Source organism: Ursus arctos, unplaced genomic scaffold, assembly GCF_023065955.2.
Source record: "Ursus arctos isolate Adak ecotype North America unplaced genomic scaffold, UrsArc2.0 scaffold_24, whole genome shotgun sequence".
NCBI lineage: Eukaryota > Metazoa > Chordata > Mammalia > Carnivora > Ursidae > Ursus > Ursus arctos.
Window position 1 is genome coordinate 21,068,538 of NW_026622919.1, and position 558,888 is coordinate 21,627,425.

At 49.3% G+C, this 558,888-nt stretch overlaps 24 protein-coding genes, 2 long non-coding RNA genes, 3 other non-coding genes and 2 pseudogenes across 74 annotated transcripts; 13 read left to right on the forward strand and 18 right to left on the reverse strand.

Moving 5' to 3' along the window:
* Positions 1-1,472: 1,472 nt before the first annotated feature.
* Positions 1,473-14,595, reverse strand: RAPGEFL1 (Rap guanine nucleotide exchange factor like 1). The gene is made up of 15 exons (XM_026512904.4): positions 13,754-14,595; positions 10,876-10,951; positions 9,820-9,961; positions 9,492-9,589; positions 7,726-7,838; positions 7,326-7,493; positions 6,498-6,595; positions 6,265-6,387; positions 5,519-5,697; positions 5,342-5,432; positions 4,741-4,791; positions 4,307-4,394; positions 4,055-4,119; positions 3,662-3,716; positions 1,473-3,435 (listed from the first exon to the last, which is right to left on the reverse strand). The coding sequence occupies exons 1-15, from the start codon at positions 14,271-14,273 to the stop codon at positions 3,311-3,313; spliced, it is 1,992 nt and encodes a 663-aa protein (XP_026368689.1). The 5' UTR covers positions 14,274-14,595; the 3' UTR covers positions 1,473-3,310.
* Positions 14,596-16,415: 1,820 nt separating this feature from the next.
* LOC113265707 (U6 spliceosomal RNA) lies at positions 16,416-16,512 on the forward strand (annotated as a pseudogene).
* A 1,377-nt stretch (positions 16,513-17,889) lies between these two features.
* On the reverse strand, positions 17,890-39,717 carry CASC3 (CASC3 exon junction complex subunit). The gene is made up of 14 exons (XM_026512906.4): positions 39,378-39,717; positions 38,981-39,008; positions 38,609-38,646; positions 26,595-26,753; positions 26,353-26,504; positions 25,671-25,847; positions 24,800-25,485; positions 23,191-23,255; positions 22,374-22,488; positions 22,034-22,132; positions 21,568-21,782; positions 20,250-20,372; positions 20,055-20,118; positions 17,890-19,584 (listed from the first exon to the last, which is right to left on the reverse strand). Exons 1-13 carry the CDS (start codon positions 39,606-39,608, stop codon positions 20,095-20,097), a joined length of 2,112 nt encoding a protein of 703 aa, XP_026368691.1. The 5' UTR covers positions 39,609-39,717; the 3' UTR covers positions 17,890-19,584; positions 20,055-20,094.
* A 1,824-nt stretch (positions 39,718-41,541) lies between these two features.
* On the reverse strand, positions 41,542-53,843 carry MSL1 (MSL complex subunit 1). Of its 2 annotated transcripts, XM_026512907.4 has the most exons (9): positions 52,749-53,842; positions 50,070-50,293; positions 48,647-49,029; positions 46,688-46,735; positions 46,168-46,232; positions 45,261-45,328; positions 44,709-44,833; positions 44,468-44,540; positions 41,542-44,066 (listed from the first exon to the last, which is right to left on the reverse strand). In XM_026512907.4, the coding sequence occupies exons 1-9, from the start codon at positions 53,514-53,516 to the stop codon at positions 43,976-43,978; spliced, it is 1,845 nt and encodes a 614-aa protein (XP_026368692.1). In that variant the 5' UTR covers positions 53,517-53,842; the 3' UTR covers positions 41,542-43,975. The 2 variants fall into 2 exon arrangements, with proteins under 2 accessions (XP_026368692.1, XP_026368693.1); XM_026512908.4 differs by lacking the exon at positions 46,688-46,735 and having other exon boundaries at positions 52,749-53,843.
* An 18,285-nt stretch (positions 53,844-72,128) lies between these two features.
* Positions 72,129-79,993, forward strand: NR1D1 (nuclear receptor subfamily 1 group D member 1). The gene is made up of 8 exons (XM_026512914.4): positions 72,129-72,819; positions 75,684-76,019; positions 76,210-76,298; positions 76,402-76,546; positions 76,915-77,558; positions 77,868-78,053; positions 78,602-78,812; positions 79,510-79,993. Exons 1-8 carry the CDS (start codon positions 72,789-72,791, stop codon positions 79,707-79,709), a joined length of 1,842 nt encoding a protein of 613 aa, XP_026368699.3. The 5' UTR covers positions 72,129-72,788; the 3' UTR covers positions 79,710-79,993.
* Positions 79,994-80,158: 165 nt separating this feature from the next.
* Positions 80,159-103,261, reverse strand: THRA (thyroid hormone receptor alpha). Of its 3 annotated transcripts, none has more exons than XM_026512913.4 (9): positions 103,058-103,261; positions 92,320-92,670; positions 89,872-89,939; positions 89,167-89,267; positions 87,123-87,270; positions 86,268-86,473; positions 85,137-85,283; positions 84,253-84,511; positions 80,159-83,618 (listed from the first exon to the last, which is right to left on the reverse strand). In XM_026512913.4, exons 2-9 carry the CDS (start codon positions 92,370-92,372, stop codon positions 83,368-83,370), a joined length of 1,233 nt encoding a protein of 410 aa, XP_026368698.2. In that variant the 5' UTR covers positions 92,373-92,670; positions 103,058-103,261; the 3' UTR covers positions 80,159-83,367. The 3 variants fall into 3 exon arrangements, with proteins under 3 accessions (XP_026368698.2, XP_048080569.1, XP_057173927.1); XM_048224612.2 differs by lacking the exon at positions 103,058-103,261 and adding an exon at positions 97,961-98,037; XM_057317944.1 differs by lacking the exon at positions 103,058-103,261 and adding an exon at positions 97,841-97,966.
* Positions 102,741-135,538, forward strand: MED24 (mediator complex subunit 24). Of its 8 annotated transcripts, none has more exons than XM_044389260.3 (27): positions 102,756-102,876; positions 111,168-111,333; positions 111,422-111,504; positions 121,414-121,452; positions 121,801-121,874; positions 122,225-122,457; positions 122,603-122,659; positions 124,114-124,225; positions 124,380-124,530; positions 124,823-124,936; positions 125,482-125,529; positions 125,942-126,024; positions 126,312-126,398; positions 126,855-126,966; positions 127,449-127,591; positions 128,286-128,323; positions 128,763-128,845; positions 129,171-129,349; positions 129,466-129,565; positions 129,884-130,059; positions 131,937-132,201; positions 132,509-132,690; positions 132,875-132,965; positions 133,258-133,357; positions 134,249-134,329; positions 134,669-134,817; positions 134,997-135,538. In XM_044389260.3, exons 2-27 carry the CDS (start codon positions 111,204-111,206, stop codon positions 135,111-135,113), a joined length of 3,027 nt encoding a protein of 1,008 aa, XP_044245195.1. In that variant the 5' UTR covers positions 102,756-102,876; positions 111,168-111,203; the 3' UTR covers positions 135,114-135,538. The 8 variants fall into 8 exon arrangements, with proteins under 8 accessions (XP_048080557.1, XP_044245195.1, XP_026368694.1 ...); XM_026512909.4 differs by lacking the exon at positions 102,756-102,876 and adding an exon at positions 110,710-110,785; XM_026512910.4 differs by lacking the exon at positions 102,756-102,876 and adding an exon at positions 110,715-110,785 and having other exon boundaries at positions 111,124-111,333.
* Positions 112,617-112,689, reverse strand: TRNAK-CUU (transfer RNA lysine (anticodon CUU)). Its single transcript has one exon. It is a non-coding gene; the product is annotated as a tRNA-Lys (tRNA).
* Positions 128,580-128,683, forward strand: LOC113265721 (small nucleolar RNA SNORD124). Its single transcript, XR_003320126.1, has one exon. It is a non-coding gene; the product is annotated as a small nucleolar RNA SNORD124 (small nucleolar RNA).
* Positions 135,539-137,345: 1,807 nt separating the features above from the next.
* On the reverse strand, positions 137,346-139,583 carry CSF3 (colony stimulating factor 3). The gene is made up of 5 exons (XM_048224569.2): positions 139,266-139,583; positions 138,991-139,145; positions 138,498-138,605; positions 138,224-138,370; positions 137,346-137,882 (listed from the first exon to the last, which is right to left on the reverse strand). Exons 1-5 carry the CDS (start codon positions 139,276-139,278, stop codon positions 137,718-137,720), a joined length of 588 nt encoding a protein of 195 aa, XP_048080526.1. The 5' UTR covers positions 139,279-139,583; the 3' UTR covers positions 137,346-137,717.
* Positions 139,584-144,889: 5,306 nt separating this feature from the next.
* Positions 144,890-156,074, reverse strand: PSMD3 (proteasome 26S subunit, non-ATPase 3). 2 transcript variants are annotated; one of them, XM_026512915.4, is made up of 12 exons: positions 155,690-155,915; positions 152,743-152,933; positions 151,226-151,363; positions 149,541-149,677; positions 148,643-148,833; positions 148,450-148,553; positions 147,478-147,592; positions 147,255-147,374; positions 147,007-147,110; positions 146,608-146,763; positions 145,551-145,601; positions 144,890-145,347 (listed from the first exon to the last, which is right to left on the reverse strand). In XM_026512915.4, the coding sequence occupies exons 1-12, from the start codon at positions 155,913-155,915 to the stop codon at positions 145,270-145,272; spliced, it is 1,611 nt and encodes a 536-aa protein (XP_026368700.2). In that variant the 3' UTR covers positions 144,890-145,269. The 2 variants fall into 2 exon arrangements, with proteins under 2 accessions (XP_026368700.2, XP_057173928.1); XM_057317945.1 differs by having other exon boundaries at positions 144,890-145,601; positions 155,690-156,074.
* A 120-nt stretch (positions 156,075-156,194) lies between these two features.
* Positions 156,195-187,145, forward strand: LOC113265508 (uncharacterized). 2 transcript variants are annotated; one of them, XR_007191244.2, is made up of 4 exons: positions 156,195-156,344; positions 157,317-157,452; positions 157,909-157,975; positions 182,869-182,974. It is a non-coding gene; the product is annotated as an uncharacterized LOC113265508 (long non-coding RNA). The 2 variants fall into 2 exon arrangements; XR_003320040.4 differs by lacking the exon at positions 156,195-156,344 and adding an exon at positions 156,377-156,544 and having other exon boundaries at positions 182,869-187,145.
* Positions 158,590-177,213, reverse strand: GSDMA (gasdermin A). 2 transcript variants are annotated; one of them, XM_057317946.1, is made up of 11 exons: positions 177,009-177,213; positions 167,867-168,085; positions 167,503-167,683; positions 165,342-165,507; positions 164,392-164,488; positions 163,855-163,902; positions 162,410-162,430; positions 161,638-161,792; positions 161,062-161,176; positions 159,680-159,753; positions 158,590-159,164 (listed from the first exon to the last, which is right to left on the reverse strand). In XM_057317946.1, exons 2-11 carry the CDS (start codon positions 168,078-168,080, stop codon positions 158,922-158,924), a joined length of 1,314 nt encoding a protein of 437 aa, XP_057173929.1. In that variant the 5' UTR covers positions 168,081-168,085; positions 177,009-177,213; the 3' UTR covers positions 158,590-158,921. The 2 variants fall into 2 exon arrangements, with proteins under 2 accessions (XP_057173929.1, XP_044245196.1); XM_044389261.3 differs by lacking the exon at positions 177,009-177,213 and adding an exon at positions 169,576-169,678.
* Positions 178,331-180,610, reverse strand: LRRC3C (leucine rich repeat containing 3C). The gene has a single exon (XM_048224542.2). The coding sequence runs from the start codon at positions 180,078-180,080 to the stop codon at positions 179,208-179,210; it is 873 nt and encodes a 290-aa protein (XP_048080499.1). The 5' UTR covers positions 180,081-180,610; the 3' UTR covers positions 178,331-179,207.
* A 3,309-nt stretch (positions 187,146-190,454) lies between the features above and the next one.
* ORMDL3 (ORMDL sphingolipid biosynthesis regulator 3) lies at positions 190,455-196,996 on the forward strand. 7 transcript variants are annotated; one of them, XM_048224556.2, is made up of 5 exons: positions 190,496-190,607; positions 193,936-194,135; positions 194,626-194,689; positions 194,784-194,935; positions 195,358-196,996. In XM_048224556.2, the coding sequence occupies exons 2-5, from the start codon at positions 193,962-193,964 to the stop codon at positions 195,388-195,390; spliced, it is 423 nt and encodes a 140-aa protein (XP_048080513.1). In that variant the 5' UTR covers positions 190,496-190,607; positions 193,936-193,961; the 3' UTR covers positions 195,391-196,996. The 7 variants fall into 7 exon arrangements, with proteins under 7 accessions (XP_026368713.1, XP_048080513.1, XP_044245198.1 ...); XM_044389263.3 differs by lacking the exon at positions 194,626-194,689 and adding an exon at positions 191,082-191,164 and having other exon boundaries at positions 190,537-190,607; XM_048224555.2 differs by lacking the exon at positions 190,496-190,607 and adding an exon at positions 190,927-191,164.
* A 2,774-nt stretch (positions 196,997-199,770) lies between these two features.
* On the forward strand, positions 199,771-209,908 carry GSDMB (gasdermin B). Its single transcript, XM_048212578.2, is given in 5 exon segments — positions 199,771-200,347; positions 202,431-203,018; positions 207,094-207,324; positions 207,604-207,825; positions 207,966-209,908. Coding segments are annotated over 5 exon segments (1,596 nt in total). The 5' UTR covers positions 199,771-200,067; the 3' UTR covers positions 208,241-209,908.
* Positions 209,909-226,493: 16,585 nt separating this feature from the next.
* Positions 226,494-233,583, reverse strand: ZPBP2 (zona pellucida binding protein 2). The gene is made up of 8 exons (XM_026512925.3): positions 233,535-233,583; positions 233,346-233,411; positions 232,138-232,263; positions 230,914-231,075; positions 230,076-230,294; positions 229,357-229,439; positions 228,232-228,412; positions 226,494-227,651 (listed from the first exon to the last, which is right to left on the reverse strand). Exons 1-8 carry the CDS (start codon positions 233,581-233,583, stop codon positions 227,557-227,559), a joined length of 981 nt encoding a protein of 326 aa, XP_026368710.1. The 3' UTR covers positions 226,494-227,556.
* Positions 233,584-237,431: 3,848 nt separating this feature from the next.
* Positions 237,432-320,850, forward strand: IKZF3 (IKAROS family zinc finger 3). Of its 2 annotated transcripts, XM_026512935.4 has the most exons (8): positions 237,432-237,545; positions 260,241-260,294; positions 262,329-262,430; positions 291,101-291,361; positions 292,407-292,574; positions 294,430-294,546; positions 303,095-303,211; positions 314,583-320,850. In XM_026512935.4, the coding sequence occupies exons 1-8, from the start codon at positions 237,539-237,541 to the stop codon at positions 315,284-315,286; spliced, it is 1,530 nt and encodes a 509-aa protein (XP_026368720.4). In that variant the 5' UTR covers positions 237,432-237,538; the 3' UTR covers positions 315,287-320,850. The 2 variants fall into 2 exon arrangements, with proteins under 2 accessions (XP_026368720.4, XP_026368718.2); XM_026512933.4 differs by lacking the exons at positions 237,432-237,545; positions 260,241-260,294; positions 262,329-262,430; ... (1 more) ...; positions 292,407-292,574; positions 294,430-294,546 and adding an exon at positions 302,794-302,977 and having other exon boundaries at positions 314,583-320,827.
* On the forward strand, positions 246,599-246,781 carry LOC123001817 (ATP synthase subunit ATP5MJ, mitochondrial-like; annotated as a pseudogene).
* Positions 320,851-329,712: 8,862 nt separating the features above from the next.
* GRB7 (growth factor receptor bound protein 7) lies at positions 329,713-338,272 on the reverse strand. The gene is made up of 15 exons (XM_026512937.4): positions 338,094-338,272; positions 333,994-334,150; positions 333,725-333,878; positions 333,386-333,542; positions 333,138-333,259; positions 332,956-333,033; positions 332,515-332,652; positions 332,057-332,167; positions 331,771-331,869; positions 331,441-331,521; positions 331,222-331,338; positions 330,789-330,843; positions 330,582-330,669; positions 330,383-330,476; positions 329,713-330,209 (listed from the first exon to the last, which is right to left on the reverse strand). Exons 2-15 carry the CDS (start codon positions 334,143-334,145, stop codon positions 330,063-330,065), a joined length of 1,593 nt encoding a protein of 530 aa, XP_026368722.1. The 5' UTR covers positions 334,146-334,150; positions 338,094-338,272; the 3' UTR covers positions 329,713-330,062.
* Positions 338,273-343,467: 5,195 nt separating this feature from the next.
* MIEN1 (migration and invasion enhancer 1) lies at positions 343,468-344,911 on the forward strand. The gene is made up of 4 exons (XM_026512943.4): positions 343,468-343,609; positions 343,713-343,810; positions 344,297-344,373; positions 344,455-344,911. The coding sequence occupies exons 1-4, from the start codon at positions 343,521-343,523 to the stop codon at positions 344,536-344,538; spliced, it is 348 nt and encodes a 115-aa protein (XP_026368728.1). The 5' UTR covers positions 343,468-343,520; the 3' UTR covers positions 344,539-344,911.
* A 496-nt stretch (positions 344,912-345,407) lies between these two features.
* On the reverse strand, positions 345,408-370,792 carry ERBB2 (erb-b2 receptor tyrosine kinase 2). Of its 3 annotated transcripts, XM_057317951.1 has the most exons (28): positions 365,510-365,672; positions 364,375-364,486; positions 363,558-363,709; positions 362,472-362,685; positions 361,549-361,683; positions 361,189-361,257; positions 360,883-360,998; positions 360,598-360,739; positions 359,426-359,545; positions 359,038-359,164; positions 357,357-357,430; positions 357,178-357,268; positions 356,783-356,982; positions 356,276-356,408; positions 356,096-356,186; positions 355,244-355,404; positions 351,978-352,025; positions 349,979-350,117; positions 349,774-349,896; positions 349,391-349,489; positions 348,924-349,109; positions 348,634-348,789; positions 348,447-348,522; positions 347,969-348,115; positions 347,481-347,578; positions 347,078-347,266; positions 346,548-346,800; positions 345,408-346,415 (listed from the first exon to the last, which is right to left on the reverse strand). In XM_057317951.1, exons 2-28 carry the CDS (start codon positions 364,409-364,411, stop codon positions 346,045-346,047), a joined length of 3,747 nt encoding a protein of 1,248 aa, XP_057173934.1. In that variant the 5' UTR covers positions 364,412-364,486; positions 365,510-365,672; the 3' UTR covers positions 345,408-346,044. The 3 variants fall into 3 exon arrangements, with proteins under 3 accessions (XP_057173934.1, XP_026368725.2, XP_026368726.2); XM_026512940.4 differs by lacking the exons at positions 364,375-364,486; positions 365,510-365,672 and adding an exon at positions 370,443-370,792; XM_026512941.4 differs by lacking the exon at positions 365,510-365,672 and having other exon boundaries at positions 364,375-364,528.
* A 7,995-nt stretch (positions 370,793-378,787) lies between these two features.
* Positions 378,788-392,284, forward strand: PGAP3 (post-GPI attachment to proteins phospholipase 3). Of its 10 annotated transcripts, none has more exons than XM_026512944.4 (8): positions 378,788-379,041; positions 380,284-380,381; positions 381,354-381,506; positions 388,573-388,635; positions 389,271-389,332; positions 389,718-389,854; positions 390,155-390,359; positions 390,530-392,284. In XM_026512944.4, exons 1-8 carry the CDS (start codon positions 378,861-378,863, stop codon positions 390,591-390,593), a joined length of 963 nt encoding a protein of 320 aa, XP_026368729.1. In that variant the 5' UTR covers positions 378,788-378,860; the 3' UTR covers positions 390,594-392,284. The 10 variants fall into 10 exon arrangements, with proteins under 10 accessions (XP_026368729.1, XP_048080454.1, XP_057173936.1 ...); XM_048224497.2 differs by having other exon boundaries at positions 378,805-379,041; positions 389,274-389,332; XM_026512945.4 differs by lacking the exon at positions 378,788-379,041 and adding an exon at positions 379,109-379,544.
* On the reverse strand, positions 383,383-388,824 carry LOC123001793 (uncharacterized). Of its 2 annotated transcripts, XR_008961228.1 has the most exons (3): positions 388,557-388,824; positions 387,131-387,314; positions 386,186-386,409 (listed from the first exon to the last, which is right to left on the reverse strand). It is a non-coding gene; the product is annotated as an uncharacterized LOC123001793 (long non-coding RNA). The 2 variants fall into 2 exon arrangements; XR_006411063.3 differs by lacking the exon at positions 387,131-387,314 and having other exon boundaries at positions 383,383-386,409.
* Positions 392,285-392,830: 546 nt separating the features above from the next.
* On the reverse strand, positions 392,831-394,393 carry PNMT (phenylethanolamine N-methyltransferase). The gene is made up of 3 exons (XM_026512281.4): positions 394,192-394,393; positions 393,456-393,663; positions 392,831-393,353 (listed from the first exon to the last, which is right to left on the reverse strand). Exons 1-3 carry the CDS (start codon positions 394,391-394,393, stop codon positions 392,912-392,914), a joined length of 852 nt encoding a protein of 283 aa, XP_026368066.1. The 3' UTR covers positions 392,831-392,911.
* Positions 394,394-396,219: 1,826 nt separating this feature from the next.
* TCAP (titin-cap) lies at positions 396,220-399,275 on the reverse strand. Its single transcript, XM_026512949.4, has 2 exons — positions 397,329-399,275; positions 396,220-397,085 (listed from the first exon to the last, which is right to left on the reverse strand). Exons 1-2 carry the CDS (start codon positions 397,436-397,438, stop codon positions 396,692-396,694), a joined length of 504 nt encoding a protein of 167 aa, XP_026368734.1. The 5' UTR covers positions 397,439-399,275; the 3' UTR covers positions 396,220-396,691.
* STARD3 (StAR related lipid transfer domain containing 3) lies at positions 399,275-420,698 on the reverse strand. Of its 2 annotated transcripts, XM_026512948.4 has the most exons (15): positions 420,570-420,698; positions 408,147-408,418; positions 405,412-405,489; positions 404,940-405,017; positions 404,767-404,820; positions 404,267-404,384; positions 403,985-404,083; positions 403,728-403,780; positions 403,263-403,355; positions 402,538-402,600; positions 402,281-402,376; positions 401,848-401,927; positions 401,649-401,753; positions 400,486-400,579; positions 399,275-400,035 (listed from the first exon to the last, which is right to left on the reverse strand). In XM_026512948.4, the coding sequence occupies exons 2-15, from the start codon at positions 408,366-408,368 to the stop codon at positions 399,931-399,933; spliced, it is 1,338 nt and encodes a 445-aa protein (XP_026368733.2). In that variant the 5' UTR covers positions 408,369-408,418; positions 420,570-420,698; the 3' UTR covers positions 399,275-399,930. The 2 variants fall into 2 exon arrangements, with proteins under 2 accessions (XP_026368733.2, XP_044245201.2); XM_044389266.3 differs by lacking the exon at positions 404,267-404,384 and having other exon boundaries at positions 404,767-404,857; positions 420,570-420,684.
* Positions 420,699-421,192: 494 nt separating this feature from the next.
* PPP1R1B (protein phosphatase 1 regulatory inhibitor subunit 1B) lies at positions 421,193-430,237 on the reverse strand. Its single transcript, XM_057318006.1, has 7 exons — positions 429,739-430,237; positions 427,994-428,054; positions 427,682-427,704; positions 427,151-427,226; positions 423,755-423,961; positions 422,093-422,212; positions 421,193-422,001 (listed from the first exon to the last, which is right to left on the reverse strand). Exons 1-7 carry the CDS (start codon positions 429,817-429,819, stop codon positions 421,952-421,954), a joined length of 618 nt encoding a protein of 205 aa, XP_057173989.1. The 5' UTR covers positions 429,820-430,237; the 3' UTR covers positions 421,193-421,951.
* Positions 430,238-449,254: 19,017 nt separating this feature from the next.
* Positions 449,255-450,400, forward strand: NEUROD2 (neuronal differentiation 2). The gene has a single exon (XM_026512283.3). It carries the CDS (start codon positions 449,255-449,257, stop codon positions 450,398-450,400), a length of 1,146 nt encoding a protein of 381 aa, XP_026368068.2.
* A 33,012-nt stretch (positions 450,401-483,412) lies between these two features.
* CDK12 (cyclin dependent kinase 12) lies at positions 483,413-556,438 on the reverse strand. Of its 13 annotated transcripts, none has more exons than XR_008961206.1 (22): positions 554,782-556,438; positions 549,741-550,625; positions 542,655-542,831; positions 541,376-541,515; positions 540,641-540,811; positions 537,342-537,531; positions 529,935-529,991; positions 529,262-529,363; positions 522,584-522,661; positions 521,570-521,686; positions 520,670-520,801; positions 519,012-519,223; positions 517,623-518,075; positions 513,337-513,754; positions 501,672-501,743; positions 500,949-501,091; positions 496,777-496,876; positions 494,544-495,437; positions 493,461-493,623; positions 493,287-493,334; positions 492,027-492,140; positions 483,413-488,690 (listed from the first exon to the last, which is right to left on the reverse strand). XR_008961206.1 is itself a non-coding variant. In XM_044389267.3 (16 exons), the coding sequence occupies exons 1-15, from the start codon at positions 555,828-555,830 to the stop codon at positions 501,656-501,658; spliced, it is 4,269 nt and encodes a 1,422-aa protein (XP_044245202.1). In that variant the 5' UTR covers positions 555,831-556,438; the 3' UTR covers positions 501,077-501,091; positions 501,643-501,655. The 13 variants fall into 13 exon arrangements, 5 of the variants coding, with proteins under 5 accessions (XP_044245202.1, XP_048080393.1, XP_026368738.3 ...); XR_008961205.1 differs by lacking the exon at positions 483,413-488,690 and having other exon boundaries at positions 491,466-492,140; positions 494,544-494,909; positions 495,123-495,437; XR_008961208.1 differs by lacking the exons at positions 492,027-492,140; positions 493,287-493,334 and having other exon boundaries at positions 483,413-483,551; positions 494,544-494,909; positions 495,123-495,437.
* Positions 546,946-547,052, forward strand: LOC113265699 (U6 spliceosomal RNA). Its single transcript, XR_003320107.1, has one exon. It is a non-coding gene; the product is annotated as a U6 spliceosomal RNA (small nuclear RNA).
* Positions 556,439-558,888: the final 2,450 nt, after the last annotated feature.

Consider the following 558,888-nt stretch of genomic DNA (forward strand, 5'->3'; position numbering starts at 1 on the left):
GTCTGTGAGATTCATTCATGCGGGTAGTGGTTGCGTGTTGTGTGTTATTGCTGTGTAGTTTTCCACTGCAAGACGACAGCACGCTTCATGAATCCATTCACCTGTCGAAGGACATCCGAGGTTTTTCCGGTTTCACTGTCGTTGACGACACTGCTGTCATCACCGCTGTCCATGTCTTTCAGGAGACTCAAGCACGGATTTCTCTTGGGAGTGGAAATTCTGGGTCATAGGTTAGGCGTACATTTAGTTTTGGTAGACACTGCCAAGCAGGTTTCCGAAGCGGCTGCACCAGCGTACGGTCCCGCCAACGGCGTGTAAACATTCCGGTTGCTCCACATCCTGATACTGATATTGTCACTGTTTTTACTTTTTTATTTTTTAGAAGATTTTGATTTATTTGTCAGAGACAGAGAGAAAGAGAGAGAGAGAGTGCATGAGTGGGAGGAGGGGCAGAGGGAGAAGCAGGCTCTGCGCTGAGCCAAGAGCCCGATGTGGGACTCGATCCCAGGACCCGGGGATAGTGACCTGAGCAGAAGGCAGACGCTTAACCGACTGAGCCACCCAGGTGTCCCTCACTGTTTTTAATCTTAGCCGTTCACGATCTGATTTAGGTTTTTAACGGAGCAACCTGGATACACTGTGAGAACCAAGTGGTGGGATTAGGGTTGGGCTGGACAGAGGAAGCCGAGACGCCAGGTAGGAGGCAGTGTGGTCGCCCACGGGAGACGGGCGAGGGGTCTGCACTGGGTGGTAATAGAGGAGTCCCAGGAAAGCGGACCGATCAGGATACCTTCTGGAATTGTAGCCAGCAGGACTGGCTGATGAGACGGGGGAGGGATGAGGAGGCGTCGAGGGGCAAGTCCCGCATTCTTGCCTTGAACCCCTGGGAGGAGGAGAGGACCGATTCCTGAGAGGCCACTCACAGGGAGTAGCACATGGGCGACAGGGGAAGACTGGGGCTCACGTGGAGCTTCCTGAAGAGCTGTCATCTCCTGAAGCTTAGGCTCTCCTCAGAGCCGAACACTAGGCTCCAGACGCCCCCATCTCAGCGTCACTGGTAGACGCGCGTCGTGTGACTAGTGAGCACTGTCCTCGTAGCGGGGGGCGGAGGGTGCATGGTGTCTGCAGTGACAGGTCTCAGTCAGGGCCCAGTTCTGCCCCCTCGCTCGCCTGTGACGTGGCCCTTATGCTAGGACTTCCCAGCTTCCATCTTCCGCCTGCAGGTCTCAGGATTTAATGAGATCGCAGTCTACGGCGTCCCAAAGGTGGAAGAACTAGCTTCCACTCTGCCCAGTTCCAGACACTATGTGACGAGGCTCATGACGTTGGCCCCTTTCCCTCTCAACCGCATTTTCAGTTATTCCAGAACAGCCCTGCTGAGGGGCCCCGTGCGCCGAGAGGGGGTCCCCTCTTCCCTCCCTCAGTCCCTGCCCCAGCCTCAGAGAAACAGAACGGAGCACAGCAAGCAACTCGATTCATAGACTTTATCAGCTTTTTCTCCACCCCGCGGTCTCTGCAGACAACCGAACCAGTACAGCACACGCGGTTCACTCCGGCCGAGCTGGGCAGCAGCGGGGCAGGCATCAGGACCTGGGGCGGGCAGCAGCTGAGACGGGACCAGCGGCCCCCAGGGCTTGAGGAGGGTTGTGGGAGCTTCGGGAGAAGGCTGCCAGCGAGTGGGGTCAGGAGGGAGGGGGCCGCAGGGAGAGGAGGGCGCGGGGACAGCTGCGGCGAGGAAGCAGGGAGGGGAGGGGGGGTATGGTCAGTGTCTGGAAGGGGTGGAGGAGGTGGGACACAGTGCCTGTGTATGTGCAGGTGGGGGTGGGGGCCCATACACATGTTTTGGTGGCAGGAACAGGACAGACCACTGTATAAAAGGGACTGTGCAACATAACCTATGATACAATGTTTACATATGATACAAGGCTCTTCCCCTCTTTGAGTTTTAAAAAATAAATTTACAATTCCAGAGCTTTTGATAAAAAATATGTACACCCTCAGAGCAGGAACAGCAGCTGCTTTCGCTGTTGCTGCCTCTGCCTCTTCAGCAGGGAAAGAGGTGGTGCCAGAAAAGGGGGGTGAGGCTGTGCCGGGACACCTCACCCAGTAGCTGCCAGGAGCCCTGCGCCCCTCGGCCCTGGAGGCCCGTGTGGGAGAGGGTGGGGAGGCCGAGAGGTATTAAAGGCGTCACCACAGTCCGGTTTTGCCTTTACAGTCTAGGCCATTCCCTCCCCTCTCACTCCTGGGGGCTGCCTGCCCAGGTACAGGGGTCCACCCCACCCCAGCTCTGATGGGGAGGACCCAGGGAGAAGTCAAGACAGGGAGAAGGATAGAGACCATGGGTTGGTGCCCCACAGAAGAGCCAGAAGGGGGATGACAGCTCCCTTCTTAGCAGTAGACACCCCGAAAGCAGGAGTGCAGGCAGCAGACACCTTCAACTCCTAACACCGCCTCGCCCCGCCCCACAATGCAGAGGGAGCGTCCTGCAGGCGGCTTAGGCCTGGGTTTCCCTGAGCATCTTCCACGGTCTCATTGGAGCCCACCCAGAGACCCTGGGGAGGCCTGAGTGGGGGACTCCCAAGGGCCGACCAGTAACCCTTCCCACCTGCTGCTGCCCCTGCCCCAGGAACAGCTTCATTCACGGGCTTGGGCACGCAGGGCAGCGAAAGGAGCTGAGCAGGGAGCGGTGGGGGTGGGGAAAGCACCCCGCACCATCATCGCAGGGCAGAGTAGACCAGGGTAGCACCAAACAGAAGGACCCCCTCTACACACAACACCCTCCCTCAACTGCCGGATGCACTCCTGCTTCTTAAAGGGGACAGGCGCACACACACACACACACACAGACACAAGGGTGATATAATATTCTGGGGGGTACATCCAGGGGTCCCAGCCCTGACCAGGGAGAGGCCGGACGGGTGGAGAGGAAGGCTGCCAATCCCTCCCACGATTCCGCTCTGGGAGACAGGAGGGTGGGCAGCTTTCCTGCCTGCCTGGGAGGAGGCTGGAAACTCCATCTCTGGAACGGACTTTGATGAGAGGGCAGAGAGGAAGGAGCCCTCTGCCCCCCCCTTCCCTGCGAGGGCAGGGACCAGCAGAGTGTGGTTTTGGCTGGAAGGAGCAAGGGGGAGAGGACTTCAGCAGGATGAACAGGCTTATGAGTCCAGGGCTAAGTCCATCTGACTCTTTCCTGAGGGGCAGGAAGTCACTCCAGCGGAAAGATGTCAGGGGTCATTTGGGACATCGTGCAAAGTGCTTGAGTGCCAGGTGCCCGAGGACCTTGGTGGGGCACTGACCAGAGCCTCTGTTCTCACTGACTATTAGCCTCCAGCTTGTAGGAGAGCTCGAAGAGGAGGTTCTGGTTGTCGATGACCTGGAACTGGCGCACATAGGCCTTGGTCTGCAGGTGATGGGGGGATGCCTCCATGTCCAGGCCTGAGGGGTGACGAGAGAAGGGGTCAGCCTCTGAGCCTCCCTTCTCGCTCTATGCGCATACCAGCCAGAGGAGCGGGGTGTGGATTTGGGACAGGTGCTGGGCAGGAGGGCCCCCGGGGAGGCCAAGGAAAGGGAGGAGAGAGACAAGTTTAAGGAGATAAAGAACTGAGCCCTCCCACTCAGTCAGAGCTCCACCTGTGAAACTCTCAGTTTCACAGGTACTCACAAAGGGGCCGGCTCCGGTACTTGCGGATTGTCCTCACTTTTTCGGCCACTGAATGCTGGGAGATGACAAGGAATGAGCCCTTAAAAGGGTACAGAAAGATGTCCCCCCCTCTAACGCTCCCCTTGCTCCATTCTCCGATTCTGCTGGTTTTACCCTGCTCCCTCCAGGGTCTAATTCTGGAGGGTCTCTGAAGAACCAAAGGAGGGGTGTAACCGGCCGGTGAGGAGAGGTAGCGTTGTGACCCCCCCACCCCTATGCCACCAGGGACAGTCAGGAGTCTGTTAGGCAAGCTGGGCACCAAGGAGGTAGGCTGCTATCTTTAGGGATCTGCCAGGAGAGGGGGAAGGTTGCCAGCCCCCCCGCACCCGGGCCAGGGTCGGCAGTGGCACTCACCAGCTTCTCAATGTTCACCAAACCATCGACAAGGGTCTTACTCCCCTCGTGCAGGAAAGTCAGGTCTAGGGGATGGAAAAGAAGCCCATGGGAGGAAGAAGAGAGGAGGTCTCAAGGGCCCCTCCCCCCCTCCCCCACAACCGCTCAATGGGGGGCTCCTGCAGGCGGGCACCCACAGCTGAGTGCCAGGGGTTGAGAGCCGGAACTGGGGCACGGAGAGGGCGGCTAGAAGGGCACGGGAGTGACTCTCACCTTTGAGGATCAGAGGCACGAAGGGAATCACGGGAGGTTTCATCTTGGAGATCACTTCTCGGTAGCTTTTGTGGTTCCTGCAGGGGTCCTGGCAGTCCGAGGCAGACAGGTAAAGGGGCACATAGTCCCAGAGCACCTTAAAGATGTCCCTTACTCCTCCTTCGTCCCCCTGCCCTAGGTCCATCTCTGATCAGAGAGGGGTATGTAGGGGGGTCTAGCTGGGGGTGAGGTGGGGAGGGGCTTGACTGTTCTTCTCCCTCCTCCCAGGAAAACGGGGTGGCAATCCTCCCATCTCCTCCCCTCCCAGCACGGGGGGGGGGGGGTGTCTCAGGCACTAAAAACCTTGCAGGGAAGCTTGAGGAAGAAGGTTGAGGGGAACAGAGGGCCTCTGGGGTACAAGTTCAGGGGCAGATAAAAGAGCTGAACCCACTCACTGTCAGGTTCTCAAATTTGCGGAACAAGTTCTTGAATTTCCCTGGCAGTTTCTGCAGAGAGTTTGAAGAAAGGAGAAGGAATGTGAGTGGAGCTCCTTGGGTTTCACGGCAGCTCTGGCTAATCCCCAGGTGTCAGAGGGGAAAAGGGCCTGGCTGTCTTGCAGGGGGCTGGCAAACTGGTGGGTGGGGAAATAGAGTCAGCCCTTGGTGCGGTCTGGGGAGCTTGAAGCAGCCCAGGGGAACAAATTATTTTGGGGAATTCGAGCCTCTGCTTAGGCATACGCCATGCACGAGGGACCTCACTGAGTGCTGGCTGAAATCCAGGATCCAAGTCTGCGACCTGGCCTGGGCTGCCAGCCCCCGCCCGCGGGGATTCCGGCTTTTTTCCTATTTTGCAGGGGGACAGACAGGGTCCATTAGCCAAGCTGCGTGCCCGGGGGCAGGATCTGCCAGAAGAGGGCGCCTCCTTCCTCCCGGCACAAAGGTTCCTACCGACCCGCCGCAGCCGTGGGAGGCCGCCCTGGGGTGACCCCGGGAGGCCGAGATCCCCGAGCGGGGCCAGCACAAGCGGGGGGAGAGCAAGGGGCAGCCGTGTCATCACCTCCCAGGTGAGCCGCAGGCGGCTGACCGCGGCGTTGTCCAGCCCCATGACCACGGCGTAGAAGGACAGCAGGTCCTGGTTCTGCTTGCAGCTGCGGGGGACGGGGGTGGGAGGCGGGGTCAGGGCGCGCCCGGGGGGCCCCCCGGCGCCCCCCCTCCGCCGCGCGGCCGCACTCACATGGCCGCGATCTTGAGGAACTTCTTGAGCAGCTGCGCGCGCTTGCCCGGGGCCTCGCACAGCAGCACCTCGGTGGCCACCCAGTGCGTGACCTCGCTGCAGCGCTGCAGCAACAGCTCCAGGTTGGCCGTCTCCCGGCGGCCGCGCTCCCCGTGGAACACGTAGTCCACGAATTCCAGCTGCACCCGCGTGGCGTGGCGTGGCGTGACGGCCGCGGCGCGTGGGGGGTGGCGGTGGGCCGGCGGCGGGTGCGCCCGCGGAGGGAAAGGCCGGAGGGCGGGGCCGGGACGGGGGCGGGGCAAGAGGAGAAACCAGGGACAAGACGGGTTGCAACAGAGATGGGGGGGAGTCACATTAATAATACTGTGCTATCTACCGAGCACTGACTAGGGGCCAGGCCCTTGAACCATCTGATAGACATGCCTGTGACTTGTGACTGCCTTGTTTTCTTTCTTTAATAGGGAGTAGTTTAAAAATACTAACCATGGATCAGGTTCTATGTAAGACCCACCTTACTAAGGGGGTCTCTCTCTTTGCTGTTTTTTTGTTTTTGTTTTTGTTTTCCTGGATGGAGGACGCAAGGCTCAGAGAGTGTGGGGTGAGTTGGGGTGAATTGCCCAAGGGCCCCCTGCCAGCCAGCCTTCTAAACCCAAGTTCAGCTGCACACGTTGCCCATCTCCAGGCCCCCCACGTTGGCACATTTCTCCCCCCAGGCCCCCCAGCCCAGCACCAGCTACAGTGCCCACCTCGTGCACGCATCGGAACAGCTCCCAGTGGAAGGCGGTAAGGTGGTTGGCCACGTCCTCAGGCTCCACGCGGTGGATCTCTGTGTCTCCAGGGGACACCTGGATCTCCTCAGGGAGGGGCATCTGGTGGCACGCAGGGACACGGGCTGGACTCCACTCTGGACTTGTGAGTTTCTGCCCACAGCCCCTCTGGGCCCTGGCTTGCAGCCGAGGCCTTGTGCCGGAGTTCTTACCAGGGCCTCATAGCTGTCCCGTGTGCAGGCAAACAGGTGGCTGTTGATGCCCAGCGTGGTGAACACACAGTCTTCCGTGGGCTGGAGAAGGACCTTCTCTGCAGGAGAACGAGCTGCTCTGCCTCAGCCCCAACCACCTGCACCCTCACACACCCCAGCCACTGTGGCCATCCCATCTGGAAACTCCTAACCCTGCACAGACACGTTCTAGACTAATGGGACTCGTGTTATGTTATCACCAGTTTATGCCATATTTATCTGAAATTTTTCAGCTAATGATTTCTCTTGCATTCATAACCTCCTTTTTACCCCCAACATTCTTCCCCAGCTCTCCTCTCATTCTGTCATCCCGGTGACACCGGAACTTTTTCTCCTTGCCTCAGAGGAAGATAGGGCTCTGGCTACGGGGCAGGCTTTCTGCCTTCCCACGGGAGTTGGAGGCCTACCGTGTGTTTTTAGCCTCAAAAACGCAGCATCCTCAGATGCTCTGGGAGGTTAAGGAGTCGGATCCCCAGGTGAGGAAGAGACAAGCACCCGGCTCCAAATCCAAGTTCTTGGACCAGCGCTTTCCAAACTTTACTACGCATGGGCATCGCCTGGGAATCGTTAAGATGCTCTTTCTGAATCGGCAGGTGTGGAGTAGGGTGGGAGGTACTGCAGTTTTAATAAGCTCCCAGGTCGGCGATGCTCCTGTGGCTGGTCCCAGGACCACACTTTGGGTAGCTGGGGCGTACAAGTCGTCTGCACCCCTGCCCCGGAGCACTGGGCTTTCGAGTTTCTCCTCTCCTGCCCCCACGACCACCCTGCCCAGCTCTTCCCGAGCCTCACCTCCCGAGGAAGCCACCGCTACCAGGATGAGGGAGTCCTCGCGCCCGGCAGGCTCCTCCGAGTACTGCAGCTTCTCTGTCACAGAGCCCAGGATGTCCTGCACAGACGCCGAGAGGCGGCTGCGGATGGTCACGTAAGAGTGGTCAGGCATGTAGACCCGGCAGAAGACTGGCCAGAGACAGGACGGTGGCTTTCCGTTAGCAGGAGGAACGGCCCCACTGGCCCAGGCCCCTGCCATGTCTGTTTCCCCGCCCATCTCACCCCCCACCGTCAACAGAGGCTGTCAAAAGGACATCCTACCACACCAGGAGACTCCACGGAAGGTGCCCCAAACCCAGAGACCCCAAAGGGCCCTCTGAGCCGCTCCAGAAGCTCTCCCCATCTTGCTGCCCACACTCACTCTCATCAGAGCCCCGGAAGGCCACTCGGGTCTGCAGACAGGAGTCGATCCGGCGGAAGTGGCGGAAGAGAGGCTTCACTTGCTTGCTGGGCGGCTGGCTTTCCTCTGGGATCCTGGCATGGACACAGCTGGGTGTCAGGAGGTCCTGTCACGCATACGGAGCGCCAGGCAGGCAACATCAAGCAAGGGCTTATCAGAACAGAGTCAAGGATCCACCAGCACCGGGTTCAGAAAGCGGTGAAGGAGGTCAGAAGGGAGACAACGACCAGCATGGGACAACTGTCCGAGCGACCCAGATCATATGCCACCTCTTGCACCAATTCTCTGATCCACCCCACCCACCAGGAAAGGTCACTTTTTGGCATCAGCTGCCGTAGGACACTGGGCTAATATTTGTTTATGTGCGTATCTTATCTCTTCTGCAAGACTGAGAGCTTTTGAGGGCTGGGCTTAGTCCTTCCTGGACTTTTTTTTTTTTTTTTTCACCCTCCAGGCCTAGCACACTACTTGGCACATGGTAGGTGTAGGTCATCTGCTGTTTCCTGAATTTTGCCGACAAGGACTTCACAGCCTGGGAGGGAGACAGACGTGTATACAGCTACTTCTAACACGAGACAGGAGGTGTTAGGTGATATCACAAAGGTACAAGGAGAGTTCTGTTGGCATGAGGGAGGGGGAACTTTCAGTGGAAGATGGTATTTGACCGGGGCCTTGAAGGACAACAGAAAGAAGCGGATACAGTGTGGTCCTTCTGGGGTGGACCATAGAAATGATGGCAGGAAATTGGGATTGGGAATGCCCAGAAGTTCAGAGAATGGTGGGGTGTATAGGGAGTGTCGTGGGGGCTGGGGGTTGTGGGAGATGAGGCAGGAAGCATCAGCAGAAAGACGGGGCGTTGAATGCTGGGCAAGGGTGTTACAATTTTGACTTGTGGGCAATAGGGAGCCCTGGATGTTTTTGAAAGAGGAGCATGATGTCGTCAAACTGGAAAGATCTCTCTGGTGTCAGCATAAGAAGGGAGAGGACGCAAGACCGTGAGTTGAATCCCCGGGCAGGAGGCTGTGGCAGTAATCCAGGTGAGAGCTAATGAGGCCTGAACGAGGGTTGTGGTGGTGGAAATGGAGTGAAGAGAGACTGAAATGGTCAGAGGAATGGACGGATGGATGGATGCGCTGGAGTCCTGAAGCTGTCTCGCAGTGGCTCATGAGAGCAAGACGGTGAAATCTGGGGAGATTCTGCCAATGAGTTTTTAAACAGCCATTAATAAAAAAAAAAGTTTTATAAACTTCTAGTGACATTATTACCACAAAAGGTAGTATCCTGTTTTACTCTATTTTGCTATTATCAATGCTCTTGATGTTATTTACCTCTCTTGTATTTGTGTGGTGAAAATACTACGTAATGGCCTGCTACTGCACATTTCTTCCCAACATCACATTCAGTGACGTCATGTCGGTAGTTGGAAATCAGCCAGCGAGAGAATTTACACCATGGGAATCAGCAAAAGCTACAAATAGGGGCTTTTTTTTTTTTTTTTCCTGAAACGCTGGTTGTTAAATATGTACCAGTACACCACTGGATTGATGAAGAGATGAATGGGAGAATGGGCAAGACAGTGACTGGAGGCCGTGCTTTCTGCTACCCTCTAGCGAGAGAAAGGGGCTGAAATAAAGCCACACTGGAGTCAAAAGGCCAGAGGCAGTCCCTGTGACAGAGGAACATGGCGGACGTCTGTCCTATCCCCTCCCCCAACCCATTGCCCTCACTTTAGCTCCACTGTTTCCACAAGCTGGTGCAGCCTCAGTGTGTCCTCTCGGAGGTCCTGGTAAAGGGACTCATCCTTCATAATCAGCAGGTACAGATCCTGGGGAGCAGAGGAGAGAGAAGATAAAGGCAGGGGTCTCATCCCAAGCTTCGCTATCGGCAAGGGCTGGGGCAGGGTCTCCATGTCTTTGAGCGTAGAGGAACCATATAAACTGAGGTCCACTGGCATCTTCTCCTTCCAGGTACCCAGCTTGAGGAGTATGGCCCCTTCCAAGGAGCCCCCTTCCAGAGCTAATAGCCTGCTCACCCGCCTTCTCTTCCCAGGCCCACCTTGATGATGCGGCCGGCCCCCTCTTCCTCCTGCAGCAGCCCCTGGTAGGTGTCCAGGAAGTGAAGGAGCATGGCTAGACAGGCCTGCTTCCGGCCCAGCCCCTCGGGGCCCTCCATACCTCCTGCCCAAACAAAACTGACCCCTTAGTTAAGAAAAAGCCCTGGGCAGGCAGACCTGAGGAAACTAGGAAGGGAGATGAGAAGCAGTGGGTGGCTAAACCCTCCCAAATATTCTCTAGGTCTGGGGCCAGGGAGAAGGGAGGTCCAGGGGTCCCTGGAGCCAAGACCCCTTCATGCCCCAGCCTGGGCTTTTGCTCAGAGTAGGTAGGGATGGCACCCGCTTGACCACGTCCATCTGACCACATCCTGCCTATTTGAATTTCACTTGAAGATACTGTGCCTGGACCCACCCAACCTCTGACCAGCGCATAACCTGGAGTTGGTAAAGGCCAATGATGCTTACCACAGACCTGACCATACCTCCGTGTATGGCCTGGTGTTTCTAAGAGAGCCTATGGTATTCTGCTCAGTGGCCTGACATTTACAATTAGATCCTAAAATAACTCAGTGAGAGGCCCTATGGTTACATGAGACCCTACGAATAGCCCGGCCAGTGGCCTGTTTCTAGCAGACCCCACCGAAGCACAGCTGTGACCTGATGTTTACATCGGACCCTATAATAACCCACGGGGCAACCAGATGTTTAGAGCAACAATTCAGTGGGGACAGAGGCTCTCTTAATAGAATAATAACACCTTGCATTTGCACAGGGCTCTGCCGTCTCCAAAGCACTCCCACATCTACTATCAGAAGGATCTCCACAACAGCCCCGTAGGTACGCAGGGCAGGTGCTATTTACCCCCTTTTTACAGAAGAGGAAACTGAGGCCCCAGGAGGTTAGGGGGTCCGCCCAAGGTCACAGAGCTGGTGAGTCAAACCCCTGGAATTGAAACCCAGGAGTGCTGGGTTGAGCTGAGGGCCTGATATCACATGTGGGGTAAGGGGCGTGGCTTCCTCCTGACCTCCCCTATAGCAAGCTCCATAAAAGGATATTACTCGTGTAGCTCCTGCAGAAATTTCTCCGTGGGGAGGAAGAGAGAATGGGTGAGGACGATGTCATCCAGCAGGATATCTGTAGAGATCAATTGGCGCCACTGATGTCAGGCGGGCACTTCCAGGACCCGACTGGACACTCACTACCCCCCCTTCTCTTTGCCTCCTAGAGTGAGTTCTTAGCCAGGCTGGAGCCCCAGCCACCTGCCCCGTCATGCTCTGCACAAGCGCGCGCGCACACACACGTGTGAAGGTTCTGGGCAGCCGCTGCGGGGGTGGGGTTGGCAGCTGCCAAGGCAGCTGGAGGGAAGGAGGGGGCGCCCTTTGATGGCCACGCCCACTACTCTTCAACGCGTGTGGGAAGCTGGTCAGATAATAAGGCAAGCTTGAGATCTGCCCCAAAAAAGAGGTCGACCACAGAAGAGTCTCTAGAAAAGAACTTCCAAACGCGGAGGTTAGGGTCAGTGGTGTGTGTGTGTGTGTGTGTGTGTGTGTGTGTGTGTGTGTGTGTGTCTCTGTATCCCTCCTCCCCTCCCTACTCCCTACCTAACAGCTCTGAGTTCCAACTGGGCAGGTGAGAACCAGCCGCATTAAAAAGGAGAGGGAGTGACTGCCATCTCTTTGATCCCAAAAGCCTTTAAATAGAAGCCCTGTGTCCTCTGGATGCCCAGAGATGGAAGGGTTAATGATGGAAGGGTGGAGGGGAGTGGCTCTCACCACCCTTTTCCCCTCCACTCCCCCATCTGGGCCTGGCTCAGCCAGTCAGCCAGGTACAAGGTCGCCCTGACTTGCAGCCAGCCCTGGGGTGGGGCAGGGCAGCCTGGCACACAGAGACAGGCAGGGAGCAGGGAGGGAGCCAGGTGTCCTCACCAGGACAGGTTAGGGCCAGGTCCCCAGGCACTGCCCCAGGACAAAACCAAGGCTTCTGACGTCCCTTGGCGCACCATCCCCTGGCCTCTGAAGGGGGAGGAGGAGAACCAACACCAGATCCTCTACTTCAACTGTTGGATTTCACAATTGAGAAACTGAGGCCCAGAGCTGGGAGGGACTTGCGTGGAGCTGGAGTAGAAACCCAGACTCCTGAGTCTTTGTTCTTTTCTCAATATGCCTGAGGCAAGCAGTGTGCCAGGGTAGAGCACAGTGGTTAGATAGGGCTGCTTAGATGTTTGCGAGCCTTTGACTGGTTTGAGGATAACTTCTGTAAGTCCCCCCTCCCACACACCCTGGGAGGAAGACAGGATGGCTTGAGAACATTGGTTATATTGGAGAATATCAGAGTGGGAGGTTAAGGTGATTCTCATTTACCCTGGGACTGGTTTGAGGTTCCCCAAACCAGTTACTCGGGGCATCTAGCTTGCCAGCCCAGGAAATAGGGTGACAATCAATTCAGGAGTCCTTCCCCACGAGAGACCAGGTGGAGTGTGTGGCACCACGTCCCCGTGGAAGGGGAAAGACAGATTCTCCCTTTTCCTCTTTGCCTCGCTACCCTGTTATGTTCTTAAAGTGAGTCTGAGAGCCCCAGCTGTGACGCCTGGCTCCAAAGATGTCGACAAGGAATAGTAATGCCCACCGTCCTTCCTATCTATCTCATGGGAGAGCGAAGCCAGAGCAAAGGAAGAGGAACATGGGGCAGAGTGGGGGAGATGCTGCTATGGGGGCTACAGTTTGGCGTCTGCCTCTTCCAAGCCAGGCTCTGGTCCAATGCACAGCCTCCCCAGGGAATGTGTCATAGAGACACAGGGTGTGTGGTGTAGGCGGGAAGTTATGGTTAGGAGAGCTGTGTGTGTCTGATATTTTTCTAATTAAATCCAAAAGGTGTCAGCTCCCCAGGGCAACGACAGCTGAGCCAAGGAGAGGACCCAGGTCTTGAGAAAAATCTAGGGGAGCGGTGACCTATTCCACATGCCTAGGTCCAGGCTCCCTGCAGAGGTCTAAAAGAAAGTGTGAAACCCCCATCTTTAGGCCCTCGACCAGGGCTCCCATCCTCAGACCCTGCGGGGCTTCGTGAAATGCTGAGAGGCAGACCTAAAGACCCGCCAGTCTTCTACCTCCACCACTAACCAGCAGTTTGGGGCCTCAGTTTCCTCAAAGTCCCCTTAGTAGGGGTGCTGGTGGGGAGTGGTGAAACAGCATCATCATTTAGGGAATAAGCTTCTCAGGGTGTGGCTATTATTTTTTAAAGAGGCCGTGTGCTGGGGCCTGCCTTGCGAAGGGTGGGAGTTGGAGGGGCTCAGAATCCCTCCAGGATGCTGCAGGGTCCTGATGTCTGCCTGCCCAGCCACCTCTCCCCCAACTAGAACACCTCCTTCCCCCCAAGCTGCTAAGGACAGAGCATGCCTTTGCCCAAGGCCAAAAGGCAACTTGGGCCCTGAGCCTGTCTGGCACTGCCCCACTGAGTGGGCCAGCCCTGTGCTCTGGGGCTTCTGAACAGAATCGGGGACTTGAAGGTCTTTCAGGTCTTGGAAAGCACCTCTTGAGGTGGGGGTGTGGGGGTGGAGCACGGTCTGCTCAGGGTAGCTTCCATCTTAGTGTGTCAGGCCTTAATTTGGGGCCACAGAAGGAGGTAGGCAACACCAGGGACCCATGAGAATCTGTGGGTAAAATGTCCAGGAGAAAGGAAGTGTGGCTTAAGGAGAGAAAGAGGTTCAGCTTCTCCAGCTGGTGGGTGAGGCTGCTACAGGGAGGAAGGTGGCACTGCCGCTTCCCTCCTGCATAAGGGTCTGTTCCTCTCCTAGGCCGCTGCCCCACTTCAGTGACTGCTCAACCCCACACCGAGGCTCCCAGCCAAGCGCCCCCCACCCCCACCCCCACCCCCCCACTGTCCAAGGGCAAGGAAGAGGAACCGGTAGCAACCCCCTCCTCCGGGATGGATGAGCCTTACCTGAGGCGGCGCTGTCCCTGGTGGCCCCTCCGGCGAGCCGCTCCAGCACCCGGTTCAGAAGATGCTCCGGCCGCTCGGGGGCGCCCAGGGGGGCCCAGGGAGGGGAAGTCAGGGGCTCGCCCGGGGACAGCTCGTCAGAGGAGTACGAGGAAGGGGAGCGCAGGGGCCCCCCTCCCCCGAGCGGCCCGGGCCCCGGCACCTCCTCGAGCTGTAGCCAACAGGGACCCCCGCTGCCGAGCTCCTCCGCGACCCCCGCCGGCTCTCCCCCTTCCTCTTCAGGGGGCGGCTCCAGCCCCGGCTCGGCGGGGGGCTCCCGGAGGAAAGCTGGGAGCAGCAGGCGAGACACGCTCTGACGCCGCTGCAGCGGCCGCAGTCCCCCGGTTGGACCGCCGCCCCCGCCAGGCCCCCCGCCCCCGCCAGGCCCGCAGCAGCTTCCCGGACCTCCGCCGGGACCTCCCGCCACCGTTCGCCCCGCCAGCTGCGACGTCTGCTTCTTCAAAAATTTCTCCAACGGCTTCATGCCCCCCCCCGCCCCTCTCCTCGGGGCCGCCGGGGGACCCAGGTGTCCCAGGCGCGGGCGGGGGGGGCGGGGACACGATGCTCAGAGCCGGAGGGGCAGAGCGGAGGGCTGTGCCAGGCGCCGGACTGGGGGCCAGAGGTGCCCGCGGCTCGCTGGCCGGGGTCCAGTGGCCAGTGGCCCGGGGAGGTGCCAGAGGGAAAGAGTGCTCGCTCTTAGTGGCCCCCCATGTCGGTTGCAGCCGGCACGCGGCCCGGAGGGCGGGTAGGCTGCGGGGCCAGTGCCCCGGGCTCTGCGCTCCTGGGCCGGGCTGCGGCGGCAGAGACAGCGGGCGGAGCGCAAGGCTGAGAGAGGACGCGGCGGCGGCGGCGGCGGCGGCGGCGGCTGCGCTCCTGGCCCGGGGGAAGGTGGCAGAACTGAGACCGCGCCCCCTTCTCCAGTCCCCGCCCAGTCCCCGCCCCTGCCCTTTCTGGACCCGCCCCCTGGGCCGCGCGAGGCTTGAACTTGGGCGCTGGGGCTGGCCTCGAGGGAAATAGTAAGGCGCTGAACGGGATTGACGTCAGGGCAGATGCAGAAATTAAGGGCAAAGGTGATGGAGTGATTTACCAATGGAGAGTGAGTCCTGGCTTGCGGGCTAACAGGAGCTCTTAGGTATCATTTCAAAGAAGTAGGGCAGGTGTGTGGCCTGCACAACTTGGGCTTACCTGTGCTCAGGTGAGGCCTATAAAGATTGCTGATTGGGTGTGCGTCCCTCTCAACCCCGACAGTATGGTCTGTTGCCATATTTGTGGTCTTTATCTTCCTTCTATAAGAAGGGCTGGAAAGGCCTGGGGTGCATTGGCATTGGCATTGGCACTGGGGGGCGGTGCCCAACTGCCCTTTCTGGTAGGGCACAATAGGTGGTGAGGGCCTGGCTTGTGAGAGGCAGGTACTGGCAGGCAGGTAGGAGCCAGGCAGGGAGCAGCAGGTTGTGGCAGGTCTAGTTGGGGTGAAGAGAAGATACAGGAGGCAGGGGGGAGGAGATGAGGCATACAAGGGCACCTGAGCCCAGCTGGCAGCAGGAGATGGCAGGGCCACAGACATGATTGACAAGCTCTAGAACTGCCAACCAACATCATTAAGCATAGAGAGCCCCTCCAGAGTTGACATGGCCATGAAGCAGGGAAAGTAGTGCCAATTTGCACTCTAAATGATCTGTATTCCTATGCCTGTGCCAGGAGCACTCTGTCCCTAAGGATACACTGCCCCAGAAGGAGGAGGTGGGTGTAGAGACACACTCAGTGTAAACACATCGAGGTTAAAGTAACAAGGTGGGGGAGTGGCACCAGGTTGCAGAGGGATTGAAGCTCCTTGGACAATGCCCCACCCCTGTTTACTGTGCGGGGACCAGGCAGGGACAGGAATGCTAAAGGCTGGGAGTGGTGGTTGAACTGAACAGGGTGTGTACCACACACATGTCACTGTGTGTGCATATCTGGTCCTATGTGTGCTAGAGCATGTGTTCACAGAAATAAAGCTTTGCACACCCATCTGTTTGTGGGTTTGGAAAGGGAACAGTAAAAGGGAGAGAGCAGTTTTGGCTAAGAACCTGGAATAGAGATCCAAGTATCATCTTGCTGGGCTTCCTTTATTGGACACCCCACTATCCCTGGTGTTAAGAGGAGAAACTGGCTGGAGTGGCTATGAGCTCCCCAGGCATTTTGTGAACCAAATAAGAAGAGGAGAGGGCTCCACTCCCAGCACATGCCACAGTTACCAGATTAAGCTGGTTGCCTTGGTAACCTCCTCTCTGGGCAGGATTTGGGATTGTCGGTTAGGAAGGGGAAGAATTGGGGAGTGTGGTGGGTGTGGGGGCTGGAAATAAGAGGCAGAGACACTTCTGGAAACTGAAAGCTTGGGGAGTAGGACCCCAGTACCCCTGCAACTACTCAAGGATATTGGACAGAGACTAAGTTCAAGGACTTCAATCAGGAAGGAAAGCCAGCATTGAGTCATGGCCTCCTAGAACAGTGGTTCTCGCCCCAAGTACACATTGGAATCCAGGGGAACTTCTCAGAAATACTGATGCCTAGGCCACACTCTACATCAATTAAATCTTTGAGGTGAGGCCAAGGTTTCTAGTATTTTTTAAAAGATCCCCAGGTGGTGCTCGCTTTAGCAGCACTTATACTAAAATTGGAACTATATAGAGATTAGCTTGGTCCCTGTGCAAGGACGACACGTAAAGGATCCCCAAGTGATTCAAATACACTGGGTTGAGAATCACTGCCCCAGAGCGACAATACAACCCTAATGGGCTGCCAATGCTGGGTGACAACTTCAGGATTTGAGGTTGTCAAATCCTGTTCTGGGTCACCCACATGGTAGCAGGCCTGTGTGTTGACCCCACAGAGGAGGGGGGCAGGCATGGAAGAAGTGGTGGGAGAGTGGTATGATTAACAACTGTGAGGAGATGGTGGCAAAACAACTTTGAGCCCAGCCCCTAGAAGGGGATGGGGCAAGGCTACCTAAGCTGATCTGTCTGCCCTTTATACTCCCTTTCTGCCCACCAAGAGGCAGGCTGGTAGGGCAGGCAACCTGGGGGCTTTGCTGAGCTTGAGTTTCTTCTCACTGAGCTCGTTACCAGGGCAACAGAGAGCAATGGGATCTAACTGCAGGACCGGAGAATCAAGAGGCAGGGGTGAGGGGGGAAGCATCTTAAGAGTCATTCTTCCTGCTGGTAACCTACCCCCAAGACTGGCTGGCATTCTTTGCATGACCCCAGGAGATCAGGCCCATAGTTACCCATCACCGTGTGGGGGAGGAGGAAAGCAAACAGACATTAAGAGGAATTAATAATAGGGGTTAGAAGAGTCATGGTCCCCCAGCTCAAGCAGCAGCACCAAGGGATGTAGGGGGAGTCCCAACTGTTTTAAGGTGTCCTATGAAGTCCACGCCCCCAGTGTACAAGGATTTGTGGTAGACAAGAAGAGATGCCAGCAGCTCCACATTAAATCCATTGCTCCCCCACGCTGAGATCAACCTCTGTAGTAAACTCCCACCCCACCCAGGATCTGGAAGAAAACAGTCACTTCAAAGCTAGGGATTGACCTGCGTACATCAGGGGCCCAGTGGCCTTGGTAACTGGCCACATAAGCCACAGCTGAGGGTCTAAATTGCTCCTTTACCTTGACGAAGATTGAGAGAAGCCTCCCTCTTAGGCTGTGGTTCTTGGTACTTCAGTGCCAGTGTCTTGACTTTTCAAGAAGAAAGCTAACTACCTGTGCCTCCCCCTCATCTAAGACCCGGGACAGCTGTACTAACACTGGGCACATTACACTGGGAAACCCACCTGCCAAACACTAACAAAGGCGAAAAGGATGGCTACAGTTCATTAGTTTTTCTGTCCCTGACACTTCCAAGCTAAGGGACTGCATGGTATCCTGGTTCTATGTGGCAATGGGGTTAGGATAAGATAACTAATGGGGACTACAGACACGCCTGTGGGCTCCTCACCTCTCAGGGCTTCCATTTCACAAGTCTTGAGTTGGCTCGAGTTGTGACTGTGGCTCTGGGGAATCAGCAAGTCCTCTCCTATCCCTCCTAAATCAAGACTCACGCAAAACACTGGCAAACGGGCCAAGTTTACAGTCTAGATTTTATTATCTCCAAGTCACAATGCTGATCACAAATGTGCACCCTTTAAAATAGTAACAAACAACAACACCACCACCACACATGGAGAAATTCTTGCAACGAAACACAGTGGACCAACAGAGACAACTGTCACAGTGTCTTAAGGTCTGGGAATCTGGGCATGCTGCCCACAGGCTTGAGGAGACATCTTCAGGTTTAAGGCAAAGGGGACAGCCTACAAAAGGCACAACAACCAGCCACCCCTGGAAGAATCTCTTAGTTATTTCCTCCTTGGGGTTTACAGCTTGAGTGCCTCTCCCCACTCCCCACCCCACACCTGTGACTCAAGAGTGGTTAGATCAGCTGCTGGAGAGAAGGAATAGAAACAGTGACATTACTTGGGGAGACACAGCCACCACCATCTCCCTCAGGTTCTGTAGGACGGGGATGGTGGCCAAGTTACTCCTGGCAGACGCAAGTGCTGCAGCAACAGGGATCTCCTGCAGAGGCAGCAGGGGAGTGGTTCAGCGCCGTGGATAGGGAGGAAAAGAGGGAGGAGCCCTTGCCCCGAAAGTGACTGGTTTCCTTAGGCCTGAAGCCCAGATGTAGTATCTTCTGTTTGCAGGGACAGGAGCAGAACTTGGGGAAAATCAGGTAGTAACATCTAAAACACCTGAAGCAGGAAAGACATGGAGAAGAGCGACCGCAATGTACAAGGTAGACTGCTTGCTGGACAGTATCTGCCTCTAGAGAGATGCATTGGTCCACAGCAACTGGAAAGGGGGTATGGCAGGAGGGATGGAAAGAAGAGAAGCAGGGCCCTCTAATTCCACTTACCTCAAAGACTGAGCCCTGAGGACTATGTGAATACAGACCCCTAAGGTGCAAAGGCTTACTCCACGTTCCCTTTCTCACAAAAGCATCTGGTTTGCCACCTCTCCCCGGTGTAGAGACTTTGCCCTCAAGTACAGGACTGACACCTACCACAGTAGAGGGACTGACACAGGCTCAGATTCCTGAAAATCGAAATCAGGAGGAAGGGCTCCTACCATACACTTTGAGCTTTTCTCCACAATGAGACACTCTGTGGATGGTTCTGCTTCCACGGGTTAGAGGAATTAAGAGAATCCAAGTATACAATAACAAAGGCCAGCCAAAAATGAAAGGCCACCTCTTTGCAGGCTTGGTGGAGGAAAACTGGCTGGTAAAATTTCAATTATCTGGGATGCAGGGAAAATCCAAAAGGGAAACCAGAGGAGCTATAAAATCAGAAGAATGAACCTGTCTCATTTAAAGGCAGAGAGAGAAAGAAACTAAAAGAATATTAATTTAAGAATAGCAAGCCAGGCTTTAAAAACGAACATCCTAGGAAACAAACTGAACAGGAAGGAGCTTCCCTGGGAGAAGACATTTGAATTTCCCAGGAAAAAGTGAAGAAGAGTAAAAGACACAGGCTTCTAGATGTAGAGCCAGAAGCCTGAGCTGACTGGATCTCTGCTCCTCTGAGCACAGCCAACTCAAGTAAAGAGTGGAGATGGGAGGAAGTCCACTTGTTTGTCCCTTTCTCCAACAGAGCCTGTCCTCAGAGGAGGGCAGGAGTCCTCCTCATTCAGCTGCTTGCTGGTAGGAGCCACCTTATATCTTTGAAGCCCTCCTGGTAGTAAACAGCCAGTTGTATTTCTCTTCTTTCCTGGGTTCTCTGACAGAAGTGGGGAAAAGGGAAGAATCATCAAAGCATTAATGGACCTTCTGGGCATTTACAAGCTGTTTTCAAAATGCCACATTTCTAAATAATATGTTTTAAAATAAAGTCCCTAACAAAACAACAACAGAACCCCCATGGTCCTTCTCCGTGACCTTTAAAATTGGCTCTGTTGCAAACACCTCAAATTTAGATTTCCCCTCTCCTTAAAAAAAGAATACCCTCCTGCATTTTTTCCTTGCAGCAGAACTTCATGAAATTCTGCCAAGTTAACAATGCTTTCTGCTTCAACTCTGCTCAATGCATTCGCAAAACAAAGCAGCTGGCAAATTTTGAGACCCCTGTAAGCCTCCCCGAAAGATATCTCATGATTACAACTTAAAGCATTAATTAGGGGACTGTTAAGCAAGTAAGCATGAGCCTTAGTTTTAAGAATTTATAAGAATTATAGTACATTATATACTTACTTTTATATGATGTTTGATTTAAAATATTTAGAAACTCATATTAACTGGAACCCCTGCTTACAACCTGAAATAACAAAGTTAGAATTTGTTACCAGTCATTAAAACAACCAACCAACCAACCATGGAGACACACCCAGAAAAGGAGAGAAATCTTCTAGGGGAAAGAAAAGCCCACTGATGGTGGGACTCTCATACCTCAGGTGGTGGGGGTTTGATGGTGACTGGCTGAGGAGTCCTCCGGGGTGGGGAGGGCTTTGGCTGCACCTGCTGCTGGGCGGGGTTATAGTAGGTCACTCCTCCATATACCTGTGATGGGGCCTGGGACCCCAAAATAAGGCAGAAGAAAAAGTTAGAGATAAATTCACCTATGATGAACAGGAAACATTATTCAGGCACAAAAATAAAGGTACTGAGGAATTTTGGGCGCCTGGGTAGCGCAGTCGTTAAGCGTCTGCCTTTGGCTCAGGGCGTGATCCTGGAGTTCCAGGATTGAGTCCCACATCAGGCTCCTCGGCTGGGAGCCTGCTTCTTCCTTTCCCTCTCCTCTGCTGTGTTCCCTCTCTCGCTGGCTGTCTCTCTGTCACATAAATAAATAAAATCTTAAAAAAAAAAAAAAGTACTGAGGAATTTTATAAATCTCTAAGCTAACCCCCTTTAAACAAGTGATTATTCATTTCTGCCTTACTATAACCTAATTATGTTGTGGTTCCTACTTCTTCAAAGTACTACTTAGCTTTCTCTAATTCCTACCATCAACTGAAAAATGGAAGGGGCTGAGCTCAGTGGTGACACCTCATATACCAGATGGTGTCAACCTGTTGGGAGTGAAGCAGTACAGGGAGGGTAAGGAGGAGAATACAGCTTCTTTACTCAACTGAATAAACAGCAGAGACAGCCACAAGACATACCAAAATACTTGAATGAAACACCATTAAAGAAACAGAAGAGGGCGCCTGAGTGGCTCAGTCTGTTAAACATCTGCCCAGGGGCCTGGGATCGAGTCCCAAGAGCCTTCTTCTCCCTCTGCCCCTCCCCCCTGCTCACACTTGCATGCTTGCTCTCTCCTCTCTCTCAAATAAAAAAAATCTTAAAAAAAAAAAAAAATGGGGCGCCTGGGTGGCACAGTCATTAAGCGTCTGCCTTCGGCTCAGGGCGTGATCCCAGCGTTCTGGGATCGAGCCCCACATCAGGCTCCTCCACTAGGAGCCTGCTTCTTCCTCTCCCACTCCCCCTGCTTGTGTTCCCTCTCTCGCTGGCTGTCTCTCTCTCTGTCAAATAAATAAATAAAATCGAAAGAAAGAAAAGAAAAGAAAGAAAGAAGAGAATAAATAGATGACGGGCATTACATAAGCTGCATTTCCAGCTCCTGACCACCAAGAGGCATCCTGGAGCCACATGCAAAATCAGTGGCACTGAAATGTTCTCTCAAATTCCTTAAGATTCTCCCCATACCACATCCTTGTCTGATTTGAGGGATGTGTACCTAGAAAAATCTGCTCATTAGCCATCTCACCTGTGTATTAGGATACAGATGAGGAGGCGGTGGGGGAGGCAGTGCCCCTGGAGCATAAGGGTAACTGGGGTTACCAAAGTTCATGACGCCTGGGGCAGAAAAGTAAGCAGGAGCAAGCAGCTGCTGCGGTGGCGGCTGTCCCGGAGACATGGACACTGGTGGGGCATAGAGACCCGGATTGGGCAGAGGTGCCGGTGTCTGGTGGGGATGTAAACCTGGACAGGAAGAGGAAAACAGAAACTGAATACGGGACGACACCATTCCATGCGATGGCTTGGCTGCCCTGCTCAGCACAGACTGAGGATGGAAGGCCTCGGGATGGACCCAAGACGAGTTTGTTGCGCAAGCAGCGAAGGTGGCCAGCCTTGTGAACGAGCAGCACAGAGCTCAGGAGGATAGAGTTTGTGAAGCCCCCAACACATATCCTCACGTACTGGAAGCATAAAAGCAGAGGTGCAGAGCTTACCTGGGTGGGGAAGGTGCATTTCTGGCTGCACAATCATGCCCTGAGGAGGCAGTGGGGCAGGGTTGTCACCATGGGTATAGATTGGTCCCTGGAACTGCACTGTAAGATATCACATTGGGACTCTCGTAAACCCTCACTCTTCATAGCACATGGACAAATCTCCTTGTCCCCCAAACCCTTTAAAAGATGTTCTCAATTTTCCATGTGAAGAAAACAGAAGCCAGCCAATGTTTGATAACCACTGTGAGAAGTCAGAAGGAAAATTCAGGAGGCAAGAGGCTGGTCTCTTAGTTCACTTCATGCTGCCGAGAAGGTGCCGCAACAATAAGAAAAAACTCACGTGGATCATAGTAATGTCCTTCCATGATACTGATGTGCACAGGAGGGGCAGGGGGCTCTGGCACGGGTCTTTGCCGCTGAGATGAATAGCGTTTGGCTCGCCCACCCTGGACACCCTGAAATAAAGAGGTCTGAGCAAAAAGACTCCCAGAGGGCTGACTCTCCTATCAAGTCCCACCCTCCTTTAGGTGCTACAAAACACACACTTGATACGTGGCATGTGTTTAAACAGTATTTGCAAAATGACGGGTGCCTGACTGGTTCAGTCAGAAGAACACACAACTCTTCATCTCGGGGTTGTTTGAGCCCCACATGGGGTATAGAGATTAAATAAAGAAAAAAAAAAAAACGTGAAAAAAAAAAAAAGAGTAGGGGTGCCTGGGCTCAATCCGTTAAACATCCGACTCTTGATTTCGGCTCACGTCATGATCTCAAGGTCATGAGATCGAGCCCCATGTCGGGCTCTGCGCTGAGCTGAACATGGAGAACTACTTAGGCTCTCTTTCTCCCTCTCCCTCTATGACCCTCCCTGCCCTGCACTCTCTTGAGAGGGAGAGGGAGAGGGAACGGGAGAAAGAAAAAGGAAAGAAAAGAAAAAAGAAAAGAAAGGAAAAGAATATTTGCAAAATGAATTGAAAAACCAATGAGAAACCTCAAGATCTGAACCTAGGCCTTGCTACCCTTTCTGGAGAGCCAAATTAAAAGAAATATGGGTAAATCAGTGGAACATGGACTCCCAAGACCTTATCTTAGTTTAAACAACGAACAGGGGTTGCATGCAGACCCCTCCCCCAACTGCTCCCTTTCCCTTTCTGTACCATTTCTTCCATCCGGTTAAACTGAGGTGGAGGTCCTGCTCCCATGTGTATGTGGTTGGGCATACCTGTGATACAGCAAAAAAAGTCACGGCTACAAAGCAAATAAATATGAGTGGGACTAAAGAGAACATCAAGAAAATGACAAGTTTAAGAATCCAACATGGAGAATTGCTTTCTTCTTTTTAAACTGACAAAATTCCTTTTAAACTATATCTGCTTCCTATCGATACCAGCATTCAGAAATTTGCCCCCACTGTTTGCAGCCTTAACACAGCAATAAAGCCTCTGAATGTGAAGGAAAAACAAAAAAAAGACAAAAAAACAAAAACAAAAACAAAAACTTCAATGAGAAAATGCAATTTTCCCACCAAATACTTCCCTGTACAGAATCCCTGGGAGGTTATAATCAGTACAGTCCATTATCAAACATATCAAAAAATCTGAGCCCTAAAGTTTCTGAGCAACAACTGGACAGTCTGTGAATCTGCCCAATTATTCCTGGCCACAGAGTAGAAGGCTGGAAGTTTGGGAAGATACTCCCCTCTGGCTGAAAATGACTCAGGACAAAAAAAAAGGGTATTTTAGAGACTATCTTCCAGTGGTAATAAGATACCAGTAGAAGGGTATAGGTCCAGTTCAGGCTACAATGGTTTTTGGCATTCAAAAATCATGCATACCCGAGAAGGATGCTGAAACTCCCAGTCCAAATGAGGATTTCCAATCTTTAAGTTCAAATCAGATCTCAGAAACTAAGGAAAGACCCTTTGATCTACCTGATTGGAGGGAGACAAAGACAGATGGGGAAGAGCAGTGGTAGATATGTTCTAGTTTCTAGAACTATGCTGTCCAAAGTAATATCCAGTAGCCACATGTGGTTATTTAAATTTCAATTAATTAAAATTAAAAGTTCAGTTCCTCAGTCACTCTGGTCACATCACAAGTATTCAAAAACTTTTTACACTACAGAAAGTTTTATTGGGCAGCCTAGCTCTACATTAAGGAAATTAGGCTTTCCTTTCAAAGAGACTAGACAACTCTCATCCAAGTTCAAATGAATAAGTTTCTACCTCCAAGCATTTAACCATTAGCTCATATAATAAGAACACTGCCACCTTCTCCCAACTTTTCCTACAGAGAACGGGTAAAAGATTCTGCATGAGGAGCTCAATACTGATAGTCAGTTAGGCAACAGTAGGCAAAGTAGTACGGGTAGTCTTGGGTAACAGATAAAACTTCTCTGAGGTCTTTGGGGGCACCTGGGTGGCTCAGTTGGTTAGGCGACTGCCTTCGGCTCCGGTCATGATCCTGGGGTCCCAGAATCGAGTCCCATATCAGGCTCCCTGCTCAGCGGGGGTCTGCTTTTCCCTCTGACCCTCACCTCTCTCGTGCTCTCTCATTCTCTTTCTCAAATAAATAAATAAATCTTTAAAACAAACAAAATACTTCTCCGAGGTCTTTGGATGAATATACCTATGAATCCATCTGTTTCTTTCAGTTAATGAAAACAAAGATATTTGTCAGATCCCATACCCCTGAGGCCTAAATCCCATGCCCACAAACCCAATGATGCACAGGGAAAAAAGCTAGTCACTGACCCTAAGGGACCTACCCCGAAGCTCACGTGGCTGCAGGAATGAAGGCTGCCCTGGACTCCAGTTCTGTTCGGTTATATTTAGTTGTGCCACATCTTGCTCAAGTCCACTTGTAGTAGAATCCACTGGAGCCTCCCAGCTTCCAGTCTTAGCAGGTGGAGGAGGGGTCGTTTCTGGGACTTGAGGTGCCGGGTTCAACCCTTCAGGTGGAGGGGGCACGTCCTCTGCAACCTTGACTGCATCTCCAGCTTTGATTCTGGTTCTTCTTGCCCGGGAGTAGGATTTCTTCTCAACAGGCCTGTCAGGGGCCGGTGGTGCAGTGTCGGGAGCAGCGGCTGGTACCTCTGAGGCCGCCTCTTCCTTCTCGGGACTGCCCAGCACTGGAGCATCAGCTTCTGGAGATGGGTCCCTCACAGGAGTCTGCTCGAGGCGCCGTGATCGGTAACTGTTTTCATGTTTAACAGTCTCACCAGACCGGCCACCGTGCTGCCCACCAGCGTCCACAGGCCTAAAACCAGCACGACCTTCCTTGAAGCCCCCAGATCGAGAGTAATTCCTGGGAGCAGACATTCGGCCAGTCCCTGCAGCATTCCTGTTGATAAATGTCCTTGGTGGTAGGGTGCCCCCAGGACCCTGGTGGCGATGGGACTTGTTTGGCCGCTCAACAATCCAGTTTGGATCTCTTTGTGGAGGACTCCCAAACCTGAATAAATGAAACGGCAAAAGTCTTAAGAAAAGAAACAACAAAAGAGACCACTAGAGATATAAACTGAGGGTCAGGGAGACTTCCCATAGTCCTCATCCACTGAACTACAGACTGGTATGGCATTTAAAAAAGCAGACCTCTCTCTACAAATATAAACAGTGTAAACTCCAAAATTTTCTCACCTGGGTTTCCGGATTCTTCGGGGTTTGATGTCGTCAGGATTGTGAGCTGAGCGGATGTCATAGCCATAAAGGGCAATGAGCTCCTGTCGGGACTTTGGAGCTTGTTCGTCTTCCCGGAATTTGTCATGCTCCCAGCGACCCTCATCCTTCCACAGCTTTCGCTGACGCCCCTTGGGTCTGGATAAAACCAGGAAAAAGTATCTTAGGTTGGCAGACTCTGCCAAATAAAGATGTTCACCAAAAAAAAAAAAAAAAAAAAAAGAGGGCTGGGCAGAGAAATTTCGCCGGTCTCCCCATCTTCCCAGACAGATCATACAAAACCAAGAGTGAATCACAGCATCTCAGGGCCTGATGGGCTCAAATGGAACAGGCACAGAAACAAGGAAAGACTTTACTTCCAACTACTCAGCACCGTGGAAACGTCTCTCGCCTGTAAGGCAGCATACACAAGTACTTCATGTCCCTGAGGTGAGCCTCAGACTAAGGAAGGCAGTGAAAGTGTGAGTCTGGATCCAAGCTCCTCCACCAAGAGTTACCAAATAGCCTCAGCCTCACCTTCCTCATTTGTACAAAAGGGACAATCATAATAACCTTAAAGTACTGTGAGCAGTAAATCAGCAAAGCGCCTGGCCTGTAGCAAGCACTGAATACGTACTCAACAGCAGCAACAAGAGGCTGTTACCTGACTTCCTCTTCCTGCGTTTGCCCTCGAAGATCATGCTCAAAGAAGAGCCCTTTCCGGGGTATGTATGCTGGGTTCTTCCGATCTTCATCATCATCCAAATGCTTAGGACCCTTTTTACCCACTTTGTTCTCCACAGGTTCTGTACTCTCCTAGAGGACAGATAAAGGGCTCCTTATTCTCTCCAAGGTTAAGAGCCCTTATTCTGACCCCCAAAATGGAGGTCTTTGGTGGACACTGACCTGTCCATCCCCACTCTGCCTCTCTCCAGTCACAGTGCCTTTGGTGTCAGGCTTTTCTTCTCCCTTCTCTTCTTTTGCTGAAGAATTAGCAGCATCATTGGCTTCTGATTTCAGCTCTACTTTGGAGTTTTCCTCTTCACTGTATTCCCCTTCCTCACCCTGAAAAAAGTTACCCTGTCAGTTGGAAATGGTGTTTTTTCCCCCATTCTTTAGGTAAACATTTTCTGATGAACTTTTACTATAATGTAAGAATTAAAAGCAAACATATCAATACTCTTATTAAAATTTCTAGGGGGTGCCTGGGTGGCTCAGTTGGTTAAGTGTCTGCCTTCAGCTCAGGTCCTGATCTCAGGGTTCTAGGATCAAGCCCCACATCGGGCTCCTTGCTCAGCAGTGTGTCTCCTTCTCCGTCTCCCTCTGCCTGTCTCCCCAGCTTGTGCGTGCTCTCTCTCTCTCTCTGAAATAAATAAAAATCTTTAAAAATAAATATATAAAAATAGGGGCGCCTGGGTAGCGCAGTCGTTAAAGCGTCTGCCTTCGGCTCAGGGCGTGATCCTGGCGATCTGGGATCGAGTCCCACATCAGGCTCCTCCGCTGGGAGCCTGCTTCTTCCTCTCCCACTCCCCCTGCTGTGTTCCCTCTCTCGCTGGCTGTCTCTCTGTCACATAAATAAATAAAATCTTTAAAAAAAAAAAAAAATATATATATATATATATAAAAATAAATAAAATCTCTAGAGGACGGGGCACTTAAAAAAAAGAGCACAATAAAAGAAATACACATATATACGTTTATACAGATCCTAAGTTTTCCAGGAAGACATGCAAGGAAATGTTAACGGTGGTAGCCTCTGCGGAAGGAGCCCAGGAGATATGAAAGGGAGGTTTTAAACCGCCTAGCATACAGAGGGAGACTAATCTTTGTTGATGATTTCTATCTTCATGGATTGTTTCTTAAACATGCAGGGCCTAAAAATTACACTCTAACTCAAACTGTGAATTCTCTCATCTCAAAATGGCTTAGAGCAGATTCTCAACCTTTTAGATTATGTGGACCTCTTTTTAGCTTCTAAAATTTTCATGGATCTCCATTAGACAATAGCTCAGTATAATATATTCAGACTGAAAAAAATGTATGACGAACTACTACTATACGTTCAATAATACTTCAAAATAAATTAACATTTTATTTATATATATTCAAAAACAGTAGTGCATAAAGGTGGAAGATACAGATTTAGTCTATAAATAATATAAGCTGAACTAGTGAACTTGCAAACTCTTTGTAATAACACTATAATTTCTCAAGGCACTATTTACCCTCAGATTGGGAAAAAGTGGCTTACATTTTTTATATCTATGATACAAATACTCAATTTTCTGTAGCATGAGATTGAGATCCCCTTAGCCAACAACTCTGTCCAGAATTATATAATTATAAAATTTTGATTTAGAAAACTTTGGTGAACTTGTATGACCATCGCATTTTAGAAACGAAAACTAACCCCAAGTGCTCTCTCGCCTCTCTACAATCACCTTCCCTCTCCTGCCACATGAATATTAGATAATCTTGCTCTTGACAGAGAAACTGCTGGGTCTATTCATACAGAGGAACGTCCTTGGGCTATCTTCTGAATAGGGGCCACCAGAAAGGGTCAGATAATAGCTGTGTGGCTAGTTCTAGGCAGGGAAAAGAGTAACTACAGTTCATGCTGAGTGAACTGGCTTTAGAATACTCTCATCTCACAGTCCTCTCAGGATCTGGACCTCAGGGGGCAGAGCTACAGGCTGGGGGGTGTAGGAGGTTCAGAAACCTGAAGACAAAGAAATGGGTTCAAGGAAAGTTGGGTTAGTCCCCATTGTGGGGTTAACAGGTCAGGGTGCCAATACCCCTCTGTCAACTGGTAGATAATGTACACGCTGGTCTTATTCTCCTACTGCGTCTGACACTTGACCTGCACCAGAGCCTCTCATAACTCCAGACCCAGCCTAACGTCAGGAATGTGATCAGAGTCCCGCTGTGAGATTCCTGATGAAGCAAGAAGCTCTCAAGCTCTAAGTTTCTGCCCTTTCTTCAAACAGTGAGGTCTGCCCAACTGGCCCAGACAAGCCAATTAACTCCTCTTCCCTGCTCAGCATCCAGGTATCTAAGTGTTCTGGGTGAGGACTCTCAGAGAGGTGATACTATTGTGAAGCTCACAATGTGAGGAAGACCAAAACCGAGGGAAACCACACCCACACTATAAGGATTAAGCCTTTACCCATAGCCTTTTTTTTTTTTTTTTAAGATTTTATTTATTTATTTGAGAGAGAGCAGAGCAAGCAAGAGAGAGAACACAAGGGATGAAGGGCAGAGGGAGAGGGACAAGTGGATTCCCCACTGAGCAGGGAGCCGGATGTGGCACTCGATCATGACCTGAGCCGAAGGCAGATGCTTAACCGACTAAGCCACCCAGGTGCCCCTACCCATAGCTCTTTAATAACCAAGTACCCTTAATTCTTCCCATGTCCCCTCAGTCACAAGAAGTTACCCCTCCTCTTGATACGGGGATGGGTGGGTGGTAATCCTTCAGTTCTTTCCCTGATCCTATGTTCCCTGCACATTCTGAAACAGAAATTCCAAGAGTCTCGTTCAATATGTATATACGACCTTAATTCATCAGTCCCCACCAAACACACATACACACACAGAGACTGATTCAAACATCTTAAAACAGTATTAGCATGATTAATGAGAGAACTCTGTTTTATGCTCTACCCCCCTCCAATCCATGGTGGAATGTCAAATGAGGCAACTCTTTTATTCCAAATGAGAAACTAGTTTTATTTCCAGGGCAGGACAGAAAGATACAAACAGCATAATGCTGAGGAGACTCCAAATTAGAGTCAAAATCTGGTCTAACCAAAAAGGTGCTACCCCGGGATCACACTGCTTTGGCTAAGGGCTGACAGCAAAATCCTTTTCCAGAGACAAACTCCCCTACTGCTGATTTTACCTTCAGTGAATGCTCTTCCCAACTCTGAAGTCTAGCTCTCCCCTAAAGGAACTACTTCCCTGGTAGCATTCTCACACAGAGGTTTTAGCTCATTCTTTCACTCCCTACCTATCTCAGAGTATTAGGTAGAGTTGTCATCTTCCTCATTTCTCAGTATCTCTTCCAGATCTAAGCTCTCCAGCCTCACTTTGAACTCCTACTCCCGTGAAGCTCCTATCACCTAGCCATACCTCTATGCTGTGTCAGCCTACCCTGCCACTGACTTGGAAGACTGACAAGGTGCTCAGTCTTCACCTCTGCTACAGGCATCTGTTTCCATGGCCACAGTCCAGACAAGTCATATCTGGAACTGCTATACTTTTTTTTTTTTTTAAGTTGGCTCCACACCCAACATGGGGCTTGACTCACGACCCTCAGATCAAGAGTGGCATGCTCTGCCAACTGAGTCAACCAGAAGCCCCTCCTATACATTTTACTTATTTATAAAGATTTATTTATTTGAGAGAGAGAGAAAGCACAAGCAGGAGGGACAGGGAGAGGGAGAAAGAATCTAAATCAGACTCCATACTGAGCATGGAGCCCAATGTGGGGCTCCATCTCACAACCCTGAGATTACCACCCAAGCCAAAACCAAGAGTTGGGACACTTAACTGAACTGTGACACCCAGGCACCCCTATACAGTTCATTTTTATGCCATACATTTTTTAAAAAAGTAAACCTGCTCCTCTTTAAATCTCTTAAATACTACTTTGATCAAAACTGCCATATGCAAAAAACTGAACTTAGACCCTTACCTCACCCCATATGCAAAAATTAACTAAAAAAATGGTGGTGCAGTCAGGTAAGTGTCTAACTCTTGGTTTTGGCTCAGGTGGTGATCTCAGGGTTGTGAGACTGAGCCCCACATCGGGCTCCATGCTCTGTGAGGAGTCTGCTTACGCCTCTCTCCCTGGGGCGCCTGGGTGGCTCAGTCAGTTAAGCGTTTGCCTTCAGCTCAGGTCATGATCCCAGGGTCCTGGGATCAAGCCCAGTATCAGGCTCCCTGCTCAGCGTGGAGCTTGCTTCTCCCTCTCCCTCTGCCTCTACCTGCTGCTCCCCATTTTCCCCTGCTTGCGTGTGCTCTGTCAAATAAATAAATAAAATCTCAAAAAAAACTCTCTCCCCCTCTGTCCCTCCCCACTTGTGCACGCATGCACACACCTCTCTCTCAAATAAATACATATATAAAAATAAATAAATTAGGGGCACCTGGGTGGCTCAGTCGGTTAAGTGTCTGCCTTCAGCTCAGGTCATGACACCAGGGTCCTGGGATAGAGCCCCCTGTTAGGCTCCCTGCTCAGCAGGGAGTCTGCTTCTCCCTCTCCCTCTGACCCTTCTCCCACTTGTGCTCTTTTTCTCTTTCTCATGAAATCTTAGAAAAAATTTAACTCAAAATGGATCAAAAACCTAAATATAAGAGTTAAAACTATAGAACTCTCACAAGAAAACATAGGAGTTAATCTTCATAACTCTGGTTTTGGCATGGACTCAGCAAAGCCTTCTTAGATAGGACATCAAAAGCAAAAAGAAAAAAAAACAGATATATGAGACTTTATCAAAATTGAAACCTGACACCATCAAGAAAGTAAAAAGAATACCCACAGAATGGGAAAAGAAGATTTGCAAATCATGTATCTGATAAGGAACTTTTACCTAGAATATTTTATAAAGAATTCTTACAACTCGATAAAAAGACAATTAAAAAATGGAGAAAGTATCTGAATAGGCATTTTTTTCAAGATACACAAATGGCCAATAAACACAAGGAAAAATGCTCAACATCATTAGTCATCAGGGAACTGCAAATCAAAATGAGGCACCATTTCACACCTACTAGGATGGCTAGAATCAAAAAGTCGAGGCAAGACAATTACATGCTGGTGAGTAAGTGAAGAAATTGCAATTTCCATATATTGCTGTTGGGAATGTAAAATGGTGCATCTGCTTTGGAAAACAGCTGGGCAGTTCCTCAGACGATTAAACATAGTTATCAGGGGGCACCTGGGTAGCTCAGTGGATTAGGCATCTGACTTCGGCTCAGGTAGTGATCCTGGGATCAGGTCCTGCTTCAGGCTCCCAGCTTGGTGGGGAGTCTGCTTGTCCCTCTTCCTCTGCCCCTCCCCCTGCTCATGCTTGCCCACTTGCTCTCTCTCTCTCTCTCTCTTAAATAAATAAATAACAACTAATCTTTGGGGAAAAGAAAGATTAAAAAAAAAAAAACAACCCAAAACCCACAGTTACCATATGACTCAGCACTCCATTCCTAGGTACACAACCAAGAGAAATGAAAACATACATCCACACAAAAAAATTGTACACTAATGTTTATAGCACCATTATTCATAATATAAAATTCATAATACAAAAAACAGAAACCCAAATGTCCATCAATGAATGAATGGATAAACAAAATGTGGTATACTCATACAATGGAATGTTACTCAGGAAATAAGTACGGATATATGGTACAAAATGGATGAAAACTGTGAAAACATAATGCTAAGTGAAAGAAGCCAGTCACAAAAGTCCATATGTTATGATTCCATTAAAATGAAAGGCCAGGATAGGAAAATTCCTAGACACAAAAAGTAGATGTGTGATTGCTTAGGGACCAGAGATGAGGATGGAGGAACTGAGGGGCAGTGGGGAATAACAGCTAAAGGGTACAAGGTTTCTTTCCAAAGGTAATGAAAATGTTCTGAAAGTAATCGTGGTAATAGTTGCATATATCTGTGTATATACAAAAAACCTGCAGAATTCTACATTTTAAAGAATGTATGGTATGTAAATATCTCAATAGAGTGTTTTTTTAAAAACCTGCGTAAGGGCACCTGGCTGCCTCCGCCTGTAGAGCAAGCGACTCTTGACTGATCTTGGGTTCGTGAGTTTGAAGCCCATGTTGGGAGAGTAGTTTATTTTTTTATCTTATTCTATTTTTTAAAGATTCTATTTATTTATTTATTTATTTATTTATTTATTTATTTATTTGACAGCGAGAGAGCAGAAGCAGGGGGAGCACCAGAGGGAGGGAGGTTCCCCACTGAACAGGGAGCCCGACTTGTGGCTTGATCCCAGGACCCCAGAGATCATGACCTGAGCTGAAGGCAGACCCTTAACCGACCAAGCCACCCAGGCGTCCCTAGAGTTCAGTTTAAAACAAACAAACAAAAAAACCAAAAACCCTTTTACTCCTATTCTTACTTATTCGCTTACCCTCTCATCTCCAACTTAAGATACCTATTCCTTTGACCCTTCCATCTTCTCCCTATCAATCAGTCTTTTTTCCACACTTTCCTCTCTCTTTAGTCTCCATGGCCCACTCATTTCAATCACTACTAGATTAGAATCACCAAGTCCCTTGCCACTCCCCTGTGCCCAGGTCTAGATTAACTCAAATGTCTGCCTTTTTCTAAGTCTACAACCAGACTATTAATCATCAATGAAGGGGTTTAAAAAAAAAAATCATGGGGCGCCTGGGTGGCACAGCGGTTAAGCGTCTGCCTTCGGCTCAGGGCGTGATCCCGGCATTACGGGATCGAGCCCCACATCAGGTTCCTCCGCTATGAGCCTGCTTCTTCCTCTCCCACTCCCCCTGCTTGTGTTCCCTCTCTCGCTGGCTGTCTCTATCTCTGTCAAATAAATAAATAATATCTTTAAAAAAAAAAAAAATCATATAACTTCACACATCAGTGCCACCTCCAACCTCAACTACTTAAACCTCCTTTAGTCTGACAATTCCTCCCCTGACCCCCCCCAATAACCTCCCTACTCAATGTCTTTCCTTCTATTTCATAAGGAAAACAAAATGAAGAAAAGAATGGCAGTTTCCTCCCCCCACACCTTTCCTTCCTACCTCTCTATAATTACAACGAAGATTTTTCCCTTGGCTGGTTCCTATTTCCTCTCATACAGTCAATCAAGGACCCCAGTACACTTATCATCTACTACCTCTCTTTTCTTTCCCTTTCTACTCCTTCCTTCAATTTTTAACCATACTTGATTCTCCAACATGAAAAAAATAACCACCATGGGGCGCCTGGGTGGCACAGCGGTTAAGCGTCTGCCTTCGGCTCAGGGCGTGATCCCGGCGTTATGGGATCGAGCCCCACATCAGGCTCCTCCGCTGGGAGCCTGCTTCTTCTCTCCCACTCCCCCTGCTTGTGTTCCCTCTCTCTCTGGCTGTCTCTATTTCTGTCGAATAAATAAATAAAATCTTAAAAAAAAAAAATAAATAAATAACCACCAAAACTTCTCTTGACCTCATAGTCTTTTTTTCAGCTACCATCTCTCTAGCCTCCTTTTCACAGTCAAATTTCTTTAAAAACTCCTCTTGGAAGATTCTGGGAAAATGGCAGCAGCACAGTTTTTGGTCCCTTCAAATCTCCACATGAAATGAGGACTTTTTTTTTTTTTTTTTTTTTTTTAAGATTTTATTTATTTATTTGAGAGAGAGACAGCCAGCGAGAGAGGGAACACAAGCAGGGGGAGTGAGAGAGGAAGAAGCAGGCTCCCAGCAGAGGAGCCTGATGCGGGGCTCGATCCCAGAATGCCAGGATCACGCCCTGAGCCGAAGGCAGACGCTTAAGGACTGCGCCACCCAGGCGCCCCGAAATGAGGACTTCTTGACAGCAAAACCACAGTCCTAATTTAAACCCTTTTACAACAACATTTACAACAAAACTAGGTTACAAAGTATCCCCTTGACCCCAAAAAAACGAGAGCACAGGAATAAAGTAACAAGAGCCATAAGACCTGCATCACAGTAATGTCCGTACTCAAGAGAGCCGAGTAGTAAATAGAACTAAGAACAGGCGAACCCCGAACTAATCAACAGGTATTTAACAGAAAGCTAAACTGAGAACAAGAGTTGCAACTAGGACGGATCTGACTATCTCCAATAGCATTTGAATGTGAGAGTCCTCCAGTAAGAAGCTCTGAAAGATCTAGAGCTGTCTATCCCCCTGAAATCTTGCAACTGACCTAGTACAGGGCTCCCTTCTAGATAGGGTCCCACACCAAAGAAAAACTTGAGAGGAGAATCAAATTGAGCAGAAGAGGAGCAAAAGGAATGAAGAGAAGCTACAAAACAAGTTAGGGAAGGGAACAAAAGCAGGAAATCTCAGAAAGCAAGCCACCATGTTTTCTTTTCACGCTTTTTTTTTTTTTTTTTTTTGCACGACTACAGGAAAACAACAGAAGAAAGAGCTCTATGAAGTTACAAAAAGCTACTGAGCTACACCTCCTAACAGATCAGGAAAACTAATTTTACATAAAAATCAGTAACAGAAAAATACAGAGGTCAAATCCCATATAAACTTACTATGAGAAAGACAAAATAAGTAGAAAAGCATTCCTATAAAGAAACCATGCCAGAAAGACAGGCTTGTGTCATATAAAAATTGTGGCTCCTACTTCAAAATGAGCTAAAAAGACATTAAGAAAATTATGTAAGGCATGAAAGAACATCAATCAGAATTAGAAAAACTCAAAAATGAAATGAGAAAAGTCATTTCAAATACAAAGTCTAAAACTAGAAGGAATATAAGAGTGAATAAACACAGTAATAGCACCTTAAGTGAAAAAAAAAGTGTCACCTCATTAAACCTCTCATCTCCCTTTTACACTTTGCAGAGAACTTCATCTCTGACTTCTAAATATTTAAAAATATTTTAAAAATCAAGAAATGAAGAAAAAAGGATTAGAAAGAAAGGGTCAAATACTGAAGACAGGCATAAAATACTTGGACTGGAGTTCCATGACATAAGCACATCTCATAACTTCGAACACTGACCCAGAACAAACACCACCAAGACAAATCCTAATATAATTATTGGACCTTAAAGAAAATATACTGGGAATATCTAGACAAAAACGGCAAGTGACCTATAAGGGAAAGAAACTAAGTGATTATCAGTCAGTTTTGTTCAAGATAAAATCTTTGGTTCATGTTGTCTTTCCAGGAATCTGGAAATACCAATTTGCAGGAAATACAAAGGACAGAGGGAACATGTTGAGTGAGCAATTATCAAAATCTTTCCAACAGATAAACTGTATGGAAAAGAAAGGGATTAAAAACTAACCAGCAGACTAAGAGACAGATCAAATTTTCACAGGCAAGACTAAACTGTAGTGTCTAGGTATATAGTTAGTAACCAAGAAAAATGCAAGCAATACATTACTATGAAAGTCAGGACACCAGGTCTTTTTCTCTAATCTGGACCACTGCTGTCCAATACAGCAGCCACTAGCCACACATGGCTATTGAGTACTTAAAATGTGGCTTTGCAACTGGACAGAGTAGAACGAGACCTCCCTCTTTATTTTCAGACGATATGTACTATATATTGCCATTTCAAAGTCCCACACATCCTTCGATTTCAAAACATCCAAAACTTAACCCATCAGTGTCCCTCCTGAAATCTCCCTGTGTCCCATTCTTAGTGAATAGCATCATTCATCAACTTGGGCATCCTTTTGATTCCTTAAATCACACTCCACATTCAATCAATTAAGAAGTTCTGTTAGTACCACCTAAACATCTCTCGAATCTGAGTCCCACTCCCATGTCCCTTCTCTAGGGCACCAATCACATTTCTTGGCTTATCCTAACAACCTTTTTTTAAGATTTTATTTATTTATTTGACACAGAGAGAGTCAGCGAGAGAGGGAACACAAGCAGGGGGAGCGGGAGAGGAAGAAGCAGGCTCCCAGCGGATGCGGGGTCAATCCCAGGACACTGGGATCATGACCTGAGCCAAAGACAGACGCTTAATGACTGAGCCACCCAGGTGCCCCTATCCTAACAACCTCTTAACAGCTCTCCCTGTCCCAAGTCTCATCTTCCATACTTAAGCCTTCAGTAGCCTTCTTTCCTTGTTATTTAGGATAACATCCAAACTCATTTACATAATGGTAAGATGCTATAAATTCACAATCACCAAACCTCACCGAACACTCTATACTGCCTGACAATCTTTCCAAGGTTTCCATTCTCTAGTGACTACTGTAAACATTCCTCAACCCAAAACCTCTTATCTCCCTTTTACTCTTAGTAGATAACTTCATCACTGACTTCAGAGAAAATAAGGCAACTCATTAATCACCACACTCTGTGAATTCCGTAACCTAAATAACTTTCAATTCTGTCCACTTCGGCTTTCACTGCTACTACTCCACTCCAGGGCGCACTTACTGCTTGCCTAGACTTCCACAATAGCTTTAACTAGGTTTCCTGCCTCCAATCTTACTCCCCTCAAATCAACTATCATCGTAGACAAAGTGTTATAAAATTATAATTCTCAAATTTTACTGTGCATAAACATCAATCTGGGATCTTGTTAACATATAACGTCTGAGTCTTCCCTCTCTTTGCAAGACTTTATTTCAGTAGAACTGGACAACTGGAAAGCAGGTGTTCTTTGGATCTGACAAATCTTTAATATTTAAGTCTAATCCATATCACACACTTGTTTAAAACCCTGTAATGCTTTCTCACTCCTTAGAGTAAAATCCAAATACATTTTAATTGGGTTCACAAGGTATTTTAAAATTTGGACTCAGACTCATCACTTAGCACCAGTTACACTAAACTTTTCATATCCTCCAACTTGTCATGCAGTCCACCCCTTCAAGACCTTCTTCTCAGACAGTGTTCCCTCTGCTTAGAATACTTTCCCTGGCTCACTCCCACTCCCCCTTCAAGTCCCTATTTTAACATCTCATCCTCTAAGCATTTCCAAACAGTTAGTCGGCTGCTCCTGCCATGTGCTCCCAAAACACCCTATGCTTCTGATATTGTGACACTTACCAAACATGACTATAATTACTTTGTCTGTTTTCCCCCAAAATGTAAATTTCAGTGGGGCAGAACCATGTCTGTCTTTTATTCCAGTGCCTAGTACAACTCCTGGCACACAGCAGGTACATAATGAAGAAAAGGAACAAGTAAACCCCTTCATGATATGACCCCTGTTCACTAATTTGCCTCTATTTCTGGTATCCGTCTTGTTTCAACAATGTTCCAGCCACACCAAACTACTTTCAAGTTTCCAAATAATCAGTCTTCTCTCCTGTGTCTGGGCTTTCACAGCTGTTGTTCCCTCTGCCTAAAACATGGCCTGATTAACTCCAACTTACTCTTTCCGGACTGCTCAAGATGGATTCGGTACCCAGCCCTTAATACCCTACTTAACCCTATCCCCAGCAGTTGTCACCACGTCCTATGACTGCCTGCATATTTATCCGACTTCCTAAGTCATTTCTAAAGACAGATGCTTTAGTATAGTGTTCACTGTTGGATCTTTAGGACTTAATGGAAGTCTAATACATAGCAACAGTTCTATAAAATTTATAGAATGAACCTTTGATCCATAATCCAATTCCTCCTGTCCATAACCCCATGACCCAAATTCCAGAACTCAAGACTATTTAACAACCCCAGGAAACAAACAGCCATTCTCATAGCATCTCTAGTAGTTCATCCAACCAAAACAAGTAAGGCCACAAAAGCTTAGCTTATGGAAATTTTCTCCTGAATTTAAGAGCGAGAAAACTCCCTATAAACTGAGGGATGTTTGTGATACAAACCACTCAGAATCCTGCCCTTTTAAGGTTTTTAGATACACTTGAAAAAAGTATCCAACTAGCTGCTTTCATTCCCAAGGCAGCATAAAAGAAACTGTCATCCTGTGAAGGGCTTCAGGATGTTCTCATCCTATTTAGAACCTTTACTTTCTTCAGACAGGGTGAAAAGCCAACTACTAACAATGTTAACACATGAAACGTGATGAGGCATGCACCAAACTTCCCTCACCCTAAGTAAACAAGACCTTTTACAACAGTTTCTGAAAAGCATAAATGAAGAATGCACAAGAGAGTAGGTCATGGTACTTTTGAACCACAAGTGTGTCCATGTTTTTAAAACATATTTAAATATTTCCAACATATATGCCACAGAAAAAAAGAACCTATCACACTCACTTCAGAGTCTTCTGCACTTTCATAATCCGACAGAACAGCTGAAAGAAAACAGAAATATGTAAAGAAAAAAAAATAAACAGAAATTATAAATACATTTCCCGATTGCTTTTTAAGTCAAGCTAAAACTCTCATTCAATTCTGACATCAATCTATCAGAGAGATAAAATTATAGTCCCCGTTTACAAATGGGAAACGGTCAAAGCGTGATGGGCCTAAGATCATACTGCTAAAACCTAAACTTGTAAGCACTGTGCTTCAAAGAGCCACTTTGTGGCACCCTCCCCCAAATCCTTAACAATCTGAGAGGATGTCAATTGGTGGAAATAGGTGATCTGAGTTTCCGGTCAAAAAACTTGTCATGATGCTACTCACCATCGCCCTCGATGCCATCTTCACTCTCCTGAAGGAAAGAAGATGACATGGGTTAGTTCCGTGATTTCCAAAGGGCGGGGAGCTGAAGACTCAACACGAAAAGGTCGAAAAGGGAAATGAAGAAAGGTACATCTTTAACAAGTAGCAACCAAGGGAGGTCCGGTCTCTCCACTTCCAGTCCCAATTTCTGACTAAACATCCGCTTTTCATGTGCAGCGGCTCTGCCCTTCCCCCAGAAACCCCTAACACCTCCTCCTCCCTTGGGGCTCCGGATACACAATGCACTAGGATAGCTCTCTTCTCTAACACAATATGCCCGAGCATCTACCATCAACTCCCAGCCTCCCATCACCACCTACACCCCGCCCCCCGGCCCGCCCCACCCCCGCGCACTCACACATTCCGACTCCTCGGCGCTCTTAGCCCCCCCGCTCTCCACCCGCCGCAAATGAAGGGCCCCAGCTCGGCCTCCGCGCTGGGAAGGCAGAGAGCCGCTGCCACCGCCTCCGGCGCTACCGCTGCAGCTCCCGCCGCCCCGCGCCGGGGAGCCGCCGCTGTCTGAGCCCGAAGCACCAGACTCCTCGTCCTCCGTGTCCTGCGAAGCGCGCTGCCGCCGCCGATCCGCCATCTTACGGAGAACGGCAGCCGCCGGCCAGCTCCTTACGTACCGCGCCCGTCGCAGGGGCTGCCGGGAGGCTCGAGAGCTAGTCCCAGCATGCTTCACGTGCGACACAGGCCGCCGCGCTTTTCAGGGGGAGGGGCTAGGACCGGGGCGGCCGCCCTGCGGCACGTTTGCAGGCGAGCGGGATTACGTAACCGGTGACGTACGGGGGGCGTGCCGCGACCCCTGTCTTCCCTTGGGTGGGCCCCCGGCGAGGGTAGCTGAGCTACGGCTACCGCCTCCGATTTCTCGCCCAGCCATTTTGGGCCTTCCGAGTGGAAGGCGCCCACCTGTCACAGCTTCACTGCGGCACTGGGGCTGTTTAATAGTTTTCTATTTCCGTTTCTCGTTTCTGCCTACGTTTGAAGCAGATCATTTTACTGCGTTCGTTTGCTTGGTAAAATCACGAGTGAAGGTAAACCTCTAAAGCTGTTGTGCTCCATCAGATTTGCCACAGCAGCCCATTTGAAGCTAAAGAGTGAAGGAGAAACCAGTTGTCTGCAGTGAAGCTCGAGGACTTAGTGTTGCAGCACTACCATGTTTGCTCATGTTCTCTTCCTTCTTGTATCTTCCCACTCCAGCTATCACCTCTCCCCAAGTGCTGGTATGATGCTAGACTTAACCAAGATTTTGGAACCGATTTTAAAAGAGATGATCATAGAAACCTGCGTTGGTTCAATATCCTGACATGATTTAAGGGTTACCAGACAGATGAGGGGAATGCTTTGATTTTGGCAAGACATTGTCAGCAATGGGAAAGAAAAGTGTATTTTCTTTGGACCGTAAGTACATTCAAAAGGCATGAGCTAAGTTATTAGTGAACCTACAGGAGTGCACATTCATAATATATATCAAACAGAAAGGTCACTATTGCATAGCACAGGATTCTGTCCTGTGTAGCATTTTTACAAGTTGCATGGCTGAAGATCTGATGTTTACCAAATTTACAGACAGTATGAAACTAGAAGGCATTCTGAATGTTTTCATGGATAGATTCAGGATCCAGAAAGATCTCAAGTGGTTAAACAAGCGCCTAATGTGACAACTTGTAAATCCAGCTCCAAAACCCAGCTGCCTGAATTCAAAATGGAGGATGTATGATTTAGTAAGTGTTACAAAGAAAGATCTGGAGGATCTTTTCTATCACAAGGTAAATTGATGCAAATGAAGCTGCCCAGTTTAGTGTCTAAATAAGGAAAGTGATAATCTGCCACTTTACCTTTCAGTTGTTTGGTCTGGGTTCAATTTTTAAATGAACATGAGCAACTTGTTCACTCAGAGGGAACTGAAAAACTCAAAATCCTTGCTTTTGAGGAATAAGTGTAAGCTCTCTGAATGTTTACCATGAAGAGAAGATTTGAGATAGCCACAGCAATCTAACTATTCGAGAGACAATGAGAAACAGGAAGAATTGATCTTTTTTTCATCATCCTGGAAGGCAAACCAAGAACCAATGGTTGGAGTTACAAGAAGTTAGATTTTATCAGTGAGGAAGGATTTTCTAACATTTAGGAAAAAATGCATACAGAAAAACGAAGCGTTGAAGCAAAAGCTGGACTTCATTTGTCTGGAATGTCGTCAAGGGGAAATCACGTATTAGGGGTCAGACTAGATGACCTCTAAGGTCTTTTCAACTATAAGGTTTTATTCATTTAGACACCAGGCACCAAGTATCCTATCCTAGGGTTTTGTTTTTAAATTTGCCACTTACCGTATGTGTAAGGGAGAACACAGAACAAAGAGGGATGAAAAACATACGTTGTGCTCATACACAAATAAAAGAGAAAATGGTGTATTTCTCTATTTTATGAAAATGGATTTCTTTTTCTGATCTTTTAATATCTACAAGCAGAACTGTTTAATGCTTCCCAATAAATCTAATAAATTGAAGCAGAAGTTCAAAAATTAACAGCCACAATAGTTTATTTACAATTGAACTCTTTATAAGATATTTACAAGACAACCAATTTTACACATCAGAAATGGTATCAAAAGTATGAATTACAACACAGACAACAATATGAAATGGGCATAAAACAAAGCTGAAGTGGACAGACAAGCAATTTCTCTTTTTAATTTATTAACACTAGCTTAAACTTTGTTAAAGAAAGAAACGAACTATGTTTTAGGAGAATTGCAGGGCCTTTGTTGAAGACTGAATTTCACAGTGTTGTATCCCATGTAGGGAAAAAATAAGACTAATTTTCCCCCCACATTCTAACACACTGTAATTTCGCTCTTGAAATTTTGCTAATCTACTCTCCAACCTCCTCAACAAACCTCAACACATCCAAATCAAAGGAGAACTGATCTAGAAGAGGAGACAATAAAATGAGCGGTCCTAGGTAGAGGGAGAACCAAGGAAACAGAATCCACTTAAGTCTGGCCAGATAGCACCTCATGGATTCCTCTTAGTCTAGCTTAAGTTCAGAATCTGGGGAGTCCCCTGGGTAGGGCACAAACACAAAGGTTAAATTTGCTAACCCATATCCAAATTAGGAATCCAACAAATGCTGAAAATCAAGAAGAAACAGAGGAATCAAGGAACAATGTAAGAGACACTGATTGGTCTTTTTTCTTCTTGGGAACATTGTAAAGGAACATAACACAGGTCAGAGTAGGAAAGCCAAACAGCTTGCCATATTAAAATGATGGAGAACAAAGAAAATCTGGCCCAGTTTTTCTAGAAATCTCCTTCCTCCCCTTAAGGTGTGAGATGAGAGCCCCTAGTGGAATAAGTCCTATTTCTCTCTACACACTTGCTGCAATGAAGTTCACAGCAGGTTCCCTTGTGGAGAGCCCACTCTCCTAAGCAGATGGAGTTACAAATGAAAACCCATAGCCACACACACACACACAAAAGGAGAAATAAAAGCAGCAAGATCATCCAAGAATACTACATGTGCTGCCGGAATAATTCCTTTAAAAGTCAAACCCAGGGAGCACAGATCAACATGTCACAAAAATCTTTAGCAGTGGGAGGCCCCTGAGGAACTTTTCTTTTCTTCCCACAATGGTATCCCCATTCTCTCATGCTCCATTGATGGGCTGGCCACACACCCTACATACCTTGGCTTCTCCTCTAAAAGTGCTAATAATCTGGGGACATATTCTCTTCAAGGATAAAAGCCCCTACCTTCTAGGAGATTAGACCCCTACTTGTTTTCACACAATAGTCATGAAGACTAAAGAAAGGCAATTCCTATATATTTAAGACCAGAAGTCTCGGCTCTATTTTCCTTCCAGATAGTTACAGGGATCTTACACTGAGACCAAAGTGGCCTGGAGTGCTGTCCTGAAATTTTTTAACAAAATGGGGGGAAAGGAGGACCAAGATGATACACATACAAATCTATTTTTACAAAGTGAATGGAGAAGCTCATTAGGTACATCTGTTTCAAGATGTAGACATTTGCCAGCCAAAGGAAGCACATAGTTCCACAAACACCCCCCCCACCCTCCCTAAATCTCTATCCCACCACCAAGAGCTCAGCTAAAAGAATAAAGCCCAACTAAGGAATACTTGAGAAGTGATGTGACACAAGGACATCTATACAGGTTCTGGCACGCCATCCTCAAATGTCAACGGCTTTTGTTTAGAGTCAAAACTTGCCCAAAACTAACCATCCCCATTCTCTTTTCTAAGGATTTTATTTCTTGAGGAGTGGGAGAAGAAATTCAGTTATCCATTAACTAAGAAAATAATCACAGCCCAAATCCCTTCCCACACGGCTGCATCACAGAATAGTTTTAAGAGAACAACTGTCTTTTCAGACATTTATCTGCCAACTTTTCACTCTCTTTTCTATCCTGTGAAGATGACTTGCTTCATCACTTCACTTTTTATTCCTCATCTGGTCTTTAAGCTCATGGTGAGGTTTTTTGTTTGTTTGTTTTGTCTTAGGGTAAACACCACTATACTCAAACTCTAAGGAAGGGTAGACCAGGGTGAGAAGAGTGCCATGCAGGGGTTGCTTCATCTTCCACAAGTCTAACGAAGACAGCCCTTTTACCCCTTTAACGTAGGCAAATGTATAGAAGCAGACCCCTGAGGCTTCTGAATCTGCCATCCTATATAGATTTAGCTTGAGAGCTCATTTCCCCAAAAAGGGAAAAGAAATCCCAATCACCCTCCATAATTCACAATTAGCCCAATGAAAGAGTTTTTGTGAAATCAGAGTGATGAAAACAAAACAAGATCAAGGGAGTATGGAAGGGCATTATCAGCGAATGATAACATACATGAGGACATAGGTCACATATACAGGTCTCTGCCATTCTCTGGGAATGGCATGCTACAACTATCTGAAGACAGAAGGTTCTTGCCAGCCCAGCTATTTCCTACACGTCCGGTGAGGTGTTTGCTTCTTCTGGATCTCCAACCTGCATCGGCTACGCTCATCCAACCAGGGCAGCTCAAAATTCCTGGCAAAAAAGGGTAAGGAAATCAACTTGGAAGACTAGAAGGGATTCAGTGTGGACTAAAGTTAACTCTAAAAAAGATACTACGCCCCTCACCACTCCTAACCCTGACTCTCAAGTTCCAAATTTAGAATGTCTTTCCTGTCTCAAAGCCAGAGAAACAGTATGCTATTAAAGTGACTAAATAATTATTTCTAACTCAAAAAGCAATCCTTCTAATTATTTAATCACTGTAAGAGCTAGCTGGTCAGATAGCCTCACTTTTGTCAAAGAGCCATGGCTATCCCTAAGCCACCTATTCCACCTTATATCTAGGCTTTCATGAGGTCTAAAAAGGAGGTAAAGTACAGGCTACCTGAGAAGGGAGCCAGGAAAAAAAAAAAACAAACCACCTTTATACTTACTGCGGAGTTAATTTGGGTAATGGTCGTCCAAATGCTACAACAGGCAAGAAGGGGGTAATCATCAAACTTTCAACTATGGAAGAAAGCCAAATGGGACCTTGTTAGTGACATAGAGGGGAAATGTCTAGCAACTACACCTGCTCCAAAATGCTGTTCATTCATTCAGAGCAAGTTGTACCCTGGAACCTTGCATCGTTTTCCTTCTTTGAAAAACCTGCTCTCTTAGATAGACAAAACTTACCGTCATCTGGCTCAGGGAAAAATGAGGTAACCTCAGGCTCAGATTCCTGAATTCCTTTCTTTTTATACATTCTGAGCTGCAGTCGTTGTAAAATTCTTTGTTCCCTGATCCTCTGAATATCCCATCTGAGAAAAACAAACCAGACAAAACAAAACAAACAAACAAACCCAATATTACTGAATACCTGCTCTATTAAAGCAATTAGCACAATCCAGACACTAGGGAGACCTCTGCTGACACTTCTTAATGAGGTGGGAGGGTGGGGGTGGTAAAGTGAACTGTCTGCCTGGTCAGGAAAGAGCTGTTTAGGTCTAGCAGTCCAAATCACGTGTTGATGTTCCACAGAGAGTGGAACCGAGGAAGGGCATACACAAAGAAAAAGAAGCCAAACATCTTTACTTATAACAACTACCACTTCTAACTAAGATACTCAACCAACTAGGATGGCAGTAATTTAAGAGTGTTAAGGGCTCCAGGACTTTTCACAGCATGGATGAGAGAGGTTAGGGTCCTAGGGCTCAGCTGTTCCAGGATGAATCTCTCTCGCCTCACCTTTTCCTTCTCTTCTCATCCAGCTCCAGTTTTGCATGCCGCTTCGAAAACACACTGTCATCCAGGTTCTGTGTAAAGAACAGCAGCTGATGAGCTGTTTATCACCACGTGACACATGTATATACGAACTCATTTCCAGCTTCCAGGAATGTAAAATCTTTCCCCTGCAGGTCCCACCTGAGTCTGTGAGTTCTATGGATGTCATGGGAACCTCCTGGTAACAGAATCAACAAAACACGTACTCTTCTCCCCACACCCACCCTTGTAGGCTGTCCAGACTTCAAAATTATTTCCTTAACTCTCCAAGGTGAAAATCATGTCAAACTGAAACCCTTGTGGGGCGCCTGGGTGGCTCAGTCGTTAAGCGTCTGCCTTCGGCTCAGGGCGTGATCCCAGAGTGCTGGGATTGAGCCCCGCATCAGGCTCCTCTGGTGGGAGCCTGCTTCTTCCTCTCCCACTCCCCCTGCTTGTGTTCCCTCTCTCTCTGTCAAATAAATAACTAAAATCTTAAAAAAAAGAAAACAAAAAACTGAAACAACCCTTGAGACCGCCATAAACCCTCCTTACCTCCATGCTTTGCAAGAGTCTGAGTTTTAAGAGTCAAATGAATTTGGAATATATAATTTTGTTGCTGAGTGGCACGATCTAACTTTTCTACTTAGCATGAAATTTCATTTTGGATTGAACACTCCCTAGCTATTTATTTTTGAATAAATCATTTAGCCACTCTGAAACTCCGTTTTCTCTTCTATATAAACAAAAGAGTTGGGCTAGATAATCGCTCAAGTTGCCTTCTGGCTTTAGAGTTACTTAACCCATCCATCCTGTTACTGTGACACATTCAAGTTAAACCTCCATTTCTACTCTGTCCCTCACTCCCTTCTGCTGACAGGTCTTGGGTACCTACCTCCAAAAGGTCTGAAGGATTTGGGTCCCTTAGAGGCTCTACTGAGTGGTCCCTCCAAGAAGGAACTGAAAAAAAAAAAAGAAAGAAAAAGAAAGGGAGGAGGGGTGGAACCACCCTTAAATCCAAAGTCACACAACCCTCCTACTATTCACTAGGACAAGAGGTCTCTCCCCAGATAGGACAAAGTTACCAAGTGATAGGAATCCATTCTATGGCCTCACCCGAAGCCATATTCAGTGTCCTCGCTATGGTATAAAAGAACCTAAAATGCCATTGCAGTCTGCCAAACACAGGATCACAAAAAACCCTAAGCCAATACCTGACAATTCATATAATGGATGCTATTGCAGTTCCTGAAAAACAACTGAAATTTGTAGTCATTTTGAAGTCTATAGTGTAATCATACACCAAGGAATCTCACTCTCCCACAACCAACTGACGGGGAACGCAGCTCCCAACCATCCACCATCCCGCCAACCCCCACCCCAGGCCCAGCCAGCACAATTCCTATTCTACTCACCAGCCAAGACTGAAGTTTCTCCTGCAACACTTGATGGCATCAGACACCCTAAATAATGCAGGAAAGAAGAATCATCTCAGTGTAAAAAGAAAAAAAGCCCATACCCAAAATGGAGGAAAGGATCATCACTGAAGTTCTCACTAGGAAGCCATTTTGGTTTTTTTGAGTTGTTCTTTTGAGAATTTCTCTCTGGGGGAGGGGAAGAGGGAACAACAGACAAAAGAAAAGAAAATAAGCCCACCACTTTTTTTTTTACACTGAGACGACTTCTTTTCTTCATTATTTAGGGTGGTTTCCCTGCAACAGTTGATGGCCAAGGATATCAAACCTTAAACTCAGAACATGGCAGGTGAGTAAAAGTTGACCCTATTTTTCAAATAAAAGATCAGTGTTCTCAAAACTTACATATGTAGTCTTCTTAAACAGCTCCCTCCTCCCTCCAAACAAACTACCTTGCTGGTCCAGCCTGAACAACATGCACAAAGACTTTGGCTCCCTTAGAACAAGCCATTGAGCTTCCTCTTGAGATAGGGGCATCAAGAACAAGGATTCACACGTTTATTCATAACTCAGGCTCCTCAAAGGGCTGGGATTCCCCCCAATCAGACTCTTTCTGTACTGCTATGCCCACAATCTCAGAGGTGTTTGGAATTTTCTGTACTAGGGCAGAGAGGGTTTTCAAAACAGCCAGTCAAACAGAACAGCTCTGGACCAAGCCATTTCCCAATCCCGGATGGGAAGTTGCTTCACCGTTTCTCTTAAGTTGTTACACAGCATTGCCATGGCAGCAAGAAGGTTAACCATTAAGGATGAACCTGTTCAACTGACTGAACCAACAAAAAACCTGAACCTGATCAGGATCCTGGTCTAGCTCATGTACTCAAGTGTGAGGCCTAATGAATTTTAGATAGTTAAGAAGAGTAATCTATCTTCCCCACTTAATTTTGTCACCAGAACAGCCAAACAAAGCCTGGAGAATGCTCTTGTCTTATTGGAATGGATTCCCATCCCCATCCCTGCTAGGGCAAGACACAGTGGTAGAAATTTGGGGCTGTGGCTCTATTCAAGAAGACTTCCCCCACCATCACCCTGGAGCGCCCGCAGTGACTCTCACAGACTAACATCACACAGTTGAAGGCACATTGCAGTTACTGGTTGATGTAGGAGATAGGGGACCATTTCTGTGTGGAAGCCATAAAGAAAAAAAAAAGGGAATGAAGACCAAGGTCCCGCACCCCACACCCTCCCCAAGCAGCTCAGATATCCCAAGATAGTCCTTATTGTTTGAAAAATAGTTTGTAGACCATTTTATTTAAATATATGAACAACCAATGGGCTACTGCAATCCAAGTAAACTCTTCACATTTAGAACCTTTGTGAAGTATAGTAAGATAAAGTAAGACTGTTGGTCTTTGGCAGATTCCTCCTGCCCCCCAGACCGGGACATAGAGATACAGATAAATGTTTATATAGTTAAAGAGCGGAGGCCCAGGTGAAATTCCCCACCCCAAGCTGGCTCCCCAACCCAAAAATTACCATTGGCCCCTGAGAACACCCAAAGACCACCCTCCCAGGTTTCACACAATATCAATTGCAGGAACAGTCGTGCATGGCAAAGTATAAGTTCTATGCATTTCACAGCACAGAAAACCCTTCTTTCAGAGGGCATGCAAGTTGCCGGAGATTACACCCCCAAGTCTGGTGCTCTTGTGATGAGCAACTTACTGGCAAACACATCTCCCAGTGTTGTAAGCAGGCAAATACATTGAGCACATTTTGCTGTAATTCCATCTATTTGCAATGCCTGCACAGTGTCTGTCTCTGGCTGTTAACTTACTCATTCTTGACAGAACTCTGCTTTATTCATTGCACTTTTTTAAAAATGCCAGAGGCATTTTCACACTTGTTAGCTTGACCGCCACCACTAGGGTATAAGAGCAAGTGTTCTCTATGCCTTACTTGCTACAGTCTCCTCCTTCTTTGGAGAGGATTCCCGTAATGGTAACGGTGATGGGGGAGGCTGGTGCCAACGACACAAATACATTTCTGTGGTGGAAAGGTACGGCAAATCTTCTATCTCACTTGAGAAGGCTTTCTCCTTGGGATGGGTGCTGGGTCCCTTCTGGGGAGTGGAGAGTCTTGGCGGGGTGTCCACTGAAGACCGGGGCTTTTCTGGAGTTTCTTGGCTCCTCAATTCACGTTTACAAACAGTTTCTGATAAGGAACCACAGGGTTCCTCTTTAATGGGAGAGTGCTTAGGAGTTTTTGTTTTGACTTTTGAAAATTCAGGAGCCAGCTTTTTAACAGGAATCTTTCTTTCTGTACTTCCAAATGGGGATTTCCTATTGGACAGGGAAGAAAACATTATAAAATGTATTGACTCTTGAATAAAATCTGATTTGATTACAGTTGGGGGCAAGAGAACAAATAAGTTCAGGTATCTAAATATCTAAACATCTGGTTCAGTTGGCAGTCACGAGCAGTCACTGCCTCATGCTTACCGGTATATATAACAGGCCCTCAGTTAAGTGTTTGTTGAACAAGTGTTTCCATGCTTAAGAACCTCTAATAGTATCTTATTGCCTACTAAATCTAAAAAGGTTCTTATTTTATTCAAGACCCTTTAGCTAACATTAGGTGCCACTACTCTGTCTGTAGCCTATTTCATTCCTGTCAACCACAGACCAGTCTCTTATTTTTCCCCCCAATTCTATACCATGTTAATTACAATCTCTATTTCTTTTTTCTTGCTATCTGCTGGCTTTCTCCCACCAATCTCCTCCCCCACCACTATTCCTAGCATGCCACCTCCTTTCCTTTTTACCAACCTAAATTCTATACTTTCAAGATCCATCTCCTCCTTGAAGTTTCACTATTCTACCACAGAATAATCTTTAATGTCCCTGAATCTTACAAAACTTAGTTTATATCACTGTTGTCTACTTTCATATTTTATTGGAACTGAATTCCAAGTTTGCAAAATTTATGCCACCTTCGCAGCTAGACTGACCTATCTCTTTGGGTCGAAGGACAGTCAGATCTTACTTCTTTGTCCACTACTACCTAACACAATGAAGGAATTTAACACTTCCCAACTTGAAGTGATCTGCTATAGTTTTAAGAAACTCAGCTGTCACATTTGTTGCCCATTCTCTTTATGATGTACTCTACATTCTGTAATTACTACTGTGACCAAAATGTTCCTAACAGATTTTTATAGCCTGCAAGAATGTTTCAAGATAGTTTCTCAGCATGGAAGACCTCATAATTCAGGATATGACTGTATTAAAACTAATTCATAAACCCCAATCCCCTACTCTCAAGTCACTGGAAACACATGTCCTCAACATGTCCAGACAGTGTAACAAAGTTATCAGCACACCTTTTGTGTCCCTTTCCACTCCGCCCACAAGAGAAAGGCTTGGGAGGCAGAGTCTGGGATGTCTCGGAAAGCTCCGGCTGGCACTCCAGTTTAATTTTCTCGGATAGCTCCGTTTCCTCTCTCTCTTCAGTTTCATAGCCCTGAAACAGCTTGTGCCTTTCTTTCTCGTTATCCTTCTTTACCAGCTGCATCCGCCTTTCCATACGTTCAATCCGAGCAAGGAGCTAAAAGAGAGAGTGCCAAAATGCAGACTTAAAACACAAAAAATTACACCCAGGTACTTAGCCCCATTTAGGCATCAGTATGGTCTTCTGCCTCTTTCCATGGACCATAGCAATTCAACTTATTTTTAATAGATAGGGATTAATCTGAATAGTTTTCCTTAAACGCAATAGAGAAGACAAGGTACTCTGCTTAATTTTAGGGCTAACCTAGTTGAGGAGGGGCATGGGGAATTTGTAGTTCATTCTTTTGAAAGAAGATCCTCTTCTCTGGGAGGGGCCACAACATGCCTTTCAAATGGCATGGTCTCTCTACTGCTAAGCATGTGGCTCCAAGTCAGTTTGGGAGTTTCCAGAATTAACCTTATGTTCTTTCAGGAGGCCCTAAGTTTCTCCAAATCCTATTCTCTCTCCTCTCACTCCAAAATTCTATACACAACGGCAAAGTCCAAACAGTATATTGAGAAGGAATTAAAAGCTCACAGTCACAGTGCCACGAGGGATTGCAGTATTATTTGAAAAGGGTGTGCAGGGCATTTAAACAATGAACACTCAATTTGGTAGCATTATAATAGTACCAGTACCCATAATCCCACTGATCATGAAATATTCATACTTCTTTGCATTTGAGATAACAGGAAAAAATCTACCATTTATCTAAATATGAATTAAACCAAAGTCTTTTAACTTTAATTAAAGGAGAACTACATAATCAAACAGAAAATGGACATCTATTATCATTGAAAACTTCACATTAGAATGTTCTGAGAAAAGGTGCCCACTATGCTTCTTAAAACACTATAGTAAGACTTTTATTTGGGTACACAGCAATATTAATGTTGTCTTCATTACATCTGCTTCGCTGCAGAGATTTCAGTAGAGGCCAAACAACAACTGGAATAAGAGAAACAAGCTTAAGCAACGCTAAGACTGCAATACACAACAGAAACAGTGAATGCCAAGTTCAGACTGATACTCTATCCTTAACTCACCCCACTTTTCCTGCCTAGGAAAGTCTGCAAAGGGGCCATTACCTCAGGAACTGAGCAGAAACCTCCACCATCAGCAGAGACCCCCCGTCAGCCATACTCTCATTTCATCTTCTGTTTTGATTCACAGCCTTAACATTACTTAACCATGGTTTGTAGGTGACATTTCCTTGATTTCTTCTCCTTCACTGGTCCTTCTCCCCCCCCCCCCCATGTAAGGCTATGATGTGTTGTAATTACAGTACCATCACACCCCTAGACTGCAGTACAGTAGCTGAGCCGTGCCACCTCCATGTTGAGTAACTTCCACAAATCAACACCATGAGATATTTTGATGAGACCTGCCCCAGCTCCCATTCCACCTTGCAGAATGCATTCTCCAATAAAACAGCCGATGCCTGATGCGATTCATTTGTATAGCAAACAAAATGAATAGCCCTCTGCTCCCTTGCTCAGCCCTTGGCGCACACAACGCCAGAGAGAGAGAGAGAGACAGACAGACAGAAAGAGAGAGAGACAGAGGGAGAGAGACTGCTGCAGCCTGAACACAACAATTGTAGAAACCATGTTTATTTTTAGGCAGCTCTAAGGTATGCTAGCACAGTAATACCCCCCCCCGAACACACACAGCTTTTCTGATATCTGAAAGAGTATGTTTTAACGCATAAGGTGCTCTTGACTACTGCTGCAGTGAAAGCAAGCCTATATAGTCATGCTCCTCAGAAGTACAAAGAAATAATAAATTACTGCCCTACTATCTTAAGATTCTAAAATAGGGATTTTCTGAGAGAGGACCTACTTAATACATTTAATAAACTTACTTTCCCCTGATGCCTTAAAATCTACCAGCCCTTCAACACCATGCTTATACAAGGGAGCTGGTCAGTGGGTCATGTTTTATAACTCTGATTCTTATTCAAAACTGTCTGAAATCAAAGACGGTGATTCTCTTCCTATCATTTAAAAACACTAAAACAGGATTCCACCGTGAATCACCTCTACCTCTCTGCCAATTAAAAGGCCTACTGCCCTCCTATCTAAAGATGCTACAGCAGTGCAACAGCTGCTCTGTCCCGCTCCTCTAAGAATGCATTTCTAACGCAAAAGCTCTTGCATTTAACCCCTTCTATAAAGTCACCACATATGCATCCCACCTTTGCATTTTCAACCCTTCACAAATCACGTCTTTTCCCACTCTCCACGTCTTTCCCACAAGTCTGGGGCTGTCAGTTTAAATTAACCCTTTGGCACCTGAAACCTCCCCTCCCCCTCCCACTGGGAGGTTGCCCTTTAACCCCTCCCTCCGACCCAACGTGTCTGTGAGCCTGGTTCCCAAGGACCCGACACTTTGCTGGTGGCCAACCTCCTTACCCCTAACCAAGGGATACCTTAACCTCCTACAGCCCCCTTCCCCCGAGCATGCGCACAACTCGCTCGTCGTCCCGAACGCAGATTAACCCCTCCCGTACCGTGTCTCTCTCTGACTTCAGCTCCTCGATCTCCTTTTCCTTGGCCTGCAGCTGCTGCTGCTGCTGCTCGATGAGGTCCAATTGCAGCAGAAGGATCTGTTTGAGGCAGGCGGCCTGACTGGAGGCTCCCGAGCCGCCGCCACCCCCGAGAGGGCTCTTCCTCATACTCTTCCATCTGCCCTCGCTGGCCGCCAGGGTCCCGGCGGTGGCGGTGGGCGCGAGGGGTGGCGGCCCCGGCAGAGGTAGTGGTGGGGGTCCCGCCGGGTCCGAGGCGGTGGCAGCTGGGGGAGCCGCCCCACCCTTGTCCCCAGCCCAGGGCGTAGGCTCTTTGGCCGCCGCCACGAGAGAGCCCGTCTGAATGGGCAGCACCGCCTGATACTTGGGTCGGGGACTGCAGCCGGCTCCCGCGGCCGCTGGCTCCCCCCCAATGCCGGCTTGTTTGGTGGCCGGGGGCGGACAGGGCAAGGGCACCGAGCCGCCCCAGCTCTCTTCCTGCTGCCCGGGGGCCGCCCCGGCCGGGAGTAACAAGCCCCGGCCCTTGCCGCCGCAGCCGGCCGGGGAGGGCGCGGGGCTCCCTCCCTGGGAGGAGGCCAGCGGGGGCCCCGGCTCCTTGAGCTTACGGTGCCGGGGGAGGAAGTGGGCTTCGGCCGCCCCGGGCTCGTCCTCGGGCCCGCCCAGCGCCGCAGCCCTTTCGTAGTCCAGTCGCTGCTCAGGGTTGCCGCCGGCAGGGGCCGCGGCCGCCTTGAACACTGCGGATCTCATGGTCATAGTGGTCCGGAGCAGCGCCGGGGACCGAGACGGAGGAGGGGGTGGGGAAGGGGCGAGGTGCGGGGGGTCGAGGACGGAGGAGGGGGAGGGGAGTTTGGCGGGCTCGCCTCAGCAGCGCGGCAGCAGGCCTCGGCTAGCGCGGCTCCTCCGGGGCCCGGGCGCCATCCCGCCGGCGTGCGGAGAAGTGGAGGCCGCGGCTGAGGCCCGCCGCCGGCCCATGGGGGCCTCGCCGCCGCCTCTGCTGCCGCCGCCGCCGCCTTCGCCTCAGAGGCAGGAGCTCGCACCCAGCCGCCCCCGAGCTCATCCCCGGAGCTCGCTTCGGCCCCCCCTGGCCCGGCCGGGCCCGCCTCGTCTCCCCACCCCACACCCCCCCTTCCCCGCCCCGGCCCCCCGCCCCGGAGCTCGCCTCAGCCGCCCCGAGCCTCCATTTTCCCCCCGCTCCTCCTCAGAAGGGGGTGGGAGGGATGGGTCCGCCCAAAGCCCTCCTACTCCGGGAGGGGGGTCTGTCGCCTCCCCTGGGGGTCTCCGCGGCTCGGGGTCCCCCTCCCCCACAGTCACCCCCGGCGCCTCAGCGTTTCCCTTTAAAAAAACGGAGCCGCTCGCAGCCGCCACCGCCGCAGCCGCCGCTGACCGGAGGGCGCATGCGCCGGGCGGGGAGCGGGCGGGAGCGAACCGGGAGCGGAGAGGAGGGAGGCGGGACGGGCTATTGTGAAAGGGGCCGCCGCCGCCTCGAGGGGGGCGGGGAGGGGGCCGCGGGGGCCCTGGGCGCTGGGGGCCGGAGAGGGGAGGCCGGGGATGAGGGGCGAGGACCGAGAAGCCCGCGGAGGAGCGGGGCGAAGGTGGGCTGCTGAGGGAGGGGCGAGCCGGGGGAGGGTCGGGAGGAGGGAAGAAAGGGCGAGGGTGGCGACGGGCAGATGGGGAATGCGGAGGCTCGCCGGGAAAAAGGAGCGCGAGAGCATGGAGCGGAGAGGAGGGCAGGGGCTTCAGGAGGCAGACGCGCCCTTCGGGGCAGTGGACCGAGCGCTCCACATACCCGGCCTGCGCTGGGCGGCCCCTTCCCCCGGCACCTTGGCAGCCCGCCCGGCCCTCGCCGGAGGCGCCCCGCGGCCCCCGCAGCCCCGCAAGCCTCCTGGACCAGAGTCAGGATTCGGGCTCCTGTCTGAGCCTGTGGGTGTTTCCTGGGGGTAGAATTCTAACCCCTCCACCCCCTCCACTCCCCAGCAGCCCCACTCTGGTCTGGGAGAGAATGAAGTTCTTTGTCTCTGAGGGATCCAGACCAGAAACGGAGGGACCTCTGGTTCCCAGAGGGAGGAAAATCCATGATGTCTGCTGCCTAAGGAGTTCTTGCTACAGCCTCCCTGGAACGAAGTATTGCCAACTACCAACAGTTATTTCCCAACGGCTATCTCCCCAGCCTTTTACTTAAGTCACTTCTAGCATCTGCTGGAGGTTCATAAAGGGTCGAAGCAAAAAGAAAACCTCGGAAGGGATTTTTTTTTTTTACCACTTTTTAAAAGTTTATTTATTTTTTGGTAATCTACACCCACTGTGGGGCTCAAACTCACGACCCCGAGTTCAAGAGTCACCTGCGCCTCCGCCGTATTCAGCCAGGCGCCCCAGGGATTTTTATCTTTACGGGGAATAGGAATACTTTAGGGTATTCTCTTATGCGGAGCACTTCTTCCAATCTCTCAGTGTTCGTTGTGTGTGTCCTGTGTGTGTGTCTCAATGTCCATACAACTTCAGGAAGTCCTCAGTCCTCCTGCAAAAACTTTTAAATAGTTTTATTGATTTTCTTTTCTGTTGAGGTATATCTTTTTTTCAATCCATATGAAGATGGAGATGACTAACATTCTTTGGCCCAATGTGAAAACCTCTAATTAAAGTTGTGTCTCGGCCTTGTGGGCCCAAAGCATGAAGCACTGGAATTTTAAACAAGTGGGTGTGAATGTGTTAAGAAGCCAAGAGAACCCCAGCCCTTTTCCACCAGACTATGGCCTAAGATCTGCAAGGGAAGTATTGGGGTTAGGGATACCAATAAGGGGGGGGGGGCAGGTGGGAGGCACATGGAATATGGTGGTCTCTTTCAGTGTCAAGATTTCAATACCATCTCTACACTGACAACTCCCAAATTTATATCTTCTTCCTGGATTCATCCCCTAATTCCAAAACTATATCCACTTGCCTAGGAGACATATCTATTTGGATGTCTAGTTGGCATTTCCAACTTAAAACTAAAATTCACTCCTGAATTTCCCTCACCCAAATTCTGCTTCTACAGCCTTCCTCTCTTTCTCTCTCAACTCCATGTCTAGTCAATTTCCAATATATCCAGAATCCCACACCTTCACACACCTCCACAACTTCCACCTTGGTCTAAGTCATAGTCCTATTGCTCTTTTTTATTGCTGTAACCTTGTAATTAGTCTCTCAGTTTCAACCTTTGCCTTCCCCCATTTAACTCTTCTCAACATAGCAGCCATAGTGATCCTGATAAGATGTGAGTAAGATCATGTTCTTTCTCTGCTCAAAACCCTCTCATGGCTTCCTATCTTACCTGGAAGAAAAAAAACAATCATCATTATGGCCTGTGGTATCTGGCCCCCCGGTACTGCTCTCTGACTTTGACTGCTACTCTTCTCCTTATTCACTAGCCACCTGCCACACTTGCCTCTTTGCTGTCCTTCAAACACACTTGGCAGGTGTCTGCTCAGGTCCTTCCACTTGCTATTCCCTCCACTTGGATTATGCTTCTTTGCGGTATCCACATGGCCTCATCTCTGGTGATATTCAGTTCTTTACTGAATATCTTCTTTTTTTAAGGTTTTTATTTATTTGTTTGTTTGAGAGATTGAGACAGAGAGAGCGACAGAGCACAAGCCAGGAGGAGAGGGAGAAGCAGGCTCCCCGCTGAGCAGGGAGCCCAATGGTGGGGCTCGATCCCAGGACTCTGGGATCGTGACCTGAGTGGAAGGCAGACGCTTAACCAACTGAGCCACCCAGGCGCTCCTGAATGTCATCCTTTCATCAGACTTTCTCTGGTCCCCTTATGTAAACTCATACCTTCCTCCAAACTCCCTCTCCTCCCACCTTTCTGCTTTATTTTTCGTCTTAGTACTTATGACCTTATAATTTACTTTGTTTATTGTCTTCTCCCCCTAGAACATAAACTTCATGTTTTGCTCACTGCTGTACCTTCAGCACCTAGAACCATACCTGGCACAAAGTCAACACTTAATAAATACTCATTGAATGAATAAATGAGCTGTGTAGATATATTAAAAGAAAGCATCTTCCCTTGACTTTTAGCTTGGTTGAGAGTGATAGTTATATTGACATTAATACAGTGTAAAAGATAGTGAAACCTAGGGAAGAATGAAGTTGTCTTGGAGTACAGAGAAGATAGAACATACTATCTGGAAGGAATTGAGGAAGTGGCAACTGAGATGGGTCTTAAAGGTTGAGACCATAGGAAGACATTTCACACTGAACTGACAACATTACAAAGGCATGGGATAAAAGGGTAAATTGGAGTAAGTGAGAGAAATTGGCTGAAGTTCAGCTTGGATAGCGGAGAGTATAGGGAATAAAGTAGATAAGATGAGTTGAGAACAGATTATGAAAGTCCAGGTAAGGAATGTTTAATTTATTAGCCAAGGTGAAATATCAAAGGATTTCCAGCAAAGCATAGAGTGACCAGATTTGTTTTTGAAAGCTAATTTCAATATTTGTGTCTTCACACTGAAGGCAGAAGGCCAATTTAAGGCTGTTACTCCAAGGGTGAGATGACGCGTGGTTACTCTAAGATGCTGGTGGTATGCGGTCCTGCATCATCAACATCACTGGGAACACGGAAATGCAAACTCTCGGGCCTTACTCTAGACCTAATGAATCAGAAACGCTGCGGTGGGACTGAGCAGTCCGTGTTTTAATTTTTTTTTTAAGAGTTTATTTATTCATGAGAAAGAAAGAGAGAACAAGCAGGGGGAGGGGCAGAGGGAGAGGAAGAAGTAGGCTTCCAGCCAAGCAGGCAGCCCAGTGCGGGGCTCCGTCCCAGGACCCCAGGATCACAAGCTGTGCTGAAGGCAGACACTTCACTGGCTGAGCCACCCAGGTGCCCCAGCAGTCTGTGTTTTAACAAGCCCTCCAGGTGATTCTATTTTTTTTTTTTTTTTAAGATTCTATTTGGCAGAGAGAGAGAGACAGGGAGAGAGGGAACACAAGGAGGGGGGATGGGAGAGGGAGACGAAGGCTTTCCGCTGAGGGGGGAGCCTGATGTGGGGCTCTATCTTAGGACCCTGGGATCATGACCTGAGCCGAAGGCAGACACTTAACGACTGAGCCACCCACGTGCCCCTCTCCAGGTGATTCTGATGCCCCTCAAGTTTGAAAGTTTCCAGGGTTGGCCAACCTTTTTTTTTTTTTTTTTTTAGATTTTTTTTTAAAAGATTCATTTATTTATTTTGGGGGGGTGCAGAAGGAGAGGAAGAGAGAATCTCAAGCATACTTCGGTGCTGAGCGTGGAGCCCAATGTGGGGCTCCATCTCAGAACTGCGAGATCACAACCTGAGCCAAAATGAAGAGTTGGACACTCAAACCAACTGTGTCCCCCAAGTGCCTCTTGGGTTTTTTTTTTTTTTTTAAGTAATCTCTACACCCAACATGGGACTTGAACTCACAACCCTGAGAGACAAAGAGTTGCTTGCTCCACTTGCTGGGCCAGCCGGGTACCCCTTGGCCAATCTATTCTTAAAGGTCCAGACAGTAAATATTTTAGGCTTTGACAGCCATAGTATCTCTTGCACTATTCAACTCTGCTATTGTAGTGCAAGACAATATGTAATGAAGGTGGCTTATGATGAGTGTTTTGTTTTGTTTTTTAAGTAGGCTCCATGCTGAGCACGGAGCCCAACTCAGGGCTTGAACTCATGACGCTAAGATCAAGACCTGAGCTGAGAGCAAGAGTCGGACACTTAACTGACTGAGTCACCCAGGTGTTTCAAGATGAGTGGTAATCTAAGGTGTCAGGGCTGTGAAGATATAGAGGGAAAGACAGGTGGGAGACTCAATGGTTAGAAACAAAGGCTCTGGGGCGCCTGGGTGGCTCAGTCGTTAAGCGTCTGCCTTCGGCTCAGGGCGTGATCCCGCCGTTATGAGATCGAGCCCCACATCAGCCTCCTCCGCTATGAGCCTGCTTCTTCCTCTCCCACTCCCCCTGCTTGTGTTCCCTCTCTCGCTGGCTGTCTCTCTGTCAAATAAATAAATAAAATCTTAAAAAAAAAAAATAAAGAAACAAAGGCTCTGTTGCCAATGAGATTGCAAGCAGCAATCATAGTTCCACCATTCCATAGAATTTTATTTAGGGACACTGAAATTTGAATTTCATATAATTTTCATGTGTCATGATATGTTTTAGATTTTTCAACCATTTAAAAATTCTTAGCTTAGGGGCACCTAGCTGGCTCAGTCCGTAGAGCATGTGACTCTTGATCTCGGGGTCATGAGTTCAAACCCCACCTTGGACGTAGAGCTTACTTAAACAGATAAATTTTTTTTTAAATTTTAGCTTTTTCTTAGCTTATGGCAAATACAAAATGAGGCATTGGGCTGGACTTGGCACTCAGGCTGCAGTTCGCTACTCCCACTCGTCTAGAGACTAATAGACCAAACTAGAACCAATCTACAAAACAACAACAAAACAGTGTCTAGTACCCATGTAAATCGATACAGGGTGGCTTAGAACAGTTATTCTGAGATTATATGCTTCCTATTCTGTGTGTGTTAAAATTTACTTTCTTTTGTGAAATGATGGTGATAGTAAATAACAATCAGTGGTAGTAGTTTTTTAATGTCCTTACTTGGCAAAATAGAACGCTGGCAATTCTAGATCAGTCCCCCATGTTGTTGTTGTTGTTGTTGTTTTCCTGGAAACTTTACAGCTCTGAAATCCAAAGTCTAAGATTTCACTACTCCAGATTAAGTAAACATGCTTTTCTCCCCCAAAGCCAAAAGGCTGGAATTTTTGGATTTGGAGGTCTGATCTTCTTGATCTCAAGTCACAGGATGAAGTAGATAAACCACCAGAAAACCGAGCCCTGGGAAAAGCAGCTCTTGTAGGAAGGGAAGAGAATTCTTGCTTCCAAACCATTAGGTTTTTAAACTGTGGTACTCCCTGAACTAAGACATATAAGAGCCCACGATAGCAAAGAGTGAAGACCGAGAGGGAGAAAGTGGAGCTGCTCCCTGTGAGGGCGCCTAGGAAAACCTTAGGACCCATAAATCAAGTCCCCAAATATCCTCTGCTTATTTTATCCTTGATGGGATAATGACCATTCCCTTTTGCCCTCTGGCTAAGGGTATGGATGGAGTTAAAGTCAACACTCTCACTACTCTACCTACGCATTTAGGAGGGCTAGGATGGCGAATATCCTTTCTATGACCTACATTATTTGAAGGGAGTACCTGTGGTGTGCAAAGAGCAAGCCCCTTTACATGTCTGGGTCTTGGTTTTCCTAGACCAAAAAGAAAATTGAAGTAGGTCATCTCTAAGGCCCCTTCCATCTTAAAGACTGTATGAAGCTGTGCGAACTGTGGGGCAGAACGAGGTAGTACAAGAGGCTTGTTTTGGCTTCTCCCCAAGGAGAGAGGATTCATCTGGGCGGCTTCCCGAGGCTCTTGGAAAGGTAAATAAAGACTGGGGTTGCGTGGCTGGCATTAGCCCAGCCCCACATGGCCCCGAAATGAGACCAAGGGGGAGAGGCCACTTTGCCTTTCTCCGGGAGGATGGGGAATGGGGAACCAGCATGGAGCCACGGAGGTTTCCGGCTCCGAAGCCTGATACCGCTCAGAGCTCTTTCTGGCAGAAACCATGCCCTGCGTTCCCGGCCTCCGCGAGCGGGAGGCTTGTATGCTGCTCCTCTTTTCCCCTCTGCTCGGGCCTCTCCGAGGGCAGGAAACACCCGCTCTGCTGCCTTTTTTTTTTTTTTTTTTTTTTTAAATAAAAGCACAACTCAAATTTGGGTATTTTTCTCCCATTGCCAGCCCCGCCAAAACTTTCAGCGGGCTCCGCCCACTCCACGTGGACCTCCCTTCCCTGTCCCAGCAACCCCTGCGAGAACCTCCCCCCAAAAAACACGTGACCAATTGTTATGTTTCCTTCCTGGGGCTCCCTTTTCTCGGGCACCAACGGCTGAGCAAAAGTGCCCCCTTCAGGGTGAATGTGGGGCAGCAGCCTGGGAGGAGAGGAAAGTGGATTAAGGTGTGCATTGCGATATAGGAATGTGGCTGCGTCTTCTTAAAGCGATTTCATGCCTCATAGCTCCCTGGTTAATAATATTAAGGATCAGGGGCGCCTGGGTGGCACAGCGGTTAAGCGTCTGCCTTCGGCTCAGGGCGTGATCCCGGCGTTCTGGGATCGAGCCCCACATCAGGCTCCTCCGCTCTGAGCCTGCTTCTTCCTCTCCCACTCCCCCTGCTTGTGTTCCCTCTCTCGCTGGCTGTCTCTATCTCTGTCAAACAAATAAATAAAATCTAAAAAATAATAATAATAATATTAAGGATCATACAATTTAAGAGATGAGGCAAATTCAAGAGAAGGGATATCATCAAAGAAAACGACTTTGGGGGTGGAGTTGGGTGAAGTTTTAATCCCTCGCTGCACAGTTGGTTACCTCTCCTCTAACTCCCATTTCCCCTGAGTTCTTCACTGCTGTTGACAGAGCCCTCTGAAATCCTCAGCACCAAGAGTTCTTTAATTACCGTCTGGATAATGGGAACATGGCCTCTCCTAGAGTGAGTGTTCTGCTTCTTTTTTTTTTTTTTTTTTTAAGATTTTATTTATTTGACAGAGATAGAGACAGCCAGCGAGAGAGGGAACACAAGCAGGGGGTGTGGGAGAGGAAGAAGCAGGCTCATAGCAGAAGAGCCTGATGTGGGGCTCGATCCCAGATCGCCGGGATCACGCCCTGAGCCGAAGGCAGACGCTTAACCGCTGTGCCACCCAGGCGCCCCGAGTGTTCTGCTTCTTGCCTCCTTCACCACGTCCACTTCCCCAACACTGGAGGCAGTTCTCTCTCAATGGGCTGGTATTCCTCGAGGGCTGACATAAATTATTTCCAAAGCGGAGTTTCTTCTCTCAGCGTTAGGGACATCTGCCCGGGATGAGACGAGCATAGGGGATCATGTTGGAGGGAGAGGTGAGCAGGACAGCAAAATTAGTCCAGTAGGAAGGCTTGATGCATGGAACAAGAGGACTGACCAGGAAAAGCTAGAATATAGGTCAAATGAATCCAAACAGGGAACCAGTTTTCCTTGCAAAAAAATTCTGACCTAGCTTTGTCCATTCCTCCCACTCTTTTTCCCCACATGAGATGTGAGGTTGAGAGATTGGATAGGCAATTGGGGTGATGGAAGGCATGTGGTTGGGGGCTGACTAGGAGAAAGTTGTATCAGGCAGTGTTACCAGAAAGAAGGGTAGGGAAGGGTAAATTTAAAATCAGAATTATCCCAGGACCATTTGTCCCTCAAAGTCATAGAGGTCATGAATAGTAGTCCAAGAGCTACAGGTCCAGGGGCCCAGAGAGGGGGACCTTATGGTAGCCAAGTAGCTGGCTCTCCAGGGGCATGTTAAGGAGCAATGTGTGGAAGGGAAGAGGAGGAGTCCGAGGGCACCTATTTGCAAGGGAAGCAAACGAAAAGCGAGTAAGCTAGAACATTAAAGACTAGGGACACTTGCTCTCCTATAACTCAGCAGCTGTCAGCGCTCCCGTTACCAGGTGCTATTTCCAGAGTCCTGGGCCTAGTGGAGGAAAAGGGAGGGGCCGTGGTGGAGAGACAGTGGGAGAACCGTGGGGCTCCTCCCCCAGCCCGGCTGCAGTTCCAGAGTTTCGCCACTCCGGGGCTCCCGAGCTCAACCACAGCCCCATTAGAGGAAGAGAGGAAGAGAATCTCCGGGACTGTGTGAGACGTCAGTGACAACCCTGAGCAGAGAGGTGACCTGGAGGTCATCTGCTCTGAAGCTGCAGACCCTTCACATGGCCGTTGGGAAGGCATCCTAAAAGGGACCTGTGGCCCTGGGAACTATCTCCCCATCTCTCACCCTCACCCTCTTCTCTGTGGTCATTTCCTCCCCCGCGTGTTTCCTTCCCCTCTCCCCAAACTCGGGGTGGGAGCACCACCACCACCACCACCACCACCACCACCACCGCCCCCAGCCTGTCAGAGTCCTGAGGAATGTTCTCACCCTGGCTGGGTGCCAGGCTGTGGACTTCCTGGGCTTTGGGGGTGGGGCTTGGCGGAGGGGAAGCCCTTTGGAGAGGAGAGCCATCCAGCCCTGCACTGCCTGCGTGCTCTCCCCCTCATGAGCTCGCGGGCTCTTGCTCTCTCTCTCTCTCCCCTAAGTAAAAGGCTCATCTATCATTCTCTGTCACCACCACCTAATTTCCTCCCCCTACAATAGCATTTCCTTGCCAGGGCAAAACATCCACAATCTGGAGGCAGTGGGCATCCTAAATACAGTGGTTTATAATGAAAGAGAGGGAAAACACCTATTTCAGAACCTGCCTTCCTGTTCCAGAAGCCTGTAGTGGGAAGGAGGGGTTCAGCTGGCACAGTCCTGAGGTAAGGGGGTTGTAAATGGTAATTCGGTTGTATGGCTTCTTCTGGATCCTTCTCAGAACTTCAGATCTAAGGAAGTACATGGGTCTCTATATAATAAAGCTTGGGAGTGGATTTCTGCATATCTAACCACCTCTATTCAGCCTTCATATCCCTGAAATAAATCAGCTGAAATCTGAACTCACCAGTCCGCATCAAGCCAAGGCAATCTTTCCAGCCCCTAAGACTGAGGTGGGTTCAGCAAAAATGGGGAGCAGGCAGAAACTACTTCCAAATCTGGTGAACAGAGACCAGGCCAGTCAGAGACCTCTGGCTCCCATCCAAGGGGTCACTGCTGAGAAATGTTTTTGTATTTGAGGTTTGGACTGTCTTCTGATATTGTCCACAAATGACAAAGTGAGAACTCAGCTCTGCAGTACCCCCTGCCTGTGGTCCCTCCGTGCCACTTTTGCAGCCTCTCTTCCTGACGTCATCTGCAGACCTGTGCCAGATTCCCAAGTTCCTATCTTGAAACCTCAGCCCCCACACCCAGGGCCTAGGGGAGAGCCGATGTAGGTTACTGCAGCTGAGCCTGCAGGGCTGTCTGCTCCTTGAGCCCAGAGCCTTCAGGCACAGAGAGGAACCCTTGCAGAGAGAAGTGAGAGAAAGGGCTCTGGGAGAACCATAGGAAAGCATATTCCTCAGAAAATGAAGCAGGGAGAGGCCAGGAGTCAACTGGTCATGCTTGAGACAGTAATGGGATCTCTGCTCTTGAGAGGCTGCGTGTGATGGAAGAAAAAAGGCCAGAGGAGAGGGGCTGAGCATGGCTCCCAGCTCTGCCCCCCTCCTCCATGCCTCGCCCTTGCTCTTTTTGCCTGTGAAAGGGAACCCTTCTGATCTGATGTCCATTCCCCCCGTTGCTTTGCTTTCCAGGCTCAGGTTTTATTCTCAGAAGCCTTTGTGATTTGCCTTAGAGACCCTCTGCTTCCTCTGGTCACAGTTTCTGGGGCTCAGGAAGCTAGAGTGGGCCAGAGTTGTCCCCACCCTCCCCCATTGAAAGACTTTTCCTGCTCGTTATCTGTTAAACTCATTTTGCCTGGGGTACTTCCAACCCTCTGCGACCTCATTCCTTTTCTTGGCTCTCCCTACCCCTGTCTCTGACATCCCAAGGAGGGGGTGTGTGTGCGTGTGCATGTGCGCGCGTGCGTGTGTGCACGTGCATGCACAGATGTACAGGGTGCTCGTATTCTCTTAGGTATGCATGGAGAGTCAAGGACCTATGGCTCTAACTAGCTTGGGGTTCCCATGGTCAGCAAAAATAGACAAGTCACCAGTTTTTCCCTCCAGCCTCAAAACAATTTAACCCACAATCAACTGTTCTTTTTTAAAAATATTTTATTTATTTATTTATTTATTTATTTATTTATTTGAGAGAGAGAGACGGAGATAGTGAGAGAGAGCACAAGCGAGGAGGAGAGGGAGAAGCAGGGAGCTCCCAGCTGAGCAGGGAGCCCAGCGGCAGGGCTCGATCCCAGGACCATGGGATCATGACCCGAGCCAAAGGCTTAAGCAACTGAGCCACTGAGGCACCCCCACAATCAACTATTCTAATAGGAGTCTCAGTTACAGGGCGAAAAGTAGGTAAGATGGAGAAAGGATAAATAATTACAACCCTGGTCTTCACTTCCTGTATTCTTCCCTAGTACCTTCCCCTCCCTTTTCAGATCTCAGTCACTCATCCTTCCACTACTTATCTGCTCTCATTTCCAGATCCTTACATACAGTAGGCACTCAATAAATGCTTTTTACACTGAGTCAAACTGAATCTGGTTGTGCTCTCTGGCTAAATTTAGCTAAAGAAGCCCAAAAGGGGAAGGTGGCCATTCCCCAGATCTTGGACTAGACCCTGCAGGACTGATTGCTGGGGAACAAACCCTCAGAGCAGTGCTCATCTCAGCTGCATCTGAATTACTTGCAGGGCTGAGCTCTACTGCCAGAGTTTCTGATTCAGCAGGCCTGGGCTGGGACCTGGCAATCTATCTTTCTAACAGGTGCCCAGGCGATGCTGACCCCACTCCTAATCCTGGGGCCACCAGTGGAGCCCAAGAACCATGGTGTTAGGGTGTTAGCACAGCCCCTTGCCCCAGTGCTCACCATGGGGACCTGACTGGTTCCAATATTACATAGTTTAGGAGGAAGAAACAGGTGAGAATTGGAAACGTGACCCCTGCTCAGCCCTCCACCTCAACATGGATAGGGACCTAAGAAAGATAGGGCAAGGGCAGCAGAAGTCAGGGTGGGACTGATGATCTCTTCTATGTCGTTTAAAATAGCCCACGGACTCCATCCTTGCTGAAAGTCACTTCCCAAAAACATGTTTTGCAGTAGCGGCAAAGGAGCACTAGGAATTTCCTGTGGCGAGGCAGCGCCAGTGTGGGGAGGGGAGAGGCAGTGCGGAGCGGAGAGCCTTCCCTTGGCTCGGGCAGGGCCACGTGCCCCACCCCCTCGCTAGCACATGTCTCCGCCACCACCGCCGCCGCAGCCGGGCTGTTTATGAGCGAGTTGTTGTGGTAGAAATGGAGCAGGCTGCACATGCCCAGGCCATGTGACCCGGGCAGCCCGCGTGAGCCTCGGCCGGCACAAACACCCTCGGCCCGTCCTCCCCGGGCCAGAGAAACGGGAGGAAAGATGGGGAAGGCGCAAAAGGGCGCTAGGCTCCCTTCTTCCCTATCTCCAGGCTCTTTATCCTGCTTCTGTCTCCTTTTGTCTCTCCTGAACCATTGGGGGAGCAAAGACTCAGGAAAGAAACATGGTTTCCCCTGGCATAGTCTCCTCCCAGGCAACCCAGTGGCGTTTATACGGCCCAGAGTCCTAGGCCCCATATGCACAAAGGGCCTTCCCGAGCCAAGAGTGGCCGCCCCAGCCCTGGACTGGGGTTGACGTGCCAATGTCAGCCCAGAGCCCCATATGCACAAAGGGCCTTCCCGAGCCAAGAGTGGCCGCCCCAGCCCTGGACTGGGGTTGACGTGCCAGTGTCAGCCCAGAGCCAAGACTTGGTTTCCCTGCAGCCTGGGCTCCCCAGATCAGGCTGCCTGGTCCCCTCTTTCTAGGAAGGAGGATGCCACACAGAGGCAGCAAGGGCCCATTCCAGGATTAGAACAAGGAGAGTTCAGGGATTTGTGGGGTCAGGGACAAGAAGCCAGGGTTCTTTCCGCAGCAGTGGTCTGTGGGACAGGAAAAGAAAAGTCCCTCTGCCAATTGGGGGATAGGGAGGAGCTGAGGGCGGGGGTGGGAGGTGGGGGGATCTGGAGGAACTTCACACTAACCCCAGTCCAGCTGGAGAACAAACCCCCATCCCTTGTGGAAGTGTCCCGTCCCATCCCCCTGGCCCTCCCAGCCCCATAGAGTCCTTCTCTCAGCACTCTAACCCCAGACCCCCACTGCAGCCCTCTGCTGCAGCCCCCACCCCCCGCCCATGACCCCGTTTCGAGCAGCAGTGCCTCTTGCTGGGATGTGAGACCGTGCTGGAGTCAGGCGGACAGTAGGTTAGCAGGAACAAGCAAACGAAACGAGCACGACCCACATTTCCTCATCGCACCAAAACTTCGCAGATCCTGCATTGCAGAGCTCGCGCTTTTTTTTTTTTTTTTTTTTAATCTCCGCTGGGCCCCTACACACGTCTGCATTTTTGCAACCAGCACAGATTTTTTTTTTCAGGGTGCAAACTGTGCATTCTAATGAGCCAAAGCTCCTTCCTGTGGCATTGAAAATCTCTTTGGCAAATTGCTTCTCTCCCCACCCCCCCAATTTAGAAGAAGGGGGGGATCCCAAATTTGTGAAGTCGCATCCTCTCTCTCTCCTTCTCCTGTCCCCCCTCCCCCAAGATACTGCAGTCTTTCCGGCCCAACTCACAGCTGCAGACCAGGGGAGAGGGATGGGAGGAGGGAAAAATGAGCTTCTTTCCTTCTTTCCATGCAGGCTGAGCTGGAGGGGCGGGGGCTGCTTTTTTTCCTGGGCAGCCCATTGCACCCCTCCTTTCCCTCCCCATCCTAGCCAGTGTTTATGTAAGCCTCCCAGAAGCTACACACGTCCCCTAACGTCTGCCCAGGCCATGGCTCCTCCGAGGTCTGTCCTGCTCACGAGGACTGTCATGAGCCTCTGGCCTCCCCAGGCAGCTACGGGGAGTCCTGCAGAGGCCCAAGGAATGGGGATAAGGAGAGGGTTTGACCTAGAGCTTGTGGTAAGAGGTGGAAACAGAGGCAGGCACACAGGTACCCCTTCACTCCCCACACATACTCCCCTGCATTTCAGTCCTACAGAGGCTCAAGGACAGACAACAGGCCTTTGCCAGACCTGGAAGACAAAACCACCACTAGGCTCCAACAGCAGCATAGCAAAGGTTGGACAGGATGGCCTTGGCATCGCATGTGCTGGATGCCACCACCCCCAACCCAGGGGGAGGAACCCCACGCCAGAAAGAGGGTGATCTGAGACTTAGTCTTCCATTGCCAAGGATAGTCCATGCACCTCCTGGATCCTGTGATGTGAGTGGGATCCTGGGCTCTGAAAGGGGGACCCTCCTTCTGGTTCCCCAAAGCATCTGCTAAAGAAGCGTTGGCCTAGGATGGTGGATGGCTGTAGAAGGCCTTTAAGTACTTACAGGCGCACATTGCTCAAGCAGGTACATGGGGAAGTGGGCTGTTGTTTCCTCAGGGCTTTGTACACGACTTGAGGGGCCTTCCCTACTCTCATTGAACGAATCCGTTCTTTTTCATTTTTTTAATTAAAAAATTTTATTTATTATTATTATTTACAACATAGTGATTCAACATTTATATACATTACAAAACGCTCACCACGGTAAGTATAGCCACCATCTGTCACCATGCGAAGTCACAGGAACTGATCCGTTCTTAACACACCCCCTGAAGGAAGCACCACGGTGCCTTCAAGGGCCCTGACCTACCTGCCCCCTCTCTTGTCACCAGCGATGGATTCCAAAGTCAGAGGGAGAGAGGAGGGTTCGGATGCCTGCCTCCGTGACTCACCCCTGGAGGGGTCTACGTGGACATGTGCTTTTGCTCTCTGTTGCACCCTCTCCTGCCCCCGTCTACCTTCACAGCCACACAAGGAGAATGTGGATGGGGAGAGGGGAGAGGATAAGGGAAGAGGAAACATGGGCCTGGGAAGGTGAGGTGCTTGTGGGGACAGGAGCAGGGGTAGTTCCAAGAGGTAGCTGGGGGAGCTTTAGCCCCTCCAAAAATCTCCATCAACTCTACCCGCTTTTGGTGCACATCTTCTCAGTCTTCCGTGCCTCACTTCAAGGCAAATCGGGTAGCCTCCGCCGCGTCCCCGGCAAGCTAACGAACATCTCGAAGCCTCAGGTTCCCTATTTCTAAAAGAAGAATGAGACCTGCAGCGTAGTGCTGTTATGGATATTAAATGAGATAATATAGGTAAACCACTTAGCCCAGAGCCTAGCCATACAGTTGGTACTTAATACATGCTTATTATTTTCTTTCCTTGGAGAAAGGAGTAGTGAGGTGAGGCTAGAATCTGAGGCAAAAATACATCCACGAACTCAGCCCTGGACCGTGCTTCACCCTCTCTTTCTCCAGCTGCCCCAAAGGACAAATCAGCTCAGACTCAGGCCCTCCTGTGGCATGTTCTTGAAATTCTCCCCAAGACATCAACGCTCTGGGTGGGAAAGGGAAAGCCAGCTGGCCCTTTCGAGACTACGAAGGAATCTAGGAGGGCAAGGCATGAGTCTCTCCCAGGCACATGGCTGCTTCCCTGATCCTGGGGCATCCCCGGGGTTTCTGACCCAGGTTTGCATCACCCGGGGAAGGGAGATTACTTCCCTGGGCAATGGTTTGCTTGGTGAGAAAGGAGGGGGAAGGGAAGGCACCTACGGAAGCTTGACCTGGTTTCCAGCAAGGACCCACAGTCAGTCAGTCAGTCAGTCAGTCAGTCAGTCAGTCAAGCAGTCAGCCCAAGATTTAGGCCACCCAGGATTTGCCCAGGGCGTTGCCCTGTTACCCAGAACAACACACTGGCGAGGAGCATAGATCCTGGATCAAATACACACATCTGTGCACACTCATACCATTCACACACACTCACACACGCAGTGTCTCACTCACACGATCATATGCGTACTCTGACGAGAATTTAGAGCTCTTGCTCCCTTTCCTTCCTCTGCTTTATCTGTGCTGTCCAAAGAAATCCAGGAGAACTTAAAGACATATTTGGACACACACACGCACACACACACACACACACACACACACACCATCCAACCCTTCCCCAAAATGGTGAAGTCAGTCCCCAGAATCCCAGACTCTGAGGAATCTGAGTAGAAGTGTGTGCAACATGGAGCCAGGACTCTGCCTTGCTGTTCCGGGTCTTGGATATGCATCCATTCCACACAGTTCTAATCTGAGCACTGTTATATTAAGAGTCCAGTTCCTTCTTGGGCTGAATTTGGCTATAGGAGGAACTGTGTGTGTGTGTGTGTGTGTGTGTGTGTGTGTGTGTGTGTGTGGAGAAGTGAACTGGAATGTCCAGCTGGCAGGAGAGGTGGGAGGCTGTGTTGAATTGCACCTGTTGTCTTAAGGTCAAGGTTGAGGTCAAAGAGAGGCCAAAGCTAGATTCCAGTCCAGGTCCCCAAAGGCCAGACTACTCAGCCTTTTCTTCCTCCCTTTGGTGGCTCTGGGTCCCATAGGTCTCTGTCCTTCTGCCAGTAGCAGCTGGCAATAGAAGGAACAGGGTGGAGAGACTAGAAGCTTCTGGAGCCAAGGAAGAGTCCTGCCTCTTCATTCTTCTGTATCCTTCCCTCCAATTGTAGAAGGAAGATCCCAAATGGGGTTACCTCTTTGTCAGGGACAAAAAAGGGGGGGGGGGCTATGAGAAGTGCTGCAGGGGAAGGAGGGAGCAGAGGTAACCCCCCTCCTTTGCTTCCTCCCTCCCAGCCTCCGCCTTCATACCTCACTCAGACTGCAAAACAACCCAGCTCCTTGCCAAGAGTTAGGCTGACTGAATTTCAGCTCTCCCTGCCTCTGCTTCCTCTTCCCTCTCCCTGGCTGCAAAGTCAGGGAGAGATTCTTGACCCTTGGCCCTTTCCCTATAGGGAAAAAGAGCAACAAGTAGAACAGGGGGTGGACAGAATCATGAGCAATGAACAGAGCTGTGGGCCTCAGGGAGGGTCCAGGACAACGAAGGGGAGTGTGCTAGTATGGGTGCTGGGGCTGGTGGGGCACTAGAGGTCACGCCAAGGGCCCTGATTTTGAATCCAGCCCTGGCAGATACCTGAGCCCTGGCCCTGGCTGTGAGGAAGAGTCGGGAAGAGAACAGAGAGCATGAAGTACTGGGCATAACAGCTCATCTCCCAGCATTCCCTCCAGAGCCCGGCAGGAGGGGGAGGGGAGAAGGCTGAGGTCAGAACCAAGTTTTCCTGAAAAGCCTCTTTCCTTGTTTGTCCTAGCCCCTCCCAGGCCCTCCCACGCTCCCTGAGCTACAGCTTCCCAGCTCTGGGCCAGAGGACCGAGGCAGGCCAGGGAAGAGCCCACTGTCTTCTCTCTTCCACTTTTCCTTGGGTGTAGGGGGATAAAGCTGAAGCCCAGACTATTCTAAGGAGCCCATTTTAGGGAGCACGTCTCCTGGGAATCAGAGGGGCAGTGGTCAAGCCAGCTACTCAGTCACCTTCTCTCAGTCAACCTCAAGGTCCTCTGTTTTCTCGCTTCCTCACTACCCAGGTTCCTCCTTCCTTGGTGCCCACACTCCTCCTTTTTTCTACCTCTCTGGTGACTGTCATGTTTCCAGGCATCCCTCAGTGCTGCCTCAGGAGCTGTCCGTGAACAAGTGGGGAAGGGCTTCCTGTGCAGAAAAAAAAAAAAAAAAAACCCTCCCTAGAAGCTCTGGGACCAAGGAGGAATGAGCGGGAAGCAGCAGGTGACTCAGGCTTACTTGGCTGCTTGAAGAAGAGGCTCTCCCCCATCTCTCCCCACAATCCAAGTCCTCGAGCGAGAGAGACCCATTTTCACCAGTGGGGCAGTTGCTGCTCTGAAGGGAGATGCTGGCTGTTTCTAACTCCTGGGCAGTGTTTGCCGTGCATGTCTGCCCGTCTCCCTGCTGTTTAGGGTGGGCAGGGGGAGCTAGGAATGAATGTCTGACCTTGGGCCACCCACTTTTTCTAGGCCTCATTTTCTTCTTACCAAGGAAAGGATACTGAGGAAAGGGCACGGGGGTTAAGATCTTCAGAGTTCCCTTACGTGGGATCTACATTTTGCACTCAAGCACTGGTGGTGGGGGGATGGGGTGTCATTCTGCCCCCAGACCCCTGCCTCACCTTCGACCCCATTACTTTAGGACCTCAGAGCACTTTCACCATTAAGTTCCCCTCCCTGGTCTTTTTTATTTCCCAGACAAAGGGAAGTGACTCACCCCAAAGTCACCTCGAATGAGTGGGGTGGTGTCATACAAGCAAACAGGGAGTCCCTAGGGACAACCTCACCCCCATGGCAACAACTCCCTTCCCTAGGGCTGTTCTCCCTAAGGAGAGTAGAAGGGAAAAGGGGTCACATTTCCTTTTGGTCTCAGGACTTGGCCGGACAGCAGAAATTCAGCTTAAGTTCCTCACTCTGGGGATATCTCCGTCCCCTACTTGTCATCTCTCCCTGTGTCACCAGTAACCTCAAGGCGAGGTCAGTCCTGCAATCACGTGAAGCCCTCACGTTTGCAAGGTTTGCAGAAAGAGCCTGTTAGCTTTGATCTCCCAGGGAGCAGCCAAGCTTGCCAGTCCCTCCCCAGGAATTCACATGCCTCTGCCATACAGGCTTTCCAAACACACCACCCTGACTTTTCAGTGAACCCCATCCCATTCGGCTCTTAGCTCCTCCCCGGCCCCAGCAACGGCATTTGCAAGGCAGAAAGGGGGAAATAAACGCAGTCCGCGCACTTTGCCAATGGACTACAAATCCCGAGAGGCTTAGCGTTACGCAGGCGCACGGAGCTCAACGTGCCTGCTGCTGGAAAAGTGTGTCACTGGGGCACGAGGCGCTCCCTGGGATCACATGGTACCTGCTCCAGTGCCGCGTGCGGCCCGGGAACCCTGGGTTGCTGGCGCCTGCGCAGAGCCCTCTGTCCCAGGGAAAAAGGCTGGGGCAAAAGGCGGCTGAGATTGGCAGAGTGAAATATTGCTGCCGAGGGAACGTAGCAGGGCACACGTCTCGCTTCCTTGCGCCTGGGTGCCCCGTTTCTCCCCATCACCTACTTACTTCCTGACTGCATCCTCTCTCCCTCTGGGACTTTTGCACCGGGAGCTCCAGATTCGCTACCCTGCAGCGCTGTGAAGCCGTCAGGCAGTGGCACCCCGTGCACTGCAGAGACCCGACCCTCCTTGCTACCTTCCAGCCAGAACTACAGCAGGCTGATTCCCCCCTCCCCCACACTCTGCTCTTCCCATGCAAAGCAGACCTCCGTTGCCTCTGCGTCCTACCCTTCTGCAGGGCTGCAGTCCGGCCACCCCGAGACCTTGCTGCCGGGTGCCTCGGATCGCGTTTGCGATCCGCGGGGTCCATTCCCCGCCCTCAGTCACTGCCCAGGGGGCGACAGCGGCAATTGCAACCTCCAGTCTGTGTCAAGGTCCAGTTTGAATGACCGCTCTCTGCCGGTGAAGACATGACGACCCTGGACTCCAACAATAACACAGGTACCGGGATTCCTTTACTATCATCATCCTTTGTCACTGTCTCCTCACTTCCATATATGCCTTAGAACGAGAGGAACTTTGTAAGGGACTGGGGACTCCCTCGGCCTGGGGAATTTGCTAGCATAATGGGGACCGTAGGCTGGGATTTCCAGAGGGAGTTGTTCGTCCTGGGAATGAGCCCGGAGGCGCCCCACCACCACCTCTCAGAGTCCCAAAGCTCCTTTTAGCCTGAAGGACTCGGATCCCAGGCAGGAGGTAATGGAGAACGGGTACATGTGATAAGATGCACAGTTTTGAGGTCCTGGGAGCTTTGGAGCAGAGCCCCAAACGCCCCTCTCTCCCCCTCCCCCCTCGCCTGCAGCTGTGGCATGTCTGGCCTTCTCGGAAAGAGGACCCCCCTCCTTCCTCGTTTCCTCTTCCCCTAGTTCCTGCAAGCTCAAGGGAACCTGAGAAGCAGTGGGGCGATAGGGGCTCCAGGCGGGAGGGGCTGGGGGAATGGGTCGGATCTCACTGGGGAATCCTCAGTGACAGCAGGGAGCGGCACTTGAGGAACCAGCAGAGTGGTGCCCTGCCCCAGGGAGGACACCCACAGCACCCGGGAGGCCCGGAGGGCTCACATGGCTGCGGAGTCGGGGCCACGTGCTGCGTTTGTTTTCATTCAGCAGAAGCCGTGGCCGCCACCCCATTGGTCGTTGCCTCCCGGCCCCGTTACATAATGAGCTCCGCCCCCCCCCGGTCGCCCCGGCAACGCGTGTTCCCTTCTCTCCTCCCCTCAGTTACCCCGGCCCGGCTGGCGTTTGGGGCCCAGCCCAGGACCCGGAGGCCCGGGAGGGGCGGGACAGGGGCGGGGCTGCTGCTCCCGATTGACGGGAAGCGGAGAGGGCGGGGCTTCGAGTTCCGGGGTTCCTCGTTGGGGAGCCACGTGCAGGAGTCACACGTGGAGTGGGGACGTGAGGCCGGCTGAGGGCCCGGCTCCCGCCCCACCCCGCCAAGATCTGGGTGAAGCTGGGCTGACTCACCGCCCCCGCCTGCCTCCTTTTCCTGTCCGCCTGCCTAGGGCCCCCTTCTCCCCATCACCAAAGCAGAGTAAGATGGAGCCATCCCTGACCTCTCGTGGCCTCATGTTTACACTCCTCAATGGTACCTAGCCACCCTTCTCCTCGTTCCTTTCCTCTTTATTCTGTTTGCGCCTACTTGACTTTACTGCCTTTAGACTCCGTTTCGCCGCGTCCCAGATTCTGTTCCTGGAGCATCTCTTTCCTTAGTCCTGCAAACACTGCTTTACTCCCCACCCCCACCAAGCAAGCAGCAGTTTGTCACGAAGGACTTCCCCAGAACAGCCAGAATCATAACTGAAGCTTTCATCTTTTTTTTTTTTTTTCTTCACAGAAAGGAAAACTGAGACCCAGAGAGGGGAGTTAATTTCCTCTAGGTCACAAATCAAGTTGGTTGTGATAGATCTAAATCTAGAACTAGACTCTTTTGGGCATGCCCCTCACTTCCAGGTTAGGATTATCTTTGGATGAAGGTCTTACTCCCTTTTGGGGGATGGGTGAACTAGGTCAAGTTCATTTACCACCAAATAATATCCCATCCCCCACCCCTACCTCAACCCTGAAACTGTAGGAGCTGATCTGTTGTGCAACTATTTTACTGGGAGCTGGGTTCACCCTGACCAACCTTGAGCTATTTTAAGGTTGCCCTGCCCAGCTCAGTGTGTGTCAGTGGGTGAGCAAGACATGTGCCTCTGGATACACGGTGACATGGCTTGTGTTGGCTCACACACGTGTCCTAGGATCCTCCCTTCTCCACCCCGCCTGTGGCAGGCCAAGCTAGGTGCTTGGCAAAGGTGTGGCAGGCAGGTCACCTTTCCACCTGCTAATGCCATGGGAACACAGACACCTGGTTGGCAATGTAACCAGAGGGCTGAAGTCCCTGAATGGCCAAAGAGCCAAGGTCGTTGTCACCAGGCTGAGAGATCTAGAAGGGGATTTCCAAAGCCCTAGGACAATTTGTTTTTCATGTCCACCTCCTGCAGTGTGCACTGCTAAGTCTTTCCTGGACCAGAGGGCTGAAGTCCCTGAATGGCCAAAGAGCCAAGGTCGTTGTCACCAGGCTGAGAGATCTAGAAGGGGATTTCCAAAGCCCTAGGACAATTTGTTTTTCATGTCCACCTCCTGCAGTGTGCACTGCTAAGTCTTTCCTGGACTTGGAGGGAGAATCCGCTCTGACTCTTGCTCTTGGAGGCCAGGGGAACCAGCCTGGGCAGGTTCAGTACCTTCAGTATCTTTGGAGAATATGTCTTCCAGCTTGGGGGAATGTGACTGGCTTACTCTTGTAAGACCTCTACTCTCCTCAGTGTTGGCTAGTTGGCCCTCCATAGTCTCATCCCTGGAATGTTCTTGCTGTTAACATTGGCAGCTAGTTTCTTTGGGGGGGGAGGGGAAACTGGGCATTCTGGATGGGTCTCAATGGCTCATCCCATCCCCAGGTCTGCCACTGATGACTAAGTCATTGGCTGCACTAGATATTCCCAAGGAAGGCATCCAGGGCAGGGAAGGTGCATAGGTGAGACGCCTGCAGAGGTCCTGCCTCTAGAGAGGCACGTCACACCCAAGGCAGAAGCTGAATGTACCCTGCAAAGGGTCTTGGGGTGTTGGTTGGCCATGTCATGTCTGGTATGTGTTGGGGAATTGCTCACTGCGGGCTCTTCCTGGGACTCCCCAGATTAAGAGTTTCACATGGTTAACTTCTGAGCATCCAGCAGAGTTTGGGGGAGGAAAGTTGGGGGATGAGCAGAGTGGTGCCCTGGGACCAAAGATATATGGTGGCTGACACCCCCTTCCCTTGTGTTTTCCTGCCAGGTGGTGTCATCACCTACATTGGCTCCAGCGGCTCCTCCCCAAGCCGCACCAGCCCTGAGTCTCTCTACAGTGACAGCTCAAACGGCAGCTTCCAGTCCCTGACTCAAGGCTGCCCTGCCTACTTCCCACCGTCACCTACAGGCTCCCTCACCCAGGACCCAGCTCGATCCTTTGGGAGCATTCCACCCAGCTTGAGTGATGATGGCTCCCCTTCTTCATCTTCCTCATCATCGTCCTCCTCTTCCTTCTATAATGGGAGCCCCCCAGGGGGTCTACAAGTGGCCCTGGAAGATAGCAGCCGAGTGTCCCCCAGCAAGAGCACCAGCAACATCACCAGTGCGTAAATTTCCAGCTGATTTGGGGAAAGGCAGCCAGGCCTAGGTTGGGACCTGGCGTTCCCATGACACAGTTATTCCCAGGGCCTTCCGCGGCCTCCGGGATTTCTCCTAGAGTCGAACCAAGTGCTGTCCAGCCCATCTCGGCCACTCAGCCCTCCCGCTCACCCGCTGCCTCTCTCTTCCCGCAGAGCTGAACGGCATGGTGCTGCTGTGTAAAGTGTGCGGGGACGTCGCCTCGGGCTTCCACTACGGCGTGCACGCCTGTGAGGGCTGCAAGGTGAGGCAGGGTGGGGGTGAGGGCGGAGGCACGTGACCTCATCCCTCCGGGCACAGGGGCCTGGCCTGGCCAGAGACGCTCACTAGCTGTCCCATCCTTCCAGGGCTTTTTCCGTCGGAGCATCCAGCAGAACATCCAGTACAAAAGGTGTCTGAAAAATGAAAACTGCTCCATCGTCCGCATCAACCGGAACCGCTGCCAGCAGTGTCGCTTCAAGAAGTGTCTCTCCGTGGGCATGTCTCGAGATGGTGAGCAGCGCCGTTGCCCCACAGGCCTCCCCACCACGCCCCCCGCCCCTTCCTTCCACCGAGTTTCTGAGTTAATCCCTCCCTTTAAAAAGTCCCAACGGAGACACGTCATACTGTGAGTCTCCTTTGCGTTGGGGCCGCCCATTTTTCATCCTCTTGGATAAACACGCTTCTTTCCCATGAGCTCCTCTGGCCGCCTCCGACGGCAGTCCCTGCTTGGAAAAGCCCCCTGTGTGGGCGCGGCCTTGGTTCTGGTTTAGATGTGGAACCCCGAGCCTTCAGGGCCTTGCCGTTTGAGGAGGGAGGAAGGAAGGGAAGCACGTGAGTGTGTATGAGAACTTCCTGACGCTGCTCTCATCCTGTCACAGCTGTGCGTTTTGGGCGCATCCCCAAACGGGAGAAGCAGCGGATGCTGGCCGAGATGCAGAGCGCCATGAACCTGGCCAACAACCAGTTGAGCAGCCAGTGCCCGCTGGAAAGCTCGCCCGCCCAGCATCCGACCCCAGGCCCCATGGGCCCCTCACCACCTCCCGCTCCGGCCCCCTCACCCTTGGTGGGCTTCTCCCAATTCCCACAACAGCTGACGCCTCCCCGTTCCCCAAGTCCTGAGCCCACGGTGGAGGATGTGATATCCCAGGTGGCCCGGGCCCACCGAGAAATCTTCACCTATGCCCATGACAAGCTGGGCACCTCACCTGGCAACTTCAATGCCAACCATGCATCGGGCAGCCCTCCAGCCACCACTCCACACTGCTGGGAAAGTCAGGGCTGCCCTGCTGTCCCCAATGACAACAACGTCATGGCTGCCCAGCGTCATAACGAGGCCCTGAATGGTTTACGCCAGGCCTCCTCCTCCTACCCTCCTGCCTGGCCCCCTGGCCCTGCCCACCACAGCTGCCAGGAACCCAACAGCAACGGGCACCGTCTCTGCCCCACCCATGTGTACCCAGCCCCAGAAGGCGAAGCACCTGCCAACAGTCCACAGCAAGGCAACTCCAAGAACGTTCTGCTGGTGAGGGCACTGGGGGTGAGGTGGGCAGGGGGCCTGGGAGACTGGATTTAGCAGAAGGCAGCTGGGTGTGCCTGGACGCTTATGCAGGAATATCCTCTTGCCAGGGGAGGATGCTCAGCCCTGTAGTAAGGGCTCTGCCTGCGAATCCCTGATCTCCACCTGGCACCTGCTTGCTACTTTACCTAAAAGACCCATCGTCCAGGGCCACAGCCCCTAACCCAGGCAGAAGCTGCGGTCCAGCCCTGCTGGGGGAACCCACGTGAGCCAGCCTGGTTGATATTCCCCTCCCCAAATCCCTTCCTTCTCCAGGCATGTCCCATGAACATGTACCCACACGGACGCAGTGGGAGAACCGTGCAAGAGATCTGGGAGGATTTCTCCATGAGCTTCACACCCGCTGTGCGGGAGGTGGTGGAGTTTGCCAAGCACATCCCTGGCTTCCGTGATCTGTCTCAGCACGACCAGGTCACCTTGCTTAAGGCTGGCACCTTTGAGGTGAGTGACCCTTTGTGCTCCCTGCTCTTGACCTTGGGAAGGATCCAGCAGAAAGACTTGGTGTCTGGGATAGGCAGGGGCTCTGAAAGGGTTTGGAACCCTGGTATCTCGGTCCTGGCAGACTCTGACTGCCGAAGGAGGGGGCAGAACCCCTCCCCATCCTGCCTTGGGATGGCTGGGTCTCCTGTCATCTTAGCTGGGGTCTAATCACATCCCAGTACCTTAAAATAACACCTTAGGGCACATTGCTACCCCCATTCCAGGCACGAGCAAATTCACTTTGGTGAACTCTTGTGACCTTGCCCAAGGTCACAGGGAGTAACAAAGCTAAGACTCAGATCCAGGCCTGCTGGATTCCAAAGCCAGGGCGATGTTCCCATCCCTCCATCTTTCCCCCACCCCCACCCCACTGCCCATTCAGAAACCACCCCGGCTCTTCCCTGAGAAATCTAAGGCAGCCCCAGTAAACCCCCTGGAAAACTTTAGGGGCAGTTTGGCACGTGCTCCCCCCGCCCCACCCAAGGATGACTGTCCCCCCCCCCCCCCAGGTGTTGATGGTGCGCTTCGCATCGCTGTTCAACGTGAAGGACCAGACAGTGATGTTCCTGAGCCGCACCACCTACAGCCTGCAGGAGCTCGGAGCCATGGGCATGGGGGACCTGCTCAATGCCATGTTCGACTTCAGCGAGAAGCTCAACTCCCTGGCGCTTACCGAGGAGGAGCTGGGCCTCTTCACCGCGGTGGTGCTTGTCTCTGCAGGTAGGTCAAGCTCTCGCCTGAGCCTGACCCCGGGGGAGGAGGCGGACGCAGTTCAATTCAACACACCTTTTATGGAGTACCTACTCTATGCCAGGCCCTGCACCGGGCACTGGGGATACAGACATGATTCAGACACAGTCTAGCTGGGGAGACAGACTCATGCCCGACTAATTATAAAACAGTGAGATAAGTGTCACAGTAGAAGCATGAACCAAGGGCTTTGGAAGCACAGACAACTATTTCTGCCTGGGGGAGCTGGGGAAGGAGGTGACACTTGAGTGGGGCCTCACAGGACAAGTAAGATATTGCCAGGCAGAGAGGGGGAAGGGCATCCCAGGCAGAGGGAACTACAGAGCAAAAAGCAAGGGAGCCTGGGCGCGTTTGGCCTGTTCAGGGAAGGAGAGTGGCCTTGTGGGATGGGAGGTGACCAGCCCTGCTGAGCCCACGCTCCCAGCTTTCGGCCACCTCCTGCTCTCGGGGCAGAGGCCTGGGAGAAGGAGTTGCGCTCCCCTCCTCCTCCTTCCCCCGTGGGCCCTCTGAGGGGCTTCAGGGAGAGGCTGCACCGGCAGCGGCGCCGGCAGCGGCCGCGTCCTCCTCGGAGACCGCCTCGGAGACCTCCTCCTCCTCGCAGGCCTCCTCCGGTTCCTCCTCAGAGGAGCTCAGGGAGCCTGCCTCACTGCTGTCGTCTTCCCCACAGACCGCTCGGGCATGGAGAATTCCGCTTCGGTGGAGCAGCTCCAGGAGACGCTGCTGCGGGCTCTTCGGGCTCTGGTGCTGAAGAACCGGCCCTCGGAGACTTCCCGCTTCACCAAGCTGCTGCTCAAGCTGCCGGACCTGCGGACCCTGAACAACATGCATTCCGAGAAGCTGCTGTCCTTCCGGGTGGACGCCCAGTGACCCGCCCGGCCGGCCTTCTGCCGCTGCCCCCTTGTACAGAATCGAACTCTGCACTTCTCTCTCCTTTACGAGACGAAAAGGAAAAGCAAACCAGAATCTTATTTATATTGTTATAAAATATTCCAAGATGAGCCTCTGGCCCCCCGAGCCTTCTTGTAAATAACTGTCTCCCTCCCCCATCACTGACCCTTCCCACCCTCCCCTATTTAAATCACTCCCCCCCCTTATGCTCTAGCCCCCCGATTTGTTCTATTCCTGTCTCAAATCCAATAGTTCACAGCTGAGCTGGCTTCTGTGGTGTGTGCTTGTTTGGGGGGCGGGGTGGAAATATTGCCAAGGCTGGGGCACACCTCTCCATCTGGTCAGTTTGTGGGGCGGGTACTCTGCCAGCAGATGGGAGGATACAGGGAAACAGCACACAAGTCTAAGGGGGGTGCCCAAGGGGGTTATTTTCATCATATATTTATTACATAAATATATAGTAAAATAGACGAGCAACAATTACCATAAAAATATCTTTCTTTAAAATCCTGACCCAAAACACAACGGGGTGAAAAATCGCACGTAACAGACATACTGATTGTCAACGTGGGGCAGGAGTAGGAGCCCCCCAAGTCACCCCTACCGGTCCCCCCCTCCCTGGGGAAGGGGACCTACCTCCTTCCCTGTTTCTGGCCACAACCCCCCCTCCCCCCACCCCAGCACCAGCTTCTCATACATTCAGTAGCGCCTCCAGGGAAGTGCCCCCCTCCCCCCACCCAGGAGTTCCTGGGGCAGGAATTACTGTCCCCCTTATGGACGTTGTCTGTGTCACACGCCCTGCCCTCTCCCAGCCCTGTAGACCCGCCACCAGGGGAAGGGGTAGGGGCTCCTCCACCCCCACCCTCCCCAAGGCTGAGCAGGGAGGAAGCTGGATGAGGTATGTGTGTTCTGAGTGATGGGGGGGGGATACTGAGATGGAGAGGCGGGTGGTGGGCACGGGGGAGTGGTCATGGCTCTGGCACCCCCTTGTCCTGGCCTGGCCCATTCCCAGCAGTCCCTCCTCCCACCAATACTGCACCTGCTGCCCCACCCCGCCTGCCCTAGTGCCCTGGGCCAATACTGGGGGAGGCATGCTAAGCACCCACGTCAAGGCCATCCCCCTCATTAGCACCAATGGCCCCCAGGAGAGGGCCCTGTCCCCCACTTCCAAAGCAGGGACTGGGACAGCTGCCTCTCTAGAGCGGGTGCGTGGCGCTCCTGAGTCCCCTGGCTCCTGCCCCGCCACGTGTACTTGCTCACACATTCACGCAGAGAAACACACACATACACCCCACATCACCTAGAGTGAGGGGGGAGGGGTCAGAGATGGGGGAAGGAGTAGGGGATCACAGCTCATATGATTGGGGAGGGGAGGGGAGGGGAGGGGAGGGAGGGATTCCCAAGTGCCTGTAAGAGGCCAAGCCCCTTCAAGGCCTTTTCTCCACCATGTCCATGGCTGAGAATGGGGATTGGGGGGGAGGGGATATGTGGGGATGGAAGGATGGGGGAGACAGCAGACAGGTCAGGAATTCCACTGGGCCCCCAGGGGCGGTGTACCCCCAGAGGAGGGTACAAGAGGGCTTACCCATGGGACTGGAGTAATACAGGTATCAGTACCCCAGGAGAGAGAGAGGATAGAGACAGACAAAGACAGCAGGGGCAGCCCACGAGCCCAGGGGAGGCAGGGCAGGCACATGCACGGGTGACAGCAGATGCTCTTCCAGGCCCTCCACCCCTGTCAGAACACCTGGACAGTGGGGGAAGGACATGCCCTGATGGGCAGCATAGCATTGCCTTCCCGTGTGTGTGTGTGTGTGTGTGTGTGTGTGTGTGTGTGTATGTATAGGGGGCTGTGGCAGGCTGAGGGTCAGGGTGGGGTGGCAGGTTCCCCACTGCTTAAGACATTTTTGCCCCAATAGTGCAAAGCGCAGGAAGCCCTGGCACCCCTCCCCCTGCCCCTGCCGCATTCCCCATGGCTTCCGGGGGCATCTATGTCCACCCATCCATCCCTGCCGACATGCAGCCCTGAGCCCAGGGCCCTCTGGTCTGCTCTGTCCCTCCCCCCCTCCTCCCCCCACCCATGGGAGGACTACCTCCTCCCTCCCTCTCTCCCCTGTGGAGCGGGCAGTGGGCAATAGCCAAAAGGAAGAGGAGGAGGGCAGCTCACCCACGTGCAGACCAACAGAGCACTCCTCACCAGGGGGGTGGGAGGTGGCTCAAGCCAAAGTCCCTGAATTAGAGAAAAGAAGAGGGGAAGGGGGTCCTAGGGGCAGAGGGGCGGCTGGCCTAAAGAGCTTCAAAGAAAAAAGGAGGAGCACCAACCGCCCCCTCCCCTGGGGCCCCAACTAAGTGCCATTTGTCTAGGCACCCCCATTCTGGTGCCTGCCTGCCCAGAGTCTGGGTTAGTGCATTGAGTGGGAGTGGGGAAGGAAGAGGGCAGAGGTGAGAGAGAGCCCAGAAGACAGATAGGGACAGGGTCCTAAGGGGGGTGGAGGCTCTGGGAGAAGCTCACGCACACCGCCCCCGCCCCCCCCCCCCCCCCCAGTGCAGCAGCATCTGGATCGTAGCTAATACTGCAGGTGTGAGGAGGGCAGGAGTCGGAGCCACAGGTTTTCCTGTGTGGGTGCCAAGGTATGGAAGGAGTGGGGGGGGGGGGCAGGGAGAGGCCCCTGGGGCTGGGCACTTGAAAGGGGAGCTGTGTGGGCAGCAGGGCAGGCTGGTGAGGGGCCAGCTGGCATCCAGCGTGAGAGGTAGATGGAACTCAGCGGGCACGAGTGGCAGAGAGCAGAGGGAGCACTGGGCGGGGGGTGCCGAAGGGGCACAGAGGGAGGGGCAAGGCAAGGAGGGATGGCCAGGACCCTGTTGTGTTAACTCACAGCTCTGATCGGCAGCCCTACCCTTGGGGACCTGGTATGGGGGGGGCAGTTCTCTCTGATTTGGGGGGAGGAGGGGCAGCTCTCAAAGTGCTTAGGGGTGGTAGGGGGCCAGCCTCGGTTAATAACTTAATATCATCTCTCTCTCTCTCTATCAGTCGCTCACTCTCTTTTTTTCTTTTTTCTCTCTGTCTAGTTTTTCTTCATTTATCTTCTCCCCTTGCCTGGTTTCCAAAGTGCAGTTAGAATGACTAATTTTTAACCTCCAGGGGGAGGAGCCAAGCCAAGCCTTTCTTTGCACCCAGGCATCTGGGGAAGCAGAGAGGCCCTTAGCCTGGAGGGGGAACCTCGGTCAAGGAACGGGGCAGGGGGGCTCTCTCTTGTGTGTGTGTAGGGGCTGAGTTGAGGGCATCTTCCTCCACCCCACATTCCTCCATTCCCTACGGTCAAGATGGCTTGTCCCCTCTTAGTTCTCCCTCCCTTCCCCTACCTTCTCAGAGGACGGGGTCCTGGGAACTGTAGGACACGGTCCCCCAGCCTCCCACACTGTCCTTTTCATAGCAAGTTCATGTGTTTGCCCTGTCCCAGGGCTGGAGGTTCTGAGGAGGGACGGGCAGTGCGGGGGTGTGTGTGGGAGCTGAATCTATCCGAGGACGAGAGGAAGGAGAGAAGAGGGGTGGGGGGCCTCCCTCAGCCCCCAGCTCTGCCCCTTCTCTCCAGGCTCCTCCCCACCAGCTCCGCACACCCTCTGGCCGCCTGAGGCTTTAGACTTCCTGATCCTCAAAGACCTCGAGGAAGAGTGGGGGGAACAGTTCGGTGGGGCACTCGACTTTCATGTGGAGGAAGCGGCTGGCGTGGCAGGCCCCGATCATGCGGAGGTCAGTCACCTTCATCAGCAGCTTGGGCCAGAAGTGCGGAATGTTGTGTTTGCGGTGGTTGACGTAGTGCTCGAACGCCAGCAGGTACGCCTCCTGACTCTTCTCGATCTTGTCCACACACAGCAGGCCCGAGCGGTCTGCAGGGGAGAAGCGGCATGAGGGTGAGTGAGTGAAGACAGACAGAGGCAGAGAGGCTGGGGCAGGGAAGGGGAGAGAAACACAGTGCAGTGCGTGCACAGGAGCAAGGGGAGGAGGCTGGGGTGCTCGGGGTTTGGAGAGGTAAGGAATAAAGACGATGGAGGGACTGAGCGGCGGGAAGAGAGGGGAAACCTGGAGACAGGGCAGGACTAAGGGGCAAAGAGAAGGGTTGGTGGGAAGAGGGGCAGAGGGGATGAGGGGTGGAGAGAGGGGACTGAGGACAGGAGGGATGGGGGACAGAAGGTACCTGGGCGGTGGGGGAACAAAGGCGAATTGGGCAACAGAGAGCAGATGGGGGGCCCCGAGAGAAAGAATGGGGTGAAGATGGGATAAGGAGCAGAAGAGGCATGGGGAGGCAACAGATGGGCCTGGACATCAGAACCAAGGAGGGGATGGGGGACAGAAGGGGGCACGGGGGACAGAGAATGGGCCCAGTGACAGAGGTAAGCTTGGGGGATGGAGAAAGACTGTAGGATTCAGGGAAGAGAAGAGTGACAGGCCCAGGGCCCAGCCAAGCTTTGGGCACCTGGAAGCTTCTGAACCCCCCCCCCCCCCCAGCCAGTAGGCAGGTACCTGTTGACATTAGCAGCACAGCCTGCAGCAGAGCCACTTCCGTATCATCCAGGTTAAAGGCAGAGAGTGACTTGCCCAGTTCAAAGATGGCGTCAGAGACTACGCCCAGGCCGCCATTCTTGAGCTGCTCCCGCTTGACGGCCATCTCCCCGCTCAGGGTCAGAGTGTCGCTCTCGGGGTCATAGCGGACAGCCGCCCGCAGGGACATGATCTCCATGCAGCACCCCTTCAGGAGGATGATCTGGTCTTCGCAAGGCAGCTGCGGAGTGGCAGGGCCACAGGAACACTCAGCATGCCCCTCCTTCCCCGCGAGTGTCTCCCGTGGGTGTCCTTTGGGAGCTGTGAGGTCACCACGGCCTCAGCCGGTAAGATGTACTGCGAACAGCTACCTTGCTCTGGGCCACGGCATGCCCTACTTCATTAAACCTCACAATTATGCCTGTGAGTTACCTCCCATCATTATCTCTATCCCCACTGCAGAGGGGGAAAGTGAGGTACGCAGTTAGGTAACATGGCCAAGGTCACACAGCTAGAAGGACAGACTGTGCCCAGAGTTAGTGCTCTTTAAAATGAGAACGTTCAAGCTGCTTGAGCCAGAATGGCTATGTAGATGTGGGGGGAGAGGGACAGGGAGGGGTTGGGGAGGCTGGGCCCTTGGAGCCTCTTGGTTCCTTAGGCATTGGCTAGCCGCGCGCACGTGTGTGTGTGTGTGTGTGTGTGTGTGTGTGTGTGTGTTGGGTGTGTGCTTGCTGTGTGTTGACCTACAGGAATTGCACCCTGTCCAGACAACCTCAGATGAGCATGTGCTGGCACTGGGTGACCCAGGGAGCGGGCCCAGGTTCCCCTCCAGCGTGGCACCATTCCTCTTCCCATCTGCCACTCACCTCGGAGAACATGGGCAGTTTTTTGGCAAAGTCCACCACACGGGTGATGGCCGGGGTGATGATCTTGGTAAACTCGCTGAAGGCCTCTAGGTCCACCTTGTCTCCATCCGGCATGGAGACGATGGGTGACTGGCCGATGTCATCCGGCTAAAGGAAGAGACAGGGGTCAGCTGGGGCTGCAGACCCCTTTCAACCTCTCCCTGCCCACCAGGGGGAGCTCCAAGGCAGGTTGGGGAAGAAGGGCTGCCAGGACCCGGAGACTGCTGCGTCCCGGGCCTCAGGCTTCTCCTTCCCCTTGGGGCAGAGAATAGATCAGAGCCAGAGCTCTAAGTGGGCTAATAATAACAATGATCATAACAGTAGTAGAAGTAATATCATAATAATAGAAGCTACGTTTATTCAATATTTAATACGCAGCTAGGCACGAGGCGACATGTTTTATGTCTCATTGAACCTTACGAGGAGAATGTTCTACTTACCACCATTTGATGGATGAGGAAACTGAGGTATAGAGCAGCTAAGTAATAAGCCCAAGGTCACACGACTAGTAAGTGGTAGAACCAGGATTAGAACCCAGGCAGTCTGACTCCTGACCATTACACACACACATGCTTGGTCTTGGAGCCTGTGCTCTTGACAGCATACTGTTCCACCCACTGGCACACTCCCCCAGGAACCAGACACCAGTTCTCTGCCTTCACTCGGCATACACAACCAGCTGTCTAGTCTCTTCCCTAGCTGATCATTCACTCAGTGCTCAGTTTTGCCAGGGCCTAAGACAATGCCTGGCACCCACCAGGGGCCCCCAAATGCTGTTACATAACTGTGTCCTCGCCCTCTCCTCCCAGTCACTGCGGGCAGGAAAAAGAGAAGAGGTTGCCCCGGCTCTCTGGAAATTCAGTGAGGAAGGCCAGGCCCCGTCCTCCTGGAGCCCCCAGTGGGATGGAACAGGCAGGGCTCTGACAGCAGCAAGCCACGCACTGGTGTATGACTCAGGATCGCCAAGTTGTAGAGAGCATTAGCTTCGGGTCAGATTAAACTAAGAAGGCTTCCCGAAGGAGGCAAGACCCTGAGCTTGCTCCCCTCCTGGGCCCTTGGCTGCTGCCCTCCCCGAGCTCCCTCTCTCCTTACCAGGAATTTCCGCCTCTGCTTCCAGTGGCTGCCCTGGGCATTCGTGCTGCGATGGGCCTCGGTGGCAACATGGATCAGGTCCCACTCTTCGGGAGTGGGCTCCGGTCGCTGCTGCAGTGATCGGATCATCTCCTCCTTCCGTCGCCGCTCCCGGTTCTGCTCAATCAGCTTGCGCTTGGCCACCCGCTTCGAGTCATCTAGAACCACTGTCAAAGGCAGAGAAACACAATGCCCTTCGCATGGCAATCTCCACGACCTGCTCAGAAACTACTCTTCCCAATGTACAGGTTGGGAAACTGAGGGCCGGGAAGGTTAAGTGACTTCCCAAATCACCTAGAAGTTGGGTGGCACAACCTGGGTGACGATGATCAGCTGGGACAGCATCAACTGCAGTCTGAGCTGATGCAGACGACTGTCACATCCTGGTCTAAAGGGTGACGATGGCAGTGGTTACTAGAAGACCCTGCTACCTGATCCCTAGCCAATGCAAGCTGCGGTCTCTCAACCAGAAGTGGGGTGCCTTCTCTTGTAGTCACGAATGCTCTGCGAGGCTGGAGAACTCAGGACTTCCTCCTACCCGACAACTCACTAAGGCCCTGGAGTGCTGAAAGGCAGGTAGGCGCTAGGGACCGTGTGTAGGGCTCATAGAGGGATCCTCTGTTTCCTCTTCCCCAGGGATTAGGGCAGCAGGGACCAAGATCCTGAACGCTCATTCCACCATCACCCTGACCTGTATTGTCACTCTGCCCTGTGGGCCCGGAGGATCCCCTGGCAGGAAGCAGTCATAGCTGAACTCCCCTCCCCCTCCCGCAGTGCCTGGCTCAACTCCCCCCCCCCCCCCCGCCATCCCCTTACAGTCCATGGCCATGCCCACGGCGATGCACTTCTTGAAGCGACACAGCTGGCACTGGTTGCGGGTGATCTTGTCGATGACACAGCAGCTGTCATATTTGCAGGAGTAGGTGGGATGGAGGTTCTTCTGGATTGTGCGGCGAAAGAAGCCCTGGGGTGGAGGGAGGTGGAGCATGGAATGATCATGACCTCCCCTTCCCTAACCAACCATGCAGTTTGCTGGGACGTGGGGGGTTAGTGAGGGAACCTGGCATCCTCCTGACACCAGCAAGACCAGGATCACTTGGCTGGGCCAAAGGACCTTAGAGATATGTGCCCTCAGCTCCTAGGCTGCTGAGGGGCAGGGGTGCGTGGGTAGTGGTGGTGGTGGCGGGGGGGAAGGATGAGGACCACAGTACAGAGACATGAGCCTGGGATGGGTCAGGTGCTATGACGGCTGAAGGAACAGCAGCTTTGGAAGTCCAACATATACCTCAATTTCCATCTTGCTCAACAACTCTGGAAATAAAACTGATACCCCCCCAACCATCCTTATACATGCTGTCTGCTGCTCATGCAGGTGGAATTCTTGAAATAGGGGGGTTAAAAAATCAAGAAAAGGCAAGGAGTATGGACATAGCGGCTTTAAAAGAAACCATTTGATTCTATCTATTGGGTTTAGTCTTTGCTTTAAAGAAAAACCTCAAGAATCAAGATGGCAGTGACAATACCAAGAGCTAATAATATGTGCTGAACGCTCACTATGAGGCACTTATAAGCCTTTTTTTTGTTTGTTTGTTTGTTTGTTTTGGGTACATCACCACATTTGATGCTGTGTCAACCCCATGAGGTAGGAACCCATTTTGAGAGGAGGAATCTGAAATTTGGAGAGGTTAAGCAATCTGCCCAAAGTCATCCTAGTTAAACGGGCAGGAGAGCCAGAACTGGACCTGAGCTACGGGACACAAGGTCCGAGTTCAAGGTTCTACAGGACATTGAAACCATCTAACGCACTTACGAAAAATACCAATTCCTGGGTCTCACTCTAGACCCACAACATCAGGCTCCCGGGGGGGGGGGGAGCAAGGCATTTCTGTCTTTCTGGGACGCTCCTCTGGGACTCGGCCGTCCTCAGCCCATACCTTGCTCTATGGTACACGGCTTGCGTTGCTTCCAGGAACCCTGCTACGGGACCCTAAGTCCCTGGGGGCTCTTGGCTTGGTGGATACTAAGAAAGAGAGGAACTGGAAGCCTTAACATATTTTTAAATACTTTTTGTTTCTTGGAAGGTCTTACATTCTCACGAGGTGATGATCCTGGAAAACCCTTTCAGGTTAAAATGAGCAAAGTGAGATCTAATTAAGGCTCCCCAAGTCTATGACCTTGTCCCGGCTGCCCAGGGGCACCCTGGCATTGTCTCCCACTCTAGGCCCCACCATGCCCCCCCAGCACTGGTTCTCCCCTTTCTAGGTGCCAGGGAAGCAACTGGGGAACCTGTTTCAAGGCAGAGTCCACAAAGGCTTCACCACGAAAAGTTCTGATTGAGTAGGGTGGGAATGGGGCCTGGGGCTCTGCATTGAACTAGTACTGCGGGTGACCCCCCAACCACATTTTGAAAAACAATGTTTGTTTCTGATGGGGCTCTCTCTGGTAGGCTGTGAGCAGCTGGAGAGCAGGGCGCATACGACATCCCTCATACCTGATAAACCAGCTGGATGGACGATAGCTGGGCTTTACTGAGCACTTCTGACGTGCCTGGCACTGTTTTAAATACTCTATATGAATTAGCTCATTTAATTCTCCCAACAGCTCTCTGAAGTAGGTAGTAGGATTATCCCCCTTTTGTAGATGAAGAAACTGAGGCCCAGAGAAATTAGGCATCTTACATATGAGTGGCAGAGCAGAGACTGCGAATGAACAAATGGATGAGAGAGAGCAATGGTGGTGCAACAGGTGGGCTTTAGGTGACATGTTTATAGGGCTGTCCTTGCCAGGTGCTGAGGGCCTTAAGGCGGGTGAGATGGGGGCTCAGGTGGTGGGGGAGGGGCAGGAGCTGGCTGGTCCATACCTTGCAGCCCTCACAAGTGATGCAGCGGTAGTGATAACCGGTTGCCTTGTCCCCACACACGACACACTGCTCGTCTTTGTCCAGGTAACTAGGGATATACCCTGGGAGGGAGGAAGGGAGGCAGGCAGGCAGGCATGGCTTGGGCCCCCAGCAGAGAGGCTCCTACACTTTCTTCATCCCCCAACTTCTCCTTCCTGGCCCATCCCCTAGCCCAGCCTCCTTGACGGGGTTTTGTGTCCAGGTAGAATCCTGGAGACAATTCAGAGGTCATCTTGTCCATCCCCTTCCCTAAGAATATGGAGAATCCCAGTTCTTCCGACTGCCCACTTGGGGATTTTTCTCTTGCTGCATCTGAGGGGCCGGGGATGCAGGAGAAGGAGAAGCACACGTCAGCAGCTCATCTCAGGGGAATACGGTCCCTTGGCCCTTTAGCCCAGACTCTAATCTGGGGGCGCAGGGGGGTGGGGCTCAGGCAAGGGGGTTATCGGAGAAGGGAAGAGGCCCTTCTTGACCTAATCCATCCTCAAAGGCTGGGGCATGCCCTTATCACCCCTCTCACCTCCAGACAAGTCTGTCCCAAGCCCTCTAGGAGGCTCTCCCTAAGGGACACAGGAGCTGCTGGTCCATGCCCAGGCCCCGAAAGAGCCCTGGGTTGGTTTGGTGGGGTTGAGGGTGGGGAAGAAGGGCACACACAGCCAGGCTCACCTGACATGCTGGTTTTCAGGGAACATTGGCCGTTCTTTCTTTTTCGCTTTCCATCTGGTGACCTGGCACTGGATGGGGGCAAAGTGGGCAGAATCACAGAGCAGTCTTTGGGCAACCCCCTTCTCATCCAGTAGGTTTATATAATCCCCCAGGCCCCGACTCCCTCCATCTTGTGTCCTCATTCTACCTCCACCCCTAGGTCAGCTGACAGCACTGAGAAGGGTCCAGCTATCTACAAGCTTTGGGGAGAGAGATAAAGGGCTTGTCTGGGACACAGGCATGTTCTAGGGCCCAAACACACACACACATACACACACGCGTGTGCACGCATTATAGAACCTTAAACACCCCAAATCTACAAGATATCCACACGGTTAAGCCTTCGATACATGACACCTACGCAGAAAGAATCTTCAGGACATGCTTATACCGCTTGAAGCATACAGATAGAGCACACGGGTACACGTAACATAAGACCAGCGCATCTGAATAACTATGCAGCCTTCAGTACCAACCTCAGCACAGTAAATAAGCACCAGGATCTACATATCTATGAAATTTTCAGGGCGTTCTCAAGTGTGTTATATGACCTCTAGGATATGCCCATGCGTTACAGACACCTAATAATACCACCCCCTCCCCCCGTGAACATGTTGCTTGATTTCCAGGTCACGCACTCACGGTGAATGACCAGAGTGATTGAAAACATATAATGCGAGCAACCAGAACCTAGAACCTGGAATATGAGAGTGAGACAAGACTTCCAGCGTCATCCTGTTCATGGCCTCCATTTAGCAGAGCAACAAACCAAAGGTCCACTTGTGCCTGGTGACGCTGGGCCCTGGAGTCAGAGCCAAGATAAGGACTCTGAGCCCCTCCATGCAAGGTATTAGCAACCCTCAACCACTGCACATATATGTGACCAGCCTCTGCCCATACGTGTTACATAACCTCAGCACACACCAGGTTACATAAGCCGCTACATGCATGCACGGATTGTATAACCTTCCACACCCACCCTGCGTGTGGCATGTTGCAGGGCTCCTCCCCCTGGAGCCTGATGCAGCTCCCAACACACTGACACAGTGACCTTGGCCAGGGTCACAGTCACAGACGAGTCTGTGTTCCGGGCCCCCTGGGGATCACCCCTGTCTGATTTCTACAAGCACTGGAGACTTAGATCTCCGTCCTGCCGCCAGCAGGAGCGGGTATGGGAGAACTCCAGGCCGTCTAGCCCCTAGTTGAGCTGGCGGTTTTCAGCAATGACGACTCACAGCCTCTGGGTGCAGTCCCAGGGACAGCCACAAGGTGGCGCAGGGACGTGGGGGGGAGGGGCGGAGCATGGGGGGAGGGGATGCAGTTCTCGGGGACCAGGAACCAGGAACCTGCATTCCTGTTTTTCTCTGAATTAGGTGCAGACTCGCCCAGACTCATGGAAGTTGGGGCAGGGAGGTACAGAGGCTGCAAGTGAGAGCCATGCAATGACAGGCTAGATCTTCTTCTTCAGAGCCCCCCTGGGGTGAGGCTTTGGGGAGGGATACCTGCGGTGTCCTACCCAACCGCCAGTTTCATCCACTTTCTCCATCCCTCCAGGGACCTCGACTTGGGCCCCAAGGCTTTGCCTGGCCAAGCCTCTGGCCTCTTGGCTCAAGATCTGGTCTCCAAGGCAACGGCCACACTTCTCCCCAGAGCACCCCCACCCCCACCCTCTCCCTGGCCCATAGGCACAGGCTGTACCCAGCTCTTGGGGCTTCATGCCAACTAGGACAGAGCTCTGTACGACTTGGGGCCGACGGGAGAAGCGGAGACCCTCTGGGCTCCTCAAGAGCCATGCAGATCCCAGGTAACGCATCCCCAGCTGTGTGCAGGGCTGTGAGTAAACCCTTCGGAGTTGGCATTCACTTCCACTTCCTGGGAGGAGCCCCACGGCAGTGCCCGCTCTTGCCCATGAACAAGGAAGAGCTTGTGGGGCTCCCAATAGGTTCCAAATATAAGCACGGCTGGGACCAACAGTCACTGGTGCATGTGCCCTGAAATGTCATGTCCCATGCACCATGGCTTCTGGACCACACAAGCTTGTAGGGAGAGGGGAAACGGCAAGGCTGTTTGCATTCCACATGCTCAGGTGAGGGCGGCGGAGGAACACCGGGACGGCATGTGAGATTTCCCAGCACTGTCAAGAGAGGAGCCACGTGCCTGCCGCCTGTAATTGCTCTGCATCCCCTCCCCCCTCCAAAATGGACATCTCTCAATCCTGGTGCCTGATTCCCTGCCCCATGTGGCCATGACCTCATCTCCTGGGCAAAGGTAGGCAACAGGCTTGCTGGTCTCATGCCCATCCCTCCAGAGGTGCTTAAAAGGCCCAAGCTCAGCTCTCGTTTGCCCGGCCAGGTGATGAACATGCCTGTTGCCCAGGAATTGGTACGACCTGGCTGCCAGACCCATTACCTGTTCTCCTCTGGGTCTGACCCACACTCCACCTTGCTTGGCTTCTGTTCCATTCACTTCAATTCCATCCAGGATGCCCTCCAGCACGCCAAGAGACTGGGGTGGGCACAAGGGCCCCCCCGGCACGCCCACAGGCCACCCACCCCCTGCCACCCAGGCCCTAGGGCACAGCACCCATGGTGCCCGCCTCAGCACTTGGCCTTTCACACCATGCCCTGTGCCCCAAGGGGGGCGGGCGGTGAGAGGGGCCAGGGAGTGGCAGGTGGTAGGGCTGAGGGCAAGCTGGGTCCGGGGGGGGGGGGGTCTTGGACTGGGGGAGTAGCTTTAGAGTCTTGTCCTGTCCAGAAGTCCCTGCAAAGAGAGGAGAGAGGCAGGGATAAGGCGGCGCCATGGTGGGAGTGGGTAGGTAGGATTCCTTTGCTGGCAACATTTTGGGCTCTTGGGGGCTCATTACAAGATGGTGGCGGGCATGGAGGGCAAGCACAGAGAGGGGAGCAGGACAACCTGTCAGATCAACAGGTGCAGCAGGCAAGACCGGAGATACACATCCTAAGCCCCAGACCGGGAAAGGTATGGAGGAAAAGAAGGAGGTAATCATGTACCATGTCTCAAGCCTGACATTGAGTCAAAGGGCTGGCCCTTGATAAGCGGCCATTAACTGGTGGCTATCGTTACCACCCCTCTAGCTGAGTTCTTGTTAGGACGTATCAGTATTATAGGCCAAGAGGGGACCCAAGATGAGCAAATTTCAGCCCAGGCCTGGGGGGTACTTGAAAAGGAAGCATGGGGTGTGGGGGCAGCACAGAGGGATCAGGAATGCCCACCTGAGTGCCTTTATGGAGAGGGGTGCTGAAAGCAGTGAGGAGCTGACCTTCCCCCTACTGCTGACCAAATTATGCCTCCCCAGTCCCAGCCCCCTCAGGACTCCAGAACTTTCTCTACAAGGTCCCAAATCACACTTCCCAGTCTCTGGGCCAGATTTCCCAGTTGGTTTAGCTGGGCTGCCACCCACCAGGACAGCAAGGGAAAGGGAAAAGGAAACTACCATGCCACCTGAATGATAATATGTGCCCCTCCGAAGTGGGCGTCAGAACTCTACAGAAGAACATGCCGGCTCCGACAGCCAGATCACTCGTTCCCATTCACACAGCTCGCAAGCAGGTGGCTCAGCGCTTAGAACCTCACAGCCTGTCTCAAATGCTAGCGTGGTCCGCTAGCTGGGGTCCAGGGCAGTGCCAGCCTGGGCCCACCATCCCCTCTACACTGCCCCTCTGACCACAGGCTACAGACCGCAGGCATACCGTCTGCACACACCCGCAGGTGTGAGCATGGGAGAGGGGGACAAAGGGTGCAGTTCCCCACACACGGCCTTGATCACGTGGCTGCGGTACCAGAGACCTCGCCCCTGGGCCCCCCGCCCCACCCCCTGGAACTGATAAGGAGCCAGGGTGGGAGGGGAGACAGAGATAAGTCAGGTCATTGGGCAGGGCAGGGCAGCAGGACAGGGCCTCTGCACCCGGGCGAGCCCCCTGCGTGAGGAACATGGCAGGAGCGCAAAAGGGTGGCCCATGGTGCCTCTGTTACCCCCTTAGACCAGGACTGGGCACTGGGGGCTGGACAGGAGACTGGGGTTGGGGGGGGGGCAATGAGCGGGGAGCCTTAGCCCAGGGAGCCGTCAAGAAAGTAGGTCAAGTTTTTCTTGGCTTGTGAAGAAATTCCTGTTATAAATTTATAATGGCGTAGCCAGCCCTAAGGGGTGGAGGTAGGGGGAGGAGAAGGAGTGGGTGGGGATGCCCAGGGACTGGGCACTGGGGCCTGCCACTCTTAGCCAGAGCACTGACGGGTAGGGGGCCAGGGAAGTCATGGGGGTTGGGCTGGACAATAGAGGGCTATTTTCTGTCGCCTCTGTTTCCACTTCTCTCTGTGCCCAGCAAGGCTTCCTTTGGTCCGTCTGTCTGCATCTGAATGTCTCTCTCTCTCTCTGGGTCTGGGTGTCTCCCTGTCTCCCCCCTGAGGCTGTGCCTCGGTGCTTGGCACACCCTGGCTGCGGTGCTGCCCCCGCCTGTCTCCTGCCCACCTGGCACGCTGCCACCACTTGTTTACAGAAGCTGGAAAAATCCACTCGCCAGCCGGAGGCCCAAGCGCCCCCAGGGATGGGAGGAGGCAAGCACAGGAGTGGGCACGCTGAGAGAGGGGCAGCTCTGGGGAGCAGGCCCTGGGGGCAGGCAAAGAGGGCCAGGGTGTATGGGCACGGGTATTAGCAGCTGGGGGCCAGGCCAGGCAGGGAACACCAGCGGCAGCCACATGGCCTGGGCAGCTCCTGCCCCGGGCCCATCGCCCTGGAGGACCCCCTCCTCCTGCGCGCGCGCCCTGCCACTGCCAGTTGCTACAGGGCACACCTGGGGTAGCGCCAACCTAAGCCACCATGTTTGTTTTCCCTTCCCCCTCCCCGGCCCGGCCTTAACTCCAAATGTGTCTGGGCACTGCCAAGGGCTTGCACGTGCCTGCTGGGGGGGGAGGGGCGAGCTCCCTCTCTGCCCCACCTCTGTGCCCAGCTGAATGGCGCCCCGGTGCCCGTCCGTGCAACTAGGCCACCCTGACCCCTGGCAATAGGCAGAGGAGCAAGGTGCTGCCCTCGTGCTCGGGGCACCCTCACGTGGCACCAAGCAAGAGCCCGGAGAACCCCTGGGGACCCCTGGTCTCTAGGGACATACCTGGGCCTCTGAGGCAACAAAGAGCAAGCAGAAGGCCCAGCATGCAGGGAGGCATAGACCCTGCGAGCCTCTGTTAGCTGTGGGCACGAAAAGGGCAGTGGGGAAGGGGGGGAGTGAGGTAGGGATGCCCACCCCAAAGGGCAGCCTCGCTCCCCTCTTCCTGGAGCCCAGCTTAACTCCCCAAACTCCTTCCTGGCACAGACCCCGCAGAGCTGGAGGCCCGCCTGAAGAAGGGGAGGGAGAGCTGTGGGGTTCTGAGACTAGATGGGACAGCCGGATGGCAAGACCCACCTGTCGGGTGGGCTGGCCACCCACTCCCTCTTTGTCAGATAAGAGCTGTTGGGTGGCAGTATGGGCAAGGTGCCCACGGAGGGGGAAGCATTTCATTAAGCTTAAGTGCTTCTGCAATGGGCGGGGGGCAGAGACAAGAGGCCAATGCGGCATCCGTGGGCACCATGCCAGGTTCCCACTGCTGGACTGCCCCACTCTGCAGTCCTGCAGGCCCAAGGGGATTCTCTGCCCCCAGAATCTAGCCCCAAATTCTACACACACTCCTCCTCTGAGTGTCTGCTCCTCGCTTTGGCCCCATCTGTCTGGGGCCCCTGGACTTTGTCCTTAATGCCCTAAGGAAAGCCCAGCCCTCCTCCTTGCCAACCACAGAGGAAAAGATGCACACGTATAGAGGGGCTGAGAAGAGTGGAGAAAGAGGAGGAGGAGGAGGAGAGGGGCAAAAGGGATGATGGAGGAAGAGGGGGAGAAAGATGAGGAGGGGCAAGAACAAAGAGATGGGCAGGGATGGGGGGTAGAGCTGGGATGACAATGAGGTAGAGGGAAAGGCAGAGATGAGATGGGGGATGGGGGACAGAAGGGGTGAGGTAGGGAGGAGAGACAAATGAAGGAGAGGGGAGACAAAGAGAGAAAGGTAACAAAGAAAGATGGGTGGGGGGTGCTTCATGCCCCGCCTAAGTCCCACCCCATGGAGGCTGGGGGAGGGGGGAGTAGAAATGGTTTCCACGGTGACAGCTGGTTCTTGGTGGCCTGGCATGTGGGCTATTAATAGTGCTGTGGGTAGGTTCACGCCTCCCTTTCCCCTTCCCCTTTGCTTGATGCTAGGGTGTGTGGGGGAGACACTCCCCCTCCCCCAATAACCTGGCATTGAGGCCCTGACTCCACACCACGGGCGCCAAGAAGGGTGCTGCTAAGGGGCCCGGGTGGCCACTGCAGCCCAAATATACACAGGGGCATGCACAGGCAAACATAAGCATCTGTGTGCACACTACCGCCGGTGCCAACGTGGGCTCCCACGGGCAGCCACAAACACCAACAGCCCCTGGGAGTCTGGTGAGAGCGAAGGCTGCAGCACAACACAGGCCCCCTCGCAGAGGGGTAGGTCCCTCTCAGGGCTGGGACCTCTCTCTCCTTTCCCAGGTCAGCCTGTTCTATGCTCAGGTATGGACTGAGTAGGACGGCCCCACCCAACTCACTGTTATCCTAGTGCCAGGAAAGAAAGGAGTGAAGGCGGGAAGGAAGGTACTATTTGGCAGGTATGAGATGGCAGAGGCATACACAAAAGCAGGCACCAGCTTGGCAAGCAAGAGGGAGGAGAAGAGGGAGGCACCACTCCTTGGTGGGCTCTCACTGGGCCCCGGGAGATGAGATTCTGGAACTTAAAGGCAGTGACCCTTAAGTCTGATCTCCTAGTTCACCAAGGGGCCCTGGAGGCTAGAGAACAGGAGATGAGGGGTGGGGGATAGGACATGGGGGTGAATGGTTACTTAAACAAAAGATCCTCTCCCCCCAAAGAATATAACAGGAAACTCCCCCCTGCAGATCAGAAACAGAAAGACATAAACAGTAGCCTCGACTTGGGCCAGATGCCCAGTATTAACATCAAAGACTGGAAAGACTGTGCATCCCACACCCCCCTCCCCAACCTTAACCACCTGCTGCTCTCCTCTCCCTCTTCCCACCCCAGGCCAGTGCCAGTCAGGCATCAAGGTGGGTGTCCAGGTCCAGAGGTCAATTCCATCCCTCACGCCCATGCCCACACCCACACTCAAGAGCTCAGCCCCTTCCCTGCCAACCCACAGAACTTCTTGCCTCTGCCCCAGTTCCCCTCAGGAACGGAAGCGGGAGATCCAAGGAGCCAAGAAGGCAGCTAGGAGCACCCCCAAGCTGGGCATGGCACATTTCCCCCCCTCCCCACCCCCCCCAGCAGCCAGCCGGGTAGGGTAATTGGAGCTGGGAGCTAGGGCAGCTGAATGCTGGAAGCATGAATGTCACGGGGCCAAGGCACTCGCTGCAGATGGCACCATGGGCACAGGGCTTGGGGTCCTCCCTTCCCCACTCCCTTCTTCCCAGGAGGCCACAGAGAGGAGTTGTCTGCAAGCCCCGGGGAGCATCGCCCAGGAGGGAAGGGAATGGTGCAGGCAAAAAGAAAGGCAGGGATGTTCTCCCAGGCACCCCAGGGACTCAGGAGTTAGCCCCCACCCAAGCAGAACTGGCAGAGGCAGAGAGAGGGGGCGGGGAGAGGGAGAGAGAGGGAGGGAGAGTGAAAGAGGGAGAGAGGGAGGGAGAGAGGGAGGGAGAAGGGGGGAGAGAGAGAGAGAGCGCGAGTGCTAGAGAAGGGGGAGAGGGGGAGGGAGGGAATGGGGAGAGAGAGATTGAAAATTGTGTGTGTGTGAGTACGTGTGTGCGCGCGAAAGAGACAGCAGGAGAGAGCGAGAGAGAGAGCGCGCGCGCGCGAGCAAGTGAATGCAGCTGAGTCTCCGGCACACACACGGACACGTGCAGACACACACACTCACCCCGCATGCGCAGAGCCGCGGGCTCCGGGTGCCGGGTTCCAGCAGATATTCAGAGCCCTCCCCAGCCCACACATGCATAAAACACGCACACATGGATGCGCGCACAACACACCCACTCACTGATGTGTACAAAAACGCCGATAGCCACCAATAGCCGATAGCCTCGGCTCCGCGTTCCCTTTCCCCCGCCCACGCGCCTGGGTAAAAGAGAAAATGAAACGGACAGCTCAGGCTAGAGGAGCCAAGAACTCGGCTCTTCCTTACAAGAGGAAGACAGGAGGAAGAAGGGGAGGTGGGCTGGGAACTGCTCTTTGCCACGGCTGGGGGTGAGCTGGCTGTGTCTTTGGTTCTAATCTTTAACCCCAGTCCCTAGTCCCCCAGACTAAGAGCTCATCCTCAAAGCAGGGGAGCAACCATAGCATTTCCTGGGCACCAGTACGTTCCACCTTGCTTTCCTTGTCTACCCAGAGAACTTCTGACCCCTCCCTCCCGACCACCTCATACAAAGGCATGTAAGAAGGAGGCCCCCTTTGTTACCCAACTTTGGCCTGCCAGGGAAGAGGGCAGACAACACCGAATGCCTGAAAACCATATGCCCCCCCCTCCACCACACACCAGCCCCAGATGCCTCTGTGAGAGATTGGGAACTGTCTCTGGTTCCAGGGGGCCTGTGGATGCCCACCCTGGGGCATGCCAGGCCCTGGAAGAACAGGAGAATCCACAGGCATTGTTTACCAAGCCAGGATGTGACCTGGATAGAACACACAGGTGGCAGGCCATATTATGTTATTTACCCTCCACTCGGAGTGAGGTGGGCATCATTGTCTCCAGATGAGGAAAACCCAGGCCAAAGTCAGCAACCAGTGAATGGCAAAAACCCAGCCTCCAGCTTCCAGCCAGTGCTCTTTCCACTATAGGCATACTTGCCTCCCTCCCCAAGAGGCACAAGTCCCCTTTGCAACCATGAGAACTCCAGTTAGGATTAGCTTCCCACCCCAGAGGCTCCCCAGTGGCCCACCACAGCGCAACCCTCCACTGTCCTTGCTGCACCTTGAAGGGGAGGGGCTGAAGAAAACGAAGTTGGGGGAGAGAGGAGTCTTATCACCAGACTCACAGGGGAAGAGAGACAACCCAGGACAGACCCTGGCCCTCAAGGTGCCACACCCACCCACTGGTCCTTACTCAGTGCCACCACCCTTCACACGAATGCCCCCTTGGTGCAGGGATGGGGAATCTGGTATCTATCTGCCAGGGCTAGGTCCTGGGTGATTGACTGATGGTAGGCGACTGGGATGCTGGGTCCCTAGCAGACAGGTGGGGGGCTGTACTCTACATGCGGGCAGAGGGGCTCCAGGTTGCAAAAACTTGTGGGGAGAGAGATGTGACGTGAAGGGTGAGGAGGCTGGAGATTAGGGACCCACTGTCCTCCCCAACCCCCATCCCATTCCTGTGACATCTGGAGATCCAATTCTCTGCCCAGCTTCTCCAAGAAATCCCAGGGACCCCAGACCCACAGGCTTCCCCATTCTCACAGCCAACACACACAGTGCTTCTTAATACACCAGGCACTTTTAAAAGCATTTTATATATCCTATCTCCTCTAATCCTCAAAAAACTGAATAAAATAGGTATTCTCATCCTCAATTTACCGATAAGGCAAGAGAGAGGTTACATCGATTGCCCAAGGTTATACAAACAGCAAGTGGCAGAGCTGGGATTCAAACCCAGGCCTTCCAGCTCCAAAAAAGAAGAAGAAGGAGAAGGAGAAGGAGAAGGAGAAGGAGAAGGAGAAGGAGAAGAAGAAGAAGAAGAAGAAGAAGAAGAAGAAAAGAAAAAAAATCCCTCCTCTTAACCATGAGAATATACCATCTGCTAAAGGAACCATACCTTGTTCTTTGCTCCAGCGGTCTCCCCTGTGACTGTGCCTCAACTGCCCCTTCTGTAGCGGCCTATGGATATCTAGAGTAGACTCGCCTCCCGTGCCTCCTCATCCAGACACGTCATGCTGGAGGGGAGCGCGGCCAGAGGGGCTTGGTGCCCCCCTGGGCTCTGGGCCCCCTGCCCCCTGCTCAAATTCCCCACTCCGGGCTGGAGCCTACACTCCCGAGGTGCCTCGCTCAGCCCCCCACATGATGTGGGCAGCTGTAGCTTCAGAAGCAGGCCCTGAGGCTGGGCAGAGGGCACAGCTGTTGGGCATCTCCGAGGTGGATCTCAGCTGCCAGGGGTGTGGAGAAAGGCCATTGTGAGTACTGCCACTGACCCTGCTTGGCTGGGCCCTGCCAACTCCCGCCACTGCCCACGGGGGCGGCTATTTGCCAGCGGGTCAGCGTGGCGGGGAGCGTCCTCGCCGGCTTGGTTAGGAGCTTGCTGGCTGTAGCCCCCACACACGGGCCTTCCACCCAGCTGGTGTGCCCTGGCTGGGCGTGCGGGGCGCAGAGGTCAGCGGGAGCCGGAGCCGACCCCCATCCCTTCCCCCCATTCTCAGCCCCCAAAACTTGCAGCTGCAGCGCTGAGGAAGCGCAGGATGTCCTGAGCAGCCAGCTGAGCCTCCCGCCCCCCCACCCCAACCTCTTGTTGACCCCAGAGGCAGGGCAGGCGGGCCGAGGGGCGGGGTTTGAGTATTAACAACTGGAGAAGTATGAAACTCATCACTGCCAGTTCCCAGCTCTGAGAAAGGAGGCTGTGGCAGCGACAGAGACAAGAACAGGGGTAGACAGGGGCAGCGACCCGGGTGAGAGTTCCAGACTGTCAGAGAAACAAGGAGAGGGAGAATCAGACACAGCAAGACAGAGCAAAAGGGAGACAGCGTTAGAGAGAAATTCCAAGTCAAAAATACACATCACTCACCCAGACACTCACCAGCATACAGCCTCCTAAGGAAGGCTTCCAAGTTTAGACAGGAGGGCAGAGGTGGGAAAAGGGGCCAGACTCATGGTGGGAGGCAGGAACTTCTCTGGGGGGGGGAGGGCGAGTCCATGGCCCCAGGAAAGGCTCAGACAAACGACCCTGGCAGGAGCAGCTAGATCCCAGGTTTGCTTTCAAGGTGGCTGGTAAGAGGGACCGCTCCCTAGGAGCTGGCTCTCCCCAACTTCCCCCCCTGCCCGCCCCAGCAGCTAGGATAATCTCAGCTGCTGGAAGTCACTGGACATTGCTTCAGCCCCATGACTCGGCCCTCCGGAACCCCCCTGCCCCTGCTCTCTTTGCTCTTGTTTCTCTGTCCCTCAAAAAAAAAAAAAAAAAAAAGGAAAAGAAAAAAGAAAAAAAGCTGAGCCTAGAGGAAGACAGGAGGAAGCTTGAGGGGAAAAAAAATCTACAACTGTGTGTGCATCTAGGGGTGTGCCTGACCGCACAGCTACAGGGTACGGTGTGCACGCCTGCAGATGTCTGGACACAGCTGTCGGTGTGGACCTGTGACTGAGTGGACCTGAGCCTTCTGCACCTGAGTCCCTGGGACTGTGTGCAAATGAGTACACCTGTGTGTCTGGAGTTCCCAGTCAATCAATTAACAAGTATTTACAGAGCACTTCCTGTGCTAGGCTCTGGGTGGGATCCAGAGCTCTTCCAGTGATTCTCCCAGGTCTCAAAGAGCTCACCCTCCCGTGGGGGGTGGGGAATGACGAGCTACAGAGACTGAGAATATTATCATGAATGCATGCCTTGCACCATTATGCAGGAAAGTCTTTTCAGAGACAAATTTGATTTTCCTTGGAGTAGAGGTTTTGTTGTACACAGAACCTTAGAGATCCACTAAAGAGTCCAGGAAAATACTTGTTGCTAAGTTGTGTATACATGTGTTGATGTGTAACTGCGTTTGCGTTTGACTGAGTGACAGTCACTGTCAAGGCAGGCAATGATGCCTGTGTGACTGGGCTCATGCTAGCACGTGTGTGCCTGTGAGTGACAGGGTCTTTTGTAATGTGCGGCTGTGTGCAATTGCTCTATGTTCATGCATGCGTTCGATAGTGACTTTTTCTGTGTGGGTGACAGCGACTCCTCCTTGCCCCTGTGTGTGACAGCATCTCCGTGTGACCCTGTGCGTGGGTATGTGCATGGATCGGTCTCCTCGCTCTTGGTCTCCCGTGGGTGTGTCCCACCCCTTAGAGCTCCCCGGTGCAGCAGCAGCCTGCCTCTTCCCTTGTCCCCATGTGGGTGTGTCCAGCAGCTCCTGTCCTTGAGTCTGCCTGGGTGTCCCTGGGTGTGCATGCATGTGGCTGTCTGTGTGGGCATATCTCTGTGTCTGCATGTCACATTTGCTTCCCCTCCCTCGCCGGGGACAACAGCCCCCTTCATCCCTTCCCCTTCGTGGGGCCAGAGCCAGCATTGAGGGGCAGGCTCCTATCCCACTGGCTTTCCTTCTGCGACCTCCACCCTTGTAAAAGGTGGCTCTCTCCATTGGCCCTACCATCCCTGCCCCCCCCCCCAGGCCTTTCTTTCACACCGGACAAGGGAGGGCCCCAGGCACAGAAGGGGCACCAGAGACACGTTGCAAGGGGAGGGAAGCAAGGGGGGGCGCACACCACACAGGTCCCTTCCTCCCTCTCTTCCCTAACCACACTAGCTTGCAACTCTCCTGATCATCTAGGGACCCTCACATACACTCCCCCCTACACACACACTCCCTCCCCTCCAAGCCGCGTTTTTGCAATTAGGAGTGTTGCAACCAGAGAGCCATGCTCAAATGGGGAGGCGGGTGGAATGGCGGGGGGAGACTTCCCTCTCCCGGGGCCTGTGCAAGCCCACCCCCCACCCCACTCATACAGCCCTCCGCAGCTGGAGGCGGCTTTGCAAAGGCCTCGGCCTCTGCCTCGGAAGCTAGGGGTGGGGGCTGGGGGGGGGGCAGGCCTCCGGCGCACCGTAAACAAACCGCGGCGGGCGGGGGAGCTCCGGCGGCCGGCAGCGGGGCCGGGCCCGGGAGTGCGCAGTAGACGGGCCGGACAGAGGCCGGGCGGGCCCTCGAGGGGGAGGCCTGGACGCCATCTCTGCCGGCGAACCCCGGGGCCCACCGACCTCCTAGCAACACCTCCCTTCCCCAGGGCGTAAGTTGCGAGCTCCCGGACTGTGACAGGGTGACCGGGGCGCCGGGGAAAGCTGAGGCTGGCAGCGGGTACCCCCGGGCGCCCCCAGCCCGCCAAGGAGCTGGCCCTAGAGCCCCACGGCTTTGCATAATCAATCGCGAGGCATTTGCATATTAATGCCCCCTCGCTCCCTCCCCCTTACCTCGGCGTGGCGCGCTGGACAGGGCTGGGCAGCGACGCGGGGTCTCAGCGCCCCGTGCCGGGGGCGTCCATGGGGGGCCGGTGGGGCCCGGGCCGCCCGCCTCCAGCGCCCGGGTGTGAGTGCGAGTGAGCGCGGGGGGGGCGGGGGGCGAGTGTGGCGGCCCCGCGGCTCCTCCGGCAGAGGCGGCGGCCGCTCTTGGCTCCTCCCTCCCCCGCCCCGCTCCGGCTGGGGCTCGGGCTCGGCGCGCCCGGCCGGCTCGCGGCTGCTCCCTGCAGGCCGCCTCGCCGCCGCCGCCGGCCCCCGCCCCCCGCCCCCCGCCGCGCCCCGGGACCCCGGCCAGCCGCCCGGCCGCCCCTCGGCCGCCTCTGCCCCCGCCCCGCTCCCGCCCGCCCGCCCGCCCCGCTCCAGGAGCCGCCGGCAGGAGTGGTGCTCGGTGACTTATTTTAAAAAATAGCCTCGGCTTGCTGGAAGAATCGGAGGTTTTTGGGTTTGCACCATGGGATGGAGAAGGGAGTATCGACGGGCCGCCTGCACCTTATAAGTCGGCGAGAAAGTCTAAATACCAAACCCTAAGGAGCTTTAGAATTTGTTTCTGAGTTCGGGGCCCTTCTTTGCCAGTGACTCACTGTGTGACCTTGAGCGAATCACCACCGCTTTCGGGGACAGAGCTTCCTCAACCTTAAAATGTGAGAGTTGGGCAAGTGACCCCTGCGGTCCTTTTCACATCAATCATCCCACGTTTTTAATCCTTTTGGAAGGTTTGCTTCCTTTTACCTCCCTTTCCCTCTCCTTTCTCACATTATTACCTGATCCACTGCCTCCTCTTTCAAATGTCACTCTTCCAGCATAGGCTTTCTGTTCACCGTCACCAGCTATTTCCTCAACGATCTGGTCCCCCTTGGTGAGCTGGGGAGGGGGCAAGGCTTGCCCCACCTCCTCAAGTCTCACTTCACAGTGGTGATATTTCCTCCTGTGTCTGCCCTCACCAAAATCCAAATGGTACTGGTTCCAATCTAAGGAGGAGGGCAGGCTGCGTAAAAATGGATTTCCTTCCCCAAAGGAGAGGCCATGCCAGCCCCACCCCCCATGTACACACACACACACCTGCATTCATGGACATAAAACCATCTCAGTGACGCCAGAGCCCCTTTCATCTCGGGATCTCCCAGCGCCAGGCAGAACCCTAATTACCCCAGCACCCCCCCTGGCCCCGCCGGTTCCCCCACTGTCATTAGCCCAGTTTTACCAGCGGGGGCCACAGCCTTTCCTTGGCTCCCAGGGCGGGGCCCTGTCTCCACAGTCTGCTCCTGGGGAGGTGTGTGTGCTTGTGTGTGTGTGTGTGTGTGTGTGTGTGTGTGTGTGTGAAGGGGAACTGCTCTATCAATTGCCTGGTTTATACTGGTCAGACTCACTTGCGGTGTGTGAGGTTCTAAGTCTCTGAGTAGGGCTGCCCTCGTTCATGGCAGGCTCAGGCTCTTGCATCTTCAGCTCTGTCGGGGTGGGGGGTGGAGCATAACTGGGATCTGCAATGCATAGGGGAGGGGAGGGTGCCTCTCTTGGGACCCTTGGGAATGGCAGGTGGGATGAAACCCACGGGAGGCAGAGGGGGCGGAGATGAGGGGTATGCAGTGGGAGACGGGAGCCTGCAGGGCGCAGTGGCAGCTGCACTGGAGAATCGAGGCTGCAGTGTGCAGAGTCAGCATGCAGTAAGCGAACCTGTGGGTTCAGCCTGGGCTTGCAGTGCACATGCCACAGCGGCAGTGTGGGGCAGGAGACTGCACCTCGCAGGGTCAGGCCGTGTGCAGTGCGAGGTGCCCTGAGGGTGGCTGTCTGCCAGTCGATGGCACGTCCTCGGTGATCATGTTTGGCTGAAACCCGGGGAAGCAAGGCTGTGATGCGCAGTGCTTCGGGTGCGTGCTCTACCCTGTATGGGAGAGTCTCTTGGGATTGGGCTGCCCAAGGACTTGAGATAGAAGCCCTGTGCGTGGGACATTTACGAGATGAGCTACGTTTATACTCTGTACCCATCAGGCAGAACGAGGAGGCCATGGGGAAGTCTAGCACGAATCTGGATTAGGACAGGGTGACAGAGTCCAGAGGGGAAACACCAAAGTGCTATGGTTTTGTCTCCCTTTCGCTCTGGCTTCCTCCATGTTTCTCTGACGAAAGGCCCGAAAGATACCTGGTGAGGGAGACTTTTTGAAATCCTAGACCCAAAGCCTTAGAAGATGAGGTGCCTCCTGACCCACCTTCCCTCCCCCCCCACACCAGGGACAGAGTGGGACACCTTGAACTCAAAGGTAAGAGTTTACCATTCCTTTTTTTTTTTTAAAGATTTTATTTATTTATTTGACAGAGAGAGACAGCCAGCAAGAGAGGGAACACAAGCAAGGGGAGCGGGAGAGGAAGAAGCAGGCTCCCAGCAGAAGAGCCTGATGTGGGGCTCGATCCCAGAACGCCGGGATCAAGCCCTGAGCCGAAGGCAGAGGCTTAACAACTGAGCCACCCAGGCGCCCCAAGAGTTTACCATTCCCATCTTCTCCTTACCTCTCTTTCTTGGCTCCTGATATGGGCTGGTAACAGACCTGGGCAAGGGCAAAGTGAAGGGCACAAGGCCTCCAAAGCAGGCATCCCGCCAGATGCCAGGATCCAGCCCAGGTCTGGGCTTATAGTCCCTGCCCAGTGTTGCATCAGCCCCCTCTCCACCCCACTCATCGTGCCTACCCCCATTTCTTGAAGCTTCTAGCTTCTCTCAGAGTCATTTCAGCCCCAGCTTCTGTTGTCTCCTTGCCAGGAAACCCCCACTCAGGCTGTCTCCTCCCATCCCCCCCACCTCTGCTTCAGGACTGAATCCCTGGGGAGAGCAGGGGGGTGGGGCACAAGTAAGGACGGATAGAGACCCTCCAACAGGATCTGCCTGATGGCCCCCTCCCTCTCAGATTTTGGTTGCCAAGGAGGCAGCAGGAACAGCCTGTTCTCTGGGCTCCCATCGGAGCAGCTATGCCTGGGCCCCGCCCTCTCTCCCTTCCTCCTTCCTTCCCTCCCAGACTGTTGCTAGGAAGCACCCCAAGATTTCTCAGGGTCCCACCCGTAGAAACCAGGGGATCCAGATATCTTTCTGAAGAGTTTCCCTAAAAGCCTGGAAGCCAAGACCCCACACAGCATCCTTCAACCACTGCCAAGAAGCCACAAACAGTCGAGGGGAGTGGAAACAGGGGACAGGCCCTCTACCAGCCTGCCCTGGAACTACCTCCAAGGCCTGGGCCTCAGTAATCCCACCCCTCCCCCATCTCGAGCTCCTGGGCTCTGGGTGATGTCAGCAAGTGATGAGGTGTCCAGCAGACACCCCTTGATTCTGCAGACACAGCCCCACTTATTGGGGAGTTCTGGAAAGACGCAGGGAAAACCTGCTAAGAGGACCTAAACCTCAGAATTTTCTCCCCCTTAGTGATCTTTCACTCAAGAAAAGGTAGTGGAAATGGAGAAAAGAAAGGGGGAGACAGTTTATGGGAGTTGGGGATCAGAGATGAGAGACTGAGAAATTCACCAACAATTGACTGCTAAGGGTAAAGGGACCATTTAATGTCCCCCTCCCAATCATCTTTGTCCCATCGGGTACCAGAGGGCCAGGGAAGGGACTCAGGCCTGGCTGAGCCTTGCTCTTGGTAGCTTAGGCAAGAAGTGGGGAAAAAAACTGACACCTTCTCTGGGTTGTTTTTCAAGGGGTTCTTCTACTTTCATTTATTCTTTTGATACCTTAAAAAAAAAACACCGTTTAATATATGCCAGATATTGGATCCCCTAAATTTTCCAGCTTCTGGTTTCACTCTTGCGTAGAACCCCCTCATCTTGCCTTTGGCAGGAGAGAGGGGAGAGGGGTAGGGGCACAGTGTCCTTTACCACAGAGTTTGAGCCTTACCACACTACAGCCCTCCCCCCTCCAATGAAATGAGATGGGACAAGCTGGTGTGGAGGCCAGGAGTATAGAGGGTTCTCAGGGCCTGGAGGGAGGAGGGGTGCAAAGGAAATGGCAGGCTGGTTTCCTTTCCCTGCCACTGTCCAGGCCTCGGGTGGGAATCACAGGACGTCTCTTCTCTGAGCTGGGAGTGTGGAGAGGGAAGGCATCCTTCAGGGTGCTGGAGAGGAAACCACTCCAATTGTTAGTTCACATTCTGCCTTTCATTGTCCTGGCTGATCTCTTTCTGGACCTCTGTGGGGCAGTGGGAAGTCAGACACAGGGAACTGTGGGAGATCCAGGAACTGTCCTGAGGTGGGTCCACCTTGTAGGTTTCTCCCCCCCCCCCCGCCCCCGCCTCCTCTCCCCCAGAGAGATAGAAAGTGGGGACTGGTCGGGGAAGGAACTGGTTTGGAACCAGCTGTGTATGAGTGTGCGGGAACAACTCTTCCTTTCTCCATGTTCGTGCTGCCAATGAACTCCCCAGAGTGGGGGAACCCAGGCAAGCTTCCAAAGAAAATGTTCCAGCTAGGGGAGGGGAATTACTCAGTTTCCCTGTGGAGAGAAGGGATGCTGAAACCCTTTGTGCCTTGTACGCTTACGAATTATTTCAGTGTTTCTGGGTCCAGGCTCTTGCTACTTTTCCTTATACTTCTTTCTAGCCTAGATAAGGAATGTCCCCATACCTTTAGGTACCAAAAAACCCTATTCCCCATAGCCTCTTACCCAGCCCCAAGCCCCCTCCTCTGGCACACCAGTTCCTTTTCTGCCACTGCTCCAATGTTGCCATGTCACTCCACCTGGGTGACTTCCGTCTGCTCCACTTTTCTGGGTGGATCCCTTCCCCCGCCAGACCAACCAACAAGACGAAGAGGTTGGGGCTTGGAACTGAAGGAGCAGAGGTGGGCGCTCAGCCTTTATCAGCACTGAGGGGGAAGAAATGGACAGCCAAAGAAAGTGGGGGGTAAGAAGGGTTTTTGAGAGGGACTGTGTGGCTGGAGGGTTTCCTTTCTATCCAGACGGGATGCCGGTATATCTTCTCTTACCCACAGGAGGATTTTCAGAGAGTCCCAACTTTGGGAAGAGAGGATCCAGCCAGGGAGCTGGTGGGTCCTAGGAAGCTAACGTGGTGTGGAGGGAAGAGGTGGTGGCGTGTGGAAAGCCTGTTTCTGATATTGACAGACCAGAGAGGCAGGACAGTCAACGTAGAGAAATTGAAGGTGGCCCATGTCCAGAGCTAAGGGAGTCCTCACAGTCCCTTAGGAGTCCAGTCCTTGGGGGAACCCTGCCAAGCCTAGAAAAGGAGCTGCTGGTGAGAAGTAGGGGGACAGGGAAGGCAGATGGCCTGACTACAAAAGCCGCCTCCCTGCCGCTGTGAAGTGGGAAGGAGGCACCCCTCCATCCCCCAGAGATCTGCCAGGCTTCTTGCCAGAGAGGGATGGTTTAAGCTCAGAATATCACTATCCTCAGGGCCCAGATATTCCCCCAAATGTACCCAACACCCACTAACTCAGTCAGGAGCAGTCACAAAGTTGACAGCTTCTCTCTAAGAGGGGCAGTTTGGGCTATGAGGGATGAGAAAGGAGCTACAGGATCCAGGAATGGCTCAAGGCGAGGGGCCCTGGGCTGGTGTAACCAGGAAGGAATGAGCGGAGGGAACAGGCAAAGGTAGATAGGGGCCTGGGAGAAGACGGGAGGCCGAGGAACAGGGTTTGTGGTCCTCTCAAGTGTGAGTGAGCGTGGGGTTTGTGGTTGTCTCAAGTGTGGCCGGGGGCAATTTGGAAGTTAAGTGTGAGGAGTATGGGTTCTCCCTCCTTCCTGCTTTGGAAGCTTTGGCTCCACACATTTGGCAGCTGCTTTGGAGAAATACTATTTCCCAGTGGAGTCACTTGGGTAGGCACAAAGGGGAACAGAATGGAAGCGATGTGGATGGGTGCATGGGGAGGGAGAAAGGCCATAGGCAGTAATGACCTTAGAGGGATGTGATCAGCTCCACTCTACCCCTCAGAATAGGGGTTCTTGTCTCGCTGTTGTGATTCTGCTCCCACACCCAGGATCCTGTTATTTTCTGCCCCAAGGGCTAACAAGTTTGCTTCCAGAGCTTGAGTGGGCTGCACTCCCAGATTCATCCCCTGATGACTGATTTTACCAGTGAAAGGGTGGCCAAAGAATGGTTGCTGGGGAGTATGGTTGGAACTTGGCCTCGTGGACTGGGATATCAGACTTAGGGTATGGGATGGGGGAGCTGAAAGTAGGGAGGGGCAGAACACTGGCTGGGGCCTCCATGTGTATCTTGTCTTCGGTTATAAATGTTAGGGACAATCTGTCCCCAGGATAGGGCAGGGATAAGGGCTGTATATAGAGAAGGCTCAAGACATTGGAGCCAGAGGCGAATAGCATTTGCTTCTGAGATTCTGACTGGAGGGGGAAAAAAGGGCTAACGTCTAAAGCCCTGAATATAATTATGCACGATTTGATTCCATAGGATAAGCAAGACATCATATTGTTTTTAATAAACTTTCAAAAAAAGAATAGTTTTATTTATTTATTTTTAAAAGATTTTATTTATAAATAAGACAGAGAGAGAGAGAGGGAGACAGCACACAAGCAGGGGGAGGGGCAAAGGGAAAGGGTGGAAACAGACTCCCTGCTGAGGAGGGAGCCGGATGTAGGCTCCATCCTAGGACCTTGGCTCAATCCTAGGACCTTGGGATCACGACCTGAGCCGAAGGCAGAGGCTTAACCAACTGAGCCACCCAGGCGCCCCCCAAAAAGAATAGTTTTAGATTTACAGGAAAAGATTTGAAGATAGTAGCGGTCCCCCCACATACAGCATAGCCAATTTCTCCTTTTATTAGCCTCTTACATTAGTACGATATTTTTTACAGCTAATTAACTAATATTGATACGTCATTATTAACTAATGTCTATGCTTTACTCATATTCCTTAGTTTTCACCCAATGTTCTTCTTCTGTTCCAGGATGATATCCGGAATGCCAAGTTACATTTAATAATTACGTCCCCTTAAGCCCTCTTGGCTATGACAGTTTCTTAGACTCTCCTTATTTTTGATAACCTTAACCTCAGTTTCCCCCTTACTTTCCTCCTTACTTCTCCCCATTTTCAAGCACTATGCAGGGCCAGGAGATTCTGGGAGGACTGCCAAATTTGGGGGTTAAATGGTGATGTGTGTGCAACTGGTCAAGCCCCAGTGTAGCCTTTGGAATACAGATGTGGAAATAAGAGCTCCGGTGAACCCAGGGGTGTAGGAGCACACCACACACACACACACACACACACACACACACACACACACGTGGGGGGGAAGGAAAAAAGAAAAAAAAAGGTCAAGAAAGAGGAACATGTGTTGCTGAACGAACGCCACACCCCTGCTGTGCCTGGTAACCAGCACGTAATGAAAGGGTGTCAGAATATCATTTAAATGCCTGGTGGACAGTGACGTCTTTGGGCGACTCCTGCTAGCCAACGGTCTTTCCAGAGCTCTCCGCTTCCTCTGTCCCCTGAGTCTCTGACGCTTCAGCTCATACAGGTGCTTCTCCAAAGGAGAGAAACAATGCGGGCTGCTAGCTTAGTCCCTTAGCTTCCTCGCTAGCTCAATCCAACGAACTACAATTCCCAGAAGACATCGCGGAGCGGCCTGTCTCTTGGTGCATTCTTATTGAATCATGTTTGTTACTCCCAGCCAATAGAAGTTAAGCTCTTTGATAAGTGTCAAGATGGCGATACCTAGGCTCTAGAAGTAGCTTGTACGGTAGGCTTAAAATTGGGGAGGTGGTGGATGAAAAGGAAATAGAGAATTACAGTTTCAAGGGTGGGGACGGTGGAGGAAATGGAGAAAAAAAACTCTGGATTTGGGGTGGTAGGGGCTGAGGGACGCGGCCAGAGCTGAGGGCTTAATTAGGCAATCGGGCTAGGCTTAACCCCTTGCCACCCTCTCCAGTGGAAGGAAGGATGATTCAGGAGGAAGGAACCTGACAGAATCCCTTCCTTGTCCTCTTCCCCATTTTTTTCTATCTAATTCCTCCGCCTCCCTTAAATTTTCCTATATCCGTTTCATTCAACTCGGCCCTCCTCTGTTCTTTCCTTCAGAATCTCCTCTCCCCTTTTCTTAGCTTAGTTTTTTTCCACCTCAGAGCTGACTGCCACCGGTCCCTTCTCAGAGTGAAATCATGAAGGTAGTGAACTTGAAGCAAGCCATTTTGCAAGCCTGGAAGGAGCGATGGAGTGACTACCAGTGGGCAATCAACATGAAGAAATTCTTTCCCAAAGGAGCCACCTGGGACATTCTCAACCTAGCAGGTCTTGAGTGAGGAAGGAAGGAAGGATGGGAGGGCTAAACCCAGAAAAGTTGTAACCACTCAGTCTTCCTTTGTTATTCCCCTTGCAGAAGCACTCCTGGAGCAAGCCATGATTGGACCTTCCCCCAATCCTCTCATCCTGTCCTACCTGAAGTATGCCATTAGTTCCCAGGTAAACTGCCCCACCTATTCCAGAGAGTGAGGATTTGAAGGTAAAAGACTTGGAGTACAGTTGTCAGCTCACACTTGCTAGGGGAATTTGTTTGAACACAACACTTCTCCGAGCCTCAGTTTTCTTGTGAAAATAATAATACTTCATTGGTTGTGATGAATGTTACATTAACTTAGTCTATCAATAAATATTCATGAATGTGTCAGATCGTGGTGTAGACCCCGGGGATATAGCTGTGAGAAAGACCTGATCCCAGCACACAAGGAATTTAGTGGGTAATAACAGACATGAAAATAAGCAGTCGGTCGCAGGATGGGTTTATGATGTATGTTAAGGCAGTACTAGGGGAGTACATGAGAGAGGCACGGAATTCAGTCTTGAGCAATCAGGGAAGGCTTTCTGGAGAAAGTGATGTTTAAACCAAAACCTTATTGTTAACAGGAGTTAGCCAGGCAAATTGGTGAGAGGGTACAAAGCAGAAAGAAAAGCATATGTAAAGGCTGGGAGGCAAAAATCACATGTTGTTTAGGAACTGAAAATAATTTGTATGGTTAGAGCAGTAGTTTTGGTCTCAGGACACTTTTATGCTCTTAAAAACTATTGAGACTCCCACAGAGCTTTTGTTTATATGTGTTACATCTATCCATATTTACCATTTTAGAAACGAAAACTGAGAAATTTAAAAAATATTTATGAACTTATTTATTTAAAAGTAACAAAAAGTAAAGTCTATTAAACAAAGCCTGTTATATTGCATGTTAATACAAATAACATTTTAATGAAAACCATATTTTCCAAAACAAAAAAGCTAGTGAGGAAAGTGGCATTGTTTTACGTTTTTGCAAATCTCTTTAATGCTTTAATAGAAGACAGCTGAATTCTCATATCTGCTTCTGCATTCAATTGTTGCAGTAGGCTATTTTGGTTGAAGTGTATGAAGAAAATCTGTCCTCACACATCAGAGTTTTAGTTTGAGAAGGGCCGAGAATGTTAATAAGCTTTTCAGATAACTGGATATTCATTGACACACATATTCAACAGGTGATTGGAACTACATCAATGAACTTAAAAAAATTAATTGGTTAATTAATTATTTTTTTAAGTAAGCTCTACACCCAACGTGGGGCTTGAACTCACGACCCTGAGATCAAGAGTCACATGCTCTACCAGCTGAGCCAGCCAGGCGCCCCTCAATGAACTTCTTATACTCTGTTACATTAAAATCCATTGGTCTCTCTCTTGCACTTGAACAGATCTTTTACTCATGCATGATTTTATAATATCATGAATTGGTCATGTGGAAAATATCTGTTACTGAGTTACACAGATATTCCAATTGTTGACACATTTAATTATATGATTCACATGTCATGGAGCCTCTGGGACATTCCACATACTGTTGTGGGAGAATGAGAGTAGAAAAGGCAAATAACATCTTAGCAGTATTTAAAAAAGAGTTTTAACCTCACAGACTCCAGGGGTTCCTGGACCATATTTTGAGAACTGCTGGGCTAGCACTTCAAAAAGGAGACTGGTTTAGAGAGAGATCGGGAGGCCTGTGAGTGATGCTAGAGTTTGGACTTTATTCTAGGGTGACGAGTAATCGTTTAAAGAGTTTTAAGTGGAGGAATGGTGTGGTAGGATTTATGTGTGTGTGTGTGTGTGTGTGTGTGTGTGTGTGTGGCGATATTTAACATGCAATAAAATGTACAGATCTTAAGATGATTTCAGTGAGTTTTAGCAGTTGTATATACCCATGTCACTCACATTCAAAATAAGATACAGAACATTTCTATTCTCCCAGAAAGTTCTCTTGTGCCCCTTTCTAGCCCATCCTCCTATAACCACTAAATGTTTTCTGTCACTGGAGATTAGTCTTGTCTATATTCGGATTTCATAGAAATGGAATCATATAGCAAACACTGTATACTCTGTCTTCTTTTGTGTAACATAAATGTTTTTGAGGGACGTCTGGGTGGTGCAGTCGGTTAAGCATCCGACTCTTGGTGTTGACTAGGTCTGTGCTCTCAGGGTCGTGGGATGGAGCCCCGTGTCAGGCTCTGGGCTCAGTGCAGAGTCTGCTTGGGACTCTCTCTCCCTCTGCCCCTCCCTGCTGTGCTCTCATTCTCTCTCTCTCAAATAAATAAATAGGTCTTTAAAAAAATGAATGGTTTTCAGATTTATCTATGTGCTTGTGTATGTCATCAGTTGATTCTCTTTACATCGCTGAGTAGTATCCCTCAAGTGGCATGTAGTTCTTGGACTTCCTCTTTCCTCTTGGCCCACGTCCGCTTTCCATGTGAACACATGTTCATCTACTTTGTTCTTTTTAACTGCTGCATAATGTTTCATATGTACTGTCATATAGGTTTTTAATTTTTTATCGTTATACTCATTGTTTTCGTGGACTTTTTTTTTTTTTAAGATTTTATTTATTTATTTGAGAGAGAGAGAGAGCACGATCAGGGGGAGGGGCAGAGGGACCAGCAGATTCCCGCTGAGTGGGGAGCCCAACATGGGATTCAATTCCAGGACCCTGAGATCATGACCTGACCCAAAGTCAGACGTTTAACTGACCGAGCCACCCAGGCGCCCCTCATTGAATGTTCTTATACTTACTTGTCTGCACTTCTGGGAATGTTTCCCTAGTATAGATACCTAGAAATGGAATTGCTAATTTAAAGAATTCCCACATATTCGGGGCGCCTGGGTCGCTCAGTCAGTTACGCATCTGACTGGATTTTGGCCCAGGTCATGATCTCAAGGTTGTGAGGTCGTGCCCGAAATCAGGCTCCGCACTGGGCGTGGAGCCTGCTTAAGATTCTCTCTCCTTGGGGCGCCTGGGTGGCACAGTGGTTAAGCGTCTGCCTTCGGCTCAGGGCGTGATCCCGGCGTTCTGGGATCGAGCCCCACATCGGGCTCCTCTGCTGGGAGCCTGCTTCTTCCTCTCCCACTCCCCCTGCTTGTGTTCCCTCTCTCGCTGGCTGTCTCTCTCTGTCGAATAAATAAACAAAATCTTTAAAAAAAAAAAAAAAAAGATTCTCTCTCCTTGTCCTTCTGCCCCTTCCCCTTCCTCTCTAAAAAAACGATAAAGAAAGAATTCCCACATACTCAATTGCAATACATCCTGCGAATTGCCCTCCAGAAAGCATGGTATTAGTTTACACCCCCTCCGTGGTGTTTGACAGTGTTTCCCAACACCTTTTGAATGCTCGATAGAATTTTTTAAAATTCCTTTCCAGAAGGCAAAAAATTACATCACATTATAATTTGTACTTCTATAACTGTGATCTTGAGCATTTTTTTATATGTTTATTTGTTCTCTGTATATTTTCTGGGAATTGCTTACGCATATCATTTGCCCGTTTTTCTTTTGTTTTTTTTTTTTTTATTGTAAAAGCTTTATTGAGATATAAGTCACATACTATACAATTTACCCATTTCAAGTATACAGTTTACTGAATTGTAGTATTTTCAGAGTTGTGCAACCACTCCCACAATCAACTGAGAGCATTTTCATCACCCCAAGAAAAATTCTTACTAATTTTTAAGTGTCTTAATATAATTGATCTTGTAATCCTTATCTGTTATTTATGTTTGAAATGCTTGGTCACTTTTTTTTAACTTTCTGATTTTCTTTTCTTTTTTTTTAAAAAAGATTTTATTTGTTTGAGAGAGAGAGAGAGAGCGCGTGCACAAGCAGGGGCAGTGGCAGGCAGACAGAGAGGGAAAGCAGGCTCCCCGCTGATCAAGGAGTCTGAGTAGGGGCTGGATCCCAGGACCCTGGGGTTATGACCGAAGCGGAAGGCAGACGCTTAACCCACTGAGCCACCCAGGCGCCCCTGGTGTTATTTTCTTAGCATGCAGACCTTTTTAATGTTTTTGTTGTCAGATTTAACCATTTTTTCCTATATGGCTTTTGTCTTGCTTAAGGGTTTCCCTGCTCCGTGGATCAAAATACGTTCTCCAATTTCTGCCAAAACTTCACTTTTATTTTTTGTATTTATTTTGCTTCATCCATTTAGAATTTATTGCGGTGTGAGGAAGAGATCCAAATTTATTTGTTTTTTCCAAATAGATGGACAGTTGCCTCAGCTGCCTTTATTGAATAGGCCATTCATCCGTATCCTAAATTCTCTTACAGACAAAGGTCTATTTCTTGATATTTTAGTTTAGTTCATTGATACATTTGTCTCTACTTACACTAGTGCTTTACTGTTTTATTACTTTACTTTTATAGTATATTTGGTGTCTGGTTAGGCAAGTCTTCCCTTAGTTGTTTTATTTTTCAAAAATTTCTTGGCTGTTTTCAGGTGTTTTCTTTTCCAAATTTTAGAATCAACTTGTCAGATTCTTTTTTAAAAATCCAATTATATATATATATTTTTAAATATTTTAATTTATTTATTTGACAGGGAGAGAGACAGCCAGTGAGAGAGGGAATACAAGCAGGGGGAGTGGGAGAGGAAGAAGCAGGCTCCCAGCAGAGGAGCTTGATGTGGGGCTCGATCCCGTAACACCGGGATCACGCCCTGAGCCGAAGGCAGACACTTAACGACTGAGCCACCCAGGCGCCCCTAAAAATCCAATTATATTTTGATGGAGATTTCCTTGACTTTGTGCATTTGGGGAATTTGTGGATTAATTTTAGAAAGATCACTCTGGGGGCGCCTGGGTGGCGCAGCGGTTGGGCGTCTGCCTTCGGCTCAGGGCGTGATCCCGGCGTTATGGGATCGAGCCCCACATCAGGCTCTTCCACTGGGAGCCTGCTTCTTCCTCTCCCACTCCCCCTGCTTGTGTTCCCTCTCTCTCTGGCTGTCTCTATCTCTGTCGAATAAATAAATAAAATCTTTAAAAAAAAAAAAAAAGAAAGATCACTCTGGTGGTAGTTTGAGGAATGAGTTGAAGGCAGGTAAGACAGAAGGCAGGGAGACCATTTAATCAGGCATATATATATATATTTTTAAAGTTTATTTATTTATTTAAGTAATCTGTGCACCCATCGTGGGGCTCAAACTCATGACCCTGAGATGCAGAGTCACATGCTTTTCTACTGAGCCAGCCTCTCACCCCAGGCTTTTTTTTTTTTTCTTTTCTTTTTTTTTTTTTTTGCCAAGGATCAGATAATAAATACTTTCCATTTTCCAGGCCATGTGGTCTCTGTCACCGTTATTCTGTCATTATAGTTTGAAAGCAGATATAGATAGTATATAAGTAAATGGACATGCCTGTGTTCTGATGAAACTTGATTATTTAAAAAAAAAAGATTTTATTTGTTTGAGAGATTGAAAGTGAGCAAGAGAGAGGGAGAGAAGGAGCAGGGGGAGGGGCAGAGGGAGAGGGAGAAGCAGATTCCTTACTAAGCAGGGAGCCCGCTAAGCAGGGAGCCCAATATGGGGCTTGATCCCAGGACCAGGATCATGACCTGAGCTGCCAGATGCTTAACTGACTGAGCCACCCAGGTGCCCTCCGATGAAACTTTATTTACAAAAAAGGTGATGGGTCCAATTTGGCTTGTGAGCCATGGTTTTCCAACCCCTGATTTAGGCTGTTGCAGTGATTCAGGTAAGAGACGATATTAGCATAGGCAGTGGCAGCAGAGAAGAAGACGAATTCCAGAACCGTTCAGGAGGTGGCAAATGTGAGGGTTTGGTGGTTACCAGGATGAGGGGCATGGGCTAGAGAAAGTAATCATGGCTGATGGGATGATAAGGAGACATTGGGAGAAGGGTAGGGCCGTTGTTACGGTTGGGGTGCAGCTGAGGGGTGGAGAGGACACTGATTTCGGCCGTTTTTTTTTTCTTTTAAGATTTATTTATTTATTTGAGAGAGAGAGCAAGCACGGTGGGGAGGGGCAGAGGGAGAGGGAGAGAGAGTTCCAAGGTGACTCCATGCCAAGCGTGGAGCCTGACGCAGGGCTCAATCTCACGATCCTGAGATCATGACCTGAGCCAAAAGCAAGAGTCTGACACTCAACCAACAGCACCACCCAGGTGCCCCTGGCCTTTTTTTTTTTTAAATAGTTTTCTTGTATGTGTGTGTGTGTGTGTGTATACACACACATTTTTTTTTTTTTTAAGATTTATTTTAGAGCGAGAGCTAGAGTACTCGCAGGGGGAGGGCCAGAAGGAAGAGAGAGAGAATCTCAAGCAGACTCCCAGCTGAGCACAGAGCCCAGTGTGGGCCTGATCCCACGACCATGAGATCATGACCTCAGCTGAAATCAGGGGTTGGATGCTTGACCAACTGAGCCACCCAGGCGCCCCTGATTTTGGCCTTGTTAAGTAAGGTGCCTGTGTGAGCTATCAAAGAGAAGACACTTGGTAGGCAGTTGAACATATATGTCCGAACTTAGAAGAAGAGGCCTAGACTGGTGCTGTTGATTTCGGAGTTGTCGACTGCGGATGGTAATGGAAGCTGTGGGCATGGACGAGAGTGTCCGGAGAAGGTGGAGAGTAAGCAAAAGAAATGACCCAAGCCAAATCCCCGAGGAGCCAATCATATGTAGGGAACACACGTATGAAAAGGATTCCTCGTAAGAGTGTGAAAAGAAGAGGTCAGTGAGGTGGGAAGAGGAGCAAGAGAGAGTGGTATCGAGAGCAGCCGGGGGAGGAGAGGATGGAAGAATGAGGAAGCGTTTCCTGGTGTTGGGTGCTGCTGAGAGGTCCGTGAGATGGGAGCTGAGAAGTATCCGTGGGGTTTGACAAGCAGTGTGTTGATGAGCCTACCCAGGAGATTCCTGCAGTGGTAAGGACACAAGTGATTGGGGTGGGTTGAATTGTGAACGGAAGGTGGGGAGGTAGAGACAACGAGCGCACAGAAGGCATGTCTGTGAGAGCAAGAGAGAGAGCGTGGTGGTTCATTGGAAATGGGGGGGGGTCTGCGGGAAGTTCTCTTAAAGATAGAAGATCTCGAGATGTGTAAACACTGATGGGAAGGCAAGGGGGAGAGCAAGGCTGAAGTAACAGAGGGAGAGAACTAAATGTATATGCAGGAGCTTCTGTGCTTGCAAAGTGCTATGCAAAATTAGTCACTGCTTCTCCCTTCAGAGTCAAGAGGCTCTTCGGTCCAGTGCTTGCACATAGAGGGCACTTAGGAGTAGTCGGGGGTGTTGAATATCAAGAGAGAGGAGAGGAGAGAGCAGCCGCAGGTCAGTCGGGCTAGCCAGGTGTGCAGTGGGCCACATAGAGGGGCTCCAGCCTCCGGGGCTGGTGGTAGCTTAGAACTCCTGTGTTGATAGATATATTAAGAGTGAAATAGGTTAAATCCTGCCGTGAAAAACAGTTCAAACGGTTCGCCATGTGGAAAGTATTTTTAGGTCTCAAGAGTAGCAGTGCTTTATTGCTACTGTTAGCAAAGACTTACTGGACGGAATTCTGAATTTGGAGATCAGAAATACATTAGAACATACAGCATCCCTCAGAACAGACAGAATTGGGGTGGGGGGTTCTGTTCTGGTAGTTTGGGGTCAGTTTCAGTGGGAACATCCAGCTCCCCCTTCAGGTTGGTATCCAGCAAGGTTCAGCTCTCTGCCAAGCTCTTGCTATGGGGACATCAGTTATAAATAAACAAACCCTCGCCTGGAACGTTATGGTCATCCTGCCCAGGCAGGCTCCCAACTTTCTGATCACCATCAGACACCAGCTATGGCTTCACAGAACATCTTGCCGAGCGTGGCGCTAAACACTAATTGCGTATTTAAGCCCTCTGTGTGTTTTGCTCTTGTTTATTCAAGAATACTAGTTAAAGGTGTCTGAACAGAGAGCACTCTGTTCACATGATGGAGAAATTATACACAGAAGACATTGCCATGCATGTAAAATTCACCATACTAAGGCCATTGAGGCTGACTGTGCTTTCTCCTGAAATCTTTGGAAATCTTTGTTCCTCTAAGGAAGACAACCCACGAGTCTGGTGATTATCCTGACAGTTTCTATCATTGTATTCTACTTTTTTATTTTGGTGTATTTTGCCACTGATGTTGAGTATATAAATGTAACTACTTTCTAAGCTATTACTCATATTTTATCAGCATGCTGTATTTATTTTTTAAAAATATGACAACTTAAGAGACTTTCCATAGGTTTTAATTTCATTCAGGACACCTTATTTCTTTTGAACTACATCTCCAATCTTACGGTGGTGATGAATATGTTTTACTAATAGAGATTTATTTTTAAAGTTCAATTTTTTCAGAATGCTAGTTCTGAGAATTCATCAATCCAAAGCAGTAAAGACTTACCGAGGACCTACTACGTGCTAGGCCCAGGCTAGGTTCTAGAGAAATAGATATAAATTCACCACTATTTCTTCTCCCAGGGAGCTCACAGTTCAGGTAGGATTTCCCTTAGTCAAATAAGCTTGAAAAGTATTGCCTACTATGTCTCCATTTATCTTAGATGTTTTCATTGTACACACGCATATTATGATTTAGAGATACCCTAGAGTAAAGAAAACTCTATATTTATTCTGTGGTTTCTCAAATTCATATCACACAGAAGCTGTGTGTGTGTGTGTGTGTGTGTGTGTGTGTGTGTGTGTAAAATTTCTTAACATCTTGGGGAATCTTTAGAATAACATCATGCAATAGAAATTGCTACAATAACAGAAATGCTCTGTGTCTGTGCTGCCCGATACAGTAGCTGTTGAGCACCTGCGGTGTGGCTAGTCTGACGAAGGAACTGAATTTTATTTTTTATTTTTTTATTTTTTTTTGACATTAGGAAGCTTTTATTGAGACAAAGCAAACAGTGGGCTAAAAATACTACAGCATGAAGGCAGGCTGAGGAAACCAATCTGATTTCTTTTTCCTCGATGGCAGCCCAAATGACAAACTAAAGACACTCCAAGATTACTATTTATACTTAAGGCAATTTAAAAAACGAGGTCTTAACCAAAAAGCCTGTACCTGGCATTCGAAAAAATACTTATATTTTTTGGATGGACTAAAAGAGCTAAATTGGCTATGAAAAATCTGTACAGCAGGGACCTGTTTTCAGCAGGTTAAGCCTATATACAAGTAAGAATCTCTTACTCTTGTAACATTGTCCTGTTTTAAGAGAAAATGTTTAACTCCCATGCCCTGCAGAGGGAAGGAACTGAATTTTAAATTTTATTTAATTTAAATTTAAACAGCCACATGTGGCTAATGGCTTCCCTATGGAACAGTGCAACCTTGGAAGCTACTTCGAGAAATGCTGATCCAGGGTGTGTCTTTCCTTACTCATTCTACAGACATTCTCAGCAAGTTCGTGGTGGTCACTGAGTAAAAGCATCCTTGTCCTCAAGGAGCTCCTAGTTTGATGGGGGCAGCAGGCACCCACTGTATTGTGAGGGGTATAAGGCGATTACTTGGAGCACATGGGGAAGAATTTCGGCTTTGGGTGGGAGGTTGGGGTTGGTCAGAGAAGGTGTCCTGGAGAAGTCCTAGAGAGTAAGTCCTAGAGAATCAGTGAGAGTGTATAATGAAATTCCCTACCTATTTCAGGGGGCAGCTGCTACCTGTTCATTGCAGGGAATGTTTGTTCGTCTCCATTTCTTGTCCAAATAAAAGTACTCTTTATAGAACTTGTAGGAGTAGAACAACATAACCTCATTCCTGGCCGTTCGTCTGCCGAGTAGCAGTATTTGAACCTTGTATATGGTGGACAGTGAGTGGCATGTGAACATGGAACTCGGCACCTTTGAATGCCCACCTTCATCTTCTCAGTGGGCGTGTGCTGATGATGTCATTTACGGTGATTCCGATAGGAGCAGGAATGGGGATAATGCCTCTCTTTTAATGGGCTGAGGAAGGCCTTTTGAAAGGGTTGAGGTTTTTGGAGAGCTGCAGAACCTTTAAGTGTCAGTATTCGATCCTGTCAGCTGTGCGACACTAGTCTGAACTCTCTCTTTCTTCTTTCCCTCCAGATGGTGTCCTACTCCTCTGTCCTCACAGCAATCAGTAAGGTATGACCATAGCCACTCACGAGCTAGGTGGAGGGCAGGGGGGCAGGGAGTTGGTAGTTGCAGATGGGACCCCACCTCCTTGCCTGCTCTGATCGTGCAAACTCTGAGGCTGGACAGGCAGCACGTGATGCCTCTAGCTGGCATTGCTGCGTTCTGTTGGAGGGAGGGGGATCCCGGGAAGTAGGGGCTGGCAATGAGGAGCCAGTTTCCAATGTTGAAAGAATGCCGAGTCTGAAACCTGAGGTCGGAGGAAAGATGAGCAGGCGTCCTGACTATGCCATCGGCCTCATGTGGGAGACCAGAGGTCGACTGGGATGTTCCGTAGCATTGTCACTGTTCTTTCCACAGTTTGATGACTTTTCCCGGGACTTGTGTGTCCAGGCTTTGCTGGACATCATGGACATGTTTTGTGACCGACTGAGGTAATGGCGGAGCTCCTAACCTGGCAGCATTATCTTAGCATAAGGGAGAAGCTCCTAGCCCACAGACTGACACCAGCTCAGTGGGTTCCTGCGCTTCTTCCCACTTGCTCATCTGCACCCACCCACCCCCATCCTCTTCTTCATCCCCTAGGACAAAAGGCTTTTTCTCTTTGGAGTGGCTTTTTTGAAATCTTGTCCGGTGGAAGCTGATCGGGCTGTCTTCCCTAGGACTTTGCTAGCTTCCCAGCTCTCTTCCCTAGTAGGGGCGTGCCAGGCACTCTGGGGAACATTGGTGTGGGTCATATTTCAGCCTTTGGAGCCAAGACAGATTTTGCATCCTTTCCTGGTAGCTGTCACGGCAAAGCCGAGGAGTGCATCGGGCTGTGCCGGGCCCTTCTCAGCGCCCTCCACTGGCTACTGCGCTGTACTGCAGCCTCTGCAGAGCGGCTGCGGGAGGGGCTGGAGGCCGGCACTCCAGCCGCTGGGGAGAAGCAGCTTGCCATGTGCCTGCTGCGCCTCGAGAAGACCCTCAGCAGCACCAAGAACCGCGCCCTGCTCCACATCGCCAAACTAGAGGAGGCCTGTATGTCCCCCTGGTTCCCCTGAGCCCCACCTGCCACTGTTCCCATAGTCGGTTCTTTAATTCAGAGGGGAGAGGCAGGATGCCATCCCACTTCTTTCCAGGAGGATCTGAAATCATCCCACTTCCTTTTTTTTCTCCCCATAAGCATTGCATACATCCCAGGGACTTGGGCAGGGTGGCACCCGAGCCAATCAACCAACAGGTATTTACTGAGCATTATTGTATGCCCAGCACTGTGCCAAGTGCTGGGGGAGGGGGGTGGGGGGCTACGAAAGGAGCATGTGGCAGGGTCCCTGCTCTCAATAAGCATACATGCTAGTGGGGAGCAAGACCAGTATGTAATATACATGGAAGAAATTAGAGGACGAGAGAAGCACACCATCCATCCTTGTGTTTGTCTCCACACTCCTCATCTGAAAGCACATGACTCTTGTGTTTGAGTGTTGCCTGACACGTCCCTTTAAACATGGTCCCTGTCTGCTGTCAGGCCTGTTGGATCATGCATCCCTTGACTCAAGTGCAGATGTGAAATATTGGAACCCTCCAGAGCCTGAGAGGAGACAGATCACCCGGTGGGAGGGGAGACTCTGGTGTTTCTGGATGTGGGGCCCAAGGCCACGGTCTTGTAGTGGCTTGAGACCGCCTAAGGATCTCTTATTCTGTAGTAACAAGAATGCTAGAATGGGTCACACCCAGGTCTTCAGGACCTGTTTGGAGAATTTATTATTAGGATTAGTGTATTAGTTACTTCCCAAAGTATGTTTTATTGCCTGTCAAAAGTCCAGATAAATGACCCCTCTGTAAAAATGGGCTATGTTGACAGCGTCTTACCTATCTCAAGCCCCTGACAAATGTTTAGTGGCTTGAAAAGTAAATGGATATTTAACTTAATTTTAATGGATCTCAGGTCTTGTCTTTTTGTTTCTTCCCCATGCCACATGGAGGTTAACGGCTAGTTGGTGCCAGTATTCATTATTTGACCCTCTGGAGTTGTAACTAGGATAAGTGACTCATAATTAAGTGCAAAATAATGCAGTATAAACCATGAGTTCAAGCATTTAGGAGGAGAGGTCAGTGGGTTGGACCAGTTGGGTGAGTTGTTGAAGGATCCGGGCTTGAACAAAGGCTTGAGGAGAGTGAGTTTGAGAGGTGGCGATGAATGAGCCAAGCGGGGGCGCCTGCAGAGGGGGTGGGTGGTGAGAGCAGAGGCCTCGGCAGGGCGAGGCAGGGGTGAGCCCAGGAGGCTGGTTAGGAATCTAGCTTGACAGCCGTAAAGACTGGTGGCCACTTGCAAGGCTGACCACTCCTGATGCGATTTGTGGCCGCCTCCCCGTTCCAGCCACTGGACTCCACCCTGCTGTGCCTCTCTCTGCCACTGCCTGTGTTGGGCCGCACCTGGGCTCTGAAGTCGGCTACGTGCATCCCCTAGAAGGCAGGCCTCTGGGGATAGTTTCTAGGGCCTTCACTGTTAGTGCTCACCCCCCTTCTAGAAACAGTGCATGCTGCCCTCAGGCCCCTGGCCTCCATGTCATCCTCAGGGGAAGCCTTCATATGTGGTTTTGAGGACCCAGGGGAGCCAAAGCTGAGGAGCTCAGGGCCAGTGTCTTCCTCTCCTCTGTTTCCCATTGTGTGTCTGCATTTCCTCTTCTCCACCAGCCTCCTGGACTGCCATTGAGCATTCTCTCTTGAAGCTTGGGGAGACCCTGGCCAGTCTCAGCAACCCCCAGCTCCGGAGCCAGGCTGAGCAGTGTGGCACGCTCATCAGGAGGTACAGGGCTCCCAGGCTGATGGGGGTGGTGGGAGAGAGGAAAGGCTCTGCGTGTGGCTGGGGAGTTGTGGCCCCTGGCCTCCGCCCCTCTGCTCTCACCTGCCCTCCACTTCCTGGCGCCCCACACTGTGCCCCGCGTGTCTGTTCCCTTCAGCATCCCCACAATGCTGGCTGTGCACTCGGAGCAGCTGCACAAGACCGGCTACCCCACAGTCCACGCGGTGGTCCTGCTCGAGGGCACCATGAACCTGACAGGCGAGACACAGCCCCTGGTGGAACAGTTGATGATGGTGAAGCGCATGCAGGTGGGGGGCCCAGAGTGGCCGCTCTGTCCACATGGCGGCCTGGCCACGTGGGGCAGTGGGGAGGATTCTTCTGGTACTTCTTGGGAGAAAGGGGGATTCTCCTGATTCGTGGTGGAAAGTGGATCCCTGTCATGCAGGGTGGTGCCATTTCACGTGACATCCCTGCTTCTCACCTGTCCTGCACCGTCTCTGAGCTCGCCCGACCGCCCCCGCCTTCCCCCCACCCTGGGGCCTTCAAAAGATGCAGGGGGATGGGCACCCTCTTAGGCTTCACTCTCCGATCATCCCACAGCATATTCCCACCCCACTTTTTGTCCTGGAGATCTGGAAAGCTTGCTTCGTGGGGCTTATCGAGTCTCCCGAGGGTACGGAGGAGCTCAAGTGGACAGCTTTCACCTTCCTCAAGGTACCCGGGACATGGGAGCAACAGAGCACCCGGTCTAGCAGTGGTTCTCAAGAAAAGCAGCGACACCCAGGATCTTTGTCCCGCATTTCTCTCCACCGGCATTGTCCGCAGCCTGCCAGGTCCCCCAGCGCAAGTTCCCATCGAGTCTTTTCTCTGAAAGTCCCGGGGCTATATTTAGCCGACTTGGCAGGCGCCTGCCATCTCTTAGCACACAGGTGCCGTTTAGCTCAGTCATCAGCCAGATTGGCGCAGGGCAGTTATGGGAGCCGGGGAAGTGGCCCTGGTCCTCGAATCAGGGTTCCTTTGGCTTATGGCGATTCCTTGTGGAGCCAGCAGAAGTGAGGGGTCCCTGTGTCCTGTAGGCATCGGGCACCGGACACTTGGATGCCTGCCAGCTTTCTAATCTGGCCCTGAGAGTGCTTTCGTTTCCAGGATGGGAGGGTTCCTGTCTCTCTGCTCGGAGCAGGGAGATGGAGGGGATGCCTTCAGTTCTGGGTGAAAGAAGAAAGTGATCTTCCTGTTTCTCCTCTTGCCTCACTCTCTAGATCCCACAGGTTTTGGTGAAGTTAAAGAAATACTGTCATGGGGACAAGGTAATTTGGAGAAATGACATTGGGGGGGTGCATGGGAGTTGGCGAATCCTTGTTTCCACAAGGGCGAGGGAGACACAGGGGCAGGGGAAGGGTCAGCCTTGCGTCCTTGCATCTGGGTGCAGGCTGGAAATGTGAGCGCACCTGAACATCCGTGTGCGTCCACGCTTGCACACCTGTTCTCCGGATAGAGGCGGCCAGGCCACGCAGGACGTGAGGTGGCCCAAGGTGACCAGGGCCAGTGTAGAGCACTGGTCCTCTACACTCCTCCCCGTCATGTCCCTGGAAGCCAGTGGTGGGTGTGAGAGGCTTGTTGGGGTATATATCCGGTGGGGTGTCCTTGTGAGCCTGCGTCACAAGCTATGGGAGGAGTGGAGGGCCTAGAAGCCAGAGGGCAGCTCCTGGTTCTTTGTAGGACTTCACCGAGGACGTCAGCTGTGCTTTCGAGTTCCTGCTGAAGCTCACACCCTTGCTGGACAAAGCTGACCAGCGCTGCAAGTACGAACTGCCCCGCTCGCCCTCGCTCTACTCGAAGGTGTTCTGGGCTCTTGCCCTGCTCCTCTGTGCTAGACAGACCTCAGGGGCCTGTCACCTGGTTTGTTCCCCTTGGCAGGGGGCAGGAGGCAGTAGCCCTGTCATTGCCGAGTGCCCAAGCCCGTCTACCATCCCTCAGGCACTCAAAACATTCTTCATCCTGAAGGAGGGACCAGGCAGGGGCCTATTGTTCCCACCCCCCAATAATCCCTGCCGTGTGCCCAGGCCGCTCATTATCTTTTCCCTCACAGCTGTGACTGTACAAAATTCCTACTCCAAGAATGTAGCAAGCAGGGGCTTCTGTCCGAAGCCAGTGTGACCAACCTCATGGCCAAGCGGTAAGCGTGAGCTCCCTTGGGCTGGCCGAGGGGCCGCTTGCCCTCCTTCCCTCATGTCTGGTCTGGACCGCTGGGTGCCCTCTCCCCACCCCCCCCGCCCCCCCTCCCCCGTCCAGGTGCCTGGGGCCATGCCTGGGGTTACCAGGAACCGCAGACACCAGGGTTCTGCACCCTTAGGTGCTGCACTTGAATTCCCACCCTCCTCTGTGAGCCAAGTAAAAATGCTAAATCTTCCTTTAATCTCAAGTGGACTTTCAAAATCGAGGTAACGATCAGTGAGAAACTGGAGCAATAGTGACTGTGGCTATGCTTTCATAAACGTCACCCCAACCCGAGAGGTTCTCCTGTGCTCCCCACCTTCCCTGGGCCTCTGCTTCTGGGGCCGGACTAGGGAGCACAGCGGGAACTAATCTCTATTTCTTTTCCCTTCTCTTGGCGAATGGCTTCTGGCCACAGCGCAGCGGACCGGGAGCACGCCCCGCAGCTGAAATCAGGAGAAAACGCCAACATCCAGCCCAATCCTGGGCTGATCCTTCGGGCGGAGCCCACTGTCACAAACATCCTCAAGGTGAGCGTGCCCTTCCCTTGCCTCCAGCGCCATCTCTTCCTCTTTTCCACTTTTGCCTCTACTTCCAGGTAAATAAACCGAGGCCGTAGAGCTCTCTGTCTTCTGGCTCTTATAAGTAGTTCCTTTGGAAGTAGAGAAACAGGCAAGGCAGGGAAGCTGCCATTGAAAACTCACATTTGTTGAGCGTTACTTGGAAGGCAGGCACTGAGGTAGGGGCTTTCACCTGCTCCTGCAGAAGCAGGGGAGAATCTCACCCCCCGCCCCCCGCCATGATCGCAGTTTAGTTGAGAGGGATGGATCAGAGAGCAAGGATAGATTTTGGGAATGTTTTTCCAGATGGGAGTCAGAAAAATATAGATTGAATTGTAGGTTGTGGTATGCCATTTAATGGGGACATGTGGAGAGGGAAGCTGCGGTTAGGCTGTATCTGAGGGGGGGTCTTCAGTTGTTCTTCAGGACTTGATTTCCTGTTGTGTTCCCAGACGATGGATGCAGACCACTCCAAGTCCCCAGAGGGCCTGCTAGGAGTCCTGGGCCACATGCTGTCCGGGAAGAGTCTGGATCTGCTGCTGGCCGCTGCTGCTGCCACTGGGAAGCTTAAATCCTTCGCCCGGAAATTCATCAAGTAAGGAAGGCTGAGCCCCTGTCCAGGACCGGGGAGGCAGGTCTGAAGGAGGAGGTAGCAGAAGAGGGGCAAGGCACTGGGGTCTGGGTCTCCCTGGAGACGCCCAGGGCAAGCCAGAGCGTCCCAGTTGAAGAAGCTGGGGGAGGGGTCAGGTCTCTGGACGTCCAGCGCTCATGACGTGGATCTGTTTGATGAGATGGGAGGCATCGAATGGCGGATGTGGGGGGATTTGGGTTCGTCCAGTTGTCAATAAGGGGCTCTCAAACACTGTTGACTTTTTTGGTTGACCTGGAATTTGATATATAGAACTTTGTTCCATCCAGTGAGCCATTCTCTGGGCCTTGGAAATCATTTTTTTTAAGATTTTATTTATTTATTTGTCAGAGAGAGAGAGAGAGCTCAAGCAGGGGGAGCAGCAGGCAGAGGGAGAAGCAGGCTCCCCGCTGAGCAAGAAGCCTGATGTGGGACTTGATCCGAGGATCCTGAGATCATGACCCAAGCCAAAGGCAGACGCTTTCCAGGCATCCCTGTCTTGGAAATCTTTTAAAAATAGAAAGCATTGTCTCCTGTGTAGCGGTAGTGTTCATTTTAAGTTTAACCCCTAATTCAGACTCTAGTGACTGCCTTTTTGGACAAGTGTAGCCCCCTGACCCCTTGCCCTGCTTGCTGTGACCTGTCTCCATTCCTCCCCCAGTTTGAATGAATTCACGACACACGGCAATGAAGAACTCGGTAGGTCAGCTCTGTGCACCCGTAGACCCAGCACTGCGGGCAGGATGGTGGAGGGAGAGAACAGGGGAGGGCAGAGGGCCTGTTGCTTCTCCTGGGGAGGCTGTTTTCTCCCCTGAGCAATGACTGACTGAAGCTTTTGGGGAGCCTTGAAAGGGGAATGCTAGGAAAAGGATTCTTCCAAAACCACCTCTGTCTCTTACCGTCGCCCTTTATGATTTGGTTGGGTACTGGGAAGAAGGAGGGTATGAGGAGTCTTAGATCCCACGGAAGGAATGATGTTCCAGTTGAGACTCAAGAAAAGGATTCTGAGCCTTAGAGCTTTGAAGCAGCCAGTTGGTCACTGACCTTCCTTGAGGCAAATCCTGATCCCATCCCGATTCAGAGCAAGGGCTCTGGGCCCTGTTCGGGGCTGTGGGGTCAGCCTCCTTGTTTTCCGTAGCCAAAGCAGCCTCCGTTCGCGCCTTGCTCTTCGACATCTCCTTCCTCATGTTGTGCCACGTGGCCCAGACCTATGGCTCAGAGGTGAGTGAGAGGAGAGCAGTCAGGATTAGGGGCACCGGCATTAGGGGCGGGGAGAAGGGGAAAGAAATGACCAGTGGTCTCCTAAGCCAGTTAGTTCTGCTAGTTGCAGAACGCATGTGCCCCCACCCCTGGCCAGTGCATAGATGCCCCCTGGGTCACATCCGAATCCTTCAGTGCCACATCCACACTCACCACTAGGTGGCAGCATAGCCCCCATCTTTCTCCCTTTGACCACTTCGTCTTTAGTCTTCAGGCTGGAAAGAAGCAGTGGGGTGGGAAACTGAGGCACAGGGCACTGGCTGCTGACACTCCCTTCCTTTCCTAGGTGATTCTGTCTGAGTCGAGCACAGGAGCACAGGTGCCCTTCTTTGAGACGTGGATGCAGACTTGCATGCCCGAGGAGGGCAAAATCCTGAACCCTGACCACCCCTGCTTCTGGCCTGACTCCACCAAAGTGGAGTCCTTGGTGGCCTTGCTCAACAACTCCTCGGAGATGAAGCTGGTGTCAGTGGCCGTGTGTCCGCTCCAAGGGTGGCGGTGGGGGCAGACCAAGACCCTCTGTCTCAGCCCATCCCACACTCCCCCCTGGTGATTTTTCTCCTATCCCCACCCCCTCGTAGGCAGATGAAGTGGCATGAAGCCTGTCTCAGCATTTCAGCAGCCATCTTGGAGATCCTCAATGCCTGGGAGAATGGGGTCCTGGCCTTCGAGTCCATCCAGGTAGCCCCGCCTTTCCAGCAGCCTTCTCTCTTCCCTGAGACACAGAGCCAGTGTTTGCTAGCTCGTTACGCTTTCTAAGAAGGAGAAGACCCTTAAATCCAGGAGCTCAGGCTCGGTTGTTGATCTTCCTTGTAATCATAGGCTTAGCCCCTCCCTCCCACCCAGGTGACTTTGGGCAAAGCATATTTGGGGTGGAAAGAGGTATGGGATGTGGTCCAGGATGCCACCTGCTAAACTTAGCTGCCCATGGAGGCCGGGGAAAGTGATGGGCAGGGAGGGGGAGATAGTAGCCTCAGTCACCCTTTCCCCTCCCCCCAGAAAATCACAGATAACATCAAGGGGAAGGTGTGCAGTCTGGCGGTGTGTGCGGTGGCTTGGCTTGTGGCCCATGTGCGGATGCTGGGGCTGGATGAGCGTGAGAAGTCCCTGCAGATGATCCGCCAGCTGGCTGGGCCGCTGTATAGTGAGAACACTCTGCAGTTCTACAATGAGAGGTCAGTAACCCACCCCCTCCCTTCTGGAACGCTGTCGGCCTGTTGTGAGAAGGCAGCGCCTCCAGTAACCTGTATCCCCCTTTTCTCTTAACGTTTCCCAGACATGCTGCTCGCTCACTCACTCACATTCTTATTTACGTGTTCACGCACTGACTCAGCAACATGGAGTGTCTGTCTCTGTGCCAGGAATGTTTAGGACCCAGCACCTGCTGTGTCCCAGAAACACAGACCCCGAATTGCTCTGATGCCTGTCTTCAAAGAGCTCAAGTTCTGGAGAACTAGCTCACCAGAAGATCAGAGTGGTTGTCTCAGCTGTGGCACGGTCTAGGCACGGAGCCCATCCGTAGAACTCTGAACCTTGGGCCTTCCCACCCTTGTCATCCTCCCACCTGCCTCTCTTTCTCTCGGGACATTTTGCTGTCTTGACTTCTCAGAGACTTGGAGGACCTCCCTGGCGACTTCATCTGTGTTGAGTTCAGTGGTGTCGGTTCACTCCCCCATCCACTAACTTTCTTTTTTAAATTGTGGTAAAAAAGACATAGCATTTACTGTCTTAACTGTTTCTAAGTATATAGCTCAGCGGTGTGAGGTATTCCCGTGGTTGTGAAACAGATCTCCAGAACCTTTTCATCTTGTAAATCTGAGGCTTCGTACCCATTAAGTAACAACTCACCCCTTTTTCCCTCCCTCAGCTTCTGGTAACCGCCATTCTACTTTCTGTTTCTGTGAGTTTGACTCCTTTAGGTAGCCCGCGTAAGTGGACATACAGCGTTTGTCCCTGTGCCTGGTGTGTCTCACTCAGCATGACGTTCCCAAGGGTCATCCACGGCGTAGCCTGTGTCGGATTTCCCTTCAGAATCATATTCCATTGTGTGCATGCGCCATGTTTTGTTTATCCGGTCATCGGTTGATGGACACTTGGGTAGTTTCTGCCTCTTGGCTGCTGTGAATAGCACTGCCAGGCAGTGAGCATGCACGACCAGTGAGCTGGGAGAGAAGGCTCCCCAGCAAGGTGCCCCAGAGGGCCGAAGTGGGAACATCGTCCCAAGACGTGGTCGGAGAGGGTCTGTGAGGTTGTGACCTTTTTCCTCGCTTCCTTCTCTCTTCTTCCCTCACGTCCTTCCGCCCACAAGTACCGGAGGGTTTGCTCTGACAGAATCCATGCTAAGCACCCTGACTCCTCCCTGGGTGAGGAATGGTGGGAATCTGTGGGTGCATCACGCAGGTGGACAGAGTGGCGCTGAAAGTCTCCGCGGCTTTCCCAGAGCCACCCAGCGTGCCAGGAACAGTGAGCACTCACACCCGGGTCTGAGTGCTAACTCAGTCAGACTGTTCGGGAGAAAATTCCTGGATATACGCTTCTGTTTGCCCAGCTACCCAAGGCCGGGAAGAGTCTTGTGGTGCAGCCCTTGGGCCCCTGTCCTGGAAGTAACAGTTTACTTTGGGAGGAGGCCAGGGCTGGGCGGGGACCCCCCCCCCCCCCCAGCACTCAGCCCAGAGGGAAGTGATTATATTTATTTACGTCCAGGGATTGGCAGGGCTAGGTCTGGGGGATGGGGGAAGTTGGAGACAGAGAGAAAAATATGAATATATCTCTGGAATAACCTGGTGGGGGGGAGCAAACTGCTTCCCCCCCCGCCACCCCCTCCCCCGACCTTAGGCTTTGTGCCCAGCAGGTGAGCGGCCTGCTAGAAGCAGGACTGGTGGGGTCAGGTCTGCTAGGGGGTTGTGACTTCCTCTTGTGTCCTCCCTCAGCCTAGAATGGGGTTAATTCCCCAGGAAGATTTCCGTAACCCAAGTCCTGGGAAAAGTCTAGCCTGGATGTTTGCTCCACTCTTGCCTGAACCTGAACGTCAGGTGCTCTCCCCGTCCCCCAGGGTGGTGATCATGAGCTCGATCCTGGAGCACATGTGCGCTGACGTGCTGCAGCAGACAGCCACCCAGATCAAGTTCCCGTCCACGGGCGTGGACACCATGCCCTACTGGAACCTGCTGCCCCCCAAGCGACCCATCAAGGAGGTGCTAACGGACATGTTTGCCAAGGTGCTGGAGAAGGGATGGGTGGACAGCCGCTCCATCCACATCTTCGACACCCTGCTGCACATGGGCGGCGTCTACTGGTTCTGCAACAACCTGGTTAAGGTACCTGGGGTGCGGTGGGGGGGCAGACCCGCAGCCAGATCAAGGCTGGGGGAGCAGGTGTCCTCAGACTCAGGGAGACAGCAGAGAAAAGACCAGGTAGGACCAAAGTCCTGCACGCAGCCTGGTCAGCAGGACTTGGTCTCGGGGTCCCTGGGCTCTGGGGGGAGCCACCTCCTCAGGGAGCGGTGGCCAGACGTTGATGCCGAGCGAGGGCTGGAGCTGCACCTGGGGCTGCCCCGTGGGCCCGCCCAGGGAACCCCGTGTCGGGAGCCCACAGCCCCTAAACGTGCCTGCGCTGCGCACGCAGGAGCTGTTGAAGGAGACGCGGAAGGAGCACACGCTGCGGGCGGTGGAGCTGCTCTACTCCATCTTCTGTCTGGACATGCAGCAAGTGACTCTGGTCCTGCTGGGCCACATCCTGCCGGGGCTGCTCACCGATTCCTCTAAGTGGCACAGCCTCATGGACCCCCCCGGCACCGCTCTCGCCAAGTAGGGTTCTCTCAGAGCCTCGGGTCCCCACAGCGCGGTGCCGGGTGCCGCTCGCTGACCAAGGGCCGCGCGGGGAGGCCGGGCTGTGGGGGAAGCCCTGTCAGCTGGGGCCCAGTCAGCGCCGGCCCAGAACCTTCTCCGGGGCCCTCTGACTTGACCCTCTCTTCCTGGAACCCTTTGCCAGGCTAGCCGTCTGGTGTGCCCTGAGTTCCTATTCCTCCCATAAGGGACAGGCGTCTTCCCGCCAAAAGAAGAGACACCGTGAAGACATCGAGGTAGGGGAGCCCTCCGTTCACTCGTTCTTGTGCTCAGCAGGCATTTACTGAGCCTTTTGGGCGAAGAGGCACCTTCCCAGGCACAGGCCGTGGCCCAGCGTCTGCAGGGTGACTGTGCGAGGGGGTCTCTCACTGGGGCTGTGCGAGGCTGAGGGCAGCTGGCCGCGCGGGGCTGCCGGCAGAGGCGTGTGGGAGCCGACTGCCTCACTCCTGTGTGAGCTCCAGCGCTCTTCCCTGGTAACGGGAAATTCGGGGGCCCGGGGTGGCTAACAGTGACCCTCTCGTCCTCCAGGATTACATCAGTCTCTTCCCCTTGGATGACATGCAGCCCTCAAAGCTGATGCGACTGCTGAGCTCCAACGAGGAGGACGCCAACATCCTCTCAAGTCCCAGTGAGCGTGCAGACTGGGCTGGGCGGTTCCTCCTTCCCTGGGAACTGACTCCCGCCTGGGAAAGCTGCTCCGCGTAGAACCTAGCCGCCGGCATCTTTGCTGGTCGGAGGGCGTGTGGTGGGAGTTTGTCCCGTTCTGCCCCCCACTGCTGCTCTGTTTTCTGCCTGCGGAGAGACCAGAGGTTGCTGGGGATCCCTCTCAAAAGAAAGGCTCTTCTCTCCAGACCCCAGCCCATCCCCGGACACACCACAGTCCCTTCCGTACCCTTTACTCACCACAAGTGAGTTCACTACCCTGGGCACAGTCTGTGCCATTGACTCACCAGCTCTGGCCTTCCTACCCCTGAATCAGGCCCCGAGGCCTGGGATGCTGCTGCTCCCCACTCTTCCTGCCTGAAGAGCACCCCTCCCCCTCAGGCTCCCCTTGATGTTATTACCTCTCCCTGCCAAGGGCTTCTTCCGTGGCATTTAATTTTTCCTGTTTCCAGAAATTTCTTTTGAGTCTAGAAGTTTCTCTAAGGCCTTTTAGGCATTAGGGCACCAACTGTGCAGTTGAATAGAGGAAAGATGCTACGTCTGCCACCCATAAACCTTACGACCTTGGGCTGGTTACTCAGCAAATCTGAGTCTCAGTTTCTTTGTCTGTGAAGTGGGGGTGTGAGGCTTATGTGGCCTGATCTGTGTGTAGCCTGCAGATTGGGACCTGGCAGTGCTCACCAAATGTTCTCTCTTACCTCCCTGAGATCTCTGTATTCAGGGACCCTCTGTGACTCTGGATCCAGGACCTTCCTGGGCAGGCCCTCCACGCTTGATGGGTGAGGGCGTCCCCTGGGCAGGGGGGTTTTGAGGGTAGGGGGCCTTTGCCTCAGGTTCCGTCTGCTTGGCCCCACAGCTGACCGCTCCATGAGCAGCTCCCTGTCAGCCTCCCAGCTGCACACGGTTAACATGAGAGACCCGCTGAACCGAGTCCTGGGTGAGTCCTCCCACTGCCCTCCAGCCAGGGTTGGGGGGTGGGAGGGCTGAGGCCTTGCCAGCTGGAGGGGGGCCTCTTGGTGCCCCTTCACCCCTGTTAGTGTCCCCATCTCGCTTCTCCATCTTCCCAGCCGCTGGCCCTCCTGTCCCCCCAGGTCCCCATTCAGTCCCTCACCCCCCTGGCTTACTTCCCTTTCACACTTCGTCTTTTTGACACACACCCCCCTCGGGGGGCACTCTGAGCACTAATTTCTTTTTGCTTTTCGATGCCACCACCTCCCAGCCTAACGGCTTCTCAGACCCTTCTCTTGGAGTGCTCACTGTCCCCCGTTCCACACAGCCAACCTGTTCCTGCTCATTTCCTCCATCCTGGGCTCGCGGACCGCCGGCCCGCACACGCAGTTTGTGCAGTGGTTCATGGAGGAGTGTGTGGACTGCCTGGAGCAGGGCAGCCGAGGCAGCATCCTGCAGTTCATGCCCTTTACCACCGTGAGTGCTTCGCCCCCGGGCGTGGCGGTCCCCACTTCTCGCTCAGGTGGGGGCAGCCAGTCTTAGCAGAGCATGGGGTTCAGGGACAGCCCTCAGAGTAGGAGGGCCTCCTTCCTCCCGGGACGTGGCAGCCACTACCGGGCAGCCCCAGCGAGCAGCTGTCTGTCTGTCTGTGGCAGGTGTCAGAACTGGTGAAGGTGTCAGCCATGTCCAGCCCCAAGGTGGTTCTGGCCATCACGGACCTTAGCCTGTCCCTGGGCCGCCAGGTGGCTGCCAAGGCCATTGCTGCGCTCTGACAGGCTTGGAGTGGCCGCAGGGGCCGTCTGGGGGACCGCAGCCCCAGGCGCCTCCGAAGGGAACAGTGAGGAAAGATGAGACATCATTGCTCATATCCACGTGATGTAAGAGCCCTGTGTCATTTCCAGATCATTCCCCTATCCTGACATCTGACCTCTAAGACGTCTCCCAATTTCTTTCATAATTTCCTCTGCCCGCTGCCAGCACCTAAAGAGTGTGTGCGGCCTGGCTCATAGCCCGGGGCCCTCCGCATGGGCCCTCTCATGGGCCCTCACGCCCTATAGCCCTGCCTCGCCCGCCTCCCCCTCCAGCAGTAGGTGTACCTCTGGGAACGTTGCAGGTGCAGAGTGTGTATATTTATATTTTTGTAACACGTGAGGGAAGTTCCCCTCAGCTCATTTGTAAATAAAGATCTTTGTGGGTCCCCGTGAGTCCAAGTGGTGTCAGTGCCCGAGTCCCTCGGAGGCAGGGAACGGCGTGTTCTCCTTGGAATCCCATGTGCGGTGGCCCGGGGAGGGCTCCGTCCTGTGGCGGAGGAGGGCCGGGCTCAGGTTCCTGTGTTTGTCCACCCAGCAGGGGCAGGGCTTCCCTTCCTCAGCCCCGTGCTGGGCGATAAGGAGTCAACACCCCGCCTACCCCCACAGCCCAGAGCAGACTTAACCCCGAGAAGGGAGAGGTTTTGGCTAAAGGCCCCACTGGTGCTGGGGTAGGGTGTCCTGTCCTTCCGATGCTCTCCCACTAGACCCAACCCCACCCAGCAACTGGCCCCGAGTCTGATCTGTGTGTCTCTAGAGGAGGACTGGGCGGTGAGGGGCAGGATCTGTTTAACCCTTGCTTGCCCTCGCCACACATGCGCAAGCCCCAGCTTCTTCAGGACCGGGCCGAGAGCGAGGGCGCTGAGCCACGCAGCTGGGGCTTCTGGCCCCGCTCAGCCAGACCTTCCTTTCTGAGGAGCCAGATGGAGACGGGAAGTGGGAGGTGCCTGAGGAGCCCAGGGGAAGCCTCGAGATGGGGGGCTGGGGACCGGTGGGCCATCTGGCCTTTCCCGGGTCGGGTGGAGGCACCCTGGAACCACAGGTGCATCTTTGGCTGAGGACACGGAGGGGAGAGCTTCCAGCCTGTGGTGTGACGCCGCCCCTCCGATCTCTGCTTCTCTCTCACGTGCACCTGCCCTCCCGCCCTCAGCAGCCCGAGACCAGCAGGAAGGCGGCAGCTGCTTCCCGCTCCATCCGAGGCAGAGCGGGGGGAGAGAAGTGCAGGGTCGGGAATTGGAGTTTTGACCCAAGTGGTCACCTTGAACTCGGATCCTGATCTGTAAAGGGCACGTACTCTGTCTCTAGCTGTGAGCACGATGGGCTGGAGTGTACGGAGGGTTGCAAACGGTAAATCCTCCCTTGCTTCGGGGTCTGCCTGCGCCTGGCTGTGAAGACGCCCCGCCGCCCCCAGCCCCACGTTCTCTCCCAGTATGGGGGCCCGTCTGCCTGTGTCTTCCCGCTAGGTTGCGTCTCTGTGAGGGCAGGGCCCATGCCTGCCTTCTCCCCGGCCGTGTCCCTAGCACTTGGCCCGGTGCCCACGCAGAGTAGGTACCAGAGAAAGCTGTGCTGAAGGCGTCACACTGATGAGCTGGAGGACTGCCCCCTTCCTCCCTGCACTTCCCCTCTCCCTCCCTCTGGCCTCATTCGCCATTTAACACCCTGCCCCCCAACCCCTGGCTGGGCACCAGCTGGACTCGAGAAGGAGGAAAAGACATTTACTGGAGACAAGCAAAATATTTTATTATCACAAAGTTTGGCTACAGTGAGAAAGTGGGGGCAGAGGCGGAGGGTGAAGAGCTGAGCATTCCTCTCACATACCCCATCAGATAACCCCCCACAGCTTCTCTCCCACACTCCCCATCCGCCCCCTTGAAGAGTCAGAATCCTGACCCGGGTGAGGGTGGGGCAGGCGGCAGGAGCCTGTGTCGGCGCTCTAGGGCGTCCAGAAAGATGAGGAACGTCGGCAATGCCCAGGCTCCCCATACTGGAAGTCAAAATATTCCTGAACACATCTTAAAAACTAGATTCCCCAGCAAATTCGTGGGACCCCAGGGTCAAGCCTCCCTGCTCTGGCCGCCTCCTGCAGGGCCTAATGCCAGTGGGGAAGGGGACGTGAGGAGAAGCAAGAGCCGGCCCACCGGGAATGCGCAGGCCAAGCTGGGGTGGCCAGAGCGAGGGGGACCCAGGAGGGGAACACTGCTGTTTAAATATTAAACAGGGTTGTCTTGTCTCCCACATGGGAGACTTCCTGATGCTTCCAGGGGCCGCAAGGTGGGTACCCTTGGGGTAAGGAGTTCACTGGGGTTCTTCCCAGTGCCCACCACAGAGCCAGGCCGGGGAGCAGTCACAGGAGTCAATACGTGGTATTTACGTAGCTACCTCCCAGTCCAGGGGACAGGAAGACAGGGGCTTTTCTCCCTTCCATGAGCAGGAGAATGAAACTCGGAGATGGCAGGAAGGACCCGACAGTCCGGGGCTCCTTGCTGCTCTACCTTGACTTTAAATATTAGATTTAAATAAGCATAAATATTAAATAAAGATAAATACACTGGTTGGGGAGGGCTGTGCTCAGGGTTTGGCAAAGGAGCGCAGAGCGCGGTAGGCCAGCTCCAGGAAGCTCTGCAGGTCGGAGGTCACCAGGACCCCTCCCGCCCGGCGCTGGAAGGACGAGGTGAAGGTTGGCATGGTTCCCTGGGTGGGCGGCACTGCCGGGGCCACCCCCAGCTCTTCCATCTGTGAGGGGGAAAGAGGAGGTCAGCACTCAGCCCTCAGCACCCTGTTGAGTGGGGTGATTACCTAAAGAAACATGCAGGGCTGCCGGGCTGGGGCTGGGCACCGGCACACCACCCGGTTGATGGAAGAGCCAGGCCTTGAACCCAGGTCTGCGTCAGGGTCCAGTGACCTGGCTCCCGCCCTTGTCTAGGGAGAGTGGGGAAGGGCCGGCAGCAAGAGGGCCCTGAGAAGGCTCCCACCTTGGCCCTAAAGAACTGGGATCCCCAGGCTTGCACCCTGACCTTTGGGGACCAGCTCAGCCCAGGCCCCTAACACTTGCACTCGCTCCCAGGGAGGCTCACCTGCTGCCAGATGTTGACGGCAAAGTCGCTGATGTCCAGCTGCAGCGTGTCCAAGGTGGGGGCCAGCTCGGGGGATATCCCCGCCAGAGCCTGCAGGAGGCCCTGGTACAGGAAGAGGCCGCCGTGGAGTTGGCGCAGGCAGCCCGTCTGGGGGACGGAGTAGGGGAGTTAGGCGGAGCTGCCCGGGGTGCTCCTCTCAGGGCCTGGAGGTCCAGAGAGACTTCCAGACCATTCTTCCCACCCCTCTGCCCCCTCCTCCCCTCCAGAAGCTCACCAGCTGCAGGGCCTGGCTGGAGCAGCTGCTCAGCGGAGGCTGGGGGATGCCCAGAGCGTGTCCCAGCAGCACCAGCTCCTCGGGGTGGCACAGCTTGTAGGTGGCACACTGGGGACAGGAGGGATGTTGAGTGGGGGGGACCTGATGGGGCCCAGCTGCTCCTGTTTCCCAAGTCCTCCCCGTTTCTCCGAGGTCTTCCTCTCCCTCCCAGTCCTGCCGGGCTGCTCAGCCCCATCCTGCCCTCCACTGCCATCCTGGCCATGCTGGCCGTCCGGGCGCTGTCCCCGAGACACTCTCTTCCCCCCCGTTCCCAGCCAGCCTTCCACGGCTCCACCTCTCCTGATTTTCTTCCCCTTCCCCCTGGGTCTCTCCTCTCCCACGCCCCTCCCCGATGATGTCTTTCTCACCATTCCCTTCTGTCCCTCAGCCCTGACCCCTTCCTCCACCCCTCTCCAGCATCCGAGTCCCCGCGGTGCCGGTGCCGCTCACTCACCAGCCTCTCCTGCAGCGCTGTGCCGTCAGCCTGGACCTTCCTCATTTGCTCGAAACACTTGAGCAGGAAGCTCTGGGGCAGGGCGCTGCCCGGGCCCGGGGGGCTGGCTTCTTGCACTAGCCAGAGTGCGCTTTGCCACAGCAACAGCTGCAGGGCTGAGGGCACCCAGGGGCTCAGCAGAGCGGCGGTTCACCCCCACCTGGGGCCCGGTCCAGGGCCCCCCAGCCCCTCTGCCACTCCAGCCTCCCTCCCCGGGGTGGGGGCAGGACACTCACCCGTCAGCTTCATGGGGCTCTGGGCGGCAGGCTTAGCCGAAGGTCCGGGTGGGTCTGCAGGCTCTGGGCTCTGGCAGGGACTGACTCGAGGGCCTTTATACAAAAGCCCATGGAGGCCGGGGAGGAAATTACCTGGTGCCACGACTGAGGCTTAGTAATAACTTCCCAGGATTTATGCAAATTTGGTGTCCAGGACAATGCAGGGGGGCTGGGACATGAAGCTGTTTGCGAAAGTTTTGTGAAATTGTGGAATCCCTGATCGTTCATTGACGTCTGGCCCCCCTCAAACTCTCTTCCTCCCCTCAGCCCCACCCAGGCCTGAAATTGCCCCAGGGTGTTTGATCAGAACTGCTGAACCAAGGCCGAGCCACTGATAAAAGCCATGGAGGCTGGAGGCTGGTCGACTGACCGAAGAGGCAGGCCTCCAGGCGGCCCCTCCCTCCCTCCCCCCCAGATTAGCCGGAGCAGCCCCCCTGCACTCTCCCTTGGGAGTCACAAGCTACCTGCTCCCCAGACCCCCAATTTTGAGAGGGAAGAAGCTTGTCGTCCCCAAACTCCCAGGAGCCTGCCTTCCCGAGTCCCCTCCTGAGGGCCAGGGGCCTGAGGTTGGGACACTGGGGTCTTGCCTCCTGTCTCCGCCCCACACTTTGATGGGCATTATCCCAGGTTCCTGTCCTGAGCTGGTGAGCTGGGAACTCCCCAATCCCCCCGGTGACTCATTCCTTTAAGCCCCCAGAATCCTGGCAGAAACCAGAGGAAACCGGATGTCTGTCCCAAATGAAGCAAGACCCTTGAGGTTCTGGGTCTCTTGGTTCACCTGACCTTGCCCTTCCTCCTCCTCCCGGGGTTCCCCTCCCTCCAGCAGTGTCCCAGCGCTTTGGAGCTGGGGGAGGGTCCGTGACGCGTGGCTTGCCTGGCGAGGTTCGCCGCCTGCCAGAGTGTGTGCTGCCCGAGGTGGAGAAGAGCTGGGGTGAGAAAGAAAAAACTGCTGCAGCCTCAAATCCTAGAGCCACGCAAGGCTTGGACCCCGTGACCTGGGCCAGAGAGGGGAGTGCCTTGCCCAAGGTCATGGATAGCAGGCTCAGACTCAGAGTTACAGCCTGGGCCTTCACCTCTGGCTTGAGGGTTTCCTACAGGCCTTAGGGCCTGCCTAGCAGTCTGACCGACCGCACCCAAGGCTGTCACTTTCTGTCCCAATTTACCTCTGCAGGAGCCAAGGAACAGACACCTTTTGACGAGGAGTGGGTGTGTCTGCCTGGGTGAGGCCATCTTTGGGGTGGGGATGCCCCCTGGTGGCCACAGCTGGCAGGGACGTCACCTGCAGGTCTGGTCACATGCTGCCTCCAGTCCCCCTGTCCTACCGGGCGGCGGGGCACGCTGGCTGGCCACCGTGCACGGATAGAGGCCAGCTCTGTGCCCAGCTCTGCGGGAGCAGAGGACTGGGTTTAGAACCGTGCAGGGCGGGAGATTCACTTTCACAAACACGTCCCTTCCCCCTTCCCCAAAGAGGCTCCAGAGGACTCAGCCGACCCCAGACATGGTGCTGAGCACACTCCATACAGATCGAGAGTTCGCCTTTTAATAAGTCTCTGGGGAAGATATTAGAACCATTTCCCCTTTTTACAGAAGATGAATCTGACCTCAAAGAGGTTAAGTAACTTGCCCAAGTAGCAGAACCAAGGTCTGCCCTGTGCTGCAGTCTTAAACTCTTTTTTTTTTTAAAGATTTATTTATTTTAGGGGGGGAGGGGCAGAGGGAGAGGGAGGGAGAATCCCAAGCAGATTCCCCACAAGCAGGGATCCGATGTGGGGCCTGATTCCACCACCCTGAGATCAGGGTCTGAGCCCAAATCAAGAGTTGGACGCTTAACCGACTGAGCCACCCAGGTGCCCCTTAACCATCGATTTTTTTTTTTTTTTTTTTACAGATTTTATTTATTTGACAGAGAGAGACAGCCAGAGAAAGAAGGAACACAAGCAGGGGGAGTGGGAGAGGGAGAAGCAGGCTCCCAGCAGAGCAGGGAGCCCGATGTGGGGCTCGATCCCAGAACCCTGGGATCAGGCCCTGAGCCGAAGGCAGATGCTTAACGACTGAGCCACCCAGGTGCCTCCTAACCACCGAACGTCTTAACCAACGTTTGGCCTTCCTCGCCCGTGGCCAGGCAGACCTCGACCCGGACTCTTATCTTCACCTACAGTCCAAGTGTGTAGGATGTGTGGCTGAGAAAATACGTTAATTCTACCAAGGACTCAGGATCACAATTTGATCACACAGGCTGTTCTGACCGGGGAAGCGAAGGAGGGGGTTGTCGTCTGGTCTCAGGGGCTGGAAGCCACAGCCAGCGAGTTTTCAGCGCAGCAGAAGGAAAGAGCTTTCCAGCCGTCGGAAGTGGTAGAAGATGAGCGGGCTGCTTCCAGGGGAAGTGAGCTGCCGGCTGGGGCGGCGTTCGGGCATCCGTCCCACAGGGAGAAAATCCCAGTGTCGACTGGCGATTACTGGACACCTCTTAGATGTCAGGCACGTTCCATTACACTTCTGTCATCTCGTCCCACAAACCCAGGGGGAGGATGGGGATGACTCCTGTTAGAGACAAGCGGCAGCGGCAGAGAAGCGCAGCCCTCGCCTCGGATCCCAGAAGGAGCCGGCGGTGCATGCGGGCAGGTCGCGCGCCGCGCCCGCTACACCACCTTCCTGTTCAGACAGCTGCTCTCGAGGGCGGCTCGATCCCGACTTCGGCCCCGCCCGTGGGACACGAGGACCAGGTAGAGAGGGGCTTGTTACTGGCCTTGTCACGCAGGTCGAGCTAGACCAGAACGATCTTCTGGCAAAGGGCCGGGCTCCGGAGACCCCCGGCTGCCGACCCGCCTTCCAGCTTCCCAAGGGCTTTCCCAGGTGTTTCTGAACGGCCAGAACCGGCCAGCGGTTCCCCTCATGCTTCCTGTCTTCACCTGGTACTGGACTCGGAGCATCTTTCTAAGGGCTCGGGGGTGACTCGTTTGCGGCAGACTCGGCCTGCGAGCCAAGAGATGGACATCTCGAGTCAAGAATGGGTTTTACATTTTTAAGTGGTTGGGGGACAAACATCAAAAGGATATTTCCTAACATGTAAACATCATACGAAATTGAAACCCCAGTGTTCTTCAGGAATTTGTTTACGTATTGTCTAGAGGCGCCTTCAAGAAGAGCAGAACTGAACAGTTGCAACAGACCATAGGGCTCACGAGCCCCAAAAATGTGCAGTCTGGCCCTTTGAGAAAAGTCCCTGTGTACGAGGAGACACACGGAGCTGTCCACTGATTGTCAGAGCAAGTTGGCGTGCACCGGTCAGGAAAGGGCGAAAGAAATCGTGGTCCGTTCATGCCACGTACGCCTCCCCCGCCACGCCCTTGCGGAATTTGCTGTATTCGTGCTGTTTCAAGGTGCTCAGGACAGTGCCAGGCATGGTGGCAACACAACCAGATCTCAAAACCAAGACTGAGTGAAGAGAGCAAGTTACATTCGTGTGATACATCGTTTAAAAGATTCAAAAACGCAACACACTCCTGTTTTGCATAACGTAAGGTATAAAAACATAAACTGGAAGGCTACCCACCGAATGCACTGGAGGGGCTGGCTCTCGGGAGGGTAGGGAAGGGCCTGGGAAAGGGACAAGATGCTCTTCCAACTGATCCGTAATGGTTTTCCTCGGCTGAGAAAACTTGAAATGATAACCAAAGGTCACCATTTACTAAACTTGGGTGGAAATTCATGGCTATTCGTCATGTTATTCTTCATGCTTCGCTGTAGTTCTCTAATTAAAAAACAAAACAGAAAACCAGAAAGTGGAGAACACAGTGAACTCTCCAAGCATAAAAAGGACCCTAAGCTTCTCCAGGAAGAGAAAACCAAGCCAATGGGAATGAATTACAAGAAACTTCCAGACAGCGAGCGGACAGAAAAATAGTCCATAGACTCAAGGTGGGCGAGAACCAGGAAATCATGGCAAACGACCCCAACTCTCTGGACCAGGGTGACACACTCTCCAATCTGTCACCAACCGGGGGAGGGTCTGAGGCACTTCGGGTCAGGTGCTGACTCTAAGATTTATAACCGTGGGGCGCCTGGCTGGCGGCGGTACAGCACGGGACGCTTGATCTCAGGGTTTACTTAAAAATAAAGTCTTTTTTTTTTTTGAGAGCACGAGTGAGCGAGCCCGTGGTGGGGGGAGGTGCCGAGGGAGAGAATCCTCAGTGGGCTCCACGCCCAGTGCAGAGCCCGATGTATGACGTGCTGCTTGATCTCACAACCCCGAGATCATGACCCCAGCCGAAATCAAGGAATCAGATGCTTGACCAACTGAGCCCCCAGGTGCCCCTGAAATAAAATCTTTTTTTTTTTTTTTTTTTTAAGAGTTTCATTACACGGAGGGGTGGCGGCAGGTTGTTCAAGGAAGTGGGCGATGCCAGATCGCTGTGACCAAGGTTGGGATGGGATCAGGAACCAGAGCAAGGCCTTTAAGGGCAATCAGGGATACTGGGGGATGAAAATCTTCAATTGGTGATGAACAGAACGTACCTTTCCTGACAAGACTTCGTCAGACCCAGTGTGCCAGGCCCTGGGCAAAGCCCCCGGAGGACACAGATACCTCTTGCTCTCCGAGAACCTATAAGCTGGTCAGGAAGATAAGACTTTCACACCACCGCCTAAGTGTTCCAGAAGCCATGGGGATAAATCACCGCGAGGCAGGAAGCCTGGAGGAGGTGTCGAAATCCATGGGGTGGAGAGCCAGAGCACAGCAGGAGAGGGAGCACAGTTAAGCAGAAGCAGAAGCCACAGCGCCGTGTTCAGATAACAGCGCTTGGCAGGAGCAGAGAACGCGCACAGCAACGTCCCCGGGCTGCCCGGGGACACAGCAACAGTTCAGTGCCCCAGGATGGGGAGCAGGGCCGTTAGTGTCCGGGAGACTTCAAGACCTAGCAGGCCCGTACCCCCATCCGCAGCGGGAGTAAGCGGGCGGGGCACAGGGAGCCTCCTCCTGCCTGACCCAGCTGTTCTCCCTGCCGTTCCTAAGGGCCAAATGGGCCAAGCCCTGGCCTCCGTCTCCGGGGGCAGAGCCATCAGCGCCCCTTCTCTCTGCAAACCCCACCTGAGGGCCAGACCCTCACCTTTCCTTTGACCCTCTAGAGGTCTAGATTTCTAAATTCAGAGCCAGGTCACGGAGTCTCATACTTTATTGGACAGATGTGGGGCAGGAGGCTGAAAGGTTTCGTGGCTTGCCCAACACCGGTCAGCCAGTTAAGAGAGGAGGGAGGCCCTTCACCCTGCCCTCGGCTTCACCCTCATCCAGTCACACTGGGTGATTACACTGGGCTAGTCCTCCCAAGACCAGGAGAGAAAAATCTGGCTCTGTGTGGGACGACGCCGGGGTGGCTCAGTCCGTTAAGCGGCTGCCTTCAGCTCGGGTCATGATCCCAGGGTCCTGGGATCAAGTCCCACATCGGGCTTCCTGCTCAGCAGGGAGTCTGCTTCTCCCTCCCCCTGCTTGTGCTCTTTCTCCCTGACAAATAAATAAATAAAATAAAATAAAAAACAAAACACTACAGGTGTGAGAGCAAAGTACAGTCACTAAATGATACACAAAGAACTTTGGAGAACTTTTTATTGTTTAAAAATCATAATTGAAGCTTCAAAAAACATACAACCCAACACATGTCCCAGTTCCAGTCCCCGACTCCCTGGAGAGCACAGGGCTACTCCCCCCCATCTTGCTGCCCACACCACTAGCCAGGACCCTGCCCTGGGGAGGCCGCCTGCCCACCTTCCTGCCCACCGCGTGCTGTCACTGGCTGGGGAGGGGTCCTGGGGTGAGGTGGGGATGGCTGGCTCCCTGCACCCCTCACCCCCTGCACATATGCAGTCTGTGAGACATGTACGGGAAAGGGGCCAGTTCCCTGGGCAGGTGACCCCAAGGGGGAAAGATAAAGAGCCAGTCCCCACTCACCCCACCCCTCCCCAGCCCCCCAGCTCAAGGGAAGCTGTCATCATCATCTTCTGCCATCTCCTTGGCGAACTCCAAGTCTTGCTGTTCTCGTTCACGCCGTTCCTGGGGCAAGAGGTGGGGTGAGGGCTGGGCTGCCGGGGACCAGTGGGGCTCTCTCACACAGTGCTTACCCAGGCCAACCCACCCCAAGATCAGGGACTGCAAAAGCTTCAGAGCTGCTCCCAGCCCTTCCAGAAACCGCCTCCCTCTTCCATCTCTGTAGGGAAGTTTGACCTTTCAGTCTTACCTAAACAGAAGCACCTTACCTCTGCTGACTCCAAGTCCTTGTTGTACGATTTGGGAGGAAACCTCATGGCCTGAAGCACAGTAGAGAGAGGGGCAAGATGAAGAGAACACATGCACTTAACGTAACGTTTATTGTGCTCCTTCTGCGTACCAGGCACCATGACATGCATAAGGTTATTCTCTCCCCAGCTTAGTCTAGGGGGGAGCTAGGCATGCCAGCGCATTACTACTACACTGCGTGCTAACAGCTCAAGGAGAGGATCAGCAGACCCCGGGGTACAAGTGACCAATGCTTCTGAATGGCAGGGAGGGGCCGGCAATGAGGAGGGAAAGGAGGAAAGGAACAGACTGGTGCGGATGGAGGAAAGGCACTCCACACAGAGGTTTCAATGTGTGAACAGGCCTGGCCGGAGCTCCGTGGGGCCAGCTGGGGGGGGGGGGAAGGGGAAGGAAGGAAAAGCTGGGAGAGACAGCTGGAGGGGAAGGGGAGGGAGCGCCAGGGGGAGGGGACCAGGTCGCAAAGGGCCTTTCCTGTCTCCCTGAGCACAGCATTTACCTGATTTTAGGCAAGGCAACAACATCCCTAGTCTCTTGGGGCAAGAAGAGACCAGGAAAAATCACACACACAGTCCCAGCACCCAGGTCAGTGCCTGCCACAGGAGAAAGGCTCACAGCCCTCTGCGGAACCGGACGCCCCCTCCCGCCGCGCCTTCTCCACAGCTGAGCCTTCGCTAAGTGCCTCGAGACAGTGAGTGCATTTAAGGTCAACGAGCCTGAGGCGGGCAGGGCGGGTCATCTCACCGCCAGCTACACAGATGGAGAAACAGGCTAGAGAAGGTCAACGACTCAAATTTGGAAGCAAATCTGGAACCTACACTCTGAATCCGTCCGGTCCTCCCTGGCAACCAGACCCTTAGAAGCCGTCGAAGGTCTTATGGGCCCACATGCCGAGTCCTTTGCTCCCTCCGGGCCCCCTGCCCCGCCATTCAGCGGCTTTACGGAGGATGGGAACGAGGCTATGCTCCCCTGAGGAGCCCTGGGTGCTGCCAACCCCCCTCTGCAGCCCCGGCTTCTCACCTTGACGGACATGTTGTGGATATCGAGGCAGAAGGAGATGCGCTGGTGGAAGGCCAGCTGGGGCTCACGGGTAGAATAGATATCAATCATCTCCTTGGACTGGACGTAGCCCTTCTCGTGGTTGATGCTGGCCTCAATGACGCCATCCCGGATGGCCTGCAGGCCCCCAAAGGGACGCCAAGTCACCAGGAAGCCCATCTTCTAAATCCGAGAACCCCTGTCCTATCCCTTTCCTCCTTCCACTCTCACGCTCACTCGCGTACACATTCTCTCTGGAAATGCGGGCCTCACTCCAGGACCGGCACTCCCTGATAAGACCATGCCACCCGCTCCCTGACCCCTCCCATCCCCTGAAATGCGGCAGGAGTGAGGCGACTGCCGTCCCCAAGCCAGCCCCACCTTGGCAACAATGAACTCCGCGTCCTCTGGGCTATCCAGCTGCAGCTTCTGGGCGATGTCGGCCAGGGAGATTCGGGAATAGGAGAGGCTGATCATGCGCACACCTGGGAGAGGAAGGAGCTCTGGGGTGGGCACGGGGGGCACAGCCCCTACACCCACCCACGGACACCCCTAGCGCTGCCCCACCCCTTGCAGAAGCCCCGTCTGGGCCCTGCTCTTCCAGTGGCCCCTCAGACTCCGATCCACACCTGTCTTAATGACGTTGTGCCGCAGTCGGATGATTAGGGTATAGGTCCCATCTGCCTGAAACTTCTCCCCAAACTGGTCCAGGACCTGGTTGAACTTGGCTAGGTTTCCGGTCCTGACAGCTGGAGGGGGAGAGGAGTGATCAGGAAACGCAAACGGGCAAACCCACTGGGGAGGCCACCGCGCCAGGGGTCTGGCCGGCTCTGCGGGCGGGACCAGCCGTACCTTGAGTCAGAAGGAAGTAGGGCATGAGCGAGCGCTTGAGGGACGGCTGACGGAACTGTAGCCGGTCCGGGATCTCCCCGAGCAGCAACTCCACCACAATCAGAAGCTTGTGCACCTGGCGGTGTGGGACCCAGGAACACAACGGGCAGGGAGCCCCAGCAGGAGGGAGGAGAGAGGGGACCGGGGCTTCAGTGCGGTCAGACACACCGCGAAATGGGGAAAATGGCCCCATATGAGGCCCATGAAGAGCTGGACAAGCGCCCGGGGCCGGGGACTGGGAAGAGCTGCCCCTTCGGTCACACCGAGGCCCCAACTCCACGTGCACACCACGCTGCAAAGGCAGCGCTCTGGGAGTACGGCCAGATGTCAGCCAAAGACGCTGGTTAGGGAGGTGGACTGTTACTGGAGGAGAGGAGGTGAGCGTGGAGAACTCGGGACCTGGGTAGAGGCAGAAGCGCGGAGGGGGACTGGCAGAACCTCAGCGAATGGGCCTACCCAGCTGGATGGACGGGACCACAGACGGCTAAGTCACGTGACAGCAAGAGTTATGAGGGAAGGAAGGGTTAAGATGGGTGGTGGGGTGGGGCGCCTGGGTGGCGCAGTCCTTAAGCGTCTGCCCCTTCAGCTCGGGTCATGATCCCACGCCCCTTGCTTAGCAGCACTGCTCCCACATGGGCACGCGAGGGACCAGGAAAGAGCCCGGGGTCTCTCGACACAACCCAGGTCCGTGCCTGGGATGACTGTAAGGAGCGCCGGGGAACCAGGACAATTCGAAACCTATCCACCGAGGAGAACACCCTGAACACAAACCACGGGAGGTGCAGGTCGTGTCTGCTTCGTGTGCTCTGACCAGTGCCATGCGCAAAGGGCCATGTGATGCAACGCTGGGAAAATGAAGGTTCGGGAGGCCTCCCCGGGCTCCTGCGCAGGGAAGGGCAGGGAAGCGGCGTGGGGGTGAGGGCTGCTGCTCACCGTCTGTTTGAAGCCCACAGCCGTGTGCTGGGGGGCCTTGCGAAGGGCATTGGTCATCGTTCTCCGGGCCTCTGAGTACTCCAGCTGAATGGCTTTGATCCGCCCTGGGCGTGGAGGAGAGAGCGGGTCGGGAGGACGGCGTCGCCCCAAGCCCCCCGCAGACCGGGCGCCAGCGGGGCCGGGCGCGGCTCACCTGTGTAGTAGAGGTACCTGGCCCACTCGCCGTTGCTGGCCTGCTCGGGGAACGCGGCCTTGGACGCCAGCTTCTCGGCCTGCTCGTACAGGCTGTAGCGCAGGTAGTTTCGCAGCAGCAGGTTCAGCAGCGTGGCCTGGCCGTCCGCGTCGTGCCGCAGTGTGGCCGTGCGCAGCCGCGCGTGTAGGAAGCTGCAAGGGGGCAACGAGAAGCACGTCAGGCGCCTCCAAGCGCGACGCTCCGAGCGGCCTGGGCCTCTCTAGTCGCTCAACTGCAACAAAAAGGGACGCAAACTGCCTTTCTGGTTATCCACGGAAGCCTCGGCTATCGCGCGCCTGCGGTGGCGCGAGGAAGGCCACGACTGCATTCTCACGGGCAGGACAGACAAGGACGGTGATACATGAGTGTCGTACACAGCATGACAGGAGGAGACCGGGGCTATGGGGACACCAGCTAAGTGCAGCGGGGAGCGCGGGGGGCGAGGACGGGGTTGCGATTTTAAATGGCTTCGTCGGGGAGGACGCACTTCTGAAAAGGTCACGACTCAACCCAGGCTGGAAGGAAGCAGGGGCAAGAGCGTGCCTGGCGCGCCCCAGGAAGAGCAGGGAGGCCGGTGTGGCAGGAGTGAGTCAGGGGAGCAGGGGAGGCAGAGTCAAGAAGGCAGTCGGCAGGGGCCCGAGCACGTCAGGCCTTACGCGCTACCGTGACGACGTCAGCTCTTCCCTCAGGAACACGGGGAGCCACCGCAAGTTTTGAGCAGAGGAGTGAAATGTCTGGTAGGTCTGCCAGCCCGCTCTTCTACCCCCGGCCTACCCATCAGTCCTCCCTTGATGTGGAGCGTCGGGAAGAGCCCGGGGGCCAGTTCTTAACCTTGGGGTCAGACCCTGGCCACCCGTACCTGCGCACCACGTCCAGCTTATCCAGAAACTCGTAGACGCGCGCGTGATAGTAGTAACACTTGGCGGCCACGAGGTCCAGGGCCCGGCGGTTCTGACTGCTGAGTTTCTGCATCAGGTCGTCGGAGATCTGCTGGGCCTGGGGGGGCGGCCAGAAGAGAATCACGTGGGAGTGCCTCAAAAAGGTAAACGGGAGCTATCCCGTGAGCCAGCAACTCCCCTCCTAGGCATGAATCCAGGAGAACGGGAAACGTATGTTCACGTGAGAGCTTGTGCACAAATGTTCGCAGCAGCGTTACTCGTAACTATCCACAGGACGGAATGGCATTCATCCGTAAAGAGGGCTGGAATACAGATAACACTACAGCACGGACAAAGCTAGAAAACATGGTGCTACGTCAAAGAAGCCAGACACAAAAGGCCATGTGTTATAGAGTTCCCTTTATAGGAAATGAACAGAATAGGAAAATCCATGAGCCAGAAAACACAGATGAGTAGTTGCCAGAGGCTGGGGTGAGGGGAGACCGGGAAGCGACTACTAGCAGTGATGGGGTTGCTTTTTGGGGCGATGAAATCATTCTGGAATTAGACAGTGATGATGCTTGCACAACCCTGTGAACACCAAAACCCACGGAACTGTACCGTTAGTTTTTAAAATGTATTTAATTTAATTAATTAATTTACTTAAGTAATCTCTCCACCCAATGTTGGGCTCGAACTCAGGAACCGGAGATCAGGAGTCGGACGCTCTGCTGACTGAGCCAGGCAGGCAGCCCTGAACCATACACTTTAAAGGGGGTGAATTATATCTAAAAACAAAAACCAACTCGTGGCGAGGCAAGTAAAAAACAAAACAGGGAATGGAGCAGAGGGAACTGTCATTTCTTCCTTTTTTTTTTTTTTTTTTTAAGAAGTTTTACTTATTTGAGAGAGCGAGCGAGTGCTTGGGTGGGCACATGTGCACACTCAAGAGCAGGGGGTGGGGGGGAAGGGCAGGGGGAGAGAGAGAGAATCTCCGGTAGACCCCGCTGATCGTGGAGCCCGACTCAGGGCTCGATCCCACGACTCTGAGCTCGTGACCTGAGCCAAAATCAAGAGTCGGATGCTTAACCGACTGAGCCACCCAGCTGCCCCGGACCCATCATTTCTTGAGCGTGTTCTTTGGACAGTGGCTGTGACTGACAAAGAAGCTGGCCCGGGCCGGAGGGGCGGCGGCAGTGCAGCGACCGCGAAGCTGTTCAGTCCCGCGCTCCGCGCTGCCACTTACTCAAATACCGAGAAAGCTTCCCATTCGCAGATCACTGTGCTTGTGTTTTATTTCATGCCCACAATGATGTTGGGAGGTGGGCACCCCATGTGACATAAAGCCAGGAGAAATTAATCTGCCCAAGGTACAGCTGGGATCTGAACTCAGGATTGTCTCCAAATCTCCTTTTCCTAACAGACTTGGTTCCATGCCACAGAGAAGCACAGAATGGCGGCCGCCAGCCCCTTCCCACGGTGTCCCAACGGGAGCGAAGGGGGCTTCCCTGGATGTGGGGGTAGGTACGTTCCCACATGGGGGAGAGAGTCTGGCGAGACGATGAAGAACCCAGTGATTCTCTCCAATTCTTCACCAGAGACCATCTCTCCCGCAAGCCCCGTGCACCGCGTGGGGCGTGCGACCCCCGCGCGCTGGTCTGGGTACCTCTTTGTAGCGCTTGCTGCCCATCAGGAAGATGACCACGAGGAGCTGTAGGTAGGCTTCCACTTCAGGCAGCAGCGGCGTGGACGCGGCTTTTCCCGTCCGGGGACGGAACTGGAGATCAGCTTCAGTGTCCATGGGCTAGGGAAGACAGGGACTACTGGGGAAAGCTCAGTCGGTCAACAGTTAAGACTTCATTAAGCACTCCTGATGTATTTCAACAAGTATTCACTGAGTGCCTGTCATATGCAAGATTTTTTTAGGTCCTTGGGATATAAAAATAAAGATGGTACTGTCTCCTTCCAAAGGAGGTCAAGGAGGCTGGCAACAGAAATAAAAAAAAGGCCGAGAGGAGCACAACAGACTTCGTTACAGGATGTAATGGGGATGGAAAGGGTGATGTAAGGACCCCCTCAGAGCCTACAATCTACGTAGAGAGATTAAACCACCACACCTGGAACCACTGCAAATTTTATCAGAGAGGGTTTAATAAGGTAATATAATTCTAGAGATGAGATTAAGAATAATGAGAGCGGCTTTTTTTTTAGTGGGGACAAAGGAAATTTGGGGAAATTGACATATACGTCATACTTATTATCAGCTCTAATCACCCCAACTGGAATAACGTGCAACAGCTCAAAAAGCAAACATATTGGGGTGAATTTAGAGATATACAGGTTAAAAAATTTTTTCCAGGTCAAGTTGGGAGAGGGTGCTTTTCCCTGTTCCCAGACAATAAATTCCTCCTCGTTCCACCTCAAGAGATTTTTTGAGTCTGTTCTATGGAACAGCCCATGGGAATACAGGGAGATGGCTGAAGGGACAATGAGGTTTGAGAAGAGGCAGGACCTGGACGTAAGAGGGATTTTCCAGCCAGAAAGAAAAAGGAGAGGCCTCTCCTGACACGGAGTCCACTGCCGGCCCCAAATAAGCTTCACGAGCATTCGCTGTGTGCCAGGCACGGTTCTAAGCGTTTTACACATATTCCTTTCCTCCCCCTCATCCCCCCAAATCTGTTCGCCACATTTAACAAAGGAGAAAATGAAGCATAAGGAGGTTAGGTCACCGGTCCAAGTCCCACAGGTACCACACGACCCAGCTGGGATTCAAATTCAACTCGACCTCCAGAAGCTGGGCTCTTAACCACTGTTTTATGCGTTCTCCATGGTGAGGCTTCGGAGGCAGAGAGGTCTCCACTCGGACGACGGAGACACTACCCAACTGGAGGAGAGTGTTGGTGCTGGGTATCAGCGGGAAGCGAGTTTGGTTCGAAGGATCCTGATTCCCAGCTCTTTCCCCTGACCCAGAAGAGTGTAGCACAGGGCAGGACGGTCCCTTGTTAGGGGCAAATGAGCACTAAAAGGGGCTGCTCTGTTTCACTAGTCAGCTACAGGAGGTACTGAGACAGGTCTGGAGGGTGGGAAACAATTACAATGACAAAAACCGTCGAGAGGTGGGGGGGTGGGGTGGGGTACGGTCTGAGGCCACGCTCGTACTCTCGAAGCACCTGACTCACTTACTTCTTCCAGGAAGGGAAGCAAGAAGTCTCGAGTGGCATTATTTGAGGTGAAGAAGCCATGCACAGCCTTATACAGAACATAGTGGTTGAGGCGGCGGGATGTGGAGGGCAGCATCCGCAGGGCCCTCAGCACAAATCGGGGCTCCTTGCCCGAAACTGCCTTCTCCAGCTGTTTCACATGCTCCTTGATGTCTGCGGAGGACCACAGAAGAAAAACATGTTACTTCTAACTCTTTGTATCCTCCCACCACTCTAGGCAAGTAGTTCTAGGGAACCTCTTATAAAAGGCAAGATGTAGCCAGTGGTTTCTTTTGCCTAATATGGTTAAGCAATACTTATATACCATACGATGATTTTAAGACACAACAAACAGACAATGAAAAATAAAGCTGGGGTGGGGGAAAGGGTACAGGGTAAGAGAAAGAGGAAGAAAGGAAAAGCAACAATGAGAAACAACCAACAAGACAAATTACATGGATTTATCAGTTCTCTAAATGGGAAAAGACTCTTTAAATGTAAACAATAGGAGAAATCACACACACACACACACACACACACACACACACACGCAGGCGTGCGCGCACATGAATGAGGAACTCCACTCTGCAAAAAATCCTTCCGAATAACTGTGTAAACAAAAGAAAAATATTTGCAACGAATGTGACCAGAGAGTCACATTATTTTACAAAGAGCCTGCATAAATTAGGGTAGGTAACAATGAACACAAATAGACAATGCAAAAAGTAGACAGACAGCAAACCGACATGAAAATATATTTCACTAGCATTTGAATAATAGCAAATTGAAATGTTTTCAACTACCAAACTGGTAATATTTAAAAAATCGTAACACAGAAGGGTGGCTGGGTGGTGCAGTTGGCTGAGCGTCTGACTCTCGGTTTCGGCTCAGGTCGTGATCTCAGGGTCCCGGGATCAAGCCCTGTGTCAGGCTCCACACTCAGCATGGAGTCTGCTTGAGATTCTCTCTCCCTTTCCCTCTACCCTTCCCGCTTACGTGCTTGTGCTCGCTCTAAAATAAACAATCTTCAAAAAAAAAAAAATCGTAACAGTACTTTCAACTATTCTGTCTTAATATTTATAAAGTTTGTGTCTTATAAAAAAAATCGTAACATAAGAGTCAGGGGCGAACAGGACATTTCTGTTGGTATAATGCAAATTAATAGTTTCTCTGGACGATACCCACCCAAACTCTAAAAACATCTGCCTTCTCAACTCAGGCATATTGAGAATCTATACTAAAGAAAAAACCATAAAGGCAGATTAAAAACTTGGGTCACAAAAATGACTGTTGCAAAGCTATTTAAAATGGTAAAAAACTGGAAACAACTGAAGTGTCCAGGAATAAAGGAACACACTGAATTGGTAGTTTCTTAGTTACCTTTGTACACTCAGCATAGAATGCCTGGGTCCCCTAATGACATAATAATGATAACTGCTAACATTACAGAGAGTTTACTATGTGTTCCTCACGTGTGAGGCGCAGTTCCAAGCATTTTAATCGTTACATCGACTCAATGAAGTAGGTACTATTACTCTATTTACAGAGATGAGGAAACTAATCCCAGAGCTTGTATGCTTAGCCACTATATCGGGTATTCAATACACGTTTCTGGAATAAATTGAACGCTGTGTTTATGGACATGTTAGATGAAAGCACACAAAATTATCTGTATTTAGTTATGCCTTGTTCCGAACGGTCTATATAACTTGATCTCAATTACAGAAGAGCAGATGAAAAATTCATAGGAAAAAAATGTTAACCATGGCTGATGTTATTCCGTTACTTTAGACTCCTCATATTTTCCAAAATTTCTACAATGAAACATGAACTACTTCATAGTAACAAAACGAAGCGCTTTATAAGAGACATATGTATGCGCCCTGTAGCACCTTTGCCAGAGGCTATCACGATTTTAGGTACAAGGGTCTTGATTAGATACTGAGGCCTGTTGCCCAACTTTAGGGGCTGATGCAGTCAACATTACATCCTCAAAACCATCAACCAGGAGCATAACTTTGCTTATCTCAATGTTTTTGAGCAAGGTTCTCATGCAGTTAGAGAGAAAACCCAATAAATAGTCTGGTTCCACTTGATCCATAGCTGGGAAAATAGCACCAGGTTCACAGTGGGAAGCTCTCACTCTGCCCACTCCAAATGCGGACAGGATGCTCTGAGAAAAGTGAAATGAGAACCTGGAGGAACAAGAGGGCAGTAAGAAACTGGGAACAAGTACCCAGGAGAAAAGAAATAGGGGGATTGGTACATAGTTAAGGTCGCAGGTGAGTATTACGAACCCAAACAAAGATGACACCTAAAACTTTAAAGTCTGTAATGTGTTTAAACTCTTTAGGAACAGAAATAAGGACTTGAAGGGAGAGGAAGAGCAGTGGGATCGTTAGGGCATCTTAATTACAGAAACAAAGAAGCAGGATACCGAACAGAAAGGCTTCTCTTAGGGGAGTCTGCCAGAGGTAGCTAAGACAACAGAAAACTTTTGTACGGTCTTAAAATTCAGGGGCCAATATTCTGCGTCACCCTGACCCCCTTTACACACATAGATACAAACACTGGTTTCTAGAAGGCCCAATCACATACTACCGGCGTTAGAAATCAGTTCGATGGATGTAAATAGAGTAGGTCGGAGAGGACTTACAAGGAGGGGGGAGTCCACAGGCCCAGTGAGACCTACTTCTAGATGCAACCCAGGTAAGGGGGGAGGAAATGTGTTAAGGGAAGAGTCCGGAGCCTGGAGAGTAGGTTCATTACGGGGCTAGGGTCAGGAGTGTCAGGGTGGTAGGGGGCGGGCACTGGGGGTGATCCTAAGGAATCGGGGTGGTGGAACCTGCGCTGGGGTCCCAAGGATAGGCTGGATCACTGGGGCACTGTCATCCGTGACCGCGGCAGGTCCCCGTCCCGGGCTCTCGTACCCTCCAAGGTGACGGTGTCCAGCTCTCGCTGGGAGTGCTCAGCCGCCGCCGCCGCCGCCGCTTTGCTATCAGGCTCCCCCGATGACCCGCCACCCGCCGCCGCCGCCTCCTCTTTCATCTCCACATCTTGGGGGGTCGGGGGAGGCGGTGGTTCTTGTTCCCCTCCGCCCGGCGGCGGCTTCGCCTTGTCCGCGCCGCGGCGCCGCGCCGAGCCCTCCTGTTTCATGGCGCCCGGGGTCGCGGCCTACTCCGGGAACCGAGACCAGGGCCTCGTGTGAATCCTCGCACCAGAGACCAGGAACCGAGCCGGGCCTGCACACGAGCGCGGGCTCGCGACGGGCCGCACGATGACGGAGCAGCTGCAAACCCCTTCCCGGCGCTGGGCCTTCTGGGAAACGCCAGGCCTGGCAGGCCGAAGGCCGAATCCACAAAAGGAAAAGAAATCAACAGCCGAGGTGCAAGATGGAGGCGGATCTTCGAGGAGGGAGCCGGGAGGAGCTTGTATGGGTTTGTCCGGCGTTTGGAGTGCTTCAGTGTGTTGTTTTCTTCTATGTTCCTCTGGAGTGCATTTCCGTGCACGTCCACTAGATGTCCCCTCAGGCTCCCGTGTGGGTTACGTCGGACTCCTAAGAGCACCCTAACCAGCGTGGAGTGGGTAAGTCCCATCGCAGCGCAGGGCGTGATGACGTCATGAGTTGCCTGGCAGTTTCGGGCCCCAACTCGCTCAGTCTGCGCCCCCCTGCCTCCCCCCCCCCCCAGCCCCCTGTTTGGGGTCTCGGTCGAGATTCTCGAGGCTCGTACTCAACCGCCGCCCAGTACATCCGGCGCGAGGGAAGAAGCTGCGAAAAGGGGGATGTGAGCACAGAACCGGGGAGTAGGGGAAACTCATTGGGATTCAGATTTCCTGTCAGATTTTAGCAAGTGCTGAAAAAAGGGCATAAAATCCCTGCAGCCTGGGAGTGCGGATGGGGGGAGAGTGCGTTTGTGTACAAGCACTGCAGTATAAAATATACGGGTCCACTCTAGGTACGGTCCAGAACTAGCACGTTCGGGGCGCAGAGTTATTAAAAACAGCTCCAGAATGTGGTCGGCTGGGGGCTGTGCTCTGCCGCGTGTTGTGAGGCCGGAGGAAAGCGGGTGGAAGCCCCTATTGGCAGAGACTTAAGGGAGTCCGTCGGGGCGCCTGTTTGCATCCAAACAGACGTTGTAGTGAAACGGGGAGCGCAATAATAGCGCACCTAAAGAGAATCTAAGAATCCCCAGGGGAAGGAAATCGAACCAGAAATCCTGTCCACTTATTTTTCAAAGGAATCCTCTAGTGATTCTGCAGGAGTTAGATAACAGGTTCCAACTTCTTAAGACACAAAACAAAAACTCCCTCCCTATCTTTGAACTTTTCTCTCTTCTGTAGATGGAAGTCCTAAGTTTTAAACCAGGTCAGACCCTGCAAGACAATCTAGTCCTGCTGTAAGATCAAAGAGGGCAGAGAATATGTTTTGACCGTAGTTTTTATATTCATACAGAGAGAGGATATTCTTTGTCTCCCCCTTTGTCATACTATTCCAGCAAATAGCCCCTTGTGCTAAACAACTGCTTGCTGAAGGAAAAACATTTTGTCCGGTTTTAGGGAACGTGCCTTGACCAATTCCTCCTTAACTGTGTCTCTGCCCTCTTGGGCTGCGGGATGGATAACAGGACTTTTGAATCATCGCTGGAATAAACTCGTTAAAGCCTCTTCTTCATAACACCGTATCTCACTGAAGGTGGGTGAGAAGGGTAAAGGAAGAAAACAGAAAACAAGTGAGCTTTGTTGTTCATCCTTACGAAGTTACCCTTCTGGATAGTTAGGGTGTTAGCTCACCTCTTTATTATGTGTACATCACAAGAGAAAAACAACCAGGTCAGCAGATAATTACTCAGGATGTCTTTGAGCACCGTCGTGAGGCATTAGAAGATGCCCCAGAATGGGGGAGGATGGCTTAACACAGAGCTTTTGGCAGTTGGTCATGAATTCTTGTTGAGTGAGGGAACTAGACGGGGGAGGGGGTAGCCAAGAAAGGGGTGAGTCTGACTCCTGGGGCCAAAAACCTTGGAGAAAGTATTCCATCCATAAAAATACTTTAAAAGAAATTGGTGAAAGGTGTTAAAACCCAGCTTTAGGCAGAGAAGGATGGTATGAACCTGCTAGTTTTATAACATTGCAATATCCATATTCACAGGTCCGTATGGCAAGCCCACGTTACCTCCTCCCACAACCACCCAGGACTGAGGATAGAAGAGGAAAAGGTAGGGGCACCTGGGTGGTGCAGTTGTTAAGCGTCTGCCTTTGGCTCAGGGCGTGATCCCAGCGTTCTGGGATTGAGCCCCACATCAGGCTCCTCCACTGGGAGCCTGCTTCTTCCTCTCCCACCCCCCCTGCTTGTGTTCCCTCTCTCGCTGGCTGTCTCTCTCTCTGTCAAATAAATAAATAAAATCTTAAAAAAAAAAAAGGGAGGGAAAGGTGAAATAAGATAATATCACAATTTCTTTTTTAAAAGTTATGGGTCAGTCTTATTCTTGGGTAAAATTTTTTTTCGAAGACTTATCTGCATTTTCTTTTTGATATATTTGAAAGTTGTCTTACTCTTGTTTTGGGTTTGTACCACAAATAAGCCTGTCCCAGTCCCTCAACCCGAGTCCAGGGGACCCTGAACCCTCCTCTTTGAAGACAAGCTGCTTTGATCTTCTCACTTTAGAATCTGGATTCTACATTCTACACCCTCAGAGTTCTCTGGGCATTTTCCAGCTGGCCCGTGGACAGTATAATAGTACTCATGTAAACATGAGCTATATGTAGTATGATGGTCTATTTTTTTTTTCTGGCAGAAGTTAAGAAAAACACCAAAAGACATTTCATCCAAAGTGAAATAATATTTTCCATAAATTCCAGTAAAACTCGATTTGTGGAAGCATAAGCAGGAGGAATTAGGATAGGAAATTAATTTTTTTTGGTTTTGCTGAAATGGGTCATATTTTTAAAAATTTGAACTTTTCCACCTTTAAAGGCTTTAAGCATCAGCAGATGGGTTGTGGAGCTGAAGGGGTAGGGGGAGAGGTAGAGCTGGACAAGTGGAAATTGCTTATCTTGGGCGATCAGCTAGGGCTTCCATCATCTTCAGCCTAGCGTGTTAAGAACGCAGCACAGTGAGGTCGGGAAGGCACTAGGAGGCAGGAAGCAGGTGGAAAAGGCAAGTTAGGAGGCCTTGGTCAGCAGCTGCAGGAGGGAGAGGCCAGCGTAAAGGGCACAGAGGTGGGGGAGTGTGTCTGGGTCCCACGTGTACTGGGGGCCCGATCGCTGCACTTCGAGGCCACTCAGCCCCACTAGGGCCTCTGTGAGGGTCAGTTCCTCTTCCCCAAGGGAGGAGAGCAGGTCAGGCTGCAGGGGGAAAACACCCTCTTTATCCTGTAGGAAATTCTGTTCCATTGTGCTCTCCACCTGCAAGGAACCAAAATAGCATGAAAAGAAAGAACTGGAACCTGTCCTCCTTTCTCCTAACTCATAAAAACCACGAAGAGGGCTACTTTTCTCTTATTATAACTCTTTTCATTACATTATAACTCCATGTGGGCCTTTTAACTAACTACCCTGTAGGGTGGGCAGCACTCTTTTTTTTTTTTTAAGCCCTAATTTACAGAGGAGTGAATTGAGACAGACTCAGAGACATGAAAAGATTTGCTCACATCATTTGGCTGTGAATTAGCAAAGCCAGGGTTTTCTGTCTTCTCAAAGCTGAAAAACCCAGATAACTGCCCAGAAATCCACTCTTCTACCTCTGGTTGCGAAATAGCATACAAGGGAGAGCACGGAGACAAATGAGCCCTGGGCACGCGCCCCTGCCCTGCGACAGAGGCTCTCCAGGACAGTCTGTCGTTAGGCTAAGTCTGTATCTTTCCACTGGTTCCAGCTGACTCCCTCCCAAACTCTCCCCGGCACCTGCTGTTTTCTCTCACCAGCCTTAGCTGCACGGGTAGAATCTTTTTCTCCATCGATTTTATCAGCAGCTTCTGTTGGGCTTCACTTAGCTCTGGAGGGAAAAAAAAAAGCAGAGACATAGATGTGTGGTGCTCGTGCAAAGGGGACTCGAGACTCCAAAGAGATACACTTCTAGAATTTCAGCATTAATTAATCCACACAGTGATCCCAGGTTGAAAGCCTCTCTATGCTGTAGGCACCTTTGCTGGGGGTAGAAATCCTACCCCTGGACTCAGGGAACTTGCAGGCTAGTGGAGAAGACAAAGCCGTGTGCAGAGACAGCGCAGGGTGTTAAGGGAGCGATAGCTGAGGGGTCTACTTCGGACCTGGCATTTGAGGGCAAGCTTTTTTTTTTTTTTTTAATTTTTTTAAAAGATTTTATTTATTTATGTGACAGAGAGACAGCCAGCCAGAGAGGGAACACAGCAGGGGAGAGGGAGAGGAAGAAGCAGGCTTCCAGCCGAGGAGCCTGATGTGGGACTCGATCCCGGAATGCCGGGATCACGCCCTGAGCTGAAGGAAGAAGGCAGACGCTTAACGCTTAACGACTGCGCCACCCAGGCGCCCCTGAGGGCAAGCTTTTTAAGGGGACAGACATCTCAGCTTACTCTTGAAGGACCAGAGAGTTTTTCTAAGTGGGGCAATGTTCCATGCAGAGGGAAGAAGAGAATTCAGGGCAAGAGGAAAAGGCGTTACGCTCTGAAATTAAAACTAACAAATTTTCGTATACAAGTGATGAGCTTCGGGGCACCTGGGTGGCTCAGGTCATGATCCCAGGGTCCTGGGATGGAGCCCCATGTCGGGCTTCCTGCTCAGCCGGGAGCCTGCTTCTCCCTCTCCCTCTGAACCCTCCCACTCCTGTTCTCTCTCACTCTGCTCTCTCTCTCTCAAATAAATAAATAAAATAATCTTTTAAAAAAGTAATGAACTTAGCTATATGTAGAAATTTGAAATATGTGGCTGCTACAACTAGGGTTACTTCCCAACCTCTATCAGCAAGACTCAGCCACCTTCTCAGGTTATCCGAGGTGCCCAGATGAATTCTTAGGAAGGTAAACAATTTTTTACAAAATTTTTGTTATTTTATTTTATTAAGGCAATCTCTGTTTCCAACGTGGGGCTTGAACTCACAACCCCTTGGTTGCATGTTCTACCAACCTACCAACAGCTAGGTGGCCCTATAACCAATTTCTTTAAATATAAACTACTTTAACTGTGGTATAATTTGCCTGGCATTCATTCATTCATTCATTCATTCATTCATTCATTCATTCATTTTTTCATATATCTGGGAATTCATCCAGTGACTCATTCGTATCACTGAATAGGTTTATAAATGAAGACCTTACTCTCTACTTACCTGTTAGGGCTCCGAGGAAATAGAGGATGCCACCCATAGCTTCCTTTGATACCAAGACATCTTGAGGGAGTGCCTCCAGGGTCACTTCATGTCCTTTGTCTAGAGCCCCTTCAAGCTGTGGGGAAAGGTGGGCAACTATTTAAGACAACATGGGTAAGGGGCCCAACACAATGCCTGGCACATTATAGTCCCTTGAGAAGTGTTAACTACTCTCATTTCCTTGTTTCTTTTTCAAGGTGTCAAGTTATGAAAAGTACTGGACTCCTAGATTTCTTGTTCCCTGAGCCTGGGAACTGGAAAGGTTCCAGTTCCCTTCCCAAGAAAGGGCCCCGCTGGCCCGCTGCCTACCTCTGTCCGTCATCCAGGAGCAGGTGCTTTGAGGGAATCTGCCCTGTGTGCCCTTTTCCAGAGGCACGAGGAGGGCAGTGGCAGCGGGCAGGCTGGGGGGCACCTGGTCAGTCTCAAGGAAGACACCCACTATCTCCTAGCCGCTGACCCCCTTCTGTCATGTCAGGTCCCCTGCCAGTTGTGACACCCACGCACACCTCCACCAACAACCTTCCTCTGGGACCTCACCGTGAGCTCCAGGTCCTGTAGCTCTTTTTTCTTTCCGAGAAGTTTGCTGAGGGAGGTGAGCAGGGAACTTTGCCCTACCCGGCTTAGCTTTTTCACTTCTTGGATCTCTCTTTGAACTTCTTCTTTTAGTGTCTTGAAGTCTTCATGTTCCTCCCCTGTTGAGACAGTGAACATGGTAAGCCAAGAGCCCTCCATCTGGCAGCCTTCCCATTCAGCCCCCTCAGGGGCCGAGGTCCCTGTGCTCTGCTCCCAGCCTGAGCCTGGCCTCTCTTCTTGGCCAGGGAATGTGATTATGAAGTTTCCACAAGCCCTGACTTGAGGTGTTGTGGGGGACAGTCTAGGGCAAAGAGGTGGACCAGGACCCATGTCATCATCTAAGTGGGCAGTTGATTCTCCCCAGGCTCCCAAGCTCCATCCTGTGACAGTAGACAATTGACTTCCCTTTCTCTAAGACTCCAGCTTCAAGTTGAGAAGGGGAGTCTATTTCCCCTTCTTATGAGTTATTCGACAAAGAAGAAGGACTTTGGTGACTGAGTGAAGGCTAGGATGGGTGGGTCTTTATGAAGGATATGGGTGGATCAGGGTTAGCTGGAATCTTGGCCTGACCCTCTAGGGACCCGGCATCCTAAGAATATGTCCAGGAAAGTAGCTTCTGGAAGCTCCTGGAAGTGGCTCCAATCGCCCGGACCTGGGACTCTGCACTTGTCTTTCCCTCCCTCCACTCCACTGCCTTCATGCCAAAGTCTTGGGAGATACTCAGAAAATTCCTTACCAGCCTCAGATGCCAGGATACCTGAGGGGGGAAAAGAAAAGACAAGAATGTACTCCTCCAAAACAGTAGCCATGCCCAGAAGATGAAACATTAATGGGGGTTAGGAAATACATCCTGTCCTGGGATATCCCAGCTATCTTAAAGCTACACTTGCTGCATTCATAGGAGGCAGGAATAGGGGCAGGAGAGAAGCTAATGCAACGTGAAAAGGGGCTCCTGGATTGATTGAGTTGGCATCACTGTGACTCAGTGACTCAACCATCCCGGATGCGGGGGAGCAGAGCAGCAGATGTGCGTGGGACAGGTTACAGCTAAGGAGACCCTCCAGGACAGACCACCTGGGTACCCTGTCCAAAGACTTCCCCCTGCCACCACTTTTCCCTAAGCTATTGGAATTTCTGCCATGTGTTGAGGACCGTTGTTTGCTGAGATCTGCTCTTCCATGTCCCCCGTCAGTCCTTCAGGGAAGAGGAGGAAAAGATTGGAGTTTTAAAATTCTGCGTCGAGGGGCACCTGGGTGGCTCAGTCGGTTAAGCATCGAACTCTTGGTTTCGGCTCAGGTCATGATCTCAGGGTGGTGAGACTGAGCCCGCATTGAGCTCCCTGCTCCGTGGGAAGTCTGCTTCTCCTTCTCCCTCTGCCCCTCCCCCCTGCTCGTGCTCTCTTTCTCTCTTGCTCACTCTCAAGTGAATAAATAAAATCCTTAAAATAAATAAATAAATAAATAAATAAATAAATAAATAAATAAATAAATAAAATTCTGCATCAAGAAAGTTGCAGTGAAAGGAGCGGAAACGGGCTCCTGGGTAGCGCAGGGGGTTAGGCACCCAACTCTTGGTTTTGGCTCTGGTCCTGATCTCAGGGTCCTGGGATGGAGCCCCACATCGGGCTCTGCTTGAGAGTCTCTCTCCCTCTCCCTGCCCCTCTCACTTGTGCTCGCTCTCTCACTCTAAAATAAAAAAATAAATAAATAGACCTTTAAAAAAAAGAAAAAAAAGAAACGGGAGGAAACACTTATGGGTGAACTTCTCCTCTGGCTTTTCGGAAGACAGAAACAATGTACCTATGTCAGCATAAAACCTATTTGTGCCTTTTTATCTAGAGCGGATGTCAAGGCAGCTTTATCAGAGATCATTATAAAAACACACGGAGATTATGTTAGCTCACCCCCCCCCCCCACTTTGGGAACACACAGTATCTCTGAGTCTTATTTCTGCTTCTGCTTCTGACTTCCGGTCTCTTTCTGCTTCTCTGTCTCTCTAGGGCAGTATTTATGTGCTTCTGTCTGCCTGTCCTCAAGTTGAGGACAGATATTTTTATAAAGGGACTTGGGAAACAAAAGGAGGGGCTCCTTGAGGGATTAGGGTATATGCTATTAGAGGGTGCAGGATTTTAGCAGCTAATGTCAGCGTTGGGCAAAAGATGGGGGAAGCAATTTCACTCACCTCCAGGAGGGAAGGTCTGCATGTTATCATTGCAGATGTGTGGAATATCTGTAAGGTGCAAGAGAGGCCAGAGCAGGAGGACCCTTAGCAGCTGCCCACCTTCCCTTCTCTCTTCTCAAGTCCATGGGCTTTGTTAAGGGCTAGGTCCCTGTTCCCAGATGCCCCACCTCATCCCCTGCTCCACCTCTTTTGCTGAAAACTCTTTTCTTCCTCTGTAAACCCGAGTTCAACGCTATTTCTGCCTTGCGTCCTAGTGCTGGTATCTGGGTCTGTTTCCTCCGTTGGCCATGGACTTCTCGAGAGCAGAAGCTGTGGTTATTCATCTTTGTGCCCCCTTCCGCCAACTAACACAGCGCCCAGGGGTTCCTTCACTCCCTCTCCAGAGCAGCCCCCGCAGTTCAGTCCCTGGCATCTGGGCCGCAGTGTAGTACGTTCCAGCACTCATTCCCAGGCTTGCCACCAGAGGGGACCAGGATGCCTTAGTGCTAATGAGGGTAACTCTTGTCTTGAGGGGAGAACATGCCAGTGTCTGCTCACCCCACTCATCTTTGCCTTTGACCATCAGTTGTCTCACTCGAAAGGCCAGGATGCAGCCCTTGGGGATGGTTACGGCCTCCTTGTGGTTTATGGATCCCTAGGATCAGACAATGAGGATTTATGAACCTGCAGAGATTCTGAGACATGGGGTGAGGGAGGGGCATGTGGAGGGGCAGGCCTGAGCACCTCTGGGGAGATAAGAAGTGGAAAACCCTACATTCATGTCCCTGATTGTCTTTCCGTCCGGTCTGGACGCCATGGAATGCACTTCGGAGCCCTTCTGCATCATCCCTCTCACAATGTGTATCTCTCTTCCTGGTTCAGACAGACGAAGGAACTGGGTGGACCCGCTCCATCACCTGCCTGGGCATCTCCATCCCACCTGAGAGTGTCCACAGGCCCCATTCCTTCTTCCTCTTTGCCCTCTGGCCCATGCTCATCTCCTCCAGGAAGCCTTCCATGACTAACCCTACTCAGTTCCAACTCACCCCTTGGATATTTATACAAACTAGATTTAGGTATGTAGAGCATTACTCATCTACATCGAATCCTCCGAGCCTGTGTTCTCGGGGCTTTAACCTGTGTGTCTCCTCCATGAGACCGAGAACTTTCTGAGAGCAGGGATGTCTCTCCTGTGCACTGGGAACACCAGGAGGGGTCACCCACGACTATGAGTTTCCCCTTCCCTGATGGCTCCCTGTGGCGTCTGGCACAGGGATCTGCCCACACGGGGCGCTCTTGACCACAGAGAGGACTTGTGTCTGGCTGACAGGGGCCTTGAATCTTGAAAAGCAGGAAGAAGGAGTGGGTCATTTTCAGTATCCTGGGTAGGCACCGATCGGGCAAAGTTAATGTGTTAATGCGGCTTCTGAGGAGAGGCTAAATGTAAGTGTGTGTGTGTGTGTGTGTGTGTGTGTGTGTGTGCGCGCGCATGTGTGTGCGAACCAAACCTGTAGCCCCAGTGGGGCGAAGAACGGGAGGGAGAAGCAGCCCTCGGCCTTGCCGGCTCTCTCCAGAGTGACCTCCTGCACGGTCTCCACCACCTCCATGACCACATACAGGTTCTCCCCTCGGTCTCGCATCTCCTTCAGGAACGGGTGCTCGGCTGACAGCTTCCTGGGGCAGGAGACACACGAAGGGATGGGTCAGAACCTCTCCCCGCCTGGGTCATCACGCGCTCCTCTCTCCCTCGGTCAGGAGCTAGGCCTGGTGGCATTGGGGAGAGGCGTGAGGACTCTGGAGTAAGGGACCGAGGCTGAAGCCCAGATCTCCCACCTCCTGGCAAGGCGGCCACTCTGAGTCTGGGGTGCCCCATCTATAAAATGAGGATAATGACACCTCCCTCCAGGGGTGCTGGGGGCAAAACTAGGAAATCATCTGGCATGGCTCCTGGCCCGGAACAGGGCCCCGTGGTATCTCCTACCCCCTTTTCCCTTTGCCTCGGGATGCCTTCCCCTCTCTTTCGTCCTCCCTGTTCTTAGTCCTGTTCATCTCTCCTGGGGCCCCTTGTTCCCATCTCTTACCCTCTCTCTTGCTGTTAACACCACTTCCTCCTCCCCCCTTGCTGGCATACAGAAACGCGTTCTTTGATCTTGCCACTCCTTCAAATTGCCATTCTGTGTCTTTCCTTCGCTTCATTGGCAAGTATCTCGGAAGATGCGCCCACACGCACTGTCTTTCCTTCCTCACTGTCCACTCCTAAATTCTTTATCATTTGGCTTCTATTTCCACTCCTCAACTGAAATCCCAACGACCTCACACCCACCAAATTCACATTCTGTCACTCTGCACTGACCCTGCTGGCCCAGGCCGGGCTCCTGGCTTCCAGTCCCCCTGTGCCACCATGCTTCTGCTCCCCGCTTTCAGCCTTCTAATTCCTATCCGTTCTCTGTCTTCTGTGCTAGTTTCTTTGGTTCCTTAAAATTTTACGTTCTCTAAGATTCTGTTCTCAGTTCTCTGCTGTCTGGACTTCCTTGAACATCCCCTCCCCGTACCCCATTCCTATAGTTTTCCGTCTTTATATGGCCGACCACCCCACAGGGATCTTCATCTTGACTTCTCTCCTGAGCTCCGGGCCCTCATTTCCAACTGCCTTAAAATTTTTCTTTTAAAATGTGATATAGTTGGGGCACCTGGGTGGCTCATTCGGTTGGTTTCGGCTTGGGTCGTGATCTCAGGGTTGTGGGATTGGGCCCCATGTTGGCGGAGGGTGGGGGGAGCCTTCCTGCCTCCCTTCTTTCAACCACTACTTAACAACTTAAAAGTGGGTTCCCCTGGCAAGCCCAACATCTGAGGTGCCCAGCATCGACATGGCATCTGCCACACCCTTTGTGCTGCGGGGGCAGCATTCCCCAGGGCTGTCTGGTGTATGTATGGGACTGGGCAGGTGGCTTGATTTATGGGAAGAGAACCCTGTGCCCAAGCGTCAGTGGGGAGCAGATAAGACCCTTTCCCTTTTATAGAGTCATAGTTCAGGAAGGAACCCTAGAGATTTTCAAGGAACCACATCATTTTTCAGGAAAGAAAACAGGTCCTGAGAGGAGAAGTGACTTTTCCAAGGTCACACAGCAAGTTAATGTGAACATGCTCTTTCTCGTGTGTGTGTGTGTGTGTGTGTGAGAGAGAGAGAGGGAGAGAGAGAGAGAGAGAGAGAGAGAGAGAGCGAGCAGGGCGGTGGTACTGGAAGTAGTGGAAAGATGGGGGGAGTGGTTAGGGGATGGCCCAGATGTACTCATGGGATAGAATGGTCATCTTTTTTTTTTTTTAAAGATTTTATTTATTTATTTATTTATTTGACAGAAAGAGAGAGAGAGCAAGCACAAGCAGGGGGAGCAGCAGGGGGAGAGGGAGAAGCAGACTCCCTGCTGAGCAGGGAGCTGGATACAGGGCTCCGTCCCAGGACCCCGGGATCATGACCTGAGCCGAAGGCAGACGCTTCACTCACTGAGCCCCCCAGGCACCCCTAGAATGGTCATCTTTAAGAGCTCCCCTGTGATGACCTCATAGGGGAAGGTCAGTGTGAGGGTCCTGTCCTTTAACTCAGGGCCCAAAGCACCCTTTCCCAGCACCGCCCACCGCATCCTGGCAGCGCCCCAGCCCTGTCACTCTCACCTCTCCTGGTGCAAGGTCTCCAGAGCCTTAGGAGCCACACTGAGTGTCTGGACCTCCAGGGTACTGCTCCTGGACAGCCCGGCAGTCCCCGTCACCTTGACTGTCCTGGGCACGTCCACCTCTCCCTCCACTCGGGCATCCAGCATATTCTTAAAGCTAAAGTTGCCGGAGTCTGTTGGGTCTGCGGGAGCGAGAAGGCGACAGGGGCCAGCCTGAGAGGCATCCCCGACTTCCCCTGCCTCCTGGGACAACTGTGGGCTATGTGACACCAAACCACATCTGGGCAGAGGGAGCTTTGGGCTCCTCCTCGCAGGCCAGGGCCTGGCCCCCAGCCCTCAGGACCCAACCGCACGCCGGCACTGACCTGAAGGCGAGCTGCCGGCTTCGAGCACATCCAGGAGAGTGTAGTCGGTGCAGACGTACCGGGCGCCCCAGAAGAGTGTGCTCTTCCTCTTCCTCAGCACCAGGCAGAAGGGGTGGAAGCGCTTGAAGTCTATGAGGCTGTCAAGGGGTGTCAGGTCCCCTCTGGGGTTTAGCTGTCTGGCCAGGGCTCGGGTGACATTTTCAAAGATGGTCATTTTCTCTGTGGGGGTGGGGGCGAGAGACAGGAGAGTGACAAGTTGAGGGACCAGGACATGGTAAGGGCCTCGCAGAGAGACAGCACCTGGCTCTGGGGGAGGGGGTGCCTTTCAAGACGTGTGGACTCTCGGCGTGTCGGAGCTGAAAGCAGCCACAGGAGTCTCCACTGTAGCATGAGGACACCAGCCCCGAGAGCTGAGACAACTTGCCCGAAGCCACACGGCTGGTTCGAGAAGCCAGGCCTTCCCGGTCAAGGGCTCTTTGCTCACCCCTCCGTGTTGCTCACGGACTTGCAGCCTGGCTGGAGCATTTCGTTCGTGAGGGAAGCATAGCTCCTGTCACACAGCTCTGCCCACCTTGTCTTCCGCAGAGAGCTCTGAGGGCCGGGACCGGGGAGGCCAGGGAGGCGGGCAGCCCCCCCTGGTGCCGAGGGCCCGAGGAGGCAGATGTGGTTCGCCTGCCCCAGTTGCCCTTTCTTTGGGTGGGGGTCAATTCCCCATACCCTGTACTTCCCTTGTGCCCACCTCCTGGCTCCTGGCTCTGAGGAGACCCACTTCCCTCGGTGCTGCCCAATACATCCGGGCATTTCCGTCTTTGCCTTGGCTCCCTCTGCTTGCAACACACTCCCTCCCAAGCTAAAGAATCCCCAGTCATCCTCTAAGATTCAATTTGGGTCACCTCTTTTGTGACTCCCTTGTCACTCCCCTTCAGGCAGCTGGTGTGACTCTACCCTATGTCCCCAGAGCACTTGGTACATGCCCTTCCGAAACACCTGCGGCCTCATGTGGCTCATGTTGTTATGATCTGTTCACCTGACTCTCGCCTACTCGACTGTGGCCTCCCAGAGGGCAGGAAATGGGTCTTAGTCATCTCTGCAGCGTCAGCACCGAGCACAGGGCCTGGTGCAAGCCGGGAGACTGGCAAATGTGTGTGGAAAGAATGAATGAAGAGATGAATGAATGAACGTGGCCCTGGGAGACATATACTGGGGGGAGAGGGCCCTGGAGAATGTGGGGTCTGCAAGAGCCTGAACTTCGTAGCCTTTGAGGTTCGAGTCCAGGTGCTTTGGCTGGGTGGCCAGCTGGCACAGCCGTGGGTGGGAGAAGACACACCAGCTAGCCTGGAACTGTCTCGCCGCCCCCGTGGGTGCCTCACAGAGTCAGGGAAGCGGGAGCCACACACACAGGTGCATGGGCCCTCTGCCAATCACATGGCTCCAAGGTGCCTTTTTCACCCCTCATTCCCGGGTGGGCCAGGATGTGACAGGACAACCTCGGGGGGCCAGCTAGATGCCCGTGGGAAGGGATCAGGTGACTTCTGTCTCTTCCCTCCCTGAGAGGTGCTCACAGGACCCCTTCTCACTTCTCCCCCCAAGGCTTATGAAGATACCTACTCGCCTGGGCTCTAGGGGACTCCTAGGCCCGTCTCCTCCCACCTGTGTTCTTGTTCATCCCTAGAACACCCCCTCCTCCCCTGCTGTCATCAAGCTCTTACCAGAGAGCAGTTCCGGGTCCCGTGCAGCGGCCGGATCTGGGATAAGGGCCCAGGACTCACGCAGTCTGTAGGTTGAGAGAGCTACTGTCCCTCACGGGGATGGGCTACTGCTTTATGCCTCTCTGGAGGCAAGGATGTAGGCTTCCAGGGACCCCGCCTGCCCCGGTGACCCCACCCCTCTCCTGCTCCACTTCCAGGAGAACAGCATCAACCTGTTCCACGCGTGCCCTGCCCCAGGCCCTGGGCCCTGGCCTCCGGAGGGCTGAGGGGGCGGGAGCTGCCAGGCAGGTGCCAGCGTGGGCGGAGGGAGCCAGACCAGGGAGAGGTGGCCACCGAAGGTTGGCTTGACGGGCTGAGTGGAGAGGAAGGAAGACAGCTTTGGGAGAGGGGCAACAGAGGCAGTGGGGTGTGTGTGTGCACGTTGATGTGTCATGAGGGAAGGCATCTCTGTTCTGTCATCATCAGGGTCATCAGGAAGCATCTAGGATTCATGACGAGGCCTTGTGGGCCTGATAAGGGGACAAGAAATCCTGTGTGTCCACAGATTCCAGCAGAAAGCAGAACGGCTGAAACATTGTCCTTCATCTTTCTGCTGGTCTGTCTGCCCATCACTCCCTCCCTCCCTCCCTTCGTTTTAGCCACAAAGAAATATCAATGGCCCCGCTAGCCGCCTATGTCTGTGTAGGCAGAGACAGACACAGACCAAGTGGTTTCCTGTTGTGTCCCGCTCAGCGCGTTGGCTCCTCTTGGAGTGTTGTACCCACACAGACAGAGGCCGAGCGGAGTGAGTGGCGAGGCTAATGGGCATGTCTGCCTTGAGTGTTGTTCTGAAGTCCGTGCCTGACGGGAATTTTAAAGGGGACTTTATGCACGAGGTTGGGTTTCTAGATGACAAATCAAGACATTTCCAAGCAAGACTCCTATCGTGTTGGGATATGTATCTATGTGTCTATGCCTATGTCGCCTGAATCTGTCTTCATGCTCGAACTTTGAGGCTCTCCTCAGTACCACTCATCGAAAAGGAAATGCAGCCTTGAAAACCGGGAAGAGGGGCGCCTGGGTGGCTCAGTTGATTAAGTGTTGGACTCTTGATTTCAGCTCAGGTCATGATCTCAGGGTGGTGAGATTGAGCCCCGCATCGGGCTCCAAGCTGGCCGTGCAGCTTGCTTAGGATTCTCCTCCCTCCCTCTCCCTCTGTCCTCTCCCCACTCCATTCTCTCTCTTTTTCTATTTTTTTTTTTTACAGATTTTATTTATTTATTTGAGACAGAGCGAGCAAGAGAGAGCACAAGCCTGGGGAGAGGCAGAGGGAGAGGGTGAAGCAGACTCCCCGCTGAGCAGGGAGCCTGATGCAGGGCTTGATCCCAGGACCCTGGGATCATGACCTGAGCTGAAGGCAGATGCTTAACTGTCTGAGCCACCAGGCCCCCCCCCCCGCCCCCCTTCTCTCTTTCTGAAAAAGAAAATCATGAGATGAAGAGCAGTTAGGTCTTCCCTGGAGGTTTTCTGAGGGGCTGGTGGTGAATGCCGAGATCAGATCACCCCATGCTCGGCAAAACTTCCTAAGACCCGAATTAAACCTTTGTCTCCAAAGTGTCCTTCAATATGACAGATGCTCCCAGATCTCTCTTCTCTGTGTCATAAAACAAAACCTCCCGGGGTCTGGTCCCTGGCCCCTATCAGCTTCCTTCCTATCCCCCAGGCCCTTCCTGTGTGACTGTCTAGTACTTCCTCCTCCAATAGCCCCAGCCAAGGGCTTGGATGTGTGGGAAGGCTGTCGTTAGTCATTCGGTCCCTGTCACATGGGCGCAGGTATGCAGAAATAGGTGTATGTGCTGTATTCATTCCATCTCTACCTGTCTTGTCCTTTCTGTATCTCTTAATCAGTGCTTTGATGCGATGCCACTGTCAACCAGCTCATCGTCCTGGGCTGTGCACTCTCTCATCTTTTAATCAGCTCCAGAGAAGGTGGCCCCCCTTCCCCACCCTCCCACTGGCCCACCATTGCCTCAGTGAGACTTTTGGGAGTTTCCCGCTGGCGTCTACCCTCTTTCCACTGGCTGCAGGCCCACGTTTGCAGTCCAGGCCATCCTCCAAAGACCTGGAGACCGGTGATTTCGAGAAGCCACCTCAAAAGTCCTTGTAGCCAGCTTTCTCTCCTCAGACCCGGAAGTTTTGCTCCTTTCCTTTCTGTTGCCTTCTTTCATTCACTCTGGGCTCTACCAGGCCTGTCCTCGTTCTCCTTATACCACCCCATCCCACCTCTGTCCCATTGCACCATTCCCCACACTGCCTAATGGTGTTCCAAGAAGGCGGCTTTGAGGGTTCGAGGCAAAGAAGAAATAAGGGATTGCGGGGTCAGCCAAGTTGAAGATCTTGTGCTTTTGGAAGAAAAACATCCATGTCAGCCTTGTCACTGTGCTGCTCCTTCCACCCATCCAGGATACCCTGTCTTTTTGTCACTTCTCCAGTCCCCCTATCTAGGAGTCTTGGGGATAGGCCAGAGAATCCCTTCAGAGTCCCGAGGCTCCTTCTCCTCAGAGTCTTGGTTTACAATCAGGGGAATCTGGGATATAATTTAAATTGTGCTGGAAGTTATTTAATTTAGACTAATTTGTAAGAACTCTTTAGGTCAATTAAAAGCGACTTACTGAGAACAGGAGGCTGGGTGGTGCATGGTGCCTTGTATGCGGCGGGTTCTGCTCTCTATCTCCCTCTGGTGGTCACTCAGGGGAGGTAATGCGATAATCACCTCTAATGTGGGCACCAAGCTTGTGATTTGGGTGTAGTTGCTAGAAAACGGGGATCAGGGAAGGGAGCTGACCTAGGGGAGGAAGCCACCTGTTCTCTGGGAACCTGAATGTCCTAGAGTGCACGCAGGCTTTGGGACAGACTGTTATTTCCTTACCCATTTTCCTTTTATTATTGTTGATTTTCTGCTTAGGAAGGGGCCAAACAGGACAGAGAGGGGGTAGGCTAGTGGAGTTCAGAAGGGTGTGAGGTACTGATCCTGGCAAGAATGGGAAGAAGCTGGCACAGACATACTGCCAGACCTCCTGTGAGTGAAACATGGTGAATCAGCTGGGGGGAGGACAGGCCGGAGTGGAAGCCTGACTGTGGTAGAGGGGCAGGAAGAACATGCCCCAGGGGCATTGCGTTTTATATTTCCCATGGGAGGTAGGAAGTTTTGGGGTGCAGACTGCAGACCGTGAGCTATACTTCTATAAATTCTCCTTTCTGAACAAAATAAAACCCCCAGAATCCTTTTTCTTTTCTTTTCTTTTTTTAAAGATTTATTTATTTATTTGAGAGAGAGCAAGCGAGACAGCACGAGCAGAAGGAAGAGGCAGAGGGAGAGGGAGAAGCAGGCTCCCCGCTGAGTAGGGAGCCTGATGCAGGGCTAGATCCCAGGACCCTGGGATCATGACCTGAGCCAAAGGCAGATGCTTCACTGACTGAGCTACTCAGGCACCGAATCCTTTCTTATACCCTAAAATACTTTGAGGTTTCTTCCCAAATTCCCAAATCAGCTTTGGAGCCCAAGACACCTCCAAACTCTTGGCTGAGTAGACAAGTCTTGTGACACTTGTCACAAGTTCAAGGTCTTGTGACACTTATTCAAATCAAAGTTGTGCTGAAGAACTCAAGAAGTGTGTCGAACTTGAAGGCGTCGGCCCTCACTGCCCCCAGCCCTCCACTGCCAATCCCTCGACCCACAAGGCTGGTATGGGCAAGGAGTCCACTGCCTGTTCCAGCCCAAATCCAGAGATGCCTCCTCTGTCAGCTGATTCTCCCAGAACCCCAGCTCTTCCTGAGCCCCTGAAGATGCAGCTGGAACAGGTGTTGGAGCTCCTGTCCACTTCATGGTTGATGAAAGAGAAGCTTTCCTCCTTGGCTATGATTGCTAGGCCCCTCTTGATGGGACAGAGCCCCTAGATCCTTGTAAAAGATACTGGGTCCCAGATGGAGCCTTTGAAGGTCTGCCTCCAAGAGAACTTGGAGCCAAAGTGCCTCTCCATTTCACCAGCAACTCTGGGTCTATACAAAGGCCCACTCTGCTTTCCCTAGTCCTGGTCAGGGAAAGTCAGGTGTTCTTGGCCAGCACCTGAAGAATGGAGGGGGTGGCATAGAGGGCACAGAGTGGTGACAAGGCATTGTGCTCCCTGGTATAGAGAAGTCCATCCCCTGGTATGCCAGGGCCCAGGTAGCCTTCAGCTCCGACCTGAAAGTCCTTGAGCAGCTTGAAATGAAGACAGAAGAGCCCTACCACCCCCCTAGATGAAATTCTAGTCCAGGGACGTCCCCATTTGCACAACAGAGAATAAATATCATGGGAGGATTTGCATTTGGGGTACCACCAGCTTCAGAGGTGGTCTGCAGTACAATTTTAAATTCCAGCCCCTGCCCCTACCCTTGAACCCCTCTGCCCATTGGTACCAGAGTTGAGCAGAAATGAGCACAGATTAAGAGTCTGGAGACCTGAATACCATAGAGAGCTCTGCCAGGAGCCTGCTGTGTGGCCCTGGAGAAGTTCCTTCCTTTCTCTGGGCCAGAGACATCATCTGTGACTGAAGGGGTGGAGCTGCATGAGCTCTTGCAACACTTCTAGTGCTCGAACTCTATTTTACCCTAGTTGTCACCCCTCACACCTGTCCTGCAACCCCCAGGCCCCTCACCAGTTCTGTACGTCAGGAAGGACCTCGTTCTGCACGGACACAGCTAGCGGAATAATAATTCTTAATCATTTTAAGCAAGAACTCCTGTAGTTTTCATTTTGCACAGAGACCCATAAATTATGTTGCAGGCCTGGCTTGGTACCATTGGGTCTAAGCCAGGGGACCTGCCAGTCACATCAGGGAGGGACCCCAACCCCGCTCCCGACCCTCACCATGCAGAGCCCTTAGTAGGTAGACCATGTACCCAGCCCGTATGGGGTTGAGTTTACTAGAAGTCTCCTGCAGTCATTCAGCTCTGCCCCTCGGATCCCCAGAATCTCCGGCTCACTAAGATCCAGGGCCCCATCCACCTGGGAGAGTATGGGAAGTGATCAGCTAAGTACTCCTCCAGTTGGAGAGACAGGGAAGTCCTTGAAGTGGGGGAGAGTTCTCCCCGCTCAGAGAGAAGACTCCGTCAGGGCAGGGCCCCAGTCCCTCGCTTAGCTCAAAGAAGCCTCCCTCCAGTGCGCTGAGATCTCCCTGGAGAAGCAGGCCCGTCACCCGCGTGGAGCCCACACGCGCCCTAGCCGCCCTTAGCTCCGCCCAGGCCACCAAACCCCGCCTCTGCCCTATTTAGCCTCGCCCCTCCCCATCATCTCCACCGGGTCCCGCCCCCGGCGCTCGCAGTCTGGCCCCAGGACTCCTGCCCGCTCCGGGTCTCCCTTATCACCCCGCCCCCGGCCTGAGAAAGCCCGCTCGCCCCGCCCAAGCCCCGCCCCCCGGCGCCTCCGCCCCGCCCCCGCCGTGTCCCCTACTCCCCCAGCACCACCCCTTAGCTGGGCGGCCGCTGTCCCCGGGTCAGGCCTTTCAGCGCCAGCCGCTCCTCGTCCACCGCAACCCGCAGCGCCTGAAAGTCCGTGTGCTCCCGGCCCAGGCCCAGACTGAGCTCTGGGCGCAGGACAGTGGTGACCAGGACCCTACCCCGCTCCACCTCCTCGACATGACTTCACTCAGCGGGTCCCCCACCCCCAGGCACAGAAGCCCCCTTCTGGGCCTTGGCGTCCTGTGCCCTTCCTCAGGTACCCCTCCCCAGGGGAATATGATCAGGGCAGGTCTAGCGTGGGGTGCCCGGGAGCTCAGCTCCTTACAGTAGTTTCTGGTGGGCACTGAGGATCCTGCAGAGGGCGAGGGGGCGCACCCCGTCACCATGAGTGGCTGCGATAGAGAAGCAGGAGAGTCCCACGTGGGGGGGGGGGGACAGCTGAAGACAGGGGAACTGGGCAGAGGGTGGAGCTGGGAGGGAAAGCCTCATCTTTGTATCTGCAGTGCTGGGCATGTAGTAGTAACTCAATAAATGTCGAACGAATGAATGGGCTTGTGCTGGCATCCCTTTTGGCAGATCGAGGCCTCACCCAGCTTGGTTTTCTGTCTTCCTGGTTTGGGACACCGTTCCTCATAGGCAGTGAGGTTGCTGGTGACAAAGTCCCAGCAAGATGAGGTGAAACTGATTGTAGTCGGAACTCATCTTAGTCTAATGGGGGAGGTGCAGCCCTCCCCTTGGAATAAGCTGTCGGGGAGCTTCTGGTTTTGAGGCTGATATGCCCTCCCGCTGTAGGAGAGCTCAGCGTTGCACTCGAAGTGTCTGCATGTGAGCCCAGGACAGGAAGGGTGGGGGCTGCGCCCCACCCAGTTCTCCTTAACTGCCTCTCTCAGCTCCTGGGTACCCACAGTTGGCTCCCTGTTCACTTCCTTTTGTAGATAACGAGGCTTTGTAGATGCTCTGGTCTCTGTGTGGGGAGTAGGTCTTGGTCTCCCCAGGTTCAGAGCTCCTCAAAGGAAAAAGATCCTACTTCTTCCCTTGGTCTGGGAGCTCCCTGAGAGTGAGGTTCATGTCTCTCCCCCTCAGACTGGGAGCTCCCTCGGGGCTGTTCCAGGCTTCTGCTCCACAGGGCGGGAAGAAATTGGTGGTGCGAGGGCTGAGTGAGGGACTTCTTTTCTCCCACCCCTACCCACAGCCCGCTGGCTCCAGGATGCTGCACGTGGATGCCAAGCTGGGTCCTGCCCCAGAGCTCCCGGGTTCTTGTGGACCCGATATGTGGCTGGACTCTGGGCTCCTGGCAGCTTGGTTCCTGGCTCCCGCACAGCCCGGTGGGAGTGTTGGTTTTGACAGAGTGCATCTGTACCAGCCAGAAGTGTGAGAAGCAGACAGCAAAAATGAAACCGTCCAGCTGCCTGCTTGGCATCTCAGAACACGGGTCCCATGATGCTTGGTCCCCGGTAGAGAGAAGGATGGGAGAGAAACCGGTTGCGCCACCCCTTCCTGCCTGCCTGGTGGGCAAGTACGACCCAGAGGGCAGGGGGCAGAGGGAAGGGCTTAGGGGTTCAGCGACTGTGGCTCCGGGCAGAAGCATCTCCAAGTCTGTGGAGGCTCCGCTCTGTCCAGTGTCCTGTAACGCACCGAGCTGAAGCTATAGCTTCTGATGCCCCCTTCCCACCAATTTCGGACTCAGGGACCCCAACTGACTGGGGTGAAGGGGTCTCTCCCCGGGGAGAGGAACCAATGAATCATCTCTCTTGCCCCGTCCCCATTCCCCCATCATCTGCCCCCCCTTGTCCTCCCTCTCCTGCCCTAGATCCCAAGGGGGAAAGGAATTTGAGCCAGAGGGGGCCAAGGGGAGAGCTAGTAGATCACTTTTACTATCCCGAGCTCTAGGACCCATCCTGACCTGGGTTCCAGGCACAGTTTCCCTCCCTGGATCCTTTCCCACCCTAGCTTACCTCGGGGAATTGGTGTTAGGTGTCCAGATGGGGGAACCGATTCTCTGCAGATCTTAAAGATGCCATTTCTGCTGCTTGGGGTGACAGGAAGTCAAATGAGGCTCCAGAGATGGGCATAGATGACAGTCTCAGGGCCCCACCTGTTCCCCAGCCTCCCACTCTCGTGGGTCTACACGGTCTGTTTCCCAGCATCCAGTGAGACGTGCCCCAGACTGATTTCAGAAACGGGTAGGTGAGCAGAGAGGGACAGACAGTGGCAGGGGAGAAACTGATGGAGGGTTCGATAGGGTTGGGGCCAAGATTCCAAACCCCAGGCCAGGGTGTGGCTGGGTTGGAGGTTGAACTGCATCCTGAAACCTCCCACACCCTAGTTCTTTTCCCTCCCCCTGAAAGTGGGGAGGCCCATGTCTCCTGAGAAAAGAGGATGGGGTGGGGGGGTCCCAGGTTTTTCTGAGATGAGTCAAGTTGAAGCTTCCTGGATGATATGAGGGAGACCAACCTTGGAGTGGTGGAGGGAGCCTCAGAGATGGCAAGAGGAGGGGTGGGGGTGTTGGAAAGGAGACAGGGAAGTCAGGGTGGATCAGAGGGACTGGGGAGGATTGATGGGCTCCACTTTGCTTCTCCTTGAGTGGCCACCCCGTCTACCACAGGCTCTGCCTCAAACTGGGTGGAACCCTGGTTCAGTGGTTTTGTCTTCAGCTTCTATTGGGGTTTCCATGAGCTTCCCCAAAACAGCTATTTCCTCCCCAGAGGCTGCATGGCTGGATCACCCTACATGGGGGCAAGGGATGGGGTGTGTTGACCCCTTTGGTCTCTCAAGCCTATTTGATGATAGGGATATCTCACAGGGCCCCCCTCCTTTGGCCACCCCAGGAATTCTTTCATTAACTTTGAGCACGTCTAGTTTCTCTGTACCCCCTGCTCAGACTCCCACTGAGAGAAAAGACAGATTGCCAAGAGGAGAAGAGCTCCCCTCTCCCTTTGCTTCCCATGCCCCTTCCAGAAGGCTGGAGGCTGCCAGCTGATGACTGATGCTGGGCATTGCCCTCCTTTCCTCCTCCCCCTTTGTCCTCCCTCCAGCCTCCTCCCACCCTCCATTCTGGTTCTATCATCATTAATTCATCAGCCCTGGCATCCCTAGCAGATAGACTCCAGTGTCAGGAGCCAGGAGGTAGGAGGGGAGAGAGGGGTTGGCATCCAGCCCAGTGGGAGCACCCATCGCCGAAGCAGTGGCAGAGGCTGTAAAGAGCTCAACACCTTCCCACTCCTCATCGTCAGGTCACATGCGTTCCATGAGATGAACAATAAGGAAGAGATCAGGGACATTAGTAAAAGTGACTTTATTTAGATGTCCAGTGATATTCTGGGGGTGGGAGACCTGCTAAGTCCACATCCCCCTCCAGCACCCAGTGACCCATCTTCAGCTCAGACACAGAGGAGACCACTCTTCTCCCAAGGGAAAGGGTTCAGAGAGCCTGTCCGTGTATAAAGGAGAGAGCAGAGAGATGGGGCATCTCTGGGAAAAGAAGCAGGGTCCCCTAAGCCAGGGGGCTCCCCAACAGAGGGCAGAGGGAGAGGAGCCTGAGGCCAAGAGAGAGGCAGGAAGTGAGGGGTAGCTTCTCAGAAGAGGTGGAGAGAGGAGAGCAGGAGCCCACCGGGACCAGCCTCCCCTCGCCTCTCTCTGCACCCTCTATTCCAGCCCCCAGGGATGTGTCGTTGCTGCCCATACGTTCCAAGCTGTTTGCATCCTCTTTGCCTTTGCCCACCACTTCGTAGCCGGGGTCCTCCTTCTCCTGCCCAAAGCCCTTCTCATTCTCGAAGAGTCAGTTCAAACATTCACACAGCGAAGCTTGGAGATCACTCAGCCAGGCAGAGGCTTCCTCCTCTGTGTTCCCACAGCCGCTGCCCCTCCCTCTGCGTGGGCTGTCGTACAGTCTACTGTCATTCCCTGTGCTGTCCCCCCCACCACTGTGGACTTGGGAGATTTGCGTCTCTGAGTCGAGCACAGAGTAGGCATCAAACACGCCAGGCACTACAGAGGGTGTTGGTTGAGAGAGAGAGATTGGGGTTTTTAGGGGAGACGGAGGAGGAAGGGGGTGGAATTCGGGGGATGGGATGGGGCTGCAGAGGAGGTAGAGAGGGTCAGAGGAGAGGGGCGGGCAGAGGGGGAGGCGTGTAGGCCAGGGGGCCGGAGGGTCGTCAGACCACCGTGCTGAGCGTGGACGAGTCCTCGGAGCGCACGGGCAGCACCGGGGCTCGCTTGAGGGGACGCCGGGTCTCCTCCCGGTTCTGCCACACGTAGTGGGCCAGATAAGCCACGACGAGCGCCAGCCAGCCCCCCATGGTGACCAGCAGGGCCACATCAGTGCTCCGCTGGGCGCCGCCCCGCCCCGTCCCACACAGCTCTTCCTCCCCCACCAGCGGCAGGAACTCCTGCCCCACGAGGTCTGCGCGGGCGCCGGGGCCACACACGATGCCCGTACCAGTGCCCGGTGCCAGCCTCACCAGCCTCAGCACCTCCTGGAGGGCACAGTCACAGCGCCACGGGTTGGCAGACAGATTCACTTGGATCTGCAGGCCCACGAAGGCCTCTGCGGGCACCGAGACCAGCCGGTTGGCAGAGAGGTCGAGGTGCCGCAGTGTGCCCGCCAGGCCCCGGAACGCGGCCCCTGAGAGGTGGGCAAGGATATTATGGGACAGATCCAGTTCCTCCAGGACAGGCAGGTGCTGGAAGGCTCCAGCTGGCACGGATGCCAGCCGGTTGGCATCCAGGTAGAGCTTGCGTGTGTCGTTGGGGATGCCGGTGGGCACAGCGCTCAGGCCCGCCTGGCTGCAACGGAACGTCCGCTCACCAGCTTCTTCGGCCGCATAGCAGCCCCGAGGAGGTCCCCAGGGCCTGGGCACCGTGCCACCTGTGCCCATCACCAGCAGGAGAGACAGCAGGTGACTGGCTGGTGGGAGCATGGCGAAAGGTTGGCATAGTCCTGGAGTGGAGTAGGAGCTGGGGAAGAAAAGCCCCACAAAGGAAGAATGAGTCAAGAGAACTCCATCCCCCACAGCCAGCTCTGTCATCTGGAGGTCCCCCACAGGGGCTCTGTGGGCTGGGACCTTCCTTTGGGGGTTCACTCAGGTCTGGGTGACTTTGGCTTCTTCTTTGGGATTTAAGGCTCCTTTTTCAGGCCCTTTGGGTAAAAGGTCCCCGGGGCTCAAGGTTCTTGTAGCATTTCTTTGTTTCTGGAAGGCTAATCTATGAAGTCTCTTGGTCCAAGGCCCTGTTGGTCACTCTGGGTCTGGGGCCTTCCCAGTCTCTGCTGCCACCCATGTATTAATTTCTCTTACTGGAATAAAGTCTTTTTCTGCCAGCCTACCTGGGTGGCTGCCAGGTGGGCCCCGTGGGCACTAGAGGGCCAGGCTGGCACGCGTATGAAGGAGACAAGGAAGACAGACCAGCAGTCGGACTTCAGGGCATTCAGCTAGGCTAGGTGACAAAGGCCTGCTTTCTATGCCCATCTCCCCCTTTTCCTGGAGCACCCACCCCTCTGCCTGCCCCAGCTTTGTCCTCTCCACCCTGGTCTTCCTCCCCCATCCTCTCCCTCCTCCTCTCAACCTCTCACCCCTGTTGGTGGGAGAGCCTTCTTTGTGTCCTCTCCCCGGAAGTAGTCTGTCTCCCAGCTGGAGACCCGCTTCCTCCTCCAGAAGCCCTGTTTGCTCGTAGCTGCTGGAAATTGGGGGCTGGGGCCCCAGAGTGTTCGGTTTCCTGGCATGTGACTCCGGGCCCCAGGTGTCAGATACCTGAGCCATGGCCTGGCCAGGAGATGCCAAGACAGGGCAGATCCTGGACCCTGATGAACTCTGCCATGGGGAGACCAGGCCCCAGTTCCTTTCTCTGCCCCAGGCTCCCCTCCCAAGGCCTTGACATCGCCATCTTCTGTCCCTGCTCTCTGAGACAGGGCTGAGACTGCCTTCCAGAACCTCTGCCACTTGCCCAGAGTCTGGCCCTGCAGAAGGATCCCGGCTTGGCAGGCCTGGGGTGGGAGCGGGGGAAGCAGAATTAGGGTGGGCCCCATCTCACAGCCACTGCCTCCACCAGCTGTCTCCCCAATTCTGCCCCTCCCCCACTCTCCTTCTCTGTCCTTCTATTGTGCCCTGGGCCACCTTCTTCCGTGGTAAATGAACTTCCCTCAGCCTTTTCCTTGGAAAACTTGTCTTTCTCCAGAAGACCTCATCTTCTGGCTCCTCCCAAAGCTTTGGTGCCCGCCGCTTTTGCCTGGTAGAGGGCACTGTGGCTCAGTTTTCGTTTGTCGTCTGCACCGTTCGTGGCTGGCCCCTCCAGGAGCTGGAAGGAGTTCTTCAAGGTGTCTGGAGTCTGATATGGTCACCTACAAGTTTTCTGGCTGATTTTCTGTTGTGGGTTGGAGCCGACTGTGGTTGTCTCTGTTTGCTGGAGCCCTGGGCTCCCAAGTTGGTCCTTTTAAGTCTCCCTCATATCTGGGAACCAGGGAGGGCTCGTTCCCCAGGGCCTCTTGATCTCTGATCTCAACCATCCTTTGCACCCCAAGCAACCCTGTTACAGCACCCTCTCCTAATGCAGTGAAAGGGAGCTGGGGAGTGGGGCGTCACAGGACACCTCCTTTCTTGCACGAAGGAGGCTGATGTCATGTGCCGTGGAGACCCTGCTAAGAAGGAAAACCTTGCTGGATTTTGTAAGAGACTATGAGTGACCAGAAGCAGACACATACTTTCAGGGCCCAGGGCAAAATGAAAATGTAGGGCCCCGTTGTTAAAAAACTTAGGAATTTCGAAACTGCAACAACAACTTGTAAAACCAAGCGCAGGGCCCTCCTGAGCGTGGGGCCCAGGGCTCTGTGGGACTGCCCGGGGCCGTGTGCCCACGAAGCTGGCCCTGGAGGTGACCTCTGAACAAGCAGTTTCAGAAGTGTGATGGGGGCCAGAAGCTGATATCGGATGATATCATCTCTGGAGACATTCACCACGGACTCATTCTTGTGACATCAACAGGGGCCCTTCTCAGACTCAACATTTGTCCAAGAAATCAGATAAGACACACTGTCTACACTTGGGCAGGAGAAGCGAAAACTCTGGCTGTGGGTTGTTTCTTAGTCGCTTGTTAGGCACTCTGCCACTGAATCCTTGGATGTCCATTTTGGGACTGTGGCTGAATGTGGAATAGCAAACATTTGGAATCCTACCCCTCACACGGTTCTTCTCTCACACTGGGCAGGAGTTTAGCTAAATAAGGCACAAGAAGCGAGCCTGGCTGTTGACAGAGTGATGTCCTTCTCAGACGAGGGCGGCTACCAAGAGAGAGTACGACGGGGGTGCCCAGCCCAGCAGCGGCAGGAGAAGCAGGCGATGTGTGTAGACAGGGGAGCATACTTGTGGTTAACTGAGGGTGGCTGAGGGCAGTGCTCAGTGGAGAAGGAATGGAGAGGAAGGGGGAACCCCGGGGGATGGTGCGTCGTGCAGGCTGGGGGTCGACAAGGCTGGGGCAGAGATTCTCTGCCATTCGTTCATCTGTTCCACGAGGATTTCCTGTGTGCCTCGTGTTCTAAGAACTGTGCTCATTGAAGGAGACACTGAGCCTGTTCTTCACCCAGATCAATGAAATTCAACTCTCTGTGGCTGGGGTCTCTCAAAAGCTCCCCAGGCATTTCTCATGGGCCTCCCGAGCTGAGAACTGCTGGTCTAGAAGAAGACACGGACGTGTTGATACGTGTCTCCGCAGGCGTTCCGTGATGTCTTCCAGAACTGACGTGTGTACGAGGAGCTTCCAAACCCAGAGAGAGAATAAGGAACAGCGGCAGTGGCAGACTCTGACATTTTCCCTCTTCCCTCTTAGGACTTTTCAGCGGGGCCTGAGAACTGAGCTCATAACACAGACCAACGGGAGAAAAGCACACACATTTATGTAAGCTTTACGCGACCCAGGAGCCTCGCAAGGAAATGAGGACCTAAAAACGTGGCAAGTTGTGAATACTTTTATACTACACTGAATAAAGACAGGCAATGTGTGGAGAGGCTAGAGAAGGAGAAAGATTATTTTTAACAAGGTCTGTTTGTACAGAAATCTCTCAGCTTTGACTCCCCATCGAATGTTCCTTTTCTCCTGGTACCAGGAAGGCATTTTTCACATGGGAGTTTTGTCTCCTGTATTCAGAGGGGGAGAAAAGGGTGAGACTAGAATACCCTTCTTGCATCTGTTGGTTTTTTTTTTTTTTTATGTGAATTGAGCTCAAAATCATCCTAATGCCAAAGTGGCATATTTTGGGGTGGGGTATTCTGCCCCCCTCAATATCTGTTCCTTATTTCCTTTCTTTCTACCACTCGCCGATTTGGGAGTAACAATGTACTCAATCCCTCCTCATAGAGCCTGATTGGTCCTCTCGGTCTATCAGAAATCCTGTTGCCCATTTTCCCAGCTTCCTTTGTGGCCGGGGGTGGCCCAGTTCAATGACATCTAAGGGGAAGTCTGCTGAAGAGGTTTCTGGGACAGTCTGTGATTTGTTTATAAACGAGGATGGGCTAACCTCCCCTCCTCCCTACTGCTATCTCCCTGCTTTGAACGTGGAGGGTCAACCATAGCTGTCCTCTGACCATGAGGCAACAAAGCAGGAAGGAAAGGTCGAGAGCATCACTGAGAAGTTGGCCTAAATATCACTGAGCCACTTGCCCAACACTAGCAACCACCTGCTTCTTTCATTATGTGAGACAAATAAGCCCCGGCTCCAGTGATTTTCAACTTGGCCTCACGTTAGACTAGGGGAGGTTTTGAAAACCACCGGTGCCCGTGCCCACCACAGAGATTCTGATTAACTTGCTCTGGCATGTGTCCAGTGGATGGGGACTTTTAAAAGCTCCTTAGTTGACTCTCCTGGCAACTGAAGGTCGGAATCATTCCTTTGCTTGGGTTTTCTTTTGCTTTCAGCTGGGGGCATTCTTACCTGATATGCTGACTTCTCCAGGATATCAGGGAAGGCTTTACCAAGGAGTGACATCCGTGCTGGGTCTCCAAGGCTGAGTTCATCAGGTGGAGTAGTAGGGTACGAGCAAGAGCAGGGGAGTGCGAGAAGCTTTCGCTTCTCCTAGACTTCAGAATGAAGAGATGGTGTCAAAGGCTATGGTTGAAATGGAAAGGGACCAGATCCTTGTGGTTTTACTACCACGTAAGACTTGGGACTGGATTTAGTGGCTGGTAGATGAAGGGTTTTAAGATTAGCTTTGATGTTTCGATCACTTTCTGGTCGTGTGGCGGATGTATTGGTGGAGGAAAGACCAGGTGGGACGTGGTAAAGGCCTGAGCAGAAGCTATGGCACGGAACCAAAGGAGCAATGACTGGGGTGTTCCATTCTTCACCGTGACTTATGGGGTACATGGGAAAACCCTTGGACCGGGCCCAAGACCACTTTTGCCACTGCGTGCATCCCTCTCCAATCTCCTTGGACCTTTGCTTCTCTGGACATCATGTTCTCTGAGATCCCTTCCAGCCTGATGTTCAGTGTGTCTATGATGGTGGGGCAGGGAAGAGGTTGAGGCATGGCAGGGCCTGGCTCCCAAGTGTAGGGCCCAGAAGAGACGCCCACCCTGGTTGGGCTGAGTCCCAGCTCCTCTCTCCAAGGGTAGTAACTCCATGCCTCTGAGATGTGACCCTGGAGGAGAGAAAGTAGGCCTCCAGGTCCCTGCTCCCTGATGTGGAAAGTGTCCACATCCAGCCTGGAAAAGACGGATAATTGAAAGGAAAGGAGGAGGCCTAGCTACTTTACCCGTCATGTCAGCCAGGGACTCATCTAATGCCAGTTTACTGGGCAGTGTACGCAGAAGAGGCAGCAAAGGCCTTTGCTGGAAATTTCCTCGTGGGAAATAGCAAAGGGGGTGTATACCCATCCATCTCTTGTTTATTCAACGCACACCTCCTGGGCCTCTTAGGTGTTGGGGATGCAGAGAGAGGTAAAATGTCCCCCAGACAATAGATGAAGCCAGGTTTGTACGTCTGATAGCCGAGGGGTGGGCTCTAGTTGGGGTGTTTGCAGAGGTCAGAGGACCCTGGAGGTCCGAGCAGTAGACTGTGCCTGGGCAGCTGGGGAAGGCTCCACAGAGAAGGTGACAGGTGAGGGTGGCCTTGAGGGATGAGTAAGAGTCTACCAAATGGAAAAGGCTAGGAGGCAAAAGCATTGTAGACCCAGCTAAGAGCCAGAAAGAGCAAGGTGTGTTCCGAGAATGGTTAGGAGCTCAGAGGGGGTGTATCTGGGACGTGCGGGTCAGGTCTGTCCTGCTGACATTCACTGAGAACCCACTGTGTGGAGGAAATACATATGAGTAAGTCATGGAGCAAGCAGCCGAGCAGGGGAAGCGGGTGTGTAGCAGATAACTTAAATATAGTGCCCTCAGTGCAGAGAGAAGTCTTTACAAGGCACCGAAGGTCAATGCATGAGCCACGCATTGGACAGGGGGTGTGGCCAGGAATGGGTTTTTGGAAGAAACGCCACTTCCTTAGCTCTGTGACCTCGGGCAGAATATTTAAACTCTCTGTACTGCAATTTTTCCATTTTAAAGTCAGGAAAATAAACACACAGGGCCATTTTAAAGATCAAAAGAGCCTACACATGTGAAGCCCTTTGCCCAATACCTGGAACACAGCAAACACTGCAGAAGTTAGCTGTTGTTATTACCGGTGGAGGAGCGGTCATTAGACAGGGGAGGAGGGTGATCTGGGGCAGTGGCCACCCAGGATTTCTGGAGAGGTGGGGCCTCCTAGGGGTAGTAATGCCATTGGCCGGGCACAAGGGCATTTTTTCTTAAACCTGTTTTCATATCTGTTGCCTTTTTGATCTGTAATATTCGCAGTTTTCTAGCCTACTTTTTTTTTTCCAGGGGAGAAAATGTCAACGGTCCATATCAGAGAATATGCAGATTGAGGGGTGTCTAAAGAACAGCCCTGCTCTTGGTTCCCAGTCAGAGGTTTTGGTTCCCAGGCCTTGGCTCTGGGCCCGGAGGCCCTGGCCAGCTCCAGCCCTTTCTCTCTGCAGCCCCAAATAGCCAACCACAGGGCTGGGTGCGGGGTGCAGAGCGAGGGCCCCCTGGCATTGCTCCCTGTTTCTCACCATCTCAGTAGCTCTCACTCAGTGCTTCTTTGTCTGCTCGGCATCACTGCCCCCCTCCCCACCGCTGCCACCCCAGGCCTGGGGTGCCCCCCACCCAAACCCAAACCCCACTGCCAAGGAAATAAACAGCTCTTTTCTTCATTGCACTTGGTCTGGGCGTGACCCTCCTTCAGGAAGGAGGGAGGTGAGGTAGGGGGAGCGGGGGGGGGGGCGGTGAAAGAATGAATCGGAGGGGATTCTGGAGGGGAGTAGGGGGCAGTAGGAGTGGAGAGGTACCCCACTCCCCCGCCCGCCCGCAGTCAGGCAAAGGGGCTCTGTTTCTTGATGTCCCACCTCCTCACTTCCCATGCACTGCCATCATCTCGGGAATGTGTTCCCAGTTTATGACCCCGCCCATGTTTGCTATCTCGGCCCACATGGCTGTATCTGCAGCGAGCAGAGGCCACGCCACCCTGCCAGATGGAAACGCCAAGGCTGGGGAATGTGTCTATCTCAGCAGACTAAGGAGCTCCCAGAGGGCAGGAGAGCCTGTGAGAGTGGCTCCCTCTGTTTTCAAAACACACACACATTTCATAAAACATTGAAAACTCATAATCTCACATTACACAAGGTTTGAAACTGGAGCAGGAAGAAGATGACCCCCAACCCCTCCACCCTAACACAAGATCTGTTTTTATTTTGTTGAATTTCCACAGCTGCGTAAAGTAGATGCTCAAACATCCTTCAAATGTCGGCTGGATTAATAAAAAGTAACACAGAGCGCTTAGTAGGTGCCAGGAATTGCTGTAAGTGCTTCACACTTACGGAGCCATTTAAGCTTCACAACGACATGAGGTGGGCATGACCGTGATCATCCCCATTTCCATGAACTGAAACACAGAGAGGTTCAGTGACTTGCCTCAGGTCACACAGCTGGTGAGGACGAGAGCTGGTTGTTGAACCCGTAGCAGCTGGCGCCAGGATCTAACCAATGGTGCTGCTCTGTTTTTTCCTATCATCACTGTTATCATCACCTGCATAGACAGGTTTATAAAAGCTTTTATTACGGACAGTTTCAAACATAAAAAAGCAGAAAAAATAATAAAAGGAATCTCATGTCCCCATCTCTCAGTGTCAATAATTATCACCTCACGGCCCATCTTGCTTCTTGTATTTATTCCTCCAAGTCCCTACGCCCAGATCATTTTGAAGCAAATCCAGTCATCATGTCATTTCCTCCACGTATGTTTTAGTATATATATCTCCAAAAGAAAAGGAAGACTTTTTATTTAAAAAAATCACCACAAGGCCATATCATGCCTTAAACATTATTATTCCTTAAAATCATCGATTTGTATAGTCAGGATTCACATTTCCACGATAACTTACTAAAATCCTTTTTTTTTTTTTTTAAGTTAGTTTGCTTGAAACAGGGTCCAGATATGGCCTTTGGTTGACAGACTGCTTAATTTGTTTTGATCTGTAAGTCTCTCCCTCTCCTTTTTCCCTTCTAATTTATTTGTTAAGGGATTGGATGTTTGTTCTAGTTTCCCTGTTCCTAGATTTTGCTGACTGCGTCCCTGGGGAATACTCATGCTATTTTTTTTCCCCCTGATCTTTTCATATAACCTAGCAAACATTTTCCCATACTGCCCCATGGTTTTTCAGGACCACTAACTATATAGCTTTACCCTATGCCGTCTGATGGACGCACTATCATATATTTTTTAAAGATTTTATTTATTTATTTATTTATTTATTTATTTATTTGACAGGGAGAGAGAGAGAGAGCACAAGCAGGGGGAGCAGCAGAGGGAGAAGGAAAAGTAGACACCCGGCTGAGCAGGGAGCCCGATGTGGGGACTCCATCCCAGGACCCTGGGATCATGACCTGAGCCAAAGGCAGACACTTAACCGACTGAGCCACCCAGGTGGCCCTCCATAATATTTTTCTTGGGCATTTAGGTTGCTTTCTGTTTTCCACTATTATAAACAACAACAACAACAGCGCAGGAATGGACATTCTCCCACATAGTACATGGGGCGTACTTCCTTAAAATATGCTACCGGAAATGGAATCACGGCTCTAAGGCCTGAGTGATTTTTCAGCCTCTTGGCACATATTACCAATTGTTAGTCCGAGGGGTTGTGTATTCCCCAGAACCACATAAGAGTGCGGTCACTCATTCTGAACAGTACGTAGGCCTATTCATGGCTAAAGGATGTTTGGTAAAGACAGGGTAATTATGAGGGCAGAGAGCTAGAGAAGGAGAAAGATGATGACAGGGACTCAGGCTAAATTCAGCAGAAAGTGATCTACAATTTACCACAGACCTAGAGTGAGTCAGAACTCTGTTCATTCTCATTGTGGAAAAAAAAAACAAACCTCGATAACAGGAGTTATTAATAGGGCATGGCATGTCGGGTAATCTTTCCGTTAGACTACGCATTAGTCAGGCCCTTATTTGAGACGTGGACCCAGTCTGGGTCTTTGAACTTCACAGAGATCTGAGGAAGCTGGCAAAGATCCAGACAGCTCGATCAACTTGAGGGACGATGGAAGAATTCCATAGAAGAGTCAAAGGAATCAAGCAGGCTCGCTTTGGAAAAAATAAAGACATCTTTCTTGCCTCAATGCTGGGAGGTTTCTGTAGCAAGGCCAATATGCAGTTGTTTGCTTAAGTCTTCTGAAGGCTGACTACAAAAAAGGGGCTCCCACGAAGCAGGAGAAACTTTTGTATACGGTTGAGCTTTTTCAGACTTTGGGGTGATTATTTTGGTCTTGGGACGACTGCTCTTTGGCCATTGGCCCTGGAAAGATTTGAGAAGCTTCCTGTGCTCCTGCTCTGAGTGGTTCAGATATCCACCTGCTTCCCACTAGGTGCCTCTGGGGGTCCCCTCCAGCTTTGTGATGACTATTTCCTGGCAGTCGCCTGGGGAAGGGTAGGTGAGGTGTCAGAGAACTGCTCCCCAGTTTCCCTGGGCCAGCATTCTCCTTTCTGGCCCCTCACATTCATTCAGGGTGTGTTTACAGCCGGTCAGGTTGGCATGTCATGACGTCATCTGATCCTGCTATTCCAGCCCTACGGTTCAGAGCGGACTTAGAAGCTGGGTGGGGACAGTGAAAATGACTCAAACAAGGCCTTTTTGGTGACATGGAGAGTGGGACTGACCCAGGAGACCTCAAGGCCATTTAGTTCAAACTCCTAGGGAATAGCTTCCTACACGCAACAGGTGCTTTACCTACATTCCTTTGAATTCTCACAACCTTGGAGGTAGGGTTTCACAGGTGTGGAATCGGAGATTAAGACAAGTTATTTGCTCGGGGTCACACTGCTGGTAAAAAAGTGCCTGTTATGCTGGCCTGACAATAAGATCTGTGCCCTTGCCTTTGGGGCATACAGCGGAGAAAATTGTGGCCCAGAGGGGTGGAGCCTCCCACCCAAAGCCACACAAGCTGACCTGGGACTAGAATTTAGGCTCCTAACTATTTATCATGGAGTCTTCCCAAGACACGTGGTGTCTTCTGACGCCTAATGTGGGGAGGCCGAGGATGTGGGTTGGCAGCCTGGTCCAAGTTAACTGAAGAGTAGCCAGGCTCTGGACAAATGCTGTCCATAAGCTGCATTCTCTGTCCTCCAGACTCTTCTCCTAACCAACGTCGTGAGAAACCAGCTTCCAGGAGGGCCTGCCAGGGCAATGGACCCTGCTAGGCTGTTTCTCGTAGAGCCAATATATAGCCAGGGCAGAGCCAGCGGGGTGTAGTGAAAACACTCTGACGTGGGGTCGAATCTCTGGGTTCTGGTCCATGCTGGGACCCAGCAGGGACCTATGGCAAGTCACTTAAAACTCTGAATTTCCTTCTAATATACAGGGACGTTTGGGTGGCTCAGTCGGTTAAGCGTCTGCCTTTGGCTGGGGTCCTGATCCCAGGATCCTGGGATAGAGTCCCACATCGGGCTCCTTCCTCGGTGGGGAGCCTGCTTCTCCCTCTGCCTGTCGCTCCCCCTACTTGTGCTCTCTCTCTGACAAATAAATAAATAAAATCTTAAAAAACCCCAAAACCTCTGATCTCAAAACCAGGCAAGAGTAAACCTCACTTGGAGCGCGCGGACGCAAAAGCAGGAATTACTACACGCCAAAGCAATACCATCTGATGTCAGTTTCGCGTGCTACTGAGACATCTAGCCCTGCGGCCCCAGCGAGGCCAAGACAGCAGCGGGCGGCGCGGGGGGGGAAACGCGGGCGGACGACGACGACTACAACTCCCAGGAGGCACCGGGCGGGCCCGTACGCGGGCCAAGGGAGAAACTACAACTCCCAGGAGGCACCCGGCGGGCCGGCGCTGGGCGGTGACGTCGCGGGGGCCGGCGCGGGGCGCTGATTCGGCCGGAGCTGCCAGCGGGGTGGCTGCCGCCGTGGGTTGTTACAGCTGGTGCAGCAGCAGCGGCCCCGGCCCCCGGGCACCCCTCCTGGGCCCTAGACCGCCGGCCCTGTACGGTGAGTCCGGGCGAGCGGCTTCGGGGTGGCCGAACCGGGAGCCTCCTCTTGGGGCTAGAGGCGGGGCGGGAAAGAAGGTGGGGGCTGCTGGGGAAGCGCCCCGGGCTGGAGGGGACCCGGGCAGGGTGAGCGGAGGTGGGTGGGGGTGCAACAGCAGAGGGGGTGCATCAGCCGAAGGGATGCCCACAGGGGAAGGTGGAGGCGGGAGACCGAATCTGGGGAGTCGGGAGGAGTGCTCGGGCTGGGGGAGGGGGCGGGGAGAGGCTGGGCTTCGGGGATAAAGGTTTGGCCGCCTCCAGGGCTGGGTGAACGCGTGGAGGTGGGGGTGGGGCTTCGGGCCGGGCCGGGCCGGCTCCGAGTGCGAGGTCCCAGGCTGGCGAGCGGAGCGGGAGGCCCCTCTTCGGCTTGAGGTCCCGCTCCGAAAATCCCAACAATAGCATAGACTCCACCTCCTTGTTTCACCCTTTTCCCCAGCTAGTGGGGGTTCGCCCCGGTACTAGCCGTCTTTCCATTCCCACGGCCCTCGCGAGTCCGGGAGGCAGGGCCAGAGCTGAGAGGTGAGTGACTGTGGCCCTGCGGGCTGGGCGGTGGGCAGAACGAAAATGGCATTGTGGAGAGCTGCCAGAGTCTCCCCGTTGGGCTTGGATGTTTTGTGCTCCTCATCGAGAAGGCAGAAGGTTTGCTGCTTAAAGGGCTGCCCTTACTTGGGGGAAAGAAGGGGAAGCGCTCACCTGGCAGCTGTCCTGGGGCGCGCTGTGGCCCGCGCTTAGGTGCCAGACTGACAGGCTGGGCAGGGATATTTGTGTGCGCGCAGCCGGTGGGGGAGGGGGGGCGGTGGTGAAGGGAGGGAAGGAGTAAAAAAGAGCTACCAGCAAGAAAGTAGTTAACAGAACAGAGTTGCTGCAGGCTTTGGTTTGAGACAGGTTATGAAACCACATCAGGCACCGCCACGGCAGCCACCTGCCAGCTAGGGCAACAGAACTTTTCAGCCTCAGCTGCTGTAGACTTACTCTGCCTCTGCCAGGTTCTTCTCCCTGTTTCTTCCCTCTGGGCAATGGGCAGTTGTTTTTGTTGTTGGTGGTGGTGGTGGTGGTTTTTTTTGTTTTGTTTTGTTTTGTTTCTTTTAACTAACGATATGGACCCTTAGTCACACAAACCTCTTAGGAGGGTTTTCTGGCTGCCATCGTTTTCTTAGTTTCTTGATTTCTTCTGTCTTTTGGGGCGTCTTTTAGGATTTCTGCTGCCAGGGCAGCTAGTGTTCAGTCTTCAGGAAGACGCTTCTGAGGGTACCAGTTAGGTCCTAAGTCTAGGCCCCTCCTTAGACTCATTGATCTTCATTGTATGCCCTGTTTGAGCAAGAAACGAGTGTAGGATGATCCGGGATTCAGCAAAGCCCTTGGTACTGCTGGACAGAATACCAGGGACAGCTACATATCTCTGCACTCCTATACCTTTGTATGTCTAGGTTAGGGAGAAGTGGGGAGGGGCAGCAGTTTCTGGTCAGACTGGGGGAGCTCTGTGGCTCTCTTTAGTAGTAAGTCCTTCAGAGGCCTTACTTCTTAGCCAGCTCCCCACCGCCCCAGGCTTTTGCTTAGTATGTGTCCCAGGAGCCGTGTTAGGGCAAATGAAGCTCCAAGGCCTTGGGAAGGTAAACAACCGAGCCAGTCCCGGTTTTCTAGTTCCTTGGGTTTCTGTTAGGCCCAATTATCCAGCCTAATGGGCTGAGCTGATGGGCCCCAGGAGCATTACTTCTAGGTGCACCCTGGGCCATCTCACGCGTGTTTGCATGTGGGGAAGGTGTGTTGTGGGTCACACTTCCCCTGAGGTCTCTTAGCTTGGAGCTCTCTGAGAAGAGGAAACTTGTTCTCATTATTCTGGAAGTAAGGAACTGATCCTTGAGAATCCTGGCTCCCACACAGGCTTGGCTGTGATCCTAGCCAGAGATGGATAGAAGCGGAATCTGAGGGGGGTTGTTGCAGCAGGGGGAGGGGGGTGGCCTTCTGGCTACTTTCCGGATACCCCATCTGTGACCCCTTTCTGCACCCCCAGGAAAGATGGGGTTGTTACCATGGTGATGACCTAAGGTCTTTATCAGGCAGGACCTTCCCTCACCTAGGGAGGTGAGTCAGTACAAAGGCAGTCTGTTCCCACCTCCTGCTGGTTCCAGGGCCCTTAGGGATCTGGGGACAGCCAGCCCTAGACCAGGGGCTGCTCATTCCCCTCCTTCCGTGCATGCAGGAATGCAACTGGGTTGCATTGTTTCTGGGGCATCAAGGGCAGCCCTGCTGGTTCCTCGTGCTGCAGGGCTTCTGCCCCTGGAGCTGGGCAAGGGGCAGCATGGTGCAGGTGCTGGGAAAAGAGGCTGAAGTGAGGCTGTGCGGGCAGAGAGGACAGGGGGCAGGAGACAGGCCCCAGATGTGGTTTTTGTGTCCTTGGGAGGGGGGTGTTGATGTGGGTTTCAGCGACCCATGGGAGCCGTAGAAGTTGGCCACGTTGTCCACCCTCACCCTCCTGTGACGGGGAAAAGGGCCCTGGTGGTTTGGCAGTGGAGTGGGTGGCATCACAAGGGTTAGCCTGAGTGGCTGCCAAATGGATTAAACATCCCGCATGAGTTGTTTGTGTCACCAAGAAAGAGGCCTCCAAGTCTGGGCAGAGGTTGTTCTTAGTCTGCTGTCTTCTCCTTTCTTCCCTCTCTCCCTCTTTCCGCTCTGTCAGTTTTCCTGGTTCGGGGTGGGGAGAAACCCAGGACTGGGGAATTAGGGGAGGGGGTGGAAGCAATAACCCCTAAATACAGCATCTACAGCTGCGCGTTCTCACAGGCCCCGCCCTCTTTTGTTCATTCTAATGGTGCGGGGAGCTCAGAGGTAGGAGATGCCCCATATCAGGCCCTCCGCAAGACAGTCCAGCAGGGGTTATGTTGCGTGATTCTGAGGGGACAGGCCTCTTCTCCCCTCCCCTGGGCCTTGTGGAAAGAGGGCCCTCATGGGAATGCTCTGGAAGATGAGATTGGAGAACAGGCAGTGGCTTCTTTGCTCTGGGCTGGATGGCTCTGGATGACCTATCCACCCAGGCAGTCCCAGTGCCTGGAGGGGCACCGTCCCGATTGGCCAGTGTGTGGGGCGACCTGGTGTTTATCCCAGCGCGGCAATGGGAAATGAATGGAGTTAAGTCCACACGGCCTTTCTTGGGCCGCTTCGCTTGAGAATCAAAGCAGCAGAACTGCCTGGAGTTGTTGGGGAGAGCAGAGCCTCCCACCCCGCGGGATTTGGATGGCGTGAGGGGGCAGGGAAGTGGTGTGACCTGTCTCTCCTGTGCTGCTTGTTTGCAGAGCAGCGGCAGGAGAGGGGCGGCAGGATGAACGTGGGCACGGCGCACAGTGAAGTGAACCCCAACACACGGGTGATGAACAGCCGCGGCATCTGGCTGTCCTATGTGTTGGCCATCGGGCTTCTCCATGTCGTGCTGCTCAGCATCCCCTTTGTCAGCGTGCCTGTCGTCTGGACCCTCACCAACCTCATCCACAACATGGTGAGGGCCCACCCCGGCCGTGTGCGCTGCTCTCTGGTGGGGCTGGGGAGTGGGAGGGGCCCCCCAGACGTGGGCCACATCTGTCACCGGAGCCCAGACCCAGCCCTCATCTCTGCCTCCCTCCGACTTCTGGGTTCCAGCCGTGTGCACTCTGAGAAGAGGACAGGAGGGGGTGGCCTGTGGACCTGGAGGGAAGGCCACTAGGAGCTGAACCAAGGGCTCCAGAGAGTCCCCAGGCACCCAGCCTGGCACAGAAACGGCCCTCTCCCAAGTCCAGATCTCGGCCATCTTCCACCCTGGCCCCTCTGCTCCCTCAGCCCATGCTCGATCGCTTGTACCCAAGCGGGGCCCGTGGCTTGTCCCCAGCTAGCTGGCCCGGCGAAGCTCCTACTGGGCCAGAGGGGCATTTCTGCAGCTAAGTTCTCCCCGTGCCTTATCCCCATGCCAGGCCTGCCCTCTCACCCGGTGGATCCCCTTCTTCTCCTGCCAGGCTCCCAGCTGCTCCGTCCAGACCTCCAGCCCGCTGCCCCCTGCCCCTCAGAGGGAGGCTCCACGTAACACAGGGCCCACTTGTCTGACGGGGGCGGAGGAGCTGAGCGGGAGGGCCCTCTGCCTCTAGTGTCCTCTGACGAAGGCCCTTCCCTCCAGGGCATGTACATCTTCCTGCACACGGTGAAGGGGACACCCTTCGAGACTCCGGACCAGGGCAAGGCGAGGTTGCTAACGCACTGGGAGCAGATGGACTACGGGGTCCAGTTCACAGCCTCCCGGAAGTTCCTAACCATCACACCCATCGTGCTGTGAGTGCCTGGAGTAGAGAAAGACGCCAGCAGGCCGGCCAAGGCCTGGGGAACCCTGGGCCCTGCCAGGCTTAAACCTGCCCCTGCTCTGGCTTTCGGCATGGGAATGAGCAGAGGAAGGGAAGTTGGAGGATCCCCGGGTCCTCTGCTGGGCTCAGGCCTTGCGCCTCCCTGGCCCTGTCTTTCACCAGATGGGCCTTCCTGCCTGCCAGGGATGGAAGCCCCCAGACCTGGGGTCAAGTGAGGGGACTGGGTTGGGAGGGACCCCTTTAACCAGGGAGATCTTGCCACCCTGCTTCTGTTCCGGGGGTCTTTCCCATAACTCCTCAGCTAGCAGGGATCTGCCACTCCCCACCCGGCAGTGAGGGAGGAAGGGCTCCTCCAAACAGAGTCTTACGCCTCTTCCCAACCTTCCCACCCAGGTACTTCCTCACCAGCTTCTATACCAAGTATGACCAGATCCATTTCGTCCTCAACACCGTGTCCTTGATGAGTGTGCTCATCCCCAAACTGCCCCAGCTCCACGGGGTCCGGATTTTTGGAATCAATAAGTACTGAGGGCGCAGCCCCTTCCCCTGCCTGGCCGGCGCGGGAGGGGCAGGAGCCTGTGCTGCCAAGCCGAAGACAGAAGGAGCCTCTGGATCCTGCTAGAGCTCGGGCTCGAGCCTCGGGGCCCTCGTTTCCCCCCTCACTCCCCCCGGTAGCCAACTTGGAGTAGCGTGTAGTGGGGTTCGGGTGGCCCCCCCCAGGTCTCTGACCCTTTCTGATTTTTTTGATCTTTTCCTTTTGCCTTTTGGATCGAGACTTCGCGGGGGCAGTCACGGAATGGGCTGGGCTCCCGGCTGAAGGCAGACCTGTGAGGTTGGGACAAGAGCAACCCCCTGCTCACTTGCTCACCCTCAGACTGCTAAAGCACTTTAACCCCTGCAAGGGGAGCAGGGGGACGGTACAGCTTCTGGATGGTTCCACTTTAATTCTTAAGTCTTTAGGATGACAGTGTGTGCTCGGATATATAAAAGCAAGTACGTGGCGGGGCCTCATCCCTCCGGTAGAGAGCTGTCTGTTGCAAGTCTCATGCTTTTGGCAGCTCCCCTACAACCCCCCCCCCCCCGGTACTGCATTGGAGTGGGGAGGGTAAGGAGAGGGATGGTGGGGCCGGGTGTGGATGGCCTGGTCCCAGAGGGAGTCGCGTCCACTCTTATCTTGGCCCTGGTGGCGGTGGGGAGGGCGGTTGGGGCAGGGGCGGATGGTGAATTGAGACTTGGAAGAAGGGGCCACATAGCTGCAGAGATTGGTGTGAGGGAGGAGGATGGGGATAGAAGCCAGAGCTAACCTCAGCCTTTGGGAAGTGGTCAGGATGGGGGCAGGCTCAGAGTTCATTTGCCTGAGGCATGGTGGTGATAATAGGATGGGAGGCTGGGGTGGGGGGCGGTTAGAGCTCCTGGGTTAGCGTGAAGGGTGGAGAGGGGTTGAAGAGGCCTGTGAGTCGTCGTTAGCTCGGGTCCAGTTCGACACTGCCTTGTGCGGTGGTGTGAGGGCTGTGGGGAAACTGGGACACGTGGTGAGTGGTAGAGCCCTTCTCAGCCTCCACCTGGTAACCTCCCCATGCAGACCAGAGCTGGTGCAGGGCCACTTGTGTGGCATGTACCTGTGGGGCTCTGGGGCCACCCCCAAATGGGGCACATGGACCACAGAATAGTCCCTGCCCAAGCGGGATAGCGGAAGGAGTCAGGAATGACCTGCGGGCACTGTCTCCCCAGCCTGGGGGCGGGAGATGTGGGGCAGGAGCCTGAGAGGAGCCGCCTTTCTCCCCTTCCCAGTCTGACCAGGGTCTGTGTTACTTTTGAAAAGGTGTGGGTGTCCGTGCCCCCTCCCAGGGCCCTGAGGGAGGAGGGGAGGTCATTGGTCCCGTTTCCTGCCTCCTGGTTCCCCCGCTGTATCACCCCATGTATCATAGGGAACTTTCACCTCAAAATCTTTCTAAGCAATGTGTGAATAGGATTTTTACTCCCTTTGTACAGTATTCTGAGAAACGCAAATAAAGGACAATGTGTTCCTGTTTCCCCTGAGTCTGGCCTCGGCTTCCTGGAGGGCCCCGGGGGAGGGGCAGGGGCAGTGTGGGAGCATCGGGGACCCTCTGCCTGGATGGCGGGAGGGGCTCTGGGGCTGCGGCTCTTCCTGCTGCCCTCACCCGCAGAGCAAGCCTGAGGGGCTGGGAGGGAACTGGCAGAGGCAGCAGCCGGCCAGAGGGCAGAATTCTGCTCGTGACTTGCCTGGCTGTTCCTCTGAACTTACACCTCTGGTCTCCTGAGGCCGCGCTGGCAGAGGATGGCTCGTGCGTGGCCAGGGAGGGGTCAGTGACTTCGTGAATGAAGCCGGAGTCCCGAGGGGTCCCAGTCCTTTCCTCAGGGTGCTTTCCCTCCGTTCTCACTTCTCTTCCCTCAGTGCTCCTTCCCTGGGACGCTGCCTTTCCTCCTGTCCTTTCCAGTCTTCGGGGGAATCTGTGCCTCCTCTCCCCTCGTTTAGGCCCCACAGGGCCAGGAAAGGAGGGAGTCCTTTGGTGAAGGAACGCGGATCTTTGGGGTTCTGGGCCTTTCACTCTGCAGGATCACGTGCTGTTCCTGAGACAGGTGTGAAGTCCCGGGGGGAAGGAGGAGCCGCCCAGGGCCGTCTGGGCCCCTCTCTGGCTCTGGGCCCGCCTCAGTGTCCTTGGAGTGGGTGCTGGGAAGGGTGCAGGGTCTTTGCCCACGTCCACCGGGTGAGGCCCACGCAGCGCCGGGAGGAGCAGTGCAGCCCCTGGGCCCGGTGCTGGGGGTGGGGTGCCCTGGGAGCTCCCGTGGAGTTGCGGGGGTGCGGTCAGGCTGAGGCCGGTGCGCATCGACAACAACCGGGGTTCTCACCCTGCTCCGCCGCTTAGCAGCCTTGAGGCCTTCCCTCCCCGAGCTTCGGTTTCTCCCTCCGTGTAGCAGGATAATCCGTGTCGGGGCTGTCGTGAGGATTAGCACCTGGGAGACACTTGGTACGAGGTCACCACGTCAGCACGAGTTCTGGGGTTACTGCCGCGATCACGTCCTTAAATGTTGCTTGCGGGGCGGGCTGGGGGGCAGAAGACAGGCCAGGCTCAGTCAGGTGGTAATCCCCGAGGGCTGAGGGGTGGGGGCCACAAGCTTCTCCCTGGGGAAGGAGGTGGGTCGAGAGGGCCGGCGCAGGCATGTCCCTGAGGGGGCCACGGGCAGCGCGTGGCGGGGGAGGCCGAGTCCTCCTTGCCGGCCGCTCCTTGCGTTCCCCGTCTGCAGCACTGCCCACCGCAGCGTGGCCCTCGGTAGCGGGTTCCAGCTCGATCGCTCTCCTCGTGTCCCGGGCACAGCCACAGCCGTTGCCTGCTGGCATTTGGGTGGCACGGCCCAGGATGGCCCCTTCCGCCCCGTTCTCTGGCCCACACTCACCTCAAAGACGGACCGGGTGAATATACAGATATCTCTCTGACCTGCTCCCTGAGTCCAAGAAGAGGGAAGCGTTTCTTACCTCTGGACTTGCCTACCTCCGGCCCAGCCAGAATGTGGCTTATCTGAAGGCCTGAGAGGTGGGGCCCCCAGCCCTGCCCAGCTTTCCAGTTCTTTCAGTTCCCTTCCTGGGGCTCCCTGCCACACAGTGGCCAGCACCCGTGCAGAGATCTTACAGAGCGGATTCTCACAGCTGCCATGCCTGGTGAGCCACTGAGGTGCGTGGCCCCTGGGATGGGCCTGGGGGTCCTAGGCACCGTCTTTCTGGGCACCCGGAAGAATTCCTGGGCTGGGAGTGAGCTGAGAGCTGGCCACCGAGATGGGGGCAGGGCCGGAGAGGCGAGCATGGGTGCCTGGGCCAGCTGGAAGGAACTTAGAGGAAGGTGGTCAGAGGTAGGATGGGGAGGCGGAGCCCAGAAAGCTTGTGAGGGGAGTCCTGGCCCCAGGAGGAAAGCAGAGGAGCCTGAAGAAAGGGAAACATCTCCAGAGGAAGGAGTCGCAGAGGGCCGGAAGGGGAGAGAAAGAGAAGGATTTGGCAGGGCACCTGGGGGGCTCAGTCAGTTAAGCATCTGACTCTTGATTTTGGCTCAGGTCACAATCTCAGGGTTGTGAGATTGAACCCTGAGTCAGGCTCCGCACTGAGCAGGGAGTCTGCTTGGGATTCTCTCTCTCCCTCTCCCTTTGCTTCTCTCTCTCTCAAATAAATAAATAAAAGAGAAAGAGAGAGAGAGAAGGATTTGGAGGTAGGAGCACCTGAAGGGTCCCGTGTGGTGGGGACGAAGAGCTGCTCTGAGTAGAAACAGGGATGGACCAGCTGCATGTGTCAGGTTGCCCTGGTAACGGACCTATGGAGGGTCCCGCAGGGGAGCTAGAGAGGTACAAGGGCCAACTGTAGACCAGGAGTGGGTGAAGGGGAGAGTGGGTGGGGGAGATGCCCCAGGTAGGGTTTTGGGATTCATTTTATTTTACCCAGAATAAGGGGACCCTTCAGAGGCTGACCAGTAACTGAGGAGACAGGACCATGGGAGTGGGGGGGGTATGCAGGGCACCCACCCCCAAGCCACTCTCACACTCCATCCTTTCTCTCTTGTTTCCTTCTGAGGCCGACTTACCACTGTCTCATTGGGAAGTGGTTGGTAGGAGCACCCATCCCACTGCCTTGCAGAATACAGCAAGGGAGGGAGTCCCAGAAGTACTCACTGGGGTTGGCAACCGAGGTCTGGCGGCCATGCCCCTCATCTCTTCCTGGGTCCTCTTTTCATCAACACCGGCGGGGGGGGGGGGGGGGCTCTGGCTGGAAGATGGTGGGCTTGCCTTCCTATCCCTCAGGCCCCTCTGAGCAAAGGGGCAACTCGGCCATGGGAGATGCAGAAATTAGGTCTCACTCTCCTTTCCATTTGGGGTAATCACTGCTCCATCTTTCCTCCGGAAAGGTTCTATAAAGGACAGAAGGGAATCTAGCATTTGCAATGGTCACCCTCCTTAGTGTGTAGTGAACACCTTACCTTCCAGAAACGGGGAAGGCAAATAATTCCAAGTCCTCATTGTTCTAGAACTTTTGGATCTTCATTGACCCCAGGCTGCCAAAGGTAGATTTAAAAACCTGAACCAATATCCCCCTCTCCCAAAATGATATTGGCTTCTTTTTCTCCAGTTGGTCAAGGCACAATGCCCAGCATATCTGAGGAAATCACGAGAGTTGTGGTCCAAGAGGTGGATGTTGGAGGGGATATGATTGCTGTCAGAAGAATCCTTGATGCTGACAGATTTCACCGCTGCTCTCTGGTGAGGGGGAAGAGAAATTTCTGGGGACACCAGTAGCACGGGCCAGACCTCACCCTGGAGGATGTACTGGAGAGAAGGGAGGGTGAAGGGCTGTTCGATATGCTGGCTCAGGGCCCCAAGGTCAGTATGAGGGGGTAAGAGATGGCCAGCCCGGACACTTCGCCCACTCCTGCTGTACCACGCTGTCAGCTCTCCACTGCAGGCAGTCAACAAACAATTTTATGTACTAGAGCCTGTATGCACGTGTCCATACGCCTCAGTTTAAGAGATGCACAAAAGATGTTGGAATTTAAATAAAAACTTGAAAAAAATGCACAAAAGACAATGCACACACACGAAAATGCGTGGGGAGAAAAGGAACGGGGGAAGTGGACATTTATTTTTATTGGAAATTATTCCTAAATTGTCTTCCTTTCTCATGTTTTCCCTTTGTAAATAATTCACTTTTAAATTAGCTGAGGTCTTCTGGTGTGTTGCTATGTTTATGATTTAGACAGATAAATAAACGGAGGCAGTTTGCTTAGTGGTTAAGAAAGGACGCAGGCCTTAGAGCCGAGGGCACCTGGTTTCTAAGCCTGGCTCTGCCTCTTACCAGCTCGCTGACCGCTGGACAAGTTGCTTTCTCCCTCTAAGTCTGTTTCCTCATCTGCCAACTCGAGAAGACTGTTGCAGAAATCAGGTGGGCTAGGTTAGGTAAATCATTTATCACAGCGGCTGTGCAGAAGGAGCCTCCAGTCGAAGTCCAGCCCCGTCGTTCTGCTCTTGGCTGTTAGCCCTGCTGTTCCCCGGAGGTCGTGACTGAGCAGGTGACCAGAACTCCCTAAGGGCTTGCGGGATTTATAGAGGAGTCCATTCCATGCCCCTGCCTCCGCATTCAGTTTTTTGGATTTCAGAAGCCCCAGGGTAAGTGCTGTTGAACCCTCACCGGGAGACTCCTTTCTCGCACCTCAGGGTGAGGACTTTTCCGGCTCAGATGTCTTTGCTACAGCCCATCTAGGTCTCCCCGAGACACGGGAAAGAACCTAAACAGTACCACTGTCCAGTTTTAGAACACCTGCCACGTGCCGGGCACCGCCGTTCTGTGGCCAGGAGCAGGGCCCAGGTTACCTGGAGGCGGTGGGCCTTTCCACAAGTGGAGTTTCGTTAAGCAAGCAAGGGGCTTCAGGCAAATTGCAAGATTATCATTTTTCAAACACTCTTGAGTTCATTCTCTGAGAAGCAAACTGCCAAGAGCGAATTTACTAAAAGCTGGTTCTCAAAAAAACAGTTTGCTAAATGACCAGTTCATTGAAAACAGAAAAAAAACTTTAAACTAGGATTAGGGTGTTTTGCCATTATCATATTACTCTCCAGGGACAGGGCAAAGCGTTAAATAGAAAAAAAAATCCGACTCGGTTAACTTCCTTTAAGGGAAAGTCTGTCTGTTTGCATAAAAAATTCAGAGGCAGAGGTGAAACCAAACTTAAACAAACAAAACTTACAAATGAAGTGGATTGGTAATTTGATTTGATTTTCAGCAACTTGGCCTGCTTCCTTTTCAAATGGATTTTTTATTTTTTTTCACTCTATGGCGCTGAAGGTATGGTTAAAGTATGCATTGGGTTTTATTTTGTTTTGTTTTGTTTTCCTGTTAACTAAAGTCCACATACTTCACTCTGATTATCTTGGTTCTTACCTAATATCCTTTTTCTGTTCCAAGATCTCATCCACGATACTACATTACCTTTAGTTATCTTATCTCCCGAGGCTTCTCTTGGCTCTGACAATTTCTCAGGCTGCCCTTATTTTTGATGACCTTGACGGTTTTGGGGAGTACCGGTCAGGCATATTGTAGGATGCTTGTCTGTTGGAATTTGCTTGATGTTTTTTTTTCTCACGGCTCGACTGAGGTAATGGGTTTGGGGAGGGAGACCGTGGAGGTAAAGTGCCATTCGCACTGCATCGCAGCAAGGGGACGTGCTGTCAACATGACTTATCGCTGCTGGTATTGACCTTGGTCACCTGGCGGATGTGGTGTTTATCAAGTTTCTCTCCTGTAAAATTAGTCTTTTTTCACCCTTCTCCGTACTATCCTGTTTTTGTGCATAAGGTTTCATTTTTCTTTCCTCTTGGACAAAGTACGTGCAGACTTTCACATGGCTCAAGAAACAGATGGGCCCGGACGTTAGGGTCACACATGTAGGACTGATATGAGGCGCTCTTGCCAGTTCTGCCACGGTTCCACCAGTTCCAAAATGCATTTTGCTATGGAGATCCAGCCCTGCGCCCCCCCTCCCCCCCCAGCAGTAGAAGCTCTTCCCCCTCTGTAGGCTCACATCTGGGAGGTCTGAGAGAAGGGCACTCGGCCTGGCAGCATGACCTTTACCCTTCCCTTTCCAGAGAACTCCAAAGGCTGAGTTCCCAACTTCTGGACATGGCAGACTCAAAGGGAACGTTGACAGTGAAGTTACCCAAAGAATTAACAATCGCAGGGGCCTTCCGCGGGTCCCACAAGCAGAGAGTCAAGATATTGGAGACCCGGATACCCCAGCAATATCTGGATTCCCTTGAGCATGGGGAGGCTGGAGTCGGGCAGCATGGGGAGGAAGAGGGGGAAGGCCCATTTTGGGCACTGAGGGCATCTGAGGGGGAGGTATCCTGGCTGGTGCAGCCCCTCATGCCCCTTCCCAACACTCCCCGAGCCCGCTCCTCACTCAGGCCTGCCCTCCTCTTCCCCTTCCAGAAGTTCTTCCTGGATCAGCCTCCAGGAAACCTTCTGAGACCCCCAACTCACTCGCATCCCGCTACCCTCCAGGGTGATTGATTCTTCTGACTTGGACCCAGCCTGCTGGTTTCAAGAGGCCACTCTGCTTTGCTCTCCTCGTGAGATGCCCACATCTGGGTTTTGTGCAGCCTCAGTCGGCCTTGTGGGAGCTATGCCCCCTCCGTCGAGTAGGAACCGCTCGCGACCGGGCGGGACTGGCTTTACTAACCTCTCTGCGTTTATCCCCTGCGCGCGGTCGGTGCTCAGTAAGACAGCCAGACAGCCGGAGCGAAGTGCAGTGAAATCAAGGCACCCTGCGCAGAACGTTCACCGCACAGAAAGCGCCACCACCCACCCCGCCAGGGTGGCGCTAACAAGTGTCTCAGAGGTTCTGATGGCGGAGGACATGGTGCTTCCAGGGACTTACGGGGACATCACCAGCCTTCCCCCTCAGCAGGGATTTTGTTGTTGGCGTGGGTGTTTTCTTTCCGTGCTGAAGTTGTCGGAAAGTGTGGGGCAGCTCGGGGGAGGGGACGCAGCCTTGCCCCAGGGCTAGCCCTCCTGCAGTGCGCAATGCCTCTTGTGTTCCCTTTTTAGTTAAAAAGTGAAAGACACTGAAGTTTTACTGGGCCTTTGAACGACCCCTCCCTACCATAGTGTTGCTGCTGAGGGGCCTTTGGAGTTTTTCTAAGGGAGCTGAGTTTTTTCTAGAATGCCTGTTGTTGCTAGAATGAGGCTCTGTGGTGTATATATATAGACCTGGGGGGAGGCTATTAGGTAGAGGGGTTAGCAGAGGCAAGGATGCAGGTCTCCTCGAGGGTCTTTCGGGTGCAAATTCGGATGATGTTCCATCAGGCTATTTTTATATCCTCATGGAATCAAAGGTGTCTTCTGGAGCCCAAGGCTGTGGACAGTGTGGCCAGGTCCCAGTTGGAGCCCCATCTCAGAGAAGTGGGCGTTAGGACCTGGGAAGATGCCTGTCTCAGTGCCATGGGAAGGGCCCATGCTTTGGACTCATACAGACTAGGGTCTGAATTCCAACTCTACACTTAGTAGCTGTGTGACCCTGGACCATTCACAACCTGTCTCTATGCCTGTCTCAATTTCCAAATGAGAAATGGGTGCAATTCTGCCTACATGGTAGGATTGTGGTGAGAGGGCAGTGAAATGATGTGGGAAGCACCTCGTGCTGGCACACAATCTTCTATAGATGCAAATGAGTTCCCTTCCCACTTCCCACCTCCTTGCCCCCACCGAGGGGACAGTGAACTATGCTGGGGTGCCATGTCCCTTGGGTTTCCAGCGTCAGAGACCCTCAGTCTCAAATAGGAACTAGCTGATGGAGAGGGAGAAATGTCACTGGCTGGTGGGGTTCCTGGGATCCTGAGTTCTAATCCTCCCCCTCCACTCCCTCCAGGAAGCTGAGGGGAAGACTACCTGCTTTGTGGCAAGTGATCCGGAGAACGAGAGCAGACCTGTATCTGGTGGCAGAGACTCCGGAGACGGCACGGAAGGGGCCCTGGCACGGGAACGGCAGTGTACACTGTGGGCTGGATGCACACGAGGCTGGGACCCTGGGAGGCGGGGTCTGTGAGAGAAGCAAGCCTTGGCCCACCCGCCCCAGGTCAGGGGATGCCAGCCCAGACCCCAGGCTCTTAGCTCTTCTTCCAGACCTCCCTGACCAATCTCAACGGCTCCTTGGCCTTTTTAGGCCTTCTCTTCTCACCCCAAGAAAGTGCGTGTGGCATTGCTAAGTTCCTCCGCTGTTACTCTCCTGTGATGCCCTGTTTTCATTTGCTTCTCAGCGTTTCTCACGGTTCATAATTACATGGGGATTTTTTGCTTATTGTCTGCCTCCCTTTCTGAGAGACAGGAAGGCAGGAGCCACAGTGCCTGGAATAAAAAGGTCCTCCATAAACATTTATTGACTCAGCAGTGGAAACAGCATGAGTTTGGGGGTCAGATACGGGTTCATATTTCAGCTCTGCTACTATTTTAGCTGTGAAACTGGCTTACCTACTGATCCTTTTTTTTTTTTTTTTTAGATTTTATTTATTTGACAGAGAAAGAGGGAGAGAGAGAGGGCACATGAGTAGGGGGAGGGGCAGAGAGAAAGGGAGGAACAGATTCCCTGCTGAGCAGGGGGCCCAACTGCCCGCCACCCCAGGACCCTGGGATCCTGACCTGAGCCAAAGTCAGATGCTCATCCCATTGAGCCACCCAGGCGCCCCTGCTAATCTGTTTTGAGCGTCAGTTCTCTCATCTGTAAAAGGGGATTGTTTAGGAGATCTGGCAAGATAATCATGCAAAGCACCTAGGGATTAATCAATATGAGCTCTTTTTTCCTAGCGCCACAGGTCAGTGACCAACCCCCTAAAGGGGTCCGGGGCTATTGAGTAAAGCAGCTCATCTTCCCCAACATGGGGAGAATGAGTAAGCAAGGCCTGGTGGGGGCAGGGTAGGTGGGGCTAGGTTCAGCCAGGCTCTGCGTCAGCCTGGAAGGGCCCTGGTGAGCTTGAAGGTGGAGGGTAGTTCCAGGGAAGGGGGAGGGTTCAGAGCTGGGTAGGAGGACTGAGGCTCCTTGGTCAGACACCCAGGATTCATGACACTAATCCTTCCCTAGCTAGAGGTGTTAATGCCTAGCTCTTCCTGAGTTTGTTTTCATTTTTTGTTTTGGTGAGGGGCAGGGTATGAGGATTGGGGAGAGACATGAAAGAGGAACTTACAGAGACAGAGAAAGAACTTGTCTTTCTGAGAACTGGTTCTCTCGCTCTGGCACTAGTTTAGATATTTGTTTCTTGGGCAACAAAAATCCTTTCCGGAAGGTGAGTGGCTTCTAGGCCTTCTGTTCATCATTCCAGAATGGGTAAGGGTACTGTTTTTTAAAAGAGGATAACAAATGGCCCAGAATTATCGGGTTTTTAGGGTTGAGAATGGAATAGGGGGCACTTAGGGGTGGAAACCGAGGTATGGGCAGGAAAAAACCCTGTCTGTTGCAGAAACAGGTTGGATTGCATGTTGGCCTAGGGTTTCCAGGCTCTGACAACTTTGACTTACTTTGTGTAGGTCAGTATGCCGGGTCCTGGGGTCTCAGCCCTTAAAGAAGGCTGAGAGGCCTGGGAAGCACGATTGAATTAATGTCCAGGTCTCGCATAGCACTGGCTGTGAAAAGATCACTGGACCTGGCAGTCGGAGAGATTCAGGGTCTAGCGGCTCTGCCACTCACGCTCTGTAGCCTCAGAGCCTTGGTTATCCTGACTTTCACATGAGTGGGTTAGACTAGAAGATCCCTGTGATTCTGAATGTGGCTTCCTCTGGAATTTCAGAGTCTTCTCCTGGATCCCCAAAGAGCTGTACTGCTTAAGAGGCCTTGGGAAGGGGTAGAGAGAGGTCTAGATGTGGCAGAAAATTCAAGAAACTTGCAGAAGCTGCAGCATGCACGTTGAATGGCAAGGACTAAATAAGTTTTGATTTCTTGGAGACGGAGAAGAATTTGGGGTTGGTACTAGACTGGGGGTGAGCTGGGAAGATGGAGGTGAGGTTAGCGGGAGGCAATGATGGTGGGTGTCTGGGAAGAAGGATGCTTCAGGAAAAGATTAGAAGAAGGAAAGAGACAGAAAAGTGGTCTCTTGAAGAATGGGGTCTACAGGGTCCTTGTTAATAATGGAGCTCGTTGGCTGGGTAGGTCGAGTTTTTTTTTTTTTTTTTTTTTTTTAAGATTTGAGAGAGAGAGAGCATGAACAGGGGAGCAGCAGAGAGAGAGGAAGAAGCAGACTTTGTGCTGAGCAGGGAGCCTGACGAAGGTCTCAATCCCAGGACCTCCAGATCATGACCTGAGTCAAAAGCAGCCGCTTAACTGACTGAGCCGCCCAGGCGCCCCAAGGGTAAATCGAGATCTTAATTGCTGTCTCTACAGGGAAGTCCTTGAGTTGAGAGGATTTCAGAAACATGAAGGAGAAGGAGCAGGACATGGTGAGAGGCCTCTAGGGTCTGGGTGAGAAGGAACAAAGAGATGTGCTAAGCTCCCTCAGAGCGCACTTGCCGCTCTCCGCTAGAGCAGGACTGGTGCTCACCTCCCCGTTTCCTGGCCCTCGGTGTTCGAGGTCCTGATCTCTGGTGACCTATAGATGGTCTAACAGGTCTTCCCATAAGTAGCCTTTTTAAGGCTGCTGGGTTCTTGGTAAAGGCACAGACCGACTCCATCCTGGGTATCCCAGAGGCTTTGATTGGTGGGGAGGGATGTGACTGTACGCTGGTGTGGAGGAATTGCCAAGCAGAGGGGTCTGTGGGGATTCAAATCCTAGGACGAAGGGGGCGCACATTGCCTTTTACATTTTATGCAAGAGAGACCTTCACATTTTAGAACCTGGCCATTTTCCCCAGGCCAGGGACTGGGGGATGCCCCCTCTACCTGCTGGCATAGACTGACGTCCTGCAGGCTGAGAGGGAAGCAGGAACCACAGCAGGAGCCTGCTTGGGATAACTCTCATCTGTCACTGCCAGGGGCCCTCTGGAACCTCCTTCTGCTGCTGGTCCCAGGTCTGATGAGACACTGAAGCCCTGTCCCACTGTGTGCTGCCCCTCTCTGCCAGCCACCCTCTTCACCCTCTTTTTTGCCCCCAGAGCTGTCTGAGGAGCAGAGGAGCAGTGTCTTGGGGCTGAGGCCCTAGGGAAGGGGACCCTGCCCCGGTTGAAGGACCCGGTAAGACAGCCAGGGCTGAGGGCCAGGGTCCCAGTGGAAGTGAATGCCCGTGCTCGCAAGGGACTCAGCAGTCCCAGGGTACAGTCCTCCCTACTTCACAGCTCTCTGTCAACTCACATCCATTCAGCTGGTCTGTGGCAACTCCCTGGAACACTTGGTTTCTAAGACAACTTGGGGCTGGGCTTTCTAGACTGTTGCTAGCCTATGGGCTAGAGATGGAGGGCGGAAAACTGTTAGCCCCAGGATGGCAGTGCCAACATTGATTAGCAGTGCCTGTCACTACGTTGAGAATATGAGGCTTTCCAGGATCTGCAGGAGGAAGTGCCGTAATGGATTACTGCATCTGCCACGGCCCAGGACTAAGAAGGGTGGCCAAGTATTTGCCATTTCTGGCATGTTTCCTTGTTCCTAGCTTTACAGTGTGGTGTGTTTCCTTCCAGGTGGGATCTGTCCTGGAGCAGAACTGGAGCGAGCAGCCCCAGGGTGTGGGCCGGGACCCTGACGCGCGGCTCCTCTGTGTCCTCCATGTTGCTCTCTCCATCCTGCTGCAGCTGGGTGAGAAGCTGACCTAGTGCCTTCCTAACCACATGTTAGCCCTCGAACCATTCTCCCCTCAAACCTCTGGGTGCTCCCCTCCCAGGCCATCCCCGTCCTCCCACCCCCAGTCACTAGCACGGTGTCTTTATAACAAAGAGCCAACTATTCTTCAATACATCGCTTTCCCTACATGATAAAGTCCAAAAATCAGCCTGGATTGTATGCATGGGCTTCTGACTAAAAATGGCAGATTGGTCATATTTTCTCTCCCTCTTGAAACCTCACTAAATAAAGTAAAGCGATAGATGTAAACGCACAGTGGTAAAGAGAATGAGGCAGCAGATAAGAAATTCTGACACATCTTTGGAAACTAGAAGGTAATTAAAGGCATTCAAGCTGGGAGGTGTGGGCCTGAGGGGAGCGGGGAGTGTGGGAGGAGACTGTTGTTCTCTCATTATGAACTTTTTCTCTTTAATATTTTTTAAGACAAGGTAATTAAAAGAAATATATGCTTGTCGTAAAGTATTTCAAATATTTCTCAAAGTCAAAGGTGATCTCCCTTCTTCCTCTAATATAACCACTGTTAACATTTTGGGGCTACGTTAACAGTCTTCCTGTGAAGCAGTATCTAAAATGGTAATTTAAACATGAAGCTAGGATGATATAACAAATTTGATTTCTATCTTTGGTACTAGAGTTGTTTTTTCTTCTAGATTGGTAAAAATATTATATGCAACAGGAATTCTCATAAATGCTGTGGGGAGTGAACTGCTTTAGAAAATTGTTTGACGGTATCTATGAAAGCTAAACACGTGCCTATGAGCCACTCCACCTCCTAGGCACATACCCAAGAGAAAGGAGTGCATTGTCTCCACAAGACATGCATATACAAAAACATGAGCCCAAGAGCCCCAAGCTGAACGCTACTCAAATGTCCAACAACGTTAGGATGGGTACATATATTGTGGCGTATTTATGCAAGAGAACAAATTACTGCTCCACATAACAGTATGGATGACTTTCACAGACTCAGTGCTGAGCAAATAAATCCAGACACAAAAGAACGTATTTATGTTTGAGTCCTCTGAGAAGCAGGTGCCAAAGTAGAATTGGATGTGCAAAAGTCTTAAGGGAAGAGCCTGGGAAGAATAAAGGGAGAGGGAGCAGGAATGGAAAGCCTTCGATGCAGATCTAAAACCCCTGAAGGGAGAAGGAGGGAAGGATTGAGTAGGAAGAGTCTCAGACTGCAGGGCACTTCTGAGAGTCCCTTTGCTCAGACCTGAGCAAGGGTGGTCTACTGGAGGAGTCCCCATCAGGCGGGAGTGGCCAGGCCCTAGTACCCACCCCCATGCTCGGCCTTTGGCTGGAAGCAGTCCAGGGAAGCTCGATCTCAGGAGGGAGATCTACAAGGCAGCAGGTGGGGGTTCTTAGTCAACGGTGCTTCCTGCAGCAGGTTCTCCTGAAGAAAATTCTCCATGGCCACCACAGTACTGTACGATTCCATTATATGAGGCTCAAGAGCAGGAAAACTAAGCATTGGTGGTAGAACTCAAAATAGTGGTTATCTTAGTGGAATAGTCTTAACTGAGAAGAGGCAAGAGGGAGTCTTCTGGGGTGCTGGAAATATATAAAGATTCACTGTACTGTCATTTAAGATCAGTATACTTCACTATATTATACATCAATAAAAAAATTTTTAAAAAGTACATAGTGAATAATTCCATGTAAATGAAGTGAAAACCGAGCAAAACTAAATGACAGTGGTAGAAGTCAGAATAGTGGGGGCGGTATTGGCTTGGAAGGGGCATGAGGGAATCTTCTGGGGCATTGGAAATATTTTATAACTTGATCGGGATAGTGCTTATGTGGGTGTCCACATGTATACAAATTTAATAAGCCATACATTTAGGATTTGGGCACTTTAAGTTTGTTTCTACCTTCATGTTACTGTAAGGTGTTTTTTTTTTTTTTACCTCAATAAGAATTTTAATTTAAAAACATTGCATACACATGAAAACATACTTGAACAAAACAGAAGAATATACAAAATTAAATAAAAATTTCCTCTCAAATCCCTTTACCCTATAACATAGTCCCACTTTCTTTAGATAGTCACTAAACTTAAGTTTTTGTTATTATTTAGTTTTAGTTTTTATTACAATTAAAAATGATATTCTTATATTTGTTCTTGAGTTATTAATTTTAGATAGTATTTATTGACGTCCCAGTACTAAGGAAGAAAATTGGGAAGAACAGACATTGAACAAGAACTACAAAGTAGGAAGAATGTTATTAAAAAAAATTTAGGGTACTTACGAAAGTATGTAGTGAAAGATAACAGGGTAGTCCCCTCTTACCTCTGACATTGGAATCAGAATTTAAGGAAGAGGGAAGGGGACAGTCACACCAAACTGTTGGCCTTTTATTTGAACATGCTGTCACTTGTACAATGATATGCTTATTTATTTATTTATATTGAAAATATTTTAAAAGTATTTATTTATTTAAAGTAATCTCTATACCCAATGTGGGGCTCAAACTCATGACCCTGAGATCAAGTGTTGCATGCTCTTCTGACTAAGCCAGCCAGGCGTCCCTACTTTCCCCCCACCTTATCCTTATGTTAAGCTACGGTTCAAATAGCTCTTCTTCAGTAGTCATCCCAGTTACCCAAAGAATTGGTTTACTTCTATATGGCCCATAACACATTGAATACATCTCTACTATGGCATTCACCATACTGTACTGAAATTATTAGTACATATGCCTGTTTCACTAATGTGAAAGTTTCTGGAGAACAAGGTTTAAATCTAACTTTTCTTTGCTAGGGCTCTGTAAACAATTGTTTTCTTCAGAAGTACCTTTGAGTTGGGGGAAGTTTGGGATTCATACCCAGAATTTCATGAGGCTGGCTCCACCTCAGAGCTACCAGTTGTCACTAAGAATTTTTGTTCTGTCCTCTCAGAGTCTCAGCAAGGGACTACTCGTCTAAGGGAGATTGAACTGAACCAAAAACCTGACGTTCATATTTAATCTGCTGATTTCCCTCATCTCACATCCCTGATTCCAATGTGAAATTCAATACAGTAACTGCATGTGTCTGTAAAGAATTTCCTGTTCCAGCAGCTGAAACTGTGATAGAGATGGCTTCGAAAAGGGGGCAGTTGGGATAGTCGTTATTTGAGCTTGGAGAGATGGAGATTGCGCTCTTACTTATTCTTCAGAACTCTTAGCTTAAGCAATACCCATTTCTTTTTTTTTTAAGGTTTTATTTATTTATTCGACAGAGATAGAGACAGCCAGCGAGAGAGAGAACACAAGCAGGGGGAGTGGGAGAGGAAGAAGCAGGCTCATAGCGGAGGAGCCTGATGTGGGGCTCGATCCCATAACGGCAGGATCACGCCCTGAGCCGAAGGCAGACGCTTAACCGCTGTGCCACCCAGGCGCCCCTAGCAATACCCATTTCTGACAGTTTCTATATCTCTCCAGGCTGAGTTAGAGACTTCTAAGCACACTGTGGTTACCCTTTTTGGGAAAGAAACCTTTTTCAGAAATGCTAGTTAAGCCGGCTGGAGGTAGATACGATCCTATGGAGTTGGATGTCTTGGATAAGGGGGAAAACTACTTTGTAGGAAATAAATCAAGGAATTTATTGATTTTGCTCCTTAGATGGAGAGGGACAGTGGAAGGAGAGAGAATGGAGGGAGAGAAGCACAAGCAAGATAGAGAGAGGCTGAAACTATGTAAGGTAGTAAAAACTTCTAGATATGAGATAGGTGAAGAACATTCAAGAATGGTAACACCAAACTTGTTTCTGGAGAACAGGGTTTAAATCCAGTAAGTTAGATTATTTGCTGTAGCTCTTCCATGGAAAACAATTTAAAATGCTGGATAAGATAATTTATTTTTTTAAAGTCCTATTTATTTAAGTAATCTCTACACCCACGATGGGGTTCGAACTCATGACCCCAAGATCAAGAGTTGCATGCTCGTCTGCCTGAGCCAGAGAGGTGCCCCTGGATAAGATCATTTAAAACCATTCATAAAAAGCATCAAATTGTTGACAAGAAGCTCAAGCCAAAATATAAGTAAAAAGGAGATCCAGGGAGATAAACAAAGTATTAGAACACTAATGCAAATTTGCCCCATATGAAGGAGACTGAGATTTGCAGATCCAGGCAAGCTGGGGCTTCAGTTTGGCCAGCCTTATGGATTGATGAATCCAGAAGTCAAGGCCAAGAACCCACCCAGGTGGGAAATCTAATTAAAGGAGATCTTTCCCATATTAAACTGGAATCTTGAAAGGTTACATCATTGAGGTAAAAGTGAATCAGGAAACCCATACTCTTGCCTCACCTGCAGGGGATATAGGGAAGACTCTTGGTACTGAGTGAAGAAGAGGTTAAAAAAAAAAAGAAAAAATTTCTGAAATATTATGGCTATAGGCTTGTGTTTTCATAGAACTCAGCCTGGATTTGCATCATCTGGGTATTTCAGAGAATCTCAAATTGCAAACTTAGTTTGTGAGGGCCCAGGATTGGTTGTGTCCCTAGATGTCAGTCAGAATTAAAACACAAGTCTTTTCTGGAAGAAGTCATCTTCATTTCCACAAATAATTCTTTAAGGACAATGAGTGGTCCCCAGTAAAAAAAATCAAAGCATATAAGGAAATGACAAGCAGAAACAACAAACAGCAGAAAGAGGCTTATAAAGATATCATTATTGGAATTATTAGACTAGATTATAAATATGTGCTCATTACATTTAAAGAAATTTTAACATGAGCTTGATAATGCCAATGGCAAGAAGAAACTATTAAAAAGTCACCTATTGTATTTGTAAAAGAACCAAATATAACTTTTAGAAATGAGAAATTTGATCCTACATTAAAAACATAATAGGTAAAAGAACATATCGGATGTAACTGAGGAGGGAGTGCAATTGAAATTGGAAAAAAATAAAATATAGAGAGACAAAAGATGGAAAATATGGAGTGAGGTCAAGAGACATGGAGTATTGGGGCGCCTGGGTGGCACAGTCGTTAAGCGTCTCCCTTTGGCTCAGGGCGTGATCCCAGTGTTCTGGGATCGCGCCCCACATCAGGCTCCTCCGCTATGAGCCTGCTTCTTCCTCTCCCACTCCCCCTGCTTGTGTTCCCTCTCCCGCTGGCTGTTTCTGTCAAATAAATAAATAAAATCTTTAAAAAAAAAGAGAGAGAGACATGGAGTATAGCACAATAGGTATTAAATATGTTTAATCAGAGTTCCAAAAGAAGAGGAAAATGAGATTAAGGCAAAGACAATACTTGAAGAGGTAATGATTAAGAATTTTACAGAGCTAATCAAAGATACCAAGCCACAGATTCAAGAAGCTCAATGAATAACAGCAGGATCCATAAAAAGAAATCCACATCTAGACAAATCATAGTAAAATTGCAGAACAACAGCAAAAATAAAATGTTAAAAACAGCCAGAGAAAAAGATCGCTTACCTTCAAAGGAGTTATAGTTCAACTGAAACTGACTTTAATAGAATTCATTTGATGATGAAATTATATCTAATATGTGTTGAAATAACTGCCAACCCAAAATTGTATACTTAGCAAAACTATCTTTTTAGAATGAAGGTAAATAGGTGCGCCTTGGTGGCTCAGTCAGTTAAGCATCTGCCTTTGACTTGGGTCATGATCCCGGGGTCCTGGGATTGAGCCCGATGTAGGGCTTCCTGCTCAGCGGGGAGTCTGCTTCTCCCTCTGCCTCCTCCAGCTGCTCCCCCTGTTTGTGCACTCTCTCTCTCTCTGTCAAATAAATAAATAAAATCTTAAAAAAAAAAAGAATGAAGGTAAATAAAGTTATTTTTAGACAAAAATTGGGAGAATTTTCCACCAGTAGGTTCTCACTAAAGTAAATTCTTGCAAAAGGAAAGAGAGCCCAAATGAAAGGTCTGAGGAGTAAATAAGAAGTACATGAAGTAATGAAGAATAATTACAAAAAACCTGGTAAATATATGGTTAAATCCAAATGAACAGTAATTGTGGGGCACCTGGATGGCTTAGTCAGTGGACCATGTGACTCGTGATCTCAGGGTCATGAGTTTAAGCCCGATGTGGGGTGTAGAGATTACTTAAAAATAAATGAACAGTAATTGTATATAAAAATAATTAAACAATATTAATAGTATCTTGTGGGGTTAAATAACAATAACATAATATAATATGAATTTATTAAAAGTTTCTATTAAAATGTTATATTTTATCTGGGAAGAAAGAAATGATATTGCTTAATTTTGGACTTTGATCATTTAGTATGCATGCTATAATTTTTTTTTAAAGATTTTATTTATTTGAGAGCGAGAGAGGGAACACAAGAAGGGGGAGTGGCAGAGGGAGAAGCAGGCTTCCCGCTGAGCAGGGAGCCCGATGCGGGGCTTGATCCCAGGACCCTGGGATCATAACCTGAACTGAAGGCAGACGCTTAACGACCGAGCCACCCAGGTGCCCCTGCATGCTATAATTTTTAAGATAACCATTAATGAAATAGAAACAAACCAGTGGAGGGAAAAAAGATATAATGATAAAAAAAAGCTATCAACAAAAAAACAAGAAACGAATGAAAGAGAAACCTAGAAGAGGTGAAACAAATAAAAAACCCAAAAGAAAATATGGAATGAAATCCAATGTACATGGGCTAAATGAACCAGTAAAAATGCAAATATCGTCAGAATGGATAATTTTTATCTATTTGCTGTTCATGAGACATCTAAAACATAAGGATATAAAACATTAAAAATAAAAGGATAGAAATATATTGGATATGTAAATACTAAACAGAGGGAAATGGGTGTGGCTATATTAATATTAGGCAAAATAAATTTAAGGCATAAAGCATTATTAGTGGCAAAGAAGGTCACTTCATAATGATAAAAGTTTCAATTTACCAGGAAGATATAACAATTTTGTATTGCTATGCACATAATATAGCCTTAAAATATAGAAGGCAAACATTGACAAATCAGAAGACAAAATAGTCAAATACACAATCACTTCCCTTAGTAATTGATAGAATAAGCAGCTAAAAATATCAGTTTACGAAAATAGACATTTTGAACATGATTAGCAAACTTAACCTAATGGACATATTTAGAAAGCTGTACTCAACAACTGTAGAATATATGCCTGGAACATTTATAAACATTGTCCATATGTTGAGACATAAAATAAGTTTCAACGTATTTCAAAACACTGAAACATAGCACCTTCTCTGACCACAATAAAAACAACATGGAAATCAATAACAAAACATTACTAAATATCACCATATCTTAGGAAAGTAAGGCGCACATTTGTAAATAACTCATGAGTCAAGGGAGAAATCCTAATGAAAATTAGAATTTTGGGGGTATTTAACTATAAGAAAAATATATATATCAAACTTGTGTGATTAAACTATTTTTTAGAGGTAAAAATATGTGTCACTTTAATTATTCATGTTAGAAAAGAAGAAAGACCAAAGGGGGGAAATAAAAAGTTAAGTATGTCAAGAAGCTAAAAAAAAAAAAAAAAGCTGGCAAAATAAATCCAAACAAATGAAAGGAAAGAAAATAAGAGCACAAGTTTATCAAACAATAAAAAGGTTCAATAAAGATAGATATTGGATCTTTGAAATGATTAATAAAGTGGACATACCTCTGACAAGAGTGATAAAAGGAAAAAAAAGTAAGCACATACAGAAAGTGGACAGTCCTGTAGATGCTGCACGCATTAACAAGATAAGAGAATATTAGGAACAACGTTTACCAATAAATTTGAGATTTTAGATGAAATGGGCACTATCATAGGAAACTATAATTTGATAAAACTAAACCAAGAAAAAACAGAAAATATGAAAAATCCTATAACCACAAAGGACAATATATCAATAGTAAAATACCTTCCCACAAAGAAAATTCTAAATCTAATGGTTTCTCCAGTAAATTCAATTAAGCATTCAAGAATAAATAGTTCCAATCTATAGAAACCCTTCCAGGGAACAAGAACAAAAGAAATTAAAATGCAGGCCAGTTTTACCCATGCAAAATAAGTTTTACATGCAAAAATAAAAAAATGTATTAGCAAACCAAATCAAACAATAAAAAAAAAAAGATAAAATGTTAGGACGAGGTTAGATTTATCTAGGATTTCAAGGTTGGTTTAATATTGAAAAATCAATTTATGTAATTCACCACATTAACAGTTTAAGAAAGAAGAATAACATGATAATCTCAATAGATAGGAAAATGCACTTGATAAAATTCGATTTCCATTCATGATAAAAATTCCTAGAAAACTAGGAATAGAAGGGAATTTCCTTAACCTGATAAACATATCTGTAATAAACATCATATTTAATGGTAAAATGTTATAAGCTTTCTTTCTGAGATGAGAAACAAGAAAAGGATGTCTGTTCTCACCATCTATTTGACATTGTACAGAAGGTCTAGCAAGTAAAGTAAAAAAAAAAAAAAAAAATATATATATATATATTTTTATACACACACACACACACACATAGGGATTTAAAAAAAAAAGAAAATAGCATTACTTGCAGGTGATCTAATATGTATATAGAAAGTCCAAAAGGGGGGCGCCTGGGTGGCACAGCGGTTAAGCGTCTGCCTTTGGCGTTATGGGATCGAGCCCCACATCAGGCTCTTCAGCTAGGAGCCTGCTTCTTCCTCTCCCACTCCCCCTGCTTGTGTTCCCTCTCTCACTGGCTGTCTCTCTCTCTGTCAACTAAATAAATAAAATCTTTAAAAAAAAAAAGTCCAAAAGGGGGGCGCCTGGGTGGCTCAGTCGTTAAGCGTCTGCCTTCAGCTCAGGGTGTGATCCCAGAGTCCTGGAATCAAGCCCCATATTGGGCTCCTCCGCTGGGAGCCTGCTTCTTCCTCTCCCACCCCCCCTGCTTGTGTTCCCTTTCTCGCTGGCTGTCTCTCTCTCTGTCAAATAAATAAATAAAATCTTTAAAAAAAGAAAGAAAGAAAGAAAGAAAGAAAGAAAGAAAGTCCAAAAGGATGTACAGATAAATCATTAAAGTGAATAATAACTTAGCAATTTGCTAAAATCAATATACACAAAACAATCATATTCTTTTATATATCAGCAACAAAAAAATGAAATTTGGAAGAGTACTCATTGTAATAGCACCCAAAATATGAAATACCTAGGAATCTATCTAACAAAAGGTCTTAAAGAGTTCTAACACATTAAATTTAAATATCTTATTGAGAGGGGCACCTGGGTGGCTCAGTTGGTTAAGCGTCTACCTTCGGCTCAGGTCCTGATCTCAGGGTCCTGGAATTGAGCCCCGGGTGGAGCTCCCTGCTGGGTGGGGAGCCTGCTTCTCCCTCTCCCTCTCCCTCTGCCGCTCCCCCTCCTTGTGCTCTCTCTCTCTATCTCTATCTATCTCTCAAATAAATACATAAGTAAAAATCTTTAAAAAAAAATCTTATTGAGAGACCTGATAAGACTTAAATAAGAGATACTATGTTGAAGGATTATAAGACACAATATTGTGAAAATGTCAATACTTACCAAATTAATTTATGGATACAATGCAATCCCAACAAAATTTCAACAGTTCTGTGTGAGTGTATAACTTAAGCTGATTCTAAAATTTAATACAGAAGTGGAAAGGAACAAAAAGAGCTATGGTACTCTCGAAGAATGAGGTGAAAAACTTGCTCTACCAGATATCAAGATGGATTATAAAAGGTGTAATTTTAGTGTAACATTAGAGCAGGGACAGAAAAACAGAAGAGACAGCTCACAGATTTTCATGCATAAATGGACATTTAATATATGAGAGAAATATTGCAGATTAGTGGCGAAAGGCTAGATTTTTCAATAAATGGTGCCAGGACAATTGGGTAACCACATGGATAAATGAAATTTGATCCCTACCACACAGCATATATAAAAATTAATTCTAGGTGGATTTTAGATCAAAATGTGAAAGGTAAAACTACACTTATATTAACATTAAAAACTCATCTTCACCAAAAGTTATCATAAAGAGGTGAAAAGATAAATCGTAGAGTGGGAAAAGATATTTAAAACATATGTAGCTCATAAAGCAATAGAATCCAGTATCCAGTATAAGGAGCTTGTGAAAATCAACTTAAAAAGACAACGCAACAGAAAAATAGACAAGTCTTTTACAGAACTTTTTCAAAGAGAAAATCCTAAAAAATTAAAAATAAATAAATAAATAAATAAATAAATAAATAAATAATTAAGAAAATCCTAATGGGGGGCGCCTGGGTGGCACAGCGGTTAAGCGTCTGCCTTCGGCTCAGGGCGTGATCCTGGAGTTCTGGGATCGAGCCCCACATCAGGCTCTTCCGCTATGAGCCTGCTTCTTCCTCTCCCACTCCCCCTGCTTGTGTTCCCTCTCTCACAGGCTGTCTCTATCGCTGTCGAATAAATAAAATCTTTAAAAAAAAAAATCCTAATGGATACGTTCGGTACTATCTACAATTTCAAGCATTCGCTGGGGGTCTTGGAATGTATACCTCACAGATGATGGGGGATTACTGTATATCTATATAGTGGAATACTATATAGCAATGGATACAAATGAGCTAACGCTGTATGAGATTAATCTTTAGAAAGAATCAAGGCATAAAAGAATGTATTTGATTCTCTCCACAGAATGTTCAAAAATAGGGAGGATCCAAAGTGATAGCATGGTATCTGTTTATCCAAACTCCACCTCACATTTCTAGCCGTCTTCATAAAAAACACTGACACTCTGAAACTAACACTTTGGCACCAGTCGTGTTTCTGCAACCTCAGGGGCTTTCAGACCTACATAATTCATTATTGTTCCATGGCTGTCTGAAGCTGTATTACTTCCTACCAGCTACAATTTGTTCTTTCTTGGCTACTGAATTTTCAGTTCTGAGGAATGGGTTACTGGTGAAGTAATAAGCCTGCTATGGTAAGAAAATAATTTAGGAATCCACACTTTGGTGGTAAATGTCCAAGAAAAGGAAGAAAATGATTATCATGAATCATCCTTTTTGGAGGAGGGACATGATCAGGGGGAGGTGCATGGGAAAGGGATGGGCTTCTAGGATGCTAGATGTGTTCACTTGGGTGGTAGGTAATTCAGATGTTTATCTGATAATTATTTGTTAAGCTATACTTTTGCGTGTAATGCATATTTCTGTAAGCACATTATAATTGACAATAAAAGTGGTGGAAAAAAAGAAAGAATGGTGTTCACTGTTCTACTTGAAGCTCTTTGTGTGTGTTGGGGCAGTGTAAACCCTTCCTCCATCTGCCTTCTGCAATCTTCCCTCAAGTCTACCACTGAAATATTCAAGGGGCAGAGAGAGGGTCCTAAGCCACCATCGAGGTTACAATAGCACTTAATCAAACAGTACTGTATTAATCTGTCTCAGACACCAGTCTGTGCCCTCCCTGGTGACAGGGACTGAGACTATTGAGCGTGGTACTTGTAGTAAATGAGATTATTGACTGATGTATACACATTATGGTGAAAGCCATGGATTCCTAGCTGTCTAGAATCACTTCTTTATCTATCACAGGTCCTACAGTCTAATACAGAACCTTGAAATTGTTGGTTTTATGGTTTACAAAGTTCTTTCTTATAAATTATATGACTACATAAAGTTATATTGTAAGACAGGTTGAAACTGGAATTAGTTTCCCCACAGCTGAGATGAGAAAATGGTCTTTGCCAAAGATGTACTAGAAACGGAGGGAGTCAGGACGAGAATCAGAAAGCCAGGGTCCTTCCATTATAGACTGCAGATTCTTCCTCACTTGTTTTCTGTCATTCAGGACAGACACGTCTTGGAAGATGCTTTAAAGACCGTTGAATATTAGACTCAAACAGAGTTCGGTCAGAAGGAAGGAAGAGAGAAGCACCTGCACACATCTCAACCCTCGATTTAGTCATCCTCTGCGCTTTAATTTGGTTGACTTTCTTCTATGTGACCTACATTCCAGAAAACTTCCACAGAAACGAGGGAGGGTCCAGGAGGTTTTTTGGTCAAAAGCTGTGTGATCTATGTCTGCAAGAAACGGACTTCAAACTCCTTTGGACTGAGGTGAACTTCCTCTACCCTCTGAGTTGTTATGCAACATCTTCTAATCAGTGGTTGGTGGTCAAAACCACTTTTTCTCTTTTTTTGCTTCCTGTTTCCTTATCTCTTTTGTTTTCCAAACACCTTCATTGCTCTCTATTTGTTTCTGGATTCGGATACCAGATATCAATGTGTTACCCTGGGAGGATCCAAAGTGATAGCATAGTATCTGTTTATCCAAACTCCACCTCACATTTCTAGCCGTCTTCATAAAAAACACTGACACTCTGGAACTACACTTTGGCACCAGTCATGTTTCTGCAACCTCAGGGGCTTTCAGACCTACATAATTCATTATTGTGTCAGGGCTGTCTGAAGTTATATTACTTCCTACCAGCTACAATTTGTTCTTTCTTGGCTACTGAATTTTCAGTTCTGAGGAATGGGTTACTGGCGAAGTAATAAGCCTGCTATGGTAAGAAAATAATTTCCATTCTAAGACACTGACACCTGCACAAAGCTGGCAATCTTGTGTTTTTATCCATTATTGTAACTTAAAAATTCTTTTTCTCGAGATAAGTTTTTTTTTTACTGTAAAACTATTTCTACTCATGGAGCTAAAGGTAATCATACTGATCTGTCAGTTTATCTACATTCTTCCTTCCGAGGGACTGAAGAAGCTTATGAAACCGAAGGAGGAAGGCAAGAAGGGCCCCGAGAAACATTTATCACATGCAAGGGCTGTGGGGTAAGGAAAGCTTGCCAAGGATGAACACAGTTAAGATGCAAATATGGCAACAATCTAAAGTGTAAAAGGACGCTGGAGCATGAAAAACAAAATGTAAAAGGAGAAAATAGTGTCCTGGCTCAGAAAAAAAGAAATTCACAAACTCAAGAGCAGTGCCTATATTCTGTGGGATTATCTAAAAGAGCTGGGGAAGGAAAGTCAAGTCACAGCTCACACCATCAGGAAGCAGCAGGTGGCAATCTTACGTACTCAGTACCATCACTAGTTCTCCCTTTAACCTGTACTGCTCATTTTCCCTCACTGGGGCTGGTTAAAATTTATATTTTGTTCATATCTTCTTTGCCTAATGGACACTTTCTCATTAAACTGTTTTATCTGAAGAGCTCATACAAAATGTTAGGAATAGTTATTACTTGTGAAGATAAAACTCGCAAAGAAAGACAGAAGATCTAGTAATTAAGAGCCTAGATTCTAGAGACTTCCAACGCCAGCTCTACCACTTACTAGCTGTGTGACTTTGGGCGAATTACTTAACGATTATGTCCTTCTGCTTGCTCTCTATAAAATGTGAATGAGTATGTACCTACTATGACGAACATGAGGACTACTGAGTAACTACATCAAGAACATTTCGGAGAGTACCTGGCGCCTCGTGCTCTGTGTGCTGTGTGTGTCAGCCGTTCTTCGGGAGCACGTGCAGCTTTTCCCCTTCGGTTCCCTAGGCATCTCTCTCTCTAGGATGGTTCTGGTGGTGGTTCCACCTTCAAGAAGGAGACATTTAATTCTTTTTTTTCTTTTAAAGATGTATCTATCTATTTGAGAGAGAGAAAGAGTGAGTGGGGGTGGGGGGGTGGCAGAAGGAGAGAGAAAAAGAATCTCAAGCAGACTCCCCGCCGAGGGTGAGGTCTAACACAGGTCTAGATGTAATGACTCTGAGATCATGACTTGAGCCAAAATCAAGAGTCGGAGGACACTTAACCGACTGAGCTCCAGGCACCCCAAGACATTTAATTCGTAAGGGGACAGAAGTTTCTCTTTAGGATTCAATCATTAAAATGTTCACATTCTGTTTCTCACTTTTATAAAATTCTGTTTCAAAATGAGACATGCTATTATAAAATAAAAAAAGAATAATGCATTAGTCTATCTCAGGGCAACATTATATTCATTAACCTGTGTGACTAATTCCTTTTACATTGACAGAGTAAAACTGTCCAAACAACAGAGATTCATCCTTACTGGAACAGACACAAATTCTGGGTGTGGATTTGCCTCCTGTGCTCAGAATGCTTCTGCCAGCTCCAGTGGACTCATAGGGTGCCTTATCTACCATCATGACACACCACACGGCATTGTGTCTGATCAAGGAATTCACTTCAAAGCAAAGGAAGTGAAGCAATGGGCTCATAACCATGGAATTAAATGGTCTTACCACATACCCCATCACCCAGAAGCAACTGGCATAACTGAAAGGTGAAATGGCTTACCAAAATCTCAGTTACAGTATCAGTTGAGAGATAATACCCTGAAACAAAGGGGTTCTGTATATGCTTTGAATCAGAGACAAATATATATAGTGCTGTCTCCTTCATAGCCAGAATAGTCCAGAAATCAGAGATGGAAGTAGGAGTGGGCCCTCTCAAAATTATACCTCTTGCAGAATTTTTCTTTCTATCCTGGCAACTTTGAGCTCTACTGGTTTGGAGATCATTGTCCTCAAGTGGGGGAATGCTTCTACCAGGAAACACAACAATGGTTCTTTCCTGAATTGGAAGATGAGACTGCCACCTGGATATTTAAGCTCCATATACTATGGAACGAACAGGCCAGGAAAAAGGGAGGTGGTGTATTAACTTACTGGAGTGATGGTCCTGATTACCAAGAGAGAGTTGAGTTGCTACGTGACAGCAGCAAGAAGAACTGTTTCTGGAACCTAGGAGATTTTCTGGGGGTGCTTCTTAGTTCTTTCTTGTCCAATACTAAAGATTAATGGAAAACTACATAGCAACAACAATAATAAAGAAGGGCAGAACACGAGGACTCATACTCTTTGGGAATGAAGGTTTTGGTCATTCCACCAAATAAAGAACCCAGAGCAACTGAAGTTCTGGCTGAGGCCAAGAAAAGATGGAATAGAGTAGTTAAAGAAGCCACAGATAACAATTACAACCTTATGACCAATTACAGAAACAAAGTAGCTTTGCATATTTTCTCTTTGCTTGTTATAATCATGGTTATTTTAATTCACTGCCTATTTTCTTCTCTCTGATTTTTAGTTTATATTCAAGTTGTTGGAAGTGAATTTTACAATTCAGTCCTTAGGACACAGAACGGGACTGTGAATGAATTTGAGGAATAATTAATATAGCCAGCAATAGAAACAATGACTATTGGAACTATGTGCTGTTATATTTTTAGGAAATCGTGAATACTTTTATGATGGATAGCTGTATCTTCTTAGGTAGAAATATAAAAGTTCTTTGTCAGTGTACAAGTGTTAAATGGTATGTAGAAAGGTTCATATGGAAGCTAAATAGTCAAAGGGTTGCACCATTTCAGTTATTAATTTATTGCCTCTCAGCTCCAAATATATCTTTTTTGTCTGTTTTGTGAAAATGGATCTAGGTCTTGTAAATGTTTTCCTTCACCAGCTGGCACAGCATTAAGTTTTGTCAGAGATGATGCTGGAGAGACATTAGAGGAGGAAAGGAATTTTCTTTCTGGTTCTAGATTGTTGCCTTGGCAGGTTCCTGAGACATTTCCAGTGTTCATATCCCACAGCGCATGGTAACAGCTCTCCTCCTTGTGTGGTTTTGTATTTGAGTGAGAAATTACCCCTTGAACAACTTTCCTTGGCACCCTAAAGGGTGGATCTCTGGAAAGTTAGACAGAGTGAATTTCCAGCATCAGTGACTTCTGCCATTCAGTGACCCATGGTTGTGGCCTCTTCAATAAGGTCTGGATGTCTGCTCTGGGAGATGGTGGCTCATTCTTGAACACTCTCTCTCAGTCCTAGTGACAGGAGCTGCTCTTTATATCTGCTATTCCTACATTCTTTAGGGTTCTCTTTATATCTTACTAGCCAATTCCTTGCTATTCTAATCCCCTGTTATAGTTAATACTTCTTTATATCATCCTGTTCAAATTATTTTGTGTTTTCTGTCTCCTAAGAGGATCCTGACTAACTCACATTATCTATAATGTTAATGCTAATACTAAATCTATTATTAAAACCAGATGATGATATCACAAGAAATGAAAACTGCAGACAAGTATGTCTCATGAACATAAAAGCACGAATCCTCAACAGATGATTAGCAAATCAAATCCAACAGTGTATAAAAATAATTATACACCATGACCAAAAGGAATTTATTCTAAATATGCTAGGATTATTCAACATTTGAAAATCAATTAATGCAATCCATCTTATCAACAGGCTAAAGAAGAAAAATAATATGATTACATCAATAAATACAGAAAAAACATTTGGTAAAATCCAATACCCATTCATGATAAAAACTCTCAGCAAACTAGGAATAGAGTAGAACTTCCTTGACTCCCTAAAAAACTATAGCTAACATCATACTTACTGGTGAGAAACTGGATGCTTTCTGTCTAAGATCCAGAGCAAGGCAAGGATGTCCTCTCTTACCACTCCTATTCAATATCATACTGGAAGTTCTAGTTTATGCAGTAAGACAAGACAAGAAAGTGAAAAATATACAGTCTGGGAAATAAGAAACAAAACTGTCTTTGTTCGTAGATAACATGATTGTTTTTGTAGAAAACCCCAAAGAATCAGGGCGCCTGGGTAGGGCAGTCAGTTGAGTGTCTGAATCTTGGGTTCCACTCCAGTCGGTTTCCACTCTGGTTGTAATCTTGGGGTTATGGGATGGAGCCCAGAATCAGGCTCCATGCTCAGCGCAGAGTCTGCTTAGGATTCTCTCTCCCTTTCCCTCTGCCCTTTCCCCGTGCACACATGTATGCACATGCATGCACACACCTTTTCTCTCTTCCTCTCACAAATAAATAAATCTTTTTTTTAAAAAAAGAAAATCCCAAAGAATCAACAAAAATATCTTGGAATTAATAAACGATTACAGTAAAATCACAGGATATGAGGTTAATATACAAAAACCAACTGCCTTCCTAAATACCAGAGAACATCTGGAATTCGAAATTTAAGAAATACAGTGTAATTTATATTTGCACCAAAACCTTTAAATATTTAGACATAAATGTAAGAAAATATGTACAGGATCTATGCAAGGAGAACTACAAAACTCTCATTAAAGAAATCAAAGAAGATCTAAATAAACAGAGAGCTATTCTATGTTCCTGGATAGGGAGACTTGATATATTTAAGACATCAATTTCCCCCAATTCAACCTATAGATTTAATGCAATTCCAACCAAACTCCCAGCAAGTTATTTGGTGGTTATCAACAAACTGATTCTAAAGTTTATATGGAAAGCCAAAGATTCAGAATAACACAATACTAAAGAAGAACAAAGTCAGAGGACTGATACTAACCAAATTTAAGATTTACTATACAGCAATCAAGACACCATGGTATTGATGAAAGGCTAAACAAATTGATAAATGGAGCAGAATAGAGAACCCAGACATAGACCCACACAAATGTAGTCAACTGATCATTGACAAAGGAGTGAAGACAATTCAATGGAGGAAGGATAGTCTTTTCAACAAATGATGCTGGAACTGGACATCCATATGCAAAAAAATGAATCTTGACACACAACTTATTCTCTTCACAAAATACAAATTAATGTTAGACTTAAATGTAAAACATGAAACTATGTAACTTCTAGAATGTAACAGGAGAAAATCTAGATGATTGTGGGTTTGGTGAAGAGTTTCTAGGTATGATGCCAAAAGCATGATCCGCGAAAGAGAAAATGGTAAGTTGGACTTTACTAAAATTAAAAACTTCTGCTTGATGAAAGACACTGTTTAAAGAATGAAGAGAAAGAATGGGAGAAAATATTTGCAAAACATGTAACTGAGAAGGAATCTGTAGTTAAAATACACAAAGAACTCTTAGAACTCAGCAATAAGAGAATAAAAAATCCAATTAAAAAATGAACAAAGATCTGGACACCTAACAAAAGAAGATATACAAATAAGCATATGAAAGATGCTCAGCATCAGATGTCATTAGAGAATTTCAAATTAACACAACAATGAAATTCTACTATATACCTATGAGAACGGCAAAATTCAAAAAACTGAAAATACCAAACGCTGGTGAAGATGAGAAGTGATAAGAACATATTCATTGCTGGGGAGAATGCAAAATGGTAAACCAATTTGGGAGATGGTCTGGCAGTTTCTTACAAAACTAAACCATACAATCCAGCAAGCACGCTCCTAGATATTTATGCAATTGAGTTGAAAACTGAAGTCCACACAAAAACCTGCACACAAATGTTTACAGCAGCTTTATTCATAATCACCAAAAACTGGAAGCAACCAAGATGTCCTTCGTACATCCATACAATGGGATATTATTCAGCAATAAAAAATGATCAAGTCACAAAAAGACAGGGAGGAACCTTAAATGTATATTGCTAAGTGAAAGAAGCCAGCCTGAAAAGTCTACATACTGTATAATTCCAAGTACATGACATTTTGGTAAAGGCAAAACCATAGAGACATTAAAAAAAATCAGTGGTGTCAAGGGTTCTGGAGCAAGAGGGAGAGATGAATAGGTAAAGCACAAGGGATTTTTAGGGAGGTGCAACTATTCTGTATGAAACTGTAATGGTAAACACAAGGCATTATGCATTTGTCAAAACCCATAGAACTGTATAACACAAAGAATGAACCTTAATGTAAACTATGAACTATAGTTAATAATAGTTATCAACTTTGGTTCATTAATTGTAACAAATGTATCATGCCGATGCAAGAGGTTAATAGTAGGGGAAATTGGGGAGGCGTGAGGGTATACGAAACTCTATGTAATATCTGCTCAATTATTCTATAAATCTAAAACTATACTTTCAAAACTAATTATTTAAAAAACAAAAGCAAAGGGACCAAAAGAAACAACGTTTTTGGTTTTAATTACAAAAGTACTATAAATGTCTTTATATCATATCAGAGTGATTTCAAACAAATTAATATATGGAAAGTATAAAGTTTTTATTATATTATACTTTGCTACTCCTCTTGACCTTAATATAGTCTTAGGTACAGAGCAACAGATTCAGTTTGTAAACAGCAAAACACATGTCATGGAAATCATCCACTAATACACTTTCCTTTGTCCACTGGAGATACTAAATTCCTTCTTAGAAATGCCATGTCAACTATCTTTTTGAAGTTTCTTAAATGTATGTTTTCCGATGTTTTGGTCTTACTGGTCTTACTTAATGGGTCTTTGATGTTCCGGGATGTGAACAAATTATCTTATGTTCCCCACCTCCAGAAGCAAGTAACAATACTTTCACCTCTAGTCTTCATAATACGATTTTTGTTCGAAGTTTATGTGCAAGATTTAGCTCCATAAATACGGATGGAAACGCAGCTCTGACAAGTAACATCAACATCAGGACTAAAAGTCCCAGGACCACAAACCACTGCAGAGGAAAAAACACGGAGCAGATTATTATCATTTCAGTTAGAGGTATTTTATGCCAGTAATATAAATCTGCCTTCAGTATCACATTGTTTCTATACCTATGTTATACTGGGTAATGTTCAGCCAATTAAGTTGTGGAAGATTATTTGAGTTTGAAACATTTTAATTTGATGATCTTAAAGGTAGGAGAAAGTTAGAATCCTATTTTTTCCTTTAATATCAGTATTTTACAGTATCTTCTGCCGTGCCCCATTTATGAGTTCCTACTTCTAGTTTTCTAGTTTCTATTTCCAATTCTGTTTTCTAGATAGGACCATCCTGTTGTTTTCCTTCGTAGCATAGCAGCTCAACTCAGAACACTATAGAAATGTTTTATAACACAGGAGAGTGCATTAGGAAGAATTAATACTCATGAGGATGATTATATTTAGAAATTTGGGCTTTGAATTTTTACTTCCCTTTAACTAAATATAACTTATTGTGAAAGAATCAATATATTCAATTATCCTAAGGGAATTATTAATCTAGTCTTTTGACTATATAACCTAAATATTTAGATATTTATATTTTATAATTACCGCAACAGCTAGCACAATTACTGTGTAGACCTTCATTTTTTCCAAAGCCTGGACGACAGCTATCCATACGTACTACTTGAAAACTGTGGTCCACGAAATGCATAGCTGGTATAGTTTTATTAAAGTCGTGATAGTAAATATATGCTTGGCTCCGGAAAAATTCTTCTATCCGATCTCTTGCCTAAGATTTTAAAATACCAGAAAGAAATACAATTACTAAACTGTGAACCAAATTTATCCTCCTGTATCAGAGGCCATGAAACATAGTAAAGCATGTCATCCTTTATCCAACAGATGAATTCCTGAAAAGTTGTGTGTTAATGTTAAATTTAGTCTAGCCTTGACCTTATCAATTATTGTCAATTCATATGTACAATAGTGAAGAAAAATTAAATTGAGGTTTAAATTATTTCCAGCATGTCTGTTTCATGTGTGGATAACTGAGAGTTCATCATTTCTAATTCCAAAGAGCCAAGCAAAATGGAAACCAAAACTATTCTCTAATCAGCATTACAAACTAATGATGTAAATTTTATTTTATTTTTTGAACACAGAGTTTGTAATAACTAATATTAACTGAGTGCTTTCCATAAGCCATGCGCAATATTAAGGGTATAGGCTCAGGAACTAGATCAGGAGAGTAAAGGGATTTTTTAGACTATGTCCTTAGCCTCTGAGAATGGCAGAGGGGAAAGCAACTATTACGACCAGCAGAGATACAATTTTGGAAGGACTACTGGTTTAACCTAGGATTACATGATTGTGGGGCTGTTCTTCAAGCTGCTGCTTAGATACCATCTGGGAAACAAAAACCAGGGATTCATCCTTCCATCATAGAAAAAATACATACTATTAACCTGGAGAGCTATATATTATTCTAGATGTATTATTCCAAAACAAAACATCTTGATACAGCCAAGACTCTCACAATCTCTGCCTAAAAACTGAAACAAAAAAAATCAATAATTTAAATCTACTTGCTTAGAATGCCAATTATTATTATTCACAATATGGAGAAATCAATTTTTGAGGAAACTTTTAAATTAATAAGATGAGCATTTATAAAAATTTTTACATAGTTTTATTAACTATTCAAATACTTTCCCCCTACATTGAAATTCTCACCTGGAGGATATTACGGTTAGTGATATCTTCACAGTCAGCAGAATCATTGCATGCACCTTTCCACCCTGGTGCAAAAGGATTAACTGGAGAAGAAAAAAATGATATCTTCACAAAAGAATTCTAAAAAGTTCCAACCATTCCAATAAAGCTTTGAATGCTGAATTCAGTATGTTTGCATGCTTGTGTTTAATCTATCTAATCCTAGTAACAGAGTAAAGTGCACAATTTGAATAATTTATACATTATGATTTCACTCCATCTGGGGGCTAATCAAAGTAACTACAAGGCTTTAAAATGGATGGAAATCAATTTGGTTTGGTTCCTCTCTTTTATTAAATTCTTCTCAAAAATACAATTTAAGTTTTTAGGAATTTATTAATTAAATATTAGCTGCATAGTATTTATAAAAAATACTGCCTTCTAAAAGATAAGCAACAATATTGGGGTGCCTGCTTGGCTCAGTCTGTAGAGCATGCAACTCTTGATCTCAGGGTTGTGAATTCAAGCCCCACATTGAGCGTGGAGCCTACTTAAAAAAAATAAGTAAAAAAATAAAAGATCAGCAACAATATATCCTTGTTTAAAGTAAATAATTAATGTTAATTTTTAAAACCTTAACCAGGCTAGAACCAACGATATACTTTAGTGCATAACAAATATTTAAGGCCTACTATTTTGTAAGATATCTCACATTAAAGAAATGTTGAATTTTCTTTTACCTTGAAAGGCTATAAATAGCTCATGTATGAGGCCATGTTGTGGAATTTTAACAAAATGGCATTTATATGATGGTTCTATGACATGGCATGACAAATCAGAGATTAAATTATCCAAGATTTTCTTCAGCACTCTAAAAAGCAGGTCATTATATCTTCCTTCACAAGACTTTGTGGTAAAACGTACAGCCATCTGATATGAATAATCAGGTTCCCGATAGGCTTTAAAAAATGATGAGAATAAAAACAGTTGTGCTTAGCATTGTGCTACTAAACAATCTGCAAATAATGTGTAATATTAAATCTCATTAATCTTGCAAATCAGCATAGAAATTTATCTAATAAAATGTTTTATCAGTTTGTCCTCAAAAATATACAAAACGAATAACTTTAATGAACAAAGGTTGTTTTCATCTGATACATTATCTACTCAGTACAAGAGAAGAAATGGCTGGATATATAGATAAGAGTATCAAAAAAAAATAAGATGGGGGAATGTCTTAATTTGCTGAAAGTGTCATTGCTATCAGCACAGTCCAGTGAAAAGGTCATCAATTTGCTTTTATAGAACTAAACATCAGTTTTAAATGACCTGACAAAATTGTGGTAAAGTAGATTGTACTTGCATACCTAGATGGTGGGAAGTGGGAGGCTGAAAGAGGATTATTTAGGACACACTATCTAGATGTCAATTTAAGAGTTTGCATAATCAAATACGCCAAAATACTCCATAAGTCATAATTATTATATATAACAGACTCATTTTCACTAAATGAAGAGACCATACACTTAATTCTTATCCTAACTAAATGTGTACGTTAAAATGTGCCCATATTCTTACCAAAGATCATAAAGTCATATCTCTGCTTTACTATCGTTTCTTCTTGGGTTTCCGCTCTGACAGTCTTATAAGAAAGAGTACATGTGTAAAGTCCAGACAAAGCCTCCAGAAAATCTTCCACCTTCAGCTTTCCTGTTTTAGTTATATTTATTCGATTATTTTCTAAACAGAAACAGTAAATTACTTGGTTATTTAACATATAACAATTCAAACATTATTTAGTAAACTTGGGGTTATAAATACATATAAAACTTAAAAAATTAATGGACTATTTAACTTCAAGAATTCAAAATAGTCTTAATTCTGTTATTACTCTATGGAAAACCACATAAGATAAGTACACTTGAAAAATATATTTTGATTTTCTTTAACTCATTTTTTGGCTTCTAATTTCAATTGGTTTATGCTGGTAATTTAGTAAATGAGATTACACTGCTCTGTAGTACTACACAATTTCCTCACATAAGACAGAAATTAATAATGCTAATATTCCAAGACACTCTTCTAACATCATGAAAAATTACACATTAGATACTTCATCTCCAATACAGATGCTACAAAGATAAATTTTAGGGTTTTTTTAAAAAAGATTTTATTTATTTGACAGAGAGAGTGAGAGAGCACAAACGGGGAGCAGAAGAGGGAGAAGCAGGCTCCCTGCTGAGCAGGGAGCTGGACTTGGGACCTTGGGATCACGACCTGAGCAGAAGGCAGACACTTAACTGAGCCACCCAGGCACCCCAAATTTTAGGTTTTATAAAAAACTTTTGAACTAATATAGCTCTGGGAAGTAGGATACAAAAATTACTGCTTCGATTTTTTTCATAAAGAGAAAATAAGTCACCAAGATATAACATGATTTGCTGTATCTGAGTATGGGGCACGTGAAACCGCAGTTAAAATTAAATTTCAATTGTTCATCCCAATAAGTGACAGTGCTTTTCTTTAAAAGAAAAAAAAAAGTCCCTATCATTTAAGAAGATAACTAAGATCAGAGGCGCCTGGGTGGCACAGCAGTTAAGCGTCTGCTTTCGGCTCAGGGCATGATCCCGGCGTTATGGGATCGAGCCCCACATCAGGCTCCTCCACTATGAGCCTGCTTCTTCCTCTCCCACTCCCCCTGCTTGTGTTCCCTCTCTCGCTGGCTGTCTCTATCTCTGTCGAATAAATAAATAAAACCTTAAAAAAAAAAAAAAAGAAGATAACTAAGATCAAATAAATTACCTGTTAATGGCTTTTCATTAGGCCCAATCCATGTGTAGGTGGGGTCCACTGTTTCTTTTTTAGCACGTTTATAATCCATACAGGCAAGGATTGGGCTATTGTGGTGTAATTTTACATATATTTTCACTGTGACAAAATAAAATAATATAAAGCAAAATTAAATTAAGAAATACACTTCCTTCCATTTTGTCCCAAAGACACACTGATTAGTTCTTTCTGGATTTCAGTATTTTAAAAATCAGCATATCATTATAACACTTAGAATGCTAACATAAATTTCTTCTTATAAGTTTTTAAAACTCTAGACGTATTATTTTTTCTGTGATATTATAGTTTTGTTTATGAAAATGTACATGATATATTTAGTTCATTTCAGAACTCACTTGAATCACAATTCTTTGAAGGGTTAGTGTAATCTATTTAAAGATCAGAAAAGGATTTGAAATTGGTTGCAAAACTATTCTCAAGATAATCACGGTCATCCCTAAGAGGAACTTGATATTTAACTATAAATGTCCTTTTTTAGGAACAATAATTAAGCTTATGTGGGGGCATACTAGAAAGATTTTCTGCAGTTACCTGTTCTGTGTTTTGGATCTGGTAGAGGCAGCAATACTCTACTTAGAACCAACACAATCCCACAAGATACTGACTTTAAAGTCTACTGAATGCCAGGCCCTAAACCTACAAAGAAGACACCATCGCACAATTTAGGGGACGGGAAAAAGGGGAGGGTCTCCAAACATGGAGAGATCCCAAACATGACAAATGCTATGAACTGGCCCCAAATTAGCTAAAGTTAGCCGCGTGACCAATTTTCCTTGGGCAGTGTGGGAAAGTGTCATCACAGTGATAAACGACATTTGAGCTGAGCCTTAAAGGATGTGTAGGAGCTCCAAACAGAGGGACTCGAAGCCCTGGAAATCACTGAGTGGGCCTTGCACGTTGCAAAGCAGCAGAGACACCTGGAAGTGAGGTGGCATCAGAGAGAGATCTGGATTGAATCCTAGCTCCTTACGAGCTGCGCGGCTTTAGGCCAGGTGATACACTGAGGCGTCGCTGTAACGATGAAATGACACGAGTGCCAAGCACCAGGTGGACGTCAATGAGCTCTCTCTCCCTTTCCCTCCGCTGGCAGAACATTAAGCAGGTCCAACTGCACACCTGCCTCTTCTGATAGACTCTGCGGGTGAAGAGGTCCTTAGTACCTGGGTGTCCGGGCTTGCCATAAATGAAGCCTTTCCCCGTACGTTCAGAAGAACGCTGCCATCCAACTGTGGAAGAAAGAAACCACTGACTTATTAGGTAGAAGAGAAGCGCGGGCGCTAAGAGTGGGGCAGGGCAGGACGAAGCGGAGCGGGCAGGACTGGGAAGGGGGGTGGGGGGAGGAGCCCCACCTCCAGTGAGGTACCAGAGCACCGCGGAGAGTAGGACCCACGCTCGCATCACGGCTCAGGGGCTAGCGTCGCTGGAGGCGTCGAGGGGCGGGCTCCTTCCTACCTCAGCCCAGGCCCAGCGCCTCCCCATCTCTCCTCCACAGAGCGGAGCAAACCGCCGGGGTCAGCTCCCCTACCCGTCCGTCGCTACAGCGGGAGCGGACGCGCAGGAGAGCGCGTGCGCGCTCCGGGGCCTCGCGCGCGGGGGCGGGGCGGGCGCGTGCTGGGCCCGAGCAGGGGAGGCGAGCGCCCCGCCCCCTCGCTCGCACGCGGCTGCTCTCGTGCGAGTGCCTCGCGCCTGGCGCCATTTTCCCGCGCTCTCCGTGACTTAGTTCTCTGAGTAGCCCTCCTCCCCACCCCGGGAGAGAAGGAAAGAGGAATGTTAAAGAAGCCAAGCCTTCGCGTTTCGGTTACTTCCTTTTCTGGAGGCTGAAGAGATCCACGAGAGGAACACTGTGGATCCCAAATAGAACGATGGGGTAAGGCGAGTAAGGATGGAATTACATTAGGCCCGGAGGGAGGGAGAAGCGTGTGAGAATTTGCTTCTTACAGGAAGCAAAGAGCCTGTGGGAATTTCCCGTGCCTTGCTTCTCATGAATTCTGCCTGAAGTTGTGTGCAGCATCTTTTCCAAACTCTTCCACCCAATTTTTACCTAACTGCATTTTCTACTCCCCAAACGAAGAGCTTGAAGAACCATTTGTGCGCCAACAAGGCATCTCCAGCCCTTCCCACGCTAGAGAAACATTTAACCTTTATTTTCCACATCGAGTATCAGACGGCGTTGGGAGACCCCCATGCAAATTTATCTAGGGTCGTGAAGTAACCTTGCTTTTGAAAACGGGCCCAATCGAAAGACAAGATCCCCGAAGTGTACTTTTCCTGTGGGGACGGATGACAGATGAGTAATGATCACAGAGCTCGGAAAGAGACCATGCCCGTGTCTTTCATGGTTCCTTCTTGGCGACCAGTTCGGTGGCCTGTTTGTTGTCTATTTCTTAGCAGCGGGACACCCTCGGGGGTGGTTTTGAGTAGGCTGATGGGTAAAGAGACCAAGGTTCAGACAGGGTGCAGAATGATTATTTTGGGTGAGATCAAGAGTTTTCAGTTTTATTTCCTTTGAGCCAAGTCAGTACTTGGACTATCTCAGATGGTCCAGGAGCAACCTTTGTCAGTGATTTCGTTTTTAGTCACTGTTAATTATACCTACATAGCTTAAGCCATGAGATGTGATTCGGTGAGTCAGATCCACCCATGTCAGTTACCATGTCTAGGTTAATGGTTTAGTCTCAACTGTTCCCTTCCTCCTTGAGGTAGTGATAATGAAGACAAAATTAGGCATTATCTTTAATTCCCTAGGAGTTTGACATTACAGTTTTAGTCAAAGTACATGACAAATCCACAGTGTTTTATTAGTTTCCCAGTTATTAGAAGTCATCGATCCTTATAAATCCTGTGTGATAAACTTTGAATACTGTAAGAAGAGACTTAACCAAATGAGTAGTAGTTGTTTGTTGAAAGTGCCCCTCTATTCTTTTAAAATAAACTTTTGATTTTAGAACAGTTTTAGATCTACAGAAAAATTGTGAGTATAGTACAGAGTTCTTGTATACTTCCACCTAGTTTTCCCTAATGACAACTTAGGTTAGTATAGTACATTTCTCACAATTAACGAACCAGCGTTGATACATTACTATTAAATAAGACATATATTTTATTTAGATTTCTTAGTTTTTACTTAATGTCCCTTTTCTGCTCCAGAATCCCATCCAGACTCCCACACTACATTAAGTCATCATGTCTCTTTAGGTTCTTCTTGGCTGTGACAGTTTCTCAGACATTTCTTGCGTTTTGATAACCTTGACAGTAAAAGACATTTTTGATGACATTACCTGACCTTAACTGGTTAGGTACTTGGCAGAATGCCTCTCTATTGGAATTTGTCTGATGTTTTCTCATTATTCTACTGAGGTTATAGATTTTTGGGTAGAAGATTATAGAGATAAAGTGCCATTCTCATAACATATTAAGGGTACATACTGTCATTATGTTTTATCACTGTTGATGTTACCTTGATCACCTGGCTAAGGTAGTGTTTGTCAGATTTCTCTACTTGAAAATTACTCTTTTCCTTCCCTTTCATATTGTACTCTTTGGAAGGAAGTCACTATATGTAGCCCACCCTAAGGAGTGGGGATTATGCTCCACCTTCTTAAGGGTTGAGTAGTTACATAAATTATTTCATCCACCTACTTTTTATCTATTCCCTTAAGTACCATTCTCTGGAGTCTGAAATACTCCATTTGAACTAATTTTTTTACAGAGTAGTAACACGTTCCACTGCTAAGTATAATAACAGTTTTTACATCCTTTTAATAACCAAATAACTATTCATCCTTAAACCATCCCTGCGAAATTTTACAGTTCCTCTTCTGCTACTTTTGATGTGCTATTTTTGCTTTTAGAAACTAACAAACAACAAATTTCCCCTTTCAATACTATAATTAGACCGGGTGTTTAGAGTATTTCTCCAAAATTGATATTATCCTGTAGAACTCCAACCCATACAATCTACAGAGATACTACCATGGTGTCATGATCTTAAAACAAAGCCAGTGCAAGTTATTTACTCATTAAAAAAAATCACCCACCACACATAAATGTGTGTGTATATAGATACACACACACATATGTATGTTGGCCTTCTATACCAAGGCATATTTAAAATAAATGAAAATTCATAAAATTACAGTATGGACACTTGTAAGTGTGGGTTTCTTCTGATATGGTCTGCTAATGCCCAATCCCCCAACCTTAAGCCTGAAATATATTTTTATATAGTAACAATATAATTTCCTAACAAGGGTAGAAGTGGCCTTTTTGAGAATCATTCACATGTTGTCCAAATCAACATAATGGATATCTTTATAAGGATTCACCAGAACAATGTCCCTTAGACTTCAATGTGAAGAAAAGTTTTGCTTTTGAAAAATTGTTATTCCGGCACTTCCCCTTTCCTTTTCCTATAGTCAAATTTGTACTTTACCTCTATAAAGTGGGAAGGATGTTAGGGGAAGATGTTGACTGGTATGTTTCTTGTGCAGTAACATCTTTGAGTTAATTTCACTATCTTATCACACCTTCCCCTTAGTTCTATTTTCTTTACTTACTTTTCTGATACATTATATGTATGTATATGTATTTTTGTAAGCTGTGTCAGATCCTACTTGGAAGAAGGCAGAGTAGTAGAAAACAAACACCTAAATAGAGTGCATAGTATTTTCTGAGTGGTGGCAAGCAGTTCCCAGAAGGGAAAACAAAAGTGAGAGAATTTTTGCTTCCCAAAATGAAAAAGTTGAGTTGATAAAAGTGCCCAAATCCTTTTAAACTGCCTTAGAATTTTCTGAAAACTTGGGCCAAGAATTATGTGAAAAGAAAAAGAGGAAGAAAAACATAATACTTCGAATGGAGTCAGTTGTCATTGACGATATTCATGGCAATCATCCCCGAACCTAGACCAAAAGTTCCAGATCTTGTTAAATTTAAGACAAACCTCTTCGAACTTAAACTTGTAAGAAAACAGTCCAGATCGCCCCTCCCCCCATATATCACTCTCCCATTCGTTATCCTTCTTAAATAGACACTTTGGGACAATTTACTGATGCGCCATTTCCATCCTATCTGGTTCTCGGGTTTGACATTCAAAAGGGGGCTGGAGGTGCAGAACCTCGGGCGCTCCGCGGCGAGCGCGCTTTAAAGCCGCCGCCAGCCAGCGCCGCTGTAACCCCGCGCACCGGCCGGTCGCCGGCTCCTGCCCCTTTCAATCTGCGCCGACGCGGCGGCCGGATCCCGGGGACTCCCCGTGCCGGGAATCTCCCGCCAGCTGCGCGCTGCGTCCCAGCGACGGCAGGAGCACGTGGAGCGGCCGGGTAGCCAGAGCGCAACTCCAGCCCAGCCCGGCGGCGAGATGGAAGGTGAGCCTCCAGCCCGCTTCTTTCCTAAGGGGTCTTTGAAAAGCTCGACCGGTGCACGCAGCAGAGAGAGTTCCTTCTGAATCTCGGTTTTGCTTCTATTTATTTCTTTTGTCAAAAGTAAATATAAGGCATTTCAGAAGGCAAAGCGTGTCGGTTCTCATACATCTCTCATATTGCTCCCCCTAGCCCCCACCTAACTTTGGAACGTGATAACTTCTCCTCAATTTTATGTCTCAGGGGTTGTCAGACATGAGGGGTCAACTCGAAGTCTGCAGAGGAAGAGTCCTTATGGGGCGTCCCTGAAATGGCAGCAAACCTGGGTTGGAATCACTGATCCTTTTGGATGCTTTTTTTGTCCATGGCCTCAGTGTCCATTGGAATTATGCTAATCTGAGTGACTTCTTTAGAATGAAACGTGACAGTTTTTTTTTCTTTTCTTCTAAGAGTAAATGCTATCATATGGGAAAGGTGAATTTTAAAGTGGTTGGCACTGGTGGTTCCCGTGGAACTCTATCTTCTAATGATCCTTCTTTACCCAAAGCAAAAATCAGGCTCAATTAAAAAGTTTCATTTGAATTAATTTTGAAAGTCGTGAAACTCCTCGCTTCTCAAAAAATTTCCAGTATGTACTTACTTGGGATAACTAAAATTTCACACTACTATTGTAAACTTCTCAGTGGTCTTTTCAACAAGTGTTTGTAAAACCTTGAAAATGGCAGATGCATTTTAAGTTGGGGAAGGTGAGGTATTTCGAAGATCAGAATTTTTGAGAAATGTATTCATTCTCTTAATAAATGAGATACTGACGCCTAGTATAAAAATGTGAATTTGATAAATAGTACGAATAGCATGGATTTTTTTTTTTAATAATCGAAGGATCTTATGCTGCCAATGAACCTTGATCTTTGGCAACTCTAAGTCTAGAGTATATGAAGTTATTTAAATTTGATTAAATAATTTGGGACACAAGATACAGGTGGTAGAGCTTCCCCCCTCACAGTTTAATTGAATGCAATACTGTGGCCCTGAATCCTCAGTTTGTACATGGGTATGCCTACAATTTTTCTGACTGCCGTGACCCATATAAATTTTTTTTCTTGTAGAATACCAAACAAGTCAATGAACAGTATGTGTTTAGTATGGATATGAAAACTTTTAAATGGCCATTATGAATAAAGCTTCAGGTGTTTTCTCTTATGAAAGACTATGCTGTTAAATTTTAAATTATTGGGGTTTTAAAGTAGTTCTAAAAATTGACATTGTGAATATTTCAAAATGGTTTATGAAGTGTAATTGTTAACATGTAAAGGTCTGGTTGGCCAAGAACAAGAAAAAATTAGGTCGTTGTACATTATGAAAAAATAATTTTAAGAACTCTCATGCTTTAATTATTATAGATGAGTTGCTGAATTTGTTTTTGTGAAGTTATAAATCAAAATCCAACACTTTTTTCTTATTCTTAATCATTTCACTTCTCCAGACTAACATACAGAATAGTGTAAATCTATGGAAAATAGAGTGTTTCCCTGTAAATGTTAATACTCCTGAATTCATTTCATGTGAGATAAAGAAATTATTACCTAAATAGCATAATTGGGTATAGTAATGCCCCTAACAAAGACTTTTAGATAAGCCTGAATAAAGACTGTCTGAATAAGAAAGGAATGAAAACTTGTATAGAATTTGATTTAGAAAGTACAAACTATAAATGAAAAGAGATGGAATATAGGATATAGACAGTGATCCGTTGTGAGTTTAGATGTCTAGATTAAATTCATAGGTCCATAGAGATGGATGGTATATAGTATGCTTAATGCAAAAACTTCAACGCTTAATAAAATTTGAAAAAGATCAATGATGTGAATTTGGCTGTTGTAACATCAGGTCCTTGAGGATGGAGTAGTTGATATAGTAAAATATCTAGTTCATTAGAGACACCTGAGATTGAGTAATCTGGTCCATGTGTTTGATATTTAAAATATTTTCTTATTATCTTGACATTTTGGCCTCAATAGACAGAGATTTGAACTGCAGTGTATACCTCTCATTTCTTGGCAGTATAAGAAAGTAGAATACTTTATGGAATACCTTTATTTTCTGTCTAATTTGGTGGTTAAATTAACATGCTACAGTTTATTGTGAAATGTAAAGCTGTTTAGTTAGTCATTCTTTCAGCATATAAAATCTCTTTTAAATTCATTCTTCAACAAACGTTTATTGAGACTTTCTATGTGTGAAGGTGTCAGATGAAATAAGCTTTTGAAATTGAAATTTTGTCAAATAAAAATGAGAAGTTAATACACGTAATAAATCAGAAGCTATAACTTTTTTCTTTTCTCACAATCTGTGATCCTAAATATTTTCTATCCAGAGACTCTTGATGTTGCTAAATGTTGTTATTTGTGTTGTAATAACAGTAGTTCTTCTATCTGTTATGGTTGAGAAATGAGGTGGTTCACAAATACGAATTTCATAGGTATTGACATGTTTCTCATCTAGTATGAAACCTTTCTATTTAAACAATATTGGATAGAGATCTTTCTAAGTGTATTTACTACCCAATCCCTGTCTTATAAACAAGGTACACAAGAGATAACTTTATCTTGGTAACCCTGGGTTACTATTCTGACCATCAGGTAATGTATTATTATGCTATAATATATTCTCACAGGGGTTTTGAACTGTGCAGACCTGAATGCCCCTACACTAAATATTCCAGGGTTATTGAACAAATTTTTTCTCCTTAATGTCAGCTTATCACATGGCTTTTGTGAAAGCCATTTTTCATTTCTAAGTCCCTTTCTATGCTCTGGATGGTTGAGTTTTACAGAGATATAACCTCCAAATGGTGTTTACTAGCCTCCATTATGAGCATATGAAGGATGAAATGGTGAAGTTCAAAGGAACAAACTACAGAAAGGCCACAGGATCCTGATAGAACATAATTTTAGAAAATTCCTGTTTGTGCTTCCTATGATCCAACATGGGATTTCACACTTCCATGTCTTCACTAAAGTCTTCAGTTCATTCTTTACTTTGTCATGCCTGTTCATCCTTTAAGAGTCTGCTCAGGCATCATCACCCTGAAGGCTCTGCAGATGCCCTCTTTCTGATGACCTTCTCTGATGCCTTCTGGTAGTCACCCTACTGGTCACTCACCTCCCTCCTCCTCAGCTAAGAGCCTTTTCCTTTCTGTGCATATTTTGCCAATTGTATTGAAATTATTTATTGATTTAAATGTTTATTCCCCCACTTGTCTTTAAGCTTCTAGAGGACTGAGAATATGTCTTATTTTTGTGTGCTCAGTGCCAGGAATAGTCCTTGGTTCATAAAAGACCCTCAGAGTTTGTTGCATTCAATTAAGAAAATAGTGCTGAAAAGCAATTTTTGTTATGTTTATTATGATGCCTTTTATTTAATTAATTTTTATGAGTAGGAGCTTGATGCTAGCAATTTTTCGATAGAACTCAGAAATTTTTAAAATAATTAAACGGTATAACGGAAAAAGAAAGCCAAGAAAACAAAAATGTTATTGGGTATTTTGGCTAAACTATCCCTAAAGTAAAATCTTATCTATTAACTTTATATTGGCAGATTTCAGGATCACATATTAGTCCATTAAAATATGAATCAAATATGAACAGAAATTTGCTTTCTCAATCAGTAAGATATAGACGATACCATAAAATTAGCATACAACTTTCCAGTGATACCTTTTTAATACATTATTGTAAACTTGTCAATATATTTACTGTATATATTCACTTATTTAGGAGTAAAAGATTATTCATAGATCTTTTATCAGACATCCAATGTTAATTGCCTCCTGACTCCAACTATAGTTCTAGACCACGTTTGAGAAGAACTGAGAGATTAATACAGAAACCTGCCTATAGTAGGTGCTCAATAAATGATTTTTTTTGTGCTAAGGATTCATTAATTATTTTAAAAAGTGATCCTAAACATCACGAGGACATAGAGATCACTCTGCTATCTAGCCTTTTAAAAATACAACTTTTTACTGACTGGTATATTTATAAAAATTAAAAACCATAAGGATGACTCTGTCTTTTGAATCACTAAAAAAAAGATGAAATAATGAAACAATAATTATATTTCTACTATATGTATTTTAAATACGACCTATGTATAACTATTATTATTATTATGTAATTATCAAAATACTTTAATCCCCAGTGATTTTGAATGAGATAATCTTTTCAGCCTTAATTGAAATCTGCTTTCTGCATCCCAAATTAAAGTTCTTAGAGTCCAAAGTAGTGTAGAGTAAATCAAAATAATATGGAGTTGATATCGTATTAGAGTGGATATGTGTTCCACTTAGGAGAGATAAAAGAAAAGTAGGTGTTTAATAATGGATATGAAACAGAATAAAATGCATTTATGAACAATACTCTTTACTCATTGTCAAAATTCAAAATCAGTTTACCTCCCGAATTTTTTTTATCAATAGAATTGGCAACATATCACAAATGGTATTTGTTAATGTGTGTTCTTAGAGCTGAAATTTTTGGCACATCAGATTATTTGTGGGTTTATACAGGAAACTTTTTTAAAATAAGGGAAACTGAAAATATTTCAATAGCATCACTGATGAAACAATATAGAGGTATATTTTCTACTTGTAACTCTTAATTATCTAAAGATTACTTAAATAGATTTCTTGCTTATTTTGGTTGTTAATATGCTAGTAGCTCAGCCCATTCCTCAGCACATAGTACGACTACGGTCATATTAATTGAATAAATTAATAAATGAGTTGCCTGTGTGTTTGGTCATTTGATTATTTGTTCAGCTTTTAGGGTAAAAAGAGTAAGGAAAATAGTGACATTGAAACTAGTTAATTTTGCTGGCTAATTTGTCAGAGGTGCTGTTAAAGGTCTGGTAGAAGAGTTTGGAATGTTGGCTAAATCCAACAATATGAATCCTACCATCTTTTTCTAATCCAATATTGGCTCTACTCTGGGCAAAATAATATAGTGCCTTCTAACTTTTGCATTTGTTTAAAATTTTTGCTACATTCTTTATTTCCGTGAAGCACTGCACTTTCCACAATAAACCATTTCTTTATAACAATGTTTTAATTCTTAAAGTTGACAACATATTTCACTTAATTTGAGTTCTCTATCACAGCACTATCAGTTCACTTGCAAAGTGATATCTATTTGAAAGACTATTAACTTGTCAGAATATTTGGCACATCAGAATAATTTCCTGTAATAGTAGTCATATAGAGTCTGTGGATATGAAAAAAAGATCATGCTCACAAACCTATAAATACTTCATAGATGTGGAGTTACATCATAGTTCATACATAATAGCTCTAGCCTGAAAACTGAAAGTTACTAATTTTTATATTTAACAATTAATCATTTTTGCTATCTTCTGCCTTTATCTCTGTAATTAGGAAATCACTCGCTAATACTCATTAATAGTTGATTTTATGCTTGCATACGGTTTAGACAGTACCACAGATGTGCATCAGAGGCTAACTTGGTTTAAATTTCATTTGACTTTCATGAGTATCATTTACCAAATTTTAATGCATTGAAGATTATCAATGTATAAATTTATACTCTGATCTCAAAACTTTTTTTTTTACTAACTCTTTGAAACTCTTTGACATATAAACACTTTATAAATATGACGAGTAAGATTATGGTTCTGAACTCGTATTTTTTTTCCTGTGCATATTTGCTCATGTAAAATTATTTAAGTAAGAACATCATTAACTCTCCTATTCCCTCTATTTAACTAAGTGCCCATAAAGGCTCAGGCTAAGGTGCTTGGAACCTGCTTTTACCACGGCGTAGTAACCAACTGCTCAATAGTAAGAATGTGTAGCATGGTACATCATGATTATATATTATAAATTTCTCAAGTACTTATTTTAAGGTTGGGTTACTTCTTGTCTGATTTTTATGTTCAGAATTAAAGAATGTAAAGATTTGTTAGATATTTTTAGTGATTCAACTTTGAAACAAAGGTTACTTACCATCTTCTTTCAAATTTCAGGGAGTAGTTTAAAAACTAATCTGAAATAATAAGGTGAAACACTTGCAAGTGGTAACAGATTTTATATATATGCATCTTCATTTCTTTTCATATTGACAAATAAAACAAAACACAGAAATGATGTATTTGTTTGAAGCTGATATAAAGCTGCAAGTTTCATCTATATCTATAGATTTTTCGTTTTTGTTTATTAAAACAGCCTTATTGTTCTCATTGTTTGACCTTTCAGTAATTCTTATATATTTGAACTTACTATATTGTATACTACTAAGATACCTCTTTACCTGTTTTATGTACGGTAATCTATGTAAGATTTCATTTGAGAAATGAAGTGCCTCTTCAAAAAAAATTTAAAAATTACTGAGATAGAAACAGATGCTTTTTAACTAAGTAGTCTCTGGAAGTCAGTGTTGTCTAAAGTTCAGCAAGTTCTGTAGAAATTATGACTGTTAGACATTAAATCCCTGTCCCTTTGGCTCTACAACTTTCTTTGTTAAGACTAAGCTTCCTAACTTCATTTTGGTACTGTAGATGTTATGCTGTACCTTTCAAACCTTGAGAAATAGCTGGCCCATTGGCCTAGAAGAAATAGTTGTCCAAAGCATTTGTATGCCAGTGGATTCAAGGGGGCCAGGTGAGAGAGATTATTTATAACTGGTGTAAGCCACCGATACTCTCCCTTTCTTGGTTGAGAATCATTTCAGTAGGACAAAAAACTTTATGGACCATCCTACCAACACACTTCTGCTTGCCACCATAAAAACAAAATTCCCCAGAATTAATGGGTAATAGAATTAGGGTGAGTCACCATTTTAACATTTTTCATGCATTCTAGAAATAAGATTGTGAGCTTGTTTGGTAAACAATACTTCAGTATAAAATAGGCCCTTGGCTTTTACAAATGTAACCTGCTGTTTTGACTCTGCAAGTAGCCTGAAAGAATACAATAATACACAGAGATTTGTAAATGTGTTGGCTTTTGTAAAGATTTAAATAGGATAATGTATGTAGAAGTCCTACCTCAAATTTGAATTAGTAGGACCGAGAAACCAGAGTACACAGTATATAGTTTCTATGTTAGCCTAGCTAACAGCATCCATGAATATCTTAATAAAAGAAATTTGGAGTTTCTCAAAGGACTCTACAGTTTTCCATTGCAAACATCAATGACCTAATGTGGTCCTATTTGTCCCAAACCCAAGCAAACCTAGGGAATTTTTACAGGTAATCTAACTTAGGGATGGAGACATATTCTGTATAATGGGACAAATAATGGTTTAAAAAGTTGATAGTAAAAATTAATATAATGCTTATATATCTTGTAGCTAGTACTCTATATAGTGACACTGATATTATATGATGACTCCTTGAGGTGTTCCATAGTGCATCTCACAATTAACAAGAATTTGGATGAGACACACAAAAAAAGACAAAAATTTGTTTTTATCAACAGGATACCCTTTTATACAAAAATCTTATGTGGGACAGATGCAAGTGTGATGTTCCAGTTGAGAGGAGGGAGAGGCTTACCTAGCTTTTGGCTCTTCCCTTCTCCTGACACAGAGTGGCACCTGTGGCAGCCCTCTGAAACCCTGGAGTTCCATAGAACACATTTGGAAAACTATGGACTCAGACTGTTACATGTTTTTTTCTACTGGTAACCCTGTATCTAGACTTACTTCCTTCAATCCATTTTGAGGATTGCTGCCAGAATGATCTTCCTAAAATGCCAAGTTATTCCCCTACTAAAAAACCATTTTAAGGATTTCTTAGTAGGGCATTTAAGAAAATCCACAATGTATGGGGCGCCTGGGCGGCTCAATCGTTGAGCGTCTGCCTTCGGCTCAGGGTGTGATCCCGGTGTTCTGGGATGGAGCCCCACATCAGGTTCCTCTGCTGGGGGCCTGCTTCTTCCTCTCCCACTCCCCCTGCTTGTGTTCCCTCTCTCAGTGGCTGTCTTTATCTCTGTCAAATGAATAAATAAAATCTTAAAAAAAATCCACAATGTAGCTTCAATATACCTTGCCAGTAGTGTCCTCTGTCCTCTAATGTTATTCTGGACTGCGTAGTGTTCTCTGAACATGCATTATTTTTCCTAACTCCCCATTTTTCTAATGCTGTTCAACCCAAGAAGTCCAAAAATGAGCTCATCTCTCCAACCCAAACCAACTTCTCCTGACTCACCAACACTGTTAAAAGCAACACAATCCCATTGAAATCCTTATTCATTATGTTCTATCAAAAATGTCATCCCTTTTAGGAAGCCATCCTTCATTCCAGGTTGGAGTTTTTCCCTTTTTTTGAAACTCAGTAATGTTTTATGTCTAATGACTGCCAGAACCTAACTCCATTTTATGTATAAACATTAAGTATTTTTGCGTGGTTTCAATACAGTCTAAATTGTCTAAGAATGTAATTACTATATAAACGTAGAGAAGATGATTCTCCAAGGCTCTTTTGCCATTATTGATGCAACCTGTATCCTTCTGTGTTTTTAGGTCTTGCATTCATGGTGATTCTACATATATATCTGACTACCTTATTATTATGTTTTCTAGAATAATCGTGCTGGTATACTTACCTATTGAAATGCAGATTATTTTATTTTCATGTTTCACCTTTGTATGACAGATGTGGCTTTATTAAAAGCTTACAGGGGTGCCTGGGTGGCACAATCGGTTGAGCCTCTGTCTCTTGGTTTCAGCTCAGGTCATGATCTTGGGATCCTGGGATCAAGCCCCCCATTGGGCTTCACACTCAGGGCAGAGTCTGCTTGGGATTCTCTCTCCCTTTCCCCTGTCCCTCCCTCTCATACTTTCTCCCTCTCTCTCTCTCAAATAAATAAATAAATCTTTAAAAAAAAAAAAAAGAAAAAATCTTCCATGTATGGATAGGTGATATTTAATTCATGATGATAAAAGAGGTATTATAAAATATTTTTCTAAAAGTGGGACACTTCTTTCCAGATCACTGGCTGTGTGGGTTGGGGTGGCCTGAGCTGGGGGTCCTGTGCTGAGATGCTTCGAAGCCTTGTTAAAAATGTTTGAGTCCCCATGAAGCCCTACTATACCCAAGTTTACTAGGTGATTTGGGTAGGAATGGGGTTGATGGGCTTCATCATTTATAAAATCAGGAGTGCTGATAAAAGAAGTAAATCTTTAAAAGCTTTGAGTCCTGCACCTGCTCATGGTCATCATTAACCAGTTTTACTTGGAATACTCATCAGATGGCCCATCAGTCTGGCTGTAAATCTCAGAAGCTGTTAGATGGGAGCATGGAGTATTGCTGTTCGCTTGTAGACGTGTTGTTTCCTTTGTGGTGTCAGTAAATATGACCACAAGGTGCAAACAAATAAAATAAAATAAAATAAAAAATAAAAGGGGGACACTTGACCTTGGTAAGGGTGAAACCCGCTCTGAGTTTACTATACTACAAGAGACCACCACAACCTAAATAAGATAATGTGTATGAAAATGACCTTGCATGGTACTAGACACAAAGTTGAAGTCAAGCAAATTGTTTATTTAATTCATAAATCATTTACAAGGATCCTTTAGACCCTCGCTAATTTAAATATAGTCTGTGAACCAACAGCATCAGCAACATCTGGCAATTGTTACAAATGCAGAATTTAAGGCCAGACGTGCTGAATTAGAATCTGCATTTTAACAAGGTTCCTAGGGAATTCTTGTGCACATTAAAGTCTTATAACATTGCCCACAGTTTGAGAAGTATCAGTGCAGGTTATCATCAGTCTCATAGCATGTGTTGGATTAGTAGTGGCGGATCATCTTTATGTATTTAGAATATATTTTTTATTTAAATGCTGATTTTAGGGGGGCCTGATGGCTCAGTCGTTAAGTGTCTGCCTTCGGCTCGGGTCATGATCTCAGGGTCCTGGAGTAGAGCCCCGCATCAGGCGGGGAGTCTGCTTCTCCCTCTTCAACTCCCCCTGCTTCTGTTCCCTCTCTCACTGTCTGTTGAATAAATAAATAAAATCTAAAAAAAAAAAAAAAAGAATCTTATAAAAAGTAAATGCTGATTTTTAAAGATAGTTGAATAACAAAAAGCTTTGTAACACTTATTTTTTACTTGTCTTGTGATACAACATTTATAACACAACCTAATCCAAAAATCAGAAATCCTCATTATTCATTTAAAAAATATTGAATGCCTGTTACGTGCCATGTATGCAAAATATTGGCAATACGATGGTAAACGAGATAGGCAGTGCTTTGCTGCCATTGAATTTACGGTTGGGTAAGAAAGACAGACCCCCACGCCCCCAATAAGTAAGTAGCAAATGAAATAATTAAAATTATGTAAGCGCTATGAAGAAAATAAAAAGAGTGCTAATATGGAGATTAATGGTCAGGGTCATGGTTGGTGAACCTCTCCTCTAAATAAAAGTTTTGGTTAGAGATAGAAATTTGGTCTTCAGCACATAGGTGATATTTAATGCCATGAAAATGGATGGGATCACCTAAAGAGAGAATGTATCATAAGAAGGGGGCTCAGGATTGAGTCCTGAGAAACATCTAATTTAAGTGGTCAGGTAGAGAAGGAAGAGCCAGCAAAAGAGAAAGAGCAGCCAGCAAGACAGAAGGAAAACCAGCAGAGTGTGGTGTAACAGAATTCAAGAGACGGGAGTGTTTCATGAAGGAGTAGGTGGTCAGCTATGTTGAATGTTGCTGAAAAATCAAGTAAAGTGAGGAGAAAAAGTGCAAGTTGGTTTTAGCAACATAAAACTTGCTAGTGTCCTTAACAAAAGTGGTTTCTGCAGAGTGGTGAGGATGGATCCCAAATTAAAGTGGTTAAAGGAGGGATGGAAATAGAGGAAGTAGAAATGTGGATACAGACCATTTTCCCCAAAAATTTAGCTAGGAAAGAAACAGAGGAAATAAGTGGGGCTGTTGCTGGAGAAAAATGTGGATCAAGAAATTTCATTTGTTTTTGTTTTCCAAAGATGAATGACACTTAAACTATTTGTAGCCCAAGACAAAACAACAACAACAACAACAACAACAACAACAACACCCCAAAAAAACCTCCAGGAGCAAAGTTGAAACAGATCTTGAAATCTCAATTCTCAGGGAAGTTTGACTGGAGTATTAGCTATCATTGAAAGTATCTTCATATCTAATCGACACATGCCACATAAATACATTTCCTCACTGTGAGAGTTTTAAGATATACCCTGCGCATTTAGTAGGTGGTTGGTATAATCTGTACTCTTCTACAAAGAATCATAAGAAAACCTTGAAATTCACTTTTTTCAAAAGTGGAAATTTCGTACTATAATGGCAATTCTAAGGTTTGCGATTTTCAATATTTGAATATGTTTGAGTGTTCAACAGATTTTTTTTTAAATTAAAGAATAACTTACGCAGTGAAGTGCACGTGTCTTACATTATATAGCTTGATCAATTTTTACCTATATACACACTTTCATGATCAAGATATGGAACATTTGCATCACCCCAGAAAGTTCTCTTGTGTTCATTTATAACTGGTATGCCCCCTTTGCCCTAAGTTAAACGTCATTCAGACTTCTATCAGCATAGACCAGTTTTCCTGTTCTTGATTTCCATATAGATGGAGTCATACAGTATGTGCTTTTTTTGGTGTCTGGCTTCTTTGGTTCAACATCCTTTTGAGATTTACCCACATTGTTACATTTGTTGGTAGTTTATTTTCTTTTATTTTTAAAAGGTATGAATATACCACAATTTGTATATTTATTCTACTGTTGGACATTTGATTGTTTCCAGTGTTTGTCTGTATTATGAACATTCATATGCATGTCTTTTGATGGACATATACATTCATTTCTCTTGGATATAGATCTAGGGCTAGCATTTCTGGGTCATAGGTTAGATATATAATTAGCTTTGATACATACTGCCAGATAGTTTCCAAAGTGGTTGGACCAGTTTACCATCCTGCTAGCAATATTGGAGAGTTACAGTTGTTCACATATTGTCAACACTTGTTATTGTCAGTCAGTCTTTTTAATTTTAGCCATGCTGGTGGGTGTGTAGTGGTATTTCATTCTGGTTTTAATTTGCATTTTCCTAATGAATAATGATGTTGAATACCTTTTCATATGTTTATTGGCCATTTGGATATCTTCTTTCCTGAAGTTCTGTAAGTCTTCTGTACATTTTTTTAAGTTGAGTTGTTTGTATTTTTTCTTATTGATTTTGTAGACATTTAAAAAATATTTTAGAAACATGTACTTTGTCAGATGCGTATTGCAGTTTTTTTCTCGCATTCTGTAACTTGCTTGTTTTCTTAATCTATTTGATAAGTAGAATTCTTAACTGTAATTAAGACAAATATATCAATTTCTTTTCTTTTGGGATTGAGTGCCTCTTACGTCCTGTTTAAGAAATCTTTGCCTACTCAAAGACCATAAAAAATTCTCCTCTAGAAATTTCATTGTTTAAACTTTCACTTTTAGTTTTATTACCCACTTCAAAATAATGATTCTGTTTTTGACCCCAGTTATTTTAGAAGAGAAACTAGACATTTTGCAGTTATAAAATGAAAATCTTACTTGAAATATGTTGGACTCAATCATTTTAGCACATTTTTTTTTAAGTAGCAATGACATGAAATGCCCATTCTTCCTTTTCGCTGTTCGTTTGGTGGCATGTGATATCCATGGTAAAATAAAAATATTTTTATTTTTTTACAATTGTATAGTGATTGACCTTTCAAAGAAAATAACACTAAATGTTGCATTTGTTGTTTTAGACCTGTTCCCAGCAGTCTATAATTTCCTCATTATACATTTAATCTAGGGGGGAAATAGGATATTTTATTTAAAAAAGAAAAAGATAAGAAAAACTGGAATGGTGATGTGGACTGTATTTGATCTGGTGTCCCTAAAAAAGTAATCTTGCTATTTCTTAACCTTTTCCTTAGCCCAATGTAGAAAGGAAGTATTTCATGGTTAGAGGAATTACTCTCATTTTATATCTTCCTTTCCCCTCAATCATAGTCAACTGAAGTGTTTGAAATATCTGACCTACTTCTAAAGTTCATAATCTATATAGGAGAGCATTTTAAAACATTGTTTAAATTCCTTGAAATAAAGGTGTAGTTCAAGACATGAATCCTTCTTCTCTTCTTAATGTGCCTCTGACATTGCACCCTTAGACAATTATGTGACTGTGTTTTTTGTCTTTCTTGTGTCCTGAATTTTGTTTGTATAATCGGGAGAATAATAAATGCCACTGCACCTGTTTATCTTGCAGAAATACTATGAGATAATATGAAATCTCATTTGCACTACTGGACTAAGTGCTTGATGCCACATTTTTGGGGAGCCGCAAGCAAACAAAGCCAAGTTCAGAAGAAAGCTCTCACACCATGGTTATGAACTGAGTGGTAGCATCTGAATGATAACTTATCCTGTATGTTTCCAGAAAGCTGTACTAGGACCTGAAATGGAGATTTCAGGAAATTTGAGTTCAGCTATATTTAAGGAGGAACTTTTTAAACCATTAGAGTTTTTCTGAAATGGAAAGGAATAACATTCTGTATTATTGGAAGTGTCTAAGCCCAGGCTGTGCAACCCAAATAGGGGAATATTGGAGGAAATTCAGGGGAAGGAGAGGTAAGATAGCTAAGATATCTGCTCCAATTCTGATATTCTAATTTCATTGGTTATAGAGGTCATTTTTCATTATATGTTATACTATTATATTGTACATTTTACATTATATTATTCTTGTGGTGGTAAGATTCCAGGAATGATTTTAAGTGGTAGTATTAAGAGAACTGGTGAAAGACCTTTCAGAAATACTAGTTCATACTTCTGTTGCGTTGCCACATTAACAGTACTGACTGTTACTGTTGGGATTGAACACATTTTTGTAGTCAGTGACTCAATTTCCAAACGTTTTAGTAAAAAAGTAAAAGCGAACATTTTATATAAGAGAAAATATTTTTTAAAAAAGAGGCATGGGGATAGGAGAGTCAGTTTACCGTTAGGAAGATAAAAAGGAGTGTCTACACTGAGAGACAGCTTTCTGGCAGCTGTCAGGCACCAGTGCCACTAGCAGCTGGCAAATTCAGTACAGGAGTTTTTCTAAGATTTAATATTTTGCTCTTCTTTAGCAGTTACACTTTCTACTGGGAAAACAGACCAGTGAATAGAAATCAGATTTCTGAAACTAAGAACAGAATTTTGTTAGATGGCATTCTTAATTGAATGATAATTACTTATTATAGCATTAAAATCAAGGCAAGTTTACAACCATTTGAGTTAAAATATGATTACAAATTTTGTTGCCAATGTAAATACTTGGTTTTGTTTGTAGATAATTTATATTAGAGCTAAGAGGTAAAAACCTTCAACCGTGAACTTTGATGAACTCTCGATTAACCAGACGGCTGCCATTTCCAAGTTCAAATTGTATTTGTAATCTCCCCCCTTTCATTTAGCAGTGCATAAAATGCTAGAATCTCTGAGAAAAATCTCAGTATCTTAACAAAAAATTCTAACTAGTGAAATTGTTTTAAAAGGCATCTTTGGGGACACTGGGTGGCTCATTCTTGAAGCATCCGCCTTCAGCTCAGGGTGTGATCCCAGAGTCCTGGGATCGAGCCCCATATCAGGCTCTTCTGCTGGGAGCCTGCTTCTTCCTCTCCCACTCCCCCTGCTTGTGTTCCCTCTCTTGCTGGCTGTCTCTATCTCTGTCAAATAAATAAATAAAATCTTCAAAAAATAAAAATAATTTAAAAAAATGAAAGGCATCTTTGCCTTTGCCTTTGTCAATGAAAAGAGAATCTGAAGGAATAAAAACAAATTTGAAATTGTCATCTCTCAGTAAACATATGATGAAGGCTGGTTTTCAATACTGGTAGAAAACAATTTGGGATTGCTAGTAAAGCTTTGAAATTCTGGAGTACTTGGAAAGCTACAGAAGACATAACCTTTAATTTTTCCAGTCCAATACATTTGTCAGCTATCTCAGTAATAGAATAGTTACACTTTTTATAAGATTTGTTATTTAAGACATAAGGTGTCAATGGAAAACACTGATGATTTAATTAAAACATATCAGAGGATTAGTTATTTAGTTGTGGGAAGGGCAAGAGGGCAAATGTTAGGAAAAGAGTGTTTGCTAGGGTTTTCTGCTAGATTATAATTTTGGCTTTTAAATGAGATAAGAAAAATAGTTTTATCTAATGATAGCAAAAAATCCTAATGGTAATATGATGCTAAGTATGTATTTGTACACATACATATAAGTATATTTTTAAAATATTGTATCTGGGTGTTTGGCGTCATGTGGTGTTTTTGTTTTGTTTTTTTACCTTCCAAAACGTCACATTAATGTTTCAAGAGTACAAAAGGTGCTGTCTCAGTGCTTTATATCTTTGATTACTGCATTACTGGAAACCACAACTTTTTCCTGAAATTCCAATTGTAGGAATTTTGGAAATATTGGTAGAAGATGGTCGTTGTTGTTTCCTGGTATAGTATCTTTAAAACTTTGCTTGATATTTAATTTTTATATGTGGTTTGATTTACTTTTTTCCTGATCCAGAGTTTTAATGTTTGTTTTTAAAGAAATAGTTTTGCAGTGGTATCCCAAGCAATAGCAGGATATTCTAAAAACTAGAGCAGTGCCATGCAGTAGAACTTTCTGTGATGGTAGAAGTGTTCCTTACCTGTGCTGTCTAATATAGTAACCACTAGCCACATGTTCTATTGAGTACTTGAAATGTGGCAGGTGTGACTGAGAAACTAAATTTTTTATTTTAATTAATTTACGTTTAAAGTTAAATCGCCACACGTGGCTGGTGGCTACTGTATTGGACAATAGTATTAGTATTGGTAACAGATCTAGAGCAGGGCTTCTGTAAAGAACCAGATAGTGACTGTTTAGGCTTTTTGAGTCATATAGTTTCTGTCACAACTGTTTGATTCTGCCCTTGGAGTACAGGAGCAGCTACAGCAGCACATAAATGAAGGAGTTTGGCTGTGTTCCAATAACACTTTATTTTTGGATACTGAAATTTGAATTTCATAGTTTTCTTTTTTTTTTTTTTTAAGATTTTATTTACTTATTTGACAGAGAGACAGCCAGTGAGAGAGGGAACACAAGCAGGGGGAGTGGGAGAGGAAGAAGCAGGCTCCCAGTGGAGCAGGGAGCCTGATGTGGGGCTCGATCCCAGGACCCTGGAATCATGCCCTGAGCTGAAGTCAGATGCTTAACGACTGAGCCACCCAGGCGCCCCTGAATTTCATAGTTTTCAAGTGGCACGAAATATCTAATTTTTAAAATCCATTTTAAAAATGTAAAAACCAGCAGAGGGAGAGGAGGAAAGAAAAGTGTAAAACCCATTCTTATTTCACATGCCATACAGAAACAGGTGGTAAGTTGTAGTTTGCAGAACCTTGATCTAGAGTGTCCATAAGGATCAATGATAAAGATGTAAAAATTCATGTATTCATTCAATAAATGTTTATTGAGTGTCCATCATGAGTAAGCACTGTTTGGGACCTGAAGATACAGCAAAATAGCAATAAAAAATACAGACAAGGGGTGCCTGGTTGTCTCAGTCCGTTAAGTGTCCGACTCTTGGTTCAGCTCAGGTAATTTTCTCAGGGTTGTGAGATCGAGCCCTACCTTGGGCTCTGTGCTGGACGTGGAGCTTGCTTGAGATTCTCTCTTTCCCCCTCCCTCTGCCCCTCCCCTCCCAAATATATGTGTATATATGCCAGGTGGTGATAATGAAGAGATTTTTTGAAGAGAAATGAAAGAGGGTAGGAGAAAAGAACGTGACAGTGGAGGATGACATTTGATATTTTTAAATTTTTTGTTAAGTTTTTTATTTTAATTTCACTTGAGTTAACATACAGGGTTGTATTAGTTTCAGGTGTACAATATAGTGATTCAACAACTCTATACAATACTCAGTGCTCATCATGATAAGCGTACTCTTTAATCCCCATCACCTGTTTCACCTACACTCCTCCCTCCGCCCATAGAAGATGATGTTTTATATAGGGTAGTCAGGTAAAGCTTGTTTGGTGAGCTGACTTTTGAGCACACACCTGAATGAAGAGAGGAAGTGGGCCTATGGTGATCTGGGGAAAGAGCATTCCGGTCAGAAGGAAAGGTAAATGCAAAGGTCTTGAGGCAGGAATATGATTTACCTATTCAAGTAAGAGAAGAGATGTAGAAAATAGAGGAGATTTATACTTAAACAAAATTAACCCACTTTGGAATTCTTCCAGCATCAGCACCAGTTATGTGTAAACATCAGTATGGGAAACTATACTTATTTTAAAAGCAATATAGGGACCCTTCATTCTTAACTTTCTAGAGCATTCTTTTGGAAAATATTCTAAAGCTATATTGATGGCAAACATATTAAAAAGACCCCAGTAGACCCCATCAAATGGAACACTTCTGAGGGTTTTTTGGACTGAAGTTGAAATTACAAAATGATCCATTAAAAACTGAAAAGTTTTTGCTGTACTTAGAAATATTTAACAGGTTTCTAGTCTTCAGTTGGAAATTCTTTCACTATCTATCCATTACCGGGCTTCATGTTTTTATGAGGACCTTTAAGTTTAGGTGGAAAAAATGTACTTCAGTCTCTTTTGTCCTTGTGTTTTAAATATTTTTTTAGTACCTAAGGAGACCATCCATGTAGCCTGATTATAGATGGTTTTAATGTCTCCTTTAAGTTCTGAATACTAAGGTAGTCAGAATCTCCTTTTTCTCTTAGAAACTGTACCAAGTTGTTTCTGGTGTTCTTTACAGCACACAAAGGCTGCTTGAAAAAATATTGAGAGCTATTTAAATGTCATTGTCAGAGAGTTTAAAAGGTTCAGGGGGCTGGGACCTTTTTCCTTTAGGTCACCAAATCAAAAGCCCTCTTGCTCTGTAGTAACTAAAAGATATTTTCACATGAAGGTTGTTTATGTGAAACCTTTGAGCTAGTTTTCTTTCTTTTTTTCCTGTTAAGAATCCCTTTAGTGTGCAGTTAAAAGTTTCACATTTAGCTTTTTTTTGAAACTTTTTTAAAACACTATCAAACTTACAGAAAAGTTGCAATACAATACAAAAACTATTTTTTCAGAAATTTTGAGACTAAGTTGCTGACATGATGCCCTATCACCCTTGAAAACTTTAATGTACTGAAGTGTACTTCTCTTACATAACCGTAACAAGGTCTAAATCAGGAAATAAATATTGATACATTACTACCATTAAATCCTCGGACCCCATTCAGTTTTCTCCAGTTGTTTCTACAGTGTTATTTACTGCAGGAGGAGTCAGCTCAGAATCACGCATTATGTTTAGTTGTCAAGTCTCTTCACTCTCCTTCAGTGGAACAATTTCTTAGTTCCTCAGTCTTTCATGACCTTGACAATTTTGGGGTTACAAAGCCAGTTATTTTGTCAAGCATCCCTCAATTAGAGTTCATTTTCTCATGGTTAGATTCATGTTCTGTGTATTTGGCAGCAATATCACAGAAGTGATGCCGTGTTCTTTTTATTATCAGATGGCACATAATTTTCACTTGTCCTGTTACTGATGATGATCACTTTGTTCAGTTACAGTGGTGTCTACCAAGTTCTTCACTATGTAGTTGCTCTTTTCATCTTTGTAATGATAAGTATTTTGGGAGAAGCACTTTGAAACTATATAAATATTCCATTCATCACCTGACTTTCGGTTTACTTATTAATGTCAGTTTGGACTCATGAATTTGTTTTTTTCAATAGGTTATAATCCAGTACTATCATTATTATTTTGATACTTCCATGTCTCAGATTTGGCCAGTGGAAACCCCTTCAAGATGATTTCTATATCCCTTAACATATCCTCTTCATTCTGTAAGCACTTCCTTGCTTTGTGACACAACAAAATGTTCCAGACTCTTCTTATAGTTTTCCCCGCCCCAACCCTGCAATCAGCCATTTTTCCAACAAGCCTGGCTCCTTTAAGTGGAGAATGATATTTAGAAGTTAATTATCTGGATGCCAGAAGTTGTTGTAGTGTCACTGCTCCCAGGGCTAGGGACTATTTGTATGTATATCCATACACACATTTGTGTCCATATTTTATACCTGTTGTATATAGAGTAGAAGTCATGTGTTCCAACCAGTACCTTCATTTCCAATACAGTACCACGGGGTGGGGGGGGGGCTTTTGTATTTGTAACTCCCTTCTCTGACAGGCAAAAATCTGGCTCTTATTCTTGTTATATTTACTTATTTGATCAAGCATCTTTATATAATCAATCATCCATTGCCACTATCATCCCTTCCTCAGCACAAACGCTTTTCTTGCCTCATTTGGGTCTTGTACAATAGCTACTGTGCTATGTGGATCCTCTTCAACTGCCCGGGCTCTGACACCTCCATGCAAGGCTGTCCCTAATATGTTGATGCCCTCTTCTTTCCACTCAAGTTCTGATACTTTACACTGGAGCACCCCTGTGCATGGAAGCTCTCTCCACTGTCCCCATGTGGGTTCCTTGCTTACCCCACTTAGGCTCTGAAAACCCACACCAGACCACCTCTATGCACAGATGTCGTATATGCCATGCTCAGACTCTGATTCATGCTAAGCTGTCCCTTATCTTGGATAACCTCTTTATCCCTCTCGGACTCCAGTATTCGAAGTCAGGCAATTCTCCTGCCTAAATGCCCTCTTTAACCTACTCAGGCTCTGATTTCCCATTTGTCTGCCTTCCATATAGAATCCCTCCTTACCCCATTCAGACTGCCCACACCATATGTCATACTCTTCAGGCTAGTTGGTCTCTAGCAGCCTGCCTTGGGCTGCCTCCCTTCCTCTCATAGATATTGCTCTCCCCCATCTTAGGTTTTGACACCCCATACCATGCTGCTCCTTTGCTTATTTTAAAAATATGTGTATTTTCCCTGCCTTTATGCTTTGCTGCTATCATCTAATGGATATGATAAAATTTTAAAATTAAAATAGAATATAAGTACAGTGACTATATTTTTCAAAGCAAAAATTAAAATATGACCAGATGATAATATCAAATATTTGAAATTAGTACTGTCCTGAACAGTTTTGGGCTTATGATCATCATTAAAATAAAGAACAAAGATTTTCTATCAAAGAAGGAGTACCTCCTATTGAACCAGCCTTCCAACAGATAACAATGATAGATTCTGGACAAAGTGTGAAAAAATCTATTACCTGAAGGCATTGGAAAATGTCAGAACCAACCTGTTCTTATGTTTGTTTTAACCCAAGGGTAGGCACCAATTTTAGCCTCAGAGTGACCAAAACTTGGGTAGATAATCCACAGTTACAACAGCTTAAAAAGCCATAGCAACTGCATCAGGCTGGGAAGTAAGGAGGGAAATCTTGGTATGAAAAAGGCAGAGAGGGCTTTTTTATCTATAAATTCTCTGGCTACTCCAGATCTCTAGCTGACCATTGAACCACACATATATGGGGTCACACTCTGAGTAGCCCATCTGAGGCTAAAATATATTTTTTTAAGATCTTATTTATTTATTTGACAGAGAGAGACAGCCAGCAAGAGAGGGAACACAAGCAGGGGGAGTGGGAGAGGAAGAAGCAGGTTCCCAGTGGAGGAGCCTGATGTGGGGCTCGATCCCAGAATGCAGGGATCATGCCCTGAGCCGAGGGCAGATGCTTAACGACGGAGCCACCCAGGCGCCCCTGAGGCTAAAATATTGAACAGAGATTTATGCCACTGCAAGAGACCAGCTTGTCCCAATTTACCTCAGACTATGAAAGTTCTCTGATCTGGAAAAGTCCTCAATCCCAGGCATGTTGGGACATTTGGTCACCCTCGCTGATACTCACTACAGTGAGACAGAATTCGAGTTTGAGTCTAGGCAAGTTAACTGCATGCTTTAAAAAGTAAAATAAAGAAAAACTCCTATACTCTTTAGAAGAACATAACAGAATCCAGAAATTCTGTAACATCATTTATAATGCCCAAGGTACAATCTAAAATCATTAAGTCATATGAAGAAGCAGGAAAATGTGACCCATACTCACAATAAAAGGAAATCAATGATGACTGACCCCAAGATGACATAGATACTGGAACTGGAAGAAAGGATCTTAAACAGCTATGCTAATTATACCCAAAGAGGTAAAGGAAAATATGCTTGTAATGAATTAACAAATAGGAAATCTTGGCAAGGAAACTATGACAAAAGAACAAAATGGAAATTCTAGAACTAAAAATTATAATACCTGAGATAGAAAACTCACTGGACAAACTAAACAACAAATTAAGATGACAAAAATAGTAACTGCACTTGAAGGTATATCAATGAAAGTATTCAATCTGAACAATACAGAGAAAAAAACCCATTGGGGTGGGGCTCCCAGAGCCTCAGGGAATTGTGGGAAAATATTAAAAAGTCTAACATACATGCAGTTTAAGTCCCAGAAGGAAAGGAGCAAGAGGATGGAGGAGAAAAAGTATTTGAAGAAACAATGGCTGAAAATTTCTCAAGTTTAGTGAAAAACATAATTTTACAGAAGTTCAGTGATCCCAAGTGGGATAAATTCAAATAAAATCACACCTAAGTATATCATAGTCAAACTGCTGAAAACCAAAGGTAAAGAGAAAATCTTGAAAGCGGTCAGAGAAAAAGAATACATTATATATAGGAAAACAATAATGCAAATACCACTGACTTCTCATCAGAAACAATAGAGCCTGGGAGGTAGTAGAATGCCATCTTTAAAGTGCTGGAAGAAAACTGTCAACCCAGAATTCTGTATCAAGTAAAAATATACTTTAAAATTGAAGGCAAAACTAAATAAAAATCTTAAAAAAAAAAAAAGGGGGGGGGATGCCTGGGTGGCTCAGTCGGTTGAGCATTGAACTCTTCATATTGGCTCAGGTCATAATCTCAGGGTCCTGAGATCAAGCCCCACATCGGGCTCCACACTCAGTGTGGAGTCTGCTTGTCCCTCTCCTTTCCCCTTTGCCCCTCGCCCCAATTCGCTCACTTGCTGTCTTAAATAAATAAATAAAAATCTTCAGAATTGAAGGCAAAATAAAGATATTTACAAATAGGGGCACCTGGGTGGTGCAGTCATTAAGCGTCTGCCTTCAGCTCAGGGCATGATCCCAGCATTCTGGGATCGAGCCCCACATCAGGCTCCTCTGCTAGGAGCCTGCTTCTTCCTCTCCCACTCCCCCTGCTTGTGTTCCCTCTCTTGCTGGCTGTCTCTCTCTGTCAAATTAATAAATAAAATCTTTTAAAAAAAGATATTTACAAATAAATGAAAACTAAGAAAAATTGTCACTAACATACATTACTAGAAATACTAATACAAGCTCTTTTGACTGAAGAAACATGATACCAGATGGGCACACAAGTCTTCAGGAAAAAATGAAAAGTACTAGAAATGTTAAGTACGAAGTACTGATTTTTTCTCTTAATCTCTTTAAAATACAATTACTGTGTAAATAATTCCCTTTATCCTCCTTGAGGTACTTTTTAGGGAGGCCAGAGGAGGAAAGAACAGTCCTGCTCTGAAGAAGTCTGCTAAAGCTTCCAAAATGGTATCCTTATTAAATTTAGAATGCTCCAAATCTGAAAAAAAATTTACTCTAAGTAGCTAATATTTATAATCCTTTTCTTTTCAGATATAAAACCAAATGTGGAACTGAAAAGCGCTCAGGAACAATCCGTGCCCACAGGTAACATCAGGTCTTTCCTTTCTAGAAGTATACCTTTACTGAAATTACCAAAGGAAGAAGAATATTCTGATCACAGTAAAAATGCTATAGAACTGTGTTGGAAAAAATGTGGTTGCCTCTTTCTGATACAAAAGTAATTCGTCCATATAGATTACATAAATTATTTGGCATCATTGAGCCAAATCACACCCCACCTAACATTGATCGCTGTTTTGTGTTTTTTTTTTTTTTCTTTAAAAAATTTTTTTTAACTGACTGGTTTAAATAAAGACAGTTTTTGTTGAACAATGTAGTAGCTTATGTTTTATCAACTTGTGCTTTTCACTGTAGATAGTGGTCAGCAAACATTTTGTGTGAAGGGCAAGATATAAAGTTTTAGACTTTGTGGGCCATATATGGTCTCTGTTGCATATTCCTTTTTAAACAACTCTTTAAAAATGTAAAAACCATTCCTACCTCGGGCACACAGAAAAACAAGCCATGGCTAGATTTGGCTCTCAGGCCACAGTTTCCTGACTCCTGCTCCAGAATAAACTGTGAACATTTAAAATCTATTTTCTAAAAATAACTTCTATGTCTTCTGGATTGATTAACTCACTTTGAATCAAAATTTATGCTATATTACAAAATTTATCACTTAAGTACCTTTTTGTTATTGTCAGTTATAACCTTATATTTTAATTGAACCTGTACCTCATGTTCGTTGTTCAGGTGTGAACTTTATCTTAGTCATTTTGAGTTTGAGAAAAGTGAGCTACTATTTAGAACAGTGTCTTAGAGTTCATAGAGTATAAGTTACAATATGCAGAAATGAGAAACTTAATGTGTTTATAAATCAAAACATGAGTCCATGATAACCATATTTTTAGCACCCCTTCATCATGAATTTTATGAAATATGTTTCCATTTTACTACTGCATTCCAGCAAAAGTCCTGCTCCATGTATTCAGTCATGGGTGCAGCTGAAAGAAATGCCACTGCAGAGTTTCTAGTCACTTCTACTTCGCCTAGCTTAAATGCCACAGGATTCAGTATCGTTGGCTATTAGTTGTGTGTAGTAGCTATTCAGTGAATATTTTATTGAACATTAGGAAGGACATTAGGACTTTGATAGGAAGTGAATAACTTTTTAGCTTATTTCTTTTGTTAACATCTTTTTAAGCTGCCATGCTTGAACATGAGTACCAGCTACATTATTCCTTTTCTTCTAATGTCTAATATTATCAGTATTTACATAATATACAAATATACAAAAGTATATTTTTGTTAAACTTGCTTTTTAACAACTTTGCTGTTTATTTAAGCATGTTTATTTAAGCTTTTATTATGTCTGCTCCCTTTCACTTATGAACTCCTGTAATACTTTGTATTTTCCTTATTCTCTTGTCTGAGTCTACATTATAGACCTGTTTTATCTCTTGTCTGAGTCTTGCATTATAGTTATGATCTTGTCTTATCTACATCTGCAAATTATAAGCTACTTAAGGACAGGAATAATGACTTATATCTGTAGCCTTGTCAACATTTAGCGAATGTTCAAAGAAATAAAGGAACTCGAGGGCCAGTATGTCTTCCACGGAATCACATTTATAATGTGAACAGAAAAGGAAAATAGGATTTAATATACAGTTGCTTATGGGTTTTCTCTCAGGAAAACATGTTTCCCAAATTGGGTTATGCCAGTGTTGTTGAGCTCAGTATTTCTCATCACTACATAAATGCTTCTTGTTCATAAATAGCAATAGCATCCTACTGAATATTGTGAGACATACCAAAAGAGAGAGAATTTTTGTCTGGAAAGAACATGAATGCATTTTAACTCAGGTGCATCCTGGGCATATTTCTGAACCTCAAGAGTTTTCACATATATTCCACTTGGGGTATATATGAAAGGGATGCTGTCTGTCATTAAGAGATTATGCTGAAATGGGAGTCTACTTAATAAAAATATTACATTTTTATATATAAAATTTTTTATATTATAAAAATCGTTTAAAGTTGGCCTACATAGTTAAAATTCTTTTTATCTCCTAGATGGTCCAGTGATTTTGAAGGACTATGATTTAACCAAACCACATGAAACAGAAAATGTGGACAGTGCAGAAGGCCCAACTAATGAAGATGAAGATCTAGGAGGTGAGTCATGTGTATAGTCTAAAAATGGTTATAGATATGGTTGAGGCTTAATATGTAGAAGAAATCAGGTTCTCTCCAAGGAAAACTTGGATTTGTGGGTTGAGTTGGGCGTAATTAAGTTTTCTTCATTTTACAAACATTAATATTTAGGGGCTCCTGGGTGGCTCAGTTGGTTAAGCATCTGCCTTTGGCTCAGGTCGTGATCTCAGGGTCCTGGGATGGAGCCCTGCATGGGGCTCCCTGCTTAGCGGGGAGTCTGCTTCTCCTCTCCCTCTGCCGCTCCCCTGCTTGTGTTCTCTCACCCACTCTGTCTCTCTCTTAAATAAATAAATAAAATCTTTTTTAAAAACATTAATATTTAATAATTTGCTGAAGGATATCAGCAAACTTTGAGAATTTAAGGTGCTTATTCAGTGTTCAAGTTATACCAGCTTCATTTCTAAAATGTTTATTTGGCTCTTTTCCATTATAAAAATAATAAATGTTCATTATAGAAAGTTTGGGATATTTCCCATCACCAACAACCAATTCTCCAATTCTTCAGAGAGTAACTGGGCATCCAACAATCCAATTTAATTCTCATACTAACTCCTGGAGTTAGCACAGAACCCACAGGTTAAGGGCTCAGTCCCACGAGACTGCTCTCACTTTAGACACCAGTCGAAACTGCCAGCTCTCCACATTACCTGCACTTCTGTCCAGCTTGGCTACAATGCAGGATTTTTACAACCATTCTCCTCAGTTTTAATAAGGTGCTAGAATGACTCAGAATCTAGAAAAGCACTTTGCTTACTATTACTAGTTTATTATAAAGGATACAACTCAAGAACAATCAAATGGAAGAGATGCATAACGCAAGGTATGGAGTGGGAGGGGATGGAGCTTCCATGCCTTCTCTGAGCATACCATCCTCCCATCATCTTGATGTGTTCACCAGCCCAGAAACTCTCTGAAACTCATTGTTCAAGAGTTTTTACAGAGCTCAGTCTTCAGTTGCACCCCCTTCCCATCACTTTGTCTTTCTGGTGACCATCCCATCCTGAGGTTATCTAGGGGCCTTACCCTAAGTCACCTCATTAGCATAAACTCAGATGTGATTGAAAGGAAATTGTTATAAATAACAAAAGATACTCCTATCACTCAGGAAATTACAAGGGTTTTGGGAACTCTTGTGCCAGGAACCTGGGACAAAGACCAAATATAATTTTGTATTTTACCATAAGCTACCCACTGGTCTTTGACCATGAATCTCTTATAGCAAAAGGATCATAAAAGTCAAGATACTGGTGGGGTGCCTGGGTGGCTCATCGGTTAAGCGTCTGACTCTTGATTTCAGCTCAGGTCATGATCTCAGGGTCATGAAATTGAGCCCCTGTCGAGCCCTGTATCTGGCTCCATGCTCACTGCAGAGTCTGCTTGAGATTCTCTCTCTCCCTATTCCTCTGTCCCCCCGCCCCCCGCTCGCGGGCTTTAAATAAAATAAGTGGATAGATAAATAGATAGATAAAATCTTTAAAAAGGAAATAAAGTCAAGATACTGGTACATTATTACAGTCACATTCAGTCATTAATAATTATTCCAGTCCATCATCATATCATATCAAAATGTCTCTCAGGGTGAGGCCACTCAGATTTGCAGGCTTCCATTTGATTTTGTCAGGTTCCAAAAACAGGAGTGGTCTCAGCAATATATGGTTTCATCTTTTCAGCATCTGGTATATTTGAGCTGAGAGACAATATTTATTATTCTCTCGCTCTGAGCCTTTCTTGAGGTTTTAAGATAATATTAGATTTCCTTCATTATATAACCCATTGATTCATTTCTTTTCCCTCAGCTACTATTCCTTCTTTTCTTCATTTCTACCTGAACCTTTCCACTTTTGAAAGGAAGGAGCATTAATGGCTTTGCTGGTCTAGATTGCAGGCAGCAATACTAGTCTAGCCAGTGCCTCCCCCTCAATCCACTCCTGTTCCTATAGGGTAGAGTTACTTAGGTACCGAACCAGCAGGCTCTTTTTGCCACTAGCAGTGGTGCTGCATTCCCTGTTAACCTCAGTTGGGGCAAATAGAGTGAAGGCACAACCTGCCCTATCAGGGCTTCAGGAATTCTGACATAAAGGTTCAAAACTATAGTTATGGTTTCTTGCCTAGGAATCATTCTGTTTCCAGCACTTTTTGTAGCCCTAGTGCCATGACTACTGCATCAAGTGGGAAAGAGAAAGTTGAGATGATGAAGAAGAAAAAAGTTGAGGGAAAGAAAAAAAGTATGGTCATCAATACCATATAGAGCTCAGTCTTCAGTCGCACCTCCCTCCCCCTTCACTTTGTCTTTCTAGTGACAGGTAGCATAATCCTGTATAAACCAATTTTGTCTTAGTATGGAACTCTCCCAGGCATTGCCCTCCCAAAAGCCTTAGAGCATTTCTTGACATCACCTAAGACATTATGTGTATTTCAGATGTTAAGATTGTTTTTGCACCGCAGTCATAGGGGCAGTTTCAATTAATGTCCAATAGCAGGCTACTAATTGCCTCTCAAATGGAATTCTCCATTCCATAGTCCCAACAGTTGCTGGGAAGCAGTTGCAGGTTTTTGCCATAAACCTGTCTATGGTCCACAGAGAGCTACCACACAGAATCTGTCCCCACCAGCACTGCCACTTCTCGTCTACACTGTGGACTTGGGCAATCTCATACATCTCCATTTAGCATGTCCAATTAATAGGACAGATTTACATGCCTTCTGTTTTACAGAAAGTTAATTCTCCCGACACACACGCTGTCTTACACAATGTAAGACATTCAGGTAAAAGAGATGCAGCCACTTTAAGCATACCAGCTTTCCTCCAGACTTTTACCTTAATCCTTCAACCCTTCCATTCCTAACTGTAACCTATCAACAGTTTTTGGTTTTATAAAATGAGATAAGGGAGATGTTCCCCAGTCAGACACAATATCCATTCTCATAACATTTCAGGTAAAGGAGACACATAGAGCCTATTTAAACATTCCAATTTCCATTTAAACCTCCACCTTAATCCTATTAACTCTTAAACATTTCTATACTCTCTCAGTCAAATTGAAGACCCCTGTAGGGCTTCACTAACAAGTTTTGGTACCACAGAGAATGAGGCTCCCATGTCAGGGAGTCCCAGAAACTTTTCTTCTCCACCCCCTGACCATTTTACCCTTTCGTGTGCAGAAGACTTTGGGTCCCTAGTGAGAGGTTGAGCCCTGTCCCTTTTGTCATGACAAAGATTAATCTGCCTTTGCCCTAGCTGATTTCAGATCAGATTTTTGTTTGTAATTTTTGTCTTTTGGCTTTTTAAGTTCCTCTGCACTGGAGCGAATACTGTGGACTTGTTTGGGGCCCTTTAATGGAGGAAGTCCCTTTGGTCCACCCAATCTTGCATAGTGCTGTCTTAAGACCTTTGTTTCAAACCCATCAATGTCTGTTTCCTTTATCCTGTTTCTTAATAAAAATCTAAAGATTTTTACCCTGATGAGATGAGTCCTTTGATTCTCCCCTTTCTTTTTTCTCCTTTGTTTTGGTCTTACCAATGTTTCCTATATTCTTCTTATTTCTTAGTAACCATTTACAATTTTCCACCTTGCTGAGACAAGTTCCTTGATTCTCCCTTCTGCCTCCCCTCATTTTCTTGTTAATTAACCCAATGTTTTTGTTAGCATCTGTAAAACCCAGAAGGGGAAGCTAAGACAGCACATTCACTCTGATTTCTTCTGTTGCTTGATTTTGGAGCAGGAAGTTTCCATGGGGTGCCCAGGCAAAAGAGGCCCCTGTTCTAACTGTGTTTTCTTAGATTCTGTATTTGTCTCTTTGGCATCCATTCATGACAGGACCAGTTTTATTAACTGTATTGTCTTACTTTCTGTGTTTTGGACACTTTGATATTTGGGGTCCTTAGAGACCCAGGAAAAGACTGCTTTTCCCAAGGATAGACAATTCTCACAGATAGCAGAGAGGTTAGCCAGGATCATGCTTTTCATATACAAACCAACCAGTCCAGAGCCTATACCTCCAAACTATCTCCTTACCCAATTCTCATACACCAAGCTAATATTTCCCTTGTCCAAAATCATCCCACAGCCAAGTATACCAGATAACTAGAGACGATTCTATGTCCCAAAGTCTGCCAGGGTTATTCAAACAAGCCAGTCCTAAACTGTTTACTCTGCCTGCCTTGCCTTTTCTCAGAAACTCCAATAAAAACTCGGGGCTAGGATTTCCTTCACTGCTCTTTTCTGCCTCCTGACTGACATTGGTGCTTTCCCCTGTGGCCCTGTGTGGCATGTGGCAATACCCCTCTATGGGTCTTGTGAATGTAATAAACTTCTTCCTTCCAGTCTTTGTTCTCATCTCCTCCTGTGACTTTACTAACTTCACCATACCATATCCAATATGCACATTCTTAGAACACCCTCTTAAACCACAGCATTTACCATGACCTGGGTAACAGACATACTCAATGAATGAATATCTCTGTTACCATAAAGCCAGTCCCATATGGCTTACATACAAAGTGTATCAGCTGTTTCATCTGGATGTTCCTCTGGCGTTTATAGAGGGAGTTGGATAGTCCTCTTCTCAGAGTAAACAGACTCTGACAGTGGCTTTTATCTAGTCCATGAGGCTGCTGTGTGTCTGGATCACATATGGCAATCTGATTATTCCATAGCGTGCTGTGGGTTGGGTATCAGCCCAAACATGCTCTTCTTCTCTATAGAATTCAAAACCAAATACACTTCCCCTAAATTAATCACTCTTACTGTCCATTTTAGTAATGGTTCTTCAGGAAGCTGCTGATACTGATTCACAAAATGAGACATCCCTTTCACACTATATCCCCTGGTTTCAGTAGTTTCTTGATTTTGCCCTCCAGCCATGTGAACTATCTTTTTGGTGACCAGAGGTCTTAGAGGTACTCTCTGTTGTTCCCTCAAAATGTTCCCTTTCACCTTTTGGGGCAGCTTTGAGCTTACTATCTGAAGCTTAAAATGACCGAAGTCTGAACTTGGCCCAACATCAATGTTTGATCTAACACTGTCTTTTCATTTCATTTTTGTTAATTCAGATAACAGTAACCAATTTCACTTTTTTCCTATTAGTATGTATTTCTTTACGCATCCAGTGAACCAGCTCCACAGGAGGTGGATCCATGTCTGAAAACCCTTGGTAATTTTACCTGTAGTCACTGATCACAACACAGCTGCTTTTCCATAACACGGGGGATTATGTAGCCAGGAATCAGAGGTTCCTCCTTCCTTGCTCGCTCTTCTTTTCTCCTCCCAAACCACATGTTTCCATGTGCCCAGATTGTTCTAGCAAATCCCACTCCTGACACCAATTCTGGGATTTATTTTCCAACACCAACAACAATCTCTCTAGACACCAACTGGGCGTCCAAAAATTCAATTCAGTTCTCATATTAACTCCTGGAGTTAGCACAGAACCCACAGGTTAAGGGCTTAGTCTCACAAGACTGCCCTCACTTTATTTTATTTTTAAAATTTTATTTATTTGAGAGAGAGAGAAAGCATGAGCAGAGGGGAGGGCAGAGGGAGAAGGATAAGCAGACTCCCAACCAAGCAGGAAGCCCGAAGCAGGCTTGAACCCAGGACCCTGGGACCATGACCTGAGCTGAAGGTAGATGCTCAACTGGCTAAGCCACCCAGGCACCCCAGACTGCCCCCACTTTAGACACCAGTTGAAGCTGCCGGGTCTCCACATTACCAGCACTTCTGTCCTGCTTGGCTGCATATGGAGGGTTTTCCGTGACAACCCCCCTCAGGTTTGGTAAGTTGCTAGAATGACTCACAGAATCTAGGAAAACACTTTACTAACTATTACTAGTTTATTATAAAGGATACAACTCCATGGAAGCTCCATGGCCTCTCTGGGCATACCACCGTCCCATGGTCTTGATGTGTTCACCAATCCAGAAACTCTCTGAATCTCATTGTTCAAGAGTTTTCATAGAGCTCAGTCTCCAGTCCCCATTCTCATTCCCAGAGGTTGGCAGTTGGGGCTGAAACCCTTAACCCTTATCGCTTGATCTTCCTCATGACCATCCCATCCTGAGGTTATCTACAGGCCCCACCCTAAGTTCATTAGCATAAACTCAGATGTGATTGAATGGAGCTAGTTATGAATAACAAAAGACACCCCTATCCCTCAGGAGATTCCAAGGGTTTTAGGAACTCTGTCAGGAACAGGGGACAAAGACTAAATATGGTTTTATATTTTACCACCTTTTGGAAAATTCATAGAAAGAAAAAAGAAAAACTCGCCTCTCTCCCTACCACCCAAAGATAGTCCGTGTCAGCACTATGGAATATTTCTAGACTTTTTTGTGAATTCTGAGCACTGTATTTATATTAACATTGCACACGTTTTATGCTAATATTTATGTTGATAAATCTGATCACTATTACTTTATGAACGTCACTCAGATCTCATCTTAAATGTCATTTCTTCAGAGAGATTTTCCCTGACAACCCAGTCACTATTTTAACGCATTCCCTATTTTAATTCTCTGCATGGCACTTACCACGGATAATTTTGGAGTTTTATTTATTTCTTTATTGTCTTTCTCTCTCTACCTTTTATGAGGCAGGATCTTGGACTGTCTTTTTCACTGCTAGGTATTTGCAGCACCTAGAATGGTACTTGGCCCATAGTTGGGTATACAATAAAGATTTGTTAAATAAGGGACTAAATGAATGCATTAGGCTAATTATATGTGTGCATCTATGTGTTTCTTGAAGAAAAGAAAAAAAAAGAAAATCACTTCTCAAGATCATTTTCTTTTGTCTTAGGTTCTTAAGGGACCAAGAAATAGAGTTCTATATCTAAAACTTCTGAGATTCAAATCACAGCTTCAACTAACATTCCAGCTCTGCCTAGCTATACATTCATTTGTACCAGTTCTTAACCACAAAGATGAAAAATGCTGCCTGGCACAGGATGTGGTCATTTGTGCTCAGGAAAGGCATACAGTGTTCTACCAGCTTCATGCAACCTCTTGAAGATACTATCCATGGAGTCACACTCAGAATGAGGCAAATGATAACTATGCCTTTGGTTTGCATTTTTCTGAGTTAGGGTTTCTGAGTTTTGATAGGTGATGCCATTAAGTCTATGTTTGGACTTTTGGTCTGGAAATTGATAATTATGTTAGAATTCACTCTAGATTCAGAAGCAGCCTCCAAGTTTTATGTTTACAGGTGGTCAGAAAAAAACACAACAGATTAAATATTCGATCATTCCAATTTTAGTATACCTGCTGCTGAAGTGAGCACCAGATTAAATACTCGAATATAAACAAACAAACAAACCCAATTCCATTCAATAATAGGAATTTAAAACAAATATTGTAAAAACCCATGTGGTACAGCACTTCCATAGGAATCCATATAAGAGATTCCAGGCCTCTGCATATTGACCCTGTTCTAGAAATGCATCCAAGGAGAAAAAAGAGATTCAGCCTCTGTGGTCAACTCACTTTGGATCATCTTTGACCATTATAGCTTCCAGTGTCATTTCTGTCTTCTTAGCTCCAATTCTATGTCAGTGGATGAATGGGGTATCAGTGTATTTTTCTCAGTTGTTAGGGATCTAAATCTAGGAGTGTCATAACATTTCTTGGTAGAGACTAGAAGATATAATCAGTCATTCTAAATAATTTGGGAAAGACAGAAGAAATGGCTCTTTCCTCTAAACCTGATTTAAAAAGAAATGAGGGGCGCCTGGGTGACTCAGTTGGTTAAGCATCTGACTCTTGATTTCCACTCAGGTCATGATCTCAGGGTTGTGAGATCAGGCCCTGAGCTGGGCTCCAACTCCGTGCTTAATGGGGAATCTGCTTGAGATTCTCTCCCTCTCCCCCTGCGCCCACTCACGCTCACTCTCTCTCTCTCTCTCTCTCAAATAAATAAATCTTTTTAAAAAAGAAACGAACAGGCTAACTTTAGCGTTGAAAGATTAACCCTTTATTTCATAACTGAGCTCCAAACTGATTACTGTACTGTTAATGTTGGCACTTAATCTGGGTCATATACCTTTGGAAAAGGTTGTTATCAGGCCTCTACATAAAATATGATCAGTAGATACGGATTATACATGCTATAATTGTAAAATAATAGAATTGAAAAGTAGCATTGCCTAAAAGAAGATATGTCTGTTGCATAATAAGTTACTTCTGTCATATTCAGCATAGGGAAACATTAAGACTAGTTAGGATTATACTTTTAAAGATAATTAGAATTAGGGGTGCCTGAGTGGCTCAGTCAGTTAAGCATCTGCCTTCAGCTCAGGTCATGATCTCTGGATCCTGGGATGGCCCTGCATCAGGCTTCCTGCTCAGCAGGGAGTCTGCTTCTCTCTCTGTCTCTCTCTCTTTCTCTCTCTCCCTCTGCCCCTCCCCCTGGTTGTTCTCTCTCAAATAAAAATCTTTTAAAAAAAAGATAATTAGAATTATACTTTTAAAGGAAATTTAGCTATAATGTAATAATGATTATAAACAATTTTAAAAGCATGCTTTAGAAGATCCTATTCTATTTAAGTTTAATGGAAGCATTTTTCTTTTAAGTTCTCTAAAAAGTTTTAGAAACTAAGATCTCTCCTGGAATGTTTTAAATTCAGAATAATTGTAATTATGTCTGATTTATATATTAAAGAAAATAAAATGTCATGTGTATCTTTCTAAGTTTCCAGCTCTTAGAAAACTGTTTATAGAAGATTAGAAACGCTCACTTTATTTTTCTCTTATGGAAAGAAAAACTAAATTTTTTAGGGGGAAAAAGTGTTTACCCAACTAGAATTATTGTGTGAAAAACAAAAAATACTTAGAAAAAAACTTTTAAAAGATATTAACATTTAACGTAAATTCACTTATTTCCTACCCTCCAGATATTTTGATCACTTTTTAGAGTTTTTGTTGTTGTTGTTTTAAGTAATTTCCAGGCCCATCGTGGGGATCGAACTCAAGGTGCAGAGATGATCTTTTCTTTTCTTTTTTTTTTTTAACTATATGTTCCTACAAGCCTAGTGCAGGAGTTGGCAATTATTTTCTGTAAAGGGTCAGATGGTAAATATCTTGGGCTTTGTGGCCAAATGATCTCTGTTGCAACATCTCAACTCTGCTGTTGTAGTGTAAAGCAGCCATAGACGATATATAATGAATGTGCATGGCCGTATACCAGTAACTTTATTTACAAAAACGGGCCGTGAGTCAGATTTGGCCTCTAGATCATGGTTTGCTGACTCCTGGCCTGATGTATACATTTATTGTGTGATGAGTTAAAAATGTTCATGTAAATATCTCAAAAGGACCTCAATCGGGAGTTTAACACTATTATTATTTTTTTTAAGATTTATTTATTTATTTATTCGACAGAGAGAGAGACAGCCAGCGAGAGAGGGAACACAAGCAGGGGGAGTGGGAGAGGAAGAAGCAGGCTCATAGAGGAAGAGCCTGATGTGGGGCTCGATCCCATAACGCCGGGATCACGCCCTGAGCCGAAGGCAGACGCTTAACCGCTGTGCCACCCAGGCGCCCCAACACTATTATTTTTTAAATAGAAAAATATATATCACTAACAGCTTTGTTTATCTCACACATACATAGTGAGTATAGCTCTGTACATAAATTAATTGGTCATAAATAAAATGATATGTGGATTAAATGTTGTATTACCACCTAATTGGTTCCTCCTTTCTTCTTGAAAATTTAAATGTAATAGACTAATGCACTGGAGATATTTATATCAATTCAAGTTTATTTCCTCCATGAGGCCTCCTTGTACTTTCCCAGCTCCCTCAAGTATAGTCTTAGGGCTGAGTTTTTGGAGTGTGTTTAATTAGTACTTGTTTAAGTACCTAATTATACTGTATTTGGAACTGTTTGTGCATGACAAACTTTCACCCCATTACATTATAAGCTTTTTGAAAAAAAGAGCCCTAGTCGCCTACATTTATATCTGTAAAAATACCTACCTATAAAGTGATATAATCCAAGTGGATTGAAAAACACAAGAAATGAAGACATTCAGAGTTCTTTTTCAACCCTGGTCATTGACTCCTATGAACTATTATTATTTCTCTTCTCAGTGGTGACCAACTGCAACCTTGTCAGATGAATCTTGAGCAGTAGGAAATAACCAGGGATCTCCAAGTCTTTTATTTTTGTTTAGCATTTGATGAGTGCAACGGAACCATAGGCACTTCACTGAATACCAAGGACATTGGGACCTTCCTGTAGGACCTAAAATGTCATTGAGATACCATAAGGTCAAAAGCAGAAGTTAAAGAAATATTTATAACATACTATAAGAAAGAATATCCCTATTGCTTATGTGGGCCCCATGTTCCCCGAGGAACACAATAAAATAAAAGCCTCTGGACACCAGGGCTAGAGGTCAGACGTCTCAAATCAGGGTGTCAACATGAACATTCTCCCTCTAAAGTCTCCAGGAGGATCCTACCTTGCTTCTGTCTCGCTTCTGCTGGCTCCCAGTAACCCTTGGTGTTCTTGGCTTGTGGCAGTGTGACTCCAAGCTCTGCCTCCTTCACAAGGCCTTCTCCTTTTCTTCTACAGACAGCAGTCATTGGATTAAGGGCCCACACTAATCCAGTGTGATCTCATCTTAACTAATAACATCTACTAAAGTCAGTAGTTCCTGAAGTTCCTGGCAAACATGAATTTTGGGAAGACACTTCAATGGACTATATTCTTTCTTTCTCTCATCCTTACAACTATCAAATATACCTGAAATAAGATAGAGGAAATGGATTGCTTTTTAATTATTTGTACAGTGGTGATTGATTAGTCACTATTTAATTACTTCTATAAGAGTTAGGATTGTACCTGATTCCATGAGAAAAGTTGAATTTGATCATTTTTTGATAGGTCTTAATTTTTTTCTATATCTTTGATCTATACCTTAGATCAAAGATGAAAAATTTAATTAGAAAGTCTGCTGAAAAAAAAATTCTTCCCACCTCAGGAGATACAGCTCCTGTCTTCAGTAGCTTTCCATGTCAGAGTCTCAGTCTCTTTAGAGGTGTACAACATTTTTGCGCTCATGAGAAATACAAACTACTTTGATGCTTCTGAAAGGGGGGGAAAAAACCCAAGCCACATTTGTGGTTTATGGATGCTAATTACTGCTACATTTAGATGTGTGAAGGAGGGGTCTATGGCTGGAGCGAGCTGGGAGAGACCAAGTCAGCCTCGCCTAGGCGCTCACTGAGGTTCCAGTGGTACTGCTCAGCACACGCAAATATATGCTTCAAAAGGAAGTGCCGTTTTTTATCAAAATATTACATCTCTCAAGCCCAGATCAAGACCTGTCGCTCATGGGATGCAGGGGTTATCTTACAAAATCAGCAGTGCTTTGCTGCAGAAGTTCACTCACAGGGGATTTCTGTAAGTGCTCACAATGGGCAGAGGCTTTACCGTTTCTACTGTGTCAAACGGGTACGTTCTGTTGGTGACAGAACACCTCTCCTTGAATCTTTTTAACAAAAAACACCTCTGGATTTTTTTTTCTTTTTTGACCAAGCTGTGTAGCACAGTGAACTAAAAGGAGCTTAATAGGAAAATATTTGGCATCAGCAAAAGAGGAATGGACAGTTCTAATGGTCGACAGAAAAATGGATCTGCTCACTGTCCTTAGTGGGTCCTCGAAGACTCTTTCCCCCTTTCTTTTGTGTTTTTTTAACTGTGGAGCAATAGTGTTTGCACCTCCTTAGAATAGAAACAAGATGAGTGTGAAATAAAACATAAATTCCAGTACAGTTGGTTAGCTGTGCGTATGAAACACCCATGTGTGCCTGCTAATTCTCATAGCATCTGATCTTGCCAAGCAAGTTCAGCTGCTCAAACTAAGTTTGGCACCAGGCATGGCGACCTGGGCCATTGTGTACCTTGGTGCAGTTTGGTAACCACATGAAGGCATCCTGCTGAGGAATAAGTGAGGAATCCCAGTGGTGTGCCAGAGTCAGCTCATAATCGCTTATTAAACTTTCAGGAATTTTGTCAGCCGGCTGACTTCACATTGGTAACTTGAATTGGGCCGTGGTATTTATACCACTGACATCAGCAAATGCTACAAATGAGCCCCTCCCCCATTCTGAGTTGGTTTTTAAGCACTTACCAGCACACCGCTGGACTGAGGACTGAATGAAATCCTGTTCTGGCTCACTAGGTCATCATTTTTCATAATTTGTCAGAGGGGCCCTTTTTCTTTTTCTTTTTTCTTTTGTAATTTGCATGAAGGAAAACAGTGTTGGAGATGAGAAAAGTACATGAGACCTTTCCACAACATAATAGATAGGATCCACAAATTTTATCTTTAAAATATGAGGATCACATTATTGTAAAGTTAACGAAATAATAAAGAGTTTTTGGTAGATACTGTTACAAAAAGCACAAAGCAACAACAGTGAAGTTTAGACTAGACACAACTGACCATACATTAAACTTAAAATGTCCCAAGTAATCATAAGTCAGTTACTTCCTTCTGAATCTCATAACATAAGAATTTTAACTTGCGGGGCGCCTGGGTGGTGCAGCGGTTGAGCGTCTGCCTTCGGCTCAGGGCGTGATCCCGGCATTATGGGATCGAGCCCCACATCAGGCTCTTCCGCTGTGAGCCTGCTTCTTCCTCTCCCACTCCCCCTGCTTGTGTTCCCTCTCTCGCTGGCTGTCTCTATCTCTATCGAATAAATAAATAAAATCTTTAAAAAAAAAAAAAAAAGAATTTTAACTTGCTCCCGTAAGTGAAGGGAGGAGTGGACAGCTGGAGGCCATCACCAATCCTCTTATATCCAATTTTATACATACTGCATTGTGGCAGGGTCTTACTCTACTGTCTCCCAAAGAGTTGATAACATGGCAAGGGCAGAATCTTTTTCAGTGTCACTCTTCTTTTATGCCAGAATTTGGAGTATATAGTCAATACTCAGTATTTATCTATTTTTCTCTCTGCCTTTCCATCCAGCCATCCATTTATCCATTCATCCCCTGCATTGTTCGAAGTGCTCACTAAATAACTGTCAGTCATTTAAGTAAAGTAAGGAAGAACAGGTGAATACATTTTGGCAATTGGTCCCTTATAGCCATCAAACTGGAATATGGGAAGACTTTGCAAGGATTACATGGGTGTGGATAATTTAAAACAATCAATTCCCAAGGTTTCAACTTCAGTATGTTCTCTTTTCTAAATCTCATGTGCCCTGTAAGACTGCTGTAGTTAAGGTTCTTCTTCCCCATCTCCTCTTTCACAGTGGTCCTTCTCCACTTTATAAAAGAAAGACACATCACTCGCCCACCCCAAATCTTACTCTTTGCCTTAAGGTGTAAATACTTGCAGGATGCTACGTAAAGGGTAAATTAGATAATTTCTTTAATCAAACTTTTGTAAATGCCTCCCCCTCCATCCATCTCATTAAAAGATAAATTCCCAACAAATTTTACTTTTCATATTTAATAATTATTGATCAAGATTTGTAACATACCTATATGGTTTTAATCAATTATATGCTAATAATTATAATAACTCAGTCCAGAAGAAATTTTTTACCCCTAGCACTTCATGGTAACATGGTAACTATATATATATATATAGAGAGAGAGAGAGAGAGAGAGAGAGAGTTGCTGTAGAGACGTATGATAGGATGAGCAATAAAGATTCAAGCATGAATTAACAGTAGAAGGACGCCTGGGTGGCTCAGTTGGTTAAGCATCTGCCTTCGGCTCAGGTCATTTTCCCAGAGTCCTGGGATCGAGTCCCTCATAGGGCTCCTTGCTCAGTGGAGAGTCTGCTACTCCCTCTCCCTCTGCCTGCTGCTCCCCCTGCTTTTGCTCACTTGCCTGCTCTCTCTCTCTGACAAATAAATAAAATCTTAAGAAAAAAAAAAAGAACAGTACATAAGGGGTGCCTGGGTGGCCAATCAGTTAAGCATCCAACTCTTGATTTCGGCTCAGGTCATGGTCTCAGGGTTGTGAGATGGAGCCCCGTGTAGGGCTCAGTGTTCTGTGGGGATCTGCTTGAGATTCTCTCCCTCTCCCTGCCCCCAGTTGCACACACACGTGTGTGCATGCGCACGTGCTCTCTCTCTCTCTCATAAAGAAATAAATCTTTAAAGAACAGTACCTAAGAATGAAGTTCTATGGGAAAGTGAAATGGAAATAGAAGTTCAGGGAGAAAATTTCTGATTTTTTTTAAAAACCTTATTTATGTATTTTGAAATTTATGATGGAGTAAATCAAATCACTAATATTTATATTCCATTGGGTACATTTGGAAGGGTGCACTCATAGTTTAAATCATTATTTACAATAAACAAAATGTGTATTTGTTCAGAAAATGTTTAAATTATGATGAAAAATTGTAGGTGTCAACTTAAAATTCACTTAATGTCCACTGTGTATAGGGGAGAAACATAATTTTTCAAAATTCTTTTTAGGGTACTTGAGCAAATAACTTGAAGGCCAACCGCTATCATATAAACTATAGATAGTGTAGTACAGAGAAGCCTTCAATTTAAGCCTCAGCCTGTTTAAAGGCCTAATACAAAGATTCTCAACCCGAAATATTAAGGTTTGGGAAACCTCTCAAAACTATGTGAAATTTTGTGTTAATGAGAATGTGTGCATTTTATCTGGGCCAAGAGTATAGTTCTCATAGAAGTCTATAACTCAAAAGATTAAAAAGTTCTGACCAAAGTGTATAAGGTCTTACAGCCTCTTGACTTTGCTGTTTTTATAATAATTCCATATGTAATGGTCTATAGAATGGCTTCCAACATAAACCATTTTAGGTCAGCTCTGTATGTATATAAAATAACATATACTAATTATAAAAAATCATGAAATAGGCATAATCCCCCTTTCTTCACCGACGTGAAACCTATCATAGGGCAATCTTTTAATTTTATTTCTGGCTGATTCAGAGGTCTTTCTTTTTCTTAACTTTGATAAAGAAAGTTACAGATGCTTTGTCCATAGAAAAATGCTGTATGGAAATTTTGAAAACAGTTTTTAAAAGAATAGATAGACATCATTTACCCCTGACAATTCTATTATGTGGCATCTAATTTAGCACCTAATACTCAGCAGTCTAGTAATAGGTTGATGTAGTATTCAAGCTTAGAATTAGGAAGATTACATTTGGAGGTGACTGACAGCACAGTAGTTTGAAAGCTTTGGATTTTAAAGTGTCACATACACAGCAGATGAGTGATGTCAGAGCCAAGCCTAAAGGAGGACCCTGGTAATCCAGCCCTTGGTGTATAACCTTCAAACACCAATAAACAAGATTATCTGGATTTAACATGTGACCTTTTTCATTCTGACTGGTTAGGTCCAGATGTTTTCTCATTCAGCTGTCTGGTTGAAATCTGCTTTTTAACTGACTGCAATTGGATCTAGATTTGAGGTTGTAGAAATGACAGTCTTGAAAACTCTATTCTGCAGGGGGTGATGCTGTCTAAACAGTAACATATGGAGACCGATGGTTTAATAATTAAAAATAATTTGTGACCTTACCCTTAATAGATTTGTTAATTATGTCAACTGAATAAGTAAAAATGGGATTGTGGTATATATATTTCACTATATTAGTCAGTCTGGTGGCATTAAAAACATTGACAAGATTTGTTAGAACCAGGCTTTCTTGCACCTGCGTCTACAGAAGCAGAAATCCCAGTCATGCCTTTGTTACCCTTTGTTACCCTCAAGGAAGTTCACAGCAGCCCTAGAGAAAACAGGAAAGGCTCTTTATTAGCTTCTCTTAAGTCAGTCTAAGCTTATGGCCATACTTCTCATTCACCAAAATTTGGACACAATTTACTGTACCTTTATTACCTCTCTTCATTGCTTGGAGCCCAGGACTATTTCTGGCATTTTGTTATGGACTGTTCCTTACAATCATCTTAATTTTCTGGGTCTAGTCCTTCAGGTTGTACTAGTTCTGTCTCTGAGACTATATAAAAAATATATTTCTTTATTTTCTTCTTTTCTCATGGGAGAACTAAACTCTCATATCATTGAGTAAACCCTCAGAGAGCTTCCCCATGTGATTTTATACTACCGCTGACTTGTAGGTCAGGAATAGTGCTCACTGATTAATGAATAATTATAGCCTAGTAAGGCACGCTAAATTATTAACAGAATAGAAAATGAGACATGAGAACGTAAAAAGACATAAAAGCACAAAATATGACAAAGAAATATTATAATTAGAAAATCTAGATCTTTATGGATTTTAGCATAACTTAGGAAAATAGCAAAATCAGTAGTTACTTAGGTGTTCTCTGAAGTTGATAATAAAATAATATTAGCCTGAAGTTGATAATAAAATAATTAAGTATGAGAAATGTCCTATGAGGCCAACTCTTACAGTTGATTTAGTATTCTTCCCTACAGCCAGGTAACAGATACACCTTGTGCTTTTTAGCACAACACTTATTAATTTCTGTGAAAAGGACATGACATTAGTTACACAGGAACAAGAGGAGTTAAAGATAGTCTACTGAGGATTTGTCATATCGGATTAATCATAGGTCAAAAGCTACACTTGTCACAGTGCTTCTGGTAATAGTTGGTAAATGAGTAGCTAAACTCTACCCTCTTAAGACAGATTCAGTATCAGTGTAGCTAAATACCAGTTGTTGGGTTGGTTTTTTTAAATCCTTATAAAGTTTTTTTCCTAAACAGCTTTAATTCACATACCTCCTTAAGTGTTCAAGTCAATGCTTTTTGTAAATTTACAGAATTGTGCAATAGCATGTTTTGGAATATTTCTATCATCCTAAAAAAATCCCTGGTACCTGTCTGCAGTGAATCTCTACTCTCATTCCCAGCCCCAGGCAACCACTAATCTGACTGCTGTCTCTGTAGAGTTACCATTTCTAGACATCTTATATAAAAGGAATAATATGTAGTCTTTTGCTTCTGGCTTCTTTCACTTAGCATAATATACTTTTTTTTTAACTTTGTCCATGTTGTTGCATGTTTCAGTACTTTGTTTCTCTTTAGTTCTGAACAGTATTCTACTGTATTGATAAAATTTGTTTATTAATTCACCAATTGATAGACCTTCTGACTGTTTCCATTTTTTTGGCTTTTATGATCCTGCTATGAACATTTATGTACAAGTCTTTGCGTGGACATAAGTTTTCATTTCTTTTGGGTAGATACCTAGGAGTCAAACTGCTGGGTTATATGGTAAATCTGTGTTTAATTTTATAAGAAAAATCTGTATTAGTTATTGATTGTAACAAAACTTAGCAGCTTAAAGCAATACAAATTTATTATCTCAGGAATACAGGCACAACTTATTTGGGTCCTCTGCTTCTTATGAAGCCACAATCAAGGTAGTGACCCAGACTATGGTCTCATTGAAGGTTTAACTAGGGAAGGATCAAATTCCAAACTCACTCGTGTCATTGTCAGGATTCAGTTCCTTGAAGGTTATTGCACTAGGCCTCATTTCCTCACTGTAGGTTGGCCAGGACAGCCTTCAGTTCTTTGCCATGTGGGCTCCCTAGCTTATTTCATCAGAGAAGCACCTAAGAAGCACCAGGGAAAGAGTGAGAACGAGATGAAAGTCATAGTTATAATCTAACAACAGGAGTGATTTCCCATCACTTTTGCCATGTTCTTTTTTTTTCCGAAGATTTTATTTAGTTATTTAGTTATTTATTTATTTGACACACAGAGAGAGAGAGAGAGAGAGCGCGTGCACACAAGCAAGGGGAGTGGCAAACAGAGGGAGAGGGAGAAACAGACTCCCCACTGAGCAGGGAGCACAATGCTGGGCTCAATCCCAGGACTCTGGGATCATGACCTGAGCTGAAGACAGATGCTTAACTGACTGAGCCACCCAGGTGCCCTGCCATGTTCTTTTAATTAGAAGCAAATCACCCAGGTCCAACCCACATTCAAGGAACAGAGATTGTGCAAGGATAGGAATACTAGAAGTCAGGGATTTTTGGGAACTGTTTCAGAAGGCTATCCATTACATGGCCAAATTTTTTTTTCCAAATGGCTATACCATTTTACACCCCCATCAGCAGCAGATTACAGTTCCATTTTCTCTACATCCTTACCAGCACTCATTGTTGTCTGTCTTTTTGATGATAGCCCTTCCAGTGGGTGTGAAGTGGCATTTCATTGTGGTTTTAATTTGCATTTCTCTAATTACTAATGATGTTGAACATCATTTCATTTGCCGATTGTTCATTTGTATAATTTCTATGGTGAAATGTCAATTCAAATATTTTTCACGTTTTTAATTGGATTATTTGACTTACTATTGAATTATAAGATGTTTTCATTTATGAATCATGCTTTTGGTATCATATCTAAGAAATCTTTGCTTAATTCAAGGTCACAAAGATAATATGTGTCAGCTACTATGCTAGGCCTTTCTATACATTATTTTGCCTAATGTAATTACAGTAACAACCCTGTTAGGTATAGATAATATCATCATTGCACAAGTGAGAAAATTCACAGAAATCAAGTGACTTGCTGAGATCATACAGGTAGAGTACAACTTGAACCTAGATGTCATCTTACTCCGTAGCTTGTGCTCTTTCATCAGAACTTTAAAAAAAAAAAAAAAGACATTCAAATCCATTTTCAGTGGGCAAAATAAGAGTGAAATACCACACTGTCTTTTCCTTATAATTATCAGTACCCATTCTGGTGCTATTTGAATACTGTTAGTAGAAACTCTGTATTCATGATCATTAAAAGTTGCCTTTCGAAAGAGAAAAAAAAACTTGTATTCTAGTTTATTGGCTAGATTCCATCCTAGTTATATTTTGGCAGACAATATTCCCTCCACTATTTCTAGTGGAGCAAGGATGCATCTTTGCTTGCAGCCTTGAAGTGTGTCACTGGGCAGCTGTTAAGCAGTTGTTATACTTTACCCCCAGGGATAAGCATGTTCCAGTGACAAGATAGCTTATTCCCCTATGGGCTTTTAGTGTTATACATTCACCTAAGACAACTCAGTGCTGAGTTCTTCCGTGTTTCTTAGCAGAGAGAAGAGAATGGAGGAAGCAGAGAGGAAGAAAACTCCAAATATTATGTAGCAGATAGTAAATTTTATATTATTTTTGTATATATTCTGTTTTAATTGGTTTAATGTTAAAAAGAGTGAGAATCTTCTAATTATTATTCCTTATATTAATTTTCCTCTCTTTCAAGATTCCTTTATGCTCTTTGGGTCTTGTTAGTATACCTTAAGTTAGAAATACAGTTTGTTGTTGCTGTGGCCTAATATGATAGCCTTAGGCAAAATTACAATCTGTGCGATTTTTAAAAAACATCTCCAACCTTAGTTTTGTATTTGAAGCAAAGAACAGGATAATCATTCACTCCTTCCTTCCTTCCTTCCTTCCTTCCTTCCTTCCTTCCTTCCTTCCTTCCTTCCATCCTTCCTCCTGTTCATTTGGTAAGCAGTTGCTAAGCTGTGCTCCTAGCCCAGTGCTACATGTTAAGGGTGCAAGTGGAATAATATACAGACATTGATATGAAGCAGCCACTAGGTAGAGGGGAAAATTGGAACAATTACAGAAAGAGCAGATTTGGAAGGGAAGTCAAAGGGAGAGAAATAACGAGCTAAGGTGTAACTTGTTGAGTATGAAACAAGTATAAGAAATCTAAGAAGTGATTGGAAGTATCTATTGGGCTGAGCAGGGAGGATTAGGCTGGAAATACAGAAGTGGGAGTCATCAGCCACAGAAGGCTGGATCAGGAGAATATGTAAAGTGAGAAAACAAAAGGTTGAAGAAACAGACCTGAGGAAACCATTGACACCTAGGAGACAGAGGAAGAGGAGTAGACAAAGGAAATAAATAAGGTAGGAATAGAATCAGGCAGGAATAGAAATCGGGGAAGAGGTTCAAGAAGCAGGGACTAGTCATCCTATTCCAAAGGATGGCATCCTGTTCCAAAGTGGGGGAATAGGGGAGATAAAAGGCTGACCACCGTGGGCAAAGAAGTAAGCTAGAGGACTGGTTATCACTATGGGGCTTGGGTCTTCTTCTGATGTATCATGAGGAGAAATTCTGCATACTGTGTATCAGCCTCAGAATGTTGTAGACAAGTTAGGGAGTGGTACAATAAAGTGACTTGTTCCTTCTTCCTTGCCTGGCCTTCATCTTAAATTGGTTCAGGCTGCCCAAAGAGTTCATTCATTCATTCATTTATTCATTCAATATCTATAGTAAGTTGACCCTCTGAAAGGTTCTGGGGACACAAATATTATCAAAACCTGGCCCATGCCTTGAAGATTCTCCTAATCTATATGGGAAATAAACATGTTAACTGTCATATAACACAACACATACTATGCATACCAGGAACTTAAGTTGTGGATATGGAAGGCATTTCCATTCCTTCCCTTACTTGTGATCCTGAGTTCGGTGTTGTGACTATCAGAATGTTTTTAGCCAATTTAACTGTATTTGGATGATAATTTTTAAATTTTTCTAAGTAGTATATTTTATTTTTTTTTCAAGGTGTGGAGATTATTTTAATTACATTGGTTTTTTTTAATGTTTTTTATTATATTATGTTAGTCATCATACAGTACCTCCCTGGTTTCTGATGTAAAGTTCGATGATTCATTAGTTGTGTGTAACACCCAGTGCACCATGCAATACGTGCCCTCCTTACTACCCATCACCAGTCTATCCCATTCCCCCACCTCCCTCCCCTCTGAAGCCCTCAGTTTGTTTCTCATAGTCCATATTTTAATGTGATTTAAATTTTTTGATTGAACTCTGTCAAAAAATAGTAAACATTCTATACAAAGGAATTATAAAAGAAAAGTAAGATTTTTCTTCTGGATTTATAAATGAAATGTCTACCATGTAAATACTATCTCTAGTAAGTTTGGGGAACATCTAAAACTGCATCCTCTTTAGATTTTCATTTGTTATTTTTTAATGGATAGCCTTTATTTCTCAGAAATACAATGTAAAATAATATATAGGTTACATGATCAATAGGAAAAGTTCACAGTTACAATGGACAGAAATGAAAAAGTCACTATATTTGTATACTGCTTTATAGTTTAGAAGGAACTTCCACACATCATGTTCTTCAATCCTCACACTGTAGATGAAGAATTCACCTGGCCCCATGATATCTGAAGAGCAAAGTTAGCCCAACTGAGCAGCCGAAACATCACCTATTGCTGATGTGTAGTATATTCCTGTCATTAAAAGTAATAAATCTCCTCTTGTTCTAATGGGGAAGCAAAGCATTACACTGAAATTATTAAACAAACTTATTTTTATTATTATGGCAATGAATGAGCTATTTGATAGTCAGATAATAAGACAAAGATTAACGTCATTAGTAAAATGGAGGGTGGTTCCTTTGCAACTGAAACTTTCTTCATGTTTTCATGCTAATGTTCTTGAATTTGAAGTGACATGATTTAGTAATTACCAGTTTAGATTTTTTAAAGGCAAATTTGGAAGTCTGATGAGAATATGTTTTAATGAAAACTTTAACCAAACCGAATATTATCCAAACTGCTTATCTCTTATTTCACTGCTAATGAGATATTAATATTTCATCTCTTAGTGGTCTGATTCACCCTTTCCAGTTTTTTCCCTAATTTTTAAGTAGGTGTTTTAAAAATTAATAGATGTCCATCATTTTAGATTTTAAAAGAAGAGAAACATGACAACACAATGGATCCTATAAATCGATGCCCAGAAGTTTTGCTTTCATTGAGGCTTCATAATTTTACTGGTTAGCAAATACTAGAACTTTGTATTCTTTAGTTGGCAAAATATCATTGGTTTTCCTCCTTCCTCACTTTACAAATAAAAATGTAAATTAGAAAATGAAAATGACCCATGCTTTCAGTGTTCTTATTCCTAACACAAAGAGGCCATTGTGGAAAAGGAGTAGAGATATTAATTATATAAGGAAGACTGTTTTAGTTGATCTGTTTCTGCAGTATTGCATGATAGCAACAAATTCTGTAGACTAAATACCTACCATACATATATCTCCCATTTTGCTCTTTAGTGCTTCAAGCTTCTAAATCCTATTAACAGCTGTCAAAACCTGGTAAACTATTTAGATGCTTTCACAATTTGTTTAATTGGATAGTTAGAAAATGGCATGCTAGAAAAGCCCACCCACCCTCCCTCCCCCCTTTCTTTTAGCCTGGCTGAACATCTGTAGCATTAGGGCCTCATTATCTCTGAATTGGCATAGCAAATCAGTGGCATCATTAAAATGCCACATTAAGATGATTAAGCTTCTTTGTTATCCAGTTGACTTTTGCATGTGCTGAGGATTTCATGGTTATGACCCCTAATCCTTGTAAAACACTTAAACAACATCACCCTTTTGTGTCTTCCCTGTCTAACAGCCTCTATCTTGTTTTGCCCCTTCTCACAGTATCTCTGGCAAACTTAAGGCTATTACTCCAAACTTTGTCCTACTTTGAGTGGGATTTTGAGAGCTCATAATTCAGAGTGGAAATTCAGAGCCCCCTTTTTGCACTGGGAAATTCCTAACATGCTATACAAGACACCCAAGTTGCCTGTTCCATTTGCCATCTTTGATAGGTTCTTCTCTCCAACTGAGCATTTTATGTGCCTGTAAAAACAAACTGAGGCACAGTTGGCTGAGACTGTTATTGCCCCTGAAGGATTTAGATGTTGGATCCTTTCCAAGACCCATTGTTTTTGCAATGTCTCAGGTGAAACCAAAAATGTCTACTCTGGAGTGCAAGCCTTTCATGTGATAACCATCACCCCAGGAAATGAAACCATGTGCATCAGCCCCAGTGAGCCAAGCCTTTGTTCTCTTCAGCCTACAAAATTCTCTCTGGGGGGTGTGTGTGTGTTAGTGTATGTCATCTTCCTTAGAGGCCTCCAGAATATAGACAAATATGGGAGCAATTGTACCCTAGAGTAGCTCCTTTAGGAAGAAGTTCAGTTTAATCTAATTTTCTATGGGTTAGATTCAATTTAGACATCTTTTTCCCCCCTCTGGGAATGTTTAGCAATTACCTTTATCAGCAATTTGTGGTTTGGTATGTTCTTTTCTCCACAAGTTCACTTATAAAAAATTTACTCAGGAAGCCTTTAACAATTTTTAGTATGACATATATCATATATACAAAAAGGCAAATATAATTACATGTATAGTTTAAAGAATAACAACAAAACAAGCATCCATGGACCCACCACCTGGCTTAAGAAATAAAATATTGCTAGTGCCTGTGAAGATTCTTGATACTATTTTAAGTGGCAATTTAAGTTGTGTGTCTAAGAAAACGTGACATATATAATAGGAATTTACAAAACTAAAATGGGAGATTATTCACATTACAAAAGTTTCATTCACATCACAAAAACTTTAGGGTGTTATGGGGCAGTTCTTCACTATATTCAATATTTCTTGCCAGATCTGTAAGATTTTTGGCCTTTACTAACAGTTCAAATGTTCCAGTCACTGACAACTGAAAATCAAAGAGAAATGAAGAGAAACTTTTCCGAATGTATTATGTAAATCAGTGGAACAGTATTATCTGTTTTACATGTAACATTTTATGAACACGTCAGCTACATTAAGGTGAATCTGTAGAGGTTAATGATATCATGCTAAATATAAAGTTGAGTGAGGTAGGTATATGAGAAAGCACAGAAATGAGAATTTTTTTCTACTTTAGAATATCAAGGAAGACTGCATGGAAGAAATGGCATTTAAATAGCATCTGGAAGTTTGAATAGCATGTTGATGTGAGGAAAGGGCATTTTGGGTTTTGGAAAGACTGGAGAAGCAGCTTGGAAAACTGCTATTAGATTGCTGCTCTAACGTTTCAAACTTTAATGTGCATAGGAATCCTTGAGGATCTTGTTAAAATGCAAATTCTGATCAAGTAGGTCTGGGGTGAGATTTGAGAGTCCGTGTTTCTAACAAGCTCCCAGGGGATGCTGGAACTGATGATCCAAAGACCCCATTTTGAGTAGCAAGATTCTAGTCTGGAGAAAAGATTGATTCAGGAGGAATGAGATGATTGGGTAGGCTCAGGCCAGGTTCTGGACAGGCCCTTGAAGATCTCGCTAAGGAGTTTGGACTTTGTTTAAAAGCAAAATGAAATCATTGGAAGTTTCTGAAAAAGCGTTTTAGTGCTACAGAATGATTAATCTGGAAATAAAATATGGTATAAAATAGAGGTCGCATACACTGTGGGCCAGTTAGGAGGCTAAGGCAGTGGTATATTTATGTACTAAGTATTTACTGTCTATGTATTTTATACAGAGCACTGTGTCAAACTGGAGAGTGGCAGTTCTTTTTTCTCTCCCCAACCCACCCTGCCTGGAGTGGCAGTTCTCAAATTCCATTGTGCGTAAGATTTACCTACAGAGCATAATTTTAATGCATATTTCCAGTCTCCATACCCAAATTAGTAGGTCTATAATGAGACCCCCAACATTTCTATTTTAAAACCACAAAGCCTCTGGTCTCTACAGATACAGGTCAAGCAGTGTCACAGGGGATACTGAGTTAAAACAAACCTGTGTAGATTCTGACCTCAGATAGCTTACATGACCATATGGGAGATGAGATGAATTTATAAGTAACTCAGAGAAAGAAGGAACAGATTATTTTGCAGCTGGAGGGATCAATGTGTGTGTGGGGGGGGGAGGAGATGACATATTAGCTTTGGCTTTTAAGAATCTATACGTTTCGGACCCACCTGTGGCAACACTGGGGAAAACCTTGTAGGCAGTAGAAATAATAAAAGCAAGAATACTTAGAAGTTGTTTAGTTTGGTTAAAGATATATGAGTATTCAAAATCAACATTACAAAGACAGGTTGGGGCCAGATACTGAAAGGCCTTTTAAATTCTTTCTTTCTGAGTTTGGACTTTATTTTGTTAGCAATAGAGAGTATTGAAGAATTTTGACAGGGTCGTGATATGACAGAGCTATAGTTGAGGAAGAATAGTGTGGTGGTAGTGTACAGGATGAACTGAGAAGGAGAGTGAAAGGAGGCAGGAAGAACAATGTGGAGGATAATCAGGGCCTGAGATTCATGATACTGGGAATGCAAAGTAGTGGGGAGGAGAAACAGACTGGAGAGAAAACACAAAAATAGAACCAATGGGTGATTAAGTGTGGGGCAAAAACAAGAGGAAGGAAGATGCTTGTAAGGAGTCTAGCTGAGCAACTGGGAAGATACCTAGGAGCCCTTTGGGAATAGAGGACTAAGGAAGGGGAGAGAGATTACACCTGGAAAGAGAGAGAGAGAGGGAGACATACACATATTTGGGAATTAATCATTTAAAATGCTAGTTGAAGCCTAAAGAGTAGATAAAATTGCCACAGGGGATGGCATGTCAAGGGAAGGAAAAAGCATTACGGGTAGTGTTTAGGAGGAAGATGGAGGAAAAAGGAGATAGAAAGAAGCAATTAGAGAGGTAAGGAAAGAAGTTACAGTCTCACTGAACAAATAGGAGTATAGAAGAAGAAGGAATGGTGGTCAGTATATCAAGGGCTACGGAGAAGTTGGGGAGAATAACACATAAAAGGCCATTGGATTTAGGAATCAGAAGATGATTGATGATCTTCAGGGGAGCAGATTCAGGAAATTATGGAAATGGAAGCCCAATTAGAGGCAATTTTACATCAGTTTTGAGGATATAGAGGCAGAAAGCATAGCTTACTTTTTGTAGTCCATCTGTCTAGAAAGGATTGTTGAGAGAGAATGAGTTTAGGTATGATAGCATGAGAGGCTAAACCCAATTGCAATAGGAAATAGAAAAGAGGAATTGGCATCCAGAGAGCCTGAGAACATAGAATCTATAGGTCTTGAAGACTGATTTGATGTGGAGATCAAAAGAAAAAGGATTCCATTTTTAAGACTTGGAACTGGAAGAAGCAAGATGCCATTTGGAAATATACTGAAGTGATAAATTAGAAACAAGCTTGGGTTCAAAGATGAAAAGTTTTATTTTAGACATACTTTTAATATTTTCAAGGGATACCAAGTAGTAAAATGCTCTTCTTTCTTCTGCTCCAATAAATCTTCCTCCCAAGAGAAGAAGATGAGTGTCTTTGCTGGTCTTTTTGGTAGACTGTATTTGGAGTCTGGGTGCTAAACCCAGGAATCTTTCAGAAATCCCATTCATATCTCAGGTACTAATGTATTCTAATATTCAGTTCTGTGTAACTTTACATGGTAAAGCATGGTGAATTGTTGATCTCCAGTCACCATGCAGAGAGGCCATTCAGTTCTTTCATCTAAAGGTAGTAAGGTTCCAAAGACAAACCCATCAACTGTCTAAAGAACTCTTGGTCCATTGAGTCCAAGGGACTTTCCTAATATCCTATCCCATAAGTGTCTCTTATGCTTTCCCTTAGGGCTCTGTGTCTCAAATACCATCTTTCTTGTTCTACAACTAAATCCTAAGGGACAAAAGCCAAGACTTTCTCTTGAGCCAGGTTGGTGTAGTATTTGAGTTTGAGGTCAAGCCCATTAAAACCAACGTCCTGAGGGAAGGAGCAACTCTCTTTTGCCCTGTGTTTTCAGAAAGACCTAACACATTTATCTTCCTAGTTTTAAATTGTCATCGTCCATGGAATGGCGCAAGTCTGTTCATATTAGGATTTTATAACCAAAATGAAAAGGATCTTTTTCTGCTGGCCCCTATCTGCTGTTTTTGGTTTTCAGTAGCTGAAGTTTTCCGTTGAGGTTCTTTTAAACGCCTACATGCAAACTGAAGAGCACTCAAGCTTTGGTGGGATATCACCCACAGCTGGAGTGATGGAGGAAGGGAGGAGGGTACAAGACTCAGGTGCATCCTTCTCTTAAAAAAATTTTTTTTAAACAAAACCTCTTAAGCAAACAAATTCCATCTGAAAGCAGGTGAGACCTATCCAGAGAAAGAAGGGAATGAACCTCTTTCAATGTAGGAAATGGGTATGGATTCATATGTGGCCCAGATGCATTAAATGGGCTAATTTGAAACATGTTGGACTGATCCTACAGCCCTACATCTCTTTTAATCAAAGAGTGAAATGCTATGAACCATGAACCGTGGTGAGAAGCAGAGGAACAGTGTTGCAGCAATGGCTCCTCGGTTGGTGGTTAGGCCCTGTCTTGCTCTATTAAGCAAACACAGTTAATATAGATAAAAGGTAACCTTGATAGAAGTGAAAATTGAAACTTGAGTTGAAGGTAGCAAGCCAGGCACAGCTGCAGTTGTACTTCCTCCTATGTGGCAACAGGAGCTGCACTTACTGGTGTTTTTTGGAAGGGATGCAGTTTTTTAAAATAGCTTTTCTTCAGAGTGTTTTGGTTTTTATTGTCTGCATCATTGATGGGAGAGTGGAATATGTTCGTAAGAAGCCACCTAGACTTTCTACATCTAGTGTGTGGGGTCGGATCCAAGTTCAGCATTCTAATCACACATCTGCTATTAACTGGCTGTGTGACCTTGGACAAATCACTGAAAAGATCTCCGGGGCCAGATTTTCTTATCTGAAAAACCAAAGGGTTGGATTAGATGATCCCGTCCAGCCCTAAAATTCCACTGATTTATGATTCCTCATGAGGAAGCTTAACTTTCAATTTCTAAGAACAAATGTTGGGAAAAATAAGCATTTATGCAGCCTATTTTATATATGAAAAATCCCTTGCAAATATTTATTATTATTTTATCAGGCAAATATTTAGGTGTTATTAGTGTCACTACATAAATTTGCCTTCTTCTTAAGTTCTTCAGCTTAAGAGTGTTGCAACTCTTTTTAAGATAGTACCTGGTCAGCCAGCTCACTTGGGCCAGTCCCTCCTCTCCTGTCCAGCCCTACAGTTCTATGATCTTCAGTTTCACCGTCCGTAACAAGGGTATAGGTGTGCTTCCCCTTGCTTAGGTTGAGCTCCATTTACCTGTGTCAATGAAAGTGACTCCTTAGAAGATTATGTTAAAGAATTACTTCTCCTTTTATCTTTCTCAACAGTATTTCACTAGTATAGCCAGCTTCCTCTATATACAATGTTGTCTCATTATCAGTTCCAAGAGAAACAGAGAGATAAGACTCATTTTAGCAGTGCATATACATGGAAGGGGAAGAGGCAAAGCATGGCTTAAAATCAGAAAAACCATATTAACTATTCAACTCTCACTCTTAGTGGCTTAAATTGAATGCATTTGAAGGATTTAAACAGTATTTTCTTCTTGAAACCGAAGAGCTCCGCCACCTTGACTTTTAACTGCAGCCACCAGAAAAGGTACTAAATCTGAGAACCTTTCTTCTCCCCCAGCACTGGAGAAGAGTTGCTCAAAATGTTTTTTTTCATGGTCGCTTTGAGCAGCCACGGCTAAATCCGTTCTCTCTCATTTTCTGGATGGTCTAAAACACTGTTATCTATTTGTGTGTGTGTGTGTGTGTGTGTGTGTGTATGTTCCACTAACTGTGGTTCTGAATTCAAATGAGTGCTCATCTTAATGGTGTTTTCTTGTTTTGTAGATGTACAATATTATGTTAGCTTCATTTGGTATTTAATTGTCAGTTGTGGGTCTCTTTGAGCCGCTTTGATAACTCCAAATACAATCATTGTTCATTTCTTGCATTTTCTTCCCTGCAGATGATTCAATGAAAGTGAAAGATGAATACAGTGAAAGGGATGAGAATATTTTAAAGCCAGAGCCCATGGGAAATGCAGAAGAGCCTGAAATTCCATACAGCTATTCAAGAGAATATAATGAATACGAAAACATTAAGTTGGAAAGACATGTTGTCTCGTACGACAGTAGCAGGCCAACCAGTGGCAAGATGAACTGCGATGTGTGTGGATTATCCTGCATTAGCTTCAATGTCTTAATGGTTCATAAGCGGAGCCATACTGGTAAATAGTTTCCTTTATCCATTCTTCTGAAAACTGTCCTAATGCAGCCATGTGAGAAATGAAATGGTGGAATTTGGGATGACTTTTGATTACTTTCATTGATTTTTGCTGTAATTCTTTTTTTTTTTTTTTTTTTGCTATAATTCTGATGCATCTCTCCTTCTCTGCATTTTCATTTACCAGTGATTTTTATTCCTGCTTTTCTATGCGTTTGGCAAACATTGCAAATGCCATGAATAAAAATAAAAAGCACAGTGTTCTAGGTCAGCCAAATATTTTTCTTCAGTTAATAAGTAGGAGTTGAATTGTGTGATATGCTTCTTAAGCATCGTTCATACATTTTTGCATAACTTTTTAAAAAGCAGACCTCCTTATTTTATTCGGTTCAAATTTGATAGATGAAAGGATATAGTTTTTATTACCAGTTTAAAAATTATCTTCAGACAATGAACAGCCAGTCTATAGAAATGCATACAAACACAACAGTCCCACTGAGCCCAATGGATTCTATGTGACATCTGATACGAAAACTTTAAAAAAGAAGCATTTCTGGCCCTCCATACCTTAAAAGATTTGAGTCTGTGATTCTTTTTTCTCAGATTGAGATTATATTCAAGAAGAATGTTAAGTAATGTTACAAACTTAATCTGGAAAGCACTCCCAGAGCTACTCTTGGTTTTATTTGGGGCGGGGTGGGGGGGTTGTTGTTTCTTTCTTTCTTTCTTTCTTTCTTTCTTTCTTTCTTTCTTTCTTTCTTTCTCTTTCCTTCCTTCCTTCCTTCCTTCCTTCCTTCCTTCCTTCCTTCCTTCCTTTTATCCAAGACAATAAATAAAATGGCCTTGCTAGATGAATGCTTTTTCTCTTCTACAGGGAAGATTCTAGAAGTAAGTTATACACTTGCCTTGAAATATAGCTCCCAACTGATCCCAATATGATATGAACAGATACTGTCTAAAAGATGAGCTTTTGCCATAGGTGTCTAATCTGTGCATATGCTTTGCCACTTGCTGGGTGATCAGAAGTCTCCTTTTTGTCCTTTTTAAAGGTGAACGCCCATTCCAGTGTAATCAGTGTGGGGCATCTTTTACTCAGAAAGGTAACCTCCTCCGCCACATTAAACTGCACACAGGGGAAAAACCTTTTAAGTGTCACCTCTGCAACTATGCATGCCAGAGAAGAGACGCACTCACAGGTCACCTTAGGACACATTCTGGTAAGTGAGAGCAATGAGCATTCCATATCTAGTAAATGTTGTGTTCCTTGGTACCCATTGAGGAAACTAGAAAGAGTTAAGTATGGAGGTTTTAATCCGTCATTCCTGTTCTGAAGGGTTACAACAGCAGAGACCTCTAGGGCTAATTACACTTCCATTAAGGCATTAATTGCTCTCCGTCTGGCTCAATGGGGGTGATCATCTCCTTACCATCCTTGCTCCCCTAGAGAACAAGAAAGTCAGACAGGAAAAGTCTGCTCTATAAAAATGCCTTTTAAATTTTTGTGAAAAAATTATAGTTATCAGTATTTTCTTATGGTAAGCTTTATTAAGAGATTATTTTCCTAAAAAACACATGGACACATTTTTCATTCAGAAGTCTGGACAAGCAAATGATGTACAGTCTGTAAGTTATGTAAAAGTGTAAATGGAGTATAAATTATTATCAGAAGGTTCCTTTTGCCCATTCTAGGCTAAAATATTTTTAATTAAGATATAATTGACAATATAACATTGTATTGGTTTTAGGTGTACATGGGCTAAATTTCTTAAACCTGACTTTCTTCTTGATCAGCCTATTTATTTTTAATCTCTAGAAGATGAGCAGCAAAAGAATTCATAAAAAAAAAAACAACATTCTATCTTGATGTTTTCACTCTTTATTTTAACCAAGCAAGATAATAGAACTTTTTCAACATTTAGAATTTCCCTCCTAGAAAAATAAAACTGAGTTTATTTTCAAATTTGGGACCTCATGTTCTTGATGTTATCTGACAAACTTTTAATTGAAGAAAAAAAAGGTTTGTTTTTATGTCAATCCACGTACTGCTTTGACTAAAACCCAGCCCCAAACCCACAACTGGTCACAATTCAGAGACTAAGGATTAAACAAGTCAGCACCAGCAAAACCCACCATGAGAGATCATAAGTGGTAAGAGAAGGGTTTCTTTTACAGTTTATTGTTCAAAGTAATGAATTAAGGATGAGTTTGGTCGAAAAAATTAGAATAGTTCTCTTCTGTTGCTTTTTTCAAGTAATATCCAAACACAGTGGTCACTTTTTAGATAGATTCTAGAGGACCCCAATTTCTGCAGAAACTTAATATTTTTAGCCCTAGAAAACTTGCATTTATTTTAATTTGGGATCTCAGAAGGAACTTTTAGTACTTTAAGTCCCAAAACTTTGTTTTAAACAGAGCAACAGGATTAGAAAACAAAAATCTCAGTTCCTAAAATTCTGTCTGACATATTCATAGGTTACATTTGTCAACAAATCAGAAAGGCCAGCCCTGCACACAGAGTTGAAGTTATTACTTATAATTAGCTCAGTTTTTATTGGTTTAGCCCAGACTTCACTATAGCCACTTGGCAAAAATAAGCTAAATTTATCCAAATATGTTAGTGCTCTGAAAAGTCCATCAGTGTCTGGCTGAGTGTCTAACTCCCAGCATTCTTTACTTACAACCAGATGAAAGTCACAACATAAGGGATCTCTATCTATTTCATTTTTAAACCACACTAACCTCCTTGAGGAAAAGAAACGGCCCTATATTTTTTCCTAAAGAAACAACATTGAATCACCATGCCCAATGATAGTCATTAAATCCAAATCCAAATCCTTTCATATGTGAAAGGACACTATCCTTTTGAAGAAAAATCTAACATAACAATCAATCGAAGACTATCACCTTATTTCAGATTACTAAATTTAAAAGGAATATAGATGTAAAAGTATCCAAATACCATGGCCTCTCAGCAGCCTCATTCCTAAAGGACAGTTTGCACAGAGCCCTAAGACACCATTTGTTCTGCAACCGCTGAGGGTCACTGTGTGCCCCCTTGTGCTCTCCTTATAGTTGAGAAACCCTATAAATGTGAGTTTTGTGGAAGGAGTTATAAGCAGAGAAGTTCCCTCGAGGAGCACAAGGAGCGCTGCCGTACATTTCTTCAGAGCACGGACCTGGGTGAGACTGGTAAGTTCATGCAACACTCCTACACACACATAGTGAGCATCTGCTCTTCTAGGTGGTGGGATACAGTTGTAAATAAAATTTAAAAAAATCTGCCCTCACAGTTTATATTTTAATGGGGAAAGACAGACCATAAGCAAAGTAAATAAGTAACATATACAGTATATTAGAAGGTAGTAAGTACTATTAAGCAAAATGAAGCAGGTCCTGGGGGCAGAAGGTGAGTCAGGGAGGTGACGTTTTAACAGATTAAAGGGATGAGGAGAAAGCCCTGCAGAGAACTAGGAAATAGCAAGTGCAAAGGCCCTGGGGCTTGGGTTTGAAGAAGTATAAACAGTCCTTTGTGGCTGGAGCAGAGGGGGTAAGGGAACATGAGGCCAGAAAGGAAATGAGAAACCAGATTTTATCAAGCCTTGTTGGCCCTTATAAAGGCTGGCTTTTACTCTGAGTGAAATTGAAGATCTTCAAAGGGCTTTAAACTGAGAGGTGACATGATTGAACTTCTCATTTTAGAAGAATCACTCTACTTGCTATTGAAAAGAGATTTTATTTGCAGTAAGATTGGGACTTGGAGAGTCTAGTTACAAAGCCATTGCAATAATTCAAGTGGGAGAAAATTGTGTCTTGGGTAGTGGTAAAGGTGGTGAGAAATGTTCTAATTCTTTATACATTTTAAAGGTAGAGCCAACAGGATTTCTTAACAGATTGATGTGGGATGTTGGGGCGCCTGGGTGGCTCAGTCGTTAAGCGTCTGCCTTCGGCTCAGGGCATGATCCCGGAGTCTGGAGATAGAGCCCCACATTAGGCTCCTGTGCTGGGAGCCTGCTTCTTCCTCTCCCACTCCCCCTGCTTGTGTTCCCTCTCTCGCTGGCTGTCTCTCTCTCTGTCAAATAAATAAATAAAATCTTAAAAAAAAAATGAAGCAGGCAAGTCTGGACCCAGTTTATCAACGGATCTTAAAAAAAAAAAAATTGATGTGGGATGTGATGAAGAATGCAGTTGCCATTCCCTGAAAGAGCAATTGAGAGTAGAGCGGGTTGAGGGGTGGCTAAGGCAGAGTCAGTTAAAACTACAAGCATTTTCGGGGCTCCTGGGTGGCTCAGTCAGTTAAGCATCTGCCTTTGGTTTGGCTCAGGTCATGATCTTGGGGTCCTGGGATTGAGCCCCACATCGAGCTCCCTGCTCAGTGAGGAGTCTTCTTCTCCCTTTCTCTCTGATCCTCCCCCTGCTCATGCTTTCCCTCTCTCTAGCTTTCTCATAAATAAATAAATAAATATCTTTTAAAAAAAAAAAAAACTACAAGGATTTTCTTTGTCCAAAGCCCTCAAATCATATACTTGTCTACTCATATGATTTATTGTGATGCTTATCTTTGGCTTCAGGAATTTCATATTTCATTCAGTGTTTTGCATTATATACCTAGGGGCAATTGGTTGAAACAGTAGGTGCTTTTTCATATATCAATTGTGCTTTAATTTCCTTCTCATTCTTCAGTTGAAATAGCATGAAACTTCTTTGTGTCACATCTTTGCAGTTGTCCTTTGTCCCATCCAGTTGACCATCATTCTGGTTCTACAGCTTGGGTTGTCTGACGTTTTTATTTCGTTAATTGAACGAGTTGCGTATTCAGAGTATTAAATCCTCAGGGGATTTGGTGTTTGCCAGCAGTATGTGCAGTTGAATGGTTTGAACATTCTAAAGCAGAAAGGTTACAAAAATATAAAAGAAATAATGTGAATCTCAGGAAAAATGGAGTGGAAATCATTAGCTTAGCTGTACCTATTTTGAGTGAGAGGAAACTTTTGTTTTAGATAAAGCCTATTTTATGGTGTTAGGAGCTGGTCAACTGAATTCTGTTCGTTTGCACTGCTTCTGCTTTTTATCCTGATGGCATCTTTGGTTTTATCAAGGAGTTGGATTTCCTCCTTATTTCTAAAGAGAAATGTTTGCAACAGACAGAGCTCTTACTGTGAGACATTCCCAGGTTATGAAAATCTATTATATTCCAAATAGAATTATTAATATTTAAAGCTAGAAGGTTAAAAGAGCATCTAATCCTACCACCTCATTTTAGAGGTGAGGAAATTGAAATTCATAAAAAATTCAGTGACTTGCTTAAAAATCACTAGAAGTTTTGTTGTTTTCATGATTAGCTATATTTGTTTTATTTTCAAAAATTCACTGCAATATATTTCACTTACTATAAAATTCACCTTTTGAAGTGTACAATTCAGTCGTTTTTAATATATTCACAAAGTTATACAACCATCGCCACTAAATCCATAACATTTTCATCACCCTCGAAAGAAACCTTGTACCCATTAGCAGTCATTCCCCATTCCCCCTGTCTTCAGCCCCTGGCAGCCACTGATCTACTCTCTGCCTCTATGGATTTGCCTATTCTGAACATTTCACATAAATAGAATCATACAATATGTGGCCTCTTATGTTTGGCTTCTTTCACTCAGCATAATGTTTTCAGGGTTTGTCCATGTTGTAGCATGTATCAGCATTTCATTCCTTTTTATGACCAAATAATATTCTATTATATGGATTTACTACATTTAAAACAAATCTGTTCATCAGTTAATAGACATTCGGGTTTTTTCCACTTTGGGAAAATATAGCTTGACTAGCTATGTTTTAAGGTTATATATTACCTGGTTGGTGAAAGAAATATAGTAGCACACATACTAGTAGACACACACATATGCATATATGTGTGTCTTGATTCTCTTGGAAGTAGGGGGAAATCAGTACACTACCCTCTATGAGTAGTAAGTTCAAAATTATTGATTTTAAAGTAAGGTTACTACCTTCTTTCCCATCTCCATAACCTTTTTTTTTTAGGAATTTCAAATTAGGAAAGTATCAAAGAAATATTTTAGCTATCCTCAGTGGTTTAAGGTGATTCAGGAAATGCTGAAGTAGAGAGATTGAGTTAATTTGCATTTCATAGGGTGGTTTGATGCATGCATGCAACATACTTTAAGTCTCAGCAAAAAAATAAAGGGTTAACTAAGTCAGCAAGTTTTGATTTTTTTTGTTTAAAACAAATATTTTGTAATGGTGGTTTCATGTTATATATAAAGTCACAGTTTAATCAAGTATAATAAAAACTGCATGTCAGTCAATATATTATTCTTTTGTATTTCAATATTTCCCATGATTTTTTCCTGAAATCCAAAATGTAAAGAATGTGGGTTTCTTTCTTTTAGTTTATTACTTTTTTTAGTAATCTCCACACTCAACGTGGGGCTCCAACCCATGACCCCGAGACCAAGAGTCACAGGCTCTTCCAAGTAAGCCAGCCAGGCACCCCCAAAATGTAAAGAATGTTGAATTCACACAAACCAATCCTTTAATTATTGCCACTGCTCCTTATATGGTTTTTATTTCTGTTTTCTTTTTAAAATTGGGAGTCGCAATCTGGATATCATGTTCCATTCTGAACCTGACCAACATAGTATCACCAGTGGTACATCTTATCCCTTCATCCCTAGCTTCTAAGGAGATGATACTCCATTGCTACTGTGGATGTGGCACTTTGTTCATCAAGTGCTTATTGTAAATTGAAGTGCAGCCTAGCGTAAGACCCAAGCTTTGAGTAAGCAGGTCTTTATGAAAGCAAAACAGAATAAAAGGCCTTGGACGGGACACCAGTCTACAAAAGAATGCCATGTTGGGTAACAGGACTTCTGGCCTTTCTAATAATTGTTCTTTTATTCAGATAGCATTTGTTGGATTCTCTATGTGCCAGAGCTGTGGCAGGTCTGTTCATAAAAGTGAGTGAAAGTTTAGCCCATACCCTTGGCTCAACTCGGAGCCACTCACAATCCAACAAGGCAGTGGGCACTTCATCTGTTAATAAACTACAAAGGTCTAATAGAGGCACATATGATATTTCTACTTCAGTCCAAGTGTCTATACCAGACGTCACAAATGGTGTCATCAAGCTACTCCAATTCTGCTGTCTTAATGGAGTGTACATGAAAAGAAGAATGAATAGAGAAGAGCATGGATTTCATTTTCTCATTAGCTTGATCCTTATTCCAGAAAGGGACTAACAGCTGGCATAGAGATTCATTTAGCCTCATTTCACACAAATTATGAGTACTTGGAGTGGGACTTTTTTTGGTATGACAATGAGTTCTAGCCATAACAAGATTTTTAAAGTAATTGAATAATTATATTTATTTATGAGCCTTGGAGTCACAACCTTTTATCTTCACGCTCATTGTTTTAGCTGAACCAATACAAGCATGAGAATTTTCAAATAAATTTTCATTTTTTGCCAAGTAGCAGACTAACGAAAAAGTTTAAAAAGTTTTAAAAAGTTGATTTTCCCAACTGATTTTTCTTCTTAAAAAATGATACCTTCTTACAGGTAGTATGTATTCCACTTGCTCAAAAAGGCAACAACTTTTTGTAACTTTTTTGTTAGAACGGGCCTCGGTCTTTGATAGCAATCTTTTGTTAGACAATTCTCGTTACACAATAACACCCCTTGGTTCCACTGTCCATTAGCTACCGACTGACCACACCAGAGAAGAGACAGGAAGCAATGCCTCTTAGTTGAGCTCCATTTAACACTTCAAGATCAAATGAAAGAATCTGAACAAACACAACCAATTACATGGTTGCAGTCACTTTGAGATAGAAATTGCATCATGGAAATAGTTAACTGAAAACCAGACAATTAAGACTTGTGTGGAGATGAAGGGTAGAAACCTGTTCTGTAATTATGACTTCATGTTAGTTTTATTATTTATATCTTCAATGTGTCTTTAAAATCATTTTGCTAATGAAAATTGGTACGCCCACTATGTGGTAGGCAAGTGATGTGAAGGGGAATTGATTCAGAATTACAGCCCTCCTTCTAGGTTCACTCATGAACCAAGTGTGTAAATTGGTCTTTGCCACTATCCCATATTCCCCACACCCACCCCTTGCAACATTAAACTGCCAAACACCACCCAGGAACGGATTTCCTATTTCATCATTTAAACCCATTATCTTGTCCCCTTACTATCTTGCCAAACTGGTTTCCCTCCACTTACATTTTCGAGACATGATGTGGCAAGATAACAAGTCTAGACTATATAAATAGACAGTTGGATCTTCAAGTTGAAACAGAGGACCAAAAGGCAGTGGTCCTCTTTGTTTGATTTTCGGAGTACCGCCCAAACTTGTAATCCCAAGAGATCTTCTAACTCCAGAGCATTTCCTTGTGTTTAAAGTGTGCCCGTGTAGTGGTATTACGCAGGAAGCTATCCGACAACTACAAGGCAGCAGTTTGGGGAAAAAGGGGTGCAGCACATTCTGTTGAAGTTGGAGCCTTTGCCTAACTTTCCAATTAGAAAACGGTTCACTTGGTAAAGATGAACTTAATCTCTAGAGACTGTTTACATACCCAATGACGGTTGGGATCTTGGAGTTGATATTTTGAGTGAACAAGCCAGGGAGAGGGGGTAAGGGTGGGGGGAAGCCCTCTCGATTCGCCTCAGAGGATTTTGTTGGCTCTAACCAGAGTTGTAGAGATGGGAAAGTCTCCACCCATGCCCCCAATTATCTGTCCATCCAAACACTTCAGAATGTTATCTTTTTAAATGTCAGGCATTTGGCCACTGTTTTACAGAGTAAGATTTATCTAGAAATGACTGTCAAGACGAGCTTGGTGAGTAACCAGGGATAAAAGGTGATGTTATCTCGGAAGGTTGCCATTTAGTGACATGCCCTCATTACGTTATTTAGGTCATGTATCCCCGCTCTAGCATCCTCCCTAATATAGAGGATATTGAGAATGTGTCCTCAGAAAGCTGTTAGTGGTAATTGATAGTGACTTGGTAAAATGTAGACAGTGACTGCGGAGAGCCGAACGGGAGAAGTAGGCTGATGACAGAATGCTTGGGGTGAGTCCTGGGGCTGAAGGGACAGATCTCTGGGGGATGACTTGCCCATTAGAGGAGTGACTGAAGACACCAATATGAATAATGGTAAAATGGGGATGGACTTAAAAATTCCCACAGAACTGTTTTTCATTCTTTTTCACTGTAAATCTTTCTGAAAATAATACAGGGTTGGAGGGGGAGGGGTGGCAGGGGAGGTGGGGCGCCTGGGGTTTACCTGGATTTAATCCTCTCAAAGTTGTTCAAACCAGAATGACTGTTCCCAGTCAAAGCACCACTTAACTGCCTCTCAGATGATTCTAAGAAAAAGCCTCCTTGTAACAGCCTCAGGAACTGATTTCAAATCCCAGGCCTTTGTCTTTCATCTCTCTGCTCTTGAGGCTCTGGGTAGTGCCACATCTGGTGGTGGTTTGTGTGAAAGGAAATAATATATATAATAGTTTCCTGTTTGGTCATTTAAACCTATCCCTGTGCTGGACAGAATTTGACCCACCTCACTCAATAGCAAGGTGTCCTCTAGCTAAAGTACCCATTATTTACCACAGCCGGTCAGCCAAAGCGATAGTGCTTTACCACCAGCCCCAAAGCTGCCCAGGCTCCCTATTTTGACCTTTATTGTTTTCATTTACACAGATAATATTGTTAATAACTGAAACTGGAGGCTGGGACTTATTTCTTTGGAGCATATAATTACATTTGACAAGACACTCCCCAAGTCTAGTAAATATGGTCATCATCCTCTTAACCCTTTTTGGAACCAGATTTCATTTATTCCTGAATTTTAAAAACCTTGAGCTTTATAATTTATTGTGCAATGACTGACAACACAAACAAAAACATGCTAATAATAAAATGAAACATATTTAATATTTTGAATTCTCTTTTTCTAATTTCGCTTTAGTTTTCTTGTCCTGACAGTTTTCTTACTTGACAGTCTTGCCCTGGAGGTTTTTCTCTTGTTTACTTGCAGAGGTAGCCAGTTTTTTTCTCTTTGGGCATGTCAATTTGTGGTACTGAATGTCTGAGAGGACCATAGAATTTGTGACATTATTTCTGTATATTAGAATCTTTTCACACAGCAAACTCTTCAACTATAGAATGAGGACGGACCATCCTTAAATCCGTGCATATATTTGGAGAAAAAAGATCTGTTCTGCAACCATCACTTGCTTTTTATTCTAGTCTCTTAAGCTAATTTGAATTTCTTCTTCCTTAGAGCTGTTAGAAATGTATGGATACATCATTTTAGTTTGGACCTGCTGAAATGTTTATGATAAAACATTAAGAAATGTTTGTAGTAACACGGTATGAATGTGTAGGACAGGAGTGAGCAAACTGTGACCCTTGGGCCAAATGTAGCCAGCAGACTGTGTACAGAGGTTTTTACATTTTTAAAGGGTAGTGGGTTGGGGGAAAAACCAAAGAATATGGAACAGAGACTATATGCGTCCCACAAAGTTTAAAATATTTATTATCTGTCCCTTTACAGAAAAGTTTGCTCATCTGTAGCTTGGGCTAGCATCATGTGTTCGAGTTTAAAACCTTACATTTAGAGCAGCCAGTATCTCTTTAAACTTTAGGTTGGACTCTTATTGACTACTGTCTGCTATACCAGGGTAAATTATACTGTTTATTCTAGTGTTCTGTTTAGTTGACTAGATGTTAGTACTATTTATATATTCTAGTGGTTTCCAGTTCTGGCTGCATTTAAAATCATCTGGAAAGCTTTAAAAATGCTGCTGCCTGGGCGCCTACACCAGAGAGCCTCATTTCAGGCATAGGTGTTTCCTACATTCTCTTCAGCTGATTCTAACGTTCAGGCAGGTCTGAGAACTACAGGCCTAAACCATTTAAAGGTCTATTTGTGAATTAACAGCTAGACCATATTCTTAGGCAGTTTTTATTCACATTGTTCATTAGAAACATAATAAAGATGCATTATACAAATTGCTCTTTAATTTCAAGACAGAAGTGTTGCTCAGGGAAATTTTAGCTGAGACAATTTTGAAATGTGAGGAGCATATGAAACAGATAATGCAGAGCCCAGAGAAATAGAATTTAAAAGATAGGAACTGAAAGGAACATGCTGGAAAAAAAGAAAAGAAAAGAAAAAAACCACTCAGAATTTCAATACACAAATCACTGGGTAGATTTCTTGCTGTCTGGGTAAGTGTATCTATTTTCAAAAGTGCTATTAACATAAACAGAGCAGTAAATCTGGGGCACCATACTTTTTTTTTAAGTTGTTAAGAAGAATTATATCAGTCTGCAGGTGTCACACGCAGTTACTCAGAATCAGAAAGAAGGCTGATCGGGGGTTAGAAGATCTCCATCTATCTATCTTTTTGCAACCAACCACGTCCAGGCTGTTTATTTAATACTTCCTCTTGCTAATGAACATACTGGTTGGGGATGGGTCGGGCTTTCCCATCTCAGCATAAGACTGCAAGATTTGAACGTGCCCTGGCGCTGGCTTCACTGACCACAGCAGGTACCCCAGGCAAGAATCTGAGCAGTGATAACAGGTAATAACAGAGTGTGCATCAGACCTCTGACACTTTTCCTTCCAGTTTATTTCCTTTTTCTCCCTCACTTACCACCGTGTTCTTTTCCCTCTTCTTTTTACATTTTTTCCAAACCAGCAAGTGCGGAGGCAAGACACATCAAAGCAGAGATGGGAAGTGAAAGAGCTCTCGTTCTGGACAGATTAGCAAGCAATGTGGCAAAACGAAAAAGCTCAATGCCTCAGAAATTCATTGGTAAGAATACGACGCTTTTTCCTGCTGTTGTTAGTAGATAGTTTAAATGAGATAACATAGGGTGCTTATGTATTACACAGGCCCTTAACCTCTGTTAAAATAAGGTACTTGGTTTTCCGTTGTCCACTTTTATTCTTTGTGCTTCAGTTTGATTACTAGGGCAAATAGAATAAAATATTTTCACGGAATAACTCCCAAAGATGGGTGTATTTGATATCCAATTTCCTAAATGGAGTTGGTGTTAAAAATGCTGTTCCTTCCTCTTTATTCTGAATGACATATGTTGCATGAGAGAGTTTATGCAATTGACACCAGTAAGATGTTTGAGATAGCATTTTTGTGACCTTTTGTAATTATGTTTTACAAGTCGGTTCCGTAATCATACCCCAACCTTTTTCGTGCTCTAAAACTTATTGCCATACTTTCTTGAATTTAATTGAGGATTGGCTTTAAAAGAAAGTTGGGAAAACATAGTTTTAAATAACAAGGCAGGATTCAATCATTTGTCTTACAGGAGTTAATTTTTATGCCACTGGTTTTCACGTTGTCAAACAATGCAGCAGAATGAGATAGCTAAGAAAAAATTTGTTCTTTAAAGTGTTGGGGCTGCTGAGTGGCAGAGATGTTTTACCCAACTCTTCCAGATGTTTACATAAATGTGACTATGGTATTTAAAATAGATTTGTATTTGTGAAGGGGGCAGTTGAATTGAATGTATCAGTTTTGCTATAAATTGAAATTTGGTGATATTGAACAAAAATAGTTATCACACGAAAATAGACCTCCCTCAACATCAGTAGAATTTTAGAAACCTGTCAATCTGTTTTGCCAAAGCTACTTGCTGCTACTGATGTCTTACTATGGTCCTTTTGTGCCTAATTCTTTTCAATAGCTTTTACAGATATTAAGTACCTGCGTGGTTTTTATATCTGGGTAAATTTTATTCTGGTCTAGATCATTTTTGTACAGACAGGTATTTTATTTGAATTATAGAGACATATTGAAAGAACTCATATATTTCAAAATTACCTAGGTTGGTATTTATGCTTATTTAAGTGCTTATGCCTTATTTATTTTATTTTGATTAGTTGGAAAGTTTTTGTCTCCTTTTAATCACTTTAAGAATTGTGTCAGACTAAGTAAAGTTGGTGCCTTTCAGGTTAGAGAGACACACCCCTCCCACCTCCCACCCCCCACCCCCCACCCCCCGTTACCATCTTCCCTCTCCTTCATGAGAAATGTCAGGGGGCATGTAGTGACCTCCATGTGGGGCTTAGGAGCAGTGGATCAAGTGGATCAATTGTGATTCCAAGACATGATCTTAAGACATTGCTCATATGTCTTTTGATTTTGCCTTCTGTGAAGAAATTCTGACTGGAGTCAGAACAAAGGAAAGTAGAGGTTTTTATTCTATGAGTGTAATTTACTTTGTAATTTGTTTTGGGGAAAGTTTTGACTCTAGAAATGGCTGTACTTGATATGGAGAGGGACATGGGGAGAAATGGGCAAGGAAAAAAAATGTAAAGTGACTCAACTTCAATCCAATTATGGTCAAGCAGCTTTGGTCTAAGAGAACTAACATATGAGAGAAGGTGCTTGGTCCTTGTAGCTGTCCTACACCTATAGTTGTTGTTTTTTAAGATTTATCCATTTATTTGACAGAGAGAGAGGGCAGGCAGAGGGAACAGTATGCAGAGGGAGAAGGAGAATCAGGTTCCTCACAGAGCAGGGAGCCTGATGGGGGGCTCAATCCCAGGACCCCGGGATCATGACCTGAGCCGAAGGCAGATGCTTAACCGACTGAGCCAGCCAGGTGCCCCTGTAGCTAACCTACATTTGAGCTAAAACCCTACTTAATATAATAAAAGTTGCTTTGGTATTATCATGGGTTTAAGAAAACATGTTTCCTATGTCCAAGTCCATGCCATTCTGCTTGTTGCATCAGGGATCTGTTCCATTTGTTACCCTTGTAACCAGAGGATTTTCAGTCCTTCATTTCCAGACTCAGGAGACATGCTTATAGGTGCTGATTTCTCTCATCTTCTGAACCATCATGTTCTCTCTATGCGGGGAATCAGGAAACCCAGTACAGTTAGCTCTTGATTTAAGCTGAGGTAGCAACTTCAGGGCTTCAAGGCCCTGAATAACTGGGGGAAATTTTGTTTGGTAAATTGTGGTATAGTGCAGTAGGAAGAACACTGGATTTGAAGCCAAATGACCCAGGTTCCGATTCTAGCTCAGTCATTTCTTAACTGTGTGTGTTTAGACAAATCACATAACCTTTCTGGGCCTCTGTTTACTCATCTGTGAAATGAGGAGACTGAATAGGTGATGAGGTGATTGGGAAGGTCCCTCCCAGCTCTATCATTCTACAAGTCTGCGAGATGAATTAGCAAAGGCTGCAATTATGAATACCACTTTGTGTTTCTAAGCCCATATGTGTAGATTCAGGTAACTGTTTTCTCAAGGTTATACAGACAAGGTGTTTATGTTATGAACCATGTCATATATTTTAGGGGTTTTTTTGTTTGTTTGTTTGTTTGTTTGTTTGTTTTTAGGAAAGTATAGTTAAATCTGAGAATCTATAAAACGGCTGCATTAGCCCAACATTCATCTACTTTACTGAGGGCATTACTACTCGTTCATTTGCTCTTTCACCCATCCATTCATCAGGAAATGGGGGACGGCGCTCCTGCCATAGCCATGATGTTCTTGCTCCTGAGCCTTGCTCTAATCTTGTCTAGCATTCGCTTATATTCTGAATCTTCCTTTTAGAGATTGTTTTCAAATAAAGGAAACCCTTGAGTCATTTAATGGAATCTACCTTTTTGAAAGGTAACAATATTGGGGAGAAAAAAGGAACATTTTGACACTGCAGTGTATGGGATGGAGTGCTGCAAAACACACGGGGTTAATGTTTTCCCTCCTCTTCTCTTCTGTCTCCTATATTTCCTCTCCACGGCGCCGTTTTCTAAAAAGATTTAGCTGCCAGGGAAATGGCAAAGGGTAAAGTGTGAAGGAAGAATGAGTCACTCCCTTTAATCCTTGATGACAGTTGCACAGCACTCAGACCAACCTTGGCTTCCCTGACCTCTTGAACTATGAGGGTAAAGGTGAAATTATACCATCAGGTCAGCCTGTTACTTTCCCAGCAGGCTAAAGAGAATTACCAGTAGGTAACATTTTTCACACATTAGAAATGAACTGAGGGGGGCGCCTGGGTGGCTCAGGCCTTAAGCGTCTGCCTTCAGCTCGGGTCATGATCCCAGGGTCCTGGGATTGAGCCCCATGTCAGGCTCCCTGCTCGGTGGGGAGCCCGCTTCTCCCTCTCCTGCTTCCTCTGTTAATGTTCTCTCTCTCACTGTCTCTCTCTGTCAAATAAATCAATAAAATCTTAAAAAAAAAAAAAAAAGAAATGTACGAAGAAGATAGACAGGTTGGGTTAAGTGTAAGTACATTTAGAAACAGAAAAACATGCCTCTATTGAAGAGTAAGAGTAAAATTAAATTGCCTATGTAGAAGAAAAATAAAATAATTTATTTCCTTATTCTGCAAGAAATTTTGTTTCATTCTCTGTATTTAGGACATAAATTGACATACATTCATTAGAAATCAGCATCTTTACATCATCAAAATAATTCTCTGGTTGCTCTTTTCAAAGGACACGATGGCTCACTTTTAGCACCTAACCCTTTTAAGAGTTGTCCTTTCTCTGCATTTTATTCTCCTGTTATAAACTTGTTTGACTAGACTTCTAACTAGGCCATCTTCAAATACTTGGCTCAAAATAGAAGCCAGATTTCTCTCCTGGAGGGAGGAGGAAAACGACTACATTTCTGCATATTTCTTTTTCTGATTTTCATTCTTTCTCCAAAAACAGATGTGTTATTCCAACCAAAGTGGTTACCATAGCATCCCCTTATTATTTTTAATTTTATGTATTATTTTATTAAAGGAAGTTTTCATGTTGAAAAGAACATGAAAAAAGATCTCACTCACCCGCAGTAAACATGTTAGTGAGGTTTTGACACTTCAGCAAACACCATCGATTCTCCCTGTGAAGTAACTAATGAGAAATTGTCTGCTTTGGTTAACAGAGAGACAGGAAGCAGTTTGAATACCCGTTTCTAACAGCAAAAAGTATCTTCTCCCACCCCTTCCCAAAGGACTGAAATCTATAATCCTATAAGTATTACAGAATCATAGCATTTTAGAGCTTGAAGGGTTATCAGGAACACCCAGCAAAGTTCTTTTCCCAGGGAAGGAGGGAGGTTTGGAGAGATGGAGAGATGCAGCTAGTGGGTGATGGAACAGGGCCAGGACAAGGCCTACAACATGCTGCAGTCCAAGGCCTTCCTTCCCTGGGAGGTCAACCCGAGCAGTGTGTGTCATATGTGCTACACCAGGGCTCTGGACATGGAGGAGTGTAGACATTGAAAGCTGGTGGAAGAAAAAGCCCCTGAAGAAGCGCAGTCATTCCCCTCCTGGGGTGGGTGTTTTCTTGAGAAAAGGAGTCTTCCGCTGGTGACTCCATCAGGACTGATGACATCCGAATAGCACCTCTCACAGGGGACAAGCCTTCTACCTCAACAAAACATGGTCTCCAACTCAGTTTTCCTCACCTCCCCCCACCCCAGAGTTCTCTCTGTGTTTGCTCCCCTTCCTGCCTATTCTGTGGCTCCCTTCTACTCTCCTCCTCCTGGAAGAAGTGTTAGTCACTTTAACCTCATTTAGCTTGAGATCAGAACCATCACCTGACAAATATTCCATTTACCCTCCCTGCCTGCCCTCCACTCCTATTTTAGAGCATGTGCTTACAGTAAGAGTAAGCGATGATATGCCTGGGATATGTATGAATGTAGCGGCAAGTACATTTCAGTGACTTGAAGAAACTTAAAAAAGAAAACCTGAATATTTCCCGTCACCCCTCATGATGCCTGTAATAGTGGAAATGTGTTATTTTTCTAAAGTTCAAATCATTCCCCCCCTTCAAAAAAACCTTTCAATGGCTTCCCATTGGAATAAAATCTGAACCACCCAGGTGTTCTGAGCCTTGCACAATCTGTCTCCAAGTTACCTTTTCTAATTTTATCATTTCAGCCAACTAATCTTTTAATTCAGCTGCAGTGAACTGCTCCCACTTCTGGGTAATACTTTCCCTTTTGTATATAATGGTTCTGTCCATGCCGTCTGTCTGGAATGCCCTCCCTCACGTCTGCCCTTAAAATTACATGTGGTTGGGGTGCCTGTTACGCATCCAACTCTTGGTTTTGGCTTGGGTTGTGATCTTGGGTCGTAAGATCGAGACCAACATGGGGCTCTGTGCTCCGCAAGGAGTCTGCTTAGGACTCTCCCTCTCTCTCTGCCCCTATCCCCTGCTCTCTTTCTTGCTCTCTCTTAAAACAAATAAATAAATCTTTATTTTTTAAAGGATTTTTAAAATTTATTGTAAGAGAGAGAAAGAGCAGGAGTAGGGGGAGGGGCAGAGGGAGAAGGAGAAGCAGACCCTCCGCTGAGCAGAAAGCCCAACATGGGGCTTGATCCCAGGACCCTGAGATCATTACCTGAGCTGAAAGCAGATCCATAACTGACTGAGCCACACAGGCGCCCCAATAAATAAATTATGTTTTAAAAATACACATGGTCTACATTCCCATAGTCTCCTGAGTTCTCTCTTTGCTCTGTCCTCCCCCTGTACTCAGGGTGAGTTTAACAGAGTTTTTTGTGATATACAAAGCTGTCTCCACCACCACCATCACTGCCACCACCTCAGATTACAAGGAGACTTTGAAAAATAGGTTACTATTTGTCCGACATTATGTGGCATATTTGAGAAGCTGTCTGTATTTTTCTCTTCACTTTCTTGACTACTCTGTACTTTGTTCCACCACATAGTATTAGGGGTACCAATTGTAATGAAATTGTGTATATGCTGCATCTCCTATTGGACTGCAGTTATGTTTGGACTCCTCAAAGCACCTTACATGGTGTGAGGCTAATTATAACAATAATAATAATAATAAAAGAGCTACCACTTATTGAGTGCCTACATATGCTAGGAACTCTGTTAAGCACTTACAAACACCACAACAACTCTGTGCATCATAGATACTTCTTGAATTCACGGTGCTGGTCCATATGGAACAAAACACAGTTGCTTGTCCACTGTATATGGGAACCATCCCAGCAGAGAATCTGAAGTCACTGACAGTGGTAGGATTGTGCAGCCATGGGCAAGGTGGCAGCCAGGAAACAGCAATTAAAGCTCAAACGCAGGGGTGCCTGGGTGCCTCAGTCGGTTAAGCATCTGACTGTTGATTTCCACTCAGGTCATAATCTCAGAGTTGTGATATTGAACCTCACATCGGGCTCCACACTGGGCGTGGAGCCTGCTTAAGATCTTCTCTCTCCCTCTCCCTCCGCCCCTCTCCCTTCCTCCTCCAAAAAAATAAATAAATAAATAAATAAAATAAAAAATAAAATCTTAAAAAAATGCTCAGACACAGGCAGATATCTATGGGCCCTTAGACTGCATCCTACTTCTCCATTTACCGACTAAGTGACCTTGACAAGTTAACCTGTTTGTAGGTTAGGTTCTTCATCTGACTGAGAGATGTTAATTCGTTTTAGGCAAATGAGAGAATATGCAGAAAGTACCTAGGACAGCACTGGATATATAGTAAAGGCTCAATAAATAGTAGCTACTCTTATTAGTATTATATATAAGGCTATATATATAAGTGCTAGGTAGTATGAAGTATAAAAACCAGAGGTAAACAGATTAGGGTGGTGGATCTTGTCGCTCGGCCCCAAAGGCAGAGGTCTGAATCCACGTGCTCGGTGAATGTCCCTTTTAGCTCTAGGTGGTGATTCTGTACTGTCAAGTTGACACTTGGAAGCCAACAACCATATACCCTCACCACATCGTAGCAATTTGGGTCAGGCAGTTGCTCAGTTTAGAGTTACCAAAGCCTAGACAGTAGAGATTGACCCCTTAAAAAAAAAAAAAAAAAAAAAGCACAGGTAAGGAATGGTCCTGGCGCCTAAACTCAGAACTTGCTGTTGCCAGTTGTACTTTCATCAGAAGGAAACCTCTAATTCAGCCTGAAGCTGCTATCATTAATCATTCAAAGGTGTGGTCCAATTTTGACTACAAGCTGGACTAGAGGCTCCGTGCAGGTTTGGGAGAAGTTACACTCTTGTGGTTTGACTAACCTTTTTTATGAGTGTGTTACTAAAGAAACGTGAGCTGTTGGCTTTTCAATTACTGTAGCTTACCCCTTCTGGGTTTCATACACATTGAGTCATCGTGTCTACAGGTGACTGATAATCATCTGCACTACTCAAGTTACCGTAACTCGGAGATGAGGGGATCTGATGATTGCAGGTTGCGTGCACGTGAAGATCTGAGGCTCCCCTGTCTTCACAATGAACAATGGTCTGCCTTAACCACAGAACTCAGTCACATATTTCCACTCATCCAGGGGTGTATTTTCCTCTTACTGTTTTGCCTTTTACAGCTTTAGCACTCAGCTGTCTTCTGACATATGCTGCAGGTGGTAGTCTGTGAAACTATAGGCCTAGTTCAGTAAAGCAAACTCTTGGGAGAAAGGATAAAAGCAGAGTTTGTGATGTGCCTGCCCCACCCCGGAAACCTTCTGGAACCTCTCCGTTAGATGAAAAGATGAAAAGATTCTCAGGGACCCCTGTATTTGAGGAGTAGAGTAGAGCCAATCACACTGGAAAATTATCACTGAACTCGAAAAGGCCAAGAAAGCAAAGTTCATCATTCCTGTGTCACTTTCAGGGGAATGAATATTTGTGACCTTAGCTGGCTTTCATGTTCTCAGCCTCACTCTTTCAAACAGCTTTGATCAAAGATATATCCAGTCTGGAAGTTGAAAATAAGAACTACTGATGACCTTGGCAAAGGTCTGCTTTTCTCTTGCTTTTTATTGAGTTGCCAAGGCAGGGTGTTTTCTTTGCAGATTTTTTCTCTTAGATATTTGCCTAGAAACTGTCAGGTTGGCCTTAAGGTAGTGTGGATGCAGGACAAATCTCTTATTCGATTAGATCTTCTAGCTGGTCTTTCTGGGTCCAATTCCTCACTGGTCTGGTCTTACACTTTGCTGTTCCATTAATATTCTGAAAACATTTTGACACAAGCCTCCATTGCTCAAGGGCATGAAGTGGTTTTTCTCTTTGTTCAAATCTTTGTTCAAATCTAAATCCTATGGTTGGTCATTCAGAATGCCCATCCTTTGGTTCCACCACGTGTTAACTTTTTTCAATATCTCCCCAAATCTGGGATGCAAAATGCCAGTAGGCCCACAGGGCAAGAAAATTATTTTGTTTTTTAGTTCTCTCTCAATCTTCCTGATTATACCAAGGAGAAAGATTTAGACTTAATTTGATGTTAGTCTTCTTTCACACGAATCTTACACTTGGTAATCTGTTTTTAAACAAAGAGAGGGGAACTTTGTGTCCAGGTAGTCACTGCATCTGATCAAAACTTAAATTGTTCTGTTTCCTTGTCTTTATTTTTCATAGTTACCTTCTATTTGTGGTAAGTGAGTCTAGCTTTCTGTTTATATTAGTGATAGAAAGTTTACTTAAGAAGCAAATTCATAGGGGCGCCTGGGTGGCTCAGTCATTAAGCATCTGCCTTCAGCTCAGGGCGTGATCCCAGGGTCCTGGGATTGAGCCCGGCATCAGGCTCCCTGCTCCGCTGGGAGCCTGCTTTTTCCTCTCCCACTCCCCCTGCTTGTGTTCCCTCTCTCACTGGTTGTCTCTCTCTCTGTCAAATAAATAAATAAAGTATTAAAAAAAAAAAAAAAAGCAAATTCATAGGTGCCTGGGTGGCTTAGTTGGTTAAGCCTCTGCCTTCAGCTCAGGTCATGATCTCAGAGTCCTGGGATCAAGTCCCTCATCGGGCTCCCTGCTCAGTGGGGAAGTCTGCTTCTCCCTCTGCCCCTCCCCCTGCTTCACCCCCCCCCACCCCGCCCCTGCTCATGTGCTCGAACATGTGCTCTTTCTCTCTCTCAAAAATAAATAAATAAAAAATCTTCAAAAAAAAAAAAGCAAATTCATTTTAGTGCAAAGAAAGAAAAGAAAGAAGGAAAGAAAGAAAGAAAGAAAGAAAGAAAGAAAGAAAGAAAGAAGAAAGAACAAACATGTGAGCTGATTCCAACAAAACAAAACACCCTAACATTTACCAGGTGCTTTCTATGTACCAGGCATTGTTCCAAGCACTTCCCAGTGACCCTGGGAGGTAGATACAGTTATTATCCCATTACACATGAGGACTCGGAGCCATAGACATGCCAAATAGCTTGCCCAGGGTCATGCAACAAGTAATTGATGAGCCAGCGTCAGATCCAGTCCACCTGATCCAAGAACCCATGCAGTCAACCACCACACTACCCTGAGGTGTCAGTATTGCAGAATGTGAAGAATAAGTGAAGTTTGAAAATTCTGTAGTTCATACTTCCTGATACAGCTACAGCCAAGCTCTCCTAACTTTTCCCTGCTTGTGTCCTGTGTAGTCCCATATTTCTGCCTTCAGTCATGCTCCTCCCTTAATTAGGATGTCTTGTCGACCTCTCTGAAAATCTAAGTTGTACCAGTACATCAAGACCCTTCTCAAAATCTGGTTTTTCTGAGAATGCTTTCCCTGCCTCAGGTACTCCTGTATTTTTTGTACTTCCTTAATACTTAAATATATAATTTGCACCAAACTGCCTTACCCTTGCCTTATAATTCTTTTTACAGAAGACATGTTACTCCCCTGCTTAAGTGTCAAATGTGGCATTGAGAATAAAATTAGGGGCTCCTGGATGGCTCAGTTGGTTGAGGGTCCAACTCTTGATTTCGGGTCAGATCATGATCTCAGGGTCATGGATTAAACCCCCGGTCAAGCTCTGCACTCAGCATGGAGTCTACTTGAGATTCTCTCTCCCTCTACCCCTCACCCTGCTCGCACGTGTGTGCGCGCACACACGCACACACACTCTCTCCCTCTCTCTCTCTCTCAAAATAAATAAAATCTTTTAAAAAATTAATAAAATAAAAGGCCCCCACAGAGCAGAGCAGCCCTTTCACAACTTCTAACATTTATTTTTTCCAATTCCATGGATACAGGTCTTGTTTCTTTCCCACTAGGTTGGCAACCCCTCAAGAACAGGAACTGGTTCTTCCAATTCTTTTGTTTTCTTGTGTTCTTTCATTATTGGACCCTTTACTGTATGACAGTGACAGGGTTTGGAAGCATAACATGCCTAGGGAGTGTTACAGAAGAGAGGATATGGTTCAGCAAATCTCTCCAGAATCTAGCGTCTACAGAATGAAAAAGCATCAGCGATACCTTAGCCTCACTTTCGGTACTTGACACATCCTCCCTGCTTTCTCTTCCTTCTACCAGCCACTCACCACTGAGCACATCTGCCATCACTGCAGACCCTGCTCCTGCCTTCCCTGTGGCCAGAGAGCCTCTGTTTTCTAACACACAACACCCACACGCCCCAAAGGTGGCTAAACTCTATTTTCAGAATTTCTCAGCAGTTTGACATGAGCAGTAGGAGACGGTGACCACAAATAAATTTTTCAGTTAAATGTGAGATGGGTCCTAATGATCACATGTGTATCAATGATGCAGTTTTTTCAAGCAAAAGAATAATAAACTTTATGAAAGGAATAAAGACCATGATCTTTCAAGAAAGCTTTTCTAAAACTTTCTACATTTGAAGTTCTTTTACTTAAATCTCAGTCTGGTGATGATGTGTTTGGGGAGTGGTAAGTTGGAGGTTTGGGGGCTATTTTTTCTGCCTCTGTAGCTATTTAAAAAGCTGCAGAGGCCAGTTGCTGAGCGTCCCCACTTCTTGCAGCACTTCCGTCCCCCGAGCTCCCTTGTATTACAAGCAGAAAATAACAAGCAAATAACAGTTTGGGATTGATTGGGTGTTGAGAGTCCATGAAGAGTCGAAGTGCAGAGGTGGCCACACTCCTGCACAGTGGTAGCTCCCTGGCTCCCTGAGAACCCTGCCCTGGTGTCCTTTTGCTTCTTTTTCTCTGCTTTTCTCCAGCACTCCCCTCTAACATGAGCAGTGGAAACAGCTCACATTGTAGCTTCAACTTAACGACATCTCTGACTTTCCCTTTTGCCTACTGGGTTAATTTATTTTGACTGTCCAAATGTGTGCTGTCAGCCACTGTCCCTTGAGATTGTCCCCAGCACCAAATGGAACCATCCTGCCTGGGCTGGGTGTCTTAAGCAGGCCACATGTCTTTCCTCCCTTTTCAAGGACTCTGGAAAATCATTTTACAAACTCTGCCTTTGTGTTCTTCTTGTAATTCTTTCTTTCACTTGTTCTAGGTGAGAAGCGCCACTGCTTTGACGTCAACTATAATCCTAGCTATATGTACGAGAAAGAGAGTGAGATAATACAGACCCGGATGATGGATCAAGCCATCAATAATGCCATCACCTATCTTGGTGCCGAAGCCCTGCGCCCCTTGGTCCAGACACCACCTGCTCCCACCTCAGAGATGGTTCCAGTTATCAGCAGCATGTATCCCATAGCCCTCACCCGTGCCGAGATGCCAAATGGTGCCCCCCAGGACCTAGAAAAGAAGAATATCCACCTGCCAGAGAAGAGCCTGCCTTCTGAAAGAGGTCTCTCCCCCAACAATAGTGGCCATGACTCCACGGACACTGATAGCAACCATGAAGAACTCCAGAATCACATCTACCAGCAAAACCACATGGTCCCCCCGAGGGCCCGCAATGGGATGCCGCTTCTGAAGGAGGTCCCCCGCTCTTATGAACTCCTCAAGCCCCCACCCATCTGTCCAAGAGACTCGGTCAAAGTGATCAACAAAGAAGGGGAGGTGATGGATGTGTATCGGTGTGACCACTGTCGAGTCCTCTTCCTGGATTATGTGATGTTCACTATTCACATGGGTTGCCACGGCTTTCGTGACCCTTTTGAGTGTAACATGTGTGGATATCGAAGCCATGACCGGTATGAGTTCTCATCTCACATAGCCAGAGGAGAGCACAGAGCCATGCTGAAGTGAACATCTGGTCCCAGAGATGATTTACGCCTGAGCATTTGACATCATTTGTAAAAACCGACACCTCACCTAACAAGTTATTCTCCAAAATAACCCAATTCCAAACTCCTTTCCATACCATTTTTAGTGTCCAAAGTGTCATGTTCCCATGGGCAACAGGGAAATGCTGTCTTCATTCAGAACTTGTTTGCAGATACATCATGTTATCATTTTTGTGAGACATTTGTTTTCTCATCAGGGAGCTGAATTTTTATGATATTTAAAAGCCAGTGAAGTATTTGGTCATTATCTTTTGCAGCAATGGAACAAGCAGTCCTTGGAGTTTGTTGCCAGTCAAAAGAATCCCCCAGTTGTGCTGCATGAGACATTCTTTCCAAGATACATCTGCCATATGTGGAAAAGCCTTTTGGTCATACGCCCAGGTCCACAAAGAAGAGCTCACCAGTTCACCTCTCTGGGAAGCCATGCCCTTCTGCACTTAACACAGGCTGAAAGTCTAGGATATAATCTCCTCATCCCAATAGCAGGGAAAAGAACAGCCATAAAATAAGTATCTGTTACCAGTTACTGAAGACTCCAGTCTCCAAGCAGCAGACCCATTTCTTATCACACAAGGAAAAAAAATTAAGTCATTTGATGATACTTCTGCTTCAACCCTTTTACCCTCCCATATCAGTTAAAAAGGTGCTTTGGGTTAAACCAGTCATCTATAGGAGAAATTCTATACCAGAAGAATTAATGGTTTTAAACATAGACCATCACTAAAACTCCACGAAGTTGTCCATTATGGATGATGGCATCCATTTCCTGTGACCGAGATCGGTAGAACTGGACTCTGACGGAGAAATGGTTTAGCAGCACCCTGGGAGGAGGGGAGGGGCAGCTACTTGAAAGTTCTTGGTCTCCTTCATGGAGCATTAGTATACAGACCTAAAGCAAATTTGCCAATGATTTTTTTTTTTTTTTTGACAGAAAACCAAACAATCCAAAAGCCTGACTTAGTCTCCCCCTCCCCACAGGAGAGGAATCAGGGACAGACATCATGAGTGTTGTTTGGGTCAGTGCCAAGCTTCCTGAAGAGGTGAGGAGGGGCGCACTTCTGCTGACAGGTTCTCCTTGATCAAGCCAGGTGGGGTTTTCTCCCCGTTTTAAGTGGAGCTGCTGTATGCCAGGAAGATTCCTGAAAGTCAGATCTTGGTCCTGCAGATGTATTGGCCAGCTTTATGGTTAATTATGAGAGATAGGCTATCAAGGAAAAGTGCAGGGATAATTGTAAAATTAGTACTGCAGTAGGGGTCCCAAAATCTGTTTGCGAATTCCATATTGGCTGCTAATTAGCTATATGACTTTGGGCAAATCACTAAACTCTTAAAACTAAGTCTCTTCAACCATAAAATGAGAGTTGGGCTTAGACACTCTCTAAGGTCCCTTCCAGCTTCAAATGTATGTGATTATGCTGTAACCCCAGTTACCTTTTAAGCCTTTTAATGTATGGGTATTAAGCAGGAGAATATGTATATGAATACCTGTTTCACATTTCTTTGGTGTGAAAATGGTAGTGTTAAATTTTTCCTTTAACCACTGAGTTGTGAATGTGAAGAGAATGGTGGAGAAGAACAAAAAACAGGAAGGTATTTTGATCTTGCCCCAAAGTGTACACACAGAGTGGCACCTGCAACTGCTTGCCAAAGCCATTTTTTTTTTTTCCTTTTTAAGAACTGGTGTTAGTGAAAATAAATTCTGCTTCCAGGGACAACTTCATGAAACCTATTTACAAATTAAGAGTAGTTTTGTGCACATTTCTACCAGAGCCAAGAATCCCCAATTCCTGTTAGATTCGTATTTTATGTATCTGCCTTGATATTTCAAAAGGGCTTAGGCATTAGACTCAAACTCAACTAATTTATGTGCTGTCAGTAATTAAAATGTTCCACCTCATACTGCACAAATGGCTTATCCTTCTTGGTAGCATGGCGTCTGTCTCAGGAAAAAAGATTTTGTGAAATTCCATGGTAACAGTCCCAACATGTTTGAGATTTTGGCTAAAAGACTGGATGTATTTCAGTGCGTAGTCTTCAGCATTCCCTGTATTTCCGTAATCCTAGACTCCAAGCTACGCCAGGTTGCTGACCTCCATTGTGGCAGAGGAGCTGCTTATTATACTCTTGAAATGCCACACGTCCTGTTGACTCTTCAGGGGACAAAAGAGAATTTGGAAGCAAGAAAGTTGGAGAGAAAGCTGGGGAAAGCAAGCATTTCCAACAGATTAGTGGAAAAGTCTTTCTGAAGAAACCAACTTTTGCACCTTGAGATAGTGAAAGAGGCCCATCCCACTAACCTGGGACTTTTTTGAAGACATGACCCTCATTTTCCCTGTGACTAACAGATTTTCTGAATGATTTCCATTCTTCTGAGGTCAGTTTTTTAGGTGGGGTGACCACTCACACATGCTACTGGGCCTAGATCGGGGCACGCCAAGTCCAGAGAAAATTTATATGTGCCAACTCCACGTTTGTAAATCATAAAGTCGAACCAGGTAGTGTGTAGTGGTTGCCAGCACACAGGCAAACGTTTCCTTCTTTAGGCTCCCCTCATACCACTAAATGCCCCTCCCCTTGCTGGGGATGGGGGGAGAGGGTGAAGGAGAATCTTAGCACGGTCGCTTAGAAGGGCAGAGTCAGAATTCACATCCGACCATGTTGGACAGTGAGGTCCTGCAGCAGCTTCAGACGGCACATTTCCTTTCTCAGTCAGAGTCCCTCTGACATGCGCCTTGTAGGCCTGGGCTGTCTGTCATTTCCCACCACATACCCAGGAGGCCACAATCTGGGGAACGTCCAGCCCCACGAAAAGCTCCCTTGCGGCCAAGGTGACAGAATTGGGATGAGTGGGGAGGGGAAGAGAACCGGCTCTCCAGATGTTCCTTATCACCCGCACTCGAATTGTTGCACAGGTATTTCCTACTGGCAGAGACCTAAACAGACGTGTCTCCCCCATTACCCTCCACCACCACCGCCAGGGCATAAAAGATGTTGATAAATCCACCAGCGTTTAGATTCCTTAAGTCGTTCTCCCTAAAAGATTCTTGCCTTGATAACAGATAAGCTAACTAATCGTATTCCTTCTTACCCGTTCTGAGCTGTTCCTGACTCAGCTTCTGACTTTGTCAGTGACAACACTTCTCACCTTTTAAATGCAGCACTTAACATTTTGCTAGGCCCATACTCCCAGTGGCCCAGATATAAAATGACCTCAGATTTCTTTTGCAAAGAAAAAACACAAAATTTTGCTTAGTTGAAACACTGTGTTATGAACAAATCTCACACCAACATAAAGTTTTTCCAAGTAGTCTCTGTATCACTGTTCTTATTCTCCTCCTCTGCTTTTTCCCCTCTGCTAAATGTGAGGTTTAGCAGGTTTTAAAGGAAAAAGCAGTACTGCTGATACATATCCCAGCACAGGCAGTAAGACCGTAATGGAAATGTTAAATGCTCAGAGTCCTAACTTTAAAGTGTACCCCACAGAGAGCAGGTCCGTTGGTCTCTAGTGGAGATTTGGAAACTCCAGCCCACTCCAGATTTGAATCCTCAGAGATAGCCAAGCTTCCTTCACAAAGACTTGGAATTGAGATTTATGAGCTCAAGAAAAGGAATGAGGAAAATTTTGTCCTAGAAAATACCATCAGGCTATACAGAGGAAGAGAAGAGATACACAATGATGTCTCTTCTCTTTTAAAGAATTGGGAGCTGTTTTTGCACTCAGAGAGTATAGATCAGAAAATATCTCTATATAGGTAGAGTTCAGAAAAACAGAATGGATTTGGGACTCAAGTGCCTGTAAAGAAGACAGTTTTGGCCTGAAACCAAAGGCTAGACCTGGGCCACCCTAGGAAAATGAGTCTATTCTCTAAAGCTAAAGGAGTGAATGGTTCTGCAAATGATCAGTGAACCCAGGGCTGGGCACTGCTGCCTCTAAGGACTGTGGACTCAGAAGAGCCTGCAAGAGAAGTGTAGGCTTTAGACTTTCGTGAGCTCAGAACACAAGACTTCAGCTCCATTCACCCAAGCTGTAGATAGCGCTTTCCCCACCATGCCGTCAACATGATAAACAGGTCTTTGCACTTTGAAAAAGTTGAATGCAAGTTTCCTCTAAATATTGCAAGACTGGACTGTCGTATACATTGATGTTGATTGAGCTGTCATTTGAAAATGGAATGTTAATGTTTTGATTAAAAAATGTAAGGATATAGTATCTACCTCCCAAGGATGTTATGAGGTTTTATGTAATTTTGTCTATGGGATGATGTTACTTGGGGGGAGGGAGGATTTGGGATAGTTACAAAATTTCCACTGTATGTACTGTATGTGGATTTAAAGACATGGAGATATTCCAAGGCCCTGCTAGGACCACAGTTCAGTAATTCAGTAGCCAGTGGAGGCCTCTGATCTCTAGCACATGGTTTCCGTCATGTTATTTTAATGTGTAAGAGTAAAGAATACGCTGATGGTTAGAAGCAATATGAGTGAACGTCATGCTGCAGACACTTCATGGCATTGCAGCCAGCGAAGTAGAATGGCTTTGCTCCCTCCCCGTCTCATGAGCTCTCAGTTATTAACTCCCCAAGTAACTTGAGAGTTTCCTCAAATCATCCTCACCGTCCATCTCCCTGTTGGCCCTACTCTAGAAAGCCTGGAGAGCATCCCATAGTGTTACCCACCTCCTCCCAGGCCCGTGGGGCCTAGCTTCTGAAGTTGCTTTGCTTCTTCCTCTCCTAATAAGACGGAGAACAAACATTTTAACATTATTAGGGAAATGGAGCAGCCTTAAAAATGATCCCATTGCCAGTGACTCATTTATACAAGGACTTTTCCAGGTTAGCAGACAAAACCCTTTTTGGTGGGCCTGCTTCTGTGGGTTCACAGAAACCAAATTACTGTGGGTTGCAAAGAATTAGCAGGTCATTTGAAAAGCAGACATCCCTTCACCCAGACTGTGGTTTTGCATGCTCAGGTTCGCAGTCTATGAGCTTTGGTGAGGGATCATTTTGGCTACTGGAAAAACCATAGGTTATTTTTAATTTCTGGTTGCTAAAGCCACCACACGTGTGGTCTGTGGATAACCCTTGTCTGCAGAATGACAGGGGAAGAAGGGAAGCTGGTTTGGGGGTTCAGAGGGGCTCAGGGTGGCCTTCCCCCCAGGAGGAAGGGAGGGAGCCCTTGCTGAGTGGTTTTGACACGGCCTGTGCTCATAGCACGCTCATCTGGGTTTCTCAGAAATGCCCGCCCTGCCCAGCAGTGACCTTCCCTCTTAACTTCTCTGGAGTTTTACCCAGAGTCCACCCATTTGGAGCACTGGAAGGTGTTCTACTCCTCCTCCGTAAAGATTGTTTAAAGAAAGTCAGCTTCTGAAATGTAGCAATGCTAACCTTGCCAGAACCATAAGGAGTGTATCGTCACAGCAAGAAAAAAAGAAAAAAAAGAAAAAAAAAAACCCTGCTGATAGTTTCAAGGTTTCTTTATCATGTTTGATTTTTACACTGAAAAATAAAATACTGGTGTGTTTAAAATTAGTCATTGTGCATGCCTATCATTTGTAGTTGTCATAAAATGGAAGGGTTTAATTCTGCCTCTAGGACTATTTTCTTAGTTTAGCCCCTCTGACTATTTCTTAAAGTCCAAGTACCAAGGTAAATGAAATTATCACCGAAGTAAGGCCTTGCTGAGCCTGCCACTGGCATCCTGCTGCTGGCCCCCATACCCCTAAAGTGGGGTCTGGTTCCACTGGCCCTTAGTTCCCTAGGGGGACCTGAGGAAGTTGGGGACTGGATTTGGCAGGATCAACACTGCAGTGTCTCCCAGTTCTAAGGCATAGCTCTGCCCTTGCTCCCAGCAGGGGTTCTTTTTAGAAGATAGGCAAGTCCTGGCTTTTTCACCTCTGGGGTCTCAGAAACATCCAAGTTTCTTGGGAATTTGGGAAATTTAAGTGGAGTCACTAAACTCCGCCACACTTACCTTTTTTCTTTTTTACTTTTTTTTTTTAAGATTTTAAGTAATCTCTACACCCAATGTGGGGCTCAAACTTACAACCCCAAGATCGGGAGTCACATATTCTGACTGAGCCAGCCAGGTGCCCCAGCTGCAGTTAAATATAGTCTTAAGATACTTGGGGGCCCAAACCTAAGGTGCCGAGGAGAAAGTCCTAGAGATTATTCAGCTTTCTCCCTGTCTTGGCATCTTCTGTTCTCTCTTAGAACATGTCACTAGAGAGTCTAGGAGGTGATCCGGCCTTCCACTCAGCCTCTTCCAAAACACCTTCCCTTTCTCCTCCTTTGTGAGACAGGCAGAAAGAAACCCTTTCTGAAGGTTAGGATTAGCAAAGGTGGAGCCGGGTTCGAGGCAGCTTCCTCTGGCTCTCCGCTCATCTCCCTCCCTGCAGCACCAGATTATTGGGAGGCCCTCCAGCAGCTTTTGCAGTCTCAGCACTCAGGGCTGGGAGAGAGGAATTATGTCCAGCCTGCCTCTGTGTTATAACACCAAATACACCTAGAAGTGGCCTCTGGGTAGCTGAGTCTCCGCCTTAGAGAGAGTGGTATGTGGCCTCCTCCCCACTCCCTTCCCAAAGCAGAAGCAGCTCAGAGAGAAAAGGAGACCAGACCTGATCCCATTTGCCAGGGAGCAGTGGAGACAGCTCTGGGGCTGGCTGGTGCTGGATGGGCTTCCAGCCTAAGGACAGTTTCCTTTCCTAATTCTTGGGAACTAATGTGACACTTCAGAGGGTAGTGGGCCTGGCAGGGGAGGCCACCCCACACCTGCACACTCTTCCTCCCCCTCCCCCATCACTGTGGTGCCCAAACCTCCACCTGCAGGCAACTGCCATCCAAGGGCAAGCAGGGGGACAAGGACCCGTGTCCCTTCCCTCACCTCCCATTCCCTAGCACCCAGCGTTTGAGGAAAAGTGGAGATGAGAGCTCTGGGGAGGCCAGGAACGCTGTGGGATGATGGAGGAGCACGTGGTGCCGGGGACACAAGTTCTGGCTGCAGAGCATTCCCGGTCAGACAGTTGTTTGCATAAAAGCCAAAAGCCACTGCACCTGGGGTGGGGAGGCCCTCTGGGGAGGTACTCCCTGGCTTGGGGGAGAGGGGGAAGGAAGGTGTCATGGAAAGTCCCTGAAGGACACGGGGTGTTGAATTTGCTGCGGTTTTGTTTTTAACTCTGTCTTGACCTGTGAAGTAGGCAGCTGCCTCCCTTCCCCCCAAAGTAACAGACCTTCCCCCGGAATAACATATATACCCAAGAATATACCCAAGGAAAGAGCATTGCAGTGGAAAGTATGGAGGTTAGAGGGCCTGTGGGTGATGTAAGCTGCCCCCCTTCCCCAGGACTGATGGGGCAGGAAGCCCTAGAGCAGTCTTTTCCCATCACTTTGCCTCCCCCCCCCTCCCCAGGCCCCCTGGCCCAGAAGAGCTGCCTAGTCAAAAAAACCACAGCCCTGGGGGCGGCTGGTGGGAACTAGGGGGGCAGATGCCACCTCCTCCCCAGGCTTGTCCTTCCACCAGGTCAATCCCCATCCCACCCCCACTGGAATTTGTCTCAGCACCTCTACCTCCCTGTCACTCACAGACCCCACCCACCCTCCCTAGACTCTTGGTGGGGGGGCGGGGGGGCGGGGAGACAGAAGGAGTCGGTGAATCCAGCTCTGAAGTCTCAGTAAAGCAAATGACAGCCTGGTGCAGACTCCAGCTTCCAGCCCCAGCCCTGCCACTTCTCTGGGTGACCCTGGGCACTTTCATTTCCCTCTCTGGGCCTTAATTTTTCCCTGGAAATAGATCTCTGAAGTTCCTTCCAACTGAGACGAAGCCTGGCCTCCACCCCATGGCTCCAGCCAGCCTTTCTTCTAATTCCAGAAAGAAGAGGAGAGAAAGAGGGTCCTGTGCCCTCTTCCTTCTCTCCCCACCACACCGAGGCACTGACAGTGAGGTCAGGGCGCTGCAGCGGGCGGCCTATGATTTTAACAAGTGGTCACGTTCTAAACCATTCTGTGAAATTCCAATCCTGGCCCAAAGGAGTGTGGGGGACAGGGAGGTGACAGTGGAATTGTGGGCTCCGAATATGGGCACGGAGGCTGGGTCTGAACTCCCGGCCCCGTCCTCTCTTCAGGTTCTCTTCATTCTGCCTGGACCCAGACACCTGATTCCCGGGTTGGGGGTGCCCAGGCGAGGAAAGCGAAGGCCGGGCGGAGGGGGAAGGGGTGCGGTGCGAGGTGGGAGCTGAGGGGGGTGTGAGGGGAGGGGCAGCTGCACTTCTGAGAAACAGCTCGGCGTCTCAGCAGCCCGCAGCCTAACCCCCTGCTTGCGGCTTCACAGCTCGCTCCTCCTGCCGCCCACGCCGCTCGGGGCCTCTCCGGGGGTCGGCAGCCCCCGCGGAGGCGGCGGCTGCTGGGGAGGAGCGGCAGCTCCGGTGACAGCGGAGTGGAACCCACGACGGGGGGGGGGGGGGTCGGTGGAAAATGCAGGGAGGCGTGGGGCGCGTGACACCCCGGGAGTAAAAAGCCATCCCTCCCCTGGGGTCCCGAGCCCCGGCCCTCGGCACGCCTGTGTGTCCCCCCCCTCCACCCCCACCCCAGATGCTCTCCCATCACACCCGGGTAGGATCCAGAAGTGAAACTGCTCCGGGTCACAGCCCAGCGCCGCCGCTGCGCCCCGCCCCGCCCTTCCGGGCACTGCAGCCCCGCAGGATCTCCCAGCGCTCGGGCGACTGCCGGGGAGGAAACTGGGGGAGGGGAAGGGGAAGTGCCCCGCGGGGCAGTCTGCAGAGCGCGGCCTTCTCTCTTGGGGGTGCCCGCTCGTAACCACGAGTGGGAACCTCGAGAGGCGTCGACCTTCACGGCGGGAGCCGAGCGGCGGCGCCTGCACTTCCCGACACGGCCGCTGGGTGTCACTGCCGCCGCGCGGCTGAGGGCTCGGGCGCCGTCGGGAGCCGGGGGCTCGGGTCCCGGGGAACGGGAGCGCCCGGCCCGCCACGCCTAGCAGGTCCTGCCTGGCCTGCGCCGTGGAGGCCCCTCGAAGCTTGGCTGCGGCTCTCAGACCTCCCTCCCCGCCTGGCGTCCGGAGGCCCCCACGCAGCCCACCAACTCGAGGGAAGAACAGCCTAACCCCGTGCCCCGCGACGGACGGGCCCGTGGCTGTGGCGCCACGCGAGCCCCCTTCCGTGGGGACGAGGGACCGAGGCGCGTGCTCTGCGGGCCCGAAGCGCGCCCCCTGGCGAAGCGGGCCGGCCTTCCCCCGCAGCCCCTCTGCGGCTCGGCGCCCTTCCGTCCAGCAAGCGGGGGCGGGCGGCGGCGGCAGAGCACGGTCCGCCGTGCTGCGGGGCCAGAGCGCCCGCGGGACCCTTACTTCGGCTCCTGCCTCGTCGGACTCGCGTCTAGCCTTACTCGTGCGGCCGCCCCTCCCCACGCCCCAGGTCTTCCCTTAGATGCGTGGGACGCGGTGGCTCAGCTTGGAAGAAGAGAACCCGAAGGTGGGAACCTGCATCGGGACCGATGGATGTAAAAGGGCTGGGAGAAAGGAGGTGCCCTGCAATCCTTTGGGAAATCGCAGTAGTGTCTGGTAGGAATACCCACTTCCATCACGTCCTGGCTCTAACTCGGGGCGCGGGGTGTGCAGATAAATGCAGGGGAATACGTCCTTGGTGGCAGTTCTGTGGAGGTGCAGGCGGCCTCCCAATCTCCCTTAGTCTCACCTAAACCACTCCAAGATAAACCCTAGCCAAGTAAAAACAAACTGCCCACCATGAAAACGCAGCTCCAGCTAAACAGCCCCCCGGTACCCAGCAAAGAAAAACCTGCCTGTTCCTTGAAGCAGCTGCAGCCCTCCGATAGGGCGCTAGCCGCCATCACAGCTCACCCCACAAGGGACTGAATTTCAGACCTCCGTAAGGCCCGGTAGAGCACAACCCATCTCAGCCCAGATAGTACCCCCCACTTCCTAACGCCCCTACCTGTATGGAGATCATGGAGAACCCCGGGGGACCAGCCGCAGCCCCCAGGATCACCCATTCTGTGGCTCTAGACTCCAGTTTGCAACATGCAACTTCCCCAAGTTCCCAATGTCTTTTTCCTTCCTCGCTCAACTCCCTTCCCGGGCTGGAAGCTCAGAGTCCTCTGTCCTAAGAGGCCACACTGTGCACCTCACTCCCAAACCCCAAAGCTAAGGTTCTGCTAACAGCACAGGATAGGAAAGCAAACTCTGCCGCAGACCTTACCTCTGTGCAAGTTGGGCCAACCAAACCCTGACCTCTCTGGGCCCTCTTTTCTGTCTGCTAGACCAGATCAGTTGTGTAGTAGTGGAAGCCTTTTTTCCAAGGATACCGTGAAGCCGAACTCCCAGCTATAAAGGCAATGATCTCCCCAACCCCACCCCAACCTGCCCCCCAGCTCCTGCTGGAATCCTTGGACTGCAGGAAGCCTGTAGAAAACTGCTTATGTGGACAGTTTGGAAGAAAGGATCCTTCTGAATGGCCTTGGTCTCTCATGCCTGTCTCCTTTTCTTCTTCCCTCCCTCCCTCCTCAGGGTGCCTGGCACTGGGCACAAGGAAGGAGCCAGGCAGGGTCTCTGACCCAGTGTTGAACCCTCCGCTGGCACCAGGAGGCCCTCCACCCATGAACTTGGACGCTGTGTAGATTTCATTGAACAGGATGTCTGGGGATCAGGGAGAGCATCCGTTGTCCAGAGCTTTGTCTGTCTGGATGTCCCACCTGGGCCATCCTAAGGGAGGTGGGCTTCCCTAGAATCATGCCCATCTGTTCTCAAAGTCCAGAGAGTTGGCAGCAGCCCTCCCTGCCCTCCACACTTGACCAGGCAGGGAGGTCACCCCTGCGGCCACATCCTCCGACAGGCCCATGGTGCTGCCAAGGACAGCTCTGTACCCTGGCACGGGGCTCACACCAGTCACACTAGCCCCCAGAGCTGGTGTCTAGGGTATGCTACAGACCATTTAGGGCCAGCCCCCTGGGTGTGGGCCCTGTGTCACCTCTCTCGATGCCTGCGGCATCCTCAGGGAGATGACAGGGAATTTTCTTTTTTCTTTTCCAAGCTTTTTCTGATTTCTGAAATGTTCTTTAATAAGCACATATACTTTTGGGGCGCTTGGGTGGCTCAGTCGGTTAAGCAGCTGACTCTCGATCTCAGCTCAGGTCATGATCTCAGGATCGTGAGATCAAGCCCCATGTCAGGCTCTGAACTCAGTGCTGCATCTGTGAGATTTGCTCTCTCCCTCTCCCTCTGCCCCTCCCCCCGCTCTCTGCCTCTCTCAAATAAATAATATAAATAAATAAGCACATATACTTTTTATAATCAAACCCAATAACTTGATACTGAAAAGACAGTATGTTAGGTGCCAGCCTCTGTGTTCTCCACAATGCCCCTGCCACCCTCCCAGCAGCCCAAATTTCATCATAACCGCAAGCCTCCACTAGCCACACTGCAGCCATCCTTGGAAGTTCCCTCTGCTGTCTGGCCTCTGTGGATCATGCTTCAGCCTCTTTGGCAGTAGAACATCAGCCTTCCCACATCTTCAGAGCTGGAGAATCTTGCCCTGGGTTTGAGGGGCCCTTGTCCCCCACATTCTGAGCTGCTGCCTTTCCTCCAAGAAGCCAGAGATCTCAGCCACCCAGTGAGGACATTCATCTGCTGATTTCCAGTATCCAGCTCAGGGTCAAGCCATCTGCCACCTCAAAGGGTTCCCAATGGCTCAGGTCCTTCACAGTAGCCAGCACTAAGAACAGAGGGGGCAGAGAACAAAGGGCAGAAAAGGGCTACGTTCCACCGCTGACAAGCTGGGCCAGGCTGGACCTCTGTCTCTAACTCCATATAAGACCTCAGGCGGGTCATTCTCTTTGAGCCTCAGTCTCCTGTTTGTAAAGTGAAATGATATCTGTCCCACATATTCTGATTAGCTGATTGACGTAGAAGGGCATTGTCCCCAGCCTGGTGCTTCAGGCTATGAGGACACACTGGATCCTGTTTTTATACAGACTAAATCCCTGGACGTGCTTAAGATGTGACTCATTCTGGCCCCTTTACTCCCATCCCAGCGTGGACCCCTGCACTCACACCTTAGAAGTGGCCCTGGGCATCCCTGGCCAGTCACACAGACAGCACCAGTCAGCTCAGGCCCGAGGAGAAGCCAGTGATGGGATGGTTCTGGAAACCATGGCAGGTGGCAGGTGGCAGGCAGCAGGTTGCTCTGGTCCCTGTGTCCTCAAGTCCTGCTAAAAAGAAACAAAACCTGCACCCCCTCTCGTGCCTGGCTGTAGTCATTTCTTCAGGGTAAGTCCCCAGAAGGTTCTCAGCTGGAGCGTGGATGAGGCCTCTCTGCCCACCCCTGTCTGACAGGTCTGGCCCCCCAGCCCCAAGATTGGGGGTGACAAGCCTGGCCCAAGGGCTGGCTATGGTGGCTGGCCCTTCTCGGAGTCACCTCAGGACAACCCCCTAGCCAGAGACCAGGGCTGCAGAGATGGGAGGGGCTCTTCAGGGGAAAACACCCCCACCCCATCCCCGCAGGCCACTTAGGAATTCCACCTGGAAGTCAGCCAGGCAGGGATAGCAGAACAGCCCAGACCTGTATTCAGACCTGGATTGAAATCCTGGTTCTCCCACTAACTGTAATTTGGGGCAGGTCTCCTCGCTGAGCCATCAGTTTCCTCACCAACAAAACAGGATCCCACCACCTCGTGCCCAATCTGAAAGATCTGGGGAGAGGTTCTTCATTAAAATAAATAAATAAATAAATAAATAAATAAATAAATAAATAAATAAATTACAGAATTTTCAAGCTTACACAAATTTAAAGAATTAAATGAATCCCTATGTACCCATCACCCAGCTTCAACCATTATCAAGTCATGGCCAGCCCATGACTATACTCACATCTTCTCCCCTAACCTTGGGGTTACTTTAAAAACAAAACTAAGACATCATTTCACCTATAACTACTTTAGAATGAATCTCTCAAAGATGAAGACTTAAACACCACACACACACACACACACACACACACACAAATACCATTACCACCCCTTAAAAAGTTAACCATAATTCCTTAATATCATCAAACATCTCATCGGAGCTCAAATTTCCCCCAATTGCTCATAGACGTTGTTTACAGTTAACTGGTTTGGATTTGAATCAAACAAGGTCTACACATTATGTATGTCTGAATTTCCTGAGAGCTAGAGATTCCCCATCTTTTCCTGTAATTTTGTTGTTGTCAAAGAAGCTGGGTCATCTGCTCTGTAGTTTCCTAGTCTGGATTTGGGTAATTGTACCACCACGTGTCATTTCACATGTTCCTCTGTCCCCTGTATTTCTGATAAACAAGCCCCTAGATCCAAGGGATGAGACTGAGGTTTTATTTCTCGGCAAAAATAATGCCTCGTTGGAGTTCATGGGTCTGGAGAGAGGGTCTATTTCATTGTGATGTAAAGATCAAATGGCATGTTCAGGTGTTGCCAATTTGATAGTTATTATAAAGCTAAACTGTAAAATTCTTTAAACAAAACTCATAAACAGACCAGCATGGGCAGTGTGGAGAGGCCAGACCCTGCAGGGTCCATCTGGGCTTGTATTTTGGAAAGATCACTCTGGATGTTGGAGGGTGCTTTAGACAGGGAAGCCAGACTCAGAGGCCTGAGTGTTGTAGGGTCCCATTCATATGGCTTTCTAGAGGCGCAAACTGTAAGGACAGAAAGCAGGAGGAAGGGGCACAAGGATGGCTCAATCGGTCAAGTGTCTGCCTTCGGCTCAGGTCATGATCTCCGAGTCCTGGGATCAAGCCCTGCATCAGACTCCTTGCTCAGTGGGGAATCTGCTTCTCCCTGTGCCCCTCACCCCACTCTCGCTCACGTGCTCTCTCTCACCCTCTCTCTCAAATAAATAAAATAAAATAAAATAAAATAAAATAAAATAAGAAGGAGAAGGAAAGAAAGCAGGAGGGAGAGGGGTTGACAGTGGGGGTCGTGGGGACTTGGGAGAGGTGCTGGGCCATGTGCCCAGGTGACGGTGGTGGACTCATGATGCACGTGTGTCGGGACTCATCCCAGCAGTTGGCCCACAGGGCTCACAGAAGGTACGCACTGTGGGACTCGGCTCCCGCTCCCAGGCCTGTTAAGAGTTACCTCCATAGCTTTAGGCCCTGTCAGGCGACGGCACCTGGATGACAGTCCCTTATACGCACATTCATCACCCAAGAAGTTACTGGACCCTGGAGACTCTCAGATGACCAAGACCACCCTGCCCTCAAGAAACATCCAGGCTGGAGGACACGTGGCCCTGACCCATGCGACACATTCACCAGGGCCTGGTGCCCCCCTCTCCCGCTCCCCTGCTCTACTCCAGCGAGCCAGGTCTTGCCAGACAGAACTCACAGGTGTATCAAAAAATAATCTTTATTGTCACTCGTATAAAACAAAGCAGATCAACTGGCCTCTCAGTCTGTACAAAGTGTGGGGCATAAGACCACCTGGGCTGCCCCCATTTCTCCCATAATGCCCTACCCCAGGGCAGTGCTCGGGAGCTCCGCAGAGGGGAGGGCCACCCCCGATGCCTTTTCTTGAGGAGAGAGGTGGGCGGGGGGCTTTCTGCCTGAGGGAGAGGCAAAGGAGCAGAGTAGAAAACTGTGGAGTCGGGGTACCCTCCCCTGACTCTCGAGCCTGTCTGGAAGCTTCTGGGCCCTCCGAGTCCACCGTCTGAGCACGGGGGGCAGCGGGCGGCCCGTGCGGCCGTCAGAGGGCCACGCGCGTGCAGCAGTGACGCAGCAAGCAGGGCAGGATGCCGCGGTTCAGCTGGTGGAACTCCACGAGCTGCAGCAGGTCCGTGAAGCGAGTCTGGCCGTCGTCCATGCTGAAGTACAGGCGGCCTTCCTCCTCGCTCTGGGGGACAGCCAGACGGGACGAGGCGTCAGGGAGAGGCGCGAGGGCGCAGGTCCCCCGTGGCTCGTGCGGGGACATGAGAGAGAGCACGAGAGAGCCCAGAGACACGGGGCGGGGGGGTTGCCTGGGGAGCTTCTCGAGGGCACTTGAAGAGGACGACAGGGATGACTCACCGGGAGGATAAGATAATGTTTGACCTTCTGCAGGTGGCACAAAGAGAGGACAAAGCCCTGTGGGTTCCGCTGACTCTCTCGGACCAGGAACAGGCTGCCAGGAGATAGGGCAACATGACCCGGGGACACAGAGCTGCCAGCCTGACACAGGGTCTCTCCTATCCCTGGGTCTGTCGGCCTGCTCAGCCCCGCCTCTTACCCGTCTACCAGGCCCTGCTGCCCGATGAGCCGCTGGCTCTCCTCTCGGGAAATGCGTCCATGGAACCAGGGCTGGGTGCGGTGGATGGCTGGAGTTGGGAGAGGCAGAAGGACAGTCACTCTCCTCTAGCCACCCCCACCAGGAACGCTCAGAGAAGCTACGGCAGCGCCCCCTCCCCGGCCCCGGGGACACTGGGTGTTCACCCACCTGCACTGAGGCTCGTGCCCGAGCCTGGGGTGGGCAGGCTGAGACGGTGGTTCTTCTGTAGAGCAGTGGGGGACACAGGGGATCAGGGCGTGACCGGGGCATTACCCGGCACCTCGAGAATACAGAGCCCCTTTCTGTACCTGTGAACCTCCCTTACCCCTCTCTTCCTCCCCCACCACGGAAACCCACATGGAGAGGGGCGCCTGGGTGGCTCAGTCAGTTTAGTGTCCGACTCTTAATTTCGGCTCAGGTCATGATCTCAGGGTGGTGAGATCAAGCTCCACATTGGGCTCCACACTGGGTATAGAGCCTGCTTAAGAGTCTCTCTGTCCTGCTTCCTCTGCCCCTCCCCTCTCTTAAACACACACACACACACACACAGGTGGAGAGAAGGTCCCCAGGACAAACATGCAGATGGGTGTAGGCCCCTCACCCTCCAGGCCTGGGCCTCCTCCAGGGCTGCACTCAGAGCTTCCCGGGGATTCTCGATGACACGCCCAGCATGGCCAGAGAAGTCCATGGCCACCAGGGTGTTATCAGAGACACTCCTCTGTAGATGGGACAGGATGTGGAGGAGTCAGAACAGGGCCCATGTCCCCCCAGGATGGGGCCTGGGTGCCCACCCCCAGCGAATGGCCCTGCGCACACTCACCAAAGGGGGAGAACCCACACAGGATGGACGCAGGTGGCGAGACTGTGCCTGCTGATAATTCTTATACAGCTGTGCCCCATACTGCAGGGTGGAGGGAGAAAGAGAGCAGGACGTCAAGCAGGTGCTGGGGACTGGCCTGTGAGACCCCATCCACCAGAACGCCCCAAGAGCAAGACTGTGTCTCTGCCCTGGATAAGGAGCTTTCCGAGGCCAGAGCCAGGACTCCGGTCTTGGACCAGGCTACAATGCCCCCTCATTCCTGAGGGCGGAGCTACTCATGCGGGAGGGGGGAGGGGGGGGCAGCCCCCCAGGCCACTCCCAGGGTCCCACCTTGAAGAGGCGGAAAGCTGCTAACCAGCAGCTGCGGCTCTGCTCGTCCTCGCTGCAGAAGACCCGAAGCCCCTTGTGGCCGTTTCGAAGCTTGTTGGGCTGTAGGAAGAGGAAACCAGCTGGTCCCGTATCTGCCATTACGACCAGATGTCTGTCTCCGTGGGGCATGGCAAGGGTGCAGGGAGAGGAGTCTGGGTGTCCCAGATAGAGCTCAGAAGCCCTAGGTAGGATCCTGGGGGGACCTGAGCAGCTCCCATTCCCTCCCAGGCCCGGCCAGGGTTTTTACCTTGATACAGAAGCCGAAGTCCGTGGGCATCCCATAGAGCTTGCGGCCCTGGGTCACCACATACACGTTGGACTCATTCACGTCTGCTACGTACTGCAGGTGCCTTGGATCCTAGGCGGCATGGACAGGCAGGACTCCTTACAGGCAGACCCTACCCCCCTACTATTGTCCCCGTAATCCATAAGCCGACGGGGGGGGGGTTTCAGAGAGGAGCAGGAAGTGCCCCAGGTTACACAGCAAACAGAAGTAGAGTCAGGACTCAAACTCAGTTTTCACCTGCCTTTCCCACTACTGCCCCCTGGGCTAGGGAAGCTAGGAGGGAAAGACAAGCAGCGGAGGGTCTCCGGGCCCAGAGGGAGAAAGATCTAGGCGTTCCAATAAGGGAAGAGATGGCTCCTAGAAGGACCGGGAATGGGATATCCTATAGGGACTGAGGCTGTCAACCCTCAAGACCTCACCTTGGAGGTGCCCTTGGTAGAGTAATAGAGGCCAGACCGGCGCAGGAAGCAGAAGAAGCGTTTCCAAAGCTTCCGTCCTGACCCCCGAAGCTGCAGAAAGCCCTGGATCTCTGGGAAGCTGCCCGCATTCAGAAAGTTCTGAGGCCAGAAGAGAGCAGGAAGAGGGTGAGAGGCCAACAGGGAGACATACACACGCACACGCACACACACGCGCGCGCACACACAGGCCTTCAGGAGACAAGGTGCTCCTCATACATTTATTGTCCCATTTCATAGACAAAGAAACTGATGGTCAGCCAGGAAAAGTCACTTCTACAGTCACTCGGCACCGTGCTAGACTCCCCACCACATGCAGGGGAAGCAAAATGCTTCAGGGCCAAAAAAGCAGCAGGTGATCCTGGGGAATCATGAATCTGCCACGGGACAGGGGTGTCCCTTTACCTGGATGAGGTCTTCGTGGGACATGCCTGTCTGTGCGTCCACACAGCTGGAGACCATCTTTTCTGGGAACAGGGAGTGCTGGGGGGGAGGGGAGCGGGGAAGGAGTCAGGAGTCAGGGATCGAGGGCCCAGGTTGGGGATCAGGGCGTCCCAGGGCCCAGACCTCCCGCCTCACACACTCACTGGAGAGCTCTTGAACAGTTCATACTTGGCGAAGTTCTTCCGGAAGACAAAGCGGCTGTCCCCACCAATGGGCCAGGCAGCCTGCACTTCCACCACGGACTCATGGTCCTCCAAGCCCCGCTCTGGGGTCAAGGGCAAAAAGCAGGGGTCAGGGGAGAGCAGACAGGCCTCCCAGAGGAGCCACCTGCCTAGCCCCAGGTGCGAAGCATTGCCTTCCTGCCCAGACAGCCCCCTACACCCCAACTCACCCAGCGCTAGATGGGGGTGGCACTCCACCAGCCCCCAGTTTTCATCGCTCAGGGCGTGAGCCCGCTGGACCAGCATGTCACACACGTAGCGGGCTGTAGCGCCGGCCGCCACCTCCACGGACCGGCAGGCCCCGTCTTCACTATACACTTTTACCACCTGCATCCCGGGAATCGCAGATGACTTGTGTAACGGCGGAGGGGGGTTATTGCCCTTCCCCTGCCTGCTAGACCCTCAGGGACTCCTGACCAAATCCCCCCACCTCCACGGAAGGGGCACCATATCCACCCCAGTCCCACAGCACCCCTCATCCCTGCCTTCTCTCTCCCAAGACAACTCACATGGGGGCAGCTGGTGTCTCGAGGGAGCAGCCCCCTTGCACCGGAGGACCCCCCAAGAATGGGGGTCTTTGAAGGAGGACTGCAGAGCTCAGGGAAGGGGTTGGGGATAGAGGGTAGAGAGGTTGCCCGCAGCTCCTCCTCTCGAAGAAGATTCCTGTGGCCCAAGGTAGAGGGCAGAGAATTGGTCGACGGCAAGCTTCTGGCTTATCCAGCACTGACCCCCCCCCTTCCACCACCAGCCCCTCCTCAGCTCCATCACCCCATTGTACCTGCTGGTCGGAATGGGCAGAGGCTGGGACCTCTTCACCTCCCCGGGCAGAGGGGCAGAGGGAGGCGGGGGAGTCCCAGGAGGGGTCCCGGGGGCCAGGTACAGGTCTTCTGGGGAGCTGCTGAGATGAGGCGGAGACAGACCGAGCTCCATGACATCTGAGAGAGGAGAGAGGGCTGTGGGCAGCCGCTCTTGTGCGCTTGTCTCGGGGAGAGGGGCTGAGAGGACCCAGACCTCCTGACTTCACACAGCTCCCAAGGTACCCCTCACTTGACACAGCACCTACTGTTCCCCCTCTCACTGGAGTTTCCCTGGAGCCTTCATTCCAGGGAGCCCATTTGCAAAAGGGGATACCAAGTCCCTGAGAAGGAAGCATTCCTGCCCCCATCACAGGTGAGTCAGGGAGTGGACTCCAAGCCCAATGCTCTTCTGTTAGCCCCACGTTGCCCAAGGGAAGAGCGAAGAGGGTCCCCCCCACCACAAGCCGGGCAGCGGCAACAGACTCCGTGCCCCACAGACTGTTCGAGGCTGAGCACAGGCCACTCACTCCTCTGCGCTCTGCCCCGGGTTTTTCCAGTGCCTCCTTGCCAGCCCTAGTTGCCAGAGCCTGTTGTGGCAACGCCTGCCCAAGTGCTGAGTGATGCACTGAAGGGGAGAGGAGGTGGGAAAGGACAGGAACCAGGAGGGCAGGAGGCTGGCTCAGCTGATGGGAGAAGGGCAGGACTAGCCTGGGGGTCTTGCCCTAGCAGCCCCCACACTTTGTGTGCCCTCTCCAGATTCCTCCTCCTGCCCAACTTTCCTGAAGCCCCAATGCCAGAGCCACCTCCTCTGGGCAGCCTTTCTGGATTTTCCAGCTTCAGGCCCAAGGGCTCCCTCTCTGCACTGTGCTGGGGCCTCAGCGGCAATTCCGTGCACCTGTCTTATCCACCCACTGGTCTGGAGCCACCTGGCACCCCCAGGCAGGGCCAGGGTCCTACCCATGTCCTATCGCCCCCAGGTGCTGACAGGCATCTAGGACAAGTAAGGACAGGCGAGCTGGGGCAAAGATGCCCACTGGGGACAGAGGCAGCATGGGCCCCTCCTCCACAGGAAGCAGGACCCCTAGAGCCAGGCTAGAACCTGGGAGGGCCTGGGAGAACCTGAGACCTAGGCCAGTGCTGTTAGGCTGCCTGCAGCACCTGGCACTGACCCTCCAGGATGGGGCAGGCCCCTGACCCTTAAGTGAGGGGATCTGGGGGACAGGTGAGTCAGGGTGGGGCGGGACAGCACTGCCTGGGGCTCTCTATTCAACCTTGACTCATCTGCACGACTTCCTGGCTTAGGAGAAACACAAACAGCCCTGCCTCTACCCACCTCCCTCCCCTCCCGCCCCCAACAGACCAGGCTGGGAGGAATGGGGGAGGCGCAGGGACGGGCTGGGGAGAAAGAGGATGTGGGGCCTGCAGCAGCTCTGACATCATTTTCTCCTCCCCACCCTTGGCCCACCTCCAGTCAAGGTGGGACCTACAATCTGCCCGGGTCCTGTAGTCACCTCCCCACCCAGGAGCCCCCTCACCCAAGGAGAGGAAAAAGGCCTGGCCTGGGTTCAAAGGCCCATCTGGAGCAGAGCCGACCTCCCAGTGATGCCCTCACTCACCGGAAGAAGCCACGAAGTGCTCCCTATCCTGTCTGGGGCCTACCAGGCTTTCATTCCGCTGCTGCTGCCTACCCCCAGCACCCAGGGCGCAGTGGGCCCAGAGGACGCGTCTATATCCACCGTGGGGGATGAGGTCCTCCCAACACACGCTCCGGGGCACCGTGGCCAGAGGGATGCTACAGGAGCAGGAGGAGCAAGACACCCAAGAGAAAGACACAGCCAGGCAGACAAGGAAAGGCCAAGAGGGAGGGAGAGGCAGGGAGGGGGCTCAGGGGGCTCAGGGTCCTGGGTGGGGGGGGATGGCAAGACACACCCACCAGTGAACATCGACAAGACACAATGCCCCTGCTCCCATGCCATCAGTCCTCTGGCCACCAGCCCTGGTGACTTCACTCCAGGGAGACTGGGGGGCTGCAGGGAAGCCAGAGAGGAAGCCAGAGGCCAAAGGTAGGGTCCTACTCCATCCCAGAGGGAAGAGGAATCAGAGGAGTGTTTGGGCAGGGAGAAGGGAGTAGATTTAAATCAGAATCAGATTAGAGTCTGGCCTCAGAGCGCTGGAGGGCCGCTAAAGACTTGGATTTGGCCTTTTGATCCCTCCACCTTGCCCTCCAGACCTTTCTAAGGCAAGAGAAGAGTGGGATGGTCAGAACCAAATACATGGGATGGGAGGAGAACGGGGCCTAGCTGTGGGGCCCGGGCAACCCCCTCCCAAGAGACCTGAACCTTTCAAACGGGGACCCTAGGAAAGCTTCTGTTGAAGAAACCGACCCCCCCAAATCTATCGGTTCCCTCAACACTACAACTCCAGGCCGAGGCTTCCCCAACGGCCTCTCCTGCCCCGCGGCGCCGGCCCCACCCTCCCTCCCGCCCTCCCAGCCTCCTGCCTCCTTGTTTACTTCCTGAATCTTGCTCCACCTGGCTGGCCCCAAGGGCGGGTGGCCGGGCCCAGTAGAAAACAAGGCCACCTCCGTCGCGAACCAGGGGAGGGGGAGGGGCTGGCAGGGCCGAGGCCTAGGCGGGGGACCAGCAGGTGGCGGGAAGGCCCCCGTCCGGCCCAGCACTCCACGCCCCGCCCCCACCGGGATTTATGGGCGGGGGGTGGAAGGCTCAACCTTCGGGGGAGCTTTGAGGGTGCAGCGCCCAGGTGAGGAGGCGGGAAACCCCTAGGTGACCCGGAGCTGGGGGGAGGGCCCAGGACTCTGAGGCCCCGCCCACTCTCTCACTCTGGAAAAAACACCCAATGGGAAAAGGGGGGTAAGCTTTCTTAAAGTTTAATTTGGGAAGAATGCTAGATTGTGTCTGTGGAGTTAATCATTACAGGCTGCTAGCCTTCTCGGAGGGCTCCCCCCGCAGGATCGGGGGGAGAGGGGAGAGCAGAGTCCAGGACAGGCCGACCAAGAGGGGCCATTCTTGAGGGGCAGTAGGGTTGGGACAGGTGCGTTCTCCATCCCCGCCGTGTCAGGGAGACCCAGACTCGGGTCTTTCTCCAAACACTGCCCCCGGCCCCCAAACACGCACACACTTTCCCTCGTCCCCGCGGCACCGCAGACCCCCAGCATCCAGCCCTCCAGCCTTCGAGCCTTCATTCCGACTCCAGGATGGACCCCCGGGCCTGCCCCGCCCCCACCTTCCCTTCCTAGAGCAGGACCCTACGTCGGAGCAGGCAAACGATCCGGAGACCGAGCTCTAGCAATTTAGGGGATCCCTCTCCTCTGCTGCCCTCCAAATTGGAGGGTGCCCCCCGCCCCCGCGCGGAGCGTCAGTCTTTGGTAGAGCCTGGGGGAAACCTCGAACGGGTAACCTCAGGCTGAGCAAGGAAAGACTCGAGGCAGCCCTCGGTGTTCGCCCCCCACCCCAGCTCTCTTTCTGGCAAGGTGGGGAGGGGCTGGTTTCAGCGGGAAAGCCGCGTCTCCCGGAGGAGAGGATCGGGGATCTGCAGTCCCCATCCCCATCAGCTGCTTTGTCCGGGGGCGGAGGGAGGCGGGCTACAGGGAGGAAAGGAAGGAATAAGAAGGACAGGAAATGGGAATCGGGAAAGACTGAGGGCAGGTGGTGAGGAAGGGACAGGATACGGGAGATTGGAGAAAAAGAGAAAGCGAGGCGGCCGGAGCAACACAGCAGGAGGCTGAATCTTTCCCTGTTGACCCGGGACCTGCCGCCGCTCCCCACCCTCGAGATGAAGTGGCCGTTGGGTCCTTACCTGGACCCTGGCGTAGGAACACTTGGCTGGGGCCACAGGTTTAGGGAGGGAGACGCCAGGCCCTTAACTACCTGTCCCCCTCCTGCCCCCTCCCTTGGCCTGACATCACTGAGGGGGGAAGGGGAGTGGGGAGCCAGGCGGGCTGCCCGGCCGCCCACCTGGGCAACCTGCCAGCTCCTGGCCCTGACACAGGCACAGCCTGGGGCCCCGGTGCGGCTGGGGGTGGAAGCAGGTTGTCGGCTGGGACCGATTTTGGTCACCTTACCTGGAGGAGCCCCAGCAGGAGCAGCAGGACACCGGGTCCGAAGTCCTGTTCTGTCTTGGGACCCCAGATACCTAGACTTGATTTCAAATCCAGTCCTTCTTCTCTAATGGTGGTAGGAGGGTGTCCCGACTTTGGAGGTAGAAGTGAGGGTTGGGAGGAGGGAGAGCCCAGTGTGTCCAGGCTCCTGGCCCAAGGAAACTAAAATTATCTTGGGCAGGTGGGGGCGGGGCCTGGGGAAGAAGCCTGGGAGGAGGAACCCTAGGAGGAGGGGCGGGGACTCCCTGACACTCTACGCTGGCTGGAATTGTTTTGCCCTTCTTAGCCCGGCAGCAGGTGCCAGGGGAGAGGCGGGGAAGACAGTCGAGCTGAGAGCCTCAAGAGCGAGGATCTAGAGTCCTCGTGACGTGGGAGGGAGGGACTGGGGGCTGGAAGGTAAGGGGAAACAGTGCTAACCCCTCCCCATGCTCCTCACTAAATCGGGTCTGCTCATTGGCCAAGCTAGGGAGACTGTCTTCGCCTCTGGGTCCCATCTGATGGGGCAGAGAGCACTCACTGAAAGAGGGAAGCCGGCCAGAAGGGTGTCCAGCAACAGGGGCTGCCCCTTGACCTCCAGCCACAGTCTGGCCACCCGGCCTGCACCCTGGCCCTCAGAGGCACCCAGAGGCACCCAGAGAGAATGTTCTCTCTTCTTTGCAAAGTCCAGCATCTCAGCTTCTTCTGAAATCGAAGGGGTTAGGCAGGGTCTCATGGTGGGGAGGAGTGATCTAGGGAAAGCTCTGGCCTGGTGCCAGGGGACTCCCCTTTGAGCGATCACGTTAGCTCTCTCCTTCAGCATTAGGCAAACACAAAGGTCAGGGAGAGGGCCTGGAAAGCCGCAGATCAAAGGCAGTGGCCACCTCCCAACCTGAAGTGGGTAACAGTTGGGTAAACAAACAGTCCTTAGGGTGATAAGAGGTCTGCCCTGGGGGACCATCAAGGAGTGGCTCTAGCCTCAACTTTCTCCAAATGGGGTTTTCCTCGAAAAACCAGTATGAGTGGACTAAGCAAAGAAGTGGGGGAGGGGGCAAGGTCACCTGGGCCATGGAGCAGCAGCGTGTGCAAAGCACAGTAGACGATTCACTCGATCATTCCTTCATTCATTTCAGTAATATTTGTTAAGTACCTACTATATGCAAACCCCATGCTTGGTCCTGGGGGAAAAGCGGGGAGCAGCAAAAACAGACCCTGCCCCTATCCTCACGCAGCCCAGTCAGGGAGACTGATGTTAATCAAAGAATCCCACAAGGGGCACCTGGGTGACTCAGTCAGTTAAGTGGCCAACTTTTGATTTCGGCTCAGGTCATGATCTCAGAGTTGTGGGAACGAGCCCCATGTTGGGCTCCATGCTGGGCGTGGAGCCTGCATAAGAGTCTCTCATTCTCTCTCCCTTTCTGCCCCTCCCCCATCTCTAAAAAAAAAAAAAAAAGAATCACACAAAAATAAGAAATGACAGGTGACAAGTATGCTGGGAGAATGACTCACCCAGAGAGTTGGGAAAGCCTTCGCTGTGGAAGTGACAAGCAAGCAGAGGGGAAACTAGAGTAGAGAGAAGGTTGAGATTGGTGGGTGGGCATGGGGGAGTTACCGTTCACGATGAGGAATCGATGAGGAATGGAGGGCCAAAGCCCTTAGCGGGAGGGCACACGGCATGCGGAGGCAGAGTGGGGTGGAGGAGAAGGAAGGAGAGGAGGCCACACAGGTTAGCTCAAGCGGGTGCGGAGAAAGGCAAGTGCTTTGGACTCCGCTCTTTCTCAAAGTGTGGCCTGTGACCACCTGCCTCCCCATCTCCTTAGGCTTGTATAAAAAACAGATCCCTGGGCCTCTCCCCACCTACTGAATCTCAGTCTCTGGGGCCAAGACCCAGGAATGTGTGGTATTGACAAGCCCTCAGGTGGTTAAACCAGGTTGAAGAGCCGTCCATCCTGTCTGTCCAGACGGGCAGGAACTATGGGCCGAGGCCAGACCCTGCAGTGTCTCTCCTCCGGGCTTAAGCAGAGGCGCAGAGAGGCAGGTAGATTTATATTTTGAAAAGATCGCTCTGGATGTTGAAGGATGGGGTTAGCGAGGGAAGCCAGACTCAGAAGGCTGAGTGCCATAGGATTCCATTCATATGGCTTTCGGAAGGGGGTGGAACTGTAAGGACAGAAAACAGGTCTACGGGCAGGGAGGAGGGATACGGGTTGACAGCAAAGGGCACAGGGACTTGTGAGGAGGTAACGGAGCTGTTGTGTATTTCAGTTGCGGTGGTAGATACACAACTGTGTGTTAGACTCACAGAAGGGTACACTCAAGGGCGAATTTTACCGTATATAAGTTATATCTGAACTTTTAAAAAGATGATATTTATTTATTTATTTGAGAGAGCATGAGAGAGAGATCACGAGCTAGGGGTAGTTGAGAGAAGCAGACTCCCCACCAAGCAGGGAGCCTGGTGCGGGGCTCGATCCCAGGATCCTGGGATCAGGATCTGAGCCAAAGGCAGATGCTTAACCGACTGAGCCACCCAGGTACCCATATCTGAACTTTTAAATAAAAAAAAAAAGAAACAACAAAAAAGAATAGGTTTATAGATCAATGGAATAGAACCAAAAGTCAAATATAAACCCTTACATTTCTGGTCAATTGATTTTTGACAAAGGTACCGAGACAATTGAGTGGGGAAAGATTAGTCTTTTCAGTAAATGGTTCTGAGATAATCAACTATCCACATGCCAGAAGATGCATTTAGATCCTTACCTCACGATCTACAAAGATTAACTCGAGATAGATCACAGACTTAAATGTAAGAGCTAAAATAAAACCTCTGAAGAAACCACAGGAAAAAATCTTTGTGACCTTGAATTAGGCAGAGATCTTAGATACGGCAGCAAAAGCACAAGTGACAAAAAAAAATCAGCAAATTAGACGTCATCAAAATTAAAATTTTTTGCACTTCGAAAGACATCGTTAAGAAAATTTTTTTAAAAACTTCCTAAAGGTGGGGAGAAAATATTTGCGAATCATAGATCTGCTCAGGCACCTTGCATCCAGACTATATAAAGAACTCTTGGGCCCCTGAGTGGCTCGGTTGGATGTCTGCCTTCTGCGAGGGTCATGATCTCGGGGTCCCGGGATGGAGCCCCACTTCGGGCTTCCTTGTTCATTGGGGAATCTGCTCCTCCCTCTTCCTCTGACCCACCGCCCTGCTCATGCTCTCTGTAGCGCGCACGCTCTCTCTCGCTCTCTCTCTCTCAAATGAATAAATTTAAAAATTTTTTTTAAAAGAACTCATACAAATCGATAATAAACAAACAAACCAACTCAAAATGGGCAAAAGATGGGCTCCTGGGTGGCTCAGTCAGTTGAGTGTCTGACTCTTGGTTTCAGCTCAGGTCATGATCTCGGGTTCTTGAGATGGAGTCCCAGGTGGGCTCTGTGGTGCGTGGGGAGTCTGCTTCAGATTCTCTCCCTCTCCCTTTGACCCTCCCCTGCTCACCCTCTCTTGCACGCGCTTGAGCACTCTCTCTCTCTTTAAATAAATAAATCTTTTTTTTTTTTGGAATGGGCAAAGGCGCCTGGGTGGCTCAGTCAGTTAAGCATCTGCCTTCGGCTCAGGTCATGATCTCAGGGTCCTGAGATCGAATCTCCCATTGGGCTCCCCACTCAGCGGTGAGTCTGCTTTTCCATCTGTCCCTTCCCCCTGCTGTGATCTCTCCCTCTCTCTCCTACACTCGCTCTCTCAAATAAATAAATAATCTATTTTTAAAATGGGCAAAAGATTTGAATAGATGTTTTTCTAAATAAGAGAGATGGATGGCTAATAAGTATAGGAAAATGTGCTCAACGTCATTAGTCACTAGAGAAACGCAAATTAAAACCACTATGAAATACCACCTCACCCCCCCACCCAGGAGAGCTATAATCAGAGACAGACAATAAGTGTTGACAACGATATGGGTAAACAAATCCTCATACATTGCTGGTGGAAATGTAAAATGGTACAGGCATTTTGGAATAACAGTTTGGCTGTTTCTCAAAAAGTTAAACATAAACTTACCATGTAACTTAGCAATTCTACTCCTAGAGAAATGACAACACACGTACAAAGACACATGAACGTTCAAAGCAGCATTATTCAAAATAGCTAAAAACTGGAAACACAAATGACCATCAACTGGTACTGAACAGATCAGCAAAAGGTGGTCTATCTGTACAACGGAATACTGCTCAGCAAGCAACTGGCACGTGCGAGCATGGGTGAACCTTAAAAGCCTTGTGCTGAATGAAAAAAGCCAGAAGCAAAAGACCACATATTATATCACTTATAGGAAATGTCCAGAAAAGGTAAATTTATAACAGAAAGCAGATGGATGGCTGCCTAGGGCTGGAGCTGGGGGCTGGACTGCAAACAAGCAGGAGGGACCTTTCTAGACTGATGGAAAGGTGCTGTAACTGGACTGAAGTGATGATGGCACAACTCAATAAATCACTGCATTTGTTTAAAAATGCATGTTTTTTAAAAGATTTATTTACTTATTTTAGGTGGGGAGAGAGAGAGGGAGAGTCTTAAGCAGACTCCTCGCAGAGCACAGGCCCTGACCAGACGCTGGAACTCAGCACTCAGAGATCAGGACCTGAGCCGAAAGCAAGAGTCAGTGGCTGAACTGACCATGCCACCCAGGAGCCCCGAAAAGGCATGATTTGAAGGCATGGTAATAATGTAGGTGAGCTATCAGGATATTATGGTGGGACTCCAGGGAGGAAAAAGGGAGCAAGACAGCCTCCATTTTCAGAGCTGCAAAAGACAATAATGCCAGCCCGGGCCAGGATGAGATCGGGGAGTTGCAGGAACGGTGCAGGCGGTGCAGGCTCTGAGGAGTGCGAGCCCCAAAGCTTTAGCTTCTCAAATGGAGGGGAGAAGCAGTCACTGCCCCCCTCCCCCATTGTGCCTACAGCTTTGGAGCTTAAGTGTCTTAAATGCTTGAGTGTTGAGCTATGGGGTGGTTTAAAACGCCATCAGCATGTTAGCAAGAAATAGCAACTACTCCGTATCAGCCAACCCCAGGCCCTGGATCCGCTTGCCCCATCACTTTCGCTTCCTTTTGTAAACTGGAAAGCACTTTGCAGTCTAAGTTCATGAGCTTATATAAGGCCGTGACGTCCAGCGGACACGAGGTGCGGAGCAAGTCCGGCGCTCTGAGAACCCGGGCCAGGTAAGCTGGTCTGGATCGGTCCACCCAGCCCAGAGCCCTCTAACTGGGGAGAGGCACAAAACGCAGCAGCAATCGCGGCCTGCAGGGGGCGCCCGGACGTAACGCCCGGCCCGGCCCGCCCCGAGGCCCCGCCCCATCACGTGTGCGCGGCGTCGCGTCACACCCGGAAGCAGCGGCTGAAGCGGAGTCGGGAGCAATGAGCGGGGAGCCGGGGCCGACGTCTGAAGCGCCCCCTCCCGGGGAGATTGAACCGGGTAGTGGGGTGCGCATCGTCGTGGAGTACTGGTGAGCGTCTCCAGCCTGTGGGGTGTCCGGACCGACCGGGGGTGGGTCCACGGGAGGCCCCTCCCCCGAAACCCAGGCGGACCCCCGAGCATCTTGTCCCTAGTGAACCCTGCGGATTTGAGGCGACCTACCTGGAGCTGGCGAGTGCCGTGAAGGAGCAGTATCCTGGCATTGAGATCGAGTCGCGCTTGGGGGGCACAGGTGAGGCCCGCAGAACACCTGCTGAGTCAGTGTTCTAAATCTCAACTCTGCCACTTTCTAGTCCTGGAATTGGCTGTTTTACATGGAGTCCAGCAGTGTCTGGCACATAGTAAAATGTCCAGCCACCTCGAGGCCCCGTCCAAAGGTAAGGCGGGGGGACACAGCTGTAGCATGTACCGGCTGTTTGCTCCCTTTGGTGGTTTGGTTTTCCCTGTAGGGAAAAACGGGTGAGAGTGCAGAAATGTAGGGTTGGAGGGGAGGGAGCCCTTTGTTGAGTTATGAAGCCGAGTTCAAAGGACCCACAGGTAACGCCTTCGTCGGGCTCCTTGGGCAGGAGCCGGGGTTGGGAAATGGCTCAGAGAAGTAGACTCTAGTGGGGCCGGTGGAGACATGAAGGAGCCTGTGTGAAGTCTAAGGAGTGGGAGAGCCTCTCCTGACTTGCCTGTTCTCAGCATACAGTTCATTCATTGATTTATTTAATACCAGGGGCCTTTGAGATCGAAATCAATGGACAGCTGGTGTTCTCCAAGCTGGAGAATGGGGGCTTCCCTTATGAGAAAGATGTGAGTATTTACAATGTCGGGAGGCCCCGGTTCACCCTTCCCCTGCAATGGATCATCCCATTCCACATGTCTGCCCTCTAGCTCATTGAGGCCATCCGAAGAGCCAGTAACGGAGAACCCCTAGAAAAGATCACGAACAGCCGTCCTCCCTGCGTCATCCTGTAACTACACGTGATTCTGGGTTCCTACTCTGTTCTGGGACCCAAGCCCTGGTCTCCCGTTTGGTCCTGCTGAGGGCTCCCCACTGCCTCTTTCCCCTCACTTGGGTCCTGGTAAGCTAAGAGACTCTGGCCTCCACTTTGTCCCTTTGGGTACCAGGAGGGAATAGAAGCTGCTGTGGTCTTGGGGGTGAGAGAGAAACCATCTCCATGGACATTTCCACAGCCGCCTTATACCCTCTTCCCAGGATCAGTGTCCAAGAAAGTCTGCTCCCCACTCCAGCTTAGCCGTACCGGTCAAATGTCACCACTAACTTACCTTCCGCCAGCCCTGGGCAGTGTCAGCTATTGGCAATAAAGTGGCACTACAGACATCTGGACCAAACTAGTGTGTGTCTTTATGTTCGGGGAGGGGGGGGGAGCACAGATGCCAGCCCAGCCTTTATACCACCAAGGGGGCTCTGCTGGGTGGGTGGGCTTTTTCTGGATAGTTACTTCTAGTCCAATGATCTCCCCTCTCATAGCCAAGGCAAGGAAAATGAGTCACACAGTAGACACCGCCTCTTCTTTCCCCCTGGTCCCCGTACCCACAGGGAGGAAATAACCCCCATTCCGGTGGGTGGCCTTAGGAATTCATTTTTTCTACACTAGAATGATCTGGTTATCTAAGGGCTCTCAGATCTGAATCCCAACTTGAAGATTCCGCCCCCCCCCCCCAACCCAACCCAAAAGCCAGGAAACAGGAGAATAGGTTCCTCATTCAAGCTTTCTTGATTCCTAGCCACTCCCTCCAGGAAAAGATGACTTGAGTGTAAGTTAGGAGGTGAGCGCTAAGGGTTGGCACAGAGCCACCCCAGACATAGGCTGGTGCCCAGCTGTTTTCCAAAATATATTTGCACATGGAGAAGGTGGGTGTGGAGAAAGGACACCCTTCCCCTAACCTGAGGGTCCCACCCCCCTCCACAATACCCGCTCTCCCTGGGTCCTTATTTCATCTTTAAAAAAAAAAAAAAGTAAAAACAAAACAAGAAAAGCACTCTGTACAAGGACTGGATCTGGGTGGCTTTGCTGCTCCCTTCCTGGGCTCAGAGCTGGGTCTCAGGGACAGTCTCTGGACGGGTTGCTCTTGTTCCTAAGACACTCCCTTGGAGCCTCCTCCCCGTCTAGGCCCAGCTTCCCTAAGTCCTTCAGTGTCAAAGATCTGGAGTTAAGAGAAGCAGGTTGAGCTGCTCCCTCAGGTAAGGAGACTGGCTGTGGCATCCATGGGACCCAAGAGTTGGTTGGGGCTGTGCTCCGCAGTCAGTCAGGACTCCCCAGTGTTGTCCCCTCGACCAACCAGGCTGGGCCCCTCTCGGCCTCATGGGATCTGAAGGAGGAAGGTTCCCGGTGCGGCAGGATCCCCTGGATGTGGGCCAAGAGCCCGTTTCCTGCCTCATCCCGACTCAGGCCAGAAGTCAGGCCTTCCCCACTCCCTGAGGGTTCAGCAGGGCCTCGGCAGACTTGGCCTCTTGGCTCACACTGGCACGTCCAGGCCCAGGTACTCAGGGTTCTCTGCTGTAGGGGTCCCTTCAAAGGTACTGGGTGGAGAGCCCCGCTCTGATGGGTCCTGGTCCCAGTAATAGAGGTTGTCAAAGGCTGGGCTGAAGGCTGGAGGAGGGTGGAGCTGAGGGGCAGCCCTGCCCCGGGGTGCCAAGTACTCAGGGTTCTCCACCGCACTCCCAAAGGCAAAAACGTCTTTGATGACCCCATTCTTGCCAGGGGAGAGGGTCTTGGGGGACAGAGTCTTGGGCCTTTCCAGGGTGGCACCAGCAGGTCGAGGAGGAGGCAGAGGGCCTTCTAGGGGTGAGGGGGGCTGCGGCCAAACCTCTGGCTGGTTCACGTATTCTGAAAGGCCAAGAGGAGGGGGCTCATTAGGGGAAGGAACCCATGTGTCCCAGCTACCACCAGTCCCCCCACACCCCCAGCTCCCTCCCCGACTTCTCTCCCAATCTCTTAGCTTGGGCCTGGATTCCATACCAGGCTGAGGGCTGCTGGTCAGGGGGGCAACGTAGCCATCAGTCTCAGGGGGCAGGGGTACTGTAGGGTCCTCGCTGTACCGCTGTAGAGGGCTCGGGTCCTGGGGGGGAAGGCTCTGCAGCCCCTTGGCTGCCCCCATTCCCAAGTCACCATCAAACACGTCAGAGCCAGCCCCCTCTGACGGGGCCAGTGGAGACTTGGGGGGCTCCTCCTCAGAGGGCTCCAGTCCCACTGTCAGCTCACCACCGCCACTCTGGAGACGAGAGAAGGTTGTGCTGGGGTCATTCATGGATCTGGGATGGAGACTCCATGGGAGGTGACAGGGTCCCAGGAGATGAACAGGTCACCATTGGGGTTTGACAGTCACCGTGGAGAGAAAGAGGTCAAGGGTTGGAAGGCAGTAGGAGTCCTCAGGGATAATGGGGTCTCCATGAGAGGTGATTGTTGGGGGCGGTGACACAGGAGAAAGGGACCCCAGTCCGTGGGGGAGGTAAGTACACCCCCAACACGGTGTGACCGAGGGCACTGACCCTGGTGGACGAGCTGCGGTGCCTGCGGTGGGCCGGGCCCCCCGCTCCAGGGGCAGGTTCTGGGCAGAAGAACCCCTGCTGGGGCACCAGGTACTCCTCGGCATCCACCAGGTCCCCCATGTCATCATCTTCCAGCAGCGAACGGTAGAAGGTGCTGTCCAATGGGCTGGCGGGGCCCAGGTCTTCATTCTGGGGAGGAGGGAGACAGCGTGGCAGCCTCTCCCCCCAGCCCAGCACACTGACCCCCCAGGAAGGCTCCGCGAGGACAAGGTCTGACAATCAGGCAAGGGCTGGGCTCAGAGGGCTGGGCTCAGAGGCCCGGGACTGAGTCCTCTCCCTCCCCACCCTCTGTGGGAGTGTGCTTTTTAGTCACATGCAGGGATGGAGTGGAAAGGCCCCGTACCTGGATGACCACAAAGCGCTGGGGGTCCCTGGCCATGCGGGAGAATTCGGCCACCAACTCCCGGAACCGTGGTCGACATTCAGAGTCTATCATCCAACCTGGGGGCAGGACGGAGCTCAGCGTCTCAGTTCTGCCTGCAGCCTGTGTGCGGCCCTACTCCCTCCCTCTCCGGTCTGGTCTAGACAACCCCTGTGAGTAGAGCCCAGGCCCTCCGGTCATAGAGAAGAGGTCTCAGACTCAGGTCCTGAGCTAGATCCTTTGAGAATCTCTCCTAGTTTCCCCTTTCTATTTTGCAAGTAACTCTCCTCCTAGCTGGTCTTCTAGAACTCCTCTGGCCTGGTACTGTAAAAGGGAAGCAAACCCTTCCGAGGCTCCTTTAACCACACTAGGGACCCTGCTCTTGGTCCCCTCCCATCCCCTTTAGAGGCCCCTCCACCCAGGACCTCCCAGCCCTCCCTCCAGGCAGCCGACACAGCTCAGCCACGCACATTTAACCATAATCATGTAGACGTCGATGGTGCAGATGGGGGGCTGGGGCAGCCGTTCCCCCTTCTCCAGCAGGTCAGGGATCTCTCGGGCTGGGATCCCATCGTAAGGTTTGGCCCCAAAAGTCATCAGTTCCCACACAGTCACACCTGGGGCAGAGATGGGGTTAGGGTTAGAGGTGGAGGGGAGGACAAGAGGGTACTTTAGTGCCCTGAGCCCCAGAAGCTCTGCCCAAGAACCTGGCACCACGGGGGAAGGATGGGGGGTGGGGTGCAATGCCAAGGGGCGGGAGCTAACCCAGCCTTTCCTTAGTCCCAGGGAAGTGCATAGACCCTGGCAGCCCCTTCCTTCCCTCCCACATTCATGCTAAGATGTGTCCATTAATTTTCCCATTCCTGCTCTCCTCCTCCCAGCATGCGCCCCTCCCCCAGGGCCACAGCTCCTTGTCCAGCCCTCCTCCCAAACCCCCGGGCCACACACCGTAGCTCCACACGTCACTCTGGTGGGTGAACCGCCGGCGGAGAATGGACTCTAGCGCCATCCACTTGATGGGCACCTGGGAGAGCAAAGAAGTCACACTAGGTGTGGTGGGGAGAGGGCTGTTCTTAGACTTCTCCCAGGGGCCAGACCCCACTCCACCTTGCCTCACTCTGCTCCCTCTTCTAACCTTGCCCCCATCCGCGTGGTACTCGGTCTCATCAATGTCCAGCAACCGAGCCAGCCCGAAGTCTGTAATCTTGACATGGTTGGGACTCTTGACCAGCACGTTCCGGGCAGCCAGGTCCCTGTGCACGAGCCGGACGTCCTCCAAGTAGCTCATCCCCTGTGATCAGAGGCATCGATGTGGACCACGCTCTGGCCGTACTCTCCCAAGAAGCCTCCCCATCCTAGCCCTGTGTGGAGACAGAGGCTTGCCCCCAAGGACACCCGCAGAGCCCAGGCCCCCTAAGTGCGTACCTTGGCGATCTGCACACACCAGTTCAGGAGGTCCTGGGAGCCCAGACGCCCACGGTGCTCTCGGACGTGGTCTAAGAGGCAGCCATAGGGCATAAGCTGTGTCACCAGCTGCACCGTGGACGTCAGGCAGATGCCCAGAAGGCGGGACACATATGGGGAGCCCACTCCAGCCATCACATACGCTTCCTGGGGGCAAGGGTATTCACTGAGAGGGTGTGGGAGACCACAACCCCACAACCACCACACATCCCTCTTGAGGGCCAAGGCATTACTGGGGACCCTCACTCAATCCAACCCCATCCGTCACAAACCAGAAACATGGCCCACAGGCAGGAGGTTAAGAGTCGAGGTTTGGGGGACCACAAAGTGTCTCGCCAAACGCCAGTGAACAGAGCGAGCCCAGAGCCCAGACCTGCAGCTGGGGGTTCCCTCCTATGCTCCCGGCCGGAGAGCGTGCAGGGGCTTACGTCCAAGATTTCTTTGTTGGCTTTGGGAGATGTGTTTTCCCTCAACACTTTGATGGCCACTGGGATTTTCACATTTTCCCCGTCAGGGATCCAGATGCCCTGGGCAGAGAGAGGAGGATATGAGCAGGAAGAGGGCATACCAGATCCAACCCATAGGGGTCCAGAAGGTCCTTACTTGGGCTCTGAACGCCCTCCCCAGCCTGGGGCCAATCCCACTATTTGGCCCTGCTCTCCACTCCCTTTTCCCTTGCTCCAGCCTCCAACCCAACTGCCCCCCCAAACAACACCACCCCCGCTCTCCCGGGGGTCCCCACAGAAGGCTTGGCCACACCCCCCACATCCTCTGGGACCGCCCACCTTGGAACTTTGGCCCCACCCCTGACCTTGTAGACCGTGCCAAAAGCTCCGGATCCAAGCACCTTCACCTTCCTCAGCTCTGTCTCTTTCAGGATCCGCATCTGAGCCTGGTTGGGCATCGCTCCGCTAGGCGTCAGCGGCTCCACCAGCTGGAGTGCAGGGGTGGTGCGTCAGTGACACAGGCTGGGCCGCAGACCCCAAGCCAACGGGGAGGCCCCCCGACTGCCTCACCTCGGTTTCCTGCAGCAACCTCCGCATCGTGTACTTGCGGATCTTCTGTCGCCTTCGCTTGATCAGGATGCCGAGGACCAGCCCCATGACCACGGCCAGCAGAATGCCCACCACAGCGGCAATGATGGATGTCACAGGGCTGGGGGCGGGAGCCGGGGTTAGGGAGTGGGGCCCAGGCTGGGCCATAAAGGGGTGAGGGAGCCCCAGGGAGGGGCATGCAGGTCACTGGTGTTTAGAAAGGGAAGTTGGGGGGCCCCGGGTGGCTCAGGTCATGATCTCAGGGTTCTGGGATTGAGCCCCCCTGTCAGGATCCAAGCTCAGCAGGGAGTCAGCTTGTCCCTTTGCCCCCTCCCCCCCCACTTGTTCTCTCTCTCTTTCTCAAATAAACGAAAATCTTGGGGCTCCTGGGTGGCTCCGTTAGTTAAGCATCTGCCTTCGGCTCGGGTAATGATCTCACGGTCCTGGGATCAAGCCCCGCACTGGGCTCCCTGCTTAGCGGGCAGTCTGCTTCTCCCTCTCCCACTCCCCCTGCTTGTGCTCACTCTCTCTGTCTCAAATAAAAAAATTAAAAATCTTTAAAAAAGAAAGAAAGAAAATCTTAAAAATAAAAGGGGGGGTACAGGCCCCTGGGTAGCTCAGTCGTTGGACGGCTGCCTTCAGCTCAGGTCATGATCCCAGGGTCCAGGGATCGAGCCCCGCATCAGGCTCCCTGCTCAGCAGGGAATCTGCTTCTCCCTCTCCACCACTTGTGCTCTCTTGGGTTCTCTCTCTCTCAAATAATAAATAAATAAGATAGTTAGAAGCGCGACCCATGGACTCCATCCTCTCCTGCTCAAAAACCCTCCCTTGGCTCCAACCACTGAAAGCCTGGAACACTGAAAGCCTCCTTAACCCCATCTCCAAACTGTCTGTGTGCCTGCCCACGGCTCTAGCCTAAGACCGTGAAACTTCCTGACAAAAATCACTAGGGAGCTGGCTAATGTGCAGGAGTCTGGAGCCCCACTCCCGGCAACTCTGCTGTGGTATGGGGTGGGGCCCAGGAATGCGCACCCAGTGATTCTGATGTCCGAGCCAAATTTTTCACCCATAGGTCATGATTTTCCACACCTCCCAGCCTTGGTGCATTCTGTTACTCCTGCCTGGACCACCATTTCTCCATGGGGTCATCGTTCAAAACTCAGCTCACCCTGGCACAGATGAAACTCCTGGGTGTCGACCCCACATCATCGCCATCCTTGCCCCCCTCCCTTGCTTGGCCAAAGCCTGGCACATCACAGACCTCTCGTGAATGCTGGTTTCACGGACAAACGATCGCCAAGGACACAGTCTGATCTGTTTTTGTCCCTAGAGTCTTTCCCAAAGCTGCCCACTGCCCAGAAATCAAGTCCATCCCTGTGGCCCGGTAGTGAGGGAGGATCTATGCCCTAACCTGACTCAGATTCACCCCTTCCACCCTTCTCTGTGCTCACTCAATGGCCCACCACACCAGAACCTTCGAACAAACACATCCTAGATTTTCCTGACCCCTCCCCCACCGTGCCACCTGGTTGCTTTCTTCCTAATGCAAGTGACCTACCTGCCCCTTGTTTCAGGCCCTGGCTCAAATGCCACCTCCTCCTTGAAGCCCCCCGCCACCCGGTTAAGACTTCATCATTCGCTCCAGTGCCACTGCACTCTCTTCTCAATCTACCTTTTGTCCCAGGGGGTTGAGTGCTGCCTGTGTCCCTTAGGAGACATCTAGCTACTCAAGGGTGAAGGGGTACTGGGGGATCTTCCCCATCTTTTCCTGTTCCCCAGCCCCTAAGCATCCTAAGGAGGTCCTCTGTCTACTTGTTGAAGCAAACTGAAAGGGAAATCAACAGTGGAAGACTAGGCTGGGAAGGGACAGGTGTCATGACAGGAGACCCCCCCCCCACCACCACCACTGTAGCAGTGACCACCCAGGGGCTGGTAGGGGCTTGAGGGACAGCATAGGGTGTGTCCCGGGGACCGGGCTTACCTGGCTCTCTGTTCGGCGGGGCAGCCCCTCTCGTCCAGGTCCCCACAGCTGCAGGAGAGAGAGAGAATCCCGTCAGCGAGGCTGGGAACCTCCTCCTAGGCTCACTCCAGCTTCACAACCATCCCGGGATGGGTGTAGCTGGGTTATTACCCCGTTTAACAAAGGCAGAAACTGGACTCGAGGTCACCAGAGCTGTTTCTACCACCCCACAAGGGGATTCCTTCCCCGGCCTTGAACTTGCATTTCCTGCTCCCCTCCACCTCCCTGTGGTAGGTAGGAATGGGCGGCACCCAAAGGAGCATCAAGTCCAAAAGCACGGCCACCTCCTCTGCACAAGAAGGCCGGGGTAAACTGGCCCAACTTCTGCAGAGGACAGTCTGGCAATGCGGTTCCACCTCTCAGGATATACCCTAAAAATGCCAACACCTGTAGGCCAGGGGGCACGTACAAGATGCCCACTTGTCCATGGAGCTCAAGTGCAATAAACTGCAGTCGAAAGAAAAAGAAAAAGTAAAAGAGAAAGAGAAAGAGAAAAAAAGAGAAAGAAAATCAATATCCCTCCAACAGGGGCATAGTGAAATAATACTACATCCGTGCTGCAGACTGAGTAGTTAAAAAGGGGGGGGGGGGGCTCTAGGGTGGCTCAGTTGTTAAGCGTCTGCCTTCGGCCCAGGGCGTGATCCCAGAATCCTGGGATCGAGTCCCGCATGGGGCTCCTCTGCTGGGAGCCTGCTGCTTCCTCTCCCACTCCCCCTGCTTATGTTCCCTCTCTGGCTGGCTGTCTCTCTGTCAAATCAATAAATAAAATCTTTTAAAAAAGGTGGGGGGGAGGTAGATCAGTGTGTCTTCACAAGAAAGGACTCCAAGGTACACCAAGTGGGGGGTGGGGGAGGGAAGCAAAGTACAGAACGTGCGTAGAACGTGATCCCATTTGCGTGAGCAAGTGCACGCACACAGACCTGTCTACGAGATGGACTGCAGGACATTTTTTAAAAGATTTTATTTATTTGACAGAGAGGCAGTGAGAAAGGGAACATAAGCAGGGGGAGTGGGAGAGGAAGAAGCAGGCTTCCCGCAGAGCAGGGAGCCCAATGCGGGGCTCGATCCCAGGACCCTGGGATCAGGCCCTGAGCCAAAGGCAGATGCTTAATGACTGAGCCACCCAGGCGCCCCTCAACCATTTTTTTTTAAAGTTTTCTTGTTTTCTCTTTTTATTTATTTATTTTTTTAAATTTATTTATGTGACAGAGAGACAGCCAGAGAGAGAGGGAACACAGCAGGGGAGTGGGAGAGGAAGAAGCAGGCTCCTAGCAGAGGAGCCTGATGTGGGGTTTGATCCTGGAATGCCGGGATCACGCCCTGAGCCGAAGGCAGACGCTTAATGACTGAGCCACCCAGGCGCCCCTCAACCATTTTTGACTTACAAAAACAGCACTCTTACTGGACTCAACCTAAAGTGAATGTAATATATGTTTATGTAAATGCATAAAGAAAAGCCTGGAAGGATGACATCTGATGGTTCTCCCCAGGGGAGTGGAAGAAAAGGGCACATTTACTTTCCAATATTTATACTTTTTTTTTTAAAGATTTTATTTATTTATTTGACAGAGAGAGAGACAGCCAGCGAGAGAGGGAACACAAGCAGGGGGAGTGGGAGAGGAAGAAGCAGGCTCATAGCAGAGGAGCCTGATGTGGGGCTCGATCCCATAACGCCGGGATCACGTCCTGAGCCGAAGGCAGGCGCCCAACCGCTGTGCCACCCAGGCGCCCCTCCAATATTTATACTTTTATATTGCTGAAAGTGTTCATCGCAAGGATGAATTCATGTGTCTCGTGTGTAATTAAAGACAACTAAATGAAAAAAAATTAGAATAATAGGGTAGATCACCATGTTAGGACATGGAAAAACACTGCAAGAATCTGTTAAGTGTAAAAAAGGCAGGGACGCCCTGGGTGGGTCAGTCGGTGAAGCGTCTGCCTTTGGCTCAGGTCATGATCCCAGGGTCCTGGGATCAAGCCCCACATCGGGCTCCTTGCTCAGTGGGGAACCTGCTTCTCCCTCTGCCTCTGTCCTTCCCCCCCCTTTCTGCTTGTGCTCTCTCTCAAAAATAAAAATAAATAAAATCTTTAAAAAAAAAGAAAAGAAAAAAAAGCAATTTGCAAACAGTATGTATGGTCTATGATCCCATTTTAGTAAAAAAATACATGTGTGTTACAATGTGCACAGATAAAACCAATTAGAGAATAATAATATATATTAACATATAGTTTATATATAAAACATATATGTTAGAATATGAACAGATCAAAAGAACTAAGAGTAATTATATATATTTAAACACATTTTACGTGTTATGTTAGCATGTGCACAGGTAAAAACAGGAAAAATATTACAAATTATTAACAGCGGGGACAGAACTGCTAAACGACATTCATCTATATTCCATGTTTTCATTAAAAAATTTTTAACAGGGGCGCCTGGGTGGCTCTGTCGTTAAGCTCAGGTCGTGATCTCCAGGTCCTGGAATCGAGCCCCACATCGAGTTCCTGGCTCAGCAGGGAGTTCGCTTCTCTCTCTGCCTCTCCCCCCTTCTCGTGCTCTCTCTCCCTGTCCCTCTCTCTCTCAAATGAATAAATTAGGGGCGCCTGGGTGGCTCGGTTGTTAAGCATCTGCCTTCAGCTCAGGGCGTGATCCAGGGGTCCTGGGATCGAGCCCCGCATCGGGCTGCCTGCTCAGCGGGAACCCTGCTTCTCCCTCTCCCACTCCCCCTGCTGGTGTTCCCTCTCTTGCTGGCTGTGTCTCTCTCTGTCCAATAAATAAATAAAATCTTTTAAAACAAAAACAAAAAAAGAATAAATAAAATCTTTAAAAAAAAATTTTTAACAACACATGTTACTTTTGCGGTCAGAAAAAAACAAAAACAGGGGCGCCTGGGTGGCACAGCGGTTAAGCGTCTGCCTTCAGCTCAGGGCGTGATCCCAGCGTTACGGGATCGAGCCCCACATCGGGCTCTTCCGCTATGAGCCTGCTTCTTCCTCTCCCACTCTCCCTGCTTGTGTTCCCCCTCTCGCTGGCTGTCTCTATCTCTGTCGAATAAATAAATAAAATCTTTAAAAAAAAAAAAAAAAGAAAAAGAAAAAAACAAAAACAAAACTAAGAGTCTCAGGATAAGCAAAGGCAGAGTTATCCCCCTTTTATGAGAAGAGCCTCAGAAAGGCTCCCACGACAAAGCTCTCCTTCCCGCAGAAAAGACCCTCAGACTCACGAGTGGGTGCAGTTGATGGGGCACGGCTGGCATGTGCCCTCCTCATCTGCAAACTTCCAAATGGGCATGAAAGAGAGGTCGGGTTTCACACCACTGGGGCAGCGAGCCACGCAGGAGGGAGGGTCCTTGTAGTGGGCGCAGGCCACACACTGGTCAGCCTCCTGGGAGGGGAGGAAGGGTTTGTAGGGCGCTGGCACCGACACCCCCAGGGCAGCAGGATCCAGCCCGTGTGTCCCCTTCGCGCTTCCCACGGCCACTCAACAGCATGCCATCCATCCCCCACCCCCACCCCCGGCTCTGCTCCTGGGACAGCCCAGCCCTGCTGGGTCTCCTGCCCCAAGTCTGGGGCTTCAGATGAACCGGAAGCTCAGCAGGGGAGTGTATTACTTAAGATACCACAGCAAGTAATAATAGTAACTAATATGTAGTAAATCTTTCCTGTGCTTGGGCCTGCACCAAGCCCTATTTTAAGTTCATGTTTATTGCATTCCAATGAGGTAGCACCTCATACAATATTCATTTTACAAATGAACAAACCAAGGTTGGAAGCAGGGCCTGGATTCGAATCCAGATAGTCCGATGCCTAAGCCCATAGGTCTGACCACCTTGGCACAACCACAGCCAAGCACACAGGCCTCCCTGGGCCCCTCGCGTAATCCGAGAGTTTCGGGGTCCACCACACGACTCCTGTAGTCCCCAGCGTCCCCAGCCTCCTTCCACCCTCCCACTTTTCCACCCTCCCGCGATCCAGGTCTGAACTCGGAGCCCTCTTCTGAGACAGTGGACCGACTTGGCCTTGCTTCCCTCCAGCCCTCGCTTCCTTCCACCCAGCTCGAGGCCCCAGCAACTCACCGACCCAAAGCAGGTCACTGAGCCATTCTGGGGCCGACACTCGGGGTGGCATGGCAGACAGTATCTGTCCTTCACATATTCCCGGGGTAGCCTGACAGAGGGGGCGGCTGATGAGGGGGGGTCTGGAAGGAGCCCCCCCCGTGCCCTCTCCCTGGCCGCCCCCCGCCCCGCCCTGCATACCCGTGCAGTTCTCGGCATTCCTCCACGCACTCCTGGCCCCGAAGGAATTGGCTGCAGTTGACGCACTGGGTGGGCCCCGGACCCCAGCAGTGCCCATGGGCGCACAGCGGGTAGCAGGCCAGGCCCTCGCCCACTGCAGTGAGGAGGGAGGGATCAGACGGGGACACTCGAGGGAGGTTCCAGGTTCAAGTGACCCAGGGGAGGAGGCTGGGGCAGGGGCCGGTGACCGTGGCCCAGAGTTGTGGGGACAGGTGCTGGGCAACACGGGGCAAACAAAGAGCTGAGGTTCCAGGGCCAGAGAGGAAAGGGAAGGCAGGGACGCCAAGGCGGTGTGACAGGACCCAGCCGGAAGCCATGGCAAGAGGTCAAGCCAGCCAGAGCCGTGTCAGGAATGGTGCAGCGGGGATGGGCCGTCTGCAGGGGCCCGAGATTGCGGCTGCGAGGGGCGCCCGGGCACCCCTGCGTGCTGGCAGACGGGAGCGCGTGGTGCCGGGCTCCCTGTCTTACCGCACTCGGCCTCCGGCCGGTTGGCACTGTGCAGCAGGGCTTGGTGGGGGTTCCGGAAGAGCTGCTCCCAGGGCACCGTGTGGATGAAGCAGAGGCGGGCGTTGCGGTGGATGAGGGCCAGCCCGCTGCCCAGTTCCCGCAGCGAGCGCAGCCCCAGCCAGCTGATGCCCAGCCCTTGCAGGGTCAGCGAGTAGGCGCCACTGCGGGAGGAGTGTTTGGCTGTACCACTGACCCTCCCTTGTCACCAGGGGCCACCCTCCCGTCCCAGCACGCTCTGCCAACTCCCATGGAAACATGATTGCTGGAGTCCCAGAGAATAGGAGTGCCCACCACACCCAAAGCCTCTCCACAGGCTCCCCAGGAAGCTCCTCGGCCCCCCCTTCCCCGGTGCTCACTCATGCAGAACTCGTCCCCGGATTACTCGCAGGTTCTGGAAGACACTGAGGTTAGGCAAGCTGTCCGGCCACGCTGAGATATACAGGTAACCTGCAGGCACAGGGGGAGGCTAGGGGTGTGGGGACAGGATGAGGACCCCCAACCCTGTCAGAGCAGGACGCAGAGAGGCAAAGCCCACCTGTGATCTCCTCCAGGGCCTCGAACACTCTGAGCTGTTCAGGCTGCAGGGGGGCAGTGTTGGAGGCTGGGTCTCTAGGAGGAGGATTAGGAGAGGAGTCAGCAGGGCCAGGAAGCTGGTGGGCATGACCCCCAGAGCTGGCTCAGCCACCCTCCCCCAGCCGCCTCCATTAATGACTTTACTTAAACCCTTTGCCCATCAAGCCCGGCTGTTTTCATCCTGAGTTTCAAAGCCCAGCCCTTAGTTTGGCAGGGTCTGTCAAAACAATATTTATATCCTTTGATCTAGAAATCCTACTTCTAGGAATGTGGCCTAGACAGACATTGGCTCTTGTTCCCAGAGACACGTACAGCACAGAACTGTTTGTAAGAGCAAACATTGAAAACGACCTAAATACCCATCAGTAAATAGGGGAGCTGTTAAATATAAACCCCATCTAGCCTGACTACAGACAAAAACTAACATTTAAGAGCACTTAAAAAAAAAAAAGAGCACTTAGTATCTGCCAGGCACCGTTCTAAGAGTGTATGAATATTATTAACTAATTCAAATGTTATAACCACCTTATGAGGTCGGGGCAACTTTGTCCCCATTTTACAGATGAGAACATGAAGGTACAGCAGGCAGGTCACATGACCTGAATAGGGTAGAGCCAGGTTTCAAACCCGGGCAGCCTCGCTCCTGAGCCCGGGCTCTTAGCGGCTGCTCTTGGCCGCCCTCCTCCACAGCTGTCGAAAGCACGAGGCAGCTGGACACGAAGTGCGGTGACCAGCTCTCCGGGGCAAGAGGCAGACAGTGCTCGCCATGAGCTCCCACTTTAAGTCAACCTCCTCAACAAAATTACTAAATCTACATTTCTCTGCGTGTGTCCATCCACGGAGAAATGGCCTAGGAGAACCCACACACGCCGTTAGCAGTGGTTGCCTCTGGAAAGGGGAGTAGAGCTGCAGGAAATGTTAAAGGGGATTTTTTCTCTTTTTTTAATTCATATTTTTATTGAAATCTAATTCACATACAATAAAATGCATGGTTTTAACGTACAGTTTGGAGTTTTGACAAATTCATTCACTCATGTGCCCACTACCCCAACCGATACACAGAATACTGCCATCACCCCAGAAATGACTTTGTGTCCCCTTCCAGTCCCCCCCACCCTGGGGACAACCACTGTTCCGATTTCTATCACCACGGAGCGGTTTTGCCTATTCTTTGCCTCACGTGAAGGGAATCGTGTGCCCTGTGGCCTCTCTCCTGCCCGGCTGACCTCGCAGAACGTGATAACTTTGAGCCGCTGTCGTTATCTATCAGTAAGTAGTCTGTTTCTCTTTATTGCTGACAATGCCATCGTGTCGCTAGAGCACTATTTACCCTTCACCTGTTGATAGACATCTGCATTCTTTCCAGCTGACAGCTATTACGAATAAACCAGTACGAACTTGAGAATTTTCCTTCGGATGGCTTGACCTCCATACAAGTGCACATACGCGGCGAACATGTCATGTATGAACGCAACCCCCCGCCTGGTCCTCACACACACCCCCCACCTGCTTCTTTTGCATTTCTGGCCTCCCGCCTCTGTCTCCCAGCATCCCCCAGAGAGGCTGCCCCTTCTGGGCGCTCAGGATTCAGTGACCGCCCTGGTGCCGCTAGACCATGGGTGCTTCACTCCGCACACCCTTACCCCTCGAAGCTCTCTGGCAGAAACGCCAGGCTCCCAAAGATCTTCTTGCAGCCGGCGAATTCTTGGATGTTGGCGCTGGTGACCGCCCTCGCCTCCCGCAGGTGCTCCATGCCCAGACCATAGCACACTGTGCAGAAGAGCAGGCAGTGAAGGGGCCATCTCAGCCCCCGCACGGGCGCCAGGGCCTCAAACTCCAGGGCCCTGTCCACAGTCCCCCTCCACCGCACCGAACACTGACAGGAGATATGGGGGACCGTGTGGGACCGATCCAGGGAGGGCCAGGACAGAGACAGTGGAAGGAAAGGACCGGGTCCCAGGAGGGTCTGAAGAGGGACAGGTACGCAGAGGGACAGAGCGCAGCCTGGCTCCAGGCGTGGCCAGCGGTTACCTCGGGCACAGGGTCTGCTGCATTTCTCACACCGCTGGGTGCCATCCTCAGCCGTCACCTCTTGGTTGTTCAGGGGACAGACCAGGGTGCAGGATCCCACGTCCGTGGACAGGTAGTTGTCTGAGGAGATGCAGACCGTGGGTCCAGCGGCCCTGGCCCTTCACGCCGCACCGGGAGCAATGTCACCGTGCCCACAGAATACGACAATACCGACCAAGACCGAAATGCCCTTACTGTGCGTCTGTGCCTTTCACTTTCATTTACGCCTCACGACAACCCTATGTGACGGGCAGCTGGACTTCCATTTGGCCAAGAGGGAACCAAAGCATTTTTATGGAAATTACTCAAGGTCATTGTGCTTTTCAGCGGAGAAGCCAGAAGTTGAACACGGTCTGTCTCTGCATTTTGAACTCTGACCTATCATGCAGCGGGTCTGACTAGGACCCAAGAGCCCACTCTTGTCTCCCATGACAGGAAGAAAGAGGGCACCAGGTCCAAGGTCAGTCCCCAAATGCACATCAATAAATAGGGGAACTGTTAAATAAAACTCTGATCAATCTAGACTATTGAATAAAAATTAGCATTTAGGAGTGCTTAATATGTGCCAGGCACTGCTGTAAGAGCTTGACAAATATTAACTCATTCAGGGGCGCCTGGGTCGCTCTGTGGGTTAAGCGACTCTTGATTTCTGCTCAGGTCATGATCTCAGGGTCTTGAGATCAGCCTGCATCGGGCTCCACGCTCAGCAGGGAGTCTGCTTGAGACTCTTTCCCTCTGCCCCAGCCTCTCTCTCTCTCTCTCTAAAAATAAATACATAAATCTTTTAGAAATATATGGACTCATTCAAACGTTATAACCACCTTATGAGGTCGGGGCTACTTTGTCCCCATTTTACAGATGAGAACATGAAGGTACAGCAGGCAGGTCACATGACCTGAATAGGGTAGAGCCAGGTTTCAAACCCAGGCAGCCTCGCTCCTGAGCCCAGGCTCTTAGCGGCTGCTCTTGGCCGCCCTCCTCCACAGCTGTCGAAAGCACGAGGCAGCTGGACACGAAGTGCGGTGACCAGCTCTCCGGGGCAAGAAGCAGACAGTGCTGGCAGTGCGCCCCGTTTACATAAACCAACCCCCTCCCAGCCAAATGACAGACGCACGCTTCTCCCTGGCACTCACAGGGACAGGCGGTCACACAGCTGGCACCGAAGGTGTATCGGCCCTCAGGGTTGGGCATGGATTCGAACGTGTCCGTGTTGTAGGTGACCAGGGCTGGGCAGTGCAGCTCACAGATGCCACTGTGGTTGAAGTGAAGGCAGGCCTGGGGGGAGGAGCGGGACAGGGACAGGCAGCTGGTGGTCACTGGGCACCTGGTTCTTTCCTGGTGTGCAAGGAGCAACAGGGCCGTAGCAGGTGGGGGGACCCCTCCCCTTACGCCCACCCTCGGGCCCCGTGGGCACATACCAGGCAGTCCGAGTGCTTGGGGCCCGTGCAGCCAGCCGCGCACTGCTCGTGGCAGCAGTCAGTGGGTTTTGGGCCCTTGCAGCGGGCACAGCCGCCGGCACAGACGGTTCGTGTCACTGTCAGACAAGGGGCAGCATGAGGCCTGGGCAGTCGCCCGGGGAACCGGGAACCCTGGCATCACTTTCTGCGATGACCTCCTGCCGCAGGGAAGACGCCGAGACCTGGTGACCCCCACCCCCACCCCGTGTCCCCTTTATTCCACTCAGCCCCTCTGCCCCCCAGATTCTGGGCCTCCCTAAGACTCACAGCTCTGACAGTCCCCGGAACTTGCTCCCCAGCAGTGGGGGTCTTTACAGGCTGGAGAACAGGGTTGGCCTGGGGAGAGAAACAGAGACACAGAGACCAGGAGGCAGAACGCACAGTGAGGGAGAGACTCTGCAGGAACAAAGGACCCTAGGCACAATCCAGAAGCAGACGGAGGTAGGACAGAGGGCCACAGAGGTGAAGAGACACAGAGGGATGGCAGGAGGGGAATGGGACAGAACAAGGGAATGGGCAGTGTTAGCGCAGGGGTGGGGAGTGGGGGGTGGTGTGAGCCAGGAGTCTGGGGTCTCTGGGCTACCCGAGAAAGAGAGGAAGCGGCAGGCAGGGAGGTGCATGGCTTACAGGCCCGAGAGCGGTTGGTGTCTATCAGCGTGAGGGCCAGCTGGTTGTTCTTGTGGAAGATGTCCTTCCACAAAATCGTGTCCTGGTGGCAGAGCTGTGGGTTCCGCTGAATCAAGACCCCTCCCTTCAGGATCTCTGCGGGGTGAGCAATGTTCAGCACCTTCCTTTCCTGCCTGGCCCCTTCCGCGCTCCCGTGGGGCCCTCCTGACTTCTTTAGAGGTGAACAGGCCTCTTAAACCCACCCCAGTTTCCCCAGGGATTAGAGAAGACACCAACATCTTCTAGCTCTACCAGTCCCCACCACCCCCCACACGAACAACCTGAGATCCAGGGAGGGGTGGGCTGTCCGTGACCCGGTCCGGATGGCCATGCCACTCCCTCCTGTCCTCCACCTCTACACCCTGTGCACACGGTTTCGTGGTTAAAAAAGACTCTGGAGTCTGAAAATCAGCCTCACCACTAACTAGCTATGTAACCTTGAGCAAGTCACTCATCCTCTGTAAACCCTGTACAGTTTTCTCATCTGTAAAAAGAGCCTAACATTGGTGCTTCCTTGCAAGATGATAGCACCAAGATGGGATCCTGCATGCAAAGTAACTGGCCACAGAGTCGGGGATGCTGTCAGCTCTGGGGCTGCCATATACAGTTACACAGGTTGTTCACTGCACATGGGTACTCGGCCAAAAAGTGGAGAAACCCCAGCCTGTATCCTCATTATTAAACTGTGTAGGGTCGTACAAGCCGTGACTTCCTGGGAAGGAGGGAAATCTTTTTCTAATCTTCACCAAGGCACCTTCCCTAGCTCCACCGCATCCATCCGGAAGGGATGCCAGTTCTAATTCACACGAAGCTTCCCGCGGCTAGCAGTGGCCCTGGCCAGCTCCCAGAAACGAGGAGAAGGTGTTGGTGACAGTGGTGACCACCTGTGAGGCTTCGAAGCTGCAGCTCCCGCAGCCCTCCTGGGGTAGCCCCTGCCACAGAGGTGTCCCCCTCGGGCGGCTCTCCATTGTCCAGCACGGCCAGGGCGTAGTTGTCCTCAAAGAGCTGGGTGCCTCGCACGATTCGGAGCCTCTGCAGCGGGACCTGTCTCACTTGGCTGTGAGCAATGAGCACATAGCCCTGTACCTCCTGGATATCCTGGGAGGGAAGAGGGTCAGGTGGGGCTGAGGCAGGCCTGGGCCCTGGAATACTACCAGCCCCCCCCCAGCCTCCTCAGGGTTATCGAGGGCTTGGAGATCTGGGGTCAAGCCCCCACCCACTGAGAAGTCCAGCGCTCTCGGGCATAAAGTAGAGATCAAGGCCACTCTCCACTTCCCCAGCCAGATTCTTATGGGGTCAAGACAGATAACCGGTGGGGGGAGCACTTTGTGAACTGAGAGCAAGCACCCCACCCTCTCTGCATCTCAGCTTCCTCGGCCATGAAAGGGAAGACCTGCGTGAGAGGATGTCTGTGATCTGACCCCGCATCACAGACGTGGCCCCACTCCAGGCCACTCCAGGCCACGACAGACACAACCCAGCAGGCTGGTTCCCTCTCTCTCCCCTGTTCACACATTTCCCATTTGGTGGTTTCCCAGAGGGGAGTCAAAGCGTGCTTATTGCTTCCAAAGCCAAGGGCCGAGACCACATTCACACGGCTTGTCAGTAGCAGAACGGGACCTAGAACCCACATCTCCCAGCTGCCCGCTCACCGCTCCAGGCAGGACAGGGACAGTGGCTGGGGCAGGGGGTAGGGGGAGGGCAACACGCTGGCAAGAGGGCAAAAACATTTAGCACAGAAACGGTTGCGTTCCACCCCGAGATGTCTGTGGCCCGCCACGTCATAGAGAGGGAGTCAACCGGTCTTGCAGTAGGACAGACAGGGAGTAGACATCAGAAAGGACGTCGTCCCAACTGAGGAACCCCAACAAGAGAGGAAACAGAGCGCACCCTCCTCTCCCACCCATTTATAGGCATAAGGCTCCGCTCAGCTGGAGGCGGGGCCTGGCTGGGTCCCCCAGGGGCCTCACCTGCAGGAAGGACAGGCTGGCATTGGCGGGCAGGTAGGTGAGCTCCAGGTTACCCTGTACCACTTGACAGGCCTGGTAGAGGTGGCGGAGCATATCCAGGTGGGTCTCGGGACTGGCAGGGAGCCGCAGCTTCATGTCTGTGCCGGTGCACACTGGCGAAAGGGAGGGTACGGGTCAGAGGGCACTGCCCAGGGAGCTTCTCCAACCTGGCCCCTCCTCTACACCCACCACCCAGAGTCATGCCGTCTCAGACGGTGGGAAGCACAAGCGAAGGACCCCTCTTCCCAGGTCCCTTGCACGTGCAGAAGGCACAACAGCAAAAGAAAGTTTGCGAGTCTGGGAAGAGGAAGGAAATCCAAGGAGAGGCCCCTTCTAACTTGGCCCATCCTGAGCACCCAGAGGGGGCCCCACTGTGCCAGCCCTGGGGAGCCTGCCCGCCTGATCCAGGGTGTTGGCTGGCAAAGAAAGCCTCCCTTTGTCCCAAAAGCCCGACTCATGGCCAAGGGGTAAAAATCCCCCGAGAGAGGCCATGATGAATCATGAATCTTCCGGATCCCCCCTGCCCCTCTCCCAAGCAAACAAACTCAGGGCATTCTCCCCACCCCATTCCAGTACCACGCACATGCCAACCTCTTGGCAAGGGACATCCACCCCCACAATGCCACCCAGAAAGGAGGGGAGGAAGGTCGGCTAGAGTCATAGCTGGGGCACGGGGACCCCTAGGGGCCTGGTCACTGCAGGGACCTCTGGAATTCCCCGAGGCAGAAAAAAGGAGCATCAGACCCCAACAATGGGCATCCGGACCCAGGCTACAGACCTTGGGCCAGAGTGATGCCTCCTCTGACGGCTCCCATGCGGGTGCTTCACCCTCGCCACCTCGTCAGGGCAAGACTCCAGAACCAGCTGGCAGAATCTATGCCACGGAACTCCTGCCACAAGGGCACTACGTCAGCCCTGCGTGCCTGCCCGGTGCCAGCCATCAGCCAAGGGGCATCGAGATGAACTGCCTCCCCAGCCCACCCGGACCCCAGCGGGGTGTCCCTGAGACCCGAAGGGCCTACGAAGCCCAGGGATATAGAAGGGGTAAGCCACCCCTGGTGAGGGGCTGCTGGGGACAGCCGCTGGCCCGGTGCCTGCCAGTAGGGGGGAGATTAAAGTGCCCAGCTGAACTCGTTTTTCTGCTCTGGTGAGAAGGTGAATCACCTGGCGCGTCTTGCCCAGGAGGGTGTGCCGGTGCGGGGGGGGGGGGGGCGGAGGGCACCCCCAGAGACACAGGCCCACAGGTGCCTGAGCCGCCTCGATTTCCCGTGGGCCGCCACCCCACCTCCCACAGCCCACGTGCAGATTCAGGGGGACAGCGGTGGCTGACTCCGAGGTCTGACACCAGGGCTCCGGCTCCCCCAGCAACTTGGAGCCTGAAGTCCAATCCTGGGGGAGGGGGGGTAACAAGAGATACCCTGTGCTTCCAGAAAGCTGGGAAAAGGCTGGTGGGGCAAGCCCCTGGGGTTCCTGCCTGGGCCAATGAGCCGTGAGCTGACAGCCTCCCAGTAAAGCCAGAGTGGTCTCTTTTCCCACCCCTTTGGACAGATAGGGAAGGAAGCAAAGAGGGAGGAAGGGGAGGGCCCAGAAATAGAACTCAAGGGTCCCTCCCCCCAGACTCCCAAGAGAAACAGGAGCTGGGGGTGGCAGGCCAGGCCCAAAATAACGCCCGCTGCTAGGACCTCCCGCGGCCTCGGCAGCCTCAGCTGCTTTGGAGGCTCAGCTGTCTTCAGGCCCAGACCCCAGAGCTCTGGCCCAAGCCCGGGACAGCGACAAACAGAGCTGGGGCAGAGGCTGTCTCCACCCCCTGTGGCCCTCTGCCACCTCTAAGGGACACCAGCTGTGGCAACCAGGCAATAGGAAAACATCAACAATGGGAACACCAAGGGCAGCCACATTAACTGAGCACCTACTGTACGCGGGCAGGCCCTCTGGGCGGAGCCTCATAACGTCATCCAGAGGCTGGGACTGCAACCTCTATCTTGCAAAGAAGGAAGCTGAGGCCGACGGGGCTTATTCTCCTGAGATCATAAAGCTCGTAAGCAACAGAGGCAGGATTTGAACTTGAGTCTATCTGACTTTGATCCTACATTCTTAACTGGACACGTACAAATTCCCCCCACGCCCAGTGCAAAGGGAAATACACAGCCAACTCTATCGATGCCACCGATAAACACTACGGGCTCTGGGCAGGGCAGGGTGGCTGGGCTGAGCTGAGGGCCAGAAAGAGCGGCAGCCCCGCCCCACTAGTGAGTTTGTTTGTGGCTGATTTGAGGCTAAGATTCTTTAAGTGTTTGCAACAGGTGGTAAAACTGGTACAGAGACCTACTCTCCCAGGGAGCTGGAGGCTTGTGGCGAATTCCCCCACCACGCTTGCATGAAGCCAAGAAGGGCCTCCTGACACCTCCCCTACCTCTCCACCTCCGTCCCCTTCACCAGGAAGCTCAGCCCCTCCCTCCCACCCACTCCCCTTCTCACCAATCTCCTCTCCAGTCCTCACCACAGTCCCCATATCCACCCAGCCTCCACTGACTTGCGGGGTGGTGGGGTAGGAAGTCCTGTTCTACAGAGGGGGGCTCTCTGTCTCCAGGACCCCTGATCTTCAGGAGCCCCACCCTCTAGCTGTGCAGGCAGCACTGTGAGGCAGGACCAGCCCAACACCAGGTTAGAGTTTCCTGGATGGATGGATGGATGGATGGATGGATGAAACTTCCAAAGCAAATGGGACCAACTGAAGTAGTCGTGTCCATCCTTCTGCTCAAAGACTGCTCAGGATCCTTTAAATCCCTCTGGCTGGACTTCAGTGTCAGGGTTCGGTCTCCCCCCGGGGGTGCTCTCAAGCGGGTTCTTTCCTCCCCACCAGACTTCAGCCCCAGATGCTTCTCTTGCTCACCAGCAAGAAATACTTCCTTTGGTTTCCATGAACACTACCTGCCCCCTCAAAGCTCACCTCCCCCAGACCCAAAGGGTAGGAGTCCATTCTAGTGATGCCCAGAACTCACCCACCACATACACCTGGTATATCAAGGCCCATATCACACCAGGGCCCGAGTTCAGGGTCATTAAACCAGAACCCTAGCTGGGGCTGCTCATGTGTGACCTTGAGCAAGTCCCTGGACCTCTGGGGCAGAGTCCATTATCAGACACATCTCTATGCTCAGCAGTGCCTGTGACTTTGTGGGTACTCTCAATGAATATTTTGTGACCTGAACTTGGCTGTAAGGATGGGATAATAAAACAATAACAACTCTGACTCTCTCCAGAGAAGTGAAATGAGAGTTAAATGACATAATGAATCAAAAAGCAGTCTGTAAACACGACAAGGCTTTGTAAACAGAACTGAGGCAACACAAACACTGGCTATAATAATCTCCCACTCCTGGAGAACACACACCCCTCATCCTACGTGGGCTCTCTTCCCAGGGGTGGGGAAGAAAGGTGGCCCCAGCAAGAGATGGAGGTGTCACCCCGGAGGGTCTTCCCACAGGCAAAGACAGTGTGGGGGGATCTCTTTCCAGATCATTTCAGCACCCAGGGGCAGACACAACTTCCTGGGCCCTACTCCAGCCCCCCACCCCAGCCCCCTACGGGCTCCTCATGCTTCCACTCCAACTGTCTCCCTCACCCATAGCCCTGCAGGCCCCCCTGGCTTCTGCCCTGTCCCTGCTCTCAGTCCCTTGCCATCCTTGGGGGACATGAGAGGAAGGCAGGCATGGGCTGGACAGGGAGGGAGAGGACCTCGGTGGGCCCCAGCTCACCGCCCTTCCTACAGCCTAGATAAAGGAGGTTAGCCACGTGAACTGCAGAGTAGCACCTCTACCCCAGTCTGGCCGCCCAGCTGCCCCTGAGCCTCTGCTCACCCCATTCCTGTTAAATAGGATAAGACTTTGACCAACTCCTTTTTTTTTTTTTTAAGATTTTTAATTTATTTATTTGACAGAAACAGAGACAGCCAGCGAGAGAGGAAACACAAGCAGGGGGAGTGGGAGAGGAAGAAGCAGGCTCTCAGCAGAGGAGCCTGATGCGGGGCTCCATCCTAGGACCCTAGGATCACGCCCTGAGCCGAAGGCAGAGGCTTAACGACTGAGCCACCCAGGGGCCCCAAGACTTTGACCAACTCTTAATGCCTCATTAGACATTATTATTGGGTCTAGACATTTTTGGGTCACTAGGAAGCCTTGGATAAGTCACTTCACTTCTTTTAACCGTGTGTATCCACTTCACTGGATTGTTGCAGAGATGAAATGAAACCGTCCATGGGAAAGAACCTGACATATAGGGAGCACGTCGCACTTTTTTTTTTTTTTAAGTTAAGGCAAGAGAAGTTCATATAGCAAGAGTATGGGTAATTCCAAACCAAGAGAAAATAAAAGGTGCCCTTCTATTTGGAATGCAATGTATTTTCTCTTTTTGCATTTCATTCTAGCTTTTCAATTGGTTATTTTTCCCTTGAATATTAAAATGAAGTTACTTTCCCCAACTATAGGAAAAAGGAAGTTGTTGGAAGAATTGTTTGGGAATTAAAATAGGAGCTCCGCAAGATAAGAAGTCTGTGTTTGTTACACTTGACAAAACTTTGACCTCTAAGAATGGATCCTAGGGGCACCTGGGTGGCTCTGTCGGTTAAGTGTCTGACTCTTGATTTCGGCTCAGGTCGTGATCTCAGGGTCGTTAGATTGAGCCCCCACATGGGACTTGGCGCTCAGTGGGGAGTCCGCTTAAGATTCTCTCTTCCTCTCCCTCTGCCCCTCCCCCTACCTCCTCCCTCCCTTTCTCTAAAATAAATAAATCTTTAGGAATGAATCCTAGCAAAATCCTGACCCTCTGGGTCCTCTCCATCTCCTCTTTCCCCCAAATGCCTGCCCTACTAGCCCTCAGCCCTGGGATACAGCAGGGGTGCTGGAGGCAGATGGGCGGGGCGCTGCCATTGCAACCATTTTCTGCCCGACACGCCCAACATCTGTCTTTGCACCCAGCAGTGCAGATGGAGGGGTGAGATCGACCTGAGGAGGCCCCAGTCGTCAGTGGGAAAATGGACCCCTAGGATCCCAGCACTGCAGCAACCCAGCTCCGCTCCCCCCCAACATCTGCTCAATGCACAGGCCCAGGTGAGGGAGGCAGCAGCTCTGTCTAACAGTGCAGCCCCGCCTCACCCATCTCAGCAGAAGGTCAGAGCTGAAGACACCGCCTGGGAAACAGAGAAGGACGGGCTCCCAGGAAAGCAGAGCCTCCTTCCTCAGAGAGAAGGCGTGGGGCCGCCTCCCGCTGTTTACAGTCGATCTGGCCCAGCACCTTGAGGGAGTTCCTTGAGAGGGCAGAGTTCAGCTAAGTCCCCAAGCCAGCAGGGAGACTGCTGTTTGGCAACACAAAGCCCAGACACACAAACACCCAGGCCACGCAACTCAGGAACACCCTGGCACAGACACCCCTCAGATAACGCAGCAATGCTCAGACAGAGGGGCCCTCGGGCAACACACAGACAGAATGACACCCACCCCTTCTCCAGACTCCCTGACCAACGGAGACCACCCACTACTCCCAGAACACTCTCATTTTGTCTTCCCCACAACCCAGTGATGCAGGGAGCAGTGTCCTCCATTGTTCAAGGTAGACGGATGCTGATTTTGAATTCGTGGTTGGGGTCGCACCGTCTAGGATCCAGTCTTGGACCCACCACTTCCTTGATGCTGTTTAACCTCTTTAAGCCCACGTTTCGCCTAGAAATGGGAATACTAGTAGGACTTCTCTTGTAGGGTTGGTCTGAGGACTAAAAGGAGGGAATGCGTGCAAACCACCATGCACCATGCCTGGCACAGAGCGTATTTCAAGCCCACATTAGCTTGAATTGTCCGGGCATCTGGATGGACAAGTGAGGCATGCCCGCACTGCCCCCACCACCACCCTTCCCCACATGCTGCATAAAGGGAAAGGCAAGGCAACCCAGCCCCCGGCTTACCCTCGTCTGGCCCTATTTCTTTGGCTTTCCTCTCCACGCACCCCCAACTGCCCAGGAATCCCTCGCCTGGAACTCTCCCACTCTATGCCCCAGACCAGGAAGACCCACCACCAACCCTCCGTGGCCCATGCTCTCCAAAAGTCACAAAGCGCACAGTCCCTGAGCTGGCCCTCAAAGAAACTCGCTCAAAACAAACGTCTCCCCCTCCCCCCACCTCAGACTCCAGCATGAGGCAACTCTGCAGTCCGACCGGCCACCCTCTCCTGCCCGGCTCTGGCCGGACAGGTTGTTTTCCCCACCACCACCCCCCCCCACACACACACACACACCCCGATCCTGCCTGAAGCTGGAGGAACTAAACCCAATCGGCGGCGGGGAGGGGGGCGGGGGGCAGGGAGGGGACAGGGGGAGGGGCAGCAGAAGGGACCCCCGAGGAATCCAGCCCAGTCCAGTCTGGAGGCGGAGGCTGCCAACTGGAAAGGCTCCGAGAAAGTTTGAAGGGGCTCAAGAAAGGGGAAAGAACACACACACACACACACACACACACACACACACACACACACCATGCAGTACACCCTTTGAGGGCAAACTTTCTGGACAATTTCACAGAACTTTTCTGACAAGTTCCCAGAGCCGTCGCGGAGTCTGGAAAGCGCCAGTCTCTTGACCGGGACAGTCAGAGCCGCTGGGGCGTCATCGCCCCCGCCCCACCTCCCTTTTGCCCCCCTCCCTGCCGAGGCAGGCGGCTCGCCGCGCCGGGACCGTCCGAAACTGCGGATCGGGAAGCTCGTGTGGCCCCCACTGCTCCCCGCCTGCCCGGGGACTTCGGCGGGGATCCCCGGGCTGCAGGGGCGCGTCGCTGCTGCGCGCCCTCCCCACGCCAGACCCACCTTGGGTGCCCGCGGCTCCGGAGGGCAGGAGGGCGAGGAGGAGCCCCCAGCGGCACCAGGCCGCCAGCTCCATGGTGCTCACTGCGGCTCCGGCCCCATGGCTCGGGCTGGACCGGGCTGCGAAGGGCCGGGCGGCTGCCTGGGGGCTCTGCTCGGCTCTCGGGGCACGACGCGGGGGACTCTCAGCTCCACAACTTCATTCTTGTACTTCCTCAAGGCAGCCCTCCTCCTCCACCTCCTCCGCCTCCCGTGATTGGGAGCTAGCGCGCTCACGGCTCGCCCCCCCACCCCCTCCGCCGCATTCCAGCGAGTCCCTGGGAGTGGCAACTCCCAGCTTCACTTTCTCCCTCGGCGCGCAGGCCTGGGGTGCGCCCCTCCCCGCGCCCGGACGCCGGGCTTGCCTGCGCCCTTCGCACGCGTTCCCACGGAGAACCCTAAAGCAGGGGACGGCGATCGCCACCCCCCCCCCAGACACACACACCAGGGGGAGTCTGGGGCAAATGCTTCAGGCTGCCATCCTCAACGTTCCTTGAAGTCGCGGGTTTTACCGTAGAAGTTCCCAGCAAGTTTGCGTCCTATTCCATCATATGCCTGTTTTTTTTTTTAAATATCAAATAATGGTTCTCCCACCACATCCTCGAATCAAATGGATAGTAAAGGAGGTGGGTGGGTTGTGTTTAACTCGTGGCTTCCAAGACTCCCGGGCATACCTTCTCGCATCTTTTAGGTATCTTTTCCAGTCTGAAAAGCACAGTTTTCATATCAGGGTCGACAAGTTTGGAGGAGAGTCAAATCGGAGGCACATCCATATCAATTCTTCAAAGAACATTCCTCTCTTGGTTTAGGGGAACACTCAGCACCCAATTCATCCAAAGTTCCTTTTCTGTCCCTTGCTTTTTACTAGCATGTTCAATTCTGCCTCCCCACTCTGCATTCCATCTGAAGCCCCAGACCCGGTTCTTAAAGCCCAGGGAGGGATTGAAGGGGGGGTGACCAAAGAAAGGTGTGTTTCCCTTGGAAATTCCAACCAAAAATGCATGGGACATACTTAATGAACACATTATCCATTGTTTATCTGAAATTCAAATTTAACAGGGCATCCTTATTTTTTATTTCCTACGCCTGGCAACTCCGGAATGCCTCAGCCAAGAGCAGAGCATGCCTGTGCTGGTCAAGAGGGGATCAGAGGCATCAGCTGAGGACTGGAGAATGAAGGACACTAGCATTTCTTAAGCTGCTTTCATATTCCTAGCACGGTTATAGGCGGGCATTTTCACAGTAGGGGGTTTGGGATCAGAAGGACTTGAGTTCGAATCACCGGTCTGCTACATAATAGCTGTGTGACATTAGGCAAGTGACCAAGCCTCTCTGGGTCTCAGTTTGCTCACTTGTAAAATAGCATCTGGCGTACTGCACTAGGGATTAAAGAAGATAATGGTCCCGAAGCGCTCTGAACAGTGTGTAGCACAAGGTAATTGCTCAATAAAGTCTCAGGTTTACTTATACCAGGGCAGATCCGGGTGTGGTGGTGCCTGAAGCTTATGAAATTTGGAGGACTCTTCAAGATAAGGAATACAAAGGGGCGCCTGGGTGGCTCAGTCGTTAAGCGTCTGCCTTCGGCTCAGGGCCTGATCCTGGCGTTCTGGGGTCGAGCCCCACATCAGGCTCCTCCGCTGGGAGCCTGCTTCTTCCTCTCCCACTCCCCCTGCTTGTGTTCCCTCTCTCGCTGGCTGTCTATCTCTGTCGAATAAATAAATAAAATCTTTTAGAAAAAAAAGGAGTTAAAAAAAAGATAAGGAATACAAAGTTACGAGCACAAAATTAGATACACATATGCAAATGAGGGGCCTGAGGCTTACCCTTCTTTAACACCACAGTAAAAGTCCACCTCTGGTTCTAACTAGCAATGTGCAAGCTGCAGGGTAGGTTCTCTTGGAAGGTCGGTCATCAAACCAACTTAGATGATCAAGACAAGGCTTTTTTAATTTTTTTTTAAGAAATAGAATGGAATAGAAATGACCGTGCTCATCACATGTTAGTGTGGGTACGGGTATGTGTGTCCTGGGTGATGATAGACAATGGATTTATTCCTTGGGTAATAGTTGCAAACATTCAAGAAATGCTGCTGCGTGGGGGGACACCACAGCAGCCCTTCAGGATGGGCATCGATACCCCTATTTTCTCTAGCCTTAGAGTTGGAGTGGATTAGCGTGAGGATGGGGTCAAGGAAAAGACGTTCGCATGAGTTAACCAATTTGCCGAGGACTATCTGTCTCAGGGCTAATGAGGGAAAAGGGGAACAGCTAGCCAAAACCAGTCCATCTCCCTCACCCACCACAAACCCAAACCCAGGGACCTAGTCAAGGTGCCTCGCAGCCGTCAGAGGAGACGCTGGACTTAGCTCCAAGAGCCAGTTGCTGATCAGGCACCGGAGGACTCGAGACCGTCAAGGTGTCAGGGTCAGCGTTAGAGATGTCCCTTCCCCCCCCACCGCCACCCCCGTCCTACCCTCCCCTGCCCTGGTGTTAAGAGGGTTTGTCCAGCCGGGAAAGCTGCCTTGGAAGGTGCTTTACTGGACCCATCCTCCATGCCCCTGTCTGTCCTGGAGCCACACTCCTCATCTCACTGAGTCCTCGGATGTCAAAGGACAGGGATGTCATCTTTCCCCATTTTGCATAAAAGCAACCCTGAAATTCCAAGGGAACTAAGGGAAACTGAGCCAGAAGGCTTTAGATTCATGCATTCTGCTCCAGAGCTGCGAATCAAGGGTACTATGAACCCACCCTCCCCCAGCCCTCCCCAGCACCCCCCCCAAGAGGAGCCAGAGAAGGGGGCCCAAGATATCCGGGTAACTACCAGTCCTTTGCCCACAGAGATCCCATGTCCTCCCACTCCCTAACTCCCACCCAGCCAGCAAGCACACCCTCTCTGCATCCCAAATCCCGGGGGGGGGGGGGACCCGGGACTGGAGACAGTGCTCAGTCCCAGTGGGCTGCCCAGAGAAGGCGGGGCCAGCGGGAGCAGGGGCCGGGAGTGGGGATGGGGGAGGAGCGGGGTCAGAACTCACGCCCGGGGAGGAGGCTCGAGAGGGGCCAGTCTTCCTAGGAGAATGAGCCCATTCAGAGCCGGGAAGGAAGGGGAAAAAACCTTGTCTGGTGTTTGACAAGAGGAGAGGAGGGGGGGGCAGGGGTGGGCGCTGCTGATTCGCTTCTCCCCTCAACTGCCCCTCCAGCAGGGCCTGGCGGGAGAGCCAAGGGAAGAGGATGTCTAAGGGACAGAGGTTGAGAGGGGCCTCAGGGGGGAAGGGAGGGGGCTGCTGGAGGAACCTGAGAGTTTGCCAGAAGCGTCCGGTGGGGGGCCTGCAGAGAGGGAGACAGGAGGAGGGAGGGGAGAGCCAACACAGGGGCAGAGGGCTGCCACAGGAGACCCTCCCGGGGAGGTCCTGGGCATGTGGGTGGTAGGGGTGTAGGGCCAGGCCACTGGTACTGAAGACGCACGATGGGGCTCTGGCCTAGGGAGGTGACCTCTAAGGGTCAACGGGCTGGGGTCTGAAACCAGCAGCCTGTGAAATGCCAGTCAATCATTGACCAGCCACTGAGACTGGGGGACACAGGAGGCCCATATATGTGTGTGTGTGTGTGTGTGTGTGTGTGTGTGTGTGTGTGTGTGTTGTTGGCACCAGAGTCTCCTCCCTTCTGCCTACCTCATCAGCCAACCTGGGGTCAGAGGACTGAAAACAAACAAAAAAAGGGAGGTGACGGTCCACAGTCCGAGGTCCAGGCCACAAACTGGGGCCTACCCCACAGGGCCTTGAGTCTGGGCCGTGAGTTGCTGGGGAAGCATCTGTGCGAATTGATTAAGTGGAAGGAGTCCCCCAAGAGTAGGCACAAGGCCTCCCTGGGGCCTCAGGAGAGTGGAATTTGGAAGCTTCTGATAAGAAAATCTGCCTTTCTAGGGGCACCTGGATGGCGCAGTCGGTTAAGCGTCTGCCTTCGGCTCGGGTCATGATCTCAGGGTCCTGGGACTGAGCCCCTCATCAGGCTCCCTGTTTGGTGGCAAGCCTGGTTCTCCCTCTCCCTCTGCCTGCTGTTCCCCCTGCTTGTGCTCTCTCTCTCTCTGTCAAATAAATAAAATCTTTAAAAAAAAAAAAAAAAAAAAAAAGAAAAGAAAAGAAAAGAAAAGAAAAAAGAAAAGAAAATCTGCCCTTCTAAAGGTGGCCTTGTAAGAACACTTGTTACCTAGCCTGCAGGAAGCTGCTCCCCAGGCCCAGGGTTGGCCTAGTCCCTGGGTAGCAAAGAGCAGAGCCCAAACCAACATAACCAGCCGTGCTGACCCTGGGCCTGCTGATCTCCTCCCTCAGCCTTTCTCACCCCATCTCAGGAATGCAGGCCCAAGGCCTGGGGAGAGCCTTTCTCTCTCTCTAGACTGCTTTGTCAAGACAAAGAGCATTCGAGTGCCCTCAGCCTTACCTGGCTTTAATGCCTGAAGTACACAAGGCTTCCCTCCTGGCCCATACATGCAAGACCGCCAGGCTTTGTGTTCCTGTGTCCCGTGCTGTCAGTGTGTTTGCGCTGGCCACTTAACGCGCTCAGTTAACCTAGGGATCTTTCATCAGATAGTAGCTGTGCTGTGTGGCCTTGTATAAGGCTTCCTTTTGCTGTCTGAAATATGAGAGAGTTGGACTGAAGAGTTCCTGGTCGTGATGTTTTCGACTTCAGTGTGGGAGCAGTAACTCCTTCAACCCCACGCTTATCCCTTGAAAGCCCCACTGAGCCAACCCTCTGCCAGATTCCAGATTCTCTGTTTCACAAACACTAAGTTTTCCTGCTCTATGCAGCCCTCAGGACGCCAGACTCCCTTGGCTTGCTGCTGGAGATCCAGACTCCTGGGGTGCAAAGGAGGACCCTCTTGCCTCTGGCTTTTAATTTGGGGAAGAGAAGGCTTGGAAGTTTCCAGCAGCATAAAACTGTGGCAATCACGAAGTCCAGATTTGGGGCGACAATTCCAGTTTCAGATGACTTCATTCACTGGACCCGTGTTAATGATTCTTCTTTTTGCCTTTTACATCCAGTCGTTCTCAGATCTATCGATTCCTCTTCCAATACATCTGTGCTTTTCCCACCTCTACCACCGGCTCAGCTAAGCCTCTATCAGGTCTTCTCTGGGTGAAAGCACCAGCCTCCGATCTCCCGTGTGTTGCTCTTGCCCTCTTTCAACCCTACCCCCTCCTTTTCTGAGAGCAGCCGAAGTAAATGTTTTGTTGTTGTTGTTTTTAAAGATTTTATTTATTTATTTGAGAGAGAGACCGACAGAGAGAGAGAACACAGAGAGGGAGAAGGAGAAGCAGACACCTAGCTGAGCAGGGAGCCTAATGTAGGACTCAATCCCAGGACCCCGGGATCATGACCTGAGCCCAAGGCAGCCACTTAACGACTGAGCCACCGAGGCGTCCCACTCAAAGTAAATGTTTTAAACGTAAGTTTCATTTGTTCATGTTCTAAAACATTTCACGATGGCTTCCCATTGCCTAAACTCTTGACTGTGACCCGAGACCTGGCAGAATTTACTCTCTGGCTGTCACTTCAGTCTCATAGCCTTCCAGCCACAGGAGCTTCTTTTCTGTTTTCCAAAGATGCCAAATTTGTTCCTGCCTTAGGGTCTTTGCACTGCCTGTTCCTTCTGCCTAGAACAATCTGCCCCCAGGTGTTAGCATGACCGGTTCCTTCTGGTCACATAGGTTTCAGCTCAAATGTCATGTTCTCAGAAAGGCCTTCTCTGACCACCCAATCCAAAGTAGCCTTCTTCTCCCTCCGCATGCCCTTACCCCTCTGCGTATTTACATTATCCAATTATGTAACTCTACACATGTGACTACCTGAAATTGTTCTTTTTACATTTTCCCTTTGTTTTTAATGTTTGATGTAATATAGGGTGAGGCCTCCAAAACTGGAAACTTAAAGGTTTTAGAAGAGCCCTGTCTCCTGTCTCTACCTCGGAGTTCTCTCAAAGGGAGAATTCTGCTTTGTTAGGATTTTATCCTCTTTTATTCTAACTTTCCTCATCTTTTTTTAAGATTTTATTTTTGGGGCTCCCGGGTGGCCCAGTCAGTTAAGCCTCTGCCTTTGGCTCAGGTCACATGATCCCAGGACCGGGATGGAGCCCCAGGGCTGGCTCCCTGCTCAGCAGGGAGTCTGCTTCTCCCTCTAACCCTCCCCCTGCTCATGCTTGCGTGCTTGCTCACTCTCTCTTTCTCTCTGAAATAAATAAACAAAATCTAAAAAAAAAAAAGATTTTATTTTTAAGTAATCTCTGCACCCAACATGGAGCTCAAACTTACCACCCAGAGATCAAGCCTGCAACTCTTGATCTCAGAGTTCTAAGTTCAAGCCCGATGCTGGGTGTAGAGATTACTTAAAAATAAAATCTTAAAAAAAAAAAAAAAAAAGGAAAGAAAGAGAGAGTCGCATGCTCTACCGACAGAGCCAGCCAGGTGCCTTTAAACGTCTTCATCTTTACATGAAGATGCACAATGGGGCTCCTGGGTGGCTCAGTCGGTTGAGCGTCTGCCTTTGGTTCAGGTCATGAGCGTTGTTGAGCTCCCTGCTCAGTGGGGAGTCTGCTTCTCCCTCTGCCTCCCCCCCACAGCCCCCCCCCCCGCCGCTTGTGCTCATGCTCTCTCTCTCAAATAAATAAATAAATAAATAAATAAATAAATAAATAAAATCTTAAAAAAAAATAAATGAGGATGCTTATTCAAAATTTGATCCCAGAATTATAGTAAAGACAAAATGAAATGATGTAGTGGAAAAAGATTTATCTATCAGATGCAAAGTAGTATTAGCACTAGATTGCTTCTGGTCAGCTCCTGGAGGGCTGAGCGGTTGTTTTGTTCCTTTCAGCTTCCCAATCATTATCAACTGGGTGCTCAACTCCAGGAGATACCATTCATGTTATATTTAACTTGAAGAGGAACAGTTCACGGAAAATACAATATGGATGGTGCACCCCTGAGCGCTATTCACAGAAAATACAATATGAATGGTGCCTCCTGGAGTTGTGTCTTGCCTAGCACGGTGCTAGAGCTAAGAACTCAGGAAATGTTTGCTAAATAAGTAAATGGAATCCAATTTTACTTCTTGTTCATTCCACTTCTCAATATAAAAAGGAAAAGTTGACCCGGGATGGAAGTGGGAGAGGAGGAAAGACTGTCATTAATGCACACACACTAATTAGGCATCTAGCTACAAGGCTTCAATGCTTCGATGAAATGGGTATGTGTGTGTGTCCTGGCAGTGATGTAGGGAGGAGGGGATGGAAATTAGAGCAAGTATCCTATTCGCAAAGGTTCTCTTCTTGTTTTTCTTTGAAATATTAACACCTCTCCTATCTCAGTGTGGTCTGTACCAGGTTGGTGATTTGACGGCCCTGGATTTAGCACCCAAATTCTTACATTGAATTAACGTTGTTCATTCATTTAAAAGAAAGAAAGAAAGAAAGAAAGAAAGAAAGAAAGAAAGAAAGAAAGAAAGAAAGAAAGGAAGGAAGAAAGAAAGAAAGAAAAAAAGAAAAAGAAAAAAAAAGAAATGAGTTCTTAGCGCCTACCATGAGCCAAGTTCTGTTAGTGCTGGAAGAGTGGTAATCAAGACAGCAGAGGTCCCTACCCCGCTTGGGGAAATCATACCACTTTTATCTTACATCACACTCCAGGTGTTACCAGCCTCAGAAATGGTGTTTAAATTGAGACTAGAAGAATAAGCAGGCGTGAGAGTATGAGTGATACAGACGAGGCAAAGCCAGGAGGGTTGAGAAACATGGCCCCTTGGGTCTGGCGCAGGGGCCAGATCATGCGGGGCTTGTGGAGTTGTGATTTTATCCTGAGGTCATTGGGAGCCAGTAAAGAATTTAAGAAGAAAAGTCACACGGTCCGATTTGAATTTAACGGAACGCGGAGTCGATGGGGACAAAAGTAGGGGCAGGGAGACTCGTAAAGGGGCTACTGCGACTGTCTCGGGGACAGATGATGATGTCTTTACCCAGGGTGGTGCCAATGGAGATGGAGAGAAGTGGGCAGATCCACGTATATTAGGAAGCGAAATTCGACGGGGCTGGTGACAGAAAAATGACTGTATTTCAAATAAAGAGAGCATGGAGAAGAAAGAGGACGCATGTTGATAAAAGACCAGTTTATTTTGCTCCTTAACCCACCTGGCGTCCCCCTTCCCTTAGCCCTGTCGCCTCGATATATGGAGATGACAGTTAAGACGAGGGGCGGGGCAGGCGCCCACAGAAATCCGGGCACTTTTATTTAAAGTGGGTGGACGTCACCGGAGAGCAGAATAAAGAACACACGGAACTTCCGGTTACTCCGGAAGTGAAGACTCCTAAGCTCCTCCGCCGGCGGAGGGCCAGGTTGAAGGGATGGCCGGGCGGACGGCGCGGCTAGTGCTGCTCGCTGGGGCAGCCGCGCTAGCAAGCGGCTCCCAGGGCGACCGCGAGCCGGTGTACCGCGACTGCGTGCATCGGTGCGAGGAGCGGAACTGCTCGGGGGGCGCACTGAGGCACTTCCGCTCCCGCCAGCCAATCTACATGAGTCTGGCAGGTAAGCCCCACCCCGCGTCAAGCCCCACCCCGCGTCAAGCCCCGCCCCTCGGCCTCGGCTCCGCCCCTTGCGCCCCTCAACCACTTCTGAACCTTCGTTTCCCCGGGTGTCCGTTATGAATGTGAATGGAGCCCCAGGGTGATTAGAGCGGCATCAGCCAGTCTTACTTACTTTTTATTTTTTCAATTAGGTATTTATTTAATACTCCTGGGTACTGGCCCTAGAATGCCACTGAAATAGGACCCAGTGTCCTGCCTTTCGGGGTCACGGTCTTCACGGGGACATTAGCCTTCTCCAGCCCAAGGAAGACGACGGTTTGAGTCCTAAAGGACCCTTAGGTCAAGCAATCGGAGCATACGGGGGAGGAAGGAACCGTTTCTGGCTTTGAGAGGGTAGGGGCAGTGATCATCTTGGACCATTCTGTGAAGGAAGGGCTTCAGGGTGAATACACTGAATTTGGACCTGTGGCCATAGTGGTCACCTGATGTGTTACAGGTGTCATGGTAGGTCGGATAATTTTCACAACCCTTTAAAGGCAGTTTCCTTTAACGCAATTTTACAATGGGGAAACTTGGAGAGGTTAAGTGCCCTGCCCTAAGTCACACAGTCAGAAAGTAGTAAAGTGGAGTTTCCAGTTCTGGCCTGTCTGACTACAAGTTTGTGCTCTTTACTATCCCTTCGCATTCCAGAGGGAACAAAGAGAATGGAGGCCCTGGGCAGATGTGAGCATCTCCGGTAGCTTGGTTTACTCAGGGAGCAGGGTGCAGGGTGCATGAAAAGGAGTATGGGAAATAAAGTTGGAAAAGCAATTTGGGACCTCAAAAGTCAGAGTGGAGAATTTGGCTTCATTTTCATAGGACGGGGGTAAGATGGCAAGAGTACCTCCCTGGTGAGTGAGAGCAAAGCCTAAGTTCAGCAAGAGCAAACATAAACCCAGCTATCCATTGATGAGTCCATCAGATACCAAAGTTCCCATCTTGGTGGAAGGAGAAGAGAAGAAACGGTCTCTGCTCACTGCACACCTCCATCCCCTAAAACACACGCACACACGCACGTACCTTTCCTTTATGTATGTGGCCTATCCTCTCTCATACACCCAAGTGAGAAGCTAGAATTTTGAGATTTCATCTGGTTCTCCATCCTGCAGGCCCTCCTAGTCCGCAGTTGAGTGTGGGTCCCATTTGAGCTCTCTCTGTGCCTGCCGTGATGGGGAGTTCACCAGGTCCCCTTTCTCTGTTTCAGGCTGGACCTGTCAGGACGACTGTAAGTATGAGTGTATGTGGGTCACTGTTGGCCTCTACCTCAAGGAAGGTCACAAAGTGCCTCAGTTCCATGGCAAGGTGAGTTGGAGGGTCAGGTTGGAGGTACATGGTGACAGTGTAGCAGGAGAAAGATACCCCCGAGTCCAACCACACTGCCAAGCAGTCTGAGCTATGGCGTGATGGGTGTGTGTTTGGGGCAGTGCCTGTTCTCAGAAGCTGCTGGTTTTCATATAATCACTTAGAACCAGTGTGTCCTGGCTCTGGATTTGGAGTAACAAGATCTGGGAAGCTGTGTGATCTCAGAGAGTGGTGGTGGACTTCTTAGGGTGGCTGAATGTTCACCTTGCTACAGGATGAATTTCCTGACCCCTGACAGCATGCTTTCTTTTGCTGCTTCAGCAGTAGTCTGGATTAAAATAGTAATACCCCCTCAGACTGCTAGTGCTTTTTTTTTTTTTTTAATTTAAATTCAATTAGCCAACATAGAGTACATCACTAGTTTCAGATGTAGAGAGGTCAGTGATTCATCGGTTGCATATAACACCCAGTGCTCATCACATCCCGTGCCCTCCTTAATGCCTGTCACCCCATTACCCCTTCCCCTGCCAGTGCTTTTTCAACCAATGTGACCTTGTTCTAGACTATTGAGGTTGGCCAAAATTATTCTCCCCAGTTTGTCAGGGTAAGCGGAGGCTCAGAGGCCCGTGGTCAGTGGTAGAGGAGGAGTATATTAGGACCTCTTTTTTCTGGATGGCAAGTCTATGCTATTTCAACCAGGCCATACTGAGCCATCTACACTGGCCCACCTGGTCTTCCCAGAGACCAGGTTTACGGTGCTATGAATGCTGGCCAGGACAGAGGGAGGACCTTCAGCTAGGGACTGGAGGAGAGCTCACGGACCCAAAGAGGGACTGTACCCGAGGTTTTGGCCGAGGTCCAGAGCTAAGGAACCAGCTGAAGGCCCATTGATGTGGCATATCACGGAAAAGCAGGTCGGGCTGGCTGGGGGTTGCTTGCCCCTCAGGCCCCCTCCATGTGCTCCCTTTTCAGTGGCCCTTCTCCCGGTTCCTGTTCTTCCAAGAGCCAGCTTCTGCCATGGCCTCTTTCCTCAACGGTCTGGCCAGCCTGGTGATGCTCTGCCGCTACCACACGTCCGTGCCGGCCTCCTCCCCCATGTACCCCACCTGTGTGGCCTTCGCCTGGGTAGGTACCTGGGCAGGACTCCTGCTCTACGCCCTCATCTAGGAAGGAGGAACTCTTCGACCCCCACTCTCACCCGACAGGACTACCCTTCATCTGCCTTCCCCAGTGTTTTCCAGGTCTAAAACTGCAGCTCGGGGCGGGGGGGGTCAGGCCTAGGGAGAAAACAGGAAAGGTGCTGAATCAGACCTTACCTCCCTAGCAGAGTCCTAGACCAGGCCGTTTGGGAGGGAAGGAAGAAGGCACGGAGGAGGGAAACGTTTTTGTCCTGAGGGAGGAAGCCACTAAGAGACCCAATAGGACATTTACAAGCAAAGGGAGATGGGTGGTGGGGAGCGTGCTGGTAGGGGCCCTTCTGGACGACGCAAAGCACCCTCAGCCCCAGCCCAGGCCTGGACATACAGCAGCCACAGGACTCCATGTAGAGCTCAGCCTGGTCCTAGACCATCCCTGAGAAACTGAAGTATGTTCCGTGTGAGTATCCAGAGAGGGCTCTGAGCTTCACAGTGTGACTGGTCAGAGGAGCCAGCATCGAGGGCCTGGGATTGTGTGAGACGCGTGGACTAGGGTACAGCTCTGAGCTGTGACCACCTTGGCAAGGGTGTGCGCGTAAGAGGTTGCAATCAGAGCCCCCACCCTAAGCCTTAGGGAAACTTCTGTGCTCACTCACCTGCCTGCCACCGAAGCGGCCATCCGTCCATGCATTGAGCACCTCCTATGCGCCAGCGCTTTGCTGGGTATATACTCCAAAAGTATATGAAAGCAGACGGGGCGTCTGGCTGGCTCAGCCGGAGAGCGTGGGACTCTATCTCACGGTCATGAGTGCAAACCCCACGCTGGGTGTAGAGCTTACTTTAAAAAACAAAACGAAACAGGCTCCTACCCTCCGGTCACCACCACACAGGCACACACAATTGAATGTGAAAGTACAAGTCTGGAAAAGTACAGTGGAGGAGATGTGCTGTAGGGGCATGAGAGGGAGCACTAGACCAGACCTGTACCGGGCAGTCAGGGAAGGCTTCCCTGAGGAAGGGGCCTTTGAAGTAGGATTGGCATGATCCATGAGTGTTAGCTGGGTGAATTCAGGGAGAGTAGGAGGCGTCATCTTCGCGGAAGGTGTGGAATGTGCACAGGCAGAAGAGGGAGGGAACCTTGAAAGGCCGGGAGGCCTGCCGTACAGGAAGTCAGGGAGTGGGTTCGAGACCGGTGGGCAGGTGGGCAGTGAATGAGGCCAGCCCACACTTTAGATCTGGACTCTCCAAGCATCAGGAAGCCACAAGCGTTGGAGAGATGGGTGGTATTATTATCCGGAGTTTCCAGATGGAAACCAAGGACTGAAAAGGTAAAGTAACTTGCCCTAGGAGCCAGGGATTGAACCCAGGCATCCGGCTCCAGAGTCTGCACTCTTGCCATCTTGACTGTGCTGACGAGCCTCAGCAGTAGGGAGGAGAAGGGGTCTAGGATGGCGCCCCAAGGGGCCCCCAAAGCATAAAGGTTAGACAGAGGACGATGAGCCAGCAAGAGAGACTGCAGTGGCTGGAGGGATAGGTGGAAAACTGGGATATTGTGTGGTTGGGAAGCCCCGGGACAGGAACAGGAAGGAACGGGTAGGCCGTTCCCTGGAATTGTGCTAGACAGTGACGAGAACTGAAGGACGCCCCTGGATCTGGCCGCCCCAAGGTCTCTGAGGACCTTAGGACAACTGGTAGCATGGGGGTGCTGAGAAGTCCAGGCCAAGCCTCAGACTTAGGGTCCTGACGGGGATTGGAAGGAGGGAAGGGGGGAGGCTATTAAACCTCTGGGAAATGTCAACCCTCCCTAATCTTTTCTATTTAACAAATATTAATGGTAAGTGTTATGAATTACATAATAGGCATTGTCCTAAGTACTCTACATATATTTTCTCATTCAATCCTCATAATACCACTGCGAGCTCTGAGTAAGGCTCAGAGGGGAAAAGCCTTGTCCAGAGTCAGCCCCTCACAAGTTAGTGACTGGCGGAGACAGGTTGGCGTCCAGGACTGGCTCCAGGGCTGTAAGAGCCCTTAGCTCCTTTTCTGGGCTGTCTCCATAGACTGGTAAATGTCTGTTGAGCATTTGCTGTGGGTAGAGACAGGGGTCAGCACTGGTGGGAACTGAGGCCCCTGCCCCAAGATGCTGAGCCACGGGGGAGGTGCAAGTCCAGCTGGGCCAAGAGGCCGAATGTAGGCAGAGCCCTGGGAGCAGTAAGGTCGGGAGGGGGACCGCGTCCTCTAAATGGAGAAGTCTGTCGGAGAAGTCTGTCCCAGAGAGGAAGAGAGGCTCCCTCAGCGACTCACTCACGGGCCTGATCAGGCTTAAATGCATGCAGATGAGGGGAGAGGAGGTTGGATTTCTGCATCTCAGGCTCAGGGCACAGCAGGAGCGAAGGGTGGGAGGTGGAAGAGGTGGGACCTCCACAGGCAGCCTTGGAAAGGTCGGCCTGGCCCCAGTGTGGCTGGATGAAGGGGACTAGAGGGAGGTAAGGTGGCACAGAGAGGCCCCAAGTGCTGAGGGGCAGGGACTCTTGTGTAAGCAGGGACTTGGCATCCGCATACCCTGTCCTGGGCATGGGTGGCATAGAACCACCACTTCCTGTTTAGGCCTCTCTCCGAGGAGGGAGGTTGGTCCCGGCCACGAAAGCAGGAAGGGCAGAGAAAGTGAGGAGGGTACACCTGTCTCCTTTCCCTTGAGGTTCTTCCAGGGTCACTGTTGTCTGGGCCCATGGCCTGCAGCCCCCCGCCCCCACCCCTGCTAGAGAGCACTGGACAGCCCGGCCTGAACTCTCTGAACAGAGCTGAGCGCCTCCTTGGATAGACCCATGGGTCTGGGGGACCTCAGAGGGTCCCAGCCTTTGCCGCTGGTCACGTTACAACTCTCGTCTTGATCTCCCTGATTCTTGGGTCTTTCGTCTCCCTGGTATCTGCCACTCAGCTTCCTTCTTGGTGAGGGTCAGGCCTCCTGGTACCCCGCAGTCCAGTCGGCTGAGGACCCTTAAGGACAGAGCGGGAGAGGTTAGGTTGAGAGAGGGCAGATACCAAGGGGCTGTTCCTGAAGACAGCCTACTGGATATGGGGTTCTAGAATATGGAACCCCACATGCTGGCACTAGGTCCTCGAGGGACCGAGTCTCGGTGCCCACACACTCTCTTTGATTTTACACTTGATCTTTACGCCCGATCTTTAGTCCCGAGCGCCTGTGTTTACAGGAGGAAGGGAGCCTGAGCTGAATGGAGGGTGTGGCGATGGACTTTGTCTTGGGCTGGGTCTTCTGGAGCGAGTGGGGCTCCTGATTTCTGTTGGGATAGGATAGGAAGGCCTTTCCCAGGTTAAGTCTTGGGAGAGTTGTCTCTCTGGAAGTGAGGAGACCCTGCCCCAGCAGAGCTGATGAAGCTTTGGCACGAGAGAGTCTTCTCTGCCTTGACATCCGACCCGGCTCGGGCTGGGCATCAGCCAGGCTTTGGGTGAGCCTGCCAAAGCTCTGCACGGCACAGATCTTTGACTTCTGGAAACTGGGGGGCTCTGCTCTCTGCAAAGCCAGGAGCCCAAACCAGTTCCCCACCCTTGGTCCAGTAAGGAAAGGTCCTCAGAAGTAGAGGTGAGAGAGTGAGGGTGCCAGGGGAGCCCAAACTGTCTCTGCGGGATGATTGATGCAGGTGAGGACTGTGTTCTCCCTCTGCTGCGGAAACCACGAGAAGAGACAGGTTGAGCCTATGGCAGAATGATGGTTAGACTTCAGGAAGGACTTCCCACTGGTCAGACAAGAGCCAGTGCAACAGGCAATGGCAGGAAATCAAGAAATCCTTTTTGATGGTGGAAAAAGCTATCTTCCTCCCATCTCCATCCGCCTCTTCCCCTCTTCGCTCTCAGGAGTGAAGTGGGGGCAGGGTTGCCCTGCCTGAGGCAGGGGTGAGACATGGTGGCCTCTGGGGAGGGGGGGCCAGGATGGCAGCAGGCGTCATATTTAACATTCTGCCTCCCCCACTTCTGAGACACCGAGCTATTTAAAGACCCACATGTCCCCACCGCCACGGTGTCAGTGACAGCCCCAAGCACTGGGGCTTAGCACTGGGGTCGAATTCCTGACAGATCTGGCTCATTTGGCATCCAACCAGTTTCACGGCTGCGATATTTTTGTCTCAATTTTCTTATTTTCCAACAGACTGAAACAGCCTCCTGCTGTCCCTCACCCAGCCTTCCCTGTCCCCCTCCATTTCCACCCTCGTTGGCACCCTGCCCCTGGCCTCCCCCTTTCCTCCGTGTTTACACAAAGCTCCTGGTGCCTGCTGGGCAGCCCGGGCGCCCTCCAGGCCCGTCTGATTGGCCAGTTACCATGGGGCGGCGGGGGGGGGGGGGCTTTGACTCAAGCTTGGCTGAGGAGTCCGGGAGCAGCCACACACTTGTGTCTTGGAGCCTCTCCCTTCCTTCCTCGTCCGTCTGTCCCCTTCGCTTGAGTCTTGATTGCACACTGCACGTGAAGAGAAATAGTATCTCTTCAGTGAATCCCGGGGGGAAACTGCCCTTCGTGGGAGACCTACTGTGTGCCCGGCAGCGTAGCAGCCCCCGTTTACAGCTTCTTTTTGCCAGGCATTCTGCAGGCATCATCTTGAGGACCCTCTTCCGCAGTGGGTGTTAGGATGAACCCCCTTCGGTAGATGAGACAGCTGAGACTCAGAGATTTTATTGGTTCAAGATCACACAGCGATTTCTGGACGGAGGCAGAACTTGAACCCGGGGTCCATCTTACTATGGAGGCTGTGGACCTTCTGCCCCCCGTGTGAGGTGGGGTGGGCCTAGGCCGCCAGGGGGAGACCTTCTCTTTTCTCCACCTGGACTTCTTTGGCCTTCGGGGAGAGTGGGAGGCAGACTTGACCTCTTTGGCCTCGGGTCTGTGGAGAGATGTGAGGGCCCCATTCTGGTCAACAAATTGGGAAGTAGAACACGTCATGTTTTGCCCTGTCCTGGGCTGTACACTGCTCTCGTATGGCTCATTAAATCCTCGTGAACACTATGATTATTCCCATTTTACAGATGAGAAAACAGGGGCACTGCAAGGCTAAATAACTTGCCCAAGGACACATGGGAATTGCAGGGCCAGGATTTGAACCCAGGCCCTCTGACCCGGGGGCCTGCATTCTTAATGACACTTACCTCCCAAGTCTGAGGAGAGGGTCAGAAGACGAGTCCCTCATAATGGGACACCGCCCAGGGGAGAGGGGACTTTTCAGGGGTTCAGAGTCCAGGCTTCAGGTGGGTCCATGTAAGTGGAATGCACCCCGGGGAGGCAGGTGAACAGGGGACCAGGCAGCTCCCACTCTGCCCCATAGAGCTAAGCCCGGGCCCTGCGCTGCCCCCCACCCCCGCTTCCAGTGTTGGAGCCACCACTTAGCTCAGTCCTCTTGTCACCTCTCCTTTCCTGCTGTGGATGACAAGGAGGCCTGGTTGGCTGCCAGTCCCAGTGGCCTTCCCCTCCACCTCCCTCTCCTACTGGCTCCAGGGCCACTCTCCTCCCCGAGGGTGTCCCTATTCCTGGCCTGCCCCGGAGACCTGGCGCATGTGATCTCCAGGCCCTGCCTCCAGCCCCAAGTCTGCCCCTCTCCCCACACTGACCCTGAGCGTCGTAGACTTCGTGCGAGCAGTGTCTGAGAAGCCACCCCATTCTGTCCCGTCCTCCAGCCTCCGGACCATGCCTCATGTACCATCTCTGGGGAAGGAGCGGCACCAGGGATGGGAGTGGATGGCCGTCTTCAAAAGAGCAAGCAGCCTGACCTAGAATAATCACCTGCTGTCGGGGCTGGAGAGGGAGGAAGGATCACTTAGGCTAGCCTCCGAGTAGTCACAGGGAAGCTCAGGCCCACAGGGCAGGGCCTTTGTCCAGGTCATGAGGAGCGTAAGTGGAGAGACTCAGCCTAAGACCCAGGCTGGACAGGCTTGCATGGGGCTACCTGAGCTCCAGAGACCGCTAATGCTGACTGCCTTTGCACAGAGCCTGGCCTGCCTCCACCCCTTTGCTTTTCCCGTGCTCTCATAAGCCCCTTTGGGCCTGCAGTAGGGAACCGGGCTGCTGGGGGACTGGACGGAGAGGTTCTTCCCTGCTTCCTCTGTCCCGCGCCTGGCCAGTTTTCCTGCTGTCCTGGACCCAAATGAGCAGCTCCTGGCCTTTACCCATCTCAGGCAGGCTTGTCCCCCCACCACCACTTCCTACCTCCTACCCCTCCCCAGGCATCCCTCCCTATCTCCCGTGCATCCCAGGCCATACAGGCCTGGCTGCCAGTTTTTCCCCTTGACCCATTGTCACTGGTGTCCCAGTCCAGTGTAGGAACCTCTACCCGAGCCCACCCTTCTTTCAGTGATTTGGGCCTCCAACTTCCACGAGGTCTAGGACTCCTTTGCAAGATGTTTTGCACTATCTCCTTGCAGTTAATTTCCAGCGAGAAGGCCCCAGACGTGCTCCTGGACCCTTGCCCACCACTGCCCCTTCAGCCTTCCGCTCCTCCCAGTGCTTCGGAGCAGCAGACACTGGTCGGGCGGGTTGGGCCGGCCCACCCAGGAGGAAGCTGGGCTCCGTTGGCCAGCCTCCTCCTTAGAGACTTGGCCCCAATGGAATCGGCCCTCCCTCCCTTGCTTGCTTTGCTCAGGACACACCCCAAGCTGGCTCGAGCCCCTCCACCCCACCCACCTCATTCCCGCCCCCAGAGGCTGAGGTCACTGGCTCCCCTGGCCCGGGTGGGGCTGTCATCACCTGCCGGTTAGGGGAGGAGGCGAGGCCCCCCCCGGGGGCTGTTGTCTTAGCGATTGAGTAAGCAGGGAACTTGGCTGTGCCGGAACTGGTTCCCTGGCCAGGCCGGAACCTGTGGAGGCTGCAGCCCCTGTGGCCTAGGGGGCTCAGGGTGGGAGCAAGCCGAGGGCACAGGTTTGCTCCGTGTGCTCCAGGGGCAAGGGGAAGCATGTTCCTCTGCGCCACAGAGCCCCTTCCCCCAAGGGGGACTCCTGTGAGTGCTCTAGGGCTCTTCCCACCTCAGGACCCCAGGCTTACCAGCCGCTCCGTGCAGGTCTCCCTCAATGCTTGGTTCTGGTCCACAGTCTTCCACACCAAGGACACGGACCTCACAGAGGTGAGCGCCCCTCCGCTCCCCCTCCTGTTCGGGACAGCCCCAGAGGAGCCACAGGGGGTGGGGGCTGGCTCTTAGGGTTCCTAGGGACTCCGTTTACAGAGCCCTTGCTCTGTGCTGGGCATTTTCAACCTCTGCATGCACCTGAGCCTCCCTTGACCCTTGTGAGGCCGGTGTGATGATTGGCTCTGAACGCGTGAGGCCGCTGAACCTTGGGAAGGCAGAATCTCTGGCCCAGGGTCACCCAGCCAGTAAGGGCGCCACCTGGCCTTGGGCCCACAGCTGTCAGACTCGAGACTGTGCTGTGCAGTCCGCGGCACGCTCGGGCGTTCTGGGGTGCTGGCAGGCCCCTCCACTGATGCCGCCAAAGCCTTGCTGCTGAATACATTTTAAAAAGTTGTATAATGCGAATACAAGGGTCAGAGCGTGAAATTCAGGAGTGAAACAGCAGTAGGCAGAGGGGAGCACGAGACGAGACACCAGCCCCCCGCCCAGAGGCCCAGGACTCCCCTGTCAGAGTGGGGTTGTGCCTCTGCCGCCCCGCCTTGCCCCGTCCCCCCAGGTGGGTCCTTCTGGGGCCCTGCCCACTTCCCCCCTCCCTCCATGCTGGCCCCTCACGCAGCTCTCCCTGTCCTCAGAAGATGGATTACTTCTGTGCCTCCACCGTCATCCTGCACTCCATCTATCTGTGCTGTGTCAGGTGAGCCCGTCTTGGCCCCTGCAGGGGCAAAATCAGGCACCAGGGGCAGAAACGGGTCGCCTCGCCCACCCCTGGGGTTGTTGTCCCGGGGCCTTGCACCCCAGTGCGTGCGCGCGCGCGCGCACACACACACACACACGCACACCCTCAGGGCTGTTCTGGGTGGGGACTCCGGGGTAGAGCGAGGGGCCCTGGGTCTTTCCAAGGAGCAGTAGCCCTTGGTCCCAGGTGCCTGCGGGGATGGAGGCCCGCGCCGCCGGCCTGATGCGGTCGGGGAGGAGGGCAGCCGCTTCCACATACTGCTGTCAGGGTGAAGGGATGCTTAGGGAATGCTGCCCTGGGCACGGGCCACCCTGCAACTGAGCCACCCTGGATGGCGGGGCAGGACCGTGGGGCTGCAGCACCCGGCTGTGGCCAGTGCCTTCCGGGCCCTCCTGCTGCTGCTGCTGACTGCGCATGTCTCCTACCTGAGCCTCGTCCGCTTCGACTATGGCTACAACCTGGCGGCCAATGTGGCTGTTGGTGAGGCATGAGGAGGGACTGAGGCCCCGGGGGGTTGCGGGGAAGGGGGGGCCTGGACCATGTGTAGAACTGCTAGCCTGGGGTGGAGGTAGGGATTTGGTGGTGTTCCTGGAGAAGGTTCTAGAGGGGCCCTTAGGGTAGGGGAAGGGGAAAGAATTTGGGGTGAGAGAGGGGAGGCTGGGAGGAGAGTCCGAAGATGGCCCGGGGGGTCAAAGAGCATGAGACTAGGGGAGGCTTTGTGGTGGGGGCGGGGAGAAGGGGGCAGGGAGTGAGCCTCGCCCCACCCCCACCCGCACGCAGGCCTGGTGAACGTGGTGTGGTGGCTGGCCTGGTGCCTGTGGAACCGGCGGCGGCTGCCTCACGTGCGCAAGTGCTTGGTGGTGGTCCTGCTGCTGCAGGGCCTGTCCCTGCTTGAGCTGCTCGACTTCCCGCCTTTCTTCTGGGTCCTGGATGCGCACGCCATCTGGCACATCAGCACCATCCCCGTGCACGCGCTCTTCTTCAGGTGGGTGCTACTCCCCGCCCAGCGGGCTCCTTCTTTGTGCCCACCCTCACCTGCTCCTTGGAGGAGACCGAGGCCTCTGCGTGGTGTCACCCCCTGCTGGCTTGCCTGTGCTCTCCCCCACGGGGTGCCTTCAAAGCCAGACCTCAGTGGGCTCCTCCCTCTGCCCACAGCTTTCTGGAAGATGACAGCCTGTATCTGCTGAAGGAATCAGAGGCCAAGTTCAAGCTGGACTGAAGGCCCTGGGAGTGGGTCTGCCTCACCGGGGATCCTGCCCTCTCCCTGCTGGCTGCCCTTCTCCCCAGAATCCTTGAGATGATTTTTTCCTTTTAGCATCTTGAACGTGGACATAAAGGGTATGGGCCAAGAATCACGTAACTGCCCACCCCCTTGCTTGCCCCCACATGGCCCTCCCAGGTCTCGGAGTCTGTTCAGGCTTGGCCTGTCAGCATCTGGGGTTGGAGAATGGGCAGCGCCTCTGGTTCCTGGAGAACTGCAGTGGAACTGTGCTCTTAGCTCCACCAAGAGGAGGGCTGCCCCTGCCTCCCCATCGGCCTCTTCCCTACATCCCCGCAACACCTGGGGGGTCCCCACAGCTGTCTGTCTAGCTGGGAGACCAGGTCCCACAGGCCTTTGGGGACACAGTGGGGTCCCCTTCTGTTATCCCCTGCCCTCCTTCAGGGCACCACTAGGTGGCAGTAGACTCTTGGGTTTTGGCTGCCCGGGGTCCACAGCAGGTCTCCTCCCTGTGGGACCTTGAGGGACCAAGCTGCTGGGACTGAAGAGTGGTCTCATCCGGACTCTTGCCTCAGCCAGACCCCCAGGAGACCTCACTGCATTCCCCCTTCAGCGGGGCCAGAACCCCAGAGAGCCCAGGACAGGAGTCCTCCTGGCTCCTCTGCCGCTGTTCTGATGAGGAGCGTGCACATGCGTGTGGAAGGGAGTGTGCGTAGACTGAGTGCAGAAGTGGCAGGGTGGTGGGCGAGGGCCAGAGGGTGTGGGATGCTGGGTGGGACCGTGTGTGTGAGCATGTGTAGAGAGTGGGGTGGGGCGTGAGTGGTTTGAAAGTGTGTTGCAGGACGAGCGGGTGAGTGTGGGTTAGGGCAGTGTGCATTGACGGGGTGTGAGGGGAGTGGGAGTGCCATGAGTGTACCACGCAGTGGGGGGAGGTTGGAGAAAAATGGGGGATCAAGTTACCACCAACAGCTATCCATTGAGCACCAGCTCTGCACAGAGCCCCAGGCCAGGCAGAGAGCCAGGACACCCTCAAGCTCTGGCTCGGCGGGGTACAGGTGTCCGGACGGCATGTGTGTGTTCCTGTCTCCGTTGCCCCCACTTTACAGTCCTCCAAATCTCAGAGGACCCACACACAGCTCAAGTCACCCTCCAGAACCAGCCTCTCAGGAGGCAGAGGGAGGAAGGGCCACAGGGATCCTGTGGGCCTCTCCAGCCTTCCTGTCTGTCTCCTCGCCTTGGCTTGGTTGGCCTCCCCCCTCCCCCAGTGCCCCACCTGCTAAGCCCCTTTGTCACAGCCTGGACCTTGGGGAGGGAGGGGGGCAATCTGAGGGAGTAGGGGAGAAGGCCTGTGGCTGCGTCTGGTTCCTGGCTTCCCCAGAGGCAGGCCGGGGCCGTGCTCTATCAGCACCCCAGTAGAGGTGACCCCTGCGAGCTGCCAGCACATTCCTGCTCCACAAGGATAGAATGTGGAGCTCCAGAAACTTTCCATCCAAAGGCAGTCTCTGTGATTGGAGCAGGGAGTCTGGATTCTTGTTCTCTCCCTGCCCCCTTGGCCCTCCCTGGGGTGCAGGGGTGCTATGCTGGGACTCCAACCTCGGACTTGCGTGGCCTGTGTTTCTTTTGATATTGACAACTATTTTAAGGTGGGAGGGTAGCAAGGGACATTCTTAATAAACCAATTCTCAGCCTCACCTACCTTTGTTCAGCTCATCTGTGTGAGTCGTGTGGGCCGGAGGGAAGGAGAAGACAGCGAGCTGGAGGCAGTAGGCAGGTGGGGTCTCTGCCTAAGCACGTGGGGGTGGGGGTGGCAGGGAGCAGATGTAGGGGGGGCACTGGGGGAGGGACCTGGTGGTGCCTGGATTGTGACTCCTTCTCCCTGAACTCTCCACTTCAGTCTCCTGCTTATACCCCTCTCCTCCCTTTCCGGTCTAAGCTAGGCTCTACTCCTGTTTGCTACTTAACCTTTCTTAGCTTCACCTGCAAACGGGACATGCTAAGGGTGAGGACTGAGTGGGCCTGATAGGTGCCTGGCACACAGCGGATGCTGAACGAGCTCCCTCTGGCCTTCACTTTCCTTAGTTTGGGAAGAATGAGTGGTAAAGAAACCTACCGTCATGGAAGCTTCTGGAAGAAAAGGCTAGGGTTGGTGGCTTGCCCACCCCCACACCCCCAGAGAGAGCTCTGGGCCCTTGTTTCCCAGGAGAGCCACAGACAAAGCTGACGCTCAGCGGGAGGGACTTATTTCTTTATTAGGTGCCTCCTCACATAACTTGGAATCTGGGTGTATGGGAGCCGCCAGCACTGGGTGCACTGGGCCGTCACACCCCCACCTTCTTCTGGGCCCAGGCGAAGAAGACGCCCTTGACGTCGTCTACACCTGTCTGAAGGCAGGCAGGCATGACGTAGGTGCGCAGATCCCGCACCTCATAGCCGCTGCGAACCAAGGCCTCCATCACCTCCTCCTTACACACGGGCACCACCACCAGCCTGGCCTCCCCAGCCAGGTACCATGACTCCTCCAGGGCCCCGATGAGGAGCAGGTGCCCCCCAGGCCTCAGCAGGGCCGTGATGTGGTCCAGGGCCCTCTGGAAGCTGGGAAGGTCCGGGCTCACAGCTTCCAGGCAGAAGGCAGAGACCAGGGCATCGGCAGGCAGGGGCACCAGGCTCCCGGCGCCCAGGGGCTGGGGCTGGTGCACATCGACATGCAAGACCCGCTTCACCCGGGCTCGCAGCTGGCGCTCCTTCTCCTGCCAGGACTCACTGTGCAGGGGCAGAAGGCAAGGGCAGGACCAGGGCTCAGGGCCACCCCACGCTCAGTCCTCTGTTGCCCCCCACCTGCCACTCCGTGGGAAGCCCCCTTACCCCTTGCCCTCGATGAGGCAGACGTGCTGACTGTACCCGCTCCAGTCGAAGGCCCCGGGCTCCTCCCGCAGCCAGAGCCCCAGCTCCTGGCGGTTCACTTCCAGAAAATCCGTCATGGTGATGTCCTCAAAGTGGGAGCAGGCGCTGAGCAGCTGGTATATGGTGGGGCCTGAGCCGATGTCGATGAGGCTGTGTCCCGACACCTCCCCTGGGGGGCAGAGGAGGAATGTCCTGGGCCAGCCCTGTGCAGGCACCCCGGCCTCAGTCCCTCCCTCCCTCCCCTGCTTCTCGAAGCCCCTCTCCCTTCTCCCTCTGGAAGCGTTCCTCTACCTGGAAAAGCACGAGCTAACCCGAGTCTGAGGTCGGGCTCCAGTGGGACTGACCGACCTTGGGAAGGGACTTAACCCCCGGGAGAGTCAGGTTCCACATCCGCAGGACCGGCCCTACCGGGAGGCTTAGGCAGGCAAATCCTGAGGGGCCCTGCCGCGATCTCGGCCTCCCTCTCTGTCTCCGTGTCATCGGGGTCCTTTCCTGCATCCCCCACTTCACCTCCCAAGGCCCTCTCCACAGGTCCCTCTCCTCTGCCCCGCACCTAAGGGATATCGCTTCTCTTCCTCTTCAGTTTTCCTCTTAACGACCTATCTCTGCTTCTGGCTCCCCACCGGGCTCACACGCGTATGCCCGTGTAGCTCCCTGATGACTTCTGTCCTCCGAGCCTCAGTTTCCCCGCGCTCACCGGTGGCGAAGGTCTGCGCCAAGCAGCGCAGCTTCCAAGGCCCGACGCCGTCTGGGCTGCTCAGGTCCCCCCGAGGGGGCGCGTAGTTGTTGCGGAGGTAGGCTCGGGGCTCGAAGCGCTGGTAGGCAGAGGCGACCGCCGCCCGGCCCGGGTCCGAGTTGGGGGCCGCGCCCGCAGCGGGACTCGGGTCTGCCGCGCTCATGCCGCCGCCGTCGCCCGCGCTGTCGTCTCGCCTCGCGGCCCCTTTTATCTGCCGCCGGACTCCCCGCCCGACCCTCCGCTGCGGGGGCGGCGGCTGCGCCAGGAGCCGCCCGGGGCTCCGCGCCGCATCTCCCCCACCCCATCCATCTCCCTTAGTGTCGGAGCAGCAGACACGCGGGGCGCCTGCGGGGCGGCCCCGGCACGCGTGCACCCCCCGCTCCGCGGCGGCTCCCGCAGCCCTCCAGCCTTTGTCTCACCGGGCCTGGGCCAAGCCAGCTCCGTGCCCCCATGACCCTCAGATCCCTGCCCTGCCGGTCCCCAGCTCCTCCCGTCGCTCTCCTCGGGCTCCCCAGCCATTCACCCGCGCCGCCCGGCACCCCATCCCTTCTCTGTGGCCAGGGTTCGAATCAGCTCTCCCTCTCCCAGTGCCCACCGCCCAGCGCCCTCGTCCCCGACCCTGGGCCCAGCCCCCGCCGGGCTCTCCTTTCTCAGAGGCACCCCGTCCAACATCCACCCCTTTCCTTGATTAGGTCACCCCACCTGCCCCCCCCCCGTCCCTCCTCCAGCCCTCTTCCGTCCATTCCTACCAACCCCGTCCCCCAGTGCCCTCCACCTCCACCCCGGAAAGGACAGTCCGTTCTGGCCTCCTCCACGGTCGCCCGGGGGCCCCAGAGCGGAGCTCCGGCTCCGCCCGTCCGATGGCAGCAGCGATAGGGGATGCGAGCGGGCCTAATGCACTTAGCCAGCCGAACAGCAGGGCCTCCCCGCGGGCCCTGCGGGCTCCGAGCCGCTTATCTGGGGACTTCCGAGAGCAGAAGGCTCTGGACGTTCTGGCCATGGCCGTGTTGGGGGCGCAGGACCGTGGTGAGGGCGGGAGGGTGCGGGCGTTCTCCAGGCTGCCCTGGGCCTCAGAGCCTTCGGTGCCAGAGGATTTGGGGTTGCGCAGTCTGGGGTCTCTGACCCCTCTCCTCCCCCCAGCCCACACTACATTCCCATCTCTTGTGGAGCAGGCGGCCAGTGCAGGTCCTGCTTGGCAGTCCAGGTCAAGATGCCAGGGTCTCCCCCTCTATCCCCCCAGATGGGAAGTAGATTCCATGGGGCCCTCTCCGTGGTCTTCCTGGAGTTGGACCCCCTGGGCCAGTCCATTGTCCCTCTGCCCTGGGTAGGCTATCAGCCCCTGTCCAGATGGGCCCCTAGCCTCCTCTGTGCCCTCACCTGTGTGCCCTCCCTGGCCCCCACCTTGTCCCAAGGGGAACGTGTCTCCTTGTTGGGCCAGGCAACCAGATTGGGGCAGAAGTCACAACAGCTGCAGGGTCACAGATAGGAACCTGACCCTCCACTCCCCACAGCCCACCCTGGGCTCCCTGGGCAGGGAGGGTAGAGTTCTGCCTGCCCCCAGCCAAGGATTGATTCTTTCTGGATTCGTAGGTCAGCCTTGGGGTCAGTGACCCCATTCACACCCTTAGGTACAGCCAAGGACTGTCCTGGTGCCAGCCCCCTCCCTATACTCCATGAGATCATTTCAACAAACTCTGGGTGCCAGCTGGCCTGCTGGGCCCTGCCTAGTGCCAGGGGACTGGACACAGAGGCCAGGAACTGACAGCAGAGCCAGGGCACGGAAGCGGGACTGGACAGACACCCTGTTTACAGCTCTGTCCCTGTCTCCCCCGCACCCCCGCCCAAGCATGGAGTGTACCCACTAGCTCTGCCATATTTAGCTCATAGGCAAGGCCTATTCCCAGAAGTAAGCATGGTGGGGGGCGGGGGGGAGGCGGACACCAATGGGCCAGCCCCCCGCCCCAAGAAAAGAGACTGGAACAAGAAAAATCTGGAACACAATTGAGCGTTTATTGCAGCGCTAACAGAGGATGCTGGGGGCTCCACTCTGCCTCTGCCCTCTTCACGTCCCCCTCACTCCGGTCTCCTCCAAGCCTCCTTCCTAGAGCATTCCAGATCCCCTTACACTTTTCCTCACCCTTCTCTGCAGCTGGAGCCTGGACCAGGGTCACTCCCCTCAGGGACCTCTGTCCTCACCAGCATCTTTTGTCCCTTCTCCTCGGGCCGGGGGTGCTTGGCTGTGCTGGCCCCCAGCTCTCTACCCTTAGTGCCCACTGTCTTTGCTCCCCTCCCTTTGGGAACTCAGGGGACCCAGGCATCCTGGCCTCTGGCTCCCTCCTCCCCTAGCCCCCAACTCTGGGCAAACTACAAAGCATCCATGGCCAGCAGCTCCCCTCCATGGTCCTAGCCAGGAAGGGCCCAACCCACGGCAGGCGCGGTGGAGCCCAAGTCACCGTCCCTCTCAGCCTCTCTGTGCTTCCTGGGACATGGAGCGGGACAGGGAGCGATGCAGGGCCCCGGGCTTGCTGACAGGCACCACAGGAGGCAGCTGCTTGGTGATCTCGGCCACGTCTTGGCGGTCCATACACTGGCCACCCAGGGCTGTCTCCAGCGCCAGCAGCTCCTGCAGCTGGATGGGGGTGTCCTCGCGCTCCTCCTTGGTGGCACCCATCTTGGCGGGGGTGAAGATGGGCAGTGGCAGCACCCGCTGGTAAGGCAGCAGGTACTCCTGCAGCCCACGGCCGAGGATACCCATACGCATCACCAACCAGGGGGAGTGCTGCACCAGGGCCTGGCACTGGCCCTGCTGGTGGTAGGTCTCGTGCCGCTGGGTGTCCTCCTCGTGCAGAGAGCAACTGGGGAGGAGAGGGCAAGGGGACACTGAGCTCCTGAAATCTGCTACCCTCCAGTCACGAGCTGGGCAGGGGGCTCCTGGGGCTTGCCAGGACCTGGGGTGCAGAAGGGGTGACTCCACTCTCCCCCCTGGGCCTTCTCCTTGTCCCTACCCCAGAAACTTCTGCAGGGCTTTGGGCTCTGGCCTCTTGAGGCTCAGGAGGGGTGTTCTAGAGGAGAGGGACTCCCAGCTGCATGGCACTCACCCCTCCTCAGGCCGTGTGGACAGCGTCAGATCCTTCCATTCAGCCCAGAAGGCTTCTCGCCGCTCGCGGTCCTCCTCAGACACCTGGCAGCTCAGCTCTGCAGTGGCCATGGTCGGTGCTCACTGGCTCTCAGCTCTGCTCCTCCCAGGCCCTTTAAATAGCCCCCTCCTCCACCTCCTCCAGGGGCTATTTTCAGCCCCTCTGGCGTCAGATGCTATAAGCAGAGCCAAGGCTCACGGATGGGGGACTCTGGGCCCAGGGCGGGGGTGGGGGGTCCCTGGACTCTAGCCGCCGCCTGGGGTCAGCAGTCAGCTTCTCAAGAGATTAAGATGCTCCAGTGGAGCCAAAGGTCCTCAGAGTGACACCTCCAGGTGCGTGATGCTCCTTAGACGCTGTCTGAGACCAGGCACATGCCCAGCCTCGTGCCACCTTGGCATTTGTGCTCTGCCCCACCCCTTCCCTCTCGCCTAGGGAGGACAGCGGCCTGTCTGTAAACAGAGCACGCAGTGGCAGGAATCGAGGCCCACTCTGGGCTCTGTACCAGGCCATCAGGTCCTGCCCCTCACGGCTCTCCTCTGCCTGGGATCAAGGGCAGAGCCCCCGGTATCTGCACCAAGACCTGGTCCTCGATGGCCACCACCGCACCGGCAGGAAATGCCTTGGTTAGCTCCACACCTGGGACCCTGGACATGAGCCTTTGCCAGACGTTTTCTTTTCCGGTGGCCAGTGGTCACAGAAGTGGTTTCCCAAGTCAGGCTACTCAGGGTGGAAAGAGCAGGTGTGGGAGGCAGCCCCCGGCTCTAGCCCCAGCAACACCCCAAGGCAGGTGCGATGCGATGCGAATCTAGGGGCTCTGATGAGTGGTAGAGTCAGATCCGGCTGTGCCCCCAAATCAGCCATAGATAGCCTCCGTGGCCACAGGGCAACCTCCACCGGACTCTGGGCCCCATTTTCTGCCAGAACGATCTGAGCAGCTCCACTGTGCCCCCCCCCCGGGGGGGTGCCTAGATCTCATTCAAGGGGAGCAGGGGAGCAGGACAGCTGCTGGGAAAGCCCAGTACCCAAGGGGGGCAACTCTTGCTGCAGGAAGCTGGCATGCAGGGCGCTGGGCATGGGGGGGGAGGGATGGGGGCATCCGAGTGGACACACAGAGGGCGCCGGAAGAGGCTGCACGGGAGCGGAGACGAGGACCTTGCAGGAACGGCTGAGCACCTGGCAGCTGGTAAGGCCTGTGGGTGCCCCCCTGGGGTGGAACTGTATCCTCCTGATCACTGAGGCACTAGCCCTGATTCTCGTCTTAATCTTAGGACAGCCCTACGACAGAACAAGTCTCATTTTGACAAAGTAGGAAATGAAGGCCCAGCGCGGTAGACCTGCCCAGGGTCACACACCTAGCCAGGACCGAGATAGGACCCCCCACACACACCCCGCCTTGCCTTGATGCAAGCTGCCCCCCCTCGGGAGGCTGCAGGCAGGGACAGAGAGAGAGGGCAGGGATGGCAGTGGCCCCTGCAATGCTCTGACCCTTGCCCGAGATCCGAAGCTATGCCACCCCTAGTGAGTGTGCGGGGACAGAGGGGGCAGGCGAGTGGAGCCAGAGAGACAGAAATCCCAGAGGTACCTCCCAGAAGCGCAGGCCCCACCCCCAGGCCGGCTGTGGGACCCCAAGGACAGTCAAGGCCTGCCACGGATGCTGCCTCCCCCCAATTCCTGGGCAGGAGACCTTCCACTGACCTTCCCTCACAGGAGGCCTGGCTGGGGGGTGGGGCATTTTTCTCTGACCAATCATCTGTCCAGCTGGACCAGTCAGGAAAGCAGGGGGTTCCTGGAACGGGGTCCCCACTTGCTCTGCCCTCCCGCTGGCTCTGGAAGGGTGTGAGAGGGTGTGTGACATGTCTGGCTCTGTCCCCACCTCTTCCCTCAAGAGACCAGGCAGGAGGGGCTGCTTTTTTTTTTTTTTTTTTTGAGTTCATTTTTAATAATTGGCTCAAATCACAAAGGTCCCCAAGGAATGTGGGGAGGGAGAGAACCTGGGAGCGGCAGAGGTTGGCTGCCAGCACCCCCCCCCCACTGTCACCCGCTCCCCAGCAAGTGCGTGTGGGCAAAGGTCCCAGACCCTTTAAATAATCCTGAAAAACCAGGATGAGAGAGCAGGCAAAGGGGCTCCTGCACCTCCACTCTGCGGACCAGGCCGCCCCGACCTCTGTCCTGCTCAGGACCCTGGCGCTCCCCCGCCGAGTCCGCCGCGCCCGTTCCAGACCCTGCCCCGCTAGGCAGGGCACCGTGGATCTCGTCCTCCGGGAGGCAGGGCCAGTCACTGTGTAAACGTCGGCAGGGGAGACCCCACTCGCCGTGGCCGCAGAGCCCCGGAGTCCAGAGGCCCGACCGCACGACCTGCTCACGGCCGCGACCCCCCGGGCACAGCGAAGCACGGCAGACGGTGGCAGCTTGCGGCCGAGGTGCTGCCACAGGAGGAAACTTCCTCCCCCCCACTGCTTGAGGCCAGGTCCTCTGTGGGCAGCGGGCAGCCCCACTGGCCCCCTCTCTGGCTCTGAAGGCTGTGGTGACAGGACCCTGGCCTGCAGGGTGGCGAGAGGCACGGTTACGCCCGGGCCCCCAGCTCTCCGACCCGCTGCCGCAGGTGAAAGGCAAACTCGAACATGGCGGCCGCGAGGCTCTGGTGGATGACGTACCGGGGCAGGCGGCCCTGCGGGAAGGGGCGAAGAAGTTCTGGGATGGCCTGCCCTCAGCAGGGGCTCCCCCCTCCGCCACGGGCGCCGGCGGGGGCGGGGGGTACCCCGGGTCAGAGCAGCGGGTGCAGGTGCGGCTCTGGAATGCGGCCTAAGCCACCCTCTCCCCCTCGCCCCCGGCAGAAAGAACACGCTGTGCTGGCCCTTGGCACTGGCCACGCAAACAGACCTCGGAGGGGCTGGCTTCGCAGCCAGCCACCGCTCTCGGGGCCTCGAGAGTCAAGAGGTAAGGGGGCGTGCAGGCCCTCCAGCAACTCAGGAGGCCATCTTGACCCGGCCCCCAATTTTAGCGCAAGATAGGCAGAACAGGTGAGGTCCGGAGCATGACAGGAGACCCCACCCCAAGGCCCCCCAGCAGAGTCCCCTCTACTGGACCAGGGCCAGCCTTACAGCCCCAGCACCCCCACCTTGAGATCTGTATTAAGGACCCAGATGAAGGTGCAGACTCGGGGGTTGCTGGCTGACTTGAGCACGATGAAGCCCCCAGGACCATTCTCACCCCTACGAGAAAAGCACCATTAGGGGGCACCCTGGAGCCAGACAAGGCCTCCGACCTGACCCCACACCCCATTCTTGGCCCATCCTGGACTGGGGTGAAAGAGGGAAGGGAGCTACTGGTCTAGCAACTGCCACTCTGCCTGAGCAGGGCCCAGAACGGGTGTGTCCCCAAGCCACAGATGACGGCCCTCCACCCGCACCCTGTGATGCTCAGCTCCCCCTTCTACAGCCTGCTGATGTCTGCGCACCCCCAGCGGCAGCCGTCACCCTCTCTGGGCAGGGATTCTCGGTCAGCTCGGGCCGGGATGGTGGGGGGGGCTGTGCACGCATTTCTCACCCCTGCCCGACTGGGGAGCAGTGCGGTGCTGGGGGGCTCCAGGAGGGGGCGCCTTCCCAGGAGGAGGGCAGGGCACCTCCCATCCCGGGTCAGTGTCCCCACAGCTCCACTGAGCACCTCAAGCCCACTCCACAGATAAGGAAGTTGGCGCGCAGAAAGAAGCCAGCTCGTCACCCTGGAGTCTGGTGTGTCACATCTCGTATTCAACACCCAGTACTCTCCGTGGAACCCCAGGAAGGATGGGGAGAGCGGGGACTCGGGGAGGAGGCCGCCTGCAGCCCTGGGGTCTCAGGTGAGACAGCAGGAGAACGGGACGATGCCACGGGACAGGCGGCAGGAAGACTTCTGAGCAGTCCCAGGAGAGGCAAGGCTGCGGAGACCAACTCTACCCACAGGGAGGTAAAGCTCCAGAACACAGGGCCTGCTGCTCAGGTCGCCTGGACCAGCGCCACCCCGTGGCTCCCAGCCCCTCTCCCTGGACTGCTCCCTAACCTTGGGCTACCCCTGGAGCTGCCCTCCGGCCTGGGCAGTGCGCTTCCAGCCCTCAGTCCCCCAGGCCCCAGGAGGTAGAGATTAGCAGGACTAGGGGCTGGGAGGGGCAGGGCCCACAGGACAGGGGACAGGAAGGCGGCCATGGCGGGAGAAAGCGCCCAGCTGTCCAAGCTGTGCCCTACCCTGCCCGCAGGGCCACCAGGGGAGGGGCCAGCCGGGACGACCGGGCAGGGCAAGGCTCACCTCACGTATTTGTGTGTCGGGGGCTTGGCGCAGTGCGTGGTGGCGATGCCCGAGGACAGGTATCTGTCTCTGCGCCGCTCAATGCGCCGCACGTTCACGAAGTCCCTGGGGGCGGGAGGGTTAGACCGGGAGCTGGGAGCCAAGCCCAAGATCCAAGGGCAGGAGGCGTGCCTGAGAGGAGGGGCTCGGTGGCGCTCACCTGGGGGAGACCACCCCGCCCGCGGCCCCCGAAGAGACATCGTAGGAGATGAGGGTGTTGTCCTCGACTCGCTGCAGGATCTAAAGGCCATCAGGGGAGATGTGAGCTATAGCCCAGCCCAGGGCCGCCCCAGGGACAGGGCCCCAGCACCTCAGGGAACCCCCAGACCAACCTCCTCTCTGCCCAGGTCCCTTTACGAAGAGCCACTCCCAGGCCCTGGGCCGGGCGCTGCCTGCGTGCTCCCTCTCCAGGAGGCGCCATTACCATCAACCCCATTTTACAGACAGGGAAACTGAGGCACAGAGCCGTTCGATGACATGCCCCGGGCCCCCAGGGGTAACTGGTCGTGCCGGGGTGTGACTGCACCTAACCCGCCACGGCCTTGTGCCCCCGCGCTGAGAGGTGGCCCGGCGGGGCCCCTGCATCAGCTCACCTGGCAGGCGGTCACGGTCTTGTTCCACAGCACCATCCTCTCGGGCTGCAGGATCACCTCCTGGTACACCAGCTCGGCGGGGCAGGGCAGGAAGGTCTGCGCAGGGCGGCCAGAGGGCTGGGCGGGGCCGCACGTGCCTGGGCACAGCCGCCCTTCCCTCCTGGTGGGGAGAAACCCGCGGGAGCCCCTCGGCCCCTTCCCGAAACCTCAGAGCAGCAGACTCCAGGGCCCCCGGGACACCTGCTTCCCTCGCTCACCTTCAGGATGAATGTCTTGCCGTGAAAGGGAACCTCGATGGTGTACACGGTGTCCCCGTATTCCTACGGCAGAGATAGGAGGGGGACAGGGAGGTGGGCGGGGGGCGGGGGGGGCCGTGGAGGGGGCTGGTGGTGAAGGAATGGGCGCCCCGACTGAACAGCTTCGTAACAGCTGAGAGTGGAGAACTCCAGGAGTTTGGCGATATTCAGGCAGCCATTAACAAACAGTGGTTCTGACAAACGTCCAGCAACGAGGAAAGAAAGGCTTCTGATGTCAAGTCAAAGGACAGAAGCACAGTGCAGCTACGACCGCGAAGAGCCGTGTCTCCAGGCCGGCCAGGGCTGCCAGAGGGCCTGGCCACACAGAGAGACGGGGACGCGTCCCCCGTTCTCCAAGCTCACGGCCATTGCTTTAGATAATGTCTTGCTCATGAAACAATACACCGGACACAGGGCCGAAGCCTGGCTTCCCCTCCGAAGCCGGAGCTGAGCGAGGAGAGCAGCAGGGAGCATGGGCACCGGGCAGGGCAGCAGGGGGAAGGCACGGTGGAAACATCCAATCCGGCCCCACCCCCTGCCAAGTGGCGACCCCAGGGCCCAGCCCCCTCTCCTGGCACAGGAAAATGGTTCCAACCCAGGCCATCCTCGGGCTTCGCAGGTCTCAGAAAAGCAAGCAAAAATTCTCAACACACATGGGCAGGTCAGGTGGGAGAGAACTTTCTTACATTGTTCTTCTCAAACTTCCAGTTCTCCTCCTGGGCCAAGATCTGGTCCACCACCGCCATGGCCTCCTTCCCCTGATGGATGTACTCCCGTTCCTGGCCCGGGAGGAGAGGCAGGAAGGCATCAGCCTGGGGCCCGCCACCCTGTTCGTGGCCAGTTCTTTCTCCAGATACTCCATACACATGGAGTCTGGGTTGGTCTCTCGGGCCCTGTGGGGTCCCCAGGTGCTGTGGCCGAGGCCGCTCCCCCCTGGGACCCAGGTGTGAGGCGGCCCAGCGGCCTGACTGACGGTGGGACAGACACACAGGTGCGCACTGACAGGTGCGCACTGCACTGACAGACGCATTCGGGCCGCCTGAGGTCCAGCCTCTTCAGGGAGGCCCGTCCCCACCCTGGCTGAGCCCAGCACTGGCACCCTCTCCAGGGTGCCCACTCCAAAGGTCGGGTGGGGGCAGGCAGCCAAATACCTGGTCAGAGAAGCTTTTCTTCCCAACGTCTTCATCAGATTCATTGTCAGACCCTGTGGAAAACAAGCACAGATGACAACAGGAAGGTGTGGGGACAGGCTGTGAGGCGGCAGCGGGTACAAGACTGCGGGGAGACAGGGAGGGGGGCACTCGCTTTTCCCAGGGAGCTGATGGAAGGAACAGAACGAACAGACACAGCCAACCCACTCCTCATAAAGACCCTCGCTGAAGGAGTTTCCCACCCCACCAGCCCTCACCTGCAAAGGATTCTGGGGGTGAATAGAACTGGCCCTCGGAGAGAGCGCCAGAGAAGAGGAGGGGTCCACGGGCGACAGCAGCCTGGGCAGCAAGATACCCTAGGGGAGCAGACATGGGCAGTCATGCCTTAGCAGCCTGGGGTCCCCCCACTCCAAGCTCACCCTTAGCCTCTGGGAGGCTGTTCAGAGTTGGCAAGATAGCTCAGAACTGGCTCTCATGCCCGAAACTCTCCTCTCTTGGGGCTGCGATGACCCTCCCTGCACCCCTTCCCCAGGACTCACATCGCTCCTCCTCGGCCTCCTGTGGTAGGACTTTGAAGTCAAGGAACCACGTCTCCAGCCAGGCAAGGACAAAGGAGACGATAGGGAGCAGGTAGCCGAACGCCCCTTTGCTGAGCAGCTGTGGAGGGAGGGGGCTGAGCTCCACAGCAGGGGGTCACCCCAAACACTGAGTCCCCTCTTGGGGCTCCCAACTCTGGCATACACCCCACTCCTGGGACCAGCTGCCTGGGGCCCCTCTGTGGCATGTGTATCTGAGGCGGATTAATGAGCTCTGCAGCAGGATAAACTGAAGCCAGACAGGCAGAAGAACTTTTTGTTCTTGGGACTGCAGAGGGGCAGGGGGAGGAAGCCAGTGAGGATGAGTCCTTGGAAATACCAAAAACAGGGTTTCCCCTCATCCCAACCTAACAGGGACAGACGCCCCAAATCAGAGAAAGGGTCCCTTCTTAGGAGAAGCCCATCCCTCCGGCTAGAGGCCGGTCTGACCCTGAGCCACTGACCTCGGAGAGAATGACCTTGACGATGAGGAATGCACTGGACACCAGCGTGGTGACCTGCCCGGGGAGGGAAGGAGGGAGAGAGGGAAACGGGCTGGGGAGTGAGTCTTCCTCCACACTGTCCCTCACACCAGCCCGGCCCGGGCCCTCGAGCTGCTGGGAGAGGGGCATCTTACCGCAATCACCCACCAGTGCCGGAGCCGCAGCACAGCGTAGCCCAGGAGCAGTCCCGAGAAGCGGAAGAAGGCCAAGACCTGGTGGTGGGGGGGGTGTCGGGGACAGAGGACACACACACCATCACAGCAAGCCAATGCCTCCTGCTCCAGCTGAAGGCTGACCTCCCCCTCCTGTCCCACTCCCCCAGGTTCCCTCTACGTGGGTGTGATGCCTCGGAGAGAATGGCTGAGTCAGTGCTTCTTGGGGGATGGCTTAGGTGTGACCTTCTTGGACACAGGTCTACTCTTCCCCCTCACACTTGAGGCTCTCTGAAGGGAGGGCATTGATTGGGAACTTTCCGAATACATGAGGGCCCCCTGAGCATGGGAGTCAAGTCTCCCCAATCAGACTAGATTCTCAGAAGAGAATCCAGCCAGAGTCACATCCCTGCACCATCTCTGCCCCCAGGACCCCCTCCCTAAGGCCACTCACAAAGATGTCAAAGAAGGAAGTTTTAAAGTTGTAGTGGATGATCTCCTGCTCCAGGTTCTTCCGGATGCCTGTGTTGGTCTGGAAGAGGGAGATACAAACGGCTCTGCAGGCAGAACCAAGTCCCCAGGGGTGCCCTCACCTCTGGGAATGGGGAGGAGGCAGGGGGAATATGGAATCTGGAGATGATAAGCCACTGTCCAAGGAGGGTCCCAAAGCACCAAGGGAGCTCAGCCAAGGGCCTGAGACCCCAGCGCTAATACCATTTCTCCAAGCACCCAGGCAACCCAGACGGCAGGGCCTGGCTCCAGCACTGACACTTGTGGGCACACTGCCCAGGGAGGAGGAGGCTTGGAGGGCTTTGGGGCTGTGCAGGGGAGGCAACAGGCTCCATGCGGGCAGGTAGGGCTGGCTGACTGGGTGCTGGGAGCCTGCCTCTCACATAATCTCATCTCCCTCTCCACTACAGTGCTCCATCTTCCCAGCCAACCATCCATCTGGGGTGACGGGGACCGGGGGTGGGCAGTGGTGTCAGACGGAGCCCCAGGTGGCAAATCAATTGATTAGGTTTGTGCTTAATGGGCAAAATCCATCACGCTGCTAGAAAGAAGGGCTAGCAACAGAAACAGAGTGAGCAGACTCGTCCTCACCCCCGTCCCTGCCCCAGCCACCCATACATTTCCAATAGGACTCCTGACACCTTGGCTGGGGAGGAAGAGGATCTGGACGGATACCGAGAGCCAGACTGCAGCCTGACTTCTCAGGAGGAATGGGGTGGCAGGCCTTGGCTTCTGCCAGCCCCCCGAAGAAGGGAGGACACAAGAGGACTCTGGGGAGTGCAGCCCAGGAGCCTGAAAAGTGAAGACCCTTCACGACCACCTAGACGGGAGCTTCTAATCTCTGGCAGGTGTGTGTGGTGGGTGCTTATTAAGATACAGATGTTCAGACCACTGAGTCCGAATCTCAGAGTGAGCTGAGCATCTGGAATTTTTATAGAGCTCCTAAATGATTCTGGTGCTTAGAGCAGAAGCCAGCAGTCTGGGCAGCCCCCTCATTGACACGGAAATGCCCCTGCACATCCCCACCGTGTGCCTTGACCTCAAGACCACCCGGAGCCCCATGGAGTCTCATGCACCACCCACCACACTGGTCCTCCTCTTACTCCTCTTGCCCCCTCTTGGGCTCCACAGCCCCTCTGATCCCTAGCAGCTGCAGCCCCTCAGAGGGCTCCCCCTGCCTGGACACATGCCGGCTCTGATGGCGTCCTAACTCAGGGGAGCCAAGTCCGGGCCCCTGCCATCTCTGGCCACAAGACCCTGCATGGCTCCTGTAACCCCGCCGGGGCCTTTGTATCCACTGCGCAACACCCAGCCTGTTCGAGAACTAAACACATATATGCTCCAAAATATGAAAATAAAACCACAAAGCCAAAAATTAATCACATTTTAATCGAGTGTCTACCAAGTGAAACATGATGGCTAACTCCACTAATGGCTAAGTCCAGCCTTCTGAACTTTTCATTACATCGGAAAACAAACTGGGGATCAGCCTTTTCTCGATTTGTAAGAATTCCCAAGTACGCACGAGGACAGCTGAGCTATTAGAGCCAGGACATCCAGATAATTTCAAAAGTAAAATTATCAAAATTTTTTCAGCTGTCTGTTGGCAAGAAAGTATACATAGACTGAGAGCTGTGGGTGACTGTTAGTGCTTGCTTTAATGCTGGATGGGACCTTCAGAAGGAAGAGTGCCTCACAGGGCGCCTGGGGGACGCAGCTGGTTGAGCACCCGACTCTTGGTTTCGGCTTGGGTCGTGATCTCGGGGTCGTGCTCTCAGGGTGGTGGGAAGGAGCCCCAAGTTGGGCTCTGCACTCAGCTCAGAGTCTGCTTGAGATTCTCTCTGCCCCTCCCCCTGGTCTCTGTCTGTGTGTGTGTGTCTCTCTCTCTCACAAATAAATCGATCTTAAAAAAAAAATGTTGTTGGGGCACCTGGGTGGCTCAGATGGTTAAGCATCTGCCTTTGGCTCAGGTCATGATCCCAAGGTCCTGGGATCGAGCCACGCATCGGGCTCCCTGCTCAGCGGAGAGCCTGCTTCTCTCTCTCCCTCTCTCTGACCTCTCTTGCTCACTCACTCTCTCCAGGCTGCTAAGCGGCATCTCACCGAGCATGCAGAGGCCAAACTGGGGGGCACTGGCGTTGTGTCCAAAATGGGGAGGGAGAGCTAAGAATCACCAGAAACTGGGAGTTTTTACTGGTTCGCCCCGCACTGTACCCTCTGCGTTTAGCACAGCGCCTGGGATACGTCAGGGGTTCGAAAACTGCTGAAGGAGTGAATGAATGAAGGAATGAATGAAAGGAGCCAGAGAGCAACACAGGCCAGAAAGAAGGCGAAGGTTTCTATAGTACGACCACAACCACTGGGCCCGCTCTGCCTTCCTCGGGAGTGGCCACTAGAGGGCAGTCTGGCGCAGAGGTCAAGAGTGTAAACGCAGCAGCCTGAGGGTCTGGGTTCAAACTCTGCCCTTCTTCACCTACTTGCTGAGGGACCTTAGACGATGTCTCCAGCCCTCTGAGCTCCCTTTCCTTTGGCAGATGAGGACGGCCATTCTTACCTTCCCATTTTTTGTTTTACTGGGAACTCCACCCCGCCAGAGAGACCACCCTCCCGTGCGGCTGCTACCGCTAGAGTAAGGCCCAGGAGACCCCCACCCCCCGCCCAAGCCTTGGGCCCACTCACGTTCAGCTCAATGATCCAGAGCAGGGAGATGAAGAGCAGGTCGAAGGTGACAAAGAGACAGAAGGTGCGGCGGACATCGGAGATGGCGCGGCGCTTCTCCAGAGGGGGCGGGAGGAAGCGCGAGGAGAGGCCCTGGCTGTGGGACAGCGATGAGCCGAGGGAGGCCACGGCGGGCAGGCTGCGCTCCAAGTCGCGGGCCAGCTCCCCAGACAGTTTGTTCATCCTGGTGGCCCCCACCTCACGGCAGGGAAGGCGGGGCCTCAGCTGCAAGGCTGCATGCAGGGGGGTGGGGGGGCTGGGTCAGGTCACGCATGTCGAGGGCTTGGAGGTCCCATTCCCCTCCTTCCCCACCCTGGGACACCGTTTGCTCCCAAATGTATCTGCCCCCTCTCATATGCCAACCCCAGGGCAGCCCAGGGCCCTCTAAGCCCACATTCTCTCCAGCAGCCCTACTTCTGGGCTGGAGGGCTTTGGGCATCTCTCTCTCTCATTCCTCCTCACCACCACCCCCTGTAAAGCCCAACCACCCCACGGTTCACCCTTGGAGGGCTCTGGGGTCCTCCCCGCTGCTTGAGGGCACAGCCTGCTCCTGCCAAGCCCAGCCCCGTGGTTCAGCCTCCGGTGCTGTCAACAGCCTGTCGGCCTGCCCCCACCCCCAGGAGAAGAGGGCCCCAAGCTCTGTTCTTTGTTTGCCAAGCACAAAGCCACATTCCCTCCCAGCAGCCAGCCCTACCCTCCCACCCCCTAATCCATGGCAACTGGGAGGGACTTCCTAGAGCAGCGGCTCTGAGAGCTCTGCGCTGGGACAGCGGGTATGGAGGAAGGACATCTTGGTCCCTTCTCTCCAGCTGCACCCCCACCACCCCCACGTCGGGCCCAACTACCACCCTCTCCCCTGGCGCCACAACCAGCCTAGGGGGTGAGTCTCCAGGCTGCCTCTCTCACCCTGCAGCGACACTCCTCGCAACAGCCAGAGAAAGGGTTTCCGAACACTGATCACAGCCCGCCGTTCCAGAGCCCCCAGTCCAGGCCCTGCAGTGCGGCCCGCCACTCTTGCCACGGCTCCTCTCAGGAGGCAGGCGGGGCTCACCACCACCGCCACTCTGGCCTTCTTTTGGGTCCCTCAGTGTGACAGCCGGGTCCTGCCTCTGGGCCTTGCACCTAGCTCTCCCCTCCCCAGCCCTTCCAACAAGCAGCTCGAAGTCCTCTCCTCCTCAGAGCCCCCCCCCCCCCCGCCCCAGGCGCAGCAGTCTTGCTCTAAGAAAGGGCCAGGCCCCCGGTCTTGTCACTACCTGCCAGGGCCTTACTCGTTCTGCCAGCTCTCCCGGTGCAGGGCTTTCCCTGGCCCGGTGACGGCTGTCGCCGAGCACCTAGTGCAGTGCCCGGCCCCCCGGGGGGTGCTGACTATTGGGCGCTCCAGAGGGTCTCCTGGTCCTCAGCTCCACGCCACGCAGCCGAGACATGGGGCAAACGGTGACAGAGAAGCAGCGGCCGCTGCCTGAGGCCAGGCCCGAGCTCTAGGCCCACAGAGCCCCGGGCCCACGGCTGTGCTTCATGCCCACACAGGGCAGGATGGGGCCTTCCACTTTACAGAAGGAGCAGCTAAGACTGAAGGGGGAACGGGCTGACCCAGCCCTTGCCTGTGTGACCATGGGGCCGAAACTTATGAATGCTGGAGGTCGGGGGCCCCGGAGGACGTCCTCGCTGCCGCACAGCAGACCCTAGGTCTCTGCTCCAGCAACGTGCCGGCAGAGAGCCTGCAGAGGCCCTGTTCTGGGGGGGTGGGGGGAGAAAAGGCTGAGTCCGAGTCAGAGGGAGCTGGCACAGGGTGGCGGTGGCGGTGCCCGCGCTTCCGGGGCTGTGGCGGAGTCTCCCTGAATCTTCTCTCACGCCAGCACCGGGAGGCAGGTTTGGGGGCCGGTGGGAGGGGAATCCTGGATGTTGCTCTCTGATCCTGGGAAGGCAAGACCTAACCCCAGGCTCCCCCCACCCATCCCGATCTGCTATCCCCTCATACTTTTGTTATGTCTACTACCTTCTGGGGCCCCTCCATCTATCAGGTCCCAAACAAGCTCCCCATTTGTGACTGGCAGGGGATTCGGAGCAAGCCAGTGTGCCCATCCCTCTGGCTCCGTGCAAGCCCAGTGGACAGGAGAAGACTGCTCTCAGCAGAGGCATCCGCACAAGGCCACCCCCCAACAGCACACTCTTGGGGTTGCCATGCCCAGCTCATCTGGAGGCACTGAAGGAAAGCCGGGCCCAGCTCTGGAAGGAGGCAGTCAGAGAGCGGATGTGACAGGCCACCGGCAACGGGACCCCCCAACATCCATCAGCTGGACCCGGTGCCAGACTGAGCGCTCAGCGCATCTCTCACTGTGATCGGGCCGCAGCTCCGGGGCGGGTGACATTTCCTTGTCTCTAACAGCCCTCTTGTCTGCTGCCAGATCTGTCTCCATTTCTCTTCCTCCTTCCTGTCTCTCACAAACAACCTCTCTATCTTTGCGTCTCTGTGTCCCGCTCCTGTGTCTGTCTTTATGGGTCTTCTTCTCCAAGTCTCTCCCATCTGTGAGTCTGTCTCCACTGCCATCAGCTCAGTCTCACCCTCCCTTGTCCCGTGTGTGTGTGTGTGTGTGTGTGTGTGGTGTGTGTGTGTCAGTCAACTTCCCTATCCGCTTCTCTCCCTCTTCTTGATTTCACTGCAGGGTGCTATGGCTTCCCTCCTCCCAGGCTGCTCCCAAGTCTGTCTGGCGTTCCCCTGGCTTCCTCCCTCCCTGGGGACAGGACTCGGGTGGCAGCAGCCTGGTGTGAGATGCCCTGGGAGCGGCAGCAGCACCGACACTCACACATGCAGACATCCTTGGTGAAGCGAGAGACGCAGATGGGGACTGAGAGCAAAGGTGTTGGGGGAGCCCCGGAGAGCTGCAGACACAGGGGTGAGTGGGAGCCAGGCACAGGGCCTCAGAAGTAGGGCTGGGGGCAGCTGGCCAAGAGGCAGAGAGAGGGGGGTTCTAAATCACCCTCTACCATGAAAGCTGCTCAGAATCCAAAGAAGCAAGAGCTTACAGAGTAGAAGGAGCCCCGGTCAGGAATGAAGACCTGAGCCCCAGTCCTGGGGCAGCCACTAACCCCAAGTAACTGGGCAAGTCCTCACCAAGCCCCCATTTCTTTATCTGGGGGGAAAAGTCAGTGGTTCTTCCAAACCCCCTTCTTCAAGTAAGACAAATTTAAAGAAAGGAAAGGAAGGAAGGAAGAGGAAGGGAAGGGTAGGGGAGGGAAAGGGGAAGGGGGAAAGGAAGGGAAGGGAAGGGAAGGGAAGGGTAGGGAAAGGGGAAGGGGGAAAGGAAGGGAAGGGAAGGGAAGGGGAGGGGAGGGAGGACCAAACCTTACTTGGAATCTTAATAGAGACGAAAGATGAAAACGGTACTGCTATGGGTCCTGCCACCAAAGGTGGCCACAGAGAGCCCCCCCTGGGCAGCCAGTCCTCAAACCCAGGGGCACCCCAGGGGCACCTCCTTGGGTCCAGTTTGAAATCTGCCCACTCAGATGATGTGAAAACGTCTCTGAGCTCCATCAGACCGCCTGCCAGTCTACAAGGTAGAAATCATCTTGGCCTGGAACTGCCCTGAGCGGTCCCCAAAGCACTTGTTCTCTGGTCTCCTGGCCCTGGGAGCAGCAGGTGGCAGCCGCCAGCAGAATTGTGAGGGCTGGCCTCCACCTCACCGTGCCCCCCATCCTGCTGAGGGGGAGGCAGGAATGAGTGCTGTGGGCTGGAGACAGCAGGGTTGTCACCTGGCTCCTGGGAGCAGCACCCCCAGCCCCGCCCAACACCTGCCCAGCGGTCGGGAGTAGAACAGCATGTGTGGGGTGAAGGAGTCCGCTTGGGGCTGGCTGTAGACTGGACACTCGTTTGATGTGTGTTTTAGGAGAAGATGAGCCGCTCAGGCTTGGGGAAGGGGGTGAAGAAATTGGAGGTCTGATCATCCCAGGTGACAAGGGAAAGAGGGGTGAGAAGGAGGGGGCAATCCACCCTGGATTACTCCAGGTCTTCCAGCTCCTGGAGCAAAGGGGAGAGGCGGGCATGGGCCGCCAGGGCCTGCCAGGCCTTCTCTTACCTCAGGAAATGCCAGTACTGGCCAGACTGCAAGAGGAGCTTTCGGTTAGGGTCCCAGACCCAGGGTAGACAACAGTAGGCAGCTGACATCGTGGCAAGAGAGCTGGACTCTGAGGTCAGGGTTCAAATCTCAGTCTGCCCTTACGAGCTGTGCAATCTGGTGCAAACAGCCATTCTGAGACCCGGTTTCCTCAGATGCGTAAAATTAAGTCAACATTAAAACACTTAATGCCTTGGAACCATGCCCTTAAAAATGGTTAAAATGAGGGGACGCTTGGGTGGCTCAGTAGGTTAAGTGTCTGCCTTCAGCTGAGGTCGTGATCCCAGGTTCTGGGATCGAGCCCCGCATCGGGCTCCCCGCTCAGCAGAGGCTGCTCCTCCCTCTCCCTCCACCCCCACCCCCCATGCTCTCTCTCGCACACGCGCGCGCTTGCTCTCTAGTAAGTAAATAAATAAATAAAACCTTTTTTAAAAAAAGGTTAAAATGGTAAATTTTATGTTCCGTATATTTTACCACAGTAAAAAAAGCAACACTAATTGCTACCTCCTAGGGCTGGCATGTCTGTACGTGTCAGGAAGAAGTACGGCAGGTGCTCGGTCAGTGGTGGTTGAGAGGGAACGGCTGGTGCGGCCATTCAGGTAAGGGGGGAATTGTGTGCGCCTGTGTGTGTGTTGGGGGGCTTATACACCACAGCGACATATCATGAAATCATCCAAAAGGCCTGGGTTCAAATGTGAATTCCTCCACCAGGTGACCCAGGGCAAGCTCTCTTAAGCCAGGTTCCCTGTCTGGGTATAAAATGGGCCAAGTCTGGGCGCCTGGGTGGCTCAGCTTGTTGAGTGTCTGCCTTCGGCTCAGGTCATGATCCTGAAGTCCCAGGATGGAGCGCCAACGTCGGTTCCCTGCTCGGCGGGGCGTCTGCTCCTCCCCTCCACCATGCTCTCTCACTCACTTGCTCTCTCAAACAAATAAATAGGAAGGGAGGGAGGGAGGGAGGGAGGAAGGAAGGAAGGAAGGAAGGAAGGAAGGAAGGAAGGAAGGAAGGAAGGGCTTGTCCAGGCACAGGTGAATTCCCAGGCTGGGGGTGGCGGCAGGAAGCGGGGGCTGTCCTGGCTCCCTGCACAGGCTCTCAGGGGCAGTGCCAGGACCGGCCTCCAAAACTACCACTCCCCGCTGGTGCCCAGCCCCGCTGCAGTCACCCCCCCGCCCCGTTCCCCATTTCCACAGCTCTTAGGGCACAGGGCACAAATGGGGTCCTTGCCAGCTCTCAGTCACAGCCCAGACCAGAAGCTCCAGCCACCTCTGTGGCTCAGCACCCCAAATGCCCGCAGTTCCCAGCTGGCGCTCCCTGGCCGAGGCAAGTCTACAATTTAACAATGCCACATACTCAATGGACAAGCCTCAGAGGCTATCAGGAAACTGGGGACACCTGTCCTGACGCCGCGATCTGGGGCATCAAAGGACACAGTGATACATGCGAACAGTGCCTGCCACCACACAGTAAAGGCTCCACGGACGTCAGCTCCTGCTACCACGGTCACCTCGGAGGCTCCCTGCCCTTTCCCAGGCCCCGACCTCCGACAGAGAGCCGGCCCAACGGGCCCAGGTCCAGCTAGAGCTCACTCTGCAAAGCTATGCTCAGTGGTCCCACGGTAGGGGGACCAAGTCTCCTCTATATCCAGAAATGACCCACATTTCTGGGCAGTGTGGCTTCTCCAAACCTTCTCTCGAGGCCGAGGGGACAGTGGACACAGGCTCTCAACCTCTCCCTCGCTCCGTGTGCCTCAGGAAATGTGAGCACTGGCCTCACACTGGTTGTGGAGGCTTCCCAGGGGGTCCCTATCTCCGTACAAATCAGGAGGAATCAGTAAAGCTGAGAAAGAACTAGACTCCAAGCCCAGAGAAGTTTCAAACTCTGGATTCCCGCTTTACTATCGCTGAACCTCTCTGTGCCTCAGTTTTCTCCTCTGTAAAGTGGGGATAACAACGGCACCTATGTCTTAGGGATGTTATAAGGATTACACACCTTATTAAATTCAGTGGCCTGGAACAGTCCCTGACAGTGATCACTGCATAAGGATCAGCTAGGACGACATCCCTGTCTCTTCTTTAGGGGAAGACATAGTCGTGGGCTCTGACTGCCTCAGTCAGATGGCTTCAGGCCAGGACTGGGGCTGTGCTGGGTCAAGCCAGCCCTATAATGCCCAGGTGAGTGGAGAATCCACAGATGGCCAGGAGGCCAAGGCTCTTGGTGTGGAAGACGGTGGCCTTGGCCTGTGTCCTGCCACTGGTCAGCCTGGGAGGGAGCTGGTTCAGGGAGGGCAGGATAGCAGATCAAACAGGACTATAGGGCGCCTGGGTGGCTCAGTCTGTTAAGCATCCGCCCTCAGCTCAGGTTGTGATCCCAGGGTCCTAGGATCGAGCCCCGCATCAGGCTCCCTGCTTAGCGGAGAATCTGTTTCTCCCTCTCCCACTGCCTGTCTCCCTCTACCCCTCGCTTGTACTCTCCCTCTCTGTCAAATACATAAATAAAATCTTTAAAAAGCAAAAACCAAAACCAAAAAACACAGGACTGCAAGCCATCCTGAGGAGCCAGCACAGAAGAAACAAACGTGGTCTAGCGTGGCCTGTGGTGGCCCCCTGCGGACACCCCTCCTTTATTCCTCACGCCCCCCCCCCCAGGAGCTGTGGAGGTGAGGATGGGGTGGAGGAGACAAAAGGCTGGAGAGGCCTGCCCATGGTTCCCCGGGCAGGATGGGGCAGAGCTGACCCCAGGGCCTCTGCTGCCCAGGAAGCCAGGTGTCAAAAGACCCCAAAGAGCTCTACGGCCACCCAGCGAGAGCCTGTGGAGGGCTCAGCACCCTCCCTTCCACATCCATACCACCAGCAAATCTTATTGGCTCTTCCTTCAAAATTCAGCCAGTGCATCCGCCCACTGCCCACGACCACTATTACCGTCACCCTGTCCAGACCACCTCCTCTCACCTGCTGCAGCTTCCTGACCACCTCCTTGTCCTCGTCCCAAGTCTGTTCGCAACACAGCAGCCGGAGGGATCCTGGCAAAAGTCAGGCCACACCTCCCCAATGCTGCAAACTTCCAATGGCTTCTAGCTCACCCCGAGCAAAGGCAGAAGTCTCCATCCTGGCCTACAAGTCCCCTCCTCCTCAGCCTCTTCCCCGGGAACCCTCTGCTCCAGCTACACTGGTCCTTCTCTGTTCCTTGGACATATCAAGCATGCTGCATGCTCCCATCCCAGGAACCTTGCACCTGCTGTCCTGTCTGTCTGAAGTCCCCACCCCCCCAGGTCTCTGCAGCGCTCCCTCCATTCTGGTCTCTGAAAATGTCCCTTTGGAGAAGCCTTCCCTGAGCTCCCTATTTAGCCCCCCCCTTGATCCCCTTCCCTGCTTTATTGTTCTTCACAGAGCTTATCACCCCAGACATAGTATACGTTTACAGGTCTGCATTTACTGCCTGTCTTCTCCTTCTGGACTGCAAACTTCACAAGAGCAGGAAACCCCCCCCCCACTCTGCTCCATGCTGTGTACCAAGCACCCACAGCGGTACCAGGCTCTCAGAAGACACTCAGGCAAAGTGTGGAACAACTATTTACGCCCTTCCCTACAGCAGCCTGAGCGCAGGTGTCCACAGCCCCGCCCAACCCTGAAGGAGCAGCCCTCCCAGGGCCGACCGTCTCTCCGGAGCTGGACTCCGCCCTCTGCTGGTGCCTCGCCTCAGGCAGAGTCCAGGCTCCCTCCCCACCAGCAGGCCAGGGAACTGGTTTCCTGGGCAGCCTCAGGCATGCTGACTGCTCCCCTCCCTGTTCCTGGGCAATAACTTGCAGGGAGAAGACTGGACGTAAGCTAAGTTCCTCGGACAGCAAAGGTCAAGAAGAAAGAAGGACGGGCTCCCTGGGAGAGACCCCAGCACTCCTCTCCTGCCATGGGGGTTGACCCTCCTCCCCTTCCTCATACCCCCCTGACCACTGGCTGCTCCCAGGACACACCATGGCCGGAAGGTCTCCCTTCTGTGCCTCCACGTCCCTCCACTTTCGAATTCTGGAATGACCTCCCCCCCTGGGAGAGAACTCCAATTCTTCAGAGACCAGTTCAAACGCCACTTCCTGGGCAAAGCTCTGCCTCACCTTCCAGGCTCCCCCAACCCCAGCCCTCAGGACTCTGGCTCAGCACTGCCCTACACTTGAGACTCAAAGTCATCTTTCCTTGAGCCCTCTAGGCTTGGGTCACAGTGCTTGGCCATGGCACATGTCCAGGAAGTTAACTGGTCTGTGGGTCTCTAATGTCCACCCTGGAACGGGGGAAAGGGCATGAGTTTGGGGACTGGGCATCAGACCTGGACTCAAAAGCCAAAGGCCATTCGTTCCTAGGCTGTGAGCCCGTGACTAAATCACTGAGTCTCTGTGAACCTCAGTCTCCTTATCTATAAAATGGGGATAGTAGAGTGATCACAGAGCTACTGAAAGGACTGGAAATAACACATGCAAAGTGTCCGTGCGTAATTAACTAGCTATTACCACTATTAGGGGCTATGGATATGGTGTTAGAGGCAGGCCCTGGGCCAGGCAGGTGCAGCAAGGCACTCTGCCCAAACACGGTCCCATATGCACAGCCGGATGCAAAGATGGGCCCCGGCCTCAGTGAGCTGACCCAGGATGGCACATGCCAGGCTCTACTGTACTTAGGGCTCAGCAGCCGGGGCCATCAGCCCTGGCACAGTTGGCTTATTGGCCCCTACCCTGTCCCACTGACAGAGAGTTTGGGAAATTCCCTAGAGAAGGAGGACTTTAAGGAGACGAGGACACAAACCGGGCTCCGTTTCTCCTTTCCTTCTGGAGAAGTGGAAAGGGGAAGAGTCAACCCAAAACAGAAAGTACATTCATCACTGTGCACTGCCCCCTCCAGCCTGGACCTTCTGACCGTATAGCTTACTGAAAAACCCTAACAGACTAAGGTCTCCTCAGCCCCCCTGCCCCGGCCACGTGCCAGGCCCTGTGAAATGTCCGGGATGCCTTGGCTCTGTGATTACACGATCCCTGCCTACTCAGGGGCGGGTGAGTCAGGCCCCACACCCCCTTAGTGCTACTGGATAAAACTTGGGAGCTAAGGAGGTCAAGTTCTCAAGGTCAGTCTGGAAAGGGCCAGTCATGTTCCGGACAGATCTCAGTCCTATCAGCCCACTCAAGGGCAGGCTCCACAGGCCAAAGGGGGTTCAGCACAGACCCCTGCCAGCACCAGCTCTGACCAAACAAAAGCCACGGTCAGCCTCTCCCCAGGCAGAAAAAGTTCACGAGGATACACAACTGGTCAGATGGGATGCCTTGCTTGTCCCTTGTCTTACAGATGTGGCAGCCGTCCCTTGGGGGGAGGGGGGGCCTGGGGTACCGAGGCAGTTGCTCAGACAGCTGTGGACCTGGAGTCAAGAGACAGTTCTTGAAGTTCCTGCTGAGTGACACTGAAGTTACTTCCCTCGAGTCCCAGCTTTCTCATCTGTAAAATGGAGCCAACAATCTCTACCACTCGAGGGAACAAATGCGAGGTGACAAATGTACAGGCTTCCTGGTCTCACCCACACCTCCTCCCCAGTCTAGGTGTGTGAGAGCTCAGTTTAATGCGGAGCCTGCACTAGCATCTGGGAATATTCAGGGGCTCCGCGGCTGGGGGGGGGCTAACACAGACATAAAACACGTGCCTCACTGTAATCAGCACTTTCAGGGAGGAACAAACAATGGACCGTGGGCTCTCACAGAAGGGAGCATCTGACCGGGCTGCAGCGGGTGAGGCTGGGAAAGCCACAAAGAGGAGGAGCCATCTGACCCAGGCCTTGAAGAATCCCCATGTTTCACAGGCAGGGAAGAAGAGCATTCCAGGCCGGCAAAATGGCACGAGCAAGGGCCCAGACTCTGGTCTAAAGCATAGGCCCAGCCCACAAGCTTGCAGGCTGACCAGCCCGGGGCCTTCAGACCCCACCCTGGGCATGGTCTCCACAGGCTCTTAAACCAAGGGGACACTTCCTCATGGCCAAGCGAGGAAAGGAGTCCCCAACCTCAGCGGACGAGGCTGCCTCCACCCCCTGCCCGTCGTAGCCCTCCCCCTGGCTCTGGTCAGAGGACCCAGCTGCCCATTCTCTGAGTCTACCCTGGTCTCTGCCTCTCTCTGGTAAGTTCGTCCTCTTGCCCTAAGGTCCCTCGCTAATTGTCAGCTCTTCTGAGAAGCCATTCTTGGCCCTTCTTTCCCATGGGTTTCCAGAGCTCTGTGTACATTTCTATAGAAGTAATGCTTGCCATGTAACATTCATTGATTTCCAGAGTCATTTCCTAAGCAGACTAACGTCGGGTCTGGGTCTTTTTCATTCTTGAATCCTCATTCAATAAATCCAGATCGTGATCCCCGTACCCTCCACCCCAGCATTTCATTTATTGACAAAAAGCCAGGCTTTGGGGCTCGGGGACAGAATGAGAAGTCAGCCACATCAACAATCCTCAATTTATGAAATTAAAAATCACAACCACTGCTCTATAACGTTCTTATATAAGCAATAACAGCTAATATTTATTGATTGAGCATTCATGTGCTCACTGATTTAAACCTACATATACATTATTTCATCTAATCCTTACAGTAACTCTATGAGGTAGCACATTGCTACCTCCATTTTACAAATGAGGAAACTGAGGCACTTTCTTCATCAAGGTCATAAACAGTATCAGAACCCACAAAGTCTGATTCGGGAGTCTGTATTCTTAACCACCGTTCTAGTATAGACAGGGTGTTGCAGGGATGCAGGGGGAAGTTTTAAATCTTGGGGGGTTGGGGGAGGAAGTCAACCCAGAGGTGGTACTGTCTGAGCTGAGCACTGAGAAAGACAAGTAGAAGGTAGCCTGGCAGATAAGAGGAGAAGGGTCTTCCCAGGCAGAGGGGCTGGTGTGCAAAGGCATGGAGACACAAAATCGCAAGGTGTGGGCAAGCAGATCCTGCAGCGCCATGTTATTGGACTTTAGGGCGCACTCAGGAGACTGGCAGGAAAGAGGTCGGAACCCAGACAGCACCGTAAATTGTGATAGGGATTCAGCTTTTGCTCACAAACAATGGGAAGCCAGCAAAGGGTTTTAAGCAAGGAAGTAAGGCTATGAGACTTGTGTTTTAAAAGGATGGCACCTGGCTGGCTCAGTCAGGAGTTTACTTTAAAAAAAAAAAAAAGGATCATAAGAGTTAGTTTGGAGACTGGGTTGCAGGCAGCCATGATTGGAAGTTGCTGTGAAGCCACTGCAGTTACCCTGGTGAGAAACACATCAAGGTGGTACCAGAAGAGATGGAGGTCCAGGACCAGGCTTCCAGCATGTTCAGGAAGTTAGCTGGATCGGGTCACCCCACAGATGTGGGAATTGAGGGAGAAGAGAAAGCGTAAGATAATTTCCCAGTCTCGCGCTGGGATGCGATGGCAGAGGAAGAATGCGTTTGCAGGGGAGAAAGAGCAGTTCAAGAGAGCTGCAGCTGAAGTACAGCTGTCCACTGGGAGCTGGACGGCCAAGTCTGGGGCTCCAGGGAGGGGCTGCGCTGAAGAAAGAGGTCGATGTGGGTGCCTTTCGGGTATCTAAGTGGTGTAAAGCTGAAGCCATGAGAGTGGATGAGACCATCAAAATTTAATGTACAGAATGGGGGCTGGGCAAGAGACGAGAATGGGAAACGGTACTTCCACTGTCAGAACAGTAGGAATAAGGAGATCCAGACACCGTGGACGCCAAGGGGGAGGGGCGTGTCAATTATATCAATTAGGAACGAGTGTCACTGGTGTTATGCACCTCTAAGAACTCAAGAAGCATTCTTTAAAGGGCCCTTTTGATGTCAGTTAGGGAAGTCATTCACTGCCGTTTTCAAAGGAAGTTGGGGGAGACCGGATGACAGTGAGACGCAGACCTACCAGAACGTGTAGATGTTTTCCTCCTCTTTCAGAACCCCTGACCCCTGCCCATATCCAACTCCCGTCCCCCACTACCCAGACGTCGTGCCTCGCCTCTCCCCTCAGAGTGAAGAGCGAGGCTCTGGAGGGCGATCCGGGACGCCCTCCCCGGGCGCTCTCGGGTGGGCGGGGCTGCGGAGGGTCAGCGCCGGAGCCCCCAGAACCCCGCGCCGGGGCGGATCGAGGCGGAGCGGAGAAAGGGGGCGGAACCTGGGACGCGGCGCGTGCGGGAAGGGTCGGACGGAACCAACAACGGACGCCGGGAAGGGAGGCGGAATCCGCTGACAAGACACAGCGCTCGTACCACCCGGCCCCAGTGACCTCCCCCGTACCCACCTGTTCCATGTCAGCCACCGCCCAGAGTCTTCCGGCCCCAGCCGCAGTTCGGCTGGGCAGCCCCGGTAGCGCCTCCGAGCGGAACAGGATCTCCCGGCGGCGCTACTTCCGCCGCTGGGCCCGCCCCCTGCTGCGAATGGAGCTGTGCGTAGAATGCAGCCCCGCCCCTTCGCTTCAGTCTCCGCCCCCAAGCCCTTGGGCCCCAGCCGGAGGGCCGGAAGTGGGCGCTGCTGGAGAGGGTCTTACTAATGGTGGGGAAAATGGGAAAGAAGCCCGGGAGCATCATCGTTGTTGGGCCACAGAGGCCTGGCACTGTGGGGGGAAAAGGGGAACTTCCCGAGGGGAGGCCTTTGGGGTTGGGGTCAGGTCCCTTTGGAGAAACCCAATGACTCTTGAGAGTTCTTTTCCTTCCCTGCCTCGTTCAGCCATCCCTAGCAGGATCTAGTACTTCTGTGGCCCTTCCTAAGAGTGCTCTGAGCTTGTCTGCAGGAAAAACCCAGACTAGAGGACCGGACACTAGAGTCCAGGTGGCCACCCACGAGGTCTTCCACATAGGGGAACCTGTTTTCCCCCTCCTCCCTCTCCTTTCCCCTGAAAGAGAAGTCTCAACACGGTTATTTACAAAGATTTATTTATTACGGCACAGGAGTGGTTCAGGCCTGGAGTCAAGGAAGAGCGGAAGGGGGCAGAGCAGCTGGAGGACAAGGAGAACCTGGCTTCCCCACCGTGCGCCCCCCTAAGGACATATACTAGGCGGCATTCCTGGCATCAAAGCACAAACAAAACGCAACAAAGCAGCCTCTGCTAGTCCATCTTCCAGGCACCCAGGCTGGGGAGCAGGGGTGATAAGGGGAAGATTTCCAAAATGTCGAGGTTGAGGAGAAGGATGCCTGAATCCTGGGCCCTGGTAGAAGCCAGAGAGGGGGGTGGTAACTTGAAATCCCCCATGGGAGAGGGGATGGAGAAGGATCTAAGGGCACCTACAGGTTCTCAGTACCCTCTTTCCCCAGATCTTAGGGTCCTGCCCTGTGGGTTTCCTGTGCCCAGGAGAAGGGTCTGGGGAGTAGAATTTTGGAGGATAAACCTTTGCCCCCCCTTACTGGATTATCCAATGCAAACTCTCTCACATCCCGCCTCCCTCTGGGTAAATGGGGGAATGACTGGCAGGGTTAGGCATCAGGCAGCAAGTGCCCAGGGACTCTGGGCATCAGCCAAGGGTGGGCAAACAAGCAAACACAGACCAGCCTTAAGTCTTCTAGAAGTCAGAAGCCACAGCCCTAGCGAGTGAGGGGGAGGGGTACAAATAGGGTGGGGGCAGAGTGGGTTTCCGGGGAACAGCAATGCCCCCTCCACTTCCTTCTAAGCGATGCCCGGCCGGGTGCCTATGTGCCCGGCTCAGGGTGGGCGGGGCGCTGTGGCTCCTCCCCAGGCTCTGCAAGGCAAGCGGAGGGACTCAGGGCTTGGCCACGCCCATAAAAAAATCCCATCCCCACCACCGAGCCTCACCATTTAGTGAGCCTCACCATTTAGTGCCGGGTCTTCCACCTGTTCCTTGGAGCTTCCATCTCTCTGGGGCTCATCCAGAGGGGGTGGGCGCTCCCAGGGTCCTTCCAGACCCTGGCCACAAGCTGTCTTCTGCCCAGCTGGGGATGGGAATGAAGGGATAAAAACACTGTCTCTAAGTATCCGTTCAGCGATCCTGGAGCAGGAGCTGGGCCTCTCTGATGCCAGAGGCGAAGCTTTCTGAGGGCATCATGGTATAATGGAGAGAACGCTGGACCAAGAATGCTCTCCCAGTGACTAGCTATACAAGTTAGATAAGTCAGTTATTACCGCTCTGAAGGAGACGGTGAGAAGGAAATTGCGTAGATCGCCTTAAATAAGATAATAGTTAATATGCTGACCAGACCAGCACCGGCACTCCAGGAGTGGTACCAATTGATATTTCTGCTTGGTAGTCTTGTCATCTGACCCTCTGCCCTGCAGCTTTTCTAGAGGGAACAGTCTCCTTGCTCCCTCTTGACCTGTCCTAAGGGTCTCAGCGGGAGTTGACTCAACTTCCATCTGGAGCTTTTGCTCCAGCGTTGATACCCCACTGCCAGAGACGCAGAGAGAAGGGCCAAGCCATTTTGTTTGAGTGCAAGGGCTGGACACGGCAAGCAGGGGTGGTCGACTGTTTCTCATCCCCATAAATAATGGGACCAGAAAGTTTAACATGCACCGGGAAGGAGAGATACGGCACAGCCTTCCAGAGCTAAGCATGGAAAACACAGGCATGGAAGGGGCAGAGATCTTTCTGCCTCGGAATTCTCTGGGCCTTGGGACCCTCTGTGGAGATTTCTGGATCTGGGGCCTCCAGCTCTGAGGCCTTTTGTGTAGGTCTTAGGCCCCTCCTTGATCCCTCTTCCCAGACAGTTGGAGTTGGAAGTGCGAAGGACGAGGCTCGTTCTTGAATCCTAGATTCTCCATCTAGACACTAGAGGGCACCCTCTCACCTCCAACCCAGGAAATAAAAGGGGGAGAAACCTCCACAGGGTCCTGGGGAGGACTGAGGAACCAGCTCTTTGCCTCCCAGCAGAAACCACATCCTACGTTTAAAAACGCAGGTAAGGGGCGCCTGGGTGGCTCAGTCGTTAAGCGTCTGCCTTCGGTTCAAGTCAAGATCCCAGAGTCCTGGGATGGAGCTGGCATCGGGCTCCCCGCTCAGCGGGAAGCCTGCTTCTCCCTCTCCCCCTCCCCCTGCTGATATTCCGTCTCTCGCTGTGTCTCTCTCTGTCCAATAAATAAATATAATCTTTAAAAAAATAAATAAATACAAATAAAAAATAAAAATAAAAACGCAGGCAGTGGGGGCAGTGGACCCTCTTAGTTCTCTATCCCTGCATCTCCTGCACCCCTCACAGCCATGGCCGGGAAGTCTTTTCTTGGGTCTAGCCTCAAACCTCATGTGGCCTTGCCGTAATTCTTAGGGAAGAGAGGAATTACTAGGGACGACTTGATCGGGAGTGGGACTGGGTCAGGATGGGAGTAGGCCAGGTATCCAGTACGGCACCTGTGGGTGGGAGGATGGGGAAGCTTACATGTGTGAAAAGCTGTGAAGGGGGAAGGGTGCCCCAGGACCCTCGAGGAGGACCTCACCTAGCCCATGCTGGTGGGACCCAGGCTTCCCTGCCCCTTCCGCTTACCAGGCCCCCTGCAGCCCTTCAGGACTTCAGCCTGGCTGTCCTCCTCCTCCTCCTCCTCTTCGTCATCGTCCTCCTCCTCCTCCTCGTCTTCCTCTCTCGGGTAGCCCAGCTCCCTCAGCTCCCCCAGCTCATCCTCTTCCTCCGAGGCCTGGTTCTCGTTCAGGTTGCTGATGGACTGCAGGTGAGACTCGGCAATGCGCTGCACAGCTGGCACAGGGGGCCCCGGGAAGACAAGGGTGAGCCAGGCCAGGAAGCAGCCCATGGAGCTGGAGGAAGCTGGAGGGGCCTGCGGCCCAGCTTCCCAACTGCCTTCCTGCCGCCTGGGGCACAGCTAGCCCCCTCAGAGGTCTAGTTCAAACGCTAAAGGTCACAGGTCAGTCTGCTGGGGGCCAGACCAGGGCAGAAGCAGCAGGGGGTAGAGCCTTAATCGTGTTGAGCTCCTAAGCTGTCCAGGGATGCGGACCTCCTCTGAGGCCCGAACCATAGGGTGCCAAGCTGGACAAGACCAGGCAGGTACAGCCGCAGCTGAACATTCCAGGGCAGGGGCGCTCGCTTATCCAAGGACCCCGTACTGGAGATGGTGTCCACTAGCTACAGCCCTGGCGAGAAGGCATGGGACCCGTGGGCCAGGGCCTGCGGGATTAGTCCCTGTCAGTTTCTAGCGGAGAGGCCAGACTGCCTAGGGCTCATTGCTTACCCCGATCCTCCTGGCCTTGGTCCCCACCCCCTGGCACTGCCCCTGTCATAGATGCCACTCCACACATCTCTGCCGCAGGTGCAGAGACTGGGGATATAATCATCTACAGCCAGTGAAGTTTGAGCCTGGGGATGTGGTGTGCTCAGACGCAGCCCCCACAATCTTGACCCACATCCCCAAGCTTCCAGCTCCCTCTGTGGTGACCTAGAAAGCAGCAAACACCACCCACCCCCCCAACACCACCAAGGCCTGCTGGGATAGGGCCTAGGAAAGGAACAGTGTGGGCAGCTGAGGAGAAGTTTCCAAAAGATGGAAAGGCCCAGGGGGTTAGGAGAAAGGGGCCAGGGCTGGGGGATTCTGGGGGAATGGCAGGGGTTGACCGGACGCTGTGAGGAGTGGCAGGGGCAGAGGCGGCAGGGGGACCAGGTGGGATTTAAGAACGCTTGGGTAGCCGACCTCACAGCTCACAGGGAGGCTGACAAGCTAGGGGCCGGAGCTGCTACAGCTCCTTCTCGGTAAGCAGGGGGCCCCTCCCCTCAGAAAGCCCAGAGGGGTAGCTCCAGGCTGGAAACCTCTGGTGCAGTGAACAGGGCACCACACTCCTGCCAACTTGGGATGGGCACAGAGGGCACATTGTGTGTGCCCACGGCCCCGCCCTGCCCCAGGCTCCCAGCCCGGTGCCTCCCGCTGGCTCTGGGCAAGCTACCCAGGCAATAAAAATGCAATAAATCGCCCTGCCCTGGCCTTGGGGACGCGGCAGAGCTTCCCCTTGAGCCAAGTGTGAGAGCTCGGCCTTGGAGAGTCCCCCTCAAGCCAAGACCCGGTGTTGTCCACCCTCCCCTGGAGGCCCTCAGCTTCTCCCCTTACAAACCCCCAACCCTGCCAGGAGCTCTCCCTGGCCCAGAAAGGGGCTGAAGCCTGCAAAACAGGGCCCTCCAGGTACAGAAGGGTCCTCTGAGGGTTGGGGGGAAGGGAGGAGAGTAGGTGGCTGCTCCAGCAACCCCCAGTCGGGGGAGGGGGGCGGCGGTGAGAGTTTAGTTCCAGAACCACAGTGACAATAGGTGTGCAGCGCCCGCCCGCCCCGCCCCTGCTGGCGCCCTAGGAGCAGCCAGAGTGCTGCGCCTCCCCTCGTGCCTCTCTGGGCTCTCTGGGGTCTCCCCCTCGCCCTCCCAGCTGTCTTCTTCTCTATCTGTCCCCATTACTGGGGTTCTGGACTCCCCCAACCGGAGTCTCCCTTTCGAAGCCGGAAGGTCCCTAGCACAGCCCCCAGACTGCCCTGCCTCTCCCAACTGCGACCCTGCTAAGGTGTGGCCCAAAGGGGCAATGGCGGCGGGAGACCATTTCTAGCCCTTGCAGGGTGCCCGGGAAGCCCCTTGGCCCTATCCGCTTCTCCATGCTCGTGACCAAGAGCCCAAGGGGTGGCTCTCGGCCCTCACATCCACTCAGCCCTCCCCAGCCCAGGGTAGGGAGGAGAGAGAGCTCTGTTCTCTCCTGAGAAGATGCCACCACCTCCCTCATGCCTCCTTCAGGGGCAGGCCTTCCTGCACATCCCTACAGGTGGGAAGTCCTTCCAGGTGCTGTACCCACTGCCCACATGCTGTCCCTTCCTCTTTCTGTCCTGGGGAGGAGAGAAAATGCCCTTGCCCTTCTCTCTTCTCCTCCCAGCCTCTCTTTGCTCTAACCCCGGCAGGCAGGCTGACAGGTAGGCTGACAGGTGCGCCTGTTGACCTTGGCGGTTGCTGGGAACTCATTAAACCCACCCCCTCCGAGGGAGCTCCCAGCACACCCTTCCGGTCTCCTCCCTCCACGGGAGGAGGGGGCTGGCCAGGCAGGAAGAGCCTCAGGCCAGAGCTCAGGTGGGGGTGGGAAGGCATCCTTTGGCTTAGGTAGGAAGAGACCCTCCCCACTCCCTCAGCTCCATGCCCTCTCCTCCGGGTGTAGGTTCCCCAGCTTTGCCACTGGAAGCCAAATCTCCAGGCGGACTCTGTGATTTCACCCCTCCTCCCCCGTGCACATTTCCTTCCCTCTTCCTAGAATGCCCTTCCATGACTTGCCTGCCTGTTGAATGCCTACTCATCCTTCAAATCCAGGCTTAACCCTCCTCTCATCTGTAACTCGCTAAGACCCTTTGAAGCAAAAAGCCCCGAGAGGATGGGGGCCAAATCTGACTCCTCCCGTTTTGCCCAATGCCCACCAGAGAGGCCTGGCACACGCTAGGTGTTCTTTAAGTGTGTGCTCTAGGAATGACTTGTGTTTCAATATCGAAAGGAGAAGCAGGACCAAGCAGCAACCAGTTTGCCGACCTGTGCGAATGTTCTTCCGGGGGAGAGGGGAGCAAGGTCTGCACCTGGAGAAGGTGCTGGTTGGGAGGGGGGCCAGAAGGTGGTCTGGCACACACTTGCAAAGAGGAAGTACAGAGCTGAATGTCTTTATGTTGATGATACTTGCCATTTTAGGCCAGCCGCCTCTTTTCTTTCAACCCCACAACCTGATTTGAAGGCCCGCAGCCACCCCTTTCAGCCCCTGCGCCCATCTTTACAAGGGCAAATTAAGAAAGCTCTGGTCCCTAAGTAGTGGTTGGGGTAGACAGGACAGTCCCTCCCCACTGACAAAAGCTCGACATTTCACCTCCTTCCCCCAATGTCAGCCCAGTCCCAGGGGGTCAAGGGGCCAGCCACGCTGATGGGCGGGGGGAGTACCTTTCAGCGAGGGGGGTGTGTAGGCACATGGGTTGGGTCTCTTCGACTTGAGGTGGTGCCCCTCTCCTGAGGCTCTCTGCCAGGGTAAGTGCCAGGTTAAACAGGCTCACCAGAGGCCCCCTCCCTTCACCCTTCCTCCATTCCACCCCAGCCCCAGCAATCCAGGCCACAACGGCTCTAGCCTCTGCTGATGGGTCCAGACACTGCTGCCCCTCAGGTCCGGCTAGGCTGCCCTGTTGCTTTGGGTGTGTGTGTTGCAGGGGGTGGGGGGGTGTTCTTCCATAAGCTGTAGCCTGGCTCAGGGCAGAATCCAGGGTTCTGGAGGCCCAGCCTAAGTCTGAGCAGAGGAAAGACAAGGGCAGGGGAGTCTGCACCGCTGGGACTCTGGCACAAGGCACTCTTACCAAGGTGCCAATGGATATGCTAATGTATCCTCCCTGGTGGCACCCCGTGTTAGTCGGGAAGAATCCTGTCTAGCCCACCACAAAGGGCCCCCAGCATCCCTCCTTCCAGCTGCCCCTGTTAACTCACCTGGTGAGGGGAGGCCTCCTCCTCTGAGAGGCCATCAATGAACCAAGGGAAATCACCGAGGGAAGAAGAGGGAGGACGGGATGAAAGGGAAGAGAGAAAGAGAATCTGAATTACTTTCTCCAAAGGCTCAAGCTCTGGGGAAAGTGTGCGCTTTCCTTCTGGGTGTTGGAAGGTCAATAAGCCAACCCAGCAGAGTCAGGCTCCTGATCTTATCCACTGCTCAGTCTCCTACTCATGGGACTTTGACAAGGGCCCCAAGAAGGCATCAGAGTTAGGGTGGGGCCAGGGCTGGGGCAGCGGGGAAGGGCCCACCTGGCGAGGAGTGCTCTGAGAGCCGGAACAGCATGGCAGGGGTTGGTCTCCTGCGCCGGATCTAAGGAGAGGGAGAAAGAGGTGGGGGGGGGAGGGGAGCAGGACAGACACCTGCACCACCACCACCCCCCAGGCAGCAGGGAACAAACAGTGCTTTGAAATCCCCAGGGAGCCTTTGAATCAAAGACTGTCAGAGCTGAAAGGAACTCTATAGTTCACCCAACCCCCTCATTTTACAGAGGTGAAAACCCTGGGCTCAAAGAGGTTCGGCCAAGAGCTCAAGGCCACACAGCTCGCCAGGCTGAGGAAGGCGGAGGAAAACCCATTACTGATTCCTAGCCCATGCCTGTCCCACTCCAGGGCTCCTCCAGAATGGGCATCTCCCTTTCCACCTTCCCCTATCAAGGAGGCCTCTCTTCTCCGGCTTTTGCAGATATCAGACCTCAGGAGCAGAAGCTGGCTGGGGAAGATGCCCCATGGGCCATGGCACCCACGTGGCCCTGCCCACCTAAGGTCAGCTCAAGGGCTCCAAAGAAACCGGATCTCGCTGCAGAGGGAGGCTGAGCCAGGGCACCGCAGACACCTGCAACCTCACACTGAGGCTCAGGTGTGGGCCTGAGCCCCAGACCCACCGGGTCCTGGAGGCATCATCCCTGGAAGGCTGTGACTGGCTCTCTCTAGTAGTCTCTCGCAGGTTGAAAAACTCTGGGCCCAGTGCTCATAAAAAACAAAAAGTTGCCCTCCTTGGTAAGGGAGCCAAGCTGAACAGTGAGAGGGTGGGGTGGGGTAGCACTGAGCACTCCCAGTAGCTGCCCCCACCCCCAGCTTGGCAATCAGACCAACTGTCAGTTAATTAGGTCCCCTCCAAGCTCCAGGGAAATGCACAGAGAGAACCAGGTGAATGAAGCTGAAACTGCCACCCGCCCCCCCTGCCAAGCTCTCCAAACTGCCCTCCAGATCCAAAGCTGCTTAGACCCAGGACCCAACCCTCCCCCCTCCCCCCCGGCCCCCCTATATCCCCCCTCAAATGACTTGGCTCCACTCTCACTGCGCTGCTGGGTGTCCGGGGTAGCTCAGCAACAAGTGAACACGCTACTTTCGGGGGGGCGGAGCCCTCTTCTCCTCTCCCTCTGTCCACTCCCACCACCTCTGGAGGCCTCTGGACCCCCAGGCAGGCGCTCCAGAGAACTCAGTACTCTGTGAAGGGGTCCGGCTTCTGTGACGACTGGTCGCCCCCACCCCCATGTCGTGTGGCTCTGTGTGGGGCCTGGTAGCGGCAGGAGGTCAGAACAAGGCTCTGGCCCCGGCGCGGGCACACACGGTGGGACCAGAGGGGGACAGAGCATGGGGTCGCGAGGTGGAGGCCCCCTCTGTACAACGGGTCAGCGCACCACGTGTCTCCCTTCCGACCGGCTCTGGCTGCAGCCAGGACGCCGCGGTCCCGGTGGCAGCCTCGGTTAGGAGGACGCCGTGCACGGTCCAGAGCACAGTCTCCCCGCCCGGGGATGGCCCGGAACGGCCGGGCCCCCGACGCTCGCCGCCCGGCCTTCTGCGGCCCCGGGAAAAAGTTGCCGGAGTCCGCTGCGAACTTCACGCGCTGCCCCGCGCCCCCGCGTGTCCGAGGCGGCCCGAGACGCTCCGTCGCCCCCCACCCCCAGGCCGGTCCGGCCCCGGCAGCGCCCCGCCACGGGAGGAGCCCCGGGTGTGTTGGGGGCGCTGCCGGGGGTGGGACGCGGCCCCCTTACCATCTCCACCTGGCGGGGGTCGAGCTGGCTGGGGGGCGCGGGCACCGAGAACTGGATCTTCTTGCGGTCCTTAGGGTCCATGGCGGGCGGGGTGGCCGGCAGGGCTGGGGGCGCGCGTTTCGGGGTCCCGGGCTGCGGTCCGGGTTCGGCTTCCCCGCGCTGCTCGGGGCGCGGCGGCGAGCGCTGGCTGTGCGCTGCGAGGGGGAGGCGAGCGGCTCACGCTCAGATAAAAATACCGCGCGCTGCGAGGGGAGGGCGCGCGAGCGGGAGGGGGTCGCGCCGGCTCAGAGCGCCCCCAACTCTCGGATCCCGGGCTCGCCCGCCGCGCCCGCTGCAGCCTGGGCTCCCGGCTCGAGGGCTCGGGGTCTCTGTCCCTCTCCCTGAGTCTCGCCTCTCCCTCCTTCCCTCGCTCTCTCCGAGGGTCTCTGTGGGTGTCTCCGCCTTCCTCTCTGTCCCTCCCTTCCTCTCCGTGCGCCTCTATCTCTGCCTTTCTCCGTCCCTGCGGGTCTCACCCTCTGGCCCCAGCCTCGGGGTCCCCGGCCCGTCCCCTCGGCCTGGGACTGGCGCTCGGGGGCTTGGTGGGAGGGCCCAGGGGGAAGTGGCCAATGAGCACCGAGAACCATGTTCTCCCCGGGCCAGGAGGAGGGTGTGGAGTGTGAGCCAGGACCCGGGGAGCAGGCTGGGGGCCCCCTGCAGTCTCCCGAGAACTTGAAGCTGCATTATTGATGGAGTCCAGCAGGGAGGATAATGGGGGGGAGGCCGGGGGCGGGGGTAGGGGGTGGGGGTAGAGGGACAGCGGGGAGACCGGACTCTGGCTTTAACCCCTTCGTGGCTTGGGTCCTTGGAGTTTCGCGAGGAGGCCTGGGAGGTCCTCAAGAAACTACCACCAGCATGTCACGCTGTGAATGGGGGTGTCCTAGAGAGCCAGAGAGTGTGAAAGAGCGAGTGTGTGTGGGAGGACACGTGTCAGTCATCATGGTAGGGAGTGTGAGTGCCAGGGGCCCTGCGGTGCCTGTAGCTAGGGAGCTTGTTGGGGGGGGGGGGGTCCGTGTGGCATGAGCGTGTGTGAGTCTATGTGAGTAAGTGTGTCAGAGTGTCAAAGATGCGGGTGTGAGTGGCAGGGTGTGGGAAGGCTGTGTGCTGGGGGAGGGTGTGGGTGTGGGGGAGGATGTCAGAGGCTGTCAAGGTGATGGGCTGGCGTGTGGCAGCTTGTGGGGGGTGAGGGGCTGTATCCACAGCTCTAGCCCGTGCAGAAGAGGGGGATGAGGTTGTAATCCTGGGGGGTGGGGGGGGTAATGTGTCCCTGCCCTGAGGTACCCTGGGTTCACGTGTCTCCTGTCTTTTCTCCCCGGATCTAAAGCGGGGGAGCCAGAGCCAGCCCAGGGGGACAGAGTTGGGGGGCTGCCTGTGCCAGTACACGTGTCATCACGTGTGTGAGTTTGGTGCATTCCGGAACAGAGCTGGGGGGAGAGGTGTGTGTGCTCATTTCTGAGGTGTGAGCCTCTCTCTCTTTGCAGAGGTGTGTGTGTGTGTCTCTGGAGGGAAAAGGGAGGAGCTGGCCCTGGGGGTTAGAGTCCCTGTTTATCTGTCCAGGCCCTGGGTATATCTGCAGGCCTGTGGGTGAGCACCGGAACGCTTCTCTGTAGCGCTGAGAGGATGTGCAGACGTGTACATAAGAGTGTGTCTTCCTGGGGCTCTGTTTGTGTTGGCTGTCTTCTCTCCTGGTCATGCTCAGACCTGGAACACCAGGAGCACTCCCCTGCCCCACCCCCTCCAGCAACTTTTCCACTCCTAGCCCCAGCATGCTGGGTCCTTGGCAGAAGGGAGCAAGAGACCAGAGAAGCCTTGGGAAAATGGGGTCAAGGGCATGACGTTGCACCCCAGAGTCACCCAGAGGGTGGCAGGAGAGCAGACCTTTGCTTACAGGAGCCAGGAGTCCTGGCCACTCAGCTCCACTTCCCGCAACCCCAGGCCTGGTTCAGATCCCACTGTGTTCGTTCACTTACATGCTTGTCGGGAAAACAGCCAGATGCCAGGTCTTGACCCAGGGGTGTGGGCATCTCTGGCAGCCCCTGGCTTGGCCTAGACCCCTCTTCCAGGTAGGGTGTGCTGGGGAGTGGCAAAGAGCAGTTTGGCAGTGCCTTGAGAGGGTAAATAAGGAGGTCCTGAAAGTCAGAAGGGGCGCAGGAAAGGCATGGCCCAGGCATTATACCTGAGTGGCCACTGGGCCAAGGTGAGGGTGAGGGGCCTGTGGCTTCCGGTGCTGGGGAAGCGGGAAAGTCCTGTAGCAGGGTGAAGGGGGACAGAGGACAGAGACTGGGAGGCATCACCACCAGTCACACCTCAGAGCCCATCAGAGTGAGAAGGCCTTGGGGGCGATGGCAGCTAGGCTCCTTTGACCAGGGGGGACTCATCTAGGGAGGTTCTGCGAAAAGGATTCGCTCCCTCGGAAGCCATAAGGGAAAAATTCCCCTGACCTAGGCTGGGGCAGCTGAGAAAATAGACTCCCCATCTGAGCTAGGCCGGGAAGATGGGGTCTTTGGGGTGGAAGGGAGGGTCTTTACCCTTTCCCCCCAGCCTTTGCCCAGGCCTCCACAGCTCTGGCCGCAAAACCTGGGCCAAGAAGGGTGGGGAAGCCTGGCTGACAGAGGAAGAGACACAGGGACAGACAGGAAGGGAGAGGAAGGGAAGAAGGATGACAGAGACAGGAGGTGAGAGAGGGAAGGTGGGGAGGCAGGACAAAGTGAAAAGAGAGAAAACACATGTGAGAGATGGAGAGACAAAGGGAGAAAGAAAGCCTCACCATGGAGAGAGGCAGGAGACAGAGATGGAAAGAGAGTAAAAATAGCTCAGCATTAAGATAATTGCAGCTCACAGCTCTGCCCTCCGTTAGGAATTAAATGAGGTTTTATTACTTTGATTTTTCTCTCCTGGATCCTACGCGACTTCTCAAGAACTTGGGGAAAAGTTTTTCAGGTGGGCGGCCAGGTGGCGGGGGCTGCGTGGGTGACAGAGGAGGAAGGGAACGGGACTTCTGGGAGCTGGGGGAATGTGGTCAGGGGCAAGGGGTGGGGTGGGACTAGTGAGGGTGGGGGAGCAGCGGGAGCTAGGAGATGTGGCCGCCAGTCAGGCACATGGGGGCGGGGGACTAAGAAGCAAGGGGCCAGGGTGACCTCCATTCTCTTTGACTTAGAATTAATCATATGCAAATGAGATGTAAAAATAATGTGCCACTCCTCGGTTATTATTCTTGAGTTAGAAGCATAGGCGGTTGGGTCCAAGAAACAAAATCAAGACCTTGTTTGACTTAACTCTGATTGAACTATGGGTCTTTCTGCTTGGACAGACAAAAATAAGAATTGTAGTGTGCCTATTAATGTGTCATAGGTCTCAACACACTATTTTGAGACATGTCCTTCTCACCGTTTCTCTTCACGTCATTGCCTGCTTGCAGCCACACTGCCCGGCATACAAGAGGCACTGCATTCACCTTTTCTGGAAGGTGAATTTGGAAGGGAGGTGTGAGACCTTTGACTTCCTTCAGGGAGTTGGGGAGAGTGGGAGATGGAGAATATTCCCTCCCTTCCCTCAAGCCAGATATGGTCAGGTGGACAGAACATACACTGAGGACTTGGACAGACCTGGGTAGGAAACTTGGATCTATAATTTACTGTGTGACCTTAGATAAAATCTTACCCTCTCTGTGCCTCAGTTTCCTCGTATTTCAAAGCCCACCTCACATGGTAGCTGTGACTATTCAATAAGATAAAACGAGTAAAGCCTCCAGCCTAGTGCTGTACTCTCTCTCCAGAGGTCTCCAGCTTCCCCGGAATTCAGGGGTGCGGTTCCTAAAAGGGCCAGCAGGTGGCGGAGTCGGCCAGGGTTTGGGCGGCTGAGCTGCTGGCACTGCGGGTCTGTAGCTGGGCATCACACCCGTGACCTTGGCACCACGGAGCTGAGCAGAGCTGGTCGGGTTGGCATGTGGCAGCTGGAAGGGAGGCCCCGGAAGCCCTGGGAAGCAACCTTAGAGAAGCCGGGGAGCGCTAGCTGGGCACACTGGGGCATCTTTCCCTGCCGAAGCCGCTGGTGAGGAGATGGGAGAGGGAGGAGGGGCGAGTTCCAAGGCCCGGAATTCCAAGGCTCAGAAACCCGTGCACAAGAAGAGGAGAGGGCAAGGGCACTGTCAGCCAGGATAACAGTGGTATCAGGACAGATGAGCAATCATCTGAAACATTCATTCAACGTATTCATCCATTCGCTCATTTATTCATCCATCACCCATCCCTTTGCCCACTGAATTGGGTTCTTTTTTAAAAATCAACTTTACTGGGGGGAGCCTGGGTGGCTCAGTTGGTTAAGTGTCTGCCTTTGGCTCAGGTCATGATCTCCGGGTCCTGGGATGGAGCCTGCATCCGGCTCCCTGCCCAGCGGGTAGCCTGCTTCTCCCTCTGCCCCCCCCCCCACCTCCTGCTCATGCTCTCTCTCTCTCAAATAAATAAATATTTTTCAAAAAATCAACTTTATTGTATCAGAGTTTCTATATAATAAAACATACTATTTCAAAATATACATTTAGGGGTGTCTGGGTGGTACCATCGGTTAAGCCTTGGACTTTTGGTTTCAGCTCAGGTCGTGACCTCAGGGTGGTGGGATGGAGCCCTGCTTCCAGCCCCACGTTCATTGCAGAGTCGGCTTGAGTTTCTCTCTCCCTCTCTCTCTGCCCCTCCCCGCATTAAATATAAATATAAATATAAATATAAATATAAATATAAACATAAACATTTCTTTCGTTCTTCTCTTTCTTTTTTTTAAAGTAAGCTCCACTCCCAGCACAGAGCCCAACACGGGGCTTGAACCAGGACCCTGAGGTAAGACCTGAGGTCATATTAAGAGTCGGTCGCTTAACCAGCTAAGCCATCCAGATGCCCCTAAAATATACATTTCTATGAGTTTCTGAGAATTTTTAACAACATATGACCACTACCACAACACACATATAGAACATTTTCATTACCCGAAAACGTTCTCTTTTGCCCATCCAAGTTAACCTTCCCTCCCTGTTCAGTGGGTGTATCGTAACTCTTAACATACTCTTTTGAGAAGTGTCCTTCCCACCATTTGCACCATCACCTGCCTTCCATGGGGCCCAGAATACAGGCGGTGCTAAGTGCTGTAGGGGGATGGGCTGAGGAATGAATGGATGAACGGGTGACATATATGGAGCATTTACTCTGTGTTGGGCACTGAGCTAGGCCTTTTAGATGTATGATCTCATTTAAACCTCATTAGTATCGGTCCATTTTACAGACTAGGCAAATAAGGCTCAGAACTTGTGCCCAGAGGGTTCACTGGGTTCGCAAGAAGACAGTCTGACTCCAGAGCTCTCACTCTTTACTGCTGCCTTTAATACATTCAAGATGGGTGCGTAGAAGATTGCTTGGATGCATTGGACCAGGCTTCTCTGTGGCTCAGCATCGGACCCGGTTTCTCTCCAGCCTAGTTTGGACCCACAAGCGGGGGCGGGGTGGGGGGGGCAGGGGAGAGGGTTGGGGAGCACAAATCAACGTGTGGAGGCTGCCCTCTGGTGGCAGACATGAGTACAGCGGTGTCTCTGCCCTCTGGCGCCCTCAGGTAGGATGCTGCTGAGAAGAGCGAGCAAGCAGGCAGCCCACAGCGGGGCCAGCCTCAGCCCCGGGCACCTGGAGACCCCCTGCTCTGGCCACTGCCTGGTGCCCCCCGAGGTGGCAGCTGAGGCTGCCCCCGAAGAATGCCAGCTGCCGGAGCCCGCCGCCTCCTACCCCCTCCACCAGCCCTCACACACACTCCGATCCCGGTCCAGTCGGCTGCTTCCATTCCCTGAAGAAGAGGCCCTAAAGTTAAAACAGCTGTTAATTTATAAACCAATTTTTCCGTGACTGCTTAATAAATCGCCAGCAGCTGCTCTGCCCCCTCCTCCTGCCCAGGCACCCGGCCCTGAGGGCTGCGTGGAGAAGCTCAGAGCCGCCAGCCTGCCCCTCCTGCCTCCTTCCCTCAGTTCCCCAACTTGCCCCCCATTCTCCTAGGAACGGAGCGTGTTGGGGGGAAAACCCTGATGAACCCAGCTTCTCTGGGCTTTGGTACAGTAGAGGGGTTAGGATGGATTTTCTTTCCTAGAGGGTTATAGCCCAAAGCCATCCCTCCCAATGCCCTACACCCCTCCTCCCCCAGGACTCCCGGGCTCAGAAGGTAGGTGTCAAAGGTCTTCTTAGGGCTGGGGAAGGAGGGTGTCCAGATTCCCTAAGGGAGTTCCCCTGAGACACTGGGAGCTGAAAGGACCCTGGGCTCCTCCCTGAGAGCCAGAATCTCAATTCCCTGGATCAGGGTGGTCTGCCTGACAGCAGCAAACTGACTCCCTGACCCTGCTCTTCTGTCAAGGGTGGGCTGAGAGGGGAATGCTGGGATAGCATCCCACTCTGGGGGGATGCCCATCCCCAGGATAATGAGAGGAGGGATCTGGGCCTCCTGAACATTCACCTTACCCAACTTCTACTAGCATGTAAAGGGCACCATGAAAATCTACGTGGGGTGGGGGCCGTGTGCATGACAGGCGTGAGGCATGTTCTTTATCTTTGCATCGGCCAGTTCCAAAGGCACCCACCCAAAGGTCTGCTGCTACTGTGATCCCTGACTCCACGGGGCAAGGGGGTCAATCTGGCCATGCCCTGTAGCCACAGGAGCTCAGCAGGGAAGGGGGAGCAGGGTGGTAGAGCACACCAAGTCGGGAGTTCAAATCCTACCTCCCGCTTGCTAGCTGTGTGACCTTGAGCAAGTAACTGAACCTCTCTTTTCTTCCTCCCCATTTCCATTAATAAAATAGGCATGCGAATTATAAAATTGTGCAATTCTCACAAAGTGAGGCACATGAAGTGCCTGGCACATAGTAAGTGTATGCAGAGTGACGGTGCTCTCTGCTCCTCCCCCTGCTGCAAAGAGCGGAGACTGAATTTCTTGGGTCCTCTCAAGTAGTAAATCTCAGAGTGAAGGTGTTCGGGAGATTTCCACGAGAAGGGAGAAGGGGCAGGGAGGAGCAGTGGGGCAAAAATTACGAAAAACAACCACCATCACCGCCACCAGGATTCTGGAGTGATCGAGCTGTGACTGGACTTTCCCACTCTGTTCTCCTCCCATCGCTCTACCTTCCACCTCCTCCTGACACCTCCAGTAGCCGAGGGCCTTCCTCAGGGGGCTTCTGCTTTTTGGGAAAGAAGAAACAGTCTCCACCCCACTCCAGTTCCAGAGCCCCCACCTCTCCAGAAGAAAGTCCTCCCCACAGTCTAACTGAAATCCCTTCCTTCTCTTCTTCTCGACTCAGCAGGGGCTGTCAGGACCCCATCATGCCTCACACCCAGTGGGACGGGTCGGGGGCATCAGAGACCCAGCTCAACTGCCGTCACACAGGCTGCGAGCAAACCTGGCCTTGCTACATCCTCCCTGTGTGGCCAGAACAACTTAGTCAACCTCTCTGAGCCATGGGTTCCCTGACTCTAGAATGGGGAAAATCCCAGATCCTACGTCCTGGGTGGTCGTGAGGGTTGGCTAGGACACTGCCCTGAAGTTTTCAGCACAGGGCCTGGCTCTCAGCAGGTGCCAAGGACATGGTAGTAGAGAGTGAGGGGGCAGAGTATGGTGGAAAGAACCAGATGCCAGAACTGGACCATCTGCTTTCAAATTCCACTCTGCTACTCGCCACTGAGTGACCTTGGGCAAGTCACTTGACCTTCTGGTGCCCCTGTTTGTCCATCCATAAAATGGGGACTGTAACAGAACCTATGTCACTGGGTGGTCGTGAGACATCTAGAGCTCTCTCCATCTCAAAAATGTTCGCCTGAATTAACAGCACTGTCAGTCGCTGCTATTATTATCAGCCCCACCAGGGTACTGACCGCCCCCCCCACCCCCGCCTTTGGGCTTTGCCCCACCGAGCGGCTTGTTGATGGCAGAAGGTTGGAAGGTGAGCAGAACCAGACTGGAGACCCTGGTACCGGGGACCCTGGCTCAGGGCAGGCCTGCAGCCTCTACTTCAGTGTTCCCACTCTTCTGGCATCCTCTGGCTTGGGCACAATCGGGAGGCACAACCCGCTGCCTCCCTGAGTCAATGGTCCTGCAAAGCAGCCAGACCCCTCCCTGTGCCCAGGTCCTGACTACCTCCTGGAAATAAAGCAGGGTCCCGGGGGCCCACTCAAGCTCAGGACTGCTCTGCCAGGGTGCCAGCTGGTGCCCACGGGGGCGGGGCAGCAGTTTGATCATGTGGAAAGGGAAAGCTGGAGGCTTTCCTGGGTGGCCCCCTTTCCTGTGTGGCCCCCACCAGAGATGTGGAAAGACTGGGGCACCCAGGCCATCCTAGTAGCTCCCTTTCCCTGGGGACAGGGAAGCAGTGAGGGCTAACCTTGGCTTTTCCAGTGCCTCAGTTTACTCAGCCATCTTGAGGATGGAGTCTTCATTTCTGTCTCCCTGGGGCCCCAGAGGGCTTGGCATTGGCCTCACAGCTCCTTGCCCTCTTTCCTCTCTTAAAGAAAACGAGCTCAGCCTACTCCTTCCCGCCCGGTTTCTCTCCTTAGAAGCCACCCGGGAGGACACTTAGCCCCGGAGGGGAGGGGAAAAGCCAACTCATTGCTGGAGACCGCCTCTGTAGGGCGGGGGCTGCGTCTCCGAGACCGCCCTGGGCACCAGCCCCGCCCGGGTAGCCCCGCGTTCCCCGCCCCTGCCCCCTCCCGCCGCCACTGGCCCTTTAAGAGCCTCTCCGCGCGCTGCCGTCCCGGATCAGCCAGAGAGACCATTAAAATTTTATGCAGAATGAAAATGGGCCAGGTCTCCAGCTTCCTCGCTCCCATCCAATGATTTATTACTCGCAAATACCACAGAACTAATTAGTATAGTAATTAATTAATACGCATTTGCATATTTGCATGTGCAATTAGTGCAGTGGAGTGATTACTGGGAGAATGAGGGGCCCCGGATTGTCAGATGTGAGGGGGAAGTGGCCTGGAAAAGAGTTAGTGGGAATGAACTTTGTAGGGAGCGCGAAGGCGGGGAGGGAGGGGGAAGCGAGCGGAGGCCAGGCGGGGGGCGCCGGGGCGCAGGGGCGCCTCGCTGGGGCGCAGAGCCGCGGCGCAGGGGAGCGCCAGACCTGGGCCCGCCCGCGGCCGCAGGACGCCGGTCGGGGGTCGCGACCCGGGCGCCCCCGCCCCGCCCGCAGCCCCGCCCCGCCCCCGCCGCGTGGCACGGCTCCAAGCGCGCGCCTGATTGTTATGCATTGTGTTTCTTGTTGCGAGCGGAGCCGGGCGGAATGGGGCTGGCACAAGCTGTTTCCCTGCCACGCGGCGGTGGCACCTTAAAGGGGCAGTGTCCTCTTCCAGCCGCCGCCGGCCCGCCTCCGCCCCCGCCGCCGCCACCTGCGAGCCGCCCGCTGGACCCCCTTCCGGGAGGTCACCGGCGGCCGCAGCCCGGCCGCGGACGAGAGGGCGCGCGCGGGGCCTCTCAGGAGGTGGCGCTTCCCCGGGAGCGGGGGGCGGAGGGGGGGGCGCGGGGCACGTGCCGAGGGAGCCTGGCGGGCAGGAAGTCAGGCTGCTAGCGGGGATTGGGCGGCCGGGGCGCGCCGGGCCCGGTGCCAGGGGCCGGGCGGGGGCGGTGAGGAGAGGACGGGGAGAAAGCCAGGAGGAGAAGGACAAGGAAGAGAAGGAGCGAGTGGCAGGGTCCCTGTGGGTGCCAGGCGCTTCCTCATAGGATGCCGCTTTGCCTTATCTCACAAAGATTCTGTGAGGTGGGGCTCCGTATTCCCATTTTACAGACAGGAACAGAATGGTGGGACAGGCGGCTAGTGATCAGGAATAAAGTTGATCCAGCTGGTCCGTCCATCCCCACGTGCGCAACGTGGTGCCAAGGGCCAGGAGAGGGAGTGCCAGGACATCAGGGAGGGCTTCCTGGTGGAAGAAGCCCCTCACTGAACCTGCAAGGTCCAGGAGGGCAGCTTCTGAAGGAGCTGAGGGAAGAGGGAAGCATGTTTAATGTGGCAGCCTCTCCCTGTGTATGGAAGGAGCCTGCACCCACCCAGGAGTAGAACTGTGGAGACACCCACCACGACCCTGGCTCCTGTGACTGGGGGCCTGGATGGAGGGCAAACCCTGGGCACCAGTCCTTCCCTGGGCACCCTCCTTTTCCCTCTCTATCCCAGGGGCTGCTGGTCCCACCGTGTAGCCAGAGCGGGACTTTCAGAGAAAGCAGGACCCTCTGTAATAGTGCAAGAGAGCACAGACTGAGAGTCAGAGCTCGGTTCAAATCCCACATCTGCCACATACTAGCTGGGTGACGTTGGCACAGCAGTCTCGACCCCAACTTCTCTGTGCTTCCGCGTTCTTGTCTTTAAGTGGGGTTAATAGTAATCCTGCCTCTGAGGTCCGGGCGAGAATGAAGTTAGATAATGCCCGGGAAGCCCAGCGTCTGGTACAGATAACACTCGGCATTGTGGTTATTACATTATTCTGGTTTACATATTACATTATTATAGAGGGCTTGGAGGCCCCAGGGACAGGGGATTGGGGACATTCCCAAAGCAGGAATTGGGGTCCTAGTTTCTAGCTCCAGCTCAGTCACTCATTTATTGTGTGACATGAGGCAAGTTACTCTTCCTGTCTGTGCTGTGGTTTCCTTATCTGCTCAATGGGGCCTTGGTCCATGAGGGTCCTACCCCTAGACTCCTCCCTTCCCTCCCTGAGCCCACCCCACAGGGTAGTGAGGTAGGAAAGCGATGGCAAAGTCTCCTTCACACTCTGCCGGGCTCCAGTCTCCCAGGGGCTGAGCCAGGAGGTATCTGGTTAAATAGAAACCTCCTGGCCATTTCCTCAATGTACACTCCACGCCCCACCATGGCCCCTTGGGGCTGTCCTCCTGTGAGCACCCGCACCGCTGCAGGTGTGATCACCTGTGCCCACGGCCAGCCTCTGGTGCCCCAGCCACCCATGCTGGGCTCGAGAGAAGCATCAGAGAGCTGTCCAGTATCAGGTCCCCAAAAGTCCCCAGCGCAGATGTCTGGCTCTGATTGCCAAGGGAGGGAATCAGGAAATGCCCAGGTTGCAAGGAAGTTCACCACAGAGCCCCCCTTGGGGGAAAGAGAGCCCAGGACACACATGCTGTCCTCTGCTCTTAGCCATGCCCTTCCCTACCCCATGGGGACTACCATCCCCCATCCATCAGGGCCTAACCACCGGCAGTGCGCTTCATAACCAGCTTTTACGTCCTCCCATTAGTTCCGAGGGAGGTAAGCAAGTGGGCAGGTGGCATTAGTCCCATTTTACAGATGAGGAAGCAGAGGGTTGTGGAATCTGACCGAGATCAAGACCCTGCTAAGACCGGTGCTCTTTTGGCCCCCTCGAGGTCCCTCTTCATCTGACTGCCTTCCTGTGTGGACCCTTGGAATAGCAGGGGCAGGACGTCCTGACCGCTCACTTGGAACACCGAGGACCAGAGCTCCATGAACAAAGATTTTAGAAACTAAAGCTGAGGGGCGCCTGGGTGGCACAGCGGTTAAGCGTCTGCTTTCGGCTCAGGGCGTGATCCCGGCGATCTGGGATCGAGCCCCACATCAGGCTCTTCCACTATGAGCCTGCTTCTTCCTCTCCCACTCCCCCTGCTTGTGTTCCCTCTCTCGCTGGATGTCTCTATCCTGTCTCTATCTCTGTCAAATAAATAAATAAAATCTTTAAAAAAAAAAAAAAGAAACTAAAGCCGATGCGGGGCTTGAGGCAGAATCAGCCATATTTGGACAGGGCCGGGGGTTGAGGCAGCATTTTCACACCTGTTAGCCTGTTTGACACGACAGTCCTGGCAGGCTGGTTTTATTGTAATTATCATGCCCATTTTACAGAGAGGAAGGCTGACGTGCCATGTCAGTTCCAGGGTTGGTGGGGAGGCTGAAGGCAAAGGAGGGAGGGCTTCAAGGAGGGCCTTCCTGTGGGTGGGTGTCCGCCCCCCGCAGCCTTCAGCTTCTGGGCAACACCTAGCACATGCTCCCACAGTGGCAGACAGGCCTTTGCGGCCACAACCACTTATTGAGACTATTCTGCATGCCAGGCTCTGGGCCACTTCCTGCCTTCGAGGAACACACTGTCTGATGAGAGACCCCCACAGGGCACAGGGCAATACCTCTGCCTCTCGGTAGAAGTGTGCAGAAGCATTAGAGGAGACCAGGTAGGGGCATCTAACCCAGAGAGACTTCCGGAAGGAAATGATGCTTAGGCTGAAAAGGCGAGGAAAGGGGAGAGGGTGCGCCAGACTGAAGAAACGACAGGGACAAAGGCTCACAGGCACGAGGTTTGTGAAAACAGAAGCAGCTTCCAGCCACTGAGGGGCAGGGTTCAAGGCAGGGACAAGTGTCGGTGAGAACTGGGCAGCAGCCCGGGCAGGGGTGTCCCTAAGGAGTGTGGCCTGCTCCTAGGGGTTATGGGAAGCTAATGAAATGCCTCCAGACCATGTTTCCAGATAGGATGGGCAGGATGGGCAGCCTTGGTCCTGTGCGGGAAGCCTGAGGACCAAGACCCCGTGGGCAGTAGGGGCTTCACGGAGAAGGAGAGCCTGGACAGGGCCATAAGACAGAAGGGGTCTGAGATATTGGGGGGTGGCTTTGGGGAGTAGCATCAGCAAAGAGGAAAAGGCAGTGGGAATGGGACTCAGCCTTGTCCCTGGACCTCAGCTCCCTGCCGCAAGCCCTCCATCCTCCCCTCTGGGGAGTTGCCTTTACCCTGTGCAGGGTCAGAGCGGGGTAGAAAGGGGAAGGACCCTGAGACTGGTGAGACGTGTTTGGTGTGAGGCTGGAGCAGGGGCTCTAGAGCTGGGCTGTGGGGCCTCTGCGACCTCAGAACCAGGACCTGGTGCCCAGTGAATGGGAGGCAACTGTTCCCAGGCTCAGCCTCACCCCCATGACCTCTCTCTGAGGGTCACTTTGAGGGGAATCTGTGACCCCCTATCTCAAGTCCAGCTCCTCAGACTGAAATTTGTGCAAAAGGCCGGAGGAGGGGCCTGGGAATTCTGAGCTTCACCAGGGACCCTGGGGCTTACTGCTAATCCCCTAAGAGATTCTCTGGAGAAAGGCTCCAGTACCCTCCAACTCTCAGCCAGGCACTGACTCAACAAGCATTTATTGAGCACCAGCTCAGTACGGCCTGCGCGAAGCACTAGACTGTTGAAATATAAAACAAGTAGCTACCACATCAAATCAGGGGGACAGATGAGTAAATGGATCCTCCTAACAGAGGGTGGTAAGTATTGAAGCTGACCTGCCCCAGGGGAGTTTCCAGGAAGGCTCCCAGGAGGAGGTGTCCACCCAGGAACCATCCTTGTGAGGAATGAGGGTAAGTCTGATAAAAGGGAGACTCAGAGACCAGCACCCATCAAGCAAGCAGCTCATAGAAAAACATGGCTCAGAAGCCAGAAGTTATGGGGCAAAGGCCACTGTACTCTTGAAGCAAGGGAACAATCCTGAGGGGGCTGGCTTTTCGGAGGGTGAGAAAGTCCCCCCCCATGGCCCTTTGTCCCAGGTTGGGGGCAGGGTGGGGAGGGGGCAGGGTGAGGCAGGGTTCTGCCCCAGGACTCTCAGCATCCTGCCTGGCCCCAAGCGTGTGTGCCCACCCCGCTCTGGGTGGGGCCTAGGCCCAGAATGGGAGCCCAGATCATGGGCAAAGGAGAATCCTGGTAGGGAGCTAGAGGTCAGGACAGGAGGTCAGCAGGTAGGAGGGGGGCTACACCTCACCGGTCTTCCCTCTCCCCCTCCCCCGTGGCACCACAAGGCACGCAGCCGCATATCACCCGTGCCAGCCCTCACCTCCCGGCAACGTCGCCGCATTCTCAGCCACGCCATCTGGCGTGCCCGCCGCTCCCCAGAACACTGCGGCGGGCGGGGGAGGGGGCAGCGGGGCAGGTGCCCACCCCAGAGAGGGGAAGAAGCGGCAGGTCCCCCTCCCCCAAAGCCCTTTTGGACTTGAGGTGGGGCAGGGAGCTGGGGAAGGGGGTGGCAGGTGCTCTTCTGCTTCAGGAGGAAGCTTCAAGCATCCTGAGCGGATGGAACAGGCGCCGTCTGGGCAGTGCCAGCCTGCCCCCTCCCCTTCCTCCTCCCCCCACAGCACAGCTCCTGCCAGCGGCACGGGCCCTCAGAGGATCTCCAAATTCCTGCCCTTCCCCTCAAATCGGAGGTGGGGGTGAGAATGGGCTGCCCCCTCCTCACCGTGCTCCCACCGTCATTCTTCACCCGCCTGCCCACCTCAGGGTGGGGGGAGGCCCTAGGACATGGCCAGAGAAGGGACACCTGGGTTCTAACCCACCTGCTCCCCACGGCTTGGCACTTTGGTGGGACATCAAGTCTCCTTCTCCAGCACACTTGCCCCCACCAGTCTTATTTGGGGCATGGGAGTGGTGGTGGCAGCTGGCTCGGTGTCCTTCTGGGTGTCAGAATGGAGTGGAGTCTTCACAGATTTGTGTGTCTGTCTTTGCCTTGGTGGAGCAGGGGGTGCAAGGAGAGCAGTTTTATAGCACATTCATCCTGTCCCCTGAGCAAGATTCCCCTAGACTGCTCAGGAATGACCTGTCCCCTCCCTCTCTCTCTTTCTCTGCCTGCCTCCCCCCTGCCCCCCATCAGGACCTAAGCCTGCACAAAATGGCCGCCACCCCTCTGAGGCAGCCATTTTAGGTGCCCAGACTGTGGCCTCCCTTGGGATGGGGCTATGTCTCCATGGGAACCTCAGACCCTCAGCTCCCAGCTCCCTCCATGGGGGTGGGCAGCAGAAAGGGAGTCTCACAGGCCTGGCTGAGGTACCCACCATTCCCCTTTCCCTCTCAGAGACCCAGAGGGGACTAGGCCCCTCACCAACTCCCTTCCCCCAATGCCAGGGGGAGGAACAGATGGCATCTCTGGGTGTCCTTCTCCTTCCGTCTCCTTCCTTCCATTTCTGGCTCTTTCTGTCTCTCCGTCACTGCATCTCCGCATCTCTGGGTGAACAGAGAGGAGCATGTATGTTCCTGTATGTTCATGCTTGTTCGTGTGGATGTGGACACGTGTGTGCTGTACCTCTTCCAAGCCTGTGTCTGAGGCTGGCCCATCCCACACCTCCCTCTGTTCCAATTTTCCCCTGTTTTTTATTGTATCTTCTAAAAAAAAAGTTGAAACGTGTCGAGTGAGAAAAACTTGTTCCATTTTTCTGAAGGAAGAAAAGACAGGGGCAGGAAGCAGACTTAGAGGGATGAAGTTGCCCATACCCGCCAGTATGCCTAACCCGACCCCCAGGCCTCCTCCTGTGGGGGTGTTGAGAGGGCCTTCTCAGACCCAGATTGCTGAGGTCATTCTTGACAGGAGCCTGAGAAAGATGGAAGGACTTCCCAAGGGCTTCCTCATCCAGAGCAAGGTATTGCTTCCTGCCCCGAGCAGAAAGCAAAGCTGGTGGGGGTCCATGAGACCCCTGGTGGCTTAACCCATCCCTCAGTGTCCAGAAGAGAAGGCAGAGGGTGTCTCTCTCCCCCAAGGAAGTATTCATTCACTTACTCATGCGTTCATTCACCCATTAATTCAACAAAAACTCCATTCCTTTATGGACAAAGCATTCTGAATGTGTGTGTGGGTATGTGCAAGAAATTAATATGGTAGAGCATGTTACAATTTACAAAGGGCTTTAAGAAAAATGAGAGATGGCATTTATTGAATGCTCACTATATCACTGGCCCCGTGCCACCTCATTATAGGTATTATCTCATTTAGTACCAACAGCAGCTCTATGAGGTGTAGTATAATTATCCCCATTTTACAGATGGGGAAATCAAGACTGAGAGAGAGTATGCAGCCTGCTCAAGGTAGCTGGCAATCTTTGACGCTAGTAAGTGGGGTTGGCCAGAAATCAGAGCCCAAAGCATGTGAATGTAACCAAAATATCATATGGCTGGCATGAGGAGAAGGGCCCCATGTCAGGATTGAAGACCCCACCCTCAGGAAAGGGACAGTAAAGCTTTTGACGCTGTGCTCAAATTTGGAGAGGGACTGGCTGGCATTCCTGACCTCGCCTGAGGCCCATCCCTTGGCCTCTCTTTCTTTGGCCATGCCCAGAGTGCCCTAGACCTACCTGCCATAGGAGGATTCTACCTTCCCAGACCTAAGACCCGTGCATGAGTGGTGGAGAACTTAGCATCGGCTTCTCTCCTTTGGAGAACACTGAGGCAGATTGCCAGGTTGTGGAAGGAGCACTTGGCTGGGAGTCGAGCCCCTAGGTTCTAGGTCAGGTTCTGCTTTCCATTGGTATGTTCCTGGACAAGACAGTCCCCCTCTATGGGCCTCAGGAAAAAAACGAGTTGGGGCTATTCATTCTGAGACTGCTTTCAGTTCCTGGCCAGCTATCCCTGAGAACCTCAGATGGCACCAGCCCCCCTTCTCCAAGGCCTCTTTAGCCATTTCCTGTGCCTCTATCGGAAATCTAATTCATTCCACCAAGGATCAAATCAGTGTCTTACCAGCCCAAGGTCCACTTTGGAGGCTCCCTGAGGTGGAGAACGGTACCTGCGCAGACGGAGGGCAAAGCCCCTGCCTTGCTCATCATTGTGCCACCACAACGCTTGGCACGTGGTTGACATCGAAGTGTGTGTGCTGAAGATACAGCTGAAGTCGTCTGTGTAAGCTGGAGGACGGGGGGGGGGGGGGGGGACAGGCCATGCGGGTCTGAAACACACAAACGCTGAATCAGGGTGTGGACAAGGGTCTTTCTTACCTGGTTGTGATTACCTGCTCACACACATGTATCTGAGTCAGGATGTCTCTCCACTTTCTACACCATAGGGTGAGGAACAGGGGTGTGTGTGTGTGTGTGTGTGTGTGTGTGTGTGTGTGTGTGTGTGTCTAAAGCTACCTCCCTCAACTTGTGCCATTTGCATCTGTGTCTGGCCCAGTGAGAGGGTTGAAAGGTGAGCTGTAAGAGAAAACAGCAATTTCCTACCTTCTTTATCAAGACACCTGTCTGACCCAGCTCCCCTTTGTCCCTCTCAAGACTGCTGGAGTTGGCTTCAGTATTTTCAGTATTTTTTGTAGGGGGAGGAGAATGCTGAGTCTTCTCCAGGAACTTCAGGCAATTTCCAGCCCAGCCCCCTCCTCCTCCCGTCAGTAAGTCGGAAGGCCAGGAGAGAAAGCCACTGGTGGGATGGTTGCTTGTCTAGCAGGGGGAGGAGGTGGGGGGGGGGGGTTGATCCAGAGATTTCTGGGTTAGGAATCTGGACTGAGACCCTCTCCCTCACTCCCAATGGTGGGTGCACAGGCTTATTCCAGAAGCTCTTCTCCACCCCCATCTCAACATGCATATGCCCCCAAACACCCAAGGAAACCTCTCCCATAGGCTGACTCTACAGACACACACACATGTCCCCACAGACACACACGCGCCCGAGCAGAGGCACAGACATCCAGGCAAGTCTTTCCTTTTCTCTGTCTTTCCCTTGGTTTGAATTTCGTTCAGCCACATATGTTGTGTGTGCGTGAGGGTGGGTGGGGGAGGGGCAGACAGGGATGAGGGATGGCATGGTGCCAACATCTACCTATGGGGTTGGGCCAGGGACGCCCCCACGCCCACCCTGGGAGGGGGCCTCAGCTGTCCCTTTGTAGCTGAGGGGATCCTCCTGGGGAGTGGGGGCAAGCATAGAGGTCCCTTCTCCAGACCTGAGGATTTGGTCCCTGACCCACCTTTGGGGGCCTGCAAGGGAGGAAATGGACAGAGCAGGACCCTGGAGGGAGCACAGAATAGGGGGCCACCACACACCCCCAATTTCCAGCCTTGCTACCCCATTGTTCCCATGTGGGGGGCTGTACATCCGAGGGGGGCAACTCCTCCCACCTCCCTCTCAATCCCTGCTTTCCCTGCGTTGGGCGGGGAGGGGAGGGCGGCAGAGATATTTATTTATTTCCTTTATTTATTTAATTTTTTTTTTTTTTTTTTTTTTTTTTTTTTTTTTTTTTTTTTTGGAGTAGAGAGTGACAGATGGCGGCGGGTCCCGGGGGAGCCGGCTCTCCCCCAATGCAGACGCATGCCAATCACCGTCTCTCATGTGATAGCTGCTGCCCGTGACGTGCCAAGCCCATATGGCCTGGCAGAGAGGCTGGTACCCCGCCTGGTAGAGATGCCACACTCGCTCCGCGGTCCGCATGGCGCTCTGAAGACGCCGGCGCCCGCCGCCTTGAGGAAGCGCTGCCCCCGCTCCCTGAAGATGGGGGAACAATGAAATAAGCGAGAAGATTCCTCTTCTCCCCCCTCTCTCTCTTGCCCCCCTCCCCCCCCCTCCCCTCCCCTCTCCCCTTGACTCCTCTCCGAGGTAAGTTGTCCGAAAGGAAGCTGGATCTGACCCTCCGGGTGGGGGGGTGGGGGGAGGGCGGCTGCTTCGGCCGACAAGAGGGTCCCCAAATCCCCCCTTCCTGGGATGATGCCCCCTCATAGGGTGGGCAGCAGAGGTGCCCTGGGTTCCCTCTCCCCTAGGGGCTGCAGCTCAGGGGGCTTCGGAGGGAGGCGTCTCTGCCTGCGATGGGTTTGGGGAGAAAAGCAAGATCGTGGGGGGGGGGCAGTGAAGAGGCTGAGGTGGGGACCCCCCATGGTTGTCCCAGAGGAACCTGCGACCTTTCCTCACCACCAAGAAAAAAAAAAAAAAAAGGAAAAGAAAAAAAAAAAAAAAGCAAACAAATTTGATCCCCCCCCCCATCAACGCCAAAATACAACGAGATCTGAAGAGTCGTGAAGGAGGGAGGCAGTTTGAAGGGGGGAAGGGGGTCCCTGACCGCAGGGGAGACGGACGGGGCTCGCTTCTCTCCGTCTCCTCCCCACGCCCGGGTTCCTCAGTCCTCGCCGCCAGGAGCCGGCTCCGGGAGCTGGGGACGCCACCGCTAGAAGAGACGATCCTCCCGCCTCTGGAATTGGGGCTGCGGGGGTGGGGGCCGAGCCGAGGGCGGCGCGCGGCCAAGTTGCAAATTGGATTAGGGAGCGTGGGGGTGAGAGCCGCGGGAGGGGTGGGGGAGCGGGGCCGGGGGGCCCGGGCCGCCAGAGCCGCCGAGCGGGGCAGCTGTCCCCACCCGCGGCCGCCCAGCCTTCCTCCACCGCCAGGAGAGAACCGGCGTTCAGGGCGAGCGCGCCGCCTCCCCCGGCGAGGATGTCGGTTTCCTAAAGCCCCGACTCGGTCCCTGCCCTGACCCCGAGAAGCCCCGAGCGCCGGCAGCGGCCCCTCATTCAGGCAAGGGGCGGAGCCGGGGCCCAGCGCTGGGGAGAGGGCCTGGGCCGAGATCCCGGGCGGGCCGCCGGGGCAGGGCTGGGCCGGCTCTGGGCGGGGCAGGCGGAGGAGGTGGGCATCCAGGGCCCCCTGGGCAGGAACCCACACCCGACTCGGGGGTGGAGGCAGCTTGGGGGGGCGGTGTGACCCTAGCGCGCCCCTCACTCAGTGCTATCTGTCTCCCCTTCCCGCCCTCGGGGCGCCCTCAGGCACCATGCTGACCCGCCTGTTCAGCGAGCCCGGTCTCCTCTCGGACGTGCCCAAGTTCGCCAGCTGGGGCGACGGCGACGACGACGAGCCGAGGAGCGACAAGGGCGACGCGCCCCCGCCGCCGCCGCCTCCGCCGGGGCCCGGGGCTCCGGGGCCCGCCCGGGCTGCCAAGCCTGTCCCTCTCCGTGCAGACGAGGTGCCGGAGGCCGCGCTGGCCGAGGTCAAGGAGGAAGGCGAGCTGGGGGGCGAGGAGGAGGAGGAAGAGGAGGAGGAGGAAGGGCTGGACGAGGCAGAGGGCGAGCGGCCCAAGAAGCGCGGGCCCAAGAAGCGCAAGATGACCAAGGCGCGCCTGGAGCGCTCCAAGCTGCGGCGGCAGAAGGCGAACGCGCGGGAGCGCAACCGCATGCACGACCTGAACGCGGCGCTGGACAACCTGCGAAAGGTGGTGCCCTGCTACTCCAAGACGCAGAAGCTGTCCAAGATCGAGACGCTGCGCCTAGCCAAGAACTACATCTGGGCGCTCTCGGAGATCCTGCGCTCCGGCAAGCGGCCCGACCTGGTGTCCTACGTGCAGACGCTGTGCAAGGGTCTGTCGCAGCCCACCACCAACCTGGTGGCCGGCTGTCTGCAGCTCAACTCGCGCAACTTCCTCACGGAGCAGGGCGCCGACGGCACGGGCCGCTTCCACGGCTCGGGTGGCCCGTTTGCCATGCACCCCTACCCGTACCCGTGCTCGCGCCTGGCGGGCGCACAGTGCCAGGCGGCGGGCGGCCTGGGCGGCGGTGCGGCGCACGCCCTGCGGACCCACGGCTACTGCGCCGCCTACGAGACTCTGTATGCGGCGGCGGGCGGCGGAGGCGCGAGCCCGGACTACAACAGCTCCGAGTACGAGGGCCCGCTTAGCCCCCCGCTCTGTCTCAATGGCAACTTCTCACTCAAGCAGGACTCGTCGCCCGACCACGAGAAGAGCTACCATTATTCTATGCACTACTCGGCGCTGCCCGGCTCGCGGCCCACTGGCCACGGGCTGGTCTTCGGCTCGTCGGCTGTGCGCGGGGGGCGTCCACTCGGAGAATCTCTTGTCTTACGATATGCACCTTCACCACGACCGGGGCCCCATGTACGAGGAGCTCAATGCGTTTTTCCATAACTGAGACCTCGCGCCTGCCCCCTTCTTTTTCTTTTGCCTTTACCCGCATCCCTGCCCCCAGGCCCCCGAGCGCAAGGGGACCCCCACCTATCCTGGCGCCGGGCGCGGGGAGCGGGCCGCCGGTACTGACCCTCTGCTGGGCAGTGCAGTCCTCTTACCTGTGGGTGGCCCGTCCCAGGGGCCTCGCTTCCCCCAGGGGACTCGCCTTCTCTCTCCCCAAGGGGTTTCCTCCTCTTTCCAGGGGTGGTTCTCCAGGGACCCCTCTTAGGGCACTCCCTGGAGACCACCCCCCCATTTCCCAATCCCTACACTTAGGTTTCCTCCTCCCCTTCCCCTTCCCCCCTGCAGGCCCAAAGGCATTGGCAAGGGGGCAGCTGAGCTGTGGGATACTGTTTTCCCTCTATTGTTGTTGTCGTTGTTGTTGTTATTATTATTATCATTATCATCATTATTATTATTATAACAGACACCGAGCTGCCGAGGCAGAAAGGAGCCGGGCGCCCCCTCTTTCTTGAAGAGGGCATAAGTCGGGGCTCCTGAGTCTGGACCTGGAACGCCCTCTCCCCAACCCCTAGTCTCTGCGTTTTGTGATTTTAATTTTGGCGGGAGGAAGTGTGGATTGAGAGGAAAGAGAGAGGCCAAGACAATTTGTAACTAGAATCCGTTTTTCCCTTTTCCTTTTTTTAAACAAACAAACAAACATACAAAAAAAAAAAAAAAAAGCTAAGATGCGACGGAGGCCGAACGCAGAGTCCGGATCGGAGAGAAAACGCAGTAAGAACTTTTAGAAGCAATAAAAGGCAAAAAATACTACTACCAATAATAAAAAGACACAAATATCTATGCAAGGAGGTTCTGACAGAGCCTAGCGGCCCGGCCCGGCCCCGGGATGTCCCTCCCGGCCCGCGGGCCGCGCCGCCCAAGCGCGGATCTGTGCACTTTGGTGAAGTGGGGGCCGGCGCCGCCCCCTCCCCTCCCCAGGTTCTTACAATCAGTGACTCGGAGATTTGGGGCCCCAGTGCCACTGCCCTCCCCCGCCCCGTCCCCATTGTGCGTCATGCTGTTTTTTAAAAACCTGTTTCCAAATTTGTATGGAATGGCAAACTGTTGGGGGGGTCGGTTTGGGGAGGGAGGGTTTGCATGAGAGACACACACACGCACACCACACCGCACGCGCACGCAGGCCCGGCGCGGGCGTCCGGGGACAGAGGGAGGAGAGCTCGCCGAACCCTCGCTCCCCGCAGGCAATCCTCATCCCGGGTTGAGGGTGGAGACCAAGACCTAGGGCCAGCCCCGCCCCTGCCCGAATGTGCCTCGGTGGGCGCCAGGCGCCCGGCGTTTTCCCGTGGCTGGAGAGGTTTTTTTTGTCTGAGGCGTCCTCTTGGCTCTGGTTAGCAGGTGGGCAGGGAGAGGGCTGAGGGCTCCTTCTGGAAGTTTCCCAGAGAAAGGGGCAAAAGGAGAACCTCTCGCCACCGGAGGCAGGAGATCAGGCATCCAAACACACGATGCAAAAATGCAAACCCACAGGCGACACACCCACACACTTACCCGCACACTCACACGCAATTTTACCTTCCTCTTGTAGCGAAGATGAAACTCCCGTCGGACACCCGAAGTGCATTGCGTGTTTCTGTTCAGTTTAATGACGATTAATAAATATTTATGTAAATGAGATGCAAAGCCGGACCCGGTTTCTCACGGTGGCCTCATTTCATTTGGGGGATTGAGCTGGGGCTCTGGGGGATGGAGACACAGAGTCAAGTGACTGTACAGAGGCCAGGTACAGTGACCCTGGACATTCCTGGGTGGGATTTCCACCCTACAACCTCGCTCACACCCATCCACTGGACACCAACACAGCTACACTCACTGCCCCTCCCAGACCTTACCCAGACTCACTCTCGCTCCTAGCACAAAGCATTGCACTAATCTCCTCACTCCTTCAGTTCCCAAACATGCACGTGCACCTCCTGTGAGAACAAAATATCTTTTCATCACTAAAAAATGACCCAGTTGGGAGCAGCCGGTCATTTTACAACGCTCTGCCCACTGTTGCAAAAAACAAGTGCATAGAGATAAAGAGACGACCATTTGAGCCAGACAGGGATATTTTTAAATTAAAAAAAAATTAAGGTTATGAGGATGAAATATTAATGTAGGAAGTCTTTTTAGTTTTAAATTTGTGTTTCAGTGGACTCAGGGGAATCAGCCCTTTTTAGTCTCAGGAACGTTGAAATTTATAGTAGTGTTGACGAGAGGTTGCAGGTGTTCCCAGAACTGTAGGAGGGGTACGAATCTAGGTGCCCACCTGGAAGAATGGAGCTTGACTTGGCCATGAGTTTCCCCTGACAGGACAGCAGGAAACCCCTGGTCCATGCGGGGATAGCCTCCTTCTTGCCTGGTGCAGCTCCAGACAGAGGGAAGCCCCCAGTCTAGGGAGGTGGAAGAAGGACACCGCGGAAGCCCTTGTTCTGCCCAGGCTGCTTTCCCATCTCACAAGACAGCCTCACAATTCTCTTTTCTCTGAGCCTCAGGGGCACAGGCATCTCTGAACTGACTTCCCTGAAGGGACCCTCCCTTAGACACCAGTGCCCACCGGACCCCTGGAATATTTGGAGGGGGGCGTCTAAATCCCGAAAATCACCATCCCAAAGCCTGAACACGAACACGGTTAGGAGTACAGAGACTGGGCTGTTTCTGACGCTGCTTACTTAAATTATTTTAAACACACACACAAACACTCTTGCTTGTTTTAGGGCTGAAGTGGGGGGAGGTGTACTGTTGGGGCTGAGCTTGCGGTCAGGCATACTAAGGCTTTTAAAGATTGGATCCAAGGCCCCCAAATGAGAGCGCCCTGACAAAATCTGGAAAGGAGAAGGTAGTTTGAAGAAGGAAGCCTTAAATGTGAAAGGGTAGATCGGATTATACTGTCTGACCTTCAGCTCGGCATCTCCCTTAAATGACCACTTCCAACACTCTGTCTCACCAGTGGAGACGATGCCCTCTCTCCTCCACCCGAGGACTGCCGCGGGTGGACCGAGGCTGGGGGCTGGGAGCTGTCCGCTCCCAGGTGCTGACTCTCGTCCATCTCGTGCCTTCCGGCTGCAGAGAGAGGCTGCTGGTGCCCGGCCCCGGGGAGCGCCACACAGAGAGAGGCCCTTTCCGATGCCCGAACGGAATTCTGGGCAGAATTCTTCCATAGTTTTCAGAGAATTTCACTGGAATCTTCTCACAATTTCATTCTAGAATTCTTATAGGCTCATATCTCTAAAGTGAGATTAAGAACTGGGCCCTTCCACCCAGGATTCACCTCTCTCGGTGGTCTAAGGGAATTTCATAAATCTCTGAATCATCCCTATTCTTGGAGAAAAGACTTTACCCACCTTTCTCCCCCACTTCTCGCATGGTGTATGAAGCTAGGCTCAAATCCCAGACTCAAATCTGGAGTCTGGTCTGCTCATGGCATGGGACAGGCCTGGCAGGGACAACTAGAGAGAAAAGGAACTCGGCACCCATCCCGAGGCCTGAGTCTTATCCTGCCCTGGAAACAAGGTTAATTGGGCTTCTCTCCCACTCAGCCTGTTTCCCAGAACCCGCTCTGAAGTCCTGGGCTGGGTAGCATCCAGGTGGCTTGTGGCCGGAAGCAAAAGCCCCCTCCACGTGGCTTCCCTGGCCAGACCACAGACTCCTACACTTCACTCTTCCGGCTACTCCACGCTGCACGATTCGGTTTTTGAAGCTGGATTCCAGATCCTTTGGAAAGATGTTGATGACTCTTGGGCCACAGCGTCTGTGGTCACCTTGGGCGGGCGGGGGTACCCGGTCCCCTTTTGGGGCGGGGATCCGGAGCGCCTCCGCTTCCTGTGAATTCCAGCGGCGACGAGAGCTAACCCTTTCCCAATTCCTGACCCTTCCCCCACACTCCCTGCACTCTGGCTGTGCTCTAGCCTCCCATCACCCCCCTCCCCAACACTCAACTTCCCTGGTGAGATGGTAAGATGAGCAGGAGAAGAAGATGCGCGAGGACACGCGGCCCCAAACTCCCCCTTGCAGGTCGTTTCCTCTTGCTGGCTCTCCCGCTTGCATGCACACACACAGAGAAGCTCCAGGAACAGAAGGAGGTGTGTGTGTGTGGGGAGGGGGGTTTAGAAAGCTAAAAGGGGCCAGAGCAGTGGGAGGGAGGGGGCAAGGAGAGAAGTCATAGAAAGGATACCCTCCTTGCCCTAGCTTGAGCAGCAGGATCTCCAAGCGTGCACCAGGCAGGCTCAGCTCAACCCCTGGACTGTGCAACCTGAAGGCTGCAGCTGGGATCAATCAGGAGGATGTCCTCCCCTTGATTTTCCCACCCCCAACCGAAGTCAAGCATTTGGAAATGACAGGGAAACAGAGATGTTTCTGAGTGCAGGCCATTTGTCCATTGGGGGAAAGGGAGGAAAATCCTTGCTGCTTTTCTCCTCTCTGTTTAACCAGACATAATCTGGACCATGAATCCCTGATGCCCAGTGAACCCCCAGCTCTGATTTCATCACCTAGTGGGACAGCCAATAATCCATTGAGTACAGTCTAGGGAAACTAAACCCCATGGGAGTCAGCAACAGGGAACCCCTGACACTCCCTGGACTCCATCAGGTTGTGTTTGCTTCTTGATCTTTCTGTTTTATGGGGACATCCACAGAGATTAGATATTTCATTCCCTCTTGGATGACCTTCCCTTGCCTTCTCCTCTTCCCCAGAATCTTAAACTTGAAGTTGCCTGCTCCTTGGAGAAATCTGTTGATTTGAGGGGACATTGAGACTGAGGGATAATTCTAGATCCCGCAGCTTAGTTCTTAAGGGAGGTGGGAAGAAAGGGACTGCATGGGCCAGGCCTGACCAGCCTTGGCGTCCACCTCCACTCCCAGGCTCCTCATGTTACAGCAGGGGTCAAACCAGGACTCTGCACTTGACCTGTTTGTATGTGCTCAAAGGAGAAAGTTGTTTTTTGTGAGATGTAGAACGGGGCAGATGGGTCTCAGCTGTCACAACAGGCTTCCCAGCTCACAGCCCAAGACATTGTCACTTTTCTTTCTTTAAGGCTGGGGTGTGAAGGCACTGGCCACAGACCAGAGGGGAGGTGAGGACCTGGACTTTGAGAAACCTGGAAACCCTGCTCCCCTCCCAAATCCTGAATCAGCCTCTTGCCTCTCTGTCCTGCATCTTTAAAAATTCCAGACAAAGTTGTCCTGGGTGAAAAGTGGTAAGAAAGGACACAGACCTGGGAAGGGCTGGTCTGTCCTCTGAAACTTTCTCCATCTTAAAGTGCTGGAATAGGAGCAGCCTGCCCGGGGAGGGCCAGCAGGAGAAGGCTTAGAGGAAGGCTGGGCTCACAGGCAGGAAGACAACCAGTTTCTCAGGGGGAGATGCCAGGGACTGGGGGGGGGGGGTTAGCCCCCCCACCCCATGTGAGGAGAACCTGGGGTGCTCACAGAGGAACGGACAAGGGAACCCATGGATACTGGCTGTGCCAAGAAAGCTGGGGTGCTGCATTGGGTGGAGATGCTGCCCAGATGTGCACCCGGGTGTGGCTCTGGCACCGGAAACTCGCGGGCGGGTTCCAGCGCAGGAGCGCAGTGCCGACTCCCCAAGCAGATTGGGGCTGCAGTGTTCCATACACGGAGTGTGTGCCTGGTGTTCGGTCATTCAAACCTTTCTCTCCGCTTCTCTCCACCTCGGTATTCATCTCATTCCTCTTTTTGGAATTAATTGAATTAGGAGCCGGTCTTTCCGGGGCGCTTCTGCCTCCCGCCCGAGGCTGCGCTGGCCAGGAGGCCAAGGCTGCCAGGTCAGGTCCCGCCGGGACGGAGGAGCCCCCAAGCCCCTTTGGGGACCCGCGTGCCAGTTCCTACCCTCAGCCAAGTCTTCGCCAAGGGCACAGCTGGGCGGGGTCTGGGCAGTCCGCCCGGCTTGGGACATCTGTTCTCGCCAGAGTCGCATTAAAGGCAAGGGGTGGGGGTGGGGGGCTCAGAACCAACCTCTCAATCCCGAGCCGACGCCTGCTTTCTCGACCGCAGGCGGAGGCAGTGGAGGACACCGGACTCGCATAGTTTTCTCTTTCCCCTCGGGAAAAGCGATAGAATTGGTATGGGGCAAGTGGGGCTTTCTCTCTTGCCTCCGACTCTCCCGCTCGACAATCAGTTGCCACATCGGGCCTCCCTCCTGGAGGGCAACAGGGTACTCCTGTCCTGCGGGAGCTGCCCAGGAGCCTCCGGAGGCGCCGGCGCCCGGGATACCTCGGAGGCTTCGGGCCGGCGGGAAGCGGTACGGATCCCGCTTGCAGCGAACTCGCGCTCGGCTGGGCTCCGAGGCCGAGGCGGGGGCGCCGCGCAGGGGAAGGGTTGAACACAACTCAATTAAAACTTCGAAAACATTTGGATTTATGTTGGGGGGAGGGCAGTGATTTTTTGAAAACCTGAGAAGGACCACAAAGCTCCTAAGCTGAACCAAACCAAAATCCTTAACTACTGATCATTTTGTAGAAAAAGAAACATCCCTCAGACACTTCTCCCTGGGTGCCACTACGGAAAAGCTCCCGCCTGGCCAAGCCCAGCGCCTGGACACCCCTTCACCACCCCAGGGCCCTGGCGCTGAGCCCAGGTCGCCCCCTGCCCACCCTTTGCTCCCGTGTTGGTGCCAGCCTGTGCCACTCAGCCCGTGCCCGGTGCCCGGTGCCAGGCACGGGGGGAAGGCAGGGAGGAGCCGAGGCTCCAGCTTAAATTCCATGGCATCTGTTCATTATTATACAGTGAGGATTTTTATATGGACAGCTAAATTAAAGACAGATTTTTGCCAGAATTGCAGATCCCATAAAAATGATGACACAGGATGGGGGCTTTTTCTTTAAAAAAAAAAAAAAGAAAGAAAGAAAGAAAGATTAAAAAAACACAACCCAACAAACCACAACCCCAATCCCTCTGTGCCCCTCTCCTCTGATGTCAGTGAGTTACTTTGGCCCCTTTGCCTTCCCCTTCTTCCACCAGCACGGGCTGCCCAGGGAGAACCAAACCCCAGCGGCTCTTCATGCCCAGCCTGCTCACAGATGCCCAGTGACCAACCAGCTCTCTCCCACAGCTGCTGGGGCGGGCAGAGGCAGAATGGCCAGGTCAGGTGTGGAGGGTCAGCATAGGAACTGGAGCTGGGGCGGGGGGGAAGTGCCAGAAAGGGATAGGAGTCAGGGGGCTTGACCTTTCTGCATTCCTAATTCAAAGGGCAAGCTGCGTTTTTGGCTGGTTGCCAAGGCTGGGGGCAGCTGGTGAGGTCCAGGCGATGTGGGGCCCTCCATTCCAGTACATGGGACAGCACCCACTTCCCCCTCTCTAATGGAGAGGGGGATACAATAATTGGGCACTGGGCACAATTTGCACAGGAGCAGGAGTTCTGGAATTTCTACTTTCCGAGATTCTAGAATGCTGGAACCTGCACCAGGTTGGTGGGATTCTAGAACGTGTAGGGTTTCGGGGATTCTGGGTCCTATATGAGGAAGCAGACCTCCCAGACTTCTGTGGTTCTGGTTGCAACGACTCAAATTTGAAGTTCAGGGATGATTTCCGGGGCCCTGGGGGAGACTGGAAAAGTGTGGGCATGCAACCAGGGGAGGATTGAAAGAGTGAGGGCCACTCTCAGGAGCTCAGAGGGGTCCCCCCAAATTAGTGAGTGTGTTTCTTAATTTTCTTTCTTTTTTTTTTCAGAAAAGAAAAATAAATATCTATGGAGTTCTGTGTCCTCCAGACAATTGCTCTGTCTGTCTGTAACTCTGTCTGTGGGGCTGTCTGCTCATCTCCCTCGGATTCAGAGCTGACAGAATTCATATCAGAAGAGCGAACGCAGGGACATCTGTGTGCGGAATGACTGTGCCTACTCGAACCTGCCAATCGCTCCTGGCACGAGCTGGGTAACAAATGCCTGTTACCTCGGAATGCTGGCGGGTGGGGGGAGGGTGGGGGAGGGTGCCTGGCACCACCCCCGGCTGCCAAGCCCTGCCAAGGCCCCCTCCTGCCCTCGGCGGGTCCCGCCCCCTTCTCCGAGTTGGGGGTCCACGGAATTGGATTGTTCCTTAATTAGCAGTGATTAGAAAATTTGGGTGTCTCTCAAACCCTGGCCAACCCGGGTATCCTTGGCCTCCCTAATCTCGATCCCCACTCTCCTTCTGCCCTCCCTCCTGTTTTCCGGATTAACTCTGGGTTTCCACAGAGGGCAGGCAGGCGGCCAGTTGGGGGTGGGGTGGCTCACGGAATGCAGGGAAAGGGGTCTCTGGAGGGAAGAATTCCGCCGAAGTTGCCAGGAGGAGTTTCTGTCGCGAAGTGTGAGGCTCTGTGTGGAGGGTTTGCATAGACGCGGTTGGCGGGATGATGGGTTGTGAGGTGGGGCAGACAGAGAGAGGGACAGAGAGACCGGGGATCGCGGACGGAGAGATAGGGCTGAGGAGATGCGGAAGATGGGAAGGAACGAGAAAAGAAGGCAAGAGGCGGAGGCAGCGCCGACCCGGTTCTCTCCTCACTAGAAACCTCCGGGATTCGGCCCAGCCCGTTGCCGCGACCCGGCCGGCCTCCCCCGCCTCTTGGCCCAGGCCTCCGGGGCTCTCCCCGATCCATCAGCGGGTTCTGCTATCGGAGGTGGGGGAAGGGAGGGCTCTACGCCGCAGCCCGTACCAGCTGGGGGTGGGGGTAGTTATTGCGAGGAGGGGCGGAGAGCACATCTAAAATTCCGAGACATCTGTTCACCCAGGGAGGAGACACTGGGCGCAAGAAGGCTGGGCGCCCCCACCCCGCCCGCTCTGCCCGCGGTTCCAGGGGCGGAACTCCCGCACTCCCCGCGCCCCTACCCCCAACCGCCAGCGCTGGCCTGAAGAAGGGGTGCTAAGCAAGGGGTCAGGCTGGGGGGAGTGGAATTCGGGAACTGCTGTCTTACTGGTGGGTCCTCAGAAAGGGAGAATCAGGGCTCAGGGGAAGGCTGAAAGGGAGGGTGTGGAGGGATGTCTGTCGGAATAGATCTCCCCAGAGCACCCACAGACACCCCCCATATATATATACATGCACATAGACTTGGCCATCATACATGCTCAGATATAAATCCTCCCATTCCTGTGAACACACATAACTGGCCCCCTTCGAACTTGATCATTTATTCATTCAAGCTATCTTACTAGATGCTTGTCTCTGCTGGGCTTGGGCTAGATATTGGAGAGATATCTTCCTACCCATCAGGAGCAGTGAGCACATTCAGATACCCAAGTGCACAAGCCCACACACTGCCCTCACACTCATACAGACTCTATTCTAAATGGGAGGGGCATCTGGTGGGAGGGAGTTCCAATAACAATACCATCCTCTTGTCTGTAGGCAGTTTCCCCAGGGGAAACCAGGACAGGGTCTAGGAGCCCCAACAGGGGGCTCTGGACCCACTGCCAGCAACTTGTCACCTTCTCACCTACTCCCTTTTGGCAGGAGACCCTGCCCCCAGACTTTGCCTGAACAAGCTCCAACCCACTTCCCACCAAGCCTTGATGACCACCTTTCTCTTTCCCATGCCCTGGCCTGGCACCTGCCCCTGCACCAGGGCTGCCCTAGCTGGGCCGACAGAGGCCAGGCCTCTCAGCTGGGAAATGTCCATGTGGTTGCTACTTAAAAACTGATTTATGAGGCCGTGGCGGCTGCGGAGGCTTGGCCTGCGGTCCTGGTAGTAATCAAGGGCATATGCCCATCTCGCCTGGCACTGCCCAGCTTGTGAGCCCAGCCCTGGCCTCTGCTCTCCTGCTGGGAGGAGAGAGGCATAAAGGTACCAAGTCCTTTTCTCTTCAAGCTATCTCTCTCCTCCTCCACTCTCTTCCTTTTCCTCCTCCTTCTTTTCTTTCCTTTCCTCTCTCCCTCCTCCCTTCATTCCTCCTCCTTCCCTCCCTCCCTTTTTCTTCCTTCTCTCCCAAGTGGCACGGACCAGCCTGTGTGCCGGGCTGGCGCTCACAGCTGCAGCCCATCTGCTATGATTGAATGGTGACAGTGATGAGACAGGAGCTGGGGGGAATGGGAGGACATGGGGGCTGCCCTGCCACCCCTCACCCCTCCTTGTGCCAGTCCCCACATGCTTCCTTGACCTCCAGATTGAGACCGTCTATTTTGCCTGTGCAGGGTGGGGTAATCCCACCCCTCTAAGTAGTAAGGGAATTTCTTTCTTCCTACCTAGATTCCTTAGAAGAAAAGAGCAGAAGGGTAGGTAAAAAGGGGGGAAGGGATTGGAAGAGCAATCTGGAAGAAATGACCCATATGTTCACACCTGTACAGGCTTGAGCGAGGCGGGGGCACTAGCATGGAAGAGGGTGGAGTGCTGAGACTCTAGTCTGGGCAGGGAGGCAATGATTCAGGTCCAGGATCCAGCTTTTTCAGGAATCCAGGAAAACATCCTTGATGGTCTTTGGTGGATATCTTGTTCCTTAGACCCTGTCACTTCCCTTACCATGGGGGTCCCCTCTGTACCCCAGAAAATCTGCTGGCTCTGTCTTCAGGAGTAAATTTGAAGAGCTGGGAAATCACCGTTCTCCATGGTGCCCAAAAGAAGACCCACAGGTTGGACCCGAGTTTGTAGCAGGAAGGTCTAGTTAAACATGAAGAAAAATTTCCCTGCTGATTCCAGTGCAAGACCAAGATCTGACAACAATAACAATGGAAACTAACTTACATGTGGAACTTATTATGTATCCATAACTGACTTAAATTAAGTATTATACACAAGCTAATAATTATCCCAACTACTCTATGAGGTTGGGACTGTCGTCATACTTACACTTCAGGCAAGGACACTGGGGCACATATGTCCACCTTGTATCCTAGGCCTGGCTTCTCTCTTGGTAGGAATAAGAGAATGATTAAGAGGTCCAAAAAATTTTAAGAACATTATCCTTTCTTTTTCACTCACTTTTCTCCTGCCTCTCTTCTCCCTCTCCTTGTTTCTTAAGCTCAATCAACCCAATACCTTCTCTCCTGTGAATGCCCATACACGTGGCTCTCTCTTCCTGCCACCACTCACATGCAAATAGATAGAAACACCCCCAAACAGGCACTCACTGTCCCCATCCCACACATGAGGAAACCCACTCACAGACTTGACTGCATTTGATCCCACCTTCTGTGTTAGGGCAGTTGCTCCTCACATCTGTAGTCTTGGCCCATGGGGTCTCTCTGCCTGAAGCTCAGGGTGGAGAATGCCATTGTGAACAGCTGCAGGACCAGCCTGGACTTCCAGTCTAATCTGGGCCCCTGGGGAGCAATTTGCTCCACCTGGCATATTTCCCCTGCCCTTTCCCTGGACACTGGAGTCTGTCTGGGTGACTCATGCCCTCTCGTTTCTGCCATCTGCACCTCCATTCTCCCCTTTTCCTCTTCCTCCAATCTCTTTCTTCTTCCCTTTCTTCTTTCATCCATCTTCACACATCCTTTCTCTCCCTTTTCCTCTTTTTTCCTTCCTCATCTTTTCCTTCATCCCCTCTTGCCTAGTTATTATGTAATAAGTCCTTTGGTCCTTGAAAATCCTCCCCCCCAGGAAAGTGGGCATTCCTTATATTCTATAAATTTCACAACGAAGAGGCTGCTGGTAGGAGAGCATCCCTACTAGGCAATCCCACCAGAGAGAAGTTTTTATCTCAAGAGAGGGAGATAGGAACCCATAATCCAATCTTGTGGATAAGCATTAAGCAGTCACTAAATCCCTACAATCCTCAGAACAAATCCAGATCAACTCTGCTGTCCACTTGCCCAACACAAATTGGGATAAGAAATCAGGTGGGAAGCTTTTTGTGGGGTTATGATAGAACTTTCTTGGTATCTGTCTCCTTCCCCTACTATTTTAAGGTCTTCTAAGGCAAGGAGGCACCTGGAAAGGGGCACCTGGGGGTCACAGAAACCACACATCCAGGGTCCCTCACCTGTCACGGTACCCTTACCAAACTCTTCCTGTAATTGGCCCTGAAGGACAAAGACGGCTAAATACTTGAGCCCCTAAGCAGGGATGGGGTCTGAGGTCACCTTCCATCCTCACCCGCCTCTCCCAGGGCCAGTGTTTGGACACTCCTTGGTTACCCTGGTATCCTTTCAATTCTCTCTCTCTCTCTCGCCCTCTCTCTCTCCTTTATCAATGAGTTTCTCCCTCTTGTCCCTTCTCTCTCTTCCATTCCTTCTGTCTTCTACCACCTATCCCAGGTCTCCTCTCATCTCTTCCCTGTCTTGTCCTTGGGTAAGGAGAAATGTCTGGTTTCAGCACCACGGACAGAGACATAGGGTGAGTTTGTCTAAAAGGCTGGGCAGGAACCCGAGTGTTTACTTCAGGCTGAGATCTGTGCAAGTGGTGAGTGCCCACGAGTTTCTTTGGGTGTGTGAATGTGCATGTGTGAGTGTGTTCAAGGCTGTGTGAATGCCTGTGCTTCTCTGGGGCACACGCCTGTGGGAGTCTCTGGGTGCATCTGTGTGTTTGTATCTGTCTGTGCCGTGTCCCCGCCTGCTCCCCGAGTCCCTGGCTGAGAAAGGGGACGGGATGGGGACGCTCCGTTCTGGAGGTGGGAGAGGCAGCGGGTGGCTTAGTATCCCAGCCGGGCCTGGGGGCGTCATCCTTGCCCAGACGCGCGCCAGGCATCATGTGGCATGTGTGCCAGCCGGCACAGGCTGAGGGCATTCTGCCCAGCATGAGAGGAGGTGGGGAAGAGGCAGGGAGCTAGGGACAGGCAAGAAGAGGTGGGGAGCTGAGCTCTGAACTTAACTCTTGGGCCAGGCCCTTTCAGTCCTGGGTGAACTCCAGCCACAAGCCCATGAATGAAAAAATATACAAGTTACTTGCCTTTGTGAGGGCCCAGACAACCAGATAACCATCGTGTCACACACACATATCCCGAGGGAAATGCACAGGAGGCAGGCCTGTCCTGGCTTGCACACAAGTGTGCACACCAGTTCCTGTACAAATGCACACACATATATATAAATGACTAAGCCATTCTCAGAGGATGGGGAATATAAGAATCACCGCTCTGGGTCACAGAGCAAGACCCCTCATTACATGATTGGGCACTCACCTCCTATGATATCAGGCAACACCTCTAAGGATCTGGTAGCTCCTACGACAACAGTTGCCTCCCCAACAAACGGACAGATTTCCCCAGCACTGTGCATGCCTGGCGGTTGTCATCATGGGTGCCTGCCCTCTGCACCTAGAGAAGGAAGTCTGAGAAAATAATGTTGCCTCTGTGTCTCATCTGGAAAGAATGAACAAGGGGGAGAGGAAAGGCATCCAAATGGCTCCTCCCTTTCATCACCCATGCATTTCTCATGCCCCCAGAGAGTCTGGTGTACTGGAGACAATCCTAGATTTTTCATCCCTTTCTCAATATGAACGGGCTATGTGACCCTGGGCAGGTTATTTCTCAGTGAGATTTAAATATGATTCATGTAGGGGCGCCTGGCTGGCTCAGTCAGAGGACTGTGCAACTCTTGGTCTCGAGGTCATGAGTTCGAGCCCCATGTGGGGGTATAGAGATTACTCAAATAAATACCAAACTTTAAAAAATTTAAATATAATCATGTGAAGGGCTTAGCTCGAAGGAGTTGCCATTAAATGGCAACTATTATTATTATTATAAATTAAACAATTATTATTGTTATGTTAATACTATGGAAGGAGTGGTTAGCAGCGTTGGATGGAAATACTGTAGCCAATGCTTACAGCAAGGTGTCTGACCATAGCAGGTTCTCAATGAACACGAGTACAGTACAGTCCGAAATTAGTGGTAGAATTTCAGGAATTTGGGCAGTTAAAGGGAGCTGAGAATGATAGAATTTGCTCTCCAAAGAGAGAAGCATGCACTCCAAGTGCAACAGGAGGAATGAAAGTTAGACATACAAAAAAAGCTGAAGGACGAGGCAGGAAGTAATAGAATGAGGTGGTGAGGATGGGATCCTTCGGGGTGAAGCATCCAGACCTCCATTGTTCAGGGCCAGGGAAGCCCCTGGAGGGTCTCCATTCCAAGTCTGAACTCTTTTTTTTTTTTTAAATAAAGATTTTAGGATGCCTGGGTTGCTCAGTCGGTTAAGCGGTTAAATATCTGCCTTCTGCTCAAGTCATGATCCCAGGGTCCGGGGATCGAGCCCCACAGCTCAGGGAGCCTGCTTCTCTCTCTCCCTCTGCCGCTCCGCTGACTTGTGCTCTCTCTCTCACTCTCTCTGTCAGATAAATAAATAAAAATCTAAAAAAAAAAGATTTTATTCATTCATTTGACAGGGAGAGAGAGGGTAAGCAGTGGGAGCAGCAGGAAGAGGGAGAGGGAGAAGCAGGCAGAGGGAGAGGGAGAGGCAGACTTCCCACTGAACAGGGAGCCCGGTGTGGAGCTCCATCCCAGGACCCTGGGATCATGACTTGAACAGAAGGTAGACGCTTAACAGACTGAGCCACCCACGTGCCCCCCAAATCTGAACTCTTTATCCACATGTCTTCCCACCTATTTCTTCTCTGGGCTTCCTAATTTCAGTAAACGGCAGCATCCAGTTAGTTGCTCAAGCCAAAAATCTGGACTCATCCTTGAGTTCCCCCTTCCTCTAAGTCTCCATATTAACTCTCACCGAGAGCCACTGATCCTTGCTCCAATAGGCACCCGAGTCCATGCTCTTCTCTCCTTTATCACTGCTTCCCTCTAAGTCAGGTCACATCACTTCTCCTTTGGGTGTCTGCTCTGGCTTCCCACTTTGCCCCACTCTGATCCATTGTCCCATAGCAGTTAGGGTAATCTTTTAAAAATATAAGCCCGGCCTTTTGCTCTCTGGCTTAAAATTTTCCAGCGGCTTCCTCAGCACGTAGAATAAAATCCAAACTCCTTATCAGCTGGATCTGGTTCCTCCCTCCCTCCCCAGAGTTATCAGCCCCTGCCTCTCCCTCTCCATGCCCCAGCCTCACTGGCCTTTCTTTCCACTCTGCACACACTAAGATCACCTTCTCACCCTAGGAACTGGACAGCTTTCTTGGCCCAACCAATCCTCTCACCTCTCTCCCACTCTTCGTGGCTGGCTCCTTTTCATGCTTCCAGTCTCATGTTGTCCACCCCCACGTCCACCCGAGAAACCTTTTCTGACGCCTTTTCTACTATTTCCTTTGCAGTACTTAACTGTTGCCTTGCTTGTTGTTGTTGTTGTTGTTGTTGTTGTTTTGTCTGCCCATCCTGCTGGTCTGCAAGCTCTCTGAGGACAGGGACCCTAGTATTTGTTCCGTCCCCGTGGTAAACTCTGAGCTCAGCATGGAGTGGGCACTTAGACAGTGTGTTTGAGTGGCAGAATTGATGAATGCTTTGACACCTTGCAGGGTGGTGGTGGGGTGAGCAGGTCCTGTAGCCTGGGCTCCAACCTGGCCCATTAGGGGTCTGTCTCATCTCTCTTCCTCCCAGGAAGCTTGTCTGCTGGCAGCCTCCTAATTATATTTTACTTCACTATAAATCTTTTCGTTAAATATAATTGAAAAATACACCTTTCGAATCATCGCATTAACCTAGCATCCACTCTGAGGCAGTAATTAAAAGCTTCCTACGATCTCTCACTGGCTTGGGGAGAACTGACTCAGAGATCATCTTCTGCCAAAACCCAAATGTGTAGACACCAACCTCCGTGCCCCTAGAGAGGGTGGAGGCACAGGACCCAGACTGCCCACCCCTCAGGCTCAGGGCGGTGAGCCTGCTCCCCCTCTTCTCTCTCCATGATAGGATTCAGACAGCTGGGAGCAATGTCCAAACTCCAACCAGCACTCCCTCTGGGGCCTAGGGTCTGCAATACTCCCCCTCTTCATTCTCTCCTGAGCTCCTGGCTCAGAGCCTTCACAAAACTCTGGGTCATCTTTGACAAAGCTCTTTTACACCTCATACCTGATTCAGAAGCAACTCTCTCTGTTCTGCCTTCAAAATCAATCCGGAATCTGAGCACTTTTTTTTTTTAAAGATTTTATTTATTTATTTGAGAGAGAAAGAGACAGGGAGAAAGGGAACACAAGCAGGGGAGGAGGGAGAAGCAGGCTTCCTGCTAAGCAGGGAGCCCAATGCGGGGCTCGATCTCAGGACCCTGGGATCATGACCTGAGCCAAAGGCAGATGCTTAACCGACTGAGCCACCCAGGCAGCCCAATCTGAGCACTTGTTATCACCCCACTGCTACCACCCTGGTCCAAGCTGCCGTCCCCTCTCCCCTGGATGACCACAGTTTCTGCCCTTCGTCCCTTCAGTCTATTTGTGGTGGAGCAGGCAGAGGGGTTTTGTTTTTCTTTTATTTTTTTTTAAGATTTTATTTATTTATTTGACACAGAGAGAGACAGCCAGCGAGAGAGGGAACACAGGCAGGGGGAGTGGGAGAGGAAGAAGCAGCCTCCCAGCGGAGGAGCCTGATGCGGGGCTCAATCCCAGGACCCCGGGATCACGCCCTGAGCCAAAGGCAGATGCTTAACAACTGAGCCACCCAGGCACCCCTGTTTTTCTTTTAATAACAGCTTTGCTAACTTATAATTCACACATTTAAAGTGTACAATTTGGGGCACCTGGGTGGCTCTGTGGGTTGAGTATCTGACCCTTGATTTCGACTCAGGCTGTGGTCTCTGCATTGGGCTCAGTGCCCAGCAGGAAGTCTGCTTGAGATTCTCTCTCCCTCTCCCTCTGCCCCTCTGAGCCCCTCCTGCACTCTCTCCCTCTCTCAAATAAATAAATAAATAAATAAATAAATAAATAAATAAATTCTTTTTAAAAAAACTGTACAATTCAATGGTTTCTTAGGATATTCATGGGGTTTTGTGACCATCACCACAATTGTGAACATTTCATCACCCTTTAGCAGTCACTCCCCTTTCCTCTCGACCCCCACAGCCCTAGGCAACCAAAACAAAACACCACCTTCTCTAAGAAGCTTTCCCTGGCTACCCCATCAAAAACTGCACCTCCTTTCCCACTCCTTCTTTGCTGTATTTTTCTCTTTAATACATAATGACCATCTAACATGCTATGTATGTGACACATGTATTATGCTCCTCCTCTAGTTTTCCCACCCCATACTCACACACAAGCTCCCTGTGGGAGGGGCCTTTTTTTTTTTTTTTTTTTGTAGTAGCATTCCCAGGACCTAGGACAGGACCCGGTACATAATAGGTATTCAATAAACATATGCAGTATGAATGAACTCAATAACAAAGATATTGAGTTTAAGGATCTCAAAAGTTGCATTCCTGGGGACCAGCTCTCAGGTGCCTGAATGTATCTGTCTCTTCTTTCTTTTTTCTCTTTTGGTCTTCTTTTCTTTCCTGCCCCAGACACAATGTTCCACTCACCTCCACCCCCTGGGCAATCCTTACCGCCAACTCTCTTGGTGTTGTCCAAGGGACTTGTTCCTCCTCTTTCTCTCTTTCTGCGCTGACCAACCCCTGACTCTTCCCCACTCTTCATTTTCAGACTCACCCTGGAGAACATCAAATGGATGGCCTCTGGCATGCTATTGGAAGAATAATCAGTCTCACTGCCTGAGTCCTTCAAGAATGGTGGCATTCCTGTGCTTACAACTTGGGCCAGGCCCTAAGTTGGGTGCAGCACTGTCAGATAGAACTTTCTGCAATGACAGAAATGTCCTATTTCTATTCTGTTCAATATGGTAGTCACTAGCCAATATGAGGTTATTAAGCATTTGAAATATGGCTAATTGTGACTGAGGAAATGGATTTTAAATTCTATTTAATTTTAATTAATTTAAATTTAAATAGCTATATGTGGCTAGTGGCTTCCAATTGGGCAATGCAGATTGGCACACGTTATTTTATTTAATCTTTACAATTATCTTGGGGAGGAGATAATATTATCCCCATTTTACAGATGAAGAAGAGTGGCTAATCAGGATGAGAATCCATGTTTGTTGGTTTCTAGAACCTTCCAAGGAGCTGTTTCAGGGCTTGGGATAGGAGTTATATAAGTGAAGAGGGCATGGAAAGATAATCATTCATTTTTTCACTCAGTGAGACTTTGTTGAAATGCATCTGCTAAAGGCTGGAGATATAACTACAAACCTTTTATTGCATACCTTCTGGGACACGTTTTAAAGATTTTTTTAAAATGTATTTATTTGACATAGAGACAGCCAGCGAGAGAGGGAACACAAGCAGGGGGAGTGGGAGAGGAAGAAGCAGGCTCCCAGCAGAGGAGCCTGGTGCGGGGCTCGATCCCAGAACGCCAGGATCACGCCCTGAGCCGAAGGCAGACACTTAACGACTGCGCTACCCGGGTTCCCCTGGGACACATTTTTATTCCCATTTGACAAATGAGAACGTTGAGACTCAGCTAGATTCATCAACTGCCGGATCTCCCTGCTCCCTGCTTCTTCCCTCACCTCTCCCCTCCTCCCCTCCCCCAGCCCCAGTCTATTCTCTCTATAGGAGCAACAGTGATCCTTTGAAACATTTGTCTGATCATGTTTTCCCTCGCTGGAAATTTGGCCAGGTTCCCCATTTTATTCCCAGAGAAAACCAAAGCCTATACAAAGGTCTGTGTGGCCCTGTGCAGTCTGTGCCTCCCTCCATTCCAGCTCAAGCCTCACCTGCTTCTGCTCTCCCTGGATCCCTCCAATCCACCGCCCCCCTTGGGCCCTTCAGGCCCTCTCTTGCCTGTTTGTTGGCTGCTCCTGATATCCACACTGTCCATTTCTTCACCCCCTGCAGGTCTTAGTTCAAATGCTGCTCTTCCACGTGAGGTCTACCCTGACCCTCTACTTCAAATGGCAACCTCCACCCCACCCCACCCCCACCTAGATCACCTTTTCATGAACTTTCCCCCCATAACACTTCCTACCTTCTAACATAAATATAATTTACTGATGTATTATCCCCATCTCCCAGCTCGGATGGAAGTTTCTGGAAGGCAAGGATCTTTGAGATACCGCAGAGCCTCAGCCATCTTCTGGCACAGGGTCGGATATCAATGAACATGGGTCAGATAAATGGACGAGCCTGCCCCAGTAGCAGCAGGTGGGCTCAGATTCTCACTTGAGCCCTTTTGCTTCTAAAGCCTGAATTCTTTCCCTCAAAGTCATTTTTTCTTAAGTATTCCCTCCAGGGTCCTCCCTAGGTTCTCTCCCTTAAGGGTGGCTCTGGGCTCACGCAATTTCTAACCCAGGCAGGGATATGAATTCTTTTATATGCTCCTGGCTGTGATACCCAGGAATTGAAGTAATTTTACCCAAACTCAGAGATCTCCTCTCTTCAAGGCAGGGGCCCTCCGTCTGTTTTTCAGGCTGTGGCCCCAGCAGGTAATCCCCCACCCCCACCCCAGATACTGCTAGTCTTTCCCCTCTCTGCTGAGGAGGGGCTGGACCAGTCATTCCCTTCCTTCAGTGGGATAACTTGGGAACATAGCCCCCCCACCCCTGCCCCGGCACCTCTGGGTATGCAGTGACATAAAGCTAAGGAGGCACAATAGTCCTCCATCCTTGACTGCTTACCCCATAAGGAAGGTGACAAGGTATTTCCTCATGGTGGGGTGCATGGGCAGGGACTCTTCCTTGGAACTGACAACTGGGATTGTTTGTGGGTCCATTAGGAGGGATGGGAGTTAGATAAGAGGAAGGACTTCCCGAAAGTTAGAAAACGAAGCAAAGGTATGAAGCCTCTTTTCCACTTAAAGGCTAAGATAACTGAATGCATTCATCTCCCTCTAACCATGCCCTGGACATCTTCCCGAGTGGTCAGTAACAGGTAAAAATGACTGATGACTCTCCCCTCTGAGCTCATCCCTCCCCAGTTTCTCTTCTCCTCCGCTCTTCCTCATCCCCTTTCCATCTCCCTTAGCTCAAAGCCACTTGCTGGGGCCCAAATGGAGAGACAGCTCCATAGATACGTCGGGGAATACTAAGCCACGTCAAGAGGGAAGAGCTGGCGTCTGACGTGTAGCCCAACCGCCTTCTGGTAGCGAGGTGCGAGGAAAGGCCAGGGCTTGGGGCCAGTACCAGCTCTGCCAGCTCATAACTATGCGTTCCGGAGAAATTGGTCAACCTCTCTGAGCCTTAGCTTTCTCATCTGTAAAATGGGGCTAACGGTATCTGCCCTACCGCACTGTGTGAGTTGGGTGATGGCTCGTGGGAAGTTCCGGGCACAGGGTAGACACTGAGGAGTTGGTGTCGTTATGATTATTACTGCTTAGGCTCCAGGAGGCCCTCTCTTCCTCCCCCCCATGGATGAGAAGGGCTCCCCCCCCTTTCATCATTCACCATTGCTCTGGTCCAGATGAAAGTTCCAGATGGAGTCTCCAATCATACTTTGCTCCAATTGAACCTCTTCTTTTCCTAAAACTCAATCCAACCCATCACTCCCTGCCAAAATCCCTCCCTGGTTCCCCACTGCCTACCAGGACACAGCAACCAGAGTGATTAAGAGTTTGGGTTTTGGGGTCACACCTGGGTTGGATGGTCACTTCTCTCACTTTCTAGCTGTGTCTCTTAGGCAAGTTATTAGTATCCCTGAGCCTCAGTTTACTCATCTGAAAAACAGGATATCAGTGCTTGCTTTGTGTGGTTACTGTAATGAAACAAAGCAATTAATATAAAGCATTTGGCACATGGAAGATTCGAGCTCTGTTACTATAACAGCATGAAAAACTCATAACTCCTGAGCATGACATGCAAGGTTAGCTATAGAAGTCAGAATTCCCAATTTTTAGAGCAGGATTGTCAGAATGAAGCACCTGGCCTGCCCATCCAAACTGTTTCCTTCCATCCTCCACATGAACCCCATGTTTTGGTTGGCACAGTGCGTCACTCAACCATCCCCATGCTGAGACTTCTTTCGGTGCCTTGGCACATGCTGTTCTCACTGCCTAGAACATTCTTTCTCTCCTTGCCCACCTGGTAGACTCCTACTCATCAGTTAAGACCTAAGTCAAGCCTACAGTCCTCTGTGAAGCCTTTCCAGACCCAGGGTCTGGGATCGCATCCTTGTCCTCCAGCACCCCAGAACCTTACCTCCACTTAGCATTGAGGAGAGAGCCATAGGCCTTAGGACCAGGTTGCCTGGGTTGGAATCTAGCTCTGCCACTTCCTAGTACTTCCCTGTTCCTTCACTAGTCTGTGCCTCAGTTTCCTGACTTGGAAAGTGAGGTGATAAGAGTATCTGTCTGATAAAGGTCTGAGGAGTAAATGAGTTACTATGTAAAAAGACTTGGTTCCCACTCTCGGCACAGTGTAAGTGCCCAGGAAGGGGAAGCTGTCATAACTATTATCCCGGCCTCTTTTGCTTTCCAGGACAGAGCTCAGTCTCCAGGTTGGTCTTCCAGATCAGGCTGTGAGATTGGAGAGGAGGGACTGGAGCTGATTCATGAAGCTCCTGTAGAGTGGATACTTGGCTTTCTCATTTGTCCTTCAGGATAATACTCTGCACTGGGGACCAAGGTTCCTCCCATTTTACAGAGGAGGAAATCAAGGCCCAGAGGAAATGCCTAAGGGCCCTAGTAAGCAAGCAAGTAGCAGAGCCAAGTTTTACTCTTGGACCCAGCTGACTCCAATCACCTCCCCCAGCCTCAGTTTTCCAATCTGTGGAATGGGTTGGTAACTGTTCTTCTGATCTCTCAAGTTTACCGTGTAATACATGTAAATTGTAAAAGGCAGAATGAGGTTTACGTCTCCCCTCATGAACTGGGTAATGCTTTGTCTAGGACAAAAACAAGAACTTTTCTGGGGGTAAAAGTGGGGAGTAGCTGAGATGCAAATGGTCCCAAAGCCCCACTTCACCCCTCTCCCTAGGGTTTGTGGGCAGCCTGGGGCCAATTCAGCAACCTCCCTCCTTTCCTGGGCCCACTGCCAGCCCCTCCGCCCCTTCCCCCCACCCATTGCCACTGGAAGACAATGGTGGGCAGGCCCAGCCTTTGTGAGAGGGGTCAGGCCAGTTAATCTCAGGCTGGGCCAGGGAGGGGCGTGTGGGAGGACTAGGGGAAGGAAGAGGGGGCTGCATGTGGGGACAGATGACAGAGGGCTTGTGAGGGTCCGGAGGACACTGGAGGCTGGGGGCCTGAGGAGTAAAAGCTTGAAACAGGCTTTGGGGAGCATTTCCTCCGAATGTAGATTTGAGCTCCTATTAAACTTGCCAAAAATTTGTGTTAGCTAATGGATTCTTAATTCTGTCTAAAATGAGAGAGGGAAAATTATGCCATTCATCTTGTATTGGTTTGAAATTACATCTGACACCTAATCGATCATACTGTGGAACATTAACTCTTTGGAAGAGACCCAACTTTTCCTCTCTCCCTTGCTTTCCAGCGCTCTCGACCACCCCCACCCCCTGATTCCTTCTTTTGTATTTCATTAACTAAGCAAAGCTCTGGCTGTCTCTGGGGGTGAGGGGTGGGAGTTAGGGAAAGGGTTCGTTTGAATCAAAGGAGATAACTAGGTCCCCCAATCCTTTGCCCAAGACCAGAGCCCCCACTTCCAACCTTCAAGTGACCTCCTCTCTCCCTGTGTTTTCCTATGTATTCTGAGATCTGGAAATGCAGAATGAAAGGCATTGGGGTGTGGGGTGACCTCAGAGCCACCTTGGGGGCACCAGAGAGAGGCCGGGAGCCAGGCAAAGCTGAGCTAGCACCTGGGGCTGGGGCAGGGGCCATGGCGGGGGGCTCACCTGCGACTTGCTTGGCAGATGGGTGAGGAGGAGGAGGGCAGATGACAATAGATTTACCTCTGGGGATCCTGATGAGCTCTGACTGAAAACCCCAAGCCCAGACCTGGTTTCCAGGAGGAGGACTTTCTGGCAGCAGAGAGAATCCACTGGAGGCTGACAGACCTGGGCTGGGATCCTGGCTTCACTCCTGACAAGCTGTGTGACCTTGGGCAAGTTACATAATGCCTCGGAGTCTCAGTTTCCTTCTCTGTCAGAGCAGGATAATAGCTCAAGTGAGGAATGGAGGAGAGAATCCAGGTAAAGCTGGGACAGAGCCCATTGCCAGGCACACAGTAGGTGCCCAATAAAGGTGCTGGTCAGAATCCAGAGCAACACTCCTCCTCCCTACTACTTCTTCCTGACATCCCTTCCCACCCCTCTTCTTCCCTCCTACCTCCAACTGCCTGGCCCCCAGGCAGACCTGGGCTGAGAAGTGACAAGGCCAGGTCTGTGAGGGCCAATGTCTTCTCCTAAGAGGACACCAAAGGAGGCCTAGGCCACCTGGGTCTCTGCAGGGCCCCTAGCCCTCTTCTTTCCCGGAGCTCCTTGGTCTTCTCTTAAAGTTGTGGGGGGTTGTCTCCTGCATGGAGAGCTCTCTCCACACCACCCACCTTGCCTGGGTCTCTGGAGGAAGGGGAACTCTAGGAGGTGAGGCCAGGAGGAAGGGCAGCCCAGCTGGGAGAGAACCACTGCCTTTACTCAGCTTTCTCTGACCTCTGCATGTGGTTTCCAGAGGGTGCCTATCTCCAGTTTGATCATCCCATATTTTACCAGGGAGTGGTGGATTGGGCTGGGAGTTGGGGCTTGTCCCTCAAGAGCAAGGGAGGGCAAAGAGAAACTTCCAGGGCCCTCCAGCTCCATGTGAAGGGGGTCCTCATGGAAGGAATGTGCCATGTAGCTGGCCTGTGGTGCAGGACAGCATGGAGGGGCTGAGGGCCTCTTTCATGTCAACCAGGGTGGTCGCTACCTTCTCTGCATTCTCAATAAGCCCCGTAAATACCTGAATGAGTGAATGCGCAGGTGCAGGGTCCGGGCTGGTTGAGGGGCTCAGTCAAGGTCACACAAGGAATCATTAACTACTATCAGGTTTCTGCTCCAAGTGCCAGAAAGAATGGCGTAGAATGCCCCAATTGTGTTCTTGGGCCTTGTGGAAGAGCCCCAATGTGAAGACTAAGACTACAGGGGCAATCTCGTGCAGTACCCTCATTTTACAGAGGAAAGCGGGACTCAGGACAGGGTCTGATGGACCAGGGCCACAGGACAAGGCGGGGCTGCAGAGCCTACAAGGTTTCTGGGGAATGGGCTGGAGTGGGGGGAGGGAGTCCGGAGAGCTGCTGGAAGAGGCTTTCCCTGAAGAGAGGAAAGCAGAGGGGGCTGGTGAGGTTTCTTAGCTCCCTCTCCCGCCCCAGCACACATACAAACACACGGCGGCGGCGGCAGGAATTTTATTTCCAAATGTCCCTTCTCTGGGGAGCTTGCTGTTTCCCAGGAGACGCCTGGTGGAGATGCCCCTTCCTGCCAGCCTCCCTGGCAGCCACTAGGCGGCTGTGGCTCCCTTTTCTGCCTAGAGACGCCACAGCAAGGGTGCCACGTGGTTTGTATTAATAGGAAGTGGAGCCCAGGCCTATAGACGCTGAGGATGGAGCAAGCCAGGTGAGAGTGGGTGAGCGGCCAGGCCAGTGGGTAGACTGAGGCAGCCTCTCCCAGGGCCACACTGATCAAGGGCTCCGGGCAGCCTGCCATGCCTAGATACATGTGCTGACCTGCCTCTGGTCCACCAGAGGAAAAAAAAAAACAATCCTCCCTGACATCTTTTTCCCCAAACTGGGAATGTTTTTATGTTTTTATCTTGAATATAAAAGTAGTGCATGGTTGTTACAAAAATAGATAATTTCAACAAAACAGAATGAACAAAATCTCCAGACTCAAATTTTAGGATTTTTTCCATAGGAAAGCAATTAGCCTCTGGCTGAAGAGTCCAAGGCAAGGGTCTGCTCTGCTCAGGAAGGAGGGGGAAGGTATCAGGACACTATGGAAAGTTCTAGAATTTTGGAGGTCCTCCTGAAGCAAATACCCTTGTACTGGAGAGACCGATACGTGTGTCTGTTTTTCCCTCAGAAGATCAGCAGCTTCAGAGTGGAGTTCTTCCCACTCACTCTGTGTTATTCCCACACTTCCACCTCCTGGGCGCACCATGCTTCCCCAGTGTGGTCACCCAGGAAATATGGGTTGGAAGAATAAATTAAGGAGCTTACAGATAAGGAAACAGACCCAGAGACAGACACTGAGTAGCCCGAGTGGCCCAGATCATGTTCACAAATACAACAATTGCCACAGCTCTGGAAAAAATTGGGCTTCAAATTCTCCACCAGTTCCCTCTTCGCCAGAGCTAAAGGGGAGCTAAAGATTAGAGTTAGCCAAAAGGGCCAAGCCTACAGAAGAATTTTCCCAGGTCTGGCCCTTGGACAGAACAACATTGAGGCACTAGAGGGAGACTGTCAGGTTTTATAGGAAGAGAGGCCCCGCCCACAGAGGGAGAGGGGTGGTAGAGAGCCTGATGTGAATTTAGAATTTGAATCCATGCCATGCCAATGAGGTGGAGAGCAGTTTTGCCCTTCTACCCTGACAAGGAAGCAGATCTGATTGGAAGGTTCCAGGTCATCTTCCAGTTAAGAAGGGATTTTAGCATATGGAGGAGACTTACCTCCTTCAAAGAGAGAGGAGGGATTCATCCAACACAGCAGCAGGGATGGAAGCCAGCCCTCATTTCCCTTTCTACTCCTTGCCAGAGAACTTAGGGTCCTGCCATCAACATATTATCCCATTTAGCTATCGATAACTGTCATGGAGGTCTTAACCCCATTTTACAGATTAATACCAAAGCTAAAAAAGGCAGTTACTCGCCCAAGTCACAAACCAAGTGGCAGAATTCGGAAAACCCACCAATCTCAGTCCTGGCCCCCAGATACTCTTTCCTCTGAGGCCTCACCTCAACATTTGGTTTCTTTGGGGGCCATGATTTTGTGGCCAGACCACCTGCTGCTAGATTTGGGCACAGGTTCTCTAACTCACAGAGGTCCCTGGCCTTCCTTTGAGCTCAGATCCTTGCCGTGTCCCGTGCTGTTTGGGCAGACCCTGTCCCTGCTTCCCCTGAGAACTGCATTTAAGGCGCCCACGGAGGCATGGGATAAGACAGGAGTCACCCAGGCTTGGCTCACGTGATCAGTGCTCCTCGAAGATGTCACCTTTCCCATTTTGCCAAGGCTTATTCTCCTGAAGGTCTCAGTCCATCACTGTATTCCCTCCCCACCCAAACCCTCCACACCCTTTTGGGGAAGGCGCAAAACCTTTGCTGAGGGCAGACCCCGAGACCCGCCGCATTCATGGCCCACGGCGGGCGCCTTGAGCCACTGCACCGAACCCAGCCGGACACAGCTCCGCTCCTCCTTGGAGCGTCTACGCCCACCAGGGGGGCAAAGGCTGGCCCTGCCCTCCCTCGTTGGCCTGGCCGCAGCAGGGCACCGAGGGGCCGGCAGCCCGAAGAGCGGCTGGGGGCGAGGGCCGGTGAAGGGGCCCGCAGATGCCGCCTCGGCCCCCCTTCGCTGGCCGGGGCCCCCACGGTGTCGGGGAGCAGGAGGAATCAATCAGGATAATGAAGCCGCAGCCTGCCACGCACCGCGGGGGCACTGAGGAGCCGGGGCCGGTGCCAAGTCCGCCAGACGGTTCGGAGGAGCCGAGCCCGGCGCGGCCCGGCGGCGGCGGCGGCGGCGGCGGCAGCGGCGGTTGCGGCGGCGGCGGCAGAAGAAACCCGGGGCCGGTGCGCGGAGGCCGGACGCAGCTCCTCGCAGGTCCTTGGCAACCGCGCCTTGGCAACCGGGACGCCCAGGAGGAAATCTTAAAGCTGCAGCGCCTCCTTCCCTCGCCGCCGCCGCCGCCGCCGCCGCCGCCGCCGCCACCTCTTGGACCTCGGGGGCGGGGCGGGGAGGGGGAGGGTCGTGCCCAGAGGGTCAGTGGTGGGAGTCAGGCTCTGTGGCTCTCGGGACTTGGGGGTCCAACTCATACCCTCACTTTACATTTATTAAATGTAGATTGAGCCTACATGCCCAAGCACAGGGCTAGACACTGGGGAGGAGAACGGGCTGTGATAAAAAATGAACAAAGTCCTGCCAAGAGGAGTTCACAGTCTAGCGCGCAAGGCAGACCAGACGGGGTGAGGTGAGCAAAACCCTGTATTACCCAGGATGAAGGGGCTTCGGCTGGAGGGCCGAGGGGCTGTTACAAAATAGTCCTGCGGCGCCTGCTTTAATCTAGGCGTGGACTGTGCTATTATCCCCCCAACAGCCCTGTGAGATGGATACTACTGCCATTACCATTATTCTCAACCCCATTTTATTTTATTTTTTAAATATTTTATTTATTTATTTATTTATTTATTTATTTATTTATTTATTTGCGAGAGGGAGGTAGACAGAGACAGAGATAGCGAGAGAGAGCACTAAGCCGGGTGGAGAGGGAAAAGCAGGTTCCCAGTGAGGTCCTGAGCTGAAGGCAGAGCTTAACTAACTGAGCCAGCGAGGGGCCCCTTCAATCCCATTTTAAAGATGAAGAACCAGAGCCTCAGAGAGGTAAAGGGACTTACCCCAAATCCTTTGGACAATCTAGGACTCTGACTCTGGCCAGCTTTCATTACAACATGATATCTGAGGGTTAGACCTGAATGAGGACTTCTCAATACAAATCATGTAGGAAGTGAGGAGAAAGGGTAGCTGAAGGAAGAGATGGTTCCTTCCCTCTTCTGGTGCCCACTAGCCCAACCTTGTCTGCTCTGTCCCCACAGGCAGACCTACCTATATGTGAGCAGAGACAGATAGAAGAGGTGACCTCCAGAGGCCCCTCTGGTTCTGCAATTTGATGTCTCCTGTCTGAAGTGCAGGCACTGTGCCACCCTTCTGGGAAGCTGTAGTTGGCAGGGGGCTGCAAACTGGGGGAGATTCCAGGCTTCTGAAACAAGGGGTCAGGGGTGATGGGGAGGATTAAAAGGGTGGGAAAGGGCTTTGGCAAAAGAAAGCCTGAGTCAATATCATTAGGAAGACTGGGATTCATCTTCCCTTCTGTTGTCCACCTTTCTCTTTCTGCACATCAATTCAGGTGAGAAATTTGTGCCACGGCCTGGGGTAGGCTCAGAGACCACTGGGAAGGCAAAAATCATGCTGGCTTTCTAGCTAGACTCATGTGGTTTCAAATCCTGGCTCTGTCACTTATCAGCTATGTGAGCTTGGCCAAGTGGTTCAATCTCCCTGAGCCTTATTCAGTTTCCTCATCTGTAGAGTAGAGGCATTAATACCTACATTTCACGGGGCGCCTGGGTGGCTCAGTCATTGAGCGTCTGCCTTCGGCTCAGGGCGTGGTCCCGGCGATCTGGGATCGAGCCCCGCATCAGGCTCCTCCACTGGGAGCCTGCTTCTTCCTCTCCCACTCCCCCTGCTTGTGTTCCCTCTCTCGCTGGCTGTCTCTCTCTGTCAAATAAATAAATAAAATCTTAAAAAAAAATACCTACATTTCAGGGTGTCTGGGTGGCTCAGTCAGTTAAGCATCCAACTCTTGGTTTCGGCTCAGGTCCTGATCTCATGGGTCGTGAGATTGAGCCCTGTGTTGGGCTCTGTACTCAGTGGGAGTCTGCTTGGATATTCTCTCCCTCTGCCCCTTCCCCACTCGCTCGCTCTCTCTTAAATAAATAATAAATAAATAAGTCTTTCTAAAAAATCGACTTTTCAGGGCTATTGCAAGATTGAGAAAAATGAATGCATGGTGTCTAGCGCATGGTAGATGCTTAACAAATGGAAATTTAAAGATGTCTTTGTTTATCTTGATAGTCTGAGAATGGCTTCCAAAGATATATCCACCTCTTAATCCCTGGAACCAGTGAATGTTACCTTATCTGAAAAAAAAAAAAAATCTTTGCAGATGTGATTAAGAATCTTGAGATGCGGAGATTATCCTGGATCAGCTGGGTGGGCTCTACCTGCCACCACGAGTGTCCTTTTAAGAGAAGGCCAAGGGAGATTATAAACGCAGAGAAGAGTAGAAGGTGATGTGAAGACAGAGGCAGAAATTGGAATGACACAGTCATAAGCCCCACCCCACCCCCCCAAATGCCAACACAGCCACTAGAAGCTGAAAGAACAGATTCTCCCTTAGGGCCTCCAGAGAGAGCACAGTCCTGCCGACACCTTGATTTTGACCCAGTGAAACTGATGTTGAACTACTGGGTTCCAGAAGTGTAAGAGAATACATTTCTGTTTTTTTAAGCAACCAAGGTTGTGGTGATCTGTTACAGCAGCCTTGGAAAACGAATACGTTCACACTGGAGATTCCATCTTGAACACAACCTGGTACCTTCCCTCTAGGAGTTCCCAGTCTAATGGGAAATGAGAGAAATAAACAGTGCATAGGGATGCCCAGAAGGTGGAAGAGGAAGGTGGGTAAGGCTGTTAGAGTTGGTGGAGGAGTTAGTCAGGTGAGGGGCTAAAGCAGGAAGGCCATTCCAAGCAGAGGAAACAGTGTGGGTAAAGGAGCAGGAGAGAACACTGCCTGCAGGAGACTGCCTGAGTTTGGGATGGGAGGTGCAAGGGCATGAGGGGCATGGCATGGCAGAACTGCTGAGGCAGGTGGCAAGGGCAAGAGGGCCAAGCAGCTTCCACCCCAGAATAGAATCCACCCCTCCAACTCATGCAGCACTGGGCCCCAAATCAGAGAACTCTAGATGGTTAGTACTGGTCAGAGGCCTTAGGACCATCCAGGCCAGTCCTCCCATTTCACACAAAGGGAAATTGAGGCCCATAGAGATTGAGTCCATCCAGGGAATAAGCTACAAGATGGCTGCACTCTGGCCTCTCTCTTGAGCCTGGGTGTTCTATGTCTGAGGGTCTCAGAGATGCTGCCTGGTGGTCCCTCTGTAGCCCACATCCAAAACCCCAGTGGTCTCTAAACAAAGAGGGGGTGATTTGCATATTATTTGCATTTGCTAATTAGATGAGAGAGGCAGATTCACTTAGCCTCCTCCCTTCATGTTCCCCTGTCCTATGTCACTCTCATTGAGTTCTTCTTCCTCATCCATCTCTCTCTCTCTCTCTCTCTCTCTCTCTCTCTTTTAAAGTAGGTTTCACGCCTAGCATGGAGCCAATGGGGAGCTTGAACTCACAACCCTGAGATCAAGACCTGAGCTGAGATCAAGAGTCAGATGCTCCACTGACTGAGCCACCCAGATGCCCCGGGCCTTCCTCATCCATCTCTTGACGTCAGCAATTTCTCCCGTAATTCCAGCCCAAGCCTCACCCCTCAAGGCCTCTTACCCAGCCCCCGCACAACTCCTACTGTATTAAGTGTTTGATCCTGCCTGGAAAAAGTACCTGGTGCTTCTTTGGTATATCTTGTCTGGGTAGAGGATCTCGGAGCAGGTTACGGTGGAAAAGGAGGTGGTGGGTATTCCAGCTTGAGGTTTTCTCTGGGAGCGGGGAACAGTGAGCCCTGTCTCCCTGTAGCCCAGGGGCCATCTGAACGGGCCTATGGAGTGGGGGAGGAGGGTCCTCCTTGGGGATCTGGTGGGCAGGTGCCAGCTGCATGCCCCAGGCCTGCCCCAAGCCTCTTGGCTGGCAGCCACACCAGTCGGTGAAGGAGCTGGCTTCTTTGAGGGAGGGGCTTCCTGGGGAAGGTCAGGAAGCATCTCTTGGCCTGGCAGTCTAACATGGGGAAAGCTGAGGTTACAATGAGAGTTACTGTGGACTCTCCAATGGGGACAGCACATCCAGATTCTTGCGGGTGTCATCAACCCAGCTCCAAAGATTGTGGGGCACTGTGCTAAACCAAACAGTGTCTCCTTGAGGGTAGGCACTCAACAAATGTTTTCTGATAATGAGGGGCCACCTGTCTCCTGGAAACAGGTAAGGAAGAAAGTGGGTCACAGAGAGGCACAGATACTGCCTCTCTCACCTCCCATTAGCCTCCTCTTCCCTCTGAAATTGAGTCTATGCCCAGCGCTTCTCCCAAGTGAGATGTCCGAGCCTGTCCTCTGATGGCCACCAGAGAAGGCACCACACTGCAGCCAGGACAGGTGCATAGGAGGAGCGCAGGTATCCCCAACCCCTATCCTGGCAGAGCTGCTGTGGGGCTCTGTCATCACCGTGGCTGACTCAAGGTAGCTGCCAGGAGCTGGGGAACATTGGTGCATTAGGATTCATGGAAAAAGCTGGGGCACAGCTCAGGCTAACAACTTGCAGAAACCAACCTGATTAGGACAGGGGTCTGGATGTGGGAAGACTGCCCTGCCTGTGTGAATCATTCTTCTCCACGCATGGGTGATAAGTGAGCCATGTGTACACGTGCTCCAGGGGCCTCAGCAAGCATCCTGACCTGCGTGCACAGCTGTGTGCACATATCCTGGTGTGCGCAAGCGTATCCTGCACGTCAGTGTCTTTATGGAATTCTACCTTCCCTCTTCTCTGCTCTGAGTCTTCTCTTCTTGTTTCCTGGTAAAATGGGAAGTGGGGTAGGAATGTCAGTTTCACTATCCGCAGCCCTGCTCCCTTGTGTTGAAGGTCCCTGCCTCCATTTGTCCATGACAGCAACTGGTGGCTTCCTTCTTGGTCCTGAGTTGAGGGATCCCAGCTCCTTATTGGCTTAGATGGCCATCTTGTATCAAATCCTCTGCCCTGGTAACTTCCTCATCCCCTAGTATGTCCCATGCTTCTCCCTCATCTAATGTCCAACTCAAGCGGAGAGGTGAGAGGAGGTAGGGTGATGCTACGGGAGTGGGAGTAGGAAGGGTGGATCACATACTGCTCGATTTTGCCTGGGTCCCTCTGGAGCACTGCTGCTCATTTAAAATTCCGATTTAAAGCCGAGCGGCTCTTTAAATTTCCACATTAGCATGCCGCCCTGATGCCAGGCCAAGATGTTGGGATGGATTTGGCAGGAACGCCTCCAACAGCAGCAAGCAGCAGCATTTGCCAGCAATAAAACAACGCATGAATAAAAGAAGGCTGGCTTGGCAGCAGCAGCAGCAGCCCAGGTAGCCGGGTGAGCCCAGGAGAGGCCCTCGTATTTGGGGGCTCAGAGGCATGAAGACTTGTGCAGGGGCATACGTGAGGGTGGGTCTCTGTGGCTGTCTTGCCCCCTCACCCTGTTTGTGCCTGCAGTGGAATCTGGGGTGAGGGCCCAGGCAGGATTGGGGTTTCTCCCCTGTGCCTGTCTCACCTCCCTCCCTCCAGCCTTATCTTCTTCGAGGAGACAGATGTTGCCTTTGAAGAGGACATAGGGACTTGGCCCAGAGCCTGAGTTGTCCTACTTCATTAGGGGCTCAAAGAACAGGTGGGGTCAGAGAGAGCAACACTGCCTAGAGTGGCTTCCAGATCCATGACCCCAAGTACCTGGGTGCAGAGGAGCACTGTCAGGACAAGGGGACTGGGTAAGAAGACGCTGTGAGAACTGGGTCCTGAAGCTGAGCTGGGCGGGAGAGATGCTCTAGGATGGGCAGTTGGCTAGAATGGGAAATGGCCAGGGAGAGCAAGGAGCTGCCACCTCTGGCCTAACATTAACTTTCTGCAGATTTTGTTTGAGGTCAGATGGCAAGGCAGCAAAGAGGTCAGATAAAGTCCCTGGAGATAAAGTCCCTGGGCTGAACACTGGGCACCTCCCAGAAGTCATTTTGTCCACTCCCTGCTTCCCAGGGTGTAGAGAGTACAGCCCCAGAGGACTTGAGGCTGCTGGCTCCTGTGTCCCTCTGCTCCAATCACCTGGTCTGAGCTCATCAACATCGCCCCAGACGCTTCAAGGAACAAGCAGATTGTCTTGCTCTCACCTTCTATCCCTCCCACTTGGTCAAATGATCTCCTTCCCTGAAGTCCACGGGAAGAGGACAGAAGCTAACAGAGGAGTGGCAACAGATGGTCTCTGCAGTCTCAGCTAAGGCAGAAAAGAGGGGTTTTTCTGCACAACACCCTTTTCCGGTGGAAGTCCTCGCCTCCAGCTCACGAGTGATTTCAGGCCCCAAATGGAGCGAAGTTATTAGGACTTTGAATTCTCTCCATCCCTGGAGAAGCTGGGGAGCATATAGGCAGGTCCAGGTGCTGGTAAGGCAGGGGGCCCCTATCCCGGAACTTGGTTTATTCCTGTCCTGATGTTTTAGTTTTTATCCCCAAGGAGAATGAGGTGGCCCAACCTCCCAGGCACCCTGTTCTCTGGTCCATACATCAGGGGTAGGTCCGCTCTGGAGTGAGGAAGTGGCTAAGAAACTGAGTTTAGGCCAGAGTGATGTCCTTTTGTCATTTATTCATTCATTCAACAAATATTTACCAAACAGCTGCTTTATGCTAGGCACTGTGCTGGGCACTGGGAGCACACTGGTGAATACAGACAGACGTGGTCACTGTCCTCATGGAACTTTCCATCTGGTGGGGGAAATAGGATTATTATTCAAATGACTGCACAAATAAGTGTGAAATCACTGTGCTAAGTGCTCTGAAAGAATATATAGTACCGTGAAAGTGTATAATCGGGGGACTTGGCTGAGTCCAAGGAGTTGAGGATGAGCTTGCAAAGGAGACAGAGAAAGAGCAGCCAGGGTGGTAGGAGAATTGGCAGTGAAATCATAGAATCAAAGGAGAAGTTGGTCAACTGTGCCGAGAAATGCTGAGAGCTCATGAGACACCTATTCACTCCGACTCCTCACCTGCTAGTTGTGAGTCCAGGTATGGAGAGGCTCTGGCACTGTGCCTGGCTCACAGTTGGTGCTCTGTAATGTCAGCTCCCTTTTCCCCCCCTCCCCAAGCTGAGCCTCCCTCCAGGGACCCCAGATTTCTGGAACAAAGGAGCTGCCTAGTCTCAGCCTCCTCTGTCAATTCAGGCCCCAAACCCCAGCCATCCAGTCCTCAGTGAGGAACTCTGGGCGCCCCCTCCCTGCCTCTCCACATAGTCCCTTCACATGGAGCCTACCATTCCCTAACGTAATTCCTCCTTTGCATTGGTTTTCCATGAAGTGGGGCTGGGGTCTAGGTCTCAGATAAAGATGTCATTCTGGCTCTGCTTCTGGGCTGAGTCTGAGAAGGGAAGAGCGTTGGAATCCTCAGCAGCTTCCAAAGCTGCCCGGGGTGAATCTGAGTGTCTTAGGTAGGGAGCGGGAGTAGTGGGGAGATGGGAAGGGGGGCTGCCCACCCAAGGCGGCGTAGAGCCCAGAGCCTTTTCCATCGCAGACACCCCATCTGTCTCCCACAGAAGGCTTGGGTTGGAGGAGGTGCCGAAAAGGGGGGGGTATGGAGGGTGAAATTGTACAGTCTGTGATCTAGCATGACGACAGTGAAGGTGCTGACTGGGAGGGTCAGGGTGGGGTGTTGGCTGGGGGAACTAGAGGTCAGAATCTGGGACTGGAGGTGGGGAAGATGATAGGGATGCTCTATGCTACTTTCCCTAAAGAGCCCCGTGTTTTTGATTTTGATTTATAGCTCCCCACCTGACTGACCACAGGACAAAGAATCACACCTCTCTGGCCAACAAACTATTGGTGCTCCTAAGCCAAGGCCTGGGCTGGATTCATGATGCCCCCTGCTACCAGGAGTCAGAACTTTTCCAGACCTTAAAATAATATTTACTTATATTTGGCAGTTTTCAGAGTGTTTCCTTTCACATATCACTTTAATTGATCCTGCTAAAGTCTAGGGAGGTAAACATTATTATTCTTGATCTATAGACAAAGCAACAAGGGGTTTATTTATTTTTTGAGAAAGAGAGAGTACGCGTGTGCATGAGTGGGATGGGGTGGGGGGGAGAGGGAGAGGGAGAATTTTAGGCAGGCTCCATGCCCAGTGTGGCGCCCAAGGCGGGGCGATCTCATCACCCTATCATGGTCTGAGATGATATTAGCTGGATGCTTAACCAACTGAGCCACCCAGACGCCCCAACAAGGGGTTTAAGAGATTAAGTGAATAACTTGGATCACAGGAGAGTAAGGAGAGGGGGCCCTAACCCAGGTGTTCTGACAGGCAGCCACTAGGCTATCCTTACGCCTTCCTTGCTCATTTGTGGTGATACTGTACAGCCCCCACTGCTGGGTCAGGTTGGGGTTCTCCAGTAGATGACTCTCAAAAGAATTCCTTCCCTGTGACTGACAAACTTTGGGAGATACCCAGGCCTGGTGGACATACATCCATACAGCCCCCACTCCTGGAAACCAACTTCCAGACACTAGGAAACTGGAAATCCCCAGAGGAACGGGTCTCTCACATACAGAAATATGAGAGGGCTCTAGACTGGAAGTGGTCAGGAAAAGGGGGCAAGGCAGGGGGTGGGGAATGAAAAATGCCAGCCCAGTTAGTCCTTTTAGGGTCCACTCCAGGTCCTTAGTGGACCCTTGGGAATCCCTGCAGATATCCCCTCCCCACATTCCAAGTTCTAAATACTTTTTCCCCCCTCTGCCTATATTTACAAGAATATGATTCCACAGCTTCCCTACCTACTCCAGTCTTTTCTCCCACTCTTCCCTGTTTGGAAGTTCTTCCTCAGATGTAACTTTATTTCTTCAGGCTGCAACTTAATCCCTCTAAAAGCCCTGTAAAACAGGTGCCAAGGGAACCCAAGACAGGGCTTGGGTTATTAAATATAAATAGACAGGGGAGGGGAACCGAATATAGACAGATATTTTATCTCTCAGTCCCTGCAAGTTATTGGGAAGAAGGCACTAGTGGTTGCTAAGCAACAGGTCTCCATAGAGGACAAGGCACAGAGGAAAAAGCCTCTTTTAAATATTGAGGTGAGAGGGTAGGGAAGGTGGGGGTCAAAGGGCTATGGACGGGCACGCCGGGCTGCGGGACTGATTGGTTCGTCCTCCAAGAACAGCCCTATTCCCCCAGGCCTTAGTAAACTCCGCCTTACAGCCTTCCGGATTGGTGGAAGGAGGAAAGCCTCAGGCACTCCTCCCTTCCTGCCAGGAGGAGGGAACCTGGTTTCCATAGCAACCCAGAAACAATCCTGGCCTTGTTTTGCTTAGGGCTTTTCTATAACCCCTCATGGAGCACGGACTATCATGGACTCCTTTCTCTGACCCCCAACTTCCGATTCGAGGGGGAGGGCCCATAGAAAGATTAAGGGTGGGAGTGCCACTGAGCTGGTCTCACTGGGCCCTGAAGTGACCTATTAAGACTCTAAAGAGGGAGTGACTTTTAGGGGGAAGGGCTTTCAAGCGTCCTCTGACCTCTGCCCCTCCTAAGGGGCTGCAAAGAGCACGGGCAAATGGTGGCATCAGCTGCAAATTCTACGTCCAGGTTTGCTTGCTAAAGAGCGAGTACCGGCTGGGGTTGAAGGTCAGGAGAGGAGAGGGCAGAGTCTTTTGTGCCCCTTGGCCACCCAGACTCCTATCCTCCTCGACCTAAAGTCCACTGTCGTCAAGACCCGAGAATGGAGATATAGAACATTAACGTATGTCAAGTATAAGTGAGTGGCACCGAGGGGCATAATCTGTTTTTCTAATATGACCACAAGCAGAGTGTTAGGAGAATTAGGCCGACAGCTGCTGGTGCCCCCCCCTACACCCCCCCTCCTCGCTCTCCCTCTCCCTTCCTCCTCGGCGTTTGCACACACCAATGGCAGCCGAGCCCTGCTCGAGATTTCTCTTAATCTTCCTCCGCCATCCTGCGCTCTTTCCGCAGGCGGTGCTGCGAAGCCGGCAGAGCCCCGCGTCACACCTTACTGCTCTCTGAGATTGCTCCACAGAGAGCTCAAGGAGATGGCAATTCGGCGCTGATGCCGGCTGGCAGCAGTTGGGAGAGGGGAAGGAGGAGAGAGAGGGAGGAGGGGAGGGGGGAAAAAGTTGGCACGGATACCAAGTTTTTCCCTAGAGAGACATGGTGGGGGGGTGGCAAGAGAAGAAGAGAGAAAATGACACAGAGAAAAAGAAACAAGGAAAAAGAAGCAGAGAGGCAGAGAGAGAGATTCGAAAGAGACAGAGGATTAAAGTTCTCAGACATTCACATGTGGCCATCTCTAGCCCACCTCAACTCATGACCCTCTAAAGATCACGCCACCCAGCCGGAGTTCCCAACCACCCATCCCCGCCACACACCAAACACGCGCGTGCTCATACACACACACACACACTCACACTCCCAGCCAACCTGGAAGTCAAAGCAGCCCAGACATGTTGTGTGTATTCGTGCGTGTGTGTGTGTGTGTGTGTGTATACGCCTGTATGTTGTCTCTGTTTTGGATCGCAGTAGAATGCAGTATGTAAATGAGATGGTTATTACCGCAATGTTCATCAAGCTGAGCCGAGAAGACATTAATAGCCTGATGAATATGCATGTGAATTTGTTAATTAAGTTAATTATTCTGCTGAAAATGCATTCGTCTTCCAAGGACATTTTCCCAATGATTTTTACATGCTCTAGCCATTAGTCATGCTATATTTTATCAGGGAAATGAGTTTGCTTAAGTTGTAAAAAAAAAAAAAAAAAATGGAGCAAGAAGAGAAATAGAGAAAGAAAGGAAGAGGAAAAAAAATGAAAGAGGAAAGAGGAAAATGTGTTGGAGTTGAGAGTGGGAAAGCATCTCAGGCCGGCCTGAAGTTTGAGGCCCAGCTGGGCTTTTGAAGCCTGTCCTCGATTTTTATGGGTATCTCACTCTACAATTTTTTGCCCTTTTTTTGATGACAAACTTTTTTTTTTCCAGTGCCAAATTTCCAACACATTAATTAATTGTTGTAGCCAATTAACTGTAGTTGTGCAAATGAGTTTAGCACTAATTACCATGCAGTGCCTGTAATCACATAAAAAACTTGCTGAGAAAGAGAGAGAGAGAGAGGAGAAGAGAAAGAAGGAATGGGAAGGCCTGGTAGCAGGAGAGAAGGGGACCTGGAGTAGAGGGGCAGCCAAGGGAAGGAAATAAGCAGGCGTTCTGAGATTTCCTGGTAAGAAGCCATCTTGGCTTTGAGAAAAAGGAATTGTCTCCCAGCCACATTCAGGACCTCTGACAGTCAGGAAATCTCAGAGGGAATAAGATTCAATAGTGACCTCCCTTTGTCTAAGAACTTCCAGCCAAAAGACACAAGTTCAGAATGGATATCTCTGGTTGTTTCAATGATACAGTGTAGACCCTATACATTCTGAAGGCCTCAGTGTTTATCCTCCATGGCTGAAATTACTACTGGGCAAGGGTGGCGGGTGTGACTGGGAGATGGACCATTTCTGATGGGCCAGGAGAGATGGAGAAGAGTGATATGTGCTCTCAGCCTGGTTCTAGAGCCATAAGTACACAGGGAAAATTGTTATGAGTCCACAGCCACTGGAATAGGCCAATGGAGCAATAACATCAGCTATAAAAGAGCCAGTTCCAGCAGGAGGTGGGAAGAGGCAGCCTTTGGCCAGACATAGCTCCCAGGAGAGGAGCCAAACCTTCTCTCCCACAAATTGGCATCTCTGCCACCCATAATGTCTGGGCCAACTCTAGGTTTCCACCTGTCAGCTTCAACCGGTGCCCACAGGCTGAGGGACAGACCAAGTGATTTCTCCAACTCCTTCTGATTTCACTGTCCATGACTTCAGCTGGAAGTAAAGAACAGTTGTAAAGTGAGGACTAAGTGCTGGACTGGCATGTTTGCGTCCACTCTGCTTGCCCCTTGTACCATGTCCTAGACACCGTACCTGCCCAAGGGGTGTGTACAAATAACCTGTAGCCCCCACCACCACCAAAAAAATTGCTATTATTGCCCTTCCCCCTCCAGAATAGAGCACTCACTCATCATGGCCTGTTTCCTCAGACCTCATCAGAGACACATTCAGCTTCACACTTCCATGGAGGACCTTAGCCACACATCCTCTCATAGACACCCAAAGGCTTCCTTTCTGATTCCAAGTCCCAGGTGTGTGGGCAGATTGCTCATGAGCTCTATCCACTTCAGCCTTGTTCTTCCCTGGCAAAGGGGAAGCAATTTCAAAGGCACATGTCATATTGCTCCCTGCTCTATGACACCGCTGCTCTTCTAACCTATGAACCAAAGTTAGCTGTGAGGACCTGAACTGACCCACACTATTCCAATGCTTTCTGCCTCCAAATCTCTCTTTTGGTTCTGCACACACCCTATTTCCAGCAATGTTAGTCAAGGTCTGAGAAAGCCTGGTGCAGTAGAAAGAGCCCTATTATCTTGGGTTCCAGGCTCTTCTTTGCCATTTAACATGTGATCATGGGAAAATTATTTACTGTGAGCCTCAATTTTCCTCATCTATGAAATGAAAATAACAATAGTGTCATGCCTGGGGTGCCTGGGTGGCACAGCAGTTGGGCATCTGCCTTTGGCTCAGGGCATGATCCCGGCGTTATGGGATCAAGCCCCACATCAGGCTCCTCCGCTGTGAGCCTGCTTCTTCCTCTCCCACTCCCCCTGCTTGTGTTCCCTCTCTTGCTGGCTGTCTCTATCTCTGTCAAATAAATAAATAAAATCTTAAAAAAAAACACACACACACAATAGTGTCATGCCTGAAGGGTTAAAGAAGCTTAATAATTCTGAGTATAAAACAGCACACCAAGTAAAATGAGCTACTTCATTAATTGGTAGTGAGTACAAAGTGAGAGTACAAAGTGTCCTTTAACAGGTGAATGGTTAAACAAACTGTAGTCCATGTGGTCCATGGTATGCCATGGAATAAACAAAAGGAACAAACTAGGATACATACAAAAACTTGGATGGATTTGGTGAGTGAAAAAAGCCAATCCTAAAAACTTACACAGTGTATGACTCCATTTTTGAAATGACAACAATTCAGAAGTGGAGGAGTAAGTGGTTGGTTGCTAAGGGTTAGGAGGGTGTGAGGTAGGTGTGATTATAAAAGGGCAACATGAGGAATCCTTGTGGTGTTGGAACTGTTCAGTGCCTTGACTCTAGTGGTAGATATACAAATTTACACAGGTAATAATATTGTACGGAACACACACAAACAAACAAGTAAAACAGGGAAATCTGAGTAAGACTGGTGGATTATATCAATGTCAATATTCTGGTTGTGGTACTATAGTTTTGCAAAATATTAGCATCGGATGAAAGTAGAAAAAACGTACAAGGGATCTCTGTATTATTTCTTAAAAGTGCATGTGAATCTACAATTTTCTCAATAATAATAATAATAATAATAATAATAATAAAAAGCTATGATAGATTACTAATATCTCTCTGCTGGGCCTAGGAAAGAAAAGGGGCTGCCCTTGTGTTTCCATTGCAGAATTCCAAAGAGGAAGATTTAAAAAACATTATTCTCATTAGGGTATATCAATAAAATGACCATAACCATAGGGAAGAGGGGATATTTGTATCTGTTGACCTAATAATTCTTTTTAGAATTTACTATAAAAATGCATGAAGGGGAACACCTGGGTAGCTCAGTTGGTTAAGTGTCTGCCTCTAACTCAGGTCATGGTCCCAGGATCCTGGGATCGAGTCCTGCATTGGACTCTTTGCTCAGCAGGAAGCCTGCTTCTCCCTCTTCTTGCACTCTCTCTCTCTCTCTGAGAGAAATAAATAAACAAAATCTTCAAAAAAAAATGGATGAAGGTTTATGTGTTAGAATGTTCATTCTGGGGGCGCCTGGGTGGCACAGCAGTTGAGCGTCTGCCTTCGGCTCAGGGCGTGATCCCGGCGTTGTGGGATCGAGCCCCACATCAGGCTCCTCTGCTATGAGCCTGCTTCTTCCTCTCCCACTCCCCCTGCTTGTATTCCCTCTCTCGCTGGCTGACTCTGTCTCTGTCAAATAAATAAATAAAAAAATCTTTAGAATGTTCATTCTGGTATTATTTATAACAGTAAAATACTTAAATTATTAAAAATAGGGGATGAGCCTTGTAAATGATGACATATTCAGGTGATGATACTCCATGGACTTTAAACACACCTAAAAAAAAAACCACATCCAGCACAATGCCTGGCACATAGTAGGCACTCAATAAATGGTAGTTCTCTTCCCTTTACTGGGATATGCTGGGTATTAAAAGAGCTAATGTAGGTAAATGTACTTGACAAACTGTAAAGTGCCTGGCAAATGCTATACGTTGCTATCCTAATGGCTGTCTCTCATAGCTCCATCTTAGATGGTGAAGCTGTACTTCCTGGCAGAAAGCTGCCTCATGTGCTCCTGGTTTGAGGCATGGGAACGGCAGAGTCTGGGTCAAGGGACTGGGGTTATTTCCTTTCCAGGACACGGGCACTCCCTGCTCCGCATCATGACAACAATCACGGACATTCTTCCCAGCATACATACGTTCACTTACTTGGCCTATAATTTCAGAGGACTCGTGGAGTCTTTGAAGTGATGTCAGCCCTGATGACTTCATAAAAGTAACAGACTGTTTATTGTATCAACCACTGAGCACCTACTGAGTATCAGGCAGTGTCCTAGGTGCTTTCCACACCACTTCACTAAATGCTCTCCACAACCTTAAGAGGTTGTTTATCTGAATTTTACAGACAAGGAAACTAGGGCTCAGGGAGGTTAAGTGACTTACCAAGGTAGCACAGTTGGTTAATGGCAGACCTGGTACTGGAACTCAAGGCTTCCTGCCTCCCAAACTTGTGATCTAACCATCAGCTACTACATTTAGAAGGACCGAGAAGGGGTATACTCCCAGAGCTAATGAACAAATTGCACTGAGGCCCACATCTGGGGAAGCCACAGAAAAGTAATTTTGTTTTTTTCAATTCCCCTTGGATAGGCACAGACTTAAACCTATCCCGGGCAGAAAAAAAAAAATCTCTGAAGTAGGCTGATTCTGAAGTTTTATATCGCATGAGGAAGTTTTTCCATATGTCTACCTTCTATCTTTTTTGTTAAAATCCGATCCCTCTTCAAACTCTCTTATTTCCAGTGGGGACAGTTGAATATATGACATGGTACCTTTCCATGAAAGGTCCTAGATCAGGAGGGGGTGGAGGACATTCTCTTTCCCTGGTTCTGTTGAGGCCATGACTAAGATGTTTCAGTCCTCTTGGTCTCTGGATTTGATCCAAGCTATCAAACCAAAAGATAAGCAGGAGAAAATGGGCCAGGAAGAAGAGCAGAAAGGAGTAACCTAACTAGACCAAGGAGACCAGCTTGGAGAATGGTCTGGGAGTCTCTTGGGACCTGAGTGCTGGGCTTGGGGTAAAGTTAGAGTGGGCAGTTTTTCCCACCTGACTCAGCAGCCAGTTTCATGTTTGACATTTACCTAGTTGGGAAGGTGTGGCCAGCATGTCTCATGCCACAGTCTCTTGTTAGTCTTGATAGGACATCTCTACATAAAGGAGAGGGCTGGGGGTTCTGCCACTCCATTTTTATTCCTGTTTCAATACTACCTCACTGTGCTTGCTCAGGACCAGGCAGCCCAACTGGGGGAGCTTAGAGATGCCCATGGAAGAGAATTATCTTGTGAGGAGGATGCTGGGTCCAAAGCTCTTTTCTCTCAACACGAGAGCCAGGAGGGCAACCAGAGCCTGAGTCTGGACACACAGATTGGGGAGGGGCAGTCCTCCCTCCCTCCCTTCTGCTGCTCACCATTCTACCCTGCTGGGGCCCAAGTATGCCCACTGTTCTCTTTGGCTTCCCTCGCCCCACCTACCCTATGGACAGGAGAGGGTTAAAGGCATGGTATGGGCAAGCTATAAATTTCCCATCAGTGTGGGGAGAGTAGGACTGTTGGCAGGGAGGGGGTTGGGCTGGGGGGGAGGGGAAGCTGGGAAAAAGCCAGGAGGTTGTCTCTAGGTAACAATAAACACTGCAAGCAAGGAGCAGCTGTTACACTTACTCTCTCTGCATCACAATGCTGAAATAACACTAATAAACCAGTGTGTCCAATGCACAGGCATACATGCATTTGGGGCCGGGCCCCACTGCACCCTTAGAGCAGCCTTCTGCCTCAGGTCAGGGCCCTTGCTGTCAATGGACATACCAGTCTTGGCCTGGCTACCCTTGTGGGGAGGATGAGCACTAAAGAGTCGGTCTCAGAGTCAGACTGGCATTCTCAGAGTCAGGAGGGGTGGCAAAGGCTGGGGATTCTGGGTTCAGATCCTGATGGCATTCACTGGTATAAAGAGTTCAAATGGGGTAACTCTTGGCTGGGAGTTGGGAGTAGAGGAAGAGAGGAAGACAGAAAAGTATAGGGAACAGACAACTACTTACCACATCTTCTCAGACTGGAAGGGATGAGGTGGCCAGGAGCAGAGCTAGCTGAAGGAAGGTAGAAGAAAAGGGAGGCCAAGGAGAAAGTTTGAGAAAGAGGAGGAGCATGTGGTATTGAAGAGTAATTCTGATATCTCTCCTGGGTCTAAACTCCCCACACCTGCCCATACCCACCTGGTACACCCAGGCTCCCCCTCACAGCACCATTTTTATACCACAGCCAGGTGATGTGTTGGTTCAGTTCAGGACTGAGCTTTATTATCGGTATTCCAGCAGGGGGCCCTGGGCTCCCAATGCTGCCAGGGAGAGCTGGGGGAGCAGAGATGGTCTCGTCTCCCTAGAGGAAGAGTGAAGAGTGAAAAGTGGCCGGTCTATCACTTCCTCCAACCCAAACCATCTCTGGATCTCCAGAAGCAGCCCGGCAGAGAGCACACCGCTCCCCCACCCCCCCCAAGCTGGAGAGCAGAGCTGCCAGCAATGAAATAGGCAGATGGAAACGGGCTCTGTCAGAGAACTCTCCTTCATTTACTTAGCCTATCCTTCACTGAAGTTATCTGGATACACTAATACCAAAAATCCCTGTTTCCCTTTGCTGAAACAAGGAGGCCCCTGGGACTGTGGTCAGAGACATGAGTGGTTCTCCTGGTCTACCTTCTGGCCCCTTTCTGCTGATGGGATCTCAAACGCAATATCCTATCATCCCCCTGATGCAGAAGGAATGGAGAAGATGCACACTGCCCACCTGGCCAGTAAGAGAAGAGGGAATCGGCAGTTCTATGGTGTCTATTTCCAGGGAAGAGAGTATTGAGACCAATGGCAATCTTTTCAGGGAGCTGTAGCTGTGTCTGCCTGCACATGTGAATGCCCAGTACCTTCTGTGCAGCCAATGGATACAAGAGAATACTACTGGCCTCTCCTATCCTTTCCTCAATGGGAAGCCTCTTTCTGGGAATGCTCAAGCTCCCCTAATCTCTTATCTTCCATTTCCCTCTATTCTTTCACAGCTGGAGTCTCTCCTTGCCCCACAATCCAGATGAGAGAACTTAAGCCACATAACTCAGAGTTGGGGAAAATTGGGGCAAAAGAGAGCTCTAACAAGCCTGGACCCCCTTCTCTGATGTTTTCATGTGCCCCCCATTGCTATGAGTCACCAGAACCCTGAGCTCAGCTGAGCTGCCAGCAGCCTTCTCCCTCCTTGCCCTCCAGCAAGGCAGAGATGCACCCAAAGGGCCCCAAGCCCACCATCTTCCTACTCACAGAGCCACAGCTTCCTCTTTCATCCCTAGGAATCTGCAACACGGACATGTTGAGATGAGTGAGCAAAGGAGTGTGAGAGATCCCAGCATGTGCTCTGTGCCGGAGCAGAGAGCCGGATGCCTGCACGGCAGTGCAGGATTGCCAGCCAGGAGAGCTGGCACACTTGGGCACACAGCCTTGTCAGCATGTGAGAGGGGGCGCTGGAGAGGATGGGATAAAGAGGCTATTTCAAGAGCAGGCATCTCCTCCTGGCTCCCTCTCTGGTCACTGTTTCTTCTCCTTGGCCTCCTTGGGTGCTGATAGATAGATATCACAGCAGTGCCACCTCTGAGATGCCTTCTTTCCCCTCCTCCATGGCTTCGGGAGCTAGAGAGGGGATATGTGTAACAACCTTTGAGGTGTCAGGTGGGAGGAGGCTCAGACATCCAGATCGCTCACCAACCCATGGGCCACACTGAGGGAGAAGGAGCAAAGGAGGAGTCCCATCAGAGTACAAGCTAAACCCTGGGCCAATACAGAGCTCCTTTTTGTCCAAAGTGCCGGGCATTCTGGATGCTACGACCTCTGTCTCCCACTTACTTCAAGTCTGTTCCTCTTTCCCAGCAAAGTCTCAGCAATCTTTCTGGACTCCAGGCTCCAGGCTCCGACTCCAGGGCTGTAGATCTGGCACCTTGCCTAAACCTTGGGAGTGTAAGGCAGGGCTGGTGGGGACTTCAGGGAGGGAAGCCCTGTTCCTTCGAGAAACATCCAGAATCTAGACTGAATACTTTAAGGGCCTTTTGGGCCCTCCAATATGCCTCCAATGTTGGAGCAGGGGTGGACAAGGGGTGAGAAAGGGACTACCGGAAGCGTGACACCCTCTCCCCTTCTTCTTTGCTGTTCTTCTCCACTGCCCTATATTTCAAAGGAGAAACAGCAGCTTTGTAAACAGGAGCCTCTAATAAATCCTGTGAATAATAGTCAGTATGAACAGCCTACCCTAGGTTAGGCAGCCAGCCCCACAGATGGGACTACAGGCCTCAGCTCCCAAATTTACCCCCTCTATCTTCTCCCCCTTTTCAGGCTCCTCCCTGACCTTCCCAGACAAGAGAATTTTCCTTTTCAATTCCCTGGCACAGTTCTCCTCCCAGCTCACACTACCACAGGCCCTTGGAAGCAGGGGAAGAGGCAGATGGATTCTTTCCAGACTGTCTTGGAGGGATGTGAGAGGTCCTTCTCACTTATTGTTTGTACGGAAGGCAGGGAGATGACCCTGAAGGTCTAAACATAAGGCAGGGTGAATGTGGGCCACTTAAAGAGGCACATCCTGCTCTTCCTCAGGGACTTTAGGGATATAAAATGGGACACCAAGAGAGAAGACAATTCTGGGAGTGGGGGAAAGGTGTGGGGGCTTGGAGAATGTGATGAAGTTTCTATCCACACTGCTTTCCAAGCTCTGTGCCCATCCTTGCCCTGACTTCAACTTAGTCTCGTGAAGCACAGAACAAAGAATCTTGAATTTTTTTAAGGAAGGAAGAAGATGCCAGGAAATGCCACCTTTGGCAACCTGGTGGGAAAGCCCCCTTTCTCCTTCATTCTTTCCCTCTTTAACCCTAGTGTCTGAACAGTAAAGGAAGGAGGAGTGGGGATGTGGACCGCTGGAAACATGCCTTTCTCTCCATTGTGCACCAACATCGCACAAAGCCAGATAGGGCTTAACTGAGTGCTCTGGGGCCATGGCATCGCATGAATACAGGGCATTTCTGACTAGGCCATTAGAGCCTTGAATTTTAACCCTGTCTCTGTTTTAGGCCTAGACATGGGACAAGAAGGCATAAGACCATTCCTCCCTACATTTCTGGGGCATAATTTTCTCTAGCAGTTTATACTATGACAAGGAAACTTGTAATAAGATCTCAAAAAAGCTCAATATTTAGTCATCTTTGGGAGATTTATTTCTTGGTTAAGGAACTAGGGTAGCTGGTACATTGCCTTCTCTGTGGACTTTACAGAGTATAGTAAAATCCCATGAGAGTGGGGGACTCTCAGGGATCTGTTTACTTGGAAGCAAGGGAACGGATGAGATGACCTCTGGAACTAGCTGTACGAGGAAAATGTCCTCCAACAATGGACCTGCCTGACTCCCCTCACTTGCTTCTGACTTGGAGGCCAGAGATATGAGACTCTAGTAATAATCCTGCCAATCCTCTTCCCTTGACTTTCTTCCCCATGCCCTACCTACCTACCTACCTACCTTTCCTTGGGTTCCCAGGAACTCTCCAAAGCCAGGAACACAAAGCAATTGCAGGACAAGATTCAACTGATTTTTCCTCTCTGGGTCTCCGTTTCCACACCTATAAAGTGAAGCGTTCAGCAAGATGAGCTCCAAGTCCTCTCCCTTGCAGCAGTAAACGTCTATGATTCACACCCCAAAGGCTTCAGGCCTCACATGCTTTGCATGTAACCTCCAGGGCACTTTTCTTATGTCTAAACGTTCAGAAATATCTTTAAACCCTGCCCTCCTCTTTTCTTTCACACAGTCTCTGGTTCTAGCTCTTGCCCTCTCTTTTCAAGGACCTCAAAATTCTGTCCCCACTTTCCTTTCAGTTTTACATCACTCACTGGGACAAGCCCAACTGGACAAAATCCTAGAAGCAAGAAAATTGCCTTACCTAATATCCTAGCTGCAATTTTGGGCCTCAGACCCAAGTCAACTAGTATAGTTTTATCTTTTTTTGGAGGTCCTGGCAGTGGGGGGGAAATCCTGGCAACTCTTCCCAGCACCTCCCCTCCTCCTCCACCTCACTATTCCCCATGCCAGAGCGCAAAGTGGCCAGTGATTGATGGGCCTGGGTTCCTAGTAACCGCACCCAGTGGCCCAATCCTCCTCCCTAACCCAATCCCTCCCCTGTCCCTATTCAGAGATCAGATTGTCTCATGTTGGTCCCTGAGGTCCCATTAATTAAAAATACATCCAATTAAATGGCAGGTGAAAACGTGCTATTGGAGCTCTCCACCCCCCTGCCCCAGCTTGGTCTCCGCCCCCCCCCCTTTTAAGGCTCAGCTGTGCTTTGAGCTGAGAAAAAAAAAAAAGAGAGAGAGAGAGGAAGAAAGAGGGAGAGAGAAGAGGAAGACATAGGGGTGGGAGGATGAAGGGGGGGTGTTATTTGAACCTCTGCCAGGGTAGCATGTGCCAGCCTGGGAGGGTGGCACTGTGCCCTGGTGTCTAATTTCTGGAGGTGTGAGTAGGTTCAGTCAGCTGGGTACCCACCTCCATTTCTCTTAAAGGGGCAGAGGGAAGTCAAAGGGTGTGGCTAGCTGTGCTGCCCTCCTTCTGGGCTTGGTGGGTGAAGGGCAGAAGTGTAAATGGTAGAGGGCCCTTAGGACGGGGTGTGATGTTCAGAGGTTGGGAGAGTCTGAGGCCTCCATTCTTGGCATATCCCTGCTCTTCCCAAACTGCAAAGAAGGTAATGAGAAGCCGGCTGGGACCCAGGTGGCAGGGCATGGCGATGCTCCCAAGCTAGGCTGTGCCTACCCCTACCCACAGGAAAGCTGAGAAAAATAACAGAGGGAGCGAGGAAGAACAGAGCCATAATTCGGGTGGGAGCAGATGGGTCAGACAGGATAAAATATCCAAGGATGGAGGTTTGTGTGGGCACCACAACACCCAGCACCTTTTTAGGTAAGAGGGTCGGGGTCGGAGGACCCATCCAGTTTGCCCTTTCTCTAGGCAAAAAGAAGCAGCAGTGTGAAGTCACGTCGACCTGGCTGCCTGGCACGCATGAGCAGGGTGTTTCCCCTGACAAGCCCTGATCACTCATTCTCCTTCACACTTATGGTGTCCCCAGCATTTTGTCAGGTAAGGCATCTGCTCCACCCTCTGCCCCTCAGAAAGCCCTGTGGCCCCAAGCAATGCAAAGCTAATGGGCACTGAGAGCTGTTGGGAGAGGAGCTAGGAAAGAAGGGATGACTGAGGGTGGTGCTCAGAATCCAGGCGCCTGTGGGGGTGTCTGCCGACCCAGGGCCCCCGCCTGGCCTCCTTGGCAGCCTCAGTACCTCCTCACTTCACTTTAACGCTAATTGGAGATTTTAATCTGTGCTGCTGCTCTGCTCGGGGTGCTGGGGGGAGCGCCAGCTGTGCAGTAATTCCAGCAGCACCGACTGTTTAATCAAGCTGTCCTCCTGGGGAGGGGCCCTCGGGCATGGGGGTAGGGGGGAGGAGGAGAACCTCTGTCATCTCCCTTAGCCTGTTCAGCCTGGAAGGGCTTCATGGAGACTGAGGATAAATTGTGGGACACCTCACCCCCATAGGGGCCCCATGGCCACTTGGATCCTTGGCAGAGCCATTACACCATAGGGGGTCAGTTTAAAGCTCAAGGGCCAAAGCATCCCCTTCCCCATCCAGCTTTCTGACACCTTTGTTTGGGTGACCTCCAGCCACTCAGGCTGTAAATGTCCACTGGACTGTCTTGAGTTCTGCAGGTCTGTGCTGGGGGAGGTGATGGGGGCACAGAAGGCTGAACTTTCCCACTCTCAGTCCTCTCCGCAACACTCTCTCACTAACAAAGATACTTCTCTCACAACAATTGTGAGATTTTTTTCCTCTGAAAACTACAGGTATCCCTACCCTCTGGACTAGAAAGTGACTGTTTAAGTGGCAGGGAAACTGTTGAGGGGGACAGCTGAAACCTGCTACACCCTGAGGGAGAAAAGCACCTATGCAAGATGTTTGGTGCGGAGAGCTGAGGGCTTCCTGAGTTCAGACTCAGATGTCGGGCCACTAGGGCAGAGTGTTCAGGGTCTCAGGCCATTTTTAAGGAAGACCAAGAGGTAGTAATTATTCTTCTGGCTTCTTGGGGCCTGGCTCTCAGACTCTCTCAGATTGTTTCTGATCCTTATCTTGAGGAAAGGGTGCCCTTGTCACCCAAACTCTTGTCTGCTAGGGGGCAGGAGTTTTAATTGGTCAGCAGCACCCTCGTGTGGCAGAAATCAAGACTGCAGCTGTCCAAGTGGCCCAGCAGCTTTGAAGGATTAGACATCCAGGTTGACATCTGGATGGGCAGAATTATAAATGTTGATGATCTCTGAGTCATCAAGGTGCCCATGCATACTTACTGCTTCACCACTTCTAGGGACATTTCCTGCTTTCCTATCCTTCCATCCATTGTATCCTAACTCCAACTCAAGGTATGTGTCAACATGGGAGGCATCACCTTATCCAGAACTGGCACTTATTAGGGCTACTGCTTGTGCTGTCTGGCCTGCAGGGGTGAGAGAGGAGCTGCTGAGAGAGGAGGCCTAAGAGCAAAAGGTAAGTTGATGTCACATCCAATGACAGGAGAGGCCCTGGCACCCCTGCCAACTTTTTACAGGTGCCAGACAAAACCTGCCACCCGAACTCCAGACACTATCACCTGGTGGTGGGTTTCCTTTTCTTCTTTTTCTTTCTTTCTTTCTTTCTTTCTTTCTTTCTTTCTTTCTTTCTTTCTTTCTTTCTTTCTTTCTCTTTCTTTCTTTCTTTCTTTCTTTCTTTCCTTTCTTCTTTCTTTCTTTCTTTCTTTCTTTTTCTTTTCTTTCTTTCTTTCTTTCTTTCTTTCTTTCTTTCTTTCTTTCTTTCTTTCTTTCTTTCTTTCTCTTTCCTTCCTTCCTTCCTTCCTTCCTTCCTTCCTTCCTTCCTTCCTTCCTTCCTTCCTTCCTTTTCTTTCTTTTCTTTCTTTTTTTTTTTTTAAAGATTTTATTTATTTATTTGTTGGAGAGAGAGAGGGAGGGAGCACAGAAGCTGGGGGAGCGGCAGGCAGAGGGAGAAGCAGGCTCCCCACTGAGCAAGGAGCCCGATGTGGGACTCGGGACTCGATCCCAGGACCCTGGGATCATGACCTGAGCTGAAGGTGGACGCTTAACTGACTGAGCCCCCCAGGTGCCCCTGGTGGTGGGTTTCTGCTGTACAGCAATTCTTTCTTACTCCCCGGAGAGGTCTGGGAATGAATAGAGACAGAGTCTCAGAGCCTGAGATCCTTGTCCTTGGGAATAGACACCAAATAAACACAGCTTCCCCTCAAAAGATCCAGGTATTCTCTAAGGATGCCAGGCCACTCACTGGGCAGAATGCATATCTGGGGCTTTAGACTTCCAGCCCCAAGAGAAGTGCTACCTGTCATTGGACCCTTACCCTCCAGGGTAAAATATCATGTTTACTGGTCCCTTATTCTCACACCCACTAAAAGGGGGGAATCTGAACTATAGGAAAGGGGTGGATATGTAACATCAGCAAGGTCCTGCTAAAGATTAAAACTGGAAGTCGCAAGGCAGAGAGCTGAGTCACTAAGGCCTTCCCCTTATTGGAGATATTTAACAACAGAGAGAAATACTTCCAGAGAGAAATATGACCCTGTTTGGGGTTGATGGGTAGAGAAAGGGGCCACCTACCTGGCAGCAAGAAGGGTGGGGTGAGCACTGGAAGCTCATGACCTGCCTGGTTCTGGGCAATGAGGATGGAGAGAAGCAGGCTTATAGGCTTCTACTTCTTGTGTCTTATATAGTGTCTGAACAGGTGGGAGCTCCCATTAAATCTGGAAAGGAGGTAGAGAAGTTGATGAGAGGTAGTAAGAACGGACAGCATGCCCAATCCCACTCAAAAGAAAGGGAGAGAAAATAGCTTCTTGGGGAAGAAGGCAGGGCTGTGTGAGTGTGAGAGTGTGTGTGTGTGTGTGTGTGTGTGTATGGTGGTGGTGATGATGGTGGTGGTGGTGGTGGTGGTGGTAATGGGTGAGTGGGACAAGTGTTGTAGAGGAGAGGCTAAGAGTAACCAACATCATTATCCCACCAAAGAGGGATATCCATTAGCAAAGTGGGCCAAGAGGAAAGAAGAGGAATGAAACGACTGTCAATGTTAATAAAGAGGGTCACTTACTCTAACCAGGGGGAGAAATTGTCAATGAGAAGGTAGGACACCATAATAGGGACAAACAAAGAGCCAGGAAAACTCTTCTGGAGATCTTTGGGAATAAGAAACTTCCCTGGGAATAAGAAACTTCCCTGAGACTAGTTGTGTGTGGGGGTGGGGGTGGGGAATCCCTTACAAAAGCAGGCCTGAAACCTCTGATTGGCCTTAGGTCCCTACCTGGCTTTAGAGTCTATGAAATACTGAACTTGTCAGATGCCAGGTGACTGATGGACTTCACCAAATTCCTCAAGGACCATCCTTCCTGCCGCTGCTGCCACCTGTAAGGGAAAATGACAGGTTACTTTAGACATGAGACGAGGGACTAGACACCAAAGAGAAATTTGGCCTTTCAGCCAGGGAGTATGGCCTTAGTAGGTAACAGAGATGGCGATGGTCACCACTCTTCCAATTCCCTCAAAACTGAATTCACAAAGCCCAGAAGGATTAAGATGAACCTTAAGTATGCTCCCAGAGAGAGTTATAACTGCTCTAAGACTCCTACCTCCTGGGAACCACCTCCCAGTCTGATAAAGTAAAAACAATGATTCCTATACTTATGAAGTAAATTAGGAATTCAACAGAATTAAAAGCTGTGAAACTCAGAATTATAAAGGGTGGTGAAGGTTCAAGGTTAATGCAAAGTTAATGCAAGAAGATGACTTAAGAGGAGTCCATCTAGTTTTTAGATCAGATCATCATCACCTTGTCTAAAACAGCTTCAAGAAACGCTAGGAGGCAAAAAAACAAACAAGCAAATCATGAGACAGAAAGGAAGTTTGTGAAGGGACAGCAGACTTGACACAATTTAGACAAGAAGGTATATCATACACACTCCCTATGTAGGGAGGAATCTGCATGGAGGCCAGTTCACGTTCCCCCAGTATTATCAATTGGGGTGTGATGGAGAAAATGTAAAGATTATGCACTAGGACCTGCTTCTTTGTCATCAGCACACAAGGTTCATTTTGCAGACCCACTGCCCTCGGACCTAGACTCATATAACTCTATCTCTAAACTGTCCGGTGGTCCCTTTCTCCCTCCAAGATTCTGATTCTAGTTTAAAGACTCTTTAACACTTCCCTCTATGCACATCATTGGCTCCCAGGCTCATATGCTTAGAAAATAAGCGTTGGAAGGGACTGTAGATACATCTCGGAGAGGTCCAAAGATGGGTAGTCTCCGCACCAGAGTGAGATGACTTCAGAACCGGCTGTGCATGTGAGTTCACTGAGCACTCTATTTAGGGCTGAGGTCACTGTGGAGCACCACACCACCTTCCTTCTGCCTCATCAAAGGAGAAAACCGACAACTCAAACTTAATAAGGGAGAGGAGTAGGGGTCCCCCCCCAACCCCGCTTCAACTCCATTTCCCAGTAATCTTAAAGAATATTTCATTTTACTCAGAGTTCTATAATCCCTTCTCTCATTCAGATTCCCCTTAGTTTCCCAGAAGGTGAGGCGTGTTTTCTTTCTCCCTCCCTTCTGATTTTGCTTTTCTATAGCTGCATTGTAATGCAAAAGAGCCTGAGTTGAGATTCAGGGTAAATTCCTCACTGGGCCTCAGAGGGTTTTTTTCCTGCTTCCCAAACCCCAGAGCTGGTGGCAAAGTGCTCCTGGAACTTGGGGGTCACTCTGGGAGCATCAAGATCTTTGGCGGTGCCACTTGCTTCCCCAATGAACCAGAGCTCCTGACCACATAAAAATTACACTTGTACAATTTGCAGGTCATGGAGAGATGAGTCTTTGAAGTAAAAACACATAAAACTTTCTCAGTTTTTCTACTAATGTTTTTCAAGTCTACCTTTCCCCCTCAAAACCTCACAGCCCTACCTTCCTTTCCTGAGGAAGTTCAGTGCTCACAGGGGTTGGCAATCCTAAGGTTGGGGACCTTATACTCAAGTAGGGTAAGATTCTGGCCTCTTGGATTCCAGTTTTGGCTGGCTGCCACCAACTCACTCACTACGAGACAGTGGACAATGCACTTCCCTTCCCCAAAGCTGTTTCCCACTCTGTACACTGAAAGAGTGAAGTAGATGATCTCTAGGGTCCCTTTCTAGCTCTGGCCGGCTATGATTCTACGAGGAAGGAGACACTTCCTTTTATCAGGAAGTGAGGCATTCCTGCCCGTCACACCTTCTCTCTGGGCCACTGCAGAAAGAAGCTCCCCTAGAGATGCCAGCTTTTCTCATGCTGGCTTAACCAAAGGGACAAATGAGGGAGTCCCAGTAGGAGGCCTTCCTTTCGGTGCCAAACTCCTTCTATTATGAAGAGACCGTTAAGAAGGTGATCTAACTCTAACCTTGAATCTTGATAAGGCAGAGAAGACACAAGGCAGATGTATGGGGCAGGAAAGAGTGTGATAAGCATGCTCCCAACATACAACTGAGACTATATGAGCACACACTTGGCTTTGACCTAGGGAGGACCATGTATCAAATTCAACTGTATGTGTATGGAGAAAGCAAGGACATGTGTAAACACATCCAGAGCATTGACATAAATGTCCAATCACTCACTACTGTTCTCTCCTACTTCAGGCCTATACCTGCCTTGTAAGAAGCTATGATGGGGGGGCACCACATCCCAGTCTTGTCCCTCCCCAAAGTCAGAAAGAAGAGATAGTGAGACAGGAGCTACTTGGCTTCCTATAAATTGTTTTGTCCTTCCTCACAGCTGCAATCAGAAGCTAAGGGCTCCCGCAGGCCTTGTTCTGATCTGCTGCAGGCGATGGAGGGTTTTTGAAACGGAGAGGACTTGGCTGCGGCCCCGTTTCAGCTGCCATTGGGGCTGGCTAATGGGCTCATTCAGGAAGACCCCCGCCTGCTGCACTAAAGAGTCCCCCGTGGACCCCCTCCCCAATCCCAACCCAATTAATAAATGGGGGCTCCCACTTTATGGCTCTGGGAGCAGGAACCAGAGATACAAATGACCCCCAGGGAGGGACAGAAAAAGGCCTTCCAAGAAACAAGCCAGAGAATTGTGCATCCACAGGCACATGCTGCCACAGGCTAGTCATATCCCATTTTCAAAGCATTAAAGGGGAAGAAACTGGCAAAAAACTATTTTCTTTCCTAGATCTGGAGAGGGCTAGCATTCTTGAAGTCTGTGGGAACACCCCAGCAATAAACTCTCTTTCACTTGGATCTCCCACCTGCAAAGGGCAGAGTGCAGATGATCGTCTGGGCACACAGCACATGCTTCACTATTTCCTAGGGGGGCTGCCCTCACCTAGACCCTGCAATACTGAACAAAGACACATCCCATTAATTGGTTAATGAAGTAAACACTTCCTACTTCTTAAAAAAAAAGCAGCTCTTTCCAAGCTCTCATCACCATCAACAGGAACAATGTCCTGGGGTCATCTCTCCTCTCACATTTGAACTAACATCAAGCCTTGCTAATTCCTATGGACCTCCTTCCTTCCTTCTCATTCTCTTTGTCCCACTCTAGTGCAGGCCCTCAGGGCCACACATCTGGACAAGAACAAAAATATCCTAGCAAGCTTTCCTGCTTCCTTGACCCAGGATGGCTGTGAAAGTCCTCAACATCATATTCATCCCACCATGCTCTGCTTCCTGTTAATGCTTCCCAAATCAAACTTGAACTCCTCATTCAGGCCTACAGGACTGCTCCTTCGACTTTATTTCTTAATATTGCTCTCCTTTACCACCCCAACTAGCCCATTCACAGCCTTCTGCACAAAACACACATAAACCTTCTTCTGTAGGTTTTCTTCGTCTGAACACCTCTTCTGTTCCCCCATCTTCATCAGCTTCAAAGAATCTTTTCTGGTTAACTCTTAACTTTTCGAATTATTTCTTGGCTATGGCTACTTCTGTACTAGGTTCCTAGTTTATTTTATAGCCTGCATTAACGTGCTGACTTATACTGAGTCCTACTTCCCACCCAAGTATAAGACTCATCTCACTAGATCCAGAAGCTTCTTTAAAAAGTGAGATCCTCCCTTAATCTTCCCCAGAAGTTGTCCTGTACTCAGGACATGACTCAGCTAATGATATTACTGCTCCCCACTGAAGCAGCCCTCATGGTATAATACTTGGGATATCATATCAAACAACTACGAGGAATAAAATCTTATTCTCAATAGCCATGTTCAGGCTGCCACCTGCTCCTATCAACATTGAACTTGCACTGAGTCTTTCCAAAATTATAAATTGTTTCATGACTTCAAAATGTGTTACAAAACAAAAACCCAAAAACAAGCACAGTCACCAAAGGCATTTGTTTATCTCCTTGATTCTCAGGATGTAAACACTATTTTCTTTGAAGACCCCTTTGGATGAGATGTCCATTTTGTCCCTTTTTCTAAGATAAATCTATATTCTCAGGTCATGAGCTGATTTTCTAGAATGCAAATCAACCCCAGAGCCAACAGTAATCTTGTTCTCTACCAGCTCTGCCTCTAGTCCGCCTCTGACCATCACATTCTTGGAAGGTCCCCAGGAATAGACAAATTATTCGTGAGTCTCAACTATTTAGCGAGTACTTCCCTAAATTAACCTCACTCTCAAACACTAACTCTTCACTTCCTATAGTTTAGCCCTATGTGGTTAGACAGGAAAAAGTGATCTGCCGCTCTCCTTTATCAACTACTTATTGCTCAGGATAGTAAGAGGGATTTGCCTTTTACTCCTTCCATCCTTTAGCCTCAAGGTGTTTGACACTCAAGATAATAAAAGCAAAGCATTTAGCACAGTGCCTGACACATAGTAGGTTCCCGACAACATTAGTTCCTATTCTCTCCCTCCTTCTTCCCCAAACCACAGGCTCTCAACCTTCCTGGGCCTATTTGTTCACTGGCTGAAGACAGCGTTGAACTAGACAAACTAACGTCCTTTCGTAGTTCTAGCAGTGTGTGACTCTAACTCACATATTCTGGTTGTTTACTCTTCTATGCACTGCCTTCACTTGGATCTAAAAACAAAGGAGAGAGGAGTAACACTAGCTTCCAGGTTGGCCTAAAATACACAAAACCACCTTCAGGAGTTTTAAAACTCCAAAAATACAAATAACTTTTTAAAATGATGCATCCATATCATCCCTTATTTCTGAATCATTCTCTTGAACTATGTAGATAGCAGTAGGAAGTAAAATTTTCCTATATGCTAGTTGCCTAATATAATCAAGTTTCCCTAAGTGAAAACATCTTCAAAGCATCTCCCAACCTAAGGGCTCTAGGCCCATCCTCCAACCATAAAGGTAACACTACCGTAATCAAGGGGAACTCTTTACTCAAGGTGGTGCTTTAACGGGGCCTCCCAAAATGAATTGTGAACCTTAAAGGCAATTATCCTTTTTCACTAGCCCAGCCATAATTTTTCATTCTACCCCATATCTCTATTTCTTCTTTAAAAGCAATTACACCCTAAGTGTCTTTCTGTAGCCCAGCTAACAGACTGCTCTAGAGTTCTCCTTCCTTCCCTTATTTACATCTCCTCATATTGCTTTATATTGTATGAGACCTTTGGTTTCCTAACATAAAATGCAAATACTGGGTAACAAGGCCAAACTCAGAAGTTCCTGAATTTATAAAAGGGATCAGCTCCTACGCTTCCTCTAAGTCTTCGAATTCAGCCTCTTTTCTCCAGGGCCAAAAGCATTCAAAACTGCATTAGCCTTGGTGGGGAGGGTTGTCTGTCTAGAAGCTGATCCTCACCTCACCAACAAGATAGGTATTGCTATAGTTCTGAGACGCAGGAGGTAAAAGGATCCTCTCCCTGAGACAGCCAACAGAATAGGCTCCTTAAGGTAAAGAAAAAAAACATCCAAGACCCAGGCTTTGTTTTTCACTTAGCAATGACTGCTACATTGTATAGCCTTTGTAGGGTTTCTCCACGCTGCCTCCCTCAAGAGATAGTTTGGCTTGGATAAAATGCCCTTCATTCCTTTGGAACCATCAACATTATCTGTTGTTTACAACCATGCCAGAGCAAAACATCTAAAAATCCACCTATTTCCATGTTCTAGGAAGCCTATGTCTAAGTGAACTTGCTTTATGGCTATATTCTCTTACTCCAGAGCAGTATGCTGTGGCTATGGCCTACATATTGAGTACGTTTCACTAACAACCACCCATCTAGAGAGTATTAAAAACAAACTTCATATCAGCCCCTTTCTCTCAGCCTTGGACTACTAATTTTTGAGATAGGTATGAGAGCAATCCAGTTGCCAAAGCGTTTTGGCACTTTAGTGATTAATCACCAGGGCATCGAAGCAATCCTCATCTGCTTTCTCATGGATAGCAGGACCCTCTTTTCACTCATCAAACTTTACTTCCCACAGACACCATCTGCAATTGAGCTCAGAAATGTCATCACCAAAAGCACGTCTCCGCACATGAGGGAAGAGGATAAAGTGAAGTATTGAGACTCCTTGCCCTTCCTAGACCAGTAAAGGAATCTCTTGTACCCCACAAAACATAAATTACAATCTCCTTAGCAGTAAGAAAGCATGGTTATTTCGCTTCCTCCCTCACCTCTTACCCAGTAAGTTGAGGATCTGGAATAGTCATTTGTCTTCTGAGTTGCCTCTCATTACCCTTCAAAACTATGAAGCAGCAGTAACTCTAAATACCCTGCAGGATTAAGCAATCAATACCTCTGGTAGGCCTAATGCATGCAAGGTGGGCAGTGAGTGAAAAACAGGAAATGAAAAGTGGGTGGACAGGAGATGGAGAGATGGCTGCATACGGGGAGGAGTGGTAGAGTACCAGCAGCAATTCCTCCAGGTGTCATACTTCCCCCAAAGTCTTTCGACCCTAGCTTGGAGTAAATGTTCTCTTGAGAGTATTCTTAAGGTTACAGGAACATTAAAAGTATTCCTATAGAAGAGAAGTGCCACACCTGGACAGTAAAATTAACCGTGTCCAGAAATGCTCACCTTGCCTCTCAGGACAACTGACAGATTTAGCAGTTCCACCTCTCCCTTGGAATGGTTGAGTATTTACTCACTTGAAGAACTCCCCACTTCCATTCCACCTAGCCCTTCAAGATGACTAAGTTGTGAACACAGAAGTAACTCCATACCTGAAACACAGTCAAACTATGGGGCAATCTTTAATAACAAAGGAAATTCCAGCACGAAGAACATTAACTATTAACTTCCTTGAGGCATTAACTTTACCATACAGTTAGATACCTGTCTTGGAAAAGACAGTGCTTAAGAAATGTAGATACTGAAACAGTATGGCTTCTAATTAGAAATAGCCTTGGCTATGATAGAGAAAAAAAGTCCATGTTAGTTAGGTCCTCAGCCTTTAGCCTCAGAATTAAAAAGACTGCACTGCTATGAAGTGGAAACAATACTCTCTAGCAGGTTGAGGTTCACACTCCTAGTCATGAATCTGCAATATATAAAGACCAAAAACAAATTCCTTTTCTCTGGAGGCTAACCAGGAACACAGGATTCCAGGAATTGCAACAATCTTGAGCTCTCCATTCTCCTTCTGTGTAGACATGACAGCCCACAGGCAAGGGAACATCATAAACTTTGGGGACTCAAAAATAGGCTGGCAACCCTCATCACCAGCATTTGAATTCATCTTCCTAATTTCCTTGTTCTGGTGTACCCTTTAACCTTATATGATTGCTCACCCCACCAACAACTTCCTGATAACCTAATCTCCCCTCCCTTTCTAAAGTCTTCTAATGGGTTTTATCTGCTGTCTGCCTGCCTACTTATGTCATAACTAGCAGTACTGCAGCATACACGAGGGAAATTTTAGTTCTCAGTGTCCTAAGCCATGAAAGAGAAGGGAAAACAATTCTCCCCTCAGGTGGATAGGAAAGATTTTGAAGGTAATAGGAATTTTACCCTTATAAACGACTTTACTCATTTCCCGGATTGGCAACACATCAGGAAATCTCAACAGAGCTAGGAACAGTAATCTCCATGCCTACTTTACTCATGGTAACATAAGACCTGTGGCGGATGGTTATATTTAAGAGACCATTCTTTGGTCTAAACAGCCTCTTAGCAACTTCCATTGACAAGTAGAGCTCAAACCCACTTACCTCTCCTTTCAGGAGGAGTTGGGGTACATGAGGCTCAACTCTTTTGATGGCCTGGCACCATCATTTGTATAACTATTACTACTTTAAAAAAAAAAATCACCTTATGGTTTCCCAACTTTTTTTCTTCTCTAGTTTCTAGTCTAGTGTTTTGAAGCACCTCTTCAAACCCTGAGAACTTTTTTTTTTTGGATATTTTATGAGACTACAGAGATTCTGAGACAAAGAACTCCTAAGATAAAGTGGAGGAAAAAACCCTTCACACGCAATTAGATCTGCTCAGAGGCTACAGGTTAAGAAGTAAATGCAATGGAGCAAAAGTGGTATAGTAACAGGAAATATTTAATTTTCCAATCTCCACTTTCCATTTTTATAAACTGAAAGAAAAAAATTTAATATATTACAAAATATCTGTACATAGACAAGGTACACCCGATGTGGGGCAAAAACAAGAGAGAATGAATACAGTGTCAGGAACCTAAATCAGGGAGAATGAGGTGGCAACTGACACTTTTCTGGTGCAGCATTCTCTCTCAAAACCTGCTGGTAACCATTTTAGTACTGTAACTATATATGCATATTACACACACACACACACACACACACGCACACACACGCACAGTGGCTGGGTGATGTCTATGGCATAAGCTAACAAAAAAGTCCTACTTACAAATTTGTGCTACTGCCCTGCTTTGAAAAGTATAGATCTGATGTCATTTTATCATTCCTATGGACAGCTGAAGAAAAAACTAAGGAAACTGGGTCAAACAAAATTGTTTTCAAAACCACAAAAATGATCATGGTCAAACCAGTTTTGCCTCTCATTCACGAACAGAATCAGATTTCTCATCTGTTCAAAATAACGTATTTAATGGACTTATCTCCCATGGTACAATAATTAAAACAAAACAAAACCACTTTTGAATATAATTGGGTTTGTAATTTTCTAACAGTCAAGTTGAAATTCTGCCAAAACTTTACTTCTATCACATTTATAGATAACATAGCTGAAAAATTAACAAATACCTTTTCTTCCTCCACATAGATTCCAGGATATTTGAGTTTTTTTCCCCCTTTGCTTTTAGAAATAGTCAAAATTACCAAACTTTTTTCATTGTAAAGGCTAGACTCCCCAAATGGGGTAGGGGGTGAGATGGGATCACACACACACATACACACACCATACATACACTCACCCCCTTCCCTAGTAGTAGGCATGGGAGAATGGAGACTTAAGTATATTATTTAGAATATTTGGCATAATTAAAAATAAGGGGTGGGAAGGGAGAAGGAAAAACATTATTGATGACTGCTGATAACCAAAATGTAATGAAAATATAGAGAGAATTTTATTCATATTTGATGGGAGACCAATTATTTTCACTGAGTAAGATACTTCTGAAAGTATCTCAAGCTTAAGTTCTTTAATCAAAAATGGGAGTGGGGCCCAATGCCTCAAATGCAAATATTCTAAACTACAAAGTCCCATGTCTGAGGACTAAGAAGTCAACAGACAAAAGGTTCAGATGAACTTTAATGGAATTTTCCAATAGCATGTCAGTGAGCCTAGTAAATCTAATTGGACACACTGGTATAAAAAGCCATCAATGCCAAAATGGCTAGAAGGTTCTTCCTCTAATCAATGTTTGCCCATGAGGGCAAGGCCAGACCAAAACCCAGAGAATAATAAAAGAAATACACACACCGGATATCTACCTATTTCAGTAAACAGGGGAAAATAGTCTTCATGTAAGTATCTGAAGAGGGTTCTTCTTTCATTTTTTTAAAGTTTTCTTTTTTTATTAGTGCACCTTTCTCTTACAAGTAGTTTTTATTTTTTAATATAAGAACTTGGCATTGAAACACAAAACTTCACTTGAGTTCTGAAAACTATTCTCCAAGATGCTGAAGCATATTTGCCTTTTCTTTGTAAAAGGGTCCTAATTTACGTTTCACAAAGGTCTAAGTCTGTGAAGATAATTTATATGAATGTGTATGTTTTTAAAACACATTATATGCTGGTATTCACATAGAAATGGAAACCAGAATGAGAAGCCTCCCAAGTTATCCCACCCTGAAAGCCCTTCCCTTTTCCATTTCCTGTTTATAATAAGGCAAAATTCTTGCCATGAAGTCATTATTTAACCCCTTTTACCAAAAACAAAACCAAAATCAAACTCTCTAGAGGAAACTCCCTAAAAGAATTGGCAGGATATACATGCTGAGATGTGTATATGTCAATACTGTTCTTTCTCACGGTCTGTTCTTTTAAAATTATTTTTTAAAAAAGGTCTCAGATATTGATAGATCTTCAGAAAAATATGCACCCTAAAAACTAAGTTACATTTTCATGTATTTTCAGGATGTATTTCTTTTCTCTTTGACAACACTACAATGCTCTGTTTCAAAGGTTTTTTTTGACATAAAAATATATGTGTAAACAGTATGCTAACTGCTCTTACTAGCCCTCTAGTTATGGAGGCATCATCTCTAACCCCAGCTCAACAGCAATGTCCTAGGCTGTCTGCATTTATAAATCAACTTCACCATCAGAACATGGTTTTAAAAAAACAAAAACATTTTAGAATTGAAAAGTTACAGAGAACAATATAGGAGGTTGAATTTCCTTTCCTTTATTTCAAAAAAAGTAAAGAATTATCCCAGGTTCTTGGGCATCTCAACGATTAATTTTTTCCAAACAAATGCCTCAAAAAGAGACAGAGAGAGACAGAAAATGAGAAACTCTATAAAGAAGGGGTAAAAAAGGGAAGAGATGGGGTAAATCTACCTACATGCCCAAGAGTGCCTCTTTCTACAACCTGCTTCATGTGCAGGGAGAGGGGCATGTCTTTTGTCAAAGCAGAGCAAACTTTATGGATGAGTAATTTATTTGGAAAAAAGGTATGTTCAAGATGCTCAATGGGGAAAAAAAGAGTTCACTTGAAAGCAAAAATGTGAGATGGTGGAGAGGAAGGAAACATTTATTTAAATCAGCCAGTCACTCTGTTTCCCTTATAGCAAAAGCCTAAGAGTAGCTCAAATTTTGTGAACACTATTATCGTTAAAGGAAATCAAAACGAAACAAAACAAAACAAAACAAAAAAAAAACCCCAAAAAACAAAATTCAAAAGAAAAAAATCATAAAAAAAAATCCCCAAATTTAAAAAACCTAAAGAGAGCCTCTCCTGAGCCATCTCAAAATTGAAACTGTTCTCCTTTTCTTCTGCTCAAGAAGTGCAGGCAAATGAACTACAACAACATTTACTTTTCAATTTAATGACCCTCTCCACATTCTCTACTTATATCTACTAGGTAGAGTTGAAGTAATTGTTCTGGCTGTAGCCCATCCAGGGGGAACTGGTGCCAAGATCATTATTTTATAAGTCGCCTGCTAGTAGCAAGTGAGCAAGGAATACAACAGACAGCTTTGCGGTAGCCAAATGCAGATGATTACCTCGCTCTGGCAAATGATTTCATTAATGTTTCAGAGGACTGGATGGAAGGATGAATAGGGAAGGAATCTTTCAGGACACTGAAGTCTCTGGGTTAGTAAGGAACTCCTCTCCCTCTTCCCCCTCTTGGCGGGACTCTTGTAGGCCCCCGATAGAGTTTTCCGTAAGCAGAAGACTGAGCTGAGCCCCCCCAGTTAAGGCCTGCTCCTGAACTGCTGGCCCCAGTGGTTCCTGGCCCCAGCTCCCCATAGTTCTGCAATTTGGTCTCTGCATGTACCACAGAGTTGCTGCTTCCCTCAGCCTTCAGGAATGGTTGCCCGACCACTGAGTGTAATGGTAAGGGGACCCTGGCAAAACGGAGGTCCTGGTCCCCTGGGAACTGAACTGACCCTGTGCCCTGGTAACTGCTGGACTCCCCAAGGTGGCTCACAGAGCCTGAGTAGGTCCTGTTCTTCACCAGGGTCTGGGTCAAGGATTCTGTCAAAGCTGGACCAGAGTTGCGTTCATCAGTGTCAGTGGCACTGAACCCTGTTTCAGGCCCATCAGTGTTTCCGTAAGTCCTGTTGGGATGGGGTCGGGTGGAGTATTCCATTGGTCTCAAGGCCTGGTGCTCATGTGGCAGGTGGCCAGGAGGCTCTGCTTCAGGCTGGGATAAAAGTTGCAGCAAGGCGGCTGTCACGGCTGGGTTCAACTCCTGGGGGGCGCTGGAAAGATCGCCTTCAACCAGAGGGGGTGGAGGTGGCGGCGGTGGAGGTCCGGGGGGCTCAGGGGGCCTCTTCTCTGGTGGAAGAATGTGAGGAGGACATGCTGTGGAAGGGTTACTTCTTTTAAACACCATCTTAAAAATCACATGTGATTATAAACACAAACATACACACACACACACATACACACATACATACACTGCCCAACATAAACAAATATCAATACAAGTAACCAAATATATATAAAGAATAAAATCTTGGGATCAGGAAATTGCAATTTATAAATAAAATCAAGTGATTAAAATAAAACAGTTGCATTCTGAATCTAACAGCTGGTGTAAAAAAGATCGTATGTTTCTCAAATGATTGTCCTGATTTTTGTCTGAGATTTCCTCCATTTCCTTCCTTAAGGAACTGTTCTAATATGTAGGCTGTTGGCAGCCTCCCCGCCCCTTTTTGCTGTTGGATCAAAACATTAATGAAAATAAAGTAGAAAGAAGGAAGATGAGAGGAAATAATACACATGTTGTGGTCACATTTCTAGCACATAATCTTGCTGTACAATAGGAGACCTTGCATGGACTTAGCTAACACATTTTACAGAACATTTGATGATATAAGGTTAACACCTGAAATAGAACTTAAAGAATATACAGGAGAGATGAAATAAAGTAAAAACCTTTCAGTACCGTCATGTATAAATACACACGTGCTTCTCCAAACTTGAGTCCCCTCTCCCCATAATCACATTCTGAAAAAAGGGATAGTAACCACCATTTTGTCATTCAGCTTTCTATGTTACAGTAATTATAAAGACTAATCTATCATAATTTTCTATTTTGTTTCCCAACCTCCTGCATTTTTTCCATGCTATGAAAAAAATCACTATAGTAATGCCATGCAGAATGAATGGGCTGTTGATAAACATCTGTTTATCTTGGAAACGGTGAAAGAACTGAGTATTTAGAAATGTATTGAACTTATATACTACATTCTCTCTTTCCAAAGATCTTTGTCTTTCTTGAACCACTCCACACATTTCCACACCCCCACCCCCAACCCCACTGCTGGCTAAATTTGCCTAAGCATGGCAATCATTGTCTGGTAACTCATGCCAAGGCCCGAGAGTAGAGATGTAAAATGGTGTGAGTTTGAGGACATACAAAACCAAGTACAATCAGAACAGTGCTTTTAAAGAGTTGGGAGTCACCCTGCTGAAGAAAAGGTTTAATGTTTTGGGATATCTTCCAAATGACTGATTTTTCTGTTCCCTATGGAACCATATTTTTAAATGTCCATATAGTCAATGCTTTATTATCTGAGCTAAGTGATATAAAAGTCATTACTCAGACAAGCCAAAAATAGTTTTTAGTTATAAAGTATTTTGGTAGCATATTTACCACAATTATATTTTGCAAAGACAATCAGTAAAGTAAGTATGTATTCACTTAGCATGCAGGTGAAAGTACTCTGAAAACACCATATTGTAATGTTGTGCCCTGGAAGGATAAGTTCAGGTGCTCTATGTAACACACAAGTAGGGTGGCCACCAGTCCCAAGTTGCTTGGGACTGAGCAGGTTCTCAGGTTGCTGACTTTCAGTTTTAAAACCAGGACAGTACAGAGATGAGATGGTCACCCTGTATACAGTACCCACCCAAGTTGCTTGTTGACAGATTGGCTGGTTGACTAGGTGGTAGGTAAAAATGAATTTAAGGAAAAAAAATTAGCTATAGAAAACTCACAATTGGAAAGAAGACACTGAAAAAGGAGAGCTAACTGGACTACAAACATCTATAGATTTCAGAGCTTTTTGCTGCCAATACTATATATCTTACTACATAAGAATATCTCAGTACCAGTTATATTTAAAAGTATTTTTGGACTATACATAAAACAAAACACCAGGTTTTTTTTTTTTTTTAATACCAACGGCAAACAACTTTAAAAATGCCTAACTGCAAAAGTGAGCAAAGCTAAACTTATTCTTCCAGCTATACTACTTTTCATACTTAAACTCTGCCTTTTATGTGAATAGTCCAATAGTGTTTCAACAGAACTAATTCTTGAGTTCAAATTCACATGTATGAGGATGAAAACTACCTCGACGTAATAAAGCAGACAGACTGTAAAGAACTATTAAATAAAACGTCTTAAAGGAGTTAAAAATAAAGATTACATTTTAAAAGTCATACTATTATATAAGATTTAGTGTTAACAATATTGCCAATTCTTAATAGTCTGTACTAATGGAGGGAGGTATTAATGAAATGTACAAATAACTTAAATATTTCAATTGACTCATTAGATTCAATCATAACCCTTTCCCCACACAAGTAGAGTAGCTAAACATAGCCAAAGTAACAGATTTTCACCTTCTCTGGCTTATTCAGTCTGCCCTCTGGTGGAAGTGCTAATGAACAGTAAAATGGCCAAAAGAGAGGCAGCAGGGGAGAAACAGAAACAGGAGAGACAGGGAAAACTGGATAATCCAGGGATGACTAACAATGAGGAGCGGTATTTTTACTCTTCTCTGAAAAGTAAATATAACAATTTCTAGCCATAGGCCAGGCCTTAATTTTAGTTCAATCTGACCATTTGGCTGATAGCTTATTAGCTCAATTACTGGGTGAATTTCTTTCAATCACTATATTATTTAATTTGAACAACTTCTCCCACGTATTTTGATTATAGTTGAATTTTTCTGCTGGGGTGGGAAGGAGAAGGAAGGTATAAGAGAGGAGGCAAAAAGGCCTGCTTTAATTCTAGATTACCTTTCTGTTATTCCGTGTTCTAGAGTCTCTTAAAAGCAGTACGACAGGGTAACAAAGTGAATTAAAAAACACATTAAAAAGAAACATTAAGAGAAGTATACCAGTCCTAATTCTGCCTCTGCCAATAATATGGTTCCAGCAGTGGGACCATAGGCAGGATTATTTAAACTCCTGGATTTCAGTTTACCTATCTGTAAAGTAAAGGGGTTAATTTTATTTATGTTATCTTCCCGTTTTAAAAAGCTTTACATGTGAAAAATAGCTTATATATTTGTATACCAGTGGAAAAAAGGCATATACTTTCTGCACCATCCCATATGAAATATGAATGTAGGACAACCTAAAGTTGAAGGTTAGTGTACCTCCTCAGCCCTTGTGCCTCTTCTCATTCCCCAATTCATGGGGTCTTCATGAACAGCGAAAATTTCCAACGAGTTGAAAACACTTTCAGATAAGTAAGCATTTTGCAAATAGACTGTGAATCAGAATTAGAAAATTTTAACTTTCTTTCCTCTAATAAAATTGTGTGCTGTGGTCATGCCAGATCAAGGTATAACATTACTTCCTTTTCTCAGATTTTTCTTTATGTAATGCTCACTTCCTAATTTGAGGTCCATTCAATTGTCTCTTAGGAACACAGATTTTTAAAAAGCATTTTTATACACTAAAATTTTGGGGGAAAGGAAATGTATGGTGTTAGTTATCTACTTAGAAATACCTCCAAATTACTCCTCAGGAAATTAACAATGGCATTTTATTAGAGTTTTCTTGACTATATCTTTCAGGTAAGACTGGTATCAGTATTTACTACACTAGAGTAAAGTTGAGTGTACAATCTGATGATGGTTTATTTGGAAGGCAGATTTTTAAGTGCTATACTAGTTGGCCACCATTCACACAGTGGTTCAAGATATATCATTAGCTATGGTTGTGGTTTCCTTGGGTTAGAATACAGAGGCTTTACTTACCCACCTCCTAGGAAATGGAAAAACAATCAGTATATGAGAGGTGCTTTGAGAAGCTCTGAGACTTAAATAGAAGCCGGGCAAGAAATACATCACTGGGTGCTATGTTCTCCTGTAGACTAGGTTACAAAAAACTGAAACTGAGGCCACTGATGTGAAAAAGAAAATGTTAAAGAGATTTAAGAGGATCAACAGCACCTGAGCTCAATGAGATTCATGACCGGTCTGTTTACCTGCTGCCTCCTCCTGTGGCATTGTGGGAGTTCTTCGGGGCCCCTGTGGCCCACTGTTCTTGTCACTGTTGTTTTCCTCCAGGCTGCCTGCTGGCTCCTGGGTTTTCATCAGCTGACTCAAAAGAACTGCCAACATATTCTGCATGTCAGCTGGTGTGCTTGAAGCTTCAGAGGTTGTCTGTTCTGCTGAAGGCTGGACCACTAGGGCAGGAGGTGCCTCCTTCAAAGACTCCTCTGGGGCCATGGGCTCTGAGTCCTGCTGCTGGGAAGTGGCTTCAGTTAGGGCACTGATGGATTGGTTCAGGGCCTCCAGCTGCTGCTGCATCTCTGGGTTGGAGTGGATGTTAAGCAGCTGAGCCATTTGAGGGATGCTCAGGTCAGTTTGGCTCTGCAGCAGATTCAGTAACACTGCCAATTCACTTTGATTCAACTGCTGTGTGATGTCACCAAGGCCTGTGGACAGTGGAGCCAATATAAGAGGATGAGGCAGGTTAAGGACCTTTGCCTTCTGCAACTGGCAACAGCAACTTACAATATTCAATGTGTGAAGTTTCATTTTGAATATCTCGTTTTTCATGCCTCAAACTGTCATGACAATTTGTTATTCTTTATATTTTCACTTAAAAATATAGGAACAAGCTAAAACATCTCTGCACTGTGAGTAAAAGTGATTTCATTTTACCTATATTCTACAAGATCAGGGACTTACAACCCTTATTGTACATCAGAATTACTAGGAGAGATTGTAAAATTCAGATGCCTCAGTTTCCATCCCCAGAGATCTGGCAATTGTTCAGGAGTGTTTACTTTTCAAGCTTTCCAAATGATTCGAATGTGCAGCCAGTGTTAAAAACCACTCTTGTAGGTGGACAAGGAAGGGAAAATGAGCCATGGAAAGAATACCTATAGTTCAGAAAAACTGATGGTATCACAAAACTACTTTATTATAATAGCTCACTATTACACAGTTTTGGATATATTTAGATCAAATAACCTTCTACAGAACTAACTACATTTAATAGCAACTGTGATTTAAATTATTAGATTCTAAGAAGGTCTTAACAAACCTAACATAAACAGGGCTCTAAATTACATGTTAGAGAACCATGGGTAAAGGAACCTTAAATTTGGCCTAATTTATTGATTTATCCTGTACATCTACTTGAGATATAGTATTCCCACTTTCTTGAAAGGAAAATAATCTACTGTAGACTTCCTGGACCACATGTACAAAACTTGGTTTAGCTCCTTCTCCTCATAATGAGGTCACGTCTTTATTAATGCTTCAGTGGCTAAAAACTAAAACACACACGTGCAGCATCCTTGCACTTGACCATCAAAACCTGCCCTAATGTCCTTAAAGCACAAAAACTCCATCCCAGAACTGACCTATTGCATCCCCAGTCCCAGGCTCCACCTTGCCAGAAGCAGGCTCAGGTGGTGCTGGGCTGCTGTTCTTCACAGGCTCAGCACTTGTCCCTGAGGTAGTTTCTTTGCGAGAGGCTTTGGATGGAGGTGGTTCTTCTATCACAACACCACTCTGTCGCTGTCGTCGCCGTTTCTTACTCCACAATTCATGGCAATCCTGCCAGTGGGGGAGGCTGCAAAAAGATAAAACAAAGGGGAAATGTGTGTGGGACTGCAACAGTGAGTGAATGGAAGGACAAGAGATTAAAATGTGAAGGCAAAGAGCAGAGGGAAATGGAAAGAATAACATAAAAATAACTAGAAATATAGTAAACAGATAGTAGCAGTGTAAAAGGGGTCATGGCATATGGCAGTCTGAGGAAAATAAAAATCCAAAAGCCCAAGAGATTTCTACATTGAGAAATGAGGATCTTGCTAATACCAGAGACACGCCTACTATATAAACACCCACATTCCAGTCAAATAGTTAAGTCTTACAACTGTTCTTGCTTTGTATAACAAGAATAAAGGAGAACTTTCTTGGTCAAGTTTCAATTAGGAATGAATAGGACAGAAATGACTGGCTTGTTAGTATCTACAAAAAGTCCCTCCTGGCAAGGTAGTGAACCACTGAAGTTTAGTATTATTAAATCACTTTTGTGTAAAATCAATTTATGCATTATTTGGTCTGTGAGGACCAAAAAACGGGTTTTCTTCTTTCTACCCACTGAATTTCCATGACTTGATATTTTGTGGTGTTTATTAATATATTTTAATATATTTCCAGATTTCCTCATATTCAGTAATACAAACAGCCCTGGCAAGTCAAATCTTATTACAATAAAGATTACCAGACTCAAAATATCTCTATAATAAGACCTCCCAAATTTCAGTAAAAAGCTTATGTATTTCAAGACACACTCAATGTATCAAAATTCTAGTGCAGTAAATGAATTTGGACATTTCTTTGGAACAATTAGATTTGTAGTTACTACCCACTCAGTCTTTAAATACTGTGTATTTCTTTAAGATACTTTATGTAAGAAAAAAATACCCAAAGACTCTGATATGAAAACTATTAACACGTCAATGAAAAATTCAAAGATATAAGACTTATTTGCCAAATGTGAAACATGAATGTAAAACCTCAGAAGATCCTACAGAATACAGAAAATACAGAAGATTCTTGTGTGAGAGAGGCACAAAGACCCTATTTTCAACATCAAAATTCGGGATATATGACCTGACAGTGATGCAAACTATTTAAAATTAGGACTGTCCTTCCAAGTTTGGGATATACGTGGTCACCACACACATAGGAGATTCAAGCAAATGAAATGGGTAAGAGCAAAAACCAGAAGGAATACTTTCAAAGAAGTTTTACAGGGCAATATGCTGGGGATTCAGGGACAAAAGACAGCTTGAGTCAAATTAGAACAAATATCATATCTAAATCTATTCCTTGTTTAAAAAGAAAAAAAGCAATAAAACAAACCTCTTTTCAACCATAATACTCAAGGGCACCTCTCCATTCTGGACTTAGCCATTTGCAGTTCCTTCTAAAAACCTATTATTTTGAGTTTTCGTCTCCTGACGCTTAGTGTGAGGTTTAGGGTCACTACTTAGCTAGCAGCACTTACTCTGGAGGATCCATTTTGCTGAGCTCAACATCTTTAAGGAAGTCACTCTGTAAAGTCTGTTCAGCTGTGCAACGTTTGCTAGGATCTAGTGTCAGCATGTGGTCCAGTAAATCAAGTGCTGCCGAAGGAATGCTGTAGAAAGAACAAATTCACAATGACCCCAGAGTTCTTAAACCTGTAACCTTGTATCAGAGGTCTCTGAATTTCCAGCTCCAAATAAACTGTGGAAAGGGAGCTAGAAGCTGGATAAATAAGCAAGCAGATTTGCTCCCATACAGGGTTTATGCAATGCTATAATACAGGTAGAAAACATGAAGCCAGCAGTTCCACTCTTTTATCGTGGGAGAATCAAAAGGACTATGAGGAAATTTATATATTGTTCACAATAAAATGATTTTCTATCATCTAAAGGCTTTAGATGGCTCAGTCGGAAAAGCACGCAACTCTTGATCTCGGGGTTGTGAGTACCAGCCCAACGCTGGATATAGAGATTACTTAAATAAAAAACTTAAAAACAAATAAAGCAGGGGCTCCTGGTTGGCTCAGGTGGTTAAGCATCTGCCTTCAGCTTGAGTCATGATCTCCGGGTCCTGGGGTCAAGCCCCATGTTGGCTCCCAGCTCAGCAGGGAGTCTGCTTCTCCCTCTACCTCTCCCCCTGCTTGTGCTCTCTCTCTCTCTCTCTCTCAAATGAATAAAAAAATAAAAATAAATAAAAAACATAAAGCCTTCATAAGAGAAAATTACAACAGCACTATGATAAAATTCATACACTGTTCGAAGATACAATGTTTTCCTGTGAGGTGCTGCTATAATAAGTTGGGACAACAGTAACTCCCTAGGCCAGGAAAAAGTCAAGCCTAAACACACAGAAACCAGATGTACATTTTTGCCAAACTCACAAAGAGAATTCTTCTCGCAGACGCCTTCTATATTGCTTCTTCGGTTTCATGGTATTGAAGTAGGGCAGCTTGATAACATCAGGCCACACAGCTGGACAAGGGCTACCACAGAGTCGACTGAAAACAAAAAAAAAGCCCGAACAAGAAGTGAGTGAGTCAGCACTGTGAATTCTGGAGATAACAGAAGCAGAAATTATTACCTCCTGAGGTCTGGGGAATCTTGGCTTATTAAATTAGAGGGCACGCAGAAAGGTAAACCTTGACCTCACTGCTTTAAGGACAGAAATAATTGGTTATAAGATAGTGAAGAGAAAATCCTGGCAAAAGAGTCTAAAATGATCCATACACTTGGTTTTGTAAAACATGTTTTTAAAACCTCCATAAAGGTTTTCATTATCAATTTTGTTCTGTTCAGTTAGTATTAATTTCAAAGAGATGAGCTGGTCCTATAATGTCCCTATAGGGAAAACTGAAAGAAGAAAGCCTAAAATTTTGATAGAAAACTGAATTTAATGCATAACAAATAATGAATTATACACCACCTTTAATTATCTGTTTACATGCTGTATCACTTACTAAATTCTGAGCTCTCTGAAGGCAAGGACCTATCTTATGTATTTCTAAATCCTCAAGTTTAACAGAGAAAGGAATTTATTATAGAACAGACTCAATAAATGTCTGCTGCATAAATTTGATCTTAATCTAACCTAGGAATGAAATCACCACACTGAAAATAGTATGCTTTTATATAAAGAACTAATAAAAAAATGCAAAGACCTTAAATGTCTAAAAACAGGGAATCTAAAATGTAGACCTTTAGTAAGACCTAAAAAAGGGAAATACAACTTCTTCACATCTACAGCCCATGACAAAATATGTGGTAAATCTGACTGAGAAACTTACTTGGACACAAGAAGCATAAGCTCATTTAGTAGAATGAACAAAAAGTATTAGAAATTAGAAGATGAGATCACCTATCACACCCGGGTACCTAGAGCACATGCAAAGCTGTACCTGATCAGTTCTAGCTGAGCCAGTTCCAGATTGGCTTGAAAAATAGGCTTCTTTGTGAACAGTTCCCCAAGGATGCATCTAGAAAGAGTAAAATTGAGAGGTTAAGAGAGATATCCCTGGAGCCTAATCTGTGTCTCAAACTTTTATAGTCTATCTGACTGCATCTGATATAACAGGTTGTAGATAAGCCCCAAACTGCAGTGTCTGAGTTTTGTAAAAGAAAGTATTTCTCAAAGTGAGAATACATAGTATATAGAATTTATATTTGCCAGGAGATCAAACTTTTGCCACCTATAAAGCCTACAAGCAAAGAAATGAGTCAGTCTTTTTCTATCAATTCCATTATAAATTAAGGAAGTAAAGACTAAAAAACCCATACTTCAATTTTACAAGAATGCTCAGCAGTTCCTATAAAGATTAGCTTTTCCATTCATTTGCTCTGTAGAATGTGCAATATCCTACAGCCCTCTTAGCATTGTTATTTGTAAAGAAACGTTTATTGTCATCAGATGTCAGTTTCAACAGGACTTTCAAACACATTATACTTAAACGCCTTTCCCACTTCAAAAATGTCTTCCAAAATAATACTGAAATATTTACAAAGTCCCCAAATATGTCTCCACAAATTACTTAATTACAAAAGAAAAACTAATAACTATTTAGTGGGGAAAAAGACAACACCTTAACTAAGTGCCCAAAATTAATATTATCAGTAAGAGGAAAACAGGGTTCATGTAAATACAAACGTGGTAACTTAAAAGGAACACTTAGGGAATATTCCAGCCAAAACTTTATAACTTGAATCTATATAGTAGCTAGTCTGTCCTTCAAAAATGTAAATGTCATGAAAGATAAAGGCTAAGGACTGTTCCAGAGTAAATAATGAGAACTAGGGGCTCCTGGGTGGCTTAGACAGTTGGGTGTCTGCCTTCAGCTCAGGTCACGATCCGATGGAGACCCGCCATTAGGCTCTCTGCTCAGCAGGGAGCCTGCTTCTTCCTCTCCCTCTGCCTACTTGTGATCTCTCTTTCTCTCTCTGTGTCAAATAAATAAATAAAATATTAAAAACAAAAAAAACAAAAAACAAAAAACAAAAAATGTAAATGTCATGAAAGACAAAGGAAGGCTAAGTACTGTTCCAGAGTAAAGAATGAGAACTAGGGGCGCCTGTGTGGCGCAGTCAGTTAGCATCTGACTCTTGGTTTCAGCTCAGGTCATGATCTCAGGATCCTAGGATTGAGCCCCACATCTGGCTCTGTGCGCTTTGCATGGGGTCTGCTTGAGATTCTCTCTCCCTCTCCCACTCATGAACTCTCTCTCTAAGATAAATAAATCTTAAAAAAAGAAAAAAAGAAAAAAGAATGAGAACTAAATGTAATACATGATACTGGATTAAATCCTCTATCAGGTGAAGTACTGTTTCTAGGATATTCTTAGGGTACTGAAAAAATAACATGGAATATAAGCTAAACAACTTAAAAGACAGTGTATCAATGTTAAACTTCCTGAATTTGATAATGGTACTGTGATTATACATAAGAATATCTTTGTTCTTAAAAAATGTACATTAAGGGCAACTAGGTGGCTCAGTAGGTTAAGCATCTGCCTTCGGCTCAGGTCATGATCCCAGGGTCCTGGGATCAAGCTTCACATCGAGCTCCCTGCTCAGTGGAGAGTCTGATTCTCCCTCTCCCTCTGCCTGCTGCTCCCCTGCTTGTGCTCTCTGTCAAATAAATAAATAAAATCTTTTTTTTAAATGTAGATTTAATATTAAAATGGGAAAGAGCATGATATATACAACTACTTTCAAATAGTTCTGGAAAAAAGACGTGGTGTGCATACACATACATACACATGAATATAAAAGCAAATGTGGCAAGATGTTAACAATTAGTGAATCTAACATGAATAAATCTCAAAATAATTATGCTGAGTAAAAGATGCAAGAGGGAAAAAGAATATATACTACATGATTCCATTTACATAAAATTCTAGAAATGGAAATCAATTACAGTGATAGAAAGCAGAATAGTGGTTGCCTAGGAATGGGATAGTGTGGACAGGAGAGAGATTACAAAGGAACATATGGAAACTTTCAGAAGTCATCATTATCTTGGTTGTGGTGATAGTTTCACTGGTGTATACAATGTGTCAAAACTTAAATTGTACATTTTAAACATGCAGTTTATTATATACCTCAAAAGGTTAAAAAATTTTAGTGAATATGGATGAAGGCTATACTAATTCTTTGTACTCTTCTAGGAACTTTTCTGTACATGTGAAATTATATCAAAATTAATCTACTTAGTTAAGTTTTCATATAGTGTTATATTAGTTTCAGGTGTAAAATATAGTAATTCAACAGTTCCATACATCACCCAGTGCTCATCACAAGTGCACTCCTTAATTTCTATCACCTAATTAACCTATCCCCCCATATCAACATAACTTCAAAACAAATGAAAAAAAAACTCCATGAATACTCCGTACTTTTTTGTATTCACAATATATTTCATTTTTTTGAAAAGTGGGAAAAAAAAGAAAATGGAAAAAAAAATCTCTTCTCTGGCCTGTGCTCTGAAATCAGATTTACAAATACAAAAGCAATATTTATAGTTTTACTCTGAATTCTTTAGCTTGACTAAATAAGAGAAGCAAAACCAATCTAGTTTTCAAAGTTATTACCACCTTTCTATTAGCATTTGTAAACCTCAAATGACAAATTCTTACTTCATATTCACTCAAACCTTATCCAGAAATTAGAAAAGTAAAAGTAGGGGTGCCTAGGTGGCTCAGTTGGTTAAGTGTCCAACTTTGAATTTTGGTTCAGATCATGATCTCAGGGTCGTGGGATCCAGCCCCACTTCAGGCTCCGCACTCAACACAGAGTCTGCTTGAGTTTCTCTCCTTATGCCCCTCCCCCTACTCTAAAATAAATAAGTCTTTAAAAATGAAAAAAAGTAAAAGCAAAATTTCACTCTACTTCTAACATTAACCACGAAATCAAATTCCAAATAGTGTTGTCATAATTGGTAACGTAAGACAAAGAAAAACAAACCCAGGTGGGTTTTCAGAATCTAGGCATAATTTGTTGTACCAGTCCTTCTAGTTTCTCCCTCAGAGAGACTTCCATGGATCACCAAAGTAGTAAGCTCACATCAAACATCCAGCAAAATCTTAATTCAAAGAAGTTACTGGGCTTTAAAGTCTAATCGATAGTTTTAATTTCCAAGTCGGGCTTTGGTGTTTTATTTCAGTTTCTAGTTCTTTGGTGGGGAAGACATTATTATGTAATGAACACTTTGCTAATACACTGAGGTGGCAGGCTGCACACACTGAAATAATAGTACCAACAGAGCTATGAACTTTCCCTGTGTATCTTAATGGGGCGTTAACTTTAGAGCCTAGTTGTGACAATTTAAATGCTAATACTGTTAAAGCAAATAGTCCAGAACACAAACATACCCAGCTTGAGTCAGTAAAATTTAACTAAAGCTTCATTTGAGTTGGGTAGGCTACCACAGAAATTATGCTCTCCTTATCTATCACCCTTTTGAATTTTGAAATAAAACCCCTGCAGTGCTCCTTTTAAAGACTGACATAATACAGAAGGGAATGAATGGGAAAAAAGTATACGCTCCACTTGTAAGTACCTATGTCAGAACCCTAAGGTATGGAGGTCAAGGACAGAGTGTACATTCATAAATCATATAGTATCAAAAACAACTTCCAGGGCGCCCAGGTGGTTCAGTTGGTTAAGTGTCTGCCTTTGGCTCCGGTTATGATCTCAGGTTCCTGGGATCAAGCCTCGCATCGGGCTCCCTGCTCAGTAGGGACTCTGCTTCTCCCTCTCCCTCTGCCTCTCCCCTCGCTCGTGCACTCTCTTGCTCACTCTCTCTCTCAAATAAATAAAATCTTAATAAAATATCTATGTTCCTTTTTTAAAAAAATATTTTATTTATTTATTTACTTGAGAAAGAGAGCAAGCTAATGTGAGTGCCGGGAGAGGCAGAGGGAGAGGGAAAGAATCTTAAGCAGACTGTGATGAATGTGGAGCCCGCCACAGGGCTCGATCTCATGACCCTGAGATCATGACCTTAGCAGAAATCAAGAGTCAGATGCTGGGGTGCCTGGATGGCTCAGTCAGTTAGGCGTCTGTGTACTTTACCACAGTTAAAAAAAAAAGCAACAATAATTGCTAACTCCTAGGGCTGGCATTTATGTAAGTGTTAGGAAGAAGTATAGTAGGTGCTTGGTCAGTGGTGGTTGAGATGGAACAGCTGGTGAGGCCATTCAGGTAAGGGGGAAATTGTGTGCACGCGCGTGTGTGTGTGTGTCTGTGTGTGTGTTGGGTGGCTTATATACTACAGTGATATATAATGAAATCACCCAAAAGACTTGGGTTCAAATGTGAACTCTACAATTCCTCCGCCAGGTGACCCAGGGCAAGCTCTCTTAAGCCTAAAGTTCAGGTTCCCTATCTGCGTATAGAATGGGCCAAGTCCAGGCGCCTGGGTGGCTCAGCCAGTTAAGTGTCTGCCTTTGGCCCAGGTCATGATCCCAGGGTCCTGGATTAAGCCCTGTGTCAGGCTCCCTGCTCAGCAGGGAGCCTGCTTCTCCCTCTCCTGCCATTCCCCCTGCTCCCTCTCCTGCCATTCCCCCTGCTCTGTGTCAAATAAATAAAATCTTAAAAAAAAAAAAAGTTGGATGCTTAATTCACTGAGTCATCCAAGCACCCCAAAAACGTCTATGCTCCTAACACAAATTGTGGTCTCTAAGTATCATTTTCCTAAAAAGAACTAAGACTCTTTAGAGAGCTGATTCCAGATGTGGGGCATTAAATGAACAGGATGAGCTTGGAACCAAAAAACAAGGAAGGCTATTTACCAAACACTATGGGTGTTGGAAGGACCCACTAAACTTCCACTGGCCAAAGACTGGAAAATGTGAATAGGAGTAAGATGATAACCATAAGATTAAAACACATTAAAAATGTTGGGCACCTGGATGGCTCAGTCAATTGAGCATTGGACTCAGGTCATGGTCTTGGGGTCATGGAATTGAGCCCTACATCAGGCTCTGCACTCAGTGGACAGTCTGCTTGGGATTCTCTCTCCCTCCTCCTCCCTCCCCTCCCCCCACCACACTCTCTCTCTCTTAGAGGGATCTTTAAAAAAAAAAAAAAAAGTTTAAATTCATGAGTTCATAATGAAACTAAAACACAAAACAAAATTAAAACAAAAGCCTAAAACCCTCTCTTTGGTCATCTTTGAGGGATACAAGGGAACTACCTCACATTATCTTTAAAACTGGTGAATAAAATGAAAGAATTAAAGCTTTATCTCTACTTTCTTCTGTATCACTCGTACCTAGGGTTAGTAAAATAGATGTTCTTTTTATTCCAGTAAGGAATAATATATAATTAGAATATCACCATCACAAAACCACCACAAATGAATTAATGAAGGTGTATCATTAATAGCTGATAACATTTCAAAAAGAGATAACTGTATATTATGTAAAGTGGGGTGTGCGTGTGCGTGTGTAAATCTGCCCTCTTAGGGACGAATATTTTAGCAAACATTATTTAGAATTGCCTGTATAATGTGATAATAAAAAGTACACCAATTTGTAGTGGATTGTTCTCTTGATTTTAAATTCTCTACAGATAATGTATCTAGTTATTGTCTGTACTCTGGGCAGAGGCTCCCAATGCCTCTTACCCCCAACTTTGATATATCATTGACATAATCTATCAGAAGTACTCAAAACCACCTATAAAGTAGTTTCAGGGTCAGTTGGGTGATTGGAAATCAAACCTGAATACACCTATAATGTATAGGAAATAAAACGGATAGAGAACCATGCTAAAATAACAACAACAAAAAAACACAGTGAGGATGCAATCAGCAAAATCTAGACTGTGGGAAGCTCTGTAAGACAAATGATCCAGTTTCTTCTAAGGAAATTATAAGATGGGGGGTGCCTGGGTGGCTCAGTCGTTAAGCATCTGCCTTCGGCTCAGGGTGTGATCCTGGCGTTCTGGGATCGAGCCCCGCATCAGGCTCCTCCACAGGAAGCCTGCTTCTCCCTCTCCCACTCCCCCTGCTTGTGTTCCCTCTCTTGCTGTCCCTCTCCCTGTCAAATAAATAAATAAAATCTTAAAAAAAAAAAAAAGGAAATTATAAGATGGGGAGCCTCTCTAAGAGATGGAGGGAGAAGCTATAATTAAAAGACTTGAGATAATCAATTGTAAACTATGGACCTTATTTGAATGTATTTGGATCTCAATTCAAACTAAGTTAAAAAAAAAAAAGGGGGGGGTGGCGCAGTCGTTAAGCGTCTGCCTTCGGCTCAGGGCATTCTGGGATTGAGCCCCACATCAGGCTTCTCCGCTAGGAGCCGGCTTCTTCCTCTCCCACTCCCCCTGCTTGTGTTCCCTCTCTCGCTGGCTGTCTCTCTCTGTCAAATAAATAAATAAAATCTTAAAAAAAAAAAACACCTGGGGAAATGTTTTTTAAAAAATTATGTCTCTGATACTAGGAAATATTCAACAGATTCCTCTGAATTCCTCTCAAACTTAAAGAAAAGCTACAAAAAGCCAATGCAGACAGAAAACAGATACAAGTTCAACAACATGTAAATTACAATCAAGAGAGAAAGCACAAAGAGACTTACCCACAGCTCCAAACATCAATGGCTGGTGTATAACGCTCCTCTCCCAGCAGAAGTTCTGGAGGTCGGTACCACAGAGTAATGACTTTGTTTGTATAAGGGCGACTGAAATGTAAAAAACAACCATGACATAAATTTACAATGGGTTCTAATGAAAAAATACTTGTACAAGTAAATGCAAACAGAAATAGCTGCCAATTGAAAACGGGAGTCAAAATAGCTCCATTAGCAATCTAAGAGTTCAAAAGTAAACTGGACAGAAGTAGGAGATAAAAAAATAACTTGCATTCCAATTTGGGTTAATTTATTTCAGTCTAAGGCTGATTCAAGAATTTAGACAGAATTAACACATTTAGAAAATTAGGAAACTCTGATAATTATTGCAACTTGCGGAATACTAGAATATCTAAGAATAAAAAGAATTCCTTCCGGGGCGCCTGGGTGGCACAGCGGTTAAGTGTCTGCCTTCGGCTCAGGGCATGATCCCGGCGTTATGGGATCGAGCCCCATGTCAGGCTCCTCTGCTATGAGCCTGCTTCTTCCTCTCCCACTCCCCCTGCTTGTGTTCCCTCTCTCGCTGGCTGCCTCCACCTCTGTCGAATAAATAAATAAAATATTAAAAAAAAAAAAAAAAAGAATTCCTTTTTCCCACATGTAATTTTGATGAATGCCTCACCTCTCTTCAGAGTTATAGAGCCGTGCAAGTCCAAAATCTGCTAGTTTGATCTGACCACTGTAAAACAAACAAACAAAAAAATGATTTTAATAAAAGTAATAGTAGCGGCCTCCTAATTATACCTAAACAGTAATGGATGAATTTAGGAGTTAAAGGAATTACAAAAATGAATTTTAACTTATGCTCTCTTAGTTCTGTTCTTAATGGTCACTCTCCCAGATTAAGCCTCTTTTGACTACTTTGGTTTACAAAGCCTTATGGTTTTCTTTTTTGACTACTACTGTGCTTTTGAATTTGACTCCTTAAATAAATATTTATTTTATTTCTTGGCAAACAACAGTCACTAAAACCTGCTAGATTAAATGCTTATTATTGGGGGAAAATGTAATAAACTATTCTAGATTAAGAGAGATTTAAGGGGCCTAACAACCAAATCCAGTTTATAAACTTTGATTAGTTCTGGTTTGAACAGACTAGCTAGACAAAAGACATTTTAACATAAGTGAAAAAATATAAAATGTGAACTGAGTGTTAGACGATAATAGGTGGTAATCTTCTGGAGCATTTAGGATCAAACATAATGATGTCTGTAATTTAACTCAAGCAGAAAAAAATAAAGGAAGCAAATATAGTAAAATGTTAACTGTATATTAATTATTATATTAGTGTCTCAATTTTTTCTTACAACTTTTTTCATAATAAAAAGTAAACCACAACAATACCATGGCTACAACAGATTTTTTCTTTTTTCTTTTTTTTTTTAATAAATATTTTATTTATTTGACAGAGAGAGAGACAGCCAGTGAGAGAGGGAACACAAGCAGGGGGAGTGGGAGAGGAAGCAGCAGGCTCCCAGCAGAGGAGCCTGATGTGGGGCTCGATCCCAGAACGCCAGGATCACGCCCTGAGCCAAAGGCAGACGCTTAATGACTGAGCCACCCAGGCGCCCCTATAACAGATTTTTTCAAACAGGGAACATGGCTTTGATCTCAGTACACAATTTTTATGATGAATGAGGCCCCTTTTACCAACATATTGCTATCACTTCCTATACCATAAAGATATACAACTATGATCTTAGATTGGTTCTCAAACTTTAATATGAAATAAAAATCACTTGGAAAGCTTATTAAAGGTTTCCTGGGCCTTGTTCCCAGAGATGCAATTCAGAAGGCCATGGCTCATGAACTTGCATTTTTCTTTCTTTCTTTTTTTTTTTTTTTTTAAGTAGTCTCTATGCCTGGCATGGAGCCCAACATGGGGCTTGAACTCACGACTGTGAAATCAAGACCTGAGCTAATATCAGGAGTCGGACCCTTAGGGGCGCCTGGGTGGCTCAGTCAGTTAAGCGTCTGCCTTCCGTTCAGGTCATGATCTCAGGGTCCTGGGACCAAGTCCTGCATCAGGCTCCCTGATCAGCAGGGAGCCTGCTTTTCCTTCTCCCTCTGCTGCTCCCTCCTGCTTGTGCTCTCTCTCTCTGTCAAATAAATAAAATCTTTTTTAAAAAAGGAAATCTATTAAAAAATAAAAATAAAAAAGAGTTGGAGCCATTCAGGTGCCCCTGAACTTGCATTTCTAACAAGCCCATAGATGATACCACTGCTGCTGGTCTGAGAACACTTTTTTTTTTTTTTTAAAGATTCTACCTAGGGGCGCCTGGGTGGCTCTGTTGGTTAAGCGTCTGCCTTCAGCTCAGGTCATGATCCCAGGGTCCTGGGATCAAGCCCTGCATCGGGCTTCCTGCTCAGCAGGGAGTCTGCTTCTCCCTCTCCCTCTGTTCGTGTTCACTCTCTCGCTCTATCTTAAATAAATAAATAAATAAATAAATAAATAAATAAATAAATAAATAAAATCTTAAAAAAAAATTCTATCTATTCATTTGACAGAGAGTGAGTACACAAGCAGGGGGAGCGACAGGCAGCACGAGAGGGAGAAGCAGACTCCCCAGAGAGTAGGGAGCCCGATGCGGAGCCCGATCCCAGGACCCTGGGATCATGACCCCAGCAGAAGGCAGGTGCTTAACCAACTGAGCCACCCAGGCACCCCTGAGAACCACGCTTTTGAGAACCATGCCCTTAAAGGGATCATACCCAGGTTTCACTCTGCTAAGCACTCTGTCCTTGACAGTGATGTCAAGTAATATTTTAATAAACTGTAACATAAAATGTCAGAAAACTTTTAAACTATTAACTATTTTGGATTAATTATATTTATCTAAATTCTTCACGTTTACCACTTGTCTTACTTCTTGGGTAATGAAAATCCAGCTCACTCTTTTTTTAAGATACTAGGGTATCTCAGGTACCTGATAGCTGAGATCAGACAGAAAGTGAGACAGTAGGAAAAAAAAGAGGCTATGCTAGGAGGTGGTCCTCAAAGTATGAACAATGGGACAAAATATTAAAACAAAGTAACTTGGGGCACCTGGTGCTCAGTTGGTTAAGCATCTGCCTTAGGCTCAGGTCATGATCTCAGGGTCCTGGGACTGAAACCTACATCGGGGAGTCTGCTTCTCCCTCTCCCTCTGCCCCTCCCCTTCACTCGTGTTCTCTCTTTCTCAAATAAAATCATAAATAAATAAATAAATAAATAAATAAATAAATAAATAAAGTAACTACTGGCAACACAATTTAACATTAAATCAACGCTTATCATTCCTAGTAAAGATTATTGGGCACCTTATCCACTTGCCCCAAATATCATGGCATTTTTAAGTTCAATTTACAAGCAAATTCTTAAAAAAGCAAAAAGAAAAGGACTAGCTGACTTGAACCCTATACTGAGACATAAAGGTTCCTCAAATTTCTCAGCATCCTTACTCTTAGAACCTGAGATGATCCAAGACTGAAGGCACATAGGACTGAAAGTTAAAATGGCAAGAGATACACAGTTATGGAAAATTAGGCTAGACCTAAACATCACCAAGCATCTAGCCTACTTCCTAATCTTCCCTCTTATCTCTCAGTAAATGACCTTCTTCACTGAAAAGAGAAATCATAGGGCGCCTGGGTGGCTCAGTCAGTAAACCATCTGCCGTTGGCTCAGGTCATGATCCCAGGGTCCTGGGATCCGGTGCATCTGGCTCCCTGCTCAGCAGGAAGCCTGCTTCTCCATCTCCTCCCCATTCATGCTCTCTCTTGCTATCTCTGTCTCTCTCTCAAATAAATAAAATCTTTAAAAAATTTTTTAAAAAGGAAATTAAAAAGAAAACCAGAAATTATCAGGTAGGAGCTACTTAACATCCTTATCTTTTACCTACATAACCTTAATTGCATCTATAACCTTCCTTTTGGAGCATGTAGGTGGCTCAGTTAAGCGTATGCCTTCGGCTCAGGTGGTGATCTCAGAGTCCTGGGATCGAGCCCCACGTCGGGCTCTCTGCTCAGCAGGAAGTTTGCTTCTCCCTTTCCCTCTCTCAAATAAATTAATAAAATCTTTAAAATATATATATTTATATATATATATATATAACCTTCCTTTATTCTTTCAATTACAGAAAAAAGTGTGTCAATCTCTCTTGTTCAAAGACAATCAATACCTATAATTGTGGCCACTACCACCTGTGGCCTTGATTCCACCTCCTCTAGAACCTTGCTCCTTTAAATTATTTTGGTTCTTTCTTGAATCTTCGACTTCTCCCTACTGATTTTCTTTTCCCTTAGTACTTAAATATGCTCAAACCTCTGCATCATTAAAAAATAAAAATTAAAGACACACCTACCATCAACTTCCCATTAACTGTACAACCCACCAACTTGCCAAACACTGTCAATGCTGACCTTTTAATTTTCAGATTCCTTCTGAGGTCTTATAATCTGTCTGCATCGCCTGACATATATGACCATCCCCTTCTTAAACCTGCCTCTTTTTTTTTTTTAAACTTTTAATTTTTAAAAACTTTTTACTATGTTATGTCAGTCACCATAGAGTACATCATTAGTGTTTGATGTAGTGTTCCATGATTCATTGTTTGCGTATAACACCCAGTGCTCCATGCAATACGTGCCCTCCTTAATACCCATCACCAGGCTAGCCGATTTATTTAGTTTAGAGAGAGTGAGTGTGAGCAGGGGGAGGGGTGGAAAGGGAGAGAATCTCAACCAGACTCTGAACTGAGTGTGGAGCCAGACACTGGGCTCAATCTCAGGACCCTGAGATCATGACCTAAGCCAAAACCAAGAGTCAGACGCTCAACCAACTGAGCCACCCAGGTGCCCCTAACCTGCTTCTTTTACATTCATGATACTTCCCTATTTTCTATCTTTCTGACCTTACTCGTGGGTTCCATCTTCTGACATCTTTCCTCTGCTTTGATAACTCCTAAACTATACTGCTAATTTGGAACTTCAATGTGACCATATGCCTATTAGATACCACTACGCTGGATATGCAACAGCTATATCCAAAAGGAATTTACTCTTCACTCACCTATCCTGCTTTTCCTTCTCTATTACCTATATTGACCATTATGCCACCTATCTAGTTAGTTTCTTAAGTCAGAAACCTATGAGTTATCTTAAAGTACTTTCATTCATTCTCTACCATTCATTTACTCACCAAAGTCTACTGATCCACAAAGTTGATCCTGTCTCTACTAGCAATGCCTTGGTTAAACACTGACAATTTCTTACAGTACTCTTAATAGGTCTCCCTGCCTCTAACCCTAACCCTATTAAAATGACCATTTAGTGATTTTTCTAAAAGAGAAGACTAATTGTGTCTCTTCACCATCTAAAATGACTTGGTCCCATTTATACTTGTGTAATGAAGATATAATGATATTATGAACATCAGGGAGCCCTCCTCCCTCTCTTATCAATTGCTTTCACTTCCTTGTCCAGCTGAGGGCTCCTTACCATTTTCTCCAGGCCATCTCACCCAGAATTCTCTGTGTAAACAGAGCTAAATGGGCAAAAGCGGAGGCTGGATGGATAAGACTCCTGCATCCTGCTTAGCAACCCAAAGAGGAAGTTCAGTTTAGTCCAGAACCTCATCAGCTTCCTGAATATGGGAAGGGACAGGGAGGGGCCTGACCCATCAGAAAGGTCACCAAGCAAGACGATAGCTTATTCCCTGAGACATCCCCCCTGGAGAAGCAAAAGGAACCAAAAAAAGTATACGCTAGGTGGCAAGGTGACAGCCATGATTAAGTTCCTGAAGCATTATTACTATGGATGTAGATTAACCAAGCCCAGCTTTAATGAAAATTGTGGGAGACAGTGACAGGAATAATCTTTTAACATCACGTTTTATCTCACAAAAGTATTTAAGTATGAAATATATATAATTATACACATCATATAAAATAATTTAAAAAATGCATTAACTATATAATTTGAAAATAAATTTACAAATTATATATACATAATTTATATATATAACAAATTATATATACATAATTATATATACATAAAAATAAATATACAAATTAATTGTATAATTTATTTGTTTTTTATTTTTTTGAGAGAGAGCAAGCAAGCAGGGGAAGGGGCAGAGGGTGAATCTCAAGCCGTTTCCACACTGAACACAGAGCTGGACGCAGAGCTCAATCTCACAACCCTGAGATCATGACCTGAGCTGAAATCAAGAGTCAGATGCCCAAGTGACTGAATCACCCAGGTGCCCCAACTTTATAATTTAAAAACAAAAAATTAACCAAACCAGCACCACTCAATGGCTGTCATCTATAGACAAAATAAGCTCCTTAGCAAGATATACAAGATCCTTAAACTGGCTCCTTGCAACTGTCCAGCTTCATCTCATCATTACGTGCTTCATTCTTCTTGCCTTAGCAATACTGACCTGTTTACATTTTCCCATATATTACACATTAATTTTCATATTTATGTGATTTTGCCCATGTAATTTCTTTTGCTTAGAAACTTAACCCTCTGTTGTCAGGCTTTCTGATAAATTTCTGTCCATTCATCAAAACTGCATCTTCCCCAAAAAAAGGCGGGGGTGGGTGGGGCTTAGGGGCACTTGGCTGGCTCAGTGGGTAGAGCATGCAACTCCTGATCTTCGGGTTGTGAGTTTGGGCCCCACGATGGGTGTACAGATTACTTAAAAACCATGTGTCTGTGCAGGGGGTGGGAGGTGCTTAATAAATATTTACTGGATTGAGCGATTTATTTGTTTAGCTCCCCTCAGAAACTCTGAACTTTCTAGTGACCAACTATCCCACGTGGGACTTCTAGTGCTAAAACCAGGACAGGGGCACCCAGCTGGCTAAGTTGGTGAAGGATGTAACTCTTGACCTTGGGGTCCTGGGTTTGAGCCTCACGTTGGGTGAAGAGATTATGTAAAAATAAAAAATCTTTCGGGGCACGTGGGTGGCTCAGTCAGGTAAGTGCCCAACTCTTGACTTCAGCTCGGGTCATGATCTCAGTGTGTGAGATTGAGCCCCATATCGAGCTCAGCGCTGGGCATGGAGCCTGCTTAAGATTCTCTCTGCCCCTCCCCCTCCCTGCTTGCTTGCTCTCTTAAAAACAAACAAACAAACAAAACCCTTAAAATAAATAAGTAAAATCAGGACAGTCCCTGGGCAACTCTGGATAGTTGGTTACCTCACTCCACGAAGATAAGAAATACATCATAATCATTCTATAGCTCTATCTAGGTAATATTTGTTAAATATAATTGAATAGAAATGTATAAAACAATGGGTGAATCAGACAAAGATGGCTATAAATAGCCCAGTTACCTAAAAACCAAACACTGATAGGACTTCAACAGCATCAAACTTACTTTTTATTCCTCAATAGGTAGGGCTATTTACCAAAGACTAGTGTGCATAATACACCTAATATCACCAGTGTAGTTTAGACAAATAGCCAGAGAGGAAGAAAGCAGATAAAAACTTCTGAAAATTTAACACTGTTCATCACCAAATTCCTGTCTGTTTACACTATTAAAATTTGGGAGTAAGTGCTTGGCTGAAAGGTCAACCACCAGCTACACCTGTGTTTACTCTGAAATCTGATAACAGAGAAAGTCTCAAGAACAGCTATAAGAGCAGGCATGTTTCTCCCCACTTAAACAAGGGAGAATTTCACTGAGAACTCTATGTGTGTTTTAATCTGCCAAGGACCACAATAACATTTATTTTACTATGGCGAAAAGCGCTCTGAATATTCCTGTAGGATGTAAGTGATTCCCTAAAATGTTTGCAATTAAAAAACCTTTACAATCCTACCTCTGTTAATTTCTTACCAACACTGAGTCTGAAGACTCTGCTCATCAGAGTACCCCTATCATAAGATGTTCCTACAGTACAACTATCAGATGTATGTAAATGCAAAAAACTGCATCATTGGGTCTACCTATAACCCCAGCTAACTAGCTGAAACTATAACTGGGTCAGAAGAGAAGGAGAAAATGCTTAACCTCATTTGGTTACTATGTTACCTGTTGTTCAGCAAAATGTTAGAACACTTAATATCCCGATGCAGGAAATTCTTTTTGTGACAGTAATCCAGTCCTTCCATCAGCTGTTTCATGAATGACTTGATATGGTCCTCAGAAAAGTGCACCAAACCAGATTCTAGCAGTCCCATTAAGTCATGGTCCATATATTCAAATACAAGGTAAAAGGCACCTACACAAAAATGAAAGAAAAAATTAAAAACAAGAGGAAAAGGACGCTGAAATGACAATGCCTCAAATTTTAATATAATTTTGGAGTGGACCATAAGGCTCTCTGAAACAACCACTTAATTTTATAGCTGAAGAAACTGAAACTCAGAGTACTTGAATAACTTGCCCTTTCTAATAATAAATAACAGAACTACTATTTTAATTAATCTTCTGACTCTTAACCCAGTGCTCTTTGGACTATTTACTTCTTGAGAACTACCCTGATCATGTTGTATTACTAGTTGTCTATGATCTAAGTCAGTTGGCAAATTACAGGCCTTGAGCCAAATCCAGGCTGCTGTTTGTCACTGTAAAATAAAGTTTTATTTGTTGTAACTATGACCATTTGTTACTATGCCATTATTGTCTATGGCTACTTCTGTATAAGTCTTTACCTCAGTTATATTTAATAGGATTCACATAATATGCCAGGGATAGCACAGTATATATAGTATAAATTACTGGTGAAATTCATAGTATTTGAGAACTGAAAGAAAGGTGAACCATCTAACTAAACTCCTTAAATTTAGAAGCTAATAAAAGGATAAGTACGTTAAGAGAATTGTAAAAGATCTGAAATCCATGCTATCTCTCCACTTCAGCAGGGTGTATGACAAAGGCAAATATTGTAACATAAGCCGCACTAGACCTAGGTTAGACAATTATCTATCCAGTCTAAAATTCTGTCTCCTACCAGCATAAGGGCAAGGATTCTTAATCTAGAGGGAAGGCTTCAAGGATTCTTTGAACTCCCTGAAGTAGTATGCAATATTTTAAACACCTAATATGCACCATTTTGAATTTATTTTTTTAAAGTACGGATCCATAAGATGTTTAAAGAGGTCCATAACTCCCCCAAAATTAAGAACCTTTGCATTAAAGGAATATCTTAGATTCAGCCAAGAGCTCATACAAATTAACAAGAAAAACACCAAAACGGCAAAAGATAAGTAGACACAGGACACAAAAGGACAACTCAAAGAAGAGAAAATAAGTGAAACTGATAAACATGGAAAAGAACTCAGAAGTAACAGAAGGAACGCAATCCAAAATAATATCATATTTCACCTATCAAAGTGACAATTTTTTAAAAAGATGTACCCAATTTTAGGGAGGATAAAGTGGAATGGACACTCACAGATAGACATAAATAATTACTATCTTAAAAGCAATCCAACATTAAACGTAAAAATCCCTTTAACCAAATAATTCTACTTCTAAGAAACTATATTAATAAACCAAAATGCAAAGATTTATGAACAAAAATGCTCAATGCAGAACTATTATATTTTTTAAACTGGTGACTAACTAATTGTGGCGCCTGGCTGGTTCAGTTGGTAGAACATGTGACTCTTGACCTTGGTATCATGAGTTCAAGCCCCACATTGGGCGTAGAGCTTGCTTTAAAAAATAGTAATAATGGGGCGCCAGGGTGGCTTAGTTAAGCATCTGACTCTTGATTTTGGCTCAGGTCATGATCTCAGGGTCGTGAGATTGAGCCCTGAGTTGGGCTCCGCACTCAGGAAAAAGTCTGCTTAGATTCTTTTCTTCTGCCTCTCCCTCTGTCTCTCCCACTGCTTGCGTGAATGCATACTCTCACTAAAAATAAATAAATCTTTAAAAAATATAATAAAGAAAATAAACTGGCTACTGATTGCTCAAAAGAGACTGGTGAAGTAAATTTAGATTCATCTACCTTTATGCAGTCATTAAAACATATTAATGACATGGGAAATTGCTTAGGACAAATTATAAAACATTAAATACAATCTGAACTCAGTTATGCTAAAATAAATATAATGTATATAGAGTACTTAGAAATACACCAAAATGCTAATACTATAGTGGTTTTCTATGGATGGTGGTAGACTGGGATGGAGTAGGAGAGAAATGATTGCCATTTTCTTTCTCTTACCCTTCCATATTTTCAATTTTACCACAATGGGTATGCATCACATCCATTTGTTCATTATTTTATGATTTTTTTTAAAGAAAGAATTTGAACAGTACATGGTAAACTATTTAAACAGTACAGAATGGCAGAGGAAAAGTAAGCTCCACTCGAAACCAATTAACATTTTCTTGTTTATCCTTAGAGAAACTACCTAAACATTATACTACTCTTACAATCAGAAGAAGTTAAGACACACCCAAAAGTATACCTAGTATTCTTAATTCTATTCAGATCTAACTTCCATAAATTTATCTAACTATCGTTACATAAGCACCATTTTTTTATTTGCTTTAAAACTACTTCTACGACTTAGTAAAATTAAAAACAAACAAAAACTACTCCTACCTTAACTTGAGAAGTGCTATTCCCCTTGTGCTAATATCTTCAAGGGTCTATAAATAAGCCAAGCTTAGCTTAACTTTTATCTATTACCTTCCTAATTTTAGGTACTTCAATTGTATTCTCCCTTAACATTCCACACTATATTCACAGATGCCATTTCTTCACAAAAGAAATCTTCAGATTTGCTTTAATAAAAGTAGGTTGAATGACATATACAGACTACTTCAAACATAAGTATGAATGAACAATTTTATCCCCCAAAGAGACACAAATTACAAATCCAGAACACAAACCAGTATGTGACCTGAAGGTTGTTTTAGAAATATCTGCTTTGAATTCTAAATTGTTTAAGTGCAAAACTATGTAAAAATATGGATGCACTATAAACAATAACCAGAAGGGATGCTGTAAAAAGGAGAGTAACTGTGGGTGCCTGTGTGGCTCAGTCGGTTTACTGTCCCATGCCTGATCTCAGCTCAGGTCTTGATCTCAGGGTCATGAGTTCAAGGCCCATGTTGGGCTCCATGCTAGGCATGGAGCCGACTTAAAAAAAAAAAAAAAAAAAAGAGAGAGAGAGAGTAACTGATAAATCTGGGTTTAATTTCCATTATTGTTATAATTTGTAAAAGAAAAAAAAGAGAGAGAGAGAGACTTTAAAACTAACATCGTAACTCTAGTATAGATTCAAGAAGTTGGTCAAACAGGCAAACAAGCTAAGAGAGGGAAAACAAGATGTACCAATCTACCCTGTAGAAACATGATTCCTTGCTAGTACCTTTGTCCTTCTTGAAATCCAGTGCATCTTGTTTATCTGTAACAATTTCCTTCATGTTAACAACACTTCGGTGGATTAGCTGACGAAGGATTTTGATCTCACGAATGGCTGTGATTGGGAAGCCCTCCTTCTCATTGTCCAGTCTCACCTTCTTCAGGGCCACTAGCTCTCCTGTTACAACAAATTCAAACTGTTACATTATCAATTAGCATTTTTTGGCCACCATCATGAACCAGCCAATATATGCCCAGAGTTGCTCTGAAAGACAGATTTAGCTTACTTTAATGCTATACGCCAGATACTTTTATGCCTTAAAAAACAAACTGAACCCCATGTTCCCTTTCTTGCCTTTGATTTTTTTTAAGACTCGCATTTCTTAATTCAGTATTCAGTTAGGCTTAAAAATTCTGAATTATTAAAATATGCCAACAATCCAACTACTTCATTTTATCTTTAAGAACTAACCCCTTACCAAACAAAGAGCAACTTACAAATTTTATTTTTACTGTCTCTTAAATTCCCAGCAAGATTATAAAATATTTACAATGGACGACAGATAAAGAGGAAGCTTTTTAAACAGTAATAATTATACTATTCTTTTGGAAAATTTTAGTCTTTTAGTAACTTTTGGAAACCAAATCAGAACTCGAAATTTACTTTCGCTAAGTCTACTTTAGCATTAGTACTGCTAAATTTTTAAACTTCTGACATCTAGAATTTTGTGGCAATATTTACCTGTGTCTTTGTCCTTGGCTTTATATACTTGGCCATAAGTTCCCTCTCCAATAATCCCAATAATGTCAAACTTGTCTACACAGCGTTTTCCCCAGTCACTTTCTGTTTGTCTTCTTTCTCCATAACGAGGACAACAAATTCTAAAAAAGGCAAAACAAAAGAGCCCCCCCAAACAAACAAACAAAAGTTATTTTAAAAACTTAAGCCTGTTCGAAGAAGAAAACAGAATTCTTTTATGATGATTCTCTGGCCCATGAATCTTCTATGAACTTCTTTATTAAAAAGGCAGGAATCAAATGATATGAAATAAATGGTCTCTCACAGTGGCTAAGACAGATTTTTTGCTTCAGGAAGACATAAGATCAAATAATACATTTGCTGCTTACTTTCTAATCTCTCTTTAGTATTGGCTTCATCACCTATCGAATGGGAAAAGAATCCCTAAATCATAGGGTTACTATTAAAATAAAATATAAAACTTTGGCAATAATATATACTCAATAAATGGTAACTATTTTTATTATTGAGAGGAATGCTGGGGTGCCTGGCTGGCCCAATTGGTAGAGCACGCAACTCTTTTTTATCTCAACGTCATGAGTTTAAGCCCCATGGTGGGCGTGAAGCCCAATTTAAAAAAAGAAAAAGAACACTAACAATAGAAAGATCAAACCCAGATTCTACTACATTTATAGAATGGCAATTTATGTAGTTTAAGAAAAAATATCCCACATCTATTAATTTTTCAGTTATGTGTACATGGCTGATACACCCTGAATGAAAGAGCTTTTTTCTTTTTTAATATTCTAAGTATCAAACTCAAAAGATACAATGAGATCAATGTTCATGGTATAGCTGTATTTGGGAAATCATTGCTTTTCTAAAAACACTAGGTATCTGAGGGCGCAGATGAACAGGTCTCCCAGAAAGGCTTTTATCCATTAATATAAAAGATACATATTAGGCCCAATTTTAAATAATCCTACTGGTGTAGGTTGTGGAAGAATGTGTGAAATTTAGGCCCAAAAGTAAGTAAGGAAGCTGTAATTAAGAATAGCTCCCTCCAGGGGCGCCTGGGTGGCTCAGTCAGTTTACGGTCTGACTTGGTTTTGCTCAGGTTTTGATCTCAGGGGTCATAGGATGGACCCCCAAGTCAGGCTCCACACTCAGTGCAGAGTCCGCTGGAGGTTCTCTTCCTCTACTTCCCCCTCTGCCCCCCCACCCCCGCTCATTCTCTCTTAAATAAATAAAAATAAAATAAAATATCCCTCTAAAAACTCACTTTGGTCTCTTTTTATATGGTTGCTGAGGTGGTGTAACTGCCTTTGGTTCTGGAGAGTCTGGAGGAGATGGATCCCCACCAGGAAGTTCTGGAGGGAGAGGGAGGTCCGTGAGTAAGTGACGTGGTCTTTGTTCCTTTTCTTTCTTTACAGGTTTTGAAGGTGGAGTTTCTTTTGGACTAAACAATAGAGGAAGAGAAGAAAAAGATCAAAATTACTTTAAAAATATGAAAATAAAACTTTTCAAAGCTTATAATGTCTGTATACCAAAAGATTATAAAGATTTTATTTTTAAGGGCTAAAACCCTATAATATAAAAATCCATAGTACATAAAAGAAACAATAAAAAATTTGGGATATTACTTGTAGGTCCTATAACAAACTTTTTAATGTTTTTCCTAAGATTCTATTGGAATTTTACTGAGATGAAATAAAATACAGGAAGTAATCACCTTAAATTCCCAAAGTACCACTGCAATTCATGGAGTCACCAAACCTACTCTATATATTTTAACCAGCATTAAGGAATGAAAGTTCAACAATTTAACACTACTATGTTATAAAAGATATGGACAAAACTTGGAAAAGGAAATAGCATTTGAGTTTTGTAAAAAAAAAATATAGTTAAACTGGACATCAAAATTAGTGAATATACTGACCTATTCTTGGTTTGGAAGCAAAAGGCAACCATATCTGACTAGCCAAAATGGAAAAATAATTCTGAAACTAAAAATCTACAGAGAGTCTAATAAACTATTTCAGAATCATTAAAGCAGTTGGTAGCAGGTGTCTCATGATAATCAACAAAATGGTGGGGCAAGGGAGGGCAGGGAGAAGGGATGTCTTTTCTGGAATAGATTAGGAAAGTCAGTGTTCAGATCCAATTTTTTAAACATCTCAATTTATTTAGAAGAAAGGATTTTGTGCTGTGCATGTCCTCAGAAAATATAACATATTAATTTATGCCTACAAATAAAACCATGCTAGATAATGTCTTTTCTATCACAGTATCAGAAGCTTGAAAAGAAGCTGAGAATCCTAATCACAGGAGCTTCCTCCACTTTTTTTTACAAGTGGTTATAAAAACATGTATTCTTTCATGAATACTTTCATAGAACCATAAAGATCCCTTGCAATGTGTCTTTTTAAAGACTGCATGTGAAAACACAACCACAAAAGTATAACTTTTTACCAATTTTCATCATTTTAATCTCTTGTAAATCAGGCAGAATAGAATCTAGATTAGTTTTTGCATACCAACCAGAACTAGGGTAGTCAATGGAGTGCAAAATGATCATCTGAAACTGTCTGTTCAATTACTGATAGAGAAGAATACACATTATTATAATTTGCACTAAGATTTTTCTACCCTGGGAACAAAGCCTGTCACCAGAAAACTTTTCAGGCAGGACACAACATAGATTTTTAAATTTTCCCAATTTTTAAGACATTCAGGGAATGAAAATTCCCAGTTTTTCAACTACTAACGTCGGAATACTCTATAAATTTTAATTCTTCATGATTCAGAAATAGATTACTTCTTGGTTATCCTTCACTAGAACTGAAATATCTGAATTTTCTTACCATCACTTCATGTAAGTTCAATCTATGTTTTATATTTAGGTCTTGTTTTCTCCAAGGTTATAGGTTCTTATAGGTTCATGTTCAGTTTGCTACTGTGAAAATGTACATTGCTTCTGAAAAATTACATTTTTAACATGTTTATTTCATAAAGCATGAGTGTTTGCTATGTACTACCAGTTCAGGGCATACAAATTGAATATAGGTCAAATCCTATTTCAACAAATTCCAATCTACCCAAAATCGTGGAATAATGATGACTCATAAAATTGAAATGCTTAACATGATGGCCTTTAGCCTTCAGTATACAGCACTCAGTAAAACACAGCTCTCTATACAGTGGATGTGGTCCAGAGGGTCTAACACTGGAGAGCAGATATTGAACATCTAAGTCATTACTATGAAGACTCAGTACCAGGAACTATTGATCTTGCCAATATCAGTATTTCCTGGTTCCCCATTTATGCCTGTAGTTGGGTTCACATCCGGTGAGTAGTTGCATAAATGCTCATGTATAATAATTTCTTTCAAAAAAGTTGCCAAGCTCCACGGTTGCTCAAGTTTTAAAATCTATTATAAAGTCTCTTGGAATTTATGATGATGGGATTTAATCTGTACTACAATAGCAATACCACTAATAAGAAGTCTTTATTGTTAATAAATATGAATTCACATATCAATTATTTTAAAAGACTGATTTCCTAATATTTTTCACAATTTAATAGCATAAATGACTTCAAATATGATCATTTATCCCTTTCCCCTTAAAGCAGGTTATTTAAAAAGTGATTTACTTTTACAAACTTTTTTTTTTTTTTTTAAGATTTTATTTCTTTATTTGACAGAGAGAGACAGTGAGAGAGGGAGTGAGAGAGGGAACACAAGCAGGGGGAGTGGGAGAGGAAGAAGCAGGCTCCCAGCGGAGGAGTCTGATGTGGGGCTCGATCCCAGAATGCAGGGATCACGCCCTGACCAAAGGCAGACGCTTAACGACTGAGCCACCAAGGTGACCCTACTTTAACAAACTTCTATTAAAAATTTGAATTGAATATATTAAAAATAAGAACTAAGCATTCCATTAGCAAAATTCTAAATCAAATCTGAATGGTCACACAGATTTTCTTTTCTGTAAGAGCTTAGTACTTTAAAGATAAAGCCTTTAAGAATAATAGAGACTCTACTAAAGTCTGATAAACTCCAAATGAACCAGGCCACCAAAAAAAAAATTGATCAGAAATGAAGATTTTATTTTATTATTATTTTTTAAAGTAAGCTCTACGCCCAAAGTGGGGCCTGAACTCAACCCCGAGATCAAAAGTTGCATGCTCTACCAACTGAGCCAGCCAGGTGCCCTGGAAACAAAGATTTTAAAAACCCTATGCGGTTAACTGAAATTTTATTTATTTTTTATGTAGGCTCCATGTCCAACGTGGGCTTGAAATCACAACCCTGAAACTGAGAGATTGAGAGTTGCATGCTTTACTGACTTGAGCCAGAGCCAGGCGCCCCAGTTAACTAAAATTTTAAAAGTATACAGATGATCTCCTAAAGAGCAGGTGATCCCCAGGGCATCTGGGTGGCTCAGTGGATTAAGTGTCTGACTTTGGCTCAGGTCATGATCTCAGCGGCCCTGGGGTGAAGCCCTGCTCAGCGGGAAGTCTGCTTGTCCCTCTACCTATGCCCCTCCTCCCACTCTTTCTCTCTCAAATAAATAAAATCTTAAAAAAAAAAAAAAAAAAAAAAGCAGGTGATCCCCATGAATAGCTATGTTCATGAATAATGTACTATATCATGAAGAATGGATAGTTTAGCAGCCTTCACTTCTTGAAACAAAAAATTGCAGACCATGAATCAGAAAGGCTTTTGCAATACCATTAGTTAAATTCACTTCTGCATTTGATACCTGGGTTAATACACTCCTGGCCCTATATATATGATTGAAACAAAAGTTTCATTCTATTCCCAAAGGGACTTTAAAAGAAGACAAATCCTCTGATACAAGCTTTACATCATCCATGTACCAAATGAATTAACTACATGCCCAGTGTCATTTCACACAAGTCCTGATCCTTTCTCCTTCAGTAGTCTGATTCAAATAAGCAATATCTACCGATCGCATTCTGTGTTCTATGTCTAAAGCACTACAGGCAACAGAAAGATGTATAAATCACATTCTCAACAATTAAGCTGCTGCAATCTCACATGAGAACATCAAGAATATAAATAAATTTCATATGCAACTTTCAGATTTCTTCCTGAAAAGTTTTCTTACATAAAAATTATTTTTCAAGTGAAAAACAGGTGCAGCTGGTATGATATATGGATAGCGTGGCACCAAAAAAATAAAGACGAAAACAAAAAACATCTTGAATTTAAAATACATAGTGAAAAAATAAAATGGATTGTGGAAGATACCTTCATTTTCATTTTCCTTTTTTTTTTTAAAGATTTTATTTAGACAGAGATAGAGACAGCCAGCGAGAGAGGGAACACAAGCAGGGGGAGTGGGAGAGGAAGAAGCAGGCTCATAGCAGAGAAGCCTGATGTGGGGCTTGATTCCATAACGCCGGGATCACGCCCTGAGCCGAAGGCAGACGCTTAACCGCTGTGCCACCCATGCGCCCCTTCGTTTTCATTTTTCTACCTTTAATAACTTATTTATATTTATGTAGAAAACTAATAATAATCACACATTTAAAAATAATTACATTTGTGCTCACTTCAGGAGCACAGATACTAAAACCAGAACAATACAGAGAAGATTAGCAGGGCTCCTGTGCGAGGATGACAAGCAAATTTGTGAAGCATCCCATATTTTTAAAATATTAAAATTTTGCAGATAAGGTCCTTTAACTTTGATCCTCATCCTAAATCCCATCCACAGAGATAACCATTATCATCAGCTTAATATATATCTTTCTGGATTTTTTTTTTAAGATCTTATTTATTTATTTGACAGAAAGACAGCCGGCGAAAGAGGGAACACAAGCAGGGGGAGTGGGAGAGGAAGAAGCAGGCTCCCAGCGGAGGAGCCCGATGCAGGGCTCGATCCCAGGACTTTAGGATCATGCCCTGAGCTGAAGGCAGACACTTAACGACTGAGCCACACTCAGGCACCCCTGGATCTTTTTTGGTGTGAATTTATATATATTCATATATATAAATATGAATATATGTATCCATATATATATGAATATATGTATCCATAGAAAACAGACGTTTTGTTTTTATTACGTAAGGGTTTTTACATAATTATCACACTATTAAAAATTAATTACACTGGACTATGAAATGACAGTTATACTTTCACAATCAGAACTGATACATAACAAAAAATACTTCTGTTCCCTTCATTTTCTCATACACATTCTTAAAGATAGCCACACATACTCAAATAAGCACTGAATGGTCTTACTTTACCTTTCATCCCATTCTAAAAGATAGAAATCCCTATGTGCCTACCAAAATTATTCCACCTCTGGAAATCTGCACTCTACACTGACACATGGTAGGTAAGTTCAATAATTATTTGGTTAGCCAAGAAAACATTTCAAAATGAAGATTTTCAGCCACATCGATATTGTTCTAGCCACCATGTAAACTAATATTTAAACAAGGTTCCTGTAGCTAGATCATGGCCTAGAGTCCCACTGGATAATGCTCAACTGATATTTCCTTTTCCAACAAAAACCACAGAAACACGTAGCTTGTATCTATGAGAAGTATACTGTGCACCTAAACAGATTTTTTAACATAAATTTCAGGTTTTATCCTTCCCTTTTGCAATTCTCAGGATACAGCAGAACTGACAAAATAATTATTAGAAAAAGCATGTGGAATTTTCCTTAAAATAAGATTTACCACTATGAATAGTAATGGACTCATTCTTAAAAAAATTTTTTTAATTGCATTTGTATCTTCTTAAAAGGCACAGAGCAGGGGCTCCTGGGTGGCACAGCGGTTAAGTGTCTGCCTTCGGCTCAGGGCATGATCCCAGTGTTATGGGATCGAGCCCCACATCAGGCTCCTCCGCTGGAAGCCTGCTTCTTCCTCTCCCACTCCCCCTGCTTGTGTTCCCTATCTGGCTGGCTGTCTCTCTGTCAAATAAATAAATAAAATCTTTAAAAAAAAAAAAAAAAGGCACAGAGCATAGTCTGGAAAAATACAGATGTAAAGAGCTGAAATATATCACCATTCAAATTACTGATGTCACTTGGAAAATAATGGAGGCTTGGGAATTGCTCTGGGATGTAAGATCAGTGGTACTTACTTTTATGATTACAATGAAAGTTTGTTGCAATAAATTAAACTCATATCCTAGAGAACAAGAGGGTAGGATCTCCTTCGAAAAAACCAGTAACACAGACTACCATGGCATACGTCACCACTAAATCAGCACCTGTTTGATGGCATTTGCCTAGCTAGTCCTGCCAAGATATAGAATAAATATATTTCCTAATGCCTCCATAAAATCAGATTCATGTTTCATAATCATTTCACTTCTCAATATTCAGAGGACTCATGAAAATTAGAGCTCTTCCCATCATCCCATTGTGAATCTGTATTCTAATTAGTAAAGATTCTGCATACTGTTCTTTTGCTTCTTATAGGGTAACTTTTTTTTTTTAAGCAGTGCCTCTCAAGATAAATCTGGTTTATTCTTTTCCTGGATTAGGAGACAAAAAAACAGCTATAAAAGACATTTTGGAGGACCACTAAGGTTATTTGATATTGTTATTAATGACATTATATTATTAAATCAGTAAGAAGTTTTTTGGGTGATTAAGGTATTGTGATTCTTTGGGAAAATGTTTTAGTGTTAGAAGAGACATGCTAAAGTATTCAGAAGTAAAGTGTCATGATACCTAAAGTTAAAGCAAATGTGGCAAAAAGTTAACTGGTGAATCCTGGTGAAGAGTATAAAGGAGTTAATTGTATTATTCTTTCAATTTTTCTATGGCGATTAAAATTGTCAACATTTTGCCTGGCTGGCTCAGCCAGTTAAGCAGCTGCCTTTGACTCAGGCCATGACCTCAGGGCCCTGGGATTGAGGCCTACAGTGGACTCCCTGCTCAGCAAGGAGTCTGCTTTTCCCTCTCCCTCTGCCCCTCCCCTGCTTGTGCTTTCTGTCTCTCAAATAAATAAAATCTTAAAAAAAGAAAAAAGAAAAAATCTAAAAAGAAAAAGAAAAAAAAGAAGTTTTCAACATAAAACTTTACGGAGGAAAAACACCACTGATTTTTAAAAACTTGACCCAAAAGTTACCTTATCAAATAAACTCATGAACAAAAAGGGTTACTAGGCCTCAAATTGTAATTTTCTCCTCCTAAGTAATAATGTTATAAATAAGAACTTTTCCACTGAAAACCAAATACCAAAAGCATTTCCTACTCATGAAAGCATTTTAAACAGCCATGTATTAGAGCAGTTTTGACAGTCTGAGAATAGAAAATGCATTGCATTTACAACAAGAGGGTAAAGTTTTCCCAGTTAACTATACGACTTACCTATCCATGTCATCGTCTCCTGGTAATAAGGGTGGGAGGGGCAGAGGAGGCAACGTTGAAGTTTTTAGGTGTGGAATAGCAGCTGTTACAGATATTTGAGTCTTCACAGAAACCTGTGCAAGGGGCTGAGAATTTGCCTGAGAGGACAAAGTAGATGTCCTTGGGTGAGTAGAAGGGGGCAAAGTTGAAGTACTAGAGGCAAGAACCTGACTAAATGCTGGCTGGGGAGGAGGCAGAGGTGGTTGCTGTGGAATAGCTGGTAGTGGAGGCAAAGGTGGCAAAGGGGGTGTCTGAGGTGGAGGGCTAGTAGTTGGTAAAGGAGGTGGAGGAGAAGTAACTGCGGGGACAGGTGGAGGGGTCTCTTTTTCTGATGTCTCTGTCTCTTTTGGAGTAACAATCTCCTCTTTCAACGCTATGGGTTTAGAGTCTCTTGATCCCTGTGCTTTCAAATCTTTAATAGGATGCTTCTCAGAGTTCTCATCCAACTTTACTTTCCCTGTATCTAAAGAATTTTTGACTTCTGTGTTTAGATGTGGTATATTCACCAGTTCAGTATCTGGGGCAGATTTTTCCAATTTTACACCTCTGGTTAACTTTTTAGACTCCAAGCCTGAATCCTTAGCCTCTACTAAACTGTTCTCTTTTCTAGGCAAAAATATAGGTGAACCCTTGGATTCCTTCCCATCCATTTTTGCTGCAGCAGCAGCTGCTGCTCTTTCCTTCTTTTTCCTACTGAGTTCAGCTCCCAAGCTGGAGTTCAATGGAAGCCTGACAGGTGAGATGCTGGAATGTCGACTGCGTGACCCGGATCGCTTCTTTTTACTATGAGAAGATGAGTGTCTTGAATATGTGGGACTTCTACTTCTAGACTTCATGGATTTCCTACTGGAAAAAAAAAAAGGCAGTTTAAAATGGATAGCTGACAGCAATATGGAGGAAAATACACCAGTTAAACTACGGAACATGGTAACAACCTACTTTGAGTAATTTAGCAATCTTAAAAATGAATTGGGTACCATCAAATAACAATAATAATAATAATATACCAGTATCGGTTCATTAACTGCAACAAATATACCAGATTGATGTAAAATGTTAATAACAGGCGAAATTGGGTGCAAGGACATATAATAATTCTTTGTACTATCTTCTCAATTTTTCTTATGAATCTAAAACTGGTCTAAAAAATAAAGTTTACTTAAAAAATAGATTACAAGGAACTAATTCCTGCAGGACAATGTATTTCAATCATATAACACTAAAATTATGCATTACTTATCCAACTCAAGATGATGAGTATTTTTTTCCCATGTTGGAAAACACCCATATTCACAATGATCACTTTTTTGGAATTTTGGTTTAAATCTCTGATAAAGTGAAAAGATGATTAAAAAAAAAAAGTCATACTTTATATACTAAAGGTGGGTTATACCAATCAGCAAGTTAAAAGTAAATAGCATGCTTCACCAAACCCTAATTGTTTCAACAAGAGAGCTATTTAATTGACAGATCCCAGGAAGATTTTGTTCCTTGTATCTTCAGTCGATAATTAAGTTGTACCTATGCTAAACAACCCCTAAGATACAAGAGTTATTAGGATTTGCAAAATAAATAAGCTGAAAAAGTTGTCTTACCAAATATTTATCAGAAGTTCTCAAAACTATAATGACTTCTGGTACTTTCATATATAAAATGATTTCCAATCAACTTTTTAGGAACTCATAAAGCAAGGTACTGTTGCATATTAGATTTACTTTCTTCATTATCAAGAATTTGGAAATCCATGAGGCAGATTATTCCACATTGAAACCCAACCCTCATTAATTCTTTTTGCCTTTTCATAAAGCCTAATGTGCTCAGGCCTCAATGGGGGGGGAGGGGTAATAGCACTAAAAATGTGACTGAACAAAACAAATTGCCCAGTAGTTCAAAATAAATTGCTCCCATTCCAGATCTTCAATATCTCCCTTTATCTTTGGTCATTAGTAATACTAACATAATTCAAAATGTTTCAAAACAAATAGTAATATATGTGTAGGCGAAATCACTCACATGATATTAGCCATCATTTTCTTATACCTACACTGCTTTTTGGAAGTCTGTTCCAAAAAGTTAAGTTAAAATGCAAGTCATTATTGGAATAGAAGTACTCAAAACAGCAATAACAACATATATATGAACATGAGGATATAAAATACTGAAAGTGGTTAAGTGAATTTACCAAACATCCACTTATTCTTTAGAAAATACTTCTCTTGTAAATAACTGGATGAAACCAGAGGTTTTCTCTCACTGAATTGGAGCTGTGATAAAACTACCATCTCTATTATCCTAGGATAAACTTCTAAAGTCCCAAACACTAAGTAATACCAGAACTACATGCTCTAAAAACTAGTTTCTTTAATCATTCAGCATTACTAAAATCTTCCTAACGAACTCTGCTACAAGCCCTTCAATTTCTCAACAGAAGCCTACTGTTAATAAAACATTCTGATGGCCATATACTTATGGCATTTTTAGTGATACGAATGCTGTATTTGAGTTCAAGATCCACTCTTCAAGAAAAAAAGTGATGGGGGAAGGGGGTGGTGAGAAGAGACAACCAATAGGCAAATGCAGGCAATAATAAAAACTGTTCTCAAAAACAAATATATTTTCCCCCTGAGTTCAGTTAGGTTTTACCCATCTGAAATGAAATTGCTACTATTAATCACTATTAATTTGGAGGATGCAAAGACATTACATTTCTGGCAAAGCATTTTCAGTCTTTTAAAACAACGTTGTTTAATTTTGACTGTGTCTCCCAAGGAAAAAATACAGAGATAATCACAGAAGGGATCTGTATGCTCTACTCTAAGAAATTTTTGTACTTACTGTCTGGAATGCCAACGAATGAGGAAAAAGCTGTAGTGCACACATACAAACATGTAATGCTCTCTAAAACCCAACTAAAAATATGTATATCACTCCAAAATTATATTATGTTTATATATTGTGTCCTATGCTATCATATTGTGTCTCCAATTCTTTCCTGATTTATTTTTTACAATTACTGCATGAATTCCAATTAACTGAGTAAAGGAAGAGAGAACTTGAGATATGAATCCAAAACGAATCACTGAAAAGCAAGTTCTTTCTGAAAGCAGTTTTAGTGTTTTAGTCTCAAGTGCACTTCCATATTCCCAAAACTCAAGACAATAAAAATTCTCAAAACAGCCTTAATGTGGGACGCCTGGGTGGCTCAGTCGGTGAAGCGTCTGCCTTGGGCTCAGGTCGTGATCCCAGAGTCCTGGGATACAGTGCCGCATCAGGCTCCTCGCTCAGCAGGGAGCCTGCTTCTCCTCTGCCTCCTGCTCCCCCTGCTTGTGCTCTCTCTCTCTTTCTGACAAATAAATAAATCTTTAAAACAAAAAACAGCCTTAATGAAACTACTCCCTCAAGAAAACAAGTATTCTGAGAGTATTTCTTATGTTTCCTTAAACAACTAATCTATTTTATAAACGGTACACGTAAGACATCCATTTCACTGTATATAAATTTTACTCTCACCCCTTCAAAAAAATTCAACTCTAGCTAATGCTATACACAACACACTAAAATGCTTACAGTGAAGTATACTGATGTCTGCAACTTTGAGATGAATCAAAACAAAAGATGGATTGGAGAGATGGATGGATATGATAAAATATACAGCATACATTAATTGTAGAATGTATGTAGTACATATATGGATCCTCACTATAATTCTTTCAACTTTTCTGTGTTTGAAAAATTGTGATAAAATGGGAGGGCTTGGGGGGGGGAACTAAGGAACTTTAAGACACTGACAGCTGAGAACTCTGCAGTTTGATTAATTCAAACTAATATATAACTAATTATAACTTTAAGTCAGCAAAAATTACTCATATTGACATATAAAAGACATGCATGGATTTTTACAAATTAGCATAATTTCTCCCTTAGCATTCAACGTTTCCTCGCTCATAAGACAGAATTTACTGACTTGCTCCAGGTAACCAGGAACTGTCCTATACACTTCATGTTTACTAGCTAATCCTCACAACTACTCTAGAAGTAGGTAGATATTATTCCCTTTTTACATATGAAGAAACATGGGCAAGGAGAAATTAAATTATTTGCCAAAGTTCACAAAGCAAGACTAGGATTCTACTCAGGTATAACTCCAAAGCCCATGTTCTTTTGTGGACAAAGGTGAGTTCACAAAGAGGGAGGTACATCTCATCATCTAGGAATAAGAAAAGTTTTCAGTAGTAATTCATTTTAACAATTTCAAACTAACAGGCCTTTCTTGCTAAAATATGGTAAAGGCACTATTACCCTTATTTTAGAGAAAGATTTTGAAAATTGCCGGTGGTCCCAGGGTAGGTCAACGGTGATGCTGTAAAGAAAATCAAATTATCCTTGGAACCAATTTCTGCAAAGCTACATATCAACAAAAGGAAAAAGGACTAAACAGCCGAATTTCCACTAGAAACATCAGTTGAAAGACAGGAGTTACCAAAACATTGTCAATTAGGAAATAAACTTACAGCTTTGGAGACCCAGTGGACAGCACATGCACAAATGAGAGATGACCTAGGCAAATAGCTTCAAGATAATACAAATGAAAATTTATAATTTCTTACATCTCTAGTCAGGTCCAGTGAGGTCTAAAGCACGTATACCAAGGTGATTTTTTAAAACATTTAAGACAATGCAACAGAAATTGCTAGATAAGCTCTGGGATAAGCTCAGTTATCAACTCTGTGTACTCAATAAGCAGGAGCCTATGATTTTTCTCACAGGAGCTTACAACTGAAGGTCTCACCACTGGAAGTACCTACCTTTAGCAGTTTTAGGCATATGTACTCTCCACTTCTCAAATTCTGGATTAAGAGACTAGATTCACCTACTTGAGTAACTAGCCAATAGCAAAGTGTTCTAGTCCATAAGACTGGGTCTTCCACAAAAAGGTTAACTTGACTAATTTCGGGTTCCTCATGACCCAGCCTAAGAAAGGGCTGTTAGACAAATAGCTCACCTGGGGAGTGGACTCCGACTCAGAGACCGTTTGCTCATGAAAGGGCTGCTGGACCGTCTTCGCCCATAGGGACTGGGCGATCTCCCACTGTAAGAGCCACTCCTTTCATAGCTGGAAGAACGTCTCCGACTATAGGGACTCACAGATCTTTGCCGTCTACTGTAGGGACTGGGTGACCGGGTGCTGGACTGGTAGGCCGAAGGCTCCTTGTAAGGAGGGCTAATTGACTGCCTTCTTGAGGTACTTCCAGGACTCTTCTTGTAGGAGTCATAATTGCTAGAGGTGTGAGATCTTGGGGGACTAAGGTCATAATCTTGGCCATAAGAAGCTCCTGAGGGGCTATCATCTTGCTTGGGGCTGTCAGACCATTTCCTATGGGGACTCCTGGATCTCCGTTTGGGGCTGTCGACTGTTTTGTAGCTTTTGGGTGTTTCCCTTTTCCGATGACTTTTACTCCGGTCTTTGTGCCCAGACTTCAACTCACGTTCTTTCCGGGTCTTCTCCTTATGGAGTTTGGATGACCTGGATTCCTTGTTGCTGCTGCTTTTGGATATCTGTGCCTTCCCATAGTCCTCATTCTCCTCATTTGAACGCTTTGAACTTCCTGATATCCGGTCCTTCATCGATCCCGATTTGCTGGAGACTTCCTGGTTTTTTTCTTTTTCTGTTTGTTTAGTTTTTAGTAAGTCCCGGGAACGTCTGTGCTGGTGGTGACGATGCTTGTGCAGGCGGTCACTCCGATCAGTTCCACGACGTTCATCATTCTCCCTCCTGTCTAGTTTGAAGGCCATGTCGTCAGAGAAGGTATCTGAATCAGAGCTGATGTCATCATACTCCACCAAAGGTTTGATAATTGTACCCAAAGGTGCTGCTTCGGGGGTCACCAACCCCATGTCTTTGGAGTGCTTGGATTTATGCCGCTTGTGCTTCGACACCAAGCGGTGACGCTCTCTGCTGTTGGAGCTGCCACCTCCCGATGACGGCTGCAAAGTTCCAGAAGCTCCTCCACTCCCGTCCTTCTTGCCCCCATGTCTCTCTGGATTGGGCATTCCCTTTCCCCTAGCCTCAAAAAGGGGAAAAAGTTCCCCAGCACTCCAAAAAGTAACCCCCACCCTCCCCCCCAACCCCACGCCTACCAAAGCGCCCCTAGAAGGGGGTGGGGAGGGAAGGGACGGTAGCCCAGGCTCCTCCTCCCTCCCGACTCCTCGGCACCCTCCTACATGAGGTGGGGGGTGAAGGAGCCAGAAAAGAAACGAGAGTTCCTCAGCAATGGAGTTGCGAGACAACGGGTAGCTGCTCAAGTCTGCTTCCCCTCCTCCCCCCGCCGAGCCAATCCCCAGGCCCGGGCGCCGGGGAGGTCGAGGAAGTAGGAAGCCGACGGCCCGGGGCTGTGGGGCCGACTTCGGCTCTGGGGCCCTGTGAAGACTGCGCGGGCCCTTCCCCTACCCGGTAGCCCGGCTCGGGGCGGCTTCCTGTCGCTGGGGTCCCGCGGCCTAGGTGCCTCACGCCCCCTTTGTCCCTCGCTCCTGAGGGAGCCCCTCTTCTTGCCTCCGCCTCACCTCAATACCTCACACACTCACTCGCTCCCTCACACAGACTCAGTCACACACTAGGTTAAACCGAAACGGCACTTAGAGGAGGGGGGGAGGGGGCAATCCCAGGAAATACCGCGAGAATCCTGTGAACTCTCGCGGTATTTCGCGCTTCCCTTTGACCTCTCGCGACGGCCTGCTCAAACAACGCGAGAGTAGGTCCTGAACAAGAAACGCGTTCCGCCAGATTCTCGCGATAAGCTCCGCGCTCTCTATTTGAGCAAAGCTTTATTGAAACGGCGGTAGAATTTTTTTTTTAGTCAAAACTTTATTGATAATTTATTGAACAAATACTCCCAGGCTCCGGCACAAAACTAATTTTGCATACTTTATAAGAACTCTTTTCACTACCAGGGTAAAAATATTGTCAACAGGACAAAGGGCGAGTGTGGGGACATTTCAACCCAATTCCTTAAGTATTAACAATGCTTCCCACCTACAGAGCGTATACTAATGCACATTATCTCTAATTCTCATGCTACCCTGCAAAACACGATATCCTCTTCCCTATTTTACAGATAAGGAAATTCAGAGTCACAAATGTTAAAAAACTTACTCAGGGTAACAAAGCTAGTCCAGTAAGTGCCAAAAACGTGATTCAGATTCATGTCTAACACCAAAGGACAGCTCTTGTATAGCGTGGCACTTCCTCTCTCCACTCTATTTAAAATCTTAACCTGAAAACTCATCACCTCTAGGGATCATCTGTGGCTTTTCTGGAATCATTTAGCCTTTTATCCTCGCGCAGAAGATTATAATTATGAACAAGTAGAACATGGTATTCATGAGCAAGAAAAAATAATATCCTGCCCTTCATTTTTTACTTGTTAGAACTTTGCACACATTAGCTCATTCCATCGTCACAAAAATCATCTCAAATGGGATTGTATAAGTGCGTAAACTAAGGCACCGAGAAATTAAATGACTTATCCAAAATTCTTCATTCTTTTCTTCATCAAATTCATGAGACTTTAAGGCCCTCCTCTGTGAAATAGTGTCCTTTCTCATAAGGCCATCAAGCAAAACATAGAGAAAATATTCATACCACAAGATATAAGATAAATGTCATAAGAATGATACAGAGCCCTGCAAAGGTTCTAAAGGAGGTTAGGAATGTTAAGGAAAAGCTTTATAAATGTAGGGCATTTGAATTGGATCACGAAGATTAAATAGGATATGTATATTCAAAGATGGGAAGATCAGAGACACCTGGGTGGCTCAGTCAGTTAAGTTCACCTGCCTTCCGCTGGGGGCATGATCCCAGGGTCCTGGGATTGAGTCCTGCATCCAGCTCCTTGCTCAGCAGGAAACCTGCTTCTCCCTCTGCCTGCCACTCCCCCTGCTATGCTAGTACGTGCTTGCTCACTCTCTCTCTCTCTCCCCCCCCCCCGATGAGTAAATAAATAAAATCTTAAAAAAAAAAAAAAGGGAAGATCAACCAGTAAATTAGGGGCCAGAAAACACCCTGAATGTAGGCAAAAGAATCCACTCTCAAAATCATTCCCTGAAAATGTTCTGGTTGCTTTTGGTCACGTGGGTACCAAAAAGAAAAATTTTTACCTAAATGTTTGAGTCCATAAATATTGGCTAAACATTAAAAAGGTAAACTTTTTAATTAACTATGGAAGAAAATTTAATGCCATCAAGAAAAAAAGGATAGACTTAAGTACTGGAACTCAGGTATAGTAACTCCTCATTCATTGCTGCAATAGAGCCTGGACGTAAAAGTCCCCACCAGTGTCTGACATGATGGCCAACGGCATGAGACTTAGTGGCTGACTAAAGGAAATGACTGAGCCATCTTATCAAACGCTGGCATGAGTTCAGCAAAATTACTCTGATTTTTTATACCTTTTAAATGAGATTAAGTTTTTGACCCAGGATGCGCCCACACCCACGGTAAAATGTAACAATGGGGAGAGCAGAAGGAATTATGGTAATGTGTCAAATAAAATCTTGAATAAAATTTATCATCTAAATTAAACAGTGGTTGAAACTTTCCTAATTATCTATTGGTTGTCTATTGAGACTAGAGACTCCCAATGAATGAATGAATGAAGATTTTACTGAATTTTTATCATATATTTCTATAGCACTGTTCAATTTTCCACACAACTCTTTTAAGTCTGTCAATAGACATCAGTTGAACAAATAATCCAGTGAGGTGGCCAAGATGGGTATTACTACATGTATCTACTAAAGGTGAAACTGAGACTCAGGAGTTGGAGTATGTTTCCACTAAGTGTAGGAAGTGCCAGGAGCAGGGACAGCTCTTTCTTTAATCTTAGACCAGTACTCTTTCTATTGCAGTACACTTTCTCTTTTTGGTGGATATAATTCTAATGTCAATAATCTCTCAATAAAGCTGGAAAAAAATTTTTACTCTAGTAAATATATTTTGTCCAAGTGTTTAAATACAAAATCAAGTATAAACTGCAGAAATTTGTCCAGCAGTGTGTGAAAATAGTGCTTTTATAAAATAAGGGTTGCTTCACTCTACAGAAAAACTTTGAAC

Bases quoted from the DNA above. Each gene is read 5' to 3' on its own strand.
- RAPGEFL1 (XM_026512904.4), bottom strand. From the start codon at position 14,273: ATGAAGCCGTTGGAGAAATTTTTGAAGAAGCAGACGTCGCAGCTGGCG. The intron at 6,388-6,497 runs GTAAGAACTCCG...GCGTGCCACCAG, and splicing joins GGGACAGCTATGAGGCCCTG to ATGCCCCTCCCTGAGGAGAT. The intron at 3,436-3,661 runs GTGAGTACCTGT...GTCACCCCTCAG, and splicing joins GTACCGGAGCCGGCCCCTTT to GCCTGGACATGGAGGCATCC.
- CASC3 (XM_026512906.4), bottom strand. From the start codon at position 39,608: ATGGCGGATCGGCGGCGGCAGCGCGCTTCGCAGGACACGGAGGACGAG. The intron at 25,486-25,670 runs GTGAGAAAATTT...TCATTTATTCAG, and splicing joins CGAAGAATCCGGAAACCCAG to GTTTGGGAGTCCTCCACAAA. The intron at 22,133-22,373 runs GTGAGTTTTTTC...GATATCTTACAG, and splicing joins AGGACATTACTATGATCCAC to TGCAGTTCCAGGGACCAATC.
- MSL1 (XM_026512907.4), bottom strand. From the start codon at position 53,516: ATGACCATGAGATCCGCAGTGTTCAAGGCGGCCGCGGCCCCTGCCGGC. The intron at 44,834-45,260 runs GTGAGGCGAGAG...TGTTTTTCTCAG, and splicing joins GATGAGAAGAGAAGGAAAAG to ATGGGATATTCAGAGGATCA. The intron at 44,067-44,467 runs GTAAGTATAAAG...CTTTTTTGCCAG, and splicing joins TTACCCAAATTAACTCCGCA to GAATTTTGAGCTGCCCTGGT.
- NR1D1 (XM_026512914.4), top strand. From the start codon at position 72,789: ATGACGACCCTGGACTCCAACAATAACACAG. The intron at 76,020-76,209 runs GTGCGTAAATTT...CTCTTCCCGCAG, and splicing joins GAGCACCAGCAACATCACCA to AGCTGAACGGCATGGTGCTG. The intron at 77,559-77,867 runs GTGAGGGCACTG...TTCCTTCTCCAG, and splicing joins ACTCCAAGAACGTTCTGCTG to GCATGTCCCATGAACATGTA.
- THRA (XM_026512913.4), bottom strand. From the start codon at position 92,372: ATGGAACAGAAGCCAAGCAAGGTGGAGTGTGGGTCAGACCCAGAGGAG. The intron at 89,268-89,871 runs GTGAGCCTGGCT...CCTCCCTCCCAG, and splicing joins CCTGAAAACCAGCATGTCAG to GGTATATCCCTAGTTACCTG. The intron at 85,284-86,267 runs GTAAGGAGAGAG...CTCTTCCTTTAG, and splicing joins AGCAGAGGCGGAAATTCCTG to CCGGATGACATCGGCCAGTC.
- MED24 (XM_044389260.3), top strand. From the start codon at position 111,204: ATGAAGGTAGTGAACTTGAAGCAAGCCATTTTGCAAGCCTGGAAGGAG. The intron at 126,967-127,448 runs GTGAGCGTGCCC...TTGTGTTCCCAG, and splicing joins CTGTCACAAACATCCTCAAG to ACGATGGATGCAGACCACTC. The intron at 132,202-132,508 runs GTACCTGGGGTG...CTGCGCACGCAG, and splicing joins TCTGCAACAACCTGGTTAAG to GAGCTGTTGAAGGAGACGCG.
- CSF3 (XM_048224569.2), bottom strand. The intron at 138,371-138,497 runs GTGAGCTTCTGG...TCCGTCCCCCAG, and splicing joins CCAGCCAGGCCCTGCAGCTG to ACGGGCTGCCTGCGCCAACT. The intron at 137,883-138,223 runs GTGAGCCTCCCT...TCCCCCTCACAG, and splicing joins CCGTCAACATCTGGCAGCAG to ATGGAAGAGCTGGGGGTGGC.
- PSMD3 (XM_057317945.1), bottom strand. From the start codon at position 155,915: ATGAAACAGGAGGGCTCGGCGCGGCGCCGCGGCGCGGACAAGGCGAAG. The intron at 152,934-155,689 runs GTACGAGAGCCC...GGTCCTCCGCAG, and splicing joins GGACACCGTCACCTTGGAGG to ACATCAAGGAGCATGTGAAA. The intron at 146,764-147,006 runs GTGGGGCTGGCT...GGGGGCCTGCAG, and splicing joins CGGAGTTCATTGTTGCCAAG to GCCATCCGGGATGGCGTCAT.
- GSDMA (XM_057317946.1), bottom strand. From the start codon at position 168,080: ATGACCATCTTTGAAAATGTCACCCGAGCCCTGGCCAGACAGCTAAAC. The intron at 162,431-163,854 runs GTGAGTGAAATT...TTCCCCCCTCAG, and splicing joins GCAGACCTTCCCTCCTGGAG to GTATCCTGGCATCTGAGGCT. The intron at 159,165-159,679 runs GTGAGAGAAAAC...GGTTCCTTGCAG, and splicing joins TACCCGTGCAGCTAAGGCTG to GTGGAGAGCACAATGGAACA.
- LRRC3C (XM_048224542.2), bottom strand. From the start codon at position 180,080: ATGACAGAGCTGGCTGTGGGGGATGGAGTTCTCTTGACTCATTCTTCC.
- ORMDL3 (XM_026512928.4), top strand. From the start codon at position 193,962: ATGAACGTGGGCACGGCGCACAGTGAAGTGAACCCCAACACACGGGTG. The intron at 194,136-194,783 runs GTGAGGGCCCAC...CCTTCCCTCCAG, and splicing joins CCAACCTCATCCACAACATG to GGCATGTACATCTTCCTGCA. The intron at 194,936-195,357 runs GTGAGTGCCTGG...CTTCCCACCCAG, and splicing joins ACCATCACACCCATCGTGCT to GTACTTCCTCACCAGCTTCT.
- ZPBP2 (XM_026512925.3), bottom strand. From the start codon at position 233,583: ATGCGAGCGTGGGTCCTACTCTCCGCGGTGCTCTGGTACCTCACTGGA. The intron at 232,264-233,345 runs GTACTAAGGACC...ATTTTGTCACAG, and splicing joins TGGCAAGCCCGGACACCCAG to TGAAAATATATGTAAAATTA. The intron at 231,076-232,137 runs GTAATTTATTTG...GTTTCTGTTTAG, and splicing joins TAATGAAAAGCCATTAACAG to AAAATAATCGAATAAATATA.
- IKZF3 (XM_026512935.4), top strand. The intron at 262,431-291,100 runs GTGAGTCATGTG...TCTTCCCTGCAG, and splicing joins TGAAGATGAAGATCTAGGAG to ATGATTCAATGAAAGTGAAA. The intron at 291,362-292,406 runs GTAAATAGTTTC...TCCTTTTTAAAG, and splicing joins TCATAAGCGGAGCCATACTG to GTGAACGCCCATTCCAGTGT.
- GRB7 (XM_026512937.4), bottom strand. From the start codon at position 334,145: ATGGAGCTCGGTCTGTCTCCGCCTCATCTCAGCAGCTCCCCAGAAGAC. The intron at 333,260-333,385 runs GTGAGTTGGGGT...CCTTGACCCCAG, and splicing joins CCACCCCCATCTAGCGCTGG to AGCGGGGCTTGGAGGACCAT. The intron at 330,477-330,581 runs GTAAGAGGCGGG...ATCTCCTGGCAG, and splicing joins CAGCAGGGCCTGGTAGACGG to CCTGTTCCTGGTCCGAGAGA.
- MIEN1 (XM_026512943.4), top strand. From the start codon at position 343,521: ATGAGCGGGGAGCCGGGGCCGACGTCTGAAGCGCCCCCTCCCGGGGAG. The intron at 343,811-344,296 runs GTGAGGCCCGCA...ATTTAATACCAG, and splicing joins GTCGCGCTTGGGGGGCACAG to GGGCCTTTGAGATCGAAATC. The intron at 344,374-344,454 runs GTGAGTATTTAC...TCTGCCCTCTAG, and splicing joins GCTTCCCTTATGAGAAAGAT to CTCATTGAGGCCATCCGAAG.
- ERBB2 (XM_026512940.4), bottom strand. From the start codon at position 370,515: ATGGAGCTGGCGGCCTGGTGCCGCTGGGGGCTCCTCCTCGCCCTCCTG. The intron at 359,546-360,597 runs GTGAGTGCCAGG...GCATCTCCTCAG, and splicing joins CTGTGTGACCGCCTGTCCCT to ACAACTACCTGTCCACGGAC. The intron at 356,409-356,782 runs GTAAGACAGGGA...TCCTCACTGCAG, and splicing joins CCGGCCGGAGGCCGAGTGCG to TGGGCGAGGGCCTGGCCTGC.
- PGAP3 (XM_057317953.1), top strand. From the start codon at position 378,861: ATGGCCGGGCGGACGGCGCGGCTAGTGCTGCTCGCTGGGGCAGCCGCG. The intron at 380,382-381,353 runs GTGAGTTGGAGG...CTCCCTTTTCAG, and splicing joins TGCCTCAGTTCCATGGCAAG to TGGCCCTTCTCCCGGTTCCT. The intron at 389,855-390,154 runs GTGAGGCATGAG...ACCCGCACGCAG, and splicing joins GGCGGCCAATGTGGCTGTTG to GCCTGGTGAACGTGGTGTGG.
- PNMT (XM_026512281.4), bottom strand. From the start codon at position 394,393: ATGAGCGCGGCAGACCCGAGTCCCGCTGCGGGCGCGGCCCCCAACTCG. The intron at 393,664-394,191 runs GTGAGCGCGGGG...TCTGCCCCCCAG, and splicing joins GGCGCAGACCTTCGCCACCG to GGGAGGTGTCGGGACACAGC. The intron at 393,354-393,455 runs GTAAGGGGGCTT...GCCCCTGCACAG, and splicing joins TGCCTCATCGAGGGCAAGGG to TGAGTCCTGGCAGGAGAAGG.
- TCAP (XM_026512949.4), bottom strand. From the start codon at position 397,438: ATGGCCACTGCAGAGCTGAGCTGCCAGGTGTCTGAGGAGGACCGCGAG. The intron at 397,086-397,328 runs GTGAGTGCCATG...TCTCCTCCCCAG, and splicing joins TCCACACGGCCTGAGGAGGG to TTGCTCTCTGCACGAGGAGG.
- STARD3 (XM_026512948.4), bottom strand. From the start codon at position 408,368: ATGAACAAACTGTCTGGGGAGCTGGCCCGCGACTTGGAGCGCAGCCTG. The intron at 401,928-402,280 runs GTGAGCTGATGC...GATGGCCTTTAG, and splicing joins AGACCGTGACCGCCTGCCAG to ATCCTGCAGCGAGTCGAGGA. The intron at 400,580-401,648 runs GTGAGCCTTGCC...CTTTTCTCGTAG, and splicing joins CCGACACACAAATACGTGAG to GGGTGAGAATGGTCCTGGGG.
- PPP1R1B (XM_057318006.1), bottom strand. From the start codon at position 429,819: ATGGACCCTAAGGACCGCAAGAAGATCCAGTTCTCGGTGCCCGCGCCC. The intron at 422,213-423,754 runs GTAAGCGGAAGG...TCCCATCCCCAG, and splicing joins GAAGGGCTGCAGGGGGCCTG to CTGGGCAGAAGACAGCTTGT. The intron at 422,002-422,092 runs GTGAGGCTCACT...CTTGCCTTGCAG, and splicing joins GGAAGACCCGGCACTAAATG to AGCCTGGGGAGGAGCCACAG.
- NEUROD2 (XM_026512283.3), top strand. From the start codon at position 449,255: ATGCTGACCCGCCTGTTCAGCGAGCCCGGTCTCCTCTCGGACGTGCCC.
- CDK12 (XM_026512952.4), bottom strand. From the start codon at position 555,830: ATGCCCAATCCAGAGAGACATGGGGGCAAGAAGGACGGGAGTGGAGGA. The intron at 529,992-537,341 runs GTAACATAGTAA...TTTGTTTTACAG, and splicing joins AACATTTTGCTGAACAACAG to TGGTCAGATCAAACTAGCAG. The intron at 513,755-517,622 runs GTAAACAGACCG...ACCCTTCCACAG, and splicing joins GCCACAGGAGGAGGCAGCAG to CATGTCCTCCTCACATTCTT.